Source organism: Motacilla alba, chromosome 3, assembly GCF_015832195.1.
Source record: "Motacilla alba alba isolate MOTALB_02 chromosome 3, Motacilla_alba_V1.0_pri, whole genome shotgun sequence".
Lineage (NCBI taxonomy): Eukaryota > Metazoa > Chordata > Aves > Passeriformes > Motacillidae > Motacilla > Motacilla alba.
In genome coordinates, this window is record NC_052018.1 from 69,360,027 (window position 1) to 69,936,742 (window position 576,716).

Consider the following 576,716-nt stretch of genomic DNA (forward strand, 5'->3'; position numbering starts at 1 on the left):
ACTTTTGAGGTTCTACTGCTTCATGTACTCCTGGCTCTTGTTCTATTCCTACACTGCAGTTCCCAGGTTCTTAATAAATAAGTCTGTTTATTTATATTGTTCTGTGTATCCCTCTCCCTGGTGAGGTATTTGACTTACACTCTTCCATGTAATACATATAGATCTGATTGATGGGCATGATTGCATACCTTTACTTTTTCAAGCATACAAATTTTCAGCTTGTTTTGCAGTTCACAGTGCTCCAGTTGGAGCAGATGCCTATCTCCACTCTTATGAGACTGTCCCTAAAGCTGCTGAGAAGATACAATTGTCTTACTTTCTTAGAAGAATACAGGCTACAGATAACTTCTAGCCAACTATCACACCACACTGAGTAAACAGTGACATCCAAAGAGTAAATTGTGCTCTGAGAACATAGCAATAATTTGAAAAGACAGTATTTAATTGGATTGATATTTTTTTCTTACAGGCTTTTATGTGCACATAAAAATTGCAACTGTCATGCATTTGAAAAATCTATTCATGTGTTTACAGTATATTGATCATAATAATGTATTTCTAACTATACACAGTGTAAAAATAAAAATACTTAGAAAATAATTATGCCATCTCACTTCATGAAATTTGCTCTTTTAAAATGAGCATAAAAATGATTAAATTATACCTTCTAACAACTCTATTCAAAGCCAAAATACCATGGCTTAGAACAAGGTATTAATTGGAACAGTCTTCAAAGTTTAAATCATTAGCTTATACTTCTCCTTGAACTATAAAAGCTCATGGCAAGGTTCTTCATTTATATGTGCATAGGAAAATTTCTAAAAACCAAAAGGTGAAGAAACAGTTGCTAAGCTTTGTTTTTGGAACATTGGTTTTAATATTGGAATGTCCTGGCATGCTGCAGTTGAGTGAAGTTAGATAGGGCTCGGCCGGTCTGTGTCCAGTGCTGGATCTTGTTGGAGGGATCCTATGTAAGCCATGAAGCTGTTGTTCTGATGGCTCCAGTCATAGTAGTCTGGAGAGAAACTTAAAAAGAAAATAGAAGAATTAGTGACTAGCAGATTGGTTCTTTAAGCACCTTGTTAGAGAACAGGGGGAAAATGCAATTATGTAGAGATAGCTTTCATGCTGAAGTGCAAAAATAAAATAAACCCCCAACCAGGGGTACAGGCAGCTATTTTTTTTCCTCATCTGTCAATTATTTTGGCCCAAGTGTTCATTATCTATTTCCTGATTCTCTCAGTTCACTAAAGAACGCCCCTTTCTGATTTGCCGTTCCAGAAGGTGTTGGGAAATCCCAGAAATGGTGGTGCTCATCCCTGCCGAGTCCTGGCACTGCAAGGGCCTGTCAGAGATCTAAACCTCCCGTGTCTGTGTCCCAGAGCTCAGGACATGGTTTGCAGCTCTGCCATGCTGTCTTTTCTCCCATGAGCAGCACGACACAGTGCATATGGTTGGTTTGGCTTCCACTGGGAGCTGTGCATGTGTTACCAGTGTGGCTGGTTCCCTGATGGCTCAGTGTGGAAGACAGGGTGCCTCTGGCTCTAGGATGGGATACCAGGCTGGCTCAAAACCACCTCTAGCATCTTCCATGGGATTTGTACTATGTGAAAAACTAATTAATGCAGGAATAGGATGACTGATAACTGTAAATAGTGTGCAACTTTACTGAGCCATGGTCTGGGCTCAGACAGTAACTACACTGAATGAGAGTAACTACCTGAATGAGTGACAAGAACTAGATCTTAACTGCAATTGGCAGCTTAGCCAGCATTTTGAGTGGTTACATTAATCTATTCATATCACAGTGTAGCTACAGCAACAGCAAAGGGAAAACATAACTGAGACTCCTTTCAGGGCAGGATAGAGTCCTGTCAGTGCCTTTCCTTCTCTGAATTGGGTGCTACCATTTTGCATGCGTACAGCTCCTTCCTGGACTGGAATCCTTTCCTAAACCTCACACCTGTGCAGAGAAGAGAGAATTTTTGTGCCAGTTCTGGGTTATGTGGGATTTCAGCAGTTTGGTGGATTTTTCTAAGTTTTCAACATGTGGGAAAACTGATGCTCTCTTCATTTTAGGTCACCCTCAAGATATTTAGCCATGTCACAGGACAACCCAAGTTGAAAGGCCTCTCACTACAACCATCATAAGCTGCTGCCTGTGCTGTCCAGCTTCTCCTTGCTCTGCCTGAGCAGGGAGACAGCTGTTTTTCTAGGCAGTCTTGCTCTCACACTTGAATGACTAAATGGAATTTCTGAAGCCACTCTTGGAAGAAATAGAGGATGAAACAAAGTTCTGACCTGAGTTTTTCAATGAGCAGTACATTGGTACAATTCTTAAATTATGTAACGACTTTCATTCTGGTGTCTTTATAGTGTCTACGGGGGCCTTTGGATCCCCACAGACACTCAGTGCTGCCTTTCCACTTCAGCCTACCCTTTGGCTTCCCCTCACCCTGCTGGGATTTATGCAGCAATTGCAGCTAGACAATTCACATCTCTCTTCTGTGGTGTGTCAGAGTTGCTCCTCCTCCAGTTTCTGTTTTGGGCAGCAAGCGGTTCACTCTCGTATCTCACCTGCCCTGTGCCCCCTGGGGTGCAATATTCCAGGCCAGATCATCGTCACTGTCGTATCTGCGGGGATTGTCAAAGAAGTAAGACCTGGGACTGAAGCCGTGGCTTGGGACCATCCCTGCATTGGCCTGAGGGAAGGGAAACCTCAGTCAGTATTTGCAACATGTATCAAATAGTTGTTAATCAATTGCCTGGTGCCTGACTGCCAGAAGAAGTTGCTGCCAACTTACCTCAGGGTTTCCAAAATAAAACACGCAATTTTGTATTTGCTGAAGACAACAGAAATAATTTTGCATTTACTGTTCATCTCTACCAGCATAGAGATATTGATCTCAACAGCTTTTATTTATCCTTATTTCTTAGCTAACACTTGACCTTCTTCTGAAGCCACCAGTCTGCATTCAACCTTTCTGCTGAATTCCTGTCCTTCCGGGACACTTCATGCTTTTAGGCAGCTGACTTGAAGTCAGCAGTAGGAAGCAGCTGAAGAGCTGAAGGAAAGGTGTGAAACATCTAAAGAGATTTGACTTTTACCTCCCACATTGCTAACACTCCCTCCTGGTGCCTTACCTCCCTTACCACAGGAACTGATCCTGTTGAAACTTGGCATCCTGCTTAGTGAACCCCCATGTGAAAAGTCCCTTAGGCCTTCACCAAGCAATTTCAGTATCTAATCTATAGTGAGGGTCAAATGTGCTGTAAGGGTCAAATCCTGAGGTCAGGTCCTTTGACAAAACAGGGAAAGGAGTGTACATGTAACTCTTTCATTTACAAAGCATTTTATTTCTCTGTGAATCAAAACAGAAAACATGCATGATGCAAGAAATCAGTTTGATTTCAGAAACAGTGGAAAGAGACATCCAAGAACCCGCTGAGCCTCAACCACTGATCCACTGCTCCCATCCCCAGGGAAGAGGGGTTCGCTGTGCTTGCGGATAAGCCAGGATGACATCTCTCTTAAAAAGGAGAGCGGTTTGATCTCCCCCCTTATTTTATGTATTAAATAAATTTGACAAAGATGAAATGAGGATTAAGTGCATCTCTGTCATGCCCCCATTTTCAACATTTGTCTGGTTAAAGGTATGGCAAGGCAAAGGGCCACATGCTGCTGTAACCCTGTGTCAGTACCAGTGCCAACAGACAGCTCATTCCAGGCTATAAGTGCTGACTATTTCAGTGAATTATTTCATATTCACTGAATTATTTCATATTCACTGAATTATGTCATATTTGAGTAATGCTGAATGCAGGATGCCTCTACTCAAACTTTTTGTTTCTGAAGTCCCAAATGAACCATGAAACCAAAGAACTATTTCTCATGATTGTTCATTAAAAGTAAAGAATATTTCTGATATTTATCTAATCAGATTTGTTATGGTTTTTTTAACTAAAGGAGAGTTAGCTTTAATTCTAACCCCATGCTTTCTGGCCAAGTAGCAGCCTACTGAATGCATTAGCCTAAAATCCTGCGGCCCTTCGTCTCCCTCTTGTGGCAACCTCACACTGAAGTTCAGTTTTCTCTAGCTACAGTCTCTTCATTTTTTGTTCAGTTCTACTTATTTCTGGTCTTCCTCTAAATTTTTGTCCTATGTGAGAAAAAAGAATTATATATGACCTAACCCATGTGACAGATAATGTTTACCCTAAAATAGGTATCCATAAAAGAAGTAAGATCACTGATTTCCTCTTCTGAATTGCATCTTTATGGAGATTTAAGGCTTTCTGCAAATTACACTGCAAAAATATATTATATATGTTACTTGCTATGCTCTTGTGGGAAAATACTGCCTTTTTGACTCCATTTGAGCTCTTGTTTGATTAGGATTCCAAGCCCTCATGGGATCAGGTTTTTGAAAGGAGTGATTAAATCACTTCCATTATTTTCATTCTCTGTGAATCTCCCCCACGCTATCCAAACTTGGCCACCAGGTCTAGCCTTACTAAGCCCACTTAAATGAAATGAGATTGCTCTGTGGTCACTTTTTAGAAGAGCAGGACCTCTGGCCTATACTTAAAAACATTTCTTCATTTTGCAGTTGTCCTGTTAAACTCCTAAGCAGGGATGAAGCTGAGATGGTTTTGGTCATGGACACTGGGATCCATGGGGTTTCTTAGTGCAACGTCAGGTATTACTTCTTTGTTCATCTTGGCTTTATCGTTGTCTCTGAAATGTGCATATGAGGATAAAACCCATCACCTTGTCTAAAAAAGTTATTTTGTTATTTGTTTCTCTTACTTGTGTATTTACCATTCACATCCCTTTTGAGTAATATTAGCTTTGGTTTCATTTGGCCTACAAAAACAGAGACATTACCTCAGTAATCCTAGTGAGGGCTGGTATTTCTTGAGTGCCTGTCAACCAGCTAACCTGGAGACATTGCCTACAGCTGCAAAAAAGATGCTTGTCCATCTATTAACTACCTAGATATTAAGGACATTTACTGGGAATTATCCTTACAACTCACACCTTAATCTCTGGTCTTCTGAAATAGCCAACAAGTCAGCAAGTGCTTATTATGGCCACTGGTCTTTGACTTGGAAAAAATTCAATCTATTATTTCACAACCCTGGTAGCACACTACTATGTGATGAAAGATGCCAGGTTTGGATAACAAACTCCTTTTCCACCGATTCCAATAAAGTGCTGTATTATCTCAAAGGGAAATTGTCCTCACCCTTAAGAAAGTTCCTGATTTTTTAGATAAACTGCCTGAGAAGCACCGGGCCTTTCTTTCTGAATAACCTGATGAGTTTCTTTAAGAGGAGTTAGCATAAAGAAGTGGGAAGTTTTGGTTGCTCTTTTTCTGCCGAGGACACATTGAAAAAGAGAAGTCAGAATGTAAAGAAGCAAAAGATGCCCCAGCAGCTGAGCCCCTCAGACCTGCCTGGACATTACACCAGCAAATACACTTACAAATTCCACTTACTAGATCTTTTGCGGGGTTTCGGACACGGAAGAAATACACAACCAAGGAAGTAGGCAGGAGCTCCCAGATGAAAAGGATCACTCCAAACACTATGTAACCTGCATCTCCCAGCTGACATTTCAGATCTGCCTGTTGAAAAGTAAAAGAGTAAAGTGTTTAAAAATAAAGATGGCAGCTCATTTGAAGGTGCACGGGGCAATGCCAGAAATTCCATTCTGTAGAGCCAGATCAACCTGGCTAATGATTAAAGGCATACAAAAAAAAAATCAATATGCTATCTTGGGTACACTATTTCCCTTTCCTCGTCCTGCTATCTTTCCATCAGAAATATTAGTTTAATGCAGGGGTCTTCCCAGCTTAAAAGCCTGGCAAGCAATCACTTGATGAAGTGATCAAATTCAGGTAATGAGAAACTAGTTTTCCAATCCCTTTCCTGCTGGAAATAATTGTAAAGGAACAATCAATGGTCAAGGGCATTGCTTTTAAAAATGAAAGGTTTGGGTCTGTTCAAATTGTTGCACATTCTAAGGCTGAATTACCCTGCTGGCACTGCAGCACTAGCTGTGATCTTCTCTCTACATCTCCACCACCGCCCATAGCTACAGAGGGCAAATCTTGTCCTTTCATGTGTTTTGTACAGAAGAGAAAAGGCTGTTTCTGACCGGTGACCTGAGGCAATACTGTACATTTATTGGGCTAATTTTAAAAGTGCCTTTTGAGTCTGGTACTAAATTGAGTACCCACTCATTCATTCCAGGCCCTTTACATATAGTTCAAATAACTTACCCCAAAATTCACGCAACCCTAATATCACAAGCCAGAATAGATGTTCAAAAAATGTAGTAGTAACTCAAGGGCTGAAAAGCATTCCAGTGAGTGCCCAGTGAACAACCTCTGCCTCCAGAGGGCAAACAGGACCAAGCAACTCTGGCCATACCAGCCCCTATTACTCCAGACTGTAGGAGTCAGAGAAAAAGTTGCCCCTTGCAAGGGGTCAGCAGGAGCAGCAGCAACTCCTCAGGGCTTAACAAGAGGGAAATTGTTTGTTTGATTTGAGGGGAAAGTCAGAGCCTAATGCCCTTCTGCCTAAACCTCTGTGCTCTAATTTCACTGGCAACACCTGCAGTCCTCTTCTCTGCACTGCAGCAGGGTTGATTAAAAGTCCCTTGACAGACCCTACTCAACTTACACATAACAATGTCCTCAGGGCAATCCTATCCTACTCTTCACCTACTTCTTAATTAGAGTTTTACCTACTGCTCAACAGAAATTTGTTAATGGCTGCAGGTTTGCTTGGCCACCTGGGCAATACAAGGTCCCTGCATGGCTGGGAACACTGCTTTGGATCTGCAGGTGCTTGCTGATTGCAGGGAAGACATGGGATTTTGAGGCCAAACAAAAGATACTCATGATCCAAACCCTGGCCCAGAGCTGGAAAAATACTGGGACCTAAATACACTCTTCAAAGCAAAGAAAGGAGCTAGATGCTGAAATTTATTAGAATTCATCAAATAATCCCCTGCTACTTCCTTTAGAGTTTTTATTACTGTTACATTTACTGTAAATTGTCACTTGCAATTAAAGGTTGGGAAGAGTCATAGCCTTATCCTCAAACAACAGAAATTATTATGCTAATTCCAGAATTAAAGTAAATAACCCCACAGCCCTGGATGGCAGTGGGAGATGTTATGATGTCTTAGAACTGAGCATTTCAGCGGAATCAACTACTGTTTTTCTGCTTCTCTACGTACAATACAGTCTTTACAGTGGCCAAAATACACGTTTTAAGAACAGGTGCTCTTTCTTTTGACAACAAAATCAAGGTAAATAAAAGCTTGATTTTTTAAAATTATTTGTCTTGTGGTTACTTTTTTCTTTTAGCACAGAACTGGAGTTTTTATCCTTATGCCAAAATGATCAGATGTTTGTATTCCTGGAGCAAAACAATCTTGGTGCCTTGAATAAAAGAAATAAAATAGGGTTTGAATATATTTATTCCTCTTGTGATAGCATTTAGGGAGTCAATCATCAGCTAGAGAATTAGGTTTTCTCATTAGCAAATATTTTCATACTTGCCTGATCTGACACGTTGTACCAATCGTAATCAAAAGAGTTGACTTTCTTGGTTTGGGAGAACGATAAGATGAACAAGTTGTAGCAGGCTCGTGAGGTATAAAGTAGTATAACAGTCACTCCTATGCTTGTCACCTGACAGACAGATGAGCCCTGGAAGAGATTTAAGCGCAGGTTATTATTCATAAGGGAAGTTGAGAACAATTTTGCTTTGCATGGACTTTGAGAGTTGTCATGCTAGTCTGTCCCATGCGATTGACTTTTTGTCTTTCCTTCTTTGGCTAGTATATCCTATTTTATGTATATTCCTGTATTTTATCAGCACAGCGGTTTCGAGGCAATGGTAGCAGTTCCAGCCCTTACCAAGATGGGCTGTGACTAATTTTTACATTTTATTGAACAAGTGCTATTTTCAGAGCAGTGAAAACATGGAAGACCCACACTTGGCAAGAGGTGGAGTGACAGAATTCAGCCTTCAGCTCTGCACTAGCTACAGAGCATCCTGTATCAGATGCTGGCTAGCATGATGCAACCTTGCATCTTTTTACAACTGCTTGCTTTGCACCAATTTCACAAGTACAGAGCAGGTCATAACAGTCAGCACTTAAACACAGCACAGACAGGAACAGAACATCCTGCCTCAGCTAATGTCAACACAGAGGAGACAAAGTGGAAGCACAGCCCATGAGCAGAGTGACCATGGCAGGGCAGAGTGGCAGCTTGAGCACAAGGAGAGGAATGAGACTGCAAGTGTGAAACTGGAGCAGTTCCTAAGCCCTAGAGAGAAAACTGGACAAAGCAGGAGAAAGACCTTGATCCAGTGAGAGGAGTAAGTCCCTGTCAAGTGGACAGGGTCACTGTCAGGGCCTGAGACATCAGCACAGGAGTTGTAGCACAAAGGAAGCATGGAAGGAAGGAATCCAGGAGCCATGGCTGCAGGGATCTGTGTGAGTCTGATCAGAGAGGCAGGCAGCTGTACAAAACTGGGACTGGCTTTAAAAGAAACTCTAAGTAAATTCTTTGTAGTTGGCTCTGGAATAGTGCTTTGCACAGCTAAAGGAGGAAAGATGGGGTTAATGTGCTGTGTGCATTTAGAGGTAAGCTGCCTTGCAGTCATTTTCTCCTCTAGCCCTGCCCTCTCCCTCTCCTGGCAGAGACCCACACCAGGAGGATGGGTTCCTTTCATCTATGTGAGAGAGACAGGCCAGGAGAGAAGCTGTTTTTCCCTGCCACAGGACCTTTTAAACCAGTGTAGGAGACTGGAAAGTCTGCGTCTTATTCCCTCTGCTCACACCCTGCTTCCAGGTTTGCAGCTGAGGGTCAGAGGTTCAAAGCACTGTGGCTGGCAGAGCAGACACAGCAGAAGGGCTAAAGAAGTATCAGAGGAAGTTGTCAAGCCACCATGTCCTGAATTCCTGGACTTCAGGAGACTACCAGGGCTCCAGTGCTGCTCACCCACACTGTTGGCTATTAGCCCTGCAGCTTTATTGACCCAGCTCCTCAGTCTGCCCTCCCAAGTGAGCATAAGTTAAGAGAAGCTCAGGGAGTATTTACAAAAGTCTGTGGAAAAAAAGCTTGCCTGTCTTCCCAGCAAAATGACATTGGTTCAGTGAACAGCCAGGCTCTGAAAATACCCAGTGCAGTCATTATCTCTGAATTCCAGCTTATAACAGCCTGGAAACGCCACCATTCACCAGGCCATAACCTGCAGCCATGTCAGGAGAGAGCCAAGAGACTGCAGCTACTCAGGAACTGAAGCCAGATCCATAGCAGGCAGTGGTGAAAGCTGTGGCAATACCAGCGAGCAGGAAATGCTTTAAAGAGGAAATGTTTGCTAGGCACTTCTCTGTTCTCCTTCGATACTAACAAGTCAGTGGTGCTGTCATGGAAACTGAGGGAGAGAGAGCAGAGAGAAGCTGCTGACTGGCACATACCATATCCCAGCTTGGTGGCATTTACAGATTGCAGATAGCAGAAGCAAAGAGCAGAACAGGGTTGGTATTGCCCTGTATAGATTTCCCTACATTCAGCTGTCATTCTTTAACAGTTAATAGTTAAATGTGTAGAGATTTAACAAACTTCCATCCCACCAAATAAAAAAAGCAGATAAAGTGTCCTGCTTTTGCTTCCATACACTTCAAATGCTTCAAATACACTTAGTGAGTCAGTGAAGGGAGAAGGAAGCAGTGAAAGTAAATCCAGAGGAATCATTTTTCTGTCACAGGCCCCTGCAGAAAGGAAGGGGAGCCCCAAGCTGGTAGTGTGTCCCACCAGAGAACCAGCCCAAGTCAGCACCTAAGGGCAGGGCTGTGCACCTCCTTGGTGCTGGCACAGCCCTGGCACAGAGCACCATGATGGTTCCCCATGCCAGGTCATGGAGATGAATGTGTTTTCACATGTGGTTGGAAGATATGTGCCAGCAAGTGGGAAATGCAAATAAAAGGCTGCCAGTACTGATGCCTACCTACATGCACCACAGAGTATGCATTATCTCCAACAGTATGTCTGTCATATCACTGCAGAGAATGGATTTTTCTTCTCTAGATAGCTTTTTGGCATAACAGTAGCAGATAAAACCAGGATGTTTTATTCACAGCTAGTTTCAGTCATCTGTATCCCTAAAGTATGTGCAGTCAAACCCTGCTGGAAGTCCTCAGAGGAACTCCCATTTCAGGTCAGCAGAAAGGAGGAGCAAATCACTCTTTAACTTCCACTTCCACATTCAAACTTTCATCAGCTGAGTGCTCTGTCCTTTCCTATCTGCAGTAATGTTAGAGATCCTTTGGGTTTTGTGAAATAGTTTGGAGTAAAGGTTTGGTTTCCTGCAGAAGGAGAAAACAGAACAAAACCAAAACCAAACTAAAACAGAACCAAAACCTCCTTCATGTTAACACTGCATTTTTTACAGATATTTATGCCCCTGTGATTTGCAGCACAAGAAAAACTTTTCTTACTAATAGAAATAATCCATTGCCAGTGCCCTTTGGTCAGCAAATGACAGGCTTGAAAGAAACAAAACTAAGCAGTGTTTTTAAATCTTCTATTCAGCCCTGAACTTTTAGTTGTTGTGCAGCATGGCCGGATTTGATTAAACAGGAAATGTACTATTTCATCTGATTAGGTAAATGTAGAGAGGAATTCTCTGATAAGGTTTTCTAAATAGCAGGTGAACCTTAAATTTTTAAAGGATTTGTTGTGGTGGTAACAGCAATATGTTATTGGTTACACTGATAATTCCAGATTTAACTGTCTTCTGCAAGTGCAAGGACTTTTGAAAGCCATTTCATTATTTATAGATACAAAACATCTTCACTGATTTTATAATAAACACTGCATGCTTATGTGATGCCACCCAGCTCCTTGACCACTGAATGTGTTCAAAGATATAAACCTAACAATATTTCTTTAAAGAACATCCTTTAGAGCAAGAGGAGACACCTTTTAACTCTTTTCCTCAGCTGACTAAGTTATAATGTGTTAAGTCTTTTAAAACACATTCTCATTATCTATAGGAATACATATAAGAATATGCAAGTATATAAAGAGAGATTCATATTTCTCCATCTGGCTTATCTTCAGCATGCTGCTACCTTAAACAGTTAACTTAGTCAATGATTTGACAAGCTGAAGGATTTTGAAATACAGGCCACTTCTATGTTGCAGTACTGAAATGAAGTGGTCTTCAGACAAGGGACCCAGAGAAAGCAGTGTCCGCTTGAAAAGAGCTGTGAGAAACTCCAGCCAAAAAGTTATGCAAAATCTGCCTCAAAACCACATATTTGGGATCACTGGTTTTAACCAAAAGCTCCCTTGCTACCATTTAATGTTTAATTCATGTACTGAACACGATGGCCAGCCAAGCACAGGCTGTGAAGTTTAAGGCCTCCAGCTCTGAGGCTTTGTGACTTTGCCTTGCACTGCCCTTGTATCTCAGAAGGTACTTGAAAAGAACTGAAAATGTACCTTACCTTGGACTCCAAGTAAATGTTGGCTAAAGACATCTTGGAGATCTTATACAGGCAGATGGAGAGTGAAACAGCGCACAGCACAAACAATGTGTCATTAATTGCCACCCGGACAGAGACAATGATTTTTCTCTCTGAATTCTGTGTCCTCACCAATACTGCACATGTTAAATTCACCAAGAGGAAGAGGAGACTTATGAAAAGAGAAGCCAGGTAGAGGGGCAACCTGGGAGAGTGAGAAGAAAACAGTTTTAGCAACATTGTTCAGCAAGTGTCAATCATGATCTGGAAGTTGCACTCTGGGAAATGAAATCTGCCTGTGTTGGGCTGCCACAGCTGACAGAGTAACCACCTGCCTGAGCCAAAATCAAAGTGCTCCAGATTGCTGGAGAGATTAGCCTAGCCCATTTCAAACCTGTTTTTACAGTTACACAACAAGCTGTGAGTAAAGCAACTTATATCAAGCAGCAAAACATGGAAGACTGCAGCAGAAACTGAACAGGACAGTTCTCAAAAACTGCTTTAAAAATACATGAACCTTCTTAGACCATGCACTTCATACACAGCACAAACCCTCTGCCTAATCGCTCCCAGAAGAAACCTCTGCCTGGAATGTACTGTTTTTGACCCTGGTTTTACTATACCACCACTGCCTCTTAAAGCATCACTGACTGTTAATGTTTGTCATCAGATACCAAATTAGGGAAGTGTCTAACAGCAGGAAAAATCTCCAAGTTACTGGTTTCCTAGCTTCCATCTCTGTCTCTTTTCCTAACCAATCTGGTCATGGTCAACCTCTTGAAAGAAACATCAAGAAATTTACCTATGCATATTGCTTCTGTGTTGGCATCTTGCCATCTAGGCCAGGAAAAATGTGTATTTACACCACCACAGAAGCAGACCTGTAACCAAAATGTGACAGACAGAAGCCCAGGAGTTGGACTGTTTTTATTCATCTGATTCTTTTTCAACCCACCCAGCACTGATACTTACAGTATAAGCATACCGTGTAATCAAGGTATTACACGGTATGTAATTTTTTATTTATTACTGCGTGTAATTCCTCCTCATGCCTACACAAACCTGTGGGGCTTTCCATAAAAAAAAAAAAAAAAGAGCATACTTCCATTTAAAGTATTTGCTTAGTTCATTACCATTGCTGACCAAGGAAATTACTGATAAAATACATAATCTGCAGTCACTGAACAAGAGGTTTTGGCCCCAGCTTTTCATGCCTGTTGGGAACTTTGAATTTGGCTGACAACAAACATACAGACTGTCCCTGAGGAATCCGGTTCCAATTGTTTAACAATACTTTACCCAGTGGGGATCTTTACCTTTCACACATTCATATTCTTTTGGGTTAGCATCAATGCAGCTACAAAGCTGAAGCATAGCTGGCTTCTTTTCAGAGGGCAGGAAAGGAGAAGATACACCTTTGAGATATTTTAACTGTGTTACAGGGAGAACTGAAAGCCTAAAAGCTTGTGAATCAATGCCTTTCTTTCCAGATGTATCTGGCAGTTAGCAAGGATGCTGTTTTTTCCTTGCCAGGCACGGAAATTCCCTCTCAGCAGGAAGATTGTGCTCATTCTTAACTTCCCAGGGCAGGGCTCTGTTTTTAGGATAAGCAGCTGGAGGTAGTTCCTTTAAACCTCATAGTCTAATGCAGGAAGCACTGCACTCCTGAAGCTCCTCTCTCACACGGTTTCCTCTGTAATGGTGGTATATTTACAGCTTTTATTAGTACCTCAGAAGTCTTTAAATAGTGGTCACATGTCTTCCTTTCCTTCCCCTCCCAAAGTCCCATCTCTAGTCCCCTTGTGGGGGCTTGTGAGGTAGGGCACACTCTTACATCTGCCTTGTTTGTGGGACAGTAAGTACATGCCCTCCTCTTGCTCACCTTAGCCAGAAGGACCTTCTGCTGCAGCACAGCCTGCATGCTGGCATGCATCAAGCTGGCTTGCAACCAGCAAGGCTGAGAGGCTTCCAGGCTAGGCTCCTTCTCTGCAGACTTCAGCAAAAAAAACCCCAAAAACCAAAAAACAACAACAAAAAAAATCCCGGTGCTTTCACACTCTCGTGCCCACACACTCCCATATGTGCCAGGGTGAGCTGTCGTGGCCAGTCAGTTGTGCAGCTCTTCACACGAGGATCTTCCAGCCCCCTTATTAACATGATGTGGCTGGGGAAACGGCTGCCTGATTTGCAATGCAATAGCAGCATTGTTGCTGAATTTATGGAAAAGCACTGATAGAGATGCAGACTGTCTCTCTAGGGGAAGGGTTTTAGGGTCTCAGAAGATAAAGGCAGAAAGTATCTTTACAATTCAACGACAACAGCACCTACAAGGCATGAAGAAGCATATGGAGTTTTATAGAAAACAGAAAAGCAGGGCAGGAGAGGTGTTTCCAGATTGCACCAGTGAAAGTGCAAGTGAAAGTTCAAAGGCCCATTGTGCCTAATCCCCACTTTGGGACTAGTGTTTAAAGGAACCTTGTGTGATCTGGTTTGGCTGGGGAAGACACATGCCAGGCTGTTCTGTTCCTTCTGTGTCAGGCTGAATACACTCGTAAGTTTTTCTTTGAGCTGAAAACAAAACCTCAGATAAATGCAGTGAGTTTTGCCTCGTTTAATAGGAAAATCTGTTTGAAATTACTGTACTTTGTATGCAGTGTTTGAGGCTTCTGTGTAACAAGACATGCACACACAGCACAGTAAGCCTCATCCAAAAACCTGGTGACAGTAAGAAATCCCCAAGTCCAGGGAGACAGGCAGAAGGACTGTTTAAATATGAAATTTGGCACAGGCTTCAGCTTGAGCTCTTTTACTAATATTGTAAAGGCTGTTCTGAATAAAGTTTGTTCTGAATGAAGTTTGAATAAAGTAAGATTTTGGATCCCCGATAGGATTTATAGGATTTAATATTTTTTTTTTTTCATCTGAAATGATTCCCATTCCTGAGACCTGTGTCAGTACACGGACAGAAGTCCTACCTCTCAGTTGCCCCATTTATGTTGCCATCATCTGTTGCAAAAATGACAATACCAGGCAATAAGTCTCACACTTATTAAAGAAAATGGAGGGAAAAATGAAAAAGTGGACATTCAGTAATGAAGAAAAACCAGATTCAGTAAGTGCAGATTCCAGATCAGTCTGTAGGCCTTGCATCTTTCCATTATTTATCTCTCCCTCAGGATCTGAGCACCTGATCTAATGAAAGATGTCCCTGCCCGTGGGACATGCGTTGGACTAGATGATCTTTAAAGGGCCTTTCCAACACAAGCTACTATGTAAGTCTGTGCTCTTTCACTAGCTTGCTACAATTAATTCCTCTGCGGTTGCGCACACATTACATAATTTCAATTGCCCTGTGTAAGATAGGAAATGAGGTCAGCTTTATTAACATAGCTCTTTTAGACAAACTAACCACACTCATGCTGCGATTGAGATGTTAAAACAAAATACAACTGAAATCCCTTACCAACAGAGCTGAGCTAGGAAGAAAAAACTAGGCCAGATCCAAGAGTGATTTGTATTAGAAATCCAGTGGGGAAGAGTCAGGGTGGACATGGAGCTCTCGTGAGTAGGGTAGTCTGTGCATGAGTAATTCTAGCCACAGTTCATTTGTATTTAGGAACAAAATGCTCCAAAAGCTACATGCAGGTTGCTAATGCAGTCCCTTCATAGGCATTGACTAAGTATCACGAGCTCCCTGTGCTTCAAGAAAGACATTTTAAAGCAGTGTTCAGGAATAAAGCCTTGCCACAAGCATCAGTAACAGATGAGGTTCAAAGCCTCTAGCTCTCACCTCTAAAGCCATGCAGGAACCTGTCCACAGACAGCCCTGTACCACCCTGAGCTGGCTCTGTGCACAGCGATCCTCTTTGTCTCTCTTGCCTGTGTGCCCCATCAGGGGCAGCCAGATTTGCTCTGGGGGACCTGCCTGGGGTATGCTCTGCTTGTCTGCCAGCCCAGCCCCTACTCCTGGATTTTCTTCTTACAGGAACCAGAGTGCAAAAGGGGGGTTCAAAGCTGCAGTTCAGCCTGGGGTCCACATTTGTGAGTCAGCCATCACACTCTGCATTTCCCATGCCCTACCCAGCCCACCTCAAGCCTGCTCTTACTGTACTGTCCTTATACTAAAGATGATTCCCAAAGCACTTGGTACAGATGATTGTCTCACAAGCTGTATGAAAAACCAGTAGGATAACAAATTTCTAGACAAGGATAGTGATAATATTTGCCCTGTTGATACAGTACTATGTTCTCCTAATAGTCAGCAAGTAAGAAGTCAGATTGCAGTTTAAATTATTCTGTTTTCCTATCCTGAATTAATATTGTAAATTCTTTCTTTAGAAGGGAGACAACCTGTCTCTCTCTCCTCCTTCTAAACAGCATTGCCCACCTGAGGCTTTTAAGACTCATTGGCACAACAAACATTTATTTATTGAGCTCTTCCTGAGCTTTCTGGACATTACTGCCCTTTGGGGTTCTTTCAAATACATTCTGATAGCTTCTCCTCCAGAACAAGTGCCAAATAAATCTCTCCACCTAAATGTAAATCTACCATAACCTCAACTCTATGGAGTCAGGGGAGGTCATCTATAAGCTCCCAAACACATCATGAAATTGAATCCATTCTCCCTAGCTCTTTCTCTTTACAATTTGTCCATCATCTTCCCAAAATTTTCAAGACTTCTATTACATTGACCTCACAGGTTAAAACATACCCACTCCCACTCATTCCTGTAAAAAAAACCAAAACATCACTCTGCTTCTTCAGCACTGGATATGAATTTACCTAGTAATACAAATGTTAAGAACCAATAAACAAATCCACAGGGTGGGTATTTTCTGCTTGCATTAGAAATATTTGCTTTTGAAATATGTGACTGTCTAAAAATTAGCCCTGTGTTGAGAAAGGACACAGTCACCTAAAGGTCATAGGAAGAAGGTGGCTTCAGAACCATCATCATCAAACATTGGCATACAAATATGAATAGCTGAAATATGAGTGTCACAAATTAGAAAATATGTTTCTCAAACAGCACGGCTGCTCTTCCCTCCCACATTCAATGTTTGCAAAGTTCTTACCTGTATTTCAGTAGCTCTGGGGAATATTTTGACTTAGCTTTGAAAATCACCTGCAAAACAAAAAAATATTGCATCAAACATAGCATGCATGTCAGCAAAGAAAGACAATGTGAGTCACAGCAATTAGGTCACGCCGGCCACAAGATATGTCATGACAGGCTTCGTTACATAACGGATTTGCATGGATTGCTTACCCATGGCAGGCAAGCTCTGAGCAAAGTACTAGAACCACTCAGCAGGTGATCAGATGCACTTGTATACAAACTGTCCACACTATTATTTTCACTTACCCTGGTTTAGGAATCAGGTCCTTTATACCAGTATTAACAAAAGGATCAATGACAGCATAACCATAGAGGGAAGTTATTGCAGGCTCTTACATGGCCTGATAGTACATGTCTCTCACACAGACCAGCTCACACCAGGCCAAATGTTCCCATGAGGAGCCTATTATAGTACTCTGGCCTGAAATTAGATATATACTTTCACATTCATGTTGCATTGCCAAAAAGATGTCATTGAGAGCCAAACTCATTATTTTACTCTGAGGTGTTATTTGGCTTCTGCTGACTGTCTCTTCGCTGTCCAACAATACGTGCTTTTACAGAGGGATTGCTCAGGTCCAGCAGTTAGCTTGTTGTACCAGAAAAGATAAAATACTGACAAGTTTTCTGTAATGTAGCTAGGTGCCATCAGTTGTTTAACCATCATCAGAAATTATACAAAAATATATTACCATGTTTTGTATCTTATTTATTAAAAAAATCACTTGAAAGTATCACTGTTTTTTTATAAGCTAACATGGTTTCCAAACAAAAATTTAGTTTATAAATGTTCCAAAACAAAAACTTAGTTTACAAATGTTCATTTAAACCAACAACAAAGCACACTGGTTACAAGTATTATAAAAACCTCATGATGTATGACTTATTCTGGGTTGTTTCCCAATCATTTTCTCCTCAAGTTATGCTATCTTATCCATTTACCTTGGTTTTGCATGCCCTTTAGTTATGTTTGCATAATATTTGCTATGATTATTATGCTTTCCCAAGGAAATGGGACTTAAATGATCAAAATGTGACTGTAGACATGTGTCTGCCTGTCAGTCTCTTTATCTGGCCTCTACTAATCTTAAAATACTTCAGAAAACTGATGGGAAAATGCTTGAAGTATCAAAGACATGGTCCTTTATCATCCCTCTAAAAATCAATGACTTAAAGGAAAAAAGGAACTCTATAAATGTATCTAATATATGTCCTCTGTGAGGAGAAGCCTACATAATGATTCTACACATCACCCAATAGGAGAGAGTCTGCATAGCAAAATATTGTAAAAAATTCTCCAGTTATGGGAACAACTGAGAGCCAATCATAAGACATAGATCTGGAGAAAATCAGGCTCAACTTGTTCCAGATCTCCTGGAACAACTTGTCATTTAACTCCTATTCACCATAAACAGCTGCCTTGACATGGAAATTATTTTTGTGATGCATCAGCTTGCTTAGCACTAGCTGAAGCAGCAGAGAACACTGAGTTTTTCAGCAAACTGAGAATTATATTGAAAACTTGGGGAAAAAAGTCTGTAAAAATATTCTGCAACCATTGATACTGTTTTCAAATAGATAACATCTCTGATAGTATCCCTTATTGAAGAGTTTTGTGATTCATTCTCCCAATTCCTGTATTATGAAATCTCACAGGAGTTCAGGAAAAAGTTTAAGGTTGTTTTATTTACTTGCTTTTGAAAGGAAAGGTACAAGGGGCTTGCAAATGTTCTGCACTTCTGCTGTGCATAAAGAGTAGCTGTCACTTTCAGAGAAGGGATGAGGTTCAAAATACTTCTCAGATACATTTTGTACAAGATTATTGCCTACCCTGCTTATTCTGAAAGGGAGGGAGGAAGCAGATTTCTGACCTCAATGAAACTAAACAAGAAATCCTCGTGTCTAAGGTCATTCCACAATCCTCACCTCTTGTATCACTTATACATATTGTACCATTAATTCTGACACCTTTCAGGAGTCACACTGAACAGAAGAGTTCAGAGCCTCTGCAAAGAACTTCACAAGACAAGCAATTTCCAGTGGGCAATGAGTTGGTCTGGTTTCACAAAGCCTAGCAAATATCAAGTTCTTAAATACCATCTCCAAAAATTATCTACTCATCCCTCTTAAGACACAAAGTACTGTCACATAAACCAATCCATGACCACTGCCCAGCAAAATCTCCATGGATAGCTTTGGTAAAACCAAATGTGATGCTTCTGCTGCAGATCCAACGGGATCTCAAGATTCAAGATCACCAAAACAGCTGTTACTGTGGTTCTACATTTGGTGAACCTGTCCCAGGTGATACATGTTCTGAAATTTTCAGAGCAAAATGACCATTGAGAAAGAAAATAAGTACTGTACCAAAAAATAGAGAACAAACCCAAAACAAAAACCAAACCAAAAGGACGCTTTATAGAATGAAAGCTACACTTTGAGGCACGGAGAATTCTTACCAATTCACTGCTAGGCAGGAGCACAGGCAGCCAGATTCTGCCCCCTTTGCTTAAAAATTGATGGGGCTTTAGTTCATGAGTAGCCTTGCTGTAAGCAATGAGATTGTCACAGAATAAAGGGTTGTTCAGTGGGAGTAAGGATGTCAGGAGCTGATCTCAATATACCTTACATGCGTGGGTGCAGCTTTTTGCTTTTAGCATTTAGCTCAAGAGACTGGTTGCTCAATGGCCCCTCCTCGCAGCAGTGTTGAGAAAACTTCCAGTCAATATCTGAGTCATCTCAGTAAGTCTTCCAGCAAACCAGAGCAAACCAGACTATTCCTAAGAATAGACTAAACAGCAAACAGAGAGCAGGCTGTTCTAAAAAGATCTTTCAGAGAGGCCCAAGATGAACATGGAAAACGCAGTGAAAGTCCTTGCTAATTTTCTTATGTCTAAAGGGTTACTTTTTAGTCTTAAAAGTATTTCCCCTTCTGCTTGTTCTTTGTAGGAGAAATATCCTGTTTTGACTCTGTTTCTGCCAAAGGGTTGGAAACCTCAAATGAGATTCTCACATCCCCTCCTCCACTCCCCTGAGGTATATGTCTGGCATATAAAATTGCAGCAGTTCAAAAGGACTCCAAAAATCTCTTCATACAGCTAGAGAAAATTCCCATTGCAGGAACTGATGTAAACAGCTGACCTCAGAGACATTTTACCAGGCCCCAGGAGTGGGGATGGCATGGGATCCATCAGCAGCTTGGCTGCAGACAGCTCTGGAGAGTTGCTGGGCAGCAGAGCGGGCAGACAGGGCCAGGCTGTTGTAGCTGATGGGGATTCCAGCTAATCAGGAGCCACTTTGGCTCTGTAAGTATCAGTGAAACAGCTGTCAAAGCCAAGACAGGTATTCCCAAGGCAAAAGAAAAATAAAATCTCCCTGGAGCAATTTTTGTGTCCATGCTCTGATTTAGCTGAACTGATGTGATGATTGGCACAAACCTCTGCTGTACCTCCTGTGCTAGCTGATCAATTGACTTTTGCAGGAGCTACAGCTCAGCTTACCAAAAAGCCCCAGATATGTGGTAAATGCTTGCATTTGTCTCAAGCTGGCCCTCTGCACAGGAATGAAGTTCAGCTTTATTTATCACTTCTCACTTCAAAAACCCTGTAGGAACATTGCATGCATTTTTCCTTCCCAGTTCCTTTCATCATAGTCCCTCTCTTCCTCTGTCACACTCCATGCAAACTTCCCTTTGAAACCTGAAAATAATGCCACAATCTCATCATCAGCACATGTACCTTTCTTTGGCTGTGTATCTTTCAGTCCCAGGCCCACCTTCCTCTTTCTCTCTTTCTTCCATGTTCATTCTTTTATTTGGATCAGATTTCCCAAAATAGGCAAGTTTTCCCTTTACTCTCTAAATTCTACACAGCTTGTAAGGCCTACAGACATGGGCAATGTGACTCACTACCATAGTCAGTCTTCCACAAATTGGTAAAAATAGTCCTAAAAGGACAGGGATGATCGTGGGGGCTGACAGCCACAGTAAACTTTCAAGAGCAGCTTTCCTATCAAATTATATTCTAAGTCAAATGACCTCATCCTTCATGTCAGATGCTGACAGCCAGCCAATCTGCAGTTGCAATTTGTCTTCTGTAGATACAATAGTAAGGGCAACATTTTACAGCAAACATATTTGCTGATGCTTTACCATATGTAGTTAGACTCCTGTGTAGTTCTATATTCATCTAAAGCTTGTTTTAAATTAATAATAAGCTTTATAATATATGATTTATTAATTTCTGCTAAAAAAATTCTCCAAAGTAAAAAGCCTTCTCTGTTATCTCACTGGTGAGAACTTTTGAAATGCTATCCTCAATAATTAGAGAATGAGAAATTTTCTTAATTCTCCTCCCAGAGCTACCATTTACTCTGGTTCCACTGAAATACATGAAAACTTTCTGAAAGCCTTGTGCTGTTTTTACCTCATCCTGCCAGGCATGGCCAGCTCCCCTCAGAACTGTCTTACTCTGTACAACTTCTCTTCATTTGAAAGTCCCTGATTTTATCAGCACTGCCTGGGAGGCAGGGTAAGTTTCTCAATCCAAATGCCAAAGAAAAGGGAAGATGGTTAGGGAGGAGGAAGGAGAGGTAAAATCTGCCTATCAGCCTTCTCCACCCATACTGTCTCACAGCTCTTTAGCTCAGCACTACTTTCCCTTGATTCTGGAGAAGTTCTCAACCTGATGACAAAACCTAGAGCTCACCCAACTGTTTTCTGTGCCTGGCCACAAGGGAGGCCTGGGATTTTCAGGGAAATTTATAGTTCAGGGTCTTTGGCCCTGACCTTGATCTTTGAGCCTGTAACCCTCCATCCTAGCCTCTCTCCTGCTTCATTTGTTTTCTGTTCCCCAGGGAAATGCAAAGCCTGAGCAAACAGGACAAAGTGAAGCCAGTCCTTCTCTGCCCACCCCTCACATGCACCAGAAAAAGCAACTTACTTTTTTTTCCCAGAGCCTCTTTACTCTTTTACTCACAGCACTAACTGTAAAGCCTGAGGACTCATCTCAGTGTCCCCATGTCAGGGACAGGGAAGATTTGAGGACATAAATGAAAGAGTATCCAAGTCCTGAAATCCTCATATTTTTCATTAGCCTGGGATGCCTCACTGTGGGATCCTCCACTTCTTTACCTTTAAAATGGAAAATTTGTTATTTAACAGAAAATAAAACATTGGTAGCTGCATGTGTGAGGCAAATATCTCGATGGGATTTTTGGTCACTGGAGGTGGAAATGCACTTTGGCTCCCAGTCTGGTGGATCAGGATCAGGGGGCTACTCTGTCTTGGTACAGTGCTGTTACTTGCTGGTGTTGTGCTACTGTTTCACAAAAGTGCTACTGGATCTCATCTTCATTTGAGATTTATTTTAATGTTCCAAGTAGGCAGAGGCCCTCCCTTCCTGAGAGGGTAGATTACATTATTATTTTTCTTTAGAAGGAAATTATTACAGACACAGGATTAATAAATTCTAATACATTTACTCATTCCATGAAAAATCATATTCATTTTCTCCAGTATGGGATCTCTGAGAGTAAGCAATATTCTATAAGCCTTATCTGTAGCACCATTTCTACATGCCCTAAGCAGGGCATTACAACTGTATCAAAGGACTCTGAACTTGGCTCTTAACCCAAAGATCCCATTTTGAGTCAAAACTATTTTGATTCTAACTTCTCTTTTGTTCATAGTTACCCTGCTTTGGCAACCTGCTCCAACACACTAGAGGTTCTCCTGCTGCAGCTGCTGATGGTCAAGTCTGGGGACAAAACTCTGCTGTGCTGATGTCATCAGGGCTCATTTGTCCCTCTACACATAAAACATATCTGAAATTCCCTATGGCTTTGGGATACCTATTAAAAAGAGAATAGTTGTGGCTAACTTTCCATCAAGTTCAAAGGTGCTTGTTATTCAAAAAACGCCCTCAGGCACTTGCCAAATGAGTTTTTTGTTTGGCCAGGAGGATTTGCAGTATTTTTAACCACTTTTTTTTCCTCTCACATGTACATTTATAAGTTTTCCTAGCAGTGCCACATTTAGGAATGGTGGGTGCTGTACAGCAGATAATAAAAACCTACGAATTCCAGAGACCCATGGGATCTTCTCCAGTGCTCTGTACCTATACTATACACAGATCACTTCTTTCCCTCTAGCTAAGCACCAGTAAAATAGCAGGGGTTTCATGCAATGAGACACAGCTGCAGACCCTTCTTGCCTGTCTTCTAGAGAATTAAAGGATAAAAGCTGTTTCTAAACAGGTCTGTGAAGTTTTAAGCCATTACTGAAAACAAAATTTTCTCTCTCCACCCCTTTCACACTAGTTCTTGCTTGTCTACGGTGGAAAGCTAGATGTACATTATATACAAGATGCTGAATTTCAAGCCAAACCACCTTTTAATGGTTAGAAGTAAAGAATTAATAACAGTGAATTAAAAATATATGCACTTATTCTGTCATGCATTCGTAGAATGGCTGTGCTTGTGTTTCTTAAACCTTTGTTTCAGCTGGGGAGATATTTGAGATTAAATTTCACTGACTGCAACTAGCTCTAGAGCAAGCAACAATACTATTCTTAAGTCTGTCTACAGTGGCCCAAGGTATTTAAAGATTATGACGCACATCACAAACTCTGAAAGTCCCTTGCAAATATTGTTTCAAAAGCCTCACAGCAGCTCTTCAAGACAGGTAACTATTCCACTCTTTCTCAGAGGGGCTCAGAGGAAGATCAGGGGAACTCAGGATGACAAAGCAGGAATTCTGTCTCAAAGGCAGAACCCACAGCCTTAGCTTTTTTTTTGTTTCCAACCACTGACTTGTACTTCCTGCATGCTATCAGACAACGCTAAAAATAAGTGAAAAGGACATATGTGTGCATTCTGTGTGCTGTCTTTTCAGATCTTCCTCAGACAAAAGGAATATTACCTGCAGCACTAAGCCTCTTGAGTGCTGACACTACTGCACAGACTGCTGTTCCCCCCCTGTGCTCACTCCAGTCCAGGCTTCTCTTGGCCAAGAGCCAGGATGCTGCATTCTGCCTCCAGGCTTCCACAGCAGCCCCACATGCGTGTCTGAGGGAAGAGTCTGACCCCAGGCTGTGACTTAGCCCCAGCACTGTGATGGGGTGGGCTGTGTGGTGATGGACATTTGACCCTGAGAAGCTGCCCAGTTATCAAATGACTCTCACAATAGCTATGGGATAAAGCATAGGTAACCACATGCCTGAGCTGGATTTGAGTAGTATGCACATGAAAGGTTCCTGTAATCCCTTAATATATCTCAAGTACCAGCGAGTGGAGCAGGGTGAGTAGCAGGCATTTCAGACACTGAATCCATGAAAGCAAACCTATGCACAAAACTGGGTATGCGGATCTAAGTATTTAATACCCTCTACAACTCAAGTGATCTTCTTACAGCTGTCATGCTTACCATTGCTGCTTTTCCAGCTCCAGAATAGTAGCCCTTGCATGCAGCCTGATGTCTCCAGTCAGGCTGTTCAGAATTGATAAGGCCTGTCATCACTACAGAGCACTGTTAAACACCATGGGGACTACAGAAGCACCAGCCCCAGGCCCCAAGCTGGTTCCAAGTGGGGCACACAGCAACACCCAAAGCATCCTGAGCACTGGTCTGGTGTGCTCCAGGGCTGGCTGATGCTCTCCTGACCAACTGCTCCTGCACTGGGAAAGTGGACTTTGATCAGGGCCACGTGAGTGAGTGCAGGTTTGGTATCCTGCTCCAGGCACTGCAGTGGGATTGAGGAGGTAAAGAATCCAGTCTCTGCCCTCCTGCAAGTTTCCTGAGAGATCTTAGGCAAGCAGTCTTTCTTTGTCTCAGCATGCCAATATCCCATCCTTCAGCCAAGTGCAAGATCACTATGCTCACCATGAATATTTCCAAGTAATTCTAGCTGCAGCAACCTGGAGCCCTGTGCAGCTTAACTCATCTGACTTCTTAGATGTCCATGGCACAGATACACTCTAATGACCTCTTCCTGAAATGGAGATACTATTTCCTTTACTCCAGTATACAGTGAATTTACCTTTACATCAGAGACTCCTTGAAATAGAGGGTATATCTGTGCACAACACTTAGCACTTATTGAACAGAATCAAAGCTGTTTGTAGTACAGATCCTTACAGGAATTTGGGCCCACAGTAGGACTCCATCAACAGTTTCAATTGTTATACACATAATAGAAACCTCACTGAGAAACATCAGCCAACTTATGAAAAAACTGGGACTGGAGGTTTGTTGCTGGCAAAATCAGACATTACAATTCTGACTGCACACAGAGAGCAAGTCTGGTTAGCCAGGAGGTTTTTAAAGTCTAATAACAATAATAGGGCATAATAATAAAATGACATTTTGAGTGTCCAAATTCCAAGCTCTCCTATACATTTTTTCTCCAATCTCTGAATTATTTTTAGAGACAGTACACATGTTAATTTATATTCTCACAGTGATCACTTCAGGCTCTGGTTTCATTGTAACACTGATCACTTGCATATAGACCAGAAGTTAAAGTACCCAAATAAACAACTGAAATTTGCTTTTTGCATTACCAAGATACATTTGTAAATTACATTTTTCTCACGATGCTCACATAATAAGGCTTTACCATTTAGCTAGATTTAATCAACTAAATATCTGTTGCTTACCTGTGTGAAGTAAAGATTCATCAGGGTCAGGGTGAAAAACTGGAGGCAGACTGGGAAGCAATAAAGAAGCCAGAAGATGAAGGGGCTGAGAGAATTTGCTGTGACAAAGTCTTTGAAGTAAAATGAAAAGAGCACTGTCCTAAGAGAGGCCCAAAACAGGCACAGAAACAGAAAGACAGTTTGGTAACTGAACCTCTTGTGCCTGTAGTGAAGGACCAGCCAGAGCTGGACGTAGATGAACACAAAAAGCAGTGAATAAAAAACAGTATATACAATGGTCAGGCCCAGCTTCACATACGGAGGGACAGCTGGCGTCAGGGTCGGCGGAAGGGTGTCATTTTTCAGTGGGTCCCACTCAGGGGCCTCCATTTGATATCGGGAATCGTCAGAATTATTTAAGTTTGGCTGCCGCTGTTGCCTCCTCCTCCTTCTCCTTTCATCTTCCTACAGCATAGGAATCAAGAAAATGAAAGAAAACAAGCTGCACTTCCTCTTTGGCAGCTCACTGTGGGCTGGTAGCACATGATCACAATTCAGAATGATTCATTAGGACTGCCTTTGTCAGCAATTGGCAGGGAACAGCTCAGAAAGCTGCTCTTTGCTGATGCCTCTGCACAAATCTTTACCATCCTTAAGAAACAAAGAAATCCACCAGCCCTGAATGGTTTACTGCTATATTTTTTTTCCCTAAGGAAAATTATCTGGATTTTAAATTGGTTAAATAATGTTTTATTTTTTTTACAAGAAGCAAGTACCTGACACTTTCCCAGTGGCAGACACATAATATCCTTGTAGGATTTTTTTTTTCTTGTTTTCTGTTTAACAAGTACTTCATTTAGCTGCATTTTGTTAGAAATTATTTTAAACACCTTCAAGTACTCCTGAAACTCAAACTGCTGTATTAAGCTGCAACAGCTCAGCTTGGCATTGCAGAAAGCTTTGTGTTTGTAAAGAGTTACACAATTGGCACAGCAAATCTAATACATTCAGTTTCTTCTTTTTCTTTAAGACGCTTGATTAGAATAGGAGAAAAGGTATATCAGGACTTCCAAACATAGCACATATAGGAACAAAACAAAACCTCCTAATGGTCTAAATTCACCAAAGCATACATGCAGCTACAGGTTCTTTTCTTCTTGGTTGCTTTTGTGCCATCACTCTGGAAACAGCTGACTGGACACACCTTCTCACAAGTGTGCAGATATGCCCTTGGGATGAAATCTATAAATTAATAGGTGCTATGGCAGGCTGATGGGTCTGACTCACGGGGGTGAGAACTGAGAACTGAAACTGAGTGGTTTAGACATTTGTAGTGTGGTCAAAATGTTTCATATATCTCTAGGTCGTGTATAGCGCCATGTACCGTACAATGACAAGATTTTAAAAGCTACTTTGGTTATGGCTGGAGCACTGCCACGTTTTTCTCTATCACTTATAGTAAGCTGATTGCAAGAAGTGCTGAGTACCTGGACCAATCCCCAGGGAAGACCCCATATGTTTGGTGAGCAATGAAAAAAGATTCCCGTGGTGGAAGGGTCCATGTAATGAACTAACACAGTGTACATGATATGCAGAAATTGACACTATCAACAAAAATAACGATTTCCATTATTAATGCCTTGCACTAAGAGGAGTTCAAAACTACTATTCTGTTGAAAAAAGACAATTATAATAATTGTGCTTATTAATATAAATAAAATATAAAAAAATTTGGGTATCTATTTAAAAATATTTTAAAGTGAATCCCATTCTGCTCCAGAAATATCCACCCTGAACCCTTAAAGCTCTGTTCCAAAATCTATGGTTAGGTACTGAAACTACAGCTGTTTGATTTTCAAGGTGCTGAGTAAACTCAGGTCCCATTGACTGCAAAAGGATTTGTGGGTTCTCAATGCTTCTGTAAATCTGGCCATTGATAAAAGTTTCTAGATATGATTTTAAGACTCTTACCAGGAGCAGGCAGCCTTGAAAATCCCAGATAAACAGCTTACAGAAGCAGGGTGATACGCAGCACTGGGTGATGGTCGATTTGACTACATACAAAAATGTACAGAACACAGAGTGAATATGGGAGAGATGAGAGAGGATAAGAAGTGCCTAAGCACTAAAAATCATGTAGATGTACAGAGGTGTGTTAGAGCTTGCAGAAGAAGAATTATATTTCTTCAGTGCAAGTAAACTTGGACTTAGTTTTGAACTAGCACATGCTCCTAGATCCTGCATAACTCCTGGAACAAAAAAAAAAGAAAAGAAAAGAAAAGAAAAGAAAAGAAAAGAAAAGAAAAGAAAAGAAAAGAAAAGAAAAGAAAAGAAAAGAAAAGAAAAGAAAAGAAAAGAAAAGAAAAGAAAAAAGAAAAGAAAAGAAAAGAAAAGAAAAGAAAAGAAAAGAAAAGAAAAGAGTAAAATTTACTCAATACCAGGGTAGGACATGGAAAACTGAACAGTTGCTGAAGCAAGTTTTTCAGAGAAGCTGTCTGTACCCAGGCTATAACATTCATTAGGAAAAGATGTCAGAGGTAAAGGGCCTGAACAGGAGTTTAGAAAATATGTATAACAAATAGGATATAATAAATTCTATTTCAATACATACTACAGAAGGCTCCATCTCCTAGATCAGGAAAACATCTCCTGTATATTGAAACCTACTTCCTCCTAGCAGACAAGGAAAACATCTTCCTAGCCTTCCTCAGTTCCACTAGCAGGCCAGCCTTGTATGTCTGTCTTCAGAACCCCAGCGCACACATACACTATCTGGAGGCCAGAGTACAGCAATAACACATGAAGTGGGTTATATACCACCCCCCTGCTCTCAGCACAAACTTTCTGATTGTGCTTGTGGCCATCATTAACTCACAGTGGTCAGAAGCACTCTACTGCTTTTTATCAGTGACCTATAACAGCTCTTCACAGTTTGTGCTGTAAGACTTTAACCTGCTACGTGGGGTAAAGGCTTCCACTACATTCCTTCAGCAAGAGCCACTAGGATTTTAACACTGCCACATGCCTGAAGTATTCCATAAAATGTAGAGGAGCAGGAATCCATTTCCACTCAACAATCCGCTGGTTTAGTGGATGTGATTGGATGTGATTTGGATGTGATTCTGGATGTGATTGCCAGCTCACGCTTTGTGTGTTGTAAGCAGCTAAAGAAGAAGCTGCTGCCAGGTGTTGCCAAGGGACAGCAAAAACAGTGGTCACACAGATTGTGCCCCACACAAGTGTCCTTGACATAGGTGACCAAAGGTTGGTTGTGCAACTCTGCATTGCAGCATTATAAGAAACTTCTTAATAGACCAAACTTCCCATGCAGCTCTTCAGTGCTCAGGAAGTTCAGCCACTTCTTGGTCTTCAGCAGCCCTGCTGCTGTCTGTGAATGTTGGGCAATTCCAAATGTTCTGTTTGTGTTATTATTTTCTTTCTAAGAGCCATCAATCAAAGAAAGAAACTTCACTGAACCCCCCGGTGTTCAAAAAGTTGGTTATCTAGGCTGTCCCACTGCTATTTGACTTGAATTGAACAAAAGTAATTAACACAAAGTGTCCGGGTCCTGCAAGTTGAACTGCTGCCCCTGCTCCTGTGCAAAGAGGTCTGAGTTCTCATCTTTGATGGCACTTGCAGTTAATAAATTTGCCGGCAAGACTGTTAGCACTCTGCAACTATGGACTCTCATTAGTGTGTAGTTCTAAAAATCTTTTAGAAAGGGTTTTTGCAGAAAAATGTACTTCTGAGATGGGGAGAAAATAAAGTAATTAAGGATTTTTAGATACAAAACCATCATAATATTTGATTTTATACTACGATAGTCCAGAAAACTTGTCCTTAGTTACATGGGCAAGTTTTTGAATACTTTTGAGGCCTCATGACTTCTTGGAAGGATTGTGTTTGTTATAACTACCAGGCTATCATGGTTCAAACCTGAAGTACTAAAGAAAGTATCATGGCTGGACCTTAAAGTCTGTCCTTCTTCAAAAGTTGCTTTCTCCCAAAGTTACCTGCAAAATTGTGAGGCCTTTCTATTCAGTTCCACCCCAGCTGAGACATACCAGTAGAGGTTGTCAGATAGACAGGCCTCTTGCCAAACCAAACAAAAATAAACTGGTATTCTGGTTCAACATTTTATTTTGCTCTGCACCCCATGAGGCCTATGACTACAAAACTCAACAACAACATTTTGAAGTAAATAAATCTTCCTATTTCTACACAAAAAACCCCCAAGTGGGACAGAAATCTGATGCTGAACAAGATCTGCCAAGGATCTGGTGGGGAGTGGGAGTATTAATACTCTGAATTAGGCAAAGGGTAGAGATACCATGGAATTCATGATTATTTAATTCTCCCAACTTTGTCACAACACTTACACCTCCTCCTTCTTCATTTTGTGTCCCACAAAAGTATGAGCTCAATTCCGTGCACTCCGCTCATTTCACTTTAAAGAATCTTTTGAATAGACAAATTCCTCTGAAGCCTTGTGTAGTGTGACCATTAGAATAGAGAAATTTAACTATGCGTTGTAAGCATGCACCTTCTGCATCTAATGCTTAGGCCAATGCAATGTGGTGCATTACATGACAAGATGTCACATTTCTTGATGAGACATGGTGGCCAGGGATGCTGAAAAAAATGGACATTTTCTTTGAACGGGTTCAGCAATCTGATTTAACTACAGGGCAAGTACCTAAACTAGTGCCTGCTCAACATGACGGATGAATTAGCTAATAAATCCTGAACCTGTAATTTCTCGTTTGTCTTTGGTTTCTGAGAACCTTGTTGGAAGCTTTTTGAATGCTACTGCATTGCAGAGCATACGTAGTTAGGCTTGCAAAATACTGCTGATGGGATACCTCTTTCCTTCATTTGGAATGGGCTCATTTCCAAGTCATGATCTACGTCACCATCTTTGGGATCCAGCGTCTCTCTGCCATTCAACATTTAGCAACTCTGTTAAAAGACAAACAGAGGGCTGGGAACCAGTTTTCTCAAGGGAAAAAAATGTCCTTTCATTGTTGGGCTTTCTCTGTGCCTGGGCATGCTACATTTCACTATTAATCCTGACACAGACCTCATACTCAAAACATGTCTAAATAAAACCCTCATAAAAAAATCAGGATTTATTATTCTAATCTCATTTAGGTCATACAGTGGCGTAAAACAGTACAAATTCAGGGCCTTAACCCATAATCCTTAAGGCAGCAAAAGCTTCCATTGGCTTCACATAAAGTAATACTTATGCTTCGAGGGCAGGAGCTCACCACACAAACTAATCAAAGTAATGCAAATACCTTTAAAGCAAGAAAAGTGTGGTTTCATAATTTCAGCCCATACTTGAGCAGAAGAAAATTTTTTCAAAATATGTAACTCAGTGAATAGAAGATTGAAAGAGACAAATTCTGGAAACAGAAGCATGTTCTGGAAACACCATGAACATGAGTGCCTTTGTTTCATTTTTGAGCTTTGTCTTTATCAGGCTGGTTGAATGTTGATTTCACGCTGTCCTGCAGACTTCTCCATTGTGCAATATGGAATAGGAGCGGTGTGAAGGTTGGAGTTGTAGTTTGGATTCTAGACTGGTAAGAAAGTCCTGGGCACCCTGAAATTTCTGTCTGTGTTGCATGTTACTTGGGATTTAAAGCAAGACTCAGCAAACTGAGATCTAAGATTAAGAAGAATCAAAACTGATTTGTTGTTTTTCACTGTTAAAATAATTCTTTGCAGCTTTCAGTTTCCTGGATGTCTCCATAACCCAGAAAGACACTTTGAATCCTTGCTAGCTCAAGCAGAATATATCCTCTACTTTGCTAGCCTTCTCTGCTTTCTTTGACTCACAGTTTACACTGTACTTACTCCTTTGCACCCACCCCAGCCTCCACTGGAAAAACCCATCAAAAGGGAACTAAAGCAGTTGGGCATTTCCCTTCAGTGGGGATTCCCTTAGACAGATCCGTCAGCTGTGTATGAGCTGGCTGGAAAAAAGATGTGGATTAGATGTGTACTGATAACAGAGGAAGGGGGATTTGAGTGCTAAAGGTTACTTGGCCCAGTGTCTGGGCATTTCACACTACCTGTGACATTTCCTTGCAGGGAACATATCTTCTTTTCACAAGAATCTTGACAGATAAATAACAAAAGTCCATTTGAAAAGGGATTATTTTAGTCACATCCAGGAAAGTGAGTTAATGAATTTTCTTCGCTTGGCTTCTGATACTTAGACAATATGAAGCCTCTGGCTCACAGCTTAAAAACAGCTCCATGTTAGAAATCACCTGATTCAGCTCTGATTATCTGTTCATTCAAGCAACTGAGAATTCAGCTGTGGAAGCAAAAGCCCAGAATCTTGATTAAGCCTTCTTAGGTTAATGTCTCAAGAGGATTTTTAACTCCAATGTCCTAAATCCATGCCAGCTAGTGCTGACACCCAGGTTAGCTCTGAGGAAGATGAGGGTTAGTTGGGAAGTGTGGTCACAGACAGGCCTGAGCAGCTCGGTGCTCCTTCAGTTTCTGAAACTGCGTCGCCTGTGCTCTGAACAGGGCCACTGCAGAAACTTGTCAGCTACAGGGCTGTCCTTGGAGTATTGATGAAGACAGTTTTGTTGGTGAAGGACTCCAGTCTAGCCTTTCTCGGATATAAAAACAAGGTGGAGAGGGATGGCTACTGTAGCTGGAAGCAAAGGATCTTGTCTGCCACTGCAAGGTGATGAAACTGAGCAGAGGAACAGAATTCCTGAGATATGTGTCAGGTTCACAGCTCAGAGATGCATTCCTGCAAGATGAGCTTTCTTTGATCATTAGTGAATCTGTACTGAAGCATATCTGGAAAGACTTGAGATACATTTGTATTTCCTGGACTAAAACCAAGTAGTAAACGCACCCTTTTGCAAGCAAATTTGCATTCAACTTTTGACAAGTCAGATTGAGCCAACAGTGCCCTTCCTTGCCCTACATATGGATCCCTTGGATGCCGCATCCCATGTTCACCCTCGCGTGTTTGTGGTGGGACTTTCCCGCTGCCGGGGCACTTGTCCAAGCTGTCAGTGCACACCTGAGGGCAGAGCACTCCGGTAGCACCTCCAGCTCCGATTAGAGGAACGAGACAGAGCTAGCACCTGATCTGCCAGCAGGCTCCCATCTGCTGCCCCCCAGACCATGCTGCGTCCCCACCCGCTCCGAGGGGCATCTCTGTCAGCGGAGAGGAGGTGAGGACACTTCGGAGGAGTCTCTGGCCTCAAGCCACCGTCCCTTTGTCCCCGCCTGCCAACAGGAAGGGACAGGGAGGGCTGGCTCAGAGCCCCCCACTCTGGGAGCCGCCCTGTGTGGCCCGGGGCCGCGGGGAGAGGGGCAGAGGTGGCGGCAGGAGGGCAGTCCCTGCCCCAGGAGCAGGACAAGGAACGCGGGGAGCGGCGGGGAGGCTCCCGCGCGTCCCTTCCCTCACAGCGGGGCGGGCGCAGCCATCACCGCCCGGGCCCTCCTGGCCCGCCGGCGCCACCGCGCCCCCTCGTGGGCAAGGAGAGACGGGACCAGCTCCATCGGCTGCTTGAGGATGGGCTTGAATTCCGCCTTGGTCAGGGTGGGGCTTTTTGGTTTGGGTTTTTGTTTAGTTCGTTTGTTTATTTATTTTCTTTCTCTTTTTCCCTTCTGCTTCTTTTTCTACCGTCCACCTGAGATAAACACAGAGATTGCAGCTGCTTGCTTTCCCCTCCGGCTCAGTATGTGCCCAGGGCATCTGCTTTTCCGCAGTGCCAGCCTGTTTTCTCCATAAAGCTCCCCTGGAAGAGGGACAGAGGTTGTTACACAGGTTCATGTCCCCCAGCCAGCTGCATTTAGCCAGGCGGTTTCCTGTCCCGACCGGCAGCTTTTCCGTATTTACCCCTGTTGCAAAGCAGTAACCAGCATTGTCCTGATTTATTCTGCAGGGTTTTACTTGCTTGTGAACTGTGCCTCAGTGGCAGAAATCGACTGAGCTTTATCTCCTCCTCCTTAACATCATTAAAATACATTTATGTGAAAAATAATAGTAGCTGGCTTAACAAAATGTTGGTTTTATTGGGGGAAAAGTGCCAAGGTTGTATTGTATGTCCATTAACAAAACTGCATTTGTTTCAAACACAGTAAAAGATGATCTTTTCATGAGTGCAATAATCATGCCAGCTATTTATGTTTGTTTTATCGTGCAGAACATTAGGTGTGTTAGACTTCAAATGGCCCAGCTGAAAAAATTGCCTTAGTGGGTGGAGCAGAGCAGTAAAAGTGTAAAAAAGAAAATATTAATAAGTAAAAAAAGAAAAAAAAAAAAGAGAGAGAGAGAAGAGAGAGAAAGGAGAATGTTTGAAGAAACAGAGTTGCAGATGTTTTTACAGGAAGGACATTAAAGAGAAAATCTGCTTGGAGACAGTAAGTGACATTTTGTAACCTTTGGGGGTTTTTGGAAAATTCTCACAAGCAAGTTGTTTGATGATACCATCATGTGGATAGCAAAAACTCTGTATTTTTCATTTCTTTTCATAAAACCATGTCTATGTAACTTTATTATATTAAATAAGCATTTTGGCCATTATTGTGGCTTAACCCCAGCAATCAACTAATCAGCATTATTGTACTAAACCCAAAACACAGCACTCTATCAGCTGAGAAGAAAATTTACTCCATCCTAGCCAAAACCAGCAGAACCACAATTATAATTTCTTAATAATAATATTTGACAATGAATTTATAATAAATCATAATTATAAAAGAAAACACATTATATAGTTATATTGACATTATCCTTATTATATTGCTAAATATAATTTAAATTATAATTAGGTAATACTTCATAATGTCTTAGCATTAAGTAACAAGATATTAACTAATTAAATATTAGGACATGATGGAATTAAGGTTGTTGCTGTGAGTTTTTGGACACCATTGCAAGTGCTTAGTAGTTTTATCTTAGTGAAAGTTTTTCCTGCAGGGTCCTTAGGAGGACAAAATGGTAATGCAGCAAATGTTTTAGGAGAAGCTTAAGTTGTTAAAATGTGATATGGGTGGTTGTAAGGTTTAACATATATGTGAGCTGAGGTTTGGTAAAATGAGGGTTTGCATTGAATCATATCAGCTCTTTGTAAGTGCAGGGAGAGCTGAGGAATTCTGCAGACAGAAGAGGTTAGTGGAACATGCTGTGAAAGGAAAAGGAATAGAAAGATTTAACAGCTGGGATGGAGAGCAGGGAGTAAGTATTTGGCCTGGACATACTTCTATCACCTCCAGCTGTGCTGACTGTAGTTTTTTGGTTGGTTTTTTTTTTGTTTTGTTTTTGTTTTGTTGGTTTTTTTTTTTTTTTTTTTAGTAAAATACAGAGTGGCCCAATGACAGATTTTCAATCCTTTTATAGAATGGACAACTTTGTAGTAAAATTACTTCAATTGTGTTTGCTATTAAAATATTTTAAGAGGTATGTTCCTGTGTGCAGCTGTATTTTCTTCATCTTAACTATCTCATTGCAGAGAATGTTTTATCAGAAACTGCTGGGGTTTAGCCATTTTTTACATTTTGTTGTCCTATATTTTTTAAGAAGTAATGCCTATCTCAATCTCAGCTAAGGAAAGGTGGTACAGCCATGTGATTAATGAATAGAAAAAATATACAGAATTTCAATCTACCTTAATGAAAGAAACTGTGCAGCTGAATTTGAGTTTTATTAACTGGTATGAAATGTCTTCAGATTTGCATAACCTAATTTATAGGTTTAAATGCAAGAGATGTGCTAAAGAGGCCTCAGTCAACAGAATCGATGACAGCTAAAATCAAAAGCGATTTCAAGAAATTGGCAGTTCTTCTTGGGACTTCTTGTCCCAGCGTATATCCTGCTAAGTACTGGGGGTTTAAATTATAGTCCTTCAAGGAATATGGCACTTGGCCATTTATTTTACATCGCTGTGTGTCCTGTTGTCCTGTGCTAAAAAAAATTTAAAGACATGAGGGAGAGAAAGAGAGAAAGAGTAAGAAAGGAAGGAAAGTTGGTTCATTTCCAGGCCTGCATCTTCAAAGCTAGGCTATGCAAGCCTCTGCCTCTCAGCAGCTTTGGTTGTAATTTGGTTACAATCTTACCAAATCTGCTCTAACAACCTATCTGTTTTATTATGTTTATCCATCATTTTTAATTAAGGGTAGCAAAATAGTAATGTCACAGAATGTTTGCATTTAAAAAAGAGTGTAATTTGGTAGTCAGAAGACAGTAGGGAGGATGCATGGTCAGTTTCCCCCATAGAGCTCTGTGAGTGAGTAACAAGAAAAATTCAGTTTTCCAACTATTTTCAGAAGACTAAATAAAAAAATGTTTTTATTTGTTAAGTTTACAGAACTTTGTAAAAAGGAAGTGATTTCTATTTAAAGCAAAATGAAAACATGAAGCTAGTTTGCACCCTGCATCCTCTTTATAAAAGCCTTATAACAATATATAAAAAAATTTTTTAATGGTAGAAGGCATGATATATATTTTGGAAAAAAATAAAATGTGCTTTCTGTGCTTTCTCCTGCAAGACAGAGAACATGTAAAAATATCAGCCATTTTAAATTCACCATAAAACCTGAGATTCCTGAGGACATTTAAATGTTCCTATGAAATTTTGAGGTAGATAGCTATATATGCAAAGTAATTGAAAATCCTGAACACTCAGTAGTAACAAATTCTACCCTTTCAGAGGGATGTCACTGATATAAACTTAGCAGTCTGAGTGTGTTAGCTTTAATTATATATTCTTTGCTTTTATTACCATCAACCTAATTTTTAACTTTTTTTACATTTAAGCAATTTTATGAGGATTTTTTTAAAAATTGCCTTGCTAATACGAGATCAGTGCATTTTTAAACTCCTAGGAACCCACACGCTGACAAATTGTTAAAAAGAAACTTAAACGTTACCAGAATTGGAGTGAATAACTTTACTAACAGTGCCACCACTTGTCTTTTTGGGCAGAGACACTTAATGTTGATTTTATCCCCCTGCTTAGGGGCATATTTCTGTCTTGGAAAATATTACTCCTTTCTGTGTTGAAGTCTCTTTATATACTCATCTCACTCACATTTCTGTGATATGCTGGCTGAAGATCTAATCCAATGAGAATTCTTGTACATGGTTAGGGTGTCCAGGAATTTGTGCTAAGAATTACTCCAGTTACTGCAGATGTATTCAGTATCTAGCTACTCATGAACTTGGAGAGGGTATTTCAAATGCTGCCTATCCATTTAAATTCCACATAAATATCCAAATCCATGTAGTTACTGTAAGGAAATATTAATGACCTTTCCCGGTTTCAGTCTAGGTGGTTTTGGTTACACAACTGTGTAACCAAAACAGTAACAGTAGTCAGAATCAAATATACCTGTCAGCCAGCTCTTGGAACCGCTGCTACTCTGCATGAATGCACATATGCTAAACAGAAAGCAAATATCCCTCCCACCCCCTCAGATAATTATGTCACCAGATTATGAACTGATTTAGGTAGACCATTATTTTCAACATGGACCTTTATGGTTTTATTATTGGACACCTTGATATAAGCAAAGAGTTTCTGTAACTACACAGAATAAAAGTTTTTAAATCACTATTGTGATTACACAGGTGATCTTAAAAGAAAAAGAAAACAAGTTAAAATATGCTGTATGTGCTTAATCAGTCACTACATATAGAAGACATTTTTGCAAGCTGCCGTGCACACAGACGCCAGGTCTTCCTCAGGTGCGCTGGCTTAGGTTGTGCCTTTATTTTGTTTGGTTGAATTTTGCACATATCCAATGTCCAGGAATCTTGGAGGAAAATAAATGGCAATAATTTACAATAATTTAAATAATTAAATAAAACTAATACTATTTTAAAAGTTTGACTTTTAATTACAAGCTCCAAAATAAGATTGGTAATTTAACTAAAATTCTAATTAAGATTAGTCTCTTTAGGGAATATATGTTTTCATGTATTGTAACATTGTTTATGAGTCTTGTAAATAACACTAAGTGCTCTTTCTGTGCATAAGGTTGACAGTCACACACAGACTTGGATATCAGACGTATACCTTAAACCTTTAATGATAGAACCTATATATGTGTACAAGTTTTACTGTACATCTGCCACCTTGCTTTTACATCGTGTGTGTGCATAGTGACTGGAGGCAGCTGGGGGCCGCTTACAGAGGGCATGACCTGTTAATAAGTCTAATAAAAAGGTGTGTTTCTCTAGATTTAACATAACAGGTCTAGCAGCAGCTCCGATCAGCCCCTTCCCCGCGGGTGCCTGCACGGCAGGGGCCAGCGGAGGGTGCTGGTGTTACTGTTCTGCACCCGAGCACGATGGGGAAAAAAATACAAACCCGAGGGCAGCATTGTGCTGGGAGTACCATGTGCCAGAGTGGGGTCCTGTGGCTCCCCTCCCAGCACAGCCTGTGCGAGCAGCCACCCGCCACAGCCTCGAAAATCTGAGAAATGGTTAATAATGAGTGATTGTGAGCACCGTCTCCGACTGCAGGAGGTTGGGAGCGTGAGGGGAACAGCTTCCTTAGAGAAGGAGCCTGCAGCAGAGTGCTCCAAAAGGCTGGGGGGTAGGCTGTGGATTGTCTCACTTTCAAAGTGTAAGGCTTGACACGCTGGCAGACACAGCCACTGGACCCAGTCTGTTATGGCAGGGGGTTCAGTTTGCCTGTTTCTATTTTGAAATATCTTTGTGGAACTGCACAACAGAGGTTTACATCCTTTAGCACAGTTATAGAACATGCTGAGTTGAAAGGGACCCATCAGGATCATCAAGTCCAGCTCCTGGCCCTGTACAAGAAATCCCAATAATCATATAGGATAATGTGCCAATAATAATGTGCCCGAGAGCATTGCTCAAATGCTTCTTGGACTGTGTCAGTCTGGTGCTCTGACCACCTTCTTGAGGAGCCTTTTCCAGTGCCCAACCACCTTTTGGGTGAAAAAGTTTTTCCTGATATGTAACCTAAACCTTCCCTGACCTGGCTTTATGTGGTTTCCTTTGGTGCTGTTACTGATCACCAGAGTGAAGAGATTGGTCCCTGCCCCTCCACTTTCCCTCATGAGGATGTTGAAGACCACAATGAGATTTCCACTCAGTCTCCTCCGGGCTTTGGCTGCACAGTGCATCCTTGGTGGTTAATTTTCACTTCCCCTTGATACTGTAGATTCTTGGCTGTTCACAAGCAACCCCGATGCCAACTTTGAAAAGTCACTTTTCAGAGGTTGCAAGATATGCAGTAATAAAAGTGTCCTGTACTCTATCCCATTCATGTTGAATAGCATATGCTTGAATCTTTACTGGTTGGCTTTACAGGTAAGAGACTTCTGCCAGGGAAAAAGATGCTGGAGCCCTCAGCTTCTGCTTTGCTATAGCTGCAGTTTACCAGCTGTCCTAAAGTGAAAGCCTGCAACACCAAGTCTTTAACCCTCACTGAATAGTGTCTGAAGACAGAAATAAACTACTAGACATAGGAAGCAGGAGTCAAGCTCAACAAGGGATAACTTCTAAACACAGTGTTTAATCCTCTTAGCATCTCTTGTGTGCTATTCTCTTTTTGATTGGAACAAACTTCACCCAGTTTTTGCTCTTGCACCAGTACCAGTGCCCTTCTTGTGCTTAGCAAGACAGGCCTGCCTATTCCTTTCATCTCTTCAAGCATCTTTCCTTATTACTGATTGGCAGCATTTGTCTTTTATTTAAAACCAGCAGATGCTTATTTAGAGAATTCACGTGTCTTAGCTGAGCACTGCTGGAGGTAAGAGAGATCTCTGATCAAAGAGGAGATCCTTTTTTGTCACTCTTGCACCGAGAATGACACAGGAGCAGGTGGGGGGCAGTATTGTAGAAATAGTAAAAAAAGGCTTTATTCAAGAGAACCGCGTGGTTTTTATAGAGCGATACGATGCATTCTATTTGATTGGCTAGTTAACAAAAACACCTTCCTCATACACCATCCTTGAGAAGAACAGAAAGACGAAGTAGAAAAACACCACCTGCAGATTGTTTATACTTAACAAGTTATCACATCCTTACAACTCCCTAAAAATTCTCACAAGCCGCTGTGAGAAACGCCATTTCTCTCTCTGTCCCATGGCATCCACATTTTTTCCTGCAGGGTGCCAGGACCAGTAGGATCAGCAGACCCTGGCTTTCATCTGGTATGGCTGGGAGTGCACACATGGTTAGTCAACAGTCCACCTCTTGCTTCTTTGCCTGCAGGACTGGATAGCTCAAGTTGTGCTTTTCTTCATTACCAGCCCCCTTCTTGAAGTCACCGGGGCAATTTGCAGAAGCAAATGCTGGTTGTGACAGGATTTGTGTTTGTATCCTCTGACTTAAAAGACTCAAATTCTCTTTTGCTTTCCCACCATCCTTCTCTCATTTGACTCCTTTCTGAAATCCAGGTTTTCTTGTCCCTGGTTGTTCCTTCTTAATTGAAAAAAAGACACCCTGAAAGTATGGAGTGAGATTACTGAGTCCAACAGGCTTCCTCTTAGTCCTGGGTCTGGCTCTGCCACAGCAGGAGCAGCTGAGAGCAGCTGGTCCAGATACTGGGACAGTAACTGAGTTGTTACTCTGCTGAAGCAGCACATGCAACAAATATTTACGTCTGGTACCAAGAGGGGAAAAGCATGTTCAGAGAAGATAGGCTTTTTGGAAATGAAAAATGTTCTGACCTCAGGCATGGCTGAGCAGTCTGGGGGGATTGCTGTTTAAGTCAGTCTGAAAACTATAGTACACTGTAGGGAATGTTCAGAAATCTTAGAAAGTAGAAAAATTATTACCATTAGTGACAGCGAAATAATAAGGATAATGTACCTGTAAGTTCTTCTGTACATATACCTTATATGCAGTTGAATATAAGCCCCAAGGTTGCAAATACTCAGGCAGAAATGTTCCCAAGTTTTGGAGAGCACTTAGATGCATGAAACATGCAGGGCATGCTGATGAATATCTGGAAAGAAGAATCAGCAGGCAAGAATACTAATTTGGTCTTGGTCATAGTTTGCCATGTAAAATGGACACGATGCTCTGGAAACTTCAAAGGTAAGGTTTTATTTAGGCAAGAATTATATCCAACAGAATTTCCTCTCTAGCTGTCCTACCTTTATATTTTGCTGTCCTTGAATAAGAGGGTTGTTTGAACAATACTGCGCTGTCAGGGGTGGCTTTATGCTGTTGTATTAATCTGTTTGTTTTACTTTACTCTGAAGCATACATCCTGTTTTCAAAGTAATGGCACAATTTACAAATAACAGAAACAGCTTGCAGATAATTCCTCCACCACACAGAATGAAAATTGTTGCATATGTGTTTGTATCTTTTCCTGCTTACTAAGCTGTAATTTGTCAGTCATATCCTCCCCAATGGGGCTGAATTTGGCAGCCAGCAACAGAATCCTTTGTTACATATTCACTGTAAAAGACTTTACTCCTAACTTTTCTTTGGGATGGTTTTTTCATTAATTTTTGCCATGTGGTAGCCCACAGAGGATCTCAAGTTGGTGAGCTTCTTCTGAGGCTTGTGAGCTTTAGGAATAACTACACAACTTCACACTCTGTATACCCATAGAGAGGGTAATTAGCTGAAATTTGATTTTCTTGGGTAGAAACATGATCTGTTCCACTTTAGAAAGCTGCTTCTGATTGCTAGGAAATCTTCACTGAGTTTCCTATGCGTCTTCTGATTTGCCAGGTGGACAAACCCTATTTCTTTGATATCTGAATTTTTCTCTTTGGAAAGTGGAATAACAATAAATGTTTCTTAAATCATCAAAAAGGTTTTGAAATTTGGAAGAGTGGAAACCTGACAAATGGAAAGTGCTTTTGAAACTATTACATCATCATTTTGAGAATATTGTACTGTGATTGCTGTGTGAAAATCTGCTTTATGTTTTAGCACTGTTGCAGGGAATAAGCCACAGGAAAAAAAAATTGGATAAGACAAAGTCCTGTTCTGAGTACTTCAACAACTGAATTTTATTTAATAAATGGAAGAAGCAAAGAACAGCAGATTTCCCTCAGAAAGAGCACAATGCTCTTGTTTGTTCAAATGCTGTGGCTCATTCTTCAGAAGTTATCCTTCCTCCTCAGATGATAAAAAGGTTAATATCCACCAAAAAATCAATAATTTTGTTAAAACTTCTGTCCAGTGTAGTACACATTTTTTCCCAATTATTTGTTTTCAAGAATTTAATCTCCAATTATTTTCAGACTATAGATGCTGTGACAGATTGAATAGGGGTGTCTAAATGACAATTTTGTCTTGTATTTAATGTCTCAAAAGATGGATGTGTTACTGGACAGGATGAGCATTTTAAGGGACAAATGCATTAAATACATAAAATCAAGAAATAACAAAATTATATATTTCAAGGAAAATTAGAGAATTAAGGACCAGATATAGTTTTGTTCTGGATAATATATTTTTTTCCTAAGTTATTTCCTCAAGTTTAGTGGCCTTACTTGTAAATAAGTATAATCCATGCTGGCAGAACTGTGCAACTGAGTAACTTTGAAAGATCTGTGCTGCTGGAAAACATTCAAATGTTTTTCATGCAGGAAGTTTGAGGGAATCATAAAAGATTTACAACTAAAGGGAAACAGGCATGAGTTTCTCTGAGAAAGAACTCTAGGAATGAGAACTGGTCAATGAGCCATAAAGAGGGTCAGCCCCTAAGATCCCATAAGGTTAATAAAAAGACTCTTCTGAAAAAAGATAAAGAAAACTAAGATACAGATATCCAGTACAGTGTTAAAGGCCCTTGTGGGGAAAAGGTAAAGGAGGAGGATGTTAACAGTGGGCAGAGAGCTCAAGGAAGAGAAGGCAGGACAGGTGAGGTCATCTGGTTGGAGGTCCAATAATGACTGCAGAGCAAGAGCCAGTAATTGCCTGAAAAGGCTTTGGTAACCTTTCATTTGCTAGTGTAGCTTTTACATTTTTTTGCTGGCTTGATGTAGCTGTTAGATTTTTTTGTAACAATCTTGCTGTCTCTCCCCCTTGACAAGCTAGAAACCTGCCTCTGGCCGGAGGTACGCAGGTACTTCTGAATTCCTAAATGAGAGATGGCCAAGAATCTCCCTCATGCACTGAACGACTGACTATCCAAGCTGCCCAAGTGTTAGCTGATCTCCTGCCCACTCCCAAAGCCTCTTTCCATGACAAAACACAGAGTGGTCTGGCAACAGTTTGCTCCAAGGACCATGCTCAAAAGGCAAACACAAGTCACAACCAGACTTTGTTCTTGCCCTTTCTCATCCTTCAGAGCTAGCTCAAACGCTTTGCGACTTCAAATACCTGCACATTCCCTCATGTCACAGGCTTTGGTATGTGACACACCCTTAGCTTTGTGCTTTAACACTGCTGGTCTCTGTGATGGTTCATTTTATTTCAGACACACTGAACACGATTTGGAAAGAGGGGTAAGAATGAAAAAAGATGTGTCTTAGGGCTACAGTAGCCCAGCAGAGATTGAGGGCTAAATGCTTTGCAGGGTGGACACTCCAGTGAGGTCTGGGGTTAGTAGTTTGGACACAATCCAGTCCTTGCTACTTGGCCTCAGGGAGCACCCTCTGTCCCTCTCTCAGCTGGGAGTGTAGACTACACAAGGAGTTTATTTCCAACAACCTCTTGTAGAAGAGACTTTTCGTGCTCTCACCCTGTCACTTCTCCGTGAATAAGTTATTGCATCAATCCCAGGGTTAGCAAATCATGTCTCTTTTTTTTTCCCAGGGGCAACGCAATTGTTTCTGTGCTGAGTGACTTCAGTGCAAATTCCTGTGTTTTATTGTTGCTCTGTTGCAAAACTATAGTGTTACATCCTACTCTAAAATATTAAATTCTGTTTGGGAAGAAATGAGTGGGCCATTGCTTGTGTTAGTCTGCAGATTCCAAGTGAAGTGAACAGCAATAGAAGTCCTTGGGTCAGAAGGAATAAATAGCTGTAATTCATGGAACTACTCCTGGGTCTTTTTGAATCTGGTCTGTTTCAAGTCAGGGTGAAGTTCACAGTCTTTACAAAGTTTTTAAAAGGAGCAAAAAAGTCTTCTTTCAGCATTGAAATGTTTGGTGTGTTACAGCCATCTACATGTGCTATGTTCAACATTTTAAACATAACTTGCCCCCAAGCACACAAATTAGGTCTTCCGGTTGAAAATGTACAGTCAGTTCTTGAATTCTCACATGTCTTATCAAAGAATAAATTATTATACTTATAGCACCTCACAGCTAAAATTTCAATTCAAGACACTGGAAAACCTATGAAGAAGAAAAAAAGAAGAAAAATATTTTTTAAAAAATCTATGAAACTACTGAATTTATATCCACCAGTTTTTACTACCATTTTGTGTGGAGTGATTGGCAGAATTGTCGCTCCAAAATTTTGCCTGTTGACAATGTTCTTGGTGTATAAGGTTATGATTTAGCCATTCTCAGGCAAGGCCTTTAAGTATACACATCCAGCACAGCCCCCCCCCCCCCCCCCAAAAAAAAAAAAAAAAATTATTTTCAGCTCACAGCTAAATTTCAGTAACTTGTAGGAACTTTTGGGATGTGCTGACTGGATTCCTGAAGGCAAAAAGCCTTTGGTGTAGCCAACCTTGAACAGCTGACCAGGAGATATCAGGAAAGGTTTACATCTTCTTTTTTGGATGGAGGAATATTCTTTCCCAGTAGGCCTTGACCAAAAATGAAAACATTTACAAGCAACCTAATTAAAGGAAATATTAATACCTATTGTTCAATCTAGCCAAGCCATGGAATTATGGGGAACTTTGTTCTTCCTCTCTGCAGTGCTTTCACAAATATATCTACATGTAAGGATAAACCACAACCTAATTTTGAGACCATGCAGTTTATGAGAATAGATATTATATTGAGTAATATTTCTTCCCAAATTTGGTCCTTTTGTAAAAAACAGTAATTAAAACTGTTGGTCTTTGCTGCACCACTGCACCACCTATCCTGAATGAAAGTCAATTTCTCTGTCTTACTTACAGTCACTTAAGGTAATGATAGATTCTCCTGAGTGAATTTCATTAACTTGGGCAATGGTTTCCACTCCAGAAAGGTCAGTTTCACATATGTTTTCCTTGTAAAAAACATCATCCAATAATCATGGGGGGAAACAGGTTAAGTGTCTTCTCTGAATTGTTGTGAACATTTAGACCCATCTGAGAAATCATATACTCTTTCTAAATGACAATTGTTGCAAGATTTATTATTCTAGCAGGCAGAGAATCCAGGCAGAGCCAGGCTCTGTGAGGCTGGCTGGGTGCTCTGCAGACACAAGAAGCTGATGAGAGAGAGTAGGTTGGCTGTCACAGGAACGACTGTGTCAGTGTTTCAGACTTCAGTAGCCTTTCTGAATGTTTGTAGAAAAGCTGAGGATGTAACCATTTGTTAAAGAATTTTCAGCCACCACAAGCATCAGATCCATGCTTGGCCTCGCTTTACTTTCTGATTGCCATCTAGAAGCTTTGTTGTTGAGACTCAATGTGGCATCTATTCTTTATGTGTTACATCTGCACCTGAAATTCACAGTCAAAATCTGGATGCCACATAAAAGAGAATACAACATTTATCATTGCCTTTGGTTTGGGTGCACATTCAATCTGAAGCAGTGGTTTAACTTGAGAGTACTAAATACTAGTACAATACTAAATACTTCGCCAGACTACAAGGGTATGTATTTTACCTGTGCGTGATATCTCTGTTCCAAAATCTGACACAATTATCAGTGGGTCAGAGTAGTTATTTCTTTAGTCTTGGAGAAGATAGGTGGTAAATGATACCTTTTCCATAGCTGTCTTCCTGTCCCATTCAAACTGGTTTTCCGCATCCCATTCCCATTTTTTGAAAAACAATGTTCCTTCATATTGTAACTGGCTTTTGTGTGTATGAGAAAATGATTGTACATTTTGTCTTCCTGTCTTCACTGTGTGTTTTAAAAACTCTGAAATATTTTTTATTGTCTGTTTGGAGACTTTTATGGCACAAAGCAAAAACTTTTAGATAATAACAAAACAGTAAGAGTTGGAGTAGATGTAGTAGTTACTGTTGAGCTGAATATTTAAATAGAAGTCTAATTATATATTCTCTGGCCCTGTTACAATTCTCTCTTACTACAGAGAAGTTCTAAAATTCTTACTGGATTAGAGAATCTGTTCTTGAAAGAGATCAAACATTAGGCAGTAAGAAGGATATTTTGAAAATATATATATTAGAAAGAAGTAATATTTTTCATATGACTACATGTCAGGTGGGAGGATTTTAAGGCTACTTTTTTTTTTTTTTTTGTCTAGCCATTTTACAGTGCTGATATTTTTCTGTTCCATTTTCCATCTAATTTTTCCTAAATATTAAATTGGAATGAAAAAAAAAATGTTCATGACTCTGTACAAGTATTACTTCCTCTTTGAGGTTTTTTTCTATCCCCTATTAATATAGTTACCAGCTCTAATGATGAGAGATAGAAATAAGACAACCCCAGAAATACAAAGTGTCTCCTTGCACCATACCTAAGAAGGATCTAAGAACTTCTATTTCTCCCGTGCTCCTTGCCCTGCTCTGGGGCAGGAATCTCCTGCTGCCGTGTACCATTATATTACAGCAGTGTAGCTCTCCTGTACTGCTCAGGTCACTGGCCAAATGTTAACACATTCCCATTCTTGCCGAGCTGCGCTCCAGAAGACAATCTTCCAAGAAGATTGTCCTGCAGTATTGCTGCTCTTTTGTTGCCCTGCAATAGCTCTGCATGAGAAAAAAAGAAGGGATTCTACAATCTTCTACACTCTGCCTTAACGCAGAGGCCAAGAATGAATATTGCCGTTCATGTGAACCTCTTCTCAAAAGCATCTAAGAGTGCCCCAGAATTAGTGTATTTCTGTCAATAGTTGTGCTGCAAAACACACTTTTTTTGAAGACGCTCCAGAGTTATGTGCCCTCCTTGGTGGTACTGGTTCATGTAGAGTTACAGACGGAATCTCATTGTGTTCCACTCTAGTGAACAATGAACATTAAGTTCTAAGATGGAGTGATTTAAATTTATGAAGTGCACTCCATGATCTTCCTGTGAGCCTTGCCTTTGCTTGTGACTCTCTGATTCCCATGACCTTGTCTGTCTAAAAAATGCTCCTTCTCAGCAGACCTCTGTACTATTCTTTCCTGCCAATATCCCAAATACTCAGTTCTCTCCAGATTATGACCACATGGTTACTTTGTCCTTTGATCCATCCGCTAAAATGCTTTGTTGTCATTGGACAGGAGAACATCATCATGGGAGGCCCAGGGCAGTACTTTCCTTACTCCACTCATGCCAGCAAAGGGAACACTAGCTCTGTTTTCTCTGTTAATGAAACCTGGAGAGGGGCTTGAGAAGGTCAGGCTTCTCCACGTCTGTATCCCCTTTTCCAAATCTCCTCACATTTAGGCAGTGAAATGCTCAAATGTGTGTGTGTGTGTGTATCTGTGAGCTATTTTAGCACTGTATGAACATAGAAACTCAAGTCAGATCTGCTGGACTGTCTCAATTCATTGTGAAATGCAGAATTATTCCTTAAGGTCTATTGCTTAGTGATCTGATCAACCTAGTGTTGACTTCTCAAAGATTTCTATCATTCTGCTTCCACTATGCCTAATCTATTATTTATCTGAAAATAGAGCCCATGGTAAGGAAGCATTTGCTGATACATGGTTTCTTTAGTTATTTCTTCTAGTTATTTCAATGTCCTTTCAATTACTTACCTGTAATCCTCAAACTCACCCATTTAATTCCTCCATCTGTTTGGTACCACTCTTCAGATATTTGCGTTGAAGATGTTCCATATCTTTGAAGCATGATGTCAATGAAATCTCCCCATTATAATTTAATCAAGTACATATGTTCAGTTCTTTAGCAATTTCCTTTTGTCCACTGATCTTTATTTTTGGTTTTAGTCTGAATTCTTTCCAGTGGTGAATTTTCTGTGACACCTCCGATTTCACAAGCAATCTCTGGAAAAGCAGTGTCATTATATACCTTTAGAAAATGTCACCTCCTTGTAACAAAATAAACCCAGTTCATTTGTTGTGCAGGATCTCAGTGGCTGCTCAGGGAATACTGTTGCTTTGTAAACTGCTGCCATATCTGATTTAATATCCAATGAAAATGTGGAGTTCTTGGTATTTACCAGCTATGAAAGACCTTCTGAAAGGTCTTTCTCAATTGGAACATTCCAGTTTGCATTTAAATACTTATCCTCCGTTCTTAAATATTGCTGAAGTCTTTTGCATTCTCCATTCTGGTTGGAGTTAGCAATTAATATCTCCCAATTAACTACAATATAAGCAAACATGCTTTTCCATCCCCTTTTTAGGTCCTTACTGAAGATGCCAGAAAGGACAACTGGAAACTTATTTACTTGCCTTAGAACTAACAATGCTTAAAACTCCTCACAGTGGGAGCTGTATAGAAGGTAAACTTGCAACTACAACAGAAACATTGCAATCCTCTTATGGTAAGTATAGACTAAACAATCTCAATATGCTGACTAATGAACAAAGGGTTTACCTTAATGTGGCTATTACCCCATGTTTTAAACATGCAGATGAAGATACTTAACTCTTGAGCCTTCAAATCTGGTTCAAATTTACTACACTAAGTTTCTAGTTTCTCAGTAGTCCCTGTCCTTCAAATTCTGGATGAAATACTAGGAAATCATGTAAATCTGACAGGAAAATGTTACCTCCTTGGGATTTTCTTCTTGTTTTGCTTATATTTTCCTTTTGTTGAGTCTTATTGTGGTAGTAAATGTAGCTGTGGAAAACATTAAGCCTAACAGAAATGATGCACTTGTGAATGTGTTTGTGTTACCATGGGGGTTAATTTAGGCTTTCTCTTTGCTATGGAATTGTGTTGCACAAGCACAAGAACCTTAAAGTTCTGCAAATTTGGAAATGGGCTTATGGTGGGGGGGCAGGTTTGTAATAGGAAGATGGTTTTGTGGTGAAGGCAGCTGGTGGTATGCCAGTGCACACATACAACGTGGCTAAGAACTTACAGCTGGCTTGTGGTTAAGTATTGATTTGTCAAATGAGGAGAAAGATACCTTAGCTGGATGTTGAGTCATTTTTGTATGTATGTGTATGCTCAGATATGGAGGTGATCCAGCCAAAAGGCTGCTCTTGTGGGAGAGGTTAGCCACATATTCCTGGATATATATAAAGCCACGGATTCCATGAATCCACCAGTTACTGTCTTACAGGCTCTGAAAATATGGAAGGAAGTTGCAGGTGAAAGTACAGCGAGAACTCAAGGAGAGCAGACCCTTCTTCCTTCCGGACCTCCACGCTACTTTGTCTCAGTGACTGTTTTCACAGTCATACAGACATACAGAACACAATAGTAAATAGATGCTAGTGATACTAGTGATTAGATACCTTTATCCTTATCTCCTTTAGGCTGGCAGAGTTATAGACAGGAATGTCTTGTGCTCTTGCAATTTGCCAAATGCAAAATTACACTTTTTTACAAGGAAAAAAAAGTGCAGGCATTTAAAGAAAAATAAAAAGCCATGCAAAAAGAATGTAGGTAGCATTTTGCCTGCCTTTCCTCAGATGATTATCTGCTGGAAACATTCTATGGACATATCTGCCCAAGATTTAATCCTTAAACACTGCTGTCCTCACATTGAAGCTTTCGGAAAAATATATTAAATACAACCATTCTTCAGTTGCTTCTCAGTGTTCCAAGGGAGCAGGACTGCGCTATAAAACAAAAAGACATAGCCAGAAGTAATATATTTATATTTACCATATTTATTTTCTCTGTATTTCATATCAGCAGTAATTTTTTGTTTGCAGATTTGTTTTATTTACTTTTCAGTTTTATTTTACAACCAAATGCAATTTTGACATGGATGGTGTTAATTTATGAAGTGCGTTCCAATGTATTTATTCATTTCCTCCGACAGTGAGCACCTGGTATCAAAATTATTTCAGAAGACAGCATGGGGATCCATATTTTTGTTTCATGTTGATTTTGGTATTTGGTCTCGGGGCTCTGGCTGTTGGGAAGTACTGCAGCTGCTGGAGTCACTTTGAGCACACATTTTCCAAACTAACGCAGAAACCCCACTGGCCCTGGCGGAGAGTCGTGGTGCTTAGAAAGCATCTGCCGGATGCCTATGACCCCGGACCGACTTCGTTTCGCGCCCCACAAGCGACACTGATCCCGAAAGCGGCTGAGCGTCCCCACCCCCGGCCCCCAGAGCGCTCCGAGAGTCGATCCCCGCGGGCTGCGCGGACCCCGCTTTGCTCCCGCGGGCGAAGCCCCGGGCCGGCAGTGACCCCCGCGGCCGATCCCGCTGCTGAGTCCCGTTCGGGCTGTGGGATCGGCCGCGGGGGTCCCGGGGCCGCTGTTCCGCCCGCCCCGCGCTGCCATTGGCCGCGGCCCCCCCGCTCCCTCGGCCCCGCTGCCCGCGCTTATAGCGGCGGGACGGCGCTGCCGGAGCGCCGGGAGCCGCCGGGAGCCGTCGGGATGCGCGCCCCGCCTAGCTGTCCGCGCTGGGCGCTGCTGGCCCTGGCGCTGCCCGTCCTGGCGCTGCCCGCAGAGCGGCTGGCGCTGCTGCCCCACGGCGAGGACCGCGGCGATGCCGCGCTGGAGCCCGGGGACGATGTGCACTCGGCGGCGCTGGAGCTGAGCACGGCGCTGCGCTTCTACGGCGCGGCCGTGCGCTCCCTCTATGTGAGTGTGGGGCCCCCTTCGGCTGCCGGCGGGTCGGAACCGCTCCTGGGGACTCCTCGGGGAGCTTTGGGCGGGTGCGCGGTGGTGCTTGTGGGTTCCGTGTGGGTTGTGTGAGTGCCGAGGTCAGAGGTCGGTCCAAAGAGCTTAATTGTTCCAGTTGTGTCCAGTCAGGTATCGGGACCTCGTTAATTCCCTTCTCACACTATGGCCGGGGCAGATTCTTCGAGGTGCACAGCCTCCGCTGGGAGACAATGCAATAGATAGTAGAAGCGCAAAGAAATAGCCATCGATTAGCCGGAGTGAATGCCATCCCCAGGCGTTTTCTGCACTCCATACAGAGTGTTCAGCTCAGAAACATCCTCGTTGTGGTCTGCTTTGTGTGTTTCGGCATGCCAGAGCCACAAAACTGAAATGCGATGTCTAACCAGCAGCCTAACCTGTCGAAGACTTGCACTTCTAAGCACTGGGAGACCTTTCTGTTCCTTAATGTCTTGGGCACTCTCAGGTTTCGTTGCTTTAAGAGTCTCTTAAAGCATCCTTGATGGTCTTGCACAGGCCATAATTTCTCTGTGAAGAATATGTGTGGCCTCCTTGTTTACAAATTTATAGAGTGGAAAAGGTTGAGGAAATATGTGGAGACAGTAAGAGTGATCAAAGAGGAGGAAGTCCATATCTATAGTAATTGCAGGCTTTGGGCTGCAAGCACATCTCAGCCTTGTGTGCGTGTCTCACAGCTGAATCTGCATCCCAGAGTGGTGTGTGCATATTTATAGCTGATGAAGGGTGTTCAGTATTTGTAGGTGGGATTGAAAACAGATTGTCTGGGGCAGAGCTGCTCAAAAGCAGCCATAAGGAGAACAGTTTAAAATGGCAGCATGCCTTCAGAGCACTGCAAGGGTACTGCACACTTTATCATTGCCTCTTAAGCCCCATCTAGGCTAGCAATTGAACATGTTGAGTAGCGTGCTTAGAAAGGTTTTGGTAGGGAAGGCACAATGGGTTTAGTGTATTAATCTGGTAAATGTAATCTCACCTCCCTGGCCAGATAAAGCAGTGTGGTTTCGTATCATGGATCTAAGAGGCAACTCAGTGGATTAACATACATGGACACTCTTGAGAAACTAGAGCTCCACGTGATTGCAGTCATTCAAAATTTGATGTAGTTCCCATGCACTTGAGTCTGTTTCATGGGTATTCACTGAAGATATAACTTGCTTGTGCTACACTGAGGTGTATTAGTGCTGACACTGATGTTACACTCCTTTTCATTGTCCATACTGCCACTACTTAGATAAATCCTGACATCATATCTGAAATCTAAAATTTTGAGGGATTTGGGTTATGCTTGTGTGGAAAACAAGTGTTGTTCACTGAAGTTGACTGAGATGAAGTATTAAGTGGAGTTCAGACTTCAGTTTGACCCTTAGTTCATTGTCTTGCCTTCTGTACTCTAATTTGGTCACTGATTAGTCAAACCAAGTAAAAAATACACTTTTAAAAGCACAAACATATTCTGGAAAGATAGTGGACTGTATATTCAGCCACAGAGAAGGCAGAGATAACAAGCAGCATGTCAGGTAACATGACATGAAACAGAACAGAATTTTCAAAGAGCAGTAAATTGATTAGTTTAATGATCCTGTGACTTGCCCCGCTCTCAAACAGGAACGGTTCTAATTAGTTTTTGAAAGAATACCCATATAGAGTCTATTTCCAAATCACTTCCAGGGCTCTGCCAGCATTTCTCATTACTAAGATTAGGCAGTTTTAATGAATAGCATTTCAGTATCAGTCTATACACTGTGCAGCAGCTTTTTCTTGCACTGAATCTGGCACAAGTATTGCAGAACAAAAGCACAGTACAAACTTCATGGGGATAGAGAGAGAAGTTTACCTGTTAAGGAAATGTGCTGAGCAGTTTTTAATGCATTTTCACATTGCACACTTTTATTGTGTTTTTGCAATGTGTCTTTATGAAGCTCTACGATCTTGCTTGGCTGGAGTTTCTGTGTTGGTAGTACATATTATCAAGCTGATACAATTAACAATTAGTGCACATAATTTTATGTAGCAATTTTATGTGGGTTCTCTTTCTATCTTTTTTAACAGTTGAGAAGCTGAGTTGTTTAAGTTAGCTGTACACATGAATAGAAAGGCAAGGCATTCTGTGAAGTGATTGTTTAGTACCAAGTTGTCATAAAATCCCTGGCAACAAAATCTTCTCTCATAGACAGAAGAGAGCACTTTTATTTCATATAAGTGGAAACAGACTTTCACATATTGTAATCTTCAATATGGTGCTTTTGTATGTAAGATTTATAGCGTTGAACTCTATCACTAACCCGTACTATTCTATTTGTTTTAATAGCACACTTCTATTAAGGCTTTTTCCATTTACACTAAAACCCACTGGTGTGGAAAAATTGAAGGATTAAGGGTTACCTCCATTTAGAAAAGAATGGAGAAACCTCTAATGCAAGCTTGGTTCAATTTTTTTAATCCTTACTTTTATTAACTTCTTAAATTAATAGTTGGTCATGTTTGTATTGGAAAGCTTTGTTCTTTTAAGTCAACTGTCACTTAGTTATAAAATAAATTCAATTTTTCTAAACACTTTTAATGCAGAAATATTCAAGTCCATAAAATGCCTAGTCATTGAACAGGGGAAAAGTGCCTCATTTGTTAGAAACTTTAATTTTTTTTGTACACACAGAGACACAATTTTTCTTTTGACAGAAATACTCCTTACTTTGAATTCTTCTTCTCACTTGGTTTTCAAGGCGGACCTATATATAATTGTGTATGTGTGTTATTGGTTCTGCTACAAACCACAAATGTATGTCAACTATGTGTGTAATCCAGAAGTTTAACATGCTAAAAATACATCTGTGTTAGTTCCTGTCAATTTAAATAGTGTTATACCCTAAAAGGAAAGACTACTCTAGAGCTTGTCTTTAGACAACGCCCACCTGAGGCCCTCTTTTCCCCCCTTTCCCTTTTGACAAGAATGATGCTTTGATGAAACCCAGTACTTACCCCAAATTACTTCTCTTTATTCTGGGATTCACACTTAAACCTATGTTTGTGACCTTGAAAGACGCAGGGTGAAGTTCAAGGAGTATTCACTGTCTTTGTCAATATAAATGTATTGTTGAACCTGAAAGCTAAAAACATTTTTTTTGTTATTCATGAGTTTCTTTTTTTGCCTTAAAAATCACTGCACAAATTGAGCAGCTTGTTTATTTATTTTCATGTGATGGCTTGTAAATGTTTTCTGGGTCATAGAAACATTCCCTTAACATTAAAAACTGAACTGTCTCACTTAAAAACTTTCTTTAAAAAATGGGGTTTGCATCTCCTTAATAAATCTGCTTCTTACATTAAATTTTTTAGCAAATAGGAAAGAAATAGCTAGATGCGTGTCACTAAGAGGTGAAAAAAGGAGAGCTATTTCTTCTGGCTTCTTCTTTATTCTGCAGTACCTGATTGTATTTTCTCTTAATGCTATTTTAATCTCTGCCATAAATGAGGGATCATGAAGCTGTAAAATCTACATACACCAGATCTGATGAACAGCATGGAATTTGTTTAAAATACTTCAAACTCCAGTCATCTCTCACAAGAGGATTTATGCGAGAGTAGGTCTGTTTGTGTACAAAAAATGTAAGAAAGCAGAAGGAAAACTTCCACTAAATTGATGACTTTAAAGAGGGAGTGCATCTCTTTGTTAAAAGTTCTTAGCAAACAGACCTTAATGTCCACCACTCTCCATCCTGTCTTCCAGTGGTATAGTATAATTGGTGGGTTTTTATTTTCAGGTCATGTTTTAGCTTTGCTTTACAGGAATATGAAGCATTTTCTAGTGTACAGATGTTGTAGGAGTTCTGGGAACTTTTCTAGAGTAGATTTCTCTTACATGTCCAACTCTAGTTGTAGGGTCTGTAAATAGGTAGCCCATGCTGTCGTTTTAGTTGTTTATTCCTCAGATTCATAGCTCACCTTTGAGTCTGTGGCCACTGTCAAGTCATGGATGAGTAGTATGAAAATTTTCACAATATGCAGCTTCTTCTCCCCCTTTCTAACATGACCTGCTTTCCCAACATGTTTGCACAGATTATTTACTGCTTATATACCTTAGATATACTGTTCATGCATAAAGCCAACTCACCTATTTTTTTAGGTGAGTGACCTTAACTTTTTAGTATTTTACACTCTAGCTGCTGATGAAATTGTACATCTGCAGAAAATACAGTCAGCATATGTCAAGCCACTTTTAAAATAAATTCTGATATATGTGGGAACTATTTGCCAGGTTTAGCTAATGGTTTGTGATAAGCATTATCCAGTTATACACCAAGCTGACTGACCACTGGCCTGTGTCAGGGGACATGCTCTGACCCTCTGGATAGCCAAAGGAGAGTTCAAGGTATAGGTGTTTCTTGTGTATGGAGGAGTGATTTGTATCATGATCATACTACACTTCTTTTCTGATTTACTGTGTGTAGCAGCAGTGGTAGTCCAGATTTTAAAGATGTTGCCAAGGCACAAGTAGCCAGCATCCTTGACGGGCTTGCACAGACCACAGTTTCTCTGTGAAGAATAAGTGTGACCTTCTACTGGCCTCCTTGTTTACAAATTTGAGTGGAAAACGTGAAGAAATATGTGGAGACAACAAGAGTGATCAAAGACACAGAACAGCTCTTAGACAGGGAGTGCATGAGTAGGCTGGGGGTCTTCATTCTGGAGGAGGAATTACATAGTGGGAGAGACAGGGTAGGATTTGTATGTCCCAATACAAAAATTAGGGCCATCAAATTAAGGTGGAAGCCAGACTGAAAACAAACAAAAGTAGGAGAGACCTGAGTCACAAATTCATGGAGTTCCTTTTTAAGGGATTTTGTGGATGCATAGAGTTTGTATGTGTTAAGGGAAGACTCAACAAATATGAGAAAGACATCTGCTGAGGAAAAACAGTCAAACCATAGGGAATCCCTTGAGGTGGATGCAGTTGGAGGCTCACTGGAGAAGTATGTGCATGTCTCCTTCTTTTGCTGAATCTCTAAGCTGGCAGGCTACTGGGCTAGGTGGCCTTGGAGTTTGAGTCAGCAGCCATTCTGACCCACTTCTAGGCATTTGTAAAGATTATATCATGTTGACATGAACTTAACTGTGTAAAAAGATCCAGCAACAGTTTGTTCTTCTTGGACTTACAAGAATTCCTTTGAGTGAGATAAATCTGTGGGAGATTGCAGTTTTAATTTCATAGCTTATAGTGACAGTTCTGGGACCTCTGTCCCATTTTGAGTCCCTTGTGTATGTGGCAGCAGCTATAGAGTGAGCATCTGGCTGCCTGCAGGTAGTCAGATGTGTCCTGTTAGCAGGTAGTCCAAGACTTGGAGGTGGATTTGTATGTGGCTGAGTCAGTGCCAAACACAGCTGGTGGAAGGGCCGGGCACAAAAAGCTGTGTGTGAGTACTTTGTGCACAGCCTCAAGGCCTGACACGTGCAGTCTTGCTCATTGCTTGTGTGTGTGAGAGGCTGCTCTGGTTTGCCAGTGGAGTTTGGCTGTCCCTCTTGGATGTGCCCTAGCACCTATGTATGTAGGTATTTATCTCAGTTTTAGTCAGAGGTGGCTGACTGTGAATCCTCATCTCACTGATGGGTTGCATCTCCCTGAGCCAGTGCCTATGCATTTGCAGACCAAGAATTTCACTTATGTAAATTCCTTCCCCCAAGCCCCTTCAAGTATTAGACCCATTTTCCTATCAGACTGTGTCAGGGCACTCAGCTGTAAAGGAATTTATAGGGTGGCCAATATCTGCTGTGGAAATTCTGTCTCTTAGGCTCCATAGCCTCTGGTATAAGAGCTGTGCTCTGTGCTCACAGCATGTCTTCAGAGTAAGCAGCAGCTTGTAATCCTTGCACAGTAGCAGAGAAGTTCCCAGGAGGGCGGCTGTAATGAAGTGATTACTAAAGCAGTCCTGGCCAGGCAAAGAGAAATCTGTATGTCTTCCCAAAGGACTTTCACCCAGGCTGTTAGGACATATAAGCATGGAGCAGTTTTTTTGGGTTGGCATCTATGTGTGAATTAATTCTTGGCTCAGAAATTCTATCAGCTTCTGAAGCATTGGTGGGAAGGTTATGTATGTCCCTATTAGAAGAGACAATAGGTTTCTGAAATTTAAATAGTTAAAATATTTATCCAGGAAAAAAGACTCTTCTATCTGTACAGCTGACCTCTGATTTTGGGCAAGCAAAATCTCAGGACTCGTGACATGGAATTAAAAAACAACAAGCTTAAAAAAACACAGTTACTTTTTAAATACAAAACTGACTTTTGATTCAATTTCTTTTGGAATTAAAATTAAAATATTGTGATCTGGAGCACGTGTGTGGGAGACAGTTGTATAAACAGTATTTGTGTTATAATTTTCATTTTTTATTAGGTTACCACTAATGGAATTATTGCAGTGAATGAACCCTCAAGTGAAGAAAAATACCTTGGTCAATTCCCAGTGAGTTTTGGGGCTATTGCTCCTTTTATGGCTGACCTGGACACAACAGATGGACGTGGAAATGTGTACTACAGAGAAGATTCCTCCTCAGATGTCTTGCAACTTGCATCAGACTATATCAAAAGAGGCTTTCCTGAGACTGATTTTGATCCCAGCAGTGTCGTTATTGTTACCTGGAAGCTTGTGGCTCCTTTCCAGGAGCCAGGAGAAGATCATGCTTTGGAAGAAAAGGTGAATGTTAATCTGACCTTTAAGTCATGATGGACACATGCTCAGCTAAAGTGTAACACTGTAAGCTTTTGCTTTGAAGGCTTGAAGTTCTGTGTGTTTAATGAATTCTGCAGACCTAAGAATGTATATCATCATTGAAAAGACTGCAGAAAAATAAGAGTTTCCAGAACTTTTACTTGAGATTTATTTTAATAATGTTTTATTAATTCAAAAGATAATGCTTGAAACTACATCACTGATTTAGTTGTGTTTCCTAATGACTCTTACTTTGAATGTTATATGTGTTGTGATAATAACTGAACCAGAATATCCTGACGTCCCTCTGTGAAATGTAATCCTGCTGGTTTGCATTTTTCAGAAGACTCTTAAGTAATTTTGACATCAAGCTCTGTAAAATCAGATAACTATATGGACTAGTAGGATCTTAAGCCCATTTTGAACAGATGATATTGCATTCAGAAAAAGCTCATGTTTTGTAGCTAGTATTGGGTTAAGAAACAGCTAAAGGTTATTTTTATTATTATTCACAAATCACTATCCTGCAAGGATGTGTAACTTTGTATATTATTATCAAAGTTGATTATAAAGTTTGTATTATAGTTATCAAAGTTGATGAGAACATTACTTAGCACATCTTTTCATGTCAACATCTAATTTCTTTTGCTGAACTTGGCACAAGCCTTGTGTTTACAGTAACAATACTGCACCCTGATAGCAATGAACAGCTGATGTCTGAGGTGCTGTCCCAGGGGTTCCTACAGTAGGCAGGAGTGTTCCTGTGGGAAATGACTTGGGCAACATGAAACTTGAACTTCAAACATTCTGTTTACAGAATTTTTTATTTAGTCTAGCACATCACTTCTGTTATTTTAAGGAAATGAAATCGCATCCTATAGCACTATGGCATTTAAAATTGTTATGCTTTGGGCAGCCTATCTGACTATTTCCTACAGACTTAATTTACTTTTGATATTTTTTTCTTTTTAATGAAAATTGTGATTTTAATTTTGCGTTTAAAAAGAAAAAAAACCCAACTATTTCTTAACTATTTTGATGTGAGTAATGTGTGTTAATTTTTTTTTCCACAGAGAAACACATTCCAGGCTGTCTTAGCCTCTTCAGATTCCAGTTCCTATGCTATTTTCCTTTATCCAGAAGATAGCTTGCAGTTCTATAGCACATACTCCAAGAATGGCGATGAAAATACTCCTGCTATTGTTGGCTTTAGTCAAGCCTCTGCAAACTACTACTTTTGGGAAAAGCCAGGATCCTACAATGTCATTGCTGATGATGAAGACAGCATTAGAAACCTGTACAAGTATGCTTTTTTCTTTTTTTAAACTCCTCAAGAAAACATCAGAGTTCCATGGTTTTCTTAATCATAGCATGAATCAATGAGAACTAATAAGATCCCATTAGCCATTGCATGAGAAGTTACAAGATCTGCCACTGATAAATATCCACCCTGTTGAGGACTTTGGTGTAATTTGTTGAAAGTCCATATTGCCATTGTTACTGGTAGGAATTCCAGTATACTTAGTTCTTCTATAAGCAGTACCACTTAGACTTCAACTCTTCATAATCTGTCCTGGGCAGGTTGTTCTTGTGTGTTTGTGTTTTTGAAAGAAAGAGTGAACTAGCAGGAAGGGGAATGAGTTAGAAGGTGGTAAGTGCTAGCAAGATCTCTGTGGCCTTAAAATCTCCTTCTGTTCTCGTCTTCTTTGGAGACAAGAAAGTTAGAAATTCTCAACAGAGCTCTGGGTGAGGAGAAAAAAAATGTTACCCAAACTGTCAGGATTGTTCTACAGCTGAATAAACTGTACCTGTAGGTAAGTATGTAATGTAGGTAAGATAATCAGACAGTTTTGTCCTGACGCTTTGCAGTGAAGGATAACGTTGTGCATAGGCGAGAAATACCACACAACTTGCTTTATTTGGCATGTGCTTCTCTTTGACAGAGGCAGCAATGCTGGGAAGCAGGGCGTCTGGGTGTTCGAGATTGGTAGTTCGTCTGACAGTATTGTGTCTGCCAAAATCAGCAATATTTTGGAGAGCGTAGAGCCCAATGAAGAAGACCAGGAGATGACTTCTAAGCCCTTTATGTCTGACTATGGTTCCACTGAAATAACACAACAGTATATCACAAGTAGCACAGACGGCACTGAAGAGGATCAGCACCTTGTCACATACAGTGTTCCTCAGTTAGCTGCAGAAGACTTTCTGACTTCATACCAAGATGTAACCGGAACACCTTCAACTGAGTCTTTTTACAATCCTCAAAATTTCCCGACAGCAAAAGCTCCACCTCGCCAGTTTCGGATCCAGCAGTTCCCCCCACAACCACCTCAAGTCATAGATGTGGAAGAATTTGATGAAACTGGAATAGGTAAGGTCTTTTGTTTAGCTTCTTCTTACTTGGACAGGCTGCAAAAAAGACATGTGAAAGAAATTGAATTACCAAAGAAACAATGTTTCCTTTGCATTAGCTTAATATCTGAAAATCTGGACACATGTCATAAGTTTGTGTGATTTATTGAGGTGGTTAATTTGGATGTCACCTCAGATGCAGTTTTTGCCAGTCTAGTAAACTAGTTCCCTAGTCAAGCTCACAGACCTTTCTCAGATGTGTTAATGAATACTGATGATTTAATAAAGGTAAGGAATAGAAGCTGTCATAACATTTTTTGGCTAGGGTTTCATGGCCTCAAGTCTTAGAAGGGTGGAATTAGCAATTCTAAGTTCTAATAAAGTGTTTCTAGAAATTTCAGAGTAGTGTGACTGACTGCCCAGATGTTAATTGTTTCTTGAAGCAGCTGTGAGAATTGCTATCTCCATTAAATAACAGGGTAAAACAGTTAGGATTATAGGGTGCATCAGTTGCTGCATGGTCCTGGGTACTGTACTGATATGTTTTGTTCTAAAGTTAAAAAGTCCTCTTTTTGTTTTGTTTCAGAAACAAGGACAAATTAAAATTATGTGTTTAGCTTTGACAGGAATTTTAACTGATCTGTGTTAATATAGATCTGCTGAAGTCCATAGAATTGAACAGTTTTCTAACTAAATAATTAAACAGCTGAAGCCCTGAGGCTTACTGCAAAATAGGAGAAAGTTGTCTGCATATTGCAAGGTTAGCCAATATCAATTGCAATAGTTTGCTTTCCTTAAACAGAAAATGAAAATCTGATCAAGTGAGTCCAGAGATACTTTTAAACTAGCCCAGGGATATGTGAATACCTCAGTAATTGCATGAAATATAAATGTCTGGTCTTATTTTCCACAGTGTTTCGCTACCACACAGATGTCCAAGAGACCTGTGCTAACAACCGTCACCAGTGCTCTGTTCATGCTATTTGCAAGGATTATCCCAACGGGTTTTGTTGCAGTTGTATTGCTGGTTACAAAGGAAATGGCAGACAGTGTGTAGCAGAAGGTAACTGGTTTGAAATTGAGATACATAAGCAACAATTACATATTGAGTTCTTGAATGAGGTGACCTGTATTCAATTCCAAAAATGACCTGATAAAAAATTTTTGAAAGACTTATCACTGAGATGTAGGGAAAGGCATTTGAATCAGTGAGCTCTACTTTTTAACATGTTTTTTTGAGTGAAGCAAATTATTTTGGGTGGTCAGTTATAGGCTTTATGCATTTTAATGTGACTTTCCAGAAAAAATAGACTTCTTCTGTAACTGACATAATTTAAAAGAAAATATAACATCCAGTGGTATTTCCTAGGATTAGTCATGAAGTTCCAACGTGTTATAGTCTGATATGGTCTTCACTCTAGAAATGGACAGTTCAAAGTGATGAACAAATTAACTTTGATCGTTGAACCAAAGAGCATGGCTCCTCTTTGATTCTTAAGCTGCTTTACTAAAGGGTGATCTGCCAGATTTCTGTTAAATACCCATTTAAACTTTGTTCCCGTGTAAAATCCATAAAGGAATTTCTTATGTATACACTTGTAATCCTCGTAGTGATTAGGCTCAGAGTACAGATGTGTTTCAACAATTCAAATAGTTTACTGCAAGACTATGTTTTGTAAACCAGGAAAGCAAAATCTAATACTTTGTATTCAGTTCATAAAATTGGATTTTCCATAGAAAGAAAAGAAGGATCTGATGATAATGAAATTTAAACTTCCATGTAGGAAATTATAAACAGGAGAAAATTAGCAATCCAAAATAACTTCTTCTGTATAACACTGACAGTCTTCAAAATGGCCAATAGTTCAGAGCCAAGAAATGTAATAGATTAGAATAACAGGTAAATTATTCTAATGCCTAATGGCACTAGTCTCATCATAGGGAATAAACAAATTTACATTCAGTGCGTATTGATATGAAGTGTGATCTTAAGAAGTTTGTCTGCCACTTACTGTCAGATACACTGTAACAGTGTTATGAAGTTGTCTTTGCAGACAGAACTTTCAATGAGGATAAAGAGCATCTCTTCAGGCAAATTTGGCCATTTAATCATCCACGTAAGACGCCACACTTGCTTGTGTCTACATAAGCAAGTGAGCACATGGCAATTTCTTGTCTGAACTCTGAGTATTTGTTTGCCATTTATTTCGGCACTAAGCACTGAACATTGTGAACACTCTGGACATGTTCCTTGGAGAGTATGAGAAAACTGTTATTTGGTTCTGATACGTTGTATTGATTTGCCAGGTTCTCCTCAGAGAGTCAACGGCAAGGTCAGAGGAAGAATCTTTGTAGGAAACAACCCTGTCCCAGTTGTATTTGAGAACACTGATCTCCACTCCTACGTTGTGATGAACCAAGGGCGTGCCTACACTGCTATCAGCACAATCCCAGAGACTTTGGGGTATTCTTTACTACCTCTTGCCTCTATTGGAGGTATCATAGGATGGATGTTTGCTGTGGAACAGCAAGGATATAAAAATGGATTCAGTATTACAGGTAACTTCTAAATTAAAATAATGTTCGAAATTGCTGTGCTTTCCTCTGTCTTGATAGAAAACAAATCTGTATTTAGAATCAATATAGGGTGAAAATACTCATCTATTCAGAGCTGCAAAATGTTTTTTTGAAATCAAATTTCTCACCATTTTTCTTGTCTACAATGTACAGACAATGGACCTTTTAATTTACTGTCAGTGTACAACAACAAAGTGTGTTAGAGAGAAGATTGGCTTGGCCAGTTTCTCTTCAAGAAAGAGATTATTAAAAAGATCTGTTGGGGGGGTTGTTACTAAAGTGTACATAGTTACTAAAAAAAGCTTCTCCTACATCTTCAAGAGATTTAACTTGTTAAATCTTGTTAATTAACTTTACAGAAACAGCTGCTGCATGACATGCAAATGACTCTGTTAGCTAGTTTGAGGGCAGCCCCTGCTCACAATTGGAGCTTTTCATAAGAGATTAAGGCCAAATCTGATTGGTTGTGCTGCTGTGAATTCAAGCTGTAGATTCAATTTGTTCTAGCAGAACACGTGTTTCTTTTGAAAGTTTGATCCTTTACAGACTTGTAATATGAATTTAGTTGAACACAACTTTTTGGTTTGGGATTTTCTTGGATTTGGTATGTTTGAAGCTTGCTCTGGAATTTACAACATACATTTCATTTGGTTTTGATTTGGGAACAGATGTACTGGATTTTTAATTTTTTTTTTAACTCTCTCTACTCCTAATGGAAATTTTCTCTAAAATCTCCTTTTAAATGGTAGGATAAGGTCCACTGCTATTAGCTTAGTCAGAACTTCTTTTTAATCTTATTAAACCCCCACTCCCTCAGGGCAGGGATTTGTGATTTATCATGTGCAGTGCTTAAAAAAATTTGCTTGCAGTATCCAAGTATGTTATATACCTTTGAAAGTTATTTCACTAGAAACACAAGACATTAGCAATTGTGCTACATCAAAACTTGCAGACAATTGTAATTTATCTTTTATCTGCTAGAAGCAATATTTGGAATAGAAGGAATTGGAAACCTCTATTAAGTTTAGTGTTAAACTAACTATCTTTCTTTAGGTGGTGAGTTTACACGGCAAACAGAAGTAACTTTTCTTGGCAACAATGAGAAGCTGGTTGTAAAGCAGAAGTTCAGTGGCATTGATGAGCATGGTCACCTCACCATCAGCACAGAAATGGAGGGCAGAATACCTGAGATCCCATCTGGGGCATCAGTCCATATAGAACCATACACTGAACTCTATCACACTTCTAGTTCTGGTAAGGTTCCATAAGAATGAAATTATGAGAAAGTGCACGAAGCAGAGACTAAGACAATCTGAAAAATATTCTTTTATTACCTTTTTAACAAGTGTATTTAGGACTCTTTGACTTTTAGAAAGTTGTGTCTTACCTCTTAGGAAGAGGTTTCAAAAGAAGGTGGATTTTGAGTGGGACAATGCAAATATTTCTAATATTTTCATAAAAAAAATACAAGTTTAACTTTCTCCAGACTGGTGTTTGCAAAACACTCTTGATTTCCCTTTTTGCTGACCTTTTTTTTTATGCTGTTGATGGCAGTGTACAAGGGGTAAAGGTTTTCTTTGTAAGTCCACAGCCCTTTAGTCCTGTACTAGTGTATAGCTTTTTGTGGTAATATCATTAAGTGAGCTGTGATCTTTGATGCGACTAAACCCATTGATTACCACTATGCAAACTTCATTACAATGACTCTGCAAGCATTTATCAGTATTATTTGAGCTGAATTTTAACAACCAACTGGAAATTACCTCTTAATTCCCTTATCAGTGTCCTACATTGTCTCTTCAGTACTCCTCTCTCTCAATTCCTTTATCACAGATCCTAGGTTTCCTAAGAGAACAATTCTTCATTCACCATTTACAGGGAAATCTTGTTTTGCTTAATTATTTTGCTTTCCTCTTCTTGGATGAAGTTACGAGTGTTTCAATACAGAAAGTGGAGAAGTGAGGCTGGAGTGTTTCTGCTGGCCAGCCAGCCCAGCTATCAGAGATGAATACTACAGATGAAGCAGCCTGTGGTGCACCTGCATGCACGTGAATTCTGGAAATACTGCACTTTTCTCCAAGGGTGCACTTTCGGTTGATAGAGCTAGAAAATGGTGTGGTTACATTGTCACTGCCTTATTTTCACTAATGTCTGAGTTTGGTAGCCAGTGATGAACCTGCTTGTGCTTTGCCTGTTGTTTTGGACTGGGAGGAGGAGGAGGAAGTGGAAGCAGCAGGAAGCTTCTGCTTTGTGCTGAACAACTTGAGAGTTAGGGCAGTGTCTGCTCTACAGAACAGTTGTCTACTTGGCTGAAATGCCATTCCCATGGAGGTAAAGTCAGAGGCTGGAGGCAGGTGTCCTTCAGGCTGGATTTGATTTACCAGGACTCAAACAGCTGCAAATCTACTGTCCTATGGCGTATCTAATGGACTTAGCAGAACTCCAGCTTTAGCCAGCTGCTGCAAGTGGATTGATATAGGTGTGTTCTGGTGTCCAGACAAAGGATACTGGTGTTCTGAGGACCTTTCTGTCGGTGGGAGGATCACAAGCCCAGATCTTTTTGAAGAGTTTTGTTCACAATTTTTCCCGGTATAGAAAACTGTTGTGAAGCATGCAGGAGCTCTCAGACATGTAGCTTCTTCAGAGCTCTGCTAAAATCCAAGGCCAATAGCCTACAATGAACTAAAAAGTGGGTGTAGTTTGGCTGGTGAGATGACTGTCCTTAGCTTGGAGATCTAAAAAGGAACCTAAAGGAATCTCTGAGTTTGCTGAGTTGAATTTTCCTTTCATTACTTGGAAATCCACAAAGTAAAGTTAAAATTTTTAAATATGTCAAAATAAATCAAATGACTCATTTCTAAAAGCTGTGATCGCTGAGAACAGAGTAAGTGTACTCCAGTGCTCGTTCCTTTGCATGGAAATACATCCCCTTTCACAGCTTCTAGCCTTTGAAATTCCAATTTGCACTACACAGACTGCATCCTAAGTCTACAAGATAGCATTTGACAGGGTGCTTTCGGTCTCTGTTCTGATCAGTGTGTTTGCTGTCATGTTGCAGTGATCACTTCATCGTCCTCGAGGGAGTACACGGTGACAGAGCCAGAAAGGGATGGAGTGGCTTCGACGTACACGGGTGCCTATCAGTGGCGCCAGACCATCTCCTTTGATGAATGCATCCACGATGACTCCCCCCATTCTGCTCCTGCCACTCAGCAGCTCTCAGTGGACAGCGTGTTTGTCCTGTACAACAGGGATGAGCAAATCCTGCGATACGCCATGAGCAATTCCATCGGCCCCATCAGTGGTACGTATCAATTGCAAATTTTGCTTTTTCTCTTTTGTAAGCAATTAAGAGCAGTCATCAATTTTTTTTAGCCTGTCCTAGATGGTTGTTAATGAGTTACATGAATTAATTTCATTATTTAGTAGCAGTCCAGATCCACCAGTGAAGGAGAGAAATTGAATTGTTGAAAATTTGTATTTTTGCTTGAGAAAGAGTATTTAAGTGATGCTGTGTTATTGAAATTTAGTGGGGTTTATGTCTAATTCCTTGAAATACTCTCAATACACCACCTTGAATATATTCACACTTGGATGCATAGAGTGTGTTGTTTATCTTTACCTAATTTGTAGTTCCTCTATTAATTTTTTTGGAGGGGACACTGTCAGAGAAGAGAGCAAAAGAGGGGAATGAGATTTACCATGGATGAGTTTCTATAATTTATCTTGAAACATAGCATTTTATCTTTGCATTGTAGGCTGCTTTTGAAAGGTATTTTTTTAGATGAGCTGTCCAAGCTTCCACTAATGTCAGAAAGGAAGCAAAGAGACAATTTGAAAATGCACACCAGACGAGTATAATACCAGGCTGTGCTCACTTCTGTTTGTTACAAAATAAAGTTCTGCTAATTAAATGAATAAAGGAATCATGTTTTGAGTCTTGTGTCAGTGACTGGAAAATGAATTTTCTTTCTGTTTTGTTCTTTAGAGAGGTTTTTGTGTCTGTTTTTAAATTCAGTAGTCCTCTGTAAAAGTAACAAGGAATACAGGTTCTATTAAATACATATGTAAGATATCACCTGCAAGGCCCTTTCTTCCTGATGCAAAAAACATGTTTCCTTGTTTAATGTGTGTTATGAGCAACCTCCTTCGTGGCCTTAACTGGGTGCTATTACTTGGGCAGAGTCATCAAGGCTAAATATGGTCTCTCTTGCCAGATGGTTCTGCTGATATTAACCGGAATCCTTGCTACACTGGCACTCATAACTGTGACACCAACGCCGTATGCCGTCCGGGAACTGGGAATCGTTTCTTCTGTGAATGTTCTATTGGCTTCCGTGGGGACGGAAACGTTTGTTATGGTATCAAAACACTTCAATACATTGCAAAATGAAAGCTAATGTAGAATTTATTTCCCTTGGGGTATATTGACCCTCAGAACTAGCCATTGCAGCAAAATGAACTGCCCTAAGAGGCTGATTTTAAGGTTAGATGGTAGCTGGGCTATGTATCTCAATAATCAAAGTAAGCAAGTTTGACTGTCTTGAAGAGTATGTTTTCATATCTTGCAAAGCATCTTTCCCACCCAGTTCATCTTTTTATAAAATATGTGGGAATTTAGTTGTGAGAAATTTACTGTAATGCAAGTTCTGGTTAAAATGAGTCAACTAGGTTAAAAGTTCTCAAGGGAGATGAGAAATAGGAAATGCACATGCAGACAGAGCACAGATATGTGCAATTCGTTGAAATCATCTTTTTCACTATCTACCTTGAAAATCCATTTCTGTTCCAAAAGACTCATATTTCCCAGTTCATTCTAGCTCTGTATTCATAGTGTATTTGGTTTTTTGCCTTGCAATCAAATCATAGCACTAATACTTGTTTTCAAGAGGTGAAAGTGTGTGTTAATGAAATGTGTCATCCCTATTACCTAAAAAAATTTGGGGGGCTTTTAAAACACAAAGCTCAACTCTCCTTCCACTCCAACCCTTTATCAATTTGCTAATGAAAATGGTGGCATCACTCTGTCCCTTCCAGTCCTCTGATGCTCTGAGTTGGGCAGCAGTGGATTAGAGATGTCTATGGATAATGAAAGGGGAAGCTTTTCCTAGAGTTCACGCTCCCCTGGTAGTTCTCATTGCTTCTGATCACCTATGGTTGCATTTTCTTTGGCTTCTCTTTCTTCTGCAATTTCCTGTGGCATCCCCTTATTACTCCATGATAGAACTTCTCCTGGTTTCTTTTCTTCTTTTTGGTGCAGATTAGCTGAGGGCACAGTTACCTCAAAAACCTATTTTCAGGTTATTAATATCTCTTAAGAGGTATGGTCTATCCAAGGCATGGCCTAAGTACAGAAGACTGCTATTAACCTAGAGTTCCCCACTTTCTGTTTTTCTGGCATCCATATTAAATGCATTTTTGTAATAACCAAGATCCTATTAATACCCTAGATATTGATGAGTGTTCAGAGCAGCCAGGGCTGTGTGGCAGCAATGCAGACTGCAACAACCAGCCGGGAACATACCGCTGTGAGTGTGTTGGGGGATACCAGTTTGCAGCAGATGGGCGGACTTGTGTTGGTGAGTTTCATGTTTCTGGAAAGCATTTCCCACCAGCCTTTGGGCTGTGATATCTCGCATGGATGGAAAACAGTGCTTCATGATCTGTGCTGATTTTTAGCGTGAGTGGAGTTCAGGAGTTTGTGCTGCAGCTCATGATTACCAGGTTTTTCTGCATTTTCTAAGTGCTGTGCTTTTGACTGTTTGGGTGTTTTGCTTCTTATGTCTAATCCAGAGTTCAATTTAACAGATGAGATTTCAATTACAAATTCATCCCTTGGACAAAATAGTGCACAGCTCTAAACCAGTGTGTCTTGGCTATTGCAGACTTATTCTAAAGTGATAATTTATCATGATGAAAAAGAGTTGTAGCTGCAGATCACTTCACTGTTAAAATATTTGCAATTTGGCTCTTAGCTCATTTTTAATGGACCATTAAATATTAAATTCAGTAGTTGTCACTAAACTAGTTTATTTTCCTGTAATTTAAAAACTTTTTTCTGGAGGAAGCCTGAGTTAATCTGTATTTGCTAGACTAAGGTTGTCCTAACAAGGGTTATCTTTTCTTTTTCCTTTTTGCCCTGTTTTTCACTCAAGTTGTAGAAATTCCTTTTGGAAAAAGGAACCCACAAATGGTAGATAGAAGAGGGATAATGACAAATAACAAAAAAAGGAATAATGACTCTAGAACTGCAAATGTCAGGATGGGATGGAGATATTTTTTTTTTCTTGTTAGAATTTATCTTTGCAATCTAACAGTAATTCTGTACAAAAAAAAAAAAATCTATACACACTCTTCCAGTATGGCTGGAAGCTTTATACTACCAGTACGGCTGGAAGTTCCTCTTTCTTTTGGAAAGGAATGATAACAGCCGAGGATTTTTTGCTTGTGACAGCTTTGTGGTGGAAGTTTAGCTACCCTTTGATCAGCTAATGCATCCAGGTTGTTACTCATTATAGCGAAGACTGTTCTTCAGGAAAGAGTGAGGAGCCTTCATCTTACAGCAGAGTGTTGCATTACTTTCCTTGAGTTTATGACTTTGCATGCTGTGTATTACACTCTATCACAAGCCAAATTTCTTTGCTCCAGTAAGAATTACAATTCATGTCTGTTCCCTAAGTCACAGTGCACCCTAATTCTCTTTCTTGCAGAACAGTCAGAAAAAGCAGCTCCTTCTAGCAAGGCCACTGGAAGGAATAGGGTGAGATGTGGAAGAGCAGCTTTATGTTCCTTCCATTATGTTCAACACTGTACTTTTGTGACTTGGACCTGAAAGGGAACATTCTTCCCTCCAGCCATGACCTCACCAGCTTCACTCTACCACTTTCCCATGAAGCTGATGTTCCACTTTTAGCAAGTGCTAAGTAATTCCTTGCCCAGCTTGAAGGATTTCAGTTTGATTCCTTCGTTCAGCCAAAAACAAATTACATTTTTAAGGCTGAAGAGAGGAAAGATAAACTCTAGTTTCACAACAGACTGAAAATAAATGTCATGGTAATCTTTTCACAGTAGAGGGTCTTATACCCTACAGAGAATTTGAACCCCAGAAGGGGCAACAGCAGCCCTCTATGCTTTTGCAAGTCGCTCTGGGATACCAGTTCTGACTCAGCTTTTTTGGAACCAGCACTTTTTTTCATACCAGCTCTGTGATTCACTGGGTAGCTTTTTAGGAGAGTTGTAAATAAATCTTGTCCTCCTATTTGTAGGATGAGAAACAGAAAGGTTTGGAGACTCCCTTTGAGCTCTAACTCTTAACTTGCGTGTTTATAATACTGTTCTTAATGAATTTCTTTTTAATCAAAAACTTACTTCATCAAATAAAGATATTAATGAATCTAACAATGATGTCATTTCCTCCAGAGAAACAGAAAAAAATTAGTGTTTTCAGATATGGCTCTGATAGAAGATTTTTGTTATTTCCCTGCTGACGCTGTGGTAGTTTCCATCTGTGTGCTGTGATGAAATGAACATTGTAGACTCTTGTCTTGGGCCCCTTTCAAATCCTTGTCATAGTTGTGTAAAGACAGCCTCAGTGTTACAGGAGCCTCTGTTAGAGCAGCTGGAACTCCATTCCTAGTTGTACACACTGGACACCCTTTTTTCAGGCCCGGAATTTTTGTAGTATTTTACTTCTTCCTATTTCAAGTACCATGGTTTCCTTCCCTGCTCTCTGACGTTATAGGTAAGAATAGGCAGAGCTCCAGCAACTTCCAAAACAATTTATGTGCAAAGTAGTGCAGTGCTTTCAGAGCACAGCTGTCAACATGAGAGAGTTATGAAAAGCTGCAGGTCTGGTCCCAGATCTCTCCAGTAGTTGACAAATGTGTTTATCTCCCATTGAGTGAGTCACAGCTCCTATTTGTTGCCAAATGACGGCAGCCCTGGGTCAGTACTAGGTTAGTGTAGCAGGTCATCTAAATAATTCCCAGTGCAGTGAACTGGCCACTTAGCTAACATGTGAGTTAGCTCTGTGAGATGCCTTACATTTCTTCATTCAGGACTCCTTTTCACAACCAAAGCTGATATGGATATTGGGATCTGTCACTATAGTAGCTTTTCTGCCCCATTCTAAATTAACAAGCACCTGTGAAGTCTGGACAGTCAATTCATTGTAAAACATTAATAAGATCTAACACCACTGAAAGGGGAGATTTCAGAAAAAAAAAAAAAAAAAAAAAAAAAAAAAAAAAAAAAAAAAAAAAGAAATCCCAATCCCCAGAGCAAAAATCCCTCAGTTCCTTGTTTCCTTTCTCTTCTGTAATCGTTCACAGATGTTGTTCTCTTGTATGAACTTACTATGAGGCTTAGACTTTGTGAAGGAAAGATTTTCATCTCCCCTCTTATACATTTAACCCGCAGCTGTGGAGCATGAGGTAAACCACTGCCAGAGGGGCACACACAACTGTGACATTCCTCAGCGTGCTCAGTGTGTGTACACCGGAGGGTCTGCCTACATCTGCACCTGCCTCCCTGGCTTCTCCGGAGATGGGCGAGCCTGTGAGGGTGAGTAGCACCATTTATTGTGGGACTTTTATACTCTGCATTGCACTGCTGGGCTGGTCTTTGCTGTGTCCTATAGCTACTTGTCATTTCAAGTAGGAGATTTCATAGTCTGACTCCCTCAGACAGGAATTTTTATTAAGCATTTCTCTTTTCCTCCTCTCGCTTTTGAATTTACTCTTCAATGTTTGGTCTATGGAAGGTCCAAGATGAGATAACTGCAGGAATTGCAGTAGTTGCAGCTGCAGATCTTTGTCCGCTGCAACTGTTTGCGCTGTATTGGTTTAAGTTACAAACATGGTGAAACAAAATGCTCTGATTATGTAAAAAAATTGCATTCTGTTTCATGTCAGTCTGAGTGCAGTGGGGGAGCTTTACCTAATTACATATTGGAAACATGGCTAGCCAAGTCCTACTTCTCTTGCTATGTTGTCATTTCTTCAGGAAATATGGACATGTATGTCTAAAATACTGTGTGAGTTAATAATGTTTATTGCCCTTTGGAATAGGACAATCCTGGGATTTGCTGAGTCAGAGAACCTAAAATACAGGCATGCTTCCCCTTCCCCTTCTTCAGCCCCTTTTTTTATCTCCCTTGTATTTCTGTACTAGATGTATTTCCAAAGAACTGTCTGTATGTCTAATCAGATACCCTAAAATAGGAGTCTGAAAATGTGACAGGTTTGTACTTTATTTCATCACTCTGATTTGTCCATCAGAAGGAACAGTCACCTGAGATTGATCTTTTCTTTTACAGATGTAGATGAATGTCAACAGGGCCACTGTCATCCAGATGCTTTCTGCTACAACACTCCTGGGTCCTTCAGCTGCCACTGCAAGGCAGGTTATCGTGGGGATGGTTTCCGATGTGTGTTAGGAGGTAAAATTCTATAGTTCTTGAAAGTTGGACCAGAAATATAATTTGGGATTTAGAGGATATGTATCTTAATTTGGTTCCCTTCTGAAACACAGTGCCTACTTCCACATTGCTGTCTTTATTCTTCTCAAGTCTTTCAAGTTTAGGACTTTACCAAGCTTGTGTAAAAACTGTATCTTGACTGCTATCACTTTTTCATGATGTCCTGTTCAATGTCCCATTTTATGTTTTGTTTATTCTATCCCCAGGAGTTTTCAGCCCCAAGCTGATACTATCTTTTGAAGTTGCCTTGTGAAAAGGTTTGACTGTGGGGGTGATTTGGTTTGCATACTCAGTAATCGCTTACCATAAAATACCTGGAATTGTTGGCAATGCAAATGAATGCAATATTTACAGAAGAAAAGTGAAAAATGGGACCAAAGTCACAAGGCTCTTGTCTGCAGAAAGATCTAGATGCCTACATGCCACATACAGCCTGTGGTATAGAAAGACTAGAAAGTGCCAGTTTCCAGCTGGCACTTACTTGTTTCTGTATTTATCCAGATTATTCTCTATTTAGGAGGAAGTTCTTTACCCTCACATTTCTATTTCTCCATTGTACTTTGAGGCTTGAAGTATAAAACTCATCTTGAAGGTGTGCTAAAAAAAAAAAAAAGAAAGAGGAAGGAACATTGGAGCACAAAGTTGTGTTGTTACTTTAATTCAAAAGCATGGCAAACCTATGGGACAGCGCTCAGGTTTTGTAGATGGTGAATCTTTCAGCCAGGAAATAAACCCTAACTTCTCAGTATATTCAAACCAAATTCTTCTTCCTCTAAGATTCTTGCTGGCAGGCATTTCTCAACAGACTGAAACTCAAACTGTGCAGTCAAGAGTAACAAGAATATCCTAGAGCCAGAAGGAAAGAAAGGGTTTGGGTGTCTTGGTTGGGTTGTTTTGTTATTTTTTAATAGTGGAGATCCATGCTTCAAAGTGCTTGTCTGTGTGGCATAATATTACTACCTGAGACTTAATATTTTTATTTTGCCTCTATATTCTCTAATTCTGAATTCTGACCTTTTTTTTTTCCCCACAATTGGATGCTCAGCTTTTGAAACCAAAAGGCAAAGGATTGTACAGAGGAGAGGAAAAAACATCACAAAGTTGATTCTAGTTTTAGATCATATTTACATGACACGTCGCCATGTGCACAGTAACACCTTATGTGAAATCACCCAGTGCTTGTAGATTTTTATATCATAGGTAAATTTCAGGTGTTTAATTCTGAGGCATAGCTTTCACAACTTTGTCCATCTTTTAATATAATTTTTAACTAACATTTCATGCACGATTATCCATGTGTATTTTCATTTTAGTGCTAGATGAATGAGGAGCTAACTGGTGTTTATGACCTGTGTCAAAATATTTAGCTAACTATCCAGCTGATAAAAACAGAATTATTTCTCCTAGAGGAGAAACTTGATGTGAATAGCTTGAAGCAAATCAAACCTTAAAGCTTCCAGTTCTTCAGGCAGAAATGTAGAGACAAAAACATTGCTGTCATGTCTGCCACATGCCCTTTGTAGGTGAAACAGGTGGTTTGGTAGACTGATATTTGCAATCAACCAATTAACTTTATTACAGGGACACAATTAATTTCTTCTGAGTGTATGTGATGATTTACTTAAGTAGGGGGTTGTTTTGTTATTCCTAACACCTTTTCTTATGCAGTGGTTAGTGTGTCTACTCAACTGCTAAGCATGGTATTATTTTGTAGTTACTTTATTTCCTACTTATCCTGTACTCTTTTTCACTTTCTGTGCTTAACACAATAGTCTTGAATAGGGATTTTTTCATGTCACAATTTTAATAGCAGTAACAAAATATTTTTAGGAGTTTTGTATCTACTGTTTTAGTGGGTGGAGATCTGCCAGGCTTTGTTAGTCTTCATATATGCCTCACTGATATTCTTTTTAATATGGTTTTGTATTACCAGTAGAAGACAAGCTTTTAGAAACAGATATCAATTATCTCTGCTCTTTAAATGTTCTGAGCAGTAAGAAAAAATTCTGAGTAGATAAGAAGTCTCACTTTTGCTGAATTGTGACTGAAGTACAAAGTATTTGTGTTGCTGAGCTAGTCTGCAGCAATGGCATAGTTTACAACTTAGCGACTGCTCCCTTCTTAAGAGTTAATAGAACAATAGCTGCCCTTGGGGTGAAATCTGTTGCTAAAGTTTTAGTGCTTCTAGAATGGATAGATCCATCAGTTAATCATTGCCAGGGACAGAAACAAACTATACTTTCTGAAGCCTCACAAAAGTAGTTTAGTTTACTCTAGCATTTGAGATGCTTCAGAATGGAGATTGCAGAGGAGGCTGTATTGTATTCAGCTGTAATTAGCGAACCTTTTTCCCCCTTTCTACTCACTAAGGTTGTGATCTAATAAGCCTCAGTGTAGTAACTGAAGTTTTTTCCTGGTTGTTAATAGCATGGAAAGTTTAATTCATCCAAGTACTCAGTTCTTTTTGCTGTTCTCTGTTCCAACTCATGTGTACAATTACTTGCTTGTTTGGTGTCTTTATTATTGTATGAAACCTACTGTTAAGTCTCAATGGCAGCTCTTGAAAGAAGTAGACTAACAAGAAAAATGGATTTGAGTCACAGACATGGGAATGTCTGTAGGAGTGAGCCGGCAGGTTAATGAAAGAGTTAATGATGCTGGAATGTCCTGCTGCTCCCAGCTATTAAGGAAGTCTGTACTTCATTATTTCCTCACGCTTCATTTTTCCATTTCAAAAAAACCAGATGTCTGAGTGTTTCTACCCCTGCAGACCCCAGACACTGTTTACTAAACAGAAACAAGCCTGGATTCTTGGAACTAGGAACTGTTAAGAGCTATTCTCTGATCATCTGTGTGCAACTGGTTTCACATGAGAAATACACTTACCAGGACAAAACTGTAAGTGAGGAATTACAAAGGAAAATGAAGGGACAAAGAGAAGCTTTTGCATTCGGGTTTTTAATTTTTTTTTCTCCAGCATCTCAGGACAGCAATTAAAAGTGTCAATATAAGTCTTTGAATAAGAGAAGTCCAGATGTCTCAGTTTCTCATCCTTTTATTCAGCTTCCATCTTTTTTAAGAGAAGTCCATAAATAATTTTCTACATTGCTGCTACAAGAGTAATCCTCTATGGCAAATAAATTCCTTGAATATTTGTATATGGCTTTAATTTGATTTTTTTCTTCATTCTGTTTCTTTCTTCACATATGCGAGAAATGTGTATGTGTATGTTTTTCATCTCATCTTTCCATATTCATGCTACTTCCATTTTCATTTTTACAAATTCCATAATCTATTTCAGTGACTTTTAAATTCCAGATTTCTTCTGGTAATTTATGAATCAACTGAAAAAAAATGTTTCATACACATCAAATACAAATTGATTCTTCTGAAGAAGGATCATTTAGCTGAAGTTCAGGCTGCACCATTCTATGTATCTAGTCTGACTTGTACTGTGTTCCACAGGACACAAATTCTTCATTGCACCTTAGTTCTCTGTTCTGCTCCACCTCTTCTGTCTTAGGAGCATCTGTACACTCATTCAATTTCTCACTGTTCTTTTGAACTGTGGTTGCCAGAGCTGGATGCAGTATTTCTTGAATCATCTCCCCAGTCTCATACTCCTCTCTATGCCTGTATATTCCCTGTGTATTTGCTGAATTCTATTTTATACCCTCTCACAAAAATAATCCTGTCCTAATCCTGGCAGTGTAAAAACAAGGAAAGAAGTAAATGGAAGTGTAGTGTTAAAGACTCTTCAGCAGACAGTTTGTGCTAAGTATTTCTAAATGCCCTTACAGAGCTGAGCTGTGATCTGCTGATAGCTTTTTCAGGTTGTCATTTCAAAGATTAATCGATCTTTAGAGGCTTGTCTACATAGTTTAGTCCAAGAAGTATGACTTTACATTTACATCCTGTCCTTCTCATGTGGCCTGTTTCACTTCCACAAAAGATGCAACCTATGGTTGTATATCTTCCTCTGGAATCCAAACAATGGAATTAAATTTCTTAATAGGGAAATTTACAAGCAACACTAAGGCAATATGGGAATTTACCAAAGATACCACTAGTTCATGACTTGACTTCTGACTCAGATGATTTCTTTCAGTTTTAATTATTTTCCAAATTAAGTGCTTAGTTTCCAAAATTATACAGTCCTGTGGGCATAAATAGTGCACCAAAGGAAAACACAAAGCTATTAGGTCAGTGTATTACCTTCAGCAGTCAAGCATCAACTGCAGCAAAACACAGTGAAGGTGGGCTTTTACTTAATTTTACAGCAAATGCTGATTCGTAATGTTTAAATGCATACACTGAAAAATACTGTAACTTACCCTGCTGTTAGTGAAAAGCTGATGTCCCTCCTGCCTTTTTTCATCACCAGTGATTACCTAGGTCCTGCTTTTACTGGTTGTTTCATCTCTGGCAGAAGGAACTAGTCCTGGTGTAACCATTTTTATCATCATTGACATGATCGTTTGCCTTGCCTTTCAAATGTGGGTTTCAAGAATGGTAAGAACCTCCTGAAAATCAGGGCTAGTCATCCCTGTATATGGAGCTTATAAACAGGGGTGGCTTGTTTTCCATTTGCTACAATCAGGTGCAGTACTAGGTGTAACAGCACCATTACACCAGGTAGGTGTTATTTGCTCTTGGCACTACCAGTTGTATTTAATGGACTTTTTCTTCATGCCAGTCATGAGATCAGAGAACTCTCCTAATCCTAATTGTTCAGTATCTTTGAAGAGTCTTGACTGGATGAAATACTACAGTACTTATGTTGATGGCAGGCTCACTAAGAAACCATGTTTAAGCTGTTCTAGTGAAGGAAATTTATTGGCTCTTAGGTTTGTGTCCAGATGTTGGCCCTGGTGCCACCTAAATATGTGCCCTTTCTTGTTACTCACTTTGTCTAACTTCTGCTGTTAGTTCATCAAGGCAGGAAATGTGCTTTATTTGTCGTGTCAATCTCATCTTTCAAACTCTGTCATAGCTAGACTAATTTCAGAGAATTAGTTAATGCTATTTAAAACTTGCAAAATCAGAGCATCTTCTGCTAACCTCACTGAGTAAAAGGTATGGCAGTATAAGCAGTGTAAGCAGACTATTCATCCCAACCCACTGTCATCTGGATCCAATATTATTGTGCCTTCATTGTTGCACAGGCTACAACACTGGATTGGATTTCAACTCACATTTCTTTAGGTGCCTCTTAAGCATAGTAATCCTGGCCATGATTCAGAGATAAGAAGAAAAAAATGGGGAATGGATTCCAAATGCTTGGTTGAATTATCCTTTAATTTAGTCACTTGTTTGGTTTATAAGTTTTAATACTGGTTAAATTCATATTAGGAAGTCAAAACAAAATGTTGAAAGACGAGTTAAAATTATTGAGTCAGCACAGATGATCATGGTAACCCTGGCTTTATTTCTTTTCAGAATGTCTGTTTGACATAGCTTACTTATTGTACTTGATACTGTTAATAAAGTGATCACTAGTATAAGGGATTTTCACGAGCAAAGAAGTAGTAAAATACACATTTATTCCTAAAAGTGAGTGACAATAGGGTATTTGAAAATATTTTTATGCAAGTAAAAATTCAGTGTTGATAGGTTTTTTAGAAAGAACCAATTATATACTCTGCCTACTAGAAATTCAGTACTAATTTTGAACATTATTTTGTTTGACAAGTCTCTTGACTTTAGTGTTGTTAAGTGCATGAGCAGACCATTTGTGAGATTGATCGCTGCAAGTTCTCTTAAAAAAATACAATCAGAATTCCTCAGTAAAATCTGCACATATTAATGTGAACATTGCCTTAAAATTAAAACAGATATTGGTATTTCAAGTTGCCGACAACACTAATGTATTTCATGTGTAACCACTGGGTCCTACCTGGGAGTGTGTACATCCTCCTTTCCATTATTCATGCATAATATTGAGTACAAAATTGTAACCTGTTGATATATACCCTATTTTTATGGGTTTCTGATGTGAAGAAGAAAAGGAACAGTTTCTACCTTTTTAAAATATTCTGCTGAGGAGGAGTTAGTAGTGTTTCTCAAAGCTGATAGGAATGAAATGATGAAGTTTTCGGTGCACTGGACAAAAATGGAGGGGGGGTAGTTTACCAATATTCTATGTTCCCCCTGCTTTCTCCTGTGAACAGTGCCTATAATGAGAGTTTAGAATAAAAAACCTGTGGCAAAGCCATCTGTTTACTGGAATCAACATTTCTTTTACCTGCATACTGCATAGGACACTGAATACACAAAAACAAAATGTAAGACAGATAATGGAGGCTTTCCCACAGGGCCTGGTTTTGTAGGCTGATTCAAGGCTCTCCACCACCCACATTAAAACCAATGCCAAATATTGCAGTTGTTCAGTGAGCTGTTCTCCAGTCATTTATATTTCTTTAATTATGTCCAGGTGCCTGAAACTTGTCCAAAGCTTTTGCTTGCATAACTAGTTTAAATATCAATGAAAAGCTCCCTTCTTTTTAACAGAACAGAGATTTACACTACAACAGTCTATAGATGCATAGGATTAGCTTTTTGCTCAGCTGGGGTCAGTCTAGTCTGAGCCACACAAAACTAATCCTGTCCTAAATCTGGCAGTGTAAAAACAAGGAAAGGTGTAAATGGAAGTGTAGTGTTAAAGAGTCTTCAGCAGACAGTTTGTGCTAAGTATTTCTAAATGTCTGTAGAAGTCATTGACAGGGAAAGGATACTCTCCCATAATTACATCTTTCTCTCCCAGGGATCTCAAGTGTGTGGTGAAACCAAGCCAGATTTCTTTGTCTGTAGAAGGAAACATATTATTTTTATTGTATTATTTTTATTTCATTATATTCTTTGGCTTCTAGAAGATATATTGGTTAAGATTACTTTCCCTACTGCATGATAGATAATATAATAAGAAGGTGTAAATTTTAGTTTAGACTATTTTGTAAAATTGAAACATAAAGAGCCAGATCCCTGAATGTCCTGATCTGCCATCTGAAAAGTTTCTTTCCTTTGTAGTCTCTGCAGTAATATACATGCATGTGATGTAGCCAATGTGCATGGTATGTTTCTCTGTGCTTCACCAAGGAGTGGACAACCTGTCCCTGCAATTTCTTTCTTAGATCCAGAAGAATCAAATGAGTGCTCAAACTTCATAACCAAACTTTAAAAACCTAATATACGTCATAGTAATTAATTGCTCCACCTCCTAAGATCTGTAGAGAATTTGGCATCTGCCTCATGTTGTGGTTTTCTCTTGTGGCTTTGAAGGGAATCTCAACTTTTAGCATTACAAAAAAACCTTCAGCCACTGTAGAGTCTGTCTAATTAGTCACATTTTAGGGCCCATGGATAATTGCCAGTGAGTAGACATCAGGGTCAAAAGTCAGACAGAATGTTCTTGCTCATCTGCTTCAAGGAGAACAACCATGTTTTCAGCTTCTGTTTATGATCCTTCAATGAAGGAAGATGCAGGGGACCTGTTTGTTCTCTTTTGAACTAGGCAATGAAAGATAAAATAAGTTAAAAGCAAATGTGTCACGCTTACATAGGGCAGACTGATTGAAGCTCTTCTGAAGTCACATGCCTTCAAGATTTGTAATAGTGTCATGTTCCACTAGAGGTAAGAATTCTTGTGTATAGGTGATCAGCATATGCTAACTGTTAATGGACTGTAGTTATTAGCTAAAACAGAAATATTCACTGGGGTTTGTTTTGTTCTCTTGCTGTTTTCCCCAGAAGTAGAAAAGACCAAATGCCAGCATGAACGGGAAGTAGCTCTTGGCAGTGGAGGTGCTTTCTTCCCAAGGGATGTAAGAGTTGGTCACTTCATTCCCCAGTGTGATGAGCATGGGAATTACCTACCCACTCAGTGCCATGCTGGCAGTGGATATTGCTGGTGTGTGGATAGGGATGGAAATGAGATTGATGGCACCAGAAGCGGTCCAGGAGTTCGACCACCGTGTAAGTGGCTGAAGCAGTTGTTTCTTGAGCGTATCTCTCCATCTGAGTGCTGTATCCCAAATGTGGAGCTTAGTCCTTCCCTGAGATGCAGCACTGACTTGGAGCAATGCAGATTTCTGCTGTCCCACTGTGGTATGTCTCATGCCCTTCAGTGACCCCAACACACATTTCTCCTTCTGCCAGGGCATCTGGACAGCTGTGGTAAGCTTCTGAATAAGAAGGTTTTCTAGCTTCTTCTTTGCCTTGAAACTGTGAGAGGCCCAGATAGTCTCTGCCCTCTGGGAGCTGTAACAGCTGACTTGCCTGAGGAAATGAAGGATGTTCCTTCCTACGTCTTCCTCACTTCAGCTGCAAAATAAGATAGATTTTTCTAAACATTTGAAGCAAAGAGCAATTACAAAGGCAAACATGAAAAGACCTATTATGTCAATTGCTCCTTCTCTGTCAGCCAAGGGGAAAATTTCAGAAGCTTTCTGCATCTGATTGTAGTTATTAATGTCTGCTTATAGGGCTGTTTCCTTCTTAGAAGTCTGACTGTAATTGTGTCTCTGCAAATAATAAGGAACTTTGTTGTGCTGTACAAGCTGATTTTTTGCCCTCCCCTAATTTTTTTTTCCTTCTCTGTTAACAAGGTCTGAGCACAGCCGCTCCCCCTGTTGTTATTGGGCCTTCTGTTCGACCAGACACGGTACCTCTGCCACCAGGAACGCACTTGCTTTTTGCCCAAAGTGGTAAAATTGAACATGTTCCACTAGAGGGAAACAATATGAAGAAAAATGGTGCAAAAGCACTCTTGCATATTCCAGTAAGTAATTTACTACACTAAGTCCATAGTTTTTAGAAGATTTCCTGACAAAAATGAAAGCTACTGTTTGCCTGCATACCTCGATAATATAAGTTGAAAACACCATTTTACTCTTCATTAAGATTTCAGTATCCCACCAATTTGATACTGAGAATTCCTGATCTGACGAGTCAAAAATCCTAAACATAAGGTGTAGAAAAAAATAATTATTTCCTTTTAAAGAATGGCTCACAATAGATCACAAGACAAAAATCTAATCTCACATGCCTCCAGCAGCCCTTCACGTCAACTACTGTCTATTCACACTTCTATTGACTTTCTGACTCTGGTATAAAAGTTTAGGAGACCTACAATATCACTAGGTGGAGAGGCTCCTTTTCCATTCCTACTCCCTCAAAGTTTTTTCCTGAGTCTTAATCTATTCCTGGTTTTTTTCAGTCAGTTGTCTCCACTTCTTGGCTACATGCATATTTTTCTTTCTTCTTTTTTTTTTTGCTTCTTTCCCCATGTGTAAGCCCAGTGGGTGGTAGATTCTTTTCCCATGCTTGTTACTACTGTCTTGAGAATCTTTTTTCCTAGAAAATGAATTCCTGATGCTGAGAACCTCTCTTTTCCACCACCTGTGTCACATGCGAGCCCTTTTCACTGGCAGGTTCATCACATTCATTTGTTTTGCCCAAGGCTTAGGGGTTTTTTTTTCATTCCAGTGTTGCTTTATTTATAATGGATGGCAATATCAAGTGGCATGCTGATATCTTTTCTTTTTCCTTATATATTATACTCAGTAGTTAGTAAATCAAATACTGGCTAAATTACACAGATTCACTTCATTAAATAGTACCATAAATTGCTATGATGTAAAGTCAAAATCAAGGTTTTGTCCCTTATGTAAAGTTCTACTGCAATTACATTAAAAAAAGTAAAATGCAGTATAAAAAATGGTGTAATAAGGCTGAAGGTGACATGATTCTGAATACTTGTCATGTAGTCTCATTATTCACTTGATCTAACTGAAATTAATTAATTAGAAGTATCTTGAGGAAAGAATTTCCAAGAGATAAGATGCAATTCTTTCTTGAAACTTTCAATTGAAAGGAAACTTTTGTCTCTGCTAGCATTGTTGACTTTGTGTTGCCTGTGTTGTGTATTTGCAAAGTAGTACCAGAGGTGTTTATACTGTTTTGTAGCCCACAGAATTAATGTACAGTGATGAATAAGTGCATCTGTTTTAATTCATGGGTTTGGAACATCTTTCTAAGAAGCTGTGTTGCAAAAGCAGCAACAGTGACAGACTTGGGAATCCATGTGCAATTGTTGGTTTACCCTGATAGTCCCTTTGATTTGCCTGAGGGAGGGACTTTGAACTCTAAACTCAAACTCTAGTCCTATCTTCTTTCTACCTGAAAAAATTGCATATAAATGTTTCTTGTTACTGAGAATATTGTTTCCACCACAATGATTTATGTAGTACTTGTTTTAGGCTAACTTTTATTTTAAACACTTACTTTGCTAGAACTTTTTAGAGTCACATAGGAAGCGTAGCCATAATGTGTGACTTGGATGTCAGTGTAAGCCAGATTTGATGGAGGTCATTATTCCCCCTTAAAGGGAAAGAATGAGATGAAAAAGATACATGAAGGGGTGACACAGTACAATGTCAACGTGAACTTTTTTGAGATGGGTATCCAGGTAAAGCTGTATAAGTCAGACAAACTTCTCAGTGTATCTCGAATGTTTTTTTGAAATAATGATGAATGATGTCTGATAGTTAAAAGGGACTTCTAACTTTCTAAGATATTTGACAGTGACTGTTACCCAAAGATTTCTTGGCTTCTCCTCCCCATTTCCCACCTTTCCTCAAGAATTTTGTTTCTTCAGGCTTGAGACTTAAAAGCATAAGTTAATGCTGCTGAGGAGTAACTGTTGTTTATCCTAAGCTGATCTAACTTTCCTGTTGTCCAACAGGACAAAGTTGTTATTGGAGTTGCCTATGACTGTGTGGACAAGATGGTTTATTGGACAGACATCAGCGGCCCTTCAATCAGCAGGGCCAGCCTGCATGGTGGGGAGCCAACAACCATAATCAAAACAGGTAACAGCAGAAAATTCTTTCTCTAGGAATGGTATTAGACTTGAATTTAGTAATATGTACTTCCTAGGTGTTGCCTGAGCTGACTAAGAGTTGTGTTTATTCATTATCATGGAATACCATTGGAGGGTGTCTGATTTTTGTTCTGGCACGCAAGGTAGGTGCTGGATAGCTGAGATTTTGTGACATGTAGTATTTTTTTTCTCTTCTGAACTCTACCTGTTAGCTGCCTGTTCTGCTGAGAAAGGACTGGTGAGCATGGAGGCAGAAGGGAACTCCTGCTCTCTCTTCCTTGGCTTGGGGATCAAACAGCTGAAGAGTGGTTAGAAACCATTTCAGCTGTAGTTTTCCCATGCCTGCTACTCAAGTGAGCATGGAAAGTGAGTAAAGCCACCTTGTTTGGTTCTTACCCTTTGTAGTTGTTCAAAGATTTGAGAATTGGACTAGAGGGTATTGTGGAGTTAGTGCGTATCCAGTTTTTATCTTGTTCTTGCATTCTTTCCTTCAAGACTGCTGGTCACTCCAGTCCATGTTCATTTTCATTAGAAGGGTTAAGTGCAAGCCCATGCATCTTGGATGTTAAACCCTGTTATTCAGCAGAAAGGGCTAAGGGGAAGGACAGGTTTAGAGAACAAAGTGAGTGGCTGGGGAAGGTGTCATTAAAAAAACAAACAAACAAAAAAAAGCAAAAGTATCCGGGGGCACATTTTAAATACTAGTGTCCTCAAGATCCTACAACACCTGTGAAGTCAAGGAAGAGGTCACCTTTGCTTTGAATTCTTTGCAAGCATTGTTATAAAACTTATGGAATTATTTTAGAAAAATGATCAGCAAGTTATAAAACTCTGCAATAAATTTGGTTTAGTTTTCTTTGGATGTGTAGAGAATCACTGCCTAGACTTTGTGCTTTGGAGTAGTCAGTTTGTGAGACTCCATTCAGGCTCTTAAGGACAGCAGATAGATGGGGGTGACTTGTATTTTAGCATTGTCCTAGGAAAGGAAAAGGGAGAGCTTAAGGCCATCTCTAATCATTCCAGCAGTTATGGAGCTTCACATTTCTGTGCCACTTGATGGCTGAGGTATTTTGTAAGACTTCTTTTTCCATCCCAAAGTATTTAATATAAAAGGGACTCCAACCTGCAGTGCAATCCTGTGCTTGCCTGTGCAACTTAAACTCCGCAAGGAAAGGATTTTTGCTTTAAGGATTTTTCTTTCAGAATCTGCACTTTTAAAAATGAGGAAAGTTACTGTTGCTAAAAACTTTATATGGATATGAATGTCTGTCTAATGAGAGTGTGTGTAGGCATTGAAATTCTTGTATAAAATGTTGGAAAATTATTTGTGAAGGCTTTCAGCTAAATTTGATTGATTATTTAAGGTAATTCAAGACATTTCAATGCCACGTGGAAACCTCATGATTTTTATCTGCTTTAAAAAATATTGTATGCATGAATTCTGTTGTTCTGTTGGTTGCATAGGATGTGGATGCTTTTCCTGAAGAGACCGGGAGAGATGTTGCACTTTAGTTTTTGTATATTAATGGACATTTCAATAAAGATTCAGATCAAAATACTACTGAATATTCAACATTCAAATGCATATCTTCTATGCGGGCCAAAACTGAAACTTTCAAATTTCATGAAATAGGAAAATGCCTCCTCCTCAGAAGACTTATGAGAATTTTTTTGTTTTGTTTTGATCTTTGCCTTCTTCCTCCTGTGAGCTCCAGCTGCTTTCTTCAGTTCATGCGTATTTCTGTGGAATGTACTACATTTTTGGTTGTTTTTTTATAAAGCTCTTGTGATCCAAGTTGTGCTGCTTTGCAGAAACACTGTTTAATTGTGGAGTCCCATCCAGTTCTCCTTTATCCCTGCAGCTGTGGAGGCTTTCTCAGCTCTGCAGCTGTGGCAGCAGGTTAGGAAGAAGAGCTTTCCTCTGCCGTAATTGCTTAAAGTCTTATCAGCTGTGCGTGTCTGTACAAACCTGCCCTCGGGGACAGAGCCTGTGACTGTATCAGGCTTGATGACAATGTACCGGGAACGTATTTGTGCCTCTGGAAAGACTGGTGATAAATGAAGCTTTGAAATATTCCCTTACCCCTCCCTCCATGGGGGATAGTTTTTTTCTGGCTCATTATCAACCACACAGAAAAGACATTTACTTTAAGACTTCTCTAATCTCCTACATATAGCTGACATAAGGAAATTGAAACAAGGAAAGCAGTCAGGGAGCAAGGGCTCCTGGGAATCAGTGACAGCAAATATTTTGCCTGCTACTGTTTTCTGTTTCCTGAAAGAGTCTGGGAGCTCCTCCATTACCATTTAGTCAGTAATCTTCTCATCCCAGACATTGGGGGACTGTTGCCACCTTCACCTCAAAATGAGGCCGCCCTCAGCAGACTCTGCCATTAGCAAGGAAAGGAGTAGAAACATTTGAGGGTCTGAAGTATATGTGAGGTGTTTTTTTGCAGCTGACAGGTTTATCTCCACAGAAGCACTTAGAGAAATAAAGGCCATCAGTGTGAAGTCAGTATAACTGGGTCAAAGTGTGCCCAAGAGCCCTCAGGAGGAGTAAAGAAATGCCTGATTAAAATTTACTTTCTTGCCCATCACCCCTCCCCTCTGGCCATGGGCTGTGAGCCAGAAACAATGAGATACATCTTGTTTGTTCCTTTCCACCTCTTCAGCAATTAATATAAACTTAAAATGTCGTGTGCAGATAAAGTGCAATCCACTTGAGTGGGAGAGCAGAGGATGCTTGAGCTATTGTGCAACTATTACTCACAGCAACATCACAGTAGCAAAGTCTAGAGAGCCCCATGTTCCAATGTTCTGGGCCAAGTGCCTTTTCTCCAGAAAGGTTGCTTGTGTCACATAATGTTTGTTTAATGGCTGTCAGTGAATAAACCTAAGAATTAAAAGAAGGCTAACCGGCTACATTCCATTCAGTGTGTGGATCAGCATTTGAAAGGTGCTTTTTTTTCAACATTGGGCTGGTATAAAGGGTCACTTTGCCTCTTTTGGGAAGTGACCATGTACAATTCTTTCCCTTTTTTTTGGAACTGAAATTGAATGAAAATAGACTTTTTTTTTAAAACTTGTCTTTGGCTTCCTTGAATTCCTTACAGTCTGCCTGCTCTTTTTCAATGGAACCTTGAGAAAAACAGAGTAGTTTCTCATAGTGGCTGAATTAAGCTTTATAATTTTTTTCTGCATCCTGCATCCAAGTTAGAAATTACTGATGCTAGAGCAGTAAGGTCATTATCTGCTATTTCCTGTTGCTTTTGGAACAACTAATTGTCCAAGAAAAACTGAGCTCGTACTGTGCTAAAATGTGTTCCAAAAAGAATAGCTCTGCAAAAACAAAGAACTGAATCTAGATTGCATCAGTTAGTTAAGGTCATTGTGTGTAGTGTTAGAATTTGATTTGTTTAATTGTTGCATCACTTAGCATAAACTCAGTTGTCAGAGGGGTGCTGTGTATGCTGGCACTACAGGAGAAATAGTAAGGGTTATAAAATCCATTTTATGGCCTTCTAAGTATGGTAGAATAAGATTTTGACACTATCTACTGTTCCTTTCTCTGTTATAAACTCCTTCAATGTTTGCCCCTCCAAGTACAATTTCTTTGTGAGGTGAGTTTGTTCTGCATGGAACTTTTCATTTTATGTCTTTATAAGAGTTGTGTGTATTTAAACTTTGAGGTAAAATGCATGTTCCTCTTCCTAGTGATATAAAGTAGCTTTTGTTGGACCACAGCCAGAACACTGAAGAAACTTACCTCTCTTACAGGTTATCCTTATGCAGCACTGAGGCTGACTGAGTGTATTGGGAATAAATATAATGCCTAGGAATGTTTTTCTCTGTTCTCCTGCAGACTTGGGAAGCCCTGAAGGGATAGCTGTAGATCATCTAGGTCGCAACATCTTCTGGACTGACTCTCAGCTGGATAGAATAGAAGTGGCCAGGCTGGATGGGCGGCAGCGTCGCATCCTTTTTGACACTGGTTTGGTGAACCCCAGAGCAATTGTTTTGGATCCTGTGAGAGGGTATGGATGTGTTGTCAAGAAACATGTGCAAAGCTTGATTTTCTTTATCTGGTTATTTAATGACCTGTGTTCCATGCAGAACCTCAGTGATGGAGTAAGGCTCTGGGTTCAGGTCAAGCCTCATGGACTTCCATCTTATAGTAAATTGTGTGTGTGTTAAGGACTAAACAACAAAGGTGCCATTGAGGGGCCATGCATATTCTCAGGCACAGAATGTACATCCGAGGGAAAAAAATCCTACCATTAAAAAATGGCTATTAATAGTAAAACATCAGAGAGTTGATGGCCCTCTCTGGGGATCTCTGCTGAGGATAAACTACTCTGATTCCATTGTGTGTTGCTTACTTGGTACACTGAAAAGTATTGTTTCAAATGGGTCCCAAATGTATACCAAATACTCTTGCTTTAGCCTGAGCAGACATGATCGGAAGGGAGATGAAGAACTCGAAATGTAGATGTACATTTTGAACAGCCCTCAGAACTGTTTCAATATAGGTCTTTTTGGCTAGCATTTTGATCATAAGCTAAACAATGGAAGGAAAGCATTTCTTCCTATGTCTCTGCTTGCTCCTTTTCTTTTTAATGGAAGTATATTTGCTGCACTTTTACTACACTTTTTTGACTTCAATATCAGAGTGCAATATGGCCCTTCTTATTTATTTAAATTATTTAGGGGCTGTGTGTTACTTTTGTGTTCTTAGCACTTTCTTAATTACAACAATCTTTTGAGATAAGTCCCTGTCTTAACTCTAGCCTTCTTCTTCTCCCTAAGAAATTTGTACTGGACTGACTGGAACAGAGAAGCTCCTAAAATTGAAACTTCATACATGGATGGTACAAATAGAAGAATTCTTGTTAAAGATGATCTTGGATTGCCAAATGGACTGACATTTGATCCTTATTCCTCAATGCTGTGCTGGGTAGATGCAGGTAAAGGAGGGCTAAAATATTTCTTCGTAATAGTAGTAGTGTAAGCATGTCCAATCCTGAAATTATGCACAGCCATAGCTTTTGGCTTTAATGATTTATTCATTGCTATTCACATGAGACTGTGTGCAAACTGGAGGATTTCAATTCTGATCACAAAACTTTCTAGGAATGCAACAGGTCTATGTATATGTCTATGTGTCTTGTATGTGGCTATTTTTTTAGGTAGTGCTTAGGGCTTTGTAGAAGTTCTTAGTTTAAGACTAGGGAAAACCACAGATTTATCTAATCTGCCTTACAGAATGTCATCCTGGCACTATTGTTTTAAGGCCTGTAACCTGAGGCCAAGTCTGGCTTATATTTGACTGAAGCAAGTCTTGAAAAAGCAATGCACACAAAAGGTCAAAGCATCAAAGTTCTGCACAAACCTATTGTTAGTTTTGTGACAGTGGGTGGGGGGAAGTGTGCTTTTAATTGTAATTTAATTTTTATCTTTTGGGATCTTGCTGCTTGTAGACTCTGGCAGGGATGTGTTCCTGCAGAGGTGCTTTTCCACTTCAAGTCACCTTTCAAATTTTGGATAAATTAAAATGGCCAGGCTCTCTTTTTCACTGTAAAACACTTCCCCCAGCCTTCAAATGTATCTCCTTCTGCTATCTCTACTTACATTCTCTCTCTTCCAGTCTTGTTCTCACATTTGCATCTTCTCCTTTTTTGTCTAATTCTGAAACACTTTACCTAGGAAAAACCTACCGGTGTTTACATTCATTAGCAGTGTTCCTGCAGTGGCTTTGCAGCTAGACCTTTTTGCACCCTATTTGCATCTATGAGTTAGATGTTCTTCCTACAGTCTCATCTTCATGGCTCAACCCAGCAAACATTTCTGGAACGTGCTCACCAAACAGACTTCACAAAAATGTCTTCCAGAGGAGGTGGAACCAGTTAGCAGCTGAAGTATCCCTCCAGAATCGAGGAGGCCTTCTGTCAGCTTCCACACCAACCTGAGGATTCTGGAATTCATAGCAGGAATCTCAGCTTGTGAGCTTTGGCCATGACTGCATGGGACATCTGTGTTTCTTTAACTTCAGTGGTGTGCTGAATAGCATTAGCACTGGAGTACTGATCCGTTCAGTTTTTGGCACATGCACACATGTGACACGGAGGAAGGCTTTGACTTAGCAGCACACTAAAAGATTTCCAGGACTTTCCACCCTGCTCATGCTTACATATTTGTGCTTGTCTTTCATCCCTGATGAGAGCTCTCTTGTTCTGATTCAAAGGCTTAATTGTTTCACTACATCCAGGTACCAAGAGGCTGGAATGCATGAACCCTAATCAGCTTGGTAGACGAAAGATTGTTGAAGGGATTCAGTATCCTTTTGGTGTTACAAGCTATGGGAAGAATTTATACTATACAGACTGGAGAAGGTACGTTATCTGCTAAAGAAATTATGGAGTGCTTTTATCTATTTTTTTCTCCCTGATACAAACTGAAGTATATGCTGCATTTCTCATGCCTGACCTCTCACACATTCCTGTTTTGTTGCTTTCCTGGCAATAGTTGATGCAGGGTGGAGTGGATATGTAGAGTTGACCTATTGATGCTGCCAGTTAACTGAGTTTTCACTTTTTAGCATAGTGATTTGTCCTTGAAGAAAATGCTTTTAACACTGAACATTCTTGGGAAAGGAGTGGGCAGGAACTTGTTTCTCTTACAGCAGCTGCATTGTAGAGGGCAGACATTTCATCACTCTCAGCTTTCTATGCCCTATATTATATAAATGTTCAATCAAAGATAAGGAAAAAAAAAAGTGTTCACTATCTTGATGACACTTTTTTTATTGCAAATGGCAAAATGTTGCCATATGAAAAAGACTTGGAGATTAACTTCTGGAAAAAAATCCAGTCCCTGCATTTTAAAATAAATATTTTTACTTGATGTAAATGGTTTTATGGGCTCTATCAGCAAACTCTTACCCAAATGCCTCTATTAATTGCAGCAGCAGTAGCTATTACTGTTTGAGAATTTCCAAGTTAGAAATGAACATCTGGGAAGTGCTATTCTAGAACAGGCTTGAGGAACAGCGTGCTACAGGTCTGTCACTTGACTGCCCTTTTATACTTAGGAAGGAAGGATTGCTTATGACTAGCTATATTCCTTCTGGAGATCAGGCTTCACCTAAAACACATAATTTTCCATAATTGTTATGCTTTATAGCTGCGATGTCAGCTATACCACAATACTTGTCAGAGGGGCAGAATGTGAAAAATGTGCCAAAACTACCAACACATGCATCCCTCCTCTAGAGGGACACTGTCCTGTAATGGAAGTATCTTATTTTTTATTTAGGTGTCTCCCTGATAAATTCCTTAGCTGCCTAGAGTGAAGGTCATAACATACTAGTTTTGTCCAGGAAAGGTGATGTTCTGGGGGATTTTACTTCTGGTATCTCTTCCTAATTGTAAAAAAGAAGCAACTTCAAATTTTCTCCACTTTTGGTGTTGTTTTGTTTTTTTGACTGGTTCATTGGGTTTTTTGTTGGTTTTTTGGGGTGCTTTTTGTTGTGTTGTTTTGTTTTTCCCTATACTTTCACCTTCATCTCACTTCTGTATATTTTCTTCTGCATGTGGCAGGGATGCTGTTGTAGCAGTGGATCGCACAATTTCATTAGAAAATGATAACTTCCAGCCTCACAAGCGCTCACGACTCTACGGAATCACCACAGCCTTCGCTCAGTGCCCAGGAGGTAATCCAGATGATTCTTGAGTTTTTACAGCTGTGTAACACTTTACTGTATGAATGAACTTAGTAGCAGCTCCCATTTATAAGCTGTGAACCGATTTGGGTAGTGAAGATTTGGGTGAGTGCTTAGATTTCTGTTTAGTAAGAAATTTAAACGCTCCCTAGTTTCTTTTCCATAAAAGCAGTTGGTGTAGTTCCCACCTGAAACCAGGACTGGAGGGGGGAGAAGGGGCCTGTTCTACTCTTTGTGAAAGGGTGTGTATGATTAAGATGGGCCTCTGACTTGGCAGAAATGCTAATGTATCATCTTCTAAATTGAATTCTTTATTTGTGGCTAGGGCCTTATTCACTTATTAAGTTTAAACTACAGAAATATTATGGTCTTCCAGATGTCCTTAATAAGATCCAGTGTTTTTCAAAATGGAATGTCCAGAAAACAGCAGGTGGTAGTGTGGCTGGACTGAGCTGGCCCTTCTGCTCTGTTGAATGTGAAGTTTTCCAGATATGCTATTGAAAAGAGGAAGAGAGGAAGCTGATACCCTTACAATATAACTTGGTTTTTGTGAGGCAGTATCACTGTGCAGTTATGTTGTTCTTAGCAAATCACAGGAGAAGCATTTGCTGGTTTTTATTACAATAGGGCTGGAATTATAGGAGTTGTGCTATTTTTACTTTGGGACTAAAAAAACCCCTTAGAATAGTTTCTCTTCAAATTACTCAATATATGCAATAAAAAACAATTTAGTGGAGGTTTTGGCTCAGAGCTTAAAAGTACGTACAAATGTCATAATTAAGAAATCAGTTGTATTGTTATTACTAGTTAATTCACTGATCCATTTTGGTAGGGAGTGTAAAATTTAACAATATTGTGTGCTCTGAGTATATGCTTATACCTATAATACTCAGAATCTTGGTGTAATTTCTTTCTATGTCTTATGTCTGTTTCAAGTGGTTTTCTGGATGGATGTCTTTTCTCTCTGATCCACTGCTTCTGGCTCTGGCTTCTCTTTAATTTCACTCTTTAATGTTAACACTTTCCCAACCACCCAATTCATTTGATCATTCCTCTGTCTTTGTACAATTGGTATCTGAGGATGATGTTCTGTAGCATTTTGGACTTTGTCCCCACATTGCACTTCTCTATTTACTCACTCACTTCTCTTCCTTCTAATATCTGTGACCATGTGGCCAGTTTATGAAGGGTATTTTAGGAACAGCCCACTTGATTCATGTTGCCTCTTTCACTCTGATATCTTGATCTTTCTTTCATGTGGATGTCAAGTTGACACAAGGGATACAGTGACTCTTATCTTCCCAAAGCATAGTTTTCCTCCACTCCTAATCTCATTATGGCTTGTTTCCCTAGTGTAGCCATAAATATTAACATCTCTTGAGCATGTCTGTTTCAGATTTTATTGGGGGTGTGCATTTGTTTTTCTCTAAGGTTTTGCATCTCTGTTTTTTTCTCAGGGCATAACTACTGTACGGTGAATAATGGTGGTTGTACTCACCTCTGCTTGGCTACCCCAGGAGGCCGTACTTGCCGCTGCCCTGACAACACAGTTGGAGTAGATTGTATAGAAAGAAACTGAGCATTAAAATAAGCTTTGGAGCAGCAGACACCTTTTGGAAATGTGCTGTAAACAATTCACTCCTATCAACACAATCAGGCCCTAAAGATAAGCGCTCCATGCTGCTGACAGCAAGCCACTATGCACATATGCAGACACACACACACACACAGAGGCTGCTTTTGTAGCAGTTAAGACAGAGCTACCCAGGTTGGATCCAAATTCACCTTATTGCTTGTAAAATTATCTCTTTGCTTTTAAAGGTAAATGTGGAGGCCTTAGTTGTATCTGCCCCAGACGAGGAGGATGTGTCTCTTGGCAAAACTGAAGTAACAAAACACAGAACAGAGTAAGGAGAATGGAACTACTCAAATCCTGAGACTGAATTGTACCTTGGAGTGAGCAGCAGTTTTCTGCAGAAGTGGTATGGTTAGCCCATCATATATGTGGCTGGACTTATCTCTAGGTGAGAAATAATCAGGGAGGTCCCAAAGTTGAACATATGAGGGGGAATACCCAGTAATAGCACATATTTACTGCCAACCACATTCCATCTCACTACCAGTTCTTCCACTTCAAAAACCTGAATCTCAACTTTTGACTTCTGCACTACAGAAGTATTTTATCCATGTGTTGTAAGGATTATAAATCTCACCCTGGCTCATGTGATCCTTTTCTACAGCACATGATTTGTTATAGATAATCAACACTATTTAGTGGATATATTTGAAGTTTTTGTTAGGTTTTAAGAGATTTATCTTTCTTCTGTTTGAGGTGGATTCCTGAGTAGTTCCCTAAAATCCACTAAACAAAATTTAGATATTTTGAACAATTGCTGATAGGTCATCAAAGAAGGGATGTTGATTCATGGGGAGACAAGTGGTTTTAAAGAGATAGTCACATTTGTTTTCTGAGAGGTTTTAAAATAGTATTTCTATGTTTGATCCTATAAGCCTCAAAGTGGTCTCTGAATTCTATCTTAGCAATCTTTCTTCTTTAGCAAACCATGCCATGCCTTTTTATAGACCGTAAGAAACCACGGCAGTTAAAATCTGATTTTCAGAAAGCTCACGTCTGGGTTGGTGCTTAAAAAAAAAAAAAAAGCTAATGCCCCATTTATGTGCCAGTGATCAGTAACAGCAAAAACGGTGCTCTGAAAATCAAAGTGAAGTTGATGTTTTCATCATCACCAGTAAGTTTGGAGAGGGAAAATCTAAATGCATACTTATACGTCAAATTAGCAGAATAAATCTGGAAGTGAAGTTTGGTTTCCTCACTGTGTGTTGGGAAGGAAGCTTGCCTGCAAACCAACCTGTGGCAGAGCAAAACAGGGCTTGTGAGGCTCCTGCCAGAGCCCGTTTCACTGTGTGTCATGATCAGAGCAGTAAGCTAACATCCCCATTTCCTCACTCCCTCTTCAGACACAACGGTGACAGTTTTAAACAGAGCCAATTCTGAGTCTTACCTGTGTGACATCTTCCTCTTTAGTTGTATATTTATCATAAAATAACAAAACATATAAACATTTTAAAGATCTTTTTGTATAACTTTTTATAACTCTTAATTCATTCTATTCATGCACTTAATCAGGTATGTCTTACTGTAAATATCAAAAATTTGTTGAAATGAAGGTGCTTGATAACTCTTTCTCCAGAAATACTCACATATCTGGTGAAATATTAAAGTTTACACTCTGTACAGGTATCTACAGTACAGTCAATAAAAATGGTTGGTTTTTATTTTCTATAAAAAATAATGTCATGACTGCAGAAGGAAGTGATATGTGGTGTCTCAAATATATTTTCTTGTTGCGTTCTGGGTTTTAGCTAACTCATTTCTAGTGATGGTACTTCTCTTCCAAGATGCAGCATCACAGGGGGAAAAAACTGCTGTTGGGGCTTTGTATTCTGGAAGCAGTAGGATACTTCAAAACAAATACAAATGAGAATGCTTGAAGAACATAGAGCCTTCAATTCAGATTGTTTTGGCTGAATCTTTTTGCTGGTTGTAAATTCTTGTTAACCTTTGTCAAGTAAGCATAATTCAGTTATCCCATACTTCAGACTTTTAACTGTGAAAATATAGAACAAGGACAAGAGTAAAAAGGGGTAGAATTTATCCCTATGCTCAAATGGTACTGGGTTTCTGGGTGATAGGGTGCTTTGCAAGGAAAATACTACTGGGATCCAAAGGGTGGCATTTGGAGTTACAGCAGGAGATTGTCGGTGATCTGTTCTGGGGACTGTACATGGAATTGGACTGTATGCATTGATTTATGTTTTTTTTTAAATTTATGTTTCTTCTTGCATTATGATGGTTGTTAACTTCCTAAACACTAGTCAGCTAATTCTATGCAAATCAATCAGCAATGACAAAGATGTCCAGGAAAATATACCTCAGCAGAACTTCTAGTGTTGATGCAGGAGCGTCTGAGTAGTCTGTAGCACAAAGAGAGAAACTGTGTTACTGTGGACTGAGTTTTTAGACTGAGGAACTCAGGTACTGTATGTGGGAGTAGGTGGCACTAAAGGAGGGGAAGCTTCAGCAGATCCATGTCAGTGATGTACATGTGGCAGTTTGCAAAACTTCAGAGTTTGCACAATTGCAGCGTTCCAGTCCCTAGAAATGAGGAACTTTTTAAAAAGCTGTAGCATGATGTTTTGTTTCTCAGCTAATGCTTGTTGTTAAATTCAACTGTTGCAGCTCAATGCCAGTGTGCAGCAAGGGCAAAGCTATTCCCTCAGAGAAGGGAGGCCAGTAGAAGCTGTTGCTGTTCCAGTCACGGACCAGTCCCACTGTACCCCAGGTGAGGCTGGCAGTGCCAGTGAGGGTGGCTGGGTTCAGCCAGGGACCAGAAGACCAAGCAAATCTGCAGTGGAGAGAGTAGGTCAAGCAGGGAAAGTGAGTCAGGATCATAGATCATAATCAGGTTTGGGCATAGTGACCCGGATCAGTGATTGCCAGCCAAGTGCTCAGTGGTGAGACAGGCCTACAGCCACGCTGGGAAGTTGGGCAGGACCTGAACCAATGGGGTTCCTGGCTGTGGCACAGCTCAGGCAAGGACCAGGGTGAGAGCCACAGCTTTAAAGCAGTGTTTAACAGCAGAGAAAAAGGGTTGCCTTTGCTGAGAACCCCCAACAGAGCTGTTTGAGGATGAGCATCTGCTGAAGTTCCCTAAAGTTTTCTTCACACTTTTTGTTAACTGGCTGGCCTTGAATAGCCAGCTATGCTGCAGGTGCTTGGGTGGTCTCTGTGTGCTGGCACTCCAGAGTTCTCTCTTCCTGTGTCTCTTTGCATTCTCATTGAATCTTGCTAAATCTTTGGCCTGTAAAAATGATCAGTGGTGTTGAGTTCCTTATTTTAATCACAGTCTGGCCAAAAATGTCAACTTTTGATGACATATTTAGCATTATCCACTTGAGGATATTCTTCCTGTGTCTATCATGTTTTTCCACTTCAAAGTTCACAAGTATTTTGGATGCTAAAAATCTGAATTTTTGATTTCCTTCTTCTAAGCCTAGAGAGTTAATGGTATCTTTCTATAAGACAGGGTTTTCTCCTTCTGACCAGGGACTAATTTGCCTACTCTGTCCTTTTTCTAACTGTTGGTTGTTCAACTGTTCTAGACTTGCCTCAGGAGCAAGTAGATTTCAGATATATTTTTACATTATGTTTGAGGTAAAGAGATTATGGAAACTATGATGTTATATTTTATTAATTATTTCTAAAATAATTATTATTATAATAAGCTGGGACTGGTAGTCATATCAGTTTCTGGTTCAAGAAAAGATTCTGTGTAACTGCAGTTCATGGGGTTTTTGCTACAAAAATCTGTAGATTCCCAGGTTTTCCAGGAATGAAGAACAATTGCTTCAATGTTGAAAGAAAAGACAAAATACTTCCTAGAGCTATTCCAGAGGTAAGTTAAATGTTTTCTTAAATGCATCTGTTCCGATCTTCCAGCACACATGAAAATACTCACTGGTAAGGTTATTAATGGTGTTTACCAAACTTGTAATAGTAGCAAAATAGTGAAACTAATGAAAGTTGGGATGGCTTCCTTATGGCTTAGCTGGATGGTTTAGCTACCTTTCCATCTGAAGGGTGTTTGAAAACCCCAACTTTACTCACCTTTTAACTTGCAAATAACCTTCCTTATGATGAAAATTCAGTGTGGCTTTCTGAAGCTCAGCATCCTGACCAGTGTGTTGTTCCAGGCTGACACACAGCTTACTCTGCAGTTATCCACTAGCACAGTTTTGTCACAACATATTAGATTTTTAAATTGCTGGCATATGATTAGGAATGACAGATGATTACTACAGGATAATGGCCGCTCCATGGCAGTGTCACAATGGATCAGTTTAACCTATGGTTAAATGCAAACTGAGGGCTTTTGTGTATTTCATAATGTATTCCTTGGAGAATTTGCTGGAAAAGAAAAACAAAACAAAACCAAACAACCAAACACAAAAACAAACAAACAAAACCCAAAACCAACCAAAAACAAACAAACAAACAACCCAGTAGGATCTGAAACAGATATGGCCATAGGGAATACAGTTGTGAGAAGACCCCTGCTTGGTCTGTCTGCAAGAATGAAACATTACCTCCAGAACTTGAGTGCCTGGCTGGGGATGTGGCAGGAGATTGTTCATGAACTGATTGAATAACTTTCTTTGTTTAAATTCTAGTCTAATTGAAGTCTGTCTTTTATCTTATTTATAACTTTAGGACAGCATGGCAGTAGAATTGGTGAAAGGTCAGTATATTGCATCCTACAAATGTACTTATTGATGAGTCTGGAGTTTTGCTTGACACACAAAAGGCTCAGCTAGCAGTGGAATGCAGTGAGTGAGCTTCCCTGCTGCTTTGTGGCAAAGCAGATGGGACTGCAGTAACTTAATGGGGTTTTTGACCAGAAGGATTCTGGAGCTGATGAATGGGGACAAACTGCCATTCCCACAGATAACCAGGATATGCTGTGTTTCAGCCTTTGGCTTCTGAGTCTTCAGTATTCATCAGAATCCATTTGGTTTGTGGTGGTGTTGCTCACTCCAAGCAGGCAGTGTTTCCTACTCCATGGGGTATCTGGAACACACAGGAAGCACACAGAGGAGCTGTGTGGTGCAGGGCCTTAGGCATGAGGAAATTGGTCGGTTCAACAGATGTCAGTGGGCCGTGGCATATGGTGCCTCTGGATCTTACTCAGTAACTTGCACAGCAGCGCTGGGGAGATCTTCCCAGGAACTTCCCAGGGTTATAGTGAAAGGGAAAATGTTGTGGAAGGCAACTGAAGGTTTTATGGCAGTGGATGCAGAAGTGTGTGAAGTTCAGGAGGTGGGGTAATACCCATGTGAGAGAGGAATTAAGCAACCAAACTTCAACTTTAGAAGGACTGACACAAACACAGGAGTCTTCCCACTGTCAAAGTGCAGCTGAAAGGCTTCTGGATACAGGAAGGCAGGAGTGCTTAGAGGGAGCTTCACTGGGAAGGGTGCTGTGAGACACACAGATGTTTGCTCTGAAGTTCTGCTGGGCCCTAGACAGGGTCAAACTATTGAGCTGTGTATGCACCAGGTGAAATTTGGACCTTGTAGTGACTGACTGTGCAGGAGGCAATATGAGAATCTCAATGCCATCTTACTCATCTATGATGAGTAAGACCCCTTCTGGATCTGGTCCTCATTCCTTTTGTGCAATTCACTGGGCACTGATGGCTAACAGTTATTCAGTGTCAAGAGACATTCTGTGCCAAATTACTGTCTGTTTATAAATATTTGGCACAAGGCTATATCAGCAGCTTCAAACTCACTTGTGGGATGTGAAAATTTCCATAAGTTAGGTGGTTAAAAGCAAGACTATTGACATAGGTATCAGGTGAGCAGCTCACCTGTCAGTCTGCAGTCTTGAATCATGAAGGTCAAGAGCACAGCCCTCAGAATTTGCTGCAAAGATACATGTGCTGCAAATGCAGGATGGGGACCAAATCAGTAGGACAAGAAGGACCTTCATCCAAATGATTGATATTATGTTGAAGTGAAGTCAGGATTAATGTTGTCACAGGAAAGGGAGCATTATGAAACATGTATAAATTAAAGATTCTGTCATTTCAATTACTAACAATGCATAATATGAACAAAATAATGATTTTAACACAGAAATCTGAAGTATAATCATGGGTTTGGAAAATGAAGAACTACTCCTGTATCACGGAAGGCTATGCTGGAGATGAGATCTCTTATATTCTGTATCTCTCTGTATTTTAGATTCTGCATTTGTTCTGCTCTAGGTTGCCACTGGTCTCATGGAATGTTTAAAAGACAGTGAGTCCAGTCATGAGATGCCGAAACATTCAGCAGCAGCAAAATACTTCTGAGTGCAGTATACCTTCAGGCAAACCTCAGAATTTATTCCTTACTGCCAGTGTATACCATCAAGCTGTAAAACACAACTGATGTTTTAAACTTTAAGTACTGTATTAGTATAATCAGCTAAATAGCCATCTAACTACAGTTTATCATCCTCAAGTGAGCCATAACATTGAGAAAATTATACCTGAGCCTTTGCACATGGCTCAGGTATAATTTTCTTAATGCAAAAATGCCCAGTATCACTTAAATTACATTAATTCCTGATTCAGCATTTCAGATGGTTAAGCAAATCACAAATTCCAAGGGGAGAGCCTTCAAGTACAGTTTTCTGTTTGTTTTCATGACTTGAGAAGCTTCCCAGAGTTGTGCAAGAGAACAATGTTTTATTCTTTGTATCTTGGATCAGTGTGCTGCCTTGAACTCCCAAGATGCATCCAGCTGCAGCTGCCTCAAATGGAAAATAGATTGGACATCAGAGAAGGTTTGGGGGTTTTTTTAGGCTGCTTGTAATTGGATCCCACAAGCCTGTTACTTCGCTGTGCAGTCTCCTTATGGCGCTCAAATGGCTGTAATTCTTGTGTTTTAGAGAGGAAAAAAAAAAGTAAAATTGAAGTTATTCTGTAGAAAATGTTACTTTGAATTAATCTTATTGCCAGGCAGCTGTTGAATGGTTTCAAGTGTGCTAAGTTACAAGCTGCAGATGTGTGGGAGAGACTACATGCAACCTGACTGACATCAGTGAAAAGAAATTGTGGTGGGTGCACTGATTTGTAATATTCTTATAGAATAATAGTCTGCTTTGTGCTTGTATGTGCAGTGCCACTGAGGAAAAGCTCAAAGAGGGCTCTCTTAAATTATGGCTAAACAGCCCTGAACTCATGAGTTTCATCTCTGACTAGACTTCCTTCACACACAGCATAGGTCGCTCCAAACACCCTCAACACTTGAGCTGATCAAAGTGTCTCAAATACACTTTAAAAACCCTCAATTTTAAATCACTCCATCCACCATTTTGATAGCAGTAAGGGGGATTTGTTATTTTTTCACCACGAAACCATACTTTGAGACTTGCGATGCACAGAGTAAGACCAAGCTCAAGTCACTTTTTTAGTCTCTTTACTGCAATTTTCTACGTAGCTGAATTTTAATGCTCCTTTTCTTGTTGCTTCTCTCTTGCTTAAATAAAGTCTTCGAAGCATGTTAATCCAGCAAGTGAAGAGTTAATGTGGTTTCCTTGCTCGTGAGTGACTGAGGCCCCCTGGTGCCTTATTTATTAGCAGATCCGGGAGCAGAGAGAAGCATTGCAGTTTTCTGTTTGTCCTTGTGTTTAATTACACGGGTAAAACAGATAATGCTCTTTGCCTCTACAAATTCAAGCCTGGACCCCACATTTCTTCTGTGCTCTCATACCCTTTCTTTTTCTTGCAGCTTTCCTCTCAACAGCTCTCAAAGGAGAGGTAAAACACCACAAATACCAAGCTGCACAACACACACGGGAAGGATTTTAATTTTTCATTTTTCTTCAAACTGACTTTTATGGTCCTTTGATGCTTGCTAAGTTGGACACTGGTTCTGGTTTTTGCCCTCTGCACTTTGCATTACTCTCCTTTTTGTTCTCCCCCTTACTTTTAGAAAAGATATTTTGCATTGCTCAAGCCTTGCTCACATTCCCTTGGTTGCAGTTAAGGTGCTCTGTAGTTCGTTGCTTCTGTTTATGCAAGAATCCTCATCAAAGACTTCATCTTTTCCCATTTAAAAGACCATACAGAGATCAAAAGTAAGACTTGAAAAGCTAAACCTCCCTTGAAAATACCTTACCCAAAACATCAGCAAAAGCTGTAAGCATGAGAATTCAGCGAGTCTGAAGTTTGTTTTTTTCATTAATGCAGCTGTGGTTACAGCTCAGGTAACCGGACACCATCTAGTGGCAGAAGATCAAAAATAATCAGATTACAATCATGTTGATTCCTCCTCTGAGGTTTATTCAAATGCTCACAGTGCTCTGAAGGTTCTTTCTGAAGATCTTTGTGTCCACAGACAAAAAATTTACTTGTTGTACTGACTCAAAAATTCAGGAAATTAAATGTCAGCTTCTTGTCAAATAATCTATTAGTAATGTGCAGCCCTCGAGAGGATATTTACCATTTGAAATTATTTTCTAGCACATGTGATCAGTCAGTATCTTGATTAGGAGTAGTCCAATGTGTGGAATTCAGTAAAGCATTTAAAACCAGTTGGCTGCTAAGTGTGCATGGGATCTTTATTTGGGTGTGCGTTGTGTGTTGGGTTTGGTATTGGGTTTTGGTTTTTTTTCTTTTGTCAGCTCTAATGTAAATGCATGAACTATTTGAGTGTAGTATTTAGAACAACTCAGCAAGGAAAGTATTGCTTAGTATTTGCAACACATGTTTAACCTGATACTTGCTTAAAACTTCATGCGTTAGTTGTTCTGAGGTTCTTGGAGAGTGCAGTTTCTTAAAAAAGACAATTCAGTGTTTACTTTGGATATGGTTTATGCAAACAAACATTTGTTAAGGCTTTAGTGCCATTTGCCCATTTTTGTAAACAAAATACTACTTTTTTTTAACTTCTTTTCTACACTGCAAATAAGATATTGAGTAATTTTCTGTTGGCTAGCACAGCATGATGGATGAGTTGTGGAGGTTCTTGGCTGATAGTGTAGATTTCTGGTCTTGGTTTCTTCATAGCATAATAAAGCCTAATTTAAAAATACAGAACAAATCTCAGCCCTCATTATTGAGTTGTTATTTACTGCTAGTAGTTACTAAAGCTAAGAATAGTACTTGGTACTTTCTTCTCTTGAGATCTGCAAGGTCTCAGGGATAAATATTTGTCAAAATAAGGTAAAACTGAAGAAAAGTAAAATTGAAACTCATCCCTTTCCTCTCTAAAATACATATTTCTTGCAAGCACAGGAAGTTGATACAAAGTCTATGCCTTTCTCACTAGACCTGTCTCCCAACAGAAATAGATGTTGTCTGTTAGCAGTGTGTTTCCTTTACTTCATTGTATGACAATCCTTTTCTCTTCAAGACCTAAATGAAAGGCAAGGTCACTGATGGAAGCCTAAATGTCTTTAATTGGCATTTAATAGCAAAGCTGCTGAGAACAAAAAAGAGCTGTCCCAAAGAACAGACAAGCTAATTCACAGCATCCAAACAGGGAAGTGCAATTTAGGAACTGTGAACTCCAGTCCAAATTCCATGTTTGAAGAGGAGCTGAAATTTGAAACTTCACAGCTGGATCTCATTCTCTTTTATGAAAAGACCCTTAACTTTTACCAGAGCTTTAGACTTTGCACAGAAAATTTGAGCCACTAACCTCTGTCTTGAAGTAAATGTGTTAGGCAGGTTATGTACATAAAAGCAGAAGAAATGAGGGATCTTGCATCAACAATCCTATATGACAAATCCCAGTAGATGTAGTCCTGCTTTATGTAGGGCCTCAAATGAACCACATGTAAAATTGAGATCCATGCAGCTTGAGAAGTAAATTTAAAACCTGTATGTAGTATGGCTCAAGCATAACTTTATTTTAAAATTTCCAAGCCTTAAAACATAGCTTCTACGTTCCTTTGCACAGGAAACACAAATGGTTCAATCAGTCCCATTAGCACTAGGAACAAAATATCTGCAGCATCAAGTATTAAACATCCCAATGCTGCTGCTCCCTCACTTTTTCCTGAGGCACCTGTGAAAGCCCATGCTCAGCGAGTCCTTGCGGGACCACCCAGGGGCCACATCAGTACTGCACCCAGACTCGCTGCCAGCACTTTGAATGACCTTTTTCACCATTCTTAGGAAGTATCAATGCACCAGCAGTCTTACACAGCTGCAGGTTTTCACACACCCAGCCACCATTTCTCTCTTTCCAGCCCATCATCAGGAAGCTTGCCCTAAACCCATCCTCCCTTCATAATCTTGCTGGCAGCTGCCTGGTTTTGTGCAGCTCTAGCAAGTTGTCTTTGATGCTGCTTTTAAGCTGAAAAGCTCAATCGCTGGCAATCCCTGTTATTTGAAAGAACTTGGATTTGTGGGAAGCTGTGATTTATTAGAGCTAACAGCCCCAGGGAAAATTTTAAGGCACAGGTGTGAAATAGGAGTAACATTCTTCAATTATGGACTAAAAGTAGCCACTCTGAATTAAAGAGTATTAGCACCTACTGAGCTGAAGTTGTTAGAGAGTAGAAAGGTTTGGTGGTTAGTGCCTGTTAGAGTTAAGAGATCGGGGGTCATCCTGTGGGTTAAAGTTTTGCAGCATTTGTTGGGGGTTGGATAAGGATCTGTCTGATTCCTCTGCTTTGTGATCTCCTGTGGGTGTATTTTCTGCTTGAATCGTGTGCGGAATTGCAAGCTGTGCATGGTGAAACTTTTACAGGCTTGAAAAGAAATAATTGACAGTTTCAGAAATATTATGTGTCTTAGTTCTTATGCAAGTCAAGTGTGGAAGAGAGTGCTGAGCATGCCACGTCAAAGCTCAGCCTTCAAACCTTTTCTGTTGATAGTTTTGAGGCAGAAAGACAATGTGACTTGCTCATTTATTTTGCTCTAAAATTGGGAAAATAAGAGCTCCTCACCCCATGGCTTTGTTGCCAGGATCAAATTTAGACCATGAGTATGAGAAGGGCTACAGAATTGTCAATTGTCAGAAACAGGGCAGATGCAGCTTTGGTCTTATGTGAGGAGGTGCAGGAGGAGAAAGGCTGCATAGATCTGCCCACGATGGATGCTCCACTGGCAGGGACAGTCATGAGCCACAGCTCTGCTGCCTGCTCAGTAAGCCTGTCTGTTCCTCACTTAGACACAAGAGACTCCTAAATGAACAAGCTCTCACACAGATTGTGAGATTAAGTCCTGACTCATGAAGATGGAGGAGCAGGAGATGGGAAATTTTTGGGCCCTTCTGCATTTTAAGCAAATGGAACCCTTCACAGCCCTTCTCTAAAGTAATGATTGGGAAAAGGCTTTGTCAGCATACCTTTGCTGCCTAGAAAAAGGTTCTCAAACTTAAGGCAATGAGGAGCTCTGTCTGATGTGGTTTGATTTAAATTCCAGCCCATATGTATTTGCATGGGAGATAAATACATCAGAAAAATTACAGCACCATCCATGGAGGGTTACAGGCTTAAACAAGATGTGTGATAGGTAGGTGAGCCCAAACAGCAGGCTGGAGCTGGGCCAAATGAACAGAAACCAGGTAAAAATTGTGTCCCTTGTCTTCAGTGTCTTCTTACCTGAGTTATTGGGTCAGAGTTGGCAGGATGCTTTAGGGAACAGCATTCTTTTAAATTGTACCAGTGGTGGGTTTGGTGACTTGCAAGAGGAAGGTTTTTCTGAGGTAACCTGGGAGGCAGTGTGAAAGTACAGGAAGAGAAGTAGCACATAGCCTTCTGCTAGGATAGAGCTAGCCTGTGAATGTTTTCAGAGCAAGGACAAGACATACATAGGAGAGGCAACAGGAAGTTTTAGAAATACATTACATAAAGAACTGCTAAACAGTAATCATCCCATACTTCACTACAATCCCAAACTAGTGGGCTGTGATCCTTTGTTGGTGAAAAGCTGCTAAGTTGCAAAATCAGCTGAAAAAAAAATGCCAAGAGTTTTTGCAAAGAATTGTCTACTTTTCTTCTGTAGAAAGTTGAGGTTAGATAGAGTTCTGCACTATTGCATGTTTTCACCACATATTTAAGCTGGTGGGATAATTAACATTTCTTTTGTACTTTCAACTTTAAAATCTGCTAAGTAGCAAACAAAAAGCAAAGAGGGGGAATTTCAGTCAGAGAGGAAATATTTACGGTCAGTACTCACATGCCTCATCTCAGCATGAAATATGAGTGCTCTGCAATGGCATATTCACACTGATAAATCAGGGAGCAGAATCAGATGTAATATTTTGTCTTACAGCAATACTTTCTGTGGGACATTCTTCATCTCTGTGTTTTGGGGAGTGTTTTTAAGCCCCCCCGTTGTCTGGTTTCTCAGGGTCACCGTAGTATCAGAGTAAAACACAGCATTCTCCAATCTTCAAAAATGTGTAATGGTTAAAATGTTACAGTGTCTTTAGCCTAATATGTTTTCCACACCTTCTGGTGCAGGGCCTGAAAATAACAGCAGAGGTAGAACCACTTTGATGGTGCTGTGTTAAACAAGGAGCCCTTCTTCAGCTGAAGGTGCACCCTAGTGTCTCCTTTTTCCTTCCTTCTTTCTCCTAACTAGGTTGTGTTGGTTGTGTACAGTGGCTGGAGGATCCTGCTCCTGAGAGCACGCACAGGGTGTCTGCCTAGACAGCTGATGGCCACAGCTGCAGTTTGCCCAAAAGGACCAGAGACACTTTGAAATTTGGATCCATCTTGTAGATCAACATCCCATGTCACTGTGATATTTTATGAAAATCCTGTCACTAGGATTTTCTCCGGAGAAGCTGAGAGGCCTCAGGAAAGCAATGTAAACAATAACTATCTGATGGCTGTGGAATGTGGTCTGGAGATGGTTTGCCAACAGGTGCATCTTTGATTGGTCTCATGTGGATTGTTTTTACTTAATAGCCAATCATTGGTCTAGCTGTGTCGAGGCTCTGAGCAGTCACCAGCTTTTGTTATCATTCCATTCTGTTCCTTTCTAGCCTTCTGATGAATTCTTTTCTCTATTCTTTAGTATAGTTTTAGTATAGTATTTTTAATATAATATATATCATAAAATAATAAATCAGCCTTCTGAAACATGGAGTCAAGCTTCTCCTCTCTTCCCTTGTCCTGGGGACCCTCGAACACAACCACAATCCCAGCTGGCCACTTAACCCTGGAAGGGGCAGCTGAGCTCCAGAGAGCAGCAGGTTCTACTGAGGCAGTCCGTCAAGGTCTCTGCTCAGAGACAGATTTAGCCCTGTCTGCTGCAGGAGGGACAGATGGTTTGGCAGAGCTCTCCGTGGGACAGACAGCCAATTTAAGTTTGAGAACCTTTTTCTAGGCAGCTAAGGTACACTGACAAAGCCTTTTCCCAAGGATAAAAGAGCAATGGCGAGAATCGATGCTGCTGTTCATAGCAGCCTAGGGAAACACCACTATCAGCCCGAAGGTGCTGCAGGAGCCATGCCTGGGTAGAGCACGAGCAAGGCCTTTTCTCCAGACTTCACCTAGAAACCGTGAGATGAAGTTTGAGAGCCCAGCAGGCTGCAGGGAATTTGTTCCACGGCACTCTGTGCGGGAGCAGTAGGTACCACTAGGTGGTAGCGTATGGACACAGAATGCCTTTCCACAGCTGGGATCGTGTCAAAGCTGGAGCAGGGGCAGCCAGGCTGAGCTTGGAGCAGGGAGAAGCTGGGCAGGCTTTGGACCCGCAGAGCTTCTGCTGTGATTCCGTGACTACAAAGGAATGTAACTTTGCACGTTCCCTGCAGAACCTGTGGTGATCGTGAATTTGAATGGTAACATCAGAAAGTAAAATGTTAGTAGAATATGGAACTAAAGAAAGATTAACAACCAGCTGGGAATTAAACCCTTTTCTTCCCATTGCCAATAAAAGAGCAGCAGAACAAAGAGACAAGCCGTAATCTGGCCAAAGATGCTGATGAGGTACCCCTTGGGATGGCACTGTCCCTAAGAGACTTTGTGAGTGATTGCAAAAAAGCTGTTCTGAGGAAGCTGCTGTCATTCTATTGATCTGTCTTAGAGCTCTCAGCAGCTATCATGCTACTGAGATGACTCTGCATTAAGGCATCTAGGCCCTATGCAGTCTTTAGTTTATGGGTCCCTGGAGAGTGCTGTGCTTCACAAAAAGTCTTCTGAAAAGCTGAACTGAATTACAGTTTAGTTCATTTCTATCAGTAATATATATTGCAGCAATTGCTCTTAGTTTCCTTGAACAAAGACATTATGAATGAACTTCAACATTGAAAATCTGAGAGACTCAAACAGGCAGAAAGGAGCTCAGACCTGCGAAAAAAAACTTTGTTCTGCTCTGTACCAGCAACTGCCAGCAGTAATACTGGGACTAGTTAGTGATCCTCTCATTAACTAGCTCCCTGTGGAAACAAAGTTCCAACAAAGCAACTTGTTGTGAAAATTGATTCCAGTAAATGCTCAACAAACCCCAAAATGTTGATTTTTCTTCTAGCACACTCTCCTGACTGTCAGTCAGTCCATCTGCCTGGCAGTCCATTGGGACCAGTTGCCATGTCAGGCCACCAGTGTCCTGGGTTACCAATGTGTCCCCAGCCTTGGCAGAGCATGGAGCACCTTCCCATCAGCCAGCCAGATCACAGTGGAGCCATTGGAATGGACTGTGGGAGAAGGCTCAGGTCTGTGACTTATCTGATATCACTGAATCTTTGCAAAATGCATTTTTCTTGTGTTTATCCCCCTATTGTTTTTTCCAGTCATAGGGGGAAAAAACTCCAAAATCTTCCTTAGGATAGGAATTGTGGCACCTTTTCAGGACTGACCACTGTGCCTATCAGGAAGCTGTTGTAATGAATGTCATCCCACCTTTAGAGAGCCTTTGCCTTTCAAGTCTCCCAGGATTTTCATCCACATTCTTTTATCAAGCAGGGGTTGTCAGGCTGTTGATGTAGCTGAGCCAATTGAATGGCAGTGTAGTTAAAAAACCCCAGAATATTTGAAAACATCTTCTTCTGGAGGGTCAGGACTGGTCCTTGAGCCAGGGTTTGAATAACTCTGAGGTAGATGGCTTAGCTGTTTTTCTACTCCAGTATTTCAGGGAGAGGTTCCAAATTCTGAGCATAGTGATTTAAAAGAACTTTCTCATGGAGTAGTTCCGGGCACTACAACATGCTTAATTAATTAACCCCTCTGTGTTTTCTATTGTAGCCACAAAATAATAAGGGTAGTTACTAGTACCTTGCAAATAATGATGGAAGGTTTAACTGCAGTAATAGGATCATCTAAGTGTTTGGAAATAAGGGATGATACAAACTGAGAATATCAGAGATTTTTTTAGATTGTCTCTACACTATTCTGCCATTCAATTGCCTTCTCTGTGCAGAATAATTTTTAGATATGACACTTTGAAATAGCAATGTTTTTAAGCCAAGAACTGAATTAAGTACACATTTCTAGGCTTTATATTGCACAGACTTTAGCAAATTTGACATAGCATTTAGCAATTATCTGGGAGCTTAGTACTTGGAGAAATCTTCCAAAACTGAATCCAGTTGTCTGCCATTGTAGGCAGTCTTGTCATATTATCCTTTTAAAGGATTTATTAAGCTTCATCTTAAAACTGATTAGGCCTTTTCCAGTTACTGTTCCTGACAGGAAGTCTGTTCAGTGCATCACTTCATTGATGAGTAGAAATAATCCCCAAACTCCAGCCTAAATTTGTAAGTGGCTGGTTTACAGCCATGTGTTCTTGTGCCAACATTATGCCATTTTTAAGCCTTTCTTTCCCCCTCTTCATGTCCCTTTCTAGTGTTTTTACAAAAAGCAATCATATGCCCTCACAGACTTTTTAAAATGAAACAAGCTTAGCTGGTTTAGTCTCCTCTTATAAGACAGTTTTAAATCCCCAGCATCTTTCTCTGCATTCCTTCCAACATGAGTTAGTTTTTTTTCTGAACAAGGGGACCCACGATGCTGTGCCTTGTCCTGAAAAAGCCTCACCCAGGCAGTGCCTCACAGCATGGCACTCTCACACAGGGTTTTCTCCAAGAGTGCTGCACTGCGTACAAGCTTTTGGCAACCAATCCCTTCATCCATCATCACAGGCATGCCCAGCTCAGTTGAGTGTCCTATGTCTTTACATTCCTTCTGCTGAGAAAGCAAACTGCAGGGGAAAAAATATTAAAAGAACTGGCACAAAAAGGGAAATTCATCTTGCAGCATCTTCCCCTAAATAGGACACATCAGACAATCCTTTGAGCAGTGTGAGTATAGACTTTGTCATTTCTGAATTGGTCAAGTCATAATAAGAGTGTGGGTTTTTTCCCTGATTAAATCTTTCCATATCCCAATTCTATAAATACAGTGGTAAAATACTAGGTGCAGCCTGTGGTATATATTTGATAGGATTTGGAGTTCTTCCAGTGTGGCCAGATAATGTCTGATGACAAAGTTTTCCCAAGTAATTTTGAGGCATGTGGATTGGTAACCAGTAAAAAACATAACAAATGGTCCCAGATACCTACTACACAGTGCAGGTATTCCAGATAAAATTTATTCCATGATACTTCTTATTCCAGAATTTTTTTTAATGAGAACATTTTAAGTCTACTAATGTTATTTAAAGGAGAAAGCCAGATCTGAGTTGTGCCCAAACCTGCTCTAACTTAGCAATCTTCCTGGAACTGGGAAAATGCCTTTCTGTATTTGCTGGATTGTTCGTTTGTGACAAAATGGAAGTAGAGTGGAATTCTCACCCATGAAAAGTGTTTGGAAGGACACCATAAGTTCTTGTGTTAGCGGTGCCCTAGAGATTGATACAGCTACTGCTTTTTTGAATTTAATTCTCATTTTTCCTATTCCAGTTAATATTGGTTGGCTCCTTTGGAGTAACTTCTCACGTACACTGGTACTCAGTCAGAATACAGGGATATGGAAAGGACTCCAGGGAGTGTTTTTACAAAACAAAAAGTAAATAGTGTATTTTGTTCCGTTCCATGTTTTTTCAAGATAATGTGGCCCAGTCCAAAGCAATTATCAGTAAAATACAGCATCCAGAGCCATTTTAGTCCTTGAGTCTATTTTCTGTTCTTTCCATGTATCATCTTCCAGATTTGCTGCATTTCTTTCTTGAATTGTTTTGTTACTTAATAAAAGTCAATGAAGTGTTAAAAAGATAAAAAGCTGTCCAGATGCTGAAGCTCATGACAGCTAAATAGATCAGCTTGATCGTTTTTTTAAATTGCTGTTGAGCCAGTCAATCTGTTCTGCTGAATAAGGGCTACTTCACTAGGCTACACTGCCTAAAAGGCAAGCTGTACAGGGGACAGCTGCATCTTCCTCTGAAAAATTATCAGGGAAGTATGTTGTCATGGTTTGACGCTGGCCCAATGCCAGTGCCCCCATGAAAACCCATCTTCCCTGGTGTCTGCTGTGAGATGTGATCAGAGACAGAGCAAAGCAGGCCTCCACTTGCAACAAAAGAAAAAAAAAACTTTATTATTACACAATTACAATAAAATTAACACACAGAGCAGAATGGAAAACCTTTTAAAACATTTCTCCTCCCCCCACTCAATTCTTACAGAATATTACAGAACCTTAGATCTTAATCCAGTCCATCACCCTTCAGATAATCAACTCAGTCCATCTCCACCCTTCAGATAATCACTTCTCATTTCATTAAGGAGAGAAGAGCCCTCCTTGTGCCACCACAGGTAAATCCCCGTCACTCAGCAACTACACGTCGTGACTTCTTCCTTCCATGTTCAGTGCTCTCACCACTGCACATGGACCAGAGCTGCTTTTAGGGTTTCCCCTTTCAAGGACGCCTTGCCCAGTTCCAGAAGAGAACGACAGTCTCTCACCTCATTTTGGGACACCAGTCCCCCCCAATATTTCACCCCCTGGGGTCGAGGGGTCTCACCATCTCTTCATCACCTGTCGTCTCCGCACACATCACTCCTTTGGCGCAGCCTCCCCCTAAAATGCAGTCTCTGTATTACAGGAAAGGTTCTATCCATGGCTAATACAAGAAAAGTCCAGCCAAAAGCCACTCCATCATCTCCTCCACCTAGGATTCTCTCAACTTCTCCCAGTCTTTCTTCACTTGCACCACTCTGCATCACACTTGCGCATTCCTTCTTATCCGTCTCTCTCTCTCTCAGCTCCCGGAGGATCAACATTTGCAAGGTTTTCCATCGTCTCACAGAAGGGTTAAAATCACAGTCTCAGCTTATCTCGAACTCCCACACTGCTACACACTCTTCATTGGGCACGCTTCCCATTGCCCCCCCCCACTTCTCTTCCTCGGCCCGGCCGGTGCTATCGAATTTCAAGATAGCACTGGCACCTCTCTCTCTCTCTCTCTCTCTCTCTCCTTTTGAGAAAGGGGGGCTGCCCACTACCTCTCCGAGTTCTTCCACCCTTCCGTCTCTTCCGTCTCGGCCCATGGCTCCGGCCTACCTCCCCCGGCTGCGTGGCCTTTTCCCCTCCCCCACCCAGCCTGAAGCTGGGCAGGGGAGGTCTGAACTCTTCCGTCCACCGGAACCAAGAGAGCGCGACCCCTGGGAGCTCTCGCTTTTAACCCCTGTGTTCTCAGAGGCGGATCCATATCCTCAATGGTCAAACCAGGTGCCAATATCCACATCTGGGCACCTATTGGTTTGACCACTACCACCTCCCAAAAACTCATTTCCTCTGAAACCACGACATATGTACAAGGAAGGCCTTCATCAGTAAACTGATCAGCTAAGAGAAACATTGTCAGCCTGGGAAAAATCACATAATCCTCATTCCCTTTCTCATTTTTTTGCTAAATACTTATTATTAATTACCATTTGTATTGAATCGTCACTGTCTGGTACAAGATAATAAAGATGAGTGCAAATTTTTATCAGAACCCTATTTTTCATTAGGCTGTGCCTAGTGAGAGATGTTATTGCATCCCTGCAAACCATATGGGGAAAGTGTCGTGTGAAACTGCTTTTCTCACCCACCAAGGAAAGTCCCTCAGGAGAAGGGATTTCTTGAGTACGAGGCATATAAAGAACTACTAATCCAGAAAGATTCTGCTGCAAATCCCAGAGTTTAGTTTCAGGATTAGGTGTTCTGCTTGAGATTTTGTCCTCATTTTCCATCTCTCTGATTTCTAAAGTCCTTTTCCTTTTTCCTGCCTGCAGTCTCTCATTCTTCCTCCTGGAATGAGAAAGTAAGAACAAACTTTGTATCTATTCTATGATCTAAATCCTTGGAATTGCCATAGAGCCTCTACTGCTGCTACTGATGGGACAGACATCTCAGTTGCCATACATAAAGCTCATGTTCAGTACTTGATCAATAAAAGGATTTGATCACTCAAAGATCTTGACTAAATCACAAGCAGACTCATGCTTTAAAGGTTTGTAAGTATAATAAAGGTAAATCTTTGCAGACAGGACAGGTTCTAGTCATAAACTTTTAGGCCATAAATTTTAGGCCAACAGACTTCTTAATCTACGGAGAGCACCACATAGGCATTGTCCTTAATAAAACCTCATTTATGTTTTGCTGGATTTATACATTAAAATTTTATGTTTCTCACCTCATTGAGTTCTGCTGAACAATTAGCATAGGTAGAGTGTTTTGTTTTGTGCAGGTCCAAGAGTAAATTGGGGCTTGAGGGGGCCTTTTGGTTGTCTCTTGTACATAAAATAGAGAAGAGGTCCTAACAACTGTATTTTCCGATGGGGGACTGGAGATAAAATTAGCATTTAAAATACACATTTTACCTGAAAGTAATTTGAAAACTGAATGTGTTATCAGGAATTGCCCTTCACTGCCTTATTTTTAGAATTTGTGGAAAATCCCAAACCATGTCATTTAGGCTGACAGTTGTTCTGTTTCCTCAACTGGAGCTAATGAAACAGTGGCAGATGTTTACAAAGCCTCTTCTGCAAGCTCGTTATGATATATGCAATAATTAGCTCTCCTGGGAATGTATTTCTCAGCAGCCTGTACAAATGACTCACACTGACTTCAGTGGAAGCTCCGTGCAGGGAAGTGGGTGCCTTTATGTAATCTTGAAAAAGGAAAGCGCTGTCATCCCTACTTAGAGAAGACAAGTTAAATCTATAGATACAGCTGACTATGTCATCCTCCCGTTTTACCCACTGCCATTGAATTCTGCCTAGCCTTATTGCTCTCTCAGAGATTCTTTCCTCCCACCTCTCCTGTGGTGTTTGATCTCCCCAGGCACTGTGACCCATGTTTTCCATTTAGGCACATCATCCCCACTGATGGCAGCATCACTCAAGAGGCAGAATTGATTCCTCTGGCTCTGTCTGTAAGAGAGTCCTCTTGTCTCCTAAATTCCTCTCGGTAACAGGCAGCAGTTCAGAGTTTCATCCTCCTCTTGTGTGCTCCTGCTATACAGGACTGCAGCTGGGATGATTTTAGCAGACCAAATCCTGGCATACGTTGGTGTGAGAGAGCTGACTGCTCTCGCTGTGTTTTGTTTAGGCTTTAGCTGTCGTGTTTGCACGGTGCAGTTTGTGAGCCTGACATTTTGTGCATTGTATAAGCTCCAGATGAGTCACAGAGGCAAAGATTCACGGGAATCTTTCCAGCAACTTCAATAGGCTTTGACTCGAGCCCCTAGCACCCCTGGCTGGAACAGATGGTGTGTCTGCAGGAAAGCAGGCAGCCTGATGGACATCGTTTAGGGCTCTATGATGTCACTGACACTGATTTGCAGCAGTTGTTAGTGAAACCATAATTCACATACATGGCAATTTGGAGAGGCATTCACAAAGCCTCTCCTAAGTGTTGCCATACTGAGTGCAACCCTGTTGTCCCTTTATTCCATTGTTCCATCCCTGACAGTGGGGAGCAGCAACAGATAGATGGGGGGTAACTCATTCCTATTACAATCTTCTCTCCTAAGCATTAGGAACTGGGACTGGTTTAGCTCCTAAAGCATGGGGGGCTTTTGATATTTTTACCTTCTGGCATTTATTTTTTAAAAATTCAACTTGGAGGGGATGAAACACGTTAGTAGAAATTTACTATTTGTAATTTCCATGCAGAGAAAATTGGAAGTGTTAAAATTGACTTCAAAGGTAGTACAGTAAAATTCTGCTTACCCATGACACAACCTTTCTGAAATCATCCAGTGATAGAGAGAAGCAGTCAAAAATGTATGTGTTGGGGTACTGGGGAAGCCTTTAACAGTTGTGGAAGTATCACCAGGTATTTGCTGTCTGTTTAGAAACAAATTACTCCTGCTACTAAGTTTCCATCCTAAGACCTGACAGCAGGTACATCACACAGCAGTCTCTCCTGCTATGGGAGGGACACACGGCGTGAAGACTTGTGTCTCCAGGCAGGCTACACACACAGTTGCTGACTGTCTTTGAAGGGACTTGCAATGACCACTTCCTTTTTGCTGTCTTACTCTAAATGCTTTTACTTAACAGTAAAATTCTGGAAAGGGTGAAAAATTTCACCACTTCTTAGTCTGGGTAATTCAGCATTTTCCTTGTGCTGGCTTTGTCTGTCAGAGCTGCTGACCCCCAGGCCAGCATGATAGCAACCTCTCAGAAAGAACATAATTCCCACAGGCTGGGAGGGATCAGAAAGCTCTTCTGTTCTGCCTTCTAAACTTAAGTGGTGTTTCAGATAATTTACTGAGCTTGTAATTTCCAGTGAGAATGAAACTGGGGAATTTACAGTACAAAATAGCCAAGCAGCCATTGATCAAGATGTAGAATGCAAGAGGGGAAATTTAAATCTCTATGTTTCAAAAAGCGTATGGAGGTGTCAAACTGAGCACTAAAAAGTGATTTCTAGATGAAAAAAATGTTGCAATCAACCACTTTCACATGGCATAATTTCTTCTTAAAGTAAGCATTTGCATGAGGACCTCTCTCACTGCTCACACTCCAACAGGCTCATGTTTCAGTTTTCCTCCTGAGGCAAAGGATGGGGGAGAATCCTTCTCACGGAGAGTACAAACTTAATCTTCAAATGAACAAAGGCTCCATGACTCACAAGTTTTCTCCTCAGGTCAGGTCAGCCACTGCCAACAGCTTCCTCTGTTTACAGTCTGCTGCGTGGCAGCTAGGGGTGTGGATTGTTCATGTTGTTGCTCACGGTCATGCTGCTCATGAAAAGAGACTTTGTCTCTAAATAAAATATTTTTCTCTAATAAAATCTGTGAGGAGATTAAAAAAAAATCAGGAATGAAGTCAGCACTATCTTTAAAAGAGAAATCTTCAGAGATTTGGTTATCCTTCTGATATTTAAAACAGACATTTACCTTGTACTGTCCCACATATTAATAGAATGCTTATTATCTTTAGGCCAAAAACCAGTTAATGGCTTTTATTGGCTTTGGATGACTTTTACCAACTGAAATGATTCATAATTTGAGTTTGTAACAGGTACCACATATTTTAGAGTTCATGTTTTCTTGGAGAAAACCATGATATTGAACAGAAAACATGGGTTTGAGCAATACACATAACATGTCTGTCTGCATATATGCTGTCAGATATACCTTTAATAATGATGTACACAATCACAGGGTTCTTTCCTTCATTTATGAATGTCATTAAAAGTTTGGTTCAGTACCTTATGGAAAAACTTCCTTCCTGAGTAGTGTCATGCTTTGCCAGTAGCTGAAGCTTCAGGATTTTTCATACATTGCCTCAAATCTAAAAATTCACATTTACTATTTTCAGATATTAATCTGAAATATCAATTTAAAAAGTGCATGCAAATCTACTTGCAGGTAGTGAGGAGATGTCAGTGGTGGTATACACAGGTATGGGGCAAACAAAGAGATGAGGAAAAGAGTTACTAGCTGTGAACTCACACATTTTTATTTAGAAAGTGGTCTTGGGGGATTTCTTCAGCAATATGTGCCTGTATCAAGGCACAGACTGCCTAGAGTGGCTGGTAGAAGTTGGCTATCTATGTGTTCTCTGTTCCTGCTTTAGAGTATTAGACCGCTCCTTCTGCTTCCTCTGTGGCTGAAAACAAGCTGGCTCACAGATAGTCCAACTCTGTGTGCCCATTGCTAGAGATAAAATGTGAAAAATGAGAGGGCTGTTACCCCCTTTTTGCTTTTCAGTGACACAAAACGAGTTCATGGTCAGCGTGCAGATGTGCACACCGCAGAAATATCATGGCCAGAAAAAAATTACACATCAAACTCTACTGAGCTGGAGGGAGCTTGTTGCTCTGTATGAAAACCCACAAAAATATATTTTTTTCTTTGCTGGGAAGGATTTATTCCACATCTAAGCAGTAATTTAGATGCAGTAATTAGATTAAGCAGAGCTAGATTACTTCTTCTCAATTTGGACACCCCTAAGACCAGACAAATAATGACATCTTTAGCCCTTATGACCTGCCTAGAGCCATTGGACTTCCTCTCCATTGTCACTGCACCTTCTCACAGAACTCTGGCTAAGTACTGGGGGTTATGTTTACGGGCATAACATGTCATACCTGTGAAAGCAAAGTCTTCTGAACATTTCAAGGTTTTGTTTACATTTTTTCAGCATTTGATTTTTTTTTCCCATTTATGTTATAATGTTTGGTTGAGAGCTTGAAGAAGCTTTCTCCTTTGTGTGAGCCACAGCCTCTGTGTGCTTCCACTAGAACAGAAGAACACTGATTTCTAATGGTCTGACATTTGTCTGGTTGAAAAGAGACAGAAGGCAGCTCTTAGGATCTGGTGATGGATTTCACGTACATTGAATCAGTCTGTGTCATGATTTCAAGTGCTATTCACAGGAATCATGCATAGAAGCTCTTCATTTTAGATACAGACCACATTTTTCAATGCATGTCAAGTTATACATGGTGCCATGGGTCATATGTCATGATACTTTCCTCTTTTGCATCAATACGTATGACATCTTTGGTTTCAGTACATCTTGCAAAGTGATTCTTTTATGAAGCAGGAGTATAAAGCTGCAGCCTCTCCAGGCACCACAGAAATTGACTGATTAGCAGAATCAGGTTATTATTCTATTTGCTTAAATGTTCTGTGTAACTCCATGTGTAGTGATCAGTCCACGCCCAACAGTTTATTAGCATGACCTACCAGTGTATTTAACTTTTTTTTTTTGTCTGAGACCTTCATAATTTCATTTAACAGTTCTCAGGCTGTTGGGCATAACACATTTAATAGGATCATCTGTTGTGCAATGTCTAAAACCTGAAGAGTTAATAGTCCACAGTAAATAAAAATGGAGTCCAAAGCCTGTGGATAAAGCAAGTACTTTTCACTGAATACGGGAAGAAAAAGAAGAAATCTTGCGCTTTAATAAAATAGGTGCAGCCCCCACAATGTACTTCATGCTCAAGAATGAAAGCTCAGTGAGAGCACTGCAGAGCCTGCTTCCATTGCAGCACTAATCCAAATAAACTGCTGTCCACGAGAACTCATCTTGAGTTGGCTTGTCAAGTGTGAATGTCAACACAGTAAGACTCCAGAGCTGCAGGGATTTGCACTGCAGAGCAGCTCAGTTTGTACCCTCATGTTGTAAACATGTGATGACAAATCTGCCTTAAAATTTTCCTCTCTCCCTCCCCACTGCAGCTGATTCAGTGGCCTGTGTGACTGGACTCTGTGTCTGAGAGAGCCTGTACAGGTGACAGCATCACCTTCTACAAGAGAGGAAGGGATCACTGTCTGGGTGCAGGAAGCCTCTTCAGCTGGATCTTTTGCTGATGGAACCACTGCCTGCTAGGTCTTTGAGGACAAGCCTGGGAGCTCATAGATAGCTGCAAGACGAGCTGCTATACTGTGTGCTGTTGGGCTGTTCCTGTACCTGTCAGAAGACCATTCCAAGCACATCTGTATCTCTGCTTATCACTGGCCCCTCTGGACTGTACTCCCTCTCTTGAACTGTCTTTAGTGATGCCCCAGAATAAGTCATCTTGTGTTCATCTCTAGGGCTGAGCACTTTTTACCATCCACAGCTCTTCAGAAGCTCCAGGAAATTCAGCAGCTGTGAGACTTTTCCTCTGGGGCTGACGGCAGCAGGCAAACACACTGAGTCACATTTGATCAACTCCTGCTCTCTGCAGAGGCTGTCTAAATCAGTCAAATGAAATGAAGTGAGTGACTTTCTCTTCAGCTGGTGTACAGGAGAGCAGAATTATCCACATGCTGGGCTTAAAGGCACAACTCACAGCCAAAGGTCTTCCTACCTCATCAACAATTTTCTAGAAACCTGGTTGACAAATCTTGGGCTCACTCTTTCCTTCTTGTTTTCTTTTTCCCTCTACCTGGTTACCAACAAAACTCTATGGGAGATTGCGCCATTACAGGCTTGCATACCTGGAGTAGATGTTTATTTCTGACATCATTCATTGAAAACTGTTCTGTGGTCATTTTTTTTTTCCCTCCATTGAAATACTAGGGGCTGTATTTATCCCTGCATGGGGATATATTAAAATATTCACAGAAATGAATGTTTAAGGAAAAGAAAAGCTCACACTCTGTCTCTCTTACTGACTAGGTTTCCTCTCAGTATCTTAGCAGGGTCTTTGTCTTCAGTTCTGCTTTATTCTCCCTCCTAAGGACCTTAGGTGGGAGTTCACTCCAAGCTACTGTTGTTGACCAGGTCTGGATTCAAACTTTGGGGGTTTTGGCTTGGATAACAAGATTAAATACCTGCCTGAGCAGCTTCTATGGTCTCACTGGCTATGCTGGCCTCAGATGACCTAGGCAAGATTCACATATTATTAAACAGATAAACAGTGAAAGTTCAAATATTAAGGCACAACATGACTTGTCAATGCACCTGCTCGTGCATGTCCACTTAACACTCCTTAGACACCTTCACTGGCAAGAAGAAGAAAATATTCCTGGAAAAATAACAGGTCTAGCTCCTTCTCTTCAATATCACAAAGAATTGTATCCTCTCTTGTGATTACATGTTATTCTTTTTTACTTTGAATGACTAAATGTTTTTTACAAGATAAAATTTCTCACACTAGTTAATGCCTAACATTATTTAGTTAATGCCTAACATTATTTGTTTGCTTGAGAGAAAAATGCTAACTTTCTTTGCTTTCTTTGCAACTTGCACTTGTAGAATATCCTACTTCAGGGGTTAGGCTGGCAACTGGAAGCAAATGTATTTGTAAAACAAACCCTAAAGTCTGCTGAGTGTGTAAGAGAATCATGGTAGCAACATAAGCTGTTCTATCAGAGCATGTGAAAAAACTGTAATAACCTCCAGCTCTTCACAACAGAGTAGCAACAGTGTATTATGCATTTTTGAATAATTTCCCTTTTCAAGAAAAAGTAGCTCTCCTTTCTCTTCCTAATATAGAAAAATAATGGGACTAGAGATGAGGCAGTTTTTCTAGACAGTTTCAGAATCAGGTCAGGGATCTACAAGGGAGGTGGTGGGTTTTTCTTGTACAGAATAGGTGTGTCATTAGGTGTTTGGTTCCAAGTAAATTTGAAAGTTCAGAATGGAAAGCTCATGCAAATATGAAAAGCAGCAAAATCATACTTAGCTGATTTCTGTTTTGCAGAAAGCAAACTCATGGATTTCCTACAGAATTGGTAAAAACACTCAACATTGTCCCCTGCAGAGCTACCTATAGAAGCTAGGAGAGATCAAAGCCAATTTACATTATTAGACAGGAATCAGGAAGAGTATGTATAATTGTGCTCATAGGTATTTCTCTGTTTAAAAAGAAACAAAATAGTATATTCAGCTCTTATACTTTAATTCTCAAAATAATTAGGAACATTTTTATATAAAAAATTACTACTTGAAAATTTTTCAACCTGTAGGATGAGGGGAAATTTAAAACTAAGAGTTCATAAAAGCCACGAATTGACAAACTCTCTAAGCCTCTGATTTTAGTAAATAAAAGATTAGGTAATATCAGCAAACATCAGACTCTTTCACAAGCTTGCTTTTAAAAGCTGGAGTTCATAACTTTGGGGACAAGTCATTGGTCCTCTGAAGGCCGAAACAATTCTTTCTGTCTACTCTGTGATGAAGGAGGAACAAGTGGACACATTTTCCCTGTGGAAGTTGTCACAGAAATTAGGTCAGTAGTTAGGGTTGTGATTTTGGAACTTACTTTATTTTCTAATGTGTTGACTGTATTCTAGCCCTGCCCATTAGGGGCGTGTGAAGAAAATGTGACTCACCAGCTATATGGCCCTGCCTGAAGAGATGAGATTTCAGAGGTTTGCAGTGGTTGATCTGCAGTTACTACTAAGGCATGACAAAAAAGATTTCCTGGAATTGTGATCATATGCAGGGAGGGAAGGACAGTCTTGGATTTTACTATAGTGACTCACCTTCCCTCTGGAACAGACATGCAAAAATCTATTCTCATCAATTTATCCTGCACCAGCTAAGACATGACTGCAAGGGCTGCATGAGCAGACCACTTCTAAAATTACATTAAAAGCAAGATATGTCATTGACATTGTGTGATTTACACTAGCTGGCTAATGGTTTTTGGCTGAAATTACCACTATAACTCAGTCATGGTGTGCAAAAACATTGAGTCAGCCTCTGTTCAAAGAAAAATGAAGGTCATTATCCTTCAAAGGACTTCAGATTTGAAACCTTCTAGGTTCAAAAGTCCTCTTAACCTAGGCAGTAGCACAGGACCTCTGTGGTTCTCTGTAGAGGTAGCAGCCGTGTAGGAGCTGGTGTCTTAAGACAAAAAGGGGAATTGCAGTCAGTGTTGTCAGTGCCTGTCTTCACTAGCAGCAGGAAGTAAAGAGTGGATAAAGATGCACTATTTTCTGGTACACTTAACTTCTAAGTAACTGGAGCCCAAAGTGGCATGTTCTTGCAGTATGTAGTTGCTATGGATGGAAAAGCTGCTGACACTTGCATCTCCTTGAAATCAATAACATGGCTCCCATTGCTTTCAGGGGAGACAGAGGCCAAAGTTGCAAATCCTATCGGATAATTATGAATCAAACAAAGAGTTGCAGTGTACAGTAAAGCTCCACATGGCTGTGATTCAGAAAAGTACTCCATGGTCTTTGTTAGGGAAATAAATCATGCAGCAGCAGGAGACATTTTCAGCATTCTAAATGCTCCTCAAGAAAATGAAACTCAGTTTTGACTGTGCAGGTTTATGTACCTGATGCCTTCATGAAATTTTTCCGCCTTTGAGGACTGTTTGTGATTGTTTCCTTCAAAAACAAGAACAAAACCAGAAACAAACAAACAAACAAAAAACCAACAAAAAAAATCTAAACCAAATTTTCTCTTATTTTAGTATTTTCCAGTGTGCATTTGTTTCCACAGCTGCTCACTGAAACCCCAGGGAGGCAACTGCTGTTGTGAATGAACAATCAGATTGCCCAACTAATTAATGGTTTTAAAGGGACTTGGGTGGTTTTTTGCTGCTTCTTCTTGTGGTGTCAATGCTGATGAAACTGTTAATAAATTCTTAATGAGGAAAAATGTTACATAAATGTTGGGTAAAGCAGGTCTTCTTTTACATTCAAAGCACAATACATAGTTTAAATGTGCCATGTATAGAATCAGAGCTTCATTTAACTCATCTCAACCTACCCACCCTGTGCTGAGATGAATATATCCTGCTTCTCATTTGATGTGTCCTTTTGTGTTAAATGTGCCACACTGATCTAAAAATGGCAGATTCTGTGGGTGCCCAGGGTTGTTATCAGAACCAGACACTGCACGCTTGCAAGACATGTCTCCACAGAGTGCCTCTACTTAGAAGAACAAGGAATGTGTAAAATGATCTCACTTCTCCTTTAAAAACAGATTTCTAATCCATTTAATCCATTCCTTGCAAACAATCAACTGGAAAGAAAATTTCTCCAGTAAAACTGACAGTGTATTATTATTTTTTTCTTCTGTAGCATTTCCTAGTTTATTCACAGTAAGATTATAATCAAGAAAGAACAGTGCAATCTGTAAGGAATTTTTTTAATTAGTTGGAAATCATTACTTTTAATAATTGCTAAACAGGATGCCTTCCTAACACAAATTTTTGAAACATACTATTTTTTTTCCAAGAGTCCTCCCAAAATTGCATTTTAAGAGTGTGATTTTTAAAGACAGAGTGTTATATTTTAGAATCACTAACCAAAGGCTAAAATCTTCAAAGCAGAATTTTTAAGGAATCATATATTTATGGTAAACTCTCATTTTTTATAAAATAGACATGTGTCATCAGCTATCTTTCTGGTGTAAAATTCTGCTGTATTGTGTGCGGTATTACCCAGCCTCAGAACACTGAGAATTATTTAGCTCCTCTTCACTGCCATGGGAAGAAGGCTACGTAAAATTATTCTTATCATACGAGAGACCCAAAAGCCATGAATCAGTCTTCCTATTAAAAAAATTGCTTTTAAACTCATAATATATTCAGTATATTGAATATATTCAGTATTCTGAAAATACTGAATATTAATTTATTTTTTAGCCTTCTGTTTTCTGAGACTTTTAGCACTTTCATTTTCTGTGTTTCGATCTGCAACTCTGAGGATATGAGTAACTTTTAAAGGGGAAGTGGAGTTTCTTCACTGACCACATAAATGCAAGAGCTGGGCTTTTATGAAAGATAATTAAATATTATGAAACCAAGGGTGAACCAATCCAAATTGACATGTATGAGACAACAGCCCTAGAGCATGAAATGCATACTGCTAATAAACAGGAGAGAAGGAAGATAAAGAATTCTGAATCCTGGCATTGCATCCCAACAACAAGTACCTGCATCCAGAGTTCAGCTTGTTCAAATTGTTCCTTTTCCTTGCAGGCATCAGACAAAGGCTTTCTTACATGCACTTGTCTATATTGCTGGGCAGAGATTTAGCTTATTTGCCTAAGGTGAAACTATTTGATGCTTTCTACCCACTTACCACATGTCCCCTGCTCACAACTTCAGTTTTTATTGGTGTTTTAAGATAGAAATTTTGTCATTATGCACCTCTAACTCTGAGGTTACCTTTTCTTTAAACGCTGTTGGCATTGTAATGTGCTGAGTATATGCAGTAACAAAGGTACACGTGCTTCTGACCTATATTCAGGGGCCAGAGATGTGGATCAGAAAGAGAATGAGCTTTTCCTCTGTTTTGGCAGTGATATCCCAGCTGTTTTCATTGCAAATGTAGGAGCAGTGCCTCTGTGACTTCAGTAGGTAAGCTCTGCCAACCTATTAGCTCGCTGTTTGGTGTGGACTTTGATTAACTTTGTACAAATTTAACTTTCTCCTGGAAAATCTAGCTGTTTGGTTTCTATTGTTGCTACAGTTATGGCTAATATATTGAGATATATGTTATAAAAATGAACAGATAAGCTTATTGTATTGATACAGATTTTTGTTTGGCATCAGCAAGCCGCAGTCATGATTACTGACAGCTGAAGCAGCCAGATGTGTGTGTACGTGCACAGTTCTTCAACCACGTGGGCTTTTGCACAATAAACCCATTAGTGCTGATTGCTTCCCTTTCTCCAAAAGGCCCCACTTTTTCACTTCATTTTGCTATCTCTGTCTCTAAATCAGCAAATAGCTTTTAGTAAAATCCTAAAGGGCTGGACATTTGTGAATTATATAATTTAATGCATTAGTCACAATATTGCAGGGGAATTTGTTAAGGGTGACTCATGACTTTATTGCCTGCATCTTCTATATGTAAAGTGGACCTTTATCACTTGGGGGTTTTTTTCTTGCCTTCAACCTTCTTTATGTTCTTCTGAATGACAAATGCCTCGCCTGTTTTATGGTTAGGAACACATATTGTGTGAAAAAGGCACCTGCCTTCCCTCTGAGAGAGAGACTGGGTCAGGAACCATATGTGGTAAAGTCACTCAGTGGCAGAACATCCTCCTCTCTTGAAGGCAAATTACATTTATGGAGGTTTATCATCTGGGACTTGAAACATAGCCTGCAACTTGAAAGTCAATGTTCTTTCACAACAATTGATATGCTACTTTGGGGTCTGGAAACTGAGGGTAGTTAGTGACAGAAGTGATTTCCCTGTGACCCCAACTATTTGTTTCACACCAATGTTTACGGAAGTGTTTGCATATTTCTCAGCACCCAAAGCTGTATATGGTGACAAAGCTGTTACAACACCTCCCTGCCAGCAGAAGGAGAGGGCTTCCTTCCTCTCCGTGCCCCTCCAACTGCCCAGTCCCCTGCTCTCCATTCTGCTGTCTGCTGCTTGTGTGACTGGTCAGGGAGCTGGGCTAGCCCTGAGGACAGCCCCGAGGGCCAGAAGAGGAGGAAGCAAGAGAAGGCTGGGGTGAGGAAGAAGATTCTATTCCCTTTTGATGTTTCTAAGATCAGCTAGTGTCACAGCCATAAGGCATGTAGATTCTCCTAAAGTTTGACTTTTCCCTTCCCTGGGTGGTTAGTCCATGAGTCATTGCCACACAATACAGAAAAACATTTTTTGAAGACTTGGGAAAATGTATCTGGATGATCATGAGATATGAAAGCCTGTATTGGTTCCTCCTCAGGGAAGAAGTCGTCACATTTTTTTTTCTCAAAATAGTCTCCCCAAATACACCCTTAAGCAAGACAATGCAACTTCTTCATGAGGTGGGTCCTCAAGACAAGGTCCATGAGTCAAGCTCTTACTCATTTCCATTGACATGCCAAGGAGTCTTTTTTAAGGCACATACCTTCTAGGCAAATAGTGCCATCAGAAATAATTGAAGTGATGCAGCTCTTCCTTCCAAACAAGCCAACATTTGTTATTCACTGGACATAGCTGGCAGTGCCCTTTGATTACAGGGCTGAGACAAAATTCAGATCATGTCTACAGGTGCAGGAGTACCCATGCAAGAGACTTTGCTTTTCCCAGAAAATATCTTGCTGCTTTCCCTCCCTCTAGATGTCTCCTCTTATACATATTTGCTTACTATGGTATGTTCCTTTAAAATTTGAATTACTGGAATCACTCCTTAGTTATTGGACCTTCTGTTATCTCCACCATGGTGGTTTTCCCCTTAGGAAAATGGCCCAGTCATCTCTTGACAGATCTGCCGTACCAGCCTGCCTGCCCTTTGTGCTGTTTGCCCATAGTTGGCTTTCCACAGTAAAAGCTAGTGATCAACTGATTCCTGGCCTCTTCCCTGTGCAGCAGTACACAGGAAGGTGGAGAAGCATAAATACAGTTCATAAAAATGATACCGAAAGCCTCTCTCTACCTACTGAGGGTTTATGCAGGGGTACAAAAAGAATTGTCCCAGGAGTCTGGAAATCTTGCATAAAGCAACAAGTTAAGTATTTCTAGTTCACATCTGTAAATGGAACAACATTTCAGGAGTCTCCAACTCATCACCTGCATCTTTGAAGACCAGGAGTATTTATGAGCTTTGTAAAAAGGATGATTTTGTCTATGTTTAGCCAAGTCAGCAACAAGACTGGGAAAACTGTTAATGATATATTTACCCAAAAGTGCAGCTGGAGCAATTTGCAAAAGGAAGTATGATATCCACATGAATACACACACATATCCCAAGGAAAAATGGGCAGAGTGTCATGAGTGGAGTGCAAGCTTCCTGACTCACAGGGCAAATAATACAATCAGGGGAGTATCACTTGGAATGATTCTTTCCAAAAACTAGCATTATGTAGGGGTAAAATTCACTCCAGTTGTGATGGACTTTATTTCATTTTTGCCTGCCCACATCTGGGATCAGAGCAATAACTTGTGCCAAAGAGCCTTTGACTCAGGAACACCCAGGTTCCTGCATGTTGCTGTGCTGATTGGACACTTTTGTTATGCAGACACTAAACAATGTGGAGTACAGGCAAAAAAGAGAACTGGTTTGCACTGGGATGTGGCCCTATGGCGCTCAGCCATCCCCTCCATTTCAGCCCCACCTCTGAAGAAAATAGCTTCTTTGCTTATGGATGCTGCCTAAAGTGCCAGTGGCTGCATATTAACGCCTCCTTTGTTCCCTGCCTTTGCATGAGATCAGCTTCCCAGGGACAATCCCACTCCCTGTGCCACATTTGTGCTAGCTTCAGCCTGTGCGTTACAGCAGAGTCTCTGCTCATCAGCAGGGCATGGTTTTGAGAGGCCTCTGAACCACCATGGGCACCCTCCTCTGCAGGCTGGGGAAAGGCTGCCACTCTCTCCCACCTTTCACTGCCTCTCTGGGGGCCTCACTGACAACAGCAGCTGCTGGTCTGCTCAAAGGGAGCTTTCACATCTGTCTGTAACCATGGTGACCAGTGACTTGTGCCCAGTATCCTGGAGTTCAGGAGCTAGAGATGCAAGTGCACGTGTTACTTTTCTCTTCTGTGGCACCTTCTTTTTTTCCTGAAAATATCTGCATATTCTCCTCATACTGTAGCCCTGGAGTTCAGATTTATGGAAAGTAGTCTCCTTTTGCATTTTTAAATACTTTTAGAGGCTGTTTTTTATTTTCAAGGGAGAAACACTCGGCTTCAAAGAGTATATTGAAGACAACATCACTTCTGTGATCATCCTTCATGCACTGGGTGTACATAAATATCTTCAGTCAGAAAAAATGCACAGAAGATTATAATACAATGCAAATTGTATTATTAATAATAAAATATGATCTGTCCCTTCCTTTTGTATTACAAACTGCGTGTGTGCTGAGTGCTTTCTCTTTGCATTAAGAGGCTCAGTATTGCTGCTTGGCTTTCTGCCACTTTTCATTGCTTAACTCCTTTTGATATTTAGCAGCTCTTCTGTTTATTAGGTTTGTATTAGTTTAGTAAGGCATCTCCACTGGGCACTGTTAAATCTCTCTCTCTCTCTCTCTCAGCACTCCTCATACTTAGTGACTACTTTCTCCTTTCTCTGCAACTCCATTTAGTGAACTCCCAAGCTTCTCAACCCGAAGTGTTGCACACAGTCAGTGTCAGCCTGCTGCAGTGTGGGGGAGAGGAGTGTCCTAGTCACAGGCTGACCCCACAGCCCACTGCTCTTGTGTGGGAATCCAGATCCCACGGTGGCTGCTACACAAGTAAATGGCAAGCCTGGAACTGGAGGCTTTGCACATCCCTGGGGATCTGCAGGCAGGATGTGGGTAAGCCCTAACCTGAGAGACACTCATATAAACCTTTGAAGAGAAGCAACATAAAGGCACCAACATCTGTGTAATATGTTTGTATAATGAATGTAGAAAGTTACTGGGTATCAGAGTGGCTAAAGGGGGAGATGTGGGTTCTGCCAAGGCCTGGAGAATCATTTTTGCTGCCTCTCGTGCTCTGTTTGGGCTGTTAAACTGAATTTACTTAGTCTGTCATGTCTACACAGTTGCTACAGAAGCACATAGATGTAAATATTCTCTAAGATAAATACACCAGCTTTAATAAATGCCTCTCTTCTAAATGAAACCTGTCCATCTGGTATAAAGTAGTACAGATATTAAAAGCAGGGGTAACAAGTTTCTCCTTTTGTGTGTCACAGCAGATGTCAACTCTGACACCTATTGCCATGACACTGTTACCTATACTGTAAGTTGTCTCCAGGCTTACACACTGCTTGCACTGTGGAGATGGAGGAGAGGAGGGTTTTCCTCAGGACAGCTAAACTTAAAAATGGGAATTCAATCCTTAAGCATGACAAAGATGACCTTGGATTTTTTCAGGAATGCTTCTAGAGTGCCTGGGATCTCCATTTATCTGCCACAGAAAAACAATGGGCTGCAGGAGTCACTGCCACAGCCACGTCTACCAATTGTGTAGCTGTCACACGGGCAAAGCTCCCACAGCCCAGGGGCTCTGCAGCTCCTCACTCCCCTTGATCTCTACAAAGTGACAGACCTGGATGTTGAAATCTCTCAGCCTCCACGGAAACTACCTGAAGTGGAAAGTTCTAAACACTTTCCAAGAGCTACCTGACACTCTGCAAGCTGAAGCTGTAGCAGTTTGTCATTTATTCATCTTTCATTTGCATGTTGGCCATCTTGCTGAATGGTGTCTGGTACATACTTACACTAGGGTAAAGCTTCCCTAGAAGCTCCAGTGTTCGGAAACACTCCAGTGGTAAGGTGTGGTGATGACACTCAGTCTATGTGAAGGTGCATCTGTGTGGTGAATATACAGTCTGCAAAGCACAAACTACTTTCTTTCCCTCTCTCTCTCTCTCTCCCCCCCTTCCCTCTCTCCCTCTCTTTCTGAAAGGCTGTCAAATGCTGCTTCTCTGCCAAACTGTCAAATGCTGCTTCTCTGCTGCGCACTGTCAAATAAAGGTGCTTGTGAAGAGACAAGCTCGAATTTACAATAAAATCTGATAAATGGAGGAAGGAGGAAAAAAAGAGCAAGAAAACCCAACTACCTGCATACTGTAATTTGTTACTGGTATCCTTATGTTCCCTTCAGACCACTGAACCCTTTTAAGAGAATAGAGGTCCAGCTTATGACATCTGATGCTAGCAACAAACTGGAAAGTTTGGAAACTGAATCTCAGGACCTGTGCCTACTGAAGTCTGACTAATGTTTTGTGTCTTTGTTACATTGACTTGATCTCCAGTTCAAATTACAGCTCAGAAACTGAGACCATAAAGAGATAAAAGAGAAGTTTATCTGTATCAGACATAACCTTTGCATCCCTTGTGCCTAGTCTCTCTCTGGCTGAATTGGCATAGCTTGACAGGATGTGAGTGAAAAAGGAAATAAAATATTTTTCAGATATTTTATCTAGACAAGAACCATCCTTGCTCAACTTACCCTACTTTTGTTTTTTCTTTTATTTTCTACCAACAATTGCAAAAGGTGTTTCGTTTTGCTGATATTTCTGGGAGACTTTTTTTAACAGACCAGTTTTAGATAAACTCACTGCATAGCAGAAAAAATGCATATGATTTAACGAATGAGTCACATGCAACAAATAATGAATTATGGATAGCAGAAGTCAAAAGAGAAGTCACAAGCCTAATGCTGCATTTAAATCCTGTTTGCAACATCAAATGAATGTGCTTAGATTCAGTTCTTTGCATATTTGCCAACAAACTGGCAACCTTTCTGGTTTCCATGACCCAGAAAGGAATGTCACTGATTTCCCTTTGCTAGTTCTTGCTTTCCATACCTTGTTTTCCAATCTATTAAAATAAAATAAAAAAAAAAAAGAAAAAAAATAGGAAAACACAAGAAACATGGAATTGATAAGTGTCCATTAGACGAGACTTTAAAAAGGGCAGCCATTGGCCAATGCACAGGCACCACCACAGCTGCCAGGAATTGCCAGCATGGCTGAAAGACTGAACCCAGAGAGGAAGGAGCCTGTGAGAGACAAACTGCTGCAGCCCCTCTGCCCCCATCTCTGCAGTCCCTGTACCTGAATGAGGCACATTAAAGGCCCTGCTTATGCTGGGTTTGTCTTGTGGTTAAACGTACAGTTTTACTTTCCAAAGTCCTCATTTTAGCATTTCTCACAAGTGTTCTGATCACACATATTAAATTCAAACGTGGGCATGGGCAGAAGAAACACAAAGCACCTGTTGATCAGTTGCAGTAGAGTCTGAGGCTTGGAATAAAGGTGTCACTGCAAAATTCTTTATACCCATCCTTTGTGTCCAAGATTGCATCGTTTATGTATTAAGCAGTCAGCCTAAATAGTTGCTTGCTTTTGCACCTTCTGGCACAGACATTGGTATGCTCTTGATCTAACACGATCTTTCTCTTCAGGATCACACAGCTCTACATCTGCTCTGCACATACCAGCCCATCTCTCTGACCCCACAGGCAGAGCTGGCTGATGCAGGGAGTGCATTTAGAGCAAAAGCAGGGAGTCAAAGCTGGCTGGCATTGCTCCTGGACAGTATTGTGTCCCTGTCTACCACCTCTGCAGATTGGCTATCAAGCCCAACCTCTTGCCATTCCTTTTTCCTAGTTCCTTCACTTCCAGCCAGCTTCACTGCCTTTTCTTTCTCTTTGTCCATGGTTTACCTCCTTCAGCTTTGGTTTCCTCTCCTCCCCCAGACAAAATTGTAATGGTCTGTTTTCTCCTCTCTTGTTCTACTTTTCACTAGTGGACACACGTGCAGTGCAAGTCCCTTGCAGCAAAGACTGCCTTACTGCGAGTTTGTTCAGTGCCCACCACACAAACATCCCAGTCCAATCTGAGCCCTTTTGGTGTTGCTTAGCTGGCCCAGCCACTGTATGAGGAAAGCCTGCCCTCTGTCCTGGACATGTAACAAGGTGATTTTGGCCCCTACTCTCTCTGAAGGCCCAGCTGAAGTCACATCTCATATGGAAGCGGCCTGATGGCGAGCATCATCTTCAAGGAGTAATTAATTCTGTGACAAACTTCCTGAAGACTTCACCTCTCTCTTTTACCCTCTCACTCCTCTACAGCTCCATGGCTTTTCCACCATGCAGCTCCCACAGCCAGGGGAGGCAAGATACTGTGTATTTTCTCCTCCATGCCTTTACAGGCTTGGTGGAAGCCCCAGGTATAATTTCCTCACACTCCTGGGACTGGCGATGCTGAAGTGGCATAGGCGGAGCAGGGGAGAGACGCCCTGTTTCTCACAAGTGAGCAGAGCTGTCTCAGGCTGGTGGCCTCTTTCTGCTCAGCCTTGTGAGGTTGTTGCCTGCTGCCTCCTCCCCTGCCTGAGGTGAGGGAGCTGCCTGCCTCCTCCAACAGCCCAAGCCGGCCCAGCTTGCCAGAGCAGCACTTGGAGACACGGGCTGGCAGCGCCTTCCCTGCGCCTGCGAGCTCAGGGCCACCGCTGCCTCTCTCCACCCAGCACCACGCGCTGCCGTGGGCTGCTGCTGCTCATTGTCTGCAGCCTTCTGGGCAAGGCATGGGCTCCACTGAGACTTCCCAGCCTTGCTTGGGAGCCCAACATCAGCCAGTGCCAAGGAGATTTGGAGGCTGCTCCAGAGCTGAAGAGGCATCTGGCCACATTGTAGGGAGATGAGCAGGGTCTCACCACTCAAGCTCAGGAAGACAAAGCAGAGCATTTGAAATTCCCATGTGCTCCATGTCCATTAAGTCAACCTAGATAATGTTTCCCTGCTAATACTCTGTTAATGTGTTGGGATTTGGGAAGGTCTTATGGCAAAAAATAATGCTGGGAATGGATCTGTGAGAAATGGTCCGAGAGAGCTGATGCTCGTGTAGAAAAGGCAGAGGGATGTCTCCTTCCCATAGGCCCCTTCACAAAGCACCTTCTGCGGGTCCTTTGCAGGGACCTTGTTCCAGCTTGCCATCTTACCCCTGCAAGCAGCTGCCTGGCGCTTGCAGTTACCCAGGAATCACTGTCACTTCTCCTCCCTCACTGTGAGGAGACAGGAGTTTTGAAAGGCTTCTGGATCCTCTGTTTGCAAAACCAGCTCCTCCTCCCCTCTGCTTCAGTCTAGCCAGCAATCAGAGGTTGCCATAGGAAGTAATGTGAGCTCTTCTGCCACGTGGTTGATCTTTGTGATTCTGTGCCTTTGCAAGGCAGTTTCATCTCTGAGCTGCCTAGGGAACCTGCTTTAAGCCCTGGCTCAGAGCAGTCAGCAGCCCATGAAGATGCCTGCTGACAGAAAGGCCATGGAGAAGTGAGTCTGGCTACTATTTATAAGGATAGACATTATGGTCAGTGAACCACACTTTGTGTGCAGCAGTTGCTCCCACTCAGGACATGATGTCACTCAGCCTGTGCCCTTATTCTGTGGTATAGGAAAATGAATGCTTTTGGTCAGTACTATTCAGCTGGTCCATTCCTATTTGGAGGCAAATTTCATGCTGTAAAATGAGTGTGTAGTTAGCTGACAGAAAGGAAACAAAGGCAAAACTTTTCTCTACTACACAGAATGTTTTTGTTGTTGAAAATGATGCAATCAGAATGAGCCCAATTCATTAGCTCTCTTTTAAAAGTCACACACCTTTGTGAAGATATTGAGAGATAACAATCTGCATTTTAATTCTATTTCTAAGTGACTTGGTTTGACCTGTTTTGCTAGAAATAGTAATCCTGCTCATGAATGCCATCTGCCCATTCAGACTGCCCGTGTACCAAATAATATCTTAAAGGCTGGAGCTTATGGCTTTAACTATCACATGATACACAGTCCCATGCCTCTTAATCAGAGCATCAAGTGATTTATTCAATGTGCTTTTTTATTTCCTGCCACGGCCTGCCCTCTCAGAAGTTTCCAACAGCTTGAGGCAGCCAAAATTCATTCTTAGGGCTGTCTACTTTCTGACCAGGAATGCTGTTTATAAGCAGCAGCCTTTTCTGCTTTATCTTGCTATATTTGTTTCTCTCCCAGTAAACTTCTCCTTGTAAAGAGAAAGCCCATGGTAGTGGGGGGAACAAGATGATCTTTAAAGTCCATTCCAACCCAAGCTGTTCTATGATTCTCAATTCTCACACTGTCAGACAGAGCACATAATTCTGAAATGAGTGCAGCAAGATCTTCTTTGGCTCCAAAATCTGCTTTAAGAAAGAAGATCATTTATTTGTACCCGTCCTGGCCCAACAGGACCCTGAACCAAGGCCAAACTTCAGGCAGTGCTGCAGTGTAAATGTGACAGATTGACAAGATTGCATGAGTAACAATACATGATGTTTCTGTGTCACATTGCTACAGAAAACCTCAGTCTATAATGTATTTGGCAAGTGGTTTTTTGTGTTTATGTTGCCATGACCTGAAAACAGCATCTCATAGGTGAGACATGAGTCAATCACTACTTCACTGAATTCTTACTCCAAGCTTGCTTTTAAGACAAGCAGCCACACTGATTTAGACATAGACAGAGCACTCATTTATTCAGGTTTTTCTGTTGGAAATGTAACTAGCCCTAGTTAACCAAAATTTGATCTAAGCACCAGACATTAAATCCAGCATTTTTGTGTTTTATTCTTAAAAGCTCTTACAATCCTGTAAGCTAAGGAAGCACATCACTCACTCTTTCCTAGGGCAAACAGAGACCAAAACTACTGAGAAAAATCTTGAAAAGCTAATGTTGATCTCCTGACTTGTAGCCTTTGATTATAATCACAAGACTGTCCTTTCTTCTGTTTAAGTAATAAAAAGCAACAACAGAATCAATCTGAAATGAGACAAAAATGTCTCTCTTTTGTTGGAAAGTGTTTAAATATTAAGATTAAGGATATGTGTTACTGTTTGTTTTTATTTCAGGTCACAGAGAAGTTAAGGAAGGGAACTTTCTTAGTACCTTCTTTTAAAATGGCTATGTCCCTGAATGTAGGCATGATCATCAGGATGATTTGATTCTGGCCATTTTATTGCAATGACAGCCTCCACCTGTGACTGAGCTGCACTGTGTTTCTCTTACAGCTGTGCAAGCAGAATGTAGGAGCTGTTACACTGTACACAGGGTCAGGAGGGAGGCTGTGGTGAGAGCACTGGAGCACAGAGCCAAAGGTACTATTCCCAGCCTTTCCTGGCTCCTAAATTACATTCTGCATTTTTGTGTTTTAGGTGGAACATTACACTGGAGCTGAAGAAGCAGAACCCCTTGGGATGAGTCATTTGTATATCCTGTGATTGTGGTTTTGTTTACCATCCTGCCAAGATAAAGATTAAAATCCTTTGAAGGATGACTAAAAATTGTTGTATGTTGCTGCTAAAAAAGCATCAGCTGTCTACATTAGCGTTATCTTCTAAGTTTTGTAATCTTTCTCATTGATCTCTTAAAGATTTTGTGTTAACAGGAATAGCCATCTAGCTTTCTTAAGGGCCTAGCATTGCAATGGCTGGCTGGGACAGCGTTAGTGCTACTGAGCTGAGGCTTCTGGTGACATCCAAAATATTAGAGCAGGATTTCCTGAGCATGTTCAGTACAAGTAGGATGTGTTAAAGCAGCTGGCATGTAGAGTGTGTGCCACAGGGGAGAGCCTCTGGTCTCCAGCATCACCTCGTGAAAAATATGTATCAAGACCTGACCTGGTAAGGCATCACTAGTGTAAGAAAAACTGGTCTCACTTGTGCACTGTAGAGACATCATTCCAGATGCAGGAGTCCTTCTTCTGTCTCTATGGTGCCCATAGAGACACCCATTCTATTATAGTCATGGTGCCTTGGACACCAGTCTCAGGCCCCTGAAGCAGTAGCTTTCTCTAAGTTTTCAAACAGGGACCCTGTTGTACAGTGGGAGAGGATGGCATATATAGTCTGCTGGGCTACTCCACTCAGTCCCCTACTGCCAACACCAGTTTAAAGTTATTTTTTTTTGGAAGACAGATGAAGGTGATCAGCTTTAATTTCCTACTGGTCATGAATAGCTGAGAGATGCCTGAGTTGATTTCAGGACATGACAGGACTATGTAGGGAGAACCAAAGCCTCAAAGACCACTCCTAAAATTCATGATGTTGTCATCAGACACCTTCTAGCAGCAGCCTGATGTGACGGCTCCATGCTGCACCTGAAACAATTCTTTGTGACCTCTTTTAGATACAGACTCTGACCAAAAACTGAGGTTCTTGGGCCTCAAAGAAGACTAGTAACTATAGAAGTGCTGGGGGGAAAATGAGTCTATCTGAGTCTTCATCAATTTGGCATCACTGCACCTCAGCTCTGCCAGCTTGAAAAGGATCACAGTGGTGGCCATCTGGAAACTTCTAGTTTCTTTTATGTAGGGTCACCCAGACAGTGGCTAGTGGCTGGGAGACCTGCAGTGGGCATTGCTGCAGTGTTTGGAAGCAGAGGTGAATGGTACAGCAGCGCTCCTGGAAATGCTGATCGATGAGGTCCCCAAGAAACCTCAACAGGAACTTAGTCTGATCCTCTTCCCCAACAAGTCCTGAAGAGCCATAACCTAACCTGATCCGTGGTAAAGCAGATGTTAGAGACATGTAGGGCTGGGGCATGAATATCACATGAGGGGACACACTGCATACAATTATGGTCCAAATAATCTTTTTCCACTGAACTACACTGGAGCTATTGTTGCTGTTTTGCTGAGCATCTGACTGAACATTTACAGCAAACATTGGCGAGAATTGCTTTTGACCACTTGTGTAACCACATGTAATATTACTTGTGATTTTGATTAACTCTCTTACCAGGATGAAAAGTTAGTAGAAATTGCTGAAGAAAACGCTTGAACAAATTACTGTAACCAATAACTGACATCTGATACCAGGTTTTCCTCTGTTTCCTCAGGAAAGAAGCTGGGATGCATGAGCTAAGTAAAAGTTATTTAGAGATATAATCACAAATAGTGTAATGCTCCAGTCAAGAAACCAGTATAGAGAAGATCTAGTAGCTGAGCAGGTAATGGTAATTTTATCATGTGGTATTTGCAATGAGTATCTTTTAAAGGCAAATCTTAACAGACTCCTCTGATTAATTTTATTTTTCAGCCAAAACATACACATAGAAACAGTACCATTTGTGAGTGTAATTGATATACTTGTGGGAAAACCAACCATTTTCTGTAATAGAAAGAGCCAACCAAATACCTAGTACAGTAAAAACTGACAAGTTATGTGGTATTTTACACCTCAGTAATGTTTTGATATATATAGTCACAACTTCATTCAAAATGAATATTATATACTTTGTTTTCTCTTCATTGCCAGTATAAAATGCTTCAAAGGAAAATCCCAAATACCCTGGACCGTGAAATATGCACAGTGTTAAGCTGAGCTAACAACAACACCCTGCAACTAAAAAAAGAAAGGACAGTTTTCTGTGCATCAGGAATAGCAAAAGAAGCAGGAGCTATGATCATTATATTAAGCTGTGCAGCCAGTTGCCAAGTGCTAATCAATAGACACAGATTTAGAAACAAACGTAAGTCCTTTCCAGTAACAGAAGTAAGCAGAGGGCTTGGAAATAGCATAGCAACAAACCTGCTGTGCCTGGAGGAAGCCATTTCCATCACTCAGGCTCCACTGCCGTCAGTGGTGACACACGCGGGCCCTGGAAATGGTACTGCTTCAGCACTGAGTGCATGCAGCACCGAGGCTTTTCTGCTCCCAAATTGCACACACTTGCCTTCTTGGCTGAGCAGAAATGTCTGTTTAAAATTGTACTCACAGTAAGATTTATGTCCAACCTGGCCTGGAGCCAGCAAGTGACAAACTGACTTTGTACAAGATGCGTAAAGACTTGCAAGCCTGACGCTCTCACTCTCAGCCAGAAGAGCGTTTCCAGATTTTCAAGTGCTGCAGACTCCTGGACTTTCATCAAGTGCTTGTGCTTGTCTTCCAGTGTGATGGGCACATGCTGAGGGTGAGCAGGATTTCCCTGGCTTTGGGCCTCTGCACTCCTGCTCAGAGTGTGCCTCCTCTGCCCACAACAGTCACCCACCTGAGAAAAGACCCCTCTCCCCACCCCCATACAACTGCATTGGCCCTGGCCCCTCGCAGCAGCCTGAGCTCCACAGGCTAATGAGAGCTCGAGAAGTTAGAATACAACAGGCTTGCACAAGTTTCTGATGGACCTGAGCCTTGCTTAGACAGCACCTGACACACACAGCTCTAGATTACCTCACAGCCCACTTCATTCTCATGAATCTGAGTTTTCTTTGGTTCAGATCCATCCTTTAGTGAGTCCAGAGGAGTTCTTTTCCTTCTTCAGTTTAAGGCCTTGTCTTCTTTAATCTTCAGTGGTGAGGAGGGGAGAGGGGCATTTTCAGTGCTCAGTTCACTCCACATGTGCATATCTGCTGGATGGACAGAGTTGCCTTCTGGAGGTTACTACCTCTCCCCACTTACCATATAAGAATTTTTATTTCAACTGCATGTCTAATTTATTGTAAGGAGAAGTTAGGTAAGACAAAGATCAAGATCCATTTACCTACTGCATATGTCTGACTTCCAAGCAAAACTCTAAATGCCACCAAACAATTTAGAAATGTCCGGAGAGATGTGGAAACAGATCATCCTGGTCACCTGAAGGCATTACAGGACCAATGCAGGAATTGCTTTAGGTCTCTGTGTCAGACAAAAAATTTTGCTGTAGTATTTCATAGCATCCTGTGCTGCATTTTGTCTCCTTGAAATTCAGAAGAAGCTTCCTCTTGTTATAAGAAAAGAAAGGACTTTTACATCTGGAAAATTTCCAAAAGCTGAGCAAAGCTGAGAAGTCAAATTTAATAGTGATTACATGTTTTCAACAACATTGCACTGGCAGTGATCTGTGTCTTCCGTCGTACCAGCTGCTCCTTGTACAGGGATTGCCTGAGTTATCCCAACTATAATTTTGTAGTAAATTCTCTGAAGTTAAGGTGGTGTATGTCTGGTGACTATAAACACAGACTCAAGCGTGACAGAACTGCTCTTAACCAGGATCTGTACTGTCCGAGTGTGTGGTGAACCTTGCCTTCAGGGTGACGCTTAAGAGGTGTTCATGCAGACTGAAATCAAAAGGGGTGGCACCATCCTTCATCTTGCATGTGCAAGTCCCCCTCCTGCCTTGTGTTGGCAAAGTACTCGTGACTGTGCCATCAAAGAGATCAACAAGCAGATCCAGTGGAAAACTTGCCCTAGAAAACTAGCAGATTGTTTTTCAGCTGGGTCAGTGGGCTGATCCAGCTGACTGCAAGATCAGACAAGCATGAGCATTCCTGTTCCAGCACCTGGGCTTAGTGAAACTGTGCCCTGAGATGTAGCTGGGGCTATGCAGAAAGTAAAAAAACTAATATGCCCAGCAAATACTTGAAGAAAATCCCAAATCCATATTATATAGGAGAAGCCATAAAGGTAATTCAGTGAATTAAGACTAATAGGTGGATCAGCACGGTCATATGTGTCAGGAAAGCTCAAAGAAGCAGTCTCAACCATCAATTCTTCATAAAACCCACAAATATTACACGAACAGTTTTGGGTAGGTGGATCAATATTTAGTGACTTTAGTGTTTTTGAAACCTTAGCACACTCACACTGCTAAGGCAGATCACTGTCTTAAAGGGTTTGTGGCTCTGGATCTCTTCACGTTTTGCTGAAACCTGCTCACCAGTATTAGCCCTAAGAGAGTAGATGCCTATGCAGTTGGGATCATACACATTTAAATCAAGTAATTTGGTATTTTTTAACAAACATAATTTCTTTAGTGTGACTAGAATAAGGGGATCCTGGCCTTGCTATCCTTGCAGTTGGAAATTCAAAAGGAGACATCTAAAACTGTAGATTCTGAAAGGTGTATGTAGACTTTGAATTGTGTGGTTTGAGCATCCTTTTCCTTTTATTTTTTTTTTTTCATTTTTTTATTATTGTTGTGCTTGGAGAAATGACATCAGTTGGAGACCAGAAACAATTTTTGCAGATCACCTCAAATTGCTTACTGAGAGTCTTTTTGGCAGAGCAGGACAGAGTTTTGAGTTTTTCACTCAGCAGTCTCAGTTCATTAATGTGGCCTTAAGGCCACACTGTTCCCTCTTTATACACCTATATACAATACTCAAGCAAACACAATGGGATGGCACATTGGAAAGCTTTTAGACTCTTGCACCACTTAGCACAGTCTTTTTAGCTGTCTGCACTGTTTACTCATCCTCCTGCACCACTGACAGTAAAAGCCTGCAGGAATCCTTTTTCTTTCCTTCCTTTCCTATATGCTCTTTTTTTTTTTCTCCAGCAGTACTGCAGACACAGCAGCAGAACCAACTCAAAGAAAAACAAACCAAAACGACTTTTGAATCCCAAGCCTCTGCAGGACAGGCTGCTTGTGTGAAGCTGAAAAGGAGCCAGAGCATACCAGCAAGGAAGCTGAGATTTCGTCCAGCAGTCTGACAGAAAATCCAAGGTTCCACTGCAGCAGTTTGTGCAGATGCAGCAACTTCCCTCCAGCTGGGTCCATGTCAAATGCTAACAGGAATGCTCAGGAGAAGGATGCCCATGTAATTCTGTGTCACTATCCCTCTGATTTTTAGTAGCAAGTCTCTGAGGAAATCAGGTATGCTCTACAGGTTTTTAAACAGTTTTTATTCTTTATGGTGATGTGTAATTTCTAAGGGAAAGGGAAGCTGTAAGGAAATGGGGAAGATGGTTGAGAGGAAGAAAGCTCCCCAAGGAGGGTCATTCTTCTTGCTATGGAATGGTGGTAGTGGTGTGTGAGGGTGCGCAAGAAAATCAACCTGAGTGGAGGTGGCTGGGGCATTTGCCGGGGGTGCAAGTTAGCAGGGAAGTCTCTGGAGAGGTCTGGTGTGAGGACTCAGGGAGGATTAGGACCTGAGTCACACATGTTTTGGTGTTTGCCCAGGGAATGATATTTGTGGTTTGGCACTTGTGCATCAGCTTGTATGCTAGGTCAGCAGGCAGGGGAGAAACGCTGATCAAGTAGGGCACAAAGTTTAGGATGGTGTGTGCTGGGTCAGGGGAACACTAAAGATTGTATCAAACCCATTTGCACCTGTGTGACTCTGGAATGGCACTGCTGACAGCAGTAGAGTAATACCGACAAAACTGTGAACAGGATTTTGCCTTATAGTGTGAAAACGAGTAGATTTGGCAGAAGGCCTGGGTGGGTGCTGGGAGGTTGTCTCTGAATGTATGTGCTCTGAAAAAGTCTGTGCCGATTGCTGGGGAGATGTCTGAAGCCCTACAAGCATGCGTCACCCTTCCCTTCACAGCAAACAAAGAGGCTGCTGCACTTCAGACAGCCTACCCACTGAATTATTCAATGCAACTAAATAACTACAGAGCTCCAATGAGTTGCATAAAACTGCAAAACTGGCTCACTCCCTTGACTTGAATCAATAGTATTGTCTCTTTCTGATCGGTACGCTATAGTAGTAAATCTGTGGCTTGAGGCAATGCTTAACACTCTTGGAGGAAGAGCTGAAAACATACTAAGAGGAGTGTGCAGGTGAACTGACAGAACACTGTAAGAGAGGTTCTTGCTGAGGAACAGTCTCCTGCTCCTTGTGAGAAAGTGACAGTGTCTGAAATAGAGCATGTTTTGTGCCCTGTTGTGTCTTCAGAGCTAGTGCCTGCCCAAAAATGCTAATCTGGAGACAGACCAGCAGAAAAGCACAATGGCTGAGTGTTGTTACAGAGACTACTTCATGTGCTGGGTTTATTCCAAAATAGGCAGTGCAAACCCTGCATACCATCCATGGCTGGCTCTCTTGCACCCTTTTGCTTGCCAGGATCATCATTCTTCTTGTCAGATTCCCCCACTGTGCCAGAGCTGAAGCTGTGTCATGGTTTTAAGTCCAGCTGGAGATGAAACACCACACAGCCTCTCTCTTAACATACAAAGGAATGGGAAGAATGCAAGTAAAGCTTTTCTCTTGAGAGAAGAACATTTTAATAATTGAAAATAAATTATTATTATTATTATTATTATTATTATTATTATTATTAATAATAATAATAATAATAATAATAATAATAATAATGGAAAAAAACCAAAGTGATGCACAATGTAATTGCTCACCATCTGCTGACCGATGCCAGACCCTGCTTCCCGAACCCAGGTCAGCTGTCCTTCCAGGTAACTCCCCCAGTTTATATACTGCACATGACATTCGATGGTGTGGAATATCCATCTGATCAGCTTGGATCACCTGTCCCAGCTGTGCTCCCTCCCAGTTTCTTTTGCTTACCTCCTCACTGGCAGAGCAAGACAGAAGGGAAAAAAAAAGTCCTTGACTAGGGATAAACCACTTAGAAAAAAGCAAAACATCAGTGTGTTATCAACACCATTCTCATTACAAATCCAAAACACAGCACTATAATAGCTACTGAGAAGAAATTAACTCTACCTTAACTGAAACCAGGACAATATCCACCCTTTTTTCCATACCATTATATCATGCCAAGTTTCACACTGCCCAATTTCCCATCACCTTCCCTATTCAACTGTTTTGATAGGTATACATACAAACACCATTCTCTTAGTCTATGAAATGCCTCTGTCAAATGTTCATAAAATGTCCACACACACACACAAAAAAAAAAAGTTTATGGAATTCTTTTACTCTATGACTTTGGCCTTCACCTTTGATAACAGTCCTTCATGGTGCACATTTGAGTCAGTTCTCATTCCAGCACTGCTGCACTCACTCTGTTTTATCGAAGTCCATTCTTCATTGGTGTGAATGTGGCAATCAGAGGGAAGTCAGGCTCAGATCCCTAGAATGCTTGTGGCTGAGATTGATGCCATGAGATGCTCAGTGAGGAAATGCACACGTAGCCACCATATATATAATAGTACCACTGGGTAGTTATAACACAGTGTAATTAATTGTTTCTTTTCATCCAAAGCCAAATCCATTTTGGGCACACTAGACTTCTGCATCCTGCCACATCACCCACCAAGTGCATCCAGGTTTTTTACCAAAAGCAGTACCTTGGTTGGGTTTGCCTGTGCCTGAGGCAGGACTACTCCAGGTTTTCCCCAGCATGTCTTTAACATATCCTACAAGACCTTTATCTGCTTCTGCAGTATGTAAAATGTTTTGATTGGGCAGGGCCATCCCAATTGGCTCTCTGGTGCTGACTAACAAGGTGGCTTTTGCTGTGTGTGTACCCCAATGTTTGAACGTCCTACCACCCATTGCTGTCAGTGTAGTCTTTAACAGTTCATTACATCGTTGGATCTTTCCAGAGACTGGTGCACAACAGGGAATGTGATACAACCACTTAATGTCATGTTCTTTGGCCCAAGTGTCTCTAAGGTTGTCTAGGAAATGAGTTCCTAGACATTGTCTGATTCAGCTCTTTCTGGAGTACCATGTGGCCATAAGACTTGCTTTCCAAGGCCCAAGATAGTGTTTCAGTGGTGGCATGGGGCACAGGGTGTGTTTGCAGCTCTCCTGTGGTTGCTGCCACCATCATAGGCACACGGAATTTGCCATCATGGGATCGGGTGAGTGTGATACAGACAATCTGCCAGGCCTCCCCATTCTTACATTTCAGCCATCATCCTCTACACCAAAGGCTTTACCCACTTGGGCTGCTTGATTGCAGCACGTGTTTGACATTCATGGATAACCTGAAGCTGGCATAAGTACCAACAGGGAATCAAACATCTCTAAATATCTGGAGCTGCTGGGCCGGGGGGAACAGTCTGTCCCCATTAAAGCAGCTCTAGGGAAACGTCCTGTTTGCAGTGCTGACATGAGCACCCACAAACACTGTGACTGCTGGGGAACAGGCACTGAACAAGCCCCTCACCTCCCTGTGACACCACACCTGTACCTCCTCCATGGGGAACAGGCAGCCATGAGCTGTCCCAGCACCAGAGGAGTACTTGAAAGCACTCTTGTGATTGCTCTGTGTCTGCCCTACCAGCACCCTGAATACTGCTTAGCATTCTGTGCATGGAGGTGGGTAACGTCTTCTCAAGATGGAGATACCCGATGCTCAGGAAAAAAGTGTTTGCAAGTATTGAACATTTATCTTTGCTGATTTACTTTTTCAGCAAAGGAAAGTCACTAAGAAATGAATTGCTGGACTAGAAACAGAACTATTGGATTGATAATCAGAAATCACAGGGCGAAATGCAGTATCAGCCTCATGAAGAAATATTTTAAACAGCTTTCTTTGTTTGTTTTTATGTAGCACTAATACATTGGTAAAAGTCATTGTTTGCCATAAAATTGTAATGCTTGCCTAATAATTTATTCATAGTCTTGTGATTAATAGGTTTGTGTCGTTGACCTGCATTATGTACTTTTCTTTTAAACAAAAATCAACAAAAACTAATCAATACAGAGTGGCTATTTTTGTGAAAGACCAAGTTTTCCTGCTGAGTCTTTCTAATGACTACACTGAAACTCATGATATTTAAAGAGGTCAAGCCTTTAAAAAAAGTTGCAGAAATATTTAATAAATTGGTAGAAAATATAATATATAATGTAATTAGCAGGTATATAAATACATGTGATATTATGAAGAAAAATTGATATAACTTTTATAGAAAAAGAAATCTTACAGCTTGATGGAGTTTTTTGGACAGAGGAAGGAGATGGAAGTCCCCAGTGAAGCCTCAGAAATCTGCCCCTGGAATTGTTTTGTTTGACTTAGAAATTATCTTAAAAAAAAAAAGCGCATATTCTGAGGTGAGAGATGGCAAATTCCTCCAGGTAGCAAAAATGAAAGTCAGCCAGAAAAAAAGGGATTTCATGCTATGAGTTATTGGGTAAAATGGTAGAAAAAAAAAAAAATCAATGTTAACAAAAGAATCCTAAGATTGTGTCCAGACAGAGAAGTGCTGGAGAGAGAAGTCTCATTACTCAGGCAGAAGAGATCCCTGAGTTATGACAAACAGTTTTATAAAGTGCAAGAAAGCTGAAAAAATGGTACACAGCGAATGATTAAATAGCCAGGGACTCTTCAGTGTTGAAAAAAAGAAGCAGACGGGAGATTTGACAAGGAGTCTTAAAAACTTGAGCAATGTAGAAAGAAGAACCACAGAGTCATTATTCCCTCCTTCACAAAGCAGAAGAGGGAGACGAAACTAAGAGAAATGGGTGGGTAAAAAATCCCAAACAAATTAAAAATGTGCTTTTCAGAAGACATGGAATTCAACTTTAGGATACTGCAGGACGTGGTGGGTGCCAGAGGCTTCTGGGGTCTCACACAGCTACTGGGCAAATCAATAGAACAAAAATGAATCAAAGTCTATAAACCATGAAGACACCCCACCTGTCCCAGGATGCTCTTGAACTGCAGACTGCTGCAAACTGGAACAGGTACTAAGTGTCACCGTATATACGTGTCCTGTTCGTGCAGCCTTCTGCAGGCAGCTGATGTTGGGCTGAACAGGTCTGCTGTGACCCAGAATGGTCCTTTTGAAGGTGAGACTGGAATCCATCAGGAAGCTGAAACAGTGAAAAAGACACTGGAGGTATTTGCATTGAAACAAAACCAGAAACCATCCCCGTGTGTCAAACCAAACATCAACGAAGAAAGTTTAGCTGTCACTAGAATAATGAACAGTATCAGATTGTTCCAACTGTGTCCAGGCAAAATAAATAGGGTTTTCTTTCTTGCACGTAGGAAAAGGAGAGGTACACTGGAAGTGTGAGAAACAGGGTGAAAGAATTCAACATGAAAGCTTGACTAAGCTTTATCCAAACAAATATATACTCCTATCACCCCTACCACAGAGTTGATGGAGTTTGGACCTGCAGTTCGCAGAACTACCATTCTGATGATTTGCTCCTTTATAAAACAGATCGTTATCTTAACAAATTCTTGGGGATAACCTCCACTGGGATATGAATGGATAAGCAAATTATGACAGAAATACACATCTGGAAACAAGGTCACTTTCAGGGGCCTCTGCATGCTTTTGTGAATTTCCTATTTTTGTATTGTTTGCTCTCTATAAAATATCTCCCCATTCTAAACTCCGAAGCACAATCTTAATTTTTCAAGAAGAGCAGTGGAAAACCTCAGATATTGTGCATAACAGGTGAAAAATTACAATCTGCTAGGACTTTTCCACTACTAAAAAGAAGTTTTAAAAAATAATGCTACTTTCTATGAATTGCACAATTTCATAGCATTGATGGGGAAAAGATAATATAAAGCAAGTGTGTTATTGAGAACTGCAGATATGCTTTTTGCAGTGGATTAGGAAGATAGTATTTTCCCGTGAGTTGTAGATCCAGCTAAAGACAATGGCAGGCCTAATAAGAACATGTGAAAACTGCAGTCTGACATGCTTTTAATGAGATTTCATCTCAGTTTCACCTCTTGAACTGACTCACTTCAAGAACACATCCTTTGCCTGTTTGCTGCAGAACAGATGTGAGTTGTTAGACACATGACAATGTGTAACTGTAAGAGACTATGATCTGGTGTAATTAATGCATTTACAAACCATGAGTAGGTGCAAATTGAGACTCAAAGTCCTGTCTATGTTTTTAAACCATTTGCATTTCTCATTAGGCTTCTCTCCTTCTTTGTAGTGGGAATTATTCTAGCTTCAGTCATTTCTGCATAAATCAAGTTTTCTTACATCACACAAACTCACTTCACTAAAGGCAATTTAATTCTAGTTCAACATACATTGCAACAAGTGATTTACCTCAGCTGTTTATGAGTAAACTTTCAACTGGATTCATTCCTTCTAAAGGAAAATCCAAGGCTGGTCAAAGTAGACTTACCAATTAACAACTGATAATGCAAGTAATTTTTAATTCTTTCATCTAGATTAGATATTGAACAAGTTTAGGGGTCATACAATGTGTTTCCACCAGGCTATCTGGCTACCTCCTGTTCTGTTTTGGAAATGGGCCCTAGAACCAGGAGTAAAAACATCCTGATGTCAGAGTATGCTGACCAGGAATAACTGCAATGAAAAATCAAGCATGACTGGAAATCAAGTCCTGCTTGCAGCAGGCAAACCTAAATAAGGATTATAAACAACTAAGGAAGAATTTCCACAACTCCTGTGCTTTAATTTACTTTTGGAAGCATTTAATTTCACCTTTGCTTTCCACCTACTAGATAATGTTTTTCTTTTGTCTCTGGTCTTTCTATACTACTTTAGCCAAACATGAAGAATGCAAACATGAAGAGTGTTCAGCCTGTATTTCTTTGTCCTTGAATTCATTCAACAGCTTACTCCTCCAAGACTGATCTTGAAGTGAGTAGATAATCACAGACTGTTTTTCCCCATGATGTAGATAGACCCACAACTAGACTAGTGTGGTTTTTATTTTTTTTAACCATTTCTTGATTCCCTAAGTGCAAAACTGTTTTTGTACTTTGTTCACTTTTTTGATTTTTTTTAAAAGTAGTACAGGAATAAAAGAGTAATGTGCTTCCTTGGGAAAACAGTCTCCTATTCATTCCCTGCTGCAAGGCTGCTCATCTCAGCTGACAAAAGATGCCCTTTCCACAAACCACTCCAATTTAAGATCATGGACTTAAGACAGATCACATACTATATTAATTACTTCACAGTTTAAAATATTATTTTTGTTATATCACTAAAACACAGGTAAATTTTCCAAGACAGGTACACACTCACTGGAAAGGAGAGAAAATAAGACTGTAAAAGTGACTAACAAAATCTAGGCCTTACATTACATTATCTTCACAAGGCTTTCAGCTGAAACCTTTATGATGAGAGTAGATGGACCTTTGTTGAAAAACGTCTAGTGGGTACTTAAGAAATTCCAGGAATGGACAGTGGCTCACTGAACACTAACATTTTGGAACCATTGACCTCAATCCACTCTGTGTGAACATTAGTACCACACGCTGAAGAATTTGAGTACCAGTGTGATCTGCGCAGGTCTCAGTGCTGTGGTCTTGTTCTATTGCTCAGGAGAACAGTAGGGAAATACCATTTGTATTCTGCTCCTTACTTGTTTTCCATCTTACTATTGTCTCCATTTATGCAGAAGAGAAAGAATTACAGTAGAAACCCAGGACGAATGATGCTGAAGTGAGATTCAGGTACTGTTTATAGGATAGAGGGAGTCATCAGTGAAACCAGTGATGCTAAGAACCAGGCTCAATTTGAAGTTATCCTAGTATGAACTGGTGTCATTCTACTCACTTTCATGGAGGTGCTGCAAATTTATATTGATGTAAATGAATTCAGAATGCTTAGTACTTCACTGAAAAAACTCTGATTTGAAATTGAAGAGCAAACATAGTGTTGTATCTGTGCAGGATCTTTAATTATTGTAATTATTTTAAAAAAATCTGCATGGCTGAAAGGTTGCACTTTGAAGCATTCAAGTGAGAAAAACATTATAGTTCTGATAAAATCTGTAATTGCCCCTACTTACCTTTCTCAACAATATTTTGAGTCCAAACAGTTTATAATCTTTTTTTAACATACATGATAACTGTTCAGGGCACTTCTACTCAGGCTATGGCACACTTCCCTTCTAAAGATTTTAGCAAGTACCTTGTGAAGATTCATTCAGATGTTTGTATGTGATGGCAAATTCTCTCCTGAAAATTCTTATTTTCAGTAAAATTTATGTTACCAATCTGAAATGTTCATATTCTTTGCACTATAAAATCTAATATTCCAAGGGTGAGTTGATGAGCTGTTGACCATTGACTTCATTTTCATTGCTGCTGTTACAGTTTTGCTGTACAATCACACAAGGCAATGTACAGCCTGCTTAGCTTCACTGGTCTCCTTGAGAAACCGTAGATAATGAGCAAATGTCAAGCACTGCGTTTGTCCTGTCCTACATCTGCTTCTGAGGAAAACTGGGCAGCAGCAGAGGGAACACCAAAGAGCCTTGGAGGTATTGGCACGCAGGAGTTTAGCGGGAGAGGCCAATAGAAACCTCTGTTTTCAGGATGCTGCCAGCAGTGAGAAGGGACACACACATGCATTCATCATCTGGCAACTGTAAGATCTGAAGGAAAGATAAAGTAGTGGTCTCTCTACTTTTCAGTAAACAGGAAGTCCTGGTTTTGAGGTAGAAGAGACTTCTCTTTCTTCTCAGCTGCAGGAAATAGAGAGGATTTGTGTGTGCATTATTAGGGCAAGGACTTCCTGAGCCTGGGTTTGGGAATCTTGGCTCACTTTCCTCTCCTGTAGCTGCAGTGCCAGATGGGATGGGCTGGACTGAATCCTACCATGTTCTCCAGGAGTTTAAAATAAACTGGCTTAAAAGTAGGATTTAGTCTGCCTGAATTAGCAAGTCCGGGACATCGCTTGAACCACTTTTCCTTTAAGTTCTCTGTGGCCACTGAAGAGGCTTGGGTGCCTTTGAAAGCCACTTATCTCTCTGAGCTCATCAAGGGTGGGTACCTAAGCAGGGACATGGGGTGTCACTGGGGCTCCCACACCTGCAGCTCTGTGACTCTGCTGTGTAACCTTGCTTAGCAGCAAAGCAGCATCAGGCTCCTCTCCCTTCCTTCCTGTTCTAATGGAATACTGGTGGCGCTTGCCTAGGACTGCTTTTTTTGAGGGATTTCAGCAATTTTTGAGTGCAGAAGTGTTGCCTAGGTGCCTAATTCCCAGAGACAGGCACAGTTTTGGGGTCTGCACAGCTGGTCCTTGCAGGGAAGTCGCTGTCTTGGCTTGGAATAGAGATTTGTTTAGCTCAGTACCCATCTGACAGGGATAGCTTGCTCTCTGTCAATAAGGTGAGCACAAACATGGACAACAGCCAAAAGCAGGTGCCAAGGGAGAAAAAGATTAAGGGTGGCCATAAGTAGATGCCATGGGAAAAAGTATAGGCGTACAGGCAGATTGAAGTTTATGTTTGCAAGACTTAACTGCTGTTACCTCGTGTGTATCTTAACTTACTTTGGCAGGTGGGTCCTGGGATCCTGCTGTTTGAAGCATTCCCAAGATCTGTCTCTGTCCATCCATGTAATCCTTGCAGGCAGCCTGGCTTAAGTTTTACAAAGCCAATATGACACCAAGGTAGCCAGCAGGCCCCGGGATGATAAGCAAAATGCAATTACACAGTCCTCACCAGAAAAGGCAGCAAAGGTCAGGGAGTAGGCGGCCAATGCACCAGGGATGCATAAGGATGTGAGAAGGATACACTTGCTCGCCCTCTGTGTGTACATTTTTTGTGATTTCAAGAATCAAGATGGTGATGCCAAACCTGGGCATGCATGAATATATGAAGCATATTCTTATTAACATTGCCTGTACCGAAATTGCTCTCACTTTCATAAAATTACAGAGTGCCCTGGCCGTGCAAGGTGAATTCCTGAAGCAGGCGAGAACAGCGACACGCAGTCAAGGCGCACTATTTATTTATTTGCCTACGCGAACCTGTTCGGTCAGGGAGTTGATGGAACAGCATTCAGGGCAACCGTTTCTTCTGGGCATTGCAGCCAAGTGTCAGAGCCCAGCTCCGCAGCCGTAAACCTGCTCCAAGAATTTACTCTGAGCAAACACCGAAACAGAGCGCAAACCCTCCGGAGCCCTTCGTGAGCCCGCTCTGCGCTGCAGTGACAGCGGCTCGCAGCAGCCCGGCAGCGCCAGACGCCAGCGGGCGGATGGCCACGGATACGTGACACGCATGTTAAGGGCGTTTTTAATGTTGACGTTAAAGCCGGGCAGGCTGGTGGCGGTGGTGGCGGTGGAGTGAACCGGATTAGGGGGGACCTCCTGCCCGTTGGGCTCCCCAGCAGGAGCTGCAGGCCGGCCGGCTGCCCGTGTGGCAGTCGCCGGGCGCTGGCACGGCGCGGCCACAGGAGCAGGGGGAGCGGGCAGTCCCAGGCTCGCCGCGGCACTTCCCGGGGCGCCCTTGCACCGCCGGCCCGGCCGGCCCGGCGGAGGCGCGGCGGCGGGCGCGGGGCGGGCGGGAGGCGCGGGGCGGGGCGGGCGCTGTGTTGCCGGGGAGACGGGGGCGGGCGGCGCGGCGGGGCCGAGCAGGAACCTCCCGCCATGGGCTGCCGGGACGCTGTCAGCGGGATAAGAGCGGAGCGGGGGGCCGGGCGCGTCGGCTCTGGCGGGGAGAGGAGCGGGTAAGGGTAGCACGGGCACCGCCACCGCGGGGGGCTCGCCTGGCGGCACGGGGCCGTGGGAGGGCTCAGCACAGGCCCTGCCCGCGGGGTTCGGCGGGCCGAGGCCGGCAGCCGCGGCGCCGGGGCGGGCTGTCAGTGGCGCTGCCGCCGCCGTCGCCTGGAGATGCCGCTGGCGGCTCGGGGCAGCCCGGCGGCGGCGGCAGTAGTAGGCGGAAGGAGCCGCCGGAGGTGGCGCGGGCGGGGCCCGGCCCGCCCCGGGACTCCCGGGCAGCGGCGGCCGCCGGCGGGAGGGGCGCCGCGGGCTCGGGGCTCGAGCGTTGCCGGGGCCGGCGGCGGGCGCTCGGCGGCGCAGAGCGGTCCCTGCTGACGTGAGGCCTCGGCCTTTGCCGAAAGGCGACGTTAATAGCCCATGTGCGTGTCCAGACGGTGCGTGCGGGTTCTCCTCCGCCCCCTCCCGTGTTACCGGGATGCTGTGCGGGTGACCGAGCACTGGAACAGATTGCCCAGAGAGGTTGTGCAGTCTCGCTCACTGGAGATGTTCAGGAACCGTCTGGACTCAGTCCTGTCCCATGTGCTCTAGGATGACCCTGCGTGAGCAGGGAGCTTGGAGCAGATGCCGCACTGTGGGCAGTGGTCCCTTCCAGTCCGACCCGTTCCGTGTGCGCTGCCTGCGGTGGGCAGCGCTGTGCGAGGTGTTGGCGCAAAGCGCGAACACAAAGCCTGTGCTGTCAGCGAGGCGTTTGTGGCAGATAAGGATTGAAGAAAAGCAAGTGAGGGCTATGCACGGAAACGCGATAACGCTGGCGGACGTGGAACAGTACAGGAGTTGTAGCGTTTCAGCACCTGAACTGCCCTTCTTCAAAAACATGCGTCAAAATGGGTGGACACAGGCACGATGGAAACTCTTCTGCATGTTCGTTAGCTGTGGGGAGGATATTCAAAGATGCTTCTCCAAAGAAGCAAAAACAGAAAAGCAAAAATCTAAGAGTTGGATATTGCTTGATATCCCCAGAGGAACTAAAGAAGTATGTTTTACTAACAGCTGCAGTGAAGGGAGAAGGCAGGAAAAGCAAGTGCATCACTGGAAGTGAAAATAAAACTTCTTGTATAAGACAAAGCAGAGCAATTGAAGAAATTCAGAAAGAAGATCAGATGACTGAATGTCATGGCCTAGGAGCTGGAAAAGCATCTCATGTGGTTATAAGTGGGACTGGCTAAAGAAGAAAATCTGGATGGCAGACTTTTTTCTTCTTTTTTTCCTTCTTGCTTGTAGTGCCATGTTAATCAGTAAGACTTCATTATGCAGGTCTGCAGGGAAGTTGGAGCTAGTGACACAGGCTTGTGTACTGTTGGGTGATGGGATAACTATCTGTTTTGGTCATATGTATCATAATCTCGTGCCCAGTAGTAGAAAAGAAGTGTCTGGAACATTTAACCTTTCCTGAAGGGAGGATCAGATTTTGCTTGCTTGGAGAAGAGACCATGCCTGCATAGAGCTTTTATTATAATGGAGCTATAGTGTGATAAGAACTTGGGAAAATATTCTTGAGTCTCCTTTTTGCCTGTATTGTAGGCTCCCAGACCAGCAGTGCAAAGGAGAAAGCATCTTGTCACGTGCTTTAGAAAATTTGTTCTTTACTGGCTCTGAGCGTTTCTGGTGGATGTTTTGAATAGAGTGAATAAAAATATTGTTTTCATGTGTAATCATAGATAAGGAAAAAAAAAACCCATCTTCTTCCTAGGGGGTTTTAATTTAATTGTTCCTACTTGTTGTCCTTTGGACAGAGACTGTTGCAAGCTAAAAGCATATAGTTTTCAATGCTTTACTTCTAAAATCAAAGCCAGTTGCCAAAGGAAGTCAGTTGTCACATGGTTTATAAGAGTGTATGCAGTTTTCTTAAGAGGAGCTTTTTTGATGTCACTCACTTCCTGCCTTCCCTTTCTCCTTGCCCTGTGAATTTTTTTTAACCATACTCAAAGAGTGCTTTCCGTCAAAAATATTTGATTGTAAGAAGTTGTTCTGTAAGGTTAATAACCATTTAATTAAGATTCTCCTTTGATGCTTCTTTTGCTTTCTCTTTTCTTGTAATCCCTGGTAGGTTTTTCATGTGTCACCACATCAGTTGTTAATGCAGCTTAAGATAGTACGGAAAGAGTCTGTGAGTACTTTGGACAATAGTATAGGATATGTTGGAAGGTTAGACACTGGATATGTAAACACTGGAAAAGAGAAACTACATTCTTAACACTTACTGAAATAAGTCTCTGTTTTCACATCGTTTTCTTTGCAGTCAAGCTCAAAGAGCATAAGCAAATACTGTGATTCTATGCACAAGCACTTCAGGAAGCTCAGCTCTATATTTCTCCTGTCAGTGATTTCTGTAACAGACGATGGTGCTTCCTTATTAGCATGAAATTGTACACCCTTACAGCTGGTCATTTAATATTTCCTTCGTATTTGCAGAGTTTTGTCACTGCCATGGTGGTCTCTCTTCAAATAAGAGAATATTGCCCATGGAGGAAATCTGAAGCAAAACTAGTTTTGATACTTGTCTTTTAAGGGCAGAAAAGAGCAGAGGGAATGTGGCGTGAAATGATTATTGTGTAAGAGGATTCTGCTGCACCTGGAAGTGCTGTCCAGAACACACCTGCTTGGCCTCAGTGGGTGAATTTCATTTCTTTTCAGTGAACAGCTGTCATTGACAAGACCACACTAATACCTGTTTTATTCCTTTCTGAGGAGTTGTCAGGCTCTGTTGGCTTCCTTAGCTATGAACTGTAGTAGCTATTGCATGAGATGTCACTACTGCATCTTTTTTGCTATGTTTGTTGGAAAATTGGATTATATTGTTAGAAAAGGATTGTAATGTGCAGTGGAGGGAGGCCTTTATGTATATATGCCTGGGTTATTTTGTGTTTTGCTTTCTTTTCCAGTTCAGAGATGGTTGTGAGACTATCAGGTTCTTTGGCAAATTATTGCTTGCTGAAGGTTCATGGGCCTTTAGATAGTATTAGCTGGTGTCATTGCAGCTGTTGGTTCCTGTGACAGCTCTGATCTGAGGATGGTACGCCTGGGACAAGATCAGGTAGAAGAGACTTGAGGTTCCTTCTGTTGTGTGATTTGGACTGGTTTGTCTGAGCTTGCTAAGCTGATTGAGCAGCTTGTTACTGCTGAAGGAGGAAATCTCCCTCCTGCAGCCTTCCCTTCACTGACAGTGACAACTGCCTGATCCCTCAATATGGCAATTCTACAACAACAAATCCAGCTGAAAAAGCTAGTTTTCTGCAAGGCTGTTGGGGTGGGCCACATCAAGAAGGAACTGGATGAGTGCAGTGCTGGAGATAAGAGGAAGAGCGGAGTTGCTGGGGAAGAACAGAAACACCTTTTTGCTAGTCATGTGTTTTCAGGTGGGCTGAGCTGTCTTGTATAACTCTACCCTAGCTGTATTTTGGGAGATGGGGGCTTTTACTGAGGTTTAACAGTGTTTTGATTCAGCTGTCATGGTCTGTTGAGAAGAACTAATAAAGCAGCATGGTATGCACCAGATCAGGTTTTCTTTTCCTCTGTTTACATTCAGGACTTGCGTTTGATCATGGCTCTCAGGGACTTGGAAATTAGTGCAAGGTGAAGTCTTGCTTCCAGATGGAGCACTCTGTACAGAAGTGATACTGGAATGTGTGATGGGAAAGGAAAAGGCTATGTGTAGTCTTGAGTTTTTCCTTGCTGTAAGCTATTAGCTCTTTGATTCATGTTTGTAGCCTGGGGTCTGATTAAAATCTCTTTTTCTGGGAAGTCAGGTTTTTTGGACTTTATTTAAGTCAATTATTTAAGTAGAAGTGTGAATCTTCTCAGTGTGATTTTTCAGTATCTATGTTGTGTGAAGATACAGATTAAATCTGATGCTGAGTAAGAGAGCAAGATGGAAAAAAAGCCCTGTGAAATTCCTTAGCTTATGTATGTTGAAGAAGGGATAGATATGTAAAACTGTCATCCATGTGATGGTGAAATCCTGGAATAGTGCTGTATCTTGGTGCCTGTACCTGCTGGAACTTCCATTGTGTCTTTGTTTTGGATATTTCTCTGAAGTTCCTCTAGCTTTTTTTTTTTTTTTTTTTTTTAGTCACTACTGCACATTTAATCTTCCTTCATATTCTGTACCTCATGGATTTTGTGATTTTGGTGTGTTACAAAGGAGTCAGGGCATCTGTTCTTCTGCTTCTCTGTCTTCTGTTTATTAGTCAGCTTCTCCCCCATAATAAGTCCCTACTGCCTGCTCTTACTGTGGGGTGGGGTTTTGCAGTGCCCATGCTATGGGAAGCACTGAAGGGGTTGTCTTCTGCCCTTCTCAGCTTGTGTAGCTTCCTGCAGGCATCTGGGGCTTGCCCTGTGACACTTGTGTTTGTATGGGGTTGTTGAGCCATGTGGTGCAGAGCCACTGTGGGAATTACTCTCACTTACATTATGGAAGAGCTTTTCTGCACTTCCTGGATAATTTAAAAGGTGGGAAGTGGAAGGCAAGTCATGAATAGTGGTTTATGAAAAATGGTGGCAGACTCGTGCCTGTTAGACTGTGTCTCTCAGATGCTTGCTCAACCACTCTGACAATCTCAGCTAATTCTCATGTTTATGAATTCTTTGCTCTTTTTTCCTGCACTTGAAAGTTGAGCTCCTCGGCTTCAGTTAGAAGTTATCACCATGCTCCATGGAGAAGTATGGGAGCATGAAGTACTAACTGTGAGGTGGGAGGAGGGAGTTTCTGATTTTTTCAGCTTTTTGACAGTAGAGAAAAAACTTTGTTCTCCCAAGAGAAAATTGGAAAAATGAAATATCAGGAGGAATTACTGTCAAGAACTGCCAAATGCAAGGGTTTGTTGAAAGTGTTAAAACTGATGTTAACGTCTGTGCAGTTTTATTTCAGCAAACACTTGACATCATCTATTCCTCTGTAGCATTGCGGAGGCAATTACCAAAGATTGATGTTCTTTGGGGGAATAAATGACAAAAAGTATGTAACTAGATCTGTTAACTTCAGTAAGCTACTGATTTGATAGACCTTGGTGTATTAACTGAAAGGTGGAGAATGAGTAATGGAAACAGCAATCTGAAGAGGTGAATAGCTCTCAATGCCTTAATTCTGGAAAAATGTGAATTAGTAAGGAAAATATTTAAGATTTAGAGCAAGAAATGTTCCTGATAGTTTATAATTCTGTTGCAGGACCTGATAAAAATCCAGCACTATAATAATTGTTACAAGATTTCGAAAGCTGATCTCTGTCCAGTTTTGATTCACCAGTTTAAACAGACACTAAAATAGTCTTAAAATTAACCAAAGAAGTGCTAGTCTTTCTGTTGGAAGGCTAGAGAGTTTAATAATCCTAGTTTCCATGAACTGAGATCAAGCATGATTTGCTTGATAAACAAATGCTTGAGAAAACATAGCAAAATCCCTCCAATGTGAAACTGTGCTACATGATTATTATCAGTTTTCTTTGTATTACTTGCATCTTTCAATGATAGGGGGAGATTTGAGCCAGTGAGGAATGTGTAGTTTCATTTTTATTTGCATGTTTCAATTAGGGAAAGATCAAAGGAAAGCAGAAAACTTCCTTCATGTGTCTGAATATCTAGAGGAAATGCTGGGGGGGATGTGTGGGTGTATTTTTCACTCCAGAAGGTACTCCTAATTACTCTACAACTATTTTTAGAAGCCTAAATTACATCAGTTACAAAGCCAATTTGATTACTGGAGTCCCGCTAAGTCCTTAGCATTTGCAGCAAAAATTATCATATGATGTTTGCTTACTTAAAATGCTGCTTGGCTACATATGCACCTTCATCTGGCATACTTCTTGCATCTCAGCAGTGTAAAATCTTTCTTTGGTGTATTCATGAGTGATACACATTTATAATTGGGAACTTCCTAGTTGGGCACTATTGTTTTCTTTGCATTGTGGATGGATTAAAGGTTTACTCTGGTGATTCAGCATTTTGTTAAATGTTTGCTTATCTAGTATTAGGTATATTGAGAAATGTCATATTTTGGTCATTATTATATGTAGTAAAGTGTAATTATTAATTATATTTTTTCTGTTGGAATCTGTACTCCTTGACTAATTAGGAATGCTGTTTAAACTTCAAAAATAAGTTAAAAATCCTAGCTGTTCCTTATTTGCATTCCCATTGGAGAAAAGCTGTGTAAAGTGAGATGATGTGAATCATTTTGCCTGTAGTGAGTCATTTGCCTGTAGTTATCTGGAATGTTGACTGGGTCGTCTGAGTCCAGTTCAGTGCAAGAGGGGTGCTGAAACAAATGCCTCTTTCCTGTAAAGCCTGGAAGAAAGACAGGGTCTGCTTCCCTAACACCTCCAAAGCTGTTTTCACTTTGTAAAGAAGCTGGCATACTGACCTTAACAGGAATAGCAGTATATGTCGCTCTCAGATATTTGGGTAACTTTTTAAATTGCCACTTTTAGAAGTGTTTACCTGCTGTTTTGTCTGCATCTGACGGCTAATAGAAAATACCAACTTCTCTGATCAATTTTAAAGCTTCAGAAGGGGAATTAGTCTTCAGCCCTAAGTGGCTTAAAAAAAAAACCAACTCTGATAATTGATCTCCTCTTATTTAATTGTTCTTAGTGGGTACTTTAGTCACAATGTCAAAATTTATCTTAAGCACTTTGTAATTTTAATCCTCACACTACTAAGCTTTCATTTAGGCTGGCCTTTGCTCAGTCATATTGCTTCAACAAGAGTGCCTCAAGCACTCAAGATTGCTCAAATCTTTACATCTTCTCTTTCTCCAAGTATTGGTACAATCAAAGTGTATAATCTTATAAGTTACAAAAAGTTTTGTATGATCCTCTAGATCACGACTCGAGCATACATTTGTTGTTTGAAATGCAGGGTGGTCTGCATTGTAGTGTTGCCTCAGCTACAGTCACAGAGGCCACACTATCTCCAGTACTGTGGATTGATGTAAGAGCATATCACAAAGTCTGCGTGGTCATGCAGGGCTGGTTTTTGTGAGCTCAGTACTGGAGACAGTAGCACTGAACTTCTGACTTACCTCCTGTAGTAGACTGCTGCTTTCCTTTCAGTTTGAGGAGTCTATGGAAGTCAGTCTTGATCTTTAGATTTAGTTGTTGCTGTGCAGCCATGACTGTTGAGGCTTGCTTGTAGTCTGGTCTGCAGTTAAAGTATCAAACCTAAAGTATGGAAGAAGGTATTTCGAAGTATTACTTGTATATATAAAAACTTGTTAGCAAAAAAAACTTGTTAGGGAAAAACTTGTTAGCACTTTGACTAGCATTCAGAGCAAGGCTCACTTAGGAGCATTGCCTTGCTACTGCCAAATGTTTTACAGATGATCTTCATCATTCATTTTTCTTTTGCAAGAACTTATTGGTCTTTCATAGATTCCACCTTGTGGTGGAATATTTGTCAGTTCCTTCCTTTAGTACCATATGTTTGCAGAGGTGTTGGCCTCTGACACTTTAGATAAGATCTGAAAGAAAACCTGGTCTTCAACCCTGCTAACATTTTCGTGGTATTGGTAGAAGTATTGTATTCTTTAGTCTTTTTTAGCTGATGTCCGTGATAGCAGGTGTATTTTTGGCAGAGTTAGCGCAGCAATGATTATCTTTGAAGGCCCCCAGATTTCCCCATACCTCTTGTAAGGAATCTTACTCTCCATGCCTGTATGCAGTGGCCTGAAATATGAAAATTTTAAATGAACTGGAATGGATTTAATTTGGCTAACAACTATGTTGTAGTTAATGACTTAGGGAAGTATAAGACCACAATCTTAGCATAAACTTGAGTATAGCTTATGTGCAGGGCTAATGTATAACTTGAGTGCAGGTGGTTGTTTGAGAGCCTGTCTTTCATTAGTGTTGTACTTTTTGTCTTGTTAGATGAGTCATCTCTTTTTTGCTTGATTTCAGGCTTGACAGGAATGTATTCACAGGTGTTTCATATTGTTTGATGACTAAATAAAATTCCACATGAAGCTGACAAGCTGTCTCAAAGCACTTGTCTAATATGCAGCTAGCCTGTGGGATTTTTTGCCATTAGTTCTGTCTCAGTGGTATTTCCCCCAGATTCAAAAGGATCAAATTATTGATAATCTGTTAACTTGTAAAGAAATACTGTTCTTTATAACTCAGGGCAGAACATGAGAACCTGCTGAATTTTAGCAATAAAAATGTCCCAAGATGACACTTTGGAAACTGTTGAACACTGCAGGGTTGGGGGGGGGGGGGGGGGGGGGGGGAATGGGTGTATTGTTGTATGTGAACAAGAATAATGTGTACATGTTAGTCTGAGATACCTCTGAGTTATATTTCTATCATTTAGAGCTGGTTTCACCAATAGTTATGCTAGACAAGTATAATTCTTGAAACATTAATGCTGGGGAGAGCAGGCATAAACACAGGTCAGAATATATCACAGGAAGCTGATTAGGTGCTAGCAAATACATTATAGGTTACATTTTGAAAGAATACATTGACCAAATTTTGGAAGTGTAGTCTGAAACAATCTTTGTGTCCAAAGACATTACACATGAGTTTGATTTCAAACTGTCAAAAAGACCTGAGGCCTGAAAATCCATGGGAAATTATAATTTGTGAGTAAGCAAGGGTTTGGCTTTTTCTTTCTTATGTCACTGTGTGGTACACCACAGGTCTGGGTCTTGATGAGATTACAGCTCTGAACTGTTTCTGAGGTGACCTGCCTGCACCTGCTGTAATGCCTCTGTGTATCTCAAAGTGTCTGTAGCCTTGGGTATGTTTGCTGACTTGATTTATAAATATATATATATGACAGGTATTTTGGAAAGCAGCTGGTTTTTTTATTTGAACAAACCTGGCTTATTATTCGTCTAATCTCATTTGGTTTTTTCCCTTGGCATTTCTATTCTACATGGGGAATGGCTGGTTTAGCCATCATGTCAGTGTTCCCTAACCATACACAATATAGAAATGCATATTTTTATTTTTCTAAGGACTATTTTTCAGTAAGCACAGATAATTCCTTTAAAGCATTTTTAAAATTTAATTCTTAAAAGATTTTTTTCCCAGTGTAAGATACAATGCTTGCACATCCACAAGAGGTAGAAATTTCCTAATTCTCAGGTTGTATAAGCACTGAGCTTCTTGGATTAAATTTTTAATACCATGGCAGTAGAACACAAGTAAACAACATTCTTATAGAAGGCTTATAATACTTGGAGAAGCAGGACTCTCAAGCTTCAGGTGTTGCAAGACAAACATCCTTCTTAAGTGAGATGGGAGTTAGTACATAAAATGGCAACATTAAGATTATACAGACATAAACACACTTGTGTATTCTGAAGCAATCATTACTCTGATGGTCTCACCATAATTTTGAGGGTTCATTAAAATAATACTTGTTTACTGTCTTGTGTACTTGACACACTTCCCTGCTTGTAGAAAGGACAGTGCATGTGTTATTTATCCAAACATACCAAGCATTCTTGGTTTTCACCTTTTTCTTTGTTTTGGGGGGAGAGACTAGGAATAACTTGTTCAGAAATAATATTGATCTGGTTAATTATGCGTAAGGGTAAAAGCTGGTTACTGAACTCCTTGATGAAATCAAGAACTTGGTCAGAAATAGCACTGTGCCCAAAAAATTGACAGCTACCTGCAGCCTTATAATAAATTCTGTATGTTAAGAAATTGTTTTTCCTGTGCAATGTCATGATTGAAGCAGCACTGCCTTAGTATGTAATAGGTTTTCTGCTTCTGTAACTGCAAATAGTTAATAAATAATAGCAGAGGTCAGAGCAGAAAGTGGTTGAAAATATTAAGCAGGAGGTCTTCTGTGGAGCTGGAGTGTTGCCTGGTATGTCTGTTTTGAGAATGAATCAAACTTAAAAGGTCTTGGGTTTGCTCTTGTTTGCTTATATTTTTGACCGAGTTGTTGGGTGGTTAGCAAATGTTCACCGTGTTTTGTAAGCTATTCTTTTGGCTGATTGCCTGCATCAGTGATGCAAAGCATCAAAGTGTCTCAGGCTTTCTGAGATGCTCTGCTTAAACTGCAAGTTCCTCTTTTCTTTCTGTCTATGTGTTGTTCCTGCTGTGTAACCTATTTTGGCAATGTCAGCTGGGTATTTCTTTCCAGCTTGTGTAAAGTTTTGAATCACACCAAGAGAACAGAAAAGGAAGAATGCTGGCTTCAGTGATGCATTACTTTGAGCCGTCACTTGCATTTTCCCACCACGTGCAGATTTCAAGGCAGCACTATACTTCCCATTTTGTTCCAGGACACACAAGATATGTATCACTCTATTGCATGCTCTCATGCACTTTCTTTTCCTCCCCAGTTTGCACAGAGGATTTCATGCTTAGTCTAATTGTTAGTGATTTTTTTTAACCAGACAATCAAAATTGCTGTCTGCGACTGACAAGCTAAACTTAATTTCTGCAATAACCCTGACAATCTTTGCTACAATAGCAGAAGCCTCTTGTGGAGTGTCTTAGTGTTAATACCATGCTGATGCTCTTCCTTATGTATATGTCCTCTGCTAACAAAAGCTTGAGCTTAAGTTGAAAGTTTAACCCCAGACTAAATCTTATTAAATAATGATAGATCTATAAATGTTGAAATCCTTGAAAAGGTAACAGCCATGCTCTTCAAAGCATAAATGTTAGGTATAGGCAATGAGGCTGGAATAAGCTTTTTCTTCTTGAAATGAATACTGTATGAACTAAATGTAGTGTTTGTTGGCTGGAGGCTACTTGTGCATATATATGTGCATATATATATATATATATATATATATATATATTTGTATATATACTTTATTCTAGAGGATGGGTGAAAAGGCTACAAGGTTTGAACTGGAGGCCAGAAAAAAACTTGATTGCACAATGTCCTATAGAAACCAAGGGCTTTTTCAAAGTATTGGTTTTAATAGTTGCTGAAAAAGCAGCTTCTTTGCAGTCTGTACTTAAAAGGACTTGTAGCCATGCCATGCCTAGTCAATGTTTCTCTCTCACCTGAAACAGAAAACTAGGGAAGGTAAATAAATTAACTTCCTGTAGCTGTATGTTATCTAGTTCTCTTTTACTCCTTCTATAGCTGTTGGGCAACAGTTTCTGAAAGTAATAAACTAGTATTATGGGCTTTTGATTTAGTACTGTATTTTATTGTGATGCTGCTGTTTACTGTCATTCCAGGCCTTTCTGGGCAATGTTGTTGAAAACATAACTGAGGGAAAACTAAACTATAACTCAGTATACTAAACTGAGCTCACTTTAGTATACAGAGTATTAGTTCTGACTCTGTGCTTTTGTTGCATTTTCTTCTTTCCACAAATTCTACTGTTGTTAGAGATAACATCTAATAATTAGCACAATGCAAATTTAGTATGTTAATGATTCAGTATTCAAGATTGCTAAATTGGTCTTAGAGTTCCATCCTTGTAAGGACAATTTTGATATTTTCTTTCAAAGTCCACTGAAGTACAAGACAGTCTTACACTTTAAGATGCTCAGTTGATTAGCAGCTTCATAGAAATGGAAAGAAGTTCAGAAAATACAATTTTCAGGTGCAAGAAATCAATTTCTACCACAACAGTAAATAGGAAATAACTCTCTTGAGAGGTAGGGCAGAAAGGGGCCAGAAGGCAGACATGATGCAGGTTGAATTATGAGCATGATGCAAAAATGGGCATGAAAAGGGCAGAAAAATACCAGATTATTTGCAACTTGCAGGTTTTTTTTCCTTTTATAAATAAATACTATGTAGTAGAGGTGTTTTTTGTGAAATGTGATAGAAAATTGTTAACATCTCATTGGGACTCTGTACAATGTTCTAGGAGGCTTCTTTCTGCTCCCATACAGCTTAGTTAGGTTCTATCATGAACTGCTTCCAAAGATATGTTTGTGCTGTCAGTCTGTTTCAAAGCTTCATTGCAGATGAAGAAATAAGTCCAACTTAGAACTAGCTAGCACTTGTTGAAACAAGTCCTAAAAGAAGTGCCCCATTATCCAGCATGGTATCTGTTTACAATTTTTTTTCTGCACTGTAGAGTCAGAGTATCTTAAATCCTTACCCATCCTATATTAAATTATTGTGCTAAGAATATATGCCTAATGTCTTTTTGTGTTAATGGCAACAAAATCTTACTTTATGTGGCTACTGATATTGGGAATCCACCCTTTTGATAGAATATGGCAATGTGTGTTAAATCCATGTAAGCAGGCAAACAGTGCAGGAAACCTGGAGACTGAAGCTTCAGCTGCAAAGACACAAAAACATGGACAGCTTATCTCTACGTATGTGACTCTGGTGCAACTGCAGAACCACTAGCTGCTTAAACTGTTCTATTTCAATAAATTTTGACAATTAGCTGAATGTGTAAGTTAGTTTTTTGTGAGGCTGTGGATGAAACATTTCCTAGTGATCAAAGGGAGGCCAATTATTAGGTGTTTGACTGGGTAACCTATAGTGTTTGTCACTTTCCTTAAGGAAGTCTGTCATGTAATGTTCGTGCTCATCATAACTTTAAGCTGAAGTTTTTATTTACTTGCCATCTGAGAATACTACACCAATTTAGTGTTTTTCTTTCTTTTTTTTCCTGTACCCATCTGTTGTGTTTTGTTTTTTTTCCTCACAGTTAACTGTGGATGTAATAAATGTATTTTGAGTGCTCACCTAGAGACCTTCAGTAGTTTAATGTTTTTGAGGCTTTTCTTTGTTGCTACCCTTTGCATTCCCAGTGATAAATTTCCAATTGGTGAGTTTCCCACTGACAAATTTTCAATTTTTATTAACTAGATCTTTGCCAGTGCTTAGTGTAATAGAGAATTGGTATTCTGTCAGGACAGATTTAAGATGCATTTATGTCAACACCTGACTGCATCATTCAGTTCCCCTTCTGTCCCTCACTTGTACCTGGAGCTGCAAGTTCTTCAAATATTATATATGCAGGTAGTGATCACTAAAACCTCATACTGTTTCTAGAGGGGGTTATTTAAACTTGTGTACCTAGCTCATTTTGCATTTTGCAAACTGATGGATTTTATTATGTTAACTTATCTCATGTATGCCAGTTATTTTTTTCTGTAGTAGGATTTCAGTTGTGCACCATCTTAAACTCAAAGTGAAAACTGGGGCTTTAAAGCTCAAAAAAAAAAAAAAACCCTCAAGGACTCTTCCTAAATTTCAAATGGCTGTAATAAAATAACTTCTAAAAAATCATATTAACCATGATATTTTTCTGTTTTTAAAAACAGGTGAACCAAGAGTGATATTTCCAGAACATATTTGCTTGTTCTTCCAGATAGGAGATAAATGTGTTAAGCTGGCAAAGTGATTCTGGTAAGAATTTTTTTGCTAGTTCTATAGTGAATGTCATTATATGTATAAGTGTTTGCAGTTTTGCTACTAGAAGGAGCTTTCTCTACCATTAGTGCAAACAAACTTGTTTTTATTTCCAAGGTCTTATTTTTTACCTAATATTTACATTTTAATCCATCTGTTATGTTTAAATGTTACATTGAAAATTATTTGGTGCTTTTTTTTGTTTGTACATTCTGTGCTTGGATATGATGAAAGTATTTGACTTTTGAAGCTTTTACTGCAGCTGTTTATACAGAAATAGGAGTTAAATGTGCTGTAGCACTCATTAAATGAGGTTTATGTGGATTAAATGATCTTGTTTCCATAGCTGCCATCACTGATTATTGTTTTTGTTTTGCTTTCTGCCTGATCCTCTTGAGAGTTTTCTACAGCTGAGTCTTGCATTTTGTCTTGTTTGAGTTAAATGCTTCTCAATGTACATGAGCTGAGCATCCAAAGCAAAGTTAATCAGTCTGGGAAGCAGAACCAATATTTTTGGTATTTCCTCCTGAGCAATGGCAGCAGAATTCTCTTGAATTAAGCACACACTGGTAGTGACTGCTACCCGCTCAGTTGTGCCAGAAGGAATACACTGTCTGGTTTAGTTGTAAATTTGCAACATTGTACTTTTGCAACTGCCATAATTATCTGAACTTAGTAGTTTTTTTCTTTTCCTCTTGAAACAATCTGCATACTGTTGGAAAACATAACATGGTATTGTTCAAATAAACTATTAAAGAATAGGGTTTCTGTACAATGTTGTGTAAGTGCTATGTGTTTTGCCCTTATGCTTCAAGTCAAATACCTTTTAGTCGCAGACAAATGTTGAAGCTTGCGTAGAGGTTACAAAGAAAAGGTGGAACAATGTCATTAACTTTCCTTTATGCAGTGTGAGGGAATGCTCTGTTGCAGGCTTTTACTTGTTAGATCTATGAAATCAGTGTTTGGGATCCTGAGCTGTTAGCTAAAGTTTCCCTGGAATTCTGTACGTTTATTCTTTTCTTTCCCTTCTACCCTACGTGGGTATTTTGATTCCTTAGTTCAGCAGACACTGTCTTTTGGAGAGGGTGAAATACAGGGAAGAATCTTTCCTGTATCTTTCCCTTCTTCTCCCCGGTCTTTTGTCTATAAGTATGTATTTTTTAATGGAGTTAATTTCTGTCCTTTTCTCTACTTACAGCTCAGACATGAGCAGTGCCAGTAACTCACTGGCACGGGAATTCCTGACTGATGTCAACAGACTGTGCAATGCAGTGGTACAAAGGACAGAAGCCAAGGAGGATGAAGAAGAAGAAACTCATATGGCAGCACTGGGACAATACTTAGTTCAAGGCCGTGGGTTTATTTTGCTTACCACTCTGAACTCAATAATTGATCAGGTAGTAGCTTTTCTTAAGTGGTTATATTTTTTGTATTGGGCTTTGACTGTGTGGATCTGTCTGGCTCACGTTGATTGTTCTTGGTGCTGGTTTTCTTTCCTTTTTGTGGAGAGCGTGTGAGTTATTTGGGAAGACTAGAAATTCAAAAAGATATGTAGTAGTTGCATTCTGTCCTTCAGCAGGAGCAGAAAATGGAAATCTATACAATCATAGACCTGTTTGCCAGCTCATATTTGACTAAGGCATGTGTGAAGCTCAAGTGCAGTAGCTGGGTGGAAAGAGACTTCAGCTGCATGTCCCAGAATCATGTGAAGTGCCAAAATGCTTCAGTGAGCTTTTTGTGTTTGAAAGTTATTGATCTTTAGGACTGCAACCATTTTGATAGTGCTGCAAAGCATTCCATAAAAGAATTGTGTTTGAATTCTGTGCTTTCTACAGTTCTTCCCTGCTCTGAAGTTCTTGGTATGTAAATGTTAGAATCCTAGTAGTAGGAGTGGAGGTTTTTTGGTGGTTATTCTGTGGTTTTGATCTTTTTGCTGTTATATTTTTAGAACAAAGTTTCAAACTTGTCTGGGGCTTCCTGTTGACTTTTTAAAATCACTGTTTTGTGCTTTTGACTTTTCTGGTTTTCTTTTTTGAGTAATTCTTTCTACAAGGGGGATTAGGTGAGCTTTGTATAGAAACAGTTCAGTGGTGTAATAAGTATCTTGGATACTTTCTGACTGGCTCTAGTTAATGATTATAGCACTATTTGTAGTTAGGTCGTTTTTTCAGTGCTTAAAACAGCAGAAAGATATAGGGAACTGAATGCTGAATGGCTTGGTAAAATAAAGAAGGTTAATCTGTGTTTTAAAAGTACAAGATCTTTTATTGTTTTTTTGTTCCTAACATAGGAGCTGACATGTCGAGAAGAACTTCTGACCCTCCTCCTGTCTCTTCTGCCATTGGTGTGGAAAATCCCTGTCCAGGAAGAAAAAGCAATAGGTATGTTTTATCACTTAGAGTATTCAACACCTAAAGGAAGTGATTTGTGTTTTACCACAGAGCAGAGGACTCTGTGCTAAAGAGTAATTCATTGTCGTAATATCCTCTGACATGAAACAAAGATGTGGATTCTGCAGAGAATTTAAATTTTAAAAATGACAAAAAATTGTGCAGAGAAGGTAAAGGCTTTTGGTCAGTGTGAAAGGCAATTCTTTTGTTGTGTAAAAACTGAACAAGAAAATGGCAGTGATCTGAGTCAGATTTTTTTGTTTTGTTTTGGTCTCTTATATTTGTCTGGTGCGTTCTTTTCTCTCCCAGAGGGTAAAACAAAGAGAATGAAGTAAATGAAATTCCCTCCCCTGACTGAGGAAGTTTCTAAGGATTCATACCCAAAACTCTTCCAGGGCTTTTTTTTGCTATTTGCAACTCCTCCAAGTTGAAGGCTTTTGTTCATGTTTGTAGACTTGGATTCTTTAAAGGGTCAGTTTCATAGAGCTTTTATATTATAAGCTTTCCTTCTTGCTCAGATGCATCATTATTTTGTGCTCCTGTAAGCGTGATGGAATTAAAGAAATGTTTTGGTTATTCTGTGACAGCTTAGTGCCTTCTCCAGGGTTTATTTAAAAGACTATTGTTGTAAACAGGTTTTAAGATGTTGTGGTTTATGCACTACATAATGCGCAGCATTTACTTCGACAAATTACTCTCTCTTAGTACTGGGAGAGTAAACATGATGTATCCAGTTGTGCACTAGGTAGTCAGGTTTTTTCTTGGACTGAAGTAAGTTCCCCTGTATTAGGCAGCTTTTTTTTTCTTTCAGTGCAGGTAATATCTTTTTGTTTGATAAAGTACTTCTGATTAATTTCCTGCCTTCAAAGCAGATGATGTTTGTTTCTTAAGTATTGCAGCCATGACTTTTTAAACAGCATGGCACAGTCATACTTGTACATGGAAGCATCTTTTCTTTCAGCTTAATTAATGTTTATAGCTATTATGTGGGCTTCTGGGGCTTTGTGGTGGTGGGGGCTGTTTTTGTGACCTTTTTCTAAATAGTGAATTTATGGGGTAGAGGATACTTGCAGTTGTTTTATGGTAGCTATTTTACTGCCCAAAGCATCCAGTTACAGTTCTGTCACTTCTTAAAAAAATCCATGGGCTTAATCCAAGAACATTCAGAGTTGTTTCTTTCCTTGCTTTTTTGATAGTTTAATTGGAGTTTACTGCTAGAAATGAAGCAGTACTATTTCTGTGTTATTCTTCAAAATGTGCTTGCCCATTGACTCAGATTTAAATTTTATGCTGCATACTTGAAAGTTGGGGTTTTTGTCTTGGCTTTTGTAGGAATATTCAGGACCCTAAACATTATTCCTTTCTGTCTCACTTTTGTCCCTGACTATTTTAGAATCCCAAACTTTTATTTCTGCTGCTTGTATTTGGAATAATTATTGCTGAAGTAAAAAGACTGAGGTCTGTATACTTGAAGATTTGCACTGATAATAAGTAGAGAAATTTATTTTTTCTACTATTACTAGTACACTGGTAATGTCCTCATGCATGCTAAGAGGGCTGTGAGCTAATACACCCAGCTGAGTTGCAAAAAGTGACAGTGTGGCATCAAGTTAAAAAGACCTTTCTTCTTCCCTTTAGTTTCCTTATCAAAAAGTCATTTCGCCTACCTTGACATTTTTTTGAGAATGTTTTTTTGCGAATAGTTGTGCCAACAAAAAGTTTTAGGAAACCTTTTAGCACACTTTTGTTTAACCCTAAATAGAAAATGAAATAATTTCTCTAGGCTTTAAAAATAGCCAGTACAGCCCCTACACATGAGTTGTTGTTGCCTGTTTTATACTGAGAATGTCTAACACAGGTGCATGCAAAACCATGACCTATTAAGATACAAATTTGCTGTGTATTTTAAATCTGGAAGTATTTAACTATAAAATTAGGAAAAATGCTTCACATATTCTAACGTTCCTTTGTTATCTTTCTGTTTCAATAGATTTCAATATACCCTTTACAGTAGACATATGCCTGACCAAAGAGAATAATACAAGTTCTGTGAAATCTACTCAGGAAAAACTAAACTTAGATGGAAGCACTCATTCTTCTCTTCAGACGTCTGTAAAACTCAATCCTCGATCTCGAAAAAGCGGCCGTCACCGCAAAACCACGCACCGCTACTCAGTGCGGGATGCAAGGAGGTCCCAGCTGTCCACTTCAGATTCCGAAGGCAATTCTGATGAAAAGACTGCTGTAATAACAAAACACAGACGCTCCCAGTTACTGCAGCCCTTTTTAACCTCTTCTGTTAGGGACAGCTACCCTGGAGGTAGAAGTGATTGCCAGCCTTCTGAAGTGGTACCAGGTTCTAATACCGATGCCCCTAACCTAGAAGGTTCCAGCAAAGTTGTTCCAGCACATGAGATTTTGAATGAGCCACCTGCAGGAACATCTGAGAGCAACATAAATAACTCTCCTTTTGACTTATGCCGTGTCTTACTGTCTCTTCTCGAGAAAGTGTGCAGATTTGATATTTCTTTAAATCACAGCTCTGCTCTTTCAGCGAGTGTTGTGCCCACATTGACAGAGTTCTTATCAGGATTTGGGGACTCCTGCAATGTAAGTAGTAACACAGAAAATGAAGTCGTTTCTGCAGGGTGGACAGAAGAACCTGTGGCTCTGATCCAAAGGATGCTCTTTCAAACAGTTCTACATCTTATGTCTTTAGATATCAGCAATACAGAAACAATGCCTGACAATTTACGAAGAAATTTAACGGACTTACTTAAAGCAGCATTAAAAATCAGAATTTGCTTGGAAAAGCAACCTGGTCCTTTTGCTCCAGGATACAAGAAAACACTACAGCAGCTGGTTCAGGAGGACTATGTATTTTCTAGGTATCGTCACAGAGCCTTGCTTCTACCTGAGCTTATAGAAGGGGTCTTGCAGATTTTGATCTGCTGCCTACAAAGTGCAGCCTCCAATCCATTCTACTTTAGCCAAGCTATAGATCTGGTTCATGAGTTCATACAGCAGCAGGGGTTTAAACTGTTTGAAGTAACGGTGCTTCAAATGGAATGGCTGTGTATGAAGAATGAGGGAGTACCTGGGGAAGCCTCAGAGCATCTGAAAGCCCTGATCAGCAGCATCATGAAAATAATCAGCACTGTCAAAAAAGTGAAATCGGAGCAGCTCCATCAATCAATGTGTACAAGAAAGCGGCACAGACGATGTGAGTACTCTCACTTCATGAATCACCACAGAGATCTCTCTGGACTCTCTGTATCTGCTTTTAAAAACCAAGCTTCCAAAAATCCTTTTGAAGCTGCTGATGGAGAAGTTGTTTATCCTGAGAGATGCTGTTGCATTGCTGTTTGTGCACACCAGTGTTTGCACTTGTTGCAGAAAGTTTCTTTGAGCAGTACCTGTGCTGAGATTCTCTCAGGTGTACATAATGTAGGAATATGTTGTTGTATGGACCCAAAGTCTGTGATTGTCCCATTGCTTCATGCTTCCAAGTTGCCAATATTAAAAAATTTTCAACAGCACATACTGAACATCCTGAGCAAATTTATATTGGATCAGCTGGGTGGAGCAGAAGTCTCTCCAAAAATTCTACAGGCATCATGCAATATATGTACTGTTGACTGTGATCAGCTCGCTCAGCTGGAAGATGCCTTGCAGGGCAACTCCAGTGATGCCAGTCCCGCATCTAGTTCCTCTTGCAGAGTTCAGGGAATTCTGCCTAGCACTGGATCTGAAGATATGTTGTTGAGATGGCATGCACTGGAGGCTTATCAGGACATCATTTTTGAAGAAGACAAACTACGTGGCACTCAGATCGCAAGCCATATTTGCCACTTAATTCAAAAGGGAAATGTAGTGGTCCAGTGGAAGCTGTATAACTGTATCTATAATCCTGTGCTGCAGAGAGGAGTTGAGCTAGCTTGCCATGCTCAGCAGCGGCTTGGACTAAGTACAGCTGATAAACTCATGTGCAGTTACCATAGCCAGGATTTGCCTTCTGAAGTGCTTCAGGTTTATTTGCAGATGCTCCCTCTGTTGCTAAAATCCAGGTTGGTTGATTTTCTGTTTATTATTGGGAAATGTGCTAATTAGGTACAGAGCTTTGTATATTTGTTACTGATTGGAATGTAAGTTTTATTTGGACTCTAGGTGGTGTTTGGCTATTGCAGGTGGCAACAAGATAAATGCTTGAGTAACAGGATACAAGCCTAGATTCATAAACTATAGGAAGTGAGGCCTCTCTACTCATGAATTATGGTCTTTAACAAGCCAAACTCTGTAGCAACAAATAAAATCTTTGTCCAGTGTGACATTCTCTCTGCCTCCTCATTCTTTGTTCTAAAATTAGTCAGGAATGTTAAACAGATTGATATGTCATTTTTCTGTGGGAATTAGGATACATAGTTCTCTGATCTGTTTCCTTTTTCCTTCTAGAATGGTCACTATAGAAACCACCTTTCAAAAATAAGACTTGATGTTTAGTTTTCCTGTAATAACTGTTTTTTAACTTAAAAAATCCTGTTTGTTAAAACATAGTTTAAGAACAGGAACCAAAACAACCCCAAAACACAAAAAAGGCACAAACATTCTCCCAAGGCATAAAATAGATACTTTTTATTTATTGTTAAATTTATTAAATAATTGTTTAAGAAATATATGGAACTTTTTTCAGAATATGAATGTGTGCTTTTGTCCAGAAAAGATTGATTTTATTTCTCTTGGAGTCCTGAAGTGAATTTAGTGGGTTTATCCAAGACAAAAAGTGACTAGTACTCCAGGTTATGTATAGGGATTATCTAATACTGTTTTAATTTCTAACCTAAACTGTATCAGAAGCTATTAATTTTTGAAAGTGTACTTAGTGGCAAAGAGGCAAGAGAAATAAAGCTTAGATGAAAAGTTAAAAATGTCCTTTTTTTAAACTGGCTTAAAGGTGGGAATAAATAAGTAAATGATCCCTTTGATTCTAGAGTAACTTGATTAGAGTAAATCTGATCCTGTGGGAAGGAGATGGGAGTTAAGTAAGGTGGATATCTACAAGCAAACATAGTATGCTAAAAAACTTACTGATCCTTACCCTAAATTTTGTATGAACTTAATATATTTACTTGGAGAGTAGAAGAAGGGAAAAAGAGACTTGGAAGCAAATATATGGAAAGTTATTTTGATATTGGACATGCTGGCATAACAATTGCACAAAAACTTATGCTTGAAAGGTATTCCTGAATTTATCTGAAATTCATCATCCATGCAACTAGTAGACAGCTAGGAATATGTCATCAAGTTTGTTTGAGAAGGAATCACTGCTTTCAGGTGAAATCACCAAACAGAGAAATAAAGATACTTACTAGCTTCAATTGCCAATAAAAAATTGGGGCAAGGAAATACCACCAAAGAGTAAATGTCATAAATCAAGTTAATTAACCACCTTTAGTGTTTTGAACATCATATAATTTTGTGGTCTGCATTTTAGAGGGAGATATTTCCTATATTAAAACTCAGAAAAAAAGTTGAATTTTCCACTACCAGCTGGACAATGCTGAGTTAGGATCTCAGAGTGCTGCAGACAAGTTCTTCTTTTCTTTAATTTACAGTAATTTATAGCAATTGCTGACTTACTTGATGTTTTGGCTGATTTATGAGGTAACTTTCTTATGCTTTCTTTTGCAGAGTAATTAGAGACTTGTTTCTGAGTTGTAATGGAGTGAATCAAATGATTGAACTAAATTACTTAGATACATTAAGAAGCCATTCTTTGAAGGTGTTAGAGACTTTGATACTCTGCCTTGATGATCAGCAGGAAGACCAAGCAACACCAGAACTGGAAAGCCTAAACAGTGAACAAAAGGAATCTATGTCTGACTTGCCCACTTCTCTTTGTAGCCAGCATGCTGTTTCAGAAGTTCCTCAAAGCCTGAGCAAGTTTTATGCTGGCTTGAAGGAGGCTTACCCAAAAAAGAAAAAGTTTGTCAGCCAAGACATTCATGTCAACACAATAAACCTGTTCCTCTGTGTTGCTTTTTTATGTATAAGTAAAGAAGCAGATGGTGATCTGGATTCAGCTAATGAGTGTGAGGATACATCAGGATATGACAGTACAGCTAGTGAGCCGTTAGGCCACAAATTACCATATCTGTCCCTTGAGAGCCTTGCTTTGCCCTCTCTAGAGCATATTCATAGGGCTGCAGATATTTGGTCCATGTGTCGTTGCATCTATTTGTACAGTTCCGTTTTCCAGAGACAGTTCCATAGACTTGGAGGCTTTGAAGCATGCCAGAGATTACTAATCCTGATAATCCAGAAACTTGCAAAAAATAAGGAAAAGGAGCAAGAAAAGAGGGAGAGAGTATTGAGTGAAAGCAGCAGAAGTTCACGTGGGAGTCCTCGAATTGAGCTTCTCAACAAGGATGACTCTCTTCAGCTGGCTAAAAGCAGAGAGGGGACACAATTGGAGCTTGGTAGCTCTGGCAGTCCTGCTGGTGCTGAGCAGCTGGTGCCTGACTCTGGCTCCTGTGGCAGCCCTGGGAGTATGGAACACGCTTCGGTTACTTCAGTTGCCAATCTTGAAGGGATAAGGACTTCTGCAAGAGAAGAGACTGAGTGGGCACTTCAAGGTATCAGACTTCTAGAAGCTCTGCTGACCATCTGCCTACACAGTGCAAGCACCATGCAGCAGAAGACAGAAGTGGACATGTTTCCCCAGGTACTGTGCAACTTTTCCTAGCTTCCTTTGCTCCTATTTGTTTCATATTATTTTAACAGTAGTTTAGTCAAAAGTTCTTCTAGGGAGGTAAAAACTTCATGCAGTTTTTCTGGTACCATATTTTGTATAGTACTGAAAGTGTACAGCTAAATAATGAGCTTAGTAGTCAGAGTAGTGGTCTGCTTGAGTAGTACTCTTTTCAGAAAGAGTATTCAGTGGAGAATGTGTCTGAAAGGGATGCTGCAGGAAAGCTGTGTTGGCAAGACATGACCATTGTACCTAGTGACTCATGTTGTTTTTTGAGAATGGTTCTGAGCAGAGTGTGGTGCTTGAGAAAGGACTACTGAAGGGCACAGATACTGAAAGGATGCCTGAAAAAATTATTCCTTTAAGTCTTAGAGGTGGAATAATTCAGTATTCCACAAGTTGTTAATTCACAGAAGACACCTGCACTTTAATGTTTTAATTACTATCTTGAATTTTACTTGGCAATTTACTGCAAAGCTGGAGGTATCAAGTGCAGGAAAGAACTGCAAACTGGAGTTCTGTCTTGAACATTCACTTTTTTTGTGATCTTGGACATGTCACACTCTGTTAACTGCTAGTAATGTGTTGTGGTTTGAATGCACACCTGAAACTGTTTCAAAGATGTTTATTTTTGAAACAGTGCTTTCACCTGCAAGTTTTAGATAGCAGCATTTTGCCAGATTTTTTCAGTGTGCGGGTACCAATTAAATCTGTCATGACATATAGGGTGAATCTTTCTTATTTCAAGAGACTGGATAAAATCTGGTGGTTTTAGATGAGAAGTCGTATTAGTGTAGGTAGAAGGAGAAACTCTTAAATGAAAGAGCTAGACTATTTGTTAGCTTGAAATAGTAACACAAATCAAAATGTTTTTCTCCCCCAAAACACAGAGTACCTGTGTGGATGATATCTTACTTGAAATAAGAGAAGAGCTTGCTCAGTCAAAAGTGATAGAAACTGACTTGGCAAAGCCTCTGTTTGATTCGCTGCTTCGTGTTGCATTGGGCACTTTTTCTGCTGATCTGGATCATTCAGAAGAAAAAATTGAAAAGGTATGAAACACCAGCTAAGCAGTCTCATTCTGAATAATGCGATATTTTCTCAGATTTGTTCTCTGGGTCTTTTTAAACCTGATGGGAAATGTTTAGATGTGTTTGATTATTGTGATACTTGAAGATGAAATCTCTGCTTCTCATACCAAAGTGGAATGCTGCTTATTGATATGATCCCCACAATTACTTCTCAGAAATGAGTCATGCTCCAAAAAGTAGCAAGCTCAGTGAACCTGGTGTTTTCTTTACTCTTTCATCTCACAACAGTGTGATGAACTCATAAATGAAGGCCTTCAAATGGGAATGTTGAGTGACCTTAGTGGCTGTAGACATCTTCACCTTTGAGTGAATGTCAAGGTGCATGCTGATGGTGATAGTGATTTAGAAACAGTTTTAATGCTGCTTCCTAAAACTTTGATCAGGTAGTTAGTAAGAAAAATCCCTCTTTTCGGATTCAGTTTTTTACAAAATAATTAAGTATTTTTAACATATTTCAGGTTTCTTGGAAGTGTATGATTAATTTGTTTCTTTCCCCAGTGTGCTTGGAGATAATAGGCATTTGGACAGTTCTAAATTATTTGCTTTTCTGATCCAAAGATATTTTTTCTGACCAATGACAGTCTATTTGGTCGTATTGTACAGACCCATTACACTGAGAAGGAGCCTGTGTCACAAGCTGGAGAAATTTCTGAAGAAACTGAAGAATCACAATGCTGTAGTCTTAAACTTTTTGCTGAAGAGGAAGGATATGAAGCAGATAGTGAAAGTAACCCTGATGATAGTGAAACTAAGAATGAAGGTAAATGGGAACTTTCTGAATATACAAAGCCATCTCTATGACATAGCAAAGCTTGTTTGTCTTTTGAGATGTACCAAAATGGTGCAAGCATCTTTAATAGATATAAATAATTAACTTTTTTTTACTTCTGGTAGGATGGAGTTATAAATGGAGAGATGATAAATATTCTTGCTGAGTGTTGCAGAAATTGTTCTGTCTTGGTTGTTTGGAATATGTGACTCTTGCTCTAAAGTCATGTTGCTCAAGTGTGTTATTGTGATCTAGAAACTCCAGAGATATGTATCAGTAGTTGTTTTGAAAATCAATGCTCAAATTTTTTTTCTTTAGGATTGTAACTATCTGATGAAAATTAAATAGTCTAATCATGTTATAGAATACCAGATTGAACAGGACCCCAAGGATCATCTGGTCCAAAAATCATGATCTAGACAAGGTAGCCTGGCACCTTGTCCATCTGAATCTAAAGTACCCAATGTAATACTTCTCTGGGGACAGTTATTCCAATGTCTGATTTCTCATTAGGGAAAACTTTCCCATTGTGTCTATGTGGAATTTCCCCAGAAGTAACATGTACCTGTTACCCTTTGCTTTGTTTATGTGATTTCTTGTAAAAAAGGAGCCTACCTTCTTTGTAGATATCTTTTAAATGGTGATAACATGTCCTTTAAGCTGCATTTTTTCAAGGCTGAGCAAGCCCAGTTCTTTCAACCTTTCCTCCTGTCTTTTTTGTGTAGTGGGGACAAAACCAAACACAGTATTCCAGGTGTGGCCTGACAAGCACTGAATAGAGTGGGATAAAGGTTTTTTATCCCTGTTGACCATATCCTTGTTGATGCAGCCCAGCATCCCATTGGCTTTCCTTGCCACAGCAGCACATGTTCAGTCATGCAGAGCTTGCTGTTCACTGAATCTGCAGCCAGGCAGATCCCAGTCTGTGCTGCACTCCTGGATTCTATTTTCCCTTGTGAACATGACATTTGTCCTTGCTGAACTTTATAATGTTCTGGTTAGCCCACTCCAGCAGCCTATCCAGGTCTTCCTGCAGGGTGGCTCTCCCTTCCCAAGTGCCCACTTCCCCACTCAGTTTGGTACCATTGGCAAACTCCATCAGGGTGGATTGATCCCATCACCCAGATCACTCATGAGCATACTGAACACCATTGGGCCCAATATCAATCCTTGGGGAGCCCACTTGTGGCAGGGTCCAGTTTAAAAAGGATTTACCACTCCACTCTGGGTGTAGCCAGGCAGTCAGTGCCCACCCACTGCACAGGCCCCCTGTCTCCACCCTAATGCATCAGTTTATTTGGGAGGAGCCTGTGGGAAACTTTGGAAAGCCTTGGAGAAATCCAGGTAGACATCCACTGCTCATTCCATATCAACCAAGCAAGTTTCTTGCTTGTGGAATGTGATCAGGTTTGTCAAGCAATATTTGGCTTTTCTCAATCACATGCCTCATTTGACTTGATAGCCCCCTTGTTATACAACATATCTCATTATTCTAAACAATTGATGTGCACATATCTTACTGTATTCTGTTTGTGTAATTAATTTTAAACATGAATTTGCTTTAATTTTTTTCCTTAGTGCTGAGCACACCTGGGTGCTTATGCTCTGATCTGAGATCAGCATGACCAGCAACAGCCTTTAATAGAACTGCATCAAACTGCTGCTGTTTACCTGCATGACTAGGCTTTATCAAGAGATTTATAATATTTTAAAAGCATTTCTGAATTAAAAAGTTAATCTGAAAAACTTCATGATACATTTGCATGTAACATGTGTCTGTACCAAATAATTTTAAATAATGTATTTTAAAGTCTCTCCAAAATGTATCGGGGAGGCTTACATGTTTGGGTTTTTTTCTTTGATTATCATGCAGATATTCTGTCATGTGCACTTTCAGAGTTAAATAACAAATTGCTTCATCCAGCCTTTTAATATGAAATTATTTAAATTTGTCTCCTTTCTTGGCAGGCTCAAAGTTTGTATAGAAGCTTGGGGCTCTGTTGCAATGATTTTACTGTTGTGTTTCATGGACTGCCTATTTTGCCATTTCTGTATGTGTCCAATTCCCAGGAAATGAAGCCAGATAATTTAAGAGCCTGTAATGGAAGAAACTGCATCCTTGACCTTCTGTGTTAGCAGGAAAATAGAAAAATGTGAAGCAGAATATAAAACTATGCTAATCTCTGAAAATTGCTTATAACCTAGTGATTATTTTTGGTTTGTACCTGTGAGAGAAGGTTGCAGAGGTGTCCTTGGATGTTCTGCTTAAATCATGCAAACTGTATTCAGCTGAGTAAGTTTCAGTAAGACACGTGTGGTTTCTTTTTAGGAGCAGACACAAAGGTGGAACCAGGATGTACTGGTGCTTCAGGTTATTTTAATGGCCTGGCTGAAAACATCAATCAAGGAGAATTAATGTATCCTGAAATTTGCATGTTAGAATTAAACTTGCTCTCAGCTGGTAATGCAAGTTTAGACGTGCTTGCTCATGTATTCCAAAGCTGCCTGAATATCATCAATCAGAAGGAGAGAAATGCCACTGTCCTTATAGAACAGGTAAAAATGTTATTAACAGAGGCAACAGTTTAATAGTTGTGTATCTTTAATTTTATCATACCTAATAGAGTGATCTTGAATATTCTCACTTTTTATGGGATTTGATAAGATGGGAATCAGTGTAAATGACTGATATTGTCAACTGCATTGCATTTAAGTTACCAGGAGCTAAGTAATATATTGAAAGGTATCTGTCCTACAAAGATTTTGAGTTTTGCAGGTGTCTTTCTTTTATCAAGACTCTTCAATCCCTACAGATAGATTTGATGATTGTCAGGGCCTTAAGAAAAAAAGGGCAGATACCTGCTTGTATGTATGTATATGTAAGCATTCTAAACTTTTTTATTGAATATGTACTTTTAGAAACTGTGAATCATGTACCTGAAAAATATTCCATGCTTTTTTTCTTCATAACTTTGTATTAGAAGTTAGTTGTGCAAATGGTCATGCCCTCATGATCCTTTGGAGTTTCTTTTATTTACCTTTTTTAACAACTGAATTGAGTATGCTTCCTGCAAAAGATAATGATTTGAAATTGAGTCTCTCTTCTGCTACTGAACTGTACAGAACAGGAAAGATTGTTCATTGGCAAATACAAAAACAGTCCATAATTTCAAATAATCTAAATTATCATTAAAATTGATAGTAGGCAGGAATTGATTAGAAGAATTTATTTCTTAGTTCTTTGAGAAGAATAGTCATTTTACCTGTTCTTTTCAACAGGGAGCTGTTAAACACCTTTTGGGAGGATTTCTGCATATATTGACACAAACAGAATCTAGTTTTCATGGTGAGTTAAAGGTCCAAGTAACTTAAATATTGGTTTTTAAAATCTAATGTATACACAGTCAAGCAGTGCAAATGCAAAATTGACAAAGGAAATTCATTGGCATGTGAATTCATGCAGCTGCTTTTTAACTTGTAAGAAAGTTTAGTGTAAATATAGGGTTATTTCTGAGTTAGTGGAAATAAGTTAAAGAAATACTGGCAGATGTGAAAATGACAGTTGAAATCATGAACACTAATGTGACAGTGTTAAACACTTCTTGGAAAAATAGCAGTTGATGAATTCTCATTCCATCACAATGTAAGTCTGTATTTTCAATTTATTTGTAATCCAGATCTTGATGATGCCTTGAGTTTTATTTCTAACTGGAAAGCAGCTAGCTAATCCAAAAACGTGGAAGCAGAGGAAATGTTTGCCCTAAGGTAGATTTGTGTAATGAAGGTGCTTCACAAGAGGAGGTGATATAAACCCATCCCAGGACTTGGATCCATGGTGCCTTTGTGCGGAGAGCCTTTGCAAGGCAGGCACTTGGCTCTCAGACTTCCACTCCATTTTGCAAACCTGGGACAAAATTTAGCATAGCACTGATTGATTCAATGAAATTTTGAATGATAGTGTCAGGAAGTACTGTTGGATCTCTTTAGAATTCATCTTGTAATTGTTATTGCTTCCTTAATTTGAAATGGTTTTGAAAAACAATTCAAATTCCAAATTAATCTTTCCTCATAATAGTATAGAATGAGTTTTTAAAGCTTAAAAAAATCCATTTCAACAATATTATTGTCTCCTTATTTTTAGCATGTCAGATGGTGCTTGTAGATCTGCTAGTTTCCTTGATGAGTTCACAGACTTGTTCAGAAGAACTAACTCTTCTTCTGAGGATATTTTTGGAGAAGACACCTTGTACGGTATGTATGGAGTAGCACAGAGCAAAATTCAGAGGTCTAATGAGAAAAATGAAGCAAAAAGAAAATCCTTTTGTGTCTAAGAATTTGGGGAAATAAGGAGATGCACAGCAATGTTTGAACTGATTGGAGCGAATAAAATGTGGTTGTATAAATAGTTCCTCCTCAAAACTGAGAAAGGAAAGAAGAAATGAGAAGGGTTTTGAAGGGTGTGTTGGTCCTGGCAATTCTCTTCAGCACAAGAAACCAGGAATCCTCTCAAGAAGGCTGACATAGTGGTTATGGATGACAGAACAATAATCCTGTAAATTAGAAACAATTCCTTTAAAGTTATGAGGCATCTCACTGAGAATGCTTTAGCAGCAGGAATTACTTTCAGAAGTGTCCTCAGTTGGTTGGTGTGATGCTGGAATCTACTGCTTGTGTGGGATATACTGCTGAAATAATTCTGTTGGTTTCTGTGAGAGTCTGTAGAAAAGCACAAGTGGAAAAAAAGAAACAAATTACTGCACAGTGTGAAATAATACCAAACCAAACAAAAGAGTCACAAGTCAATTTTTCAATGGTAGTATGTAATTATCAGCCTAATAAGAGAAACTTTTTGGCTTAATGGCTCAGCTAGTTTTGTTACTGGTTATGCAATAACAAAGTCATGGCCTGTGTGTGCTTTCTTAACCAGCCTCAAAACACAGGGTAAAAGGTGATGGCTTTTTATGCACATAACAGAAGTGAGATAAGATTGTGCAATGACCACCTGCTGCATTTCAGCTGATTCCTAAGCATGGTAACTTAAAGTCTGATCTGCCCAAACTAAATCTCCAAAGCTTTGTTGGGCCACAGTCTGTTGAAGTTGCTACCTGATGCTTTGCCAGTGTGTGTAGGTTTGGATATACAAACTCCTCCTGGAATTCTCCTGGAAAAACATGAGTCCAAGTTTAAATGAGGAGTAGACTTCTATTTAGTTGCATGATACTTGACTACATGGTGTAAACAGTTTATTTTTTCTTCTCATTTATTTGTTTTATTTCTTCTAGGAGGTACTACTCAAGGGTGTATTGAAGATTGTAGACACTAATATTTATATGAATCCATTACAGTACCTTGCCTTTCCTTTGCTGAATGGCACAAATTTGAGTAGCAGTTCCTCACAAAAATGCGCTGGCACTTCCAACAATAAAAATGCTGGACTACTAAAAAGAGCAAAATTGTCACAGAGTAAGAAAGAGGCAGATGGTGAAAACTTGAGTCACCAGCTACTTTCTTCTTGGCATGTAGCCCCAATTCACCTGCCTTTAGTTGGGCAGAACTGCTGGCCACACATGTCTGATGGCTTCAGTGTCTCACTGTGGTTTCGTCTGGAGTATGCTCATGAAGCAGAAAATTCAACAGAAAAGGGGAGAAAAGTCAAGAGGAGAAGCAGACTCATAGCTGTGAGAGAGAACAGTTTTGACAGCACAGGTGAGTATATAGTATTTTGGTTTTATTCAGGTAGCACTGAAGGATTCTGGTTACAAATATTCCAATCTGGACACTGTAGACAAAAGTTTGAAATTTTATGACTGATATTGAACAGCAGTGGTAGTATTTGTGATTTCTTATAACTACTATACCAGACATACAACATTTCCAGCCCTAGTTCTTGAATTAGATTAATGCCTGCTGCCTTAGACATGTTGTATTCTTGTTGAATTTGTAACTTTAGTAACATTTGTGCTACTTCATGTTATGATGAAAATAATAAATGCTGCAGCTGTGGTTATGGAAAAAAAAACTGCTCAAGTTTATTTGATTTCATGTATTGGTGATCAAGTCTCAGGCTGACTCAGTATAACCCTTCTTAACTTTCCTTGTGTGTGCACCATGTAAATACCAATAGACGTAAAATTATTTTCTGTTAATACTTTTGTAGGGACTCAACTGCTCTTAAACTGTTCTAAGCAGAATCTTCTGGATTACAATTTGTAAAGGGAAAATTCCTTATTTAAAATGTATCCCATTCACAACACTTAAAATACCTTAACTCTTTTTTCCTTCTTTTTGTATTTAAATAGGAGGGAAAACCCAATCCTGAACCTTGAAACTCACTAGAGTTGCTTTTGTTAGGTCTGTGCTTTTGCTTGGTAAAGTGGGAATACTGATCATGCTTAAATTGTAGAATGATTTGTGAAGAAAAATCTGAAGATTTCTTGGTGCACACTGGTAGTTCAACATAGGAATGTAATATGATATGTCAAAAACATCATTGGTAGAGTGTATTCAGCTCAGTGGATTTATATATTACAAACAGGAACATATAAAGTGCTGACTTAGTGTTAAGTTCCTCTATTTCTGTTTGAGACCTAGGTTTCTAAAGAGATTCGTGCTTATTAGTCAACCCACTTAAAAAAACAAACTAAACCACCTCAACCAAACAAAACCCAATTGCATGCAGTACCTGAACGGTTTCTTTTCACACTTGATACATGCTGCAAAAGGCATTGTTTTTGTATTATATTGTAATTGCAACATGTTTATATTTCTAGAAGAAACAAAGTCTCTAGGAATGGAATATGTAAGCCTGGGAGACAAACTTGTTGAAGATGGCTGTATTCACATCATTTCACTGGGTTCCAAAGCTCTGATGATACAAGTTTGGGCAGACTTGAACACTGGAGCATTCATTTTTCGGTATGGTGTGATAGTCCAGAAGCAGTCCTGTGGACATATTGTATTGTTACCTGTAGTAGCAACTTGCAGAGAATACTGATGGAGAGCAGAGAACTAATTTCTATAGTGGAGACATCTTGCACACTGATGGGGCAACATCAAGGAAGTGTGCTGGATACAGATCTATAGGTTTATCAGCTTCAAAGGTTAAGCTCTGGTCTTGCATGTTTCATGTAGTCATTTATAAATAACTGCCCACAAAGTAGCAATTCAAGTTCTAATGAAATGACACAATAAATGTGAGAAGATGGAAAAGATTTTTGCAGCTGTGCAAAAATCACACCTCAGCTGTGAAAATTGCTGCTGTGTAATACTGGAACAGTCTTGGTTTTAATCTTCTGAGCACATTTTAGCACTAATTTAGTTCTCATAAATAATCCTTAAGTATCCTTGAAATGTGTCTAAAAACTGCAATTTTAGAACACTTTATTTCCATGTTCAAAGCACCTGCATTTCTTCAGTAAATTGAATTCAACTTTTCTCTAAAATAGAGATATTTTTATCTTAAATGTAAGCAGATTTATGCAGATAAATTAAATAACAAAGGTGGAAGTGTTGTGATGGTTTCCTTACCTTATGTTGAGCACTCTAAAAATAGAACTGTGATAAAAAAAATTACCTGTCAAAGTTAAGGAACACAATCTCAAATTAACTGAGGCCAAGATGTGCAGATTTGGGGCTTAAAATGCAAATATGAAAACACACCCCCTCATTTTTCCTTTTCTGTTGTTTACATAGTATGTGCATGGATCCAAATGATGAGATGAAAGCTGGACTGCTGGCACAGGCTGAATCTCCAGGGAATGTTTTCCTTGTGGGCAGGTGGCAGCATTTGGCATTAAAATACCTGCAGAAGCCAGAAGGCAAGAAAAATTTCCATGGAAAGCTGTTGCTCTGGGTTTCTGGTCAGAGGTAAAGAACACATTAGTTGAACCTAAATATTTATCTTCTTTTAAAGATATTTTCTGTTAAGAAAACATTGCATTCTTTTGGTGCAAGCTGAAGTTAAGGTCGAGTAGTCTTCTAGGGGGATAGGAAAGGGAGTATGTTACACTGTTGGGAATTCTTAAGAATATTAGAGATATCCAGAATATTCATGGATTACTTTGAGAATTGTCAGTTCATACCATGGACCAGTGCAGACATCAGTGTTTTTCTTCATCACAAATAAGTGAAAGAGGCAAGTACTACAAGATTTTGAGTAAGATCCAAAATAAGCTATGGCATGAAGTTAGCAGTAGGCATAATGTATCTGGTTGAATCGAAATTAAGGAGGTGTAGGTCAGGCAATACTGTTGGAATTAAGAGGAATAGGAGAAAAGGCAGTCACTTTGTTCCACTGAGAAAAATTAATAGGAAAGAAGATTAAAAAAATATATTTCAGACAAGAACTAATAGTGAGGAGTACTACTTGCACTGCAAAGTTGAAGTCTAAGCTCCTAAATGAGGTACCTGATACTAGGTTGTGTGGGCCTGTGCCTGCATGCATTATTCACTGGTTAGAGAAATAGGAATTTATTAAATATCATTATTTAGCCTTTCTTCCTAAAGTCTAGTCTGTGAAGGCTATGTTAAGTCTATGCATGCTGGTATTCAATGAAGTCCAAATAGGGAGATGTAAGGGAAAGCTGAAAATACTACAGTGTTCTCCCCATGTGTAGTTGTTGAGGCCTCTCTACACATAGATTTAGTTGCTAGTTTGCTAATAGTTAGGCTCTTTCAGGAAGCTTTGAATGACCTTTACAGTCCAATCAGTCTGTTTATGTAAAGGCACATAAAGTTAATTGGATGCTTTCTGAAAGCATCACGCTTATTGCCTGTGGCTGTGCAGCTCCCCAGTTCTGACAATTTCCTGGTCCAAGCAAATCCTCAGCATTATGTTTTCCAGCATTTGAGAACTACAGTTTTCATGATGTGCATTAGCATGCTCAAAGGGGTTTGACTTGTTAGGAATAGTAGAAACGATTGAAAAATTGTGGTATTTTAGAAGCGTGTTGAGTATTACATACCATTTCTTCTTTGAGGTCAGAGGAAAGAGGGAAGGTGTTTCAGAGCTAGGAAAACTTGATTTCAAAGCAACCCTAGCTGGGACTCTATTCATCTGTTCTGTGCAATATTGGAATGCATATATCTTATGTTACTAAGTTTTAAGGTGCCTGGATGTTGAAGAGGACTTCAGTAATTCAGTAATTTATTGTTGATGACGGCATGGCTTCTCACCTACTGAATATTAAAATGAATTTTAAACCTCAGCTGAATATCTTAGATAGCAATTTTGATCAGTTCTTAATATTTCAACTTTGTTTTTTATATGTATTTTTAGGCAATGTGAGATTAATTTAGATTTTGCACTACCAAGGAAAACAAGCTTATCATCAGACAGTAACAAAACATTTTGCATGATTGGCCACTGCACATCATCCCAAGAAGATCTGCTTCGATTGTCGGGTAGATGGGATCTTGGAAATCTGCTTCTATTTAATGGTACTTTTATGTGCTTTTTTCTTGAATAAAAGTGCTTTTTGTGCTCATTTCCTCTTTCCCCTCCAAAACCAATGGCTTATTTTAATGTCTTTAACATGCCAAGTTTTTACAGTAAAACCAATACACCCTTTAGCAGCATAATATATCAGGGAGAATGTAGGCAACTGTTTCAGTATTGGACACTTTCTAATGTGTCCTTCTGCCATATTCTCTTGCTTTCTGTTTAGTGCCATAATTTGCAAATTTCTTAGAATTTTTTTAAATAATACCTTGGGGTAGGGAATAGAGAGAGAGTGGTATTTGCTCAATTGTTTTTTTTTTTTTTTAAAGCACTCAGTCTCTCTCACCTGGAAAATTGATTTCACTTACCTGCTGCTAACTTGCTAGCTTCAAATTGCATAAAGCATATTAAAAAGCTAACAAAATCTGAACCACTGAATGCTCTGAGTTAAGCAAGCTTATTTCTGGAACTTGTAGTGATACTTTAGAGATTTCTTAGATGTATAATTCTCCTCCTTCTTTGGGAAGTCTTACCTAGTACTTCTGGGTGTTTGCTTAATGCTGAAGACTGGAACCCTGCTGCTTTGTCACCTGGCATCTCAGATTATGTGGCCCAGTCAGGACTGCTCCACAAGTGGGATCAGTTTGCCCAGGATGTGTGGTGCATGCAGGTCCTGTGTGTGCAGATGTGCATTTTTGGGCCATGGATGAGAAACTTGTCATAAATGTAACCTGTAGAATCTACATTCTGGTTGCCACCTGCCTGCCACCTGCATAACTGATGTATCCAGAGAGCCCTGGATTTGCTGCTGTACAGTTGTCATGCCCCCACATAGCAGACCTGAGTCCTTCTGGATACTTCTTTTGTGGGTGTGCTGCCTAGAAAGGGGAGGAAGGTTCATTTGGTCTCCTACTTCCTATGTGCTTTTTTCCCCCTTCTCTCAGTTGTAGTGAGCTGTTATTGTTACATCCTGCTCAGTCACTGCCCAAGCCTCCAAGACAATGATGCATTTTGTTGCTATCTGTAATCTTGCTATGCTTTGAAAGCTTTGAGGAGGCTTGGATAGATGTCTTTTTAATTTTAAAAAGTGAAATTATTCAGAGATGTTGATTTTCAGTTCATGCAGGTAAGTTTCCTGACATGGTTTCAGTTGCCTTTGCCACTGAATTAATCTGGCCTGTGATGTGTCAGAAGTCACTGATCTACTGTAGCTAATAGCAACATTAGACTGCACTGATTGATTTATTTTAAGAAATCCAATTGACGATATTCCTTGTAAAGTCTCTTGTCCTACTAGCCAGTGTATGAATTTTGCTTTATTGTGTAGCAAAGAGTTAACAGATTCTTTTCTGGATTTTAGGTGCAAATATTGGACCAGAGGAAGCATTTTACCTATACACGTGTGGCCCAGACTTCACATCTGTAATGCCTTGTAAATATGGCAAAACATTGACTGACTGCTCAAAGTACATAAGTAAAGAGATTCTACAATGTGAACAAATTAAGGAGCTCTTCATGACAAAAAAGGAAGTGGATGTTGGGCCTCTAATTGTAAGTTTCTACTTAAAAATGGTCCTTAATCTTTTAGAATTGATTAAGAAAGTGGGAATGTGTTTCCTGCTGTTTCCCAAAGTGTTTATTTGATCAAAGCAGAGATGATCAAATCCTCTTCTCATTAAGATCATTGCGGGGCTCTTCCTCCTTATTTTAATGGGAGCTGACCTCCACACAGGGTGACCATTTCATCTTGCTTTAGGTTGGGTTCTGAAAATTTCTAGATGTTCCAGCATCTATAAATAATTTAAATCACACACCTTAAATCATAGTGGATAAACAAGTACCTCCAAAAGCTTTAGGATGGATACATAGCTCTTCCCTCCATTAGTGTAAAAGTAGCCAAGGACTGCTAAATTTACCTTTTAAGATTAAAACTGAGAGAAGAGGAGAAATGAGGATTTATCTAGCTTTATGGAAGCAAAAGAATTAATCCAAATTCCTTGAAGGTTTTGGAGGAAATAAGTTTGCATCACATTTGGCTGAAAAGTCATTTTCCAGCTGGGAGATACTGCTTTCTCATCTTTCCTGCCTGAAACAGCCCTGCCAGATGCAGGTGTAAATACACTTACTGCTAGCAGAACAATAAAATAAAACTTGCTTATCAGTGAAGCCTGCTATATTCTGGGAATTCATACACTAGTAATTCCTGCTGTATGAATTGTTCCCACTAGAGGGATTTTTCTGATTTCATTTTGTAGCTGTAGGCAAAGGCTCATTCTGTTCTGAATGTGATCCCTGTAGACAATGGTACTAAATTTTGAGTAGGTTAAGAAGAAATGAGTTGGATAAGAGCTTAACAAATCAGTCATGCAACTTATAAGCTTACTTTGCCTTAAGGAGAACCAGCTAGGCAGAGGGAAGAACCATGTGCTCAAGTGATAAATCAATCTTTGCACTTTTGCATAGAGTGCAAGCTCCTTAAATGAAATTTTCTCTATTTTAAACAACCTTCCAAAAAAGATCATTTTACATTTCTGTGAAAAAGTTAGCTACTTTCCATAGGAGCTTTGGTTTTGGTTTAAGTCTCTTCATTAATGAAACTTGTGTTGAGTTTCTCTTATGGCAAAGCTAGTTAAAGAATAGAATTAAAACAAAAAGCTGGAGAAGATTTTAAAAAAAATCAGTATTTTGAACTTGCTAGTCTAGAAAAGGAAACTCTACTCAATGCCTCTATATGCTCATTTTATTTTTAATTTGTGAGTAACTTTGTTTTTTATGCAAAACAGTTATGTAATTCTACAGGTGATGAGAGAAAGATCCTGGGTGAAATTTCTTAGCATTTTCTTAATTTTTCTGTGCTTTAGCTATTGTATGAGTTTGCTAAGATTTGGGAATCCTGTTGCATTTTAGTGTGCATGCATCCACATGCAACCTCAGTGCATGTTAATGGTAAAATAGAAATGAACTGCCAAAGTTGTAACAGCACTACTTGCTGTTAGGTGACTTTTGTGTTTGGCTTTTTGCATCCTTGGGTGAGGGGGATTTGTGTTAAATTTCTAGAAAAAAATTAAATTCCTTTCTTTTCAGGAGAGTCTTGCTGTTGTTTATACCACAAGCTGCCCTGGTCAGTACACCATATACGAGCCTGTCATTAGACTGAAAGGTCAAGTGAAAACTGTACCTTCTCAGAGACCTTTCAGTTTGAAAGAAGTTCAGAGCAATGTGTTGGACTCTCATCACCTAAAAGCACTTCAGCCTGTTGAATATAAAACTCTTCAGAGTATACTGCATGAAATTGGAGGCACTGGTGCATTTGTTTTCCTCTTTGCTAGGGTAAGGGGGCTGGAGGAGTAGGGTGTGTGTTTGTGTTCTCCCATATAAAATTCTCCTTGTATCTTGTGTAGAAAATCACATTATTCTACATACCTTGCTTTATTCTGTGTGTGATGCTTTTCTGTTAAAGAAAACTTGTGGAAAATACCTGCAGCATAAGACTGCATCATGCCTGTTGTCTTAAACTGGAAATGTAATTATAATTCTGTTGTATTATGGTTTTTATAATATTGCCAATATGTAACATGGAGTTACATTGTGATTTAGAAATGGGGCTTTTAAATATCAAAAGATTATTTTTTGGGGATGCTTTAGAACTGATTATATTTTTTGTCTCTGATTTTGAGGCACCTAAATTCATTGCATATCCTTAACCACAGGATATTCACAATGCAAGTATAAATAAATATGAAACTACATAGTGTGCAAAGCTTTATTTTTTTTTAGTGAATAGTGAGAGCTTTTTGGTGATAACTGTTCACCTGTCTTCAAAGACTTATCTTAAGAAAAATGGCTATTTGAAAAATAGTAAGGCCTTAACTTAGTTACTGCTTAACTGTGACCCATACATGGAGAGGCTAGAATTTGTGCCAGCAGTCTCTGAAGTACTACAGTTAATTGAAAATACTACTGTAGGTCTAAGACTTGTCTGATTAATATGCCTCTGGTATTGCTCTGAAAGATATGGTGAAAGTAGTAACAAATGCACATTAGATTATGGTCATAAAGACACTGGCTGTTGTAATTTCAGCACTGATAGTGAAATCTGAGGTGAAAATCTTAATCCATGTTATTTTATTATGTAAATTTATGCTGAATATCTGCTATAGATCCTGCTGAAGTCTGTTTGTATCAGTAAGGCGAGCGAACAATAGATCAGCTGTGAGACAATACAGGTCTTATAAAACAGGTATATAAATATGTAAGTGCAGCAGAATTAATAGGTACATGTCAAGAGAACCTATAGGACCTGAAATCCCATTAACATGACGTTTCATTCTTGTATATTTTTTAGTAAAAATACTAGTTGCTTTTGGGATTAAAGAATTGTAGAAAGCAAAGAGAGGGAAAGGATTCATGGTCTTCATCTATGAAATTGCTGGCCTCTTTATGGATAAAATAAAACTTCAATGTTAGACATTTACAGCTAGACTTAGTCCAGAACTTCAGGAACCTTTTTTTATAGCTTAAACACTTCAAAAAATACTTTTTTCAGGGCAAACAGTTGATTTTTACATTAGTGGCTCATGTATTTCACAACCTTGTTACTTTGTAGTATGGCAAGTACCTTCTACTTAAAATTTATTTAGAACGAATTTTTTTCTTTGAAAGGGATTCTTGTAATGGGACTTGTATTTCCTTAGCAGATCATAATTTAGCACAGTAGAAATTATCACTTCAGGTATAATATCTGAATGTACACACAGACAAAATTAAAGTTATATACATAATCTCAAATGCTTTAGAAGAGATTTAATCCACAAGTACTTATGTAGGAGTTCAACAAAGCTTTTTTCAAGATGTTTCTTTCCCACTTAAACTGTCTTTTTAAATTTGCCTTTTCCTCAGGTAGTAGAGATTAGCAGCTGTGAAGACACTCAAGCTTTAGCACTACAACTTATACTGTCTTTAACAAAATACAATCAACAGAGAATACAGGAGATGGACAACTGTAATGGTTATTCTATGATTCGTCGGGTGTTGATCAAACCAAAATGCATTGTTGGATTTTGCATGCTGAAGGTAAAGTCCTGTTCTAAACCTGATGTTTGGTTCAATATTAGGAAAAATCTAGAAACTTCTGAGATTTTTATTGTACATTTGACACTGTTTTTACAAAGGCAGAATAGTGATTTTGGAAGCAAAATTGGTGTTGGCCAGGTAGAAATATCTTCCCTATCGAGAGTATGCTGTCTTTCAAGATTTTAATTTTTGTATAGATGGGATAGAACAACTGTAGTGCTTTGTTTTGATACTCAAAAAAAATTCTCCCCTCTTTAAGACTCTCCTTGAAGGATGCTGCAGTGATGAGATTCTCTATATAAATGAAAATGGGCAATTCCAGCTTGACCCAGATTCGACTGCAGTTATTCAAGATGTCCAGTTGCTAGAAAAGCTGCTGCTTGACTGGAAGATATGGTCTAAAGCAAAGGTAAATACTTTAATTTTGGAAATGCTTCAGGCCTAAAAGTCAATATTTAAAAAAAAAATAGGTATTATCATGTCTGAAATTAATCTCTTCAGTTACGTGTCAGTAACTGGAGGAGCAGTAGTAGTTAATTAAATTCTGTAAATGTGCTGCATGCATATGATTTAATTGAATTGATAATTTTTTTTTGTGGAGAAACTAAGGACGACCTGTTTTCTCTTGGAGTTAAACTGTTGAAAATAACTATTCAGGGTTAATATAGGTTATAGGTTAAAACTGTTCAGGGGTAAAAATGTACAAAACTGATTTTAGACAAGTAATTTTTTTGTAGCCTAATCATTAAAACATGCTGAATTTTGTGTGAGTATGACTTCACTGATTAGTTTCTAATCTGTTCTGACTTAGCCACTTGTACTCATTTAGTCATCATCTTAGGTGTAAGACTAACTTGACTTTGTGTTTGTTTTTTTTTTTTCCTCAGCATGTAGACTCAGAAAGATACTTTTGAAGCTAGATTCCTGTTTTTTGTTTTTCAGCAAGGTGTTTGGGAAACCCTGCTAGCAGCTCTAGAAATCCTTATCAGAGCTAACCATCACCAACAGATGTTTAACATTAAACAGCTATTGAAAGCTCAAGTGGTCCATCACTTCCTGTTAACCTGTCAGGTCCTGCAGGTACTTCCACTCTGAAATCCTACTTTGTGCTTGGCAAATACTCGTTTATATTTGGGGAGGGTGGGGTAGAAGGGACTCCATTCTGTAGCAAAAGTTGAGTAGACTGTCCTCTGTGCTTCCAGGCTACTTCCATCTTCAGCAAGCATTGTTGCTGTAAACTGGTACAGTGCCCTACTGTGTGCTCCATTTACTACTGGGCAGGAGGGACAAGAGCTCGTAACCATCTGGTGTGATTTGGATATCTAGGCTCTAGGTTGCTTGCACAGCCATACACCAGCAGGAGCTGAAATGAACTGTCCCTTTTATACAGAAGGACCCGAGATGTCTCTTGCTGGTTCTTGTCTTTGTGACTGAAAGCCGGATACTGTGCATGTAGTGCAGGTCTGTGCTGTATCCCATCAGACCTAATGGGGCAGCCTGACTGCTGTGCTCAGTCTGAGCGCTCATCTCAAAATTTTGGTACAGTAGTAGCTTCTTCCCTGGCATGGAAATAGCCATGCCAGAAAGGACTTTAGAGAAATGCTTCAGTCCTTTGATAGACACTTGTTAAGAACATGATTTTGAAATGGTTTCCTGCTTAGAGTACATGTATCCATTTGTAAAAATAAGTATTGTAATTGCTTTTTCCTATACTCTTATTTTCTATCATACATTCCTTTTTACTTTGAGTTTTTCACTTCAGCACATAAAATGTATTTATTGGGTTTTTTCCTTTTCTAATGATTTTTTACAAAAATATTTCCCTTATCTGTAAATTTTTAGTTTCTTCATTTTTATGTGGTTTTCCCTACTTTTGGAACTTGTTAGTGATATAGGTAACTTCTCAAATTGTATATTAGTGCAAACACCTAGATACAGAATGTTTTGTAATATTTCTTCTGTCATTTTGCATATGGGGGAAAAAGTTATTTTCTTGATTAAAAAACTACTCAAATTGGTCAATGATTTGGCAATTTTGTAGGGACTGATGGAATAAAAGTGGAACTGTATAAGCCATTCTCTTTGGAAATACTTAAATTAACTTCATTTAATCTTTTCTCACAGCATTCTCAGTTAAGGTGCTCAGGTATTAAAAAATTAGGTAAATTTAGAGAAGTTGGAAAGAAAGAAGATAATCACCATGCTCACCTTTTGGCAGGGTTTCCCCGCCAGTTTCTTGAAGTTTTGTTCTAAAATCCATGTTCTTTTAATAATTTTTTTTCAGGTAGCTGTTGTTGAACTATATAGAATGCTTGATTTAGCTGAAATTATAAATATAGTTATAAATTAATCTCAAATGTGTATGTTCATAAAAATGGCTACTGAAGTGGAAATACAGACAACTCAGTGTGATATTCTTCAGAAGTTTATTAATATATTTGAATTACTAGCATTGGCAACTATTAATTTCTCTACAAATATGTAATCCAATGACAATAAACTATACTTTCAATGGTGATTCATGTTCTAAAGTTCCAGCATTTCATGGCAGGGCAATATAGTATGGAGAAGATGCTTGTTTTCCAAAAAATCAACTTGCATAACATATGTAATATTTGGTGCATGATGGACTGAGATAACATTCAGGACATACAGTAGCTTTTCTCATAATTAAAGAATACAGCTTTATTACTGAGCTTCTTTTCTTGTCTGTTCTACTACAGCATGACAAATAAAAAAAAAAGACAGTTTGTCAAATTAAAATTGCCAGTAGTTTACAGTTGTACTACTCTTTCTTTCTAGGAGCATAAAGAGGGACACCTTGCATCCCTGCCTCGGGAGGTTTGTAGGTCATTTGTGAAAATAATTGAAGAAGTACTTGGTTCTCCCCCAGACCTGGAATTGCTGACACTGGTCTTCAATTTCCTCTTAGCAGTTCACCCTCCCACTAATACATATGTTTGTCACAACCCTACCAACTTCTACTTTTCCCTGCACATAGGTAAATATGCCACATTTAGATAAACAATAAGGTAAAAATCTGGGAATAAACTAATACTTTAAAAAACCCTCTGTATTTTAATGACTATATATTAAAAATTACTGAACTGTTGGAACTTAATACTGTAAACTACTTTTACTTTTCTGAAACAGGTTACAGTTAGACTTTGTTTACTTGGAGAGCTTTCTTCTGTCTGTAGCCATAGATAATTTCTCTGGTGGTTATGCCTTTAACTTTCTTAAAGTTTGATGCTGCTAAATGGTATGCTTAAGTTTAGCTGCCTGTGTGGACATTTGCCTGTGGGCAAATTTAGAAAAAACCATCTAGCTTACCTGTAAATGGAATTTCTTCCGAAATCTGTATTTGGTCCTTTCTCCACTTCTACTTTCTTGCTTCCTGTAACTGAATTCCAAGAAAAATAAAGGACCCATGGAGCATTTTTTGCAACTGATGATTTGCACTGCAAGGCATCATTGTGAGGCACCATCAGTTCATTGCATACAAGCCACAGGCAGTGCCTGTGGGCTTTGAGGGTACCAGACCTAGAACAACAGCTGCTTTAATATATCTATACTGGATAATCATGTTGGCAAAATAATGGATTTGAGCTTTAAAAAAATATTTCTTTTTCTTCTTAAAAATGTGAAACAATGTACAGTTCATACTTTAAGATTAGCATTGTACAACCTAAGCTATAACTTAGGTAAACATGGAAAGCATCATCCAAGTTTGAAATATTTTCTCCTTTTGCAAATACCTGTGTACCTCAAGTTTTAGTGATCAGTTTCAAAGGCAGCACAGTTGTGTTTATCTGTATGTGTCCTCTAATACTAACTATTGTAAAATTCTGAGTAAGGGGAGAACGCATGCTTTGATACTTGAAGCCTTTTTAGGCTGTTTGGGAACAGCCACCTGTTTTTGACATGACAAAAAGTCAGTTGTCACTAGTTGTATGACTGCAAGGACTGTCTTTAAATGTAGTTGCTTTAGTACATCATAATTTTTTTATTGTTCTAAAGTAAATTTTGAAGTCATACCACTAAACCAAAAAGTGCTTTTTCTCAGTGTTTGGACTTGAGCGCTTCTCATTAGCCTCCAGTGGTCAGCTCCAAATGTAACCACCACTCACTACTGTGAGTCTAATTTATCAGCAATGCAAACATAAAAAGCTTTTATGTAACTTTTCCCCTTATCTTCTCTTTCTAGATGGCAAAATTTTCCAGGAGAAAGTTGAATCGCTTAGGTACCTGAGAAATTCCAGCAGTGGTGGGAAGTCAGTAGACAATTCTGCATTTGTGATTACATCTCCAACTGGATTTACAGCTTTGCCACTGGAAGGTAAAACAATACTGGAAAAACAAGGATGTTAAGACACAATCCTTTGGCAAATAATTAGAATGCCCTTAAGTGTTGCTTTCCCACAGGTATTTCTTACAGAGCTCCCCCTGTCCCTTGGAGCTCGATGCCTGAACAGCAGAGTAAGAAGGATGGAACTGAACATGCTACCTAAATTGCTCTTCATTCTAAAGTTGAAACAAATTGCCAGGCTTGATAGCTCAGGCTGTGAAACAAACCAGATAAGCAGAATCATTTCATTTGTTAAACAGATCTGCTAGAGATGTATGAGAGTGCCCTGACCAGGCAGCCGCTGAAGTAGTCAGCCATAAGCAGCTCTTATCTGGGTAGAGGGCACTAGGCTGATAACTTTTCTTTCTTTGTACAGAATCCCTAGCATCCACCCATATATTTCAGATCATGTGTGACTGGCTGTATTTTGGGTATCACAGTGTAATACCTTTTACAATTGATATCTTGTTGCTACTTTGTTTAGGAAAAGGAAATTGAGTTTTCAAGCACTGCTTCAGTTGAAACAAGTTTATTCAATTTTTTTTAGTTTTCCAGTAAAGAAGTGGTATGAAGAACATATCACAGTACTAAATAGTGTATGGAGTCAGTCCTTTTCCCCATATGGAAAATGTATGGAAACTCCTTCTAAATAAGTATTTTTAGTACTTCTTTATGTCAGTATTACCACATTATTGTTTTTGAACAGAGATTATTCATGTGTACCAGAGGAATACTCAACATAATTTTTTTGTGAAAATGTTTGAGTGTTTGTGATTCTTAATTTGAATTTATAAATTATACATTTACTCATATAAATTTGGATTATCTTGTATTTAATCGGGAACTATAATAGTGATAGGAGAAGGAGTAATGGGTACAAATTGAGAAGGGAAGTTTAGGTTAGATAGTAGGAAGAAATTTTTCCACTGTGAGGGTGGCAAGACACTGGAACAAGTTGCCTTGGGAGGCTGTGGATGCCTCCCCAACTCTGGCAGTATTCAAGACCAGGTTGGATGAAACTCTGAGCAGCCTGGTCAAGTGGCAGGTGTCCTGCCCATGGCAGGAGGTGCTGGGACTAGAAGATTTTAAAAGTGCATTCCAACACCTTAACACTGTATGATTCTATAAAATAGCAGAATTTGTATGTGTGTTAGCTAACCTGCTACCTGCATGTGGGTTTGCAGTTTGTTGATGCGTGTGAAGGCTTGACTGTAAGACTGCTGCAGCTGTGTAGGTCTCCCTTGTTGTGTGAAGACCAGCTTGGTCTGGCTGTGTTGGCACATGTATGTGTGTATGTATATTCATGTATTTCTTTCATATATTTTGTAGATTTCTCATAAAAAATACATTCCTAATGGATTGTCATTGCCTTAGTACTAACTAATGCATAGTTTTCAAAATACTTGTGAATGAAAAAATTCTCCTTTTCCTAGTCTAACAGGTAACTGCTTCTACCAGTCTGTATACAGACGTCTTTCTCTCTCAAAACTATATTTTGTTAAAGACTTGTAATATGCTCTGAAAGTTTGACTGTTTCAGGTCAAACTGTGCAGTTAAAAGCAAGCACTGGTAATTAAAACACATTGTTATTTGTTCTAAATTTGAAGTATGTGTAAAACCTTGGTGCAAAAGAGTTGCTGAGTAGTAGTTTGATGTCCACTGAAACACTGCAGATTGGACCACTTACACAAAGCTCCAAATAGAACAAGCTTCTTTATTTGACCCTGCTATGGGCAAGGATTCTGGTGTAGACACCTCCAGATGTGCCCTCCACCCTCCATGATTCTGTAAAAGTTCCTGCTGAGGGTTAGGTGAAAGAATCATAACTTAAATCTAGAAACTCCAGTATATTGGCAAAAACTACTTTGCATTTTGTTTCTTTCACATTTGTGACTTGCTAAATATATGACTGCATAATTGTTTAATATCTCTACTTTGATTAATCAAATCTGAGCTATGTTAGGCATTGAATCAGTTTTGCACATAAAATTAACTTGGGTCACAACAATTTTAAATAGGTGAGGAGTGTAACATTATTAGAAAATCTGGCTTTTAGTGTGAAAGGAATGCTTAAGATATCCTTATTTCTCTAGGGAGCACTTCCAAGGCTAGTGTACAGCAGAAGATAAGCTCTCAGGCACCTAGAAGGCTTTCTAAAAGCCTACCAGCATCACCTACTTCCTCACCCCAAGTTCATCGAAAAAGACTGACTCAAAGAATGGGAAGCAGTGTTGATGACCTGCAGATCCTTGGTGAGCGTGTCTACCTTGATCTTCAGGGTAGAATTGGTTTTGTAGAAAGTTCTGAAACTATAAAGAGAGTACAGGAAGAACTCTTCCTCAGCAGCTGTGAGTCTGCAAAAACAGTTTGTGACTCAGAGCTAACATCTGCCGAAACATTTGAGGATATTGCAAAAGAAGTAGAGTTATCTGAAAGTGCATTAGAGGGTAAAGAAGCTGATACAGACCTGAAAGGTAGTGAAGCTGCTGCTGGTGGTGGTGCAGCTGAGGCATCGCTGCGGCGTCCAGACAATCTGAAAGGACTGCCTTCATTTCAGAAGGGGCAGGGTAACTTTGCAGGGTTGGGTTTGGCGTTCTCTGTTCTTGGAGCATCATCAGCCATTGCTCGCTGGCCAAGCTTTGCTGACAAGAATGTTCTTCCTGAAGACTGGGACAGTCTTGCTTTTTCTTCACCTAATGAGAATACCCCAAAGCCATCTGAAAGCCCTGATGACAGGTAAGCACAGAAAATAATAAGTTTACATGAGCTTTGATTTCACAGTTCTTGCTCTTGATTAATCTTCCATAAAAATTCAAATTCTGAAAACTAAGGGAATGTTTTCAATGGCTGACATACACAAATTTATTAAGCTTTTAGTGTATAGAATGTTCTGTTGTTTCAGTTTTTGCTGTATTTACATAACAAATTTTAAAAGTAGGGATTTTTGCTATGTACGGGTAAAGTGGGAACTGCTAACAAAAAAGTAGTTCTGGTCAGTTTATCCTTTTTACTATCTGCCATCTAAAAAATAAGTGTTAATGAGGATTGGTAGTTAGGAGTATTGGAGAAATGATGTCTTCCAAATTTTTAACCTGAACCCTCTTTCTGTCCCTCAAGAATTTCATTTTTGCATTTTTTCATCTTTCCTGCTGTACTGAAACATATTCCTCTGTTTTCAGATGTGCAGAAGACTATCTTGTGCTTATCTGTTGCGGGTTGTATGATCTCTTGCGTGGAGTTCTCCTAATCCTACCAGATATCATGCTAGAAGATGTGATGGACAAACTTATTCAACCTGATTATCTTATAGTTCTGGTGAACCACCCATCTCCTCTCATACAACAAGGAGTCATTAAAGTAGGCCTATATCAGTTTTCTCCTAAAAAGATGTGAACCATTATGGTTAACATGTTGGAAATGTGGTGGGGTTTTAATATTTTTGTTTACCTTTCTTCAGTTTTCTGCATTTATTTCTGAGTTTTAAGATAAGTTTTCACCCTATGGGTTAAAAAAAAAGCCAAAAAAACCCCAAAAACCAAGCAAATCACAAAGCAACATAAACACAGACTTTTTGAATAGATAAATACAGTCCCTAATGTAAGCCAAAGGTTTTAAGAACTTATTGATAGCATTACCATTGTAAATGGAAGCAACAATGCAGAAAGTCAGTGACACAAAACATGATGCAGTGTGTAAAAGTGCTTGCACTTTGGTTTGACTTGTAAAAGAGTTGACTTTGAGTTATTCTGAGGAGTCATCCACGCATTTGTGGACTGAAGATGGACTTGAGGCTTCAAAGTGTTTTCAGAGACTTTTGCAGTATTAAGGACGGTGTTTCTGTATGATTTTATTATGTAGATAAAAAAAACTTTGAGTAGATTTCTATTTTAATTTGAGAAAGAATAAGACTGTATGGCTTTATTGAGAACAAATGTCATGCATGTATTTGCATGCATACTGAACTGTAAGCTTGGAGAAATGTAAAAAGTTTGAGTATTTATGTATGCATTTGCTAACTGTTGTTTGATTTCATCTGCTCCAAACTTGATGAAAAATGTATTCAGATCAAAAATATATGATCAAATATTGATTGTAACAAGGGCATTGTAAATTGCAGCTGCAATAGTATAATTGATGTTTGCAATCTTGAATTTTAAAAATTTCAATGACAGATAACAATTTCACTTTCAGGGCAGTTATATTAAATGTTTCATTCTTACACCATAATTATGCATTTATTTTTAGTTGTTGGATGCATATTTCAACAGAGCAAGGAGGGAGCAGAAGGAAAAATTCTTAAAGAATCGTGGCTTTTCTTTGCTAGCCAACCAGCTGTATCTTCATCAAGGCACTCAGGAAGTTGTAGAATGCTTTTTGGAAATGCTTTTTGGCCGCTCTGTTGGCTTGGATGAAGAGTAAGTAATGCTGTGCTTTTATGTCCTGTAACAATATGTGAGTTACGAGCAGTGCACTCTGCCGGTCAACAACCATAAAAAAACTATTCAAAACTATTTTGGTATGTTTTGCTTGTTTAACATTGAAATGTATTAAAATCCTTAGGGCTATTGTGTGGCCCTTAAAGCTGTTTGTAAGCAACTTCATCTGATGGAGGCTCTCAGCAGGGATCTTGTAAACCCTCAGACTTTCCAGTGCCTCAGAGGCCTTGAACTCAAATGTCATGTAATCAGTTTAACTCTCTCTGTCTCTGATCCTACATGAAACTGATTGGTATCCTTAAAAGTTTTAAATAGTAGTCATTAGACTTCTTCTCTTGGATTTTGGTAGGTAATTAAAGAAAAATCTTGATGCCACAACTGCTTCTTTGTCTTGGCTCCAGATTTAAATGGCTGTCTCTTTTAGGGAAAAATCCTAGAGATACACCATTTTCATGAGCTGAAGAGCCACCTTATATTGACAGAAAAGAAGATTACCTTTAAGCAGACAGCTATATAAGTAAATGATTTTTTTTTTAGAATTAGTCTGACTACTTAATGCTTGTACAGAAATCACATGTGTAAATATAATGATTGAAAAAATCTTGCAAAAAGTTCCTTCTCAATTGCTGCCTCTGCAGGATTTGCAGCCAAATTACTTTTGCCTCTTGACCTGATCTTCACCTTTCAAAAACTATTCTTGTTCAACTGCAATATTTAGTCATGGCTGCTTAATTTGTCCTAAGGCAGAGAACTGTTACTTCTTCAGGATTTATATGGGGCTGGAAAGATAATTCTAATGTTTAATGTCTCAAGTTTTTAGGATTGTGTGTAATAGTCATATGATGGGCTGATAACCTTATATAGTAATGCAGTTTCTTAGTGCACAAATAAAACAAGGTCTGAAGCACTGCTTTGAATTCTGCAACCACTATAAGCCAGGTGCCAAACTTAATTAAACCTCAGCAGTAATGGATATAGCACATCAAACCTGCTGCCAGTCACTTTGTTATTGTTACAGTGATGACAAGCTGTATCTGTTCTCTTGATAGTGTCTATGTTAGTTGTAATAGTGACATTGGAAGGTGATGCCTGATTAAAAACTCCTCTATTTTCATGAAGTCCATATTGTAGACAGTTGGTAGTTAGCTGAAGCATCAGATTTACGTTGTAGGCACTTTTTTACTATTTAGGCATTTCTTTGTGGCTCAATTAAAAGTTTATTTTTCTCTCATTGGATTTTTTAGTATATATGTATTGTTACTAGAATGAAATGTAGGAAATTACAATGGACATCTTTGCCAGAATACAAACATATGATACATAACTGGTATTCCAGGTGTCTGTACTGTTATCAGATTGTTCTTTAAGATGCCATTTACTTGTATTTCTGTTAACAGATTTGATCTGGAAGATGTCAAGAATGTTGGACTCTTTAGAAAATGGTGTGTTATTCCTGTTCTGGGTCTAATAGAGAACTCTCTCTATGATAACGTTTTGCTGCATAACTGCTTCTGTCTCCTACTGCAAATCATAAATTCCTGCTCAAAAGTTGCAGACCTGCTGCTTGATAATGGTTTGCTCTATGTGTTGTGTAATACACTGGCAGCTCTCAACGGACTGGAAACAAAGTGAGTATTGTTTCTGTTGGTATCAAATATTCTAGGCACAGCCTTATGGCTAGTAAGAAATTACTGTATTGCATTTTTTGTACTTTTCAAAATTATCAGAGAGCATGTACAAGATACTGGGTTTGAGGTTTTCAACTTTATACCTGTAAGTTAATGTTTTATCAGTTCAAATAGTGGAACATAAAATGTTCTTTCCATACCTTAAACGCTCGAGTGAAATGACATTTTAAAATGCAAGTGTGTCACACTGTCTGCACTTTCAATGCTTTTCTTAATAAAGCTGAACAGTAAGATAAAGGCCCAGGAAATGGTATCATTCTACTGTCTCTATGGCCAATATCAAAACTGAAGAAAAGTCTCTCCTGTAAATATGATTTAATATTTGAGATTTTGAGTAACTTCAATGACTTTATTAGCAATAAAGATTCTGTACTTTAAAAAAGATTATACAGGGAACAAAGGGGAGACAGGGTTTTGTTATTTTATTTCATTAGTTGGTATCTTGAATAAATGGAAAGGTTTTCTTTTTAACTCAATATATTTTGTTCAGCATAATTACAAAATGAGATTGTCCTGATACTTTTTTTGAGAAATATAGGATTTCAGACTTGTTCTTTAACTTAAAAATCTGATAGTAATACCACATTGCTTTTCTAATAAAACTGTGCTGCACTCAACATTAGAATGCCTCAAAAATTTGCAGGCATCCAATCTGCCAAAGTTAACACTAAAGAAATGTCTTGAGTTATAATGTTCTAGTCTTCAGCAGTGATATTTTTATATAAAGTACAACAAAATATTAGGTGCAGTTGCCAGAAGTAGCAAGGGGAATAATCATGTGTCTTGTTGAGAGTTACAATCTACTAGAATTGTCATGTTTCTGGTAACTACAACTTTGTTTGCAGCATTCCCTTGAATGACTACAAGTTACTTGCATGCGATATACAACAGCTACTGGTAGCAGTTGCAATTCATGCCTGCAGCTCCTCAGGTTCTCAATATTTTCGTGTTATTGAAGATCTCATTGTGCTGCTGGGTCATCTCCAAAATAGTAAAAATGCAAGGATGCAAAGTAAGTTGTCTGCTAATTTTTGGGGTCATGGGACTGGAAAAGTAAATCCCTTCCCCACTTTTTTTTCTGTTTTCTGTTTGTTATTCCTGCTGAGGGAGAAGGGGGAGTTTTCTGGTGATGAATCTTTCTCTTCTAAGTGGTTCTCAAATTAGTAGTTTCCCTTAGGAGCCTGCCTTGTGGTCAAGAATTGTGTACTGCTAATCTGAAAAAACAGTGACTGTAAAAGTTCTTTAAGGATATTTAAATGAAAACGTTCTGCACAGTTTCCTTTAGCTTGTTTTAGAGTGATCAAATTCAATGACTTTTCTGTGACAACTCATTTCTGTAGTGTCTGTATCTATGGCATAGTGAAGTGAATTTGTGTGACTCCTGTGGTATCTAGAGTTTTGTAGCTCTTGACATATGTCGTGGTTTGACTTGTTACAAACATCTGGTAAAAATTCCTGAAGATGTCATGGACACTTTGTATGCCTCTCTCTCTAGATATGGCAGTTGTTCTGCAGTTGAGAGTTCTTCAAGCAGCCATTGAGTTAATAAGAACCACAGCAAGCCAAGATGCTCAGGAGCAGGCCAGTTCAGCCCCGGCACCCTCGGCACCACATCGCGCAATGTTTCAAAAGCGCAAAGGCATCGCGGGTGAGTAGCACAAGTGTGGCATTCTCGTGCTTGCTCCTGTATGTATTACTTGATGATTCCATGGTATTACCACCTCTGGGGATCCTCTTAAATTCACAAGTTGCTTAGTAAAGATGTTTTTAAAGTAATTTGTAATGCTTGTAATAGCCAACCTCACAGTAAGTTAATGGCAAAATCAAGGTAGTGCTTGTAACTAACACAGCTAGTTACAAGTGTGATGTGGGGATTGCTTTGTTGCAAAACTTTTCATTAGAGACCATCCTGAAATAAATACCTGCCACTCCAAATTTATACTTTGAAGTGCCACTGTGGTTGTATTTTTAAAAACTGTGTTGAGTTCTAGCTTTAGTAGTAATACTTTCCCTGTATTTGATAGCTAGTCAGTCCTTCTGTAAAGGTTTTGGAGTTGGATGTAAGTTGATTTTGTATGTTTCTTATGAATAAAGCTGCATTAAAGACTTCACAAAAGATACAGTTTAATAACCTGGCAAACACTTATTTCCTCTTTACTATGGGAATGTTTCTCTTGATGGTCAGCTTTTGAGACCCCCTCTCCATCAACATAGTGAAATATTTTATATATGTGTTCAGTACAGTGAAAATGTTTTTATATTAGTGAACTTGGTAAAGCACTAAAGGTAAATAAAAATAGTTGTTTCTAAAAGAAGGAAGTACAGTCAAGGCCTCCGAGTTCATTTCAAGGAAATTCTAAGGAATATTCTTGTAAGTTAGATACTGTGCTTCTATTAGTGTCAATAGGTATGGTACAAAATGTGTTTGCTGATATGTCTGGCTCATCATTTGTGCTGATGAACCCACTCTGCAATATGGAAGATTTTCTTCTATCACTAATTTTTAATCATTTGTCCTATTTATACAATAAAAACAGGAATAAAAGTAGTGAGTTTGAATGTTTAGCAAAAAATATGGAAGTCATACAGTAAATCTGATCTTGAGATTAACTCATTTCATGGTATTACTTATTATTTTAAATTTATATATTTATTCTCAAAAAGCCTTAAAAATTAAAAATAAGAGACAAACACCCAATGTTCCCTTTGATACTGATACATTTCAAATGTTTGTTTCATTAAATGATGTGAAATCTTTGGATTAAAGTAGTTGCTGAGTGATGGAGTTTTTGTGCATTTTAGTTGAATTCTATTCATGCTTCTCTCCTTAAAGGTTCCAGGAAGTTTTCACTTGCTCAGTCTGATGCTCTCCTGGTGAAAATGCGCTCACTAGCAAGTGAGGAATTCAACATGATGATGCAGCGGAGAATGAGCCAAGAAAATCCTGTGCAAGCCACTGAGTCTGAGTTTGCACAAAGGTTACAGAGGCTGACTGTTTTGGCTGTTAACAGGCTCATTTATTTAGGTAGGATTTCTTTTTGGTTTGTTTCTGTTTTGATGAAAAATGAATTCTTGCTTTTGGAATGCTGAAGTGTTAGAGAGGAAAGTTGTTGTATTGACACGAGTTTAATGGATTTAGCCATAAAGCATTGTTCTCTATGATTTGTCTCTCAGTATTATGTAACTGGCAATCTGGGTAATGTTTTTATCTGAATGAACTGAACAAGTTGTTTTATTTCTACATTAGTCCGTTCATCTGTTAACTGCCTGAATTATTACATGAAGATTTAACTGCCAAAGGGAGCATCTGCTCTCTTAAATGCAATTTTTCTATGAAATGGCATACATTGGTTAGCAAGACTTGATGACTTTGAGAGCTAGTTCAAATTCTGCAAAAGCAAGAGAGAGTGTAAGTATGGTAAATATATCAGTAAAGGCAGTATTTGATATAATGCCAACTAACAGTTTGTAGGATTGTCTTGCTTGAGATAGTACTGATCAATATGTACCTCTTAAAATTTAAGCCTCTACTGAAGAGTGCCTTGATGTGCTGGGTATAACAGAAAATACAAGTCAAAGCAGACTTTCAACATCCCAGCTGGAAGTTCCCGAAGAGGAAAGCCAGCAAGAACTGACTAGCAGAATAAATCCTTTTCTTAAAGAAATGATCAAAATGTTGGTGGAAGGAATCAAAGTATCCATTGTAAGTAATTAGATGCTATCCACATTAAAGCATATTTCATAAAGTTCCTATATTTGGAACTTTCATGCATAGTATATTCTGTTCATAAATGCTTTTCTTACTGCCTCTGTCCATTCAACTATGGCATTAAAAACTGTGGCTTCCCAGTTACTTTGCAGTTGTAAAATAAAAAATGGATCTGTTCTGATTTTTACCTTTACATTAGCAAAATTCTTCTTGAACAAGAACGCAGAACTTAAATAGACTTTCTTGTACTATGAAAATTTGTTTGGTCTCTTAAACTTCAACGTTTAGGTTTGCTGAAGCCTATAAAACCAGATCTTCTGTGCATCCACAGGTGGTGGAGACTTTTTGAGTAGTTTGTTCATAGTATATTTTAGATTTGAGAAGGAGAGCTTTGTCTTTTCTCAATTCTTAATAAAGCGGTGAAAGTCTTGTAACATACAGCTGTTAGCTTGTCAGCATTTCCCAGGCAATCAGTTTTTGCTTGGATAATACAAAGTGTGTTATTACGCTTCCTTAGGTCATCTTGGTAAAAGCAGTTCTACCTAATTTGATAGCTTGGAAAAAAAATACATTTGATTGGTGTATTATCTTTCTATTGTGCCATATTTGTACTAATTTTCAAGGATGGAAAGTTGCTTCTTGTGAACACACACACCTCATTCTAATGCCTGGTTTCTAATCTTTTGAGGTAATCCATTCTTTTGAGGTAATCCATTCAGAAAAGTGGCGAGTAATGTAAAAGGGCTGTTGATTAAAATGAGCAATAAAAAAGCCCTCTGGTTTTTAAATTCTCTACATTACAATTTTCACTTTCTGGATTGTTTTAGTAGAATGCCTTTTAACCCATAATAATAATCACTATACTAAACCAAAACACCTATAACGGTAGATAAAACTTTGTCTTTTGATAGAAAAAGATTAAAAACTTGATAGAAGAAAGTCTTAATCCTGTGATATTAAAAAGTTGTCCCTTTTACTTAGGGCACCGGCAGAATGAGCACTCCAAAACAGCAGTGGAACAGAATCCTCTTGTTATGTAAGGACACATTCCGTACGCAGCTTGGGAGGCTTCTCGTGCATAGTTTGTCTCCTGTAAGCCCTCTGCAGGAGAGGAAGCAGGCTTTGGAGATAGCACACGAAGTAAACCAGCAAGAGATTTTGCGTGACTGTCTTAGCCCAACTTTGCAAGTAAGCTCATGAGTTTTTGAGAGAAGTTTGTAAAACCTATATTCAATTTTTTGTCTAGATTTTATAATTATTTAGAACTGTATGTAGCAAGTTGTTCACTGCTATTTGCGCAATGTTTGTTGACTGACAATTGTCATACAAAACACCTGTGTGTACCTCTGCAATTGCTATCCTGTCTTGAGGACAGATAGAGTTAAGGCTGGGTATGTTGGTGCTGTTCTGCATTAAATATATCCCCTGTGCTGTGCAGAGACAAAAGGTGATACTAGTTTTAACATGAAGGATTTTACTGAGAAAGCTAGGAATTAACATGCCCTAAAAAAACAAATTGAGGAAGGAATTATCCTTGGTGTGGAGCTCTTAACTGCAGATTTCCTGAAGCTTGTAAGAATTGATTGCAACTAGATTTTAAGAAGCAGCCAATCCTCAACCAAAGCAGTACTCTCTTTTCTTACTCAGCCTTTATTAGATATTAAAGTGGAATTGTGTATTGCATGTTGTTAAGTTAAAAAGCTGAATAGGCTCTCCCTGCTTTTCTGAGTTTGTCGGAAGAAAGCTTCTAATGGTGCTATGTTAGTGCCAGCTTGGAAGCAATCATTTCTTTCCGTCACAAGGAGAAATTAGGTAGGAATGTTGCAGTTGGAGATCTTCAGGGACTGTGAGAATGAAATGAAAGACATGCCACAGATTGAGTCACTGTATACTAAGGAGAAAAAGTATTTATTGGATTAGTTTATGGCACTCACATATTTCTGATTGCATATACATTATTCAAATAAGTTTTATCAGGTAGAAAAGAGCTGACGTAATAGCAATGGCTTCTGTGTGGGAGTGTCATGTTGAGTCCGTTTATGACTTATGTCTGCTTAACTTTATTATCTGTCACCTCTAATTTGATTAATCAAGTGAGATGTAGTGTTCTTGGCATGCAAAATTAGAAGTCTCTGGCACATATATCCTGAAGTATAAATAAGGGTGCAGGAGCTGAGTACTGGGGGAAGAAACAGTTTTCTTGCAAGCCATTTGAAAAGTCACAAGATGCTGGGGCAAATTTTACCATGTAAGGATAAAATTCAGCATGTTTTTCTAGTTTCATAAAAGTTTATCTTTAACCAATAAAGCTGTCTTTTTCTTTAAATTAGAGAATAATTAGAAGAAATCTACACCGTCTGACTAGAAAAGGGAATAAAAGTGGAGGGGAAAATATTGCTCGGTGTTGTGGAAATGAACATGACCATATATTCTCCTCTTCCTTCTTTTCATCTTCTAGCATGGTCCTAAATTAGTGCTCTATTTGTATGAGTTAATGCACAATCACAGCGATGGAATGACCAAAGAACAACAAAGAGCAGCAGGAGACTTAATGAATGCACTGAAAAGTTGTGGCTATAAATGCATTCCCCTGAGCCCAAGACCAAAACCAGATTTAATAAAAGCTTTGAAAGAGGTTTGTGAATAAAAACTTTGCTTTAAAAAATGGGTGTGTTTGAGACAGTTGTCTTATATAGGATCAGAGTTTAACTGCAGATTGTGGTGTTCTTTGGTGGATGGCTTATGCTTTTGGGAATTCTAGTTGGGTTCTCAATATTTCTGTCACATTCTCTCAACTCTTCACAGCAAGCTCACAAGCTTCTTAAACATATTTAATCCAGAGGAAGATGAGAGTTCATAATAAGTTACTAGTATCTCTTATTTTCAAGAAAATAATTTTTCATTTCTTGCAAAGAGAAAATTTATAAATAAATATAATAAAATGGCAGTAACTGAAATGAAGCCTTGCTGGCTTTAAATGCTGTGAAGATATCAGTTGAACAGTTTTGTCACTCTTCCTTTTTAAAACTGGCATACCCTTTAGCCTCCCCTTCCTTATTTTGTCCATCTGAGAAAAGAAAATAATGTGTTAAACTTCTGTTCAGGATCAGAAGAAATATGAGATGGAAGAAGGTGTAAACAAAGCTGCTTGGGAGAAGACAATGGCTAATAATCGGCAGAAGTAAGTACCTTAGAGGGGCTGCAAGAGCTTCAAGAAATGTTCTCTGTTCAGCGCTTCCCATTGTAAAGTTGCCTCTATGAAAATGGATGGGGTTTTTTTCAAGTTAACAGCATCAATAGCTTTTTAGGCTTTTAAGTATGGTGTTATAGGCATATGCATTTTGGTAGGTTGTATAATAAATGGCATTTTCTGAACCTCGGTACTGAACTGTTTTTTTGCACATTTGGCATTTCACCCTTAATTTTATGGCTATTGCATCTGTCCAATCACCTCTCCTGTTGCTGTGGTCTGTGCAATTAAGTGTCCCTGCAACTAACCCTGGTTTTCAATAAATGAAATACTGTATTCAGTATACAATTTGAATATTTTTGTGAGCTATGCAGACTACTGCTCCTTGGTGTAATTGTAAATTTCAGTACATTGTGGTAGATTGAGTTTTCCATTCATTTAAATTTCAGCTTTGCCATGAAATCAGATTTGAGATGCACACACAATGTGCTTTAAAGTAGGCAAGTGCAGTAGTTGTAAAGGTCAGCTTAGTCAAGTTCATGCAGCCAAGTGTTAAGACTTTGTTTATGTTGAATGATTTCAGAGATTTAATCAGTGGGTAATTAGTGTCCTTACTCCAGATTTTTATCATCATGAGTATACATTAATTAGTCAAGCACGTTAATAAATAGCCATTGATCTTCTGACTGGCTTGTCTTGTCTTTGGCCAAAATTATTGGGTTTTTTGATGGCTAAGAAGCAGAAGGTATTCATGAATCTCATTATGTAGGCTAAGTGGTTCTGCATCCACCGTAACAAGAACTCTACATATCTACTGCCAAACTGAATGTATTTTATGAGGAGTTTTGATCTTTCCCTTTTCAGTGTGTTTATCTGGCATTTTAAAACACAACTGTTCTCCTCAGTCTCTTTCAGCGTCTAGAGACAAAGTCTAAAGACATTTCTAAAATAGCTGGAGACATCACACAAGCTGTGTCACTGTCACAAGGAATGGAAAGGAAGAAAGTAATCCAGCACATCAGGGGGATGTATAAGGCAGAGCTGAGTGCCAGCAGACATTGGCAGGAACTTGTTCAGCAGCTTACCCATGATCGGTGAGTTTTCTTATCTCGGGGAAAAAGTGAGAGCGACTTGATGCCTGACATGTGCTCCTCATTCTAATCAGAGGCATATGAAATGGGGATTATACTAAAATTAGAATTACTTTTGCTAACCATCTGATAGTTAAACTTGTGAAAGACTTGACTTATTTTTTTACCCTATCCTTTAGGGTCAGTAGCCAAATAGTATTTCTATCCCATTTAGACAGTTTTTTTCATGATAGACATTTTGCTGTGACTAATACAATGAAGAGTGTCCTAAAATTTTCATATCTTGCACCACATAGATGGAGTAAAAACACATTTTTGGTATAATGTTACTCACATTAGTATCTAGATATTCTGTTCACTAAATAGTGTAGAACAAAGGATGTTAATGTTGATAAGAAACCAAACTAGGGAATCTTCACCGCTGCAGAACTAGTATTATCTCATGTTTGCAGCAGCACAATTTTCAAAATAGTATTGGATACATTGTGTTGCTGTTTTCATTAGAGTGAGTAATTTCAAGAACAGTCTTACAGTAGCAGCTTGTGAAAAGTCATTCAGTGGAATAGCTCATGAAAATAAACTAGAGAATTCAGTCTTTTAATACTTTTTCAGAAATAATTGCCCAGTGTACTTCTGCGCAACTTCTGTCCTGTTACTTGTTAAAGAAGAGCAGAATTTATAAGCACATACACTGCCTCTGCTGCCGAACTCCTGACAAATCTTTTTTTTTTGGTCAGAGCACTCTGGTATGACCCAGTCTATTACCCAACTTCTTGGCAACTGGATCCAACAGAGGGCCCAAACAGAGAGAGGCGTCGTTTGCAGAGATGCTACCTAACAATTCCAAACAAATACCTTCTTCCAGACAGGCAAAAACAGGAAGGTAATTAAAACATTCTCAGTGCTGAATGCAGCATAATGTCTGAATTGTAGTGACTGTTAGTAGCTTCTTATTTGTGATGTCTTTATAGGTGTGATAAAAACTCCATTGTCTTACTTATTTGAAGACAAAACACATTCTTCTCACTCCTCTACTGTAAAGGACAAAGCTGCAAGTGAACATATAAGGTACGTTTTGGATAACTCGTGTTTCCTATCTTTTCCCAGTCAAATGAAATAGCTGTGTAAAAACCATTTTTTTCTTATCTTAAAAAACATTTTTTAAAAAAATTAAGTGGGAAATGAGACCAGTGTCAGAAATACTAGGCATTTTGCTTTACTTAAAAGCAAAAGATTAGAGCTACCAAATAGCATCTGGTGTGCTGTGGATAGGACCTGTGGGATAACCTGATGAGATCTCTTATTTTTGCTTAGTAGCACTGCCTGTCCTAGATATCTAAGATCTGGTAGGTCTTTCCATCAAAGTTCAAAAGCAAATTGTCTTTCCATCCTCTCTGCTTTTATCACTGCATTACTCAGCTCTGCAGTTACGTCAATTTGCCACCTGTTACAGGCACTAATAGAGCCTAAAATAACTGCAGAGATTATGCAAAGAAATAAGTACAAATATACTTATAAGCAAGTCTAGAAAGTTGAAGTTCTGTTTCTTTCCCTCTTCGGGATATGAGCCATTAGTTGTGTTGTTGGACAGTTTTTCTTCAGCTGTAACCTTGGAGGCTGTTTGGTTTAGGTTGGTTTTAGGTCTGCCAAAAGGTACATAAATCCATAAGGATAGGCATCTCCATAATCCATAAGCATTTCTACTTTGAAATATTTCAGAGTTAATCGAAGATGTGTAAGTGTAGCACCTTCTAGAGAGACTGCTGGTGAACTGTTGCTAGGTAAGTAGAATTTTCATTCTTTAAAAATACATTTTCGGTGTATTTACTATATAAATACAGTAAGAGTCTGCTGTATATATAAACCTGGCTAATTTTTATAAGTAATCGAGCTGTTGCCTAACTTTGTGGATTACATACTTTATAGATCAATTTTGCCTTTCTTATCTACTGTTTTCATGAGTGCTGTTTGAACTACCAGTAAGTTTTAAGATCTGCAGACCACTTGCTAAAAGATGTGGAATCATAAATTGTATTTCTGTCAAGTACTGTCTTGCCCCAGGTACTATTCTTAGCATTCCTAACTCATGACCACTGTTTATATAACCCAAAGATGCATTGTGCAATATCATGTACCTTTTTGTAACTATTTTTTGCTATAGGAAAATGTGGCATGTATTTTGTTGAAGATAATGCTTCAGACACAATTGAAAATTCGGTAAGTGTTAGAATATATTGTCCAGCTTTAGTTTTTCCAAACCCTGGCCATGAATAGCTTTCTTCCTCAGCAATTTCAGTGGCAGTAGTGCTAGAGTTACAGATCTCTGGATAAAGCTAGGCAAACTGATTAGTTTGGTTTGTGTTGCTTCTGTTAACCCTGGCTATGGAATTGGTGGTGATAGAAGAAAACAGGAAAGATGTGGAACTGGGAGTGAGGTACAGGTGATGTGAGAGGCTTCTGCACCTTGCCATGCATTGCCTTGACCTTTGTTCATCCATAAAGTGCACAGAGTTTGCTTTGATCTGTGCCTGAGAGCTTGCCTTAGTGGAAGCTGTGGAAGATGGGGCACTATGAAGTGCAGAAAGTCACAGGTGTATGAATTGTGCTGTGTTCCACAGCATCTCATTCTTGAATTTTACATTATATATGATGTTCTCGCTCCTCCCATTTCCTATACAAGGGAATTGTTTCATGAAGGAAATGGGAGCTGAGCTAATCCTTCTGATATACAAAGACTAATTTGTAAATTGTTTATACACCCAACAAACATGTAAAAGTAGTTAAGATATGACTGAAAGCTTTAAACTGCTTTTTAGAAGCTCTACTGAACAGACAGTTCCTGTGGTTTAAGATGCTAGCAGCTGCTTTGTCCTTCACTGGACTGTCAGAGCTGGGATTCTCAAACGAAGCTCTGCTTACTCTCATTGGCTGTCCAATATTTTTAGCTTAAGAGCCATTGAAAATGTGGCATTGCTTGCTAGTGCTGGGTAGGGAACTGGAGCAGCTGAGGAGCATGTGTCATGTTCTACCTACTGCATTGGGAAGAGTAGAGGATGGGGAAAGTAGCTAAAGAAAATCACAACAACTTACTAAAGCATTGCATTAAAATTAAAGTTTGCCTTATGATATGCTGTATTGTTATAAACTGGCTGCATTGAAGGGTTTCTTGTTTGGAAAATCCACTATTTAAAATTACTTTCTAAATTGCAAATTCTACAGAGTTTTCATGGAGAAACTGAACCAGCATCATTTTCTTGGACCTATGAGGAAATTAAGGAAGTTCACAAGCGCTGGTGGCAGTTAAGAGACAATGCTGTGGAAATCTTTTTAACGAATGGCAGAACTTTACTCTTGGCTTTTGATAATACAAAGGTACTGTGGCACCAATGCAGAGTAATACACCAAAGCATTTTTATAACATGTATATTCATGCATTAGGTTTTTGAGGAGACCTGTTGCATGGACTAAATAAATTCTGCCTAATACCTTTGAAAGAACTTGGCTCAGCTAGGCTTCTGGCTGATCAAAGGCATGTTGTAAAACACATCTCTGATATATTAAGACATTAAAGAATCTGATTGATACTAGACAATATTCTATTACAGCAGATATCTGGAAATATACAGAATGAGGGAAATATACTCTTGTTAGTTTTAAACTTCTAAATTGTATGATTAAATCTGTGGTGTTTTCTTCTAGGTCCGTGATGATGTGTACCACAACATCTTGACTAACAATTTGCCTAACCTTTTGGAATATGGAAACATTACTGCTTTGACCCACCTGTGGTGCACAGGACAGATTACTAACTTTGAATATCTGACTCATTTAAACAAACATGCAGGTCGTTCCTTCAATGATCTCATGCAATATCCAGTATTTCCTTTTATACTTTCTGACTACACCAATGAAACGCTGGACCTAAATGACCCCTCGGTATATAGGTAATATGAAATGCTTGAAACTCTTTTTGTCAAATATTTGAACTGATGATCTTATAGAGCTTTTTAACTTTGTTGTACTAAACTGCACTCACACACAAATGGAACTATTCAGGGACAAGCCTCATCTCTAATAACTTGGGTTTTTACAGTAAGTGGCTGGTTTGCCTGGGACATTGAAATAAAACAGGTGTGTAGATTCAAATGCAGTGTGTTGGACTTACACTGTCTTAATAGGCTATGCATAATTCACAGAATTAAATAGAAGCTGCATGTTTAATATGATTACAGACCTCCAGGCCAATTAGCAAAAATTAAATAGAAAAGGAAATAATATCATAAATTATTTAGCCAATTACAAAATCACAGTCTTTATCTGGATGGATTTGAGTGAATTGTCCCACCCTAATAAATTTCTGTTATGCTAATTTAACATTTGTGTGCACTAAGTCTTTGCGTTTATAGGAGGCCTCTGATTTGGCTGAGGTGCTTGGCATTTGCTTGCCTGTTATTGTGCTGTGGATCTGAGTTTGCCTTTAGCACTAACTGAAAGTTTTGGGTTTTTTTTATTTTCTGAACTTTCTTGAAAAGTGTTACATTTTCCTTGGCCTTTTCATGATATTAAAGGTGTTATTCTTAATGATGTGAATCAATATTGTAATAAAAGTTACAACATATCAGTACTGCTTTTATTGCAGAAACCTGGTCAAACCAATAGCTGTGCAGTCCAAAGAAAAAGAGGATCGTTATGTGGATACTTACAAGGTAATTTGGATAACTTTCTCTTCCTACCTTTGTCCCATGTATAAATGACACTGTGGCTTTAGTTTTTATAACATATATTTATTGGGGAAGAAGAAACCACAAATACAGTATTTTGTGGCTACAGAGCTCTTACTTCCAGTGTATTTTCCAGGAAACATTTCCTAGGAATTGTTTTATAACGTGCTTGGAACTTGTGTTTTTTCCTGAAATGTCAAATCAATTTAGCCCATCCATATGGGCTGATAATGTTGAGGAATTTAAATGGGTACCACCTTATATGGGAACTTGTATACATTTAAAGATCCCTAAAGATCAGGAAGATAATTTACTGCTGATTTGTTGACATTACTTTGGTGGAATTCGTAGCCATTTGTTCTGTTTGATAACAGAAAGGCTGTTTTCCCTCAAGTACTTTATTTTAACATGCCCTTCTATGAAAATGGTGCTTTTTAATTTTTTTTCTCCTCAAAATGTTTTAAAGGCTGTAGGAAATAGCAACATACTGGGGAATTAAAACATCTGCATCTGGACTTTCAAACTTGTCTGTGTCACCATGGTCTACTATATTATTTGCAAATACTGTTTTTTCTATGAGACTGCTATGTTAGAAAACAAGACGGGGGAGTGGGGAAAAGCAAAAGTAATAAATAATGGAAAGTAGGTAATTTAAATTGGCTGAAGACTTCAATACCTAACTGGATTGTAAAAGTGACTGTGTGTCTTGAGACACTTAAGTGTATTTGATTCCAGATCAGTTTTGAATGTATGTTTCTGAAAAGTTTGAGTATTTATTCCTCAACAATTTAGGCAAGCGCTTATTTTTGTTGTTGGAATTCATCTAAGGAGAAGGTTTATGATTTTCTTTTAATTCTCCTGTTTTTCTAGTATTTAGAAGAAGAGTACCGTAAAGGAGCACGAGAAGATGATCCAATGCCCCCTGTACAACCATATCACTATGGATCTCATTATTCTAACAGTGGAACTGTACTTCATTTCCTGGTTAGGCTGCCACCTTTTACTAAAATGTTTTTAGCTTATCAAGGTAAGGTTGCATTTGCTTTTACTTGCCTTTTACATTGGGGCTTTGTTCTAATAACCCAGGAATGCTATATGTTACCTTACTTAGTGTAGATTTTCCAATTCTAGATAGCTGAGCCTGGTAAAATTAAATCTGGTATGCTTTAACAGTAGATCCATTCTTGAAATTATCAAACTAGACCATAGAGCTGATCATCTCATGCTTATACCTTAGTTTCTGTAGCATAAAAAGCTGACCTCTATTTGACTTGCAGTCAATGTGTAACACATAGCAATTGAGATAAGAGATTTCTAGATGTTCTCAGCTAACTAGAGAGCAGTTAACAACATGAAGTTGCAGATGTGCAACTGTTAGTGTCCATCATCAATGTAACAATTGAGTTTGGATTTCTTTACAGATCAAAGTTTTGACATCCCCGACAGAACTTTTCACTCTACCAATACAACCTGGCGCCTCTCTTCATATGAATCAATGACTGACGTAAAGGAGCTTATACCAGAATTTTTCTACCTTCCCGACTTTCTAGTTAACAGAGAAGGTATATTAAGAGGACAACAGAACTTTATACCCAAAAGAGTTGTATGATTGAGCTTATGGGTTGAAACTGAGAACATTCATAGGCCTTGGCTGAATATACTAAGTAGTAGATGTACGGGAGAAATCTGGCACTAATTTGTGGGGTGTGCTAAAAAAGCTGCTATGTAGGAGTTAAGCTGGATTTTTCCCTAATTTTGTCAGCAGGGCAAAGGAGTTTGTTGTTTCTCATTTTTCCATTTGAATGATAATGTACAGCTGAATATGGTTTGGAGGGACTTGTTAATGATGCTGCTTTGTTGATTGTTAATCACCATGCGTAATCATTGAGGTCTGTAGAATCCTGTAGACCTTTTTGAAGTTACTGTCAACTAAAACGTTGGAATATTCACTCCCCTGTTTCTAGGTTTTGATTTTGGAGTGCGTCAAAATGGTGACAGAGTTAACCATGTCAATCTTCCACCCTGGGCCCGTAACGATCCTCGTCTGTTCATCTTGATTCATCGTCAGGCTTTGGAGTCTGATCATGTTTCCCAGACAATCTGTCACTGGATTGACTTGGTGTTTGGTTACAAACAAAAAGGCAAGGCCTCTGTTCAGGCTATTAATGTCTTTCATCCTGCAGTAAGTATTTGTTAAGCAGCATGTTTGTTCATTGTCCTTAGTAACTTAATGGGGCAGAGTTTGGTCTGACTTCCTTGGGAAACATCAAGCATGAAACAAGATGCCTTGCTCATGAATAAGAATAAGAAAAGGCTTTAACCATTTCAGTGTTAAACTGTAAGATCCCAGTGGGTATTGTGAGACTTAGTGAATTTTTGTTCCTCTTTCTTGCCTTGAGCTAAGTATGGGGCATGATCAGATCTGGGGCTTAGACCTTGTGGATAGTTGTTTGCAGTGGCTTGCAGTAGTCTGATTGTTGTAACTGTGTGTATCTGCTTCTGCCTAATTCAAAAGCTTTTAATTTAGGCAGGTGCTGCTGCAGCTTTTGATAGGATTGAAATAGTTCTGTGTGTCCTCGGCTCATGGTGTTTTCCTTCATACACGTCCTGTATTCTGTCCCTCTAATGAGCACTTTTCTCTACAGTAAATTTAATTTCAAATAAGTCTTCATTTAATGTTAAGACTTGCAGAGTTTTACTGTGTAATTGCAACATGGATATCTTGAATTGCATTCTTTAGCTTCAATCCTTACTATCACAAGGTTTGCTCAGCAGGTAGTCCTGGCTGTAAATGCATTCAAATATTTCCTGGTTTTAGTGTTTGCTCTATGGCTAGGAAAGCTAATAAAATGGCAGTGTTTGGCATTGATGGCTTTTTCAAGTAGCCATGCAAATATGTCCCCTTCTTTCACATTTTTTGGGCTTCAGTATTGATTTAGTTAGTACTGTGAGCTTCAAATATTATGTTTGCATATTCATCATTTTTAAAGAGACAAGTCAAGGCCTTGGGTGTGACTGAGGAAAAGTGTGTTGTGCATTATTGGAGAGGCATGAAAAAGATAAATAGAAGGAAATAATTTCCACTCTCTTAAAGTATGAGGTTTCTTTCTCCTTCCCTCCCCCAAAAGAGAGCTTTAATATGTTCATTAAAAAGAGGTAAAGAAAATAAACTTCTCCAACTCTTTTCAATTCTTTTGTTTATCGTCAGCAACCCTTCCAGTTTTGCACAGATGGGTAAATGTCTCAAAGAAAACCTTCAAAAGAAATTAGTCATGGGACATAAGTAGGAGCAGCTCACATGATAATCCTTAAAGTGGTAGTATATTCCACTAAAGAGGAGGGGACAAGGTTATGCTCTCAGGGCTCTTTAGTCAGCACAGTCATTGTGGGATCTCTTCTGGTCTACACCTTAAGCAAACAACTGAATAATCTGCCTCTGAATTTGTGTGTATGTGTTGCAAAATCGTTCCCAAAGACAAATCTGACAAGCTCATTCTTGCCCCTCTCCTTTCTTTTTTGCCTATAGACCTATTTTGGGATGGATGTTTCTGCTGTTGAAGATCCTGTTCAGAGAAGAGCCCTTGAAACAATGATAAAAACATATGGACAAACGCCCCGCCAGCTGTTTCATGCAGCTCATGTTAGTAGACCTGGATCCAGGCTTATCATGGAAGGAGAACTTCCTGCTGCCATGGGATTACTAGTGCAGTTTGCTTTCAGAGAAACCAGAGAACACACTAAAGAAATCATTTATCCAGTATGTAATTTTCAATTGCAATATGGTTTAATATCTGTGTGCTGTAATTGTTGTACCCTGTACCCTTGGTGTAGAATTTTCTTCCTAAAAGTGCTACTTGCTATATTGTACTGTAAAGAAAATACATAAAATTAGGAAGTGATAGTGAAAATTACTTTCATGCATTGGTGATATTTTGTGTAAACTATGATCTGAGTTTGTCTTGGTTTTGGTAAATAGATGTAGGAAAGCATTTCAGTTAACCAGTTTTATAGTTTCCATTATGAATTGTGGAATCTGTGTGCTGACCTATAGCAAGCAAACACATACTGTGCTTTCTTCCATTCCATCCTCAGCTTTTTTACTGCCTGTAGGACAATTAAACTTTCTTCACTCCAAGCACTTTTTTCCCCTGAAGTCCAGTCAGAAACTGCATCCTTGGTTTTAGAGATCTATATTTTTCACTAAACTACCTGAACTAGAAGCTTGCAGCCTACACCTTTAAAGAAGGAGAAGAACTACCTTAAAGTTAACAGTTTAACTGATGGAACTAAAGTGCTTTGAACTTGTCTTTCTAGTGGTTTTAGAGTAAAGTCTTCAGCTGTCCTTACCATGTGATTGCTTACAGGAAACGGGCATGAATCATTCTACATTACTAATGAAGTTGTTTTTCTGAAAGTTCTATAAGTTGAACCTTGTCTGTGCTTGTTTTAGAGTCCATTACCATGGATAAAGGGCTTGAAGTGGGGAGAATATGTTGGTTCCCCAAGTGCTCCAGACCCTGTTGTCTGCTTTAGCCAACCACATGGAGAAAGGTTTGGCTCTCTCCAGGCTTTACCAACTAAGGCTATCTGTGGTTTGTCCAGCAAGTTCTGCCTGTTGATGATATATAGCAAGGAGCAAGGTAAGAATTTGTGCTCTATTCTCTATATGCACAATAGATGTGAAATGAGCCATAAAAAAATTAAATCTAATGCTACTATTGTTCTTCAGCAAATTTCCCAAGTTCAGTTGCTTTTGTCAAAGATAAATTTCTAATTCCATTAACAGCTTCCACATGTGTGGTATCTTTACTGGGGGGTGGATTTTCCTTATAAGTTTCAAAATTACAATAGAGGCATTCTGTAATTCATATTTTTCATTGAAGTCAAGCATGAGAATTTAACTTGAGAACTTGCCAGCAGATTGGGTCCAAGCACTGAAGAACAGATGAAAAAACTCATGTGACAACAGAAAGGAAAACTTAGGAGGAAAATTTTAGAGGCAGACAATGAGAAAAGTTAACAGTAAAAAAGCACAGGTGAAGAATCTTCTGCTTTCAGTTAACCTTCTTGGAGGGATTCTTATTGAGAATGTACAAACAAGTTCTCACAATCTTTTGTGTTCTTGGTGGCATATACTAGTGCAGGCTTTCTAAAAATATATCACTTCACATTTGTCAAAAAAAAAAGTAACATTCTCCTTGAAGTTACAAGCACTCGTTTCTCTAGGTGGGAAGTATTGTCTGCCCCTTTTCTCTGTTCTCAAAAGGTGCATCTCTTCTTCAAAAAAGTTTTGTCCAGGTTGCAAATTGTCTTTGGAGAAGATGGAATGTTCATTTGGTCTCTGAAAGCTGTTTGTTTAGAATGTCACAGACAATACCTTCTATTGAAACTTTGGCGAGGTTATATTTTAACTCGTGATAAAACGTGAACCTGAGACTTTTGTTGTTGACTGTTAAAGTGGTTGAATGTTGCTGAGCACGTGACACAATCCTGTGTGCCTCCCTTCAGGTGTGAGGAGCATGCACAGCACTGACATTCAGTGGTCAGCGATCCTCAGCTGGGGATATGCCGATAACATCTTACGACTGAAAAGCAAGCAAAGTGAACCTCCAGTAAATTTTATACAGAGCTCACAGCTCCATCAGGTAAAATGAAATCAGTGTCTTGCTCTTCAATTTAATATTGGTAGTTTAAGTGGTGGCTTGACTTGGCAGTGGGGTACTCTTGCTTTAGCCTTTTTTGGAGATGAGCATCCAGTCACAACTCCTTTTAATCTTTTTTAATGGCTTTGGAATGTGTTCCTCGTGGCTCCACTGTTTTATCTTGTTCCTTGTTGTTTTCCTGTGAATATAAAAAAAAGTTTTAAGTTTTGACCCAAGAAAAATCAATACAGAAAAAAAGTTTAAGTGCTTCATGTTGGAAGAAGAACTCCACTCCAGTTTAGGATCCATTTGGAAAAGATTGTCTTGAAGATTTTTAGGGAAAGCTACACAACCTCAGTCACAATCCAGTGACTGGTAAGATCTTGCAAAAAGATTTTGGTGGATGATCTTGAAGTCTGCACTAGTCTGCATTGTTTTTTAGCTATGAATTCCAGGCTACATAAAACTCCCTCTTTACTCTGTTTCTCCCTCTTTACTCTGACATAGTAACAAATACAACCTAGAGTAGCTATATTTTAGCTCTTGGATTTCTTTAGTTGAGTTGTTTTGCATGTCTTTTCATAGGATAACTAATAAAGAATTAGTTTGACCAAGTGCTATGGCATAATGAAAACAGCAGTTAGATTAGTTTTTCTGTTCTAATTTTTTTCCTGGATTTGTTGTGTCTTTTCAAGGTAACAAGTTGTGCTTGGGTGCCAGACAGTTGTCAGCTGTTCACAGGTAGTAAGTCTGGTGTCATTACAGCATATATGAACAGATTCACCAGCAGTACGGTAAGTTACATTGGAAATAATTCATAAATAAAGGATTTTGTGTACTCAATATTACAGTCTTTTTTTTTTAACAGGAAAAATGAGAAAAAGCCATATTCTGGATAATTGCTAAAAAATTACATGCATTTTTAGTATTTATTTTGAAGGCTCCTCTGACATGTCAGCATGTTTGTTTGCCTGTTTTTCTTAAGATGCAGTTTACATACAGCTAGCTTTTAGTCAGCCCTCATCACCTGAGTGCACAACATGTACAGCTCTGACTGTGTTCAGGACAGGGCTTGGAACTGAAGCTCTCTGGCACAGTGAAGCTCTCTGCATTAGGGAGCAACTTCTGCGAAGGAGACAGAGCCTTTCAATGCTTTAAGTGAAGCTGTGGAATGCAATTCCCCAAAGTAAACAATAATTCAAGTGCAGAAGGCACTTAAACTACAGACAGCCTGGATGAATTCTCAGACACTGTATATATACTAACCATCAGGCCTCTTTACTTTGTCATGTTCTCCAAGGGGCAAAGTTGTGAGTAGGGAAGGCAGGAAGTAACTTGAATTACTTAATCTATTAGTGGAAAATGCTGAGAGTAGTAGAAAGTCCCTTGATACCGCTTGCTGATAAACATGGCATAAATAGAAAGAAAGCATAAATAGACCTCCAAATTAAAAATCTGATTCTGACTGAGTTTTGAAGTTTCCATCTGAATCCTCCGTACTTTGTTTAGCAGTAACTTCTATTCTCCATAGTTTTAACAAAGAGTAGGCTACTTTCGTAACAGCTCATTTGAGGTGTATCTACAGTATTACCCATAGCAACAACTGAACTAAAGGGATTTCCTAGATACAGGTATTGGCAAACATATATGGTGGTGTACTCACTGATGCCCTTGAATCCCCATGTTAGCATGAGGTAGAGAAAACCTTGGCATGATCTGCTATGCCTACCCAGTTTTCTGTTTTCAGTAGTGGCAAACAGCAGATGCTTAGACTAGGAAGAGCATAAACACAGTGATTTTTAAAATTTTCCCCCGTTGCTTTCTTCCAGTTTCTGGTGATCTGCCACTCATACTTCCTAAGCTCAGCAGCACTCTGAGTATAGAAAATGAAGCAGAGCTTCAAGCCTGCAAGCTTTAGTTAGTTGGATCATAAGTCAGGCACCTTAACTGCTTCCCAGAATAGTGAACTTGTAAATAACCTGTACTGAGACTTGGATTCCAGTTATTTTTTAAAATAGAAATTAAATATGCTTGCTTTCTGCAAAGCTGAAAAGAAACTCTACTTAGTACGGTTCTGGTTCTTGAGTTCCTTCGGTTTCCTATAAAAAAGTGATTTTTGTTCATCTGCACAGATGATGTTCTTTGAGACCATCTTTGCTGAATTTCTCAGCCCTGACAAGTTTTATGTGCCCCAGGCAGAGGGACATTGTGACAATTTTGTAGCTCCTGTCATTGTGTCAGTTACCCAAGTCAGGGCTACAGGGAATGCAGATGTGCTTCCTGACGTCTGCTCTGTATCCATCTTGTCAGCTGATCAGCGATAAAGTGAACTCTTTGTTATAATGCAGTACTTGAAACATGAATATTTTGCCCTGTTTCACATTTGTATAAATGGAGTGCATGGGCATGAAATAGATATCACGTTGTTAATTGGGTATGGAACTCGAAGGCATGCTGTCAGAATTCAAAAATGGCTCCATGTTGTGCTTCAGGTGCTCTGTTTTTCCTTGCCTTACGATGGTGAAAACCCTGTGAAGTACTGCTTTGACTCTGTGATCTGTGCTGACAATGAGTCACACCTGCATGAGCCCTCAGCCACAGGTGTCTGGTTGTACACATCATTTCAGCCTTCACTTGCTGATTGTTAGAGGTGTCTTGCAAACAGAGAGTGTGCTTGGAGGACCTGTTTGGGTAAAACTGGGAAGAATTTCAATTCCCCACTCAAGTGCTGTAGGCACAGAGAGCTGCTGTTTAAAAGATGGATATGTAAATGCATGTTTTCCCATATCTAGATATCATTTTAGGGCTTGTCACCTAAAAGCAGGGGGGAATTAAGGGGAAAACATTTCAGGCATGAGAAGTATCTATTTCATGACTTATTAGAACTTAATATAACTTGATACAGTTGGTGTTAGAACTCCAGCTTGTCTTGTTGCAGTGTTTTTACTATAAAAACCAATAAACCGTTGCTATTGGTGTAGGACAGAGAAGCTGCAAAAGGCGGGTGCTGCTTTTGGTTCAAGTGTTGAAATGCAGATTAAGAGGAAACACTTTAAAGGAAGTGGGAGAACCACAGTAAAAAGGTTATCAAAATCAGTTCTTCATAAAAACACAAGTCTTGTTTGTTGCTCTTATAGAAAATTTTGATATAATTTTTTTCCTCTTAACTGAGGAAGGATTAAATAAGGATTTTTATGTGTGAGGTGTCACTGAGAATGACACCTGGGTACTTTCAAAAATGTCTTAGATGGATGAGATGCTCAGTAGCAAGAGCAAACTAGCAAGTCTTTCTGTTGTCAGACTGTGCACTGCCTTTTGCAGTATTACCTAGATTAGATTGTCTCTTTTAGTGCAAAAACGTACATTTTCTACAACCTATGACTTAAACATATGTGTACTTGTCTATTTGAACTTTCAAGGGTTTTTTTGTAGACCTGCTATAGGCAGGCATCCTGTACCCTCATACAAAGATGCAGGTGATGTGCTCTGACATGGGTGAAGAAACGAGCAGAAAATTGTTCTCTTCCTTTACCAAGATTATTCTAATCTCTGTACAGCAAGTTGTCTTAAATAAAGCATTAGCATTCTGATTAAGCAGATCCTTCAATTTAGCCAGTTTTCAGGAAGTCTGAGTCATTTCAAATTATATAACTTGAATAAAAAGTGTTGTTTGGTGTTAAATTTTGCTGCTTTAATTTTTACCTAGCAATTTCTGTATTTAAACTTGACTTACTGCATGTTTTTCCAACTTTATCATTGAAGAACTTGGCACCAACTTGAGAAATTCCTAGTAACTTACTGTATGGAGAGTGACAACTTCCAAGCTGGGTTTTTCTTTTATGTTTCCAAGTGTCTTCACTAGATGCTAAAATATTGAGAACTGTCATTTCAGTGTTGTATGGAAAGAGCAGTCTTGCAGAAAACAAATCAGCTGACTTCAAGCTGTGTAATTGAGACAGAGCTACAGTAGTTTTTCGTTCTGGTTCGTTGGATCACATCAATATATTTGCTGAGGCTAAAGCACTGGAAGCAAAAAGTTGAACATCAATGGCAGCTATGTTTTATCACATTATAAAGTGTTAAACATAATAAAGCACGAACATAGATGCTCAAATTAAAAGCAATGGGGACTGTTCTTTGAAATCTAGGACTTAAACTAGGCTTATTTTTTTAGAAAAAGAGATATTAGCTTTCTTTTTCATGCGAGTTTCTTATCTTGCTGTTTTTCAGCCTTCAGAGATAGAAATGGAGTCACAAGTCCATCTGTATGGACACACAGCAGAAATAACAAGCTTATTTGTATGCAAACCATACAGTATAATGATCAGTGTCAGCAAAGATGGAACCTGCATAATATGGGATTTGAACAGGTACAAGCATATATGTAACTTTTCCCCACAGCTTTCTTATAAATACAGGTTTTTCCCACTCTTGGGTAGCTTTGCCCTTTGAAGTTAGTTGAATTTGTTCTGCGTGTATCTTATTGGGAAGTCAAACCCTTACTGTTTTTTCTCATAAAAGGTGCTAAAATTTTATTGTGAATATGAAAAATCCCATAATTGTGCAAAATGTTGATTGAAATTAATGTAACTATTTTTAAGATTTTCCTCAAAGGACCTTTTTTGCATTTGAGTCAGAAATTTAGGCTTGTTCCCTTTGTTTTCTTCAGGCTATGCTATGTCCAGAGTCTGGCTGGACACAAGAGTCCTGTGACTGCAGTTTCAGCAAGTGAAACCACTGGTGATATTGCAACAGTTTGTGATTCAGGTATATTTGTCAGTCAAGAAAGCTGTTTTGACTTGCAGATGAAATAAATCATGCGAGTTGTAATTAAATTAGTTACTGAGTATGTATTAATCATCCGAGGATGCATTCAGTCATACAGGAGCAACATTTTGCTTTTTTTTTAACATGATAACATACAAATTTCTCCAGAGGTGATTAGACAGGTGCTTGAACGTAATGTAGAGGTATGAAGGCCAACAGCTTGATCTCTTTATAAAAAGACTTGAATTTCAAAGGTGCCTGGGAGACTTCCATTTTGTGATGTTAGCTGCTTTCATTTTGATAGAGACTTTGTCAAAAGTACAATTCTTTGAAGGAGTACCATGTATTCCAGAGCACAAGCAAAGGGTATTAAAGGACAAGGGGACGTTATTGTGGCAGTTTCAATAAACTAATATTTAGATATTTTTTACTTACTTGGAGACTTTCAACTCCATTTCTATAGCTCACAAAACAATTTTTTTCTGCAAAGCATTTTATTTTTTAATTAGTATAAAGGACATTATATTTCCAATAATAATTTGAAATAATTTGACAATGTTTCAAGACAATTCCTTTCAAGACAAAAACAGAAATTGGGTTGTTAGTTTATTGATATAATCAAATAATGCCAGATAACCAGGTAAGAGAACTGTGCTTGCTATTCAAGTATTTTGCTTAAAATGCAAGCTAAGGTACGAGAACTGACTGTTTAGATAGCTAGTATGAATTCCATCTTAGTGCCTTCCGTGTTAGTGCGTAAAAATTGGTCATTAAATTCACATAGTGCTTTGTTAGTAAAATGTTCCATAAATAGGATGTGATGGCTTCTAAATCACTGCAGTTCCATAAATAGGATGTGATGGCTTCTAAATCACTGCAGTGGCTTGGTGGTTTGTGTGCTTCCTGTCTCAGAGAGAGAGAGAGAAGTAATTGCAGACATTACTCAGTCATTTAAACCTTATGAACTCTCAAGAAGTTGAATTCTTTATCATAGAATATTTAAATATTATCGACTTAACTGTGATCTAGATTTATTTTCTTAATACTCCCATGCTATGTTCTGTTGCAGTTGGAGGAGGCAGTGATTTGAGACTTTGGACAGTTAATGGTGATCTTGTTGGACACGTGCACTGCAGGGAAAGTATTTGCTCTGTTGCTTTCTCTAACCAGCCTGAAGGTGTGTCTGTCAATGTGATTGCAGGGGGCCTTGAAAATGGAGTTGTAAGGTAAGCATTTGAAATGTTTCTTTATTAAAATGCTCTAGCACTTGGGCTCACAGTTTGAGAGCATATAGCCAAACATCATGCTGGTATTTGGCTTTAAAGAAGGTGGACAAGCTGTTACTCAGCTCCCAGTCTTAGCTGTTGCTAAATAGATTGTTTATCACTGAAGTATTTGTAAAAGCAAGTGTGAAGAAAAATGGTTCTTTCTTTCAGACTGTGGAGTACGTGGGATTTGAAGCCGGTACGCGAAATAACATTTTCGAAGTCAGCCAAACCTATTGTAAGGTAAAAGGATCTTAAGTATACAATGAATGCATTTTTTTTTTTCTTTAGGGAAAAAAAACCCCAACCAACAAACAAAACCACAACAAAATAGTCTTAAGTATTGAACATGAAAAGAGGAGGTAAACACCCATACCTAAAAAGACCAATGCAAACCTACTAATTATTCATGAAAACAAAGTGAGCACAAGTGTACTGGATTGGTAATGACAGTAATAACTATGTTCTGCTGCTGGCAGATGGAAATTAGCAGGATTCCCTTGAAAACTGAACAATAACTACTCCTCTTATTTTTAAATGTAATATTTTTCCTCAGAATCTGGGTTAAAATGAGGTAATCTTAACTATGCCAGTTAAGATGAATATAAACTTAAATATACAGTGCTTCTTCCTCAAAATTAAATGAAAATACTGCCTTTTTCATTTTTTCTGATGGTGGAGAAAGAGGCAAACTCAGTGTAGCCTGGAAGTTGCCGTTTTGGAGTGCTTGTGTTTTCTCAGTCTCCTTGATTTAGATGAGTAGAGTTCTTGTGCCAAAGTGTTTTCAGAAAGTGGTCAAAGGATTGACTCTTTGATATCCCCAGTGGTACAATAGTCTGCAAAAGGTCTTAGAGTTATGCCAGAATTTTATCTTAATGTCAGCATAGTAACAAATTACTCTAAAAAATTTAGTTTTGACTGTTGTTAAAATACCGTTTAAAATCCAAACTACCATTTTTTTAGAAATGAAAAAGATTGTCTGGTAGCAGTTATTGCCTTTTTTACCTCCTTTAAGCAGCATATTTCACAAAGCTTGTAGATAATGATTTAGTAGCTATTGAATAATTTAAAGTTTCCTGCTCAAATGAAACAGTAAATGGATGCTGACCTTCATGCTCTCTAACATTACTCATGGCATGACTGAAGGGCTTCGCTAGCCCTGTTACAGCTCAAAAAATGCCCATCTGAACAAAAGTCCTGTGCTGTGCCATGAAATCTGATGGATTTAGTTTCTGCCTTTGTCAGCAGTGCAAGTTCAGAGGGCACTGGGCTCTGTTGCAGAAAATCTTTCCTTTCAGAAACAGAAGGGAAGAGGGTAGGATTTTGCTACTAATCCTGCCCTTTGCTGTGACACTGCAAATAAATTAATATTAAACTGCAGGGGATGTTGAAGTGCTGGCCAAAGCTGCAGTTCAGCCTGTTTGGGTACAAGTGGATAAGCAGATATTTGCAAACATATTACTGTGTTACTGTAGGCACTGGGCCTCCCCTGACAGCTCATCTCTGTTGGCTGAACTCTCATGGGCTTTTCATGTCTTCTAGCATTATAAATAGCCACATTTGGTATAAAGATACACTGTCTCCTTGTTTTGCAGCCTTACGTTTTCCTGCGACGGCCATCACTTGTTCACGGCGAACAGTGATGGGAATGTCATCGCCTGGTGCCGCAAGGACCAGCAGCGCTTGAAGCTGCCCATGTTCTACTCCTTCCTCAGCAGCTACGCAGCTGGGTGACAGCGGGGCCTGCTGCTAACTCATGTCTCTGATGCACTTTAATCCATATAGGCTACAGGAGCTCTTATTTAACTGGACTTTGAAGTACTTTGAATGTCTCTAGAATGACTGAGTAGGTGGGGTTTTTTTAAAAAGAGCAGCCTAAGGTGGTTGTAAGATTGCATATGTGCATGCACAAACTTGAAGCATATCCAGCGCAGCAGGAAGCTCTGGTTATATTATCCAATGCCAGCAAAGTAACTAAGAAGTGCTCAATGCTGCAATATAAAACACCAATGGTATTTTTTTAAATCACTTCTTGGACAGAAGTATTTAAAAAAATTGATTATGCTTATTCCCCCTCTTAGTACTTAAAATATCAGCAGCATCAAGTTCTGTAAATATCTATTCAAATGTCAGCATATGTATATCTGATTAGTTGAGTGTGGTATGGTTAGCTCTGGGATAAGCAATCCAAAACTTAAAAATCAACGACCACTTAAAATTGCTTTTTTTGAGAAGCAAAGAACTTAGTAGGTGCTTTTTGCACCATCTTATGGTATTGTAATGCTAAAAATAGAAATTCTGCTGTCTTTATATTTGTAATTTTTGCCATCTTCTCTGTTACTGTAATAGTCTTTGCAACAGACAACAATAAAATATTTGTCTTAGTGATGGATGGACACCTCATGGCATCATGAAACAGTGGTTAGATCACAATGCAGCGTGAACTCCCTAATTTTGTGCTAGTTGGCTATCGCAGTTCTGTGGCAGAACATCTATTATGTACACACACAGCTTATCTTCCAGAGCTCTAAAAAGAGGTGTTAAAGGAGGAACAGATGTGCTCCTGTGCTAGTGTCATTGAGGTTCAATACACTGTAAAATGTTTGAACCTGACTGCTTGAATAATCAATGTTCATAAGCATCAGATTATTCAGAAAGGTTCACACAGATACACTGCACGTTTGTTGTGTATTCCTGGGTGCTATTTTATGAGGGGGGAAAAATAAGCCTCTGTTGTGAACGGCTTAACAAATTTGAAATCTTAGGCCACATGACAAATTAGTATTTCAGTTGATGGATTTGAAGACCTCTAAACCTGGCACCATGACTGAGTGCCTACTAGTCATGCAAATGGTAAAGCAAGAATGCTACACAAGTCTGATGTAGTTACATTTTCCTTTTAAATTGCTTTGCTTTTTTATCATTGACATGTTCTGCTATTGCCATTCAAACTGCTGTGTCTTCTCATGTTTAAGGGTCATCTGCTTTCAGAACACTTCACATGAAATTGTCAGGTTGTGATGAAGGTGGTACACACAAACACAAGCAATCTTTACACTTCTTTTGAAAATTCCAAATAGTCTTCAGAAATTCTTGAGACTTCCCAATTTAAGAACTTTTCAAACTAGAAAAACTTAAGAAAAATGTTCTCATAGTTCATGACACAAAGGCTCATCGCTGGTTCAATTAAGCAAGTGGCTGCATCCTGTATGGATTGAGTTTTAAACTGCATATTATTGTAGCAGCATTGTATGGGATGGCTTTAGTCATATTTTTCTCTGTCTAAATGTTAATATAAGGTCCAAGTACTGACTGAAAAGCTTCCTGGTTCATGTTGATGTGATGTGCTTTGTTTAAGAGAAAAAAGACGAACATTGTGGTTTTGGGGTGCTTTTGTGCTCCCTGTTTTGGGGTGTTGCTCACAAAGGCTTATTTTTTTATAAAGTAGAATTCCACTTGTTACAAACCAATATGCAAAACTGCTGGCCTTGTAAAGAGTGCAATATTATATATTTTTATGTAAAAGTAAAAATGATTTTTGAAGCAAGGAATATTTATTCAGCTTAATATTCTGGAACTATTAAAATAACATTGCAATAGTGTCTGTGCATGATGTACTTAAATTTCCTGTAAATGTCACATTCCACACTGTATTTGTATATACACTGTCACATTGTTGGGTAATAAACAGATCTTTATATCAAACCATTTTGAGATAATTAGAAACATGTTTTTGGCTTATTTGCAACTTTCTTCTTTTAGGGAATCTTTCATGATTCCTTTGTCTTCCATATTTTAAAAATCAAGTGGGAAAGTTCCATTTATGGACTACATCTTGTGTCTGTCAAACTGAAGGTGGTGAGTGTAAGATGGGAAGTGGGAAACTCTTATGTATATCACTTTGCACATGTGTGCATGAGTCCTTCCTTCCCATAGGATGCACGACTAGAATTTGGATGAAATGATGGCTCTCAAAGCAGAGACATTCCCCTTCCTTCCATCTGCCTTCTCACTGAAAATCTGTCTGAGCAGCAGAGGCAGAAAAGCAAATTCTCTCAGGATTCTCAGAAAGACAGGTGGAAATTGGAAAACCGGGATCTTGGGGAGGCATCTGACAGGATGTGAAACTCTGATGGAAGTGAGGGTTTGGGAGATGTTCATGGGGCAAGACCTGTCTACCTGATTGCAGGATTCTGTGCTAAATCCTGACCTTTCTGCTCTGATAGTGGAGAGACGTGGTGAGAAAGAAGAGGGGAGGCAATAGCTGGATATTCACTTGTGGTGGGGAGAAGGAGTCTCCAACTCATTACTGGAGGGGAATCCTGATCTTGCATTTAGAGATCCACTGCTTAGACAAACCCATGACAATGAACAGAAGGAAAAAAAAAGCCTGAACTGAATTAAGCAAAAATATAATAATAATAGTGAAAAATAACGATGGAGCTGTGGGGGAAACCAACTGGCTTGCTACTAATAAATTTTTAGTTTACCTTTTAATTTCTTCATGCCTCCTTTTGCTTAAAGCTGTATTGGATTTTTTTCCTTGCATATGAAAATGGAAGTCACACTTTGTATGCCGCTACTCTATCACAAAACCAATCAAAGAATTACTATTTAAAAGCTCTGCTGGCTTAAATATCCACAGGAATATTTAAGCCTCTGTACATACAGACACCTTTTTTATTTTGCTGCTGTATTAAGTTACAAACTACTGACAAATGGCTGCTGTTTGGAGATTTATTTGCCATTACTGCTCTGGAGTGAGGTCAGAAAGGCACTGATTTTGCATTGGAGTTTCTGTAACAGGCTCTGCTGTGTATTTCATAATTTTGAAAAAAGATTAAAAATTAAATGTGGCTGCTGTGATGAGACTCTTAAACTGTTCTGGACTACACAGCAGAATTAGTTGAGTAAAACAGGAGCTTGCTTACTGTTTCCAGCTTTAAGCTAGTGTTCCTGGGGAAAAAAAATTAATATCCTTATTCTCTAATGCAATTGACTGAAGCCCATATAAGACTCATTAGGGCCAAGTTCATGTAAATTTAAGGAATAGGAATTTGTGTTGGCTGTAATGGGTATTGCTTTCAGTACCTGTGGAGGAGACTCCTGATTGTGTGAAGGTTAAGAGTTTGCAGATTTAAAAGAAGGCAATTTAAAAGAAATATCTGTGTAATATACGATGAAAATGTGTTTTTAAAACAGCCATTTCCCACCTTTATATTTTAGCTTAAGTCATAAAATTGTTAGAATCCCATGGTAAAAATATTCTAATGATGACAATGGCCTCATGATTAAAACTATCTAACATGCTCTTTGTCTAACAGCATGTAAATCCTTTGTGTGTGGAATGGGGCCTTTTGTAGATTGATTATGTGGTTGAACATGAATGAAAGAGCAGCAGCATAGGCCAGGGAAGTCTCCATCATTTTCTGGAACTCTAGTTATGGGAAGCTTGTGAACTTAGCTAATTATATTTAGTGATGTTTACCTTCTTCCTGTTGCAATTCCTTCTGCCAAGCCCAAAAGCCATTGACTCCATCTCAGAAGAGGCTGCCCTTGCTCCAAAGCACGTTTAGAAATAGGACTCTTCCTTGTTCTCTTCCATATAGAAAACAAATGTTACTTGGGAATTCTGCTCCATTATGATGGAATGAGAAAATGTGCTGAGGGCAGGTAGGAGAAAACATACACCCCTCCAGAGAGAACAGCCATCTTACTGGGGAAAAAAATTAATGAGACTGATGATCCTGCCAATGGGTTATCACAGCTGACACAATTTTCAGTTAAAAATGTTAATTGTCACTTTTAAATGCTGCTGAACCATACAGCTTTTACACGGAGAAGCATATAAAAATTGATCTGTGTAGCTGAATTGTATTGTTCTGACATACTAGCCCTGACAAGGTGAGTCTCAGCAGCCCCTTTCCCACAGCAGTTCCATTCCTCACGGCCAGCTTTTACATCATCCTTCTGTTGTTCGCTGTGAGGGCAGCACAGGCACTGTGGGCTCTCACCCCAAACCCCGGTGCTGTTTGGGCTTTGCCGTGTGAGGTACAGCGCTACAGGCTGCGGACGGAGTGGCTGGGAAGTGGCCCAGTGGAAAAGGACCTGGGGGTGCTGGTTGGCACCCAGCTGAGTGTGAGCCAGCTGTGCCCTGGTGGCTGAGAAGGCCAATGGCATCCTGGCCTGGATCAGCAACAGTGGGGCCAGCAAGGCCGGGGCAGAGACTGTACCGTGCACGGCACTGGTGAGGCTGCACCTTGACTATTCTGCGTTCAGTTTCCGGCCCCTTTGTTCAGGAAGGATGCTGAGATGCTGGAGCACGTCCAGAGAAGGGAAATCAATTTGGTGAAGGGAACTCAGGTCCCATGAAGAGTGGCTGCAAAAGCTAGCGCTGTTTAGTCTGAAGAAAAGGAAACTTGGGAGACCTTAGCGTTCTCTACACCGGATAGGAGGCTGTAGCCAGGTGGGAGCCGGTCTCTTCTTCCAGGTCACAAGTGACAGGATGAGAGGAAATGGCCACAAGCCGTACCAGGGGAGGTTCAGTTTCGACAGCAGGAGGAATTTCTTCACGTAAATGGTGATTAAACTTCGGGATGGATTGCTCAGGGACGTGCTGGAGTCACTGTTCCCGGATGTGTTTAAGTGAAGACTGGATATGGCACTTACTGCCACGGTCTTGTTGAGAGAGTGGTGTTTGATCAAAGGTTGGACTCGACGATCTCAGAGGTCTTTTCCAACCTAATTGATTTGGCTTCTGTGGTCTGTGATTCTGTTGGACAATACCTGGATGATCGCTTGATCCCTAGCGCCTGCGGGAGCCGGGGCAGGAGGCGGCTGCGGCAGGAATCGGGAGGGACAGCGGCGGGCGGAGCGTGAGGGCGGCGGCAGCGGGGGCCGCGGCCGCCCCGCCCCGCCCCGCCGCGCCATGTGCCAGCGCCGGGCTGCCCGCAGCCTCCGCGCCCGCTCGGGGAGGGAGGGACAGCGGCGGGGAGGGAGGCCGGGAGTGCCCGGGAGGGGCGCCCAGCGCAGGGCGGGTCGGGGTTTCCGCGGGGCTTTCTCCGGCGCGGCGGTGGGCGCCGGTGTCCTGGTTATCCCTTGGCCGCTCCTCCCGGCATCCCGGTGGTCCCGTGGGCTGCTGCGGGTAGGCGAGGACCGGCGGCAGCCGCGCGAGCCGGAGTTTCCCGGTTATCCGCAGGAGTCGGCGTCGGGCTTGGGGCTCCGTTGTCGCCGGCAGCGGCGGGGAGCATCCTTCTCCGGAGAGCCCGCCCCGAGCCCAGGTATCCCGCGGGCGGCGGGGAGGGGGTCTCTGGGCGTGCTCCTTCCTCCTCCGTCTCTGCCTGGGGCGAAGGCTCAAGGAAGTGGCCGCTTTTCCTGCTGGCTGGCTGCCGCTGACGGAGGAACAGCTCCCGCTGCCCGGCTGCTGCTGGCGGTAATCATTCATGTGTGTGCTGGGAGCTGCTGCACGGCAGAGCCATTAGGGCAGTGCGATGAGACAGAAAACTCGGAATAACAACTTAAAAAACGCTTCTGCCCTGCAGGTAACGCAGTGCCGAGCTTCCCGGAGAAGCTCTCCCTACATTGTAGGTTACAATTCTGTTCAAATGCGTTATATGCGGGGTTTAAGAGGAATAATCAAAATTTCCTGTGTATTTCTTTGAAAGCTCACAGCTGTCTTTCAAAATTAGCTAAAGAGGTAAAACAGTAGCCAGGAAAAAATCTTTCTGCCTCAGATTTTCGAAATCTCTGATGGTTTGCTGGGCTGTATGTTCACATAACCTGTATGCTGATGATAAATAATATTGCACAAAAAGATTGTCCTTGGAAAATACCACATTAGTTCAGCCATTGTTTCCTTTGATTTTTTTTTAATGTTGAGAAGCGAGATTATAATTTTGAGTAAAAATTTGGGTATGATGGCAAGAATTTTTGAAACTTGACAATTGGACTGGGTATGGTACTGGACATGTTAGACAAGAACTAAGCTGTTGGAGTTTCGCTGATTTGCAGTTACATGAGAAGTTATTTTCAAAGCCACCACATTTATGGTATGAAAATTGCATTCTTTTCTTATTGTGAACAATAGTTCTTGCCTTTAATCTAATAATTTCTGCTCGTACTACTAAGCTTCTCCTTAGGAGAGGGAGTGAAAAGCTGCAGTATTTTTCTTGTATTTCTTTGTGCAGCCAGGAGATAGAGAAAGAAAAGGATTCCTTACCCTGCCTCTCTCTTTACAGAGCTACATCAGTTGCTGTAAATCTTAGAGTAAGAACTGAGATAGCAGAGAAAGTTGGTTTTCTTTTAATTTATTTTTCTTTTTTTTTTTTCCTTTTAATTTCTTTGGTATACCATTTTGGCATCGAACAGCTGTGAGACTGTAAATTTTGCTGTTTATGTTCCTGCAAGTGGATAATTAAATGTGGCGATCTTTCCTCAATTTAGGATGTGATTTGCAGGTCATTATCCAGGAATGATTCCCGCTAACGTCATTGGGACTTAGTTGAATGATTGATTGGGTTAACTTTCCTATTGGGCTGTGTGGTCCACAAAGTACAGAGCTTGTGTGGAAGGTGTTCTTTGGAGCTGTCAACCCCAGGTTTTCTAATCTAGTAATTTCAGGTCCATGACTTTATATTAAGGCAGCAATTTGGTTTAGGGCTTTTGTAGATTGAGTTCCAGAGGTCACTTTTATGGTATGGCATTGTAAGATTGTACTTGGAGCTACAAGAGGGGAAATTGTAGCTTTTCATCCCTGTTTCTTGTAGAAACCCATCCTGAAGAGCTTGAAAATTCAATTTTGCTTCTATGTCACTCAAGTTTTTAGACTTTTTCTGTATTTTACTAACAAGTGTTTATAATGTTTAGTAAGCAAAGGTTGCACTCCTTACCCCAATGCAGCATCAAGCTACACCTGCAAATCTTTATGCAGCTTTATGCATTATAATAAGATAAATTTGCCTTTGAAGTGCTGTTGGGTACAATCATTCATTGTAAAACACAAAAGGAAAAGCTGTTCTTCACAAGCATTTTTAGGAGCCTGGGAAATAAAGAACTTTGGCACACATGAGTTATGTGCACCCAGAAAAAGGATGAAGTAAGGAAAACAAAACAAAACGCCAGAAAATGCAGCTCGCTGGGAGGCTGTCGCTGCACAGCTTTCAGGAGTGATGCTTTAGGAAGGGGCTGTCTGGTGTGGGGTGCCAGTCAGCAGAAACTGTTTGGCTAAAAAAGGCTGTGCAGCTGCTGTCACTGTTGTTCATTAGCCCGGCCGGTGCTCTCCTAAAAGAAAAGAATCAATAGAGACCAGGTCAGTGAACTCCGTGTGCTGCACAAAAATACGCAGGATAAATGAGCTCCTGTATAATCCAGGTCTGCTGGCTGCAGCAGTAACATGTAGACTGCATGAAGGCTGCTCGCTAGCACAGTTACTGTAACTACAGTCATTATCAGGGCCTGTGTGTGCCCGTATTGATCCAAGGTAAAAACAGCCAGGAATGAGCAGCAGCAAACCCAGCAGAGAATTTCTGGTTCCAGGGGTTTTAGGTAATTCAAATGGTGGGGGGGGAAGTTGCTCCTTTTAAACGTCAAAAGCGATGTGGTCAGCAGGTCAAGGGAGGTGATTCTGCCCCTCTACTCAGCTCTGGTAGCGCTGCATCCACACTGCACCCAGCTCTGGGGTCCCCAGCACGGCAAGGACAGTGACCTGTTGGAGCGAGTCCAGGAGAGGGACACCAGGATATCAAGGGGCTGGAGCACCTCTCTTATAAGGAATATCTGAAAGAGTTGGAGTTGTTCATCCTAGAGAAGCAAAGGCTCCAGGGAAACCTTACTGTAGCCTTTCAGTAATAAAAGGAGGCTTAAAAGAAAAACTGGGACAGAATTTTTAGCAGGGCCAGTTGTGAAAGGACTACGGGAAATGGTTTTAAACTAAAAGAGGGTTGATTCAGGCCAGATATAAGGAAAAAACTTTGCCATGAGTGTGGCGAAACACTGTAACGGGTTACCTAGAGAAGTAGTGGACACCCCATCCCTGGAAACATTCCAGGTCAGCTGGGATAGGGTCCTGAGCAACCTGTTACAGTAGATGTTCCTGCTTATTGCAGGAACATTGCATTGCCTTGGACCAGGTGATCTTTAAAGGTGCCTTCCAACATAAACCATTCCCTGATCCTGTAGACTGCTCACCCAGGTACAATATAAAGATAAATGTGCCTTCCTGTGGGACAGTAGAGAATACTTGGACAGTTTAAGAGGAGTCATCTTAAGAGAGAGGACCAGAGCCATTTGTCAGGCTGCAGCCTCAGGTGAAACACATCCTGCGAGAGGGTGTTTGAAGGAGAGGCTTCCTCATTCCAGGGGATGGGTGTGTAATAGATTCTCTTGTAATTAAAATTTCTGTTCTCTCCAGAGCTATATTTCTAAGTAACAATTTTATTTCATTAAAGACTATTAAGCTTAAGGTTATTGTCATAGGTCCTAAGGAGAACAGAATCAAGTGTCATACAAAGCTTTGTGTGCAACAAGGATTATTATCACAGCCTGGTTTGGAAGTGGGTACAATTCTCATTGTCAACATCACACCATATGTAATAGGGCCTTAAATGATGCACAGATATATACTGTGTTTGCAGACAGTGAGAGAAGCTAGAGGTTTATGTAGCTTGGTATGTGAGGAGAAATCAGTCTCACAAAGTTATGGAACCATACCTCTCTGTAGAAAATTAAATACTTAAATGGATGCTAAACACTTCCAGAAATATAGTAGTTAAATATTTAAATGCATGTAAAGGCCAAGGTTGGAGCAGGATTTGGAACAGAACAAATGCTTGTGCTTCAGAGTATGAACAAACCTCTTGCTGGGGATAAGTGAAAATTTTCTCCTGTGTCTGAAATGCCTAGTGCCAGGCTCTTTTTTTGGTTTTAAACTTCTTTTTTTTTGGTGAACTTCTTTTTTTTTTATTCTGTTGTTTTTTGATACTGTGAAATGCTTTACTAATCAAGATATATATTTTCTTTTTTTTTTTTTTTTAATTTTCCTATTTGGTGTTTCAGAATATAGGTAAGGGTATATTATCTTTGTGGCATTGCTTTAGAAACATGGTTTGAATTTTTAGAAGCATTTTTATGCCTAATAGCCTTTTCAAAATTCTGCTAAGAACTTAACTCAATCCTTATTCTGTAAATGCTTAAACACTGGCTGGAAGTACTATGGACACTGCTCTTGCCAACATTGTTGTAGCTAGTGACAGTTCAGATTGTCTAACTCTAATGTTTATAGTTTTTACAGAATGAGTGAGTGAATTGCCACAAACGTGTGGGAGATCTGGAATTCTCTGGACTGTTCAAGGAGTTGCAGTTGCTTAATTCAGTTTAATTTAAATGTGGCAAATGTAGAAAGGCCGCTGACTTGATTTAGCTTTGACATTTTTGACTTTGTGATCACTAGTAAGGTAGATGTGGAGATGATAAAATTTAAATTATTCACTCTTGTGGGGGTATAATTTTGTAAACAAAGCTAAATGTATTTATTCTAATTTTTATGGATAGGTTGATACTTAAAAATGAGGAGGTTGAGTCAAACAAAAAGTCCAGAGATGAGCTGTAATTCAGGGCCTTCTCCTTTTGTGAATGTCTTGTATCTTTTCTGCTGTTTGACTTTCCACTGCAAGTCAAAACACATCTCAAAACGGATTGGAGGCTGTGGCTTGGTTGTGGATTTTCGTACACTACATGGCATTTTATGCAAAGCCAGTTCCTCCACATGTATTCAGTCCTGTGCCTCGTAAGGAATATGAGTTAAAAAATTGTAAACAAAGATGAAGACGAAGAACCTGCTGTGTTCTGACACGATTTTATATCATCAGAGCACACAAGGGGGAAACTTGTGTTCCATTCAAATGACACACGTATATGCAGAAAACCTATTCTTTGTCTTGGCAAATGTTAAAGCTCTTGTTTTGTTTGGCACAATTAATATTTTTAAAGTAGTATTTCCCTGCCTTGACTTATACTAGTCCTGAAAGAAAAAGATTCTATTGTTTCTTCAAATTAGTTTTGAGCATGGCTCGCCATGGCATTTGTATTACACCATCTATTTTACAGCACAGGTTACTGATTTTTAGTTTGTTTCATACCAGGCTGTCTTTGCCTTGTCTCTGAGCATTTGTGTTTTGCAAAATCAAAGTAGTTAAAAAATATTCCTCCAGTCTTCCTGTACTATGGATTGTGTACTTCTCTTGAGTCTAACAGGGGTATTCACTGTACAAACAGGTCTTTTGTAAGAGCATTTCCAGCGCCCTACTTTATTTCCTGTTTGTATCTTAAACCCCAGTGACTGGATCAGGCAAGCTATCAAGGTTCAAGAAGGGAAATTTGTGTGGTTCTAGGCATTTGCTTCTTATCCAGAAATAAGATGGAAGTATTCATTTTGAAGGGCTTGAGCCTAGAACTGCTTTGGCAGCAGTGCAAAATGCCTCCTTATGAGTGTGTTTTTCTCCTGCGTCCCATCTGCCTCTCACACTCTGTGTCCTTTGCATTTTGCTGGACTTTGTATTGGCTTCTGAGGCTTGGTGCCAGACTAACCTGGCTGCAGGTAGCCCATGTGGTAAGGACCACAGGGGAATGTTGCCTGGTTCAAACCTCAGCAGCTGGTCTTACTAGGTAGTACAGCTCGTCTGGGACCTGTCTAGGTCATCTGTATCCCCTCATCTTCCCATGTGGCCTTAGTCCAACTTCCAGTGAACTTCAAGCAGTGACTGTGACTTGCGCTGGGCCAGCTCTGCATAGAGGTGTCAGCACAAGGGGGTCTAACCTGCAGACCACCTCTGGCACAGATATTGTAACTTAGTCCAAGTCTGAATGTGGGCATCTCGACTCATTTGGTAACAGTGCTGAGGACTGCTGGACATTGAGCTGATTAATCCCTCAGGGAGGAGCAATGCAACAGAACCAAGTGCTGCCATACCTTACCTAGATGTCCCTTCCCAAGAGCCACAGATCTCTTAAAAAATAAAGCATCCTGTACTGTACAGCATACTGTACTGGGTTTAGTTATCTTTAGACTTTGCTGCGGTGTCTAAGCAAAAAGTTGGAAACCTCTGCATTATTTCTTCTTAATCTGTTACCTCATTTCTAAACTTCTTTTATTGATAGTCAGAATTCTGACTCATTCTCTATCTTAAAATTTCTCTCTGATGCTTGGTGAGAGTGGTGTGGCATTAATTTCCACTGCACACATTTCTGGGCTTATTTTTGAGGCATTAATTTCCACTGCACACATTTCTGGGCTTGTTTTGATGTTTCTAGGTGTAACTGGGGTGTGGAGCCAAACTGTGCAATGCCTGCAAAGTCTGTTTGTGACCAGCTGTTCTGCGTTGGCAACGTGAACCAGGGCAACCATTTTCACGCTGAAGTCATGGTCACGTGCTCTGCATTTGTATGTCATTTGCAGGATTCAGGCGGAATGCTGATGATCGAGGATGCAAATATGTAATGCAATAAAGTGCCATGGAGCAAGAGAACAAATAAATGGTGTCTGCTTTGTATTCCTGACCAACAGCCTGGAAGCATTGATGTGGTGGGCAAGGGCTGGTTAGAGTTCAGATAGCTGTCCTCTCAGTGATTGCTGCATTTGCTACCTGTTCTTTAAATGGTCTCAACTTCGTCTCTTCCAGGAAAAACAAAATGAAGGAACTAGTGTCAAACAGTACAACCAGTATTTCTCAAGCCAGGAAAGCTGTGGAGCAATTAAAAATGGAAGCATACATGGATAGAATAAAGGTAAACTTAGACTTATTGTTGATATTTTGAATTCACTGGTATTTTGAATTCACTGGCTAGTTTGTGGAACAGCATGCCCTTAATAATGCAGAAATCACGAATCTATGTTGAGCAATAAAACAATATTCAGTACTGTGAGTGAGTTACATACTGGCTGGTGGGTTCTAGTGAGGTGATTTCCAAAGCCTGGCTTTAAGTCTGCTTCTGTGTGAGTGTCTGCCATGTTTGTCAAAAGTGGTATTTTGTGAAATACTTAAAATCAGCTGGTGGGTGCACAGGTGCTCTTCTTTGTCACCTGTAGCTGAATTTAAGTGCAGTTCTGGTCTCTTGGTTTTTCTCCTTTAAGAATTAGAATAAGTCTTTAACATATTGCAAAATTTTTTAATAATTATGAGACAAGCTGAATTGCTTTGCTTTGTTTTGTTTTAGTGCAGACGTCGTTGCACAAAAATCGTGTAAGATTGCAGTGTGCAGTTATAATTCTTCACACTTGATAACATGTTGTATGTGAAGGTTTGGTTTCATCAGGCATCTTGTTGATTAAATATTATCATTAAAGGCACTATTAAACAGAGGTTTTCAGTTCTTTTAACCCAAAAAATCCTGTGGATTATTCTGCTTTCCACCAGGCTAAAATTTTGTGAAATATCAAGCACCTAGAAGCGAAAAATGCCTTAGAACTTTTTAAGAAAGCAATGCTTATTTCTTTTGCTCTCTTCCTCTTAGAATAGGGAATAATTATTTCAATAAAAAATCCAGTCTCTACAAGGAAGAAGTTTTTAGTCTTTCCCTCTTTAAAAAGTAATGCATTGAAATTACCCAGTTCTCTACAAACAATTGTAACTGAGTTGTTACAAACTGTAACTGAGATTATTAAGCCCGTAGGACAGAAATGTTGTACATTAAGATCCTCATCTAGTCTTAACTTGGTCTGATTGTCCGTCCATCCTGTGTGCTGAAAGCCTGCATGTAATCAGTGTGGGGACAGTAGCATATATTTACGATTTTTAAAATAGTCTTAGATCACAAACTAACCAGCTGGAAAAGACGTATTTATAATTCAGAAATAAAGACATTTCAGTCACTCTGTTTTGTGGCAGTTTTTAGCAATGTCTTGTAAGACCATTGAATTTGCAAAAGTAGTTTCTCTATTTCATAGCGTGTCACAAATTCATCACATAACCTGTTCACAGGGACAGGTGTTTGCTTCCTGCAGTAAAAGAAGGTCTGCCTTGGTTAGTCCCAGCTCAGGTCATATTGCAGCTGCATGAACAGAACTGCCAAGGGAGAGTGTGTGGGTGGCAGAGGAAAGTGTTGGAAAGATACGGCCCAGTTTACTGGCATTTGAAATTGTTGATACTTAGTAGATTGCCTTAAACTTGCTTCTATATATGTAGCGGGAACTGTCACGTCCCACATCATTAGGTCAGTTTTGCAAATAGCTTCATTAGTCAGGTGTATAACATTCTTAATTACATATGCAAGAAAGACATAGGTTATTTTTACAGTCAGTTTAATTAAAATGAACACAGTTATTACAAATGTGGCAGACCTAAAAAACAGGTAGCTTGAAAGTGCAATTATTTCACTTTTTGAAACAGCCTGGGACCAAAAACACACCAAAGAAAATCTGGCATGTTTCAGAATTATGAGGGCTCTTACACTAACATAAAACAAATATAACTTTTCAAATTGCCCTAATTTCTACGATTTCTCTGAACAAGCATATGAGGGATTGTGAGAAGCGGTTGATGGGCTTTTTATTCCTTCAAAATCTGCTTGGCTTTTTAATCTTGAATCAGTTAAGTATGTGTTTCAGCACAGTCAAATTTTACCAAGAGACTTTCCAGTGGTTTCAACGGGAGATTTTAAGTTCTCAGATCATTACTGTAAAGGTAGATAAATGAACTTACTTCCTTTTTTTTCCTAGTGTTTTGCATCTGATTAAACTAAACAAAAGATCAGGGCTTTCCAAATAATTTAATTCAACCCTCTTTTGCAAATAGCTGTAGCCAAGTTGTTATTGCCACAATAGGCAAGACCACATTGCTAGCATGGAAGAGGTGTCTGTGTTATTGCTTGGGAAAATCAGGAGTTCCAGTTTATTTTTCTGCTACAGAGGTACTTTGTTTTCAACGCACAGTAGCTACTGTAGCCAGCAAGAGTTGGGTCTACTCAATTAAAATGCTGTAGTTAAAAGTATGTTGATAGTTGCTGACTCCCAACTGTGTTCTGGATTTTTCAACTAATTTAAGAAGTCCTTTTAAGTCCTCTAGCCAGTGAGAGCAGCAAAGAAATGCCTTGTTCTGAGGTTCCACAAAGACAACTCACTGCTGAGGTGTGAAAGAAGCAGGACAACTCGAAAGAGGAAGATGGAGTTATTGGTGTATTGATCAGTACTTGGAAGGAGGATTACTGTGGGGTTTTTTGTAAACCATCGGAGGGATAATTATTGAACCTGCTTTACCTGGCAAAAGAACAGCTAGAGTTATGAAGGAGAAGTAAGTAGGAAGCTGGAAATGCAGATTCCAAGCTAGGAAACACCAAAGTAAATCAGGTGAACAGTGGCCTCGTGACTAGTAGAATAATGTGTCTTCTAAAGATGATAGCAGTAAAATTGAGAAAGCAAAGTTAGTATTGGTGTTTATCAGAGTTGTCCTCAGAATAAAGCACTACTTAATCTTCTCTTTGCAAGCAGAAAAGCAAGAGTGCTCTGACATTTAAGACCTTTGGCATATCAGTTATCATTCCATTTTCTTTTTCTGAGGAAGATAGGAAGTATTCCTAACTGGTCCTGAAAAATGTTGGGAGATGAACAGCGAGAATGCCAATAAATGTGTGTGAATGTCTTTGTTTTAGATGTAAAGGATAAGCAGAGTGGGTGTTGTAGCAAGGATGGTAATTAGTCACAATCCATGACAAGGCAGAAGACATTGTAATTGCAGCATTTTGCCCTGTCACTGAAGCTTATAATTATTAGTGCAGCTAACAGGATGTACTAACTCTGGCAGTTTTTATCACCTCTGCTATTCTGAAATATAATGGTAAAATTTCACAGTCCTCCTGAGACTAATTCTTTAAAGCATCAGGGTTGAGTGATTTGTTGGATTTTTTTCCCCTTTGTTAATTTGATAACCAGATGTGTTTTTTGCAACAGAGAGTAAAAGTAATTCCACAAAATGTGAGATCAGTGTGATACCTATATACTCCATCTTCTAATTCATACACCTCAAAGGATTTTTTTAAAAAATGAGATGTTAACTTTCTGATAGAATTCATCAATCAAACTGGAGTCTGATTTTTTTCTTTAGCCACTTCTGCAATATGTATAAATTACTTTGAATTTGCAGACCAAGCCATATTGCATAGGAAAGCTGACTTGATAAATGTGTTCGCTTCATTTGAACATTCAAATCTCATGCATTTATTATAATTCTTAGGAAAAGCTATTTTGAAGCTGTCCAGCAACATTCAGCTACAAATAATCTCGAAGGCGAGTAAAAGCTAGGATAGATTGGGCTCCATTTCACTCCTTCCATGGCACAAGGGGATGATCAGCACATCAATGTGTACAGCCCAGCCCACAGCCCTGGCCGTGGGGCAGCTCTGGGTGCTGCCTGTGCCAAAGCAGCCGTCCCTGCTGGAGCCTTGGTGCCATGCTCAGTGCACAGGCCTTCTGCCACTGCTCTTCCCAATAATGACACTGAGCAGGAAACTTGCTGGAGGCAATATTGTATTTTGCTCTTTTTTGGGCCGCAGGTCTGACTTTGGCAACGCCGCTCACAGCCGCAGGAGCTCGTGTTTTCATTGCTCCTGGACTGTGATCAGCTCATTTAACTCCCTGTTGTGAATGGTCATTATTCCACTGTGCAGGCCTAAGTTACTCTACTTTTAGCGAAGAAATGGTTATAATTCACTTTTTTTAAAGACTGCTGTAATCCCAGTGGGAGGGTTTTTCCTCTCAAAACCTTTTATTTTTTAAAAGGATGAAAATATATGGTCTAACGCAGGTTTAGTTTGTGACAAAGATCATGTTCCTCAGTTTCTTGGTTTTTAAATAAATTGTACTATGGTTTGTTTAAAAGCAAACTAAAATGTAACTTAAACAGTATGACATTGAAGAAAGGGTTTCTCTTCACAGAAAAGGGGTGATGGGGCATTGGAGTGGGGTGCCCAGGGAGGTGGTGGAGTTGCCATCCCTGAAGTTAAGAAAAGACTGGATGTGGCACCAAGTGCCATGGTCTAGTTGACAAGGTGGCGTTAGGTCAAAGGCTGGACTTGATAATTTCAAAGGTCTTTTTCAACCCAGGTGATTCTGTGAATGTGTTACTCTGCTTCACAACATTCTTACCAGCATTACAGGACAAGTTAGATACAAAAATATATGCTGAGCTTTTACTAGTGAAACATCCTTTTTGTGTTATATCATATCAAAGCACAGCAATATGTAGAGAAGCACAGGAAATTATATTATTGGGTTTCTCCCTCCTAAGAATGTGGTCTGAAATTGTACCTCTCTTCCACTGAATGAAAAGCACCATACTTGGGCTGATGTTGCTTATCCATGCATGAAACTAGCAAGATCATTACAGGAAAATCATTACAATCCTGGGTACTTTGAGGTCTGTAACTTTCAACGCATTTTTGTTTTACCTGCTTCTTTCTTGAGAAGCACTGGTCCTTGTGAACATCTCTTCTGATTTTTTCAGTTTTCTGTTTCACCTGTGCCCAGCAGCCTTCTGTTCCTAGTGTAGTGTCTTTGCCACCCTTTTGTCTTACAGGCCAATTCAAAGACAAACTGCTTTTGAATAACCTTAACACTTGATTTCCTTCATTAAGGGGATAGTCTATACTGGGATGCCAATGACAGGTTCTCCCTAGGTTTAGGCATTCTACAAAGACATACAGAAATTAAAAATAAAGAAAATAAAGAAATAAAGTCTGAGCTGCCTTCAGAAGGTCATTCAAATTTCATGCAAATTCTGATTCAATATCCATTGACTTCATAGATCTAATCTGAAGCCTACTATAAGCTGGGTTAGTGTCAAAGCAAGCAGGGCGTGGGGAAGCTTAAAGCAAACATTGGGGACACACCTGCTAGAAAAATACCAGAAATGGGATTTGTTTCTTCTCTTCACTCTAGTTGTGCAAACATGCTGACCTCGGTGTTTGATGGGGGACAAGCTGTCACGGTGCTCAGAGAAAAGACTTCTTTGTAAAGACTCCAGAATTCATTTTCTCAGCTATCAGAATATTGAAAACCTAATAATTCACCAAAGCAAAGAGATACAGATAGCTGTGAATATCTTACTGACTGATCAGAATCAAAAAAATTTTGTATACACTTTCTAAATTCTTGAAAAAATAAATGAGTCACTATGGCCTATTGCCACCAATATTCTTATGGCACAAAACTGCAAAAAATACAAGGTTTAGTATTTCATTTTTCATTTACTGCAAAGTAGCTTGCATTGCAAATATTCAACACCCTGCTACATTTTTGTATGTATTTGTATTTTTGTAGACTTTTCAGTAAACATAAACCCATGTCCTGAATTTGGAGACCTGAGAATTATTTATTTTAGAAGTATAAAAATATTAAGTTAAAAATATCAATATAGTGCTCAAATTTAAATGAATGCTGTTTATAAAGGACTACTTATAGTAATTCACTAAGCAGAAAACCTTAGTCTTGCTTCATTGAAAAGAGCAGTATTTAACTTAAATGAGAGCTATGACACATGGTGTTCAAGTTTTGTTCCTAATTTATTATTTCTTTTTTAGTCCCCTGATCATGTGCATAAAGAACTTTTTTTTTGCAACCAGAGGAGCAGAGGGTAGAAAGAGAGTGTGTGTGGAAAACCTTAAAACCAATGAATGGGAGTAAGAGCTGAAGCAGGTTTCTCTACAGAAAGAGACACTTCAAGGAGAATCCATATTGCTTATGGGTGGTTAACATGTTAAAGGTTTTAATGACTGTGTGCTCCTGACCTCCTTCTGATGCAGGAACAGCTTGATGTGGATGGTATCAATCAATACTGATATCTGATATCAATCTATGTCACTATGTTACATAAAATATGTGTAAGGATTACTAGGCCTAGGAAGAGCAAATTGAGAGATGTGTCTAATATTTAAAGGATAAAGCAATCTACTCCCTGTTTTACGATGGCTTCCATTATCATTTGTTCTATGAAAAATATTTATGAAATTCAGATTGGTTCAGAATGAAGTGTTACAGTAGTTCTCTCTTCTCTTCTATTAGGTATCCAAGGCTGCAGCAGATTTATTGGCATATTGTGATGCACACATTGGAGAAGATCCCCTTATTATTCCTGTACCTGCATCTGAAAATCCCTTTAGGGAGAAGAAACTCTTTTGTACTATCCTTTGAGTCAGTTTTCAATTAAAAATGTCATCTGCTAAAATTTGGTATCAGTGTTGCATGCTTTTAGCATTTTTTTCTTCAGATGTCAACACTTACCCCATAACTACAATATTTTTGGAAGGTAGTGCAATTTTGGCTAAAAAACCCCCCTAAAATTTAAAAAAAAGAAAAAAAGAAAAATTCAAGGAAATACTTATCTTTCAGAGCAATGTACAAGTTTAATTTCAGTACTTCATAAATATTCTTTTGGTCTTAGTGAAAATAGCAAGTACAGTATCAAATTGTAGATACCTTTGCCAGTAATAGATTTTTCTGGGATCTAAATGAGTCATATCAATTCTTGAAGCTATTTTTAACATTCTTATTTTCTTTGGAAGGTGAATTCAATTCAATTGCCTTTACAAATTTCTATCTAAAGAGAGTAGTGTGACCTTTTCCTCAAGTAGCACTATTTAGGAAAAAGTCCCAGTGATTTACAATGTTTAGAGTGATTGGTCTTATACAGTAAGTGGTGTCTATAAATATGTTTTCTGAAGACTGTAAGAAACTTGACTACAAAAAAAATCCTAGTAAAGTGCCATTGTAGCTATGAGCAGAATGAAGATGTATAGTCACACATCAGGATTGCATCAATAAAAATGTAGAAAAATGTGGTTGCTTGTACCTTATTTTGAATTATAATGATTTAAATTGTTTAGAAAGTAAATTGAACTGTGAAATAAGTGTTCCTGAGGGTTTTAGTGAGGGGTGTAAAACTACCCTGAATAGCATAGGGAGGGTGGAATTACATTTTCTGAGCAGCCCTCTACGTGCTTTTGCCCATGAGAGTAGGACTTCGTGGGGACATAGAGTAATGATAAATAAATGTTGTTCTAGGATGTGCAGCGAGACCACTGTGCTGTTGACAACCACTCTGTTTGTACATTTTGTGACCACAAAATCAGTTCAGTTGTCAGCAAGTAATTTGTGCAGATTCTGGGATTTTTTTTTTTTGTTTCAACTTTAAAGTGCAGTGAGAGGAAAAGAATGAGGTGTGAAATAAGACCGCCTTCTTCATAAAGTAAAATTAAGTTCCTACAAGGCACCTGATGGAAGCAACTGTTACTTTAGAGACTTTTTGTTGTTCTTCTTCTTCTCCTTATTAAAAAAAAAAAAGAAAGCTCTTTTTCAATCTGATGCATTAGGACAGTTGTCTCACTGCAGTACCTGATATGTACAGTGTATCAGCCAGCCCCTTAAGGCAGGAGACAATTTTGTTGGAGAACTGCACCAGTCTGAGCTGAGACTCTGAACAGCCACCCATAAGAGATCAAGCTTCCTCCCTTCCTCTGCACAAACTTGTATTCCATAAACATCTTAAATACTTACACGGCAAAAAAAATAGCTGAGGAATTGAGGGCCTTGGGGTATTCTGAAATGCTGAATTTAGATGCTGAAAAGGGCTGCTTGGTGAACAAACACACATGCATTTCCCCCACAGTGCATGTACCTTCTCCAGCTTATTTTTAGCAATTTCCATCAATGTCTGTTGTATTGTTTTGTGCAGTGGAAATACAAGATGTCTACACTGTACAGGTTTTGTTTTCTTTGCTGTTTGGCTTGGATAATGGACTTCACCCGACTGTGTTCAGCTACAAGTCTAGGCACACAGGACAGGGGGCTTTGGATGGTGCTTCTGCTGCTGGCAGGACTCACCTCATGTCTCACATGCAATGCTATTGCAAAAACCCCTACATAACCATATTCCTTTTAACCAGTAGGCTTTTGGGATGTCTTTCATTCAAAGATTTGGTTTTTTAACTAGGCAGCTGGAGACATCAGTATCTCAGCAGGCTTAACATACCTATGCTGAAAAACTTTCAAGTATCTTGAACAGGTCTTATTTTTGGTAAGCTCATCCTTGGTTCCTATTTCAAAGTTTTCAGCTTAAGAATCCCATTCCTAACTTTTAACAAAAATATTTCCTAATCTATGGTGTATTTTTATTTTGAGGCTAGAGAAACAGGGTTTAGCTAACTGAGTAGCTATTTTATTGACAGCAAAATAAAAAAAGGCTTTCTGAAAATATTTATTTAAAAAGAGCAACAAAATGCTTAATAAGGTTCTTTAGGGAATCCTTCCTACAGCATACATGATTTGGTAACTGCTCTGATCACCATGGCAACATTTTCATTTGTCCTTCTGCATGTATGGTTTTAACTGGAACAGCATGGGAGGAGAATATAGGGCATACAGCTTTATTCTCAAAGGCTTTGTAACAACTTGCATTTGTGGCTCATCATTAACATTCCCATCTAAAATAACAAAATTGCCACAGCTTATTACAGTATTGCAAACAGCTTGCTTTCTGTTTCCAATTAGGGTTAATGTCTGACATCCTGAGACTGAAACATTTCAGAGCTTTTGAGGGTCTCTGGTTCTAAGAGATGCATTTAGAAAAATCCAAAATTATTATTCACAAGGGGAGAATGGAATTCTTTTGATCTTCAGGTGTTTTCTCCAAAATCTTTCTTCAAGGAGTTGTGAATGTGTTGGAGTTATGTTTTAAATTGCTGGTTCCCATGTTTGTGGTTTCTTTCATCAATTAATAAATTTCATTAGGTTAAAAAAAATAAAATGCATTTACTAAGATGATTTCATGCTTCTAATTTATAAAAAAAAGAAACACATGGAATATCATAAAGTGCATGTTTACGTTAGCAGATGTCTATAATGTGTTTGAAGAGGTTAAACTGTAGAAGCATAATTCCTTACTGGAAAACAGAACATCTTTCTCTGATATCTTTGGGCCTTATTTACCAGTTCCTCAAATAAGGATTTACTATTGGCAAATTAGTAATTTGAAGGGGAAGAGGGTGAGGCAAACTTGGAAGATCAGCATTTCAAATAAAATTGAAACAGCTTTGGATTGCATACAAATATATTATTTCCTTAAGAACACCACTAAAAAATTTACTCTCTGAAAGAGAATGGCATCATCTGGTTCACTTTTTTTAATGCCAACTTGATCCACAAATCAGCATTTAAAAGAATATATTTTCATCAAATCCCAGCAAATCACAAGATGTCTTTGTCATTGTTATATTTGTGCTGCTTTGACCTTTGAGGTGGTTTGGAGAATCTGCTATTGATACTTAAGTTTCATGCTTAAGCATCTTGCCTCAGCTCTACACAAAAATATCTGAATGATTTTGTACATTTTTCTAAGTAATGAATACATTTTATATCATGAACTATAGAATGATGTATATATATATATATATATATATATATATATATAAACCCCAAAACTCTCCAACACGTGGATTTATCTGACAGAAAGGTTTCCTGTAGGCTGAAGCAATGAGTTTATATTTTCATCAAATGGTCTGATTTGATTCCTACTGATTTTAATAAAAACAAAACCAGACCTGCTGCCATGCAAATGCTGTACTGGTCTCTCTCTGTTTCATCTCCTATGCCATTAGGCTTGCTTATTTGTAGATCAGGCCCAGAAAGTAATGGGTGCTCTCTCTTAACTGTGTGAGTTGGGGCTGTCATATCACAGAGTGAGAACTTCAGGACAGAATTGGATTCAAGGGAGTTTTGACATGTTATGAGTAATCCTTTTTTTCATATCCCAACTCTTGCTGCTCTGATGAAAGGAGAGCTCCCAATAGATTGGTGGTAAATTGTAATGTCTCAGTAGCACATATGGGGCTGGCTGTTTTGCCTCCCTGAGATTAATCTCCTTGGTTTACTTTGAATTTAAAATGCCACCATTTCAACCCTAAAAACTATTTTCCTCGTCTCTATTTTATACTAAATTCCCCTCCTTTGCTTCCTATATCATGTATTAACTTAGTAGCAGGGGGTGCTTGGCTGGTGCTGATAGGCAAATTTTTTAAGCTAACCTCTACAAAATTACAGCCAAAGAAGGAGAAAAATATGGAGGGAAGTTTAAACTAAGCTATTCTACATCACACCAAAGGTTAAAATAAATACAACCTTTGCTGTCAATGGCACTAAGTTAAATAATTATTCGTAAGGATGTTGTAACCAGGCATTTTTGCAGTGACTTACAGCAGGATCAGTTCCAACAGAAGGAAAGAACACTTTGGGAACAACAGACTGTAAAGGTGCATATTAAAGCCTAAACTTCAATCAGGCAGTCATTTACCCAGTTGGATTCCTGATATCAAAGGAGTAACAAAATATGTGCTTTGAGAGGACTTGATTATACAGTTTTTCCTATCTCTTCATTATATAGGGATAAAAATCTGTATACATAATTTTCCTAAAAAATGCCATAATTATGGCTGTCCTTTGGGTCTGCATCAGAATATGGGTTTGTTTCTTCAAGGAGACTAAAGAAAACTTGGGGGAGGAGTGGTTCCTAGGAAATGCAGGCTTCTTATACTGAAAACTAGTACTTAAAGTCATTAGACTGACTTAAATAGTAATGTGTGAAAAATAGTGTGCAAACTTACCAGAATAAGTGTTAAATAAAATTTTACAGGCACCCGCATATTTAATCTTTAGGTAAATAATGTACATTTGCATCTAATTGAATCCAGCCTTATAGCAGTATAAATTAAGTACAGCCATAAATACCAGAACTGGTATGGGAACAAATTTTCTGTTAGAGGAATATGTACTTCTGAGTTTGTCAAGTACATTTACACCACTCACGCTTGTGAACAAACAAAATGAGCAGCTTTACCCTAAAATTGGGTCTTTTCTTTCCCAAATTCCTATTACAAGTAGGAACTGCACAGACTATTACTGCCACCTACTGATAAAGTGGTAAGCAGCCGACTGAGATGAAAAAATACCAAAACCAACTAGGAATGACCAAAAGGGGGATTCTGAATTAATACACAAACTGTCTGAAACAGAGAGTCAGCACTCCTGTTTTTGTGGGCTGCATTGTGTAAGGTTTCACCTGGCATTGGGGCACTGCTGGGATGCAGTTACACCTCATGCTTCAGTTCCAGACTGCTCAGTTTAGGAAGACACAAAAGACAAATACATTGTTTGGCTAAATAAGTTACGTTTCTGGCTAAAAATCCCTTCAAAAGCTGGAGAAGTCGTTGTGTGGAATGAGCTGGAGCTCATTTTCCATATTAACTCAGATGTCTGTTCCTCAGTGCTGCTGAGACACCAGTTGTGTGTGCTCTTTGCTCTCTGGAGCAGGTGAGGTGGCTGCTAACAGCAGAAAGGCTCAACTCTGGGCCAGAGTGAGTCCCCAGCCCTGAGAGCACCCAACAGCTCCCAGTGACTGCTGCTCTGTTCCTTCACACTCAAACTTCACTCCTGCTTGTTGGGTTTTTTATTTCGGGGGTGGGGGCTGTTCTCCATTTACTGGAGTCTGGGCCAAATACGTCCTCATATGCCACAGCATAACAATACAGCCAGAACAGAGCTTAGGCCACTGCTTATACTAAGAATGGCATTTTAGGGAAAATACATTAGGCATGGCATAAGGATTTGTTTCAAAAGATAGCCCATTTCACAAAACATATTTGTCGTGTAGCTTCTCACTGCACCGTACCCTCTTGTGTCTTTGAGCTTTAGGTGGCATCCTTGAGCCCTTCACTCTCTTTATGGCATACTCTAAAGACATGCACAGATTTTCAGCAAAAGGAAGGAATAAGCCATACTTTATAGAAAAGAACCATTGTGACTTTTTAAAAACCTTTCAAGTAGCTGTAAGTCTAAAGATATTGACTCTGTAACGATCTGTCTCTGGCAAGTGTGGCTCACAAGACTTTTTATCCTTAACTTTCTTGTTGCAAAAACAGTTCACTATGGTGGATTCTTGTCTGAGAGGCTCCTCCCTGGAGAGCATACCAGCTTTTATCCTACTCATCAGAACAGAATACACATAAATACATTCCTAATATATATACACCTGCAGTGCTGATATGAACATGTCAGTCATACCCTTAAAAGATCAAGTGACAAAACATCAGGTACTAAGATTCTTGAGAAAAAAATTCCTTTACAAAAACTTTGAGAATATAAAGAATGTTATAGATAACAGCCTTTCTGACGTCTTCTTTCTCACCCTTCACACACTCTTTTTGTATTGAGAGTTTGCTTTACACTCTGGAAAATTACTACAAAAAGCCACTATGAAATAGAAATTAGAAGGCCATAAAAGTGATTACATTTATTTACAGTTCTGTCCATACCAGCTAAACAAATACTTCTAACAGAGGCATGAATATATAAACAGAATCTGGATAAACGAAAAAAGTACATTAAAAGATCATTAAAGAGGCCAAGTTAAGCACTTGTTTACGAAATATCTTAATGCATATTCCATTTGCTTCTCTCATTTGTATGTACTACTATCCCAGATCGCCACTGCAGGAATTCCCACAAGGCACAGTATAGGCAGTGCTCAGTTAATGAGCAGTTAGTCAGTACTATTTTGGTGTTGTTATTCATTGTGTAGCCCCAGGCCTGATTTACTCACAAATTCTGCTTTCCATGTAGAACTGTTCCCTGATGAGCTCCTCTGTGGTCCTCATCACAGGTTGCTTCACAAAGTATCTCCACATTATCCTGGAGGAATATGAGGGTGGAACTATTTGCATCTTACAGTGGGAAGCTGAGACAGAGCCTGGACAGATTGTGAGTACCTGCTGCTCCAGAGTTGGCTCTTTCAGCATCTCACACAATGTTCCCACTTGCTCAGCCATCAGCTCTGAGTCCTCAGCTCTACAAACTGGAATGCCTTCTGTACGTCAAACACAAAGAGACTACAGGGGGAGAAAAGTAACGTGAAAGATTTAGCTTTGTGATTTTCCTGGTCTTGTCAGTTCTCCCAGGCAGCAATGACCCTTAGCCTTGTCACCCCTATCTTGTGATCCCACCTTGCTGCCCTCACACCTGCTGCAATAAATTAAGCAGCCACCTGGTGCTTTCTCCAGCATAGCACATCCATCCTAGGGCAAGGTAAGCATCATAATGGGAAAATAGCATGAGGCCATGTAAATTATTTTTTAATGAAATAAAGCTTGAATATTATCTATCCAGTGATAGATAATGAAATGAAATGATAAAAAATATTGTGGCAAATTTGCTTTGCAATCCCCCAACATCTTACCTCTTTATCAGGCATGCGATTAAAAAGTGTATTTGGTGTTGCAGGTCTCTGTAGGACTTTCTACAAACCTTATTCTCTTCTGTACACGCATCCTGAAGTCTTTGTGCCACTTGTTAAAAATAAGTGTATTCTAGCTGCACATGAAGTAGCTAACCCCACCAGCTGGCTGCTGCCTAATTATTAGATATTTGATGTTCCCCATCTCTGTGAGACATTCCCATTTGCTCTCTGAGATGTGCTTGTCAAGATTTAGCTGCTGCCATATGGGTAGTTTTTGAGTCCATTTCTATTTTTGATTGTCATGAAGATGTCAAGGAGTCAACTTATTATTGCTATATTGGTAAGTTGGGATAACTGTGACCTAATTCAGCAAAACTTAAAGCTACTCCTCCAAATAGACAAGAAGATGCAAAAACTTAATTAAAATAATAAAAGGCTCAGCAAAATAATAGACAAATAATTTTAAACAGAACTTCCTTAGCTGGAAGTTAATTCATAAAATGTTAAGTGGAAAAATAAAGAAGATTATACTGTTTATTACTGAAAAGCTTTTATGGAATGATGCAGTCATCAGACACTATCAATATGGGTTCTCAAAAGGAAAGTTCTGTTTAACAAATTTGATCTGCTTCTGTGATAAGGTCGCTGCCTGCTGGATGAAGGGAAGAAGGTGGATGTAGTTTTTCTGGATTTTAGTGAGGCTTTTGATACTGTCTCTCACAGCACCCTTCTGGACAAGTTGTCCGACAGTGGGATGAGCAGGTTCATGATGTATTGGGTGAGGGACTGGCTGAAAGGCAGGCAGAGCTCAAAGGGCTGCAGTGAAAGGGGCCACATCTGGCTGGTGAGCAGGGAAGTTTCTCAGGGCTCACATCTAGAGCCAGTTCTGTTCAATATATTTATCAACAACCTGGATGCAGGAACTGAGCACACCATTTACAGATCTGCTGCTGACAATAAACTGGGAGGTGCTGTTGACTCTGTAGGAGGCTTTACAGAAGAATCTAGATAGACTGGAACACTGGGTAGTGATTAATGGCATGAAATTTAACAAGTGAAATGTCAGATCCTGCACCTGGGATGGAGTAACACTAGGCACTCCCAAAGGGATCTGGGAACTCCTCTGTATCTGCACTTCATTGGATCAGAAAGCTGAAAAGGGAAGCAGTAAGACATGTCTTCTGTTTGGGAAGATAAGCAAAATCTATTCCCTGTAAAGACCCTAAGCAAGGTAAGGAAAGGATTGATAAATCCTCAATATGGACAGTGAATCTGTTTAGATTATGAACACTGGAAAAAGAATAGAACACATTCTTGGGATGCAAATTTATAACCCTTTAAACTAATAAAGCCCTTAATCTTTTAATATATTTTTTTCTTGAAAAAAACTAAAGGCATAAAGATTTTGTGAAAAGTAATATATCAGTGTTACTGCTACCAAGGGAGAAAGTTAAGCCCCAAACCCCTGAAATGGAGTCTCTCATGAGACCTTCCTCTGCTCTCAGATGGAGCGCGCAGAGATCAAGAAAACACAACTCCCTGGGGGTGAACTCTGCCAAAATATACACAGCTCCACACTGATTCTTGTTCTTCTATTCTGCTGCTGTCCTAAAAATATCCCAGCTGCCCACTCAGGGTAACAATTAGGCAAACAAACATTAAAAAAAAACCCTGAATGCTATGGACTGGCTAGCTGTGGTACATGACTTCACCTCTGGTATCCATCATGTCCTCTCTGTGTCAGACAGGAGATGCTTATCCAGAGGGACTCTGCAAATTTAATAGAAGCATCTCCAAGCAGCCTGAGGAATAAAATTTCTGTCTCTTCTGTCTCCAGCTCTTGTGCCCAACACGTTGTGCCTGTACTATAGTTTGTGTGCCAGAGGTACCCTCTGAGCCTGTACTGTCAGAAGAGTAAATCTGCTCAGAAAGAGCATAATGAAAATGGTGTATATTTTATAGAGTTCTCATAACCCAAATCAAAACATAACCAAACTCAGATTTTTCAGTTTTTCAGAACAGTAATTTAACATTATCTAGAAGTTATATTCCAGATCAATTTTTCTTTTTATAGTATACATATTCATGATTCTTAAATCTTGGAAAAAAACCCTGATTTTTATATGGGCAATTTTTCAAAAGCATGCTTAAAACTCAGTGCCTTGAAGCCATGTTTAGATACTCCAATATCAGCTTCCTTTGCCAAAATGCTAGTCCTCATAAAAGCCCTCAAGAATGCAAACTGACACTTTACTTATGGGAACTTCTGGAAATTGGGTTAATGGTTGGGTCTGGTCACCTCATGATTTACACACAGGTGCACACAGTATCATACAGATAGTGATGAAATTGGGAGGCTTAGGTAAAAGCTTTGGCTTTAAAAATCTTGTAGAGATGCAATGGAAAAATGTAATAGGAAAGGCCAATCCTCTACAACTAAACTGTGTTAGTAACCATTTCCTACCTGACTAACAAAAATGCATATGTATCATCCTTTTGACCTGGATATCCTGTTTGTATTATATGGAGAAACAGGTTTCTCCTGGTTTGTATGTAATACAGTTACTTATCCTTGAAGATGGTGGGTAATGCCATAGGGAAAATAAGATACCAAAGAACTGGGTGCTCTGTTTTGCCTGCAAAGAAATAATCACTCCCAGGTATGCTTATAAGAACAATCCCCATCAGATCACCTGGCATGGGGGGAGAACCTAACATATTGGGTACCAGGAATGTAGCCAAATATAAATATTAATAGATGGACCAGTTTTTATTTCTGCAGCTGAACATGCTGAAAGGCAAGTCAAATGTAAACAGTGATTAATCATAGCATTTTTTGAGTAAATTCTTCCCCTAGCACTACTATTTGCTGACAAGTACTCAGTTCCATATTAAATATGTTTTAAGCATGCAGCAAACTAAAACTGATGTACTTCCAAGACATTTTCCTTCTGCTTGTAAACCTAATATATAAAGGTTAAAATCATTGGTCTGCCTTCTGGTATCTCACTCCACTTCATGAAAATTAATCTTAACTAAGCAGCTTGAAAGGACTGTAGGCATTTTCCAACCATTTTTCATGGCTTGGGTATTAAAAAAAATTAGTCTTCTTTTTGTAAAAAAATAATTTATTTCCATTCTACTTCATACAGATCAGGTTCTGTTACTAATTAAATGTGTTTTTAATAGACTAGCACCAGCAACCATTCATTTAGGCCTTACAGCTATTACACATAACCTTCTAGGTTATACATTAACAAGAGGCAAAAAGCAGAAAACTACGTACAAAAATTTCACCTGAACTTGAGGAAGAAATTATTTACTGTGCATGAAATTGTGCACTGGAACAGATTTTCTGGAGAGGTCGTGGAGTCGCCCTCTCGGGAGATGTTCAAGAACCATTTGGACACAATCCTGTGCCACATGCTCTGGGATGGCCCTGCCTGAGCAGGGAGCTTGGACCTTGTGGTCCCTTCCAACCTGACCCGTTCTGTTAATCTCTGATTCTGAGAAGCCTTTGCTTATTTATCCACATCACTTTTCCAGGTAGATTGATCCTGGGGCAGTCTGAGGAAACAAATTTCTCCTTATTATCTATATGCAGGAGACCAGAGACAAGTAAATTCTCGAGGTGCTGGTAATATTGTGCGTGCTCTATTCCATCCGATCGTATTTAAACCCTTCTAGGCAGGACAGAGCTCTGCAGTCAGATTTACCCAGTTTCTCAGAGTGGTGCCTGAAGGTGACGGGTGAAGCCGAGCTCGGATTATTGACATTTCATAACGAATTTAAGGATTCTTGGCCGTGATCCAGCCGCAGTTAAGGACACTTTGATTGTCTAGCACACCACCCTCCCACCGCGTAATTTCAGCCAAAGAACAAACTTTTATTCCACTTGCTGGAATAAAATACTCCACGAACAGTTTGCGAGCGCCGCAGCGGGTCTTTACCAAGGCGAAGCGCTCTCTCCTCTTTATTGAATTAGTAAAGGATTGTTCTGGAAAGCTGTTTTGTTCCTAACGGAACGACTTTCGAGAAGGGGCATTCAGCGGATTATCGAATAGCGATTACCCGGGGAGGGTTTCCCCCGCGGCCGGGGGCAGCCGGGCGGTCTCGGAGAGGCGCAGTCCGTGAGGGGGACGCGCCGCTGCCGCCGCCGCCGCCAGCCCCTCTCCCGCGCCCCGCGCCATGTGAGACGCGCGGACCCGCCGCTCTCCCTCGGCGCCCCGCGGCATTGTGGGGGCTGTAGGCGGCCGCCGCCGCCGCCCGCGCCGCCACCGCCCGCCCGGGCCGGGGCGGGACTGCAGCTCCCGGCGGCCGCGGGGCAGCCGAGCCCGGCCCGGCCGAGCGGGGAGGAGCCGCGGGCGGCCGAGCCGGGCCGTCGCGCCGGCGCCGCTGGGAGAGGCCGGCGCGAAGGGGAAGGGGCCGGCGGCTGCGGCGGCCAATGCGAAACTGGCTGGTGCTGCTGTGCCCCTGTGTGGTCGGGGTCGCGCTGCACCTCTGGCTGCTGCTGAGCTGCCCCGGGAGCCACCCGGCAGGTAGGAGAGGGGCGGGCGGCGGCGGATGCCTGGGGCGGCCGGGCGGGCTGGGCTCCTCCACCCTCTCTCCCCAGGCGAGGAGAGGTCGGGGCTGGCGGGGCAGGTAACGGGGGCGGGGGCGAGGGGAGGGCCGGGGGGATGCTGTGGCCGGGGCAGCGGGAGCAGCGCCGGAGTGCCCGCGGGGTTCGTCGGGAGGGGAGGGAGCGTGTCGTACCGTGGAGCGGCGGAGAGCAGCGCAGGCTCCGCCGCCCGAAGCGGAGGCACCGAGCGCGGTGGCGGTGCGGGGCTGCCGCGGGTGCGGAGCGGCTGGTGCGGGGCAGCAGCTCCCGCTTCCGAGCGCCTCCTGCGCCACCGGTGCCCTCCCGCTCCCACCGAGGCATGAGGAGAAGAAATTCCCACCGATCCCGCTGGCGTCGCGTCGTTCCCGGTCCTAGGAATAGCTCTTCGCACTGCGCTGTGTTTGTCTCAGCGGGCTTTAAAACCCCCATGCTGCAAAAAGCTATTCATAGGACCGGGTATCATCCAGCACAGTGAAATCCGATCCTTGAGGGCTTACCTTGTGCTCCTTATAAAATGAGGTGTAGTTTTCAGGCCACAAATCTTCATGCCTGAGGAATCGGGCATCTGTTGGAACAGAAACTTTTGTCAGCTGCCCACAGGTGCTGTTTGACGATATTAGAAAATACTGTACATGGACACGTAATGGTGTTTTTTTCACTTGGGGTGTGCTTAGAACTGTTTAGTGACCCAGTAGCCTGTTCACTAATGGACCCAACACTGTGCAAATGGTGCCTGTTTCCCGTGCAGGGTGTGCACAGCTCTGAGGAAACAAGAGTTTGCTGATTGCCGGTGGCAATTATAATAGTGCAAATAGGCAAGAAGCGATTGCACTGTTGCGTAGTCTGAAGGCTGCAGAGTTGTAGGGGTGTCTCTCTGTCTGTATTCTGGCTTTTGCATATCACATCAGCACTGGTCACACTTGAATTGTAAAAGAAAGGGAGATATGATTGTTGAACTTTGAGCCTGATGTGCATTTGATTTGCCTGGCTGGTTTTGTTCATCTTTCACGGTGCTGTTTTGGAGCTTCAGAGCATTAATTTGGAGGTAGAAGTGGCAGTGTGGAATCTCGTGATGGCCTTTCCCATGTAAATGTGTTTTTCACTAACAAACATTTCTAAAGAAAATCCAGAAGTTCTTGGTTGGTGTTGGTGTGAATGTGTGGTTTAGGTCACTTAAATAACCACTGTTAAAGGTATTTGCAAAAGTAGGAGTAACACAAATTTGTAAAAGAGCAGCTTAAGAAACTTGTATATCGAGGTTTTTTCTGTTACTTGCTGTGTGGATGAAATGTCCCAAGGAAACTCCAGCTAGAATTAATTTAGAATGATTTATACAGAGACCAAAGACACAAAAGGATAAGGGTTGACTCTGGTTGAGTCACAACGTTCAGGGTGGATCCCCTTGCTTTTAAAACTCCTTATGGAGCTTAGGTGCAGCTAAGTCCAATCCTGGTCTCCAGCTTCATCAGAGGTTTGTATCTAAATGAATTAGCAGCACTTAATCAATGACTAATTTAACAAAGTGATTTTCCTTTCCTGAAAATGAGTACAGAGGGTGAGAAATGATAGGTAATCTAGGTATATGTTTCCTCCGGTACCTCAAAGTATCCATAAGCTGCTGTTACTCTTTTTTTTTTTTTGTAGTCTTTGGATTGGGAGTGCATGAAGTACATGCACTGTACCCCCTGGTTTCTGTCAGGTTTAGGGGCAAGATTTGAACCTAAGGACCACACACAGCCGACCACCAGGCGCCAAGCTTGGACATGCAAAATATCAAAACCCAAAGTAGTTCCATTGTGATCTTCCACTGCAAAGCAAGTAGACAACATTCAGTTCTCGCCCAGAGCCGTAAATTAACTTTTGTGGTTTGGCGAATAACGCTTGCTCTGTTCACTGCAGTGGGTTTAACTCTGTGCTGTCCAAGCTGTACACCCAGCTTCTCAGCATCCTGTTGCATTTATATTGAAATTTGTGCTCCTGCATCTGTGGGGAATTTTGTCGGTTGTTAAGGGCCAACAGGAATGAGAATGTATTTTGCTTTAGTGATGGGTCTGAGCTCATGTTCAGGGGAATCTGAGGGAAGCAAAGAATCACCTTTCCTCAGTTTGCTGTCATCAGAGTCATCCCATATGTTCCCATCCCATTCTTCAGGGGATACAATTAATTTCTTAACCTCTACAATGTCAGGAGGATGGAAAGCCCACATAAACATAAATCTGATGTTTTCCTCCAACTTTTTTTTCTCATCTTCTTCCTTTAACTGTTTTTGCAGCTGCTCCATTTTCAAAGACCTTATTAATTCAGTTGGCCCTTAGGAGTTTTATTTCTTCCTTTAGGTATAGTACCCTTTTATTGTTATTCTTGCTATCTTGATAAGCAGCTTCTAACTAGGTTCCTAGCATTTTGCAAATAATTCCTTTTCCATCCTTTATCTGACCCTGGCCACCTTTAGCTTTCATCTCACAGCTGTACAATCATGCCAGTTAACACAACCCCCTTCTTCTGCGAATTTGGAACTTGTACTTTTTCTGTGCTTTTTTAAGTAATCTGTGCTTCTCTTTGACATCCAGTCAAATATGCCAGTTTGTCACAAATGATTGGTTTAGGTTGTTTAAAGAATCACCATCGAAGGTAGCAGCAAAACCAGGTATCACTTGGATTTAACCTGAGCTCACAACTAAGCACCTTACAGCCAACTCACTTATTTCCTGCTGCCCCCCACCCCTGCAGTGGGATGGGGAGGAGGATCAGAGGGAGAAAAAAAAAGGAAAAAACCCTTATGGATTGAGAAAGGAAGAACTGAGTTAGAATTAATTTAGAATTATTTACACAGAGGCTGGAGATGCAAAAGGGTAAGGGAGACCATCCTGTTGAGTCCTGAGATTCAGAGTGGACCTCCTTACTTTCTTAACTCCTCATGGAACTGAGGAACAGCTACATCCAGTCTTAGTCTCTGACTTGGTCAACGATCAATATCTAAAGGATTTAGCAGCACTTAATCATTGGCTAATTTAACATTTACAAAGTGATGGGATTTACTATAGTTGCTACAGTGACTTTGTAATACCTCCCAGACAGCAACATTCGTGCTATACTGGCAGAAGAGTATCTAAGTCATCCACACATGCACACTGACACAAAGAGATATATTTATATACAGGGATATATGGGTATCAATGTATAGAGGCATACCCGTTAAAAATCCCCCTGGAGTTCAGTGAAATGCTCGCTTCAGATATCTTGGCATTTCTCAATGGGAAAGGGTTGAGCCTCAAGGGAAGGAAGGTTTCAGCCCAGGCCCTGTCATCAACTTTGGGTGCTGATCTTCAGAACTTTGTGAACTGGAGCATCTGTGAGCTCCGAGAGACATCCTGCTCAGGGAGTCTCTGGTGGCAGCCTGCTGTGGTCCAGAAGAGCCAAAGGGCTTCACTCAGGACCAGTTTTCAGGGTTCTTTAGATGTTTGGCTTCAGTCATCCATAAATTTCCACCCTGAGCACAGTCTTGGTTGTTAATTGCTGGAATTTTCAAAAATCCAGTAACTATGGAGTCTGTTCCACTCATGGTACAGTTCAGGTAAGGAATGTTCCAGGCCTGTCAGGAGATGACTGGCAACTGCTGTTGTCATTCCCTCCTTGATCAGGCATAAGGGGTTCCTTCCCACGGTCAGTGTTGCTCTCACCTTAACCATGGTGGGACTGGTTCCTGGGCCAGTCAAGGGACACTTCACTGCCCAGCTCATTACAGAAAGGCCTGATGGGGTTTCTGAGGTACAGCAGCCCTGAGGAGGGGGAGGAATGCACCACTTGGAAGTTGGGGAAGGAGAGAAGTAGCTTTGCTCTTCAGAGTTTCCCTGTTTCAAGCAGTTATTATTGGAGTTGATGTTCATTACTGTAAAACCATGCTGCATTGGATAGTGTTAGGATAACTAGGATTTTTAAGAAGTGGGGTTTTTTAATACTGAAACAGTAAGTGTATGGTTTCTGTGCAGGGTTTATTCAGTTGTCAATAAATACTATTGTAAAGTTACTATTGAGTAATGTATTCACACTGAGGAGAGGAATAATGATGCCTCCTCTAAAATGAGAACATATGTCATCCGTAGGAAAATGCTCTGGACTGTACATGTGTTGTCTTTTTGTAGGCCCAATCCTTGCATGGTATTTAAGGAAGAATCTGTCTCAGCCTTCAAAGTACCACAAAATGTACAAGATGTAGGTATGGCTGCATTGGCAGAAGAAAGAAGGATGAGCCAAGGGACCTCAGATGTCTTCTGTGTTCTATTTTAAAATTATTTTTATTATTCAAATAAGAATATAATATCTATATATTTATTATTATTATTATTATTATACAAGTTTTAATTTTTAATATATTTTTATTATTCAGAGTGTTTTAGGAATATTAGTGGCTTTGTATACAAGATAAAGAAATGTTTTAAAATTTGTTAAAATGTATTAAATTTATTAAAGGGCTTCTTGAATCTGAAACTACTTAAGAGGATCTGGCAGTGCCTGATAAAGCCAGTCTTGTTTCACTTGAGTAATTTTTTTTCCTTGTTTACTACTCCAGCTGCTCTTTACTATGTATCACCTGGAATCCCTGTTATGAATAAAAAGTAAATCTTATCAATATTTTGCAATAGCTGTGACAAAAAAAATGCATAATTTGTATATTCTCTGGTATTTCTGTGTAGTTGTGTACAATAGTTGTGTGCTATCTCAACAGTTGCAGAATTAGCTACCAGTAGAGGTCAAAGACAGAGTGAACAGCAATTCTGTATTTTGAGGAGCTTAATTACCCTGCCAAATAATCATCACCACACATTCAAATGGAAATCTGTCAAAAAGTTGATAACTTGTTTTAGTGATTATTTACCTTGGCTTCATTGACTCACTCACACAAGATTGGAATAGACATTCCCAGCCATCACTTCTGCTTACTATTTCTATTAAGCAACTCTTGGTTTCTGTCATAAAATGGCAGGTAGGCAGCCTACATTTATTTAGTGAGGGCTCAGGGTGGCTTTTTGTCTGTTCACTTGGCTTCCTAGCAGTCGTAGGAAGAGGCTGTTCTAGAGGCTTGTTGTCCTGATTAAAAATGTGTTCTCATTTCTAGCCTAACCTTAACTTGCATCTACTTTATGCCCTTTAATTCTTAAGGCTTTCAGTCAAAAGGGTCTTTCTCCTCCTTCAAGTACTTCTTCAGCATGTAACCATAGAGATCAAAGGTGTCTGTTTTAAATTTTTGCTTTCTTAAGTTGAGCTCTTCAGGTACTTCTAACTTCTAGTGGAAAATAGGTTTTCCATTTCTAGAAAACAGTTTAGGGTTTTATCTATAGGTCAGATGGCTATAAATGTAAACAGTGTTCCAGTCTCCACTCATTCCGTCTACTTTTCTTCCTCTATTGGAAGTACCTTCTCTAATAAAGTCTTCCTTTTAACCACCCCTTGTGAAAGGCCTGTAGTGTGCCTGCATTCTTGGCTCTCTGAGCAAGATTTGTGCAGGAACATGCTTTTAGGTTTAATTGAAATCCTTGTCTAACTGGTTACAAACAAGTGCTATCCAAAGAAAGTTCGTGAGTAGGAAGCTTTGTTAATTTTTTGTAAAAGTCTTAGATAAATGCTAATTATAAAATGACCTCAGAAACTTGAGAAGGAACAGACAGACCTGCTTTTAGCACTCCAGGTGGATTCATTGCTAATTGTGTGTTTTAATTGATGGCACAAATCTTATTGAGTAGGAAGTTACTCAGTGTCGGGCTTCAGCTACAGGGACTAATCAGAAAGCCCCACACATTGTGTGTAATCTCCTGCCACTTTGCTGATGCTAGTGCCCTTTAAGTTGTTATTCCTGTTACATTTCTGGGGGGGAGGGTGGCAGCTAAAAATTGGCCCATTTGGATTTGTGAGAGTCAATCTTCCACTAGTGAACAATTATGCAACAGATTAAACCCCAGCATTTTCTAGAGTCTGCTTGTATGCCATCTGTTGTCCTGTGGCACAGCATGTACTTCTTCAGGCACTGGCCTAATGGAACCAAAATATGGGAACAAGCTATGAGGTGAAGTTTAGCTAAAATATGGAACTTTCCTAAGAAAGGATATTGTCTGGAATCTGGTAGTCCTGTCTGTCAGGGAGTAGCCTGCTTGGTCACAAAGTTATTTCAACTTTTGTAGGTATGTAAAGACTTACAGACTGGTGGCCTTGGAAACTGAAACTCAGCAGGTCAGGTTTGGCACTGGCAGTAGATGTGCAGTCCTGCCTCAAATGCCAGTTGTCCCCCACCCATACTAAGATCTGTAAGATCTTAGTATGACATGGTTTTTCATGGATAGGCCACCCCCACCATAGAACAATCCCCCAACTTTTGATGGACACAAAGTAAGCTGATGGTATTTTCCAAATTAATTGAGTTTTTTTTTAGGGTTTTCAGTTATTCTGTAGACAGATGTCTGAGTCATCATGAACTACTGATGAGTAGCCCTGGAATTGTATTATTGTATTTTGACACTGGAGCCGAGGACAAAGACGACCAGTTCTGCCAGAGCTGGCTAAATTAAGGTTTTCAACAGTTATCCTCTAAATTGCCCACTGGGTGGAACAGCCAGGAGAGAGCAAGTAGCCTTCCCTGGGAGCAGATTTTTGTTCTAAGGCAGCAGGGATTGGTGGCCAGTTTTCATCAGATAAAGGTGCTATACTCTGCATCCCCTGCCCTGCCACAACCCCACCCCTTCCCTCCACAAAATAAGAAAAGGAAGCATCAGTTTGTGTTGCAAAAAGATTTTGCTTTGTTTCTTTTGACTTTTCTACTGATGCTTTGACCATTGTTCCCAGTTTTGTCTAGAATTGTGCAAGTATTATATAATTAAGGTGTTTTAGGGTATTATTACTCTGTTACTACTGCCCCTTGGCAATTCAGAAGGACCCTGCTGTCCTATTTCTTCTAAGGAATGTTGTTGATGTAAAACAAAATGGAAACCTCTGCCTGCAGAGGTTTTGTTCTTTGAATCTGTAAACCTTGTATAAAAGCTTGCCTGCCTCACAGAGTATTGTAGAGACCAGGGGTGCACATCTTGGCAATTTCTAGCTCTGGGGTGAAGTAGGTACTGCAGGGAGGTCAGGTAGTTCTGCTTGCAGCAAAACATGTAATGCAGATGAGCTGTAGCAGATTACTTTAAGTGAAGTAGATTAAAAGGGGGAGGGAGCTGCTTTTGCTCTTTGGTTTGTTCTTTTTCTGTGTGTGTCAGCATTCCGTGAATACAAATCTTTATATTGAGTTAATTCCTTCCGTTGTGTTTGTTTGGATCTTTTGCACAGCGGCAGAGAAGAAAAAGGTATTAAACCTCAGGAATATGATTGCAAAATCACAGGAATAGGCAGAGATAAAAATGTGTGGGTTTTTTTATTTTGGAGGAGTGTTGCTTATCTTATGAAATGGATTAGTTGAGAATATTCTAAATAACTTCTGCTTGGCCTACTTAGTTCCATTCATTGATTTATTCAGGAAGAAAAAAAAAAGAAAAAAAGCTGCATTGGTTGCAGAAGATACAAAGCCCAGCTTTCTGTGGAGCTCACTTATTTTGGCTGTGTCCAGTGGAGGTGCTCTGGTGCCTGATACTGCAAGTAAGCCTACACTGCTGTGTTTCTCAGTGCAGGCACTAATGAGTCTTTGCTTTGTCCACTGCAGTTGCATGAAATGTGGAGACTTAATCACTTTGTGGACTGCATATTATGTTAAATTTCACTGAAAATGACTGGCAAATTCAGTAGTTGATTGGAGACTCATCAATAGAAATATGTTTAGCAAGACTGTTTGTTGACAGAATCAAGCTAAATGATCTCTCACTCTTTTCATCTCCTTATAATGAAGCAAATATAATTAACAGCTAATTTGACATTTTATTGAGAATCAGTCTCATGGGAAGAAGAGGTGCACGTTCATCTTTATCGTTTGGGATTTCGAAAAACTTCAAGAGCTGTTGGCTGCTTCTGAGGTTGTTAAAATCTGAGCAGGGTCAGCAGGCTGCCTGTCAGTGGTGACCTCTTTCCATGGCCAGCTCAGCAGGACACACACCTCTGCATTTTTAGTCGTGTCTTCTAATGGCACAGCTTTGTACTCTACATATGCACTTGTTTACTTTTTCCTGTATCTCTCCCAAACTTTGATCTGTTGCTGGTTCTCAGTCAAGCCTGACAGACAGGTGGAGGTTGACCAGCGCTTTCACCCATTTCATGGAAATTGGTGACTGAGAATCCTGTGAAAGCTTCCTGAAGCTGATGCTGAGGTGAGAATCTTTACCAGTAAAAGTACAAGTATGGTCAGATGTCAGAGAATTGTGTGTAAGCCAGTCCTTACAAATATCAGAGCCCAAGAAAGCTTCAGTAGGAGCTTACCATGAACAATGTGACACAAGGTGCTGGCAGACTGGAGGTAGTAGACTTCGAGCTAAAGTACTGCTGACAGCTGCTGTAGAGAATTCAATGAACCTCAGCAGCTGAGGGAGGGCTGCTTGCTTTCGTGTTTTTGTGGGTTTTGCTGTGGATTAACAGGTAGGCTTTGTGTGTTTGTCTCAGGTTCTACTGAGAAGTCTTGGGCTAGCTAAGTAATGCAACCAAGGTGCAGTTTTGAATAAGTAAGAGTTCAAAAGCAAGGTAGGCAGTGGTAGTGTGACCTTTGGATTGGAAAGCTTCCTCTCCTCCTCCATGCCTTTGGTCTGTGACACTTTCAGGGTTTATAATAGAATGTGATATGTAGCTTTTTTCTTTTCCTTTTTTTCACTCCCTTCACAAACTACAGTGTTTGCAGTTTTTTCTTGTCTTTGAAATCAGAAAATGTAGAGATGTAATTGTCTTGCACAAGCAGTTCCAGGTGAGAGTGATGTATATGATATTATACAATCCAACACGGAAAATTTTGGCCTAAAAGTGCACAAAAATAGAATGGAAGATAAATAGCTTTGGTCCTCAGTGGCAGATATTGATTGCTTGTCTAAATTGTCACTATTGACTTTGAGGTCGGCAATGTTTTCTCTTAAATTATGCTGCATCAGAGAACATTTATGCTCATATTAGAATTATCCTTATAAATTAATACTAGCCTTAGTATTTTTCCCTGTACTTCTCACTTTATCTCCCTTTTTTTAAATAGTGCAAGTTCAGAGAAACACATATGAGTCTGTATTTCTGAAATTTTAGCATTATTCCTGCTTTTCCATAGGAAATAGAAATCTTTACTAACAAGCAAAAAATGTTTTGTCAAAGTAAGCTTGCTTTTTTTTTTTTTTCATTTTCAGTGGTTTTAAAAGTAAAATGACATAACTCTTGGGACAGAGAAGACAGACAATCTTCTGAATATAGACCACTGCAATGCTGTTCTAAAAGCAATAGGATATTAATTCTGAAGCATCTGTTATATTAACATTGTTCCCATGTGGATGGTTCGTAAGGAAAAGCTTCACTCATTTTAAAACATAAACTAATTAAAAGTATATTTGATTTGAGTAGCTTATTTTTAGTTAGTTTTTTTAAAATTCATTCAAGCTAACTTATGCTATTTTGAGTCAAGTCACCCCATAGACTTGTGCCCTTAGTTTTATTTTTCTTTAATTTTGATTTAATGGAATGGTTCTGCTTTTTATTAAAAGTGATGTCTTAAAAAAGAAATCTGTGCAAACAGTACCTCATCTGCAGTCTACAAGTCTAGTAGTCATATTAGACCTATGGACTTTATACTGGAAGACTTGGAGTTAAGGCTGAAGAATAATCAAGGGATTGATGAAGAACAAGGGAAAAAAAGGGATGTGTAAGTAGGAATTATGTAACTACACTGGAATTTGCTATAGTGTTATACTTTATAAACATATGTCTGTCTCAGGTATCACTGCTGTCTTGGGGAGTTGGTGATTCTTGGCTATGTAATGACCTATGAGGACATACAGAGCCTCTAGATAAATGATACTTACCTGCATAAAGGAAAACTAAATTGGTATTTTCATTGAACAGTGTGTTTGGCTTACAAGTTTCTTCAGATGTTATATAGGGCGCTAGATTTGCTGCTCTGTAGCAAGCAAATCATATTCCTACACCTTGCCATCAACTCAGTTATGGTTGTTGTAAGAGGTGCAACAGGTAACCTCAGTGAAAAAATGAAGAATGTAGCTAATGGCTCGTTGCTCATTGGGATTTTAGGTAGTTCTGAGCCTTAGTTGATGGAAGCTTCTCTTAATAGGTTAGTGTTCACCTTAAGTAATTGATAATCTTATAGCTGCTTTCATTTAAATAATAGTGGAACTTAAACTTCTTAAAGAAAATCAGTGTTTGCATGCTTAGAACTAAAATATTTAGTGGGAAATAGAATGGGAAAGGTTTACCTGTGGAAACATCACTCTGTAGTTTTTCTGCTTTTGTATTTTTCTGAGAATCAATTCCAGAGCAGTTTTATTTGGCTTTTGGAAATAGTCCTAAAGAATAACAGCAAAAGTTCTGAAATCTTGATATTGATTCAGCATGGAACAAAGCAAGGCCAAGGCCTCTCCATTGCATGCTGCACACTGACCGTGGGATATAAGGCTAGATGGATGTCTGGTGGGATTTGGCACAGCAGTTTTTGTGGCAGATGCTGTGAGGTCCTAGGTTAGTGAGCAGTGTAAAGGAACTCATCTATTCAGCTTCAAAGTGGAGAAAGGGGATGCTGGTACAGAAGGTAGAGTCTGGATAATAATTCAACTCCTTCTAGTGGGAGTTCACAATACAGACTTGGCAGTATTTTTAGTCTCTTAATTAGATTCTAAAAAATCTTGTCTATGCTCTAGGCAGTTGTTTAAAGTGCACTCACACTTACATTTGTTTTCTTTATCTGCAGCCCAATGAAAAACAGTGAGATGAGAGGGAAGTAATCCTTTGCTAAAGTTAAATACAAATCTGTCTTAACTCTAGGATGTCTGATAGATTAAATGAAACAAATTCACTTTAGCTACTTGCCTGACTGTTTACAGACTCTAAATCAGAGCTTCTCAGGTCTCTATCTGGTCGTAATCCTGCTTGAAATCAAGTTCAGGTTTCATGATCTCTAAATTAAAACAGCACAAGCTAAATCCTGGATTACAAATGTTGGCAATGGCATCCAGCTTTGAATAAAGCCAGAGCATTCCCCTGTGTAGGGATGTAACACCCTCTGTGAAGGCAGAGTGGTATTCCACTTCAAAAGGTTAGAAAAAATAGTCCTTGAGATCCCATACTGAAATTGTGAGGCAGAAAGGTGGTCCTAGCAACTTTAGAAAGCAGGGGGAAAGTGGGCATGTGAGTGAAAGTTTTGGCGTATTGAAAATATTTCTCTGATTCTGAACCAAGAACGCGAAAGTAATTCTGCTGCTTGTTTTTAGTGGTTTGGTTCTCTTGCTTTTGAGATATCCTTTAATCCCAGAATTTCAAAATGGTTTGGGTTGAAGGGACCTTAAAGGTCATCTAATTGCAAATCCCCTGCCATGGGCGGGGATGACTGTTGCTAGACCAGGTTGCTCAAAGCCCCATCCTACCTGACCTTGAACACTTCCCAGGATTGAGTCAGCCACAACTTCTCTGGGCAACCTTTGCCGGTGTTTTACCACCCTCTGAGTAAAGAATTTCTTCCCAACATCTAATCTCAGTCTCCCGTATTTTAGTTTAAAACCCTTTTCCCTTGTCCTATCACTATCTGCATTGCTTCCCCTCCTTTTTGTGAGCCCCCTTTAAGTGCTGGAAGGCTGGAATTAATTATTGCTTGCGACTCAGGCTTGTAGTAATATGTGCATAAAGTAAATATTTGTCACTTTCTACTTCTAGGTCCACTGTCCTTCTTTCCTCAATGGAAGCTGAAGCATTATGATGTTATTGTAGGTGTTTTGTCAGCTCGACACAATCATGAACTACGCAGTGTTATAAGGAGCACATGGTTCAAGCACCTGAAACAACATCCTGCCCTGAACCAACGGTAACCTTTGCTGTTCTGTAGTTTGGGCCTGGGGGGCAGGAAGGCAGGACTGTCATGCTGAAATATCTTGATTTAATAATTTTTGTTTTAAAGTGTTTCCTAGCTTATTTGTTTGTTTTTTAGCGTCTTGTATTCTGATAGATTTTTAAAAAGTCTGCTTAATTGCATATAAGAATACTTCTTGCCTTGGGCTGTAACTACTTTTTATAAACACTGCTGTTTGCTTTTGCAATTACTTGCCACTGTTTATTAGTGATGTATAAGCCTTTCTCTTTTTTGTGCTGCAATGTGTGCAACTTGAATCCTTGGTAGTCCAGGATTTTTGAAAGCAGGCAGGATTGCATTTGGTGAGAGAGCCACGAAAGCTCTTGCAAACCGCCTCATCTGTAAAGTTCAGGTTTATTTCCCACTGAACCAGGTGCACCAAACTGCTGCAGTGTGAGTGGCCCTTCCTGATTGCTTGCATAGACCTGATGGTGTACAGACAGGTCTGTTTTTGCTGAGAAGCTCTGCTGCAGTTCCCCAGAAATGCTGCCATCCTCACACCTTGGTACCTGCCTTGCACTGAGAGCATTTTGCTGTTCCCAGATTTGTGTCAGCATGCAGCCTGGAGTGCAGCATAGCCACCTCAGTCATCTAAAATTGTGACCTTTCATAGCTTATATGGAGTTCTGGGAGGGCATTTAGCTGCTAGGTAAAAAGATAGGCAAAGGTGGATCCTTGCTCTTTGTACTTACTTGATGTCTTCTTACTATGGAATAACCATGGAGCTGGAGGGGAACCTCTTGTTTTGCTACAGCCCAAAGTTGAAATATTATATTGTAACAGATAGTCTGGAATCCTTGTTCCTCCTTTGATGCTATGTGTGTTTTTTCTTGCTATTTTTTTCATTGACTTTTGAATGTGTAGTATTTAAACAATTTTGAATTAAGTAACAAACACAGTCTAGAAGGGGCAGGTCTCTGGGATCCTTCACTGTTGCCTTAGGTCTTTTTTCTGTTTAGTGTGCTGGCTGTCTTGTATCTCATTTCTAGCTGCCAATCTTCTTGCGACCTCATAATGTAAAATGTTAATGTGGATTTGGAATTGAGCTCCTATGAGGGGATTCATGGAGTTGCTCTGCATACCACCTGTCATTGCTGATTTTTAAGAGGTTCAAAATCTTAACCCTGTGAAAGACAGGTCACGGTGATAAAATTAAGTCTGTTGAAGATGGAGGGAGGAGGGAAGAGAACTGGTGTTAATAAAAGCAAATTATTTTAGTGTCCTTGTGAAGTTTATAATAGGTGCGCATGGTTGTGCTGTGCCAGTGAAGGACAGAGAAGACCCTTACTCCTGTAAACTTCTGAACATCAGTAACCCAGGTATAGAAGTTAACTTTTAAAAATTCTGTGGTCTGAACTAGATCTAGTCATCTTTCCTGAGAGTAGTTTGGGGAGTTTCATTGAGACAGCTTGTCTTGAAAACAAATACCTATTAGAACTTGTTGCATAACCTTCCTGTTATGTAAAGTATGTTATGTTAAGTACTGTGTGCAGGCCAGAAAGGGAGAGATTTTTGGGCATGTGAAGGGCAGTCCTTTGACTTCTAATGGATTTGCATTTTTCTTATGCCACCAGACAGTCTCTCCCATATACAATACATTTTTACTTGATGTATGTGTTAAATGAAGTTGGAGAGAGACAAAATGACCTGGCATAGAGTCAAATGTGAAGAAAGTAGCAAGTCTTGAGTGTCAGATAGACTTCTCTGGTGACAGAGTGAATGATCTAAGCAAGTCTGGCTGATTGGTTTTGCGGATTCTGCTTTAGAGAGAAAACAATTAAGAAATGTAAAATGGAGGGAAAAAAATAAAATGCCATACAGAAATTCCTAACTAAAATTGTAAATTTTTCCTGTCTGCTTTTGTATTTTATTTCATTCTTGCTGTTTAATACAAGTTAACTAAGGACTGCTAGGTACCTGAGCCATGATTCAACACGAAATGTAACTTCTTTTATTTTCTCTTTGAATGACAACATCCAGTGTTCCCAAGTATAAATGGTACCTCAGGGCTTAGGTAGGAGATAATGCCAAAAAGCAGACAGCTGAATTAAGTGGAGGTGTGTGCCATTTTGATACATGAATAATTATTTTATTATGCTAATATACAGGTATTCATGCAGTCAAATAGCATTTTTGTCTTCCTGCTGTGGATTTATTGTGTTTCTAATCTTTGCCCTGTGGATATGTAGGCATTGAGTTGCAATTGCCATTAGCCTGCAGATCGCTGTATCGCTGAAATTTTTCTTGCTGCAGTCTGCAGCCCATTGTATTTTCTTTTACCTCCAGTGTTTGATTATCCTTGTGCACTTGTGAGCCATGCTAATTAACCAGAATGCTTTGCATGTAGGCAGTGTGCTTTGTGTGTGTCCAGGAACTATGAACTTTTCTCCCCTTAGCTCCGGCCTTTCCTTTTCATTCAGTTTTGAATCAGGAAATTGAAGCATTCAGTCTCCCTGAGGACATACCTTCTGTGCTGTCTGAAGACAGAATCGTCAGTGTGAACTTCCGTGTGCTTTACCCCATTGTCATTACCAGCCTTGGGGTATTTTATGAGGCTGATGGGGTGGGATTCCAGAGGAACATCACTGTAAAGCTGTACCAGGCAGAACATGAGGTAGAGTGCTGTAGTTATTTTTTGAAAGCATGATGTCTCTTTTTTGTGCATTAAGTTCTTAAAGAAAGTGACATGCTGTGTTGGTGAGTTAGAAGAGAAATCCTTAACTGACAAGTGTATGAATTATATTTTTTTTCTGTTGAATTTTAAATTCTCATGTATATATACAGAGGCACATCCTGGATGAAGAAAAGATGAAATTCCCAAAGTGCTAATCTAGATGCTGTTATGAAAGAGCACTAACACCTAATTCCAAGGCACAATTTTTCGTTTGTGTTTGGATTCTAAATATTGATAGTTATTAAGGAATAAAAATTAAGCTATCTAATATATTTTAAATGCTTGCAGAAACATATATTTGGTGTCTTCAAGCAGAGATGCGGGACCGCTGTAGTTTTTTTCTTGTCTGTCTTCTGGCAAGACATTTTAAGATTTCTAGAAACTGTTATAATTTACTGCTAATAATCAGACTTCATTGATAATTTCCTCCAGTCCCAAGCTGTTATGGGCTTGATAGAATAGCTTCGTGTTTTGTGATTTGGAGGGAAAAAATTTTCGAGCAAGATTATTGCATTTGATTGATTATATTTATCTCGACCAAGAACTTGATAGGCCAAAAAACTTCTGCCCGTGCTACAGTAGGAAGAATTGTAAGTATGACTTCCATGATGAACTTCCAAGGAGTTTTGTTTATAATAGCCGTAATAAAAGTAAAGTTATACCGTAATCAAGTTCTAGAATTCCTTAATGTTCAAAGTCTGATAATTTTATCTGCATTAGTTTTTTAGTTCCAGTGAAGGAGATCAGTTGGTATCATAAGAGAGCTTGCAAACTGTTTTCTGAAAATTGGAATTTGGCAATGCAGAATCTTTATGTAATTTGTTATTATCTAAGAGCTATTTTATGGCCTGTGTAATACAGTAGCACTTTTAATGTGTGTTGTGGTTTTTTAAAATTTTGGTTTTTTCCTGTTGTTCACAGGAAGCCATCTTCAGTGCTCGCTTTAGTCCGCCGAGCTGTGGAGTGCAGGTGAACAGATTGTGGTACAAGCCAGTAGAGCAGTTTATTTTGCCAGAGGTATGTGCAGTATCAGAACTGCCAGCAGTTCTTTTAAGTCATCTGGACAGACTGACTGATAAAACTGGCCTTTGCTTGAGGCAGAAAAGGGCAAGTGAAAACCTCTAGAATGTTAGTTCACAGAATCCCAGAATGGGTAAGTAGTTGCAGGGATATGCTGAAATCCAGTATTTGCTTTACAACATCTTATCACTGGTAGTTATGAAGCATAAGCCTGGAAAATACAAATTGATAAAAAATTACTTTGTCAAATAGTAGCAGCTTCAAAAAACTTACCTATTTCTGATTGAAAACTGTACCTGCTTTGATTCTGTGGGAGAGTTTACCAGAACGTGGTGCTTCTTTTTCCCTTCTGCTTTATCAGACATTAGCACACAAGATAGGGAGGGGAGGATGGCACAGGTTTCTAGGGAACAGCTGGAAAAGAGGTTTCTGCATCTGATGTCTTGGACATAACATCAAGATATTGTGTGTTATGTTTGCGGTGACAGTGTTATTTGGTTTTGGTATGGGGATATGGAACCTACTTGTGGCTGCATAGGAAGGAAGGGGATTAAACACCAAAGGAACAGAATATCAAAGGAAAATACGCTGATGATTTTACAGTGAAGGTTTAATGACTAAAGGTGGGCTCTGAAGGAGAATTCTAGTTAGCAGGCCCTCTCAGGTACAAGGAATTGTTCTCTGTGGACCAGTGATCTCTCGCTAGATACTTCAGCTACCATTTTAGACAGTTTCCCTTAACTGGAATATTTTCCTGGACTCTTGCTGCTGTTTCTGTAAGTTGTCTTTAAGTCTGGGTTGTTTTATTACTAAAGAAATGGTGTTACGAAAGAATGAAGCGAGAGAAGACTGAAGAGGGAAGAGAGGACAATTTGGCCCAGTTTATTCCTTGATTTATTCCCCTGGCTCTAGACTAGTGAATGCATTTGGAAATCTATTAATTTTGAGGGGAATCTGCAGCTGGCTGATTTATCATCTTAGACTTGTTTACTGAATACTGTGCAAGTTGTTATGCTGGCAGGAGACCTTTCAGGTGAGCAGACCACTTGCAGTATTTTGTGCATATGCTTTGGCAATGTAATTTCATACTAAAATGATTAAGGGTTTATTTTACGTTTTTGAAAGGAATATTGGTTACCCAGTAATTTGGTAGTCTAGCATGTGAGCCTTTTCCCTGCAAGACTTTGTTTTGAGATGCTAAAATTCCAGGCAGTTGTAATTTTGCTATAAATGGTTGCAGTTTTCCTGAGAGGCAGATGGGAAGTACTTCCTTGAGGGAGAGAATATTAGTATTCATATATTTCTTTGTGTGGGCTTCCTTAATCTGATGTGTGTCATGCTCTGAATGCTTACAGGGTAACACGATGTTTCTAACATAGATTAATAGGGCTTAAGCACAGCATGCAGTCTCCTGTGATGCTCAGGATGCTGAAGCATACACGATGATTCAGAAGAGGTGGCAATGCCCACGTGTTCCTGTCTACTTGTTTGAGAGCACTAAATTTAGTGAACTGTTGAATTGTCATAGGATGCTGTCTGAGACAGCGTCTATTCTCTGTCGTTCCACCTTGAAGAAGTAATGGATTGTACAGGCTGCTGAAGAGCTTCATTCATCTTGCAGCTGAAGTGCTGCTCTTTCTGCTCGTCTTGGGGAAAGGAAAGGAAATGCAGCATTAGAATAAGCATCTGGCAGGCCAGATTGTGAGAGACAGAATCGATCATTCAGCTCTGGAGCGACTGAAAGCGCAGAACAGCAGAAGCACCAGCAGATAACTAAAACAAACAGGACTCTTACAGACAAGTCTTAGCAGCGCACTTCTTTTGTCAAAAAGCCGTGGGCCATTTGCATGAAGATGGGACTCCGTACTGCACATATTCTGTATTACTAATGGGGAGTAGTTGGAGGAACAAAAAGCACAGCATGGTTTAACATTAGGAAAGGAGTTTGGCAGGGCTGCATTATGTCAGTTCACTTGTTCGGTATTCACTGTAAATGCCACTGCGCTCTGGCAGCAACAAGGCTGGAATTTAAATGGGGAAAAACAGATGATGTAGTCTCAGGTGTGCCACTAATGGTTTTGCTTTAAGCATTTTCAGGCCTCAGCTTTCATTAACTGGCTTAGAGTAAGAATAGCTGAGGGCTAAAGTCATTAGAAAATTTGCTTACGAGTCTCTCAACCTGGAAAATAATGATAGCTTGCAGCCTTAGGACACCTTACACTGAGGTTCACTGGTAGTAACTGATTAAGACTCCTGGTACATTTGAAGTCAGTATCAGTAATAGTCAGTGGTGAGAATTGTAATGTTTCTGCTTGCTGAGGCATGAAAGGACTCTCTTGCTCCTAAAGGACTCTCCTGTTCACTAAGCAACTTTCCAGAGGTTGTGTCTATAAAGAGGACACTGAAGTGTGATTAGAGCCCAATCCCTACAGCAAAAAACATTGGAATGGGAGATGACAGTCACTGCAAAAAGAGAAGTTGAGCCACTAGAAAGAGTCTTAATACTGGTCCATTTATTTTGATAACTGAGAAATAATTAAACAAACAACAGAAAGCTGAGTTTGAGTCAGCAGTGCCCTGGCAGAGATGAGGCCCAGCTGTGTCCTGATGCTGCATTCAGGCACAGCATCCTCAGCTGGGCAAGGGAGGGGATTGTCTTGCTGTGCTCTGCTCTGAGGCAGCCTCACCTCGAGTGCTGGGGGCAGTTTCAATATAAGAAAGAGATTGAACTGTTAGGGAGTGCCAAAGGAGGTCAGTGAAGATGGTGAAGGGCCTTGAGGGGAAGGCATCTGAGGAGCAGCAGAGGTCACTTGGTCTGTTCAGCATGGAGAAGACTGAAGGGAGATCTCATTTTAGTTACAGCTTTCTCATGAGGGGAAGAGGAGGAGCAGGTATTGATCTCTTCTCTGTGGTGACCAGGCACAGGACATGAGGGAATGGCCTGAAGCTGCATCAGCAGAGGTTTAGGCTGGATATTAGAAAAAGATTCTTAACCCAGGGGGTGGTTGGGCACTGGAACAGGCTCCCCTGGGAAGTGGTCACAGCGCCAAGCCAAGGGTTCAAGAAGAGTTTTCCAATGCTTGCAGGCAGAGGGTGTGATTTGGGACTGGTCCTGCAGGGTCAGGAGTTGGATAGGATGAGCCTTATGGGTCCCTTCCAATACAGCCTATTCTGTGATTCTGTGAAACAAGGGGAAGGTATTGAGCATGGAAGTCAGACTTGAATAGACACTGGCTAGCTCCATTATTAGCTTATAAACCTGGCATTTTAAATAATAGATCAGAGACTTCTGAAGTACACACACAGCTGTCATTACACACTGAGGCTGCTGCAGATGCTAAGACCTACTTCTAGAGGAAAGCAATAAAGTAAGCTGAACTATAATCTAGACTTAAAGGTGTTTCAATAACCGGAGGATTTTTAGAGGAGATTTCTAATGTACAAGGAAGATAAAATGGGGAAGAGATTAGAGGTTGGTATAAGTAAACAGACTTCCTGCAGCAACAGAGATGCATGTACAAACAAGTTGTTTTTCTGTTCCAACACCCACACTAACAACCAGTGTGTTTCCTATGAAAGTGGGAGAGACAAAATGGAATGTGCTCATCTAGGAGTCAGGAGTATAACAACTCTACCTTTTCATAAGGGAGAAATTACTTTAAAAAGTTTTAAAAATAAAATTCTACCAATACTCTTACTTGTACAATTTACCACCTGTTCCTTTGCATGTTCTCAAGGGTCTTCAGTTTAAAGTTAAGATGAAGTCCTTTCAAATGCAAGAATTTACACACACACACATACATATATATATATGTAAAACATGGAGTGACATAGCCTAATTTGACTGTTAAAACCAGAAAATTTTGAAGTTATTCACTTATTTTTTCTTCCTTATCAGCCAAGATGTGAGGTAAGACTTCTGTGAGTCCTACAGTAGCTTGTGACACCTTTACTGCAATAAAGGTGACCGTGTTTTTCTTTGAGTTTTGCTGGTGGCAGGATCCAGTCTCTGATCTCTGTTTGGCAGATAACGATAAAAGCTGAGCTTGTTTCCAAATCTGTTTTAACGTATTCTCTTTGTAATGCAGGATTTTATACTTGATTTTTAAAAACTCACTTCAGGTCACCTTTAAATGCTGTTTTGATGATTTTAGAAAGCCAAAGTCTTTTACACTAGGCTTCTGTTAAAAATTTTATATAGAGATTCATGATTAATCTTAAAAGAATGATTACGTGTTACTGAGCTTCACAGATGTGTTTCATTTATGTGTAATTTATTTTTATTGAAGTATAAGTAAAACATTTATGTTATGCACTCAAGCTAAATCTTGTGTGAAGTTGACTATTTTAAAACAATTTTAATGAGCCCAAACTGTTTGCCTTCCATTTTTAAAGTCTTTGTATACCTGCATAACTGTATTTTGCTCTCTTACCAGAGTTTTGAAGGTACCATTGTGTGGGAGAGCCAGGATCTTCAGGGCTTGGTTTCAAGAAACCTTCATAAAGTGGTGGTGAATGATGGAGGAGGTGTTTTCAGAGTCATTACAGTGAGTTTCCTCACCTTCCTTTCCACCATATTTCTATTTTTCCTATATGTGTTGAGAATTTAGCATTTTACTTTCCTGTGTTTCTCTTGGTAAATCATTAATTCAGTTGAGCTTTTTCTTTTGTCTGAGAAGTTTTGCTTTGCCTTCTTGCAAAAAAATTACGCTCGTATGGCATTTTATTTTGGCATTTTATTTTGAGGGGAGTAAAGCTCTCATTGTTTTTGTGAGATTGTGAAGCAGTATCAGCATATCAGAGATGGCAAAATGTGGGTCAAAAATCCTGTGCTAAAATACCAACTGATGGGATAAAGTCTGGGCATTTGCTTTTTGGCAGTGTGTCTCTTTTCGTGTCAGATTGTTACTTGCCTAAACATCCTGTGTCATTGTAATTTAGCCAGAATAATTTTGCATTTTGCCGTCAACTTCGAAACTAGTTTCCTGAAAGTTTCAGTGGTACTGCTAGTTTTGGGTGAAATTTTAAAAAATGCCACAAAACTTTAGTTAAAAATCTTTGTCTTAGTCTTTCATGGCACACTGTGTGATTCTTGGGGTGGTCCTGTGCAGGACCAGGAGTTGTCACATCATTAATTGTTGTGGGTCCCTTCCAGCTCACGATGTTCTGTGATTCTGTGATTATGCAAGTGCCTGAACCAGCAGAGCTTTAAATTAATTTGATTCTTAGTTGCCAGAAAACTTCACACCATAAAATCAGAGGGAAAACAAATCAATAATGAGAGATGCATTAATCTGTTAATTTCAATTAATTTTTTCCTAACAGGCAGGGGAAGGGTCACTGCCACATGAACTCACAGAAGGTGTGGAGGGAATAGCAGGTGGTTTTATCTACACTATTCAAGGTAAATCCACAAAACTTAGGATGACATTTGATGTTATGGTAAAACAGGTAATTTAAATTACACTTCTGAGTATAATTTGTGCTGTCTCCATGAACTTAGTCACCCTAGGTTTTCTTTTAGTATAAATATTTTCTTCCTGAGTCTTTTATGCTTGAAGTCAATGTCCTGATGTGGTTCCTGTGATTGCCTTTTGTCAGCCACTCCAGTTGACTTACATCCCTTGGTCTTTTTATCTAGACTCTCTTCTTGTTGTTACCCAAAATCAAGTTAAAAAAATGTCATGCAATGAAATCTTTCCCTGATATTTTTCACTTTTTTTCCAGTTCTGCTGCAGTTAGTGGTACTGTATCACAGTGTTTAACAATATGGACAAACAGTTTCCATCCTTGTTGTTGCTCTTTTACACCTATTTCAGCAGAATGTTGAGAGATTTTATAGGAGCCCTTTCCAATTTCTAGGATTTTGGCCACATAGCACTGGAGTCAATGTGTTCTTATTGGTCCAACATAAGCATTGACTTTGAGAGTGTTATTGCTGTGCTTTTCTAGCTAGGCCGGGCTGATACAATTGGGCAGTCCTGTTCTCTTGTCATCTGTGTAGGAGCCTGAATTGAGGTGTGTGCTAAAGCCCTTCCATCTTGTTTGTCAAACTTTTCTTCAGTACCAAAAACTACCTCCTTATCTGCAATATATTTTTAGCTTTTACCTGCAGTTATGTGATGTGGTTCAGCAGGGATCATCTGTGCTACATCAAAGCAATGCCTATTTGATTATATTTAGCATAGCATTGTTTGTTTGTGTGTTTATTTTTTTATGCTAGATACATATACTTAGGAGGAACTGACAGTGGCCATTTTACTCTACAGTAAGAGAAATAGTGAAGTCCCAGACTGTTCTTTATATAAAGGAAAAGAAAGTTGAATTCTTTTATTACTGAAGAGGAAGAGAATACTTTTTTACTTTAAACTTTAAGTGTCAGGCCTTATACAAAAATATATTTCTTTGTTGTTCTGCAACTTAAACCATTTTGTAGAAATTTTAAAATTAATTGCAGGATTTTCATAACCCCATTAATTTGAATGCTTCTTCAGATTCATTTTGTCAATAGGTGCCCTGTATGATCCAAGAGAAATATGAAATAATATGTAGATATGCATCTTTGTTTAATAATGGGTGCTGTTTCTTTCAGAAGGTGATGCTCTTTTAAAAAGCCTCCATACTCGCCCAGAAAGGTTTGCAAGTCACATAAAAAACCTTGAGAAGGAAGATGCTTTATTGAAGGAAGAAAGCAGTGTGTATGATGACATTGTTTTTGTAGATGTGATTGACACTTACAGAAACGTTCCCTCCAAACTGCTGAACTTCTACCGATGGTAAGTAGAAAAGAAAGTATTTTCTTATTTTCTCTTAGGAATGGTCCTGTTTGTAGTGCAGGATGATCTAGCAGATTATGTTACTTGACAGGTTCCATGAAATACATGCCTAATGTGATTTACTTCATTAAGTTGCATTTCTCTCTCACAATTATGGGTGCATGTAGTGAGTAAAATGGCAGTGCCTATAGTTTTTCTGAATGCTGACCCTTGGTGCCTCAAATCAGCACAAGCTGGCAAGACAGGCTTCTGCTCCAAGAGTCCAGATGTAAAAATTTTAATTAAACTAAATTCTCTTTGTAATTTCTTTTCATTTGTATCTAGTTGAAAAGTAGCAGTTTTAGTATTTTAAAGGATGGCTTTTGGCCAGTGTTTCAGTTTGTGGCTGTTGCTGCAGTCCCGTAATCATCTTGAGGGGCCTTTGCTGGACTCTGTGCCCAGTATGGCTGTGTCCCTCTTGTACTGAGGAGTCTAAGATTGCACACTGTAGTCCAGATGTGGCCACACCAGTGCAGAGTGGAGGGAAAAGATTGGAAGCACGTGTACAGCAGGGACAGAAGGCTGATAGGAAGAATTTTCATAGTGAAATGCATTGTCTGTGGTTAATCCAATAAGTTTCTACTGTTTCAGTTAATTGATGCTGCTGTGGAGTAAGAAATACCGCTGGCAGTTGTACTTTAACCAAAATTCACTTTAGTTGCTTGCAAGATTATGCACTTACGTCACGAATTCTATGGCTATGAATGTAACTGAAAAACTGAACCATGCTTTCAGTTCTAAAGGGAGGTTTGCATGTCAAGACTTAGATCTTTGTGATAATTTCTTACAGATTAGCAATTTTTCAAGATTTAGTAATAAAAGGCTTTTAAAAATACCCTTCTTGTTATAAGAAGTTACCCTTACAAATGTCTGTAACCAACCCAGCTATGATCCCTAGACTCTTGAGCTTTTTTGGTTATTTTATGTGTGTCACATTCAACTATTTCAGACAGGTAAAGATAACATTGTTCACAATTGAAGGGTGCTTTTACAGAGAAAGAGTAAGTACAGAGTTGTTCCCACAGATGTTTTTTGCCACCTACAAACTTCTCATTGCCCTTGAGCTGACTGTCTTGTCCTGAAAGTAGACTACTGACGTGCAGCCAGTGGCTTTTAACAGCTGTGCTGCCATCAGCAGCAGGGATTCATATCCTTCTGAGGTCAATACTGCTTAGGATGGTTTCATTAGTAAATCCACCATCTGTCCTGGAGAACAAAACTTCAAATTTGTTTTCTTCCACTCATACACAAAGTCCATGTTCTAAGATCATCATAGGATACAGCTGCATCTCTTTTGAAGCAGTCAGCCTTGGTCGATAGAGAAAACATTTAAAAGTCAAGGGTAGCAAAGACATTCCTTCCCTTTTGCTGCCCCCCCACATCCCAAAAAACCCCTTGCAGAGCATGCTGTCTGTAGTTTGTGGTGTGCAGCTCAGCATCTCATCACTTTTCTTTTTGGCTACAGGACAGTGGAATCCACCAGTTTTGACTTGTTGCTGAAGACTGATGATGACTGTTACATTGATTTGGAAGCTGTTTTTAACAGGATAATGCAGAAAAAATTGGACAGGCCAAACATTTGGTGGGGAAAGTAAGTTGTTTTTTAAAATTACCTTTAAGAGATAGATACCATTTTTTTAGTGAACGGTTTAGTGATTTGAGTCTGTTTTCATGTGGGTTCCCCTCCTATGCCTAAGGAAGCCAGTTGTAAAAAGCAGGACTTCTGTATGTGTTAAACTTTGAATCTCAGAATCAGAAATCAGTCCTTTACAATAACTTTCCGGTGTTGCCTTTAACTTCCAGAGTAAATAAGAATTTTCCAGCAATACAGTGAAGTAAAAAGGAAAGTACATAGGACAGAACTATAAATATTATTTTTTGTGATGTCACTGTGATTTTTCTGGTGGGCTTGAGGAAGTGGGGTAAAAAGGAGAAACAAAATTTCTGTTATAGCCTGCACTTTATTGTGACATCTGTGAATTTCAGGCATTGCTACCCACTTCTGCTGTTTAAAATAGCAGATCTCATTCATAAATTTTTGACTGAAATTTCCCAGCCTGTATTACACTTGTGAATAACGAGGAGGATCAAAATAGCCCATATCTTCCCTTCCATCCACGGAGTGCTTTGCAGCTCTGGTATGACATCCAATATAGCAGGAGCTCTTTGCTACTATAGCATTCAATGTAGCATAATGGTACAATGTGCCTTCCTGTTGCCCTCTGCTCATTGAAGAAAAACTGGCCTTTGCTGCTTTGCTTCACAAATCCAGTGCTGCCTGTTGCTTACACATAAAGTCATTTAATAAGGTGTGTGGTCAAGTGTGGGAAATAGTTGGTTATCTTGTGATTATCTCAAAGTTCTGTAGGAGTGACATTTTTGAGTGTAAATTCTTTAATAGTCACAGTCTTCAGGTCAGGCAAGTGTGATGTGTAGGGAACAACACTGAAATAACTATGGAAGTATAAAATGATTATCAAAGCAGCTGCTTCTCAGTGTTGAACCCTCTGAACAGTTCTGTGATTCACTGTAGTGGAAGATACTGTGCTTAAAGTGAATTCAGGTATCAGATGAGACTTCCATTTACTTTGTGCTTTAACATGTCAGCTTCAGTTGAGAATGGGCAGAATCTGGTAACATACCTGCCACTCAGCTGTAATTCCTCCCTTTTGGGGCTGTTGTCTGAGGTGACAGTTCTTAGTAGCTCACTGAAGCTTTCAGCTGCTTGTGCTCGTGACTGGAAATCAGCAATGCTGAACCTCTTTGTAAACCAGGGGGAGACCCTGCTGCATTGACACAGTTATGACTCTTAGCTGTGACTGCATGAAGTATTTGTGAGGCCAGAGGAGTGCAATAGCAGCTTGTTCCCAAGGAAAGCAGGATGCTTTTCACTGCCTCACTCGGCAGTTTGACAGGGTCCTTAGCGCCGTGCAGTGTGGCAGCGAGCTCTGCCACGTGTGGGGAGACTGTGCAGACAGACACTGCTTCCTGCAGGCCTCTGGGTCTGAATAAAGCCTTCCTTAGAGAACACCACTGCCAGGAAGAGTTCTTCTGTAATTCAGTGATGGCAGCCTTTGAACATCTCCTTTGTTGAGCTTCATTTGGAAAACAGCTTAGAGAAGGTAGTACTGCTTCCTGATTTTTAAGCAGCCACTAGTTTTAACAGGAAAATGGGTTGCATAACATCTCTGTCTGCATGCCTGCTGGAGGCACTGCCTTTGTGTCATGTTGATTAACCAAAGGGGTTAATTAGCAGGAGACAGATGTGCCTGTTACAGAATAGGTAAGGATGTGTATGCTTACCTAGTTCAAAACCCAACAGCAAGGTGCAGATGCCGAGGATCTGACTGTTGCTTTTGTTTCTGTTTTGTAAACTTTCCCTTATTATCCAAGATTGAGACCAAACAACAATTACAATTTCAGCTTTGTGCCCTAGAGAAATAAGACTAGGAGCTATAATTAGGATCACCTACTCCTTTCTCTCAATCGTTTGTTATCAGTATTACTTCAGTTATCAGTGTTCACAGGTTCCACAGAGGACTCCCTATAAAACATCTCATGTCTAACATGGTCTTCAGTTTCAGACTAAATTGGGCAGTTGATCGAACTGGGAAATGGCAAGAACTGGAGTATCCAAGTCCTGCATATCCAGCCTTTGCTTGTGGGTCTGGCTATGTCATCTCCAAAGACATTGTGCAGTGGCTGGCAAGCAACTCTGAAAGATTAAAAACGTATCAGGTAATAAAGATTAGTTCAGTTTTTCTGTGTTAAAGTGGTCTGGGGAACAGCATGTACTGGGTGAGTCAGAAAGAACATTGCTCAAATGTTAGTGTTGGGTTCTCTTGGCTCATGCAGGCTTTTGCCATGTTTTTGGTTGCTGTGCTTAGTGCCTGTTCTAGGTCAAAGCACAGATGTATTGGACCGAGAACCTCTGGAGCTGTAATCTTGTTTTTTGTACTCTGTTTTTGTAAGAACAGTGTATTGTCATGGGAAAGGTGGGAGGATTATTTTAACACCTCTGCAGTAGTCTGGCGTAGGTTTTTGTAGTTACCATTCTTTACTGCTGGTAGATGATGCAACTTATTCCAGGCCACAGTCATGCTTTATGCTTTCTTGGTGCTCATATCTGTATTTTTTATTTTTATCTCAGGGTGAAGATGTCAGCATGGGCATCTGGATGGCAGCTGTAGGACCCAAGCGATATCAGGTAAGTCTGAAGGAATTGTCTGACCTTACAGAAAGAGATGTCTGCTGTTCCAAGTAGCATAAAACAGGAGAAATGTTTTTTTTTTTCTTTAAAAAGGAACTGAAATAACCATTGAATTAGAATTCAGAGGGAAAAAAAATCTTTTAAAGATGTATTTAAAAGAAAAACTACAAAACTGCCACAACCAGCTGCAGACTTCATCCCCCACCCCCAAGTTCTCTGAATAGGTCTAGCAGATCAGTTTGGGACCTTTGTGTGCAATGTTTGCTGCTAGAAACAATAAACACCTGATTCTTGGAAGGGAAGATTGTTGGAGACTATATACTTTCTAAGAAAAACTATTAAAATGTTTCTCTCTCTTAACAGGATGGTCTCTGGTTGTGTGAGAAGACATGTGAGAGTGGCATGCTGTCTTCCCCCCAGTACTCGCCCCAGGAGCTGGGAGAGCTCTGGAGATTAAAGGAACTGTGTGGAGATCCATGTAGATGTGAGGAAAGATGATGGACTTGCCTTGGAAAACAGGGTAGTGTATAATGATTGTGGAAAAGTGTACATTTGGATTCATTCCTGGAACAATAAGAAACATTAAGGTACCTTTTAATGCTGGGTTTCAACTAAAGTATAACAATATTTGCACATCCCTTTTGATAATTACAAGTGGACTGATACTATTCATTTTCTATAGTGTAGATGTTGATCAGACAAAAACCAAAATGTTCAAGATTAAAAAAAAATCCTTTTTATATGAAGTCAGAGACCTACTTGTAATTAATAAATGCACATAATAATGTCAGCTAGCCTGTCTTTTGTAAATTTAAGCACCACTGATTTGATTCAGTATAGGGCTGTTCCAGGATCCTGTGAGAGTTGTGCTCAGCACCAGGGCAGCTGGTAAGTCTTGCTGCAGCACGTTCTGTGCTGTCTGAAGGACTGCCCTCATCTGTGCAGGGACAGGGACAGCAATGGGGGCTAGGATTTGGGATTAGTTTGTTTATATCATTGTCATTTTAGATAAAAATAAAATCAAGGTTTGCTTATACCAAATCTTCAAGTACTGCAAACTTGGCCTGATTTAGGAGGGATTTCTGGGAGCTCACTCTGACTAGATATGAATCTGAGGTTACACAAGTGAAAGTAAAATAAGATTGAGGAACAGCACGCTAAAGATTGTAAAATAAATAGCAATGCCTTGCAGTGTGCTGAGAACTAATTTATGATGTGGTATGTTAACACTGTGGGGTAGAAGAAAAGTCTGGCACGATTTTGACCTTAATCATCTAAGCTAGATCCTTCTAAAATTACTATTGGGTTTTCTTCACTTTAAGGTCGTTGGATGTAGGTGAAAATAAAGAGTAAGTGGCCTCTCAGTGCAGCACTGATCTTGTCTTTTCAGCGAAGGGACCACAACTCAACCCTGTACTCTGTTCAGTAAAACAAATTCTCACCATGCTGGGGGAAGGCAGTAGAAAATCTTGTCAAAAGGGTGACCTTGAGTTTTATTTAATTGAAGCATTTAAGCACTATTTGGTATCTCTCCAGTAGGGCAAATGAGCAGATGTTTTCATGGAGGCTGATGATCAAGTTGAGGAGCTGAAAGTACATTGTACAGCCCTTTTGCTGCCACGTGTGTGAAACTCATGTTCACCTGTATGTCTGTTCAGGCACAGGCTCTCTGTGTGTCTCTTCTGCAGTTCTTGTGTCAGCTTTTCCTTCAGTCCAGCAAGAGTCCCCTCTTACCACCGTACTAACACACAGTCTCCACTTTCTATTGAGTAAAACTGCAAAGGCTTTAAGTCATTGTCTAGTTGAACTTCTTTTCCTTCCAACTAGAATAAGAAAGAAAAAAAAAAAACTAATCAGACTTAAACTGAAATCCTTTCATGTAAACCAAATAGCAGGCAGTTGCAGTCAGGGAGAGTCTGTCATATTACAGGAATGAAATTAGGTCCTAAATTACAGCATGAAGACAGCTCTCCTCAAGTGAAATGAATTTCTTTATATAGTATTTCAGAACATGCTATGGACCTTTAGCAGCATGAAATATTTTGTTGTTCAATATCCGTTTTTAACTCACTTTAGAACTTTTGTAGGACAGTTTCAGGTCTGAACCAGGAATTTTAAACAGGCGATACAGCAGTCCTTTGACCTTCTGAATAGTCATAGACTCTGTAGAGGGGAGAGAAAGAAAAGTTTTTAGAAAAATGCTGCTGCCACTGAGCTGTAGCAAAGTACCAGTGTTTCACTTTACTTGCTTATAGCAACAGTGAAAGGCTGTATTGCTGCTTCAGTTCTAACACTGCAATAATGTCTTTGGTACCTGAAACCATGTCTGCTACTGTCAAGTGGGAAATGGTTTAACCTGTGGTGGATAGGGCAGGATGTGCTACTACACATTAAGCGCTTTGATCCCATACACCAAATTAAAGTGTTAGGACTTCGTAATTTACCTTTTTTGAGTTTGCATTTCTACATGCTAAACCAAGTGACCTTTGGGACACACACCAGCCAGGTTCTGACTGCTTGCATCTGGCAACTGTTCCTTGCAGTTCTCATTACCAGGAATTGGCTTTCCTAGCACAAGTAAGGAAATGGCACGGTGGAACTAGTGACATTCTTAGGAATGGTATTGAGTTATTAGTCCCAAACACATTGTCAGCAGAGTTGTTTATACTATGAAGTCAGTTATAGGAAAGGGTATTTTTTGTAATGGATCTTGAATGAGTAGATGTAGTTTGTTCCAGAGGTGATACCTGTGTTTGCAATAGATAAACTCAGTATTTTGGTTGAACTTTCACTTCTTTTGAAGCTTTATCTAAAGGCACAGCAATAGCGAGTTATTCCTGTAATACCACACATTGTACTTAGACAAATATTTTTCTATCAAACATTTTTGTAAAAGCTGTATCTATCTGATTTTATGCAACTTGTGATAATAAATGTGATTTTTATTTTAGAATAAAGCTTGAATTCTTCTTTTCTCTCAGACTTCATTCTGACACATCTTTCCAAAACATCAGCTTAATTTAGAATGGTCTTATTTATTTTAGTATCACTACAGGCACTAAAACTTCAAAGGATGAATTTGATGGAGGTCAGAACTAGATTTCTAACTTCATGGATTAGATACTAGACCTCAATATCTACATTTACACACTATGTGGTTGCCTCTTAAGACTTCATGTTCTGGTTACTTGGTTAAACACATCCACCGGATTTCATCCCTGTTCATTGGCCTTTAATTGCCTCAGACATATTAAACATGAAACCAGCAGCAGAGCATCAACTTTACAACAAAGCATCAACTTTCCATCTTTGAGCTGGACTGAAAGTAAATATGAAGGCTAGAAGAATTATGACTTTTCAAACAATTTCTGCCTTTGTCATTTCTTTATATGACAGAGGAAAAGCTTTCAGGAGCTGACAAAGCCAGAGGCAGCTGCCATTCTTTAATACAGTTGTTTGAAAAGGAGCAGTGAAACAACTGCTTGAACATAAGCCAAGACTTCTTACCTGGCAGTTTTTTCTCCACTGGCTTCTGTTCAGGTTTCTCAGGACACTTAATTGTCAAAGCTTAAGGAAGAAGGGTGAGGCATTAGTGAAAGAACAATAAGCCCTGTTCTGGCAGAAGCGTACTCTTTCTAGTCTCTTTTTATTACAAATTGTTCCCCTTCGCTCAGCCTGATCTCTCAAAAATTAGGAGGCAGCCTGCATCTCAGCAGTTAAGATAGCATTTAGTCATTATTTGAAAACGTAATTAATGAAAATAACCAAGTTTTTATTCATCTTTGGTCAATTATTGTAGAAATGACTCCCTAATGCTTAAAGATTAAAAATTTTTTTGGTCAAAATGAGTATTTACTTTAAAATGCTTAATTTCTATTTCATTTTAAAAAAATAACCCACAGTAGAATGGAAATTGCTTATTCAGTTTAAAACAGGCTTTTGGTCCTCTCAAAAGCACCATACAAAGACTTTCAAAGGACATCATTAGCCTAATTATTTTACGGGGATTAAAAGACTTATCCCTAAACAAAGGTTTATGTTATGTCTAGCCAATAAGATTCCTTGTTCTATTTAGTCTTCCACCTAAATGCATTAGAATTCAATGCCTTAAAATACTATTTTGCCCATGGAGTAAAAAGTTTCAGTTCTTCTATCAGCTGGGGAACACAGCTACATGAATTTGCAAGTCGAGGATGTAACCTAGATTAAATATGTAGACAGCCCCAAATACCAAAGCTACTCATATTTTTCTTGTCTGTCCTAAAGTTAAGAAGTTATAAAAAAGGTATTATCAGGAAACAGAGCAGCTGTTGAGATTAAAACCTGAGATATCTTCTGTAAAGAAACCATTCACACTGCCAGAATGGAGTATCAATAACCTTTGTTCTCCATTAAATCTCAATTGAGAAAATCATTTGGCTTGGGTTGAGGGGGGAAATGAGAGAGTGCGCAGAATCAGCTTTCCAGTCAAACTCACTGAGACAGTTCAGAAAATCAGAATTACAGGCTGGAACTTTTTGTTCTCCATATACACCTAGGAGACACTCAGCTCATAAAATATTCTAAATGCAGAAGGAACAATTTTGACCATTTCTGGCCTCTTACTCAGGAGCTGATTTTTCAGAGTCAAAGGCTGTTGTCCCTTCAGTTCTCCTTCTTCAGGTGCTCCATATTCTGTTGGAAGAAAAGCACATGTAGAACCCTTCAAAGAGTAAACCTCAAGACCTAGGACCACTGTGGTGCAGGATCAGGCAGGAGTTCCCTCGGCACAGCCGCGGTGGCTCCTGCACCACGCAGTGCTGTACACGTGAGCCTTGTCCAGCTGCTACAGCATTCAGGGCGGTGCTGCTTAACATTCCCACTGCTGAGAGAGCTACTGAATGGATGGATGCACACAGGTGCTGGGGTCTATAAGGCCAGGAGCCTGAGTTCCTGAGGCAGCAGTGCCCCAAAGGGTGCAGTTCTGTGCAAAAGCCCACTGGCACACAGGCTTGCCAATGCATGGGCTTTCCTAAGGCTGTAGCAGCACGTGGAAAAAACACCAAGGGGAAGAGAAATTGAAAACAGACCAAACCAGTGCTGCCACAATGCCACAGGTGAGGAAATGCAACTGTACTCTGCTTGTACTTACTAAGACAAAGTGTTGGGTATCTGGGATGGGCAGCAAGAAATTCTTCACTTGGTTTGTTTTTCTCTGGGTTCCAATGCCCACCAGCTTCTAGCCAGTCCTTTCCAAATATTTTGCGATAATCAAGCTCTGCTCCTCTTCTTTCAGCAGGAAGGATCTGTACTGACACAGGAATGGCACATAATATATAATTATATAACTTATATTATGATTATATAACTTATAATACAATTCTAAACTTTCCAGAGAATAAAATCTAATCAATGCCACAGACTCCTTGGTCTTACTTGATGTTGAGTATGTTTCAATGCTACCAAGAATCTTACAAACCATGTCTCCAAATACCGAGTGATCCATATATTCAGTATATTTTATTAGGAGTCCTAAAGCCCCTCTCTGTACTCACTGAACCATAAATGAATATCTAAGCAAAGATTTTGCTGTATATGATGATGTAAGGATGTTTTCTGTAGCAATGGATCAGATGCTGCTTCTGCTCTCCTTTCTGATAAACATTTGCTGAAAGTTTGATTTGGTGTGGATTATGATATTTTTCTATTGTGGAAGGCAAATGTTGGCATTGGTGTCACTGAAACAGATCTGACTATGCTGCTTTTTCTATTTTTTCTTTCTTTTAAGAGTATGGTTTTTTGTTAACAGTCCTGCAACTTCAACATAATTCAGGCACCGAAAAAAACCACCATTGACCCATCTTGTCCAAGTCCCCACTAAGTCAGCAATGTTCGCAAAGAGGGCTCAGTCTTGTACTGAGCTTGTGACTGCCCCACTGACAAGGGGATGGATTAGTTGGCACTTTACTTTTCCTGCACCCTAACAACCAATAATCTTAAAAGAATCTGAAAACAATTCCTCAGGCAGTGATTTAAAATTTTTGCCAGACTCATTTGCTGAAATACCACACACCTCACAGTTGTTCAAAACCTCCAACTGACTTATCTTGGCAATAATGAGCTGTTTCAGGGTCTCTGGGTTCTTCTCTGTGTCCATGAAGGGGTTATTGTTACACTGCAGTGCCCTCAAACTTGGCAGTTTATCAAGCTCATTGATAGATGACCACTGAAATGGAAGGGAAGAGTATTTTGAGGAAATATAAATATTTCAGAACAGTACCTGGTAACACTGACTCTTCCTGTACAACAAACATGACTGGAAAAATGCTTTTGTTCACCTGAACCAAGTACCTGGATCCTGTTCATGTAGCTAAGGAAAGAACTGCACTCCATTTAATTAAAAACCAAACCAAAACAAGGAATTAGAACTTTAGATCATTAGAATTCTGTGAGAGGAATTACAAGGCAGCTGCCATAACATAAACGTGTTTTTTAGCTGTTAAGAAATATTTTTACATTTTAAACTATGCCTCTGTATTGACCAAAGAGTTCAATAGTTATCTCAGAATCTTATACATAAAATAAAAGAAAATTTTAAAAAGCAAACTTAAAGTTATTCTTAAACAAAGATGCATTTATTTACAAAATGTGAAACCATCACAATCTAACCTACCTGTGATATTTTATTGTCATTTATTGCAAGGCGTCTTAGCGAAGGAAACATTTTAGTTTTGCATCCTAGGAAAAGAGTAACAAGAAAACAGTGAAAACTTTAAATAAACAGAATAAAACTATAAACAAATTACTTCTTTTACATACCAAATCCAGCATCAGGAAAGTGTATAGAAGATATCCCAGTGTTTCTAAGTATTAGCTGTTCTAATCTGAAATGTAATAGATACAATGATCACTGTATGTGGCACAGGAAGTTTTTTGCAAAGAGATACAACCTGATTTTTTTTCTTTTCTTAGTAAAGATTGGCATCTTTTGATGTGGTGCAGCATCACTGACAAATGAAAAGCAGCCTCAAAGGCAGTAGCCAGACCACAGCTGTGTTTAGGGAATTAAATTTTCAGCGAGTAAGTGCAACAATTTCAAACTTTCAGAATAGCTCCTGGATTTAAAATGTGTGATTTTCTAAATGATTTTTTTTAATTAGGTTGTGGCTACTGAAAATCATGGCTGCTGTTTTGGTGTACAGGGAAAGATGATAATTCTGCAAATTAGCAAAATGTGGTAAATCACTTTCATTTCCTAAGTGTATAATGAAAACCTAATAACACACAGCTGAAGAATGTGTTATTGTACAACAAAAGCAAGATTATATTAAAATAGCTCAACTAAATAATGCAGTTACTCTCCTCAAGAGGGCAAAATGCCTCTATTTCAAGATCTCATTAATCTTTCATGCAACATCAATACTATCATATTTCAGCCAACAAGGACTACGGAGATGAATATCTAGGACAAAGAATTTCCAGCAAATTTGTTTACAGCTACCTGGGGAGCTGTGCTATGAGATGCAGCTGATTTCCATCCAGTATCTGGTTGTCTGAAAGGTCTAACAACTTCAGGGTCTGCAGGACATTATCAGGCCTGATATATTGGAAAAAACAAACAGAAAACAGAGTATTTAAAATTAATTGGCCAGTGAAAATACTATTTTCCTAAGTATATAACTGCATGCACACAATTGTGCACATTTATAAAAGATCTGAAATACATCACGTGAAATTTGCATCAATTATTGTTGTGGTGATGTAAATGCTACAGGAATGTAACTTTATGTGCTGTGCAACTTTGTGGTACACCCGTGGCTAACAACTGACTGACTCATGTTACTCACCTTTCCAAAACTGTAATATTATTAGAAGAAAGGTACAACTCTTCAAGTACTGGCCATCCTTGAGCACAAAGAAGAACCTAAGAGCAAAACTTTATTTAATATAACAAAAGACAGGAATATTTCAGAAATTATATTTCATTCAAATTTGCTCTAAATGTGTTCAGAACAAGCTATGGCTCCCCAAACCAGAGGAACAATTACAAAAGATTTCCTAGTCTTCCCTTTCTTACAGATGGCTCTCCTGTGCCCGGATCTACCAGCACAGATGACATCAAAGGGGTTCTGCAGTCACCCGACTGTAAGTTCCAGGCTTGTGGCCACCCTCACAGCTGAGACTGGAAACTGAGTGACCTGGAAACTGAGTTAATTCATCCAGTGAGTTGAAGTAACAAGGTATTCCCTATGATGAGGTGAGGAATTGGCTGTACAAACTTTATACATGTGCAGAAGTTCCAGAATCTATGTGTATAGCTAATACACATAACACATCTGACAGAATATTTTAATACATTAATTTTTCAGAGCTTGAAGCCTTTTCTGTGTTGCGACTGTGCCAGCCTATAACCCACTAAAAGCCAAGAATTGCATGAATTCAACACATCCTGAAGATTTAAAGTTCTCTAAAGAAAATAAATTAATTCAAAAAGGGCTACAAGATGAACAAAGATACTTTTGTTTTAGATCTTATTCCCTGAAATTGCATAAAAGTTTTACAGTTTTCTTTAACTTTACACAGCATGAATCCATCCAGCTGCAGGTCTATATAACTGACTCATAATAGACACCATGCCAAGGATAAACACTGCGATCTCCTCCAAAGGCAGCCTATGTTTTGGAACTCAACTGTTTCACCCCCAAAAACATGAAAAATCAACCTCCTGTCATATCTGTAACACACAAACACAAACTTAGATGTAACGACTTTTCCTGTTCCAAAGCAAGAGCAGGGAACAGATATTTCATCTCTTTAGTCTGATAGTGTTTCTCCATGTCAACAAGACAGACCAAAATAGTTATCCACTGGTGATGAAGAAACATGACAAGAAATGTAGAGAGTCAAGAGAAATGAGGCACATGTTCAGTAACAGATTGCCCCACAACATCCCAGCACTGGGATGAATGGATGGATGATTAAAAAAACTGCACAAACTTAAAATATCTGAAGATTTTTCAATATGACTAGGAAATTGCTAAATGATAGGTCACAGCACGATTCCAAAAAACTCAAATTGCCAAATTTCCAGCTACTGCTTAAAATAGCTTCCTCAGAAACAAAAGTTCACAGATCTGACGCTGTGAATTAACCCTCAGGAAAGACTGGGTCCTCATTGTGGATAACTGATGGGGAGGTAACAAATACCCAGAAGAGAGCCACTGACGCTCAAAACCAGAAGAATGGAAATGCAAGAGCTATTGCAAAAGAAATAAAGATGAGAACAAGAAACAATTGTCACCATGTAAGTTCATGATGTTCCTGTATCTTTAGTCTGTTTATCCCAGGAAGCAAATAATATAATTGGGAAAGGCACAAAGAAGCTAAACAAGAATTAAAACCATGAAACAGAGAATAGCTGTTCTCAGTTACTTTCATATAAACCATTGGGACTTACTAAATGAAATTACCAGGCAGCAATATCAGAACCCAAGAAAGGTTGAATTTATGTTAAATGATATGCACAGCAAAATTTTCAAATGGATTCTTAATACAGTTAGATAAATCATGGAACAAAAAAAATCCACAAATATTAATTAGAGGTATATAGTCTTGAGCTCACAAAGCCACACAATTCCAGGTTACTTTCTAAGAAGCTCTTACCATGTGCTTACCCTTTGCCTAGAATTTTTCCCAACTACCTGCTGCTACTTGCTAGTGTCAGAAGCATGATCCTGCACTTCTGTTCTAACCCAGATTTTTCTTTTACCCTGTATAATAGTAGATTATATTATAAATACAAAATCTTAGTTTGAAAACAGAATCACAAATATAACATGATTTAAATGCTGAATAAGAAAGAAAGGGTTTGGAGCCATAAATACAAATTCATTACACTCAAATGCATTAATTCAATTTCTAAGTCAATGGCTGCTAACTTAAAATAACTAACTAAAATAACTAAGTTATTTTACAGGACATTTTTCTTCCTTGAAAGTTATATGTTATGTTTTGAACAATCAATCAACATTTCTACAGTAATAAGCTCTTTTACTGATATACTAATAATCTCAGAAGTATTTAGATATATGCAAATCATATACTAATGAAAAAATTCCTTCTGAAAACTGATGCTCAAGGCATGTGAATGTGGAGCTATGTATTACTGCATAACAGTTCAGCATATCCTTCTCCTGTGAAAAATACTTTAAAACAGAGGAAGAAACTAAAAAAAACCCCAAGCATAACCATCCCAATGCCATATATTCTTACATATAACAAGAAGTAATTTTGAAATGCCGTTCACCATTAAAATGTTTTAATTAAAATTAAAAACACTCCTAAGACTTTTGCTTAGATCCCCATTGACAATTTAAATGTATTTCTCATTTGCTTGGATTATATCCATTACTATTTTCTATTTGAAAGTTGAATTTTCAAGTAGTTCCCCTCAGAGCTTAAGCAGTGACATTTTCAAGTAGTTTGTTCACAAAGTACTGATGTCAGGCACATGCCTTCATTTTTCCCCTTTTGTTTGCCCTGGAACATTGCTTTCAAGCACAGGCTTATGTCTCCTAACTTACAGGGAATGAATTGGAACAAATTTATAAAACAGATTTTGGAACCAAAGATGTCTTTATGGCCAATAACAAATCATCAGCTAAAGCAGAGTTTCAAAAAAAAGAAAAAATACAAAAGCTGCATAATTTTAAATTGCTCTGGCTAAGCTGGGGCTTTCTCACTGCAATTAAGTTGGCCCTGAAGAACTCTAATCTGCAGCCATGGCTCCAGCCAGCCTTTCAGCCCCCCCATAGAGGGATGAAGGACAGCCACTGGCAGGTGACAACATTTTAAACACCGCAATGCACAGATTTACTCTGATGAGCACTAGGTGACATTTCAAGTGTTTGCAGCCACTTAATTCTTCCATTCCCTTCACCATTCATATTGCTGCTACTATGGAAGGATTATCAACTGTCCTGCCATAAATCCCACAGGCAGTTTTAAGAGCACAGTGAATGGACACTAAACAAAACCACAGCAGTGACCTTCCTCTAATCCTGCTGCAAGACAAGAGAATGAAGAAGCTTCTTTCTATTCAAGCCCCTGTTTTGTTAAGTGTCTTTTACTGGATAGCAGCTGGTAGCTGAAATCTGAAAAGTCATGTAATTTTACAATGCAGTACTATAAAATCTGACCCTGAGAAATCCAAATAAGTTTGGAATTTAGAAGCTATTCTAAGTAACATGACACTGAGATGCACGTCCTAAGCCCCATCTCTGAACAAAGGCCCACTGCTAACTAGTTGAAATCATTCCTAATAAGACATCATACCAGGAGAGAGTCATTTAAGTGTGCACACGTTTCAGTGTCTGAAACAAGTCAGAGCTTTGTTTTTCCTCTGCTCTGTGCTGCCAATAACCAGGCATCATGTGGTTCAAGAACCATCAGTATGGGCAAAGATACCAATCGGTCTCCTGCTGATGCAAAGCAATGCCAAAACAAAGGTTTTCTCAGCATAAGGAGATATTTTCTTTCTATTTGCATTTGTTCTATTGCATACAGAGAATAACATGTAAATCTTCAACAGCTACCAGGAACCAAAAAGTTTTCACTTAAAAAAAACTTTGGGACACGAAGCTATATTGTACTCCAACTGCTTTTTTTTGATTTGGCAACTTACAGATGAAGATGAAGTAAAATGTTTCTAACTAGACTCCTATGCCAATATTGCTTCCTTCATTATGTAGGAAGTACATTAGCCAGTATGTAACTAACACAGTTACCCCACAGCACCTTTTCTAAGAATGATTTCATTTCAGTAGAAGAATACAGTGCACAAATGTTTATTGTGCTTCCCTTGCCTCGGAAACCTAATCATATTAAATTTTTAAAAAATCAGGAAAGGCTATTACCTCTGTCCATGTTATTTCAGTTTGATTAAGAGCCAGAATCTTCAAGTTTGAAAATGCACTGGATGTAAAAGTTGATGTAGATGGAAATCTCATTTTGTTTTCACTGCATTAAAAAAATATTTGCATAATGAATAATCACATTTATTTAAGTCATTAGTTTGGAGATACACATTAAAGAAAAAGAAATTTACATCCTCCAAAAATTAAAATCAGTGCCAAGATGTCACATATTTTAAAATATAATAAAATATATTTCTAGTTATATTCAAACATACTCTTTCCTAATTTACTTTCCTGGTTCCAGATTGCATATTTATTCAAGAATGCATATTTATTCCTCTGTGGCCTCTTTCACTAAGTTTTCAACATGAAAAGAATGATTTTCATTAATATTAAATGAAACAAAGCCAGAGCTTGGGCTTACACTCCTTAGTGTTGACTGAAAATGAGGAGCCTACATGACTATCCAGATCCCAGCAAAATAGAAGTCTGTAAAATCCCCTCTCAATAGGTAAGTATCACTACAAAGAAGAAAAGATAAAGATTCTCAAATCTGCAGTCTTCAAATCAGTTTTCATTATTCACCCTGAAAAAGAAGTTTTTATTTCTTTCCTAAGGCCTAATCTACCTTTTTATTCTCATAAAAACCTCTCAATGTAGTTTAGAGTTACATACTTATGGGTAAAATTTCCACATAGAGAGCTGGTGGACGGTTAATCACTTTTATTCTTCCAACATTCCATGCACAAAAAAAAAATCAGTTACAGATTTACCTTCTTTCTTTTTTAAAGAAAATACTGATTCAGACTATATCAGTTTATAGTTGTAAGCATCAGATTCCAGCATCAATCTCATTTTGTTTTCCATTTTTTTCACAAATAACTTCTGAAAACCCTTCAGTCTAGAGTACATTTCTCAACAATGAAAAACTGAAAAAATTATTCTGGGTGAATTAAAATAAATGTCTCTGTATTCTCATGCATGCTGATAACAATAAATCATGATACACTCTAGGCAAAGTTACAGTTACAAATAGCACCCAGGTTGCAAACAGCTGTTCATTGCTAAATATTGAAGAAAATGGAACACTTACAGCCATTTTAAAAATACATTTTTGTCACATTAATGATAAGAATAAATAAATAAACTGGTGATTTAGGCTGCTACCTAATCCATTGTGTTACTTCACAAAAGAAAATTCCTGTGGCATGTGCCAATTTCAGTGTATAGGTGTGTACTAGAAATGTCCTTTATTTTGGAATTATTTTATGAATTTTCTTGTTTCAATAGAATTGGAGCTTTATTTAACAACATCCTCCTTCCTTTTCCAATGCCATCACTGGACAAGAAATTTTCCCCTAGATCTGTCACCATGGTCTTAACAGTTTCTTATCAGCATCATTTTAGGACAGAAATAGACCAAGGTTTGGGAAAATTAAAGCATTATGGATAATTAAGTTTAGTGTCAAGACACAGTTGGCTAAACAAAAGTGGGTTCTTAAATGCAGACCTGCTTGAGCAGCCAGAATGTATCAAGAATAAAAAATAAAAAATAAAAAAAAAAACAAAGATAAGAAAGATAAGTCTTAAAACTTTGAAGAAAATGTTCTCCAGAACTTAGTCTTACACAGAAGTTGAACTCCTAGGGCGCTTCTTGAATACAGATGTCAGAAAAATATAGCCCACACTGCAGCCCACAACTTAAGCAGTTGCTTAAAAACAGGATTTAAAAAACACAAAAAAAACCTTAGCTCCCATTAGAATGAGTCTTGTTGTATCCAGTTACATTTAGAAAGCTGAATCCAGAGCCTCTTGGTTTTTGTTCCTACCCCAAAGGAAGAGAAACCCAAATATGAATATTTATACCTGACATTAAGTGTTTCCAGATTTCGAACTTGAGAAGCAATAGCTACTACAGTCTCCCAAGATAATATCAGATTTTTTGATAGGTTTATATGCCTCATATCTGAAATTTCTTGTTAAGAAAAGTAAACTTATCTCAAAACTGAACTTCCTTTTTTCAGAATTAGAATTAGGGTTTTGTTTTGAATCAAAGAGAAATAGATTACACTAAGGGATGGCACTGCTCAGTTACAGCAAATTTTATTTTGATTTGTGGTATGGAAATGGGTTATAGTTTTATAAAAGATCTTAACCATACAAATCCTCAAATGGATTAATTTCTATACTGACAGGAACTCTTATAAGTCCTTAAAAATTAACAAATAGTAACTGCTTTGTAGTTTTGTAACCCTGCCACCGCATGCAGTGCACTAAACACACTATTTGTTATATATTGGAAACCTCTGGTGTCTACAGAAGATATCAGTTCTATTTCTATGTGGTTATCTAGTCTAAGGAATTTTTAAAAAAAACATTGCTGGAGCCTTCTGAAACTGCAGTCACAGTAGCAACCTATGCCTACACTTTTATTTTTATACACAATTTGCATTTCGTCTCAAAAATTGTAGGCGTCTGGCTTTTAAACTTTTTAACACTGGATTAAACTTTTAAATATAAACTTTAGGTTTAATTGTTTATTTTTTTAAATAAAAGGATACAAGTATCATTCATTGGCGTGAATGCTTGGAATGCTAAAGTATGTGCTTTATTTGTGGCATCATGCAATACAGCAAGAAAAGGATACTGGCACACGTTCTGCTGATTTCCTCTTCCTGACCAGCATGGCTCACTGCACACTCACGCACTGAGATATCCACCAGTTTGTTCAGTTGTCTACATGAGAAAGAACATTCTGTTAGGTAATCTTCAAACAGAAATAGGTATGTTACATAAATGCCTTGTTTTTACAACTACATAACATCCTTTTCATGTGTATCTCCTTTGGAATTAGCAAAGTGCAGATTACTACACTGCAGTGTCATTCACACTCGAAAAGATACATCTCTATTTTCTGCCTTTACATCACTACTACAAAATAAGTCTGGTTGAACCATAGTTCCCTCATCCAACTAAAATAAAGAATGGTAAAACAGATTAAATATAGCTGTGAAAACTGGAATTTAATTAGAGATTCCAAGTTATAAAGATTTCTTGCAACATGTTTTGCAAGAGGTTCAGAGTTATTTGGGCAGTCTTTGTATCACTTGCCAAAAGTATTTTTGACTGCTTAGTGTGCTCTGGGAGAAAAGGAGAATAATTGTGGAATATCAGCTCAGAAGGAGACTGCCACCTACTGAACTAATACAGCTTTTCTGCTGGACGCCATTAGAACTGCAATTTATAACACATCATTAAGTTACTTCCTTTCTTACCCTTCCAGGTACATGAACATGACATCAACTGATTGAAAAACTTCTTCATTAGCAGTACAGTGACTTTCTGTCTTCCCTCTCTTGGTTACAAAGTCATTTGTGATATGAGTAAACAAAGACTACAAAACACTGTACAATATTAAGAAAACATTAAAATACATCTATTTTAAAAAGACCATGCATGTGTATGATAACTGCCAACATGATGATAATTTATCTCTCATTTCTCACCAGATATCATCATCTGCTTCTTTATGAAACCAGAATGAGGATTATTAGCACTCAGACATGACATAATCCCAATTTGTATTTGTAAAACCTGTAAATTATGAATCCACAATTGGAAGGTTTCTTGTCTCCACCATAGTGCAGTCTGGCTTGCTTTTAGACACAATTTTATATGCATAGCAGTCCTTACAGTTGAAATACTACTTGACTGATCAATCACTAATAATGTATCTTAGATTTTCATATATAACACTTGCCTTTGCTGTTCTGCAACAGAATCCATGCCAACAAATTCCACAGTCTTTGTTCCAAATACTACTGTACTCTCTGTCCCACACTGAACATCCTGCTTGTCATTCAATCCATACCGATCCTTTACTGCAGTAAGAAAATCTACTCCAAAATTTGCCTTGTTTGGCCGGATGAACGATCCTCCTTTAGGATGCCTAGAATAGAGCAGCCAGGAAAAGTTGAAATATGAACAGTTATCTTAACAACGAATGACTAATTAAATACTGCTTCAAACAAAAGTACTGAGAGCCAAAGCAGTGAAAAGGCAATTCTACAGGCTAATTGTAAACATCACTGTTCCCAGCGAGCCAGGTAAGACTTTCAAAGATACTCTGATTGTTCTTGATAGAAGCTCACATAGTGAGATACCATGAGAACTGGAGCACCAGCTCCCCAAAATGTACTTGCACATCAAAATTACAGTGTCAGTGATATTATTTAAAAGAACTGCTCTGTTATTTTCAAACTCATTATGAAGTCAGAGCTTCTTTTTCTCCAGAAAAAGAAGCTTCTACCTACAGATAGACACAAAGCTACCTAAGTCATACAATAAATGTGCTCGGAAATTTACCAAAGCCAAAGGAATACCCAGAATAGTGATTGCTACATGGTATTTGACTTACTAGTAATTCATACAAATGACACAACATACAAATTGTAGTACTCAGAACTCTTATACAAACTTTGAAAAATCCTGATACTAACTTGGTAACAATTTTGAATATTCAACAGAAATATCCAACCAATAATGTATGTTCAAGACAGTCCAGTGGAGCTCCTTGGTTTTTCTTGAGCACTGAAAAAACTTTGTTGCATTCCTGTGTCTTGCCATGCAATTGCTTAGACATTTTCTAGCAAAGTTAGCTAGTAAACAGTTAGCTAGAAACACAGTATCAGGGAAAAACTAGCAGAGACAAGCTATGGGAATGGTACCACCGAGTAGATGAGGATCTGATAGGAGCATCAGCCAGAAAACATCAGGAAGAAAATTGGTAGCTATGAATATCTGTCTGTCATCAAGCTGAGAAGACAACAGGCTTTGGTAGGAAAGTGCCCAGGAGGAAGACATCACTTATGTAAATAAAACTTCTCAAAACAGCATGTAAGCATCAAGTGTCCAATTAGCAAACCATAATATAAACCACCAGTGCACAAAGTTCAAAATTATCACAGAAAAAAACCCAGTAACTAAAAGTTCCAAATCTTATGAACCTATTACAAGTAGATGGAATAGTTTGGACACCACATATTCACATTTTTGTTAAAAAAATCAGTACTGGAAATGTCCTGTGCCAGTTTCATTCATTAGCATTTCTACTCTCATATCCTTAAGAAGGACCTAGGTAGAAACTCAATATTATTTACTTTCAAAATATTTTTAGTCTAGTTTTGTAATGATTATGTTTAAGTGCAATGATTACAAAAGAAGCAGAAAGGCAAATTACTAAAGACTATAAATCTGGTATGAACTTTTCATGCTTCATAAGCATTTTCAATACATTATTCATCTAGTACCTTCTCTTAAGTAATTTCTTCCATTCCTTTGAAATTCTTCATAACTTGCAAATACTTGACTGATTTAAATATTGAACTTTCTCAAGTGTAAAAATGATGTGATCATTTCTTAATATGTCTTCTTAAAACAGTAAATTACCTTTTTACCACCTAAACTAGAATATCTCTTGCCTGCAAATATATCACTTCTGCATTTAATTAAGTCAAACAGCTTCATAGATGGCAGATAGTGGATTCTGTGGTGGCAGATAGGATTCCGCTTGGGGCTCTGGAAAAAATCCTTGTACTCCTGTCTATCTAATTCACACTATGTCCTACTGTAAGTTTATTCTGACAATAACTGTTCAATTTCCTATCACCATGATTTTGCCATCACCATCCCTCTACACTCAACAGTTCTGCTCTCCTCAACCCTCTCATCAGAGGTAATCTAGAACCTCACATCTGCATTCCTCCTGTCATGCTATTTGTCCCTGTCATAACCAAGACCTTTGGGTCTCTCCATCACCATATCCATTCCTAAGCCCATTTCTGTCCTCTCAAGTCACCACTTCTATTGGCATCTCCTTCTTTATTTTCTGTGCAGGAACCAGTTCTATCCTTAGGGGAAAAAAAAAAAAAGAAAAAAAAAAAAAAGCAGGAACCTAGCTATAGGAAAATTTTAGTGTATTTATACCTTCTCTTTTTGTCCTGATCATAAGGTCACAGGTTTTCTCTCCCCTGTTGCTATCACTTCCCATTACTCTGCACACTATTATAAGTTATCTAATGTATATTTAAATCCATTCCACAGCCTAAGCTTCTTTTTCAGTTCCAGTCTATTTATTTGATCTACTTTTTTAAGAACTGTCACAAAAGACGGGAAAAGAAACTGCCACAGGAACCTATTTTCAGGCAAAATTATTGTGCATTCAAGGAGAGAGGTCACTGTAACTCATTTTCCCTAAAACACACTGCCTGTATTAAATTTCACATTGGGACATATGAACTGTACAAGCTGCATGTACATATCAAATAAACAATGTACAGCACCTGGACTAATGCAAAGACACACCATAAGTCTCCCATAACTGGGAGCTAAACAGGTAAATCCTAATCCAAAGAATCATCCGGCATGCCTATTATGAGATGGAAGAACCTATGGATTACTGATCAACCTCATTTAAGATGAACACTCAGAAGTCTGAGAACAGGGACTTTTGTTTTCAGGTATGCAAATTGTCTTGCAGACAGAACAAAACACTGTGAAAATAGAATGGCAGAAGATATGGCCCAATTTTCTTAAGCAGAAAATGCTCAAGTGGGGCTCTGGCAAGGCAAGTGGCTGGCTCTGGTTAATATTGACACTTCCTACTGACTTTTAAAATAGGTTGACCCCAATCTTAGAAGTCATCTTCTAGGACACTTCCTATTCATGATTCAGTAGCCTGAAGCATACAACCCATCTGCTGGCACACCCAGGGCACTTTAAGGATATTCATTAAAATTTAAATTAGCTGTCAGCTTCCACTGAATAAGGAGGAAATTTGGCATCATTCTTTGCTAATGTAAAACAAAGTGATGGCACTGCTCAGGTACACGATGGCTCTTCATATGCTAGGGAAATATCACACACACACTTCTCAGTACTGAAGAAAAATGCAGGAGTACATAAATCATACCAGCTATACACTTGAGCTGCCTGACTGCAGAAGCTCTGAGCCACGGAGAGAGATGTCAGCTTTATCAGCCTAGGCAGTGAACATGGATCAAAGGGCTTCTTTGCCCAGTACGGTCTGTTTGCAATGATCAACTACAGGTAATTACCATCATGACTGCAGCAAATGCACTACAAGGCTCATAAGGAGTCATAAAGTGGAGCTGTTTGAATCCATGCATGTTTTTTTACACAGATCTGAACAGATCTCTTCCTTCTAGGGGAAGGTGTTCAACAGACAAAACTTCTATTAGAAGAATCTACACACTGCAGTAAAGAAAATCCTTCAAGTTTTAGAAAGAGGCCATGGCACCAAACAATGCTTACAAGTGACACCTAACACTAACCTGCCATGGTGTATCAAATTCCTGACTGAACAGAAGAAGCTTTACAAGCATGAGCAAGTATTTCAAGTTCTTGAAAGTTTACCTTAGTTAAACAGACAAGAAACTTGACTCTGAGCTTTCAAAAAACAAGGAAAGACAGACAGACATCTGCAATTTTATGCTATATTGGGGTTCTGCTGGTGCACAGGACATGTTTGAGCAGTGGTTAGGGACAACCTTTTGTTTCAACACAGTTCTACTGGCAGCAAAGAGCACGAGTTTCTGATGAACAAAACTTCTTAACTGAAACCTTCTCAGCAATCTTAGGAATGCTTTCTGCCTTTGCAAAATGGAAATATTTTTTTTTCCTGGATACTAAAATGATATTTTTTCCTGTATTTGAAGAGTTTGTTTGTGCTCTAAGTAGATATTCCTGGAGGTGAATGTGTCACCCTTGAAGAAAAAATAGCCTGATTTAATATAAACAGATCTTTCATGGAGCAGATCATCTTGAATCATCATGGAGCAGATCATTGTGCAACAAGTACACGACAACCAGGGGAGGAGGGTGTGCTTGTAACCCACGTTTCCCAGGGGAGCACACGCATACAAAGGTGTCAGTGGGTCTGTGGGATAAGAGCCTAATGGAAAGCACACTCATGTTTCAAAAGCTGTATACAAATTTTAACACTGTTTTAAGGCTTGATTACTCCTCATTTCTCTTGAAGGACTGTAGAACACAATTTAATTACATTATACACTACTGCAACTGACAGCTAAAATAATAGCTTCCTCAGTTAAGAAATAAGATCCTATTATCAGGAAAAAATGAACCCAAAACCACCACTAGATTGTGCATTGCCATTTCCAGCTGATACAGGGTTGATGAACATGCTCATGATGTCAGCATAATTTGAAGTATGGCTGTTTTGTTCTTTGCTATTCATATTCTTAAGAAGTTCAATTATCACCACATAATGACCCAGAAAAAATGTGCTGCCATGAAACATAAAAGTTTAGGTCATATTTTCAAAAAACCTACTATACAGATCACATAGAGCTCTAAGCAGACCTACTGTTCCAAGCAAGGACTTGAAAAGAAAGAAGATTCTCTGGTAAAGAGAATCTCAAAATCAGTTTTATTTTCCTCCTATGGTCTTATTTTCAAATGTCACTCTGAAAGATGTACTTTTTAAAGCAGTTATTTTCAAAATTGCCTTAAAAACTATTTCAGAATGTGCTTTCACTGCATTTGTTTACAGCACAAGCTACTTGATCAGCTGCTTCAGCTTATCAGAATTCAAGGAGTGAGCAAAGTAGGCTTGTAGGCAAAGGATACTCATGATAAGGTGTAAGGGGGAAAATACAGCATTTTTTTAGATGTGTATATTCATCTACAAGGAAACATTATTCCCTCCTAATCAATAGTAGTAAAGAGGTGATGTTTTAAGTTGTGGGAGGGTTTTGTTTTTCAGCACTCTTTTGCTAAAATAAGGTAACTATTTCTTACTTAAGTTTGCCTATATTTTCACAATAGTCAATAGAAGGACTACAAATGTGCGTGCACACAGGAAGTTATGTCTGTGTGTCTTGGTGGACTGTTGGAACTATGTGTTCTCTTAGACCCAGCAGGACTTCTGATTGGAAACAAGCAGAGCACAAAGAACAGGTATTGAAAGAACAACATGTTTAAAGACCACAACATTTACATTTGTAATGGGTATTGAGCTCCACTCAAAACATTGATTTTTACATCAAAAATTAGGATTACTGTCTGAGATCTCATCTCCTGGAAGCACACTAATGGCTGCTAAAAACCCAAGAGTCTACACACATATATATATATATCATATACACACAAATGTAAAGCAGTAGAGTTTCTAAAAAAACAGTCATGAAATGTTCAATTGCTTTTCATGTCCAGAGAGATTTGGAATGGTCAGCCAATAATTTCTATTTTTTTTCTCCTATAGCAGAACATATCTAGCTTCAACTTGGAAACTGTTTCAATTAAATTCAAAACATTTAGGAAGCAACTTCCACTAATATATTAATTTTAAAAACACGGTTATGCTAAAACCATCATTTCCAATTCTTTAGCTGAAACAAAAAATCCAGCAATGTTGATTTTTTTCTTTTATTAAGTGTGTTTAGCCTCCTCAAGCCTTGTTCTATTATTATTTGATACAAAGGAAGAAATATAAAGTCCTCAGAGGTTAGTGTATTCTTCTTACTTTTCTGAAGAATAGATTTTGTTCCCTCATCCTTCACCACTTCTATGCTCAGGAACTTACTGAGCTAGCAGTCTGTACTATTTAAGAGCTATTGATGACTTTCTTCTATGGACTCATCCAGTTACTATTTAACGTACAAACTTTTAGCTGTTGCATGTGTCCTGACATAGAAATCAATGACTTGCTGCAGTTAATATCCATCCTAGAGTCCTGTATTCTGCAATTTCAAACATGTTAAGTGCTCAAATCCTTTCACTTAAAAGTAATGCATGCATATATTTAAAAACCCCACACAGCTGCACTATGTTTTGCACGTACTAAATCCAATGAATATATTTAACAATTCCTTAGTGATACAAATATAACCCAAACCATTAACAGGAACTTGGCATTTTCCCTTAACAAGATACATGCAAGTCACCTTACATTCAAATACAAACTGTATTTGAGACACTTAATATTGACCAATATTTCAGTTCAGAATTACCTAACGAAAGTCACTAAGAAATATTGATTTCCTAACTAAAGTAAAAGATCTAAAACCTATTAAGAATACTAATAACATCCAAAAGTCTCATTTTATAACATACCTCTGAAAACATGACTTGTATTTTCTAAGTATTTACTATACCCTAATACCTGTAACTGGATAAATATCAGTGCAGGAGCCTCTATGGATTAGCTAGTCAGAGCACTCAGAATTATGATGTTTTTAATATTGGCCAACTGATAACAGAAGGGTTTGCCCTAAAAATTGCCAAAGGGTCTTTTCCCATAGCACCTCGTTACCACATATGACATGCCAATGCTGTGAACCAACTCACCTGCACTTAAAATACTGTGTTCCTTCATAGCTGCCATCATGCTTTCCCCTCTGAGGATCATCCCATTCCACGCCCAGCCAAATTCCTGAAAAAAATGGTTGATACTTTTTCAAATTTACAGCATCATATTCACAGAAATCACAGCTGGAAAGAATCTCTGCAGTTCACTTAGCCTAACCTTCTCTCTCAAAGCAGGAGATTATCACCAGCACTAAAAAAAGTCAGTCAGGTAATTTGTTACCTAGCCAGACCCTGAAAATTTCCAAGGAGAGAAAGATTGCAACACATCTGGTGAGCATGTTCCAGAGCTGCATTGTAACGTAGCAATGTAATGGAAAATGTTTTCCTGCTGTGGCCATTACCCTTTACTGTACAATCTAGTACTTGTAAGAAGAGTTAGGCTCTGCCATCTTTGTAACCAGCTGTCAAACAGCTGCAGAAGCCACTGGATGGCACTTTTTCTTCTCTTCACCACATCAACCAAGCCCAGATCACTCAACCTCTTCACAACACATGTGTATGGTCTGTGCCCTTAACCACCCTGGCAGTCCTCCAAGACTCCTCAAGAGAGGAGATCTTTGAGATCCTCTCAAGTTTATCTGCATCCCTCTTGAACTGGAAGAGTTGCACACCAGATACATTACTCCAAGCGTAACCTTGTCAAGAACCCCTGCCCCCAGAGAGGGATAACAGCTTCCTTTAACTTGCAGGCCATGTTCATCACTTCCCTCTAAGGTAACCCAATATAACATGTTTCTTTGCTCGTTACAGGGGTCACTGCTGGCTCATATTCATAACAGTATCCAACTTAACTCCCAAGCCCTTTACAACAGACTCTGTGAGTCACTAATACTTCCTGGTCCATACGACAGGTGGAAATTTGTCTTCCTTGAATCTCTTGGGTTCAAACCTAAAGTTCATAAACCTTGATCTGGATTGCAATTCTATCTTGTATCACAGCAGCCATTTGAGGGGGAACACTGTTCATCACCCAAGTCACTGAGGAATACATGGAACAATACACACCCCAGCATTTACTTCGGTAGTACTCACTCATTACAGATATCAAGTCATCAATTACTTTTTCACTTGACAACTTTCAAATCATTTAACAGTCCATTCACCTACCTTGTATTTCTTCAGCTTTCACATAAGAGTCTTTATGGAGGCATTATTCAAAGACTTACTGAAGTCAAGGAATATTGACTTGTTCTCCCTTTATCCACATTCACAGTTGTATCATCACAGAAAGTAATTACATTTGCAAAGCACGCCTTCTTCTTATTTACAAGTACCAAATACTCCCAACTACCATCTTGTCCTTCACAGGCTTGGAAATCGATTCAAAGGAAACATGTTATGTGATCTTTCCAGAAACTGAACTGAGGCTAAGGAGTCTACATTTCCTGGTCATCCTTCTTGCCTCTTCTAGAACTGTATGCAAGGCTAGTCTTCTTCCAAGCATCAGCAATCTTCCCATAAATTTGAACACCTATGGTGGGTTGACCCAGGCTAGATACCAGGTGCCCACCCAAAGACACTCTGTCACTCCCCTCCTCAGCTGAGCAGGGAAGAAAAAACACAACAAAAGGCTCATGAGCTGAGATTAGGACAGGGAGAGATCACCCACTGATTACTGTCACGGGCAAAACAGACTTGACTTGGGGAAAGTAACTGAATTTATTACCAGTCAAAATCAGAGTAGCATAATGAGAAGTAAAACATATCTTTATACCCCCACCTCAGCTCTCCCTCCTTCCTGGGCTCTCCCCTCCTCCCCACAAGAGGTACACAGAGATGGAGAATGGGGGTTACAGTCAGTTCATCACACCTTATTTCTGCTGCTTCCTCCTTAAAGAGGGTGCTCCTTCCCCTGCTCCAGTGCAGGTTCCTGCCACAGAAGACAGCCCTCCATGGAGTGGTCCAACATAACTCCTCCCTACAGGCTACAGTAGTTCTGTAGCAGTTCCTTTGGAACTGCTCCAGTGTGGAACCCTTTGTTCATGGGGTGTAGTCTTTCAGGGAAAGGCTACTCCAGGACACAAGACCTACAAGGAAACCCACTCCATCAGGGCTTATCTCTAGGTCTACCAGGAGCCTGCTCAGGTGTGGGCTTCCCCCAGGGTGATCACTTCCTTTCAGGCATCCACCTGTGTGTGCCTCCTCCATGGGCAGCAGGTGGATCTCTCAACCCGTGCTGACCCCCATGGGCTGCCAGGAAACAGCCTGTCTGTCTCAGTAGGTCTGCAGGAGAATCTCCTCTCTGGAGTGTGGAGCACCTCTTTCCCTTGCTTCTTCACGGACCTTTGTCTCTGCAGGGCTGTTCCTTTCACATAGTCTCACTCAGCTCTTCTCTGGCCACAGCAACTTTCATGCAAAGTGTCTCTTTTCCTTCCCCTTCTTAAAGATGGTTTCACCGAGGTGCAACTCCCACTGCTGACAGGCTCAGCCTTGGCCAGTGGCAGGTCCACCCTGGAGCTTGCTGGCCACGGCTCTGTTGGACAGGCAGAAAACTTCTGGCAGCTTCTCACAGATGCCACCCCTGTAGCCCCTGGCACTCTCAGAGCCTTGCCACACAAACTCAACACAATATGTTATCAAAGGAGCACCTGGTCTGGTGATGCTCTGCTGCTGCCTCTTACCTTTCCTGACTCTGCCAGCACAGAGATCAGGGAAAAGACTGTGAAGTTCTTACACTTCTTTTGACAACTCTGACTTCTTTAAAAAACACCCAAAAACCTCACACAGGTTAGAAATCACCATATTTACACAAGAACAATGAGGAAAAATCAAGTTGTAAATTGCCTCGTTTTGCTCGATAGTGTTGGGGTTTTTTTAATTAAGAATACGAGTAGAACCTCGAGAACAACCATAAAACGTGAAGATTATTACTTTTGTGGCGCTTACCTGCAGTCCGAGACACGCTGCCCACGTAGCGCACAGTCCCGTAGTCAGTGCCACAGGCGACCCGCCGACCCAGCGCATCGGGAGGCAGCCCGGCAGCCATCCCGGGACCGCGGGAACCGGGCTGCTCCCACACCTGCAGGCACAGCAGAAACGCCCTTAACACACGCGCAAGCCGCTGCTCTCACAACGCCGCTACCTTGAGCCGCTCTTTTGCCGCCGGGCTGCAGGCGGCCTCCCTGCCGGCGCAGCCCCGCGGCGCTCCCCGCTCCCGGAGCGGGCTCCTGTGCGGCTGCTCCCAGCCCCGGCCCCTCACGGCGGGGCCGCGGCCGCCCCTCACGCGCCGCCGGGGCCGCTCCGCTGCCGCACTTCCGCCCTGCGCCGCGCGGCACCCGCCGCCCCGCCCCGCCCGGCTCTCGGAGCCCGTCGATTGGCCGCGAGCCCCGGCGCAGCCCTGCCCTGGCCCGCTATTGGTCCGCCCCGCCTTCTATCCTGCTCGAGTGACCGCCTTAGGGACAATTCGGCCGGGGCGTCGCCGCCGCGGAGCCTTCTGGGTAATGGTGTTCACCGAGGTGGTCTCGCCGCGCGGGCTTGCCGGCCCCGGACTGCAGCTCCCAGCATGCCGCGGGGTGAGAGGCGGGCGCTCTGATTGGGCGAGCCTGGCCCCCGGGGCGGTGCCGGGGTGTCCCGCCCGTCCCCGGGAGTTGCGCCTCCCTGGGAGTGGTCGCGGACTTGGAGCGGACGGTGAGGAGAGAGGAAAGGCGGCCCGGAAAACACTGCCATGCTGTAAAGCAGCGCGCGGTGGGCAAAGCCCTGCCGCACCGGCGAACCGACACCGAGCAAGAGATGGTTCCGAGTCCGTAGCTCACGGCTGGGGCGCTCTGCCGGGAGCAGCGGCTGAGAACGCGGGCGGCTCGCTGAGCAGTAGAGCTCCCCCGGAGCACCCCGGGCCAGGGAGACTCCCGATCGGTTGTATTCCTCTGTACGCTGCTACATTTGTTGCTGCACTTATTTCAACATTCAGTATTTGGGGAAAATATTCCCAGGGGGGTCCAGGAAAAGCGAAGTGTCCACTGTACGTAAGATGAACAGCAAAAAATGCAAGACCTGACTGTGTTCTAGTACCAGTTGGTGAGGAACAGAAACTGAGTAAGGTGAGGCAAGATCTAAAAGCTGTGCTTATAAAAATCAAAGTACCCTAATTGACGTTTTTCACCTCTTGTGTTTCATAGTTCAATGTCTCATAACAGCTTAATGCAAACAATAGCATTAGAATGTTGGCACCACCGAGACTGGAGCAATCATGACAGTAAATAATCAAGCAGCTCTTTCAGTCCTACGGCTCCATTAAATGAAATCCGTCTGTCCTTTTGGCAGGCAGCATATTAGTACTCTATACTCTGAGTCTGTGATACTGACTACAGAAATTAGGTATGGGTATTGGGTAACACTAGTACTTTCCAATCAAAACAATGTGGATAATGTGTATATTCTGTAGCATGCTGATAGCTTGCATCTTCTAGTAACAGGCTTTGAAGGTGTTCTTTACTGGCTCGCCTAAAGCAGCTGCTCCCCAAGGGGACAATCCAGCAAAGAACTCTGTGCCTTCCTTTCATAGTCCTCCCTCGCATAGGTAATGTGTTATTTCAGGCCAACTAACAGAATTGGGGGAAAACAGAGATACCCTAGTCCTTCTTCCACATCTTTGGTGGGGCTGCTTTCTCATCTGGGTTCCTAAGCACACTCATCTCCCACAGAGGGCACTCTTGGAACGATCTATTCCAGTTTCAAGCCATGTAGCTGAAGCTTCATGGAAGTGGTAAAAGTGACAGGAGTAAGGCCTCTTGCTCTCCTTTTTGACTCCCCCACTGTTCCCAAGGTGAGAGCTGAGAGCATCCTCCACTTTGTGTATTGCCTGACAGGAAAGGCACTGAAAACAAGAAAATACTTTTTGTGATCTTTCTGACCCCAGCTGCCCTTGTTTTATCCCTAGTTTGACAGGTAATGTAGCCATTCTCACAATCTACATGCATGTTGTCAAATTTATTTCTAAAATGATAATGAGAATAGCAAAACTTACTGCTTGTTCTTTCTATGTACTTCTCATTTCAGTGTTGTAATCAACGAATAGCCATAGCTCATGATCTGCTTGACAAGGAACAGGACAGTCCCAATGCCAATGAAACAACTAGACCAATTTAACATTTTCACATCATTACCTCAAATTACAACTTCAGCATTTTATAAACACTTAAGTAAAAATGGATTTAGCTTCTGAATTTATTGAACATTCATGCTGGATAGTATAAAAGGTAAGAGATTAGGTTTATAGCACAGTTTTTACACTTCTGTGACCAGCAATAACAATTCGTCTGTATGGCTTTTACTTTGACCTGTACATTCCATCCCACCCCAAAAAGAAAGAACTTAGCTACAGGTTCTTCAGTCAAAACCACAGAAAAACTGTTTGAGTTAGTTCCATGCTTCATATAGTTACTCTGCAACTATAGGAAATTTTACTTTTAAAGAACTTTGGGGTTTTTTCCCCTCTAATCTGTTCACACAGGCTTGGTGTCAGCCTGGTTTTAGTACCTCCAGTCAGTGAAAGGTTATGCCTCCCTCAGCCAACAGAAGTTCTCTGTAGAGTAACACAGATCGCAAGAGAATAAAAGAGTTTTATGTATTTCAAGATACATAAACAAAATGTATGCATTTACCATTCTACAGACTTCAGTAATTACTGAGTGATTAAGCAGCTCACACTATATGCTCTAGAAATAGCAACCAAAGCATTATGAAGAGAGTGAAAATTACCTACTGTGTGCAAGAGATGATGCAGCTGCTTAACTGTCAGCATGTAATTCATATAGCAATGAGCAGAGCATTTTCCAGGAGCTCAAAAGCAGATAATTATCTATGACTTCCCTTCACCTCAGAGTTAGTCTTCTACACAAATTCACATCAGGTTTTATTGTGCCTTCCCTGGAAGTGTCAAGCTAGGTCTTCTTGGTGTATCTCCCATGGTTCTCTATGCTGTACTAAATGGAGATAATCAGTAAATATCTTTTCAGGAGGTTAATTGAGAACATACTTGCTCCATAGGGTATACAGGTGAGGAACACTATCAGGGTTAATGTGGTTTAACCTGCATCTTTATTAGAAGTTTTGCAGATTATATGCTTAAAGTGAGTTAATGAATCATGGATTATTCCTAGCCACACCTCAACAAGGTGCTTCTGAAGTAATTTTAAAATAAGTGCTGCAGAAAAGGTTAAATGCTGATGCTCAGCTATGATAAAACTTTTTCAGGAAGGATGTTAATGTGAGGTAGCAATCAACTCAAATAGGCACATGTCAGATTATGTTTCCCTGACTTCAAGAACAGAAAAATTATTAAGAGAAAGAAAAATAATGAGACAATGTTTTATCTGTACCTTTAATAAAATCTTTAGATGATATATGCAAATTACATAAATAATTGTCAGAATAAATAATTTTTAACTTAAGTATCTCTCACAGTCTGTTTGGGATGTTCAGAGAAACTAACTACACACTTCAGCTTTTCCTAACTAAGTCAAGTAAATTCTGTAAAAGAAGGCAAAATGATATGAGACAGCCTCAGGAGGCCAAAATGAGTTTTCTTATTCTGAAATCCTTTCCTTGGCCTTTGTCTACCTGCCAACTCTGACATTCATCAGGCTCTTGCTGAGTGGGATAATTCATTAACCTGGACAAAAATTACCTTCTCTCCCTCAGGGCTAGTGAGTTAAGTTCATTCATAAAAAGACCTAACAGGCATTACCACCAAAGCAAAAAGGATCTTGAAAGCAAACAGGTAGGGCAAGGAACATAGCTCAACCTACATGAGACAAAAATAATTTGTTGTCATATAAGATGTTACAGGCTTTAGCTTCCTGGAAAAAAAGCTTCAGGCATTTTAAGGTTGCAGAAAAATCTTGGATTAATCTTGGATTACTTTTTGTGAAGGCAAATGATGAGCCAAGATTCAGCATTTTAAAAATAGACCCAGACTAGTATGTTTGTCCAGGATCAAAACTGAGTTTGGTGGTATTAGGTGTGTTTGGTATTAACAGCAGAATAGAAATATAGCTGAAAGAAGAATTACAGTGAAAGTACTGAGCAAATAATACAAAGAGCATAGTAAATACCAAACCTGAAATGTAAAATGATGAAGATGGGACAAAGAAGAGCAACAGATGCCCATATGGCACATGAATAAAAGCCTGGCCCAATTCAGTGATAAAGGCTTATTAAAGTTCAAACCAGTTTTACTTGAGAATTGCAAACCCCCTCACAAACCCGTTTTTATACCTTGCTAGCATTTTAACAGTAACTGAGGAAAACAGACATTAATATAGGAAATTCCCATAGCACATGCAGTCAAATTAACAAAAAAGCAGAAACAATTAACAAAATAGCAGAAACATAAAGAACAGCCAACAGTTTCTTTCCCATTAACATTTCTATGTTGTTTGTATCAACAACTGGCTGATACATACAAAGATGCTCTGAATGGGTACCTGAACAGCCTGAGTTCAAAAGGAGAGGAGAAAGCTATCTTCTCTGGAAGGTCTTGAAATTATGTAATTTTCATCATAATTGATGGGGTAAACATAAGCCTATGAAAAAGCAAAGACAGATGTCCCATCCAATGGCTGGCTACTCTAAGACAGGTGACAGCACTCATTTACATCCAAGCAAGCATAAAATCAGAAAACAGACTGAGGTAGTGGGGAATGCTCCAGACTGATGAGTATTTGCATCTCTTAGTATGAACTGCAAGAACTAAATCCCCAGGAAATGCACTGATAACCTGATCAAAGTACAACTTGCTGGCAAGGGGAATGATTCTGGCTCAAAGGGACTGACATTGAAACCAGCATCCCCTTTGTTTCCCCATGGGCATCTCCACTTGCAACTTGGATTGCCATTCTACAACAGTGCATATTTTATGAAGATCAGGAAAAATCCCTACTCCCTGTGTTGTGGGAGGCATAGCAACAGAGGGGCACTCACACAACTAATTGTGCAGTCACAAGAACTCCCATGCTGCTTTAAAGAAGGGTTTTTCTTAACACTGCTTAACCTCAGGAGCATCACTTAACCAGTGATAACATTGGAGGATATTGATGAAAATGCACAGACTGATCTTATGGCACCAAATAAAAAAATCTACCTTGACTAAGGGACATCATTACTACTGGCATTTAGTACTTAAAGATGCTCTACCAGCTTAACAGATGAAGGGGAAATATCCCAGCCTCTTCAGACTCCTGAATACATCAAGCACAGCTCTTACAATCCTGTCTATCCTATCTAAGTGAAGAGCAGCAATGCTCTACTTGTGAGCCTTTCCAGATACGCCTTCAGCATATGCTTTCAATACTGACATCAGATGCCTTGAAAGCAGAAGAGAGAGCTGCATGGCCTCTTGTAACCTGGGAAAAGAAAACTGACCAACTGTTCCCTTCTTACCCATTTGTGGTGGTTTAAATGGTCTGCAACTGGAAAACATCCATGTACCTACTCCTAATGAAGGCACATGCTACAAGATATTGAATTAGAATAAATACTGGGGTGAATTGCCAGAATGAAAAAAAGGAGCAATGACATAGCAGAAATCTCAGATGGGTAGAAAAACTTTATACAAACAGTAAGAAAAGCTACTTCATTATGGAAGTCTGATTATACAGAACTGTTTACATCCAGCAACAGAACAGAAATGAAATGGCACTAAGTGCACTTTGCATTGTGTTGCAGTTACAATATCCTAACAGGCACAAGGATACATTTCACAGTAAGACTAGGAGATTCGCCTGACAACAATAATCTTTTCAGTGCTTTCCCCTATTCAACATCAACTGCAACAGTGCTTAGAAACTTCCAAGACATGGCACAAAATAAATGTAATTTGCTGCAGATAGTATTTTCACATAACACATTAAAAATTTTCAGGCTTACTAAGCACTGCAAGTTATGAAAAAGGAATCACAATTCTCTTTCATTAACATTAAAGATAGCTTTCACCAACTTTAAGCTATTCAGTCCTGGCAACCAGGTCCATTCAGTGAAAAGCCTATTATTCAGTGTCTAATCAGACAAAGATTTCTCCACAGCATGCAGATAAAAGGGAGAGGCTATCATCCATAACTACATAATATTTCAGACTGAAAGCAGTCATCCTCAATTTTGTCATGTTTGATCACTTTCAGAAAGATATTGAGGCTGCCCAGGGAAGACATTACAGCAACCTTCTCCAGTTAGTTTTCTCAGTGGCTTGAGATCATAGCTCTCCCTGTTTTCCAGGTGCAATAAATGAACATCTGCATAAAACTATCCTTTAGCCATCAGAAGCCAAGCACCTCTGTCCATTTCAGAGTATGCTTGAGCTAATAGCACAGCTTATAGCACCAGTCCTACCTTTGATCCAAACCATTACCTTGCTACCCCCAAGGCAAAACTTAATATACCTGTGAATACTAAGAGAACTGAATCTGATCAAAGCCGGCCCAGGCAAGAAAAAACCAAACATCTCTGCTTATATTTTATTAACATATATATATATATATATATATATATATATATCTGAGAAAGAACTTTGTTACTTATCAGCCCCACCCCTAATCTTGCTCTCAGTCCCAGCTCTATTTTGGTTTGTCTATAATTTTAAAGCTCTATTTAAGCAATTAACAAAACTGAAGTGGTATTGTAGCTTGTAAAACAAGATACTGTACTTTGTTTTAAGAAAAAAATTACAGTTCTTGTCTCTTTGGAGAGATATAGAACATGCCTCCAGACAGCAATTCAGGACAAGAATGAAATATGAATTATGAATAAAGTCTTGAAGAGGCCGCTCAATTATAAGCAGAGATTAAAGAGACCTGCACCAATTACGGTGTCCTAAAGTTACCTGGTATGAATCCCTTTCCATTTCTAATAGTAGCTCATTATGTTGCTATTTACAGTTACATATATGAGCTCTAATGCATAGATTTAAGTTTCTGGCTACAGAATGTTCGACAATTTCAAAATCTAAAATCAGGTGAGCAAAATTGCTCACTGCAGAGCTGGAATCAGCAGCAAATTTACACTTAATTGATGTGATGAAATCTTTTCTCTAAGGTACTGCAAAATCTTTATCAAGTCACAATATCAGACTGAGCATGTCTTATTTGCATATGAAATAGTATCTTTCATAATTCATTCCCCAGAAAATATCCACAGAAGCTGGATAGGATATTCACTCTAGGACAGAGTAAACTGATCCACCTGATCTTCACAAGTTAAACTTAGAAATATCACACAATTTTATGTGCATTGTGGTTGCAAGTACTGTCTTTTTTAACACAAATTTTGGTTTACAAGAGCACTGTTTAAAATGCATAATATACATATGTCAACCTGATTTAATTTAACACAGAATTTCAACCAAAATCCTATCATAGCCTGGTTAGGGGCATAAGAGTTTTAGGTATGAAATAATGCCTGTGATTCTGTCAAAACTATTACACTTAGGTTCAAAACTTGTTTCAGTTCTAGTACATCTGCTTTAACAAAACCAACTGTAAGCAGTTAGAGTTAAGACTTCAAAGATAATAAGGTATATATTTCAAAATGACTAGTGATTGATGACTATATAAGGTATATATTTCAATGACTAGTTATTTTTTACAGTAATTTCTGTAACATCGCTACAAGAGAAAGTTTTATGTAAGACTGATTATCACAACTCTCCATCTGTTTATTCTCCCATTTTCAAAAGAGTTTTCATACACACACAGAAGTCAATTTTTTAATTTTCAGTTTCTTTGAACATTTTGCTCAGCTGTTGAACTAGTGCTACAAGCTCAGGGTTTCCCCCAAGTGATTCAATTTGCTTATAGGCTTCAGATTCAAGCTCTTTCAATGTATTTCGAGTGTACTCAAAGGAACCAACATTTTCAAGGTAATGTACACAGTACTTTTTTATATCTATGTTCTCCGTCCTTTGTCGTAAAATGTTTTGCACCTGAGTACTTTCAGGTCTTGACCAAATGGCATGAATGGTTGGGAATGAGAACTTGCCCTCAGTTAAGTCTTCACAAAAACTCTTGTTCTCACTATATTCTTTGGAGTGCAAGTTGGCATAGTCATCTCTTATTTGGAAGAAGAGACCAAGTGTGTTAAGAAGCGGCTTTAAGTCTTTTTTGTAATTTGAGAAGAGCTGCATGAGGCCTACAGCTAATCCGAAGAGACCTCCTGTCTTTTGCAGTACCATCGCTTTATACTCAGCCTCTGTAGGACAGGTGTAAGTATCCCTCCAGTAAATATCCAAGCCTTGACCTTTATGGAGTTCCAGAAGTTGACGGGTAAAAACTTTAACAGCATCTGGATGATCAAGGGTTAAAACCTTCTCTAAGCCAAGAAAATAAACATAATTAGCACAGTTGATTACAGATGGAATTCCATAGATACTGTGTGCCACTGGAAAGCCCCGTCGTAGCTTTGAGTTATCTTCAATATCATCCACAAGCAGGCTTGCATTGTGCAACATCTCAGTCACTTCAATGATAACCTATTACAAGAACAGAAAATTGTTAAGTATGTCACTGTAATTTAACCATGAGTTTTGCGAGACTGTACTTAAAATGGATAATGTTTTAAAGAACTATATTCTCTATCACTGAGGTTCCTCTTCAGGCAACTTGCCTTTGTTGTTAGTACAGAATTATGCTTCTCTCCACCATCCGGTTTGCTCTAAGTCCTGGGTCACATAGTCTTATGCACTATGTTTTCAGATTCAAAGTTAACTTACTCCCTGAAGTGCTTCCACTTGCATGGCCCTCTTCCCTGTTGCTACAGTTCTAAAACAAGCCACTGTCTAGGAGTCATGGAATAACTTATTAAAAACATGACTAGGGGAAAATAAAATAAGTACAGTGTTTTGAAATGTTTAGATTTACAAACCTGAAATCTCCCAAAGTCAATTCTTGAGAGTGTCAGGTATCATCCATTATCACATTCCTCTTGTGAACTATGTTTTGATAAGCAGAGTTCATCTTTCTTTTCCCACACTTTGTGTGGTTATATTCAGTACTGAGCTCTCAAAGAACAGACTATTCCCTCTGAAACATCATTTGGAAAATTCTTGGCAGAAAGACAACAGCCACAATTTCTTTTGAGGAGCTTGCTACACTCTGCTTGTTACTAGGTAGACCAGTATCACACACCACTGAGGTGTGCAATAAACTGTTCACAACATGAGGCTTGTAGCTGACTACATTTCAGTAGAACAGAACCTTAACAACTCAACAAAAACTGAAGAGTCGTAACACTATATGCTGCTTTTATTCCACAGCTGCCACACAAGCAACAGGTATATTCAGCACCTGCTTAAATGGAACTAAGTTTAAGCACATAAAACTGCTCACTGTATAAACTCACTGCAAAACACATCTGATTAAGATATGAATTTAAAGCTAATGAACCAATTACACTCCTCAGCTACAAACATTGCGTTCAGTCAAAATTCATCAAAACAACTGTTAAAAAATACTGAGACTACCATAAAATGGCAGCAAGTATCGAGTATGGTCCTATTTGGTGTGTGCTGTAGGACAAAATAAGGACTTTGCTGTAAGCATTTTCTTGAGCAACAAACCACCTGGTGTTCAGTGAACATTGTCCCAAAGATTAAAACTCAAACCACAGGAATTTAATCCCTTTCCCAAGATATGATGGCAAGAACAACCTACTTAAACACTCATTTGCCTTACTGAAGGCAACTTTACACACCTATTTGTTTGAATATACTTTTGGTCCATTATCTCATTCTCAGTACTATCAGGAACGATTGCCTGTGTACTGTGAATTCATTGGATAAGCCTATTCTAGTACTTCTCTTGCTAACCGATTTCACATCACTTTCAGTTTCATGACCTCTTGTAGCTTCCATAGGTAAGGTTTAAAGGAAACTGTTTCCTGACTCTGTGTTTCCATCAAATGACCTTGTGAACTTAAAGTGTTGGAAGTGCTTCAAAGGTGAAGGCAAGGCGTGAAACAGTTCAGATATCAGGAAAAGATTATTTTAGAAGACATCAGGAAGTAGCCTGAGAAAATGAAAAGACTGGTCTCCATAATGAAAGCTGAAGACCCACTACAGAGTGCTATGTTTTCTTACAACCTACACCTATCTAATCAGTATCTGCTGCACTATCAGTCCAACACACAGGTTTCTTCCACCTCCTCATCTACAACAGCTTTAAAATTTGCTTGACTCTTGCTAGGCCCATTTCAGTGCCTTCTCAAAAAAAAATTCACCTGACAAACCCAGTGTTCTCTAATTCAACAAGTTGAAATGTTTCAATGCAGCACCAAAAGGGAACTAGAAATTCAGTAAGTGTTGGGGGAAGAGATCACTTGGTTGGGGCAAAAGGTCAAACAGTGGCAGTTAACAGTAAAATAAACTACCAAGGAACAGTAGCCTCAAATGTATAATCTAAATAAACTACACAAACACAAATAATCTAAGGTAGGAAAAAAGTCCCAGAATGAATGCCAGAATTCAGATTTTTAATAAAGGAAATACAAATAACTGGAAATTAATCAGACTGTTAAACACAGGGGACATCTTATGAAGATCATGAGAGATGTCAAAAAGATGATCAGAGGTGGTCCTCCAGACTTCAACCAGCCTCAGTTATTAAAATTAGTACTAAAAATGCATAAAAGCTGCAATAATTGAATCACAATGAATACTAAAAGATGACAGGGTCTTGTTTTTTCCTGCCATTACAACCAACTTAAGTATTAAGTAGTAAAGGAGACATTAAAGCATTGGTTTTCTTCATAAAGATAATCAAAACAAGTGGTCCAAGTTTTCAATAGCAGTTACATGATCATCAGTTTAAAATGACAGTACTGGTAACTTCTGTTCACACAGAGGCACTGCAGCTTTAGTTTACTATTAGCACTAAACAAAAATGGACCACAATGTCATGGGTGCCCAGCAAAAGAGCAGGAAGCAACAGTCAGATTGCAACATAAAAACCTGCTAGTTGAATAGAATGGAAGGTTTTGTTATAATGAAAGGGGTTCAGCATGAAAAGACAGGCCTTGGGAAGCTGCAGAAACCCCATCACCAGATATTCAAAACTCAACAGGGCTCCCAGAAGCCTAAAGTAGCTACAGAGCAAGCTCTGCTTTAGGTACAGGGTTGTCCTAGATAACTTCCAGAGGCTTCTTCCAATCTGAATTCTGATCTGTGGTATTAGATTAAACCCATACATACAATTCACAGGTTGCTATATTACTTGTTTTATTTGGATGTTTGTCTGAACACAAAAAGGGTAAGATGTGTCTAGCTGAAAAACAGAAAAAAATTTTGCTAGACAGTTACACAGGCTGAAAAATGGAAGAGTTCCTGGATTATGAAATGCAGCCTCTTAAACCACTTAAATCACTTTGCTGCTTGAGAGCTATGAAGTGTCACTTTTAAGCCACCCTAAAAACAACTCCTTCACAAATCCTAAAGATACTTCTGCCAACAATCAGTGAAAAGTTAACAAAGGACCAGCTGGGTGTCAAAAACCACCACCAATTATATTGATTCCTTACATTGCCTTGGACAGGAAATATTTTGCACTCTGTAGCAGTTAAAGAAAACTGCAATCTAACCTAAAAAGGAGGATAACTTTTCATTTGAAAAGCCACGGTGTTTAAATACACAGCCATGCATCTTTCACACTTTGTCCAAGAGAAAAGACATCAAGAATTCCTAGCTAATCCTCCTCATTAGAAAGTAAGCACTGCAGACTGCATGATACATCCCTCTCAGTTTTATGTGTTTAAAGTTGATTTAATTGCTGCCATTGATATTCTTGTATCAAAATCTCAGGATTTTATTTTCAAACACTATTTGTGAAGTCTACAAGGTAACTGTCTAGCTTGTTTTGTTTAAAAACTCAGTGTTAATAACTGAGTTATGTTAAGTGGGTAACAATGATAGCTACTTATCTACAACTTCAAAGGTTGAACACACTTGGAAAGAAGTAACTATTCTAGTAAGACATGGAAATAATTTCTTAAGTGTTGCATCACAGTAAACGCTTTGCACTGAAGTTGTTTTCCTGAAAGGTCACTTTATATTCAGAAATAAGTGCATTTAAGATTTCTAATATTTATGCTGTGTAAGAGAATAATCTGTTACCAATGGTCTTGGAAGAAAGATAATAACCTTATAAAAATAATTAGCCAGTACCTGTATTTTATCTTCTGGAACATTCAGCCAGTGATTAAAGGCCTGTGACAGTTTGGTTCTCACTTGCTTACCTACAATAAAAATATTACAGGCATTTATAAAAATAATAGAGTTTGTTATTAGGCACAACATTTTGTCTTGACAACTATAGATTATTTGAGACATGATTTAAAAAACTCAGTGTGACGACACAAAAGTGGAAAATATATCAGTGCATGGCTTGTTTCCTCATTGAATAAACATCAAGTAGCAGCAGTTTCAGTTTTAAATACTTCACAGGAATATTTAAAGCACCTATTTACAGGTTACTATATTTAGTTTTCACAATTTAATTAGTAAGGGATCCTGACCATGTTGGTAGCCTGTACAGATCAGCTAGTTTGCAAGGCATGTTAATTTTAAGGTTAAAAAGTTTCAATTATGATTCATTATTAGTTGAAAATATAGGTATTTGTTGAATAGCTATTTCTGTCAATTTTTAGGTCTTTCTCCTGTAGTATTATTCTTTATTTGCTACTGTAAATTTGTAAAACAGGAAAGTGACATTTCATATACTTACTAAATAACTCTAAACAAAAATCTGAACAGAACATTCTGAACAGAACTTACCAAGAATTCAGATATTTATCTTATACCCAAGAAATCTACCTACAAATAGGATTTGGTCTGCTTTGGTAAAATCTACTTTGTTGGAGCCAGGCAGTCATCCTTTTTCACAGGAATTAAAGACAACATCAAATGACCAAGTTTAGTGTTAAAACAAGTTGTTCTGTTCAATCCAGATACTTTCTACATGACAGAGTGAATTTCAACAGAAGTTAACCTTATGCCTATACATAATTGATGTCTACTTTCTTTGGCAATTTGCTGGTTTTCATGTACAAATATCTATTCAGCATCTAGTCATGCTCAATATGAAATAAAGTCATCCCCTATCCACACTGAGACAATTCTGCTCTGAACTTTGAGAAGCTCAGCTATGTATAATATCTTGCAATAACTGCAAGACAGGTATACAAAAACAACTTTGTATATACAGCTCACATAAACAAGCATTTGGAAAAAGCTTTAAATAAACTTCAAAGCAAGTGAAACATAGACACCCATGGAACCCATATTACTTGACTCAAGATGTACTGAGACATAACTGAGATATTCTGCAATACTAGTCCTCATGTTGATAATTCCATCTTGCCCATAACACAAAAGAAATGTCAACATTTGAATCTCTCCCTAAGGCTTCTCTCTATGTGACTGTGTAGCCAGCATATACAGAACAGAATAAAATACATGTAACTTCACTTGCAGTGATAGACCCTGGAGAAACTGGACTGAGAATTTTTCCCCTCCTAATTGAGTCACCACCAGGTAAGCAATAGCTTTTTGGGTTGGGCTCTGTAGCAAGGGTGATAATCTTCCTCCCTGGATCAGAGGTCTGCACTTTTTGTCTCCATTCTCAATGATTTCCACTGCTTCCTGTCACCACCATCTTCTGGTGACTGGACAAGATTGACAAAATGGTCCTCTTTTTCCCTCCAGGATCTCTGTCCTCTGCTTCTGCCACATGTGAACAGGCATTCTTACCTGGACATACACTGCCATTGGTTTGCTTTCTCCATTTTTGATGTCTGTGCTCAGTTTTAAACACTAACAGATTTCTGCAGAAGGGAAGGATTGTTTTGTCTCTCCTTGAGAATAACTGTTACAAATATTTGCCAAACTGCATGGCTTACCAGTTAAGGATTAACAAGTATTTCACCACATTCATAATGAAAACCAGTCAGAGAACATCACATTAAGGAACTGTACCTTATCTATACCTTATCTATAGCTGTTTATTCTCTTCTAAATTACTTAGATACAGACAACACCTGCTTTTTCTTTTTATACTAGGCAGCTAATCCTGTTCACTTAAAGAAGGCTGGATGTTCAGCAACAAACATTATTTCACCATGAGGAACTTCACTACTAGCACACACTCTAAATGGATTATAACGTGCACAAAGGATTAAACCACTTTATTTCCTTGGTACAGGCAGCATTTGAATTGTTAGACATGTCTACCCTGACTAGCAAGGTTTCCTAGACACTGACTATTCAAGGAAAAAAACACTACTTGAATAGTGAGACATTTTTCTTTTTATAGATGCAGATTTGCGTGTCTTCTAAAGGAACACTACTGCTACATAAATGCTATTTTATCTGATTCTGAAGTCAATCTTACCCGATCTATGCTATAGTACAGCGATTTTCTGTATGCACAATTTATGCCTGCAGCCATATTGTTGTGGCAGAAGACCAAACCCCTCCAATACTGGTCTCTAAAGCCTGGATGCAGGAGACTCCATTCCTTGCCACATCCCTCCTCTCCCCAAACTAGACAAGACAACAACACAGGTACACTAGGACATTAAAAGGAGCACTGCCAGAATTATCCAGTTTCCTCACTGACACATTCCACCGCTCTGTTAATTATTCTAAGCAGGCTATTGTAAAATTGAAGAATAGAGGTCTAACATCCAAAATTAGAAGCTCTACCTACTGTATAGAGCTATAATAATAGACATTACTGCACCAAGCTTTTATCAAAGCTCTACTAAATGCATTTGGTTTAATCTGCCTAAGATCCCAAATTATTACCCAAATCAAACAGCAACTATGGAAAGCTTTTCTCCTTAGTAATGCTGGGTGGAAAAGGTGAGAAAAATAGTGAGAAATTCTTTCTACAGCTAAGAATGTTAAAGCTTTATCCTCCAAAAAAATATCAAGTTAGATTAAAGATGTTGTATTGAGGACATTCCCTCCTCCTCTTCAGATGAGATGCTTCTCCTCTAAAGGAAAAAGAAGGAAAAAAAATCAGCCAACTTACTCTTTATATACACACTTGTTCTTATGATAGGGCACAGACCCAAAAACTATAGACCTGCACTCTGGACAGGCTCCTGGTTAGTATTGCTTCACTCTTGCTGTATTCAAGTAACCACAAATTATGCCTTTAAGGCAGCAAGCACCCCACTTACAGAGAGGGCACATGAAAGGGCTAGAACAGCATGGGAAAGAGCAAAGGGATTATTAACCTAGCCCAAATTGCAGCTAATTCAACTCATTAGCCCAGCGGAGAACACAGCGTTTTGCTAGGTTAGCTCTCTGCCAGCTTTATGTACTGAGTCAGCTCACGCAGTGGATCTGCCACAATCAGTACAAGGCGAGCAGGAGATGCTGAGGATCAGGGGAAGGGGCATTGCCCTTCTGGAGGAAGAAAGCTCTTGTATCACCTCAGCTGTATTGTACACTTGCACGTTTAGCTGCATCGTGTGATGGATTAAAACTAAATGGATAAAGTCCCCAGGCAGACCTCTCCAAGCAGCTACAAGAACACTACAAACAGCATAAATGAACTGCATGAAGACATGCAGAGAGCAGGCACATACACTTTTAACCTGTGCAGCTACTTGTGCCTGATTAAGGTCATCGGCAGAATTCTCTAGCATAGCTCCTCTGCTCAAAACAGAGTTAACTAGTCCAGCATTGTGATCCTGATTTGTGCCTTGCTCCTTCTCACAATCCTGAATGTCACTATCCCACAGTCACTGCAACTAAGGTTGCCTCCAGTCTTAATGTCCTAACCAATTCTCCCTTCTTATTAAGTGGAAGTCGAGCCTAATATGCCTTCCTACATCAGCGCCGTGGTCACCTGTGTTAGCAAGAGGTCATCAATTCATTCCAGAAACCTCCTGGCCTGCCTGTGTCCTGCTGTGATGCTTCTTCTACCACACTGTGAGGTAACTGAAGTCTCTCATAAGAATCAGCACCTGTAAATATGAAGCATTTTGCAGTTGTCTGAAGGTCTCATCTGCTTCTTCCCTCTCAGGGGGTCTGTAGCAAACACCCACTATAATGTCACCCCTACTGATCTCTCCTCAAAACTTAAACCATAAGCTCTCAACAGGCTCATCTGACTGAAGGTAAAACTCCATGCAATTCAACTGTTCTTTCACATAAAATGCAACTCCCATTCCTTGCTACCCCAGATTGTCTTCCTAGGCCATCCACATCCATCCATTGCAGCATTCTAGCTGTGTGTTTATACCCCAATAAAATTGTTGCCCTACAGTTGCATCCAAACTACCTCCTCCCTTTTACTCCCAATAATGTATGCATCTGTATGAAGACACTTCAGAGAAGCATCCAATTCTGCAGATCCCCAGAAAAAGCAAGAGCTTACCCTATCAAGTTCTGTTTGTACTTCCTTGTTGGAGTGCTGGAATGATTTGCCTTTAGATCTGACCTGTAGATTACTAAGTGTCTTGTTCAAATCAGCCTATGCACTTTGTTTGCTAATTCCTTACTTGACGTGTGTAGTCATTTTCTTTTACTATAATCTCTACTTTTGCCCTGACTTGAACAGGTGGATGCTATCTCCTCTTGGTAGTCTTTGCTCTGCAAAGGAGGTCTCAAGGCTGTAAGAGCCAAAGCTCTGCTATCAGCATGACCTGTGAAACTAACTAGCTGTAGACAGGCAGTATCTGTTTATTCCTCCTGATGGTGAGAAGGGGGTTGAGGATCACAGAGAAGATCTATCTGGCCTCCCGTGGCCTTGGCCCTCATTCCAAAGGCCACACAGTCTTGCTTGATAAGCTTCAGGCACCCCCTTGCTATATCCATTAGTGTTCAAGTAGAAGAGCTGTAAGGTTAAGTATTTTAAAGGTGAAACACACCTTGGCAGTCCTTCCTTCACATCCCTATCAGGGGTATCTAGAAGCAGCAAACCTCCCTAAAACAAAACCACATGTGGAAGCCTCTGTTCCCTACAGTCTCTCTACTATCTGCTCAGTCTCACCACTTGCTGCTGCCCCAGGGGCTGTTCTGATGCTTAGTTGTATAAAACCATAGAATCACTTAGGTTATAAAAGGCCTATAAAGAGCTTCCCGCCATGTGTCTTCCTTCAGTGCACTGAACCTATTTGGCAACTGCACATCTGTTCAAGGAACAGGAACTTCTCTCCAGGTGTCAGAGCCTACCAGCCATCATCATTGTGGGAGTATCCATCTCCCAGCCTGATATGCAGAGACTATTTCTGCCCCCCTTGTCAATATACCTGGAGGTTTCAGATTCTTGAATCTGTAGTCTTGTAATTTTTGTTATTTATGATGCTGTGCAAGGCTGCTGACCCCCTTCCACCATTCCTTTGCTTGGTGACATAGGTTTTGCACAACTACACACCTTTAGGAGCAGGGACATCACTTGATTCCGGCTAGTGGGTGCCCCCAGGCATCCCTGCAGCTCATAGTCTAGAGAGGTGCAGCCTCTCTCAGGAACTTGGCCCAAGCAGAGGCCTCTGATGTGCCAAGGGTAGTTGTGCCACTGGTAGGGATCATGGCCTGTGGTGCTTAACTCCTTCACCAGGCTGATCAAGTTCAACAACCCAGCAGAAAAAGCTGAACAACAAATCCAGTCTTGACTGTTTAGCTTGCTAAACAAGACCAGGAAAGACTGTGGCCAAGACAAGCAGAACAAGAATGGGAAGATGCAGAGTCATGAATGGGATCGGAATCTGCCCCTTTCAACAGCAAGCTATTAACCATATCCGTTTTATGACAACTAAAATTCCATCTACGCCTTAGTGCTGCAGAATCAGCTACTTCTGTTAACTCAGACTCTTAAAAATAAAAGAATTCACCATATGTGTGAATTAGGTCATTTTTGAGACAAATCTCAACAGAATCTATGAAAGTCGTCCTGCACTTTATGATGCTAAGTGACAAAATTCCAGATTAAGCAGAAAATTGCTAAAAACTAGTATGGCAATATTCCGCTACCATGAGATTTTACAAGAAAAGTTACTGTTGCAGAATCTATGTTCTTCTCCCAAGCAATAATTTCTGCTCAAGAAGGAATAAACATTAATTACCACGCTAAACATTAATTACCATACTAGCAGTTAAAATAGCATCATACTAAAAATACCTTACACCTAGTAGCTTCCCTATCCTAGCGCTGAAGTCAAAGAAATATACAAGGTTACTTTAAGTATCACCCCGAGACTGTTACCATTAAAAGTCTTATTTCAGCAAAGGGAAACAGAGTAATCAATTTCCTCTACTAAGCGGTTAATACTCAGCAGTTATAAAAGTTTGTGTTCTTACACTATTGACACCTGTTACCAACCTTAATACAGTTATACAATCCCTTTTTTTGCAAACAAACTTTGATATGCACATTCATTCAATCATAGGTTACTGAACTGCTTGGAGAGTTTAACTAGCCTTTCAAGATAAGGAACTGGACTACTGTAGAGCAATAATGAACATATTTGACTCTCAGCCAAGCTTTCTGCAAAGCCCCTCAGAGCTCAAACTGATCCAACAGAGAAACAGCTTCTTGTTCCTATCGTTGTGCCTGCTCACTAACAAGACAAGAGATTAACCAGGCAAGTTTTTAACAGGTTAGGTGATTGATACTACCTAATAATTTGATTAGCAAGCTGAGAACTGGCACAAGTTAAGCAGCAGGAGAACACTGCCAGAGGCTAAGAGGATGGAATGAAACTGCCTCTTTCAACAAGAGCCTGTTGTATTAGCTCGGGCATCCCCTTTGAGCTCCACTCGAGGTAGAAACAGCATCTATAAGCCCATTTTTTCCACCCTTTCTGAGTACTGGTACTCACACTGACTCCAAGATTCACACATGTAACTGGCTCCCACTGATCTGTACTTGGCATAGCTGACCTTAGGCAAAGCCAGTGTTTCAAACACAGCAAACACAGTTTATTTATGACTGGGAACCCTCACTGCTTCACCTGTTACTCAGTACAAGCTTCCCACAGGCACACCACTTTCACCTGCCTAGTTTAACAAAAGCTTTCTCTTTTGAATCATACCACCACTACTGCATAGAGAGCAGTGTATCTTGTCTCTCACCTTCCCCAAAACATACACTAAAGTAACAAGAACAACATGGTAAAGTGGACTATCAGATTTATGATACTTTAGTAGGACAGCATATAAAACACCTGTACTGCCAGCAAGTGTAGTGTTACACAAGCCACCAGTAGAGAGTTATTACAGTTGAACTCACAAAGGAATTTAGCCACAGGAATCAAGGCGGGAAAGGTAAACATATATTCTAGATGCATCATTTAAAGGAAAAGGTAACTGAAGAGCTATTAGTCAAGCACTTTTGCCTACAGAAGATTTTTTGGGCACTTTTTGGGTGCTGTATATTTCCTAGTAGGAAGCTGAGCTTTTCTTCCTGGTATCTACAATAGCTTTAAAAATGAGCAACTGAAGATGCAGTGGTGTTGCAACATCCCTTGGTTAATGAGATAATCTAATAAAATAAAAATCAGACCTAAAGATTATGTTCAAGGAAAGCAATTTTTTTCAGGACCATGGCTTAGAAAACTCTCCATAATATCACAGACTCACTCTCAAGGTAGTTCTCTAGAAAGACCACCACCCAGTTCAACACAGCCAAAAGGAGTACACATGAGGAAATGGGAAACAAGCCTTCTGGCATTAAAAAGGCATGCAACTGCCAAATTCTTTCCTTTTCTTAGTTTTCAACTCGGCACTAACTGCCAAGTCAAATGAAATCACTAATGCTGGCAAGAAAATCCTGGATATTTGTAGAGGTTAATAATGAAATTCATTGTACTCAGGTATAATGAATTAGGACTCGGAGGACCCACCCGACTGATATACAGCTCTTGTTGCAGATGTGCAAAAGCCACTTAGTACTCTGCTTGTGATTTATAATGCTAATTGTCTAGGCAGAAGGTCTACGCTGGTAAGATATAATTTTGATCAGAAATATTGCCTTAATATTTAGCCAAATTTTCTATCTTCCTTAACTCCTTCAGCATGCAATATAAGCTGGACAGAGGGCAACCAGGCATTTATGCAGTAGTTCCAATGACAAAGTTGTTCTGCCACTATTTTTACAAAATTAGTCACTTTGGTAGCCTGTATTGTCTTTCTTACACTTTAGGTGTACAAATAGAAGTCACAGCAATCTGATTGTTTAGTCAGAGGCTTCCAAGGGCCATATCCATACAGCAGCTTGCTTTCAAACTGCCTCCTAAATTCTGCTATACCGTTCAAGACTGAAAACTTCATGTGAATGTACTGCTCCTGACCTGATACTACACAAGGACTGGCTGAACCTCTGACAGGTGAAACAAGCCATGAATATGGACAGCTGAAATTGGCCATAAGAGCACCTGTCTCTACACACACACCAAGGAAAATAAATTACACGAGAGGAATGGGTTAATGAAAACTCCCAAAAAACAACCCAGAGCAAAACCAAACCAAACCAAACAAAAAAATCTCCCAAAGAACCCTAACCAAACAAAAACCCCTCTAATAACACCCCTCCTCCTTAACCAAAAAGAAAACCTACAACCCACTAAATTCAGTACAGCAAGCTACTAAAGAACAAATATTGTCAGCTCTGAGTTTAAAACCAGGATCAAGTCTTCAGTACGTGACTTTATCTGTTTTTAAAAGTATCAAGTCAGCTACTCTGGAAAACAGAGTAACTGCAATACTACTTAATACAATTGCAATATTAATGTGGCAATATTACTACAGACACAAGAGCTATTTTACCAATCTCACAAAAAAAAAAGGTGGTTCCATAAGAGGAAGAAAAGAACAAGCAAAAGAGAAACACTGAAAAGTATTACTTTTTATTATTCTTAAATCCACAAATCAAGAATAGAAAAACTTCTTAGCTTCTACTTCCAAAGACAAAAGTTGCTATAAAAACAATTTTTATATTTAAAACAACACAGTACAAAGAAACTTGCCTGGTAGTTGAAGCAAATACTGGTATGGCTCTAGGATTCTTTTAGATGTTTCATCCATCTCATCCATTTCTTTATTTCCCAAGACGTAGTTCACTGTTAAAGAAAGTGTTATTAACACTATTTAGATTTAGAAATTTGTAAGTAAGCAGTAGATGCATACAACTAAAATGTCATCTGACTTATAGGTTAGGTGCAACTATTCCAATTCTGTGCATGACACCTTCAGTATATAAATGGTTTCCAGATGTTATTTACCGAGGAAACACATATAATACATGCTAAATACAGTTTCCTTTAATTAATCGTGAAGTTTAAGCCAACTCCTAGATTTTGTTTACTTTTTTGTATGTAGTTGATTGCTTAGGTGATGAAATATTTAAAACTTTACCATTCAAAGCTCCACTGCAAATCTTTAAAGACACTCATACAAAACCTCACACAACTAATCTGCTAAATGCTTTCTCCATACATTAGACATTCCAAAAATGGAAATGTCTACGAGCAGAAAATACACCTCAGACCAAGGCATAAAGAAGAATAGTAGCTTCAGTCATATGTCTTTATGTCTTCAACATAAAGAATAGTAGCTTCAGTCTTTTGATACAATTCCTCAATCTTTTGTTATAAGTCAAAATAGAAAGATAACATTTTTCTACCACTGTTCAAGCATACAGACAGCCCTACACACTTTCCCATACACCATAAATGTAACAGACTCTTATGAATAATCTTTTAGGATCCAGGGCCTACAGAGCTCAACAATTTTCTATTGATTAGCTTCAATTCACATACTTTAGGTCATCTCCATCTGCATTTTTTTTCAGACTGTTTTCTGTGATAGATTTACTATCCTTTCACCTCTAGCCTTCCTTACTGCACTGCAGATGCAGCAACTCAAAACAATTCTTCTCATGTAGTTTTAAGACAGGAACTGCAGCAGTAGCATAAAGTCACATGCTTCTTCAGCATCACTTCTCAGATACTTTGCTTGCATCCTGCAAAGGATTCATTTCTTTCCTCCTGGAGCAAGTGAATAGTTATGTAAATTAATGTCCCAATTTTGGCTAGAATAGAGCTAATTTTCTCCTAGTAGCTGGTGCAGCACTGTGTTTTGGACTCGGTGTGACTATACTGTTCATAACACACTAATGTATCAGCTGTTGCTAAATAATGCTCACTGTAAGTGAAGGACTTTTCCGTTTCCCAAGCTCTGCCACAGAGCAGGTGCACAAGAGGCTGGGAGAATATAGCTCAATCAGTTCCTGTCTATTCCCATTTCCACCTTCCACACCCACAAGCATTTGTAGCAGTCTGTACTTGGGGAACTGATCTGAGTTAATAACTATTTTCCAAGTTTAGGTATAGATCAACTCCTTTATTTGCTTCATTCTGTGTGTTCATCAAATGTATTAGCACTTCAGGGGAAAGAAAGGCTATTTACCAAATATAGTTGTCAACAAAATGGTCCTAAGGCTGCACCTTCTGGGAAAGCTTTGCATATTTTCTTGGCAGCGATGCTGTGATAGGAAGTACAGCCTCTCCATCCTATCCATGATGTGCCAGCACAACTAGCGGTCAGGCCACACACTAATCAAAATCAGATTTGACACCCTTGACTCCTTATTTTGTTGCCAGCTTGTTGCTGTAACTGAAATGCTTTCAACCAGCACTGCCACTGGGAGGCAGCTGTCAAACTGTACCCATACACATAAAGAGTAAGTCTCAAAGGACTTCAGCGAGGAGGTAAAATCAAAGATTTTCAGAGTCTACCCCCAGATGCTTTAAGCAGAAAGAATCTGGTGGAGATAGATATAAGGATAGACTATCAACCTAACAACTCCCCTGTGACTATTGTTTGTCAAAAAGCCACACAGACAGTGATAGAATTGAAAGTGCATAGCTATCCAGCTAGGCTGAGAAGAGACATTAGGATTGGAAGTGCTCTCCTATAAAAGCTCTTGCTTAGAAGTAATGTTAAAGCTCTTCCTCTTCCCTCAGGGAATTAGGTCTCTTGCTCATCTGTAAGGCAGTAAGCCAATATTCAGAATCCCCAACTAACTTGAAATTCATCAGTATTGTACATCATCAACCTAAATATTTGCATCTTTCTGCACAAAACTAATGGGAGTTCATCTGAAATACTAAACATCAGCAGAAAATTAGTCAGGTAATTCTGCCACAAGTACAGAGATTCTCACTTTCTTTTTTCTTTTCATAAAAGGCAAAAAAGATCTGATGAACAAAGTAACTAATCTCAAATTAATATAATTAACATTTTCTACAACTATTCTACCATTAAATGAAATTCTAGATAAATCCCCACCAAGGGAAAAAAAAGTCTGATTATTCATCAGACAGCTACATATTTAACGCACCCACTGACACATTAACAGTGAACAGAACCTCCCCCAAATTTATACATAGAAAGGGACACTTGATAAAGAAACATGTGCATGAAATTCATTACAAAAGCCTCTAAGCAAAAATATCATGATACCAGATGTGCAATATTATTGCTCTTTGCACAAAATTATCACATACAGCACACTCGGGAAATGCTGGATATTAAGGGTTTCCTGCTGAAGTGACTGACTGATTTGTCATGGAAGTTACACTTCTCAGTGATTTACACACAAGATCTCAAGTCACCATCTCTCACTAAAAAGTAAAAGCCAGCAGTTAAACAAAAACCAAAAGGCTACGAAAAGCCTTTTGTTAGTGAAAGTGCAAGAATTGATTACATCTATGCTTATTCATAGGATTGAAGCAGTTAAGGCCATTTTAGCTTTTAAACCAGCACACAAACTTGCTGCATTTCAATTCATATGCACGACAAAGTTATTTTTCCAGTTATTTCTTATATCTTCACATAGGCAAAAAGAATACCACACACAACAGAGAGCCCAAAGAGCTGTCTTTTGGACTGCATCAAACCTTATCTCTGATGACCTCTGAAAACACACATGACACTAGGATAAGATGGTGACGTGGTCCTCCATGATGTGGAACTACTCTAAAGCTATACTTGAAGCTGTGATCTGTGTCTAGAACCTTTCTAGAGAGGATGAAGATTGGTGATTAATGATGATTAATTCTAGGCCACATGTCAAGTTCCCTTCGGAACTTTACAAAACAGCTTCTCATGCTACCCTGTTCCATTCCACTCTGCAGACCCTTCTTCCCCTCCTCCCAGATAGGGGGAACGTAATAGTCTGAAATAGTCCAGGTTAAATATACAGATGGTATTTTAAAAAGTATCATCATCTCAGGGGCTGCAATAAAAGTGTAATTACAGAGAAAATAAGAGACAGCTCCCAAAGAAGCAAATAGCTCCAGTATAAAATGAACTATTCAGAAGGTTCTCAAATCAGCTCCATCACAGAATTTAGCGCGCTGAGACACTGGCTTCGTTGTAACCAGTGGGGGGAAGGAGCACCAGATAGGGGAGTGAGAAGCAAAGTTTTAAAAGGAATACACAGAAAACACAGTCAATATCCACTGTTTCAAAGAGAGACTACGAGAAGTCTTAACCCAAAAGCAACTCTAATTAGCAGAGTCGTGTTTATAACCCCTCCCAGGCTGATACCCAACAACACCTCGCATTCAAGCTGGGGGTGGGCAAGATTCCCGCAGGTGGAAGGGCAGTCGCAGACCACACATCTTCCCCGAAGATGCAGCTAAGTAAACAATAGCTTGCCATAGCGCCACTCCAACACGAACGCGAGCGTACAGCTCCTCTGATCGTGGTTCCATTCCAACGGGGATTTCCAAGAAAAGTTGAGCACGAATGCTACAGGAGCCCGAGAGCAATACCTTGGCCGCCGAAGCGCCGGCACGCAGACAGGGAGGGTCTCTGAGCTGCGGCCTGACCCCAAGGCAGAACATGAGTCGGCAAAACCCGCGACCGCAGCTGGAGCGCAGCGTTACGCGGTTAAAACTCACATTCCACAGAGAACATGAAGCTGCCGCCGCCAAACTCCCGCCACAGCCAGACCGACGGAAACAAGGTTTTTTTCGGAGTTCAACACGACAGGCGCAGCCTCCTCAGCTGCCTCCAGAACTCCAGGACCAGCCGGCTCAGCTCTTCAGCGCCATTTTAGGCGATCGAGAGCCGAGGACGCACCGCTCCCCCCGCCCGCCGTCCACCCCCATTTTCTGATCGGCACTGTCGGGCTCAGCCGCCAGGGAGGGCCGGGAAGCGCCGCCCGCCGCCAGCCCAGCACAGCCCCGGCCCCGGAGCGCTCTGTCAGTCACTCCGCCCGCCCCGGCGACCGCCGGCACCGCCCAGCACTACCGGCGGCCCCATTTCCCCCTGCCCCTTCCCGGGCAGCCTACAAGCTCCTCCTGGGCGGGGCGGGGCGGCCGCAGGACTCGTTCCCCCGAAGCCCGGCTCGGACCGGCCCCTCCGAAAGGGGCGCCCCGTCTCTCTCCGCCGCCCGAACCCCAGTGTACCCCTCCAGCCACAGCCAGCTAACAGGGCAGCCGACCTCGCCTCGCCGCCGTCTCCTCCGCCGCCGGCAGCCGGAACCCCGCCCCTGAGCAGCCGCCGCTCCGGGAGTGGCGGCGCTGGCGGCGGCAGAGCCCAGAGCGGAGCGCCGCCCCCCTCCTTCCTTCCGCCCCGCCGGGCGCCACCTTCCCCTCCTGGGGGGAAAATGCGCCACCGAGCGCCCCCCGCGCACGCGCAGGCCCCGCCCCCTCAACTCGTTAGCCCTCTCCGGAGTGCCCCGCCCCCCGGGCGCGGCGCACTCTGGGAGTTGTTGTCCACTGAGCGGCGCGGCGCTGACTGCCGGAAATGCTGCTAACAACGAGCAAGAACAGCGTTCCCCATGAGCACCCTCGGCGCCGAGTCTCAGTTTCCATAGAAGTGGAGAAGAATGATGTCAGTATTTCCGACACGAAGGCCAATGGGACCGCGGGGTAGGCGGGCCCTGCGGGACACGGCCCAATGGGGGAGGTGGAGAAGGGGGCGTGGCCGTTCCCGTTCGCCCGTCAGTCAGTCATCGGTGCGGGAGGGGGAGGGGGACCGAGCCGTGCAGTCACCGCCGCCGGGGCCGCGCAGGACGGATCGGCCCCTCCGCGCGCCGTGCGGGGCCGCCGCCAGCGGAGCCGCTGCAGCAGCGTTGACCGGGGCCGGGAGTGCCCGAAGCTGAGAGGAGCCTTCGCCCAGTTCCCTTCCGTGCCCCCCGCCTCGGGCCGGGGGAGTAGCGGGCGGGCGGTCGCCGCGGAACAAAGGTGAGGGCGCCGAGCCGGGGAAGGAGCCCCCGTGCCCCGCCGGCGGCGGGCGGGGAGGCGGCGGGGGGCCCCGTGGGGGCGCGGGGCCGGGCGTGCGGCGGCGAGGGAGGGAGGGGGGCGCTTGTTTTTCTCCTGGTAGCGAGACTGCGGCGGGACTCGCCGATGCTTCGTCTTCCCCCCCCACCCCAAACACCCAGCGGCGGGCCGGGGGGAGGGACCGGCGGCTTCTCCTCCAGCCCCTCTGCCGGGAGGGACGGAGCCCCCTCCTCCACACTCGTACAGACACACGCTCCGTGTCCCCGCCGAGCAGGTCGGGCCCCTTTCTCCCCGCCCCCCTCCCTTCCTCCCTCCCCGTCCCCGCTCCCTTCTTTTCTTCTTCTTCTTCCTTTTCTTCCCCTCCTCCGCCGCCTCCTGCTTGCTCTCCCTCCCTCCCCCCGCCCGGACCCGCTGCGCCGAGCCGGGGAGTTGCGGCTGTTGCTGCCGAAACTCCTGCGGCGGAGTCAGCGCTTTCCTTTATTTAGGGGGGGAGACGGAGGGAGGAGGAGCCGCCGCGATCCGGAGCCGCAGCCCCTACAAAAGCGTGTGTGTGTGTGTTGGGGTTGGGGGGACTGCTCCCGGCACCCCGCTCCACCGTCGTGCACACGGGCACTCTTCCCCGTACAATGGAGGAAGAGCCTCCCTCCCTCTCTCCCTCCTCCTCTCCTCTCTCCCTCTCCCCGCGGTAAAGCCAGGAGGGGGCTGTTGTCTGCGCTGGGACCCCCGCGGGTGCCCTCCCGCCGCTCGGTGCCCGGGGAGGGGGCGCAGCGCCCCGGGGAGGCGGCCGGGGCGCCTCCCCCTCCCGCGGCAGCCGGGGGTGGGTTGTTGTTGTGGCAAGTTTCTCCTCCTCTGACAGAAATGGCGTCAGTGGCAGCGAGTGTAGGGGAAGCCGCGGCGTGTGGGAGCCGGGGGGGGGAAACGGCGGCCGAGGAAAGAGGGAAGGGGGTGAGCCGCGGGAGAAGGGGTAATCCGGGGAAGGAAAGGGGGACTGTCGGGAGGAGCCCAGCGCCCCCACCCGATGTTTGGCTCCCCTCCCCCCGCCCGGTGCGAGCGGCTGGTGCGGTGCCTTAGCGCTTTGTTTTAAATTCCAGGTCCAGCCTCGGCCGCTCAGCCGCGATCGAGGCTTTTACCGCAGCCTGAGCTCATCATGAAGGTAAAACGCTCGCTCGTGTGCCTGGGAGGGGAAAGGAGGGAGGGTTGCATGGAAAAATGCTGTCCTATCTGTCAGTCCATCTGTCCCGACCCCGGTGCGAGGCTCGGTGCTGGTGCAGATCCAGACTGCGGGCAGCTTCGCCCCCACTGCCGTGTTTCGGTGCCTTGGCTCGTTTGCTGATCGTGGGGCGGGCTTTGCTCCGCCGCGTTATGCTGGGGGAAGCTGTAAGTTCCCCGAGCAGGGGCAGTTCTCCTTCAGAAACATTGTTTGTAGGAGAATAAGGACATGGCTGCCTGGGCTGAGCTTGCTTCATGGAGGAGCAGGGCAGAGTCACCCTGCTCGAGAAAGTAACGTTGTGAGGGAAATGCTGGCTCTACAACATTGTTTACTTGAATAGAGGGTAGATTTACTTACTTTCTATTCGTCAATAGGAGTTTTGTTGAATGAGTAATCTTGATGTGATCGGGGAGGGTGCAAGTAAGCGATTCTCCGCAATGAAATGATTGCTGTAAGGTGCGGAAAGATTTTCAAACAGGTTCTAATTTTCCTCTCGGTGCTGTGTAGTATTCATGTACCTCACTGTCATGCATTTTTCTTCCCTTAGACCTTTCTAGACTACTTATGTTTGGTGTATTATGCAAGCTAAATAGCAGAAAAGATCGTTTCAGTGGAATAGAATGATTTCTTCTGTGTGTGGCCAAGAACTGTGTACCTAAAAGTAGTTTTTAACAACTGTGTTTGTTAAGGTTTTTTTTACCATTTTGCTGATATGTCTCGCTCAAACTGCCATTTGTGTTGCCGTCACCCCCATGTAATTCAGCTACCAGTCCTGCCGGGCAGCAGGAAATCTCGTTTCAGAATACTATAAATCTTATAAAAAACAATTGTTACAAACCTGTGATGCATCAATTCTTTGGTATTTGTTAATAAAAAAGAGTAGTCTGTATGTGGGTTCTTCTACTTATCAGAGTTTTTGCCCACTGTCTGTGAATAAGTATTATGTAAAATGTGCACACAGTGCTATATTCACTGCTGGAAACAGTAAATGATATAGACTCTTCTAATTTCTAGACTGATCTGAGTGGCTGAGCAGCAAAGTCTTTCTGTATAGCTCTTAAGGGTTTAGCATGGTTTTTTTTTTTACTTTGGTGACTTCATGATAGTATTTTTTAGAAATCATGTTTTAATTGCCCTATGATTTTTCTTTACCAAGTGCTAAGATCTAAAATACTACTCACGTCTGTCTTATTAAAAGTAAACTATTTATTAATTTACACTAACAGGCTGTTGAAGTTGTATGATAGGGAGCTTTCCAAATGTGGCTCATTGCCTGGTGGGGATACTGGAGATGGAAGCAAGATAAATAGGAGGCAGTATAGGGAGCTTTTTTTCCCCAGAAGGAAAAAAACACTTATTTAAATGACAGTTAAATTTACATATGTTTCTAATATTCTTTTTCAATATAAACAAATCTTACAGTTACCATAGAGATTAGGTTCAGATACTGAGGTTTTAGAGCCATATTAATATGTAGATAGACAGTTGGGAGCATGAGGAGGTCAGATCACAAGTGCAGCGCAAAGTGTTCTGTGAAATAGTGATACAGATCCACTTCAGGCTGAATTGAATGTATAACAGATGATTAAATTTAGAGTAACAAATACAAAAACCTGTTATTAGACCTGTATTTTTTTGAAAACCCTCACAGCTTACTTATTCTTTAGTAAGGTTTGTGCTACTCTTGCATGTTTATTTTTAAAGTTAGGATAAATTCTGTCAGAGCGTTCAGGTGTTAAGTTTAAGTCTGTAGCTTTTGCAATTTGTGTGTGTGTGTGTAGTGCTAAACTTACGTATGCTTGAGATAACTCCAGTACTTTATTTACTGTGCCCTGTAGTGTTAAAGGAGGTTAATCTGTAAGTCATTACTTTGAAGCTTTAGTTATTACAGGGAAACTTTTAACAGAATTGTAGTTCCAAAGACATTTCTAAGATTCAACAACCTAACCAAGATTATAGGAGTTATACAGTGGATCAGTCCTTCTGGCTGGCTTAAATTTGTAATTTATTAGTTAAGCTTATAAGGATACAAGCTAGTCCAAAAAGAAGCAGTAAGGGAGAATGCTTAAGAGAATTATTAGCTTTCTGTTTGTATCACTTCAAGGTAACATTGACTATATTAGATCAAGATACTGTTTAAATATGACTGTATATTTCTGTGCATTTATTTTTTCAGTTATCCAAAGAGCACGCTCTTTGGATACTCAAGGACACTTCAGCATATAAAGGATTTAATGCTTTAAGACCTAGTCTCGCCTAGAGTCTGCTGATATGGACTTGCTTCTGACTGCATGATTGAGGCCTCTGTTTTGATTTATGCTTTGGTCATTCTTTCATTGTGGATTCTGGTGCACAGAGCCTTAGAACTGGATTCCTTGTTGGTACCTTGTCTCTTTATGTGAACTTGAACAATTCAATTAGCTTTACTGACTCCTTTCCGCTCACCTATGTGGTATGGATAAAATGTTGATCTTTCTTTGTAAAGCACAGTGAGGTATATTTAGGAACAGAACCAACAATTGTATTGACACAAAAACTGAAAATCACTTGTGTTCTTGCATTTCGCAACGCTTTGACACAAGAGAGGTATGCTGCCTGCTAAGAGATTTCCAAAGCTGTTGGTATAATTGCTCTCCTTGTAATAACCCAGCTTAATCCAAGGAAATAAAGCCCCTCGTATAAACCAGTAACTTTAGTGTATTAAGTAGTCTTCCCATGGACTTCTAAGACCACTTAAAATGAGACTTTTGAAATATGTCTTACAAGAAGTGTTCAAGTGTTAATAGAATTATGCTTGTTATTGTGATGTTCTACTAAATCAGGCTTTTTCCTGTGTTGATTGACCTCTGATAGTTAGTACACTTTTGTAGATAATGGCTAGGATTGCTTGCATGATGTGAAGTTTTTTTTGCTGTTTAATTCAGCACCTTCTGTATAAGGCCTTTTTGCATTAAGTATGTGTCAGAAGAATGTAGAATCTGTTTGATGATTTAAAAAGTAATTGCATGCCATCAAATGAGTACTTACTATGCAGGTAGCAATATATGTAAAAGCATTCTTATAGAGTTGGTTTTTTTTTAGCTTCAGAATCAGGAAATAAACTCCCTGAAAGCAAAGTGTCTGCTTTGAAAGAGAGAAATAAACACAAGCTTGGTTTCTCCAATGATTTGTACTAAGAACTGCTGCAAATGCTCATGAGATTTTTAATATGTATCATGGCATTTGTTTAATAGATAAATATGTGAATGAAGTTAATATACTCACTGTAGTTAAAAAGTTCGCTGCTGAGTGGGGATCAAAAGAGTAGATGTCCCAGAAGCTAGAGCAATGCTCTATGAAATAAGAGATCTGAAATGATTTGATACTATTTGCATGTTAATGGTTTTCATTCTGTAGAGTACAAATAATTAAATGGTTGTTGATACTTGTCTTTGGTAATCCTAGATGTTCCTGGATGCTTGCTCAAAGTTGCCACGCTAACAAATTAAGAAAGTGGCCTGTGGTTTATGGTGGATTTTTTGTATTGGTTTGGTTTTAATTCTTCCTGAATTTACATTTTTGTTTCAGTAGTCTGTCCTAGTGACCTCTCTAGCTACCCAGAGAGATCACTTGTGCACACTGATGCCGTAGCTGCTTTCCCTTAATGTGTGCCAGATCATTGCTCATGTTCTCTGCCAGTATGGCTGAAGACAGAAGTAAAATATCTAGTAAACTTTTCAGCCACTAATTTCCAACTTTGAGCACAAGTCAGTTGAAAATCCCATTGGTTTTATGTAGGCTGGAAACCAGTTGTGGAATGTAGTGACCTTTTACTTTCTGGTTAACTATTTGAGTTACAGCAGAAATGGAGATTTCTAAGGGAAGAGTACTGTTAGAATAGTTTTTGTGGTGGAGGCAGGAGTACAGGTAAGTCTTAAGAGGTGGTTTTACCCTATAACTTGTTTTTGTATTGTGAAAAATGGTTTTCTTAAATTCTTTCCTGATGTTCCAGTTCGAACAAGTGATCAGAGGCAGTTATTGACTTCCTCGTGCTTGCATAATTATGTAGAAAGGAAAGCAAACACCACTTGCACCAAGCAATTACAAATCATGTTGGAATAATCTATGTTATTTTGAAATTGTTCATTTGCACTTTTAAAATGCTAGTCTTTGTATATTTTACAGTGGCTAAACAGCATGGAAGTCTTGAACTCAGATCTGCATGGTAGTATGTGGCTGTTGAATGGTTGTATTGGTTTATAAGGGCTCGGAGTTAATTAGCCCACATAGTGGAAAAAAGACTGTCTTACACTGAGAAGACTGAAGTTGTAATAAACTTTGAGCATTAGTACAGTTAAGTTGCCTGTATTATTATCTTCAAAGTTGGTGAAAGATTTTTGGATCAATGCTCTCACAGCAGCATAACTATTGTATGAGCATACTGTCTAAGCAAAATGTTAGTAGGCAGAATAATGAATGTGCATATCTTCACTGGAACACTTTGGGATGGTTATTCACTTCACTTTGTAATCCAAAACAAGTATTGTATACATGCAGAGCAGAAGCATGCTGTGATACACATTGCATATCTGTTTTCAAAGAAATTCTGCATTGTAGTTGAAAAGCCCTTTGAAACAAAATGCAAAGGTTTTGATATATTAAACTTTACGTTCACTATCAAATACTTAATCTGAATGCTTTGCTGATTGAGTAAACTGAAAAATAGTGCTAACTTTGACAAGGTGGAAATGATACTGTTGTCACAAATTGGTTTCACATTTTTGTTTAAATCCTACGGATACACACATTTTCCTTAGAAATACATGCTTTTATAATAGGCTAAAGAATAAAAGGGAGTTTGAGGTGACCTCATTGAGAAGGTAACAAATTTTACAGAAAAACCTAGGGCTTATCTTTACTTGGCACCCTAACATTATACACAGCCATCCAAATGCTCGATTATTTATCAGTTCATACTTACTTGAAAGTAGTTAACCCACTTTCTGTTCACTACCTGTTGTGAAATGCAACAGTTGGATTCTCTGCATTTCTACCTAATAGGCCCTTCAGCTGTTGTTACTGAAATGTACAAAGCTGAAAACCATGGATCTCAAACTATTTCTGCCTTAAATGTGATTCGAGTCACAGCTGAGAAATGTTGAGAAGTCAGGTATTGTGGCTGCTTGGTTTTTAATTGATGTGCTTTGGTAAAAAATACTACTTTTTGCCTTTTCCACTTAGCACTTAGAGTTGTCCAGTTACTGTGCTTGCTGTCTTGCTTGGATATGTGCTTGGAATGGATTTTTAAAGACTTCTAGAAGACTTCAAAAGGCCTCCAGGGAACTGAGAAAAATTGTTTAGCCCTATGTATAAACTAAATGTTAGTGATTTAATATGTGTTACCATAATTATTTTAAATGGTTTTGATGGAAAGTCATAAATCTGGGTAGTTGGGTTTTTTGTTCTTTTTTTCTGTTAACATGGGGTGACCAGATGAGGGGATATTTCAGGGAATTCAAGTAAGGAAAAGACAGCAAGCCACTTTGATATTCAATACTTGACAAGACATCTATTTTCCTTCTGAAGATTAGTTTGAACCAGGGGAGAGATTCAATAAAGAGAGCACTATTGGTTTTTTTGGGTTTTTTTTTTTGCTTGGCAGACTATAAAGCAGTCATGACCTGTTTAGCAAGAAGTGTTTGTAAGCAAGCTCTGAAAGCCAGTTGTGAGAATGTCAGAGCAGGGTGGTGGAGGGTGTTGCTGAGTTACCTGTAGAAAATTAGGACTGAGATGAGCCTAAGCTGATTTAAGCTGCTTTATGTGCGACCACTCGTGTGACAGTGACTTCGAGTGAGTATCTATTAATTAATTGAATGTGGAGTACTATTTTGGGGGTACCTGAACCTGTCTTAATTATGAAGAAAATTATGCAGAACTATGTAAAGGCATTTTCCTTACTGTGAGTGAAAACCGTAGGAAAAGGCATCATTACAGTTAACATGGAGTTACTTGCTCCCATTGCTGTTGTCTTTGAGCCTATATTTGCTCTAGATGGTAGTCAGTACTCCAAAGAAGAGACTTTCTAGCATCCAGAACTTCTAGTTTAAGTAGTCCTTGATTGTGTCTTATACAGATCTCCTTATGGAGTAACTAGAGACAGCATTCATCAGTTGTCATTTAAGCTAAGTGTGAATGCTGATATCTGTAGAGCTTTGTTGCAGAGCAGATCACCTAGGTTGGACTAATGTGAATAACAGTGTTCTTGTGCAGAGGAGTTTGCTGTTCTTGCTGTTTAATCTGTTGGTTTGTCTCCCAACAACTTGAAGCAAAGGATTTTGTTTCATAAGTAGTTTGTCAAATTAAGGTATTGTATGGTCATGGAAGAATGCAGTCTTGTCTCCTCCTTCCACTCTTGGCTGTTTGTTCGCATTGTCTTCTGTGCTAGCACTCCATTTGTGTGGTGCCAGAGTACACGGAACTAAGCTGAAATTAGAAACAATCAGATACATATACTCTTCACTTGCAGACTGTTCCTGTCCTGACTGATGCCTGGCAGAGGAAGAAAGGGAACAAAAGCAGAAGTGCACCAAGACTGATTAGGATTGGTTTAAACTGCGTGTGAACACACATCCTTCCCCACCCCTCTGCCAAATTAGCAGTTTACAGTCAGTCCTTCAGTTAAACATTTTGTAAACTCTCTACAGGTGAAATTGCCACAGAAGATTTTTTGTGCTTTCTTGATACCTAGAACACCAGACTTCTTTACAGGTTTGAAGTCCATATTTTCTAGAAGATATTAAGTGAAAAGATTTAATTGAATTGATGCTGTGTCTTGAAAGGAATGAATAAAATCCAATTTTCAGTATGATAAACACTGATTTCAAAAAATGGAGAGAAGAGATGGTATCAGATGAAAAACCTCATTTTTTGAGGCCAGTATAAGCTTTGCTTTCCCTCCTCCTTCAAGTTCTTCAGCATTTGGAAAGAATACCATTAATAACAATCCTGTTTATTTCTACTTAAATTAGAGAAACGGTTGGTATTATAATTTTCTGTAGAAAGATTTTTATAAATATTAAATTTCTGTCCTATAAAGGTGACAATCTCTATATGCCTATAATACATTTTGACAATAGGTACTTTTACCAATGGATGGAAGATGTAAGCAATTGTGCTACCTTTATTCCAAACTAAAACAATACGGAATGATAATATGGGGAGTAGTTACATCACTCTGATAAGGAAGTTGAAGGGAATTGAAGTAAAGCTTCCAATTTTTTTTGTATGTGTTAAGACGGCCTGTATATTTATGGGTAGACAAGTGGAGACTTGGTGACAGTTGGGTGCTAATGCCAGTTGGAGATGGTAGAGTGAGGTGCATAACATTTTCTGCTTATTACCACAAACTTGATGCAGATATTTGGATGATATGTTATCTTCCTTTCTAAGAACTGGTGTTCTAGCTGAGCTTTTATCTGTGATCCTTTTCCTTTTCCCTCTTATGTGTCCTTCTAACTTAGTATTCCTCATCATTTAACACAATCCTTCGAAATGGGATTTGACTTCAGCAAAATTCAGATCCAAGTGTATCTGATGCAAGGTTTCAGCTGTAATAAATAATGTAGTAGGGAGTAATTTGTTTTTTCACGTTCTCTTCTGATTTGAAAAAAACTGTTTCAGTTTGTGGCAGGGCAACCTGATCCACTGTGATAATTTTTTTTCTTCCTATTTTCAGCTATCCTCTCAAGAGCAGATTGCAAGTGCTAAATCTCATTTGTGCATTTAAAATAGTCCACTCCATGTTTTCTTTAAAATAAATGTGGAATACATTCTTCTAAGATCTCAAAGAATACTTTAAATTAATTTAAAATGGTGGAAGAGACTTTCCAATATCCTTTATGAGCATTTAAGTGAAAGAGTGTTAAGTTAATCTTTTTGTTAATGCTGTGACACTTAGGTTGGCATAACTTCTTTTCCTGGGAGAAATAATAAGGGATTGAGACATTTTTTAAATGAGTACATGTTATACTAGCATTTCAGAATTCAGGAATTTGTAATGGAAAATGTGTTTTCACATTTTAAACTTATTTTACTGCTCTGCTTATTGAAAGATAGGTGTTGCTGCAATATTAAATGAATGTAACTTCAAATTACATCACTAAACTTGAAAATAAAATATATATCCTTCTTAATCTTTGTACTTCCATAAATATAAATGCACTTTTGAAAACATAGCAATAATTTTATAAATTTCCACTTCAGTTTCTTTAGAAGGTTGCCCTGCTAGATGGGCATCAAGGGAGATAGTGAAATACTTAAGCATAAGTAAGACTGCAGTACTGTTTGAAAATGAGGGTTTGATCTGTACCAATACCTTGCTGCCTGGAACAGAAACAAAAATGGAGATGATAATTCAACTTTGAGTAATTTCCATTTTCTAAATGCAGATTCATTCTGAGGTGCTCTTCCAGAACTTTACAATGATGATCCACATACCTTTACACGTAGGACGTGATTTACGTAACTGTGTGATGTCTTTGTCTTCTTTGCAGAATTTCCTGCCTATTTTCCTGCAATGTTGGACAATTTAAAAGACATTAAATCTTGGATTCTGTCCTTTACTCACAGATTACTAGTGCATTATTTACATTCCTAAAATTCGAGTAGTACAAAAGATTGTGTCATTGGTGACATACTATATTGGATACATGGGTTGAAACCTGCAAAGTCACTCTTCAAATATATTCTGTTATTCTTGATCCATTTTGGAATTGGACTGCCAAGGCTCCTGCCAAGTGTGTTCCCTGGAATAATTTAACATGAAGTTTCAGAAAGTATTAGTATGTATATTAGATGCCTGTCTACACTAACTCAGTTTTTTTTAGCTAGTAGCTCTTTGGCTGTTGAGCTAATATTCTGATTTCATTTCACTTTGCCCGATACAAGCCAAAATGTTGGATTGACAAGGTAAACATATTTCATTTATAAACATTTAATAAACATTTTATTTTTTAAAAATCTTCTATTTCATACATTGTACACTTAAAAATCACATATTTATATGTACACTTGCCAGTGTAGGGTGATTTAGGTTTTTACATGCAAGTAAAGTGAATAAGCTGTTACATTCTGTACTGTAAAACAAATGCTTATTTGGTGACAGGATAGTAATAATAATATATATGAGAGAGAAAGATGTATGTCCTGCTATGACAGACTTTTTCACTGGTGTATGTGGCATTGGTAGCATCTAGAGAGCAACTCAGGTGGTAGTAGGTCAACTTTAAATTAGTGAAATGTTTTTATCTGTGGCTCAAGTAACACTGATTACAGTTCAGTAAAATTATGCGTACTCTTTTTTACATTTAAATAGAGAAAAATCTTCCTTTTTGTCATGGGAGTAACTTCCTGTGCAACAGCACTTATTCGAACATATGAAATGGTGTAATAAAATACTAATTATGGTCTGACAATAAATATTAAACATAGCATTTATTATGTGGAATAAAAATGATCCATGATACTTAAGCTGGCCTCATCAAGTTTCTCTAGTTATGTGTATTGTATTTACTTAGTTGGAGGTTTGAGGAGACATATCAGCTTTTAAGATCTTCATATAAATATACATATATATATTAAAAAGAAGCAAAAAAACAAAAGGAAATGGTAAATTTCCTTCCCAGGTACTTGATTACAGACAAATCCAGATACAGTTTGAGAACTATGCTATCTTCTGTAGCTGGATGTCCTTACCATGTTTAAATCATGCTCAGAATTAAACTTGGGAAAAAACCCCAAACCACTGCAATACTTGAATGGGATGTGCAGATGGACTCGTGTTTACAAAAAAACTCCTTAGTCTTAAAGGAACTGCACCATCTTTCCTCTTTTTTCTGGCAGTTTCTCTTCAAACAGCTTTTGTGTCCACTGAAACAGCATTCCAGCCAAGTAGTACATGGGCACATGCTTAGTAAGGCCAGTGTGAATGCTTTAACTGGGTATTCCTCTTCTAGCAGGGTGATGCACAGAATTTCTGTAAAATTAAATATTACATTGGGCTGATTTGGCATGCAATAGTACTGGAAGATTAGGTTTATCCTTTAAGCCAGGTATTTCAGAATTTCTCTTCAATTATCTTCTTAGACTTAGGGAAAAAACATGATCATAAACATATAATTAATTAGAATTTCATTGGCATATGAAGTTGATACTGTAACTTGGTGATTTGATGGAGACACTGGTATTTTATTGAGACACATTGAGACTCCTGCATTGTGTCTTGGAACTGAAGACCTCTTGAGGTGCCTCTTGTTTAACTTTAGAGAACAGAACAAGGTTTCATGTGGAAAGTTACATTAGAATTGTTGACATAAAAAAGACTATTAAGTAAAACTTAAGGTAGACTTTTTCTCTTTCATTTGAGTAATCCTAAATGTTACTTTCTGAAAAGAGGCTAAAAAAATGAAGGTTTTAGTATAAGAGGCTTAAAGACTTTTAAGAAAAAAACTGGGCTTTACATAATAGCTTCAGCACACTTGAAAGCAGTGAACAGTCTCTTACACTACCTATGCAACTTCAAAAATTTTATTCTCTGTTCTTTAATATGTTGAAGAGTTTTGTGGAATCTGAGCAAGGATCTTTCTTTAAATAGTCACTCCCTGGAAATGGCTGCCATTAGTCACAGGCTAAGCCAGCTAAAGATGTTTTGGAAACAGGTGCAGCAATGAGTGGCCAAAGAAACAGAAGTATTCTAGGTGGATAAATTGGATAAAAGGTATGAAACAAGTAGTTTAGATTCTTGATTCCTTGAAGTCTGAAAGGTAGCCTAGCTAAATACTAACTGCACGTATATTGTTCTTTCTCCCTGTATTTCTGCAGTGGCACTTACACTTTCTGTGCAGCATGCATCAAAAATATGCCTTCATAATTATGCAGCACTTGACAAATTTCCTCCAAACTTGTCTTCAGCTGGGTATTTCTGTTTTCTTAATATCTATTTTATTTTTAATGCTTGCAGGCTTGGTTGGCTATGGGTATTTTCTGATGGAAAATCTTGCATCACTGTTCTGAATAGTTGCCACATTGACTACATTTTGCATTTTTCCCCCAAACTTCCTTTCACAAACTTAAATACTGAACTCTTAGTCTGCAAGAGAAATGCTGTTGGGGAGAGGAATGAGAAAGAGAAATTATTATTATCTTTTAATATGCTTGCTAATGTCCATGCAAGAGTATTTGGCCAATAGTATTCTCCAAAAATGAATTGAGATAGGAGAGAAGTTTGCATGTGTGCTTATGTTTGTTAAATTTATGTAAGTTAGGAATTGTATACCTGCAAGTTAAAATACTTGTAAAACTAGCTCACAGAAGAATATTATTAAAGAAACACTGTGGTTTTTATGATGAAAAAAAGATAAATAAAAACTGTGGACTTGAAATTTTAGTCCTCACCTTTTTTTAACCCATATGCAATTGTACTGAGTTACACATGCCTTACTCTAGAAGAGGCATTTGTTTCTATTAATCTCGGGAAAGTGGGATATACAAATAAGTTGTTGATTTTTTCAACATAGAGTGTGAGGGAAGGATTTACAATTTACTTAAAAGTTTGAGGAACTGTCCATTTGAAAGAAAAGCGTATTGTGGAAAATGATGTTTACATTTTTCTGGAAGAGGACCATCTTAAGTAAAAATCAAGTTTATTCAATAGTAGAAGTGGTCTGCTTGTGAGCATTATTATAATTTACTGCAGTTTTCCTTGGTAACTTATTTGTAGTGCTAATTTCTTTGCTGCCCCAGCTGACCAGTGTCCCGCTTAGTGAAGACATCTGTGTTCTGCAAGGATGTGTATATTTCACCTGACAGCAGTGACCTAGTAGGTGCGGGTAAGAAACGTGAAATTTAACAGAACGTGAAATTTAACAGAAAATAATGTGGGGCTTTTTTCTCTTTCAGACCCAGATAATTGGTTATGTCATTATAATTAGTTATATAGCGAAAATCTTAACCAATCTGCTCTTCTTGACTGTACTCTTAACCAACTATTTTACTGTAGTGGCAGAGCAAACCTAATTTTAATTGTTTTTTGTGCTGCTTGGCTGCTTCTACGTAGTGCAAGTATAGTAATGGTAATACTTGACTTCTCTTTAACCCTGTTTGTGTCTTGTCTCTCATTGCCTTTAATGTAGTGTCATGGGTTCTGTAGCCTGTTTCTAAGGAGATTTGAAGATAGAGTTAAGAAATCTTGTTGTTAATAGTCCTGTACATTATTCAGAGATGTATAGCTTCATTAGAATATTAGGGGGAAATCAGAACATTGAAAAACTTTGACTGATGCAACTCTTTTTATGTAATCTTATTTATGCATAGTCACCTTTTTCTTTGCACATGCAATAGTCGTGGTTGCTTTAAATTTTTACTGGAGGTTTTTTTCCCTTTTCATTTTTTTTTACTGGGAGAGGAAGCTGAAGAATTTTTTTTTTACTATTTTGAAAGGTGTAATACCTTTATAGAAAGATAGTATGGAGATAGATATTTGTATTGCAGTATAATTTACTGTCAGTTCAAAGACTGTAAGACTGTACTTCAGATGTTAGAAAATACAGCCTCTGCGTGGACTAAGGCGGAAGCGCTCTTGATACTTTGCATACATGTAGTTATTGTATGCTATTTGTATCTTTGCTAATGTAATGTAAAATAATTTTTTATTAGAAAGCAGAATCTTATTCACAGGAAGTTTGGAGAGAAAAATGAATATTTGTTAAATGCAAAAGGGGAAAAAAAAAACCCACAAAGGAAAGGATTATCATCGGGATACTAAAAAATACATCTAGACTGTATCAAAGAGACCAGGATAGATATACCTGTCATATACCTGATAATACTTGTAATTTTAACTCCAGAAATTTATGCAGGGAAGGTAATAATGGTCAAGTTTGCACTTACTTTTATACGCACATGAACACATATGTATATATTTTAATATCTAGAATATACCTGCAGTTCTTTAAAAGTTTCAGTTTGTTGGCCAGCTTGCCTTTGAAGTTCATTACAGTTGTATTCTATAAGATGTTTCAAAAGCGTAATTGTGGCATCAGGAATTCGAGGAAAGCCAAATATAAGGGCTTACTGTTTTAAAGCCAAAAATATTGCACTCTTGGTGTATTAGTTGTTTTATCCAATTGAGGTGTGTTTTGTTAGCTCTTGTGTCATGTTTCCCTTGGAGACACAAGAATAGCATTGCAGGCTACTGGTGAGGAATAAATGGCTAGCTTAGACCGGGAGTGAAGATCTGTCAAAATGTTCCAAAGAAGGATTCCCTTAATGCTAAAAACTAAGGAGAAGTGTAGAGATTAGTGTGTATCTAGTTGAAGTCAAACATTGTCAAAACCCAAAACAAGTGAAAAGTAGTTTTAGTTTGGCTAGTTTACAAAATGAGAGTCTTAAAAGTTATTGCTGGCACTGACCTAGAAAGGAAGACAAGACTGTTGGTCTGTGCATGCTAAATCTCCTGAAGCCAGTGGAGAAATTGAGGATATTTTTTCAGAGCAAGTCACTGAAAAGCAGAGGATAGCCTTGTTTGCCTGTTCTAAAGTGCATCTTCAGGTTCTGTTACTTGTATTTATATCTTAGTGAATCTGAGCCTTGCACTTTGTCTGAGATGGAAACAACCTGTTTGAAGAAGCCAGGAGAAAAGCAAAAGGCAAGTTGGTAGAGAGAACTGGAGTTTTTTCTGTAGGTAAGGTGTCTTTGTGCTACATGCTATTAATTTCATATAATCTGAAATGGAGACTTAGATTACTGTATCTCCACCAAGTCTGAATTTACCAGAAGAAACTAGATGCCAGAGGTGTAATTGAAGGAAATTATCTTTGCAGTGATATTGACCCTTCCTCCAGCTGATGTTTTTAATTGCAATGTCAGGCTCTGTGAAGGGGGAGAAACTCTGCATATTCTTATTCCTGTAACTGCTGTGCTTCTGGGTGCATGTGCTGTGTCAAACTGTTCCCAGCTAATGGCATCCCTGGGTTAAATCCATGCAAGACCATGAGAGGACTGAAAGAATGTTTTCTCATATTTTGATCTCTTTGCCAGTGTGGTGTAACCTGAAACAGGTTTTCTGATTCACGTGTGCCTTCCTGTCTGTTAATGCTGTTAAACCTAATGGGGCTACCCTGTGCAAGGCAGTGACTTGTGAGCAATCTTGCTTGTCCAGCTGTACAGCTCTGGTTAAATTTTTTGTTCTGCTGTAGATCTCTGCTCCTTGAAAGACTTTTAAAGACTGCCTCAGCACTGGATCATCATCTTGATACAAGTTATCTGTAGTCCAGTCACATTAAATATCACATTTTCCAGGAAAGTCAAACCAAGCAGTGATTTTTGACAGGACTGATCTCATTTATAAATTGAATTAAGTAAAGCGCCTCTTTTGTGGTAAATTCTGAAATTTTTGAAATTAATCTTGAAATTAGTTCTCAGTTGACAACTGGACTTCTTATTTTACAAACACAGATTAATTAAAAATTGTTTTCTTCAGTGATCTAATGGTAATGGTATTTTACTAGTTCTCTATAAAAATCAAAAGTTTGAGCATTCCTAGAGAATGCTCAGTTAATCTGCTTTGTTTGCAAATAATGTGTGCTGGATATAAAACTTAACATTAACTGTTTTTTTGAGTGCTATCCAAGTAGATTAGACTTTGAATACAAACTTGAGTTTGACCTTGCATATACTCCAGTGCTGAAGTGCTTTCAGCCAGTTTAAAGCCACTTCAGGGTTTTAGTGCAGATGTTTGACCAAAAGCCGTTTGTTTGACACTCAGATCATTTGAAGAAGAGACAGCTTGACTATCAAGATATTAAAGAAAAAACAAGTAGGATAGTAAATGTCATCTTTCCCATCCAGCTAAGGGCCTCAAACATTCAATTTTTACAATTTGGAAAAAAAAAGAAATTTAAGTGCCAGAATGTGCAGTGAAAAGGTAAATATTGAAAATGCTATCAAACACCCACAGGAAAAGAAGAGGATTATTTTCTGAGTTTTGAAATTTCTGTGGTTTTTTGCAAGAATTTTACCTGTTCTAAATTATTGTGGAGTACTGCTTCATCTTGTCCTTTGGGGCAGGCTGCCAGTTTGCCCATTGAGATATCAGCTCCTACTTTGTTAATGCTGCTGTGTGATCTTGCAGTAAAATGATACAATGTAGCAAAGTGAAAGAATAGCAATTTAGCAAAAGTAACAGAAACAAGTGAATTCATGAGTTGAAGCACTTTAGTCCCTAATCAAATGTGTATCAGAACAGATGCAAAAGGAAGGATGCACAGGGAGAGGCATCGTCATTCATTGGATTGGAGTTTGTAGGGCCCAGGCATTCCCCTTTTACACTTTTGAGTCGTTAATTTAATTCACAAAAGAACTATGAAAGAACACACCATCTGTTTTAACTGCTGGTGGTGAGCATCTAGCAGAACACATCTCCCCCCACCTTTTCCAGTATCAGAAATTAGGAACTAATGTTGGCAGTAGGTAGTGTGTGTCACCAACTTTGATTATTTAAACTCATTTTATTGGATTTCTTTTTGATCACTACATTTTTTGTTGTTTTCTGCAGGTATACAGAGATTTTAGAATATTTATCTTAGCATTCCTAGCTTTCTCAGAGGAGTAAATATGTTCCAGCCTTTTTACTAAACTGATTTTCTAACTTTGCATAATGATCAAAACTCCATCCTGATGATTATTCAGAGGAACCAGGAAAAAACAAATAAATGAGTGTGACTTGCATTTAGAAGAGTTCTGTTTCATTAGATTTCTACCATAAAGAAGCTATATACTTTTGCACCAGTTAGGTTTTAAAGTACTTACATTTTTAGAAGTTTCCTGTCAGTTCTGTAGCAATCAGTTTTGCTTCTTGCCACTTGTCATAATTCTACACAAAACATTCATATTTTGATTCTTATACAGGTAGTTGTGTATTTTGGTTGCAAATACAGCAGAAACTGTGTTAGTAATTTCTCACTTAAAATAAGATTTTTTTTATTAGTCCCAATTTTTCTTCTTCCCCTCCTGAATTTAACTAAAGGGCCTATTCCACCTGTTCCTTTGCAGAGATCAAACATTATGACTGTTACCTTTTCAGAAATCTAGTAAGAAACTGTATTAAATACAAGCTATGTTTTTGTAAGCACTAAGAAAAATGCATTATGAAATTCTAATCCATTATAATGGGATGCCTTTGAGGCTAAAAACCAGAGAGCTATAATAGCCACAAGATTGCAGGATTTCAGAGCAATGAATATAAGTACAAGGCAAGGCAGCCAGCTTTGGCCTACATAATTTGTTGAGAGGAAGTGGGGACTGACTCCAACAGTTGAGCTTTTCAAACTAAAGAAGCGAACAGATTGTTGCTGAGTGGAGTTGTGTACAGAGTATTTTTAAAATTAGTATTATGGTAAGTTGAGCTCCAACCAGAGATGAAACCATGTGCATACTTCCTGTCTGTCTGAGACATCGCACAAGTGCCTGGGGGTGGCAAAATGAGTTTTGACATACATCAGCACAAATCAGAAGTGGTAAAGCTGGTATTTCTTTGACTGAGTGATTTTCCTGATTACTTTCATAGGCTGTTTTGTGTATGGGGCAATTCACAGAATCTTGAAAAGCACAGGTAATTGTTTAGAAGACTTCATGTTCTGTAGCTGCCTTTTACGAAAATATTTTGTTTTAGCTGTGGGAGTTCCTTGTTGATTCAGAATTTGAGTGTGAATACCTATAGCCATATTATGCTTAGTTTGAACTGCTACCTCAAAAGCAGCTTGATCATTCTTTTAGTGTGTATTTAGTAAGACTGTTGATTTAAAGGTTCAAAGTGATGGAGTATTTTAATTGATCTTATGATCTCTTCAAGCAACTAGTTACACAGCATATTAACATCCTTTTTTTAACCTAAAAACTCTGTTCATGGGAGTTTTAATGCCCTAGACTATAAGATTAAAGGTCCCTGCAATATTGGTTTTTTTTTCCTTTGCAATGTGAAAGAGCACTTGAGTCTGACACTATAGGCCGAATCCAGTGAAGGACTCTAGCTAACTTGTGGGTGTCTGTGATACTTGTTAGTGCAGGTGATGGCACTGTGAAAGTCTCCTTTGTATTATAAACGTGGGCATGTGGCACTGGGTGCTCTGTCCACTGGGCAGAAAGAATTTGGTAATAGTGGTTTGTAAAATAGGGTAGTTTTCAAGCACTCCTGACTCCTTCAGGCATCTCATTTCCTCTAACGTGCTTCATGTCACAGATTTGCAGTAGTTCACATCCTCTGGAGGAGTGAGGCTGGTGCTTTATTCAATGAGTCAAGACTCCCAGCACATTGAATGGAGAACTTTGCTGCCTTCTTATCTAAGGTTTTAGTGTCTGGGGCTGAAGGTAGCCAGCAGGCTGAGCTGGGGACCATCAACACATGCCAGTTTCGTGGTGTGGTACGTGCTGCATTTGTAGTTCACTGCCTTTGAAAATGGAACCTGCTGCGTGCTGTCCCCGCCTCCTAAGGGGGCAGTCCTTGGAAAAATAGCCAAAAAATAAATGGAACATGAGGCAATGTCATATTTCTGCCAAAAAGGCAAATGCCGTACTGGAATGTTAAAAGTATTACTTGAAATTTGTGTGAAATTGTATTTGCTTCTCTTGCAGTTAACTAGGCCATACCTGTGTCCAGTTTTAGGCACCAACTAAGAGAAATATATGAGGTAATTAAATCAAACTCCAGAGGGACAGTTCAAAATACAGGGCCTATAGGTAAATATAAATACTTTTTTTTTTTTTTTCTACATATAGATGAAATTTACATCGTAAGTTGTTGTTTTCTTTTAGAAATAGGATTACTCTAGGAAGTTTCATCTCTTGAAAGTTACTAAGCAGAAGTACACTTGTCTCCATTTGCAATATTGTTAAGACAAGAAATAACAGTAGCAAGTAGTGTTTGGATGAGAAAAGCCTGTAAGCACTGCAGAGTGTGGGATATTCATTCCTAAATGTAAGAATGAGTATTACAGACACCTGTTATGAATAATACAGCTGAAATGATCCTGCTGAGAGGAATGACCTTGATAACCTTTTATGTGTAATTAATTTTTTGCTTGTTTTTCCCAGGAATCTCATCCATTGTAACTTAACATTTGATAAAGTATTTAGATTAAGTTCTTTCAGTCTCTTTGTAGGTATTTCCCAAACTAATTTTCATAGTTCTTTTCTAAGTGTCTTGTCCCTGGCCAGCAGTTTTACACTGAATTGCTACGCAGCAGTGGAGGGAGCATGGCAGATGTAAAATCCACTCACTTGTCTAAAATTTCTTGTGTTGCTGTGACATTAGACATTTAATACTACCCTACTTTTGGTACACTGTTGTGTACAGTTGGCTCTCTGCTGCAAATTCATTTTGTCTCCAGAAGCACAGTGCACAAGTTCTTAGCTCCTGAATGCTTGGATTTGTGCAGAGCCTTCATGTGCAGATTGGTTGTGCTTAACTTACTAAATAATGTGTCTTGAGGAAGGATTGATTCTCAGTAAGAAAAGTTCTCTTTTTTTGCTTTGTTTTGTATTTATGTTTTTTGTTTTGTATTGTTTGACAGTTGTGTGTAGGTTTGGCATTACTTTTGTGTAATGCCAGTACTTTTGTGTACTCCCCCATGATTCTCCTAGCTAGCAACAATGGCAAAAACCAAATCCAGAGGCTACACATTAATTTTTTACCAGACTAATGTTGTGATTTAATGGGTTACTCTGTTAAAGTTTTAACATGGTAGTCTAAAAAGTGCTTTATATTAAATTACAAATCAGCTGCAGTCATGATTTCATACAACTATACAAAATAACATCTTAAATGCTTAGAATTTTGGAATATAACTTTATCAGTACATATTTAAACATTGTCAGACTAATAAGATCATAGCTGTGTTTAGTGAATTGACTTGGGTTGGTGTTTCAGAAATTTCATTCTGCTCATGGATTTTGAATTGTATTAATTCCTTCAGCTTTCCCTTTCTGTTCTGACTTAGGAACAAAAATAACTCCTCCCCCCTTTTCCTTCCTCATAGCCAGTTTAGAAAGTATTGTACAAACAGTGGAAACAGACCAAGGCAAGAAATTTTATTTCATATTTGCAGAAAAAGGAGTCATGGTTTATGGTTCAGCTTTTTTGGGTGTTGGTTTTGAGTTTTGGTGGTGTTTTTTTGGTTTTTTTTTTTTAGGTACAGTTTTTCAATTTAGCATTAATTTGCTTCTGAAGTTTTATACAACAGAAAATAATTTTTAAAATCAATGCTAGTAAACCGAATCTTAATATGCCACAATTTCAGTAAAGAAAAGCCCAGCATTCTTAGGTAACTATCAGATTTTAGTATCTGTTCATTGATTGTGCTCTTGCTAGTTTTACTATCTAAAAATATTTCTGTCAACTAAAACATCAGTATTATCAGTTACCTAGAACACAGACAAGTCATTTCACATACACAGAGTTTCCTGTTCTGTATATCGTAATACTGAATTTACTGTGCAACTAACTTCTTAAAAAGAAAACAATAATTAAATTATCTTTGACTGGAAATAGAAATAATGCCCAAGAATTATCATATTGTTTTAAAAATATGTTTGTTTGGGTTTTTTCCTCTTGAGATTTCATTGACTGTTGTTTTTTTCAGACTTTACATAGTCACTTCATCATTTTGCTCAGGAACAGCCTGGACTGGTCTGTTTGATTAAACTATCAAATGATCTTTGTTCCAATCCATTTGGAATGCAAGCATATCATTAGCATATAATTCTTTTCAGTGCTTTGAAACATCCCAAACTTTTCATAGCACCATCTCTAGACAGAACTGTGGCACAATTAAAAAATGAGGCAAGTTTTCCAGACCTAATCATTTAAATAATGCTCCCAAGTAACATCTGAAGCTTTCAGTTGGCAAAAGGGTGTTTATCAATGTAAAAAATGAATTTAACTTAGTTGAAGTGCTAAAGAGGTATAGAGAACATATTTTTCCTGAATTATTTTACCCCCTAACAACAAACACTTTACTGATTGCTTCCTTTTTTTGACTTACAGTTCTCCATACTAGAATGAATTTTGGTTCTTGCGCAAAACACAGGAAATATGAAAGAAGTCTTTAAAATATTTGTGATTGAAAGTCTTCATTGAGAAGCTCCTTATTTAAAATTAATTATTACTTTTTTATCTGCATGTATGTAGAAACTGTTCAAGCTTGAAATGTACAAAAGAGTCTGGCCAAAATTAATGAAGTTGTACCATTTTACACTACTAAGCTATAATGTTCAATAGTTTAATATTTAGCTAAACCTTACAGGAAAAAAAATTCAGTCTGGTAGCTATGGCAATAATTGACTTCAAGAAAGATTTTATATTTAGGGGGACAAACAGCAGGAGTAGGCATTCAAAATATCTTTTCTTCATGTAGTCTTTCAGCAATACAGAACAAGAGACCTACAGAAGGAATTGTAAAGAATTGGCATTATTTTTAGAGAGCTTGATCAGCAATTCTAGAGTGTTTTATTAAATAAATAATTTAATAAAGTGATATGCTATACTGATAGAAAGAATACAGATTTCCATTCTTGGGTCTGAAAGTACTCTAGAGAAACATCAAATACTTACTTGTCTTTGAGTAAGGTGTGCTTTACCCCCATTCTGCAGACTTGAAAGTTGGCACAAGCCTGCTGGGCCACATCATGGCGCATCAAGCCTGTGACCAAGTTAGGAACCGAATCAGAATCCACTGGGGTTTATTCATTATGGGAGGGGGAAAAAAACTCAAATGAAATGCTGTAATTTTTTAAAGCATAGTCACCTTTCTGGATTTGCCATTTTGAATAGGAAACGAGGAAATTACAGTTTAGATGTTTGGAAATTACACTACTCAGTAAATTTCGGGATGGAGAATTGAGCTGCTCTTTGGCAATGATTAGGATAGACTGACTTTTAAAATCTTTAAATTGTTACTTCTCGTTTTCTTAGTAGAGCTGAATAAAATTATAAAAATATTTTATCAACTTACAGTTTAAAAAAAGGAATTAGTTCCATAAAAATTCCACTTTACATGGGTAAGTAGAAATAATGAAAATCCATTCTACATTTAATACAGATATAATAAATAAAAGAAGTGTTACTTGTGATTACTGATTTGAATTTCTTGTTTTGGGTCTCTTAGTCCTTCATGATCTTAGAACCTGTAAATCCTTTCCACAGCTCACTTTTATTTGGAGAGGAAAATCAGCTTTTGAACCCTTTCAAGTCTTTAAGAACTTGAAATAAGCTTGGCACTGGACTGATCAAACTGAATAATTTGAAATAAAAGAAAATACCCGCTTTGCACCTGTAGGGAAGGCTAAAGCTGTCAGAAGTTGGTTTAGTACTTCCAGACATTAGTGCACTAAGCTCTGGTAATTTCTAGTTTGGTCGAGGGGACAGACAACAATGATATTTTGCCACAGTAACGTGCTGTATAATGTTTGCTTACAAGATTGGTGAGGTGTTACTTGAAACTTCCTGTAGATTTTAAATTGAAACTGGAAATAGGTTTCATTACAAGAACTCCCCTCCCCCCTCTTTTAACTTGTAAATGTTTGGTTTGGTCAGGATGTTTCCTACCATAATTTTGATTTGTGGGCAAATATTGATAAAATTGAACATTTTCCTTCATAAGTAGTTCTGCCTTTCTGTGAAATGCACAACAGTAACAAAACCAAAAAGTAAGTAAAAATCTGATTTTTCAGCCAGGAGAAAATATGCTGAAAGCACACTCTTACTCCTGGGCTTTCATGTAGTAGCCTTTTCATGTGGAAAACATCACTGCCTTTTATTCTGTTTTGTAGTCTGCAAGTTTCTGAAAAATTCCTCCTGCTTCCTGTTGTGGTGTTCTCATTTCTGGAAGGTGGATGATGGGCCAATTGATTTGATTCCTTTTTTTAAAGGAATTTTTTATTTTCTGGGCTTCAGTCTTTGTTTTGAATACTTCATTTGCCTTTGAGGAATTGTGTGCCCTGGTGATGCAGTTTGTAGAAAGGTTTTAGAAGTTTCTTAGCTTTGCTGCTCTGAAAATACATGAGAAATGTATTCGAAATCAACTATAAAGATATTATCTGCAAAATTGAATATATTAGAAGTATTATAATAATAGCTTTTCCTGAAGATGTCTGCTATTACTATAAAGTTGAACATCCTCTGAACTACAGCAGATTGAACTGTAAGCAAAATCTTGCACTCCTAATTACACTGTGATTTTGCTTATTAAAAGATTGATTCTGCAGTGTGTAGGTGGATCTCTGCTGTTGGGTAGAACTTACTGCAGTTTGAAAGTATTTAAGGTACTAATCTGTAAGTTAAATGCATTAGTATTGGGGGAGGAAATTTCTCATGTTTGTGTTTTTTTCACCTGTGTTCATGAAAATGTTTTTTCAGAACTTGTCTAGGAGATGTTGAATTTACTCTTGTTAAAAAAAAAAAAAAAAGTTTTTTTTAAAACTGAGTCTTTTCAAGCCTTCATTGCCCCAAAAGCTTCTTTAAGTCTGTTGAATGGCTTTGAAGTGGCTGCTAATTCTGGAGGATGGAAAGGGAATTTAAGGTTCCAGCTATGTGAAATTTTTACTCTTCATTAGAAGACTTGAAGATTTGGCTTGGTTTTGGATTGAAGTAGTGGGGTATTATTGGTGGGTTTTCCTACTAAATTATGGGACTGGGATGACTGTGGATGGAATAGTCAAGTATGTGTGTAACAATTCCACTTGCAAACTGTGTTTCCATCTTAAATTATGGCCTACAGACAAACAATGAGAAAATACTTGCCTTGGAAAAATAACTTCAAAATACCATAGGCAGTAGGAAAAAAGTTTTGCCACTGCTCCTCATGCTTACTGTGGGTGAGAAAAGAAATAAGATTTTGAGCCTTATGATGTTTCTTTTTGAAACTCAGTAATAATTTGGATGCCAGGCAAGATCAGGAGGAGAGGGTCTTGAGTCTTTAACAAGCTTTCCCTGAACCTTGGTTAGTGAAATTAAACAGATCTTAAATTTTCAAAAGCAGCCCTTTCTTTTCACTAATTGTGGGATAGTTGGGGTGGGTTTTGCTTGTTGAAAATGTAGTTTCTTTACTCAAGAGTCTTGTAGAATAGATAAGTGCTAAATTCTGAATGTTTAATGCAAACTAAAATCTTGGCTTTTCAGACTTCATATACATGAAGCACTGAGGGAGGTTTTCTCTTTGTATATTACTCCAAAAGCAGTCTTGCAGGCTTTCCTAGTAACCACGTCTGCTATGTTTCTAGATTGAATACTTAATCTTGTTTTCATGTGGTTTACTTGGAACATCCTGTGCACAGTGCAGAAGAATACAGATTAGGAGATAGAAATAATACATTCATGCACACTGTAGTAGATGTTCTTATGGGCAAAGCACAATGTAAAGCAATTTTATCAGCTGGTGTCTGGCATGACAGACTTTACAAAGGAATTTGAATATAGTAATGCAGCACAGTTGAAAGAAGAGATGTGAGGATGATTTCATCCCACGTAGATGGAAAAATATATGTGTGTAAAAAAAAATGCTGGGAAACCAACTTCTTTACAGCTTTAAAATATATGTTAAAGTGTGATGCTACCATTTTAGATTGCAGTGTTAAAATGTGTATTCCACAGTACCTGGGAGAGGTCTGTGTGTGTTTTCTCCCTCATACATGGAAGACCAGAACTATTAACATCGATGTGAATATCCAAATTCAGAAGATGTGCAGGTTGTTTTATGATGTGGGCATCTAGCCATTTATCAATCCTTCCAGGTATAATCAGCTCGAAGGCTGGAGCAGAACCCTTCCAGCAGCCTGCTTTTCCTGCCAAAGAAAATTCCGCCACTGAATTGGTGGAAATTGCTGACTGGTCACCTAGAGACTGCTTCTTATTTAAGTGGTAAACCAGCTTTTCAGCTGCGGCAGCCTGTGCTGCAACTCCTCTGCGCGCACAGCAGTTGTGAATTGAGATAGCAGAGAAACTATTCATCCTGCTCCCATTAATAAAACAAAATTAAGTGCTAGTAGTAGCATGGCGGTTGTCCATTAGTTTGGATTTCCTGATGGAAAGTGCAACACTGCAGGAAATGCTTTTCTTTTTATCCCTTCTTGCTCACCCAAGACAGCGCCGGAACTTTTTTTTTTCCATAGTAATTTGGCCGATGATTTAGGGTACTCAACGCCAGGCGCGTTCCGGCGGCGCTCCGGACGAGCTGCACTGCAGGGCGGCGGGCAGCTCTCGCCCGTTTTCCCGGCCGGATCCCGGGAGCTGGCGCTACTGGCGCACCGTGCCCGACTGCAGCAGCGGCAGGCTCCCGGGAAGCTCTGCGTGCAGATTTACCCGGCAATCGCCTTAAGGGGACAAATTTAGTTTACGGCAATCCGCGCTTAATCTGCGGGAGCCGTGGGCGCCTTCGGGGAGAGGGCGAGGGCGGGCGGCTGCGCTCGGCGCTGGCTCGGGCAGCCAGAAACTTCTGGCAGCTTCCCGGCTCCGGCCCCTCCCCTTAAAGCGGCAGCTCCCCGGAGAATCGCTGGTGCCCGTCTGCGCGCCTCAATGAGCGGAGCGAGTCACCCGGGCCCGTCTTCCTCCGGCGGCCTTGCCGAAGCTGGAGCATCGGCCCGGCTGTCCCCAGCTGTCCTCAGCTCCTCGGACCGCCCTGGTAGCGCTCAGCGCTCCCTGCAGCGGAGGCTGGTGCAGGGCTCATCCCGATCTCTTCCCAAAACAGCCTCTCCGTAGCCCCCGCCTGCTGCGGCCGCGGGGTGCAGCCCTTGCCGGTGTCCGTGTGCGGACGGATGGCCGGCTCCCCTTCGGCAGCCCGGCCTCGGTCATTCGTGCGGACAAAATACCGATTCCGCTGGGAACCGTCCGTCAGTGGTCTCCGTGAAGACCCTCACTGCCAGTCTTCTGGCACTAGTTAAACAAGGGAACGAACAAGCCGAGATACCGCCATCAGCTTCACTTTTCTCCTTCCAGAGTGAACTCTGAGGTTTTCGAAAGAGTCCATATAGAGACATAGAAACATTGACAGGATATCCTGGGGTGTGCATTGAAGCTGCTCGGAATGAAAGAAGTTCGTGATCTCATTATACGTGAATGATGGCGTGCGCTGGGCATAGCTTCAGTTTTGCTGTTGACAGAAGTTTACTGATTGTAAACTGATTGTAAGAAGTTTACTGATTGCTGATGGAAGTTTACTGATATGCTCCTGAAACGATGATTCTTATCTTTAAATTATGAAGGGTAGGTGATTATGTTCACATATAAAATGTAAATGCCAATTCACATTATCTTTTAAAATAAAATAAAGGCTGAGACAGCAACGAATGAGACTAGTATAGTTATGTTTTAAGAAGCCTTCAAGAATTTTAGGAAGCCCAGAACTTTTTGTATTATAGGGCAGACCCCCTTCCCTTTAAATATCACTGCAATTATTATTTTCAAGATATTTTCAGTATGCTTGCAATACCTTTTCCAAGATTAGTGAACTGTCAAATTCTAGCTGCATTTTAGCATGCTGTTTGGTTTTTTATTTTCTGGAAACCTGCTCTGACAAGCCTAAAAAAGAATAAAAAATGAATCCTGATAAAACACATCAAAATTAAATAGGCAAAAAATGCATTCAGTCTGAGCATGAGGGCATCTAATAAATGACGTAAACACAAAGCAGGGAAGGGATAACAGAAAGGTAAAAATAGCTGTATACTAATTTTTAATCTCTTTGATGTTGGTGGAATTGAATAAAACCTACTTGAGAACAGGTGACTCAGAGTTTGTGAGAATGACAAAATCAATTATCTTAAATTAAAGCCAGACTCTGATAATTACTTATATTTTTTAGTTTGCATTCATTATGATGCTTCACATTTTGCTAATTATTTTAACTTGCCACTTTCAGCTGTTACTCTGTCACAATGAGGGAAGTATCTTGGAAATTTCAGTTAAGTGATTTGGGTGGGGGGAAAGCGCGTGTAATTTGTCTTTCAATGGAATAATGAGATTGCAGGAAAAATCCAGTATGTATCCATTGAAGATTTCAGATACTGTTTTAGAGTATGTAATGCTTAATGGTGGCAGTTAAAGAAATTAATTTCATAATTTTTCTCTCAAAAGCCACTCCCAGTACTGTATTTCTAGTAAACATACCTATATTGGTAATCCAATAGTTCATATGTTGCTATTCTTTAAAGTTCTTTAGAGTAGTAAATATTAACTAATTTCAGTGAAAGAAATAAGAGTAATTTCAAAGGATTTAGGCTGAGAGATTGAAATTTACTTGTGTGTTAGTAACAGAAGTTCTTAGAGTTTTTTTTTGAATGAATGAACTTTCTGGAAGAAGTTGTTAAGAATAAGTTAGAGTAGTGATAAAGTAATCACAATACTGATAATTACAATCTTTATAAGAATTTAAAGTCCTGCTTAAAGTTTGGTTGTTGACTTGCCTGTTCTCTGCCATAAATTTTCAAACAAATACCAGAGCTTCAGATTATCTTGGTACTCAAAATTTATTTTTTGTTTTAGTGTCAATAGCAGTGAAGAAAAAGTGTTCTATAATTTTCTGTAAGTTCACCTTGACATTGTGGATTGGTTTTCTGGTAATTCTTTTGTCTGTATTGAGAAGTATAGACTGACACTGACAAACCAGCTCTTTAAGTTTTGTTTATAGTAGAATCATAGCTGTGTGCATCTGTGTGGACCCGTCTGGGGTCTGTCACTCTTGTTAAAGTAATCTCAGTACTTTACAATTCCTTTTAACTTCGGAAGATGAACTGGCATGAAACGCTATCACCCCTGAAGTGGTGAATGAGTTTCTTCACTACGGAGTGCAGTGAAGCAGGAGGGATGCTCCCCTTGTAGAGCTTTACTCATTGCAGGAGAATACATTTCTGCTTTCTTCTGCTCAGATTCATATTGTAGGAAACAGCCTCTTCTTGGTTCACTTCAGTGCAAGTGCTGACCAAAATCAAATTTATAACCACCCGAGTCCCTCTTTCAGCATCCATCCAAGTGCGGCATGAGAAAAGCGTGGCAGCTTGCCTCAAAGGCAAGTACTGTTGGGCAAGCAAGGAGGGAATGAATTTCAGAATCCCAACGCGCTTAACAAATTCCTTGGTAATCTCAGCGGAGTTTTATTGGTATTAAGCCTGGATTAGGAAAGGATAGGTGTTAATGGATATACTACCACCAGCATAGTATATCCTACTACTCTGCATGCAGTCACGTACCACACATGCAGGGAGAGAGAGCAAGGGGTTCATTAGTGCATTCATGCTTCTGATGATCTTAGAAAGTGCAGACTGATAACGATTTTATACTACTCAGAATATATTCTATTGCCTGCCAGAGAGAGAGAGAGAGAGAGGCTGGAACAGAGTCGCTGTAAAAAGCATCATTAATAAGGAGTTAACCCTGTAGCGTCTAATGTTTCTCAATTTCAAGTTTTGTAGAACTGAAATGTCTGAAAAATGGTGCATTGAAGCATTCAAGTACACACTTCCATGCCTTCTGATGTATTGGAACTGGGAGCAGCTAGTAGGAATTATCTGATGCTGAGTGCAAGCACCTCAGTCTCAAATAGTATCAGTCTCTGATGCCTGTGAAGATTTATCTCTATATTTTTCCCACAGAGAATCTGGATGTGCCAGAGAAGCCCCTTGTAAGCTGTGTTTGAATCTGTAGGGGCACAGAAACACAATTTGGCTTCGATAAGGGCTTAAATCTCTTAGGTCTTGTCTGGGTCTCCATGGAGGCTTGCAGCTCTTGAAAACAATCTTCACTCCTCTTGCGTGTTGCCCTCTGCCTTCCCTCTTCTGACCCAGAGTCTATGAAGTGATACTTCATAAGTGGTTCAGTTATCTGGAATCTCCTCACCCAGATTATGTTAGGAGAGGTTCTGTGAGAGAAGATGGACTTCCTTTGAAGGAACTGTGCCTTCATGATCTCACTCTGTATACTGATTTGACCTATTTTTCTTTGTTTCCCACCTCTTCTGTTTTTTATTTCCCTGTTTGGGTGTCATCTGTTCTGTATATCATGTCACAAAACCTTGTCCTCTGTCTGGACCCTTCACCATCATTGTGTGTTTAGTCTCTGTCAGTCTTGTACTGTACCTTGCCCGTGGGCTCTCCTGATGAGCATCACCTTTATAATTTACTTTATTCAAAAGTGTAAAAGCAAAATCTCCTCAGAGTTGTTCTGTTTACTAATGAAAAATGAACCTTAATTATTTGAGGGAAATAAACATTGGTGTCTTCATGCAACTTAATCAGGTCTTGAGGCAATTTAAAGAGACAGTAGAACACTTGGTTGGTCTTCACCATTGTAGTAGAATTGATCACCTCCTAAGTCTTCAGATAGTGCAGAGGCTGGAAGCCTGTGTGGTGCTTGTTGTAGATAACTGTGGTATCAGTTTATTATATCAGGTGCCTATATATCCTTATATCAGGAGCCTCTATCTGTATATTATGAGATTGTACTGATATTCATTGTATTAGCTTAGTGTTGTGTGCTGTGTTTCTACTGCTGTCAATTTAAGTTTCATTGGGCTGTTTTGTAATACTTAGTCCACAGAAATTGGTGAGACTGTGGTAGCTGTATTGCTAGTGGTCAGTAATTAAAAAGCAGTTGTTTTCTTTTCTGTTCCAGGCAATTGATGAGCCTCCCTATCTCACAGTGGGCACTGATGTGAGTGCAAAGTACAGAGGAGCCTTCTGTGAAGCCAAGATCAAGACAGCAAAAAGGCTTGTCAAAGTCAAGGTATGCGGTTTTCCTGCAAGCACTTTTTTGAGGAGGGGTACAAAAGTGATTAATGTTCATAATGGTGCAATGTGAAACTTCTTTTTAGTCTCAGGACAGCTAAGAGACTATCCTGTCCTTGGAGGCTGGTATTACAGTCTTTGAAATAACAGTAAGCTTATTATTGTTGGGATGGGAGGGTTTCCCCCACTCCCACACAAACAAATATGTTCTGATTTTGTCACCACTTTGTCATCTGTGTGTTTTTGACCTTCAGTGCTGTAGGCTGACCTTAAATTAATTGATTAAAATGTGACAAATGTAGGCTTATATATGGGACAAGATTGTCAGAAAATAGCTATGACTACTCAAAGTAGGTTTTAATAGGATATCCTTTACCTGAGGAGTACAGGTCGCTGCCATTTAGCTGTGGCAACTAGGTAATGCTTCAGGAATAGGCTGAAACCTTTTTGCCTTCCAAAAGCCACTTGGCATTTGAGTCTTACGAAATAGCAAGACAGGGATCTTACCTAAGCTTTATTATAAGTAGTTAATGACTGAATCAATATAAGCCATGTGCAGGACAATTAAAACTTCTGCGAAGGGATTGCAAGATATACATTTTAACACTCCTTGAAAATCTAAAGTATCATTTCTAGAAATAAAGAGAGCAATACCCTGCAAAATGGCTGTATATTTCTGTTGGGATAATGTTGCCCTAAAAACTGATTTGGGAGGAGGTACTGTTTTTCTGCTTTGCCTCTTAACCTCATATAGAAACATTGCAGAACAAGGCTCAAAACCACCTAGAAAATACAAGTTAGATTCTTGCTCTGCAAGAGTTACAGTGGCAGAATATTTTTCTTATATCTGGTGTAAATTTAAGTGAAAAATGTGTGAAATGTGAGTGGTGATAACCTGTTATTGAAGACTATTGTGCATTACAAACTAGTGTGCATTATTTGACTCTGCCCTCATGCTGTGACTGATTTTTGCCTATATTGTGTCTGAAGGAGTGACCAAGCACTCTCCATAAACCCTGGTGGGAAGGTCTATTGTCACTTATTTGATAGTAATGTTAAATACAACAAGAAGATTTTAGTCTTAAATCTGCCAGAAGAGCAAATCAGTGGTCTTTTCATTTCATAAGTGAAAACTCTTCATAGCATCAGCTGGTCTGTGCTTTACAGTACCATTGGGTTTAAGTGATTAAGTATTGCTATTTGAGCTGTTAAGCATCAGTATTTGAGTACAGGAATTTTGTTATGCCTAGATCAGTGAAATGTTAACTCATTTCAGTTCTTCGGGGGACTTTCAGTCCACCTCCTTAGATGGCCACTTGCTATTTATTATTCAGTGCTAAGTATTTTCTTATAGGTTTATCACTTGAAGTTTGGTCACTGCAAGATTTGCAGAAAGATCTTGACATGAAATTGAATTTTTCTGTAAATTGTTTGTGGAGATTTTGTACAAATCCCTCTGGATTCAGTTTTGTGTGTGTGTGCTCACTGTTACTGTATTGCTTAGAGCAGTTTGGCCCCAGTACTGTTGTTGCTTTCTAGAGTTAATGTGGTTGAGATTTTTGCGTGTAAGTGCTGTAACAATATCTATTTACATTGGTTTTTTCCCACCAAGAATGTGTATTTCTTAAACTTAGCAGTGGCCCTCTGATTTTCTCTGAAAATCTGTTTATTTCTTCCTGGCAAGTGCATACTTTCCCCAATATTAGCTCTAACAAAGATTCTCATTAGCAGGTGTGCTTTGTCTGGAATTTTGGTAGTTTATCTGCTGCATTATTTTTTTTACTTGCTGAATGGGTTTCTTTTAACCTCAGTTTATATTTTATGCCTTAACCTACTAGAACTGCTAGAGCAGAAGGAAAGTCAGTTAACTTCATACTGTCAATTTTAGTGTGAAGCAGTCATTTAAGTTTATAACTAGATGTTCTGCTGAGAAAGTAGAATGGCAACAAAATTCTTTCGATATGGAGTATTGTAATCTTCAGACAAGTAAAATTTGTTTAATTGTGTCTCCTTTTATGTGCTTTTTTCTTCTGTTGAATTCTGCTTCCTAGAGTATTTTAAGGAGGTAGCTGCATGTTAACTTTCCCATTACAGCATAATTTAAAAACTTCATTCAGTTTAATGCAGGTGCTATGTACTTATAATATCAGTATCAATAGGTGCTGCATTTGGCAGTTTAGTAGTCTTTGCCAAATTCTGTACATGGTACAGAATTCTACAGTAACATGTAACAGCATTACACACTTGCTCATGGAAAGCAGAATTCAGATTTGCCTGGACTTTCCAAAAGCGTTGAAGGCAGTACAAATTTGCCTCAAGGGCAAGACTTTGGGTGTTACAGGAGTGACTCCTTTATCAGATCTATTATAGCATTATTTAGAGAGGTATTTAAGCCAGTTTATTTTGGCAGCATCTTCTAAAACAATTAGCAAAATCATCCACCACCACTTGCATTTGGGCACTCTGCACAGAAGTTTCAGATGAAACTGTTTTCTGTGTAGGTCTTTATTAAATAGAAATAAGTAAAGCTTCTGCTGTACTAGGACTTAGTAGGTCTGTCTTTTCAGCATGGTGAAGAAAAAAGAAATTCCAGCTGAGTCTAACCAAGTTGATGATGTGCTGAATGTCTTAATATTTTGCCTGAGACAGAAAGGTTCCACACTGCTAAATACTGTGAGAATTAAAACCCACAATTAATAAATACTGACATCTCTTTTCTCTTCTTCATGAAAGGCCAGCAGTGTCACGCTGAGTTTGGAGTTTGAATATTTATGTTAATAACCAGTATTTTTTGAGCACATATGAATATCTCAAGAAGCAAAAACTGTTGTTATCAAAACTCTCCCCCCAGAGAGTCAAAGCCCCAAGACATCTTTAAATTGACAAACCATTCTGGAATACACAATAGCAATTTGCTTTGTTTACCTTCCGTAGAGCACATTGTAGCTGACTCCTGTTCTGGATAGAGTTCCTTTTTTGCTGCAAAATGCATTTAAGATAATTACAGAAAGTAAATAAAACCAGATGTCTCTAAATCAGTACTGATGTACTGGGTATTTTGTACGAGCCACTGGTGACCCTTTCAGATTATTTTGCATCTTAACTGTGTTTTGGCTTTCTAGATAAATTCCTGCAAAGAGAGAATTGAATACCTGTATCTGTCAGGATGAAGTTCAGAAGAGTAGTCCTTGCTCAGTTAATTCCTAGCCTGAATCCTTTGTCTGCCTTTTGGTTACAAGATATGTTTTTGTCTGTGCGGTGAACAAAGTATTTGCCATCTGCAAGTGAGATGTGCAGGTCTTAAAAGAACATTCTCTCACAACTGTGAGTACGTGTTGCTGTAGTTCTGACTGCAAGGATAGATGACTATTTCATTGAAGTAGCACCTGGAAGGGGCAGTGTAGCATCTTAGTACATTTGTTTTCTAATCAGTCAAGATAGATTGTCCTTAGTCCTGGTTGTAGGTGCTGTTCTTGGCAAAACTCCTTAAAATCTCCTCTCTGAGAAGGCTTTGTAGGTGAGTTGATGTTAGAGAACAGTGTGGTTCTGAAAGAAATTTTGCTGTTCCTGTGTGCTACAGTGAAACTGTCAACAACAGTGTAAACATGGTTGTGGGTACACTTGTGAAACACGTCCAGACTTTTGATATAGGATTGCTGTAGTTGAGAGCTAGTGTTACACTGCTGGATCTCATGTTACATTCTTACTTTCAAGTACTTACTCAGTAAAACATCATATACTTCAACATCAATGCACCAAGAGAGTCTGTTCTGGTGAACATCAGAGCATCATTTGTGTGTTAATAAAGGTACATAGGGTTCATAAAATGTAATTCCAGAATTGTCTCAGTTTCCTATAATTTTAAAACTGGAGTGGAAATAAAACTTCAGATGTAATTAATCTTATGACTTTCAGTGTAACCAAGTTAATTGTGAATGAAACAAAAGGTGAATGTCTGTAGCACCTGGTACAGATAACTTAATCATACATTTGAATTTTCAGACCATTTTTCTTATGAGGACAGAGTGTGTAGGATTAAAGACAGCAGCCTGTATCTTTATGGGAATTACGGGGGAAAATAATATATTTACAGGATTTACTAACTCTGGTTTTGAAGGACTGAAAAGTTGGCTGGTTTTACATTTTCTTCCAATTAACTCTGTGTGTAGGCTAGACTGATATTAACTGAAAGGCTGTTTGAGTTGTTCATGTTGTTTAGTTGACAGCAGTGTCCTGTACTTTAGTGAGTCTTTCAACCATGAGGTGAAAAATGCACTTTCATCAGCAAAAGATAAAGGTGCTAAAACTGTTTGATTTCTAAGCATTGAAATATAAGTGTTTCTTTAAAGTTGTACTCAGAATTCTTGAAACTTTATCCTTTCTTGCCGTGGTACTAGAGACATTCAAATAACTTAAGAGAACTGCTGAGATAATTTTGAGCCATTAGACAATTTTGTTATACTCTTGTCTGTTATTTCCTTTAAAGATAATGAGTCTATTGTGAAAGATAAAAATATTTTAGGAGTTTTGATAACTAAGGCATTAGCCCCTCATATTTCTACAATACATGAATAAGACAGCTTTCAGCAAGTGGGATGATTATGGTGATTAACTGTAAAATGAGAGTAAGAGAAGGGCTATTGACGTTTGCATGTGCTTATGCTGCTCGATTGTATCAAGTGATTGTCAGTTGAATTATATTTTTTAGGTAACCTTTAGGCATGATTCTTCAACAGTGGAAGTGCAAGATGACCACATTAAGGGTCCCTTAAAGGTAATAAATTTGGTTTATATCTTGTTAATGCTTTGAAAAACATTTTTCTTTTCAGTATTTGACATAAATGTGCATATACAGTATGGGGCGAGAGTACAAGGTTTAACTTATTGCACAGGCTAGATAGGATCACAAAGCATAAAAGGTAATGCTACAAAGTTAGAGGTAGTATACTCTTTATGTTAGATTTTTTTCTTTGTAGTTAAAGGGGATGCAGCACAGGCTAGTGAAAGCCCCTTTGTTCTTTTTGCCTTAAAGCTAAGAGCTATGGCTGGCACTGATTTTTAGTCACCATTCCTTTGGAGAACTCGGCAGGAGGATTTGATGGGAAAGCTCTTATACAAGAGAATGACATCACTCAGATTGGTTCTTGTTCCCCACCTGCTGGCAGGAAATAATCAGCTCAGTTACTTGGCTTATTTTAAAGGAATGAAAAAAGAAGTTTGGGGGGTACAAGTATATTCAAGTGAAACTGGAAAAACATTTTATATTTGACATAGAATAGGCTAGAAATTATCTCTGTTTGCTAACACAAAAGTGTTGATTTCATTGCCTGTGTTAGAAACTCTGCAGTGCTAAGTGAGTTCTCTATTTTAGGTAGGAACTGTTGTGGAAGTGAAGAATCCAGATGGAACATACCAGGAAGCAGTTATCAACAAATTAACAGATGCAAGTTGGTATACTGTAGGTAAGAGAAAGATTTTTATATTTGAATAAAACTTCTGACTTAAAAATAAGCCTGTGACCTGGACATGTCCTAAGAATGGTGAGAGGGATTTTTTTGAGATTTTTAGGTATTCAGAGTTTCTATGAAAAACCTTTAAAGATAAACTTCTTATTTTGGGTTTTTGTGAGAAACTGTGCCCTTTATGATCTGAAATTGGGAGACCAAATAAGGATGTAGTGAACTGCTCTATAACTGGTGACTGCTCCTTAGATATTAAATACACTTGTTAAATATTCTGAAGCAAAGTATGCTGTCACAGGTCCTTAAAAAAAAAAAAAAAGAGTGAAGAGATGCTTTTAAAACACAAGCTGCAATACCTAATTCTCCCCACTCCCTGACTTAGCCCTAACAACAGCTGCTGTTAAAATACACGTAGCCTATTATAATGTGGTAGTTCAGATGTTTGATAATATGCCACATGCTCTATAGCCAGTAGAGGGTGCAGGTTTTTTTAAATTCACATACAGGAAATGTACTGATTTTTGAAAAACTGCATAGCCCTCTCCTGGGTAGATATGGGAAGTTGAAGACTAGAACTTGAAAGCACTTTAGCAAGACTTCAGCAAGTTCTTTTGAGGTATGGGTTATTGTTAATGAGGGGATGTTGAACAACTAGAGAAAGACTTTATTTTCCCTAGTCATAGTCCTTTCAGAAGGGAATTGAGATCTAAATTTAGATAAGACCTTACCGATAAGTGTTGAAGAAAATATGTCTGTTTTTCTGTTGGAGAAGTAGAATCTATTAGTATAGGTGAGACTGGGTTAGGATGAGGTGAAACATAACGTAAAAAGACAAGAATTAACAATATTGCTAGTGTTTTGGTAATTAATACAGAAGTGGATCAGATATGAGAGCTTTTAAGAAGCAAATGGTATTAGAACTGGTATTAGAACTGTGTTGTATGTCTCTGTTTATGTTTCTGAGAAAGTGTGAGGTTAGCAGTTCAGCAAGAAGAATAAGATAGGAAGCCATGCATATTAAATTTCGAAGGTAGATGTCGCGGAGTTGCAGTCAAAGGAGATATCTGTCAAAAATCCTGAACTTGGGGAAATAGGAAGAAGTATGGGTTTCAGTCTCAGCTCTTGTGTTTTGTAGATAAAAGCAGACAAAAGCATGTTGACCTTACAGAACTGGTAAAAGCGGCACAGCTGCTGGCAGTGTAGTGCACTTTGATGGAGAACTGACTCTAGCTGTGGATGATTAGAATAATCTTTGTCAGGAGGGTGAGTGGAATGAGGCGAGAATTACCTTTACTGACAGTGATGACTTGGCAGATCTGAGTGAAAGTCCTACTGTAAGATATAGTTGCCATTTACCAGGTTCTAGAATTGGCACTCATCTTAACTGTCAGTTACCTAATGTTGTCCTAGCAGGTGCTGAGAAGCATCTGATTATTTGCACTGTTAATGATTTTGTGAATAAAATTCCTATGATTTGGTGAAAAACTTTGTGAAGGCATAAATCCATCTGAAGTAGTACCTTTCCAAAAGTTACTTAAGACCAGATATGCTATTGCAGCAGTATCTGGAGAGAAATAACCCTTTGATGGCTGCTTGAGACCTCTTTTAACACTGAAGAATGGGCAAAGTTGCTTTGAATGTCCCTGTGGATCTTGTATTCATAAGGGGTTGTCTGAATAGAAATTGTACACCAGTTTGCTTACATGTTTTTTTTTGGTGCTACTGCTTTCCTACCAAAGAACAGCAAAAACTAAATTTAAATTTTTATAAAACCCAACTAGTATAGACTTTTAAAATTAGTATAGCACTGTATATATATATATATGTGTATATATATATATATATATATAGACAGACACACATACATACATACGTGTGCTTAGTTTTGTCTCCCCTGTGAAAAATCCTCAAAGAACTCCAGGTATTTAAGTCGTGGTAACTAGATACTGTTTTGTCATTCATATAAATGTCTCTTAAAGTCTGTGTTTACTATGAGGAGGGGAAGAAAATGGCAAGATTATTTGCTTTATTGAAAGTGCAGAACCATGTATGTTCACAAGTAGTCTTACCCCCTTCTGCACTTTTTTGTCATTACAATGCTTTTTCACAGAATTCAAAGTGATTTTGGTTGCATTAAGTTGCATCTTTTCTTCTCTGCCCTCCCCTGCTTTCCTTGCACAGTTTCAGAATATGTGATTTTAAATACATTACACTCCTGCTGCCTGCTCAGTAGATTGTTTTCAGGATGTTCTAATAGATCAGAATGCCAAAGTCATTAAGCCATATGTGCCATGCTGGCCACATAAGACTTTCAGGGAGGTCAGGCTTTTCCTCTGGAAGTATTCATGTTATGGAACAAGATTAAGATTCCCTCTGGCAGGGAAGAGGCCACAAGCAGATTACCACATGGGACACATTATGTGGCTACCTGCCTAGCTCAGAATAGGTTTACCTCTGCTGTAGTCAGCTTATCTCTTGAAGTGGATAGATTTTTTTTTTTTAATCTCTCATTATGTAAGGAGACTGTTTTGTTAATTAACACAAACTGGATTAGGAACCTGCTGACTTCTACTTCACTTAACCAAAGGGGGGCTTAATTATGCGTTGACCATTTGAGGTGCAGTTCCAAATCCAAGTGGTTTGTGTGCAGTTCTTGCCATTGATATTTTCAATAAATGTTGAAGTGAGGGTTGTGCATCTTTAACTGATACTGTATCACAGTTGAACAGTGTTCAACAATTACTGTAGTCTATAAGAGAAGCTGGGGAATTGTAGTTACCAAGGGAAGTTTCTTCATCCACAGTACTCAATTTTATATAGGGATGAAAAATTCACAGAACTAAATAAAAAGGTTCTTTAATATCAAGTAAATATTAGTCAAGAATTTTGATGTACCTTGTTGCTTTTTGTATATTTTTATTTGAGTTAGTAAATGTTGAACAGTAGAGCACCCTCCATCAGAAAGCAAGAAATTTAAATTAATCTTTTTAATCTTGCTGGTCAGCCATCCTCCTTAGACTGTTAGTTTGGTCTTTTGATGGACAGAAGAGGATGTTTAAATGAAGGTGAAAGAGACATGTTAAGAAGTTGCGGAAACTTCTTGTTTTAAATGAAATATTTTAATGTTATCTTAGGATTGTTTCTGTGCCCACAAAAGTCTTTGAGGTCACTGCTTTGTGAGAGCAAGAATATAATTATCACTGCTCAAGAGGGGAGGAGATAAATTCTTTTCTCACTGAAAAGTGCAAGCAAAGCCTAAGAGTTAAAATCTGTCACCAGGTTTTCATCTGTTAAGTACCTGCAGAAGACTTGCCAAAAGCTTACTTTTTATGTGACCAGTTTATCAGGTTCTGAAGACCCCACCTCAAATGTGTGCAGTGCATTTCAGGATTCTGAGGGATGTGGCTGAATGAACTGTATTGTGAACTTGACCTAGTGATAGCAGAGATAGCAAAAAGCCTAGAAACTGGGACCTGCACAGTTCTGTCAGTAGAGCTGGTTTTGCTGATTGTCAGCACTTTGACTGTTGAAATCTTACTAGGATGGTATCACTGTTGTTCTGTAGTTTAGGTGCATGAAGTCAGTAGAGAAAGACAATGAACTTCCATACGATGTTACACTTCAGCTTTTTTCTATAAATATCCAATTATGTTTCTCCATGGTAAGCAGAGCTTCCACTTGAATTTCACAGGGGTTGTGTAATTAAATTCTTTAAAAATTGTTAATGTTAGAAAAAAGAGGTTTTGAATTGTAGGATGTTGAATTTAGTTTCATGACACCATGAATTTGTCTGCTCAACTACTGATTACTCAAGGCATGCAAGTGTAAAGTAGATATGGTGAGAGAGCAGCTTGTGTATTTGTATTTGGTCAGTCTGTGAAATGCTTTACTGGGCCTGCAGCATTATCTGGGCATAGGTTTGTTCTGAGGGTTGACTACAGGAATATATATCCCATTTTTTCTGACATGTAAATGAATTGCTTATTAATATCCTGAGTTAAAAAGAAATGTTTTCTTTCCTCACTTCTTATCTGGTGGCAGTATTTGATGATGGTGATGAGAAGACTCTGAGACGCTCTTCCCTGTGTTTAAAAGGAGAAAGACATTTTGCTGAGAGTGAGGTAATTGAAGAGTTTTTATATTGCAGCTTTTTATTTAGAAAAATTAAAAAGTGATACTTTTATTACCTCAGTTTTTAGTATTTATGTGTATCCATTCTACTAAAATTGGGGATTATGCAAAGTGTGGTCCAGAGGGTTTGGCTTATTCTTTTTTAAAACCAAGAAATAGATTTCACCAAATTGTGTAAGCTAAGAAACAAAAACAGCATTTTGTCTTTTTCATTTTTTATATTATTGATAATATGTAGATTGTAGATCACACAAAAAACCTGCGATCACACAACTACTTTGCATTGTATAAAAAATTACCTGTGTTAGTGATGAAAAATATCACAGTATACTTATAACATGAAAAGTAATATAATTTATAACATAAAAAAATAATATACATGTTTCTGCATAGTAAAGTTCTGCTGCATTTTTGATGGTCAAACCCAGTTTGTAATAGTTAATGAAAAATAAATGCTTTTCTTTTAAATGGCCAATAATAAGTTGCTGTTACTTGTTTATTTGACAACAGCTACCAGTATTGTGAAGCTGGCTCATGTCGTAGAGGTCATTTACACAGTAAAGTATGCAAACATTTGTAGCACATTCCAAATAATTGGTATTTCAGAATGAGGGTTATTCCTTCATATTATGTAAGACAATCAGGACGGATGGGCAGATTTATGTAAACATGTTTGTTTATTGGACAGACGCTGAAGATGGGTTTTTTTGTTCTACATAAGTCTGCTATTACTGCAGTCAGCTGAGTTTGTTGTTTGCATGCTGCATTCTTGTAAACATTCAGGTATCTTCTAGAATCCTAAATCAGGATTAAACATATGTAAAGGTGGGAGCCGAATTAGGTGCCTAAATCTAGATTCTGATAGAAATGCTATTATTTTAAAGATTGTGGTATTTCTTCAATTAATTTTTTGTTATTAATGATCAGCACAACTGAAGATCAGATTTCTTCTGTTCCATAAATAGTATTTTAATATGGTTACAGGAGTATTACCTTAAGAGTTCATGGGTTGAAAATTTTGGTCTGCATATACTGCTTTGTGCCCTGTTTGGCTGAATGAGAGTAATTCGGATTGTTTTGTCAGATTCAAAGAAACCTAACATTCAGATGACTGGTACTTCTTATTTTTATCATCTAAGCTTTTGATGTTTTGCCAGAAGTCACTGATTTGCAATTCACTGTCACCAGCTCTGAATGAAACATGTTGTACATTTCTAATAATTACCTTGTGATTGCACAGTGGGGAAAATTACATCTCAAATTTCTTTTTTAATTAGGCCAGTGCCCCACAGTTGTCTTGTTCTGATACTGCTTCCCAAGTGTGTGGTGTAGAATCTTTTAGGATGTCCACCACACTCAGAAGCAGTCATACATTTATTTTTAGATTCTAAAAAGCCTGTTTTATTGTCCCTCAGTCAATTAGCTCTGAGACAGAAGAGACAGAATACTTCTGAGATGCTTGTCGGTGTTACACATTGAAACGTTCATACATGACAAAGGAGTTGAAGTCAGAGGACTATATTTAATTTGGAAGGCTTTCTGCCATCCTTCAAAGAACAATAATAAGTGGTGTACAAAAAATTACTGTGTACCAGGAGCCTTCAAATCAGGAATGGTTATCATTTAAACAGGTAACAGCAGGCTTAAGGAGAGAAGATACTGCATGTCCATGAATTCCTTCTGTTGAAGGATTCTTCCTGAGGAGGGAAAGTTATTTCTCTCCCTCTCTTTTTGTTTTGATGCTGATAAAGCATCAATTAGTACCCTCCCAATTATCAGTATAGCAGCCTCTTTAAAATTGTTTTAGAATCTCTCTCACATATCAAAGTATGAATTACTAACAAAAAATTAAAATAAGTTGTCGTGTTTGCTGCTGTTGAGTGATCTTGCTGTTTCATTTGAAAAGGAACCTTTGTTCATTTTTTAGTAGATGATTCAGTATTTAGTCTAATTATAGGATAGGCAGAAAATTAATCTGGTGGAGATGGAATATGCCAGGTGAGCAGAATGCCTAATACTTACATCTCTGAATTTTGATGGTTCAAAGGCAGGACTTCTGGGAAGAATTGTTTGTGTGTGTTTGATAAAAGTTAATTATTCAGAGGTGCAGAGAAAGTGTTGAAAAAAACGTGCAAAACAAAACACATTCCTTTTTTAAAATCTGAATGTGACATATATGATGTACTTCTGTATTTCTTTCATAATGAGAAAGTCTCTGTTAACAAAAATTGCTACAGTGAAGCAGGTGGTTTGGAGAATAACTTACACCAGCTTTTTCTTATGTATATGCATTTTTTCATTTTAACAGACATTAGATCAGCTTCCACTCACCAATCCTGAACACTTTGGTACTCCTGTTATAGGAAAGAAAACAAACAGAGGAAGGAGATCCAATCATATGTAAGTTAAATACTTTGATATCTGTGCTGTGTGTAATCAATTCTGAAGCTTTCAGTGTGTGTCAAGTTTTATTATTTGTATGTTCAGGGTTCTCTTATTAAAAAAACAGGAGGCTGGATGAAAAATGTTTTTTAGCACTCAGTTTGAAACTCAGGTTCATGTCTGTTGTTGCATACAAGCATTTCAAGTCTTCATGTAATCAGTATTTTAAATAGCACCAGGTATAGGCAAGAGCTTTTTCATTATAAAAAAAAAAATAAAAAGAAGGCTAAAAGGAGGGCATCCCAAATGGAAATGTGACAGTGAATTGCATTGACAAATATCTCTGTAGTGTTGTAAATATGTTGGACTCAAGCTAAAGTAATTACGATGCAGTCTTTGTCCAGCTGATAGGAAGTCTTTGTGGAAGGTCTCAGAATCCTGTAGACCTTTGGTTTCTCAATGCAGGCTCTCTGAAGGGCTTTTAGAAATAGTTGAACAGAATTACTGAATCACTGAATGGGTCAGGTTGAAAGGGACCACAGTGGGGCATCTGCTCCAAGCTCCCTGCACAGGCAGGGTCATCCTAGAGCACGTGGCACAGGATTGTGTCCAGATGGTTCTTGAATAACTTCAGTGAAGGAGACTCCACAACTTCTCTGGACAATCTGTTCCAATGTTCCATCACCTGCACAATAAAGAAGTTCTTCCTCACATCCAGGTGGAACTTCCTGTGCATCTGTTTCTTCCCACTGCTTCTAGTATAATTTGCAACAAAGCTTACTGATATAAAAAAAAAGTTCAAGAATTCTTAGGTGCCAAAATTCTTGGTAGATGTGGTCTTGATAAACCAGTGTTACATAGTCCAGTGCCTATTCTTCATTGTTTGTGGGTGGGTTGTGAGGTTTTTGTGTGTTTGGGGGAGGGGTGGGGTTATGTGGGTTTTCTTTTGCTTGTTTGCTTAAAATGTTTAGGTGTAGTGGTTTTCATGCTTGGGTTTTTTGCACTTTCTAGTAGCTTGAAATAAACGTTGCCCTGTATATGTAAAGGAGCTATAAATATACTCACAAAATTGTTGAGTTACTAATTTGTGAGGTAATGAAGGAAAAAGCTGAAAAAAGCTGGCATTGCCACAGAGAACGTGATTGTAGCATCCTTGGTGTCTCTGACTAGGTTGTACATGACATTATTATGACAGAAGCAGCACACTTAGGTTTATCTTGTTGTTAATACTGAGTTAACTGAGTTTAAAGACACTTATGCCAGTATTTGTGCAATTTCAGTTAGGAAGTAGTCTCTCCAAAATAGTTCTGGCTTTGTCTTTAGTCTTTGAGTTTTTTCTCTTCCTACAAGAGATTCTAGAAAGCAGCCTGAAGGACTTTATTTTAAAAGAAACCATTACTTAAAAAAAAAAAAAAAAAAGAATGTTGAGGGAAAAAAATAAATCACAACAATGCTAAACCAAAACAATTATCATCACTGGAAGTAACATTAATTTAAGATAGAGAAAAGGAAATTCTCCTTAAACTCTATATCAGTTGCCTTCTGTTACACAAATGGTAACTGAGTTTTTGTACTCAAAAGCAGTTATGTGACAAATGGAAGATAGCTTTCGAAGTAATGGTGGCTGTGCTCATTGAAGATGCTGTATATTTTCTGAGCATTAACCTTTGAAGTGACTATTAAGAAAAGATATATAGGGAGCATCAAGAGAGGGTTTTATTTATTTTTTTTTTAGTTGCAAGTAATTTTAGTCAGACTAGTTTGTATATTTAGACTCTTCATATGGTTAAAACCAGGTGCAGCTTTGTACTTGAACAGTCAAAACAATGAGCCAGAACCCTTTTAAATGAAAATGCATTTGCATCTTGGCCCATCTACTTACATTCCAACACTTCCTTCAATGTGAAGTTGAAAGTCATAGAAATGCTTCACTGCACATCTTTAAAGAACTGTTTAAGGATAAACAGACTTTCTCTTTGCTGTTCATCTTTGTATCTGATGTTTCTTCTTCAGAGATTTGTCCTCTCTCAAAATAGCTTTCCATTCTGTGTGGTTGTTAAAGTGAAAGCATAGAGAGATTAAGAGGCAAAACCAAAACAGTTTAGCTTAACATTGGTCCAAAACTACAACTGCAACAGTATTTTTGAACAGTGTTTTTGTAGGGTAGAATGGTTTCACTTTGAATACCCTGACAGTGCATTTCTCTTCCTCCCTATGGGTGCATGGTGGTGTTTTGTTTGGGTTTTATATGTATTACTAGTAAATGTGCATTTCTGAGTTTGTAATGATTGAATCATTACTATAATATAATTATAAATAGTTTATTCATTTCTATGTCAAAACACCTAACAGACAATTCAAGTCGCTGTTATTTATGTCTCTTCGATAATTTGCTTTGGATCTCCTGTAATTACAATAAGCAAGTTTTGAGTAGTTGAGTTTTAAGTCTCTTTCTGTTGTTTAGTCCTGAAGAAGAATCTTCATCCTCTTCCAGCGATGAAGATGAAGATGATAGGAAACAAAGTGATGAGTTACTAGGAAAAGTTGTGTGTGTGGACTGCTTCAGTGTGGATAAAAAGAAAGCTCTGTGGTTTCCAGCCTTGGTAAGAGTTTCATCTTTATTATAATTTTGTACAGCTTTTATCATTTTCTAGACACTGAGAGAGGTGTGGTTTTTTTTCATTTTGATGTTTTTTGTTTGAATTTTAGACTGTGTTTTTTCAAATTGGACTGTAAAATAACAGTCAAAGGAATTATATCTAGATATGTTTGTTTAAAAAAAGGGATTGCTACCATGGCCTTAGTTTTTCCAAACAGCCAGAGCTTGTTGACCTAATTCTAGCTCAGCAGTGTGTTCAGTGTTCACTATTGGACTAGAATTTCAGGACTCTTTTCCTAGGCTAGTGCATATCAATTATCCAAATTACTGAGTTTTATCAAGGAAGGAAATATAAAGTACAGAGGGAGGGGAAGTTTAGTAATTACATAGACATGATTTTTCAACATTCAATATAAAAACATTGGATAATAAAAACAAATGTTTTTTTCTTGGTCACTACTGTAGGTAGTGGAATATTGACAATAAATTTACTTTAAAATTACATTGTAGCCTTTTGGTACACGTGTTTTTTCTCTTCCTTTATTCTGGCTTAAAGACACTTTTTAAGAAATCAACTTGTAAAAAAATATCACAGCTAGTCTAGTGATTGCTTGTAGACTCACTGATTGATTTGAAAATGAATATATTTCTATATGCGGTACCTTCTAGTACCATGCTTTTCAATTTTTTATTTTATTTTTAATGTTTGATTAATTTCTCCCTGGCAATGAAAGCTAAACATGTTTATCTAATTTAAGGGAGACTGGTGCTCTGGTTTTGAAATGATGCCATACATTTAACTCCTCTTAGTATGTGCAGTAGCTCTCAATTGCAGCTTTCTGCTTGTCACCTACTGTGTCTTGTAATGTAGTCTAGCAGCTTTCCAGTAGGAATTCTTTTAGGGAAGTTTGTGGAAGAGAAAGTGTCACTGAAGTCTTTTTTACAAAGGAGAGGGCAGAACATACAGCAAGGAGATACCATGTTTACAGCAAATAGCTGTAAGAGAAGTTTGCAGTGATAAACTAGAAAAAATGAGATGTTTCTTTGCTGAAAGCTGTCACCAAGAGGATGCAGTATTGCCTGCCTCACAGTTCACTCAGAGAAGTGGTCAGTGAAACTGGCTCGAGCAGTTCTGTGTCACACTGCTGGGTTTGCCTTTCCAGTCATGCCCATGCCAGGTACCAGTTTCCATGGCATGCTCTCTGGGAGGGGCTGGGCTTGCTTGTGCTTCGTGTGATGCTGCTCAGGACAGCTGTGGGTCAGACCCTAAAGAGGAGCTGAATTGTTGCTTCTGCTCCAAAGATATGCTGAAGATACACAATTGTTTCTTTGGCTTTCTGTTGAAGATTGGAATAGCTTCTTCTTCATGGAAAGCTTCCTGCAACAAATGAAAAGGAGTAGGGGGATAAAGTTTGAGGGTGAAGCTTGTTAACTCTGAAATAGCTTATCCTAGATTAGCTCTTACTTTAGTAATCAGGTTTTTAGCTCTGCAAACAAACATCATACTACATATAACCAGAAAAGCTATGCCAAAGGATAGACTTATACCTCAAATAGCTGCCTTTTTTGGTTTGGCTTGGTTTTCTTTGTTATAATTCCCTTTCCAATACCTATGCCTCTTAATTTTTTTACCCTGTAAGCAGGTTACCTTTACTGTATCAACAAAATAATCTTATCTTATTACTGTTAAATTTTACATTAACTTTGTATTATGGTAATTTCATGAATAATGTAATGAAAATTCAGATTTAATGTGCAGAAGAATGTGTATCTCAGCATTATTTCTTACTAATGATATTATGTGCAGATGCTTTGTGCAGGACATTGTGCAAGTTTATTATGTGAAAACAAGTTCAAGGATTAATCTAAACCTTTACAGCACGTAACAATTAAGATTAGTAGTGGAAACCAAGTACTTTGGAGATCAATCCTATAACCAAATAGATTATCACTTACAAATTTAGAACTGTAGAAGTCTAAATTTGGTAAAAATTACTCTGAGGACTCAGTGATTGACTGCATTGTTTTAATCCTGCATACATGTCTGGGTTGGTGGAGTTTTTGTTTGTTCACTTGTTTTTGCTAGTTCTGTGGGGAAGGGAGGAGTACAGTGACTAACTAGAATTGTAAAAGGGTCTGACAGTTGCTCCTTATGTCAGAGAGTGTGATTCAGTAAGCCTTATAGCATTGCTTAGTTTTAATATGTACTTAAAGGCTTTTGAAAGGTGCAGTGAGGAAATCTGCCTGCAGCATTTTCAGAAGATTGAGTTTACATAGGATCATCTCTTTCATCCTTCTGTCACTCCAGTGGAGTTTGTTTTGCAAGGAAATTGAGAACTTGATTCAGGCAAAATTGTGATGATGTTGCTTGATGTAAAGGCACTAGATGAGGTTATGGTAAGCTGTTTTCCAACCTCTGAATGGATTTCTGGCTACTAAAATCTTGATGCTTCTAGAAAACCAGTAGCTAAAGCCTGAAGAACTTTTCTCCATCTTTAAGGAGCTAGGAGTTTGCACTTGTCAGTTTAAAATAGAGGATGATAATCATTGTCTTTTACCCTGACACTGCAAGCTGTATCTCAAGCATAATTCCAGTTAAAAAGTTGTCGTTTCCTAAAGTAATTTTTTTGTAGATTGTAGAAAACATTGAATTTTGTAACTTGGTCTGTTGAGTTCTATTTGTCTTGAGGAGCATATTTAGCCTATGCTTTGTGATGTGTAAGTCTATTTCCAAATCACTTGGAATTTTTGACTTCAGCTCCTAAAATGCTGCATAGGCAGTGACCTATGTAAGGAGGGGGAAAAACCTCAACTTTTGCCATTTAGTATCTTTGTGATTGGTGGAAAATTAGGACTGGAAGGCAAAAGTTGGTATAAGAGAGAAGTAGTTTTTACCTGGGCTAACTTAGGGCTACAGTCATTTGCTGCTCCTTGAGGTTTTGTAGCAGCCAGAATTTTCCTAACTTTCAGGGATCTATGCACATTATTGTTGCATTTCTGTTGTGTATCTCTGGCAATTCAATACTTGTTCTTTTTTTAAATTATTAAATTCTTGATGCTTTTTGATTAGTGACTTGTATCCTGGTTTAACAAAACTTAAATAGCTTTTTAAAATTGCAACAAATAATATGTTGTCTCAGTGCTAGACTTGATTAGTCAACTTCTTGAGTTAAAGAACCCATCATAACACTTGTACTTGAGGTGCTCTTCTCTCCTAGGCAGATTACTTTTAAGTCTTCCCTTATAAAATTGCATTTCATAAATCCTGCTAGCTTTTGGTTTTGACGCTGTGTGTGACCACATCTTTACCATTTCCAGAAGTTTTTAGAAGAAGTCTCTAAGTCAGTGGCAGCACTTGGTGAAATTTCTGTCCTTTTGGGATGAGGAGTAGAATAAGCTGTAGAGGCATGACAGATTGACATTTTGTCAGAATGCTGCTCTTATGTTTCTGGCAGCAGCCATCAGTTTCCCTCTAGGAGCGAGCATGACCTCATCCATTCAGTAATTTCAGGAGGTCATCACTCCTGTGTTTTGGGGGATCTCACTTGCTCTCATCTCAGGGTTGCCAGTGAGAAATGAGCACAAAAGCTTTTAGAGAAGCACTGCTATTTACTATTACTCTCTTGTTTTAGCTTTTTCTCTCTAAACTTTGCAATTGTAATATCTTTGCAGGTGGTTTGTCCAGATTGTAGTGATGATATTGCGGTGAAAAAAGACAATATTCTTGTTCGCTCATTCAAGGATGGCAAATTGTGAGTAGGAACGTTGAGTTTGGTAATTGAACAAAATTTATACCTCAAGTGAAATGTAGTATAAGATGTATTGGGTAAAGTATCAATAACATCAGTAAGCTCAGTGAGTTCCTGCCAAGATTTTTCTAATGTTTAAAAAACTGTTACAACCTACATGGTGATGAAATTAATCTTGAACTTTGTCATTATTAGTAATGAGATGCATAAATCTATCTGTCTTGGTTTTAATTTCATTGTTAAAATTGTGGCAAACACAGCAGTATTACGTGACTTCAGGAATGGCCTGAAACTCTTTCCTGCTGTGGTTGGAATAGAGCAGTGCTTTTCAGGGACGTGGCTGTAAGCTTATCCAGCTACAGAAGGGTCGGTGGGGATGTGTGCATGCCTGCACGTACACCACATGCACACACAGAAATCCTCTTTCTTTTTTGAAGGTACTAAGGCATATGTTTGTCTCGGTCTAGACTGCAACTGCATCTTATCGTGCTCCTTGCAAAGAGCTATAATGCTGCTCAAAGTAGGAAAAAGGATAGAGAAACATAGAACACTAGACTGGTGTTTGCAACAAAATAAAGAACTTTGTGTTCTTAAACTCACAACAATAGAATTATTTTTCTAGGTTTTAGTTTTTATTTCAAAAGTTGCAGCTATTTATTGTACTTGGTTCAGTTCAACACAATGTTTTGGAAGAAGGATATTTAAATATTTAACAGTTTTGTTATGGTTTAATTACTTACTAAGTCTAGGGTATTGCTTTACCATTTGATAGTTTTTCAGGCATCAGTGCACATCACCCAAGGAATGCGCATAAGATGTGTGCACACAAGCACTTATCCACCCCCCAATCCTCCAGAGCTGCAATTCAGATTAGCTTCCTTGGTTGTAGACAAAGTAGAAACCAGAAAGTGCTTTGTTCTTTCAATTTGAAAGTCTTTAATTTCATATTGACAATTTACACTAATACTCATTTAAGCAAGGTAGGGTTCTAAATTAATGTTAAATTAATGTGAGGGTTTAAAGTATTACGTGTATGGGAGATTCCAGAAACTACCTGTTTGTGGAAGTAGCATGCTTTCTATATGCCGTCAATGCATGCAGTTTAATCACTTTAATGTAAAAGTTTTGGTTTTAATCTACTGACTAACACTAGAGTAACACTATAAAATGGTCAAGATACACTTTGTATGCTTCTTACGTATGTTTAGTAAGTGTATTATAATCTTAATGGGAGCTTTGTATTGTATAGTTAGTTTACCTTTAAAATATTTTAATTTTTTTAACATTTTCTAAATTCTCCAGTGTTTCTGTGCCAAGAAAAGATGTCCGGGAAATCAGTGAAACTTCACCAAAGCCTGATGCTTTGTTAAAACAAGGTAAAAATAACTTCCTGTGAGAAACACTTGTATGTATTTGCTTAGTTACATGAATTGCACTAAATCTATGGCAGATTGATTCATGTCTTAAAGATCCTAAAATATAGGATCTTTTGTTACAGAATAATATATTGCAAGAGAACGCTTATGGAATGTTTGAGGAACTTTTTTCAAATAAATAAAACCTAACTAAATAAAAGCCCCCAAAACAACACCTCACTTGCTCTGCACTGGTTTAAGTGTAGACATGCCAAACATGCATACTTTGGTTCTATGCATTATATTTTTCCTTTTACTTTAGAACTGTATAGAGTTATTTTCACACTAGTGCCCCTAATAGTTGTAAGTAAGTTGCCTTTATGAGCTTTGAAAATCTGGAATTGTGGGTGCATTTTGAAAGTTTAAGCTTGTGTGATGAAACTTGATGAAAGTTAGCTTGTGATTGTTTCTTCCTCCCTGCCCTCCCTTTTTGATATATATAAACTGCAGTGTAAACCTGTTGGATAGGGGTTTCCTCAGTTGAATTTTCATATATGCCCTATGCAGAAGATCCTTGTTTGTGTCTGTAGACACTAACATGGTAAAAATACTAGTAATATCTCTGAGTGTCTTGATGTGCAGAGAACACTAGGCCAGTTTGACTGGATAAGAAAAATAAGGAGGGACAACATGGAATAGTTGTTGAGGATCTTTGAATTTGGAGAGGAATTGTTAGTTAGCAGTCTTTCCTTCTTCTCCTCTTCCCCATCACCCCTCATTACTGTTTTTTTAATTGAAATATTTGTGCAAACAGATACTTCCTGCAGTGCTAACTAAGGCTCGTTCTTTTACAGCTTTTGACCAAGCACTTGAATTCCGTAAAAACAGAACTGTTCCTAGTAACTGGAAAACAGAATTGAAAGAAGACAGCTCCAGCAGTGAAGCTGAAGAAGAGGAAGAGGATGAAAAAGAAAAAGAGGATAACAGCAGTGAGGAAGAGGCAAGTGAAGTTAGTAAAGGGCATAGTTACACAGCTGATAAAAATTAGCAGGGACATACATATTTAAGTAGGCCTTTTTAACATTAGAGGACATGTAACATGTTAACATAGGCAACACTGTTAACATAAGCATTATTAAGTAACTTGCTCTTTCCCTGATCTGCTGAAGAACTGCTCCACTCCAAGCTATCTCTCTGGCTACCCTGTGTAATGAAGCAGAACTTTCAATCAAGGCGTTAGCCCCCATGCACTCCACTTCCACCTTTCTTCTCTTTTTTTGTCCCGCAAGTATGGAGTCCCCACCTCATGATTGGTTTTTTGATCATCTGTTCTTTACCCCCAGCCTTCTGTCCAGAAAAAAAATCAAGATGAGAAAAGAAGAAAATTGGTGGAAAGAACTTCATTTCACAGCTGGCTGAGAGGCTGAAATAGAGGCTTTTGAGCCTTTTACTTCTCTGTACCTTCCTGTGGTACTCTGAGTCTGCTGTAACCACTTTTTTCTCTCTCTAGGGTTTGAGAGCTTTGTCTTAATTTTCAAGCAAGTACCAGTAGTGCAGCAGACTTAATTTCCTATTAGTAAGGGAATTGTGAAGAAGAAACTGAACTGGTTTGGGTCTTAAATGATTGTTAGGGTCCTTCCTTCAGTCCATCCTCCACGGATATTGTGGCTCTGGCATACCAGAAAATAGTGTTTCATCTTTTAGTCATTAATTTCATTAAAATATGTTGGGAGACTGCAAAAGTGTGAAGTTATGACTTTGCCACCTCTCCATGCTTATAATTTCTTTCTGCCTCCTCTTTAAGCTTTCAGAAGATTATCTAGCTCTGATCAAAAGTTTGCAGGGGGCTGGCAGTGCTCTGCTTAGTATTTTGAGAAGGAAGGAATAGTTCCTTGGGCTCAATACAATTTCTAGCCTTTGTCAGCAGGTCCATGTCCAGCCATGAATATGATGCATGGAGATAGGTTTGTGTCTGTGCAGAATGACACATCATCTTAAATAGTGATCATTCCTGCACTACTTCTTGGTGAAAAATACAGAGCCTTTAGCTACAGCATTTGTAAACATTTGACCTTGTACTCTTTCAACACCTTCTCTTGAGCTCCCCTTAGTTGCATGTGACTTTGTTTGAGCTAATCTTTCCATGTGCCAGACATAAAGATTTCATCTCAGACAAATATTTTGGAATTTACTGTATCGCCTCTTGTGATAATATCTTTTCCAGTAAACAGTGATTTCAATCATTTGTTGAACTAGGAAGTTTCTAAAACAGAGGCAAATTTTTTTTTTCACTTCTCTTTTTTCTTCTTTGCTCTCCTTGGTGGTCAGTGGCATGTGCATCTCCTCTCCACCCATATTTGAGCAGTTTCTGCAGCTTCTTCTCTTGTTTTGTTATTTTGTGCCTGTAACCTCCTGGTTATCAAGCAGCATCTCTTCCCAAACAGAACCTGTGGGCCTGCTCTTAGGACTTTAATCCCCTGCAGGTTGTTTTACTGCTTCCCAGGATGTGATGGCTTCCCTCAGGCCATCCATATGGTCCTACTACCTGTAAACCAGAACAAAACGAAACAGAAAACCCAAGCTCTTAAAGATGTCACCACAGACTTCAAAAATAGATATATCTGTCCTATGTATATGTTCACCCCATTCTGTAGATGCATACATAGATGCTCTTCTACATCTCATATCTATATGCATGCTTCCATCCTATATAGAAAGCAGTTGACATGCAAATCCTCTGTACTTATCTTCTTATGTACTTACCTTCTGATAAGAAGAGTAGTTGCCTTGTTGTTTTGGTTTTTTTTTCCTAATGGAAGAGACAGGAAAATGGCCTTCCTTTACTTTCCAAAATCTGACGGTAGGTAAAAGAGTTGTCAAAGACCCTCTCTCCCAGTTCTGTGCTATAGTACTGTGTGAATTTGTGTTGCAAAAAACATGTTGTTTTCCTGGATTTTATTATGCTATGTAGAAGCCACTTTTTTTAAACTTGTAGCGTAGACAGATACATTAGGGACTGTAGAGTGACCAGCTAGCACTCTGGTTGTGTAACTTGAAAATAAGCAAATATGACAGTGTGACATGCCTGCTTCAAAGTATTATCTAGGAAACCTTGTTGTCTTACTGGATTGAGAGATTATTAACAGATACTGTTAGTATAGTGTAATGCTTACTGACTCTGTAGAGATTCTGAGAAAGTGTAAATGCTTTTCAGAGGCATGCGGGGTCCTAGGCTTTCTGTGTTAGCACACTTCTGTAGAAAGTTACTTTGTTCTCTACTGGAAAAATAATTAAGGAGTATTCATTCACTTCCCATTCTGGCACCTCTGTGAATTATCACATTAGAGATGTAGGAGTACCCTTCAGGCATTGGACTGTATAGTAGGAAAGGAGTGTTTTATTCAGCCTCTTCATCACCTTTACCTTATTTCCCCCTGTTTTCAAAAAGAATACATTCCTTCCTCAAAACATTATTGGGTTTCATGGAGGTTTTGTTCAGTGAAACCTGTCACCCTTCCCCCAAATGTTCTATGAGACTAATGTCTTATGGCAAGTTTTTTCTTGTTGGTGAGGAACATGAGAAGCCCAAGTAGCTGCTCATGATCTGTTTTCCATGATCCAGCCAAATGCTGGTAAAAGTCCATTCCAAGTACCTGCTGTGGGAGTTAAAAGAAAAAAAAATTACGCAGTTTTGGAGTTTTATTCCACCCAAGTAATTTGTTCTCCATGGCCTGTGGAATACGAATGTTCTTAACTAGGCTTTTACCTGTACTACATGCAGAGTTGCAGCATCACCTTGTACCTGTCAGAGAAGAATTGGGCTAGATGTGCTGATCTCTGGTGCCCCTGCCCTATGAAAAGGATCTCTAGTATATTGGTTGCAGTTCTCTACCCAGCCCATCAAAGCTGCCTGCTCTGAGCTCTGCTGATACACTGGGTGTCAAATGCCCATCATGTAATACCCCTCGCAGAGACTTTGCTCTTGCATTGCCTTTGCAAGATTGGAGTATTTTCATTGCATTTCTGTTGATAATTATACCTGAAGGGCAACTGTTTCAGCATGTTGTGAATACTGGTTCTTAAATTTTTTGCCTGTTTGCCCTGATGTCATCCAAGTGCATTTAATAAGTAAGAGGAAGTACAGAATAAGAAAAAAACTTTTCTGACCTTAGTTTCAGCTGTATCTCTCTATATTAAAAAGATTCAGTAGATGTTGGAGGGTTTGGGGTTTGTTTTTGTTTGTGCGTGTGTTTGTTTTTCCCATTTCTGCTTGGTAATGATATTCTGTTTCTGTTGTTTTTTCAACTGTCTTAGTATGACTTTAAAGACAATATGTTTTTTCCCCTTGCTTCAGGGTAGGTGAAGCTTTAATATTTAGTACAAGGAGACTGTTGAAGAATGGAAATTATAAATATGGAATGCAACTACACCAAAGAAAAATAATTTTATTTAGATTACTGAATAGCTAGTTATTTTTGGAAACTCTACGGGTAGTATTAAAAATTAATCAATTAATATTTGTTGTAATGTTTTGCAGTAGCTCAGTCATCAGAATTTGAAATATTAATATCTTATTGCTACTAGTTGTGGCGAGCCCCATTTCCAAAAGAAATTATGAGGTGTTAGAAAGTAAGCCATAGTGCTTTGTTACGAAACTCCACTGTTTATTAATCTTAGTAAATCTAATACAAAGGTTTATTAGTGCAATGAACTGAACTTCCAAAATATCCATTGTTATTTCAGTTCTGGGATTGATCCTGCTCAGCACGCGCTCAGCTGGTGCCCCATGGCAGTTCACATGCAGTGCCATTGGCTGCGGTTTGCCAGTGCAGTGGATTAGAACTAAGAAAGTGCAAGCACCATTTGCTCTTTGACTTCATCTCTGAAAGTGACGTAGTCTGTCCAGGAACCAAGGAGTCACTTAACTGCAGTAGAAATAGAGCTGAGATTTCTGATCTAATCTCTTGGTCCTTAATAGCGCTGTCTCCCAGACTTTCTGCATAAGTGGTCAAAATTGAGAACACATCTTGATCTATGGTATCGCTTACGATACTTCAGTGATCGGTCAGAAATCCAATTTTGATGTATGTTTACAGTCAATGTTTTATATATTTTGAAACACTGTAGCTTATAAAACTTGGTTTCATGTGGCATAGCACTGAGAGCCTGTATCTCTCTATCTCTATGCCATATTCTGTTGCTGACTACAGTAAAACAAACTTAAACATTTAAACCTAAATTATCACTGCCTTATGTTTCTTAAAGAAGGAGTGTAAGTCAAAATGGTGACAGTTCTCTTGCTTTAAACAGGAGGAAATAGAGCCGTTTCCTGAAGAACGAGAGAACTTTCTTCAGCAGTTATACAAGTTCATGGAAGACAGAGGTGGGCATTTTAATTAGCAGTACTTTAAAAAATTGAGCCTGTAAACTAGTAGTGCTTTGCAGGACAGTTTTGGAAACAGGGAAATCGTACTCATGCCTTCTGCCTTCCCAACTATTTGAAAGATGAGTCTGTCACTTGACTCATCTCTTAAAATGCAGTCCCATATTTCTGCTTTCAGAAATAAATGGATATATAAAAATATCTATCGTGTATGTTTTGCATATATTGTACTGTGTTTGCTGTAGTGTACCTACAGTGTGTATAATCAAACATTTAATAATCATATTAATTTATATTCTCAGTTTAATAACTTTAAAATACCGACACACACACCCTTTTAGGTCATGGAAAAAAGCATTTACTTTATGCAAATTGTCTTTTGTGAATACTGATATCTTAAGTGCATGAACATTATCCACAGATTGAGATGTTTTTGAAAGCCCGTACTAGTCATTATGTTAAATCTTTACCAGGTTTTTATATATTGCAAGAAAATGTAGGAGTGAGGGTATCTGTATTTCAATTACTATTATAACTGGTTAAAATAGTATCTTCTTATTGCCATATGAAATGACTTAAACTGTTCATGAGAGATGACAATGGGATAGCTACTGCTAGTACAATAGCATAGGAAGTTTCAGCTCTTGAAGCGTTATGGGTTTGCTCCTGGTGAGGGTTGGTTTGGGTTTTTTACATCAGTGAAAGGATGATTGTATTTTCAGATGTAATTGTTTCAGTGGGTGAAATAAAAATATGTACAATATAGTTAGCAAGAAAATTTGCATCATTTCTGCATGTTCAGTAATGTGTGGAAGAATGTATATATACGCATTAAATAACATAACCCATTTTTCCCTCTAGTTCAGTAAGACTGTAGAGTTTAAGTTTCATGAAAAGAAAGTACCAGATGCAGGAGGTGGAGTTTAAAATACTGTATTTAATAATAGTGCATATGATGTGAATTTCATGTTATTCTGAAAAAAATGCTTCAAAACACCCTAACAACTGTTTTTGTTACCCAGGGACTCCTATTAACAAACGACCTGTATTAGGATATAGAAATTTGAATCTCTTCAAATTATTCAGACTTGTACACAAGCTTGGAGGATTTGATAATGTGAGTATTAGTATGATGAGTACTTCAGAGCCATAAAATCTGAGGATGCTGTTTATTACTGTGAAATAATTTATTACTCTGTGAAGTACTGATAAATAACACAGGACCATTAGATGTATGAAAGTTTTCTACCATGGCTGCATAAGACACCTGGTAGCTCTAAAAACCATGCTTTAACATGAACCAGAATTAGTTAAAAGCTAAACAAATTACACATCTACTAAGCATGTTTAATTATTGCTAAATAAAATCAGCCAGCATGTGTGTTTTTGTAATACTTCAAGAAATATTTGTCTGATAAAGTTTTTACCTCCACATGAAAGGAGTTACTGCTCAGTAAAATCTCAAAGACAACCAATTTTAGTGGCCTGATGTGAGGCCCTTAATTTCTATTTATTCTGGGCAGTGTAAAGAAGAATTCTGACAGGGATTAGTGAGACTGGTCTTGGGAGGAGTAATTGAAATACATTGAATTCATGGCCAAGCAGATTCTGTTTGTGCTTTGAACTGCTTCCCATGAATGTAGGCTGGCAGCTGAGGAGGTCTGTTTGTGCAGTGACGCCTTTGTGACAGGCAGGACAGGATGTGGTACTTGGGTATTGCAGTACATCTGCTTTACCTTCACAGATGGTTAGAAATGGGCACGTCATGGATCTTTGTCACCAAAGGGCATGTTAAGGACATAATGAAAGACTGGTAGGCACTATGTCTGGTGCAGTACTGCCAGGGCTGAGTATTGTTAATGCTTTGACTTATTTTTTTCTTTCCAATTTAATTAAAATTCTAGCTCTGATAGTTAAGAATTACTTTAAATATTAAATCAAAAAGAAAAAATGATGTCCTGATTTTTCTGATAGCTATATTTTCTTTCCTCTGTTTTATTGCCACCTGGAGAGGAAAGCCTGCTGTGGCTTGTTGCATTGCAGAAATGTTAAATTGCTTTAAGCGATTACATTAGACTGCAGTTTGCATTACACTGACATACTGTGTGTGTGATAAATAGTAATTTTGTAGATCAGAGGAAATTACTTACATTTATTTTCTGAAGCTGTAAACCTTGTCAATTTAGTTTTTTTGTTAGTGAATTAATTCAAGAACAATGACTTCATTGTCTTTAACAGATTGAAAGTGGAGCGGTGTGGAAGCAAGTTTATCAAGATCTTGGAATCCCTGTATTAAATTCAGCTGCAGGATATAATGTTAAATGTGCATACAGAAAGTAAGTAATAAAGGCATGTAGTTCATGCTAAAACTGCAGTGAACTGAAGTGATGCTGTGTTAGGGGTAATATACATGAAATCCATAACTCTTTGTTTATAATACAGTTTTTAAGGTTTTAAACCTACTGCCCATGTTTAGCTTCTCTAGGTTGGATTTTCCTTCTTTAGTCAAACCTGCTTATGACAAACAATTTTTTTTTTTTTTTAGGTATCTGTATGGTTTTGAAGAATACTGTACATCAGCTAACATTGAATTTCAAATGGCATTGCCAGAGAAAGTCACGAACAAGCCTTGTAAAGACTGTGAAAAAGAAAAAGAATTGAAGATGCGTGCAGAACCAGAGCAGGATGCAAAAGACATAAAAGTGGACAAGGACGAGCGCAAGCAGGAAGAAGTAGCAGTAGTACAACAAGAAGAAAAGAAGTCAGCTGAGAATGATAATGAAAGTAAAGAAAATGATAAGCCCTCTGTTCTGGTAATATATTTTAAAGTTCGTCTTATATCTTGTTTATAAAGTCTGTTGGTCAGTTAATAACCATGAATTAATATAAAGATTGAAATTTCTGTGCTGGATTTCAAATAAGATAAAAACTCACTGTAAACCTAATTCAGAACAAGACATTTGAGCTGTGTTTACCCTAGGTGCCTGTATTAGGGGGTCATGATGTCAAAATGTCTGACTTGTTAGAAAACAACTCCAACTTTCCACTTGTCTGAGGACCTCCTGGGTGAAATGGAGACTAATTAGTGTCCAGCTTTATCCTTATCTGGGTAATGCATGCTGACAGATAACTATATTGCTGATGTTTCCATTATGCATTTAACTATGCTTGTAAATTCTCACAATAATACTCATAAATACTGCTGTTACTTTTGTGTTCCCATGAAACCAGTGAAGCTCTACAAAGACCTGGGCCATATTATGTACACACGGTCTAATGTTCTTTAGTGGTCCAGAGAAATAAATGTTTATAGCTTTTCAGAATCCACTGGTGACTCAGTGGCTTTAGCAGAGGAAGTTCAGGGCCATAAACTGATGTGCTGCACTGTACAGGCCTCGCAGTTTGCTGTGGAAGCAGTGTGGCTCCTCAGGTCAGTGTGCAACACAGCTGTAATAAGTGGCAGCCAGCCCTGCTCTGTGGGCTGGTGTTCTCTGGGAGGAATCCCACACAGACCAGTGCTGGTATTTCTGCATCCCCAGTGGAAACATGCTTTGTGAAGTGTTTGTCTTGGGGATTGCTTTGCAGTCCAGGTGTAAGAGCTGCATGCCTGTATCATTGTGATAAAACAAGCTAGGATGCTGGCTGCAACTTTAAACTGTTAAGTTTAGCTTAAGATTTTGAAAAGGAAAAGCAGCAGAGGTGCTGTAATTTTAGGACAAGCCCCACACTGTAGCATTGTTTTGCTCTTATGACTTCAGTGTGTTTTGTCTGTCTTTTCTTAAATCTTTTGTTTTCACCTTGTGAGTTAACTAAAGGTTTTGTTGTCCTAGGGAAACAAAAAAAATTTGCCAGATTCTGTGTTTACTCAGCCTGATCAAGAAAAGGACTTAAATGTAATCAAAAGTGAAGATGAAACCAAACTGGAGGATAAAGAGGAGGAGGAGAAGATCAAAGAAATGGAAAATCCTACAGTAAATGCAGATGCTGAGGAAAAAGAAAAATCAGGGTAAGTTATGCTGTTTCTAATCAGATGAGACATAGGTGTTTTTTAAATTTTACTCTTGTAATTGGAACTTCAAATCAGACGTGCCGCTGTTAATTGGATTTGTATCTTCCAGAGACTGATGTGTTCAAAACTTTGTCGTGGTTAGGCCATTGAAGTCCATTGATCTATTTTTAAAAGAAAAGGCAGCTTAAGTTTTACAGGTTCCAAGCCTAAATGTAAGCTGAGGGAGAGCAGAATGTACAAAGCATAGGCCGCTATTTGATTTAATACAAAAATATTGTAGTCATTGCCAGGAGTATTTTTATGCTTGATTTTGATACAAGTATAAGGTAAACTTGTCGTTTGCCACAAGCTTTTGCTTTTGCACAGGGGTGTGTGACATGGGAAAAGATGGAAGTACCTTGCATTGGTCAATTAACAGCCTTGCTGTTGAATAGGCCTGGTACTGGCAGGAGTCTCTTGTGCAGACTGTCAGACAGGTGTTGGAGATGGAAATAATAGGGATGCTCAGGGCAGTCTAATCTCTAAGTCTGTGTGAGTCATTTGGTTCATGGAATGGGCAGGTTTTCCTGTTTCAGTGCGGGAAAATCTCACAAGTGTTCTTTCAGCAGCCACACAAAAAAAAACCCCAACCAGAATATAGTCCTCATTAATCCCCAGTGTGTTAACAATTTGTATTCTTACAATTAAAACTCTATGTCATAAAGTATGATTTCTAGTATTAAGAACACAACAATTCCCCTTAGAGGTCAGATAGATCATTTTAATACAGTATTTGTCTTCAATAAAACCCAGTAACAGATGCTTAAGGGAGAAGCTGTTACTAGAGGGAAAGTAGATAATGGCATCTCCTTATACTTTGACAGCAATCTGTATATCAGGGATGTGTTGGGTTTTGTTGGGTATTTTTGTAGTTAATACCATCTGTTGCCTGACCAGTAATTCTTTTGTTCATTCCGTCAGTTTTGTTGATTAGTAGATCAGCTGTCTTGTCTTGATCTTCTGTGTAAATATCATTAGCTCTTAATGCTTCTTCTGGCCCATTAAAAGTTGTGGCCAGAGTGTCATGGTTTAGTATATTGATTTCTGATTTAGTAGATTTAGTATACTGATTTCAGATTCATTGGTAGTAGTTATTTTATTTTATTTTAGATTTTGATTTTTTTAGTGGATTCTGGAATGATCCTTTTGTAAAAAAATTTTTGTCGTGAATATTTTCAGTGAGATTTCATTGGCAATTTCTGTAACTCAGAAATGCAGAATACAGAAAAAACAAGTTTATCTGAATTCAGTTGAAGAGCCTTTTCTTTATAGATGTGATTTTGTTTGTATCCTATGTAAACTTTTCTTTTTTAAAATACTAATTGCTGGACTTTGTTGCATTTACTATTTTTAATGTGAACTAGATGAGTTGTACTTTAACAGGTTTGCAAGATTTTCAGAATTATTAAAGACTGATTTTACAATGCTGCTTTCAAAATATGGAACTAAATAGATGGAAAACTTTGCAATGCTCAGAGAATAGCAGTTTTTTATGTTCCCTAAATTCTGTATTTGTACGTGTGTATATTTGTGATGTCACTTTATATTTATATACCTGAAAAGTATGGTGGCTTCATGCTTACCATGCTGCAGCAGTAAATGGTACATGAAAAGTTAGAAGCTGCATTTGCTTTCCAGTAATCCTTTATTTTTATTTTTATTTTTTAAGGTGGGGTGGTTTTAATCCCAGTTTGTGTCAATTTGCATTATTTCTTGCATCCAAAAATGTTATTTATGTTCCTATTTTTTAATTTATGAAAACAATAAAAATCTGTAGAGGATTTCCTTTTAAGTTTTCCCAATTCACCTGATAGCAATTGAGTGAATTCTTTTCCCTCTGCTTCTCCTTACTCATCCCAGTGGAAAACTCTTGCAACTAGTATTTTTGCTATTATGACTCATGGAAGATTGTAACGAGTTGCTTAGAAAAGAAAGCATGACTCTAAAAAGAGGTGTAGGTGGTGATGTGGTCATAGCTGGGAGGTATGCTGTGTTTGAAGGGATAATTTAAATTACAAAAATGGAACACTTAGAGCAGGTAATTGTAAGTATTTATACGCAGTGTTACTGTAGTAGGTAGCACTGTTAGCGTGATTACTTTTCCCTTCTACCCTCTCAGATAGGTATAGGGAGTAAAAAATGCACTTGTATCACCTTTAAAGAGCTTTTAAAAATGTCACTGTCATCCTAAGTGCTAAACAATGCTTTTAGCATTTATGCCATAAAGGCTTAAAGGAAATTTATGGGGCATTGTATTAGATGTTGTACTTCCCTATACCCAACTTCATGGATTAGAAGTGGCACAACTTACACAAAGGTGGAAATGCTGTGGTTGGAGTTCTTTGTTGAACTGAAATGCAAAATGAAAACAGGTGTTTTTTAGGTAGAAAACTAATCACACACACCAATACCTGAAATGTAATCAAAATAGATCTGTGTGAAATTCAGACTGAAATTTTGTTATTTGGTGTATTTAAAATGTCTTCCTACAACTTTTTTAAAGTTATAGACCATTTGTCCTTCACAGTCCTAACAAAACAGCTAAATCTAATGTTTTATTAGGCAAACTTGTAGAGTTTCGTATTTGTGTTTATATCTGTAAGACTTTGGACATCTTCATGTAGCTTATTTGTCTATAGATTCAAGGAACCATGAGGATAGAAAAACTTCTGGGTTTCTTCTTGCTGACTTTCTTATGGGAGGACTGGATGTAACTCCCAGCTTCCAGATCTCAGGAAATACTACTGGAAGCCAGGGTTGTTTATTTTCTACAGGTTTTGTTTCTTGGAGCAATCCCATGTGTCTCAAACCTTTGCGATTGCTGCCACTTGAATTGTATGGTTCCATCTACACAGACTTCAACAATATGATGAAGAGGAAGAAAGGCTCAACTTTCTCTTTCTTTCTTCCCCAGATTGCCAGTTTCTTGCCTGCTTGTGTATCTGTGAACACTGAGAGTAGAGATTCAAAGGGCTCCTTGCCCTCTATTCTGTACATGCTTTTCTTGTTTGCTTTTTGTTTTGTTTTGATTTTTTTTTTCCTGTGGCTAGTGGAACATACCTGTGCTAGATACAGGTTGTACAACTTGTGATCATTAAAACAAGTTTTTAAAAAAGCCAGTAATGTGTCTGTCCCAGGGGTCCTTTTCAAAACTGACTTTCTAAATCATCCTTTTCTATATCAAAAGAAGTAGGTATACTTGGCCAATGAATAAACAAGAAAGTTCAAAATCCGTCTTCTTCAGAACAACAAACTTGATGTTGTGGAAGTCATGTTCTTCAAGTGTAGCATTGCATAGGTGATGTGCTGTTTCCTGTGTAGCATCCCATAATATCAACTGCTTTAACTTGCCGAACACTTGAGTCAAAGTCAACAAATTGGGAATAGAACTGTTTTTCTACACAATGAACAATGTAGATAATTGAATATGTTCCAAGGAGACTGAGGCCAGGAGCCTAGTGGAGATTTTAGAAGGTGTGGGTTTTTTAGTACAGGCTAATAAAATGAGAGGTAAATCTTTAAAAATTTCATAGTAGGTGCAGTTTGGAAATGGAAGTGTAGGTTAATTGCTATATAACCAATATTGGTAAGATTTTTTTTTCCCCCAGATAGTTAATTGAACTCCAGGTTTCTGTGTTGGTTTTGGATTTTTTACTGAGAACTTTTTTTTGGTGGTTTTGTGTTTTATTTTGGTTTTAACGCTTTGCTCTAAGGCACTTGGAACAGACCACTGTCAAGAACTTAATACTGAAATGAAAGTTTAAATGCTGAGAATCTGGGTAATTTTTGCTTCTCAACAAAAATTGAGAGCAGATTTATATATGGGTAGTATTTGGATTTTTGAGGTGCCCAGGCAAAATTCTTTTAAGAATCCCAATTCCAATACATAGACATAGCAAGAGGTTTTGTTCTTGTATTTTCTTTCTTGTGGCTGAGGTGCTGCCTTAACACCAGGAAGGGCTGCCATTGCTGGATCTTACCTTGTTCTTGCTCATCAGACTGTCATTTTCACAGGGCCTTCTATGGCCTTTGGAAACTTCTTGAACTTACTTGTTTCTTGTTCTTGAAAATAGTCTACTTTTTTTATTTTCTCCAAGGAATGCATGAACAAATGTCCTTAATGAATGCTTTAGAAACTTAAACACTTCTGGTTGTCTGATACTGATGGTTTAGGTCTTCAAGGTGTGGTTTTCTAGCAGCTGGTACTGTCATATTTTGACAATATCACAAGGTGAAAATGCTGCTTAGTCTTTGATTTAATTCTGTTCAAGACTATCAGCCACTTATTCACATGCAAGGGAAAAATCTTAATCTTTAAGCTGGTACATGCATCTTTCGTGCAGTAGTAACATTTCCCCTCCTGTAAGCAGTAGGAGGGGACTAGGAATAATAAAAGCAGTAATTGAAAACTAAGTCAGGATGGGCATGGTTTCATGTGGAGGATTTTACTCAGGAGTATTGTCCCTGTGGAGTAAGAGGACTACCTGCTGTGCCTGTGCTGCTGCTGAAACTGTACAAGAGTTAAATTTTCTGATAACACCTGTTAGGGATTTTCTGAAAGCAGTTTACAATGGGCTTATATAATAGTCAAGAGCTCCATTTCACATATTTGAGAAAGACATTGTTAGAGGCAATGTTTTCTTCAGTTCCTTATCTCTTGAAATGACACATCATTGTGGTGGTGGATCTGAAATGATAGCAAGAAGGTTAGAATCTCTTGGAGTGTAGAATATATGATATAAAAGGCATATCTCTTCGCTTCTGAAGAGTTGAGAAATATATATTGAGATAGCTTTCTCCAGTATGATTCAAGTTCATGTGGAATTGATTAGCTTGGGAAAATGGAGAACAATGTGCCATGTTCAGTGCTTGTGTAATGTAAACGTATGCTCAGAATTTTAGATTGCTGGTGTGTATGCTAAAGGAAAATGCTTATGAGAACCATACTTAGTAGTTTTATTTATAGGGATATATTTCAATGCTCTTATTTGTGATGTGTGTTCTATTTATGTATTTCAACTGTCTTTGTTGGAGGAAAGAAGTTCATTGCGTAGTCATGTTTTCAGAAACAGTCTAATCGATTTTTTTCCTTAATATAGAATCCAGACTGATGTGCACATACATGTAATGTTTGCTTTTGATACAGCAATAAGCTGCAAATGACACAATAATGAAGTGTAGAGTGGCGATGTAAATGTACTGGCTCTCTTGTATTGAATGGAAGGGAGACATCTGATTTGGGAAAAGTAGTTCTGCAATCATAGTTTACATAGCAAATGTGCAGGTTATTAACCGTGGTGACTGTCACTGAGGCTTACACGTGTGGGAGAGTCTCTAAACACTCATCAGATACTGGATGCTTCCAAGGTGAATGTGAACTGGTGCTGTAAAAACAGGAGGGCACGTACTCTTCAGTCAGACTTTGGAACCATCCTTTATCCTTTTGAGGAACGTTTCAACACGTGGCTGAATGATGAGAAGTGATAACATGAGGTCCTCTCAGCTGTCTGGCAGCAGAGGAACACGCTGATCACAGCCAACATGCTTGCATGATTGAAGTGTACTGTACTACACTCAAGCAGATCAAAGCAGTGCCTCCCCCTTGCCTTGGGACAAGGGACCCCAGCTGCATTTATTCCAACTTCCTGTGCGCAGACAGAAGTCCCTGGGGCTTTTATTTTCAGATTTTCTTTGTAACTTCAGAGGTGCTGTGGTTTAACCCAGCTGGCAGTCGTGTACCATACAACCAGTGGGTCACTTTCCTCCCACCCTGGTGCATCCAAAACAGAAGAGCACTGTGCTACCAAGGAGAAATGATCTCCATCCCAGCCGAAACCAGACCAAGAAGGAAGACAAATACTGGTGATTTTTGGGGTGGTGTTATTTTGTGTAAATAAAGATGAGATTTCATTATCATGGCATGAGTAAAGGTCTCAATGACCTCTTGCCTTAAAATTTAAGTCACCTTAAGTGACCATCACATCTGTGATTGGCAGTTTGAAAAGAAACTGAACATCTTTCAGCTCTGTATTGTGAGAAGTAGAGGTTAAATTATGCTCTAGGATGAGAAAAAGGAAAAAAATAAGCAGGAAACAAAAATAGAAGCTAATTCCTAAACTTGAAGTGTCAATTATCCTAAAGTTTATTTCTGCTAGTGATTCAATTAACTCTAATGACTTAATTAAGCCAATAATTGAAATAATCTTGCTTCCTCAAATTTTAGAATAACCCCTGAAAAAATAATCTTGCATGTGCCATCTCACCTGCTGTGTGTACCAGTTTGGTGCATCAGGGGAAGTGTACTGGAGTAGGGTTAGGTTTGCTGCAAAACAGGAATGCTAGGAGGCAAATATAATGTTCCAAATCACACTCTGTCTCATAGGTTTCACCTGGGCTTTGTTACAGCTCGTGTTCAGTGCCAGAGAATGTGGGCTGAAAGAGATTTGCATGATGCTGCATTTTCTTGAGTGGTGTAAGAGCAGCAGCATTTCATTTGTTAACTACGTCCAGTTGTTAATACACTTAATTATGGGCTTGTTGGTGTTAAATCTTTAAATTGACTGAGAGTGACCTACTGTGTGTGATTTTAGCCTTTTGAAGATATTGCCTTGTCCTTTGAAACTAATGATAAGCAATATTTGTATGCTCTAAACATTTTCATGTTTTTACTTCATTAACGAATTGTTTTACATTTTAATTCATTCATTTCTTGCCTCTGAATGTTTATGTTCCCAGTGCTTGTGAGATGGGGTAGGGGTATTCTTTGTAGTCTGTGGTTGTAATTTGTAATGCTTTTGAGTCCTGATAAGCTTTCCGGTAATACTTTGGATTCCGGAACAGAGTTACACTTGTATTGCTGTGTCTCCTGTACACTGTGTATGCACATCTGCTGCTGCTTTGTTTCATCAGCTGCTGCTTGGGTTGTTCAAATTGTTGCAGCTTTTTGGTAGACATTGCTTAGTACTGGTTTTAAGTTGACAGTTACTGTTTGCTGCCAAGAGGTTTGTTTCTTTTTTATTTTCTTTTATTTTCTTTTTTTTTTTAACCTTTTTCCCCCACATGGGATTTTGACTAAACAGAATTGAAGAAAATCCAATGATCTCATGCATACATACATGGACTAATGAAGTTATGACTGTGCATACTGGATGCCTACAATTACCATTTCCTCTTAGAAACCTCAGTTTTGTGGCAGTCACAGCTTCTCCTTTGTCTGCACTGCCAGATTTGAACTATTTATGGCATTATAAGACAATATCTTCCTTGCAACCGTTGGTATGTGTTCTTGGGTTTTGTGTTGGGGTTTTTTTGTTGCTTTTTTGTTCCAGGAGCTGTATGAGTGTGTTGGATTTTTCTGCTCCAAATTTGATGAACATTCTCTGCATCTGTTTGTTTTCCTAAAACCTCAAGCTTATGATTGCTAATCAAGCCACTCCTTAGAACACTTTTTAATTGCAGCCATCTCTGCTGCCATTTTGCTTTTGCTTCCTGACATGCCCTCCGCCTATGTTCAGCCTGCTGTTCACATCTCCTTGACCATCCAAGTTACTCACAATGATGGTTTCACACATCCCTTTCAGAAGGTACCAATTTCTGGTATTTTCAGGGAGTCTTTGTAGGATGTGTTGGGACACCAAGATGAGAGAGACTCCAAATTTGTTCAGCTTTCGAAAAGCCACTGGCACCATAATTGCCAGTGTCTGGAAAATCCTGAATCTGCTGCATAGGCATACCTTACTTTGCAGACAGCATTCGAGGATTGTGCCCCTAGGTCTTGGAGAGAAAACAATAAAAAAGCAGAATTTCGTACCCTGCGGTTTTGAAGTGTACTCAGTAATGGAAAATCAAAAGCTCCTCTTGTTCTTGGAGCAGCGGTGGCTCTGCTTCTGATCCCATTTTTTTTAGCTTTTGTATGATAATACCAGTTGTACTGAAATTGGAAAGGAGTTTTTGTTTAGTGCAGCAGAGAGTATAACTTAAAATCATTTAAATTACTAGTTGGAGCTTTTTGTTGTTAGCTGTGGAATTCTTTTCAGGAATTTTTTGTCTGAATCTTGGGGCAACTTTTTTCCTAATTTCCTTGGGAAGTAAATTTTGTCATAAGTGAGCTTTCAAAGCTTGTTTATTCATATTCCATTTTTAAGTCTGGTGGTTTTAACTTCACTAGCAAAGTGGTTCACTGAAAGTATATAGTTCTATATCTATCTATCTATCTGTCTGTATATCTCCTGGAAGGCCAAAACTTTGTGTGTGTGTGTATTTATACATATACATACATATATACATAAAAAATAAAATTAAAATATTGGCCTTCTAGAATTATACTGTACAGTCCATGCCATATAGACCTGAATAGATATGTCTTCTGTGACTTGGTGTACTAGACAAAGATGGATTTCTTTTTAGCCTTTGTCTCAGTGTGTATGCACATGTGTGTATATACATGTATGTATTGGTATATTTAGTGTGTCTGTGCATATATATATATGACAATATTCATTTCTGAAGTAATTTTATTAAATCAGTGTGGTTATACTACAGTTGAATTTGGCATATTGTTCTGAATTACCTTTTGCCAGCTAATTAGGTAGTAATACTACCTAATAGTAGTACTTTTACTTCTGCAAAGGAGCATCCTTTCACAGAGAGAAAGTAGCTTGGATTATCTGGGTATTTTCTACTGAAAATGTTATGGAAAGGTTTAGAGTATTAATACAGACTTCTCTGTTTGTAAGCTTAACTAAAATACTGGTGTGAATCAGACTTGGAGCAGTACTTACATTCTGTCTAATTCAAATATCCAAAGATACCTGTTCCATCTATCAGGTTTTTTGATTATTGGCAGTCTGCAGTTTTTGTGAATTTAGTCAGCAACCAAATCTGTTCTGTGTTGCACAGAGTGTGTGATTAGAATGGTACGAGGGCCAATAATGCTGCTTTATAAGTCTAATTAAGATTAGAAGATATTTTCCTCCATTAACTTTTTTAATCTAGTCTGCCTCTTTAAGCTGATTGCAGATAATTTTCAAATAACTGAGCAGCCCATAGCTACCATTGACAGAAACTAGCAAGATTTGTGGGTTCTTACTGCTTCTGAAAATTGCTCCAAAACATCTAGAAACGTGTTCAAAATTAGCTTACTTCTGAAAGCAGTGAACACCTGCCTGTGTATTTATATAGTAATTAAATGCAAGTTTGACATATTTAGAATACTTTCAGTGTAATTGGCAAGGAGTGACAAGGTCATAAATTAGCACAGGTTGTTCAATTTGCTAATACAGTCACATAAGGTGTTGGGGTTTTTTTGTCCAAAATCTGGTTGTGGACACAGTAATTTCAAGCTGTTGAGCTAGAGTTTATGTATTGTAATAAAGCAAGGATTTTTTTGAGAAGCAAGTTTCAAGAAGCATTTGTAGAACTTGTAGGTTAAAAAAGGGAATTTAGGAAATTTTCTCTGTATTGAAAAGAATTAATTTTTATGTGGGAAAATTATATTTAAACAAAGAGACTGCATGCAAGAATCATATAAAGATGAGTTTGAACAACTTCTACTCGTACAGATTTTGATGGATTTTTTTTTTTCTTTTAGTCACTTTTGCACCTTACAGTCACTGGATTTTGTGTGTGTTGCTATATCCTATTTTGCTGATATTACTCAGCTGTAGTACAGTTTCACATATTTGGAGCCTCCTGTTTCCCACTCTCTAATGCATCCACAATATTTATCAATATATGTGGTTTGGAACTGAAAAGCTTATGAAGTATCTCATATTAACTCTACAATTTTTTAAACCTTTCAAGAGATGACACGAATAAGGAAGAAGATGAAGATGAAGAAGAAGCAGAGGAGGAGGAAGAGGAGGAGGAGGAAGAAGACAACAATAACAATGAGGAAGAAGAGTTTGAATGCTATCCACCAGGCATGAAAGTCCAAGTGCGGTATGGAAGAGGGAAAAATCAAAAAATGTATGAAGCTAGTATTAAAGATTCTGACATCGAAGGTGGAGAAGTCCTTTACTTGGTGCACTACTGTGGATGGAACGTGAGGTAACTTGAGTTTTAGTTAGTGATTACTTCTTGAATTACTTCTCAAATACACTTATGAATTTTAAAAACTAAATTAATAGACATCTGGAGTCCTAAACTTTCAGTATTGGTTTTCTGTGAAGGTCGCTGTACTGTATAAAACTTAGATTTTTAACACTATATACATGCAGGGCTTTAGTTACTTTGAAAATCATCTTAAAATGACTTGTTCAAAGAAGGCTTCATTTGTTCCTCATCTTACTTTTAGATCTTACCATGCAAGTGACACATCACTCTTCAGGTTCCTCCTCTGGCTCTCTTAAGCCAATTTTCTCTGATTCAGTGTTTGAGTAGTGCATTTAGCTGAGTGAGCTCACTCTTTTCAGTGAGGCACAGCAACAGCATCCCGTTGCGGCTGTACAGGGTATTTAACTGAAAAACAAGATTCTTAGTGGCAAATAAGTGCACAGCAAGTAACTGCATTTCATCTGATCTTATATCTATCCTCCCTACCCCACCTCCTCTCCCAGCCAGACTCTTCTTAGCCTAATGGCTTCTTATGCTTTCTTTAATAGAAGGAGGAGCATATGGTTTTTATTGTCTTTAGTCTAGCATTAATAGAAATAAGTTGAAGTATTTCTGTTGCTATTTCGGACCTCTCTTTTGCTATTTAAGACTTGAAGCAACTTTGAAAACAGTGGAGAAAACTAAAATTTTTGAGCAGTGTCCTCAGTTTCCACGTAATTGCTCATTGTCCTTAAATATCACCTTTTAAACTTTATTACTGTCTATAAAAAAAACCCCACGAGTCTGAGACAATCTGAGGTACTTTTTTCTTATTTTTCCTTTTCTGGGAAAGCTGCGGTTCTTGTAACATTCATCTGTCATCTGGGCATCCTGCCTCTGGCCAAGAGGGCAGGACAAATACCATTTATTCAGTTCTAGCAAGATCTGCTAGCAAAGGTAACAGAGAAGTGCAGTGCTTGTCTTGCTGCCTTGGATTCACCTCTTTGCATCAAGGCTCGGTGATTTCCAGGCGCTACTGCCCAGGAGGAATCTCGCTCTTGCCAGTTCTGGTACCCATCTTCTGCAGAGTTCTTATCCACATCGATCTGCAGGAATAGGATCTGACATAAACTGTCCTCAGGCAATGTCTGTAGGCATAGTGGGCTGTGAAGTCAAGAGATGAGGGGAGATGCAGCCTGCTCAAGGTGGGAGCTGGGGTGTGACTTGCGTTCTGGTCCAGTTCTTATTGAGGAGGACTCCTTTGGAGTGCAATTTGCTGCAATTTTCATCCTACTCACTGAAGACTACTGTGTGTACCATTCCAAGAGGTGTCTTGCTTTTAAACTCTTGTTTTGGAATTCACGTGTAAGCATAGAAGTTATTTTTTCTTTTGGAGCAAATATCATGCTGTTATCCATGCTGTGAGGTGAGATGATCAGAATATTACTTGAGTAGTACTGCTTCAAATCTGAAGAAATGAGAAGTCAGAAATGAGTCTTCTTCACCTTGGAGATGCCAGCACCCCAGTTCTTAAAGGAGAAATCAAGTTTCTAAATTTTTAACGATGCAATTTAAGCAAATCTGCAGATTGATGTCAGAGGCATTATTTCCGTGACTAGGATATGTTTGATAATAAAAGCATTTTTAGTTAACTTGAACTCATTTGAGAAGTAAGGAGTGTTGATTGTTTGGTGTTTCTGGCAGCAGGACTGGAGTTTATAATTTTACCTGGTGTTTCAATAGAGCCCTCTGAAAAGGTTTGGGGGGGAGTAGGATTCTTCACTGAAAAATACATCAGTGGTTGAGATTTAGCTGTGGGACTGTGCATGGACTCTGCTAAATGTGGCTAAATATTTTTCATACATGTAAAATTACTAATGGATTTGACAGATAGAGTGTGTAAGCCTCAGCTTTAGCCAGCATCTAAACATTTCCCTCCTCATTCATTGTAGGTTAGTTAGCAGGGACAAGTACTATATGTACAGTACAGGGGATGTACTGAACTAGGATTTGCTAATCATCCAGGGTTTTTTTTTCATTTTATCATTCTTCTGCTCCTTAAAATTGAGTTTCCCATTTCCCCTTTCAGTCAGGTATGCCATTTAATGGCCTGTTCTTTAAACTCCTAAGTTGGAGCAGAAATCCTAAATAGCTACTAATGGTTCTTATCACAAGGTAATTTCAGTATCCGTCTGGAATTCAGAATAACTGTTTGTGTGGGCATGCTCACATTCCTTAGGGTACTTGGAATGATGTTGGGTAAACTTGATACTCATCTTCATTAGTTGAGTTGGTTTTTTTTTTTAATGCTCTGAAACAGTAACAGTAAGAACTGTGGAACTTTTATTATTTTAAAGAGTAAATAGAAGGTGCAGAAACTGTACAGCATTATGCTAAAGGATGTTGTTGTTACCTTCTGAGATTCAGGTCATGTGTGTGTCTGATAACAAAGTCTCTCAATGGTAGTGTTCAGTGGAGCCTGACTTGTAGTCAAAGGGAATTGTAGAAATCTCTACCCTGTTAGAGGGACCTGTTTATGTTACCACATTTTACCAGAAAAAGCAGAGAAATAGAGAAACTGTACTTCTTCTGACAGACCAGTGATGTTTTGAATTATGTGTAATTCATATATATTTGCTTTGTATGTAATTAAAACTTCCTTGGGGCCTACAGTGACAGTTCCTTCTGTTGTAATTTTAATCTTCAGCTCCCAGTGCAAAGAACAGTTCATTGTGTGTTTGAGGTGACTTTCTTCTGCAGTGTATTCCCAGTAATTAGAGGGTGCATATTTAAAAAGCATTTAGATTGATGAAACTGTGTGTCATTATGGTGCAACATCTCAAGACATGTTATTCTTGAATGTTTCAAATGTTTAAAGCTAAGACTTACTATTTTCAACACTTCTTTCCTTCAGAAATCTGCATGTGAAAATACTAATTTCTGTCTAAGTTTGTTGAAGCATTATTTAATATACAAATTTTATGCTTCGCAGTCAACCATTGAAGTTAAATGTGCAGCAAAATTTCTGGTCCTGGAGAGTAATGTATGTCATTGGGGAGCAAGGAAGGGATTATTTTAAAAAAATAAAAATAAAAAATTAGGCAAGCTAGAATCCCCACCTGATATCTCAGTATTTGAGTATCAGACTAGGTTTTCTCCTTTCTTTGATGACAGAAAGAAAAAAAAATAATTCTCCCTTTTTAGCAGCTATAGATAGTATACTGGACCTTTTCAGTGAATTTGCCAAGACTGGCTATCTCCTTGAGGTCACTTGTCCTTTTTGGTAGAGAAAAGTGCTACCTTTGCTGGTATAAATCTACTCTGGACCAGTATGCTTTCTTCCTTGTTTCTCCTCTAGTACTTGTGTGGAAGATCGACTGTGCAGTCTCTGGGACTATGTTGTGATGCATTTTATCTTGCAAGTAGTGCCTGTGATTGTAATTGTAATAGTATCAGTACATACTCTGATGCAAAGTGCTCTTCCTTGTCTTCATTTGGTAAGGCAAGGGGGTTTTCTTTATGAAAGCATTCCAGGTTTTCGTATGAAACCTGGTTTAAAAAATAAGTAAATAATAATTCCTTATTAAACCCCCTGTCTTGATTTTCAAAGACACCTGTGTCACCTCTTTTAGGAGCAGCTTCCCGTGTTATCTCCTTCTTCCCCACTCTCATCTGCTCACTTTAGGGTGATGAAGCTAGTAGGTGTGAAAGACAGCACTGCAGTAAAACAACCCAGGTCCTCTGAAATTACATGCTTCTTGTAATGACAGCTGAAGAACTTTTTTGATAATATTTTTGGGTTAATTTGGTTTTGTGAACAGACTGTCCAAAGTAAGATTAGTGATGAAGTCAGTGTTCATATGTTAGCAGGTGCAGTTCTGGAAAGAGGCTCTAGTCTGAGTCACACACCCCATTTTAGATGCAGCTTTCAGGGTGCTTCTCTGTCTTGCAGGGGAGGGAGGAGAATGTAATTTGGGGTCAGGTTGTCAGCTGCGGCTTGGAATGTATCTTTTCTGCAGGATCTGTTTGAGCCTGGGGTCCAGTTGTCCCAGGTTTAGGCAAACCACGTGCATCAGACATGTGAGTAGTGAAAGGAGCTGTGTGATGCAAAGGTGTGAAGTGTGGGGCAGCTGATTCCCTGGAGAAGATGGGAGATTTCTGTGGCCTCTTCCCAGGGTCTGCCTGCTGTTTTGGGTGCAGTCAGCAGTAAAGCAGGATATGCTCTGGCCAGCAGCTGTGACTGTCACACATTAGTGTTCCAATTTGTGCTCCTTGAGACGAGGGCTTGCATGACCACTGTTTCTAGTCCATGATGCTTAGGACTGTGTGGTATGGAGAGGTGTTCTCTTCAGATTCTGCACTTCTCTCCTTTGGTTCAGTGTGCCCCCATGTCTGTCAGCTCTTGCCCCAACAGGCACTGCAGTTGCTGTGAATCTCAGACAGTGTGGGCTGTGCACAGACTTTGCATAGGAGGAAGATTAATTTCTTATTGGAGATGCATAAGAATGAGTGAATACAAATTTGGTATTCTAGCAATGTGGTTGAGGCAGAAAGGACACTGTCAGGATCCTCACTTTTCACCATGTGTTTGTCAGGTCCTAGTGCTGTTTTCCTGCATGTATTTAGATCTAATAAAATACTCCTGCATTTCTCTGGGTCACAAAGTCCATTTAGCAGGCACTTCATGGTATTCCTTGTGCAAAACATGTCTTTGTCTTGAAGAAAGATTGCTTCAAATAAGGTTTCCCACGGTCTCACAGAAATGGGATTTTTCCATATGAGCAAGTATTCTGCAGAATTGTATTTCAGTTTTGAACCTGTTTACTGACATTTCACCTGGTAATGTACAGTGTAACAGTACAATGACAGAGGTGTCTGCAGCAATGTAGGCAGTCTTAGTATATCATAGTCTGCATGGTCTGCTGTGAGATTTTGTGGTTCTTATTGTCACACGGAGGTGAAAAAGCAGAATAAATTGTTTTGGAGAGCTATTTTTCACACTGCTGCTATTTCATTTTTCACTGTGTTTTTATGAGACATTTAAGTTAGTAGAATACAGTATTTAGCTTCTGAAATCCCTTGTATAGATCATAACTTATACATAGGAAAGCAAGTTGGAAACTTGCATGTTTTTCCCTAAATATTTTTAATTTATGTCAATATTGTGAATATAATTGACAGTGGTTGCAAAGAAGCTGAATTAGGACTGTGTCAATAGTCATATATCAAAATTATGATCAAGTAAGCCCAGCTGGGAAGCCAGCATGGTGATTGTGCTCAACTCCATATTGTACGAGGTTTTTTGAAGAGTGTGGTTTTGGGTTTTTAAAGTTGATTTTTTCCCTTCTTTTTTCATGTTTACCTAGGAGGATCAGAATTTGTTTCTATGTACATTCAGGCCAAAGTTAGTACCAACTAATTTTTTAACTGAACTGTTTCTTATGCATATGGTTCTTGAATTTACAGTTTAAGTAGCTACAGTTACAGTTTACAGTTTAAATAGTTACAGAAATTACAGTTTAAGCAGCTTATTCTTATTGGGAGGAAGAAAAATGGATTTAAATGACTCTTGACTTTTTCAGAAATATACAATCTGGCAATCACAGTACCATAGTTACAGTACATTCTTACTAAGAATGTACTTCTTTGGTCTTGGATTTGTACTTAACAGGTCTTGAATAACAAGATGCTTGTTACTAATATCTTGGTGCTTTTTTAGTATATTTTTGTCATGTATCACTCTGATACTAAGTGGAAACCTTTAACAGAAAAAGAGCTGAAAAATGTCCCTGTGAAGTCAGTGTCTCAAAGCTGGTGACTCCAAAGGGTTACTCACTCCAGATAACTCTTTGCAGTCACTCAGGATCAAAAGAGTTTATTTTTATTACCTGGTCACATCTTACGTAGTTGAAAGGATTTATTCTATTGCTATTTTATTTTATTTTATTTTATTTTATTGTTAAGGTTTTACAGGGTATAAATAGGAAGTACACCTTTTAGAAGTCTGTACAGATTTCTCATTCAGGTAGTTTTTTACCTGCATACATGGATTTCTGCTGTTCTGTGCAGACTGGAAAATAGGTTTTGCATTTACCCCTCAGTGCAAAAAGACGTTAATCATCTGAACCTTAGCTGAAACTTAACAGACCTGAGAATTCCACAAATTACTTGAATCAAATTCCAATTCTGTTTTTATATGGCTGCTAATTCTCTTTTTCCTCAGTTAAATTTCTACTGTGATGTGATTTTCTGCTTAAAATGCTAAATGTGTACGATTTCTTTTTGTGTTTAGGTACGATGAGTGGATAAAGGCAGACAAGATAGTGAGACCAGCTGACAAAAATGTACCAAAAATTAAGCATCGAAAGAAAATAAAGGTAGTTTTACTCCCTTTTCTCTCTTGTTGCTGCCTGTGTTGGTTTGATACATAGTTAAGTAATCCTTACCTCCCTTCCTGACCTTTTGATTGGCCTACAAATGCTTATCAGCAAAGCAACTTCATAGCCTTTTAAACTTGAATACTCTTTTCATCATGAGTTTGGCTTTTCTCCTAGAGGTGAGGAGGGGAAGGTTCTCCTTCCTTCTTTCCTGAATTTTTAATTAAATGTACAAGAAATCAAATGAGGAGGATACAGATTATTGTTATTGTTGGGAGCCAGCTTGAAGGGGGTGAAATTTGAGATCTCTGTGATTCTGCAGTGCAAATCTGTGGAGTAGTCCATGTGCATGGGACTCTATAATTTTATTGCCAAGATTTTTTTTCAAAATTAATTCTTCCACAACTGATATTTAAGCTTAGATGATGACATATTTCTTGGACAGTGGGCTGCAAGGAAGCTTTTCCTTCTGCCACTGCTGAGCCTGGCATGCTGAAGTGCCACTTCTCCTCAAGCACTGGTTGTGTTTGTTTTCCCATTTGTTTTAGTGTTGACAAAGTCCCTGTCTCCAGTAGAAAGGTCTTGGCATGGAGAGTAGAAAGGTGCTTGTAGTCCTTGAAACAAAGAGGGGAGAGCTTTCCTCTGCAGATTGAATGTTTAAGATAACTGTAAGCACTGTTAAATTGTAGTCCATTATAAGATGTGTGTTCCAATGAGAAGATTTTTGTATCTTTTTTTTTCCACCTAGAATAAAACTGACAGAGAGAAGGAAGAGAAGTATTCTCCTAAACCTTGTAAGTTGCGACGTTTGTCAAAACCCCCCTTTCACACCAGCACATCACCAGAGACTGGGTCCAAACTTGACAGCACTGAAGCCAAAAATACTGAACAAACTCCAGTTAAATCAATAGAAATTACTTCTATCATTAATGGGCTACAAGGTATTGTACTTTAAAGCTTTTTCTAATTCTAATTTTCTAATTCTGGCCTTTAAACAGGAGTAAATGACGACATAGAATAATGATGCAACTAAATGCTTGAGTCTGTCTGGCTAATTATAACATCATCTTCAGAAATAACCCTTGGACAAGAGCAGTGTTGGCAGTTTCTGTGAATTCAGTGTGTAAACGGTCATTACATTTTGTGTTGCCATGCTTTTTTTTGTTGTTTGATATAGAGCTTTTTGCTTCCTATCTAAATTTTTAATTTTTTGATTTACCTAAGCTATAGGACCCATTATTCAATTCATATCTGCATGTCTGTTGCTAGCACTGTGTTCCCCTGCCCACACATTTACAGCAGCATTTTAATACCTCCTTGCTTCTCTTCATTTTTAGTTTAGAGCATGCTTCCAGAGAAGGAAATCATGTATGGTATAGGTAGTTTGAGTAACCACAAACTTTTGTGGAAGCTGTGTGAATTTAATAATCACTCCAACTTATTTGAACTTGGATGACACTGGCCACTGGGTTCCAAAACTGTAGGTAGAATAACAATCAACATAATCTATAATGCTTCATTTCCTTAGGAAATGAGAAACAAAAACCAATTAGTGATTACACTGTTATTAGGGTGATAATTATTCTGTAATTAACTTTACAAATCAAGGAGTTACATATATGTATATATATATTTGAGCCAATTCCTGTGTTTCTCCTTGAATCCTTATCTTTTTGCACTGGATGAGATTGCTGTTGATTCCTTTGGGATTTGATTCCTTTGTTCTTCTCTCAGTTTCTTTGATGCTGACCCTGAATTTTCTTGCAGTTGTCCTACATTCTTCTTGTCTGTTTGTTTCCCTAAGTGCCTTTCTTTATTGCTTTCACTTCTTTTTTCCCATCTGATCATCAGATTGGTTGGCTGATTTGTTAGACAGTATCCAATGTGTGTGGTGTTGTTCTGTCCTTTAGACTCTGGATTTTCCAGGGAAAATGATGTCTGTGTTACGAGCTTTGGGAAAAAGGCAGATAATGGTAGTATTTGTCACCCATAAGAAATATGTAAGGGCAGTTACTGGTTTGGGTGCAGAAGTTCGTATTTTATGGATTAATGCACTCTGTGCTTTCTCTACCTGTTCAGAAATTCCTGGACATGTACTGTATAAAAGAGAATCTTCCTAGTTTCTAATCTAGCCATTATACCATGAGTTTTTGAACTCTTCAGGAGGTACCATTTAAGAGAGAGACTGCTAGAGATCCCTGTAGCATGTCTTCATATCTGTACAGTTTTCTTTAGGTTTTTTGGTTCTTTGTTTGTTTTTTGTTTTTCAATAATTCTTTGTAATCAGAATCAAGACAAACTTTTCTTGTTTTGTTTTTGTTTTGTTTGGATTTCTTTTTAATTAGCTTCTGAAAGTTCTGATGATAGTGAGCAAGAAGATGACCAAAGTGCCCTGAATGTTCATGCTGATGGCAAGGAGGAATCTCAGCCCGAAGCCATAAGCCAAGATAAAAATGAACTCCGTCTCAAAGAACAGAGTGGTTCATCCCTCCCAGAAGAAACTAAAGCTCTTACAGATGCAGCGATGCCCAAGTCTGTATCCAAATCTCCTGAAAGATTGCGGAAAGAGATGGAAGAGTTATCTGAAGATAGTGACTCCGATGGAGAAGATGAAGGCACAAAGAAGAGAAAGGATGGAAAGAAGGAGATCGTGGATAAAACAGCAAAACCACAAGTGAAGCGTGGTAAACGAAGACACTGCGTTGCAGAGGAGTCCTTCAAGACCGTGTCACCTAATAGAAAGGATGAGAAGTCCAAAAACAAAGACTCCCTTAGTTTAGAAAACAGCAGTAACAGCTCCTCGGACGAAGATGAGGAAGACAAATCTAAACTGAAAATCACTCCAACGAAAAAGTACAATGGACTAGAGGAGAAAAGGAAATCTTTACGGACAAGTACTTTCTACTCCGGATTTTCTGAAGTGGGAGAGAAAAGAATAAAGCTTCTAAATAACTCTGATGAAAGACTTCAGAACACCAGAGCAAAGGATCGAAAAGATGTGTGGTCAAGTATCCAAGGCCAGTGGCCGAAGAAAACGCTGAAGGAGCTGTTCTCAGACTCTGATACTGAGGCTGCTGCTTCTCCTCCACACGCTGCTCCTGAGGATGCTGTGGCAGAGGGGCAGCTTCAGACTCTTGCAGAAGAAGGCATTTCTTTGCCTAACTGTGAACTTGAAAAATCTTTGCCAGCAAGTGTGGATGTTAAACCTGTTGAGGAAAAACCCACTGAAGTGGGTGAGAAGAAAGTTGAATTTCCAAGCAGCGGTAGCAATTCAGTGCTAAATACGCCTCCTACAACTCCTGAGTCACCTTCCTCTGTAACTGTGACAGAGTCCAGTAGACATCAGTCCAGTGTCACTGTCTCTGAGACACTGCCACCAAATCAAGAAGAGATACGAAGCATCAAAAGTGAAACAGATAGCACAATAGAGGTGGACAGTGTGGCAGGGGAGCTACAGGACCTCCAGTCTGAGGGAAATATTTCTCCAACAGGTTTTGATGCCAGCGTCAGCTCCAGTAGTAGTAATCAACCAGAGCCAGAGCATGCTGAAAAAGGTAAAGGAAAGGGTAAACAGAGCTGTCTCCAACCTAACCAGCTCTTATTTCTGACATTGCTGATGTGTTTTCATTCTGTTTTGATTATGGTGCAGGGCAGTTAGTTGTTGCAGGAAGTAGTAGCCTGCTGTCCATTTCAGATGTGTGGAAATGGCATAATCATCTCGTGAGTAAAATGTAATCTGCCAGCAAGTTTATTGGCTTTTTGTTTGAAATTGTGGTGGTTTCACTGAGGGAGAAAGGATAAAAGAATGAAGTTTATACTGGATATGGCAAAAAAGCCCAAAGCAAACTGTAATAGCTTGTGTAAGGAACATTTATTGTAGCAAGATGGAAACATCTTCAGCACTGTCCTTAGAAGCAGGAGATGCTTTTCTTGCATAAAATTTGATTCTCTGTAAGTTGTTTGTTTTGGGGGAGAAAGCCCTCTTGCTGCTAGGGTGCTTAGGCAGTCATTTCTAATTTGTATTTTTCTAGAACATTATCTTCATAAGATTCAAGTCAAGCTGATAAAAGCATTGACCTTTTCAGCTATGTTTCACTTTCCTATGTGATTTTTTGGATTGAAGTTCCTTTTCTGAAACCACTAGAGAGTGGAGGATAATAAACACTTGTGCACATGATGCTGCTGTACTGCTGTCTGCTTTTTAACTGCTGGCAAGGCAAGAACCAAAAGCTTTTTTCTGAAAGTAACTGGTTGTTCATCAAAAGTACAGCTACTTCCACTGTGTTGTAGTGGCTAAAAATTATGAACGCAAAGGAAGAAAATACATTTTGTATACAAACCTGAGACAGAAGTGGGTTTTCTTAGCTCAGTAGATTTTGGCTAGCAGTTAGCTATTTTTTTTCAAAATGCCCTTAAAGGTGTGGTACCTTCAGTGTTCTGTTGGAAATGATCTTCTGATGGTATGCAACAAAATGTGTTTCCTTAAAGGAGGGAGTTTGGAAGAGGTCAGTGTGTACCTCTCGGTAAATACACCTGTATTGCTTCGCTAAGTAAAGCTGTGTAGGTTTAGAACTTAAGTTGCTTGGGGTTTTTTATATTGCCACTGCAAATTTTTACACCATTGTAAAATAGTATTTTTACATGCATTACTTTAAGTTCCTCTCTGATTTTGTCAGCATGTTGCCTGTTTCAGAAAATTAGGTTTCTTTATTTAAATTGTTTTATTCAAGGGGTCAGTTTTAATCTGTAAGTCACATGGTTGTGAAACAATGTTTGAAGAAGTTCTAAAACGCTCTCTTTTAGCAGGTGTACTAGAATCCTTCCATGTTCCTTTTCAGCTTTTTCCCCTTGTAGTCACAAATACCAGTAGAATTTTTCCATTGTTTGCCTTTCTTTTCTTGTTGTTTTGATTTTTTTTTAACATTTTCTGAGATCTTTTTTAACACCTTCAATCAGTGTAATTACTGATCACAGATTATGGCTTTGTTTTTTTTCTCACAGCTTCCAAGTGCAGCAAAATTTTTAAAAATTTTTTTTTAGTCCCAGTAGGTCTTGATAACTTTTTAAATAAATGTATTCTTATTTAATTTACAATATTAAAAAATAGTAAACCATGTGGTTCAAGAGAAATTCTGGTGACGCATATGGGAAAGTAATTTGGAATCATCATACATGTGCACTCTGTGCAAAGAAAGGTCGTCTGCCTTCCATTGTCTTTCACCTCCTCTAGTCAATATAAGCAGAAAACTGAGCTGCATTAAGGATGGGCAGGAACAGTTGCATTGTTGTCTACAAACTTAAGTTTTGAAGTGTTTTGGGAGAGGAGTGCAAGCATTTATTTAATTTGAGTTCCTTTTTTTTTCTTTTCCCAATTATAGTCTGTACAGGCCAAAAAAGACTTAAAGATGCTCAGGGAGGAGGCAGCTCCTCAAAAAAGCAGAAAAGAAGCCACAAAACATCTGTGAGCAGCAAAAAGAAGAGTAAAACTAGTAAGTACAGCTTAGTGTGAAATAAAAGGTGTGAAAGTAGCGTGTCATTTGTTAACTGATTGTAGGAGATGAAGTCTGTTAATAAAAAATGCATTAGGACAAAATGTTCTCATCAGGGAGTTCTTAAAACTGTTTAAATGAAGAAACTGCTCTACCTAAACACCAAAGTGTTTTTAAATGACTTGCATTATTTCTGGGCCTGTTTCTAAGAGCTCCTTAATATTTTGTAATTCAGGAAAACCAAGAAGAGTGAGTATTTCACACATGGCAGAATTGGGACAGGTACCTCTGTATCATGATAGCTGCCTGCTTTAGAGGGGAGACTGGGACCTGAAGGAAATTATACTCTGTGTTTTCTGCAAGATGAGTTTTTGGAGATGAATATCTGTGCCCTGTAGCAAATATGAGAATAATTCCAGAAGAATATAGAGTCTTGTTTTCTTCCTGTGCTGTCTGTTACATCTACAGTAAATAATGCAGCTTTTGCAGTTTTTAGTAGTTGTAGAAGCTAGGAATAGAAACTACAGTACTGGGTAAGGGAAGCTTGATAAAAGCAGAGGTGTGTTAGGGGTCGTATGCACAGCTGTTTGGGAGACAACAAGATCAATTACTGCTTCATTTCACTGTTAATAAAAAAAAATACCAGGAAACAGATAGAGGCTAAAGAATGGAAGGATAACTGTAAAAATTGAATTAAAGCAAGGATAAAAAGCACATGCCATGCCTTTTTTTCCCTCTCTCTCCACCAGCTTCCCTCCCCTGTTTCCATTGACAGATTTTCCTAAAAGTCTGTACTTGATAGTCTGGTATTTGCTTTCACCTCACCTGTCTCTCATGTTCATTGATCTCCTCTTCATATTTTCTCATCCTTTTTAATTCCAATTTACTGGTCTTCTCCTTTCATAATCCTTATTCCTACCTTCACCCCAGAAATTAAAGTAACAAAGCAAACTGAATTTGCAGAACAAATACACCATTTTAAGCCTTGCCTTTATTCCCTTGGACTTGGTGAATTTACCCCTTTTTCTCAACCTATGTCTTCATCAGTATGTGAAACTTCAGAGCCACTACCACGTAGTCATTGGTGTGTGCTCTTCTTGTTAGACTTCAGGCACTACTGGATGTAATAAGGAAAAGAAAGAGACAAAATGTGATTCAGCTGAAAGCAAAAAAAAAGCTTTTGGCAAAATTCTGTTATATCTGTTAACCTGCTTTGGTGGCAGCTCTTGCCTTTGCATTAAACCAACACCAACAAGCAGCTGGCCAAGCCCTTTCACACTGCTTGTCTTGGGTATTCAGTTTCTCCTGTGTTTATCACCAGATCATAAAGGCCAAAAGGTTCAGGGCTTATTTTGTCATCACCTGGGGCAGGTACAACTGAGGCATACATTTTTCTTAATAAATACAAATTCAATGTGTTTTTAAAAACAACTCTTAACAATTGAGGTTCTGCAGATTTCCTAGGCATTTTATTCCACTGCTTTGCTAGACTTGTCTTAAATTACAGTCCCTTGTGCCTGCTTTCCCCTCAGTTTTATTTTAGTAATGCTAAAAAACTTCAGCTTTTCAATCATTACTCATAAATCTTGTCTTTTATATATTATTTTGTTACTGTCCTTAGAATGGTTTGATTAAAAACCTGTGTTCAGTTCAGCCTGTTGCTTTAAAGTGTTTTCAGCATGAGGTAAAGTTCTTCTATTTTGGGTCAGCAAAAGATCTTTTTCCAAAACTAAAAAATTTTATCATCATGTCTGAGAAATTTGTAGAGTATGTCACAGATATTCAGATTATTGATAGTGATTTTAGTAGAGGAAAATGAAAATAAAGGTGACATAAAGCTAAGAAAAGGCTGTGTTTGCTCTGACTTTCCTAAAAATACAGTCAAAGGTCTGTCTGTATCTGTTAGCTCTAAAATAGGATAGAGGTTGGTTTATATATTTAATGCTGCATTAGAAATTGGTGTCAGAAAGAGGTAAACAGGAGATGGACCATAACAATCAGTCTTGTGAACTCTTAGAAAGTACAGCCCCATGAGCAGGCAGATGTGGTTCATTTTATCCCCATTGTGTACTTGGTTCGTGCTTCAGTGATGCAAAGCCAAGCTGCTACACCAGGATGGATTCTGATGTTTTGAAGTAAAGGATTCTGATGTTTTGAAGTAAAGTAAAGGTCAAATAAATTCCCCTTGTATGAAAATCAGCACAGAGGTTGCTTCTGACAAGCTTTAGTTTGGGCTTTGTTTTGTAACGATGTCTTCTTGTTTCTTCAGCAAACAGCAGCGACAGTGATGAACTATCTGCTGGTGAAAGTGTGTCCAAGTCCCAGTCAGCAAAATCAGTTTCTACTGGTATGAAATCTCACCAAACCAAATCACTCACAAGAACACAGTCTCCAGGAAAATGTGGTAAAAATGGAGAGAAGGAGTCTGATCTCAAAGAACAGAATAATCGTTTGCCCAAAGTTTACAAGTGGAGTTTTCAGATGTGTAAGTATTTTCTTGAAAACACACCTAGTGTCATCTTGTGGCATAGTGTAAAAAGGCTTTTTGAATGTCCTGTATTTTGGCTTTCTTGTTTCCATTTCCATCCTGAATTTGCTGAAGTTTGTGATAAATCCTCATTTAAAAAATAAAAAAAAAGTTTTTTGGTTGTTTTTTGTTTGTTTTTTTGTTTGTTTTTGTTTTTGTTTTATGTTTTTGGGTTTTTTGGGTTTTTGTTTCTTTGTTTGGGTTTTTGGGGGTTTTTTGTTTGTTTGTTTTTTGTTTTTTACAATTGCAGCACAGGGAACTGTCTATGTCACACACTTCCAGGACTGTTTTTAGATCTGGCTCCTGAGCTGCCTTGCTGTTCTTGTTGTGCTGTGCATACCTGTCACTCTGGCATGAACATTATCTGCTCTGTGTGCTTCTTCTGTTGATATTTCCTTGCTGTTTTACTCCTCATTGTCTAGTTCTTGTTCAGACACTTAGGTGATTGATTTGTAATTTTTTCCCCATCCATTTTGCATTATTGAACCAGCACATGTTTGCTGTTTCTAGGATTAAGAGCTTTCACTCTGTCTGTTTCAGTCAAGCTATTGGTCCAGCTAGGGGTGAGCACTGTGGAAAGGATCCTGCCTCACCCTATCTGCCTGCCTGTCTGAAAAACAGATCAGTGATTTATTAATTCCCTCATATTAGTGCAACTTACCAATTGAATCTGACTTTGCTGGGGTTTTTTTTTTGGTTGGTTTTTTTTTACTTCCTCTCCCAACCCTGAATGTCAGCATTAGTCTACTTTTAAATGTATTTTTTCCCAGTAGTTCTTCACAATCAAGTTACATTCTGGTGCTCTTCAGGAGTATGTATTGTAAAAGGTCTTTATTGTCACTTACTGCCCTGTTGAGATTCATTGAACACTTTCCTGGTGCAACACATTTGAGGGGCTTTTGCTCCTTCCTTTCTTTTTACCTTGGCTACACTCCACATGCTAAAGTTACTCGGCAGAGGTTGGTCTATGGAGTGCTCTGTGACACATTTCCTGCTGTAGCCGAGTCAGACACTTGAGCTTTCCTCATTTTCCCACAGTCTGATATAGTTGTGACTTTTGGTCCTTTAGTGCTGCCCTCATTACAGGTTGATGTGTGGTGCATTTTGCACTTCACAACAGTTTAAATGATTCTTGAATGCTTTTGAATGGAGTGTCTCCTATGTGGCTTCCCTGGACTGAACCAAGAGTTTCTCTTGCCTATGCTACCCACTGCTGTGTGCCATGCTGTGGAGAGCTCCCAGCTGGAAACAGCTGGAGGGGCAGCTCCTGTGCTGGCCATGGCCAGCACAGTCCTGTATGGTTTTTTCCTTATGGCACGTGTGCCAGGGACTCCACCAGAACCACCCCACAGCTGTCTGTGCACGTTCCTGTTGTAACCTGCTTGTTTTGTACCAAGACAAGTCAGGCAAGGCTGACCTTCCCAGTGTCTGGGGCCAAACTGAGCTCCAGCATGTTCTAAAAGCAACAGGCTCAAAGCTAGTTTTGCCCCTGAGGCTTTCATCTTTTGTCTTTTTTTTTTTTTTATGCTTTTCCTTCTGATGGGGAAGAGAATGCATGGTTTTTGCTCTCCCAGTTCCTTAAAAAGTGCCCCAAAAGCGTATGGTGGTATCTTGTAAAGAACAATAAAAAGTGAACAAATTTGGGGTGATAAAGAGCTGCAGCTGCTGCTGTTGTTTCTTAGCTTTGCTGCCTGCTAGCCCAAAGCACATCACTAAGATTGGAATACCTTCCACTTCATCCAGAAGTGTTTGGAAATGCTTCAATACAATGATTAATAGAGATTGTTTAACTTGCAGCTGACTTGGAAAATCTGACTAGTGCCGAGCGCATAACAGTTCTCCAAGAAAAATTGCAAGAAATCAGGAAACATTACCTGTCCTTGAAGTCTGAGGTGGCTTCCATTGACCGAAGAAGAAAGCGCTTAAAGAAAAAAGAGCGGGAAAGTAAGTGCTGGGAACTAAATTCTGCTTTTAGAGGGCTTAATTGCATGTTATATTAAGGTACTGGGTAATTTGCTGGGAGATGTGTGTCATTAGGAATGTGGTTTTGTTTGGGTTCTGGGAGATGCTGTGTGCAGGTATTTTATGACCAGTAGAAGGATCAGATACCCGGTGACTGTGGAGAGCGAAGAGCGTTACCGAGGTGTGCAATCTGTTTAGTGCTCATAACCACTTCATACAGGAAAAAATAGACAGAAAAGAAACTTTCCTAAGCAGTGAACAAAGGGTATTAATAACGTCTAATTTTTCTTCAGGTTACAGATAAATTTACTGTCGTGTTGCTTGTGGGTCTAGTTAGTGCTTTCCCCTTGAGATAAGGGATTTATTCCGTGACTTTAAGGGAGACCAGTTAAACTGAGTGTTTCCTACGCAAACCAGGCAGTGGAAACTGGTTTCTTTTCCATTGCAAGGCATTGGTTGCTGGAGTCAGTATGTACCAGTGCTTGCTGCTGAACAGGAAAACGTGTTTATTGCTTGATTTATGAATCTCTATAACCTGTGTTTTTCTTCTCCTGTGCAGGTGCTGCTACTACGTCATCTTCCTCCTCATCACCTTCCTCTAGTTCCATTACGGCTGCAGTTATGTTAACGTTAGCAGAACCATCTATGTCAAGTTCATCACAGAATGGAATGTCAGTTGAGTGCAGGTGACAGCAGGACTTGCCAAAGCACTTTGCACTTAATGGCTGCTGAGGGCCACTCTTTTTTTTTCCTTTTTTTTTTTTATACTGCACAGTGGCACAAAATTCAGACAAGCACTATTTTGTATTTAAAGTTGTTTCTTGACAAGCTAACTTTGCACTTAAGTGCACTTTTATGAAGAAAAAGTACAACAAACTGCTTTTCCTCAAGCAATAATTGTTTCCAACTTGTCTGGGAATTGTAAGTCTAGTGACTCGAAGGCCTTCCACTGTGGCAAATGGAGGCTGTTCACTGCCTGTAGAGACAGGACAATAAGTATATAGTTGTTGGGGTGATCTAAATCAATGTGGTATGGCTTACTGTATTCCCTGGTATTTTGTTAAAGCTGGAACATTTGATATTTTTCCATTTATTTATGACAAATATTGAAAATATTTTCATTTGTACAAGCTAATTGTTTTTTAACTGCTAAGTCACCTTATAGTGGCTTTAATTGTATACGTCAAGCACATCTATTCAAAACCTGCAGTTAGTAGGATGTCTGACATCAGTCCTGATAACCAAATATGAGGATTCCTTTTAAAAGAAAAAAAAAAAAAAAAGACTGACTAATGTTTACAGGTTTGAATTAGGCTTAAGTAGGTTACTCTGGGTTTTAAGAACCCGTTAATTGGAATGAAACTACTGTACTTTGCCATTTTTCTATAAAACAGTATTTTTTTTTAATTTTGATAAAATACATTATGAAAAAGAAAGAAAATGGCTAACAAACTGTATTAAATCTTAATGTATAAAGATTGTATTCAGCCAGTTTAAAGTGTATATTTATTCATAATGGATTATAACAGGTATATTTTTGTGTTTTCTTGTAAATGTTTCTTTTCCCCTTAAAGCAACAAATATTTCATTTGTAATGCTTATTTTATTATGAGCTTCTAGGAGAGGACTTCAAGAGGGAGCAAGGTGTGAGGTTATAATTTGTGGTTGCTGATACCAACACTGCCACAAAAGGGTAGTTGTTTTTAAAATAACTAGCTAGCCAAGTGGTAGATGTTAAATTTTTTTAAATGCCTTGTACAAATTTCAAAACCTACTTCAAAATGTTTTCACTTGTATTGATTTTATGTTGAATGGATCCCAAGCTCTCTCCTGTCAATTCTATACCTTTGTAAGACATTTGTATATTGCGGAAGTGTTCATTCAAGCTATTTAATACCTGGCACTGTTAATACACAGTACTTTATTGTACAGATTGTTTTACTGTTTTAATTGTAGTTCTGTGTACTTCTTTTGCCTGGGGAAATAGGGGCTGGCATGTTTTTCTTTGTTTTCTGGCAATACAACATGTAAGAATTTGAAGCATTTTGTTTGTAGATGCTAGAGTGTCAGAATCCTTTTCATTTGACTTTTCTAAGAAAAGCATTTTCAGTCTTCGTAGTGTGCGCTTAAGGTTATAACTGATTTTATTGAAAATGGTTTCAAAGTATTCAGAATTGTACAGGACTGTAAAAATTTGTTGACAGACATTGAAGGAAAAGCTTATAGAAAAAAGCTATAAAATATATATTAGGTTCTGCAGAAAATGGAGAGTTATGTAATATATTGTACAAATGTAAGCAAAGGCCTCTGAAATAAAATGCCATAGTTTGTGAATCCCTGATTTTGTTTCTAACAGTTTAATTAAGCAACTGTAGTGTGTTCATGACAATTACATCAAGCTGCAGAATCAGTTTAGCAAATGATCTTTGGTGTGCTGTAATGGACATAGAAAGGTAAGACAGAGCACATGCATTTGCCTTATTTTCTTCTTAGTGATTAATTCAAATCCATCCTCTTTTTCAGCAGAAGGCAAAAGCATGGCCCATCATTAAGGCAGAGCCAGTTGAAACAAACTACTGGCTGTAGTTCAGGTGACCAAAATACTGTTACCCCTGCAAAGTGACAGATTACTGATGAGACTGACAGTAACAACTCATGATAATAAGCTTTGGAAACATCGACTGTGTTAAAAATTACGATGCAAGACTACAGGGGTAATTTTAATATTTTCAGTGAAGCTACTAAGAGGATATTTTCATCTGTTTAGTGGAATCCGTCATGGTAGTTCAGTTCTGCTTTTTAGTTTCAGTAGGCATAAGGGGACGTAACTGGGAACTACATCTAGGCAAGCAAGATTAAAATGTAGCTCTTCATTCACTACTAGTTCTTGATCAGCTCTCAGTGCCAAACGCAAAGCATATTTGCTTTGATGTGACAATTACTGATTCTATGATCTGGTGGGGAGATTTGTTTACCTTTTTAAAACAGGGATCATTTGTCAGCTCCCTGCTCCCAAGTCAAGCTTTTGCATAAATAGGATTTTTGATTTTCCATGACACAGAGATTATTTAATTTTTATAATATTTATGATGCAGTTTAGTGGCTACTCAAACATTTGTCTGAATGTGTTACATTGCACTTCTTCTGTGAAGTTTGTCTGTAAACGGTGCTCTCCAGATTCATGGAACTACTTGTCTCCCAGTAAGTAACAAAGGAAGATACCTTTGGCAAACTGTTAGCCAGACAGTTTTATCCATGTTCCAGTGGGTCAAATCTGAGCTGCTTTTCAGGGTATGTACTGTATGCAGCTTTACACGTGGTGCATTCCCTGCCTGCCACGTGCACTCTGCAGCTGAGGCAGTTTGCCACTAGCAGTGCCTGTTGAGCTGTGCCCTTACTCCTGAGCACCTGCTTGGACCACGATCCCAAAGGCAAAGCAAGGCAGACAGCCCCTGCTGTGTTCTCCACACCTTGGCTGAGGGACAGACTCAGGTTTGTGTGTCCCACAGTTGATCGTGTTGGAAATAGCTGAGGCTGGCATATGCTGAGGGAAAACACGCCTTATTTGAAGGCTCTGCAGTGCTCCCACCTCCCCTTATTTGCAGTCTGCACTGATAGCTGTCCATGCTTACGACTGGGTGGTTCTCATCACACTGTGGAATTTTCCTGTTGGCACAGGGATTGAACTCTCTCGGGCAGAGTTCCTGGAGGCTGTATGCCTCTTGCGGAGTTTCAGCGGCCACAAGTCTCTGAAATCACTGGATGATGGTTGAGCCTGTTCTGCCCCTCCTGTGTCACTACAGTCCTGCTCTTCTGTGTGAAGGCAAAATGGAAAAGCCACCTGCCCCTTTTCAAGGATTTGTGTATTCTCTTGGGTTGACCCCATCCATGAGGGTCACCACCTTTCCTGGCATCCAGCAGGCAAGGCAGGGGTGATACCTGGTGCGTGTGTCAATACCAAACTTTTCTTTTATTCAACAGCTGGGATGCTTGTTTAGCCTTTAGTTGGATTCTAGTGCCAACAGAGCTTCTTACAGTGGCAGCTCAAAAAGTGCATCAAATGTGTAACGAGACAGCTGAAGTGCTGTCAGGTTTGCTTCAGCTCCCCTTGGAACTGCGGGTGGTGGGAAATCGGTGAGACAGCCTCTCCTCACTGAATCAGTTAGCTTGGAAAAGACCTCTGAGTTTATCAAGTCCAATCTATGGCCAAACGCCAGCATGTGAACTAGACATGGTACTAAGGACCATGTCCAGTCTTTCCTTAAACCCAGGCATGGTTTTAAGGAAAACCATGGCACCTCCCTGGCAATCCGTTCCAATACCTTATTACCGTGGGTCTTCTGGGCAGTTAGAACTTGGTGAAGGGGAGACCTTGACTCCATTTCAGAAGGCTGGTTTATTATAGTATGATATATATTACATTAAAAAAGACTACACTATAGCTATACTACAAAGAACAGAGAGAAAAAATTCATCAGAAGGCAAGACAGGAATAGAAAAGAATGAATAACAAAGTTCTGTGACTCCCAGAGAGTCCGAGAGCTGCTGCCTCCTCGACTGGCCACCAAGTAGAAACATCCCACATTGACCAATCGAGAAAGCACCTGCTGCATGCTGCTTTCCACAGTAGCAGATAACAAATTGTTTACACTTGAAGCTGAGGCCCTTCAGCTTCTCAGGAGAAGAAAATCCTAGCAAAGGGATTTTCATAAAATATCACAACCACATTACCTAATCATCCTTCCTGTGAAGAAATTACTCCTCATGTTCAACCTCAACCTCCCCTGGCCCAGCTTCAGACTGTGTCCATCTGGTCCCGACGTGGGACGTTTCCAGGGTGCCGCTGCGCCCACGCGCGGCACGGTCCCGTCGCGACCGCGAGCAGCTCCCAGCCCGGGCTGCGGGGGGCGGCTGCGGCGGGAGCGGGGGCGGTCCTGGGAACACCTCCCGGCCCCGCGCATCGGAAGTGACGCGGCCGAGCCCGTTCCCGCCGCGCTCCGTGCCCGCCATGCGGGTCCGCCGGGGCGGCGCGGCGCCGCGGCCGCGGGCTGCGGCCGAGGGGCAGGCGGAGCAGTACGTGCTGGGGCAGGTGTCCGGCAGCCTCGGGGCGCCCGCCGCGCCCGCCGCGCCCCTCGCTCACCTCTTCCGCGCCGCCGCCCCGCCGGTGCTGGTGCCTGTGCCGGGGGTGAGTGAGCCCAGCAGGGCGGCTGTCGGCAGCAGCGCTGCCCGCAGCGGTGGGCTTCGGGCAGTGGCGCTCCAAATAAGTTGTAGCGTGTGAAGTAACTTCAGGGCGCTCCTGGAATTTTGTCCTTCAAGTCTGTTTCTTTTACCGTTTTTTTTTATAAGGGAAAGAAGAAAAGGAAGCGTGCAGAAGAAGGGGAGAAAGTGTCAGAAGAGCAGAGCTTATCCAACTTAGAAGAACCTCCGGTAAAAGCAAAGAAAGCTAGAAAAAAGGAACGGTCAGAGGCAGAGAAAAAACTGTCACAGAGGTGGGTGACACTATTTTATAGTAAAATTAAAGCATCTACAGTAATTGTAATACGAGTTCGATGAAACAACGAAGTTCTCGTCTACTACTCATCTTCAAGTTGGTTTTTAAGATTGTGCAAATTTTCTGTAGTTTTCCCCTGAAGGAGGAAGGTAGTGCAGCTTCTTGAAACACTGAGTGTATGAAGTGCAAATGCCCTGCTTGAGAGCCATCAGGTCCAGCGGTTGGAGATGAAGACACATGGATCTGGTTCTCTCTGGCTCGGGGAGATGCTCTCCAGCTGTCCTTGGCTTTATCCAGCAGAGGTGGTTTCAGCAGGAGCGAGGTGCCAGGCACAGAGCTGTGTCCTGCTGGGCCTCTGCAGTGACACAGAACCTCTCTGTGCCTGTGTCTATTCTCTAAAATACTTGAAGTGAGGTGCTTCAGAGCAGGCTGGAAGCTGCTTGCTCTAAGATGCACTTTGGATAATAAAGCAAACTTGATTGTAGCACAAGGCTAACCCCTCATCCTGTCCCTGGGCCCATGGAACCTGTTTGCTGTGGTTGTGTCTGTAGCCTTCCAGAGGCTCCTTCAGATTTGCTCGTTGTTCATGCCCTTACGGCAGGTTTGGATAGAGAGAGACTTGTTAGTGTACAGAAGTATTCCAGAGGTTTGTTCTGAGTCTCCTGCATACTGAGAAGGATTAAATCTGTTCTAAGTTCCAACATAATGCAAAGATGATTTTTTCCCTTCAATTTTAGAGGCTATCAATTTGGTTAATTGTGAAGTATTTCTGCATTACTACTGGTAAATAGTGAATACAGTGTCCTGGGGACAGCAAATAGTTTTTCATGTTACTGAATAGTCAGATACATTTTTTTAATGCAGAATAAACAAAATAATGTTTGAAATTTTAGAGTTGAACATCATAATTTCAAATGTAAGTTAAAGTATCCTGGAGGCTTCAGTTCTTTGACCCCAAATCCCCTGTTTTTTTTCCCATCAATTGTAATCCGCCTGTTCATTTCTGGTCAGAGAGAATGCTTTGGAGCAGGCAGATGAAGAGGAGGATCAGAAATTGTTTCAGAGCAAAGTGAAGCAAAAGAAAAAGGCTTCTCAAGCCATCACAAAGAGTGTTGTTAATTCAGCTACGGGTGCTACTGCAAAACAGCAGAAGAGAAAAAGTTTGGCTGGTGAAGCAGCAGACAGAAGAACGGTGTTTGTTGGAAACTTGCCTGTCAGCTGCACTGTTCAGGTACGTGGGTGGGTTCTGCCTGCTAAAGGAATGAAAGGACTTGCAGTAGTCCTCAGTTGAGGGGATGTTTCCAGCTGGGAAGTGACACACACTTGTGATTGGAACTGCTTTTGGGAACGTAGGAAATGGTGCTTGTTCTCAGAAACCGTTAGAGACAGTCTCTGGTTTCCTGGAGTTCCTGCAGCAGTGGATGCAGCGACTCTTTCTTGAGTAGAATTGGTCAGTTCCTCATCAATGAAAAAATGACTGAATAAATGAGAACTGCATTTACAAAGTTACTTTGCTTCTGATTGTGTATGCAAACAGTGCTTCAGATTGTTACAGAACATGTTAAATTTATACTTTCTTCCATAGTAAGAGGCATGACTTGAGTTTTGGCAATCTGTAGAAGAAGCTGCTGCCACAAAAACCACAGAAATAGTTACAAATTGCTTGCATTTTTTTAGTACCCCATTAAGGGACCTCCTCTAAGTGAAAGGAAAGCAGTGTAAGAACAGTATTACTTATAAATGCTAAAAAATAATTCTCATTACCAGGTTGAAAAGTGTACTGAGTGTTTGCAATATCATCTGTTTAGGTACTGACATCTCTTTTTAAGAAGTATGGACAAATCCAGTCCATTCGCTTCCGGTCTCTGGTATGTTTTTCCCTTTAATGTTATATAACAAAATTATTTCTTGATGTTGAAGGGCAATAGTATTTGTAAGTCTTGTACCTTCATTAGTTCAGAAGTGCTTTGGGGTATGTGGGTTTTGCTATTAAAAGAAGCCTTGGAGATGTTACCCCAGGAGCACCACAGATGCATTTTTCCTGTAGCAGCAGTTGATCCAGGATCAGAGCTTTATTTTCTCTGAAAGTGGAATGCCTTTATTGTTGCTGGTTTGGCTGAGGCATTGCTCACCTGTTTTTAAATCATAGTAGCAAAGACACATTATTGTAAATCAGGGTAGTCACTAAAATAGTTGATGATAACCCTCTTGGAACTTGAGAAACATGTCAGACAAAGTCAAGGCAAGCTCTTTAACTCTGAAGGTTTTTTAGACGATCTCTAGGTCCAGCCACTTCTGTAATTTGCTCACTGTACTGGATGTGTTGCTTTTGGTGGCCCCTGCTTGAATTCTTCTTTGTCTTAGAGAAAACTCTTTGGGATAAGTTAACACTAGGCCCACCTAACTCAAACGTTTTTATCTTTAAGATTCCAGCAGAAGATACTGTCTCCAAAAAGGTAGCAGCAATCAAGTAAGTTCCCGGTGTGAATTTTGCATATTTTTCAAGGCCTAAACAATGATTAAGTGTTGGTAATTTAAAGTTTGTCTGTATTAGGTCTTTTTTATGTATTTTGTGTTTCTTTGTCTTTTGCCATTACCTTTGTGTGTATTAAGTTTTCTCAACAAGTAATGAAGAATTATATGCCATGTATACTTGTAATTTGTTACCTGAGGTTGCATTTCTTACATTTGAGGAAGGAGGAAGATGCTAAAAGTCTTTAATTTCTTTGGATGTGTTTATGAGCTGAGGAAGCTTGCTCAGGGTGCATATGTGGGCTGAACAAGATGTGCAGTGGGACTCCCTTGTCTGTATGGAGGTAGCTTGACCTGCAAGGGAAATGAAGTTGTTAGTGTGCACAGAACAAGCAGAGGCATGAATGGGTTCAGCAAGAAGTGCCTGTGCACTGCACAGCATCAGCAGGATTTAAGCAGTAACAGGTCCTTTTCCTGTTCCAGGCATAAGGTGCACCCGAATGCAAAGTCTGTCAATGCTTACGTGGTCTTTAAGGAAGAATGTGATGCCCAGAAGGCTCTGAAGGAGTAAGTCTCAGTTTTGTTCCTCATACCCTATTGAAGAGGTAGTTCACATAGTGAAGAGGTAGTTCACGTAGATTTATAGCTAAATTTAAACAACCTCCCCTCTTTTGCTTGAATCAGAGTAAAAGTTGTTCAAACTTAAAAGTAACTTTGCTTTTGGAATACTGCTATGCAGTGACACTGTCAATTAAGTAATGTTTATTGCACTTTTAAAACCTTTTGTTTTTCACCACAAAAGGAATGGAACAGAAATTGCTAGTGGATTTCACATCAGAGTTGACACTGCATCTAGGACCAAAAGTTCGGTGAGTAACGCGTGTGGCTAGAAATTCCCTTTTCTGGTTTGGTCCTGGGGTTTTTATTGTTTTCTGTAACAAATAGCTTACTGTCCTATCTCTTTTGTTTCCTTTAGCATGACAATAAACGATCTGTATTCTTGGGAAATCTTTCCTATGGTAAGTCTGAAGTGGATTGTTATGCATCATTAATTTGCATTTATGGAATGGTTGACGTTAGGCTTTTTATTTTTTGGTATTAGGTGAATAAATACCTTCTGCTGGACGTAATTTTTATTTGTTAATGGAAACACCTAAAGTGATTTTAAGTTTCTGTCCAGTTCTGCACCTTGATTGTTTCCTTTATTGTAGATAGCACTGCAGGTGCTTTTAGTTCTTGTTGCTTCATGTTTCTTAAATGAATATGACTAAGTTGCATAGGCCATGGCTCTCTAAACTGTTCAAGGGTTACCAATACCTGTTGGTGAACCAATTCCAAGTGATGGACAGTGATGGCTTCTCCTTTTGGTGCTTTCTCTGAACTGCAGGCTAAGTGACTCTGTTCGGGCAGGGCTAAAAGTGAGATGTGATGATGCTTGTGGGCCAGTTTCACCTCTGAATATTCTGTGATTCTGTGATTTGCTGTGCTCTGAAGTTACTTCAGCAGCTGGGACCTTTCTCAGCATGTCAAGGTCCCATTGCTGTAGCTACACCTGTACTGTTGAGTTCAGGTTTAACCTCAGCAGAGAGATGTTTATATCTACGTCAGGGGATTCCATGAAGAGTACTCATACAGAAAAAGAAAATAACCTGTATTTTTGCAATGGCACATCACATTTGTCTGCCTAGGCATGAGATGGAGAAAGGCTCATATGCCCAGCCATTATCAGAATAATTGCAAAGCAGCTGTGGTTGGACACTGTAAATCCCTTCTCCCCCATTCAGCTAAAATTCATAGCTCAGGCAATGAGCAGTTGAAGAACTGCCAGCTCAAGCTCATTATCATCAACATTAATTCTTAGAAAGAAATTCTGGCATAAGGAGGAGCTACAAAGATGTGTAGCAGAATTCTTAATTTCTACTGTGTTCCAAGTATAAATGAAATATTTTGAAAAATCTATTTCAGTCTTTGCCTTAGTTCTTTGTGATTTATGTCGTACTCTTCAGAGCTGGAGAAGCAGTAACTGTCAGAGCAAACAGCCCTTCATAAAGTTTGCATTGTCAGCTTGCTGGGATTTTTTCTGAACCACTGATGTTTGTCTACCTCTCCGCATTCCGTGCTGTTTGTGTCCCTGAACGGGTACATGTGAAATGACTGGATGCGGGCCGGGCTTTCAAGGCTGTGTGTGTCCCTGAAGAGGCATCTGTTCCGTTGTGTTGCCCGCAGACATCCGCGATGACGCCGTGCGGGAGCACTTCCAGGACTGCGGAGACGTCGTGGGAGTGCGAGTGGTGAGAGACAGGACGACGGGCTTGGGGAAAGGCTTCGGCTACGTCCTCTTTGAGGTACGTGTGAGCCTCTGAGGTACGTGCTCCAGGGCACAAGGAGTCTTGAAAACCTGCCATGGGGTCTGCTCTTAGAGAATTTTCATTTTCATTTCAGTAGTTTTTTGAGGTGTGTGTATGTAGGAAGTGAAATGGCAGCGTTGTTGTGTAAGGTGGAAGCAGCTTGGAAGAACGGTTCTGCGGAAGATACAAAACACAGTATTTTAGGTGTTATACACACTGGGGTGAAGAAGTTACTGTACCCTAAAGACTTAACAGAGGGACAGATGAGTTAGTTTGGTATAACTGCAGTGTTCTCCCCTTTCTTATGTGTCAAAATGTGAGTGGAATTCTTTCCTGCAGCTGGTTTGCATACCAGTTCTCCACTTTTGATTCGGTGCAACTTCCTTTCTCATGCCAGTCTCCCAGCCTCATTTTCCCTTAGTTCATTTCCTGCAGCCCAGTGCCTTTTTTCCCGATTTTTCCTTGTCTCTCTCTGCCTCAGACTTTGGTGTGTCATTATAAGCTGTTTCACAGCCTGTTTTCAAGTGTCAGTGCCTCAGTGTGTGGGCTGTGTGGGGGTGCTGGTATTCCCGAGCAGAGATGCTGTGTCATTCCCTAAATAGAGTGGTGTGAGTGCTCTGCATTGAAAAATCCTGCTTACCAGTTTTAAAGACACATAACTTCATTTGAAAGCACTCGGCTGGAAGTAATGCTGCTTTTAAAGTGGTTGTCTGGTTTTGTAGAACACAGATGCCGTACATCTTGCTCTGAAACTCAACAACTCTGTTCTGATGGGAAGAAAGATACGAGTGCAGCGCGTAACGGACAAGAAGAAAGAACAGAAAAGTCCAGACCAGTCTCGTGCTCCCAAGGACAGAGTTGATAAGAAGAAGAAAAAAGAAAAGAGCTGCTCTAACGATTCTTTTGTTGGTGAAAAAGCAAACCCATTAAAGAAGAGCACAAAACCAAAAAGACTAAAAACTACTCCTAGGAGTAAAGCTGGGAAAAACAAACAGTCCTTTGATAAAAAACAATCCAGTAAAAATGCTGATTAGTGTTATGAAGATGGATATATATGAGAGTGTTTTTTATATGTGAGAGTGTCATAAATTTTGTTTGCTAATACAGCTGTTGTCCTTCGTGGTGTTTGCTTTGGGGCATTTGGCTTCTCTTAGAAGGCAGGAGGAGGTGCTGATGATTTTATTTCTGTGTTCCCAGGAATCTGTCTCCAGCTGAGGTCTTGCTGCAGAGGCTAACTGTGAATTCTTTTTTTTTTTTTGATTGTGGTGTAGGATTACCCACAATGGCTACAGAAAAACGTGACTCACGTTCAGACTGGGTCTGTGATGAAATAGCAATCATTACCTTGATTTGGGGGGCTTTTTTGTTGTGCAGAGAAGGGCAGTGGAGCTCGTGAAGGGTCTGGGAGCACAGGGCTGATGGGGAGCGGCTGGGGGAGCTGGGGACTTTTAGCCTGGAGAAAGGGAAGGCCAGGGGTGGCCTTATCACTCTGCAGCCACCTGAAAGGAGGCTGTAGCCAGGTGGGGGCGGGTCTCTTCTCCCGGGCAGCAAAGGACAGGATTGACAGGACGTAGCCTCGAGCTGTTCCGGGGGCGGTTTAGGTTGGACATCAGGAGACATTTTTCGCAGAGAGGGTGATAAGACATCGGGATGGGCTGCCCAGGGCAGGGCGCTGCTGGAGTCACCATCCCTGGAGGTGTTTAAGGGGAGCCTGGACGTGAGTGCCAGTACTGCCACGCACTGAGTGCCATGGTCCGGTTGACCCGGTGGTGTGTCAGAGGCTGGCCGCTATGATCCCGGGGCTCTCTCCCTGGATCCCGTTTCCCGCCCCCGGCCCCTCACGGCGCTTGGCGGCCACGCCCCTCCTCCCGCGCATGCGCCCCGGCCTCGGCGCAGGCACTGCGGGAGGCGCCCTGCGCCGCCGCCGGCTGATGACGTGAGCGGAAGCGAGGAGGGGTCCTTTCCCGGTGCCCGCTCGGCCCAAGGTGCCTGCGGAGCTCGGCGCGGGCCGCGCGGCGGGAGCGGCGCGGGGCGGCGGCGGCGCCATGATGGTGGGCAGGACCAGCGCCATCGCCGCGGGGCTCTGCGGGGCGCTCTTCATCGGATACTGCATCTACTTCGACCGCAAGAGGCGGAGCGACCCCAATTTCAAGAACCGGCTGCGGGAGCGTGAGTGTCCCGGGGCGCCCCCTCCCCTTTGCTCCCGTCCCGTCCGTTCCCGCCGCCGCGCGCTTCCCTCCGTGCTCCCCCCGTTTCTGTGCCTCGCTCGCCCGCCCGGCGGGGGCGCGGGAAGGCAGCACGTGCTGCCGCCGCAGCGCCGCCCCCGGGCCCGGCCGCGACCCCCTCCCCCTCTGCCCCCGGCCCCGGCGGCTTTGCGGCCTCCCGCCGTCCCCTGCCGAAACCACGGGCCGGGACACGGAGTCGCAGAACCGCCAAAACCGGGAGATGCCTTCGAATTCCTACCGGCCGTCCGCCCAGCGCTGCCACTGCAACCCCCGCAGCGCTCACCAGCATCGCCCAGCGCCAGAGGCGTCTGTCCCCTCTGGAGCACCGCAGGGATCGTGACTGCAGCACCTCCTTGGGCAGCCAGCGCCCGCCCACCCGAACGGTGGAAGAGATTTTTGCTAATGTCTCGTCTGAATCCCCCATGTCTCAGTTTAAGGCCATTTTCTCTGGTCCTCTCACTGCAGGCATGGCAGAATAGACTGACCCCACCTCGCTACAGCCTCCGTTCAGGAGGTTCTAGACAGGGTCATCCCATCGGAGAGCGTGTGCTGTAGGTGTTGGGGAGCCTGTGATTTCTTTCTGTGCTTGGTTCAAATTCACCTCCCTCTTGCCTTTTTTCTTGCCCAGTCCTGTTCTCCTACAGGCCCAGCAGTGCTATTGTAGCCACCACATTTACAGGGTGACACTTTTAAAAATCTTTTCTTTGTTTGGAACACAAGCAGGTAAAGGAGTGTGATCTCTTCCAGTGAAGTTGTTGCTGTGGTGAGGCAGGGGTCCGTGGCACCTCTCAGGTATTTCATCAGCTGCATTCTAAACCCTCCTGGCTGCCCTGCCACTGGCTTCCAGGATAAGGATGAATGCCAGAGAAAACTGTTGATTAATCCAAGATGTAGAGCTCTTCTCCCATGGCTCTTCATTATTTCACATCTTCAACATTTATTTAAATCTTTTAATAATCAGTGAGGGTTTTAAGTGCAATTGCGGGCATGAGTACTGAAGGAGCACAAATGAATCATGAGCAATAAGGTGATACTTTTATACTGAGTTGTTTCTGTCAGGGTAATATGTATATTATTCCCTTGGTAACTAATATGAAGATAAGAAATTATCATTGAGGTAAATTTTCCTGGCAAGTAAACACGATGTGATCAGCAGTTTCATGGATGGAAAAGTCAATAACCAGACTGGTTAAAAATGAGTATTTACCTGATGGCATTAAAATGTAGTTTAACAGCTTTGGTTCTGCCTTCATGGATTGAATTTGCCTGGCCAGTCTTGTTGCTTAGCGGTGCATTAATTCTGGTTTCCAAAACTTCCTCCACAGCAAATTATGTCTGTCAGATCTTTCAGCTCCAGGCCCTCGCTCCTGTGTGTAGGATTTTGGCCACATACCTCTTGTGTGTGTGTGTGTGTGTTCCAAGTCCTTTCTTCCCTGCAGTGCAAGTCATTTATTGGGAAATTTGAGTGCAGTTAACTGCTTGATTTGCACAAGCAAACTCGATTTTCGGCAACACAATCAGCCATGGGGTGTTTTTATGATGCCAAATGTGCAGCAGGAGAAGCACTGAATTATGTAAGGTTTTTGCAGAAGCACCAAAAATTATTTTTGGATTCCACGTTTCCATAATCTGAGCCTCTCTGCAGTCATGTTCTGAATAAACCTCAGAACTGCTCTGATTAAGAACTGACATTAATTTTGAAGTGGAAAACAAATGCATTTTGGCTTGGTAGGAGGTCACAGTTGTCATTTGGGGGACTTCATTGTAGAACTTACAGTCCTTGCATGTGAAGCACTGGTCTGCATTTAGTTGTAAGGCTTTGGTTAATTTGTTTTGGGTTTTTTTGGTAGTGTAACAGATTATTTAGTGTGGATGCTTCAGCAGTGGTGCCAGGGATCAGGGAATTACAGCATTTTTACTGTTGGGTAGACAGGAAGGCTTGGGCTGTAAAATACTTGACCAGGAAAGGTTCAGTGCAGCAGCCAGCTGCAGTTCTTTATGTAAAGATTCTCCATGTGCTGTGCAGCAGTGGGGGTATGGGATGGAAAGCCTGGAGAAACCACCTTTACAGCACATCTTTTCCAGTAACCTTCTTAGGGTAAGATCCATTCCAGCCTCTGTGATGCAGTGTCACCAGAATTTGGAAAAGACGAAAAAACCTAATATGTCAGTGGATTGCCTGTTGTATTTTCTTAAGCACATGTGCCAAATGAAGAACCAATTGTGGAGTTTTTTTTTGTCATCTCTGTGTGCTGTATTTGGGCCAAAGTTTACATTGCAAAGGCCTGTCATAAAAATGAGGGGCCAGATTTAGGTTTCTGGGAAAAAGATTTCTTGGAAGTTTCTGGAAGGCTTATAGAACTACTGGCTTTTCCACATGTTTTAATCTTACTTAGAAGGTTTTGTGGGTGGACTTTTTTGTTGGGTGTTTTGGTTTTTTTTTAAGGTCTTGTTGTTGCTACTTGGGGGAGCATGTCTTGAGTCCAAAAGATAGCAAAGCTATAAACATCTGTAGCTGCTGAGCTTCCAGGCTGTATTTTATTAATAAAATAGTTCAGGTATGTTTACTATTTGCCTTCTTGAATGAATAAAACAGAAGTGCTCTGCTTTAAAATATAGACACACCTGTCTTTGTTCAGAGACAGCTGGAATTTCTGGCCGTGCTGAATTTTGCCCAAGAGCACTTCTGCCTGGACAGCAGGGTGAGAGGAGGGCCGTGGGCAGACTTCACTGATGGGAGCTGAAAATGCAGATGCCTTTTTGGATTTTCTGCTCCTTTGTGGGACTGGTTGGGAAGCAGCTGGGGCTACTCAGGGGCCTTTGCAACCCATGCCAGCAGGACAGGCCATCCATTGGTTCTTGTTTGGAACTTGTACCCTTGTACAGGAGCTGTGCCTGGAGGACCTGCACTGTGACAGCTGCAGGTTAGCTTTGTGCTTTGGATGCATGCTCTGCATTTCTGTGCTAATAAAGAATCATTGAATCAAAAAGATTGCCTTTCACTTTTCAAAATGTGATTATTTCCTTAGAATTGAGGAAGGTGTTTCATTTTTGTGGAGGTCCCTGAGGGAAAACAAATTCGGGGGAGTTTGTTTTGTTTGTTTGTTTTTTGAGGTTTTTTACCCTTCAAAGCCATTGATTTTTTGCTTGTCATACTACAAATGTAACTTTTGGTTGTTATTTCAAAGATACTTTGAAACTAGTATTTCTTCTCAACCAGTATGGGAAGAATTCATAAATATCCTTTAGAGTTACTTGGGTTTTTAAATTGTTTGAGCTAGTGAACTTTTAAAGAGCCTTCATATTCCTTCACTATTTCCAGGTTAAAGTATACGATTTCAAATTTGTGTGTTCAGTGCTCAAAAGCTTTCATTGGTTCCAGTCACCAGCATGTCTTTTGTTCTGTTCTTTATTTCAGAATGTTTAACCTGGTGAATGATACCTTTTATCATATTTTAAGAGGAAGGTATCATAGTCTTTCCAAGAAAACACAGTTTTCTCCTCAAAATTATGTACAAGCTGTCACTCTCTGTATTTCACTTTGGTGTTCTTGCTGAATGCACTACAGCTGCAATGTGGCTTGTTGTGATCGTAAATAATTTCAAATATTAAATTTTTTAACAATTTAATATTTACAATTTTATCTATTATCAAAACTTGTTTGCATAGTAGTGCAAGTTGATGTTTTGTGTAAATTAATGCTTCTGAAAAGTTGGAGTGAGCTAACTTTTGAAGCTAAAGTTGAAGCACTAACTTTCAAGAGAAATTCTTTACTATTGAAACCCTCCAAAATTATCAAAATGTGATAGACTACAGCTCTATCCAACACATTTTTCCATCTATAGTATAAATTCACATACACAGGTCAGTTAGTTGTAGAAATCTAGGTGCTAAGTGTTATTAAGATGGTGTATTAAGGTAAAAGGGTGTTCCATCTAGTTAGAATGTGAACTCCCTTGCTATAAAGGACACAACTTGTCAGTAAATGCCACATGTTAGGTTATCACTATACTGGGGAATAATATTCCTGACTGTCTTCACCATGTGCACAATTAAAAATTTTCAATTCCCATGTAAAACTGCTAATCATATTTAAAGTATTTCCAGCTTGTAAAATTGTATCAAAAGAAAAATCAGGGCTGTGCGAGAGTTGTTCTTCATCAGTACAGGAGTTTTCTGAGCAGACACTGAGGACAAAGAGTGGAAGGGCAGCTTAACCACAGGCTGTATTCAGAGGTTTTAGTGGTGTAACTATTTCAGTTGATGAACTGAAGATTTACATAAATGATTATTCCAAGGAAATTGGCAGTATAATTAGTATAATTATTTTTTCTTGTATGAAGAACTGCTACTATAAAGATAGCTTTATACCTGCCTAGCTGCATTAAAAGCAACTTTAATTTTAATTACATTAGTTTTGCTGGAGTGCTACAACTTCATGTAGCAGACCAACTTTTTGCCTTCAGGTAGGCAGTTAAATCTGTAAATGTTTGTTCCATCTGTAAATGTTTGCTTTCCTCAGGTTTCAGAAATGTATGCTTTAGTATTGCTCTTGCTGAGGGATGGTGAGACACTGCCACTTATTAACTAGTTCCCAAGTCTTTGCTATAAAGTAGCTGAGAAACCCTTGTGCTCTGTGTGTATCTGCTCTGGCCTGCTGAAGTTCCCCATGCAGTTTAAAACTAGATAGCTTGACTTACAGCCAATTCTTCTGTGGCTGATGGTAAGAAGTCATGTGGATAATTCCCGTATTACTCTAATTCTCTTTGCTTCTGTGTGCCTGCAGTGCAGGAGGTGTGCTGTGCTGCTGCTGTGCTGCCCTGCACAGCTGGTGTTTGCTGTAGCCCTCAGAAGAATTGCCATTTTGGGTTGGTGCCACTGCCAGCCCTCATTAGACCTCTAAATGATGCTCTGTTGTACTGAGTGGGTTGCAGTCTTCTGCTCAATCTTCAATATTTGGAATACATTACCAGTTTGTTCTTTTGAAAAAGGACTTTGATTTGTTCATGGTTTCAGACTATAAGCTGAAGGGCTTTTTAATTGCAAATTGAAAATAAAATATGTTTTTATTCTTACAGGAAGGAAGAAACAGAAGCTTGCCAAAGAGAGAGCAGGACTTTCCAAGGTAATACTGTGCTCAATAATGCATTGCTGTTTTGAAAGATGTTTCACTTGTATTATTTGTGAGATTTACTTAAGGATTTGTTTTACAAACAAATTTGCAGGATTACAAACAGTCGTGCAAATATGCAGTCTTTAGGTTTTTTAATGCTCAGAAATAATTGTATGGTTGTTTCTTTTTTGTGTCAGATAGTTATATAAGAAAGTACAACATTCACTGTGTGATTTGATGGTGTTTTTCCTCTTTGTAATATGAACAAGGACTTTTCAGACTTTAAATTATTGGTGGGATACACTTTTAACTGAACTTGATAGGTTGTTTTGCAATAAGTATTTTATTTCGTTTTCATTATTACCAATGGATCCAGAAAGAAAATGTAAGATTTCTCTTAAACAATTGCAAGAAATACAGTTGTTATAAACATAATACACCTTAGGATTTATATTTGCTCCTAAATGATGTACTTAATAAACTGAGTAGAGGTATTTCAGGTTCTGTCTCTCTGCAGATTTGTGATGTAGTGTTATAAGACCTGTGTCTCATTTTCAGAAACATTCTGAGTACATTTAACTTAGTGGCTGCACTTGTTTTTTTTTTTGCCAGTGTCAGTGTAACAATAGGGTTATGTGCATGTTTAATTTCAATTGTGAATATTTTCTGCTAACTTTTTATTAGGTGGTGTTTAAGGGCTGATTTAACTTTTACTGTGTGCATTTATAGTTGCCTGATCTGAAAGATGCTGAAGCAGTTCAGAAGTTTTTCCTTGAGGAGATTCAGCTTGGAGAGGAATTACTAGCTCAAGGTAATAATATTTTTTTTTCCAAAGGGTAAGATGTAAAATTATTTTTCTCTGCCTTTGTTAGAAGATGGTTTTTATACACCAAGAAATTCTGGGGAGTCAAATTCATCTAAGAAAAACTGCTTATTTGTTTCTAACCTTACGTGTTCAGAAAGTCCATCAAGGAAGGAAAGGAGCTTCCTGTAGATTGATTCACCGTAATTTAATCCACTCTTGGTGGATGTTTTATTTAAATGTGCTACAGTGTGGAAGATGGTTGATTTCAAAACATTGTAATTTGTCACACAGGTGAATATGAAAAAGGTGTTGATCACTTGACCAATGCCATTGCTGTGTGTGGGCAGCCGCAGCAGCTACTACAAGTTCTACAGCAGACTCTTCCACCACCAGTGTTTCAAATGCTTCTTACTAAGCTCCCTACAATAAGCCAGGTATGTGAAGCATTCCCTGTTGGTCTGTTTGGAAAAAAAAAAAAATTAATACTTACTTTATCCACTGCACCAGTCTTGAGTATGGGGTTTTGTAATCTGTTGGTTTTTTAATATGTTCGGTTAGATTAAAATAAGCTTTTTTTTTTTCCACCTGAAATGTTAAAAAGTGAATATGAAAATCATCATGTAGCATTAATAGCAACCAGGATAAAATAGAAATACAAAACATCTCTTGTGCATAGGGTATGCTACGCTCTTGAAGCAGAGGCATCTGATGACCACAGCTCTGGTACTGTTAGTGGATCCAGTGTTTCCCAAATACAAGTTAGGGGGATTGAAAAAACAGTAACTTTATTGCACTGGGTCTTGAGAGGGTTTTTTTAAATGTGCATTTCTACAAGTGTGTGTAAATGCTATGGAAGTTCATCAAAATGAATCTGTTGCTTTTGCTACCCTGTTGCTTCTGGGGACAGCTTTAGATACAAGATGTTAACTAGCACCAGAACCCCTGACAATTTTGGAAGCTTGGGAGTTTCCCTGGTGATAAAAGCATTAGTAGCTCTGTGTATGAAATGCCCTCCTGTTTCAGTCTGAGTGCAGAGTGGGTAGTGTTGTTAATGTGCTCGCAGGTGAGTCTATTGTGAAATAAATTATATGGTTTATGTTCTGGGAAGTACTAGGGGACTCCCTAACAGTGGTACCTGACAGAAAGCAGAGACTCAGGGCTGGGTATCACTTGGCTCTTCTCACAGATCAGGCACGGTTACATTTCAGGTAAAGGTCCATATACTCAGTGGTAACACTGGAAAGTGTCAGGTATGCAAGATGTAAGAGTTGGGAAAATGACTGAACAAAAATGTTTCCTAAGAGAACAGTGCCGGAAACCACACAGAGGTCATCACTTGAGGTTGATAGAATATTGTTTATCTGACTTTGCCTTTGTTAGGTATTGCACTGTTTGTAACTTCTGTGGAGCTGACTTCAAAACTTTATTCAAATAGATTGCCATTTTTAACTTTAATCGGTTTGTTCAGTAATTACACTGCTTAATGTTCAGTGGAAAATTACATTGCTTGATAATCAGTTGCCTACTGTCAATTTTATGTAATTGTGAATGAGTTTTTCTCCTTCTTACAGAGAATTGTAAATGCACAGTGCTTGGCTGAAGATGATGTTGAATGAGGTCACACCACAACGGGGGGAAAAAGTTTTCTTACCCCAGAAGATGAGCATCAGTAGGGGGATAAAGGGGCAAACATTGTAGTTAATGGACTGTGTACCACATCGGGTTCTACCAGAGTTAAAATTAACTTTGTGTAGGTGGGTTTCGCAGGATTTTATTTATTATCCCAGTGAAAAGTGTATTTTGATAAGAATTCATTTTATAAATACACTGTGTTGAGTTATCAAAGTATCACTAACTTCATTATTATTAAAATACGCAGTTGTAATGTTGTACATATACAGACATAAAACTACGACCTATTAAAAACCCAATGCTCATTTTTGAAAAAACGAAGTTATGGCAATAAAGATTTATCTGCACTTGTGTGTCCCTATAGTACTACTTAAAAATTCAGAATATTTGGGTGTCAGAGCAAATGATCTAAAAATGACAACATTAAAATTTATTTTTAATGTTATGGCTGGTCTTCCAATACTTTTAATTAAGTTTAAAACTTTGTGTAATTTCCTGAGAAAATAAATATAAGATCATTTAAACAGTGACAGATCACCTTAGAAGGAGATGCAGATCACAATGGTAAGAGATGACTGGCTGCAGAAAGAATGACGAATCCATTTCTGTCAGGAACAAAAACGTGTACAGTGATCAATTCAAAATTACTGGCAAACTTGAAAGCTCTAGTAGTACAGGTGTCTGAAACAAAGCTGCTTGGAATGGAACCTGGGCACATTTTAAGAGCACTAAAGTTGGGGTTTTTTGGAAAGCTTGAAATGTTGCAAGGTCAACAGTTGACATTTTGGTCTGTAGTCTTCAAGACTACAAATGGTTGTTAACAGCTTTTTAAAGGCATTTGCCTTAAGAAAAAAATTACACCGATAAGGTAAGACAATTATATCCCATGGGTAAATAGCAAAAGCTAATGGAATTAGATGTACAATTTCAATATGGTGTGGTGAATTTTCATTTACCAATGAAAAGAAGACAAATAATATACAGCAGGCTCAAGTGAGGAGGAGAAGTGTACTTATGAAAGCAAGTTTTTAACGGGTAGTATCTTCTAAATGTCAAAACAGACTGGCTTCTGCTATTCTCTGAGTTTGTGCTATCAGCACTCAGGTGGCAGAAGAAACAATTAAAAACATAGCTTTATCTTGGCACAGTGACTCATTTTTAACTTGAGGAGAATGCTTTGAGGTGTCTTTCAGACCAGCTGACAGTATTGATGATACTGCTGGAGTAAGGTATTAGGTGGCATAATCTTGTAGTAGTGAGATACACTGACAGCACTCTAGCCAACTCTGTCTCATTTCAGCCTGGTGCAAGTTTCCTCAAAGGCAGATTCTCCTCAGTGGTTCAGGAATTGCCTCACACAGGATTTTTGAGAGGTTAAGTGGATATTTGATGGTGACCTAGCAGTCAATACCTGGGTTTGGGAATAGAAATGGCTCCTACTGAGTCATTCTGCTGAGATGGTTTGCTTTGGAATGGGTATTTTCCCCTTAAGCTCTTGAAAACATTATTTCTGAAGATTTGAGGTGCTACTGAAATTTTCTGTAATGTGATAAGTACTGAAGTTAGAGGCTGGTATCAACAAACATGTCTTAAACAACTGAATGCAGTTTAATCTTTGTGCTTGAATTGATCAGGTAGCATAAGGTAAAAGTAAAACGTAGCTGCCATATTCTTCAGGGGACAATGGCCAGCATGCTCTTTTCCTTTTATTTTACAGGGACAAAGTTATTTTGCACTTAATAAAAATACTCTGAAATTACAGAAGTTTCTGATTTTAATGAGGCTTTTTGAAGGAGTTTTTCTTTTCCCTTCTAACCCTTAAAAATAAAAAGTAGGAATTCGTAGGTTATGCTGACAGAACTGTTACCATATTTACCTTCTGTTTTGCTGGTAACTTCAGCCTATCTTTTTAGTTCAGCTTTTAACATTGTTTTAAGGTGAATAAATCTTCCATCCTGCCTTGAAAAACAAACCAAAACAGCACAAGACAAAAGTAGCACCCTTCTGTCAAACCTGAGCATTTTTCTGCTCTCTTTGGTATAATGATGACAATTTGAATTCACATTTTCGCTTACAGCAAAGCTCTCCTGAACTGTGTTTCAGCAAACCTGTATGTCAATTCTGATTTTGAAGAAGGGTTTGGTGACAGTCTGATTATATCTATAAATGGTATTTGCTGTAATAAGCATCACAGACACACATATTGCTCTGACATTTTCATTTTCTTGAGCCTGCAAAGTTACATGCAAACAAACTTTAAGACAGCATAGGTTTAAATGTAGCCTTAAATGCAAATTTATTCTCATCTCTGATAACCCAGAAGTACCTAGTTATTAAGAGCTGAAGCTCTGATACCTGTTTTGAGTGCCTTGGACTAATAGAGTGGAATGCTGAATCCTTTTAACAAGACTTGAATTTTTTTCTTCTCCCCAAATGTCCCAGTGAAGCTAACACTGTACAATTGTGAAGACTTGGAAGAATGCAAATTTGCTGTTGCTCCAAGAGCAGCAGGCTGACAGAGGTATAGCTTAGCATGCACAGTCCACAGATGTTTCAGACTCAAGCAAAGACACTGCTTTCAGACACCAGCAAGGTGCAGGTGATCAGAAACGTGGTGGTAATGATGGATGTTTCTGCATCAGCAGTAGTAATGCCATTGCATTAGCTGTGCATAGTGCTGTACATTTCATTTGTGCAAATGAAAAACGTGTGGAAGTAATCCACAATTCCAGTGGTGGATTTGCTGCTATGGAGCTCACAGCTGCTGGAGAATAAATCAGTAATCTTACTTTACTGCAGGTTAAACTACTAGTCCTTCTCCCAGAAAGTACCATCTTCCCTTCTGTGCTTCTCCAAGAAAAAGGCACTTGTTTTCAGCATGAGAAGGATTTATTACAAAGAAACTGAGAGGTCTGTTAGTTTTATGTTGGGAAATCTTCTGTCCTTGAAGTTTCCAGTTTCTTAGGCAGCTTTTACAGAAAAAACCCCACCCAGCTAGTTTCATTATCACACAGGACTACCTTTGATGTCTCACATTTAAGTTTTCTAGATAATGGAATTAAATCCAAAACCAGAGTGGTAAGGCACACACTGAATCATCTGGCACTAATTTCCTTTCCCTGGGGGCTGACACAATATTATTGTTGTCCTTAACATGAAAAATGGAGAAGTCCCAGCCCTGCTGTGTAGGAGGCCAGCCAGCCATCATCAAAGTAAAGCTCCACCTATCTATGCACTCAGAAGAATCTTTCTAAAGTTTCATTTGTACATCTGTTGATGGTGTGTTTAAAGTCCCTTAGGCTGAACAGTGGCCCTACATGACTGTTGTGTTACAGTTAACATGAGTTAAACATCAAGGGAATCTTTGAAGTGGTCACTAAGTGCTTTTAGTGATTGTTTCAAAGGCATGTTGTGCTGCACACCCATGCTTCTGTGTTTTTAAATGTATGGACATAAAAAGGGCTGATGTGAAAAGAACAACAACAAAAAAAAATTCTTCAAGGTTTCATTGTACCCAAGTTTTGGTTTGGTTTTTAGTTAGTGTGTTTACACTGACCAGCATAGCTTACAGTATTCTCTGTGCACTGACCAAAAGCCTGTTGCAAAGAGCTGGAACTTGTGCTTAATTCATGAGGACTGGGCTAGCTTTCATCAGAGGCTCTCCAGAAACCGAACTAGTCTGGGTAACAGTACTTGTTTTCTGTACTTGTACCAAACTTGAACTTCCCAAAGAAAATGTGGATGTCTAATGCTGTTCTCACAGAGCAGAGTTTGCTACATCCAGTGTATGAAAGTGTGAGTGAAACTGTAGAAAACAGCTGGCCCTTCTGTGTTATTTTTTGTACTAAATTATCCAACATGCTGGCGCTAGATAATGGGCAGCTTTTTCAAAGTACAATGGTTTCCATGTGTTCTTGAAAAGAAAATCCAGGTTCTCTCTTCTTTCCCTGCAGTAGGGGCTGGTTTTAAAGAATATTTACTGGACATCTTTTGATGAGCTCACTACCCTGGTTTGCAATCACTCCTGTAACTTAATAGTCCTTAACTCTTAAAGGCCTCTGAGCTTTAAGCTTTTGACTCCAGGCATACAGTTCCTGTTCCTGCTTCAGAAAGGTCAGGTCTGTCTTTAGCAGGTTGACAGGTGGATGTCCTGCAGTGCTCACTCACAATTTTATAATTTCCCTTGCACCCTGAGATGTTCTTGACTCATCTTTGGGATAAGAGGGTGTCTGGTGGTGCTCACCCATGGTGTTGCTTAACATGGCAGAGTTGCTTAACAGAGTGAGTGTTGCAGCTGGCAGTGTTGCTGCAGCCCATGGATCTCTTGGGATGGTTCACGCTGCAAGGCAGTTGTGAGTGGCTTTTGTGTATGAAATTTCTAGTGTGCATGGAGGCAGAAAACAGATGAAGTCAGATGGTTCTGCCTCTTTGCATGTTGGACCCTTACAGCTAAAAACTGATTTGGCCACGCAATCATTTACTTGAGCAGGTCTTAATCTAAACAGCAGAGGGCAGTTTTGCACACACATTTTGTGCAAGCTCACCCTGCAAAATCCTAATTTTTAGAATCTTCCTGTCTGGTGAGGTGATGCAATGCAGCATTTTGTCCAGACAGATTTGGTACAGTGTGTAAGACACGCTCAGTGGAGCAGCAGTGGAATGTGCTTCTACTGATAATATCTAATTTTGGCTTTTTAAAATCCTGTGTGTTTAAATTTTTGTGATGTCATTATTATGAGGATTTCCCTCTTTCTCTCCATCCTTCAATACAAGCTAGCTGCATTGTACAACTTAAAACTCTGCAACAAAATGCAACCGCATCTGATTGCCAGGCATGCAAGAGAAGATTTCTCCTGCCCAGCTGTGATTATTCTGGGTGAGCTTTGCTAGCTGGAGTGAAAGGAATGCACCTTTCATGGTTAACTGCAGGAGGGGTGGAGTGAAATCTGCATCTTGAGATTTTGCTTGGAGTTGGACTCTGCCTGGTATGGGCCATGTGAGGAGAGCCAACCAAAAAAACAAAGAAGCAAGATATAGGTTGGTGACAGGATGCATTTTCAATGCTGGCTGAATTTCAGCTGATGCTGACAAAATCTACTCACCCCGTTGTGATCCTGCAGCTGACATGAAGTGAGCTGATCTCCTACTTTGTCTCTCTCACGCCTTGGAGGCAGCTGTTCACATTGTAGTAGCACTCTGGCTCAAAACCAAATCTTTACTCCTACATCTCAAAAGTGTTTTTTCTCTGCTTCCTGGTCTTCATTTTGGGGGGGGGGGGGGGTAAAGTGTATGTATGCTGTACAAGTAAATGGAAATTTTCCACCCTTGTAGCTGTGAATCAGCATTTTTCCAAACATTCAACTTGTTAGTAAGAAAATCTTCAGTCTGCTCAACACACAACAACATCTAGACAAAGCTGTTTAATAAAAGATACTGTGTGAAAACCATGCTGCTTCTCTTTCCTTACGTCACTCTGGCCATGTTACACCCTGTAACATAGCCTGGAAAATACAGAAATTTGCTGTAAAAAACCAGTATTTGCCTGTTTTGGCATGTATGTAAAAGAGCATTTTCCTGGAGCTCTGAAACATTAGCAGGTTAGCATCTCTTGTTGTATTTAATATTATTTAATGAGAAAGAATGTACATTCAGCTTTGGTGATTAAAATGACAATGATTATTGCATGAATTTGTGAATTACATGCAACGACTAATTAAATGGAGAAATGAAGAAAAGGGATTCTTGAGCAAGCATGTTCTTTGAGAAACTCTCCTTTGTTGTTTTTAATTGATAGTACACACCTAATCAATTCATAGCAGTATTTCATTACTGGTGGGAGCAGTCTGGCTTTGACGAAGATTTACTTTCACCACACATTGACCTGGTATAATACAGCCTGGTCCTGTAAGTTACCGTGAGGAAGACTGCCAGCTCCTAGCACTGAGGAGGTGGAAGTTTTTGCCTATATAAAGGGAAGCCCCATCTGACCCCAGGTTACAACCTCCATATTTATTGAGTTCTAGTCAGAGTGTTTGCTATAATGACACCTGAATTTGCATAACCATGAGGGGTTGCTATTTGGTTTATGTTTCATTTTATCTCTCCATTTAAAGGTTTGAGCTTTAACATCAGGTTCCTTGGCTTGTTAGAAGTCATCTGGCACAACTAAGGGCCCTTTTTTACTTCTTTGTAGGGATGTTGTTTACTGGCCATTGACACTGGCAGAATTCTTAGCATGAAATTATTATTACTTCTGTATCAGCAGAGATGTATGTGGCACTCTGAAGAATCTGTCAAGATGAAGTCTCTGCTTCTGCAAACTCACAGCCTGCGGTCCTGAGCCCATAATTTACTCTGCATGGTCCTTTCCTCATGGAAACCTAAGCAGTCAAGAGCAGGACATTGGGACAGTGACACAGGAAGGGAGAAGGTAAGGTTTAGGATAGTATGATTTTTTTGGTAGTAATTGGGTGTGTGTTTTATCTGAATTTTGTTTGAATCTCTGTAGCTTGCTTCTTTTCTACATCACATTAATTTTAGACTAGTTAGCTAATCAGTGCTAGTTACTAGTGTAATCAGGAAAAATCAGACTTCAACCAACCATAGATCTGCTTATAAATAATTAAACCTACCAAAAGAAAGAAGTATTAAAGGCTCTATAACTGAATAGATTTGAGGCACAACTTCCCCCCCGCAACTGAAAGCAATAACATGAGCTGTCAAGCACTGGGTTAATTGCTCTGCTGGCAGTCCTGCAGTTTGTAAATGCCTTCTGCATTGAAAATGTAAAAAGTGATCTTCCAGAAATCTAGATTGCTGTGGGATAGCAACTTTGAAAGGAAACTCTGTTCCGTCCAAACTTCGTAATCAGCCCAAACTGTAGTGCCTGAAATTCAGTGATACCATGATGCAAATACCTGGGTCATAGGTATTAAAGCAGGCATAAATAAGGGAAACAGCCCAGAAGGCAATGCAGCGAGTCAGTGTCCATCTTAGATGTTGGACTGCAAACTGTGAATGCTTGACAACCTGATAAAACAGTTGCAAATTGGAGAAGTACTTTACAGAGAGAAAGTTGTAGCCCAGTTTTGGACAGTTGCCCCATCCTTTAAAACAATGGAGCCTTCTAAAGCATGCTTTTGACCCTTCAAGTCTTGGTGGTTAGAGCAGTTCTGTTGGCTCTATCCTCCTTTTTCTAATTTGGAGCTGGTTTCCAGAAAGCAGAGGAGGACATGCCTGGCAGGTTATGTGGTAACCACACGTTCAGGAAGTCAGATGATGAGACTGGTGTGCCCTGCCACCCTCAAGAACCGATGGACCATCTGGTTCTTAGTGGGAGCTTGAGTGCCACTCGGGCGCCTTGGCTTCTCTGGGCAACTATGAAAGTAAGTGCTCATAAGTTATGTTGATTTTCTAAAGGGAATACATCCCCTGAGATGGAATGTACTGATACTGGGGCAGTGCTCTCCCCATGCTTTTGGTCATAAAATGTGAAGAAAGGAAAAAAATTGATTCCTTTGTAAAATCCCTCTCTTATTTTGGTTGTTTCCAGAATGGTGTTAGGACCTTGTCAGTTGGGAGCAATGTTTTCTCTGCTGCATTGCCCTTGAAGATCTTCAGCAGGCCTGACAATATTTGTCATTAGACTTTAGATCTTTTCAAAGATATGTATCTCCTACCTTGGGCAGCACATTTTCAACAAAAACAGTGATCTCACCCTGATTTTAAAGAAAAAAAGAAACAGATTGCAGTCTGACAGAACCAGCAATGGCTCAGACTCAGGAATCTTCATGGCCTTTCCTTTTTTAAAATCTGAGTGTTCAAATTCTGCCTGCCCAGCTCCTGATAATGTTGCAGGTGATGTGGGTCTCAGGGGGTGACACTGCAAACTTTGTTATTAATTGATGCAGGAGTGGTTATGTAAATTCAAAGTATTTGTAGGTCCTCATAGCATATGTAGTCACCAAAGAATTTTTAGAGACTATCACTGGGTTTTTGAAGACATGCTGCTGAAAGAGTAGTTCTCTGGAGCAGCACTGATTATCTTCATTTGGGGGAACTTAAGTGCATTTTCCTTTTTTCTTGGAAGACCACATTATTTTCTGCTAATATCAAAGAACATCACCCTTTGTGACATGCCTAGAGATGCAGTGTAGCTGTGCTCTTGTGAAGCTTCACCGGAATCAGAGACCAAAGACACAGAGTTAATGATTAGCTAGACACATCATCCTTTGCCCCGGAGCCAATACGGTCTGCTGGTAATCACCTTTCAATGCCTATAAGGTGTGAGACTGCTCATTTATTTCAGTGGGAAGGGCATGTGCAATGAAGCTGAGCTCTGTGGGCAGTCTTGGATGCCTGATGCAAGGCTTCTTTCATTGCTTCCCAAAATGATGGTGTGTTCTGGTGGAGTTTAGGCACTGGGAGTGTTTTGTTTTCTTGGTAAATGTAAGTCTGCTGCAGCTAGTATCTTTCAATTTAACAGCTTTCAGTGAGTGTCAGAATTCTCAAACACTCTTTACTTTTTAACTTGCTGTGTGAAGATCATACAAAAGAATTTGTATGCTGCCCTTTGCTGGCATCTTCTGAAGACCAAGTGCCTGCCTTTTGCTGTCTAAAGGGCTTAGCACTTGGGCTTTTCTTTTTTAAAATGTTGAAAGGTTAACTTTTGTATTCTTTTCAGAATACAAATGCAGAGGTACATTGCAGATGTACATAGTGGAGTCAAATTTTCAGGGCTGGCACTGCAGATAGCGTCAGGGCACACAGCTGTTTGGTCCAACATGACTGGGAACAGGGCATCAGGTCTAGATTCAGACCAGTCTCCATGGGACATGGTAGTGCTCACCATTTCTGCCAGCCCATCATTTTGCCACAGGCATCCATGAGATAACTGCAGAAAACGACAAAGCTGTGGTAGCTTTGTGTGCAGCAGCAGTAGCAGCAGCAATGGAAGATGAAAATCTGTTTGGGCCTCAGTGCAAAAAACAGCTTTTCCTAGCAAAGCCAAGTTCATCTTAAAACTTCTTTATGGATGAATTTTTACCTTTTCCCCCTGTCTTCCTACACCTGTGTTTTATAGACCAAGCAGTTTTGCAGTTTTCAAGCTTGGCTGTAAATCACGAGAAGGAAAGGGGGTGCCATGTCCAGGTGTGCTGGCCAGCGGTGAGCACCGGTGCAGGGGGCTCGGGGAGCCGGTGGAGCCTCGCTGCTTGGGCTTCCAGAGCCCGTGTCGCTAGATGGCAATGTGGCACTCCTGCAGCTGCGGCTCCTGAAAAAGGGCTTGCTTTTCCTGTATTTATCTCTGCCAAACTGATGATTGCACCCACCACCTCGGCAAGAGAACAGAACAAAATCATTTCATAGAACATTACAGCTGTTGTACCTTTTTCTCTTCTTTCTTTTTTTTCCTTTCTTTCCCCCACAGTTCTTTGTCCCGCAGCAGGGTGCAGCGGTTTAAAAACCTTCTTTCTTAATCACTCTCCTTCTAAAACCAGAGAAAACACAGCCTCTTGGGAGAAATTAGCTGTGAGAAAAGCATTTCTCAAACAATTGCCAGGAAATATTGTCTTGACCGATATTCCTGATGTAACACTGTCGTTCTCAGTACTGTTATTCTAACATACTCGACTGAAAAAACAGCAGGATACAGATCTGTAATGCATGATCTGCAGCTTACCACCTACCTTACCTTTTTATATACATTTGCTTTCAGTTTGTATCCTCCCCCCACCCCCTGGAGCTATTCTGTTTCGGAGAGTGAAGAATTATTTGTGACTCTCCTCTTGTGACTAGTGTAACAGGCCAAGACTGTGACAAGGCATGGAAGAAAATTAAGGTTATGCCTCTGCTGCCTGGGTTCCTGATTGAAATTCAGTGTTGTGTGCTGCAGAGGGGATCAGGCTGCACGCTTACAGCGATCCCTCCTAGCCTTAAAGCCTGGCAGCCTGAAAATACGTGAGGTTGGTAAAGCCTGAATTTCAGTGGGAGCAGCTGGAGAGCAGGTATGCATGAAGAAGGGAGCAGAAATACACTGAGACCGGGGTCTCGACCCTGAAAGCCCTCTCCCCTTTTTTGTATTCATGGAAGATGGACCAAGCTGTAGGGTGGGGAGAGGTTGGAGGAATGGTGGTAAACTTGAAGTGCTAAAAGCCAGCAATAGCAGTGGCTAGGAACTGCTGGTAGCTACCCAGAGAGCTGTCTGTACACACATGCGTGCCCACTGGCATGCACAGCCATAGCTGTTTGTATTGTGTGGTTCAAATTTTGTCCTTCCTTACATAAATTCATGGAGATTTGAGAAGCAAGCCTTGCTCTATGGGACAGGGTGTGAACTGAAGCACCTTCTGGAAGACAGACAGCAGTGTAATCCTTTCATTCAACCATGTCTGCAGCTGCTTTTTATAAACTTGGCATAAATACATACTCAGTGAAGCCAGGCCTGTGTAGCTGGAAAATATTTTCCACCATCCAAAAAAACCAGAAGATTGGAAAAAGAGCCCAGAAATTGTGCATAACATGGAATGGCCTCGCTTGTGGTTTTTTTCCATGACTTCCTCAGCTCATTTTTCTGCTGCCAATTTTAGAAGCCCATAAGTCATACTTGTTAAACTTTCTCAGTTAAAATGTAACTCTAAGAACAAAGTCATATGATACGTTGCAGCCAAATAATCCTTCCAGAGCCTCTGACTGGAGAAAAGCTACCCCGATCTGGCCAGCTCGCAAAGCCGCGTGGGCTCCTGTCCCAGGAGAGGCAGGGCTGAGGGGCAGGTTCACAGCCCGGGGCTCAGCTCTGCTGCCCGCATGGGTGATGGCTTCCCAGTGGACTTCAGCAACGTCTCCCTGCTTTTGCCAGGGCCGTCAGGCAAAAATTTCAGCTCCTCCTCTAGGAGGACTTCAGGCAAGCGGCTGAGCAGAGGAAGCAGCGAGGGGAGACAGCACAGAGGGTTTGGCGGTGGAGGAAGGTGCTGCTGCGGTCAGGGTGAAGGAGCTGAGGGGTGAGAAAACAGCAGGTTGCCAAAAGCGAAAGTGAATTTGCTGGAGGGTTTCAAGAAAGGACATCCTCATTCTCATTCAGTGCCTTTTAAAGTGTTGAATCAATATGGAAGTACATTCATGCCAGGAGCGATACGTTTGCCAGTTTTGCTCTATTTTATCGGGTGATTTTCCTTACTCCGCGCCCCAGATGATTGTTTTGAAGTGCCATCCTTTGTCCAGGGTCTGCTCTGAGCCCTTGCAAAGACAAGATGCCCAGTCACTGCTGGGAGGATCATTCTAAATTTACCCTTGGCAGTAGCCAAGAGCGGGATCTGGCTGATGGCCGTGCCGGCAGCGGAGCTCCAGCCCGCCTGCGCTGGCAGTCCCAGCCCGGGCCCCAGTGACCTGCTGCCGGCTTGGGAAGGCAGGGAGTCCCGGTATCCCGAGGGCTGCCTGGGGAGCCTCTGTGCCCACAGCGTGCATGGCCGGCAGGGTGCGAGGGACTGGAGCCGGCAGAGGACAGGCAGGTGAGAGGAGCGAGTGGAACTGTGAGGGGCTTCAAAAGCTCAGAGTTCCAGCCCTGCCTCACCCTTCTCCTGGGGGCGGGGCAGCATGAAAAATCTCCCTCTGGAGGAAAAAAAAAAAAAAGAAAAGAAAATGCTTATGTCTTCCTCTCTAAATACCAGCTTTTGAGTTTGGTTTTGGCCCTCGATGGAAACTGGGAGAGTGTCTGGAGGAAGTCGGGGGAATCACGCTGCTGCGCAGCGGCTGCCGGGAGCGGTGGGCCCCAGAGACCGCCTTTCTGCGGCAGGGCGGAACGCCCTCGCGAAGCCTGTGTGGTCTTCACGGGAAGGGAGGAACTGAGCAAACCCACTGGAAATCGGCAAGGGTGTTGTAATGTTTTTTGGACAGCCTGTTTCAAAAAAACAGCGACTGCCTCTCTCTCTCTCTCTCTCTCTCACTCTCTCTCTCTCCCTCTCTCCACCGGCCCCCCGCCCCCCCTCCCCTGGCAGCCGCTTCCCGTGCCATGACATTGAGGGAGGTGGTGGTGACTGATGTAACCGCGGCCAGGGAGAGTCTCTTGCCCAATGTGCAGAGGCTGGACGATGGCCAGAGAAATTTGCTAAGGCTGGGTTTTCTCACAACGGGCTCCCTGTGTCTGTGCACATACCTGTAACTGGGCCAGGTGCTTGGCACGGCTGCCTCCCCAGCCGAGTACACGAGGTGGCAGAGCTACTCAAGCCAGGAGGAGGGGAAGAAGGAGAAAAGGAAGAAAATGTTGTTCTTTTCCCACATGAATGCAGACCCAATAACATACCTAGGCGCTCATTGTTTGTGTCACCATGTTGTAATTAATAACACTGTCTGTTCGCTGAGGCCAGCTGTTCTTTGTGCTCAGGGCTGGAGCGTGGGAGATCGTGAGGAGAGGCCTAGCAGTTTTTCTGCTGGATCACCACCTTTAAGTTATTGTGACAGATCTTTAAAAGGATGTCTTTGTATGAACTGGAATATAATGCTCAGCTGGGCTCTTAAATTCTGGCTCTGTTGAGAAAAGAGATCCGTTCATATCGATTGTCATTTTGTATGCAGTTCAGGCACCGACTTGTAGAAAATCTGGGCCAAGAGAGATATCATTAGGTATTTATGGGGGTTTGGTTGGCTCAGCAGTCAGTTTTTCCATTGTCATGCCGTGACAGTAGTGCATTACATACACCCTCAGGAGACATCCTTCTGCTACCACAACAATAAAGGACTTTTTTTCTTTTTCTGACTCATCTTCAGCTTGAAAAAAAAAATGCCAGCCACCACCAGTAAATATAATTAGCAACATGCAGATACACTTTAGGTAGCTTTCAGAGCCCATTGGGATAGTTCCTGTTAAAATACAGTCTCATCACTGCTTATCCATGGACCTCCAGCTGCATTCCTGATTATACTTAGATGTTTTAACATAGCCTGGTGATGTTGTAGGCTGAGGAGCCATTTCTAGTTTGGACAAAGAGGAGGACGATATTTAATGCTGGGATCATCTTTCATGCACACGCAGGAGCTTTGGCCAGACTCACGAGGCAGGGGAGTACAAATGGCTGTGCTGTGCCGGATGCGAGGTCTGCTTAGCTCTTTATCCTGCCTCTGACAGGGGCCAGCAGCAGATGCTGCGGGAAGGAGGACAAGAAGCAGAGCAAGTCTAGACTAATTCTGCCCCAGTGTACCCTCTTGGCTCCCTGCATAAGTATTCCCATTCACCAAAGCACAGGGAAAGAGGAAACTACTTCCTTGGGCCTGTTCCCCAGCCTCTTCAGGTCCCTGCTGTGCTGTGGCCCGTGTTTGTTTTGCTTCCCAGATATGGTTTCGGGTGGGATGGATTCATTTTGGATCCACTTGGTCACGTGGGGATTTCTGGGTTAAATGTGTCCTGGCCCCCTCAGTATTTCCCTTATGTAAGCGGGATGGAGCTGGGAGCAGGTGGCACACAGCTGGGCTCTGCTGTCTGCCAGGTGGGTGAAGTCTGTGCCTTCCCAGTTAGGGACTGCTGCCTGTCGCATTTGGGCCATTGGAGCACTGCAAAGCCAGGACCCAGTCCCATGTTTCACCTTGGGGTGAGGGCTGGCACCAGTCACATGACTCTGAGCATGCCAACTGGGAGATTATATGGCTTTGCCTATTTATTTATTTATTTCAGCCTCTGACTAAGATGGGGGAGTATTTGTATGGAGCCACTCCTCCCAGAAATTGCTGTTTATATTTCAGTCTCCTGAGCAGAGTCATATCTGAAGTGCTCATAGCCCAGCAGTGGCATGTGGGCTCTGCTGGCATGTCCTCACATAACCTGGCATTCAGGCTGCTGGACAGAGTGTGGGCTGGCTGTTTGCTCATCCCAAGCGCAAATGAGCAGAAGTTTTCCTCTGTGTTCCTGATTGCTGAGCTCAGAGGGGTGGAGGAGAAGAAGAGCAAGCTTCCCTCTGAAAAGTGGCCAAGGATTGAGTAGGGCCAAACGTGGGGTTACACTGAGAAAAATGAGACAGTGTCGGAGGGGTGGTGGCCCTATAGCCGCAGATAATATAGCAGAGCTCACCAGTGCGGCATGTGTTCAGCACAGTCACTTGTAACGCTGCTGTGTGTGTAAGCAAGTGAGTACCTGCTGCCATGTGATCAAAAGGAGAGATGCTTTTAGAAACAGGCAAGGGTGGTGTGAAAAAACGAGTCAGCTGAAGCATCCTTAGCTTGTAGGACACCTGTAGGCTAGTAGGCACAAATGAAACTGTGCACAGAAACTCCTCAAAGATCAAGCTGGTGTTTACTTCTCTTATCTCTACCAAATTCCACCTGTGTAAGCCACTTATTTCTTTGGGATCTCATCTATTCAAGATGCTGGTTGTAGACACACCTAACCTCTGGCAGAAGGGCAGAGCCAGCTCAGACAACTTGGAGGGAAAATGGTTTCCCAAAGCAAGGGTCTTTGCCCCTATGGCAAGGCAGAGGTCAATACAATGAATTAGCCAAGAAGAATTTAAAGCCTAGGGCTTTAAAACAGCACTTGACTCGGTGACTAGCAAAATAATGGTATATGGGGAAATAGGATTTTGTATTCTTGAGCCAAGGGAAGTTTGGTGAATCCTGTTCCCATATGTAATCAGTTGCTAAAACAAGTCTTCTGGAAATGCTAAAGCCTGTCTCTTCCCCCCTCCTTGCCCTATAGCAATGTAATAGCACAACTTCATCTGAGTTTTGTGATACATGAGTAATCCTGCCTCCAAGGCTGTCTGGGACTTCTGCACTACATCCTTGCTCCAGCTTGTAACTCAGTACAGTATTTTACAATGTCTGGGACAGAGATAATTTCTTCTGTGTAGTGTGCTGTGGTATGTTCATTGGGCACAGTGCTGTCTATGAGGTGAGAAAAGGGGCAAGACTCCTCTTGGGCCATCGATATTGGGCATTTTCTGGTTTAGCACTTCCTAATTCTTCAATTAGTCCCCTGATCAGCTAATGACTGAGGTCAGGCCTGTTAGCCTTTGGTCAGCAAACTAAAACCTGGGGTTTTTGTCCTGAGCCGAGTTTGTAAACAAGGCATAGACCCAAAATTTTAAGCTGTCATGGCAAAGGCTAGAAAATGGGAAGAAACCAATGCCAGCTCAAGTGAAGTGTATGCTGCGAGTGGTGCTCTCATTTCCAGCAGGGAGGACTTTGACATTCCAAACCAGCAGTACAGCCATGGCAGTGCAGCAGAAACTCTCCAGAGAAAGATTACTGTGGAAATTTGCCTTGTGTTGGTGGTACCTCCTGGCCAGGGCCCAGCAGCTGTGGGACTGCAGGGAAGGTTTGTGTGGTGCTTGCTCATGTATTCAGTGAAGGATCTGCAGGTTCCAGGCTGCCCTCCTGTTTGTGAGCTCCTTAATCTGTCTTCAGTGATAACTGGGGGAGAGGTAAAGCAGCTTTCCAGCCATGTCAAGCTTTTTTTTTTTTTTTTTTTTTTTTTTTTTTCCCTTCAGTGAATAAAGACCTAGATATTAGTGGTTTTCAGAGATGCTGAGTGAGACAGATTTGGTCTTGGGAACACCTGTGCAAAGATGGGGTATTCCCAAGGAGGTAACTGTGTGAAACTGGTGTAAATGAGGCCAGGATCATGGGGTTCTGTTCTCCAAATATGAATTTTATATTGAGGTCAGTGGGAGGCAAAGGTGTGTCAATCTTTGTGTGGATGGGGGTTTTTGCCACTGCTTGAGCACAATGAAGATCCTGGGGGAAGCATTTATGAGTCAGTTGACTACCTGCACCTTGCCTGATTTATGTCCCTCTGGCTTGTGCTGACGCACAGCCGGACATTGTCAGCTTTCTTGGCATCTAGATCACTGCTGCCATGTGGTTAAAATGTGCAGAGTGTCTTTTAGAGAGAAGGAATAGGAAGAGGAAGCTGCTGTGTGAGACTTAGTTTGCTTTATTGAATCGTGCTGGGCTTGGTTTGGTAATTCCCACTCTCTAGGCCCAGAGTTTCAGTGGTTTCATATTTCAGCACAGCACAGCATTAGTAAGTCCATTCTTCCAGGAAGGTCAGACTTACTTTCAATCCATCCCTCCCCTTCTCCCTGGGAGACTAAGGCGGTCTAACATCAACAAGGGTTCAGGGTGCAGTCTGAGCAGTAGGAAGCACTTTTGCTTCCTGTCAGTTTCTTGTCCTTCTGCAAACAGGCAGGGACATCTGTCTCCTTTCCCCATGTAACCACTGAAGTGTCCAGCTGCTCCTATGAGAGCTCAGCTGCATGTACCTCAAATGGAAGCCGAGGCCAATTGTGAGTGCTTGCAATCTCCCAGCTCTGGCCCTTGGCATAGTTTTCTCTCTGGCCTCACCAGCTCAGGAGGAGTCCCATTGAGTCATGATAAATTTGAAGGATGTGCTTTTACTGACAGTGACTAAGGAAAATTTGTTGTGGCAGATGACAGTGCATATTTGTCTTAAAGATGCTCTGTGGTACTGAAGGACAATTACTGAAATTAATAAATAAATATAGCAAAATAAAATTCAGGAAAGGAAACAGCTCAAGAGGAAAGTTACAGACTTAGCCATCAGCCTGGTTTCATTTATTTTGCGCTGGGTGACAGTCGCAAGTTCAGAATTTAGTGACATTCAAACCTGTCTCTACAGGTGAAGGGACACAAAATGGGATCTAATTTGTTCTTCACGGGGCATCACTTTCTGGTGTTCTTTTTTTATTATTTTTATTTGGCAAGAAAGTACAGGTAATTTATGTCAATGTCGTCAAAGAGACATTCTTGTTACTCACAACTGTGACCTTGTATCCAACTCAAAGAGTTATAGCGGGTAACCAGTGAGATGCTCAGCTTACATCCACAGGGCAGATTTTCCAAGCAGCAGCTATGCTGGCAGGGCTACTTGCCATGCTGTCCAGCCACACTGGTGCCAAGTGATTCTGGGAAAATGTGGGCAGTGACGCCATAGACCAGTAACGATGGAGGTGGATTCCTGGAAGAAGCCTTCTGAGAGCAGCAGCCCCTGGTACAGCATACTGCGGGATGCACTACTTTAGGGACAACTGAAATGTGGGAGAAGGGGTCAGTCAGTCACACTGGCACGCTGCAGTGTCCTATCCACACAGCAGGCAGCAACCTTACTGAACCGGTCACGGAAAATGGGCTGCTTGGCCAGGAGGAAACAGCTTAGACATCACAGCTTTCATTCAGAATTAGCTGTGAGCTGGCCAGGAGCTGGCCAGGCATAAATTGTTTGGGGTTTGTTCTGCCAGCTGCGTTACCAGCAAGGCCAAAACTGTCTGAGGAACAAGGCTCAGGTTCACATGCTTAAACCATACCTGTCATAAGGTTGCTAAACTTTTCCCTAGGGCTGGTACTACACTATTTACTGTATTGGCATGCTGTCTTTTCTGTTCAACTGCTGCATGATTGTACTATAGCACGTGCTGTTGATAAGGACTAAAGCTCAGATCAAGCTGTGTAAAGAGGTAACTGTGGCCTTGATCTCTGCATGATGAAACCAGAGTAAATTACTGGATGCTGAATGAGTAATTCCCTGTTTATTTCAGTTTAAGCAAGCTTAGAATCTGTCTTCAGATAATGTTATTTCTCTAATTCAACTGGTCATATTTATAAATTCATGTAATGGTCAAAATGATCCAATAAATGCCAGCACACAATCCTAGCACCTGCAAAACATTGAATGTATATATTGGCACTTTTCTTGTTTGCTGACTGCAGGACAAATAGGTTTCATATTGGGACATCCAGGTTTGTTTCAGCAGCTGGATGCATGACAAAGCCATGTTATAATCTGGGTACTGATTACGGGTTTGCAACATGTTGCCTCAGCATGTGGTGAATTTGGATGTGTAGATAGATCAACTTTTTAGTGACCTATGGCTTGATTTCAGCATGGAAAAGGTTGTCAGCATATTTGTGCTAATTAAGGAAACGGCATGGGAAACTCCTTTCCACTGCAGATACAGCCAGAGCTCAGGAAGTGTCATTGCTCCTCAATATTTTTGTAACAGCCAGTTTGTCTTGACATAGAGAAACAGCTTTGTGTCTTGTATTTCTAAGCTGCACTGAAGCTTGTTTGGTTCTTGCCCAAGTCTTCTGTTTTAACCTGCTTCTGGAGGATAGATTGAATGGTTAGGTCACAAACACTTTAGGAGAGTGTTTCAGCTGTATTTGGGGCCAGTAGTGCAGGCTTAGATTCTCTGCCTTGATTGAGTTTATTTGTAATGTTGACAGTAACTGAGCACCAAGAAATAAACACAAGTTTGTGCTCACGCTTTGCCGGCATAACTTTCTTGCTGCTGAAAATAATACTTTTGCCCAACGCTAACTTTTTTCTTTCATTCAGACATTGTTCTGGATATGTTATGCTACTCTTAACACATACATTCCCATGTTCGTGTTCCTGAGAAGGCAGGCTGAAATGTTGCCAACTCTATTAAGTTCTTTCTGTTACACTAAGTCAGCTGCTGTGATTTTACCTTTGCTCTTGGTCAAAGGATACACTCTATTAACTTTTTGTTCTTTTTTTTTTTTAAACATAAGAAATAGCATTACAAGGGTTTGTTCCCTGGGCCTACATTTCCTCCTACTTCAGTAACAAAACCAGCACATTACTTTTGTTGTTAATAAGATAGGTACACCTAGAAGGCCTTGATATTTGGGCTGTGGATTCCCAAGGAATTCACAACTCAAACACAAAGGGCAAACAAAAATGGAAGAAATAAGTGCCTTTATTTGCATTTATGAATAGGGAACTGAAGTAACCACAATTAAAGGGGCACTTAATTCTTTCTTAGTGAAAGGCCAAAGGAAGAAATCTTCCAGTGAGGCTGTAAGTAGACCCAGGACCAGCAGATCTCTGTTCTGCAGATGGCTCTGGACTCAGTTCTGCTCACAGGCCTCAGCAATGCTCAGTCAAGCAACAGCCATATGTCCACGTGCCCGCCTGCCTGAGCTCTGGCCAGCAGCCCAGCCCTTCACTAGGTCAGCACGGTGCTCCTGTTCCCAGTGCAAGGTGCTCCCGGAGCTTCTGGCCTTCTGCCCTCTGTGCTTTAGTAACAATTCTTGCTGAATTGACTCCTGCAGCAAGAGGTTGTAGTGGCTGCTTGTATTGAGCATTGAAGGCCTCCAGAACAGCAGCTTCCATAACTGGGGATCATGGCAGACCTTCCCCACGTGCCAGTCCACGGGAGAGTTTCACAGCTCTTACAAGTTGAAGGTGGAGTCAGCTGTAAGCTGACTTACCTTCCTTGGCATTTTGAAGTCTGGTGAAACATGATGCATAATGACACTTATTCTGCCTTTGCAAGTAGGAGACTGCCTTTAAGCCAAAGCGTCTCATCGGCAAACCTCACCTCAATGCAGAGTGCTTATTCAGATGTAACCACGAAAATGAGGGCTGGCTAAATAATGCCTCTGACTGAAAGGATCCACTGAAGCTCATTATAATGATCTTAATGACTTCCAATTCAGCTGTGTCTGTGATATCAGAGTGCAAAGGTAATTATGGAAGTGCTAAATACTATTATTATTTGATATTAGTGACAGGGTGGAGGTGAGACCTGGTGAACCCTGCTCCCATCTAGCCTAGAGAGGAATGAGGGTTGCCCCTTCCCTCCACCCCTCTCAAGGCCTGCAAAGGAAGAACTATGCAGGCAGGGTGGAGCCAGGACTCTGCTCTCTCTTCCAGTTGCAGCAACCTTGACTCTTACTTTGCCTTCATCGTGTCAGGAGGTGGCTTCTTTACACGTGCAACAAACTGAGAGAAAGGAGATATTGTCTCTATACCACCCTTCTTGCCTCCATCTTGTCAGCAAAGGAAGCAAACATGCCTTCTCTCTCTCCTACACTAGTTTTGCTGGTCTTTCCCTCAGTTTACTCTGTCTTTCCAGTGGCTCTCTGCTATTACCTGATGTTGCTGGATTTTCCCATTGTTTTTATTTCTTAACTGTGGTTTGGGTGGGGCTTCAGCAGCACAAGTGCTCCTTGGCTTGTATGGGATTTCTCCTTCCTCTATGTTGGCAGCTCAGACTCTGAGGACTAGGAGGGGGGTGTTCAAGCCCGGCTTTGTAGGGATGTCACACCAGATGACCTCCTGAGGTCCCTGTCAGCTTCAATTATTCTGTGTTTTGGAGGACTTGTCTTGCTACTGACATAGCTCTAGCCCATGAAAGTGCTAACCCTTTGACCCTTGAGGAGTTTTTAAGGAAACAGTGATAACTTACATGGTTAACAATTAGCTACCTGACTTTTGTGCCCAACAGACTACGTGATCTGTGGGAACCCTCTGTGCTAGCAGGGTCTGCACGGAAAGCTGCACCCAGCCTTGCCAGCCCTCCTGGGCCACAGGTGAAACAGTGAGAGCACATTCAATTAGCTGTGTTCACTGACCACGCCAGCCTGCGCCAGGAGAAACCTGTGCGGTGGTGGTGAGTCAGACTCAGATGGTTACTTGACCCAAAGGAAGGCTCGATGATACACTGAGGCTGGGACACACCAGCAGTGATTATACGATGATTCACTGCCTGTGCTCTGCCATTCAAAACATCCTCTGTGTTGCACAGGCAGGGCCATTCACAGAGGCTGCAATGAGGAAGTTATGTTTGCACCTTTAGCTGCCACCTTCTCGCTGAACCTTTCAGCAGCTGCCTGCGGTGTGGCGCTGGTCTCCCTCTGGGCAGGCTGGCACGGGGAAGGTGTGCTGGCAGGGACAGCTCTCTGATGTGCCAGGTGACTTCAGCTGGGCATTTCCTGCCAGTAATGCCCAACCTCACCCTCAGAAGGTTTGGCCAAAGTGTAGTGCAGCCAGGCATCCCAGTGTCCCCCAACACCATCCTGTGCAGCGTGAAAGCACATCACTGGACTTTAATGCTAAACTGAGAGGCAGGTGGGAACTCTAAGCCTTTTAATACTCTGCATTCCAGCCCATAATTTGCACATCATTATTCAAAACTCTTGTAAATTCTTTGCAGAGCTGTTCCCATTTCCATTTTCCCTGCTGTCAGAAATGTGCACCTCACACAGCCCCGACTGCTTCTGTGTTTCTTTTATAGAGGGGCACATAGTCTGCTGTCTACACTTCCCTTCTTCCTGTTCCACCCACCTTTTTGTCTTTCACTCTTCCTCTCCTCTCCTCCAGATCCTCTCCTGACAGATGCGTGCACTCATATGGTTTTACAAAAATGGTCTGAGTGTACTGACTACGTCTATCTCGTTCTGCTAAATGCTTCCAAAAGTGCTGATACTACTGCATACACAGCAGGGAAGTCCTCAGAGCTTGGGAAGCACCATTTTTTCCTGACCCAGGAACTGATACTGCTTGTGACAGTTTGCTGGCCACTGTTAAGATCTGAGGCACAGAAAGTTTGCTCATGCTGGCTGAGATTCACAAACGTGTTGGGGCTAATAACGTGCATGGTTTGTATTGTGCTTTCCCTGAAGCTAAGTTAAGCAACATATGAGGCATTACTCAGAGCTCCTAAACCTCGTGTTTTGCCAGTGTCAAAGTTGCAAACAGTATGACAACTCTGACGTTTTCTCTGTAAAGGCCAAGGTCCAGCAGAGTTGTGTTCCACTCTCTTAGTCTTACAGTTAGTTCTGCCTGGACTTTTGTCAAATTTTAGTCTTCAGCTGTCACGCATTCTTACCAGCTCTCCTATAAGTCTAAATAACTCCTATAAGTCTAAAGAACTCTCTCTGGAAAAGAATCTATGCGATTAATTTAGTCCTTCCTTCCTGTGAATGAACTGTCTTCAAGTTGTTTTTCAAATGTATTTTACATGCAATAGTATTATTTGTGTCCCATCTAAGTGTTAGCTGGCCAGGGCTTCTCTGTGTGCTCTTGAATGTAACTGTGGTTTTAAGTACCCTCCGCTGGTTATTCATAGCACCCATTTAGTCATTTAACAAACATGGTATTAGTTCTGCTCCCTAAGTGGATGACTAATACTCTTATAAATAGGAGGAATGTGATCTGAAAGGTCACGTGAATGTTCCCAGTGTGAACATATCCCCAAACTATGAGACTTCTCATTCCAGGATCATGCTTGCAAAAAAGAAAACACTCGTTATTGGGAAGAAGGAAAAGGATTCAAAACCCATTCAAGCAATTTCTCTGCTTTAACTCAAACAATTTGCAATTGTTTGTAGAGTTTTGCATTGCAAAAGGTTTTTGCAATGTTTGCTTTTCTCTGCAATCTCTCCTGACCTGTCTGGGAACATACAAATTAGGGCAGTCCTGATCTCTGTCCTGTGCCAGCGCCCTCCCTTGGAACACAACAAGACCTGAATGTTTCTTAAGAAAATATAAAAAACTTATTTTTACTTTCTTCCTAATCTCTTTCACATCTCTTTGGAAAGCAAGACAGCGCCTAACGCTGGATTGCAAAGATGAGAGTGCGCAGTACAGGTGTCTGCACTGCCTGTAAACTCTCAGCTTTCCTCAGCTCAGTTCTGTGAAGAGATATTGTGCCACCCAGGCAGGGGTGGAGGAATGAGAGGTTCTTGCTAATGCAACCTCCCAAGAGGTCATGTTTCTCTGATGGAAGATGCAGGAGAGAAAATGCAGGAGATCAGCTATGCAGGCACCTTTGTATTTTCATTTTTATCAAACGAAAACAGAATCACTGACTACTGCTGCTCTCCTGCCCCTGCAAGGTTTGGTTTATATTCGCAGGAATACAATGCTAAGGAAGGGAGGACTGGTGGCCTCAGGACATCCAGCTTCATTTCATGGTTGTGCCAGACTTGCTGAGGGTATGTCTGTAGCAAATGCTTAGCCCAAGTTTGAGCCCAGTCTAAGTTCAGGCACTGCCTATTTGGGCAATTAAAGTCCTTGGCTGATCTGCAGCACTCCCTTGGTCAAGTCTGAGGCCCTCCTTGGCTGGAGCAGTGAGGGAAGATGCATCAGGCTGGGGCTGGGGCTGGGTCTGGGGCAGGAGAGCCTTGCAGAGGCCACATGCCAGGGGTTGGGCTGCTGCTGCTGCCATTATGATGCCAGCCAGTGAGGCACCTTTTCTGCTTGCCTGCGGTGTGAAGTCAAAATGAAGCCCTTCCAGTGGAGAAACAGGCAGCCATGGCATCATCTTTCTCCCTGACTACAAGTCAGGCATGCCCAGGTGCTCGCCTGGTGGGATTTGGTAGGGTGGAGCATAGCAGGATGAGATGCTCCTGGGGACAGGCTCAGCTCCCAGTTGGGATATGGCACTGGATGCATCACCTCTGCTCTGCTCAGCTTCATCAGTGTCAGATGTGATGGTTTAAAGCAGCTGTAGCCAAAGTCAGTTGACACTGCACTGGAAAAAAGTAGGGGAAGAAGACCAGCACAGCTGGCTCAAAGGTGTGTCCTGATGACCAAAGACAGGACCAAAGAGGCACAGGCTTGTGTGGCATGGGCCATGTCTGTGCTAATAAACCAGGCAGCAGCTGTGTTTTGCTTTGTGGCTAACAGTCTGGCCCTGGTGTGACAGATGTTTAAACCCTTTTGCCCTCCAAAACCAACTGGTCACATACAGGCTACCTATTGGGAACAATCCTACATACTGGGAACAATCCTGGGCTGTGCTAACTCCTGGACTGTGCTTGGGAACAGTTTGGTAGAGCACTGTTTGGCCTGGGCCAAAACTGTACCCGGGACCACACCAAGAGCTTGGGGGTGGATGGTTGAGCTCCCCCACTTGTGCCCTGATTCACTGGCTTGATTTTCTGCTCTAGATGCTGCCAGTCTGGCTGGTGTCAGGCACGTTACCTAATGAATGACATAAGAAGGAAAAGACTTCCAGTTTAATTTCTAGCCTTTGTCATTCCATGCCCCCTCTCACATGGGGGTAAGAGTGCATCCTTACCTACAGGCTAAGGAAGACTGACACATTTGGAGACATTGGGAAAGGGAGGTGTGGTGGCAGTCTAAATTCAGGACAGTGGTTTATAGAAATTTGATTCACCAAAGAGTTGGGTGTGTGGTAGGCATGCTATGAAGATTGTATTCTCCATTCACAGATGTATTGTAATTTTGTCCATAGTTATTATACAGTTACAGAAATGCATTGGCATTAAAGTATCTGGCCTAAAAGCAGTCAGCTGTGTCCTATAGTCTCCTCCTGCCAGCCTTTGTCTTGACTTTAGGTTGCAGATTAGAAAGGACAGCTGAGGATCTGGGTCTCCCCAAGCATTCTATACCTAGTCAAGGAGTCCTAGAGATTTGTTAGACTGTACATGATGTTTCTTTCTAAACACACAACGTTTCCTGACTTCAGCAGTCTGAGTCTTGATTTCAGTGGAAGATAGTTTACATAAACGATTTTTGCTGGAAAGTACACATGCAGTTCTTATAAAGCAGTGTGCGTGTCTGCATGTGCCTGTACTGAAATAACAGGGCAAAGGTGACTGCTGTTTATTATTTACCTGCTGGCTGAGATATATCTGCCTGCCTTAGGGACTCCTGCCACTTGTCTCTCAGATTTTGTTCCTAGGAAACATTTCGGTTTGAAGAACTGTGTTTGAGGGTGCTCTACTATGGCTAGGAGGGCTGAGTAAAAACTGAAACCATTTAAACTGAAATCAGATGTTCCACACAGGTTACTTTAGGTGTGCCAATATTTGTTTGCTCGTGGGTGCATCTGAATTTCTCTTCTTCCTTGGTCAGCAGCAGAAACATTTTTCTTATTGATGTCAAGTAGATGGTAGTGGTGGGGGCAGGACATGTTTGTGGCTAGTGGCCAGCTGACAATGATAAAAACACAGAAGAAGATGGGAAGAAAGGAATGAATAGTGTAATTACACCTGATAAGGATCAACATGACACTACATGTGATATATACGCATTAGAAACCTACACACATAAACACATAAAACATTCAAGACATGGAATCAGGTTCTTCCACACAGCAGCTATAATTACACAAAGGAACTAAAAGGGATTTTTTAATACTGTGGTGCTGGCAGTCAGAGCCTCCCCTCTGACTGTCTGGGAGCAGACTGTGTTAAGTTTGAGCAGAATAAATGGTCCTTTTGTAGGCAGCATGGCAGACACCTGTGCAGCACCTCACTGCTGCCTGGGTGCCAGGCATCATGACTAGACAAAAGCAAACCTAATTACAGCAGACCTTGAGCAAGATCCTCGGAGGTGACTGTTGGAAAAATGCACCTACATGTTCCAGGTAGATTTTTTTTCACTTCTGTTCAAATCTTGCTCTCAGTACTTGGACAAAGACAGACCTGGTTTTGCACATTGCGGGGCAGCTGCAATTCTGACAAGCAGACATTTTGCAAAGGAGAAAGGAGAAGCACCTACCCTATTCCTGAGCTCCTGTCTCTCTCCTGGGGTCCAAGAATACCAGAAAGCAAGCCTCCAAAGCTTTCTCCTTTTCCACTGAGGCACAACAGAACAAAACATAATTTCTGAGTTGGAAAGGACCCACAGGAATCATTGAGTTTAACTCCTAAGTGAATGGCCCCTATAGAGGATTGAACCCATAATCTTGGCATTATTAGCACCATGTTATAACCAGGTCTCAGGATTTCCTGTGCAGCAGTAACAGCACAGGCTTTCAGGATTCTTACAAGAGTGAATTCAGATGCCAGAGAGTGGAATTTCTAAATGCATTTCTCTTCCTACACCATTTCTTTTTCATCTCCGTAAATCTGTGTCAGTTTTTAAAGACTCTATTTTGGTGGGAGGAAGAGGGGACAGAACAAGTGATGAGCTATTCAGAGCTAAAAGAAGAGATTCATGCTGCCAGAGGTAATACTGTAGAAAAATGTGTCAGTGTAGCAGATGATAGTTCTCCTCTCCTAATGCCTCTCCTGAAGCATCAAGGTGTGTGTGTTTCAGAGGCAGTCTATGAACTGCATGTTGAAATGGTTGCCATGGCAGTGACTGAGTATAAGTTAGAGAGCGTGATTAGCCAGAGTTGGCCTAAATAGCTAAAGGGAAGGAAAAAAGAAATAAAGGGGAAAAAAAGGCTGAGGACTTTCTGTTATTTCCAATGCAGATCCATCAGCATTAGACTGTGCCAGGAAGAGGAAGCAGGGCTGATGGAAAGGACCTTGCAGGAGCACACCCCACACCCTAGCCCTAGCAGCACAAGCTGCCAAGGGACCTTCTTTCCCTTACAGTGTGCCAGTGCTGCAGCTGCAGTGCCAAGCAGCCCTGTCAGTGTCGATTCAATGAAATGATGCTTCTCCAGAGTCTGAGGTGAGGCCAGGACTCTGCTCGGCCTTCAGCAACCCAGAGAGCACAATTATACTGCTCTCCTGGCTGATGTGGGGCACAGCCACATTTGAAATATGGGAGACTGGCCTGCAGAGAGGTTGCAAGGCTTGCTCCAAGAGACACAGAGGGCTGCTAACCTGGGTGGGGTGTTCATTAACAAAATCCTTGTCCCTAGAGCCAGTCCAATTCTTTTAGCCCACTAACCCACATCTGCTTGATGCATGCCTGTGAAAGGTATCCTGTCTTCATTTGGAACCTGTGAATTGGAGTGCACAGCCTTTTTTGTTAATTCATTGCAGTAGGTCATTAAAAAAATAATAACCTTATATCTAATTTATATGATATTAGCATTCAGCCTGTGCTACATGCTGTGTTATTCTCTGCTATAGTAAAAAAAAATCACTTCCTGAGATCCTGTGGGTTTTTATAGGGAAGATTTCTTATGCTCTAGAGTTACTTTCAAGCTTGTTTTTGAAGAAGTCAAGATTCATAATTCTTTCTCTCAAAGGATTTTCTTTTAGCTCTTCTCAGGGAGAAGTGGAAGAACAGAAGACCAGCATAAAGATTTCTCAATAGCAGGTCTGGATAGAGAAACATCTTCTGTAGGAGCTGTGGAGTGCCACATTAGGGGGCCAGATGCCCAGTGTAAAATCAATAGCAGGCATTTTACAAGCTGAAAGTATGCAGGCAGGTGTTTGCAGGAGCAGAGCCTGTTAGCCTGATTCTCTTCTCTTATGGCTTTCTAAAATAGAGAAGTTTAATTTGCATTAGCCTGAAGTGCTTCTGCTCTTAGTCCTTTGAATGAGATAAGATATGAATCTACTTAGGCCACTCCATAACATATGATCACTTACCATGGATATTTTTCTCCCCTGATGTCCAAAGGGATTTGTAGGTTCCTCTCTTGAGTACAAACCAGGAGTACTTACTGTGGTTAACAGGCATCTGTTTTGGCTGGCAGAGCTGGGATGAGAGAGATCAGATCATATGGCCTGCAATTTAGGAGGAAGAAAAGAAAAACCCACAAGACACCTATTTGCCCTGCAATCAGGTTGGCTTTTGCTGTTATTTGCAGGAGTCTCTTCCACTTTTTGCATCTCTTAAATCCTTGTCATCCAGGTTTGAGAGCTAGGGCTATCTTCTTTGGCACCAAGTCAATGATACGCTTTTTAGCACCAGCAGCCATTCATATTTTACATTACTGTTCCTCTCTGTTCCTTTCAAGCAATAATCGTAAATATCAGCTTTCATTCCTAGAGCGCCTTTCATCCCAGGGGCTCCCAAAGTACTTTCCAAGCTTAACAAGCTTATTGTAGAGTACTCCTTTAGAAAGGTTGAAACTTGCTTCCCATTAAAGCCTGATTTTGGGAAGGAAGACACTGAATCATAATGACTTCAATACATGAGGGAGCCTTTGCATCTGTTATTTACTACACATGTTCCCTTACCAAAAAAGATTGCTTCTTGCTCCTCCATCCCCCTGTCTCCCCAGCTTAATCCAAGAGTGCTCAGTTACTTGGGAGAGCAGAGTGCAAGTAGGAGAAATGGTCATCTCCTATGATCTGAGGAAGTGCTTTTTTTCTGGAATCTATAGCTGCCCTCAACAGTTTCTGACAACTCCATTTCCATCCAGTCTGTTTTCTCTTTATCAGGGCAAATGTCCTAGGGCAGAGTTGAATGCCCTGTGGCTTTGGCCTGAGAGGTCACCATCCACAGTTGTGCTATGCTACAGATCATGCGAGAAACTGTAGTCCTCTTCAGGACAAAGTCAGCTGGCCTAATTTAAATCACATTCCCCTGCAATCAAAGCAAAGCCACTGTCTTTGCACTGAAATTAATCACAACCTTTGAAATGGTCCTTTATTTCGCTCATCTGTGAGAGCAATAATCCCAGAAGAAAAGATTGTTACTGATAATTTCTGAACTGAAGAATTTGCTTCCTAGTGAATCATATGATTAATTTTAGAGCAGCCTGAATCTGACCAGTGTCAATTTGTTTTCTCTTCTTTCAGGAGGACTCAGTATGGTGGGACCTGTCCATCTCATGATGCACAGAACTTTTTTCCATGCTGCTGTGTGGGAAAGTGGTCCCTCCTCTGTTTGGCTGAGAGAGGCTGGGGTCAGGCACACAAACTCTCTTTGCTTTTCCAAGGACACACCAAGAACTTGTAGTAGAAATGGGAACAAAGTCCTATCCGATTCATCCGTGCTTCATCCGCACAAACATAGTTTATCAATACAGATAGCCTTAGATGAAAGATACATCAAAGCATATTTTTGGCTGCTGCTTTCAGAAGTAGTACTAAATCTCCTGGGGGAATGCAAGCAGTGAGATATGATCCAAGTATCATAATCCCCATCTTCTTACTCTCTCTCCTCCCCTTTCACACTGGTGGGGTTCACAGGAAAGCCCTTCCTTGAGGTTATGTCATCTATTTCCATCAGTAGATTTCAGTTACTAAATATATTTTTGCTCTTTTCCAACAAAAAACAGTGCCTGTTTCAACGCTAACTCTGAAGATTTGTAAATTGGCGAAGGATACAAGAAGAATAATGAACCAGCAGTTACTGTTTACATTGGCCACCATGTATAAATACTGATATTAGCATTTCTGAAAGGATTCATTCATCACTGAAAAAAAGGTTTTTACCTGTGAATAAGAGCTTGCCTGGGAGGGCCTGTGTGCTTCCTGTCCTCTATCAACAAAACCTACAAAAATGAAGAGAGGGTTTTGCAATGGATAATAATGCATACCTACTATTTCAGGATGACAATAAGCCATTGAATATATTCCATGCAGCAGTAAATGAAAGCAACAGTAAATTTAAAGAAAAATAGTATTTATTTTAATGTGTCAGGTTTGCTTATTTATTTATTTAGTGACCTGAATATATATATATATATTTTATTTTTTTTTTAAGTCTCTCTCTTGGGTTTTTTGAACTAAAATTCTGTGGTACAGCCTCGAGCCCAGTGGTTAGATCTTGTGTCATGGAAAATCAGATAGACCTACACTAGAAAGAACAATGACTGCTGCAAACATTCTGCCAGTTCCAGACTATGACCTCTTCTGGGGCTGTCAGTGAAATAAACACTTTTAGAAGTACCCTTAAGCCTTCCTTACCTCCTGCTGCTTGTCACACTTGCTGCAATTTGCCTTAAATTAGTTGATTTCACACCAAGGTTCATGGTGCTGTTTTGTTTATAAAAGAGGTTGGTACATTCTGCACTGACCCTGCCGACATGCCATGAGGCACAGCTCAGAGATGGAACAGGTCCCCAGCACAGCCAGCAGCCAGCATTTGTTGCATCCTCACACTGCAGGTCAGGGGTTTTTCAGCAATGGTGGAGATGTAACAGCCTTTCTGTGGCAGGGAAAAGTGTCCAGACTCTGTGGGATGGTTACATTTTCACTAGATTTCCTTGGGATTCTGTAGGATGAAGATCAAACTCCTTTTCAGGTATGTTATTATGTTAAAACCTCTAGTATGACATTTTTCTTTCAACTGTTAGACTGCTTCACTTTTAGGCTGGAAGCACCTGAGGGCTAGGATGCTCCCTGTGCATTCACACAGCTCCTGGTATGACACAGCTTCAGTTCTGGCAGGAGACGGGCCATTGCTGCAATCCAAATGCCTTTATTTTTTAAAAAAAGGAAAAGTCTGGAAGGTAACCTGCTTGCATATGCACCTTTCATAACAAAGGTGATTCTTTGTGAGCACAGGTCTGCAAAGCAGAGGAAGAAACCAAGTGTGAATGGAATGAGAGAACAGGGACCAGCCCGCTGCTGTCTTTGAGAGGTTCTATGTGAGGAGCACAAGTCTCTGAAACTCCTCTAGTGGAGTTTCTACTCAGCCCTTTAAATTGTGGGCAGGGAAGGCTGGGCCAATGACTGATGAGGAGCCATGAGGGTCATTCCCCCCACGGGGCTGTGGTTTCAGCATGCAGCTCCGTTGCACACAGGGAGCAGAAATAACCCTAGGAATCTCTAACAGGGCAAGTGGTACATAACAGGCCCATGATGCACAAAAGTGATTTCATCATAAGTGGTTGGAGAAGGGGTGCCTGCTCTGCAACAGGCAAACACTTCTCTGCACAGAACCAGAAAATTTTCCCTTCAGTCTGGGATTGCCAGCTGTCTCAAATGTAATCCTCATGGTATTTCTTCCAAAGATGAAACGAGGGTATTATGGACACTGCCACTGAGGCAGGTAGTCTTTAAATATAGCTGCAAATTGCCAGGTTTAATGCTAACAAACCCTAGTGCTGAGGAAGACAAGACGGGTCGCAGCACTCATACAGCGTAATATAATGTGATGGCTGATATAAATGTGAGTCATTCTAGCCAGAGGCTTTAGTATAGGAAGTCGGGTAAAAGATATAAAAACAAATCTGATTTTTTTTTCCTTCCTGGTGAAGGTCACTGCCAGGAATAGCATGGGAAATAATTAATGCGGGAAGAAATGTTCCCCTTCAACTTAGAAGTATTGTCTTGCTTTAGAGTTTCGTTCTCCTCTTTGGACTCCCGTAACAAACACCGGCAAACACGCAGGGCCTTTCTCCATGGAGCCACTGGCGGATGCCGCACCCGGCGGGCAGGGACTGTCTGTGCAGTGCTCACCGAGTCTGTCAATGGGTGTCCCCCTTGCTGGCAGTCCACCCCAGCACTGTGCTCAATGGGCCTGTGAGGCTGAATGGGGCTCTCTGTGTAATGCAGCCAGTTTTCCTGGTCGGCAGGGAGGCGCAGTGCCAAGGCTGTGTGTGAGAGCCTGCTGCTGGGAGGGTTTCACCTCTTTGCCTCTGCTCCTGAGCCCTGGGGAGGTGGGTTATCTTTCCTATCTCATCCTGCACCCTCAGTCCCTGTGCTTCATGGGGGAGGACATGGATGACTCAGTGACCTTTGCACTTGCAGTGGCACGGGATGTTCTCTGCTCATCCCGCAGAGACCTGCCAGGCTCTGGGCTGCTCGTTTGCTCCCCTTGAGCAACACTGCATTTACAAATGTGCAAGGGCACAAGAAAGCCATGCAGGCTGTGCCTGTGGGTGCAGTGTACATACAACACTCCCTGGGGCAGGAGTGATCCACAGTGCAGCCCCATCTGCTGCGCAGGAATGCTGTACTGCAGTTTAATTCCCTTTCCTCAATGTACTCTTTGAGTGGGGACAGGTGAGGAGAGGAGTGAGTGCGTCTGCTTCATGTCACCACCCTGCAGGATGGAAACCAGGCAACTCCAGGGGCTGAGGGGCTGCTGCTCCCCAGGAGACTGCTTTGTTTTCTTCCAGGTGGCCGTAGCAGGGAGAAGTGCTGGTTGGAATCTCTGAGCTTCACAATGCTGACTAAAATCTCCTGCATGTGACTCTTGTCCCTTCTGCCACAAAGAACTGGTCATGTTTTCCATTCTTGGCTCCATGTGGCTGCTCTGAAGATCCCAGGCTATCTCTGCACCAACCAGCTGCCTTTCCTACTGCTTAGCTCACCAGGCCTTCATCTCTGCTCAGCGCCCATGCCAGGGTCACTAAGGCAGTTAGCTGAGTTTTAAGATACCTGTATTTTCGGAGGACTTTTTATTTGGGAGCCCAGGAAGTAAAAGTTCAGATCTCTCTCCTTCAGCCATGACTCTGCAGTGGATTTTCAGGGGTAGGAGCACTGCAGAAGTCTTGAGTAGCCTGGAACTCCCAGATAGCACAGGAAAAACCTATTGTGGGAAAGCTGCTAATAGCAGAAGTAAGCGCTTAGCCACATTTTCCACTGGTGTTACAAACTCTGGAGAATCAGCTTGTTTCGGCCAGGTTTCCAAACTGCTTTTTGGTGTTTATCCAAAGGCTTGGGGCTGCACATTCTCTTATGGGGGCTTTTCACAGCTGCTTCTCCTTGGAATGATTGCAAGGGGTGCTGAGTTGGGTGGGATGACCTGTTGCTCTCAGGTTTATTTCTGTGGAACATCTCTGTCAAGAAAGACTGTAAGACATAATAATTACAATACTTTTAGATCACCATAATCTCGTCAAACTTCTTATTGTGATCCCTGTGAATGTGACATTTGTGAGCTCATTTACCACAGCTTTTGTTCACTTTTTTTTTATTCACTGAAAAAAGAAGTATGTAATTCAAGTTTTTCCTTTTTCCTTTTCCTTTTGCACTTAAATTTACCATATTTGCAGATAGACTGTGCCAATGGTTAGCAGCTGGTGTGGTGCATCAGGAAGCAGATTCACAGAGGTGGCTGTTTGGTGCGAGCACATGCTGTGTCAGGGGATTTACATCAGACTGCCTCAGCTCTGGTTCCCAGGGACTGGATGCTCATTCGGGGTTGGAGTGCAGGAGCTGTGCTCCTGGAGTCCATCTCCTCATTTCCTTTCACTCAAAGGGAATCCAGATAAAAAAATGTTCCCTGACATAAATCAAAACAGCAAGTGGGAGAAACATGCTATTTGCCTCATAAACTCACTCATGACGTGAACAAAATCCAGGACATAGAAAGACTTGTCAAGAACCCAATGTCAAGAGACCAAGGTCAAGACACGTCACTTTACCTTGAGGTCCCACATGGTTCAAATGCGTGGCAAATGGGTTGGTTCTTTGGCTAGTGATATAGCTGTTTATCTTGGCTGAGCAGCTTTCTTATTCTTTCTTGGATATATCTGCTAATCTATTCTTCTCTCCTTGTACACTTCCCCAACCCTCCCTTTTGCCAAGCCCTCACTAAACATATACATATATATCTGTGTGTGCGTAGGCAGTCGTGTCTGCTGCCGGGATTTCCTCCCAAACAATACCTGTTGTGCTGGCCACAGCATTTCTCTTGGTTCCCATGCTCAGAGCAGTTTGAGTTTCCTGCTGGCTCAGCAGCAAGACTTTGAGGGCTTTTTATACTTATTCTTCTTCGGGAGCCAAGCGGAGGAGCGCAGTTTGCCTGTGAATAGTGAACTGGCTGGGCAGGCAGCAGGAAGCTTGCATACTAAACCGTGTGAACTTTGAGGAGGGGAAGAAGGGGGCTGGGGGCTGCTGGCTGGGCTTCACGAGGCATTTGTTGCAGCCCTCTGCCTTATAAACTCATCATCTCAGTACAGGGATGCTCTTCGCCAAAAGAGCAATATCTGTAAAACTGGGGTACAAAGAAGGGAGAGAGATGAAAATGGAATTATAGAGAAAACAGGAGGAGGGACTGGAATGTGGCGAAGAGTGAGAAGGCTTGGGTTTTCATTATTCACATGAAAACTTGTGCATGGGTTTCCCTTTACGGAATGTTACCATTACACCTCATGCAGCACTGCAGGGCTCACGGGCCCTCTTGTTCATGCCCTTGCTGTCCCAGCAGTGGCCACACCATTGGTGTAAGGGCAGCTTTTCTATATTGCCCAGACAAAACCAAAAGCACAGAAATCAAAACACCATTCTCTCCTGGCCCCTGTACCCCGTCTCCAGTCTGTTTCTGTCAGCAAAGATCAATAAATAAGCAGGTTCCCAGTTGCAAGGATGATGAATCATGGTTTGGCTATGAAAGAGGGCCTTGAAGAGCAGCACTGTGAAATACCAGCACCAGCTTGGTGGTCACAGGTGAAACCATCCCTGAAACAGGGGGAGAGGTGTTTCAGCAAGTGCTGTGGCACCACTGCAGGTGCAAGCGTGTAGTGGGCATTCTTGGGAAAAGGTGGGAGGCAAGAGGAAGGAAAGAAGGACAGGTTGAGCCCATCTGTCTGCAGACCTGCTACCTGCCTCCTATTCATGTCTGCATAAACAAATGGGGAATAGGCTTTGCCTGTGCTTTGAAAATGAGGTGGCAGAGGATTGCACATTCTGCACACATGCTTCATGAGCAAGAGCAGCCTGATGTAGGGTATGGTGCCATGATGAGTAATGGTGGGATGGCCCTGTTCAGGGAGAGTGTGTGCATGTGTGTGTGTGGGTGTGATGTAGAGATGGAAATGCTCAGCAGTGACAGGCCAGGAGATGGGCCGAGGCTTTTGTTAGTTCATGCCATAACATAATTGCAAAATGATGCGACCTTCCTGGCCTGATCCAAAATACCAACCCACAGATTTCCCTCTGTTTGGCAGCATCCTTCACTGAGGGGTCCCATTACTCCAGGCTCTAAATAATCCACACTTACACAGTAAATCCAAAAAGCCAGGGCCGTTGCTCCCCTGCCCAGCTCAGCAGCTTTCTGTTTCTAGCTCCCAATCAAGTACTGAGCAATGCAACACATGTGCTTGGCACCTGCTTCCTTGTGATGCCCCCCCAGAATGAGTAGCCTGCCCTGGAGGTCTGTGCGGGCAGGGAAGTGGGAAGATACAGCTCCAGGTCCCAGAGTGGGCTCCTGGAGAGCCAGTGGAGGTCCTGGGGAGAATCACTCGTCAAGCTCATTTAGATCCCAGGCAGTTTCTGCTTAGGCAGCTTGTGGCAGAACACAGGCACTTCTGAAGGAAACAAGTCTCTTCACCACAGTCCTCTTAGAAAGTACAAAAGCAGTTACAAATTTGGGGAATTTACCATCAAATTAATGCATTTTCTGTTCATCTTTACTCCTGACTCAGCAGAAGCTCAGTTTAAATTACAGGTACTTGATGACTTTGATGTGGACTCTATCTATTTTTAAGACTGTCTAACGTTTCTTATAAGACCAAGTGTTCAGTTGCTTGTAAACCACTGAAAACTTTATCTATCTACCACTTAGCTGTTCTGGGTATCTGTCTCAAGCTGAATGCATCTGGCAAGCTTCAGCAGAAAATGTTTTTGTTTGCTTACAAGAAAGAGATGAGAGAAACAATATTTTTTTCCTTCATATTCAGACATGTTTTTAAAGTGATCTGTTGATGAACTCTAGCAATTTTTGCCTCTACAGGGGAGGCTTGAAATTTGGCAGATATCAGATATCAAAACAACCTTTGTTTGTTTTTCATGGGGAAAAAAAGAAATCAGCTGAACTAAGAAACCATAGGGAAAAGAGGGCCTCAGATCTCAGCCACTCAACAGAAACTTCTTAAGAATTAGAATCTGAATTCTCTGAAGACACTTGCTCAGTGGATACTTGTTCAAGTGTGATGGCTAAATCAGATGATGATATGGCAGGCAGGCTGCAGCCTCCTGCTGCAAGTGCCAAGCAGCAGCTCTTGGACATTGTTTTTCTGTGCTGACAGGGTCACTGCAGTGCTGTGCACCAGAGCCTGGAGGTGCTCGCAGATGTGCTCTGCTGATACTGAGGTGAACATGCAGGAAGGCTGATGCTGACTAGGGCTAGGACCTGGCTGCGGGAGGGAGGGAAGGCGAGAGGGAACCCTACTGCAGTGCAAAGGCTGAGGGCCCCCTGCCCAGAGAGAGGAACTGATGTCAGATGTGGAGATGGATATGGGAGCAGGACTAAGGCACAAGACAGGCTGGAAGCACCCAGAGGAGCAGAAGAAGTCAGATTTGGGAGTATTCTCACCTCACCAAATCATACCTTCTGCAGAACCTGGAGTATAGCAAACCCAGGGCTTTCTGCTCTGCAGTAATTGTCTGTTGTCAGCAAATACATGGGGAAGTGGATGGCACAGGCTGTGAGTCATTTCTGCCTGCTCCTTCAGCAGAGGTTGTTGGGCTATCAGTATTCCCAGTTATTCTGTTTTTCAAGCATGATGGAATTAACATCTGAGAATGGAGCCAGCCCTGCTGGTGAGTCACGCGGAAGCCAGTGTGATATCACATGATGGGATTCCTGCATTTTTGTTTCAGTTTGCCATGTGTAAATCAAGGAAATGACACAAACCCAACATAGACGGAAAGTATGGGAAGCTTGTAGGGTCAAGCACTCAGCAGTTAGAAATGACTGATGTAACACTTTCTGTCTGAGTCCCATCTGCACAGGCACCATGATAGTGATGCTTTTAGCTACAGGATTAAAATCCATATGTAAATACTGGTTTTCCCCTGACAACAACTCTGTATCTTTTGATGCCCAGGGCAGACAGTTCCCAGGGGAGTTGAGGTTGTGTGGGGAAGGGTCCTTGTCCTGCTTAATTGCAGCTGTGCAGGATGAAGGATCCTTGCTTCACCTTCAAGGGCACAGCTGACGGCAGCCCTCAGCATTGGTGATGGTAGGCAGCACCTGTGTCCCTGGCCTACAGCAAGACCAAAACAGATGGGGTCCTCAGATAAATTATCTACCAAACTCAAACAAGCCCCCATGAGGCACATGCGGAGTGAGGCTTTGTATAACTTGTAACTTGACCACAGGTGGGGGAACTTGGGACCCTTACAAAGGCACATCCCCCTTCCCTGGCTGAGTAGCAGTACCATCCTCTGAAGCCAGACATGCTTGATCTGAACAGAGCAAGCTAACATCTATCTTTCTAATCTCATTCTAGGAGACAGTTGAATTATTTTAGCTAAAATTTGCCAGAAGAGTCTGCCTGAGGCAGACATCCAGCATGGTGTATTTGAGCTCGAGCAAGCCATCACTAATGGGAAGAGTTAAGCAGCTTTAACTCCAGACAGAGCTCACAGGGAGAAATTAGAAACTGGCTCTGTGGATGGGCCCACCAGAAAACATGTAGGGGTGTGTGTGAAATCCTGCTGCTACCCATCCAGTTATCCAATTGCTACAGGCAAGTACTGACCTGTGCTTGTGATGTGGCATTTGCAGGCTCCAGAGGTGGACTTGCTGTTTTGCAGACCTACCAGGTACTTTGTGCTTTGCTGTTGAATCAAATGCTGGGGAGAAATGGTATTTTAGTGATGGGAAAGTGGCTTTGGAAACTTTGGCTTTCACTTTCCATGTGGGAGGTGCAAGCACAGGGGGACAGGAGCCTACTGGTGTGCAGCACACATGGCGTGTGTGGCAGGTTGCTTAGCAGAAGGGTGTTGCCATCATGGCTGTGAGTGGCCCAGGGGATGCGCTCTGCAACCTCTGCACCAGCTGAGGTTTTGGCAGGGTGTTGAGAGGGCTGTGAAGGTCACCAGCAGGGGGTTAGCAGCTCAAACTTCCAGTCTGTGTTTTCCCTTTCTGCAGGAAGAGGTATTTTCCTTTCTTGTTACACCTCATCTGGAGCTCTGTAAACAGCACTCTCTTCCTGATGTTATTGATACTTCCAAATGATTTTATCTTTCTCTTAGGGATTAACTTATCCAAACTGTACTATTTAGTTATTTAATCTTCCCTTTAGTTATTTGATTGTTGTTCATTGTTGAATTCTTTCCAATATGCCAACATCTCTTTGACATACAAATGCCGGCAGTTGCTTTATCTGTTTTGAGGATGGGTCAGACCCAACAGCACACTGCAGAGAAAAGCCACCTCTCTTCTGCTCAATGACACTATGTTCTTCACCTCTCTACAGGTCCAAATGAGGCCCACTTATTTTATAAACCAGGATTTAGTTGAATACTTCTTTTCCATTTGTAAAACCTTTTCCACCAACTGCTATGGATTATTTTTCCAAATGTTTCCTTGCATTGCCTGTGTCTCAGCAGGAGCTGTTAGATGCTGTTTTCCTTCCCAATCCCCCATTTCAGAAACATTTTTTTGGTGAGATCATAACTAGAAACCAAACCTGTCATGCTCCTCCTCATTACTACATCCAAAATGATCCTTTAACAGAAAGAGAAAGAAATGCTTTACAGGATCATAAGTGCCCAGCTTGGGAAACAATTCGTCTCCATTGATAGTTGCACTGGACACTCCCTGGGGTCTGGGCAGGCTGACACTTTGGCTATATGGAAAGGGAAGAGCATTAAAGTGATGAGCAAGGCCCTTCTGGAGAAATCCAGCCCTTGGTTATTCTCAGCACTAATGCATTCTGCTGAAACTCAGGCAGGGGTTTTAAGAGCTGATTATCTGGACACGTAAAAGCTTTGGAATGGTATATGCACTTTGTATGTGCAGGAGACACTACATTTTTATATTCAGTGTGGATTAGAATATGAAAGGACTCAATTTCAACCAAATCTGTAAATGACACCTAAGCCCAACCTGTGAAACATACACTACCTGAAGAGCATTTACTAGGATGTCTATGCAGTTTTCATCTTTCTTAAGAAACTTTTTGGAGTATTTCTTCCCTGTAGGCATTAGAGGTGGAAGTAGGAAGGGTTTTGTACCTAACCTCACAATTAAGGAAAGGAGAGAGGCAAAGGGCTTTGTCTGTGTGGCTACCCAGTATCATTGCGTCAAACTGGCAGTGAACTGGAACCTTCTCCTACAGCCATGGGAGCCAAATGTCCCACCCTGTTTGCCTGTGGCTCATGAGTTAGTTGATTTCTGCTTTTGTGGTCTGAACCCTTCAAAGCTTTGTCTGTATGGATAAACAAAAACTTGCTACAGCCTATGGACAGACCTGGAAACTACTTGGTGCAGAAACATCACAGGACTTCAAGAATGAATGCAAACTTCTTTTTAACTGAAAATAATATATATTTTAAAAGGGTAGAACATGGAAATACATTTGTAATGGCCACTATCAGGAGCTGCTGGCAGTTTCTCTGAATAGATAAGTAATTTTGCTGGAGATTTCTGGTACCCCTCAGGCTTCTGTCCATTTCTGTGTTCTTACTTGCAGTGTTTAAGCATCATCAAGTTTAAATGCATAAATTTTCTTTGGCTATTCAACCCCAGCCACTTTTGGGAAGGAATTGGCCAGAATCCCTGAACCTAAAATAATCAAATGTCTGTCTTTCCACTAAAAAGGCTGCCATTTATCAGACAATTAGTGCAAAACTGAATAGGTAGCTCAGTTCAAGCATCATCTGAGAAACCTGTTGTTGCAAAACCAGGCAAGTGGCTCGCACATAAACAGATGGTACCTTTGCCAATACTCAGTTGTTGCATGGAATGTAAGCATATTTGGGTTCTTAACATGTGTTACTTTTATTATCAGTCTCTTGGTTTCTACCACTCTTTATAAATACTCCAGCCACAACTTGCAGCCTTTACAGGCTCATCCAAGGAGCATGGCCTTTCAGGCACTCCTTTTGAGAGTTTTTATCGTGCTCCAGCAGAGGATGTCTTTGTTTCAGGATTGTTCTGGGCATGAGAAATAAAAACCAAAATGAAGATGGTGGCCAGCACAAAGAACCAACCAAAGTAATTTTAATGAATTTCTTTCCATACCTGCCAATCCACCCTGCCCTGCAGGAAAAAAACAATTCTCAGATGAATAAAGCATATGGCACAGAAGATGAAGTACCAATGCCAAGTTTGTCTTTGCCTTAGCAGAACTCACTGCAAAATGCTGAACCTGCAGATCTTCTAAACATGCTTGTTCCCACTTCACTGCCTTCTTAGCTGGAACTGTGCAGTCTCACTGTTTAAATCCTCAGTTGGCAGGACATTATTGTGGATGCAGTGCTGGGCAGACACGCAGCGCTACATTCAAATTGCCTGCTGTGGAGAGCACTGCATGTTGCAGCAGCAAAGAAAACCCATCAGTGAGGTGGGCTAAATATTTGAGAAGGATCCGAAGCCCACGCTAAGCTGCCTTCTGCATGCACATGGGCTACCCATTTGTGACAGGCATGGCTGCTGCTCTTTGGTTAGATACCTTGTTCCTGGCCATGGTGTGTTGTATTTGAGCTGTGCAGGAGTGAGGCATTCAGTGTAAGTCCTATCATCATGACTTGCTCTACAGTGAGCAGACAGACAGCAAACCCCACATGTTATTTATTCTGAAAGAGGTGTGGAGTGTTGTGAGAGGGTGCCTCTCTCTCTGCATAAGCAGAGAAAACCCTCAATACCAGCTCAGCCTGTGTCCAGCCATTACAGGTCTGTCTGCTCCCAGCTCAGCCCCATCAAGTGAGGCTCTGGGAAGACATGGGGCTGGTGGGTCATGGTGTGGCACAGGTAAATGGGATGTCACCATCAACCTGCTCAGCTCGCTTATGAAGGATGTAGGATGCTGGTTGAATGTCCAGTTCCTCTCAGCAGTACACTGCTCCTTGGATGGGTGACACTGAAGACAAGTGTCTAAATTAAGAAGTTAGGCCTCTAAGACATTTATTGGACCCATGTCTGTGGGGCCTAAAGCTGAGCAGATTTATATGCAAGGAAAAAATCCCCTGCTCAGTTACTTTAATCCTTCAGATAGCTGTGGGTATTTGTATTGTGTACTCTTACGGACACATTTCTTTATGGGTGCTCTCGGACCCAGACCATCATTTTACCTGTACAAGTGCCATGGATGTGCACCATAGGTTGGGTGAGGGGTGCTGCTCTCCCAGGACCTCTGGCAGCACTTTGGCTTGGAGATGTTTCTTAAGGTGGGGATGGATTCCCTACCTTTGGACCCATGGACCCATATGTTTTCTACCACTGTGGGTAAACAATGCCTCTCTTTCCAGAAAGTAGGAGATACCTGACATGGTTATGAAATTAATGGAGTAGGGAACTCCTTTGTTTAAATGAATGCTAGGAAAAGCAGTGGTAGGCTTGATTTTTTACATGGTTAATGTTCCAAATCCTCTTTTCAGTCCTCTCATGGCAACTGTATACTTTGCAGCTCAAAGTCACATGAATCTCTGCTCAGCAGAAATGTAAATGTTTTGATAAAACTGTTCTTAACAAGTTTAATTCATTTAATCAGCTTGATTAACTGTGGAGCTTTATGCTCCTTAATTGGGAAGGATTTGCCATAAATTAGCATTTTCTGTAATTTTATGAAGAAAGTGGCTGTGTACAGGATCTTGCTGCCTTTGCAGTGGCATGGGAGGTGCTTGTCTCTGGCACACAGCCACTCCCCTGCAGCTCTGCTCTTTCAGAGCCCTGGAGACCTTCGGGTGCTGAGCCTGCCCTCAAGGCAAGGAACAAGCTGGGCAAGGGGCACAATGTAGCTGGAAGTGTCTCAACAGACTCTATTTTCTCTTCTCTTGTGTTTGCATCTCCTAGATGATTAATCTCCCCTTCCAGTAAAAATGCTGCCTGCCTCTTTTTCTGACAAGTCCCACAAGAAAGCAAGTACAGATGTCCACAACAGCCATCTCCTTGTTTTGGTTCATAACCAGCCCCAGCCTGCACCTAGTTTTCAAAGTCTCCAGGTATATGAGTAGAAAGAGGGGAAAAAAGAGGAATGATCAGAAGATCTAAGCTTGGGTGCACGTCCCAACTGGTCTTTCCTCTCTTCCATTTAATGTGGCAGACTGACAGGCTATAAAATATGTCCAGGTGGAGAGAACATAATTTTGTCTTACTCTGTCCAGCCTCATTTTTCGGAGCTGAATGTCCAGCTGTGTACCTGTATGAATCCTCCCAGACCCTGGAGGCTTAATGCAGCAATATTAATTCCTTTAAATAGGCAGTTTATTGTCCACATGACATTTTTCTGTGCCTTTTGGTCGATATCCCAGACCAGAGAAACAAGGAGAGGCTGGAAACAAATGAACTATTCCCTTAGAGTCTGCCCAAAGCAAGGGAGCAAGCAGAGCATCAGCAGAGTGGGTGGGTTTGCTCTTTGCTGGGTGAGCACTGTTCTCCCTGGCGCTGCAGAGCCGCTGTATGGTGTGTCCTGGCGGCTCTGACATCCAAATGCACGGGCAGAACAACATGGGTTTGCAGCTCTTCTCAGACAGCTTTGCACATTTACTCCTGTCTGACTCTGAATTGGAATGGTCTCTGGGAAAACAGTGTATTTCACAAGAAAGGGAGGTTTTTCATCCTTTCCTAGAACTTCTATAGTGCTTCTGCAGGCATGGCTCTCGCAGGCCAGTGTGATGCAAGTGGCGACATTTTTAACAGCAAACAACCCCAGTTCCTCTTTCACCCTTGACATTTCTACATTTCTACATTTGATACTTTTTTTTTTGCCTTTTTCTTTTTTTTCCACAGACTAAACATTCACATGTCATATCCCGTTCTAGTAGTTGTTTTAATGGATGTGCTGCCAACAAAGACACTTGGGTTTAGGTGGCTGATCCTTTGTGATTGTAATGGCCTTTAATGGAAGGTTTTGTCTTCATAAGGACAAGATGTTCTTCATCCAGCTTCAACTTTTGAAAGAAACACCACAAATGTTTTTGGATTGAATGTGAAACGTTGTGTAAATTCTGTAATACCAAGGTGGAAAATCTGTCCTTTTCTTATTAACAAACTGGATATCAAACCAGGGAGGCTTAATGTGTATACACAATTAATTAATCAGAGTTTTAGATCCTCAGCAAGGGGAGTACTTAAAAGCAGAAAAAATGTGTAAAAATAATTTAGATGTGAAACTAAAGAAATACTTGTCTGTGTTTGATTGTTGGTTTTGTGGTTTGTTTTTTTTAAATTAGATTTAGCTTTTCTTTTCAATTCCTCTTCTCAGAAATTGCTTGCACTTTGAGACTGTGCATCCCGGGCCTTGGAGCGTTCTGACAGGAACAAGCAGGGACACAGGAGCCCTAAATGACTCTTCATAAAGGCAGAGATTCAGAGCTGTCCTTCAAAGTTATTTCTGTTCATGGTGCGGCCGCTGCAGCCCATGTTTGAGGCTGAGGAGGCCACAGCTTACTGGGGCAGTCGGGGGAAGTGGCGAAAACCTCCATCAGTGCTCAGGATGCTGCATGGCTTGGGTGGCTTGGAAAACGGAAGTCTTGTTGCTGGTTACTGGATTCAAGGAGAAAGCAGCTATGTGTTGCTGATTGCCTCCTGGGAGAAGTACCAGGTGACTGACAGCTTTTAAGCTGCTCTTTCATCCTGCTTGTGAACTGCACATGGGGCTGCAGTGAAGGCTGTTGCATTACAGATCATGATTTCAGCAAAGCTTTTCAGAAAAAAAATGAAAGTAAATGGTGTTATTTTCAGCCTGAACAGCAAGCAAGTTCTCAGTATCTAAATGAGAGCCCTTGAAGTAAGCGCCAGGTGCTGCAGGAAGTGGTGGAGGTGACTCAGTAAATGTCACACTTCCCTCCAAGTCAGTTCTGAAGTGGTGCCCAGAAATAACATTTCATGGGCATCTGGCTGTTTGAGATGGCCCTGCCTTTCCATGGAACTCCAAACTACCTGGCACCTTTGTGATTTTGCACCTCTTTTTTGTCACAAATGTTTGCCTTTATCTTCCTGTCTTTGTTCTTCCCTATAAAGACAAAGATATGACAAGTCCTGTGGGTATGTCAAAGCAGAAGAGTTGTCCTTGGCCATGCTGTGAGCTGCCCTGGCTGGTGAATGAGGGACAACGCTCCTAGAGGCTTGCTGAGGCCGCTGTGCTGGAGGGGAGCTCTGAGGAGCTGCAGAGTTGTGGCACACCGAGCTGTACGTAATGCTGGCAGTGAAATCACCCTGGAGCCCCTTGCCTTAGCATGAACTGTCACCTCCTGCTTTCACAATGATGAGCTTTCGTATCCTTTCTGAATGCCTGGGCTGCAGGCCAGCCTGCCCAACTGCCTTTTCCCGGAGGAGGCTGGGCTGAGCTGGATGCCCCTGCCCCACTGCTTCCACCCCCAGGCCCAGGCCTTCACTCAGATGTGCATTGAGGACATTGAGGAACACCTTCCTCTCTCTCACCACAGCCTGCAGGAGCACACTGTGGGCCGAGGATGGAAATGGAGATGAGATGGGATGGCCCAAAAAACCTTGTCCTGTCCCGCTGGATCTCAGTGTACACAGGCAGGGTCTGTAACTGCATCCATCCTCCTCTGCAGCACTGTCTTCCTAAACATATCTCCTTTCCTTCACCTTCTCAGCCAGTGTCCTTTGTGCTTGTGCCTTGTGTCAGGTTGCCTGGGTCTACCTAGGTTGCTCATACAAATCACTTAGCGTCTGGTGAGCAGTGGCACTGGGGCTCTTCCATTTCTGTGCCCAGGACCGGCAGATGAGCTGGAAGTGCCTGCATTACTGGCTCAGTTCAGGCTGGGGATGACTTTTGGACAAACACCCTTGTTACTCCCACACAACTTTCCACCTTGTGGGGTGACCTTGCAATACATAGGCTGGGTTTCTGGTGGAAGAAACTGAACTGGAAAGTGCTCTCTGGGAGCTCCCTGTCTGCTTCCTAGCTGAGTTCATAGAGCCAGACTGCAGCTAGTCTGATGCAACCCTTTTAAAATGTGCACTACATGGATGTAATATCCTTAATCCCCAGTGCTTTGCCCTACAGATATGCTCTGCTCCTATTGGATTGCATGACTTGGTCTCACAGTCACAGCCCTGGGGTAAGGGAGCAAACCTGAGCTATTTTGGTAGTGGCCACAGCCCAGCCTTCTGGGATGTTATGCTACCCTGAAACTGGGTACCAAGAAACTTTGACACAGCAACGTGTGAACTGTAGCCGTTCAACAGTGTTGGCAGAAACCCAGGGGCACTACAGTGAGGACACCACAGAAGTATGTGGGTGGCAGCACCCCTCAGCCATGTCCCCATGCCCTACCTGTGCTCCCCAGGCTGGATGTAGAGATGCGGGAGGGTAGACAGAAAGCGCAGAGGCCACAGGACAGATTTTTGTTTCTGAACAGTCAAATGTCATAGGTGGTGGGGCATTTGTCTGGAGGTCATTTTAGTCCCATAAGTACAGAAAATAGGTTCTGTTTGCTTTTTGCTTGTACTGATGGGACTGTGTGTGTCCCCATTATGCATCATGTTTCCTGGCACAGAAAGCAAGTTTTCAGAGCTTCTGTTGTTCTACTTCAAAAATTCCTTTTTTTTCTTACTTAGATGAAGGAACCCTTTGGAGAATGATGTCACCTGCACCTCAAATACTCAGAAGTTTTTGATCATGAGTTTTGGATGGCTTCAGGGTCAGGCTTGCTGATTTACAAAGCACATACACACACTCTTTAAAACTTGTAAAATATGGAAGCGATTTGTGTATGGTTAGAAGAGGTGCTTGCAGGCTTGAAGCTTTGGGGTTTTTTGCTGTGTCTTTAAAATTTCTCTGCCTCAGGGGCTTTTAAAAACTTTTTTCAAGCAGACACAAATGCCTTATGTGAAGCACAAGGCTTGGCCCTTTGAGTGCGTAACTAAGTAGCTCTGAGAAGTGATCAACCCTAAAAGCAGCTTCTTGTGAGGACCCTTCTCAGTTTTCCCTGACAAGGAGCCAGGGCAGAGCACCTTGCCTCTCCTGTTTCTGAGAGCCCGTCTGAGACCATGGCCTTACGATTTCTAGACTGTAAGAACAGGATCGTGCTCATGCCCTTTCCAAGCAGCAATGGCAGCTGTAGTCATGGGAAGACAACAGCTGAGTTGGCAGGACCAGCAGCCCCCTGAGGGGCAGGCTGTGCCTCTCTGACCTTTACAGTGGGCTCAGCTCCCCCTCTGATACAGCTGCCAGGGGTCAGAGCCAAAGCATCCAGGCAGATTTCCCTGAAAAGGTCAAAGCAGTGCAGCTCAGTGGTACTGGCAGGGGAATGGTGGAAGGGGATTTCAGCGTCTTTGTGGACAACAGCTGTGAGCTGGGAGCTCACGCTGAACACTGGTGATGGCTGTGGGGGGACCCCAGCTGCCACCTACCCCAATGTGGGCATTTTTGGGTCTAGAGGGGTGCCCCAGCTTTCTGCACAGGCTACTGGGGGCCTGGCAGCCGCAGTTTCCTGCTGGGGCAGGTGGCAGTACAGGGAATGACCCAGGGCCACTCAGTGAGGCAGCATTTTTTCATGGGGGAGCACAAACAGCACCTCAGAAGGCAGGCACGGAGTGGGAATAGGGCAGGGGATGCACTGGGGCCCAGACTGGCATGATAGCAAGAGCCGATTGTGGTGGTGCTCAGCAGGGCACCCAGGACATGCTGGGGAGTCCCGTGGGGCCACTTGTCCTTGCTTTGGCTCTGGGTTGACATCAATCCTCCCCAAACCCCAGGGAATACGTGGCTGCGCTGGCCCCCACCGGGTGGCTGTGAACTATCCCCAAACATTTTTGCTGGACACGAACAAAACTGTGGGCGATATGGCTGGGCCTGCTGCCCTCCTTACAAGTACGATGCTACCTAGGAGGACTTTGCGTAGTTTCTCGAAGAGAAGGATTTGGCAAGACAGAAAAGGGGAAATGCAAATTTATTCCTTTAGTTTTGTTTTTTTCTTTTTTTTTCCTAGGGAAGCCACAGCCTTACGAAGTCACCATTCATTTTAGCAGCCAACGCAGCTGCACACAGCAGATTTGGTGACCGGACGCTGCGGTCTGGTTGTGTGTGTAGTTGATGCAAAGCTTGGAAAATAATAAACACAAGCTTCCCCGAGCAGGGCACGTCCGTTATTGCATGCACGCTGTAATTCAGGAACTAGCAGATGTCTGAGCTTCATGCCCAGCCTGACAGAGACACAAGAAGGGAACTGGTTCAGGGTCTGTGCACAGCTGCCCTGGTCAGATGACTCTGTCAGCTGAACCTGCCTCCGAATCAGGCCTGATTTATCATAGCAGGGTCTCTGACCTTTGTCTGGCCACAAAAATACCATCTTGGAAAGATTTCTGAAGGCTTTGTAAAGGAGAATGGTGGTAATAATAATTCATGGGTGTCCCTGTAAAGGACTCTTTGCCTGCCAGCTGAGATGTGCAGCACTCTTTGCATGCTTTTCACCAGGGCTAGTAAGAAGCAATCACATAAAATATTTTCCAGGGGCCTGTCCCATGGGATGGTTAACATTTTTGCTTGCATTTGTCTGGGGGTGATGGGGCATTGCTCTGCGTGGTGGTCTTGTTTCCACCTTCAGGCAAGTGCACCTTCAGGTCCACCTTCAGCCTTGCCTGCAGCATGAGTGGCTCAGACCCATTACCAGCCCATGGCTGTTTGGTGGCCAGGGTGACATGGGTTGACAGCTGCCATCGATCCTCTGCTACAAAACCAGTGTACATTGACAGCCTCAGTCCAAGCTGAGCAATCTGGGCTATGTTTTGCACCATCAGGGCCACCTTGCTTGGAACTTAAAACCTGGGCTTAAGCTCTGCTCTCACATGGGAGGGTGGCCAAAGGCTGTCTGAAGATAGCTGTGGGATCAATGTGGCCTAGACTTGACTACATCTCCAAAAATAGCTGAAAAAGAGAACTGGAGAAGCCTGTGGATTTCCTTTCAACCTCACCTGCCATGGCCAGGCACACTGGGCTGCAGGCTGTTGTGGCCACAGCTGAGCTGTCGAAATGCCCAGTCAGAGAGCCTGAAGCTGTGTAGGTAGGGCTTTGGGGAGCCGTTCCTACTCTTCGGTGACACCTTGGAAGAAAGCAGGCTACCACCTGGGCTGCACCTGTTGGGTGTGAAAATGGAAGAGTGTTTTCTTTTAAATGAAAAGTGCTGCTTAGCTGAGTTACATATTCATCGAAGTTCCTTTTCTTTCAAAGTCCAGAGGGTAATTGTCTTTGCCTACTGTGTAAAGCAATGGGGGCTTTCCATTTGCAGGAAGAAGGGAGCATAGGTTGGGGGCTAAAACTCAGGAGTGCCAACTTGGAGATATGAGCTACATTAACCCACAGGCACTGCCACGCTGAGTTGTAATTACGGATAGCTATTCATTCCTTCTTTATTTTTTCTCCAAAATGCCCTAATGAAAGTTGCAAATAAATCCTGAAAGACACTGTTGTCAAAGGGACCTCAGCAGGCAACTTGCAGAAAAGGCCAACGGGCGATACTTCCTTGTAAAAATCTCTGACCTGTTCTCCGAAGGCAGGCACACAAAGATGTGGGGTGTTTGCAGCAAAGCCCAGTCTATAGCTGTGGTCCTAAGGGAATTGTAGCTTACTCCTGCCCAAAATGACTTGGTTCAAGACCTTTTCCTCAACCTTCACACCATGTAAAGTTTCATACCTTAATAACAAGCAGCAAAAATGCTCTTCAGGACAGCAGGCAGAATGCCATCAATTTGCATGGGTGACCATCATGAAAAGCAGAGGATCAGGATATGGAAGGAGAAGAAGAATGTGCCAGTTGGTGATCACATAATTTGTTTGCAGTGATTCATGGTCTTCCACTTTCACACATCCCCTTCAGCCTCCTGCACAAGGATGCCCTGTCTGTGTCTGCAGTGTTCTGTGGAACAACCGTGTCTTTTGGCTTTCATGGACAGTACTCTTCTCCTGCTCTCGCTCTGGTGATCCTGCAACTTGACAATGCCTGCAGTATAATTTCATTAATACATTGGATTTTTAATGCTTCAGTGATATTTACTTAAGTCCCGTGGCTACACTTAGGAAAAAATTGCTCCTTTCACCAAGAGGAGCCGAATGGAACGGGTGTTTAATGAAAGGAACAAAAGTTTGGGAACAGGGGAAAAGTCAAATGAGTGCAAACACTGATCAAAGCTGTTCTCTTGCCCAAAAAGAATACTAAGAAAACTTGCTCAGTGGGTCATGATGAGCTCATTCAGTCCACTCAATTACTGGAAAAATCTTCCACTTTGAGCAGTATGCATGTGTCTGTGTTGAGTCAGAACCTGGCACAGCAGCTTCAGTACACATTTTTGTTATAAAAAAGTCCCCTTTGTCTCTTGCAACCCTAAAAAAACCCTGGTCTGGACACTTTCTGTGTTTCACGTTTTTGACCCAGTGAATGTGGCCACTGTAGTGTTATGTTTCACCTGGAAGGTGACGGCTACGAGCCTAAGGGCCATTTTTCCTACCTGCAGCATTTCAGTGTTGTACACTTTTTATTTGCTGTCCAACCACCTTTTACTCCATATGTAAGTAGTAGTGCATGAAAAGGCTGCATAGTGCAGGATGGTGCACAGAGATCACGTTTGCTGAAAGCATAGTGGAATTTTTCTTCTGAAATTATTGGCATATTTTCGGTGCAAAGCTGGCAGCTCTTGTATAATGCCTCCAGCCTACAGTACAGGGGCCTCAGAGAAAACTATGTGTTCAGTGAGACTGAGAAAACACAGTTGCAAACACCACAGAGCTGTACTGGGATGGGCACAGCAGTTGTGGGGAGGGGTCACGGTCAAATGTGCTATTTCAAGTAAAATCTGAGATGAGGATGTGTTCTTAGCCACAGGAAGAACGTTGTCTTAGTCAGAACAGTTAATCATGCAACACAAAGAGAAATACATACTGCAAGTCCTCATGATTTCTGTTTCCAACAGCTTTTTTCCTCCTCTGAAATGACTTGCATATATTTTGGTGCTGCTCATTTGCAACACAGCAGCATCTGCGCTCTGGCTTTGTTGATGGAAAGCTGGAGGTTCTCCGGGTATGTGAGCCATGCTTCTGTCACAGCGTTAGCCTCCATGTGTCTCTTTTCAGGAGGCAGGCAGACAGAGGGAAAAAGAAGGGAAAAAAATGTCCTGCTGACGTCAGTGAAGACCACACTGGGCTGGATAATATTACTGTGTACCTCAACCGCCCACTCCCTTTAATTTACTAGAAACTAAGCAAGCTGTTTTGAAACCCATCCCTTCCAGCGTTTTTGCACTGTTCTCCCTCGACCAAAGGCTATTAATTGTCAGGAGGTTGAAAGCTACCTGATTCCTTGTTCAAAGCACTGAGACAGAGGGGATTTCCATGAGTAATAACTTCAGTCTGTGCCTGTGCAGTGCACCGTAGGCTAGAGTAAATTGATCCAGCTGCTTGCAAGACTAGATGGAAAAGTGCCTGGGGGGGCTGGGAGCACATCACCAGATGGAGCTGGATGCTGTTGTCATCACATGGGTCTCCCCAGCTGCTGGGCATGCTCGGGCTTGACTTCCACCATGAGCAGGGAGGCTCTGCCTTCTTGTCTGCGCTGACTTGCAGTGTGAGGCAAATTCGCCAGCACATGTTGCAACGTCTTCTCTTGTAATAAAAAGGATAATTTTAGATTAGTCAGAACTGCCTCCCCCCCCCCTTCCCTCCCTGCTCAATGTCCTCGCCACACTGACCCCAGTATTTTGTGTGTGTGTTTTGCTCAGCAGCAATCTTCTCTGTGACAGAGACCATAAAAGCTTCCAAGAGGCCAACTACTTCTACAAATAATAAAAACTGGCAGGATTAACCTGTAACCTGAGGCAACAAAAATACAGATTCCACTAGCCAGATGGCAGAGTTCAAAGATCCACTCACTTCCTGGCGGAGGTTGCACAAGTTATTTTTTATCCTTGTTATAAAGAAATAAAAAGTGAAAACATAGCAATAAAATGTGTGCTGCTTGCTCCTCTGGTTTTAATCACATTTGTTTTATACCTTTGTGTTTTGTTATTAGACATGTTAGGAAATACATTTTTGCTCCCTTCTGGAGCTGTTTAAATCCTGCTTGGGGTTTTGTTTTTTGGTTTTTTGGTTGTTCTTTTGTTTTTGGGTTTGTTTTTTTGTTTTTTTGTTTTTTTGGGTTTTTTTTGGTTATTTTCCTGGGGTGTTTGTATGCTCAATTCAATATAGTCTATTGGAAGAAGAAAACTACATAGGAGGAACTAATTAACTTAGCAGGAATGCAATTCACTTACTTTTTTGAATGAGCAATTTAATTAGAGTGGCAGGGAAAAGAGAAGATGGCACCCTGGATTTGATGGCCGCATCCTTGCTGGAAAGCCCAGGCTGAGAGTGTGACCATGGCTGCCCAGTGCAATCTGGGCAAGAACCAAGTGTGCTCAGAGGGCCTGGGGGGCTGCCTGAGCACTCTGGCGAGTACACAGAGGGAGAGGGCCTCTCTTGCAAACCATATGTGCAAGGCCATTAGCAAAGTTGTCAGAGCCAGGGCTGCACCCCTGTGGTGGGACAGGAACTCCAGGGGAAGGCATTCCCCAAGTGCTAGCACTGCATGCTGAGGGTAGGAAGTGGGAGCAGAGGCTTTCCCTCTCCAATGCAGAGCAGCTTGCTTGGCAGGACAAAGTCATTTTACAGAAGGGGGCATGGGAGCAGTAAAGTGGGGTGTGGTTTATTCAGGGAGCCAGTGCAGTGCCGTCCTACCCACGCCCCATGCCCCACGCTCCCGAGGCAGAGCTGGCCAGCCAGCACTTCTCACAGAGAAGAAGCTCACTCTGTCTGCATTCCCATGAGTCCCTGCTGACAAAATCAACACATGCAGACTGAGTTGCAGCAAGGGAACCTTACCGCACCCCTGCCGAATTGGTGGTAGAGAATTTACTGGAGAGAGGATCGGGACCGGTTAATCTGAGAGCAGCTCTTGGTTCTTCCTTCTCCCAAGACAGGTTGTACAGCTTTCTTCACCAGCCAAGTGTTAGCTGTGAGAAGAAAGGATGTGAAGTGTGAGGTCGAGATAAGCGCCTTTGTGCCTGGCTGTGGTGTGGCTGTCATGAAGTGTACACAGAGGTAAATGGCTCGGCCAGCAGATTGCAGAAGTGGGAGTGGAAGAATAAAGTTCATGGATTGTTTTTGTGATGGTTTGTCCTCCCTCGCTGGCTGGGCCATTAATGAACACAGGGTTTGAGGTACTGTCATGGTTTTGGAGCAGACTGCAGGTACCCTTCAGGAGAGCAGCACTGGGAGTTCCAGGCAGGGAGTTTATGATTAATTTTGCAGGCATTCATTGTGCAATGGGAGATGGCCACCAGCCAGCTCAGAAGTTAAGCCAAAAGATGACTGTCAAATGAAACTGTTACGTTTGGCAGATCTTTCCAAAGCTGCTGTGCAAAACAGGCATAGTGAAGCTGATTTCTGGATTTTCCAGACCCTCTGGATGGCATATTCTTGCACGGCAGTCCTCTTCGTTTTCCCAGTTTTGACAGAAGAATTGAATTTGACTCGCGGGCTGTGTGGATTTTAGATCAGGATTTGTTGTACAGGATGCCCTCTCCATGCCTTAAAATTTACCTGCAAACATCTCCTTCTGGTAATTCCTCCTTTAATGAACTTACAAGGAACCAGCTCTACTTGGCTTTCTGAAAACAAAACCATGTTTTCTTTGAAAAGCCTTTTCAGCCCAGATGAAGGGGGGGAGGAGATGAAAAAGCTGGTGGTGCGAAACGAGCTCTGCCCGTGCAAGCAGATTGTGATAGAAATTTCCCCCTTGTGTGGCTTACCCTGAGCTAAGGTCAGTCAGTTAACTCTGTTTGGACACCGTCTGGCATGAATACTTCAACGATAAAGCTTAATGTGTAACCCAGGGCTTTTTTTTCTTCTGTGTCAGCAGTTGGCAGGAAGATACTGTAAATAAGGCTCCCTATGAGTAAATAGATATGTGCGGAGAGGGGAGGGGAGCACCGCAGTAAGCAGTTTTGAAATTCATGCCAGCGTTGCTCCAAGTGATAAGGTTATTTGAGTAACCTGCAAACCATACGGATGCACAGGTTTCAAAAACAGGAAAGCGTCTTGTTTAAAAAACTTCTGAGGCAACCCGAAGGCTTAGAGAAGAAACTGGCTGTGTGGTTAAGTGCCTTGTTGGTACTTCCTTGTTGGTATCGGGATTGAGGTGGTGCAAGGCCTCTCGGGGGCAGCTGCGGTGGCCATGCTCACTGAGGGGCTTTTTGGAGGAATGAGAAATCTCAAAGTTTCCCTATTCGTTTCCTCTTCAGGCGAGTTGGGAGGGGTTTTTTTCTCACTCTCCTTTTCAGTAATGTAATAAGAAATAAGTAAATAATTCAAAAGAGCTGACATCCTCAGAGGATGCACTGTGTCTAAGTTTACCGTGTCCCCTCTCCTGGTGGACATGGCCCTGCTGTGGGATGTGCCAGGCTGGCTGGTGCTGGGCCAGACTCCTGGCTCCTGACACTGCCAGCACAGCATCTGAACAGGGGGGGGCCTTTGGAAGCACAGGGCACAACACCTTTCTGAGGGGTTTAAACGTGGATGTGCAGAATTTGCTGATGCTTTTGGAAAGTCTGATGGCTAAGGTTCTCCATAAATAAACCACGTACTTTCTGTTTGACCTTTGCTTTTGGATTAAGAAAATCAGCCCACAAGATCTCAAGTGTAGTTTCTGCAGGAGAGAGAAATACATTTGTCCGGGCACACGTGGCTGTGGGTGAGCACGTGCCTCGCTGAGCACCGTGTGACCCTTGCTTGCCCTGGCACCCTGCTCCTCTGGGGTTTACAGAGCTCGTACCTAGAAAACACAAGCCTTCCTCACCTGAAATGACATGGCTGACACAGTTCCAGCATACTCTGTTATTATTTATTAAACAGGACTCGAAGCACAAAGTTGGAACACAGGCTTTTTCTTTTCCAGCATGTGTAGTTTCCAGTGGAGGTCATGCTCCATTCTGTTGGATTTGGGTACATCCATTCTTCGAGCCTTCAGGGTCAGATAGGGACCTGGCTGAGTCTATTCCCAAAGGGATGCTCTTCTGCTGCTGGAAGCAGAGAGGATATTTCAGTCCCAACCCAGCTTCTCCTCCCTACCTGCCTTATCTCCCAGGATGCCCACCTCAGCTGTTTCCCTCAGTGGTGGCAGCTGCAGTGCCAGCCACAGCAATTACAGCAGAGATGGCTTTGGCCCTTCGGGTCCTGTATTTCAATTGCTCCTCAACTGAAATGTCAATGGCTTCTCAGTCACTCAGAGCAAAGAAAATGTTTGAAAAACTCAAGGAAATTAATTTAACTAGACTCGGAGAAAACATCTTTGGCTAGAAATTCAGGCTCCAGCCAACACAGCAGACTTCTGCCAATTCAACTTTTGCCTTAGTCCTAGAAGCAAGCAATGAAAAGGCAGGGAAAAAAGAAAGAAAAAAAAAATCCCCTTCATTGCCCCTTAGATTTAATTGTGTTTTTTTGGTAAGCCTCATAAATCCTGTCCAAATTACGTCATCAAGCCACAGGGAAACTGAAACCTTGCCCAAGGCAGGAGCCAGCAGGGCTGTTCAAGCCAGGAGGGTTACATTTAGGGACAAGTTCAATGCACTGCAGTCTTGTTTTGAATGGGAATGTGCTTGTCTGTGTGTGTGTGAGAAAGGCACCTGGGTACAGGAGATGGTCCTGCCTTTTTCCTCTTTGGATGTTAGAAAAGATACAAAAGGAAGAGTGGCCTGAGTGGAGGCAAAGCAGACATCCTTGTGGCCACCCCCTAGTCTTTCAAGTGTTTTTCCTCTTGTGCTGCAGTGAGGGGGAGCAGGAAGGGAGGGACAGGGACTCACACCAAACTGGCCAGTCCAAGCACTTTATTTTTTCCTTTGGGCATCAGACAGGCAAAGGGAGGAGGATTAAAAACCTCAGATGTCTAAGCTGAACTACTGAGGGTTTTCTTACCCTTCTCTCTTGTGGCCCTCTCATACATTTTGCATGTACCTCCCATGCAGGAAGAGAAAAGCAAGTTTGGAAGCTGAACCTCCATGGTGCCTTTGGTGCCTTCCTTCAGTCCTGTGTGTGATGGGTGATGCCCAGCTGAGAGATCAGCAGCACCTCTCTGGAGAAAAAGCAGGACCTCCCCATGAGGCCAGCCAAAACAGCTCTGTTGGTATTTCACACTGGGGGATGTGCACAATAGGTCCTGCAAGGTTTCATCAAGTGCATTGGATGGGTTTTCACTGGAGCAGGGCTTGGACCAAAGCAGTGGCTAGGACTGCACAGGGGCACAGTTGCTTGCCTTTGACACAGAGGTGCCACGTTATGCCCCATTGTGCACATCCTTTGCCTCAGTGGCAGGCAGACTCCATCTCTCTGGAAGGGATACAGCCAGCAGCAGCAGGTTCTGGTGGGGGCTGAGCTATCGCCAGCAGCGTTTAGTCACCCCTCTACAGAACTGCAGCAGAAACTGAAAATGTTTGCTTATTTTTATTTGGCTTTTTTCCCCATCTCCTGCAGGAAAATACATTTAAAAGCACAAGAGCATAAGGCTCCCTCCTGCCAAGCACCGAGCCAAGCCCCCTCCACTCCACAAAGTCCCAGCAACCTGACCTTTTCCTTCTCTCGGGCTTTTTTCAGACTCATCATTATTTTGGCTGCATTTGTGCTGTGAGGAATGCAGGTGTTTCCTCTGTTCCCACCAGCATGCCCATGCTCAGGTTTCTGAAGGATTGGAGAGGTTGCTCGTGCGTGTCCTGTCACGTTCCAGAAGGCATTTGAGGAAAATGTGGATGCAGTTCAGGCATATGACCAGGGAAACAACGCATTTGCATGCACTTGCATGTAAGTGTAATTTAGGCAGGCAACGTGCCGAGCTTGCTTGAAAAACTGGCCCATGTTTTTCCATTTGTGGGTTTGGTTTTTTTTGGTTTTTTTTTTTTAAAGGTAAGGAAAGGCAAACAACTTGTTCCTCCATTTGATCTGTAATAACCCGAGCTGGTTCCCTTGGAAAGCTTATTTATTCTCCTTGGCTGCTGAAGTGGATGCCGAATTTTGCGCATCCTGAGCAGAGATGGTGTGCTTATGGGGTTCTTTGTTGCTGAAGCTTTTGTTGGACAATTATGAGACTCATTTATATAGCTGTTTATGTATTAAAATTGTTGGGTTGCCTGGAGCTACGGATAAGCGCTCCTTGTTTGAGATATCTCTAAATAAATATAGAGGCACATTATTAATGGATACAGCTTTAAAAGCAAACACCCAGAGATGCACTTACAATAAGGGGAGGAAAAACCAAGGTTACATCATGTTGCTAGAAGCCAATTGCTTTGTTTTCTAAAATGTTTCTCTGTAGGACACAGATGATTTTTTGACTCATTCAGTGTTTGAGCATCCAAAAAGTCTCACAGTTGTTCCAAAATTCTTTCAGCAGCATCCCACATGGCATTGATAGACGGTTACAGTGTTTTACTCTCCAGTATATCCTTTTTCCCCTGTGGACTCATGCTTTTGTATTTCTGGAGAACTGTGTCCCTGCTGAGGGAGGAATCAGCATTTTAGGACTTTTCAAACTACATAATTTTGCAGTCTGAAGAAGAGCAGATGGCCTGGGGCTTTTACATGTGTGTGAGTGCAAGTGTACTGATGGGTGAACACCCTGGGTCACCAGGAGAAAGTGGCAGCTGACTGCTCCTGCTGTCATGCTGGTGATCCCGTAGGTGCTGAGCTATAGCTGGCACAAGAAAACATCTCCTAAGTGCAGAGCAGGGTCCCTGACAGGCAGTTATGAACTCACTTGTACACTGTCTACCACCCCTGCTGCCCCCTTTCTCTGGAGAGCAATGTTCCCATCACTGAGTTGCTTTCTCCTCCTCCTCCCCAGCTCTCTCAGGCTTAGAGCCAGAAGCTCCCACCTGGCTCTTGCTGATGGCCCTGCTGTTTGCTCCTTACCCCTACCAGGAACTCGTAGTTGTTTGTTTTGGATCTGAAGAGCGCGGATTCGAGCAGGGCTGTGACTGAGGACAGGTTGTCCTGCCTCTGAACAGGGAGCTGAACCCACGGTTCAGAACTGTAGGTCAGGTTGAGAGCTGGCATCCATCAGCTCTCACAGCAGAAAGACCAATGCTTTTGCTGCCTTTTGTGCCCTGAGCCAACAACCTGCAGTTTGGGATAGAGGATTCACCACCAGCCACCTATTCCAGGGCCCAGCCAGCTCTCTGCTCAGACCTCCGTGCTCAGCAAAACCCACATGATGACATTTGGGACATCGGAGTGAAAAATGCCTGCCGATCTTCCTTGGGGAAGATGCTCCCAGGGCTGCAGGTGTATCCTGCTTTGGCACAGGGCATGGCTGCATCCCTGCACACTCCTCAGCGGCGCTGTTCTGCCAGCAAAAGCCTGCAGCACAAAGCTGACTGTAGGCTGTAGTTTCCGTGGGCACAGGCCAGATTTCCATGACATGCTTGCGGGGCCCTGGGGGCAGGCTGGGACCCTGAACCCTCCTATGGAACGTGGAGCCAGAGCACAGCAGGGTGCAGCAGTGCTAATGCTGGCCCAAGGGGGCCATATAACTTGATGAGCCCCTTCCTGCTCTTCACTAGCTTTGGGGTCAGTTGTTTCTGCTGTGTTTGGAAAACCACTGAAGGAGCAGCTTGGCCATGCGAAGCAGCAGGACTCCTCTTTGCAGACATGCAGGAGGCATGCTCGCTATTTAAGCCCTCAGAGGGAATGGTGAGGCTCCTGGCAGCTACTCTGGCTCCTTCCTGGGGCACACAGTCCCCCAGGCTGAGGGCTGGTGGCTCTCTGGAGGATGAAAACAGGGCAGGCCTTGTTATTGCCTGCCTAACTGGCCCCTTCAAGCGGCTCACCTCTTTCCTATGTGGTTGTTTGTGCTGCAGTCTCATCTGTAGGTGGGTGAATTGTTCTCTTCCTCACCTGGCGGTACTCCTGTGGGCTAGGAGGGAGTTGGCTGGTGTGCTTCTGTTTGTTTGCTCTAGGGAAGTGGTGTGCATTCACCTTCCATGGGAGGGTGGAGGCTCAGCAGCCGGTGTGCCTCTTTTGGAGCCAGGTGTTTGCAAGGGCTCCTCAGACTGCTGCTGGCTTCTGGAACCATGTCCCTTGGCATTGCTGCCACAAGCAGGGGTGGTGTCCCAGCCCGACCTTTTCCTCCATGAATAGCTTCCCTGAGAGGCTCAGCCTTGGAGCTGGGTGGCTGCAGGAGACCCACAGACCCAGCCAGGCACAAGCAACCCTCTGCAAGCAGCCCTGGCTGTGGTGTCTCTGCTGTGCTGCATGAAAGTCACAGTCCCCACTCCCATCACCCTCAAAGCACTGATGTGGTGTCCAAACAGCGGCTTTCCCTGTAGGACCAAGGGTCCCATGGCCTGGGAACCATGCACATGGAGTGCAGGACTCAGCAGAAGGGAAAAGTAGGGAAGAGTGAAAGAACACAGGAGGTTTATCGAAAAGTGCAGTCCAGTTACAGTGCCACCATTGTCCCAAACGTCTACCCCCTTGCACTTGCCCGTGTTGTTGGAATATGGCGAGATGGCAAAGGGGGCTGGTCTGGGAACTCATGGGCTGGATGGGAGATGTTTGTGTACACAGCTGCTCAGCTGCTGCTCAGATTCCGAGAAGCTGTGAGTCTGTCAGGAGGGCATGACACCTCTGGCAGCACTCTTCTTTCAGAACAAGAGCACCCATGGCACTTCTAACCTCTAACCCGTGTCCTGGCTGGGCTCCAAGGACTTTTGCAACCCCCAACCTCTCCCACCAGCTAGAATTTGGTTCCCCTTAATTACTCCTGCCCTCTTCTGTGAACAGCCCTCTGTCAACCCGTGGGACAGCTCTCCTGAGGAATGTGAACAGAGCCAGCTTTCATACGTGTGCTGTTAAACATTAGCTGCGTCCCTCTCAGCAGGCAGCCACTTTCCACCTTCTGTGCTGTGCTTTTTGCCACGCATGCCGGCATGCCTGTGGTACAAGGCACTCGCTCCTCATCTTCCTCAAAATGGGCAAGCAAAATTGCATGAGATTGAGGTGAATATATTGAACTTCTGGTTAACTTACAGGCTTTCACTGCACAGCAGAGCTTTGGGATGTGATGAAGGAGGCAGAAGTGTTGAAAAATGTGGAGAGAGAATAAAAGGGCAGGTGGGGGTGATCAAATTCCAGCCAAAAAAATCTCCAAAGCAGCAAACCAGAGATGGATAAAGAATTGCCAGTGAGTCAGGGGGAAGGAATGGCAGCATTGTCTCATGTTCAAGCAGGGAATCTGTAATGGAAGAAGATGAAGTGCCAGGGAACTAATATCCCTCTGCAGCAATTGTTTGATCCCTCCCTTCCCCTCCAAAAAAGCAAGTTGCTGCTGGCTAGCTAACAAGTTAAAAAATCCAGTCCAAAACCTAATCTAGTCTCTTGTGCCAATAAGCGCATCTGTCAGTGTGTCAGTGTTGATCCTCCTTCAGTACATGCCACATGCTCGTGTCTTTACACAGGATGGGCTGGAAGGACCATTAACTAGATTAGAAATTCTAAGGCACAATTAAAAACCATGCTGCTGCTTTGCTTTAATCTTCTCTCCTCTAGCTTCCAGGCTTGTTTTTTCCCTGGGCTGACACAGTCCTGAGCTGTTTGGTGGTGGTTGGGTAGCATTACACAACCCGGGCTGGTTTCTAAAGCGTGTAACATTGTGCATTACCTTGGCAGCAGCACGAGTGAAAAAAAGAGTAACTCGACCAACTAGCAAAACAATAGCTGCATTTACTGCCTGAGGAGGGGAAGATTTGGGCATTGAAGCTGTGCAACCAAGGACCAAAATGAGCAGTTTGGTCTCCAGAGTTGCCCAAGAAAAAAATGTACAAGGAAAGGAAAGTGGACAAATGTATTTGCCCAAAATGCAGCTGTACCTCTGCAGACATGTGGCAGCTGGAGGTGCATGGGAAGGAGGGAGACTGAGAGTTTGCTGGCTCTCAGTGGTGCTCAGTGAGGCTGGACTCATGGCACTGAAACCTAGAAGAGGGGCCCTGTGCCAGCTGCATGTCCCCCATTCCCACGCAGACCATTTCTCCAGGGAAATCTATGATGCTGCAGATAACGCCATGGTGTGTGCTCCTGCAAGATGGGTCCAGCTTTTATTTCTCCTGCTCTCCCTGTGCAGCCTGGCAGAGACGCGGACTTTCCTTGTCCTTCCTGGAGCAAGGGATGCTCGGGCGGTCCCTGCCCCGCGAGGCAGAGAGCGGCTCCCGACGCCCGACTGGTGCCTGTGCCCCAAGGGCAAGGAGAGCCCGGGAGAAGCGGCACCATTTGGAGCATTCCTGACCTCCTAGGCAACATCTGATAACACAGGGTGGATTGCAGCCTCTTTTCCGAGACAGGGAATTGCTCCTTAATTGCTACTGCATTGTACAAATGCAGTGGGAATTTTACAGAGTACATAACATATTCTAAAATGATGGGGTTTTTTTATTCCTTGGCTGTTTTCCTCATGCGCAGCCACATTTATTACTATTATTAATGGCCTCATTGGTCCTTGTTCTGGTTCTGAGTCTTTATAGTTACTGTCATTATACAATTTTTAAGGTAGAGATTGAGTCCTGGCCTACCTGCATTAAAATGGTAGAGTTCAGAAATTCGATTTTTCACAGGTTTGGTCATCTGGATATTTTTGCATTCTGTCCTGTGCTTATTGTGATGAAAATCTCTTGTCACCATTGCCTACAGACTATATCAGGAATATACTTCCCCTCCACAGAAAATTAGAGACATTATAATTGTCCCACTAGGATTTTAGAAATGAATGCTATAGTGTCCTAGTATTTCCATAGGGCCCTACTTGCTTATCCTTTTTAAATGCTGCAAGATTTTTCCATATGGTAATGTTTAGGATGCATTATGAAGTCCTTTCATCTTCTTCTGAAGCACAGGATGAAATATGGGTCATGGCTAGAATGAAGCAGTAAGGCTTTGTGATCTGGTAGTCTGCTGCATCTGATACGGCAAACCCCGTGCTGCCAGGAAAGCCATCGTCCTTTTGGGAAGTCTCTGGCTTGGCAGGGTTGCTTTAAAATTGCAGCTACACCTATTCAATACTTTTTTGGATGAAATAACAAGATCTTTCACTCTCCTTACTGTGGAGTGCCAGCCAGGTTTAAAATTAATATCAACCAATGTTGAAGAAGGAAGGAAATGAAAGAAGCATTTCTTCCCCAGAAACAGCCCTGCTTTCCTGCCTTTTCCATACGCGCACAGACGTCTGTCAGTCTTGGCACCAGAAAACATTAAAAATAAGAAGTTTTTAAAATACTGGGAATTCTTTCGCGTCTTTAAGTGTCGCCCAACAGGAATGCAGAGGCTGTAAAACAGACAAAAGAGAATTGAGTCAGTCAGTGTTTCTGCAGAGAGCTTATTCCTGCCTAACAAAACATTTGAAATATCCCGTGTGTTTTTGGAGAAGGCTAGAACAAGGTGAAAGGCTCTGCCTCTGTGCCCTGGAGCATGGAAATTGAGAAGAAGCCCAGAGCTAAGGAACAGAGGTTGAGTTTCCTGCTGTCCCAAATTCACTCCAGCTCCGTAGCAGATTCCAGGAGTCTGGGATAGCTGATGTGAGATGCCTGTGGTCTTTTTTGCTAGAAATACTGAGTACCTATCCTGGACACTGATTTGGAGCACAATAAACTGTGGTAAATCATGCTCCTGGCACTCAGAATACAGATGTTTGAAATGAACAGAGGCTCTCTCAAGAGATATTTTTCCCAGCCATAAAAAGGGGGAATAGCTACATTGCAAGAGAGGAGGTTAAATCACAGAGTTTTTTGTAAACTGCTGAGAAGCTTTGGAGAGGAAGCCATTATAGGAGTACAAATTGCTCTTTATTTTTTATTTTATCTATTGCCTCATTCTCAAATAATGAAATTCTGAACGTACCTCTTTGCTAGCTGCTGAAAAATAAGAGAATGTGTGAGGATTCTTAATGACACTAATAAACCCAGCTGAACACTTTGCCAGCAATTTTTTTTTTATTGCAAAAATACCATTTTATTAATACAAATGGTCTTTGTAGGATTGCATTTGTTGTGATACAGTTTTGTTTAGAAAAATATATGGGCCAAATTATTTTGTTTAAAACGTTCCTATTTTCTCTGGTTAGAATGGAGCACTTAATTTCAGAATTTCATTTTATAATGGCTTTTCTATGGCTTTTCTTTCTTTCCTCTTTTTTTTTTTTTTTGTTTGTTTGTTTTGTTTGGACAGTATAATTTATATGCCACAATAAAAATATAAAGAACTGAAGTGACATGATTTTAATGAAAGTGCATTGTATTAGCACCGGATAGTTTGATGTGAGTGGAAACTTCAATTAGTGGGAAAAATGCCAATATACTGGTGGTCCACTCTGCAGCCTTTGTGCCCCACTGTGCTTAGGGAAGAGATGGAAATCTTACTGGAGTGTCCAGAACACTCAATTTTTGCTTCTTCCATTCAATCCTTCTTATTATTAGCACCTTCCTTGCTAGAAGGTAGCATGATTTCAACTGCAGAGTATTTTCTGGCTGCAGCACATAGATTTTTCCCTTCTCTCACTTGTGTGGAGATCATGGCCATGTGTGACAGGGGATCATTCAGCCAGCAGTGAGCAGGGGTGTGAAAATCCATCCCTTTCGCTGCTTCCAGCCACTGGCCTATCATGCTGAGTTCAGGGGTGCTCTGTATTTGCATCTCCACATGCTGCTGCATTTGGTGGGTGCTGTGAGAGCCCGTGGATCATTTTCTTCCTACCATCCCCACTGCCAGTGTGGTGGTGGAGAGATAAATGAATTGCTGCACTTCTTAGGGGGTTTTGCCTGCTGGTATGATGGTGCCAGTTGGGTTGGGTGCCCCATTGATTAAAGATGATGAATTGTGATGTACAGTCCCATGAAAGACAAGGAACAATTTTGCCTTATTTTAGGGAAGACAGATGTGGAAACATCTGCACTTGGAAGCCACCAAGCATGGAGCAGGAAAAGGAATGAGCAAAGTGGGACCTAAATTCTGCTAATGGGCACACGTTGGAGGTGGTGTGGTGCTCCGAGCAGTCAGAGCCCAGGCAGAGCCAAAACCACCGCTGCTCTGTGCTTTTCCAGGAAAAAGGAATACATGAGGCTTTGCAATATGTGCACTCTGTCAGGCATTGTCTAAAGTGGCTTTTCAGGGAGCAAGGGAGCTCTCTGTGCGTTTGCTGGAACACCTCCTCCACTGAATGTACGCTCTGCTTCCTTGCTTCTCTGGACCACTCCCTCCCGTCTGGCTCTTAGCACTTCCAGCCTTCAAAATGTTCAAATAACTCCGTTTATCCTCACAAGACCTCTGTGGGAGGGATGGGTAAATCCTTAGTTTGCAATTGGGAAACTGAAAAATAATCCTTCATCCCTAATTTGCAGTGAGGCTTCAGTGTGCCAGGCAGTGCTCAGACCACGCTGCAAGCGCATGCCTGCACACACAGGAGCAAATGGACACTTCCTGCTGCCTCTGTACTGACACAGCTGTGTTTTTATGGCTTGGTCAAGCTGTGTGGGCACTGCAGGTTCAAACATAACTTGCTTTTGATTTCTCTCACACAACACACACCTGGTATGAGAGATTCTGGTTCCCGCTGCTTGTAAGAGATGTGTTTCCCTCCTGGGCTTGGTCAGCAAGGAGGAGAAGGAGCAAACCACGTGTGGTGACATCTGTGGCAGTGTGTACTTGGGCATAGCAAAGTGTAACCCCCTGGTGGGGCTGGCCAGAGGTGCTGACATGTGCAGGAACCACTGTCAGATACCACAGGGTGCAAGGACCCATCAGCACCGCTGCCTCGGGGCACTCTGGGCACAGCTGCTGCATCTGGGGGGCTGGTTTGCTCTTCCTGGAATCAAGCTAGAACCCCCAAAGGATCCTGCATGAAATTTGTAAACCAAAGTTGAGCCTCTTCATCTTGTGATGCTTGCTTTAATTTTACTGTGGGCTGTCAGGAGAATAATTTGTGATTAAAACTGAAAGCTGCCTTGGAACAGCTGCCAGGCTGGGAGATGTCAGTGGGGGCTCCAAAGGGTTTAGTGAACTCCAGATCTTTGGTGCATTGTTTTCCCCACGCTTAGATCCATGTGCAGAATCTATTCCCAGATCTAATCAGGATTTGGAATTGCAAAGGAGTGAATGCTAGAGCTGTGATCGGAGTCTGGGGGGACAAGGCAGCCCTTTGTGATTTACCTTTATGCTGCTGTGAGCTGCTGGAAACCCTTTATAAGAAAGGGATGAGTCTGATTTAACAAATTTACCAAAGCTCACAGGTTTGTGGTGAAAAGTCAGTACAACAGGTCTGTGTGAACCACAGATTTATGACATGTAAATAAGTCGGTGTGCTAATTGTGGCTGGTGTTACAGGTAGCAGGCATTTTAAAAAAGTCTCGCAGGGTGATACATGTGGGTTATTTCACACACACTTGTGTGAAATATGTTTATAGATCCTCTGCCTCCCCTCCCTGTGGCTGCAAGGGTAGGAGCAAGGAGCAGCATTCCACGTAGGTTGGCCCACGCTTCCTCCCTGGGGTGCTGAGTTCCAGCAACCAGGAATCATTAAAACAGAGGAGAAAAAAATGGCTTTTTGGCCAAGCCTGAGCCCTCCCATCAGTGTTGCCTTGCAATCTCTGTACTGAATGGAAACGGTTTCCTCTCTCCCAGCCCTAAGCTTACAGACTGGGTTTCCTGCCTTCCTGTTAGTGCCTCCACCTACCCAGACAGCTCTGACACTTCAGACTTACTGATCAGCTATTTTCTACCACAGCTCTCTTAGCAAAGGTTTTATGCGGCGGTGTAACAGCTGACTAAGCAGCGAGCCTGTGAGCGAGAGAAATGAATGTAGGGCTTTTTTTATCCAGTAACCTGACAAGGCTCCATCTCAAACGGGAGGCATTTCTCCATGCAAGCAGCCTTTTTAGTTGGGTGGGCTGATGTTCAGTTACGCTCTTGGAGCTGGGAGGCAAGCCCTGACAGGGCCCCCCATCAGGTAAAAAGGCAGGGGGATGCATCAAATAGAGTACCTAGAAGAAAGGAGCATAGACACTTTGCATAGTGAAACCACGATGTGATGTGAAGATATGCTGAATGTGTGACTCGGCTTTGAAAACAGTTATCATATGCAAAAGCAGTTAATACATAGGAGAATTCTAGAGGGAGACTCTGGACCAGAAATATGAAAGTTCAAAGTGATTTTCATAACAGACAGCCTGTCATTTCAGAAGGTTGCAGAATGGGGCATTTTGGGGCACCACAGCTGAGCTGGAACCAGCCAGCCAGCTCCAAACTGAATTTTATGTGTGTGTGTGTATATATACACACATAATATATATATTCCCTCCTCTGTGCTGAATTCCTTCCACAGTCAGCGTAGTGTAACCATTCTGAGCACATTTCCATGGTGCTTTCAGTTTTCATGCTTGCTTTTGCAAATTACTTTAAATACATCTCAAGAAACGAACTAACTCTGTCTTCAGTTAGTGATGGATGTACCTTAAAACATTCAAAACGCACAAGAAGTTCTGATATCTTTGGTTGATCCTTGGCCAAGCTATAGCCTGTTGGAGTCCCTGTTTTATTCAGACTCCATTGGCAAAAACATCTGTAGACTTCCATTTGAACACTGTTGATCTACTGTCATCTATCATAAGTGGGTCTTTAATTTTACCTACCGGGCAGCCAGTGAAAAAAACCCAAAAACTGGAGCCTAATCCTTTGCAAATTTTAGGAATTGAGAAAATGTATTTTACTGTTACAGCGCCTGGTTACCACTGTGAGGTGGTCTTATAAAGGCTGCATCACCCAGTGGGTGGTGGTTGAGGGTAGAGGGGTAAGGACACCAGCAGGACATTAACACTTGCCCACTGATGAGACACTCCTGGACAGTGCTGCTAATTCTGGGAAGGAACGTTCCCTCCTTTTGCCTGGAAAAAAAAGTGAGAGAGAATAGAGGAATTGACAACTTTTAACAAGGCAAACCAGCAAAAGTGCTAAATGAGTTCATAAGGAGTTGAGAAGGGAAATAGAGAGCATAGATGCTCAGGGAAGTATTGGTAATGAGAGAAGATGATGTGGATGGACTTTGTGGAGGGATAAAATCTGGTTCAGTGGCAAGATGGAGCAAGAATAGAAAGTTCAGGTCTGACCTGTGTGCCTGAAGATGACACGACCTGGAGGGAAAGGTGACTTCATCTGCAGATGCTTTTCCCTTGTGCTTTGTCTTTTAAGAATACCAGTGGTACATTTATTCTATTTTTACCTGCTCCTGTCTCCATGCTGACCAGTACCTCCTTGAACACCTAACTTGCACGGCAGAAAGAATGAAATATCCGTTGATATTGGGAAGACATGGCATTCCTCTCATTCAGAAGGAATTTCAGGAGTGCCTGTGAAAAGTGCTGGGAAGGCAACACCGCAAAATTGAAACTTTTATTCTTTATACTCAGTATAACACACATGGTTGGAGGAAGGTTTGCCCTCAGACCATGGGGAACTGAGAAGGATGCTCAGCACTGGAGTTTCTACTGAATGGGTCAATAAGCCCACTGATGTGCTGGTGCCTTTCATGGCATGCCTAGAAACTGCTGTTGAATGCAATGCAGCACTGACCCCTCAGTGAATCGATTTCTCTGAATGCCATGCCAAGCAGATGAGAAGCCTTTGTCAGCCAGTTTGGGTCAAGTCCGTCATCCAATCCCTGACCTATAGCTGTTGGAGCGGAGTACAAAGGATGAAGTCATCAGAAAAGTGCAAAGGTCTTGTGCTCTTGGAGGGGGGAGTTAGATGTGCAAGAGGAGCAACAAGTTCAAAATAAATCAATAAATCAAAGATGCCAGCCCTAGGCAGATGGGTTTCTGTGCTGATTCTGGTGCCCCTGAAGAGGCACAGCAAAGCAGGGGTTGCCTTGGTGTCTGAGAGGGGTTTTCACCCCATAGGTTTGAAGACTACTGTCACCTCTGGAGCATCAGAGGATATTTAACATGCAGTGCTACATACCTTTGCTCCCCTGACCACAAGACTAAAGCCTGAAGGAGAAGGATTTTTCGAAGTGGTGTGGCAGGCTAGCAGGAAAAAAAAAAAAAAAAGAGTGTGTGGTGCTACAGCTATTCCTTGTATGTGTCTGTTTTTACTCTTTTCAGATTCCATTTTCTCTAGGCTTTCCTCTGATTTCTTTATCTCAGCAGAAGTGGGTCAAACTCATCTGTGTGTTCAAGAGGGAGGTCTCAACTTCTGCATCTAGATAAGATACTTTCAGTCAAATGTCACAGCCTCCCCACTCCAGTAAGGGGCATGACTGCTTCTACAAGCATGGGAAGGTCCCAGATAATGCTGGCATTGCTGGGCAGCTTGCTGGCTTTTCAGCTTTTCCCTCTCTGTATGTCCACGTCCAACCCAGGATTTGTGAGATGTTGGAGAGGCTGGATGTTCTTGTCTCTGTGGTTTGGGCAAGAGAATGAATAGGACTCATCTGGCTCCAAAATTCAGGATATTAGTTACATGTTGGTAGGCTCTCCAGCAGGGCATGCTGACCACTGCATGTACCAAAACAACCTGGGTTGCTTTTTCTGGCATGACATTTCAGCTCCATGCCTTAACATGTTTGCATGGCAAGTGAGACAGGGGCAGCATTTTCAAAGGTGAGGATGCAGAGGTATGCAGGGACCATTAGCAGAAGGGCTCGCTTGAAGAGCTGGAAAATTAAATAAGGAGAGTCTAAGAAGGGTGATTTAGGAATGCAGGGGCAGAAAGATGCCAAAGCTATGGACAGATAAATGGAGGATCAATTTAGAGTAAATTGCAGTGTAACAGCTCTGTGCACACAAGTATTATGGGATTTTAGAAGCCAGGCAAGTTTAACCGTTATATCCCAGGCTTGGATATGTCACTGCTGTGGCTAGACTGGCTAGTTCTCACAGATTGCAGGGTACTTCTGGCTTTTTAAAGATGGGACAGTTTTAGATCTTGCCACAGCTTGATCCATTTATGGCTCCTGGATCCTTGTGTGGGAACAGAAGAAATAAAGTGAGAACTTGAGAAGAGTCTGGAGAATGAAAGCCCAGAGAAGTGAGAGGGAGCAGGAGGTGGGACGCATTGGTGGGCCTCTGTGGTAGTGGTGCAGAGCAGTTCAGGGAAGTGGGAGGGAAGCCAAAAGCCTGGGGTGAGATGACATTGTCAAACTGATGAGACCACCTCCAGGCCAGGAGGAGAAAAGCCATGGGTGAGCCCAGCATCCGCCCCAGCCCAGTTCCAGGCACTCTGCTTTCTGGTGGTAGTTTTGGCCCTGTCACACCAGCAGAGCTGTGGTGGGGTGTGCCCATGGCCTGGCTGACCAGCCCTCCCCCTCAGCTTACAGGAGTTTGTTTGGCCTGTGCCAGCTCTCCATGGATCACTCTCCTTGTACATTGAGGCCACAGCCTGCTCTGCCCATAGGGATGCTTGCCAGATTTCATAGAATCATGGAATAGTTTGGGTTGGGAAGGACATTTAAAGGTCATCTAGTTCAACCCTCTGCAATGAGCAGGGGTATTTTCAACTAGATCAGGCTGTCCAGAGTCCTGTCCAACCTTTCCTTGAATGTTTCCAGGGATGGGGCATCCACAACTACTCTGGGCAACACATTGCAGGGTTTCACCATCCTCATTGTAAAAAAAATAACGCTGGTCTCGGACTAACTCCCCCATGGACTCCAGCAGCCTGGAGGTTCACTACCTCTCCACTCAAGCCCTGTGGCCACACTTTCCCCTGGGTAAGATTGCTGGAGGCATTGGCTGGAGGGGCAACTTCTCAATTTAATTTCAAGTTTCAGTTGTTATCCCTGCAGGAGCAGGGAGTTGTAGTGGAGTGAGCTGTTGCCATTTCATGCTGTTAATACCAGTGACATTGTAATTTTCATGGCTGTAAAGATGCCTGGAGCAGAGGGTGGGCCCACTTGAAGTTAGCAGCAATAGGGTTTTTTTCATACTCAAGAGAACAAATGATCTTTCCAGCATGCAACCTTCACTTCTGTTGCCATGATCTGCCCTCCCAAGAAAGTACTCACTTCAGAAAGACTCTGCAGCCCTGCAGAGTGTGAAGGGCTACCCATAAAAGAGAGAGACACACACACATGCAAACAAAAAAAATCCCAACAAAGCAAAACGCCACAAACAACGAACAACAACAAAAAACCACCCACACCCCCCTCTCTGAAATAAAAAGCAGCTGCTGGAAGTGAGAGCTAGACTAATGTGGGGATGAAAGCATTTATGCAGAGCAGAGGTGGGGAATATTGGCTCAGTGGAGTGGGTGGAAGTGTCCTCATGAATGAGGAGCACGAAGCAAGGCTGCCTCAAATAACAAAGAGGAAAGGAGGGCGTTAGGATTTGATAGTACAGACTTTGGAAAAAATGAGAAGTTGAGGAGAGAAGGAAATCATGGCTAATTTAAAACTGCCTAGGAGAAGCAGGTGGGAGGAAGACCTTGAACATTTATTACACTGGGACTTGAAAGTAAGGAAATGGTAAAACAAGGGTTGGAAGGCAGAGCAAGGGAGGGCTCGTCTCCTGATTGCTCTTTTAAATTAACAATGCTGACTCTCAAAGAGAACATTGGGGAGTTTCTGAGAAAATGCAAAAGTCCTGGAGTAAACTGTCCTAAGGGAAGGGCTGGGGAAAGAGAATTAAGCCAGTGGCTTCCAGAAAAATGATGATGATGTGATGAGTCAGAGACACTTTCAGTTGCACTGAAATATTTACTCTTTGTCTGCCTGTATCCACATCAAGAAATGAGGGCAACCCTTCTTTGACAGGTTAGAGTTATTCTATCAGGAGGTGTGCTAAGGAGATAAATAACAGCACCCAGAGGAGCTTTATCAGCTCTTCCTGTTGTTACTTGCTTTGGACCAAATTCTTATTGACTCAGTTGGGTGCGTACTGGGGTGACCAGGAGCAGAGGCTGGACACCTCTTCCCAGTGTGCCTGCGTTTCCTTTTTTTGCATGCTTATCTTGACAGAAGTGACAACTCCTTTAAACAAGGCACACATGACAGTGGCAGCGTGCCTTCTTGAAAAGTTGCCTGGGTCTGCATCCCACATTTTATACAAAGAGGGTGAGGACCATCCAGAAAAAATAGGCAGAAGCAGCCAATACAATCAGTTTCAATGTATTCTCCTTTTTTTCAAAAAAAGAGGCTGAACAACTCTCCAAAATAATCAGAGCTGTTAAATAACACTTATTCTGCGTGGAGGAAGTACAGTGCTATGGGACTACTGGCCCATGCCAAGGAAAACACTTGGACTTGCTATAACAATGGACCAAACTGAAGGAAATGGGAGGCTGTGGTGCCTGTGGGCTGTTCTGGAGGGAGCTGGGGGGAGTGGGACCTGGTGGCAGAGCCGAGGAAGGAGAGGCACGTGGTGGTCGTGCTGTGCCATTTTGGAGCACTCGTTGGCTCGCTCTCCCCCAGACAGCGTCTCCCAGCAGCCAAGCCCAAATCAGGTCATGAAAACAGAGCACTGCCACCATGCAGCAGTTTTGTGGTGATCAATCAAATCACAGTGATTTCACTGAGGGAAAAACTTAGGCTTTATTTGCAAGAGTAAATATGTAATTTTTTTTCCTTTCCCCTCTTCTATACTAAATATTACCTGCTCATATTCAACAAATAGTCAATATTTCTGAAACACTGTTCAGGATCCCAGCACCAGCACTGAATAAATATGTAGCAATATGTATGCAAAGGTTTTAAAGCCTAGAGTACAAGGATAAACTGAAGAAATCCTTTAAGAACTATATCTGATCAATCTGATATTCTGCCTCCACCTTCCCCATGCAATATTAACAACCTTGTTTCAAATCAGACTGTCTCTGTCCCACTCAGCCACATCCCATTCTCACAGGTATGTAGATTTTCAGACCTCTGTGCTCAGGTGTCTGCTCCATAACAGCAGTATTGAGCAGCCAGAGTAGCTGCTGACGTGGCCCAGGGTGGGGAGGCAGGGAGACAAGCAGCCTGCTCACCACAGGCTGCTGGATGGAGAGTGCTGGTCGTGTAGAGCCAGATTCTATTTGCTGCTGCAGCAACCCAACACTGTGGCACTCATGCAGAGAGCCATCACAGACACGTCACGCTTCATGCAGAGAGCCATCACATGACAAATACGCCACTTGCACGCATAGATGTCAGATTAAAAATGAACAGTGTTTGGCCTGAGCAATTACATACTAGCTGTGCTTGCCTGGTGATGGGAGGGAAGGGCTTCAACTGTGTCAGAGATTTTGTATGTGAAAAGAGATTTAATGAAGCTCTCTAAGCTCACAGTCATTTTCTTGTGCTTTTCATGGAGCAGGAGGTGAAAATGTAGAATTGATTAGTATTGCTGGATCTGTTCTAATAAAAGACATCCTTACTTTGTCTTCCCATCCTTACACAAAGAGACATACTAGCTCCTGTGTTTCTTTTTTCTCCCTCTGCACATGAACCATATCTTTCCCTCCTATAGGTCTCCCTGTAAAGGTATTTATTCTTGATCTGCAGTTGCCCTTAGTCATCCCCAGACTCTAGCACTATTAGACAGCTGTTCCTGTCTGTGCATGGGGCAGCCCCTCTCCCCCACAGCCAGCTCCATGTGCAGTTGCAGCAGAGCTCCCTTCTGGTCTCCAGCATCCCAGCAGCTGCTCTCCTGGACTGCATGAGATCCCCACATGATGGGCTTCATGAAAGCAGGATGTGTCATGGTGTGCAGCTGGAGAGGGGAATGCTCACAGAAACTGATATAGGGATGAGGTGACGCCCCCCTCGCACTGCCCTGCCTGCAGGGAGCAATGTGAGGATGTACTGGGAGGACCAGCATCATGCCAGGGCAGGGCTTCTCCTGACCCAGACCTTCTGCTCAGGGCAAATCCCTCATGCCCTGGAGGCAGGAACAGGAAGGGAGGAATGGTTGAAACAGGAATTGCTGACAGCCTTATTTTGGTCAATATCCCACTGAAGTCAATGGGATGTTGCTCCAGGAAAAACTGGATAAGGATCTGGGGTTTGGCAGTGGCAGAGGTTCTGTCTTCTCGCTGTTTATTCTCCGAGTGGAGCCCTAGCCCTCTGTTTGTGACTTCATGATCATTTCCAGAGCTGTGCTAATGATGTCATACCCGAGGGATTCTGGCTTCAGGTGGAAAATTAACAGCAGGAGCAGATGAACTCTTTAATAAACAAAGTTCCTGTTTTCATGCAAATGTCTTTAGAAATAAGGAATGAGGGGAGTGAGAAATACAGAAATTTATGGTATAGAAGCGACACTGTTTGGAAACAGACTTTTTATGAGTTTTCCAAGAGGCGCCAGCTGCTCTTTAATGTTTTCATTTAAGAGTTTTATGTATGAAAGCTCTAGCTTGTGTAAACAGCAAGGCTGAGAAAGTTGCAGGGATTATTGTTAATGGTGAACCTAACAGGCTGGGGATTTGGCTTGGAAAAGACTGTGAGTGTTGACTTTTTTTGGAGCGGAGGTTTTTAACGCGGCTGGATGATGCCTCTGATGTCGCTGTTGTTCCCTGGGCTCTCCTGCCTGTGCCTCTCACTCTCGTGGCCACCCCCAATGTCCCTCCTTTCCTCCAAGACCTGAGAAAAGGTGGCACAAGCGCATGGGAAACCCTTCAGGCAGGGCAGCACCTTCTCTGCTGTGCCCCAGCTTGTCATTCTCCAGGAGCAAGCCCCGGGTTAGGAGGTGGCCAGGTTCCCACACTACCCCTTGCAGAGCTCTGGAGGCAGGGCTGGCCAGGGTGCTGCTGCGGCAGCGTGGCAGAAACTCAGCCAGCCACCCATCATCCTCCCTGCCCTGTGCCCTGCTCCTCCCTGCCCTCACCAACAGCCACTGCTGATCTGCATCAATTCATCTGCTGTTTTGGTGAGTGCTTACTGCACACTCCAGTTAATAGAATTGCTTTATTTTGCTGGAGAGAGCACTGGAGCCCATGCCACAAACAGCTTTGTGAGTGTTTTTCTGGTGGGTTCCCTTTGTTTGGCATTTAACCCTCCATGTGTGGCACCAGACTGAAAAATAAAATAAATGAAGTCCCTTCAGCAAGGCCAGTGGACACCCAGCACTTCCCAAGGAGGACCTGGGAGAGGATTGGTGGTGCTTGCTGCTCTCCATCTTGCTCTCAATATTTTTCTGCAGCAGCTTTCTGTTTGCTCATCTACAGGAATACTCTGCATCTCGCCTGCCTGTTTTTGAAAAGGTGACTGCTGATGACAGCTAAGATAACAAGAGAGTGGGTTTTGGGGGTTTTTTTTTTGCCTTCATGAGAACACCTCCAGTTCTATTAATAAAATCCTGAATCTGACTTGTCCTTCTGAGAACTCCCAGCCTCTCTTCACCCATTCAAATCTGTATTTTTAAGCTGCTGTAGGTGGATAGTCGACAATGGTTGTTATGCAAACTCCAAGTGCTGGCTTCGGGAGCTTCTTAGAAATATGCAATGAGTAATCTTTATGTTTCTGACAGGTCTACAAGGAGGGAGGGTGTGCAGTATTGCTGAAGATAGGTTGACAAAATAAGTGTCAATTCATGACAAACTGGCTGCCAAAAATACTCACATCAAACACTGAAAACAATTAGTGAACAGTATGACAGAACATCTCTGAGGCTTGGGAGTGCACTGAGGACAGAACCCCTCACTAGTAAATGGATATTTTAATGTTTTTGTAAAATTCAGGTCAGGAGAAATTATCAGGTCCTTTGTTCTCCAGCATTACTTGCAGGTTTGTGTCAGTTTCCGGTTTTGGGGTGTTTTTGGGAACTCATAGGCAGTGGCTATACTTAAAAGATAAGATAGGTATATTTATTTTTCGAGCTTGTTGTGTGAAGTGAGCATGACACCTGGCTAATACAGTGGGATCACAGAGGTGTGAGATGGACATGAAAATCTGAGGAATTGTGTCAGTAGCAACTTGGACTGCAGAGGCTTCTGAACTTGAAGCTGAAGCAGCATCCTGTGCTCCAGCAGGCTGATTAATTTCATACTTTGGAAAAAATTTATCTGAAGAGATATTTCCCTGAACAGAGAACCGGCTGTTGATAGCTCCTTTTGTACATGGTCTGCATCAGAAGAATAATATACAAGCCTTCAAGCTGAGCAAAACAGGGACAAAAAAAACTTCTCAGGCCAGGGGACTGGCAGCAAGATGAGGTCCCTCCCCAGAGAGCTGTGCACTTGGGAGAGTCGCCATGTGGTGCAGTTTGCCATTTGACCCAAAGCCATCACATCCTGCTCTGGCTGGAATTAGAAAGTTTGGCTTTGCAGTAGCTGTTTCCTGACTGCGATGAGTGGCTCCTGCGACCTGCAGAGCATGCCAGCAGCACATGGGGAAGAGGAGCCAGCACAGCCCCATGACAGCCCTTGGGCTTGGGGCTGCTACTGCCTCTGACATGCAGGGTAAGCCAGCTAGGAGTCAGTAACAGCATCAACCAGTGGTCCTGGCTCATCTCAGTTGGTTTTACAAGGTTCTAAGCTTCTCTCCATGATAGCTCATGGCACTATCACCCTCCCAGCCCTCCCCAAAAAGGACTTGCCTTTGGCAGAGGTTTTGGAGTGTTTGTCTGTAGCAGAGCTGTAGAGGGGTGACCCTGGGGTCAGGAGGTTCTGAAGGGCACAGTGCCAGGTGCCCTGGATGACCTTATATTACTGTTCATGCACAGCATCCTGTATTGCTGTCAGCGGGCATACCCAAGAACCCATGGCAACCCACATCTTTGCACCATGCTGGTGGGCACAAGGAGGCAAAACCCAGGACTCCACCAGCTGGAAAGCCCCTTCTCTAGGCACAAGGATTGCCTTTTACTGCACCATAGCTCACAGATCTTCAGAAGTCAACCAGCTCTGTGAATCCATCTTTTCTAATGCTGCAAGGCCCAATGCTTCTGCCAGACTGTTAGTTCCATCACTCCTCTCACAAGTGAGTCAACAGCCATCTGTGCATGCTAGAAATCAAATAACTTTTGCTTTAAGAGGCTTTTTTGTCACTTATAATAAATCCCTCTGCATCGCCCTGTGTGGGACCTAGTGATGTCCAAGATGCAATCAGGAGGAAAGAGTATGATCTGAAGCCACCCACACCAGCCTGGTATCACCTTTCCATCTCAGCTGCAATTCAGCAAGCCAGCTGAAACGAGGCGGTTTTCTCTGTGCTTGGTGCCAAACACTATTCTCACTGAACCAGAGGGAAGTTTTGTTTTTCCCTAAATAGGAATGATTTGGCCTTTGGTGGTGCTCAACTGGAAAGAATCCAGCAGTTTTCTGATCTTGTCAGAGTGGCTGAGATGGTCATAAATCAGAAGGGCTGCTCCAGAAATATTTTTCCTGGGTTTGATTCTCAATCCCACCATGCTGGTATAATAAAAAGAAAAACTGGGCCCACCACTGGTTTAATTTTACAGATAACCGCTCTCTTTCCAGGCAATCTTTGTGATTAATTTTTCTCACAGTCTGTCTGGAGTTTTTTTGGGTTTGTTTCATAGGGCTGTTGAGTTTTTTTTACCCTCCTCTCCCCTTCCATATGGGGAAGAATAAAGTGAAGAAACAACATTTTCAGAGAAGAAAGACTTGGAAAGAGTTGCTGTTTTCTGGGAGTCTGCTACAGCTGTTAATTTGTGGAAAACCTCAGTGGAAAGTAAGCAATATGGCAGCATCGCTTTACACGAGAATTCAGCAATGGCCTCGTTCCAAACCATGGCTGATTTAGGTTCTTGGCTTGCACAGCCAAAGCTTCATGTAGTGTCATGCTTTTTTTAATAGATAATGTTGATGCAGCTGTGGAAAGCTCTGATGTTCTTTTTTTATTTTAACGTGGAATTGTCGTCATTCAATCAAGCTTAAGCATTGTGGAGCTGTGATGTTGTTTATCTTTGCTTGTTAGATGTTGGTGTGTGAGCCTGAGACAAGCTGAGATGTTGTTTGGGAACAAAGAAAAGGCTCCCTCCCTTCCTCCTTGTCTCCTTCACAGAAATGCACACAGACACAAACTCCCATCGAAAAAGGCAGAAACACTGAGAAAATTTGGAACTGGGCTTAAATACTGTGGGCTGGGACCCTTCTGCCTCTCCAGAGCATGCATGCTCTTTTCTTCCTGTAGGCTTTGCTCCTCTCCAGCATTTGTCATGCATAGTTGGTGGCATATCAAGATTCTGAGTACTGTACCGAGTGCAGTAACCTCTTTTTCTTGGATGGACATTTTGTTTGTGGAGAATACGGCGTGGTGCTCAGTTGTCTGGGCAGAAATGAACACTGAGGAAAATCTCAGCTATGTGCTGTCTGCTAGATCAGAGATTAATTTTCCAGTAGAAATGTCCAATTATTCAAACCTCTCCAGTAGACGAAAGGGCTTTTGGCAATCTGTTTTTCTGAAAAACCCTGCAATTCAGTTGGCATGGATTAGATGACCTATTAGAGATTAGAAAAGGGGAAAAATGTTTCTAATTAATGTCAGCCCAGCTGTTAACTTGGGGAATACCAGTGAGTGGTAGCACAAGACAGCTCCTACAGATATTTCTGTGGTCACAGTTCATGTATATATTGCTACCTGGACCTTCTTCACAAAGCATTGCCTGAGTTCCCCCTTTCCCAGTAAGGTGATAGTGTGCACTGGACTAGTTGCTGTTTCTTGGCTCTGCCTCCTTTTCCAAGGCAGGCTTTTATGAATGGATAAGTCCCATTTTTTTTCCCAGTGCTACCATGTCACACAGTGACTGATTGATTGACTCACCTCCTTATCTCTGGGCCATATGACTTGCTTTGATTGCGTCTTCCTCACCAGCTTGGCTATGTATCTTGTTTCTTTCCCTGGGGTGAATTAGGGCAGAATCCTGCAATCCTTAGAGTTTCCCCACAGTATCTGGAAAGAAGAGGAAAACCAGAGATGAGCCAGAAAGAGTCAGGCAGAGAAAGATGTAGGAATTTGGAGGCGGGGAACTACACACTATTGGAATGAAGCTTCCTCCTGGCTGGCCTAAGGCAGAGCAATTAATGCTTTTCTGCAAAATACACAATGGCCTAGGCCATGCTCTTAGGAGTAAACATTTCAAAGGTGCCTGAAGGGGCCCTATTTGTATTTTTATAAACTATTTGGTCTCCTTTGAGTTTCAGGCTCTATCCCCATTGTCAATATTGGAGCTAACTTGAAGTGGGGTAGTGCCTTGTGGAGATAGTTGAGCTAGGTTGAAGAAGTTTAGCTGTTAGAAGTAGTTTACCCACAGCAGTGTATTTGTCAGACCATTTTACCTGCCCGCTGTGATCCCTTATCCAGTGCCAAGCCCTGTTTTAAGCTGTCTCTAGCCCATGCTCAGACTGTCCCTGCAGCAAAGCTGCAATCCTGACTTCTCTGCAGCCACCCGCTGATGCTCCAGGACCTAAATGCCACAGGGAAAGCATGGGGTTTGGGAGCTGGAGTCCTGCCAGTGCTTTTGTGAACGTTTTGCAGGGCTGAACCCACATTCACTATTAGCACTGTGAAATGCTTTCCTGTTTTTCTCTGTCCACTTGAACTCTCACTGCAGCCCTAACCGACGATCGCATTTTGTTTTTAATGACACAGCGAAGGTGCCAAAATATTTCAGTAGCTCCCCTAGGAACATCTGCAACTTCTTTAGCTAGTATTTTTACAGCTGGCCATAACTTTATTTTATTTTTGAATGCTAATGGTTGTGAATCTAGGACCCTGAAGGAAAACAATGGCTAATTTCCCTTGCATCAGGATTTAAAACTTCTAAAAATCTACTCTTGCACCTTTGAAGAAATCACCAGGAATGGAGCTAAGGGGTACTTTGTCATTTGACAGACCAACTTTCTGAGCTCCAGACAGAGCTTAGACCAGCTTTCAGGCTTAGGATAAATTCTGAGTTTGGAGCCACCAGGACCAAAACCTACAGACCCCTTAATTGACAGAGCTGCTGCTGCTGCTGTTGAGGTTCATGCTGCCATGTGGCAGGAGAGCCATCTGATCACTGCCTCCAGTGCAGTTCCTGTCATCTGTGATGGAAAAGAGAAGAATAAAATGTCACACTGCTAAAATGATACCGAAGTCTAGGAACAGGAATTAGGTTTGGGAATTTGAACTTCCATCTAGTAAAAATGCTGCAGACCTTTAATTGCAGCTCAGATTTATTATGTGCTAGCTATGCTTAGTTGGTCTAACAATGAAAGTACGCCAAAGATGTTTAGTCATTGTATCAACCTGTCACTCATAATCTTTGTGTGGCACCTCTCTCTCCCTCTACTGAGCTAGAAAAGCATGAAAAGGAAAAAAAGCATGCTGCAGAGCTACCAATTTTGTTTAACTACCAACAAAGCAATTTTAGACTGAGAATTAGACTGGCATCTTCTTTGACTCCTGCTGCGGTGGAAACTGAACCTGACCTCACATTCAGATGCAATCCCAGGCACCACTTCTGAGTGTGGCCCCCACCCACCTGTGAGAGCTGCACCCTGCTTCTTGAGGGCAAAATGCTGGGGGCAGGCAGGTCTGCAGCCACAATTTGAACAAATGTACCAGTGGCACTTGCAGGCTGGTGACACGGGCAGGCTGCAAATCAGCACTGGGTGTATCTGCTCTTGGAGAAGTCCTTGGTGGTCTACCTTTCTGGGGGGAGCCAGAGCTGCCAGATGAAGGATGCCAGTAGTGAAGGATGGTGTGAAGTGTCACTTTCTGAAAGCAGCATTGCTTCCCAGTGTAGGGTGGACCCATGCCAGCATGCTCAAGCACCGATTAGATCTGACTGTGAGATTTCCCACAGCTCAGGGGAATTGCTGACGTGGAGTAGGATTCGGGGTTCCTGTTGGGGCTCATTCCCAACATGGACAGGTAGCTCTGATGGGCTGTTATGGTGCTCCCCTGGGGACAGAAAAGACAATACCCCTCTCTCTTGCACTGGGACCACAAGCTTGTCATTTCCTCAGATCCAGCAGCATTTCTTTCGATGTGCTTCTGAGTGGGAGGGGAAGTAGGGGAAGTAGGCTAGGAAATAAGACTTGATGCTTTTTTCACATTTCCATGCACCTGCCCTGTAAAACTCGGTGGCAGCTTTGCTGTTAATTGCAACTCAAGCAGACACAATGTTGAGTGTGATAAAATCCAACAGAAATCTTTAAAACTCCCCAGATTACCTCCAGTGCTGCAGTTAATTTTTTGTCCGTGACTTCTCTAGGAAACCAGATACATCTCATGCAATTCAAGAAGGCTTAGTGCCTTGACCTAAGTGCTAAGGTATTGCATGATCTGCCTGCCAGATACCACAGCCCCACTGCTACAGGTAATTGGGTCACAACTTGTGAACTTTTGACACACACAGACTTAGGGCCTGACAGCACAGATGCCCTCAAGCAAGTAAAGGCAATTCACCTATCACCACGAATCTAAGGAGCACTGAACTCCAGTCATTTAGAATAAGGTGGTTTCAATCCTCTCCATTTCAATCCTACCTGAAGGCACAGAACTTGTCTATGTGGATGTCTTCCAGGAGATGCCCAAAGGAGCTGGTGGAAGTGCTATGCTGGTGTGGGACCATGCAGGGATGCTCGCTGGGTACTGTGCAGACGTGTGTGCAGCGCCCACTTTGGGACCCTCCACAGGGGCTAATGGGGTCCTTTAGTGCCTTAACACCTCGGCAGGAGGTGTATGTGTGTATCTCTGTGCCACAGCAAGCCCATAGAAACAATGGTGGACTCTAACAGAGGAGCATGGCTAAGGAGTGGGCCTGGCAATGCTGCTGTTCCAGGCACGTATGAGACAGGAGATGTCCTAAAAATGCCTCTGCTCATCTTTCATAAATGGAAAATGCAGTGTTTGGTCAGCTCACCTCCCTCTGTCCCTGCTGTATTTGTGTATTCTGCATATTTTTCCCTCATAATACATCTCAAGACACTTTCCCATCAGCTCATGCTGTTATGTCACTCTCCAGTGGGTGAGCTCAGTATGACTAGGAAACGCTGAAGGAAAATGAGATGCAGATGTGGTAACTGCATTAATATTCCCCTTCAATGCTGTTGCTGTTGGGACCTCAGGCTGTTAATTTGACTTTGCTCCTCCACAGAGCATGCATACATCAAAGTGTCAATCTTATCTGCCTTTTGTTTCAGCCCACCTGCCCCCATGGAACGGCTTGTCCAATGTACTTGCATCATCCCTGGTCATTCTCCATGGGTGCAGCACATCTGGTGGGCACCACAGGGGACACTGGAACCTGAGAGGGGCTTGGATCTGTGGTTCAGTTATGTCATGTCTGAGTGGTGCTTGTTTGTGTATTTTCAGAAAGCCCAGAGTAAAAAAGGTTTTCTCCCATAAATTAATAGTGACCTCAAAGCTCCCATGGTGGAAAAACTGCTATGTGATGCAATGCCAGTAAAATAAAAGCAACTGCAACTTCATAGAAAAAGCAGTGATATTCTGATTAATTGCTCTGTTTTCTGGGGTTTCAGTAAAAATGTCTGCTGATTATTTCTGAAACTTATGATGACTGTCTAAGTGCATAACCCCTTCTTAACATCAATTTGGCAAACAGAAAAGGAAATATATCATACAATATTCCGCTTGTAGGGCCAAGTTCTGTCATTTATCTGCTTGAAAAGCCTCTGTTGACTGCCTTGGGATTTCTCCCTGCAGAATGATGGCAGGACATGATCCAGACCCAATATAAATGTAATGTATGAACCTGTATATCTTCAGATGGAGAAAACGTGTGTGGAATTTCCCTGCGCTATCATGTGCATATTTTATAGGTAACTGCATGCAGTTATTGAAAAGAAGCACAGACGTCTGTGGTTAGACATCAATGACTATTGTGGGAGGGAAAAGAAGGAAACTGGAAGGCTTAGAATTTGTGCTTTATCAGTTTACTGAGAAATACAAGGTGAGAGAAATGAAAACAGTTTAGGATAGAACTGTAAGGAGGGAAATTGGCATTGCTGGCAACACTGATGAAATATAATGTCCTTGCCAGAAGAGTATAAATAATGAGTTTCCTGATAAAAAATGTTGATGAGGCCAGTAGGGGGGAGAGTATGAGGAAAATGTATGTGGAAACTGAGTTTTATTTTGGCAGTGACTGAAAATAACCATGAAGCCTGGCGCTTGTAAACCTGGGAATCCTGAAATTAATAATTTTCAGAGTTAACTGTTGGAGAGTGACAGCCCCATGAGGACCATTTTCTTTTCATGTCTTGCATATTCTTGCCTATTTTAAGTCCCCAGACTCACTGCTGGCCACATGACAGCTTGTGAACCAGTAGTTAGCCGAGATAGCAGCCTTCATTTCAACAGCAGCCATGGAGGCTGCAGAAATTGCTGAGGGCAGTGGGCTGTTTGGTTAAGGGCTCTGCTTTGGGCAGGTTTCACATTGCACACATCTCTGCAGTAGCTGATTGATGCCTTCCTTAGGTGTGTTATATACCACCACTATCTGTCCTGGGCTGTTCTGTTCTAGTCCTCTCTCCATGGGGAGGAGGGTGTACCATTTGGTGCTCTGCTTCCTTAGAGCTTCTTGCTTAAGTCTGCACTGTGGAATACATGGAAGCTCTGGAGGTCTCTTGTCCAAACTCCTGCTCAGAGCTTCACAGGGAGATCAGGTTTTTCAGGGCCTTGCTCAGGCACATTCTGCATGCCTCCAAGGATGGAGATTTCACAACTTCCTTGGGCTGTAGGCCTGCTTCATCAAGTAGGATGATCCTTCTGTATGACTTTAAGTGATTGGTGCTGATCCAGGTTTTAGGCCTTTACAACAGAGGATGCTGCTATTCCTTGCCTTTGGGGCAGGCTTGGGCTGCTTGAGTAGAAGCAAATGAAGGAAGATTTTTCTTGGCTTGACAGCAAACCTCATTGTCAGCCCCAAGAAACTGGTTCTAAAGAGGTTTCCACAAAGGCAAGCCTCAGGCTACCTGGCAGAGAGAAAGAGGATCCTTCAGGGAATAGTTCAGAGCACCTCTGTGAAGCTTCTCTTTTGAAATGCCCTCAAGAAGTGCTGGCCTATCTTCACTGGCAGGCATGTAGGAAGATTAGTTTCCCCCTTGCTTCCTATGTGCATCCGCTATGCACCAGCCTTTCTACCATCAAGCCTGGAATTTGCACCCTTTTTTCTTCATCTGGATGGAGAACTGAGGAGATCAGAAAAGGCAAAGGGGGGAGAAGTGCAGCTGAAGGGAGAAGTGCTGCTGATTCAACAGCTTGGATGAAGCTTGATATGCAAGTAATGATAATGCTGATGATTCATCTGCCCTTCAGCTCCTTATCAGGTGCATAGATTGTGACTGTCCTTCGAATGACTTGGGAATTTGTTGAGATAGAGCAGCATTTGAGATCAACCAGCGTTTTTCATCACCTGGGAGCTGGAAAGTCTGGGTCTTATAAAGGATCTCATGGTCCAAGTCCCAAACCAAATCTACTGTCTTTAAACTTGATGGCTTTCCTCTACAAATACAAATGTATTGGTGGTTAAGGTCTCAAAACAGCCCATCAAATGCATCCACACATGTTTAGGGAAAAGCAGACTGATGATCAGTTAAAAGACTTGCTACACTGTGCCCCCAGTCCCCATATAGTCAGACCCTGGCAGGCAGCAGAGGAAAAGCATTCTCAGTGGGTGGGCTCCTAAGCTCTCTCCCTCAGTGCCAGAAGCTGTAGTCTGAACAGCCAAGCAGCATTTACTATAGACAGGGAAAACCAAAAACTTTAGTAATTGTCTAGAACAAGTATAACTCCATGAATTCTATAGCATGGCTTGGAAAAAAAAATGCCTGAAGCTTTCTCAGAATTTTGCTTTCATATGCAGGCATGATGCTCTGCTTGAGGATTGTCATTGGCTGAGGAGCTGCGTGGTGCAGTGATCTGGTGATGTGCTGCCCAGCTGTGCTTCAGACCCCTCCATCCTGGGCAAGCTCCTGGCTGGGAGGATGTTGCAGAAGTGTTTGCTACATCCTCTTTAAAGTTCATCTGTGCTTAGTTTTCCTGGCAGATAGGGCTGAACCTCCTAACTATTAATTTTGAAGGAAAAATAGAAATAGTGTGCAGGATGTTTCATTTTATGTGCAACTCTTACTTTGGTCCTTTGCTCCACGTTGGGATTTGAAATGAAAAATCAATGTGTGCTGTCACTTTATTGGAAAACAATGCAGGTCACTCAAAGCTAGTGGGGTGCAGGTTAATCCTAAAATTCCATTAATGCCTACAGGTTGCTGGGTGGCTGGTGAACATCTCTCAGACTGCCAGTGCAACAGCATTCCCCTTGGAATAGTGCTTCCCTTCTGCTGCACTTGCAGCCTGGCTTCTCAAGAGAGCAAGGCTCATGGGGTCTTGCTTCACATGTGTGAAAGAAAGTCCCTGACAACGTCTTTCAACATCCAGCAGATCTCAATCAAATTCATCAGGAGGGTGGAGATCTCAGCAACTTTATGCTCTCTTAACAAGTTTTGTGAAAATAAACAGCCAGGTAAAGAGGAGACAAGTCCTCATTGATATCCCTGTTGTGGGAAAGGCTAAAGTACTAGCTTGTATCTCCTTACAGCATCTGGATGGGAGACACAAAGCTCCAGGGTTTTCCCTTGTTATGGAGCTATTTTTTCATTTCCCCACACAAGTCCAAGCGAAGCGGTGCACAGCGAGAGGCGGAGCTGGGGCTGGTTTCCTGTCTGCAGTAAAGATGGAAATGCTGGAATCTCTGCACTTCAGTGGGAGACAGCCAGTCAAGAGACAGCCTATTCCCGGGCCCCTTTGGATCACTGTCCACTGTGGCAAAGGCCGGTGTGTGAAATGTGTGCGCGTCTCCTTCTGGCTGCTGGACTTTGTTTTACAATGGAGTACAAATGCTTACCCAGAGTCAACTGTCTCTGGCCTCCTGTCTGCAGAATCTCTTTTACGAAATAAATGTTTATGCTTTCAGACTCCTTTTAGGCCTGTATACTCATTCAGCACATGGCTGCAGGATAAATCTGTTCTTGCAGTTAGCAAAGGAGTAAATGCATTCTCCAAAATCCTCAGTGAAGCCATGAGAATTGGAGGGACACCAAACCCAAACATTCTTCTCATTTATGCTATTAGAGCTGCTGGGAAACTGGATATTTTGCAAAGGAACTGGCTTTCCCCCCCCTTCACTGCTCTTTTTTTTCCTTGAAGTCTGCAGCAATGGAATGAGTGAATTATTTCCTGGGGCAGCTGCTGTGTAACATCCAATACTTTATTCTTTGAGCTCATAAAAATAAGTGCATCAAGAAGAAAAAAGTAGCAAGTTGCTCAGTGTTCCAGAGGATCGGGCGGCTCCAGAGATTTCATGTTTGTTTTCTTGGCATGTGCTAGATATGTCCATCTTTTCTCTTTCAGCTTCTGCAGGCACCACCTGCCCCTTGTTCTTCTTCAAAAATAGATGAAATAAATCTGAGACACAGGGCCTCGAGGGAGTGCCTAGGGAAGGAGTGGAATAGAAAACAGTAGGAAGAGAGAGGCTTGTGTCTCTCTTCAAGGGATGCAGATGATAAATTTAAAAAAGCCTTAAATGTCTGAACAGTTGGTGGAAACTGTCAGCCATCATGCCTTACTTGCATACTCACATACCTCTACAGGCAAATTTCCATCCACAAATTAAAGGAACAGACATTATATAAACATATGGCCTTGGCTCCTCTTATGGCCCCATTCCTCTCCAAGCCATGCAAGCTGTCATGGTCCCACAGCAATGGCCCAAGCTTAGGGCAAACAACTGGCTGGTTTTGATTGCTTTGCTCATCTTACAGGATCCCTAATGCAAGCTCTTGGGGTGGAAAATGCCACTTCTTTCCCCTGGAAACAAAGGTTGAGCAGGCACTAGCTGAGGTCTTTGCTGTGGGATCTGAAACATCCAGGCTCACTGGGAATGAGAAATCTCTCCCTGGTTACTGCCTACAACGTGGGCTGGAGGGAAAGGGAAGGTGTAACCAGACAGCTGGGGAGACCTGCTAAAATGCACAGAAAATGAAACCAAGGGCTGTGTGAACCATGCACATCAACGTTAGCAAGGCATAAGCTCACAAGCTTCCTTTCATCCGAGTCACGCTTGTCAACAGGCTTCCCATCATAAATCTTACTGCAATGTGCCCATCCAAACAAATAGCAGAGCAAAGAGCAAAGCAGCACTTGGGCTTGAGGGTCACTGTTAAGGAGCTTGCACCCAAAAGACACCCAGCACCATTGGGGTCCCACCCACGGTGTTGTTACAAAGCACTGTGGACAGGGGACCCACATGCGCCATCTGCCCAGGGCAGCGTCCTCCACCTCCTCCCCTTGCTCTCTGCAAGCAGCCACAGCATCAGCTGAGGCAAAGCTTGTGAAAGTCCACATTGCTCTGCTGATTCACACTCTCCGAGGATGTGGCCTCTCCTCACTGCCTTGCTAGCTGGTCTCCAGGTCAATATTATCCTAGGGATTTTGGACACTTGTGCACAGGAAGTGGCTATGTGCTGCAGCTGATTGAACTTCAGACGAACCCTTGCAGGCCATATTTCCTTGCTCCTTGAAATATTGGAGTGGTCTCCACTATTTCATACCTTTTAATGCAAAAAATTGTTCCCTCCTGCTTCATCTTGGATGTAGGAGTGGCAGAACACACCCTTGGAACATTCTTTGGGCAATAGATCTCTTTCATCCATCCTGTGTAGTTTTCAGGCCTTGATACACCCTGATATCACTGGGACCTTCATGGGCATAGGGAGTGGTGAGTGTAAGACCCCATGAGTGTCTTGAGCAGCAACAGCAGCAGGGTGTGTTACCCTGCAGTTCTCACAGAGTATGATTTGGGCTCTCCCCTTCCCACCAGTCTCTCAGCGCATCATCTTCCCATCTGTGAAATGAGGCATCTCTTTGCCTTTGGAGAAGGGTCTGAGATACTTGGGGGATTTTTTTTCATTGCTGTGTGTTTCTGTTTATGGGGTCTTTGGGGTTTAGTGGTGTGAAATGGTATTTAGTGTTGTCCTAGCTATCTGTGGAGGTTGGGAAGAATGATAAGGACATTATTTGAGCTGAAAGAATGTCTGTCTGTGACCTTCTAAGGCCATAGCGCAGAGAACATTAAGAAAACATACAGACAGAAACTTCCTGACCAATGTATTTTCTTCCTTATAACAATATATCTGAAGTGTTTTGAAGAAGGAAAAATACAGACATGACAAAAGTGATGAAATCAATAAATTAGTATCATATTAACAAAAAACCACTTCATCCACAGAATGAAGGTTTAAACAAACATTAAATAGGAAAGAAAGTTGCCTGGGAGGAAACCAGTGCTGGAATTAACTGTAACCAGATGCAAACAACCATTATCTTTCTGAACAATGTGAATTTATCTCCAGCAATGATCCAAAGTACTGCCACTTACTATAATGCTAGGACAATTGTTGGGGAGTCTGCTTTGGCAAGCTATAGGCTTTTTTTTGTCATAAAAGGAAAAATTCTTACATTATGGGAGGGATAGGCAATGAGACATACATATTTTTTAAATTATGCAAGTCCTTTCTTCTCTTCATGTGGAATTAACTAAAAAAAAAGGAAAACAAGGAAACTTTTCTTCTACACAAAGTGCTGATGAGCCATGTGGAAGAATCCAGAATGTCCCAGTGCCTTACCACAGGTCTGCCACTGCTTTAGTGCACCACCTTGAACAAGTCACTTACCAATACTGTCCTTTCATCCTCTCTGCAGAAGGGAAAAAGTATCCTGAAGCAGATATTAGACCAGCAGATGTTATATGTTAAAACCAGGATCCAGAATTGACTACAACAAGTAAAATATGCTGTTATTACAAGAGGGTGACCTCCTCCAGGACAGAAGCATTACAGTCATGGTCTGTGTAATAAAGAGGAGGTGAAAGAATAAAAAGAAGGAGTCCAAAGCCTTACCAAGGACACTGTCTGTGAATTTGCAGGGGCAACTGTCAACTAAGACTGGTTTGAGGATAAAGTCCACTGGGTCCACTGGGTCAGCATCCTGATGGGCTTCCTAATCACAGTTTGAGTCTCCCTGTGTTATTGAGTTGTCCTCTACAAGTAGTACCATGGACACTGCTGCTGCCCCTGGAGCACAGCACCACTCCAGATGTACTGCGTGGTAAGAATCTCCTCCTAAATCAATCTTCAAAACAGGGATAATATGCCAGAGACCTTTAGTGTATTCACTAAAAGTAATAGTTTTCAAATGCTTCCATAAAGTGGCACAGCTGGAGTCTGAGAAGGTTTTTTATGGCTTTGTGTTTTGCTTTATAAGTAAAGAGCAGGAAGGAATACACGCTATGTATGGCTGTGTTTATAAGAGTGGAGAGATCTGGGTGCGTAGATTGAAATTCTGTGTGGAAGTGTGTGAAGCAAACCAAGTATGTCCTTGGGAATTAAAATAAAAATAACCCGTGACCTTTCCCTAATGAGCTGTGTGAAAGGTTGGTAGTGACGGCCAATAGACTGCACTTGTCATAACAGCATCTCATATGCTGTTTCACAGTGGGGGTCACAGCAAGAGCTCACTAGTCCTGATTTCTCCATCCATTTCCAGCATGGCATCCACTCTGTGCTGAGTCCTTTAACTACACTCATTCTTGCAGGTACAAATTGCTTTATGTGATATACAAGTGCTCACAGTATACTCAGATCCATTTTCTTTCAGTGTGTAGTTTTTCCCATATGGTTGGCTTTCCCTATCCTGCATTTTTACATGGAGGTGTGTGTGCCATCATGAGCCTTTTATTCATGGAGCAGTTCATTCTGTGCTGCCAGAGGGGCTGGAGTTTTAGGAAATATCATGTGGTTGCCCACTCCCAGTTCCCAGTAAGGGAACATTGTAAGGTCTGTCCTTATGTATCTAATTTAGATTAGAGAGGAGTCTTTGACCCACTTTTAGATGTCAAGCAAATCACCTCCAGAGTTTCAAACTATTGTTAAACGAAGGAAATCCATGCAGTCCTTATGAAGATAATATACTGGCACAGCATCATTAATAACAGACTTTTACCTAAACTGTCAATGTGTACTTGATTTGCATTCTTGAGAGTAATTTTTTCTCTCCTCTCCAATGTGGAAGTATTTCATAACTGTGAGAGCAGTAGTAACTGTGGGCCCTTCTGGCATTAAAGTAAATGCTTTCCTCAGTGGGAAAATGCCCTCTGGTTCCACAAACAGCATGCAAACCACACCGAAAACCAAAACAAACACTCATCAGATCTTCCTGCAGAAATCTGGGAACTTGGGTCCTCATATTTGTGGATGTGTGTCTCTTTTTAAAGACTGACGAGGTCTAGCAGAGAGGAAAATGGCCAGTGTGAGGGATTTTTGCTGTTTGCTCAGGGTGCCTGCAGAAGGGTGTGAGAAGAGCAAAGGAGAGTCTCTGGGCACAAGCACCAAGCCTGACCTCACCCCACGCCATTTGAGGCAGATGGGGTGCTAGGGGTGGGAACAGAGCAGGGTGGCCGTGCCAGCACCTCCAGTGACAGCAGCAGGCGTGCTGGCAGCAGCAGCAAGCAAAGTGGCTTTAAACAAACTCAGCAAGAAGTTTGCTGGAGCAAATGCAGCTCTTTTGCTATGTAAGGGACTGTGGTCTATCCTTGAGCCTCTTTGTTTTTCTTCTGAGTGCTTCTTAGGTATAGTTGCACTGGTGGCACCTAAATATGTCCAATTCAGAAGGAAGGCGGTGTCATCTTTTGTCAGATGAGTTAGAGGGACTGTGCTGCTTCATGCAAGCTCTACATGCAGCCTCAGACTGTGGCACTTCCCTAGCTCCCTCTGATCCCCAAATCCAGTGTGGTCTGCCCCTCCTGAGGTCCTGGGGCTGGTGAGAAAGGGGCCTGTGCCCAGAGAGCCTGACTATGGAGCTGCCTCCTGCTGGTGTCCTTGGATGCTCAAGGCTGCCTGCCTCTGCTGGTTTGGACCATGGTATGTTGTGGCAAACACAATAATCTATCTAATAAAGCAGAGTTTGTTGGAGAATCAATATGAATCCATACAGCAAATGTAGCTTTCCTTAAGCTGTCTGAATCCCAGCCTTTCATGTGAGAGTTTCCTTGGTCTCCTTGGAAAAATTTCAGGACTTGGTTTCAGGACTTTTCAGCCTGGGGTCCACAGTACGGACCCTGGTGCCACCCAGACCCATCTCCTCTGTGGATGTGCTTTTGGAACTCCCTGCACAAATCAGCTGTGTTTGACCAACATGGCCCATTTGTTCCTACTCATCCAAATCACAGGATTTCAGTGTTCCAGCAGTGGCTGTGTCTAGACAGTCAATTACTCTCTGCTCTCATGTCTCTTAAGAAACTTCAGTGAGGATGTCTTGTTTGACCTTGCATGTATAATTATTTGTCTTGCCTATAAATAATGGATTTCTTTGTTGCTGGTTGGTGCCAATTCATTAATATTTTGCTACCTTCTTTAGTTTCAAACACACTTATAGTGTCTTTCCAATCTACTCTTGCACCAAAGCCTGGTCCTTTGCATGGTTCCTAGCCCTTCTCTCAGATGCTGCTACCAAGTTTTCCATAATCCCATTCACTTTAACTGTAGGTCCTCCACTGATGTGTGCTATGACATCATCCCATCTTAGCTTTTGTTCTTTTGCTCGTGAAGAATGGGATGATTGTTTCCCTCTGCTCATGTGTTCAGACTCAGAGAATTTCCTCCTCATTTTCATCATCTCCGTATAAAACCCAGGAATCTCAGTTTTGCCCAGTGAGGGCGAAGGAAAGATAAAGATATGGGGCAAAGTGGGACCAAACCTGGGGGAAGTGCACTTTACATAATACAGAGTAATTTCCCAAGGCATTTAGTAACAAAGCCCCATGCAGGGCAAACACAAAATGAACCTGATGAGCACGTGGAAAGTAAATTCCTAGAAGAGTTGCAATGACACTGGCTCTGCTTCCCAGGTGACAGCTGATGGTCACGGTTCTTCAGTTTTCCCTTTTGAAAGCCAAACCAGGTCAGGATAGCACTGCGTGTCTCGGATAACCCCTCGCAGCACACGTGTGCTTCTGGGGGCAGGAACAGCACCACACGAAGCTTGGCAGGCAGAGCTCCAGCTTTGGTTAAGGCCCCCTCGGGCACTCCTCTAATTGAGATGCTTAGTATGGGTAATTAGTAAGGGTGCTAATTGTCCGTTTTTAAGATCTCATCTTTCTCACAATGCAAATTGGCTGGTAGAGAGGAGAAAAGGCACAGGAACTGTCAATACCTCTCTGCAGATAGCTCACTGCACTTAAGGAAATAGTCTTTGAGAAGTGCAGTGAGTTTACTGTAATCTGCCCAAAGGCTCTGCTGCTAAATCAGCACCTTGTGAAAATGATAGCAAACCGCCCCTTTTCCAGGCAGGATAGGAATTCAGCGTGCTTGTCGAGAGGAGCTACAGCCCTGACAAGGCTTATAGCTCTCGGATGGGATCAAAAAGGCAACTGGAGCCGTGCACTCTCAGATCTCTTGGAAAGCTGTCTTAGAAAGAGCACCGAGACTGTACTGTTATGATACAACTCACTCATGCGGAGCGAGACGTCCTAGCCCCACATCTGCTTTAAGCGCACAGCTCCACCCCCTCTCCCTGCATTTGGGAGAGCTGGGCGACTGCTTAGTGAGTGGCAATAAGGGCACGCGAATGCTCAGGTTGCCTTTCCAGGATGAGGGACCCAGGTGAGGTGTGTGCCGACAGCCAGTCTGTGTGCCCAGCTGACAGCACTCAGGATGGCCCAGGCTCCCCATCCTCTCTGTCCTGGGTGCCTCACCCTTGGCCGTGAGCAACCCATCCCTGCCTGCCTGGGGGCACAGGGGCAGCACCGCAGCAGCAGGCAAAAAATTGGGTTGAAGTGTTTGAGGCAGGATGTCACTGGCTCTGCACGCTGGTAGCTGTTTACCACAGCCAGAGTGATGCACCCCAGCGCCTGCAGTGGTTCATCCCTGCTCCCACCCTCCTAGCGCTGCAGAAACCAGGAAATTAGCTCCTTGCGGCTGTTGGTGGGGGTGTTGGAGTGTTCCTCCCACTGATGGAGTATTGCAAACCACACAGCTCTCCGCTGCTTCCCTGGGAGTTAAAAGAAGCTGAACTTTTTCTCGGTTTTACTGAGATCGGCGGGAGACCAACGCACAGAGCATCAGCAATGCCTATCCTGCGGCGCCGATGAGTCCAGCAGCAAAGGAGAGCTGTGTCAGTGGCAACTGCTAATCATGTGTACCCCCATCAAGATATGGAATTTCCTCCCACCTGTATCTCACTGCTTACTTGGGCTCTCCAAATCTGCTGCTGTTTCCCACAGTGTGCATGCAGCCCCAATCTTGTAAACTGTCAAGCTTGCAAATACCAACACTAACAACTGTGGGAGCAGTGAATACTCAGTTCTGAACACTGCTCACTGGGTCCGCGTCCCTGCTCAGGTTGCTGGACCAGCTGGTGGCTGGTTCCCATCTTCTCCAGGGATGGTGGGAATAAATAATTTATTCCTACTTCTCCTTATGCTGAGGTATTGGTAGGCTGATCTGGGGTGAACAGTGCAACACTCTCTGTTTGACATGAGCTGTGTGAGAGTGTAGCCCACTGCCAGACAAATCGTCTGATATCTTGGGAAATAGTCTCCATTTGGCTCCTGCAGCTAGCTGGCTGGTCTGAAATGCTGATGTTTGCATTGTTTACAGGAGGCCCCAGCTGCAGACTACAATTTCCCAAGATTCAGGGTATTTTAGATCTGTGGGTTTGGTTCGGACTCTTGTTGAGAGGCAGTGACCAGTTGTTTTAAGTGGAGAGCTGACTTCACATGATAAATCTAGTTCCTGCAGTTTTGGGCAGTAGCTGGATTCATCCAGTGCATTTGAGTATAAAATACCTAGATTTCAGAAGTCCTTTGTTCCATGAGCTATGGAATTTAAAACCCCCTTTTTGTTATGTTTGTGTCCTTGGTGTTCTGCACCCCCACTGAAATATATTTGCTCTTCCATATCCCCCATAGCTTTCTCCACCATTCAGTATTGTCAGCTCCTTCCCATGTCTCTGTCTCTCTCTAAATTTTTGTTGTCTTCTACCTTATAACTGCTGTCACCTCAGCTCTTTTCCATGCTCCCATGTCCCTGTTCCAAACATCCCCTGGCACCTCTCCTTGACCGATTCCCCTGAGAAACCTGTCTGAAAAGCAGATCTAGGCTAAGCACTTTGACTGGATCAAAATTATATTTTTACATTTTCTGCAACCGTGGCAGTGTGGATTTTACTGGAAACTAAGCACACTTAGTCTTTGCAAGGCCATGCACCACCCAGATCTGGAGCTGCATCTCTGCAGCAGGGCAGGGCATCCTTTGCCAGGTGCAGACCTCAGGCTGCAGTGCTGGGCTCACTTAAAGCCATACTGCCATCACCAGAGGATCTTTCTGCATCTTCCCTGGTTCATGTGCCACAGAGTGCGATGTGAGCACTGCAGCCACACTGTGTGCTGGAACAGTTTGTCGTTCCAGGCGGAAATGTGTGACTTAGTGGGGCAGTGCTTAGTCTCAACAGGGTGAATGAGCAGAGGCAATTCACCCCACAGCTTCAGGAGCCCTTGGTCTGACACCAGGCAGGTGGCAGAAAGGTAGGAGCAGGGGTGAGAGGCAGGATAAGACTGTAAGCTTGCAGCACTGATGCTGTATTAGGTCTGTGTTGGGTTGCCAATGCACCCTTCATTCCAGGAAATGTGGGGATGACAAGTGCTGGGTGCACTAGGCTAACGTGAGCTTCATGCTTGAGGGGAGGAGGAGGAAGAGGGTGGGAGGTCCCATCCATTTTGGGGCCTGTTCAGGCAGCACAAACTCCTTCCTCAGAGCAGGGGGAGCCACCACACTGTAAATAAGCTACTGCATCCTTTTAGACCCATGCAGTGCCAGGAGATATCAGCCCTTCACTGTTAATACTCTCTTTGTTCCAGAGCAGATTTCATCAGTGCCAGTGGATGCCTCTTTTCTCTTTCAACAGAAGACACCCAAGTGAACCCAAATCCCCAGAACTTCCATTGAGCAATGGTATCATATTAAAAGAAAACAAACTAGGGTGAAGAAAAGCCCATTTATGTCAGTTTGCATCAAGATATGAAGACAGATTTCCAGAAGGTTGTGTGCACAGGGATTGCAGAGTGATTTGGTGAGCGAGCCAGTGCTGTCAAAATGGGAGGCAATGGTGTCAAAACTATTGATGACAGGAGCTGTGCTCACACAAGGGAGCAAATCCTTCCTAGGGCAAGTCCAGGTGCCTCAGAAATGTTCTTAGCCTATACCTCTTTTCCTCCACCTTGGACCAACTTGTTTTTCCCTTTCTGCTTCTATAAACCGCAGCGAGCTCATCCAAAAACCTGTCATCCTTTTTAACAAAAGGGTGAAATAAACATCCCAGCATTATCCTCGGCAACGTGCCACAGAGCAACTGCTGCAAGATATGACAAGATGAATACTGCCTTTAAATGTGATACAGAGAGGAAACAACGACACCCACTTGGAAGGAGCAGCACTGAGGCCCTGCAGAGCTGATCCGATGGTGGCAGGATGGAATGCCAGGGTCTCCTCCCTGGCACAGCACGTGGTCCTTGTGACCCAAAGGGTTCACTGGTCACACCTAGGGCCCTGTCTTAGCCATCAAACCAGGATGGATTTCTGTAAGCCTGGGCAGATAGCACTGGCAGGGCTCTCCCAGATGGTGTGGAGACAACATCAGAGCAGCTGCACTTGGTTTTGTTAAGTTAGCTGCAAAAAAGGCAATACCCAAGGCAAGCTGATTTTTTTTTTCTTGTAAGACAAAGGTAATGCTAGTGGATCGGCTGAGGCAAGAGGAAAAGGCTAACTTTTAGCTTGCAAAAGAAAACTCCTAGAAGAAAGGGAGCCACTAGGGAAATAAATGCAGTAGCAGGGAATGAGAAGAAAACATTATGTGTAGGGCTGTCAGTCTGATGGCCTTTGAGCCTCCCAAGGGCTGTGCAGGTGCTCTGTGCCCAGCCACTTGGCCTGCAGGAATTTGCTGCAGAGCTGTACCCACACATCAGCAGCAGGGGACACTTGCTTCCAGAGATGGGTTTAGGGGTGATCTGATTGCTGAGCTCTCCCCTGCCTTACTCTGCTTGTGTCTGTTCTGTGCAGCTCCTTCTAAGGCAACGGCACAGCAAGTGCAAGGCACTGAAATGTTGCCATTTAAAGGTGATCTATGGCTTGTCCTTCTAGTTCTTTGCTTTTAAAGCTTCTCACTGCCAGGGACCCACCATAAAACACAAAAATGTAGCATGCTCTTCATGGAGAGACTTGAGTTATTTTGACTCAGTCTCTCTAATCTCAAAAGCACATCATAGAAATGTATAAAGGATGTAGTCTTTGCTCCAGAGATATGATCTAAACATAGATAAAGTACAAGTAAAAAGATGACATAACAGGAGACTAGAGGGAAAGGCACTGAGATGTTATATCTGGGGTATTGCAGCCTTTGCTAGAGAACAGTGATGTAATTCTGTGTGTGTGTGCATGTATACACACATGTGCATATGTGTATTTAAAACCATTACTTTAGCTCTAGTGGCTGGAAATTCATCCCATAAATGATTTGAAGTAAAAAAGTCCTTAGTGATGCATAGTGATCAAAGGGGGTGAAGATGAGAAGAGGATATAAGTGTAAGAGTTTTCCATGGCCACCTTCTTTCCCCTCTGAACCTTCCAAATGCTGCTGAGCTCTCTGTATTAAAATTGCAACTCCAACATACTCTTACATGTCTTCCAGGAGCTCAAGTCCCTGTCTCTACCAGTTTGTTAGAGGGCATTAGTTGTAGTGATGGTAAAAATTCTGCCTGGGACATGTAAATCTTTGGCTTTCCCAATGTCTGTGCTTTGGTTCACTAGCTCAGAGCAAAACTTGGGTAGCTCCTGTAACCATGACTTGTTACAAAAATATTCTTGTTGTCTGGAGAATGGGGATAATGCTTGGCTATATTTCTGCTAGGAGTCCTGATAATTAATTATTTAATCTTTCTGGAGCACTTAGATATTTGGATACCTCTTGATAGAATCATATATTCCCTTAGCTGTCAAACCACAATAGCACCTTTTCAGCCCTACTGGTGATGCAGCTAGAGATAGTAAAACATCTCCAATGCCTGAACACACTGAGTGACTGGCTCTACCTTTATCAAAGTAAACCACAACAGGTTTCACTACTTGAATGAAATAAAGCCTGAAAGGAGATACGAGAAAGAGGCAGTGAGGAGATTAATGCAAGTCTTGATGGAAGACTTCCTGGCTGGCTGCTGTTACCCAGAAAGTCCCTTAGAGAATAGAATTAGTGGGTTTCATGCACACATTAGTAACATTTCTTCATCCAATGCCATCCATGCTCTCTGTGCTTACTTCCTCTTGTGGTTGTCCATGCTTCATGTTCATAGCCTGGGCCACCCTTTCTTTTGTGTCTGTGCTGATGGGCTCGTCTGCAATGTACTGCAAAGGCAGAGCAAGGTGGGGGAAGCAGACAATACCAGATGTCACTGCTGTCTGCATGGGTGTTGGGCTGTTGGAAGGCTCACAGCCTGCACGGGAAATCCAGGTCAGTGGCACCGAGGGACATCCCGCGGGCACTGCTGCCGCGTGTGCCCGGGCAGCGGGTCCAGGCTCAGGTCAGGCTGAAGCAGCCAACCTGGGTCACCTGCTCAATAATTTCTAGTCCTTGTTAGCAAATGGTGATGGTGCAGCGTTCCTCCTGGCTGCAAGCCATGGCAGTGCAGTGCTACCACAGGTGACCTCCACCTTGTGCTGCCGTGCAGCACTTGGAGCAAGGTAGTCTGTTTGTTCTCTTAGAACAGGCACAAAATGGCTCAGCTCAGTACTTTGAAGCAACACTGGTTTTCAGTGCAAGCCAGACTTTGCAAACTTCAGCAGATCTGAGTTTGATTTAGTATCTCAAATTCAGGCATGGATCTGTTCTGGACCTTAGAATGGTTTCTGTTCCCTGTTTACTTTTGGATAGATAAGATAAACTGAGATCACTGTGATTTTACCACTATAAAGAGTCACAAAATCTAAGATTTTCATCCAGACTATGCAGAGCAGACTGATGACTTCAGATATATTGAAACCCAGCTTTCATCTGTTTATGGTTTTTCAGCATTATAATACAGGTTAACTGAGCTTGCATAAACTCAATACACAAACTCTGCACCTCATCTTGGTTTCTATTATCTATCTTAAAAGTGGGATTTTTTAAAAAGTCACATTGAAGAAGAGCTTCAATTACATCCTGTTGATAACTAATAATTTAATTGCTACTTAGTGCAAGATCCCACCCCACCAAGGATTGGCATTTAAAGGATTATGCCTGCAGGGGTGAGGACAGTTTGGTTTCAGAGTTGTATCTCCTTGGTGTGACTGATCCTGATGGATTGTGAACAAAATTGTATTGTGAAATACATGTCCTCATTGGAATTGCTGTTAACTTCATAATTGCTCTGTAATTACTAAAGAGAGAGTATCTTACACTTCTGACAGCCAGGTGTATGTATTGCTTAATCTTTCTCCATTATTGACTTGGCTCAGTTCCTGGGGGTGCTTTCCTATTCTCTTTCAGTTGTGCAATACCAAAACTGACTAAATGGTGTGTCTGCTGTTTTGTTCCTGCTTTGGAGCTAACAACAGGAGCAAGCAGAGGTGAACTTTGAAGAAGCTGAAGCATCTGGCTGGCCCTGAGCTGCCACTGCTGCAGTGAGCTCCTCTCCTGGCTGGAGGCTCCACACGGGGCAGTGGGAACAGAGCCTGGCTCAGCCCCATCGCCCCTCCTGCCCTGTGAGCACAGAGCAACACTGCAGCACTGACAGGCAGCTTTGCCAGCAGCTGAGAAGGCTACCAGGAGGCAGGTCAAGGGTCTTTCTTCTGGAGATCTTCAAGCTGGAATCTGGGTTGGAAAAAGTTTCATCTCAAACAGTGATTAAGAATGGGACTGAAATGAGATAAACAGTGAGTTGTCAGCAGCTTCAGAAGCGACTCCTGCCCTAGGGGAAGTGCCATTCGTCTGTTTTGCTGTATACTGGGTCAGAGCTTATGCTAAAATATTGCAGATTGTCAGCTTTGTCTGTGGCTTTGGGAATATTTCAGTGGCCCTTGCTGCATGCACTGGCATTCTAATGGAGCTTTATGAAAGGGCTTTTTTTGGTGTAATCCATCAACAGATAAGCCCAGGGAGAAAGAGAAGAAGAATTCAGCTCCTCTCCCAAGAGAGGCAGCAATGAAGATGCATGCATTAAGCATCCTTCTCTCCCTTTGGTACACCCTGCATAGCAGGGCCTCCAAGGATCTTGTCAAGCACAGTGCTAGCTGAGTGGGTGTCCTGCCTGACAAAAGCTTTTCTTAATAACCTTTTTCACTTGCATGTAGAGAATAAAGTTCTTGACTTTCTTTCTTTTCCCAGGGAAATAAACGTTTCAGGTATACGTGACCAAAAAACAAAAACCCCATGCGGTATTGTCAATTTTTATCGACTTTCCAGCAGAGCAGAAATTGATGGAACAGGTTACTACAGATGCAACTTGCTGGTTAGGCATGTGACAGCCACGCAAAGCTCTGACCTGGCAATAATTTCTCCCAACATCGATGTTATACCTCCAAGATCCCCAACAGTGTTCAGTTCCCAGGCAGCAGGAGCCCATGGCAGGCTGCAGAACACCCCAGCCCATCCTCAGCTCTACCCTCTCTCCCCTAACTGGCCCATGAGCCTGCAGGGCTCAGATGCTTGTTGTTGTGCTTCCTCTGCCAGGAAGATGCAGGTCCCCTTGGGCTATGGAGGCAAAAATTTCCTTCTTTTGAAGATGTTACAAGTGTCATATTTCTCTTCAGTCACTGTGTCAAGCTCAGATGATGCTGGCATTGCTTTTTTCCCCTCAGTGGACTGAAAGCATACAAAGCATCTGGCTTCCCCTGCACTTTTTTCTGTTGTCTGTTTATCCACATAGAGCAAAAGTTGTTTTTCCAAGAGCCAAGAGTGCACTTTGTGTTATAATAGATGAACTTTTCAGCTGCCACAGCTCCCCTTTTCCCATTTCCTCTGTTGTTAGTGTCCCTTTTCTGCCGAGAATCTTTTTAGATGTGAGACACCCAGCAAGATGCTGACATTTCAAGAGGTGCTGCAAAAGACCAGAACTGGGAATTTTTAATTTCAGTAAACAATTTTGTCTTCAAGGCCTCACAGTCGGTGCAGTTCTAGGAAAGACTTTGAACTAGAGGAGGATATGAGATTTTTTTGCAGTGACTCATAGTTTTTATAGATTACCAGTTTCACAGCCTTGGAGGCTGATAAGTCTGTCCACAGAGCAGGTGCAGCAAGCGCCCTGTGGAGGCTTCACTGGGTGCAGGGGAGTTGTGTCAGTGTTGCTGCAGGGAGATATGGTTGTGTGGATGCCCTTGACTTCTCAGCCCTGCTGTTGTGCTTGATGTGGGGGCTCCCAGGGATGCACAGCCATTTATGTGGGCACAGCAGGAGACTGGAGAGGATGGATCCGTGACTCGTGATGCAAAGTTGCACTCTTAGAGGGTGCAGGGAAGAGAAAGTTGATGTGGGGAGTCTTGAGGAGAGACCTGCACAGAGGCAGCTGCTTCCCATGGCATGGCAAAATGAATTCCAAGTGCCCACAGGTACATGATGACAGCTGGCCAGAGTGTGTCTGAGTGGGCACTCAGCTCTGCCCCTCAGCGTCCCTGGGTCTGAAGGGATGCCTGAACGGACTTCACAGACAGCCCACCTTGGTCACAGTGTGTTGTTATTGCTGCTGTACCTTCCTTTCCAAAAAATGTCTAGCTCCTTCTGAGACTTTTGACAGCAAGTGGAGGTTGAGGAGAGACGTAAATGAGGCAGGACTGTGCTTTGTGACATACAGTTACTAAATAGTAACTGCTCCAGCTTGGGGTTAAGGCCTGAATCTAAGTGTGACTTTGCAGTAATTCCCAACAGATTAGCTTTTGGAGCTGCAACATTTTGTTGTTTTTTCCTCTGGCTGTGGCATGTTCCTAAACATCCTCCCTCCAAATACCATGTCCAGGTGCTTTCTACACATATGCAGAGCAAATGCAATGTTTGTTTTTTCTCCAGGAACACAGCTTGGACCTTTGGTTCTGTCATCAGTCAGATGAGAGTCAGCTGCTCTAGGGCTGCTCCTATTCCCAGCCTGCTCTGGAATGTATATTCTCCCAGATGTTTGGTTCTCACTGGAAACAAATTTCACATAAGAGCATTTTGTAAAAAGGCCCTGCCAAAATTTGGTCCCACAGTTGGGCTAAGTGACAGCACAAGGTCTTCTTCTCCCTGGGTGCTGTGTCCTGTGCCATGTGGCTCTGTGGGGCGTTGTTGGCTCAGCATTACCCAGTGGTGATGCAACTCCTGGTATCATGATGCACCTTGGCCCCGGCAAATATAAAAGGCCTCATCCTGCTTGCCTCAGGAGGAGTTACCAGCAGGTAACTCTGTCTTTATAACTTTCTGTATAATGTTTGGAGGCAGTGGCTTGTGTGGAGGTGGGAGGATGGCACACATTTGTCACTGCCTCTCGATTACCTTGAGGCAGGTTAGCCAGGTTGTAGATTAACTGTGCACAAAAGCCCGGCAATTACAGAGCCATTATAGATATGCCACTATGTATATCCTTATGATTATGACTTCATTCTCTCTTAAGTCTATTTCTCAAAGACAAATACACTGAATGTGTGGACTTTTCTCAGCCTGGGCTCACGCAGTCTTTGTGTGACCCGCCTTACTTCCAAATGAGATATGCCCTCCTGCCCGCCCTGCCAGCTATCTGCTGATCCATCCTGGGTCTCAGAGGATGACTGGGACTGAGAGACCTCAAGGAAATGCCATCAGAGCTGCTGGGCATGGGCTGTGGAAGGAGAGGGCCTTGTTTGTGCTGCCTGCAAGCACCACACACTTCTGTGAGCCCTGCGAGCTCAGCTGAGAGCTGCCTGCCCTGCTGTGGTCACAGGGGCTCAGCTCCACTGGGGCTTGTTGAAACCAAAACACAGCTTGGTGTCAGGAAGGAAGGCACGAGAACAGACACTGTCTTGAAACTGCTGAGCACTGACTATGGAGGAAGAAGGAGTAAACAACCCCTGGGCAGAGGGATAGCAGGGTGAAGCCTGGATCCCTGCCTCCTCCCCATGGAGGCCCCCTGCACAAAAGGCAGGCAGAGTGTGGTGTGGGGATCTGTGGGCACACATGGAGGTATTTAGATTCCCCTTCATCTGTGAGCTGGCAGGCTGTGTGCATGCCATGCATCTTGGCTTGACAAGGGGAATAGCCACCTCTCCTCCCTGCTCCCTGGCTACCGTGCCTGCTCTCGAGAGGCCTGGCTTGCTGCAGGCAGTAGGGAGCAGGGGTAAATTCTGGCCTCACAAGGGGGCCAGGGGTGTGCTGGTGTGTGGGGTCATTCCTCTTGGCTGTCAGGGAAACCAGTGCACTTCAGCCTGCAGAGCTGCTTCCAGTGCCTTCTCCTGAGCTGGCTGATTTCCCTCTTAATGCACACATTATATTGGCATGGCAGGTGAATGAATGCAGAAAGTGCTGGGAAATGTATGTTGACTTATAGACAGCTGGAGATATAGTGTGGTTCACAGAAACACCCATAGCTGAGAAAATACTCATAAAAGCAACCAGCCACTTACTCTAGCTTAACACTTCCACTTCTGGCTGGGTCAAGGAAGTGCCAGCTCCTCAGGAAAGCAAGTGGGCAGACTCACTCAGGTGTGTCTGAAGTGTGGGAGGATTTTGCCTTGAAAACATTTCTGATTCAGCCTCTTAAACCCAGTCTGTCAGGCCTCGTGCTGGCCCAGGTCAAACCCATCGATGACATCAGGCAAGGGACTTTTGGCACGCTTGGGAGAGTAGTAAGAACAAAAGGGGAAAGACAGATCCAGATCCAGATTTTGCAACACTTTTGAAAAACCCCACCAAACCCCAGAGCCAAACATGGCTAAGCTGGGGAATACCATGAGCACAGTCTGCCTCTTGGGCCTGTCTCCCACGCTGCTCTTTCTCTTCAAAGAGTTGCCACTGAGCTTGCAAACAGAAAATAAACTCAATGTCATTGACTTCAGCAAGTCTCTGTGCATGTGGCAATGGTCCCATGAGCATCAGCAGGACTGCAGTGCCCAGGAAAAATGGCTCTGGGATAGGCTGAGGCTGGGAGGCACTAATGAGCCCTGAGCAGGTTAGCCCCCTGGCTGTCTTTGGTGCCAAGCTCAACCCATGGCTGCCCATTAGAGTGGTAGAGAAGGTGGGGCAAGGGGGGGTTCAGAAAGAAATCACTTTTTGGGAAATCCTCTGTCCTTCTCCCTGGTGCTGTCCGCTGCAGTGGGAGCAGGCTAGCAGATGCTTCACTGACAATAGCCTTCCACCGTTTCAAATTGTCAAGTTCTGCCCCTCTTTCTGCCTTCTCTCCTTCAAAACTAAAAAAAAAACTAAAAAAAAAAAAAAAAAAAAAAAAAAAAAAAAGTCCAAAAGTTTAGAGTTTTCTGTGAGGTGCAGAGTTAACAAGGTGGAAGTTGAAATAAAATGGATTCTGAGCTTGGGAAAAAGCAGAAAACACAGGACTGAAGACTGAGTGTAGTCTTTCTGTTGCAAATCCTCACCTGCATCAATGCACCCTGCTGTTAGGAAACTCTCCTGCACAAAGCGTACACTGACACCCTCTCCCTTTGCAAGCAGAATTAATCATACTGATGTGCCATATTCCATTTTAATTTTTATTGCACAGTCCAAGATTAAAGGTTAATGTTGTACATCTCCCCATCTCCACTCCCATTACAATGGAGTGCTTTGAATAACTATTAACTTCTCGGTTAACTGAAAGAAAATTGTTAATCATCAACAAGCTTATGTTGCATAAAAATTGTTCTCTAACTTTCTCCTGACTGTGGGAGAGCCCTTTCCTCAACTCTGACCTTCAACAACACCTGGTACCTGCAGCCTGCAAAGCACAGAAAATCAGACTACACGGGCTTATCTGCCAGCCAAGGTCATAAACTGCGCGAATCAGTGGAGTGCAACTTATGTTTCTTGGTGTTGATGTTGATCCAACATCCAGTTCTTCTGCCAGCAAAGATACAGTTCTCTGGGTTTCAGAAAGCACCTAAAGAGTTGCTTTGTTTTGTATTTAATTTAGCAAATTAAGGCTAATCTGTGGCGTGCTGGGTGTTGCTGGGACACACAGGGTGACAGTACAGCCTGTCCTTGTCGCGGCGCGAGGCGTGCGCGCTCTGCGGGTCAGCGGCAGGCTGGGGCTGCCCGCCCCAGGGACCAGCTCTCCACCCGGAATCGTGGGGCAGGGGGAAAGGCCCTGGGGACTTTGGCATCCCCCCTGCCCGAGGAGCCTGTTGGCACCTCAGCTGGGGGGGTGGTGGCTTCTGCACCTTTCTGCCTCCTTGTGCAGATGCTGCAAGTGGCCAAGTTTGGCTGCAGAGGTGCGGCCTCCCTGCTGAGTGATTACATGGAGGAGGCTTGAGCCCAGCCATTTGGGAAATAAATCACCCGCTGTTTGTGAAGTAGGAGGGAAGCACTTGGGACGGTGAAAGATTAGACTGTAAGCCTCACAAAAATCCCCTTCTGGCTGTAAAGATGGGCTGTGGATGTTGTGTTTCTTAGCTCTTTAAATGATTATTTCTGTGCCAGACTTATTAGGCAAGATATTGTTGGGATCTTGGCAAAGAGATAAATACGGCTGCAGACTCCGCAGTCGCTCCTCTCCACATCTGGTCACTGTCATGCCTTCAGCTAATAGGCTGAGGTCTGTGTGCTACAGTAAACAGCCTCTGCAGCTGCTAGGGGCTAAATGTAACTATATATTGCTCCAAACACAAACATTTCCACATTAGGCATTGCATGTCCTCCCCCGGCACAGAGCTGCAGCCACTGACCTCGGGAGCCTGCACTGCATCAGCTTGCCCTGGCTTCTCCTGGGCCAGCAAATTCCGTCTCTTTTTATGGCTGTGGCTCTTGAAAGCGAGAGCAACAGCCCTTGCTCGGGTCAAGCTGCATGTGGCCAAGAATTGTGCAACCTCCTGCAGATGGACTCAGTGCTGAACAGCCAGGAGCCTGGCCAGGAGAGACTTGCTGGGGACAGAGGGCAAGGTGGGGAGAAATAGGTGGTGCCAGCATCAGGGAGCTGTCAAGGGAAGGGTTTTGGAGGAAGGCACAGATCTCCTGGGACTTTCTAGATATCTCTGGCTGGGTGTCGGCATCCCCCCTCCACCTCCCCCTGCAAGCCCTGCAGAGAACTGGGAGCTGCTCTTGGCTGGACTTCAGACAAGCTGCCGTGCATGCAAACATGAGGTTTTCTGTGTACAGTGCCCAGCTCCCCCAGCAGTGTCCTTCCTCCCCTCTTCCTCCTCCTCTGCACTTTTCTCTGCTGTCCAAGGCTGGGAGCAATTTGGTCAAGACTGCTTTCAGCAAGGTGTTTGCTACACTTGTCTCATGAGAGAGACAAACACGTCTCATCAGCGGGAGCCTTTGTTCACCCATATGATAAAAATAAAATCCACTTCCTTCTGCAGGAGAGCTCACTCACACGTGAGGGAATCTGTGAGTGGAGGGGGTTTGGTGTAGCTGTTTTCAGGTCTGGCCTGTTCCCAAGTTGCTGTAGAGTTTTGTCCTTCAGTGCCTGCTCCACTGAACTGGATAGATGACAGGGCTCAGGGAGGCTTTGCCCCTGTGTGGCAGCTGGGTATCTAAGGCAATCTTTCCAGAGAAGGCTTTTCCGAGACCTGACATCCAACACAGCAGGTGCATCCCAGGCACCAGCCCCAGTCTGGAAATTCAGCATGCTGTGCTGACCCAGTCCTGCCTAAACACCTTCTGATTTATAAACTGTTAGCCTATTTACATCAGCCCTCCAGCCTGCTTGTCTACTGCCCAGCACCGCTTGGTGCTGCAGGGAAGAAAGACGCCTCTTGCTGTTTGGTTGACTCCAGGCTGGATCAGCTGGCCAGGTGCACGGCCAAGTTCCATTGCTGCTTTGAAGCTGAGAAGTATTTTGAAAAGAATGGAGCCTTTAGCCTTGTAAGTAAAAGCCATTTATCTAAGGGTGAAAAAGTGCTGGCATGGAAAAATTCCAATGCTATGAAAGTCTCTTTTCCTGAATGTCTTGGATACTTGCTGGATTAGGTTCACTGGTAAGGAGCTCGGAGTTATGAATGTGTCTTTTACAGAAATGAGATGCAGAAGGAAAAGGCAAGCACTGGCATGCTTGTAAGTGGGACAGAGCGAGATTCCCTGTGGACCAGACATTTCTGAGATTGCTTTTAGAGGTATGGTCAGTGTTGCTGCAGCGAGTTGAGGTGGTACTAAATCCCCTATTGAACCATAGCTGTTACTATTTCCCAGGGGTATAGTATCAGCAGAATACCTTACATAAACAAAAGCTAAGCACTGTTGGCTTTGCTCCGTGAGGCTGTTTAATAACGCTTTGAGCTGCACACGGACAGCGTCACAGTGTTTTATAGACGCTAATGAAATTAGCCTCATGATGCTCTGGCGAGGTGGGGATGTGTTATTAGCCCTTTCCCTGGGCTCAGCGTGTGTGTGGTGTAGGATTCCCATCTACACCAGCAGCATGGGGTGCTCATGCCTGCACTTTCCAGCAGTAAACACCTCGTTGGGATGGGACCTTCTGCAGCCCTTGGTCTTCTCCACCACTCCCTCTTCAGACATTTTCTGACTTTTGGTCCAATGTTGGCGAGCATGCTGCCATGTCACCCCCCTGCTAGGCACAGACTTACTCTTGGGTCAGAGCAATCTTCCACCACTCAAGGTCTGTTGGCAGGGACAGAAAATTCAGATCCTTCTCTCGAATCACTAAGCACCTCTGCTACATTTCAGAACCTTATGTCAGCTTGCGGTGGCTGAGATCCAGGACTTCTCCCACATGGCCAGTGTGGGATAGTGGAGAGGAGCTCTCTTGCTTGCCTTGTGCATGGCTCTGACCTCTTTGGGTGGATGATGGGGTCTGCAACAGCTTTGCAATGATCCAGCCCCTGCGCACGTGCAGCAGCCCCAGTTTTGTCACAAACACCAGAGCTGGCCCTGGGGTTGTATTGAAGCTACCACTGATGCATTGCTTTAAATAGATCCTAAGCAAACCTCTCTGTTTGTTTTTCTTGACATGGTACTGACTGGTGCTTTCCAAGAAACAAGGAAAAAAAAGCTGGATTCACAGTGGTGACTTTGACTCCATCTGGCAAAAGCAAACTGATCTCCTAAAAGAGAAAGGCACAGCCATGAATAGAAAAAGTAAACAGGTCACTGTGAGAAGCAGCCTGTTCCTTTTGACCCAGTGGCTGCCAGTGACAAAATCACACTGGAACTTGGGTTAGAAGATCCCCCCCAGTTTTGGATTTTCTCTGTCATGAGAAAGCCAAAGGTCTTTCCAGACCTTAGATGAGATCTGCATATGGAATTTAGTATTGGATTTCATAAGGTTTGCTGCACTTTACCCTGCTCTGCTAGGTAAATATTTTGCTTCCAAATCATCATTTGCCTTTCTGAGTCCCGTGGCCTGTGAGGCTGGACCAGACTGGGGAACCATCAGTCATTCTGCATGAAATAAACTTCTGTGAAGCCCTCAGAATCTTACTAAGACACTCCTCTGCTGTGTTACTGCCTTCTAGCTGAACGTTCAGCCTGCAGGAGCTGAGAAACCACCCTGCCTGTGCAGCAGTAACACACGGGCCATTGAAAGTGGTCTCTGTGGCCCAGAGTGGTGGGAAAATGCCATGCTCAGGCTGTGAAAACACTGTGCTGCAGGCAATTGTTTTCATGATGGGCAGAGCCAAACCCTATATTGCAACACAGGCTTAAATATGGATGTGCTTGAAGACTTTGTCAGGTCTTGAAGACTTTGACAGGTCTGGATCTAAATTTTGTAACTGGTTCTGTCCTAGTGGCTGGCTGGGCCATGTGCTCCTGAAATCCAGACTGTCCACCTTGTAAAGCTCCACCTCTGAAGAGAAGTTGCCGACAGCATTGCCTATGCAGAACATTGGGTGGGCTCCTCATTGAGGGGGTGGTGGTGAAAAATGCATTTCAGTTTTATTTTATGGCTACATTCACACATCCCTTTAGGCATACAAGCACTGACAGGGAGAGTTTGGGGCAGGTTTTTTCTTCCATGCCAGTTGGTGAGCTGTGGGGAGAGCGTGAGCACCCCAGAAAGGTTCTGCTTTACTGGCTCTCCCCTTCCCTGCCTGTTGCTAATTAGAGTTCAGCTTAAGCCATGAAGCTTAAGGGCCGTTTCTACAAACTCTCTTATCATGACATGTAACACTGACACCAGTAGGCAGTCTTGGTGTGTATGTAGAAATTCCATCCTCGTCCAAGCTGACTGCTGGCCTTTTGCAACTCTGCTTGAAATTTGGGCTCTTTATAATGTGAACGATAAATCTCAGGTGCTTCCCACTTGGGTTTTTTCCTGCTGCCTGTAGTGCCCGGAATATATGTTAACAGTCTATTGATGGAAATGATAATTAGGGGATTTGTCATGAGAAATGTGCATGAACTTTTCAAGCTGTCATTCAAAAAAAGATTTTTTACAGTCAACTCTCGATTATCTGTGGGTGCATTCTCTGAGCTGCAGATTAAATGTGCCATGTTTAAAAAATGCAGAACTCTTTCAGAGCCATTATAAAGTATAATGTACAATGTTTTTTTCTCTTTATTTATAACCTCATGCTGCATCTTAAACTTTTTTTTTCACAGGTAAAGTATTGAAGTATTATGTTCCTGGGCCCTTATTTACATATATTTTGTATTATCAGTTTTGCTTTCCTTTCTTTGCCCTCATTACCCCGGATACCAAGAGCTGAACATACCAGCTTATAGCATCTGTGGAGGAGGGCATGTGACATGGTAACCTTTCTCCAGCTGTTTTCTTTTCTTCTGGTGCTGCATAAGTGTTTCTGCAGTGTGATGCTGCACAGCCAGATGGGCTGGAGAGGAAGAGGAAGTGCTCTGCTGTGAAAGAAAAAAAAAAAAAAAGGTCTGTACCTGAAGAAACATGAGTGAATGACAAACAGCTGAAAGAGAAGGGATGTCTTAGAAGCCATTTGTCAGGCTGAAGAAGCGTCAGCTTGTTAAAAACAGTTAAAAGGATGAATTGACAGACGAAGGCTCAGTGCAAATTCAGCTGCCATCACTTCAAAAGCCCTCACAGCTGAATCAGCACATTTCTGTTTCCATACATAATGGATGCAGCCAGCGTGCCATTATGATGCCCACAAGAAGACTTGTGTTAAGCTCTTTAAATTAGCTGTTTATGATAGTCACACTCTATAGCTGTAACTTATTTTTTCCTGGGCCTCCTTCTCATCTCATCTCATGCCTTTTGTTTTTGCAGCCCTGGGAACAGCTGCCTAAGCAAGGATTTTGGGAAGGGAGTGGTACTGACTCAGAGCCACCATGCTGAGATTTTCAGCCATGCCTTCCATGCTCTGTCTGGCCAGTGCACATCCCCCTGGCTCATGCGGGTGCTGCGGTCCCACCGTGGGCCAGGACCCGCAGGGAGCCAGCCTGCAGGGGTGTGCAGTACCTCCTCCTTCCTTGGCATCCCCTCCCTGCCTCTGCTGCCACAAACACCTTTCCTCTGCCACCACCTCCTGTCAAGGGTCCCTGTGTCACATAGCCTGGAGCTGCTGCCCTGCCTCCCTCCTGCTGGGCTGTGGTTTGGGGTTCCCCTCCTGCCTGGCTGAGTCCTGTCCATATCAGCATTGGGTACAGCTAGTGCTAGAGAAAGACCCAAATTAACTTTACCCAGGCTTTGGCAACCTTTGAGTCCAGATCCCAGGTTGGATTATAGAGTTCTCTAAGAACTGAGACTTGTCTTTTTTCAGTGTTGTTTGAAGAGTTTGAAAGTAGCTCAGGATCCTCACAAAAAATCCTGCTGAATGAAGTATTGTTGAATGATTGTCAACATTAATCCAAAACCTACTGCCCTATGATAGATTTAAACCCCCTCCTATTTTTGTGGGGGTTTTTTGAGCTTAAGGAATGACAAAGAATAAGAAAGTAAAAAAACCCAAACAATTTTTCTGTAAAAACAAAAAAATATATAAAGTTGGCACCTTTTTATTCAAATGAGAAGATCTTCTGAAAGCAACTTTTGGCTGATTTTTTTTTTTTAAACCATTGGCTTAGAAATGTCAACCACTCTAGCATCTTATGAAAGATGTTGCACTTAATAAAACTGCAGGCAGGGAGGCAGAAATAATACACTAATTCATTTCCCTTCACCCCTCACTCTGTTCCCCTGCTGCTCCAGTCTCTCCCAAGGGTGTGAGCCCTATCAGGTGATGTGAGCCTTTCCAGTGACTTCAGTGTGATTTCCAGGCTAAGCAGATGTTTTGTAGCCACAGCTGCAGGGCAGCAGCCCACAGGAGGTAGGAGAAGCACACATCTCTGCCCGCGGGGATGCACAGCATCTCTGCCGCAGGGCAGTGGGAGCTGTGACACCTCTGGTGGGTTTGCTGTGTGGAGGCCAGCAAAGCACAGTGGAGCAAGCAGCAGTGCTGGCTAATCCCTGCTTCCTCACATAGGCTTTTTGCTTCCCTCTCTTGACCCTGGGGAAGTGTTAAAGCTGTGTTGCAGGTGGAGGAAGGATGGAGCAGCAGGAGCTCCGTACAGCACCCTTGCAGTGGCAGCAGCAGGGCAGAGCTGCCTCCAGGGGCTTCTCCTTGCTGTCCCTCTCCAGAGGTGAGACCAGTGGGGTCAGCAAAGTGCTTATGGACCCCGGAGGCATAGGCAGTATTTCTGTTTGCTGGGCTATTTAGGGAAGTTTTCATAAGGTAAACAAGGCCTCCTCTTGATTCTTTGAGGTCATTAGCGAGCCGTAGGATGGTATTTGCATTGCTAAGGCATTCGCACGGGCTCTCTCCCAGACGGCAAGTTCAACGGGGAGGAGGTGACCTTCAGCGTTTCTTGTTTTGCCCTGTATCTGGCACGCAGGGGGCCTGCCTGTTTGACTGGAGTGCCTGGGTATTGTAACCAAAATAAATCATCCTTATCGTGGCTGGTGGCAATACTGCAGTGGAAACAGAAACAGGCGCCCGCTTCGCACTTTGTGAAAATGGCATCGCTGCGAGGAGTGGGATGGGAGGCTGGAGGATGAGCTCCAGGCAGCTGCAGCCACCACCTGTCCTGAGCAGGGCTCTCCTTTTTGGGACCAGCCTCACTGCTTGGCATGAATGAAACTGTGCACAACAAGGGAACTGATCTGCTGTCCAAACTAAAGCAAATAACTGCTGGGGAGTATTCCTAATGAGAGAAAAGCAGAGAGTGTGGTGATGTTCTGGTTCAGCCTATCCCAAATTGACAAGGGAACTCCCCCAACCCTCTGTCTCTCCTCTCCCTGTGCAAATCACAATACACAACTTTTCGTTTTGGCTCCCTAGTCTAATTCAATGAGTAGTAGAACCATTCAAAACTGTTGGATTTTTTTTTTCCTGTGGATTTATACGGTTCTCACAGTGCTGAGAGCTGACTGACTGAACTGTCATAGTACTGAAGAAAATGAGCACCTGGAGAATCTACTCAGACAGCAGTGCTGTGAATACCATAATCATAGGAAAAAAAACTTTATAGTTTGCATTGCATAGAGATGCATTCAAACACAGCCACTCCATATAAGAGCAGGCCATGAGCTGAAGACTGAATTCTCTGATTCTCAGTAATGTGTAATAATTCTTTCCCTTTGAAAGAAGATTTGTAGAGACCCTGTCCAGCTGCACATTTTCATGAAGCTTGTATCAGCAACTTCCTATCTCAGAGGCCAAAATGTTTCAAAGTAGATTTTCCGGTTGGTGTCAAGGAAAACAGATGTGGGAAAGGTGGGAAATGTGCAGGGAAGAAAGAGCTTGTGCTTGAAGCAAAGCCAGGTGAAGGAGGTCCTGCCTCCTACCATGAGCAAGGCACACATGCTGCTTGTAACTCCAGAGCCTGGCCATAGGCAGGACGAACATGAGGGATGTGGCCATTCAGGCTGTTGAGAGCACTTTGGTCTCGGTGGGTATGAGATGTTACTCCCTTACTGCAGGACCTTCAAAACCCAGGCAAAGGCATTGGCTCCACCACCTACGAGAGGGAACTCATGGGCATCCCAGTGGCAGGGTCAGCCAGGAAAAGTTCCTACCTTGAGCTATCCCATGTGATATCCCTGATGATGCTCTGCACCCTGGCAGAACCAGGCAAAGGGCTTTAAGATGAATTACTTTAATGCTTCCACATTCCTCCTTCTCTATCTGCCTCAAAGAGACAAACCTTAGCTTTGAAGCCTTTGAAATTACATCAAAGGATGAGATTTCCAGAAGAGCTTAAGGGAGTTGGGTGCACTTGTCCCATTGATGGTCAAGAGGAGATGGGGAGATGGGTGCTTAATCCCTGGAGGGGCTTTGAAAATTTTGTCTTATGTGTACATCCTTGCTGGGGAGGAATGAGAAGCAGCTGGCAGCTCCTTGACTTTGTGAAAGGAAGATCTTGCCTTTTTTTCTGAAGATAAAACATGACGGATTTGAAAATTATGTCCAAAACTCAAGTTTGCCATGAAAACTTCCAACTGTTTTTTTAAGACGAAGGATCTAAAAACAGCCTGTGCCTTTGCCTGATACAAAAGATGGTATCTGTTGATAACTGAGGTGCTGTTGCTTTGCCTCCCTTCGCATCACTGCGGGCGTTGTGTAACCTTGCCAGAATCCTCTCAAGGTGGAGGCTATTACCCGTGCAGGTAGTGCCACTTCTCTGCCTCTCTTGGTGTCACCTTTCAGCAGTACTTTAGTACTATGTTACTTTTTGACAAAGGGTATCGCCACTCGTTTACTTTTGCTGGTGAATATTAAACCCGTGTGGTTTAACTCATGACACCCTGGAGGGGGAAATTGCAGCGTGCACTCTTGGGATCTTCTCACTGCTGCCAGTGTTGATGCCAAATGGCTGCTACCAGGCTGTCTTGGGATGCTGAGCTGCAAACAGGACTTGCTGGGAGCTGTAAGTGCTGTTTTGGCCATGCCTGCTCAGAGTGAGGAGCCACCAGGCAAGCATGGGAGATGTGGGGCTGGTGCCTGTCCTTGGGGCTGCTGGTGACCAAGAGGAGGGATGGTGGGAGGAGGTCGTGGCAGGGAGCAGTGGCCAAGGGCTGGTGTTGATGGGCTCTTGCAGAAAGGCAAAGGAAACTGGGCTGCAGCCTTGCTGTTGTGCTATTTTTGTTCAAGGTAATAACAGGAACTCTGCTGTAAATAAAAATAGACAAGTGAAGAATTTCCCAAGTCTGTCTCTACTCATTTCTTTCCTGATGAGGAATCATCCCACTCCAGAAGAGTAAATTCTTTCTGGCTGCTCCTTGGAAACTGGGACAATAACACTGGAAACGAAAGAAGAGATTATGGAGTTGTCACGAGGGCAACAGCAACATATTGTACACTGGGTGCCAAAAATGCCTTCTTTAAAGCAAATAATAGCTGTGCTCTGTGGGGCTTATCCTGCCAGCGTGAGGGCAAGCAGAGGCAGTCTCTGCTGCTCTCGGTGCCAGCTGCCCTGCCAGGGCTGGGCTGGGTGTGGGCCCTGTGTCCCGGCTGCCCTGAGGGGCTCCTGGCTTAGCTCCACCACATCCCTCCCCCCCTACCTGTCACCCACACTTGGCAGCACCTCACCTCTGGAAGCACATAGCATTCCTGCATCAGCTGATAATCAAAGAAGGTGTGGGGGGTGTGACCTTTTTTCCCTCATGATAGCAAGTGCCTTTTTCACAAAAGACAACATTTTGCTGCGAAGTCTGAATTTCTCAGGGCACTTTTTTCTTACCATATGGTCCAGGGCTCTGAAAGTCTCCCACCCTTAGCCACTGGGTGTGTCTTTTGGTCAATAACTGCTGCTTCATCATAAAAGTGCGTTAGCTGCACTGTTCCCACAGAGCCATGGGCTCTGGCAAGAATTGGACAACTGACCTTTGTCACAGCCTTCCTGCCCCTCCAACGGTGCTACATGGTGCTCCCTTGCTCCTTTTCTAGCATCTTTCGCGTTTGGTGAAATCCCAAATGAGCAGGAAATGCGAAGGCATTTTAGCAGGAGTTCCAGCAGATGCTTTGGGGAGCCTGCAGATGTGCTGCAGACCGACGATGGGATGTGGCAGAGTCAGAGGCAGCATCAAACAACCCCAGGTGAAAACTTAACCCTGCCAGAGGGTTTGCTGTGTGCAAAATGCATGCTCACGCTTCCCATCCCAGACGGGGTTTGTAGGGAGAGCTAGTGACTCACTAGTGGTGGGAGTCTTGTTAAAGCTGTCATATGGAGAGAGCGTCAGAAACTCACCCAGTTTCACATGTTGATTTTTCCATTCTCAGCTATTCATGGCTACAGTAACGAGATGGATAAGCCCACTGTTAATGTCTGTACAGAAAGTGAAGGACAAGTGGCATCTACTTTCAGAAGCAAATGCAGGAATGTTGTTGGATTTTTCTCCCTCAGACTGTAAGCAGTACGATAGTGTTTTCAAACCCCTTATTTTTGAGAAGTTTGATTATGCTTTAACTACAACCAAAATGTCAAAACATAGAAGGCGCTATATCTTCTCTGAAAGTGTGTTACCCTTTTTTTATAAAAACCAGTCACTGATATTGATGGATAGATGCTTTGAAGAAAGAGGGGAGGTTCTTGTTTCTGCCCCCAAATCCCAGCCACCCTGTGATCAAACTTGTGATCAAAGTTTACAAAGTTTGAAACTGCAGAGTAAAGAGAAATGCAAAGCAGCTTGTGAATGGAGAGGTGTGAAACCGAGGGTGTGAAACAGCAGATCTGATCTGCCAGGTTAGCTTTCTCTCTCTACTCAGCCGTAACCCACAAAAGATCAGGCAACTCTTCCATACGGGATTTGAGCTTGAGAAGATTTTTTAAAAAGCCTGTATGAGATGGATACCCAGAGAAAGAGGGATCTGTGTGCATGTGAAACCCTGCTAGCAGAGATAACTAGTTCTGGGAGGCTGAATACAGCCTGAGAAGCCCAAGTTTTGTCCTTACCCATGAATACAGCTTTTGTGGATTGCTGTAGATGTTTGAAGGATGAAGCTCATGGATGGTCTCACCCCCTCCCCGCCTCCTGTTGTCTACGTGACTGACAGAGTGGATCTGGTGCTAAAGTTTTTAAGCAAACACGAAGCTCCTCCATGCCTCTTACCCAGGTTGCCTTACTGAGGAGCAGAAGATGATTGAGACTGACAGTAAATGCTGCAGGAGAAAAAGTGGGTGGTGGTTCTAATTTAGGGATGCTCTCTAATTTTACCCTTGTGCTCTAATTTTACCTCTTTTCTCTCTAATTTAGGGATTCAGTGCACATTGTTTGGCTAAAGCTCAGTGGAGACTATGCAGAAAACTGCTGTATTCATCCACTACCTTGCTGAAGCCTGGAGTTTCACAGCAGCCTGCTACTAGCGTTGCTAGTAGCAGGATACTTACTCAGAATATTACTTTTGTGCTTGCCAAGCATTTCCAGAAATAATTATTTTTATTTTAAGATTTTTTTTTTCCTGGAGTTTATGAAAAAAATATTTTCAGTTCAAAGCTTAGCCCTCTTGATGTTTTTTCATCATGGCATTAGTCTAGCCAAACACTTACATCCATGCTTAAGTGTAAATGCATACCTAATAGAGTTAAAGGAGCTTCAAGAGTGTCCCTTGCTGCCCTACTGAACAGGCATGGGCAATGTGTAAATGTAGGTGTCTTGCTGAATCAGAGCTAAGTGATAATATGCTCTCACTAGCTGAGACAGAGCAGTGAACTGCATGTGTTAACAAGGTGAGATTTCAGAGTGGAAGTGACATTAGAGGACAGGGAAACCAGTTTTTAATAGCATCCGCTGCACCCTGACATTGCTGCAAGACAGGAGTCTGAGCTGAAACAGCAGGACTCCGAGACTCAACTTGGAAGTGCTCTGGATGTTTTGCATCTCTGTTGGCTCTCTGTGTGGGCACACAGAGGGGAGGATTTCTTCTGTTCTCATGTGTGGACTCACACACCTTACTTTCTCATGGTAGGACAAATAGGCCACCAAGAAAGTAGGACACTTGGCCTCTCTCCTCTATGGGAGGTGCAGTGCAGATTGGCTTCTGAGAACTAGGACAGTGCCTCCAAAAGTGGAACAGCTGGTCACCCTTTTCGTGTGTTTGTTGACTTACAAATGTATCCTTTAAAGCTCAAGATTTAAGAGACATTTTTGGCCTACTTAGGGAAATGTTTTCTGAAAATAAGGACAGATACACTGGAACAGACCCAAACCTCTGCTTTTCTTCTGGAGCACTAAGCACAGCTAGCAACTGGAGTATCCACATGCTGGGCAAATAAAGCCAACAGGTGCTCTGTGTCACTTCTTGCATATTGAGTGATACCACAGTCACAAATCAGCTCTCTTTGTCTGGGAGGTGTTCACTTTTCAGTTGCAGGACATGGGCAGAAAGACTTGTACTGCAGTGTGAGATGGATGCTTCACTTCAGGAAGACTGGTACCAAATCAAACTTGCGTACATGTATGTGTATGCTCTATCTATCTATCTACATAAAACATCTATTCCATTCCACAGAAAGCATCCACAGAGGGTTTCATTCTCCTGCATGAAGGTCTTTCTCCAAGTGCAATTAGGTCCATAATGTCTACAATCCCATTTGAGTTCGAGCAATGCCAGTGGGAGGCTAGCATGTTGTCCTGGTCAGTAGAATGTGCCTGGGGACCACTCAGCAGCCTGTGTGGGTAAACAGGAGCAAAGAGTACAAACCAGGTCAGCTGACATGGTTCTTGGAAAGAAGGTGCTGTCCTCACTGGTTAGAGAAAACCCCCTCCATGCCTCCCATAATGATGGCCATTAATATTTCCACCTGGTTGCGACTTGGACTAATCCCCCAGGAGCTTCTCACCTTGAGCCAGAGGTTACTCAAAGTCATTGTGCTGCTCCAAGTCTGGGTTCACTCTCTGGGGACTCATCATTAGCCAAGTCAGGTATGAGGTTGAATCTTAATAGTTAGAGAGGAAGGCTAATAGAAAGGGAAGCTTTCCAATTTTTTTTTTTTTTTTTATCCAGTAAGTGTGCTATGGTAATGAATTTGGAGCCTCGTGGCTCCAGTTGGAGTGGGAAGCTTACTGCATTGCGAGCAGGTCTTTAATCCACATAAAGAGGTGTTTCATAAGCCATATGTGATGCCCTGCTTTGAATATTAATACCTAGAGTACTTATTCAGCTCACAGCCATTTCATGGAAATGCCATGCCTCTATGAGGCCAGACAGAGCCCTTGGGTGCTCCAGTTTTGCCCTTTTTTTTTTGCAAAGACAGTTTCAGGTTGTTCTGTACTCTTAATTCAAAATTCTCATTCAGCTTCGAGTCTCTGAAACCACTGCATTTATATTACATAATATTAACTGATTTTAGATTTAATGAAAATGTGAAGGAGACTATAGGACAGCAGGCTTGGTCTACTTAGCCAAGTGACCTGTTAGTTATATACTTCATGAAGTTACTTAATCTTCTAGAGGGCAAGCTCTTCCAAAATGAAATAACACAGGAGGCAGGGACTGTTCTGGCAAGCACTGTTTTTAAAGGCCTTCTGCAAAAGCTGGGGAATGAATATTCAGTGTGGACTGAGATGCATTCTGGCTGTGTCAGCCGTGCAGCTTTTGTTTTTTTACACTTATACCTGTGGGCAGAGCTGGGGAAATTACAGCTACAGAGCCCCTGCTTGTAGCACTTGCTCCCACCAAGTGCCATTCATCCAAAGCTGGGGGCACTGCACCTATGGCAGTGGCAGGCTCAAAGTGAAGTGGGGCTCGTAAAAATGGATGTGGACAACCCTGATTGTTTTTAATATTAACATTTGCCCGTGATAATGCCTGGGGAAGATGGCTCGGGCTGCTGTGCAGGGCCTTGGTCATACTCCAGCTCAAGCAATCAAGGGAGGAGCCAAGCCAGCTGCCTTGTGGGGGGATCCTTCCCACAAAGCCAGACTTACTGAGCAGTGAGTGGGTTGTCACTTCTGTGTGTCAATTGTTACAACTGTTTTTCTCTCTCAGGGCTGGAAAGGGAGGATGTAGCACGTATTGCCTTTCTCGGCGGGTGGTTACTGCATTTAAATGTGCTCCCTATTAAAAAGTATCATTGTTATTTGCTAGTTGTGGCTGCAAAGCACTCTTGTTCTCTGGTGACCAGCAGGACACAGCACATACTTGCAGGGCAAGAATCCTGCTCTGAGGCAGGGCATAAACTAGTCCTAGTCTTGACACCGATTAAGAAAATAAGTAAGAAATAGTTATGGAAAGGGACATTTGTGTGCAAATCTCAAGGACATGGACCTTGCAAACTGTGCTCATCAGCAAACCATCTCATCCTCTTTACTGTAGTTATTCATGAATGAGGCAAGAGGGTCACTTAACGCTTTGGACCAAGTCCTTCTGGATTTCAGTTGTGTAGCCTGTGGTAGAAATGGTATGTCATGCAGATCAGGTGCCTTCCAGTAACTCTTCCAGGTGACTGGGGAGGGCACAGCCACACCCCTGGCACAAAAGACTTCAGCCTGGGTGGGTAAGTGCTTGCAGAGAGGGGGCCTGGAGCTCCTCTGTGAGCAGCCATGGCATCACTCTGCTGAGCCTGATAAGAAATCCTACCTGGGCCAAGGACAGCCACATAATATGGTAAGGGAGACAGGAGTATCCTCCAGGGATTTCTAGGCACACAGCATGGTGTGGAGTTGTCCAGCGCATCTTCATTTCCTACGCAAGGTGAAGGTGTACCTTGCAAAGTACTCTGTAGGGTGAGAAAGAAGAAAATAAAGAATGAAAATGTCTACCCAAACCATAACTGTCCACTGATGAATTCAAGGAGCATCAAGCACCATCCTGTATTTTTAAAGCATGTCAGATAAGCTAGCTTGAATTTCAACAGGAGGGTAAGTCACTCACAGCAGAGAGGGATGAAAACCTCAGGTGCGCTGCAGGCAGAGGGAGTTTCTATGCCCCTACACCCCGGGGAGGAGGTGGGAAGGTGAAGTGGATGGTGGGTGTCATAATCTTTGGAAGATCCCTCTCCCCTACCTGCCACTACCTCGGATATGGTACTCTGCCCCGGCAAGTCCCTTCTTGTCACCTGGTGGGTGTATTTCATTTCTTGAGCTTGTCTGGGAGATGGACCAGTGGTGCTCTCAGGAGGCAAGAAAGCTGTGCAGAGACAAAAAAGAGGCAACAGGGCTTTGAGGGAGAGGGAACAGTGGTCAGAGACAGCTGAAAATCTGTTCTCCCCCTGAGAGGGAGGGTCTGACCTCCTGGGGCTGAGAACTGCTGGAAGCTGAACAGCTGTGTTCTTTCTCCCTGCTCGTGTGCTATCAGCTTGAGAAAATAGCCAGGATTGTTTGTCTTATGACTGTCCTTCATCTGGACATGCAGGGAAAGCTGTATCAGGTGGAACAGAGATGCTGTCCCCAGATAACACCCCCTCCCTGCAGTGGGGCCAGTGCCCTTGTGGCTTTGCAGCACCACATGGCATCCAGAAGCCAAGCCTGGGTGGCTGCAGCATGAGCAGAGTGGCCACTCTTCTCTGTTATACCCACCTGCACAATCTGCTCCCCCTTCCCTGTCTGGGGTTATCTGTCTCTGAGAGCTTTTTCTGGGTTTCAGGGGGTTTGCTCTGCTCTGACCACAAAGGTACTAAAAAGAGACGGCTGAAAAGGCTGCTCCTGGCAGGGAAAGAGAAAGGTGCTGGAGGAACTGATGAGCGAGGAGATTGAACTGGGTGTAACGAACAGGTCTAGGATGCTGAAAGGATCACCTCTTCAGTTAAAGAGAATTTGAGGTCTGGGAGCTTATTTAGAGGGTGTGGGACTAGCACAGGATGGCAGTAAGCCCAGCTTTTAGACTGGAAAGGATGTAGGTCTTTCTCCCTTTACTGCCCCAGGGAGTGTGTGCTGTGCACAGGGTGGGACCAGCAGTGGGAGCACTGGGCAGGGAGGAGAGAGCATGGCTTTCTAGCAACTCAGCCTTTGTGAAGGCAACGATGGAGCTGCCAGGAAAGCAGAGGCTGTGCTCACGGTGGCTGGGTGGTGAACCAGGAAGTGTCAGGAGCTCATGACAAACAACAAATCTAAGGAGAAGGATTCGTTTTTCAAGACTGAAGTAGGCACAGAAAGTGGCATGAGGGTGATTTATGTACTTGAGCAAGGTTTTGGCATTTGTGCCCAGCTTTGTGGTTCATTTCCTCATTCACTCAAATGCATAAAGACTGAACAAATGTTTGGTAAACAGGAACCCAAGGTTTCAGCGATGAAAAGCTTTAACTCTCACCCACAGAGCTGCTTGCAGCATTGGCTTGGAAACGTTTTTGAGAAGACGATGATTTCCTCCTCCCCGGTCTCATGACTGGGGTAGCTGCAGCTGTGCCCCCCACATTGCCTCATGGCTGCACCCCCAGCAAGCTGCCAAGGGCTGGAAAGAGAGAGAAAAGTCTGTGGTGAGGTGGAGCCCTTTGGGTCAGCCTCCATCGACGCTGGCAGGGGCAGCTCGGAAACTTGCACAGCTGCTGCCCGGGCTCCATTTGGACTGTGAATAACTGGAGAGCTTTCCATCACCAGGGCTGTCAGTTCAGGTATTTGCAAGCACTTTCTTTGGTGGTTTCTTTTTAGTGTGGTTGCTGGACAGGGAGGACAGGATAGAGAGAGGAACCTTTCATGCTTCAGCTTCTGCAGCATCCGGCGTTTTCATGAAACCACAAAGGATGTTAAAGAAAAAAGAACAAGAGCTCTGTTTATAGGGATTTAGACTGTCACAACAAAGAGGGGGCTGTGTTGTTCAGTGATCACTCAGAGTCAAGGAGCCAGAAGACATAGGTTCACAGGAGATGGGCTTCCAGGCTGAAGCCCACCCTCCCCTGGCCAGAGTTTGCTGCCCCTCACTTGTGCTGCTACAAGGGTTGGCAGAGTTGGCTGGCACTTCATATCCACTGTGCTGCCCGGCATTGCTGTGCATATTAAAAAGTCTCTCAGGATGATGACTCTAAATTTCTGCAGCTGCCTGGGAATTTGTCTTGCGCAGGGCTTTTCCACTAGGAGCCCCTTGCAGGGCATGTTGGATGCAAAGGAGAAGCGTGCAGCACCCAAATGAGGAATGCATGGGAAAAGGAGTCAGGCAATATGTAGTCCACACTGCTGACATCTGCTGCTGCACTGGTTGAGAGCAAATGTTTCTTTCCACCCGTGTTCAGTGCAGATTTTTGTGCAAGCATGATAGTAGGAGGTAGCACAGAAACAGGTCTGGAGGCAGTAGCAGAGAGGCTTCTGCTCCCAAAGGTAGTCTGGATGAATTTTTGGAGCATTGCACCAGGACAGTGGCAGTGAGAGGAGAAGGGTGATGGCAGCCTGTGATTCTTAATCTCTTGTTCATCTCTCCTCAGTATCCAAGCTGACTAAAATGCAAAATGAAAGCAACTGTGCAGCATAAATCAGATGCCGGAAGTCATTTGCATGATCTACACCCAGTGTCACCACCACAGCTCCTGGACTCCATGCTGAGGTGGCCAGGAGCTTCACAGGGTGTGAAGCTGCCCCAACCCACCACTTCAGACCTTGGAGGAAAAAACTGCAAACCAAGAAATGGCCTGCAAACATCCCAAGCCACCCAGTGCTGTTTTGTTGGTATTTGTGGAGAAAAACATTTTGGAGGGATGCAATATGAATGGCTGCAGTGCCATCGCGGACTGAAAGTCTGTGCAGTCAGTCCTGGTGGTGGCTACAGGAGCCTGCCTGCTCCCACACCCCAGTGGTGGGCACGATTCCCAGAAAAGCAGTGGCAAAACAAGGGTAGAGCATGAGAGAGGCACAGCTCTGCACAGCCCTGGGTGCCCTGCACCAAGGAGCATCCACACTCTGCCTCCAGCTTGGTTCATCAAAACCTTTCCATCTGAATTAAAGTTGCTCTGTTTTCCTAGATAAAGAGACCCTTGCCCGCTGCCAAAATTTCTGGCTTCTCCTCGCTGCTGGAGTGTGGAAACTCTTAGGAAAAAGAGCTGCAGGAGGAGGAATAAATAAATAAGCTCTCACTCATATCCCACCCAGTGGCCCTTGGATACCTCATTTAAGTGTATTATTAGCAACCTAGGCATTTCAAACATAAACAGCAAGCAAGATGGGGTGTGTGTGTGTCTGTGTGTCTGTGTCTGTGACTGTGTGTCTGTGTGTCAGTATGTCTGTGTGTGTGCACTGCCTCCAGATGTTGCTGGCACATGTCCGATGCATGGGCTCTGTGCATCCCAAAAGTGTCTCCCAAGGCAGCAGGAAGGGACAGCCAGGAGGGTGTCAGGCAAGAGCCCTGCTTTGCTTTGCAGGGGGTGAGCACCCACTTCTGGCCCTCCCGAGTGCTCAGCCCCCTTCCAGGGCTCAGACTGCCCCGAGTCAAAGGGTTGGCCACATGTGGGGCTCTGTTTCAATGCAACCACGTCCAAATAATCTCCTGTTAACCTGCAAGGAAAACACTGGGCTAAGAATATTTTAGAAGCCTTTGGAAGGGCGAGGGCTGAATCAAATGCTGCTGTTTTATTATCCAATTTTCTTTTAACAAGCTGTCCATTCACGGAGTGCCAGTGAAGTTTGGATGTCCTACTTTGGGTGTGGAAGAGACTTCACAATTTCTTGTACTTATGGAACCTGTAAAAGCTATTTTTTTTGAGGTTAATGTAAAAACATTCCCAGAGTCAAGCATATGGGGATTACCTGAGGAAAAGGTGTGGAGATACAGTCTAAGTAGTCTCCATGGTTTTCATCATCTTGGTAGAGAAAAAGGTCACATGTTTTACAAGGGTATTTTTTCCAAAAAAGGCTTGATTAGGAGTCTCCACATTACATAAGTGACTTAAAGCTGAAGATTCAAGCTAATTAAACACATTTTCAGTGTACCATGGCATCTGTACAGATACTAATTAATCTAGTCTAAGGCTTTTTGGCCCCTTTGTGGTCAGATATTCTTGCAGGTGATTTTGGCCAATCAGACATGAATTCTTTACAGCACTGATTTTGTGAAAAGTTTGAATTTGCTCCTAGAGCTTTCTGTTGACTCTTATGGACAGTCCTGCTGGTCCACAGCACATCTGCAGAGCTATCAGAGTGAATGTGCTAGTGAGTTTTGGATGTGTATCCCACACAGTTGTGTCACCCACGTGCATGACTTGGAAAAAACACATAAAGGCAGAATCTTTACCTGATGCTCCCTTACAGTTAAATTTCTTCATTAAATAGCAGATATTCTTGTCCACCAATAGCATATACCAAATCATCAGCTGAAGGAATTCCTAAAAGGCTGTGGGACTGACTACAATGTAACTGGAAGGTCAGTGAGGTCTCTCAGGTTAACAGCAGCATGGGAGAGGTAACTCCAAATTCAGCAGCATCATCCCATAATTGCATGCTACTGAATCCCACCAAGCTAGCCAATACTTCCCATAGATTAGTTTTTCACACCTTCCCATAAACACTTTTCATAGCTAAATTTCTGTGGGTCACATCTTTAGTGTTATCTTAAAATATATTTTGGTGTCCTTTAAATGTGTTATCACTCAGAGACAACACAAAGTGCCTTCAGACACTAGGCAGAGAGCCAAAACCTGTCCTTGGATGAATATTTGCAATTCCTCTTGACTCCATGTTATCTGAAGGGCAAGTCGGACTCAGACTGAGACGTTAAGTCAAAGCCAAAGAAGTTTTAGGGGGACAAAAGTAGTTATTGGTAGTTTCCATTTCCTTTTTTCTGGCGGTGGGGAGGTAAAACGTGAGTAAGAGGAGGCAAAGGGAACATCCCAAATGCATCTCGTAGGATTCTATGATCCCTTGGCTTCTAGCTGTTAAAGTGCAAGGTATTTTGCTCTTACCTTGTGATTTGTGCTCAGCTCTTCCATAGGCTTTTTTGCTAACACCGAGCCCAGCCGTGTCTTTGACTGAGTGCATAGGTTTTGTTTTTGCTACTGACTTTTTCTGTTGGGTCCATCTTGCTGGGTGACACTCCTGTCACCAGGATAGGGGTGTTTGCAAGAGGCATTCAGCTGGATGCACCTCCTCCCTCCCAGTTTCAGGAAGGCATATCCAAATGTAATCCTACGTGCAAGCACCGCTGAGTCAGCGGTGCTAAATGCTGTCTGCTAAACACTGATGCTGTGCTTGGCCAGCATCTCATGGGGCTCAATCCTCTGCATGGAGATTACAAACTAGGGAGCTGGGGCTGCCTGTGGTTCCCTTGGTGCAAGCCCTGGTGATGTGCCTCTGCCTGGGGCTGTCACTGGAAGAATGCCCTGCTTCTGTCCCCATTCATGGCTAGGCTGGCTCCCACACCCCACTGCCATACCAGCCAGGGAGGTCTTCGCCCACCAGGAAAACACCTCCCTGCCAGCTGCTGGCCTGGGGCCACCAGCAAGTTCCTCACTGGTCTCGAAGTCATCTCCAAATGGCAATGACTCCTCAGAAGCCCACTAAATGAATTTGCTCTTTACAGATAACTGGTTAGCATTGGGACCTAGAATATTGCATTGTGCTTGCTAATAACCTGGGTCAGAACTGAGCTGGTGATTTATTCAGGAAAGGCTTTATACCTGCCTCCTTAAGTGCCTGCCTTGCTGCTTTGCCTCTCTCCCTGATCTCTCTTCCAATCCCCTTACTCTCACATTCTGGGTATTTCCAGCTACCTCTGAATGAGGCATTAATGCAGATAAATATTACTGCAAAGAAGTAATGGCCAAATACTCTCTGCATCATCTATATGCATTGGTTGGGGAGTGATTTTTCATTTCATACATCATTTGCTATTTCAGCATGTGGCAATTCTGCAAAATAAGGAGGAGAATTAGAGAGCTGAAGAGCCCACCCTTTGTTCTTGCTGTTCCCAGCACTTGCGAGCACAGGCACAGGGTGATTGTTGTACATTTTCTGGCCTGAGAAGCCTGGCCTGGCCTGAGATGAATTCGAATGAGCTCATGTGAAACTTGTCTGGACCCTGTATTAAGACACCCTGCACAACTTTATTCCTTGTTTTCTTCCTGTCTTTCTGCCTCTCTCTCTTCTTTTCTGGGCTTTAACACAGCCATGAAGTTTTAACCTCTTCTTATTCCCCAAGCCTCCCCTTCGCTGTATTCTGCATTTTTCAGTGTAAGTGGTCCCAGCATATAACACACAACTATAAGCTCTTTCCCCAAACTCCAATAAGAGCTCATACCCCAGTGAAGTAATCTTTCCCACCTGGGCTGCTCCAGTGGTTTCATATCACTTCATTCTCCCTCATGAGTTGAGGACAAGTTCAAGGTAACATCTGCTCAGCTTTATGTTGCTTGTGTTTGTACTGGGGGTCCCTTGGTTCCCATTGTCAAGCAAGTGAAAGGAATGGCTTTGCCAGAGTTCCACATTTTCTGGGAGCATTTCCTGGAAGATAACCAGCTCTGCTGGGCTCACCCTGCTATTAGAAGCCTCATTAAAATCAAGGATGTATGTTCAGTGAATTTATTCTTCTGGACTGCTGTGCTTGTTCCACCTTCCTGTTTTCCCCTTGAGTTTCTTTGTGAATTCATTTCTGCCTGCTCTGTCCATGTTGCTGGTGGCACTGTGCTGTGAGACAGGAGCTGAGCCACCTTGTGCTCGGCAAACTGCAGGCTTTGGTGGCCCTGCACCTTGCTGTGGTCCCACAGCTGGCAGTGTTGGCCTGTCAGCCATGCTGCTGAGTCTCATTTCAAGTCCTCTGCTGGAAAGAGCTACCAGATTTGCTTTGTGGGGACTGTTCCTCAAAGGCAAAGTACACCCTCACACAATGCTCTGCTGGCAATGCCCACAGTCCCTGAAAAAGCTGTGGGCAACAAGGCTCTCCTGCAAAGCATTTCAGGGGCCTGTTGATCCTGGGGATATCTCTGAAGGTCATCTCCTCTGCCATATTGCAAGTGTGGTGGGAACTAAGGGGTGTCTTTCTGAAGATTTCTCCTCCTCGTGGACTCACATGCCATGCAGAGCTCATTCATCTCTGCAGTGTGCTACTGAATGCCTTGAAGTGAGCCATCATTTCATTTTCGGTGACTTCCTAATGTGTTTGTTCCTTTTTTTCTCCAAGCAACAGCAGAGGCATTGCTGTATTTGGCAAAAGAACAAAGCCTTATTGTTCAAAGCCTGTGCGCTCCAGTATCAGCTGGGACAAACACACCATTGCACTCTTAGACCTCCATCTCAAAAGCCAGCTGGACAAAGAGTGAAAAGGCTCAAAATCACAAGTTAGAAAAGCATTTACCTTTATCTTCTCTCTAAAGGACTCTGCTGAGTACAGTTTTATTTCTGTGCTTTCTTTCTTTTAGTAATACCTCTCTAGAAACCTGAAAATAGCGTCTCTTTCTCTATTGATTTGTCCCCCTGAGCAGCAGAGATTTCTCCCCCTCCAGTCGCCACGGCCCATCGTGTTGATTTGCTTATGCAACTCTGTTATCAATGAATGTCGGTGTGGCTCTGGTCACACAAAGTGGGTGTGTTATCCTTTGCTTTGCTCTTGCCTGGCAGCAACAGCCCTTCCCAGGAGCCTCCTCCACAGGCAGGTGCTGGGGTGATGCCTCAGCTCTTGCACAGCTCAGTGCTAGCCTGGACCCTGGCAGCCAGCAGTGGAGGAGCCCAGGAGGCTACCCTATCACTGAACCTGCTTTGTGACCAACCAAAACATGCAATGCTAGTGTAACATATCTCATATCGGCACAATGCCAAATTTTCCTGTCACAATTGTGCCTGGTAAAAAGGGCACCTTTCCTGGCATACTTATCTACATCTTGGAAGCATGAGCCCGGTGTTGCTTTGCCACAGAGTACTTATGTAATTCTCTCTCCATAAGCCAATATTCTCAGCTTTCAATTATTTTTTGCTGGTTTTCTCAGCTCCTCCTGCAGCCTGGCAGCCACGCTGGTCAGGAGGCGCCCAGAAAGAAATCTTGCACAACATTGATCAGACAGTTGCTTATCTCTCTGCCCTGGGGTATGTCATGCAGCCCAAAGCCACACTGAGACTTTTTCTGTTGACGTGACAAATTGTAAACTCCTGTTCAATTTCCTGTATGCTAGCCCTGCAAAGTGTTTCCTTGCATTTGGGTCTCTTTCTCTTATTTTGGGTCTTCTTTCCTAGATGTATTATTCTGTGTGTCCTTTGAGCTAGGTAATTTTCTCTCCATGCCACATATCTTTTTTTTGTCCTTTTGTGTTATTTTCCACTCCTGGCTGGTGATTGCATCTCCTCCCCACGGTAGTATCAGTTGCAGTTTTAATAAACACACTGTCTAATGCTTTTTCTAGATCATTAATGAAGATGGTAAATAAAACTGGAGTTGACACCAGTTTCTAGTAATAACCCTACTGGATGCCTCCCCACAAGCTGACAGCTTTGTCGCTGATCACTATTCATCACCGAGCCTGAACGTCAGTGTCCCCGTGTGAGGTAATTTATATTCATTTAACACCATTCATCACAAAATTGGAGAAAAACATGGCTAGAAAGGACCTCAAGAGGCTGATTTCAGAAATATTCCAGAAGCTTCCAGCCTCCTTTAGACACAGGCAAGGATACAGGTTTTCTATCCTTGCCAGGCAGGTGGGTTTAGTGTTGGTTAGCCTTCCCCTTTGCCAAGCATCTAACTTTAACCTCTCTCGCAGCAATCCAGGCACTTTGTTTCTTACCACACTCACAATGGATATAGAGAACTGTCTGGAGGACATTTATTCCCTCCTTCTGTGGAAATAGTATTGTCTCTCCCCTGGTTTCCTTCTTTCTGGAGGAAACAATCCCTATGAGTAAGTGTTTCTTTCCAATTCCTCTTTTCTAGACCTCTCATCCCACTTCCTTCCAGACTTTCCTGAACTGAACAAGTACTGTAGCAGCACTGGGTAAAACTGAGGGCACAGCTGTGTATTTTACAGGCAGAGCTTTTCTCTAAGTGCACTGATATGGCGAGTGCATTGTGTATGACAAATGGCACTTTTTATTCATTTCAGGTTCCTGCATTGCTGCACTGCTCCACACCTGCCTAATCATCTGTCTCTCATTTGTACAGCCGACTATACCCACCTCTGTGCACGACTTTGCTTCTCTCCTTTTTTTCAGACCTTTCCTCTAACATGCCAGGATGATTTTTGCTTCTAGTTCTCTTTCAGGTCTTTGCAGATCCTCTCAGCTTGGTGTCATCTACATATCTGACAAGGATGCCCACTATCTCCTAATCCAGTGGCTGGACCTCTGTTGAGCCCTACTAAACTCTTTCTTGTATTTTTACAAAGACACTTTCTTTCTGAGCACGTTTTTTCCAACTTGTTTTGCACTCCTTATTTAAGGTAATTTCTCTAGGGCATGCTTCCTTAAATTTACCTCTTGTAAATGAAATGAGATGGTACCAGAGATGTACCAAAATCAAGATACAAGAAGTATCCTGCTTCATCTCTATCCACAAGACCCGTTGCAGGATTAAATTAGGCTGATTTGACATGATTTGCTCCTGGCAAATCAGCACTGGCTGTTCCTCTTCTCCTGGTTGTTTCCTAGGTGCTGATGATTAATTTGTTTAATTATTTGTTCTAGTGCATTTCCAGGAACTGAAATAGAGCTGAGTGGCCGTAGCTGCCTCGCTCCTCCTGTTTCCCCTTTCTGCAGCCAGGCAGGGTGCAGCGCTGTGAGGAGCCCCACTGCCCTGTGCTGCTACTGAGGGTTCCTGGAGAGTCCCAGCCTGGGCTGACCCCTGTGTGGGTACTGCTGCAAGGCCATCAGACCAATGCTTTCCTCAGCCTTCTTCTGACCACCAATCTATGGCCAGAATGGCTCCTTGCTCCCTGCCTTCCTGGCCTGTGCTACTTACGTTTCCTTTATGTCTTTCTCGATTTTATCCACCACAGTACATGCTGACCTTTGATGTCAGCCCTGAGCTGTCTGAATGTATCTCAGTTTTTCTCTTTGCTTTCTCCTTCCCTGTGAGACTCCTGAAAACTGACTGACACAGCCACTTGATGTTTCTCTGTACTTCTTAACTTTCAATTTTGCCTCAGCGTGGCTGAGGTTTGTGCCATTGCAATTTGCTCCTGTAGACAATTCTGACATTCCTGGAAGTCTTGGTCCTTATTTCCCTGAGTGGTTGCTTACCAGTGTGCTGTGTTGCCTGAATATCTGTGGTGCTCAGCACGGCCTCTCAGTGGGGAAATGCAGAAACTCAGACTTTCAATGAAATTATGAGCTTCACCCACTTTCAACTGGACTTTCCGAAACTGCACAATACTTCTTGTTTTCGGTAACCTCCTTATCTTTTAGCAAAAGTAAGCACAGTGAGCCAAATTCTGACCTCATTTACACCAGTAAAATCTGGACCCATGCCAGCAAACTGCTGAAGTTGTTTTGGGCTTACAGTGATGAGAATGAAAGCAGCATCTGCCTCATTAATTCCCCCAATCCACAGAAAGTAAATGATTCCAAGAGGAAATAGCTCCACAGAAGGGAGCCCTGGAAAGAATTAGAGACTGACTTAATGGGATTAAGGGGGAAAAATGCTTAAACAAATTAAAATTGATCCTCTCTTCAAAACATTCAAGGTGCCAAAATAAATATAAACACTGTTTTGGGAAGGAAAAGGTTAAAAAGCTATAAAAACAAAATATCTCAGCCTCTTCTAATGGTGTCCTGTAGCAGAATGAGCACAACCCAGAAAGGGTTGCTGAATCAGCAATACCTACCTGCTGCTTGGTGTTTATCCATGGAACTCTAAGGATGGAGGTTCATTTCCCACTATATCCATGGGGCTCATTCTGCATTTTCAGGTTTGATAAAATACCCCTGGAAACCAGGGGGCATTACAAGTAGGGTTGGGTGAACAGGCCTGGCAAATGGAAACCCCTCTCAGATGTCTCACCAACCTGACATCCAGACCCTAGAGCCATGCTCCAGTTGTTTCTTTGGCTTTCTGTTCTGCAGTTAATTACCATCTCTGCACATTCCTTCACCCATTCCACACTGTGCATGGCACTAGGATCAGGTGGGCCAAAAATAAATACGTGCAAAGAGCCTGTTCCTGATGTGTTGCTAGATATACTGGAAGCTGCACGCATTTGGCCTGCTTTTGTACAGAGATGTGGAAGGGGAAATATCTTGAGCAACTGGCAAAAGCCAGCATGATTCAGGCAGGCAGGTGGCCCCTCATGCTGGCTGGGAGAAGGGCAGGAAGGAGTGCAAGGCTCACTCTGCCTATTAGTGATAGCTGGAAGCAAGCAGGAGCTGTGACCCACAGATGCAAACTGTCTTCTTCACCTGCCTCCAGCAGCTGCTGTCCCCATTCACCCAGGCACCCCGATCCACCTGCCCGAAGAGCTGGGGGAAAATCATTAGAGAATGGTCAAAACCTCTGAGTGACAGGGACATCACTTCTCCTTTTAGAGATGAGGGCACACCGCTGCCAAGGGCAGTCAAGTACACAGCACATGGACTGTCTACTCTGATGACTTTTGAGGGGGAACAGGGCTTCCTGCAAAGACCCTTACACTGCAAGGTGAGCTTGGCTAAGTGAAAGCACACGGAGGGAATATGTGAGAATGTACAAGGGCCACGAAGGACTCCCTGTGTTGGGAGACTACAGAGTGATCTACTTCACATAATTTAGAAATTATAAGGCAACTTGATAATAGTGCTGCCATGCTTCCATTTAGGAAAAATGTAGAATCTGCTAGAAGCAGAGGCAAAACAGATGCAGGGGAGAAAAAGAGGGTCTAAATGTTATATGAGGGTAACAAACAAACAAACAAACAAACCAAAACAAAACCCCCCCAAACCCCCAAACCAAATCAAACCAAAAAAACCAAAAACAAATCTGACAAAAAAAGGGCTTTTCTAACATCCTATCATCCTAGTTAACTCTCCAGACCTTTCAGTCTTTATACCAAGACTAGGTTACATTCTAACAGATGCATCTGCAGATCTGAAAGAAGTTGCAGGCGAGCCTCAGAAATGACTGGGGTGGTACCGTGGATCTCTTATGCAATAGGTTACACTTGATGATCATAATGGTCTCTCCTGACCTTAAGCAATGAATCCCTGACATTCAGCTGTGCTCAAGTGTGCCACTTTATTGTACAGCAGTTTTGGATCAGAAATAGCTATTATCAGTGAAGTAAACAGAAAAATTAACAATGTCGTTGCTCCAGCACCCCTTGTGCTCCTTCATTTGTTGTTTCTTTATTTTATGTTGTCCTTAAATTTTTAGTGTGCTGCAGATCTATGTACTGGATATGCAGAAGCACATTACAGGGGTAATTATAAGGCAGCTGGAGGGTTTTGGCAGCTGGGAAGGGGATAACAAGCACTCTTGGCTCTTTGAGAGGCGGTGTGGGTTTGTGGGAGAGGGATTTTAGCTGAATGATAAGATTGTCAGCAGGGAAAGTCAAAGGGGCTGACAATAGTATTTGCATCATTTTGGAGTTAACCACTTCCAGAAAAGAACATCAGTTTGCAGCAAAATAGAAGCCATTGTTTACCCTGCAGACTGGTAATCTCTTGAATCTTGCAGGAAAGGGCTTTTTTCAGTGCAGCTTTAAACCCAAAGTATAGGCTGTATTACAGAGGTTTAAGGCCAAATTCTTCTGGAGAGCCACAGTTACAACACAGGGCTCTCTGCATGTGCTGTAGGAGTCTGCCCTGGTGCAGAACCAGGGTCCACATCCTCAGCAATGCACAGCTGAGGGAGACCTTGCTTCTCTTGCTTCACTTTGCCCCAGTGAGTCTAGCTTGGGGTGTTTGTTCTCCTCAAATCACAGTTACCACTACTCTGCTCCCTCGTTGACTGTGAAGACTTCAACCTTGCAGCTTGAGAAGGGTGGTCCACACTGGAACCTGGTTTTAGTGAGAGTACAACCAAAGCTGGAGCCAGAGAGGCAGGACCAGGACACATAAGGTGCCTCTCACTAGCATTTTAGTTTGGATGAAAGAAAGACATCTCCTGGTCAGGCCACACAACTGGTTTGATGATTCATACCAGGAAAGAGGATTGCAGCATGCAAGCTGGGCTCCTCTCGGGTGACACGGTGCCAGGAGAGGAGATGGAGGTGTGCACCTGAGGTGCTCCAACCTGTGGCTGCTCAGTCACAGGTAAGAGGGACTGACAACACACCTGCACTGCTCCTGAGCTGCTTTACTTGCTAAGACTGATAGAGCCCTTACCTTCTGTGACTGTGTCAATCAAAATACCTGAATGTCTCTTGTTTCCCAAGATCAGAAGTGGTAAAGTTAATTTATACTTCAGAAGGACCCATCAAAGGAACTGTCTTGGTTATGATGTGATCATCAGGAAGGCCAGAGTGTCTAGACTCTCTTCTGTGACTGTCTGAGGATGTGATGCTGGCTTTCTACTGAGAACCAACTTGTGCTTATCTCTCAAGTTTTCCTGCTTAATATCCCTGCCCTGAACCAAGGCTGTGCTATTTTTTCATTAATGTCTGAGTAACAATGTAGGGGAAATGTAAAGTGGTGAGGTTACAGAACAGTCCTAGGCTTGGTTGTCAGAAGCCAGAATAACCCTTCACTGTCCCTGGTCAACATTGCCACAGAGGTGATTTCCAAGGTGAACCTTGACCTTCACAGGAGGACCATTAGCTCCATTTATTTTAGCAAAATCCTCTCTAAGATGATTGTACATTTCCTTTGCCAATCTTATATTCCCCTTTGGTTTTATGAGTATAAACTGTTGTTTGAGTTGCTGAATGTTGTTGCAGACTGACCCTCCCAATCCATGCCAATGATGAGCAAATTGAATCCTAACTTGTATGTTGTTTCTCCATCAAAGAACAAAGTGCTTTGGCAGTCTGGATCAAAGGCGCAATGTAAATTCAGCATTACTGTTGTTATAGTGAAATGAGCTCCTGGAAAAATCATGTTGACTTCTCTTTTGAGATTGCCTGTAACGTGGAGCCTTTGATGTCTAATGGCCTACCACTGTATCTCTTGTAGGTATAGCCTATGAACAGAAGTTTATGATGAATAAGTAAATTATTTTTATTTTTAGGACCTAAGAACACATACTTATACACAGGACACAATGTATATACAGGGCCCAGAGGTGTTAGAAAGAGACTAATAGGTGAGGTGTTCTGTTTAATCCAGCATGGACATCTTTTATATAGTCTCTATCCCATTACAGATGGATGTTCAGTCAGCCAGATGAGGTGTTAGTTTGGATGGTACATCTTCAAATTTTGTGCTGTTGTCAAATTGATGTGAACAAAAATTCTATTCTGTATGAACACCACAAAAGGGCTAGGAATTATGGTTAAGGAAGAGTCAGGACTCCATGAAGGCTCTAGGGAAAACTTCCAGACCTCCAGTGCTTGAAAGGAGGCCACAAGAGAGCTGGAGAGGGACTTTTTACAAGAGCATGTGGTGATAGGACATGGGTAACTTAATACTGAAAGAGGGCAGGGTTAGATTAGATATTAGGAAGGAATTCTTTACTGTGAGGGTGGTGAGGCACTGGATCAAGCTGCACAGAGAAGCTGTGGATGCCTCATCCCTGGAAGTGTTCAAGACCAGGTTGGATGGGGCTTCGAGAAACGTGGTCTAATTGAAGGTGTTCCTGCCCATTGCAGGAGGTTTGGAACCAAATGATCTTTAAGTTCCCTTCCAACCCAATCCAGTCTGCAATTCTGTGAAATTCAGTTAGCACTTTACATTATTCGTCCAGGCCAGAGAAAATCCCGTGTGCTGGGAAATGCCCTAACTTATATTCCTGATTCCTCCTACATCTGTAGAAGACTTGGGGGAAAATATATTTAAAAACGGGTTGTTGTTTGCAGTCATTCTTCCATGCAAGGTCCAAAAAACTGTGCTTGTGCCCCTGCAGCAGCTAAGCAGCCCCGGGTTCATGGTAACCTGCCACCAAAAGCCATGCTGGGGCTGGCCAGCTGGAGCTCCTACAGGGACAGAGCCAAAAGAAACCTGCTTCACCTTCTTGCTTAGTCAGGCTCCCCACCTTGTCACTGTCACAGTGTGCCATGCCCTCATATTTCTCCTTGTCATTTTCTGAACCTCTGTGCTCCCCAAACGACTCCAAAAGGGATGAGCATATTGCCATGGCAACCAAAATACAGAAGCTGGGCAAGGTTTGTTCTCCTGACCATCCCCAGACTGTGTCTGGGGGAGCATCTCTGGCACTGGTACAGGGAGTGGCCCTGGAGGGGACCCATATGGGCTTGAGTTTCCTGGCAGGAAGCAGAATGTGCACCTCTCATTAGCTCTCCAGGGTGTACAATAGGCCAGAGGACGGAGGGAAGGTTTCTTTCTTTTTTTCCCAAACGTGGGCCAGCGTGGCACAGGGGCTGCATGCAGGACACAGAGACTGAGGCCAGCCTTGTGCCTGCCACCAGTACTGGAGTCCTGGTGGGAAAACACAGCTCAAAGGTGAGAGCCAGCAGCAGCACAGGGTTCCAGGAGAGAAGCACATGCTCCTGCAGGGCAAGTTTCTTAGCCCAGGCTGATGGGGTAGGTTGGGTCTCTCATCTCATTTGTTTGTTTGTTTGTCTGCAACATCAGAGACAGTGAAAGGGGCATCCTCCAGCACCTCTGAAAGCCTCTGCAGACCCTTCATCACCAAGGCTTTGCCAGCAGGTCAATATGCCCTCAAAGGACTAAAATCCAGGCTTGGGATATGGTCGGAGCAGCCCTGACCCTCCCCCTGCAGGACCAGCTGCCACTGCATGTATGCACATCAGGAGAGAGGAAGTTAGTGGGAAAACATCGTGAAACTTCTGAAGGTGCTAATTAAACAACTAAAAGCTATAAACATTTTTAATTGGACTCATTTTTGGTGTCACATACTATCTCTTGATGAGACAAGAGCTAAAGCTAAAATTAAAGCTGTTTTAATCTCTTTTTCTCTGCTCCTCCTCTCTACCCTGGTTGTCTTTCTGGTTGTAAAGTAGAAAGAAATCACTGAGGCTTCTGGGCTTTGCTGAAGAATGCTATTTTTAAGGTGTTATATTTGATTTACTTTAAATCTGACCAAAAATTCCACCTTGGGACTAGACCTCCTTTATCAATGTTATAGCTAACTTTCTGCTTTTGCATGTAGATTTTTAAGGAGGAAAAAAAAAATTGAGCTTGTAAGAGATGCTAGCTCACCACCTTAATGATGACAGCACCATCCTTTGCTCAGGGAGACTGCAGCATACCACTGTCTCCTTATGATAAATGATCCATCATCATCTCTTTTTCTTTCTTTTTCTTTCCTTTTTTTTTTTTTTTTTTTTTTTTACTATTATTAAATGTTTCTTAAATTACAGAAGTGGGTTTGTATTGAATTACAAGATCCAAACACCATCAGGTTTTCCTGTGTGCTCCTTTGTCACTGTCATGGGCTAACCAAAACTCTCCAGGCTTTAAGAGAGTGGGGACTGTGGTCCAGGCTGTGCAGGCCATACCCTGTTTTGCCCTGGGAATAGTGAAAGACATTCCATTTCAACCTGTCTCTTGTGAGCCCATTGCTGCTTCACATGTGATCACTACTGTGCAAGACCAATTTTAAACCCAAGGTCTTGAAATCATTGACTTTCTGTGAGAGCCTTTCTCCAGAGGCTCTGGAGGACAGAGATGGAAGGGGCTGAAGATTTCACTGTCAGTCTCACCTTTTCTCTCCTTGCCCTGCAAGCGCTTCTGAACGTGGCACTCTGCTAACACCAGCAATATTTTGGTCAATGTGTAGGTACAGAGATGTCTGCTCATCTGCTGAGCAGCCACCAGCCAGGGATGTATGGCTCAAAGAGGATCCACACTGGAAGGGTGCCTGAGCAGCTGGTAGCAGGTCAAAGGCTGTGCTCCCCACAGGGCAGCTCCTGGGTTTTGGGAGAGGTGGGAGGAGCAGACAGAGCTGCCCTAGGACTGCCCTGTGCTCAGGCTTCAGCCTTGCAGTTGAGGTTTGCTACTTTTACCTCCCCACTGATGGGGTCTGTACACTGAACCTCAGGGGATTTATAACCTGCCCTACCAAGAGGAGACAGATATTTCTGGAAGCAGCAAGATGTGGTCCTGGCAGCTTCCTCAATTCAGCACTGAGGCTGGGTCTTTCACAGCTTGCATAACCCCAATTTGCTTTGGGATTTTTGCTGAAGGGATATGATGCTAAGGGCTACACACCACACTCTAGAGGTTTTATTTCACTTCCAGGAGGCTGTCTGCCACTTCTATATTATCTCACATGGCTATGGAGCACTGCAGGTAATAGAAACCTTTCATTTTCATTGATCCTTCAGAGCACAGTTTGCTTTGCTAGGCATCCTCATAGGCCACAGAGCCTGCAGCCTCCCAGCAGGGGTGAGGGGACACATTTCATTGCCTCAGACAAGCTGGCTTGAAAATTTCCTTGAAGTGTTTCAGCTCTGCAGATAATGAACACTTGGGTAACTTTGACTTGGGTTCACTCCTTACCAACTGCTCATGCCAACTCTGGGCATCCTAGATTCCTCTGGGCCAGCTGCTGCCTCTGAGAGGGTCTGGTAGCCCATTTATGCCAGGACCTTGCCTCCTTACATCCAGCCATGAACTCTGTTTGCTAATCCTGATCTCTGCCCTGCAGGGAGCTGACTTGGGTCCCTGACACTGTGAGCTGGGACCTAGCAAGGCCAGCAAGGAAATGTTGAAACTCAGATATCTCCATTTCACTTTAAATTTTGAGGGGAAATCCTGAAAACCTCTTTATGGAGATTGTATTTTTGCAGCAGCCTGTTTCCTCTTTCCCTCTCCCTTCTTTGCTTTCCCCACCTCTTTGTCTGCTAAATAAAACAACCTACATTTTTGACCTGAATTACTTTATGTGTCCCTGAAGGCATATGCAGCTCCTTGGACTGCAGGAGGGTTTTCTTCTCCAGTGCAGTCAGATACCATCATTAGAGATGACAGTCAAGCTGGATCCCCCCCCCGCAGTCTGAACACTGTATTTTTATTTTGCAACACAAACAATAACCCCCTGAATTTCTGTAGCACTGGCTGTTAGGGAGAAGATTGGGCTGCTTTACAAACAGGCAGGCATCAATCTTGTGGGCAAAATACCTTCCTGTTTCTGCAGGTGAGAACTGGAAAAGTAAAACAATTGCCAGCATCACTTAGCAAGGGCCTGAATCTGCCTGCACCTGGATTCACATAAATCAGGAGTACTCCAGTGCTGTTAGCAGACGAACCTGCAGCACACCAAAACCAGGACCCCAATCTGAAGATGGCTCCTCCAGCCCCTGCAGCATCTTCCCCTCTGGCCTGCTAGTGCCTCTCTCTGGTAACCAAATTTCCCCAGGCTCCCTGGAGGGCATCCAAGGACCACGAAGCTCAGAGCAGCAGCAGGACGATGGGGTGGGGTGTCCTTTCCTTTTCCCTCACCTCCCTGCTGCTGGAGCTGAGGGAGCAGCTAAACCCCTGCAGAGAGCCTGTGGGTCAGGCCTTAGCAAAGCCCCAGACAAAGCACACGTTCTGAGTGGTGAGTTTTTTATAAAGGACAATGAAATTTCTCATTCTAGCTCATTTTAACACTCTGCCTCCAACATGCATGGCAGACTTGCTGAATTAAACCAGCCATGCTAATTTCTCTTGTTACAGCAGCCCTGTGTAACACACAAAATGCTCAGCTTTAGAGGATGATATTATAAAGAAGGACACTGTAATTTAGTGGCTCATTTAATGTGAACCAGGAGAAATATGAGGCATGCCAATGCCGCACTGGGGCTCTATTTATATCCTTTTTGGTGTGCTGTATGATTTATAATAAAGGATCATTTTTATATAGTATTAGCATGGTAATGGAGCTTACTGGGTTACCATGTCTGAAGTTAGAAAATATTGTATTAGAAGGAGCTCTGCAAACGCCATGTAAGAATAGCCCTTTCTACAATATTAAATCACTATTCCAAGCTTTTAAAAATAAATATTAATGCACTCTATTTACCTAGGAATCCAGGATTTTATCAATGCAGCAGAAGGATCTACCTCTGAGCTCAAAAGATTTGTGCAGCCTCACAGGGCTCATTTTGTGGCTCCAAGCCCCACTGCTCAGCACCCTGTGGCACCCTCTGGCACTGGGAGCATCCTCCTCTGCCAGGAGCCCAGGAGTGGGGCAAAAGGCAGAGAAAGCAGAAAAGCCATGTTGTTCTGGGGAGCTGGTATCACAGCTTATGAGAAGTATTTCCTTCCTCTGTTCCCTTGTGCATGAAGCCTTGTGGCCCCCCCAAGTGTCCCCTGCCTTGGGGATGTTGGTTGGGAGGAGGAAGGACCAGGATTTACTCCCTTAGAGGTTTTTTGGAGGCCACACAGTAAGTAGTGGAGCCAGGATGAGAGCAGAGCCACTCCTGGCACCTCACCCTCTGCATGATTCAGAGCTCGTTTCAGAAGCAAGTGGACTGCGTAAAATTTCATTTGTCCATCTAGAAAGCAACGTGTTCTGCTTCCCATTTAAAGCTTGGGAACCTCATGATGATTCAGAGCACATACAGGAATGCACCTCTTCACTGATTTTTAGTGCCAGATACCACAATGTGTGCCAGTGATTACTCCTGCCATGCAGGTGGGCAAAAGAACAAACTTTGGTTTATAAACAAAGGGCAACTAATCAGCTGGAGGATGCCAGTGAAAAAGAGAGCTTGCACAGGCAGAGCACTGCCTTTGCAAACATCACTACCACTGGAGCTGAAGTGCAAGGTGGGGAGATATGAAGGGTTTTCTTTAAAGCATGGAGGTTGCTGGTGCTGCTCAACCCTTGGGGAAAGATGCTCAGCCCTTCCTCTTGTCCCTGCTGGGCAGGGAGGAGCTGCAGGAGGCCGCAGTGCCCCTGCTGCTGAGCCCCAGTGCCAGAGTGCCGCTGACCAGCTGCACAGCCGAGGCTTGCCTTTTGGGGTGACAGTTTGTTTTCAATGCTGGTGGGGCTGATGGCTGCACTGGCCATCCTGGACCAATCTGCAGGAAGGGCAGCCATGAGGAAATCACCTTTGGTGCCGTTTGTAACATCGCATGCAGCTGGCAGACTGTGCAAGCATGTGCTAACAGTCTGTGCTCCCTCTAGGTTCAGGACAAGCTGGATGTCACCCTGCAGCCCCCAGCACATGATGTCTTAGTGCAGGGCAGTCCCCCTGCTCCCCGTTCTCCCAGCTCTGTGGGGACACAGCCACTGTTGCCAGCCAGGAAGGTGACACGCAGGAGCGGACAAAGCCAGAGCTGACTCTGCTTCCTGCTGAGCCAACCTCAGGGAAATTACCCAGCCACTTTGAATAAAAGTGAATTAAGCAGCCTGGCAGTAACTCAGGCCGTATTTTATTAACTTGGCCAGAACCAAGTAACATTAATCCACCACCCTGAAATTTCTTTTTTTACAGCCATACTCTAATATACAAAAATGTGCTGGCAAAATTTTCTGTAGGTTACAACCCTCCAATTAGCAACACTCACACGGTGGGAGGGTTATCCCTTAGATGGGGGCTGAGATGCAGTGTGGAGCCCCACACAGCCCACCCGAGCACCAAGGAAGCAAGTGATGGTTTCCCCTGGTGCTTGCTCTGCCACCTTGGGGAAAGCCCTAGTGGCTCATCACATTTTAAGTGAGGGATGCAGGTGCCTGAGGAGCTTTGGTGGTCACTGGGAAACAGTAGGCACTGGCTTTAGCCCACAGGGGTGAATGCTCTGCAGAGGTGCCTCCCTCCCTCTCTCCCTTGCCTGTGTAGGAAAACAGTTTTTCTTGGCTCAGCAATTGCTATGGCTCAGTTCTGCAAAACTGAGGGTGCATCTGCTCAGACTGCTGGGTATGATGCCTCAATGCCCACACTTTCTTTAGATAATATGCACCCCAGAAAAAAGTCAGGCATCTAAGGAGAGGCAGAAATCACCTCCTGCACAGGTTTCCCCCTCTGGGCCACCCACAATACTTGGTGGAGTTTGGGACAGGGCTGCAGAGCAGGCATCCACTTGCCAGCGGCCAAGAGCTCCTGCCACTGGCCCTCCAGGAGCTGTCAGGGGGTCAGCACTCCTGGGGAGGTCTTCAGTGGGCTAGCAACCCACCAGGGTCCCAGGGGGTTTATCTCTGTGTTTTACAGATGCTGCCTTTAAGCTTAGCACTGGCAAGGGAGTCACCTTTGGTGCAAATTAACATCTCCCCCAGTTTCTGCATTCTTGTGCCCTGTGTAAGCCTACCAAGAAATAAAATTGCCCTGCCTTCCTTATTTATTAGCAATAACAATCCTAATAATACTTCACACATCAGTAGGAGCTTCCATCTGAGGAAATGAATGCACTTTACAGACATTAATGATTCAAGATGCTTAGCCCATCTCTGAGATACGGAGGAAAACCATCCTTTCTTTTTACAAATGGGAAGCTGAAGCAAGCTGTAGCTAACTGACTTATTGCCATGCAGAAAGGCAGCAGTGAGGCAGGGTGAGAGTCCAGTCTCCTTCATTACTGCTTGTGACTCTGGCTGCCTTTTTCTGCATTTCAGCCAACCTCTTCCCCATGCCCACAATGCTGCAGTGGTGCCATCAGAGGAACGGCTGCAGGGTCTTGGGGGGCCAGACCCAACTTGCTCACAGTTCTGTTTTGGGGGCTGTTTGCCTTCCCAGTGCTTGCTTGCTCAAGGTGGGCAGGTCCTTGAGTGGCTGTAGCTGCTTGGTACTGCTCAGACCAGGTTTGCTCGGCAGTTCTCACATTTTGGGGATGCCCTCTTAGTGCAGTGATGCCCTACACTCTGTGCCCTCAGGGCAGGTGGGTAGCCTGTCCAGGGGTTTGAAGAGGATGGCCCACTGGGAATGGTTTGGGCATTGCATCCCATCCTGGGCGGTGTTATCTGGCCTTTCACTGCAGCCTCACCTGCAGACACACTGCGGCCATAGCGGCTGCTGGGCTGGCTGCAAACACGGCCACCATTGCCCAGAGACTGCCCCAGTGCCTGAAGGGTGGGCGTGGGGAGAAGAGACAATTATAAATAGTCAGATGAACTCCAGCTCACTGGGCAGTGAACTTTTTTGTATATAGTCTCTTTGTAAAACGAAACTAGCCCATGCCTCTCAGGGTGGAAAAAGAAAGCGAGTGGGGACCACACCTCTTCTATTATGTGTGTAGATCTGCCCATCAGGGTCTGGCGGCACTTGCATAGTTATATGAAATGCTTGCTATAAACGTGCTATAAACGTTGGACTGCTGGGTGGCTGGTTGTTAACTGTTTAGAGCAGAACTTGAAATAATACCATTTGGCCTGAACCAGAGGCTGAAATGGGATTTTCCGCCTTAAGACGCCACCAGATCTGGGTTGTCTGCTTCCCTCTGCTATGCAGAGCTTATAAATAACCCCCTTCTCATCCTCAGAACAGCTTCTTCTTTTTTTTTTTTTTTTTTTTTTTTTTTTTTACACATGAGAAGGAGGAAAAAAAAAATAAGACAGCAGGCAGGCAATAGTGAAAGTGCCACCATGTTGTTCTATTTTAAACCCTGTTTGCCTGCAGTTTCGGATGCAGGCAGGGGAGGGGACCACTGGGTCAGCCCACCGCCGCCTGCCCGGCCGCCGCGGTGTGCGTGTGCCTGTGTGAACTTATTGTTTTATCCTCACGTCACCTTTCAGCCTGTGCCGCCCTCCCTCCCTCCCTCCGTCCCCCGAAATCTTTGATTAATAAGTTTGCTTGCTTTTTATACCCACACATGTGGCGCATCTGGAGCAAGGCGTGCCTCCGCTTTCTTGTTGGGTTTTTTTATCTCCCTCTCTATCTCTACGTGCGCGATATTTTTTTTTTTTTAATTTTTTTTTCCTACTTTACTTGCCACTGCCATGGCAACTGTTACATGTTTGGCAAAAAGCTTACGGAGAAGAAAAGGGGCTCAGCGCTCAGCTGGCAGATGTCCAGTGTAATCATGCTGCAGCGCCGAAATGAGGCCTTTGGCCGGCTGCCGAGCTGGGGAGAACAAAGATGTCAGTTCCCCGTGTTGGCGGCGGCGCTTGTTTGGCACCCTTATATGGTTTCCCAGAACTCCTCGCCTTGGCGGCTTTCCATTCCCTTTAGGGCAGCAAACAGGATTAGCACACACAGACTTGTTTTTCTCTTTTCTCCTCCAACTGTTCCAATGACATCATCCCTGCTGCATTCAGCTGCCAGCAGGGTGACTTTGGGGGTGGATTTTTTTTTTTCCCCTGTTAAAAAAAACACCACCGCACACACACCAGCAAGCACGATGATTTAGGTAATGCTTGCACACCTTTCTTGTTAACTTAAAGCCCCCAAAGTGCAGAAATCTCAAGCTAACCAAGCCAGATGCACTGCATTTTTTTCCTCCTTTTTTTCTTTTTTTTTTTTTTTTTCTGGTCTCATAACTGAATTCCTGCAAGATA

General features: G+C 41.1%; 11 protein-coding genes, 2 long non-coding RNA genes and 1 other non-coding gene across 24 annotated transcripts; 10 read left to right on the forward strand and 4 right to left on the reverse strand.

Annotated features, from left to right (window-relative positions):
* Positions 1–421: 421 nt before the first annotated feature.
* Positions 422–25,847, reverse strand: GPR137B (G protein-coupled receptor 137B). The gene is made up of 7 exons (XM_038131417.1): positions 25,336–25,847; positions 16,637–16,686; positions 11,543–11,765; positions 7,578–7,727; positions 5,502–5,630; positions 2,578–2,702; positions 422–1,026 (listed from the first exon to the last, which is right to left on the reverse strand). The coding sequence occupies exons 1-7, from the start codon at positions 25,702–25,704 to the stop codon at positions 915–917; spliced, it is 1,158 nt and encodes a 385-aa protein (XP_037987345.1). The 5' UTR covers positions 25,705–25,847; the 3' UTR covers positions 422–914.
* A 23,298-nt stretch (positions 25,848–49,145) lies between these two features.
* On the forward strand, positions 49,146–93,193 carry NID1 (nidogen 1). Its single transcript, XM_038132235.1, has 20 exons — positions 49,146–50,054; positions 56,501–56,800; positions 57,889–58,118; positions 58,759–59,186; positions 60,081–60,230; positions 61,475–61,726; positions 62,798–62,998; positions 64,803–65,048; positions 65,962–66,105; positions 67,195–67,323; positions 70,163–70,306; positions 71,061–71,183; positions 78,969–79,193; positions 79,826–79,998; positions 81,964–82,090; positions 85,964–86,135; positions 86,908–87,065; positions 88,367–88,490; positions 89,697–89,809; positions 91,276–93,193. Exons 1-20 carry the CDS (start codon positions 49,341–49,343, stop codon positions 91,395–91,397), a joined length of 4,275 nt encoding a protein of 1,424 aa, XP_037988163.1. The 5' UTR covers positions 49,146–49,340; the 3' UTR covers positions 91,398–93,193.
* A 25,159-nt stretch (positions 93,194–118,352) lies between these two features.
* Positions 118,353–131,894, forward strand: LOC119699594. The gene is made up of 3 exons (XR_005256477.1): positions 118,353–118,460; positions 121,444–121,553; positions 131,787–131,894. It is a non-coding gene; the product is annotated as an uncharacterized LOC119699594 (long non-coding RNA).
* A 15,656-nt stretch (positions 131,895–147,550) lies between these two features.
* LYST (lysosomal trafficking regulator) lies at positions 147,551–225,106 on the forward strand. The gene is made up of 53 exons (XM_038130956.1): positions 147,551–147,680; positions 160,947–161,031; positions 162,233–162,431; positions 163,325–163,415; positions 165,415–167,491; positions 169,113–170,145; positions 171,063–171,224; positions 171,867–172,023; positions 174,362–174,588; positions 175,312–175,378; positions 176,174–176,283; positions 177,315–177,738; positions 178,803–178,947; positions 179,725–179,898; positions 181,310–181,470; positions 182,832–183,022; positions 184,556–184,801; positions 186,371–186,544; positions 186,804–186,953; positions 187,487–187,624; positions 189,347–189,545; positions 190,752–190,883; positions 192,986–193,628; positions 194,072–194,249; positions 195,138–195,307; positions 196,726–196,956; positions 197,862–198,028; positions 198,512–198,664; positions 199,850–200,041; positions 200,541–200,719; positions 201,707–201,913; positions 203,184–203,360; positions 203,830–203,906; positions 204,821–205,009; positions 205,744–205,889; positions 205,978–206,074; positions 206,726–206,787; positions 207,168–207,223; positions 208,226–208,378; positions 208,706–208,950; positions 209,646–209,712; positions 210,598–210,754; positions 211,149–211,289; positions 211,692–211,909; positions 213,254–213,484; positions 214,178–214,367; positions 215,236–215,372; positions 216,065–216,163; positions 219,600–219,739; positions 220,039–220,136; positions 221,206–221,362; positions 221,573–221,644; positions 222,997–225,106. The coding sequence occupies exons 3-53, from the start codon at positions 162,240–162,242 to the stop codon at positions 223,133–223,135; spliced, it is 11,418 nt and encodes a 3,805-aa protein (XP_037986884.1). The 5' UTR covers positions 147,551–147,680; positions 160,947–161,031; positions 162,233–162,239; the 3' UTR covers positions 223,136–225,106.
* A 3,232-nt stretch (positions 225,107–228,338) lies between these two features.
* GNG4 (G protein subunit gamma 4) lies at positions 228,339–242,217 on the forward strand. Of its 3 annotated transcripts, none has more exons than XM_038130958.1 (3): positions 228,339–228,681; positions 235,075–235,180; positions 241,446–242,217. In XM_038130958.1, the coding sequence occupies exons 2-3, from the start codon at positions 235,085–235,087 to the stop codon at positions 241,572–241,574; spliced, it is 225 nt and encodes a 74-aa protein (XP_037986886.1). In that variant the 5' UTR covers positions 228,339–228,681; positions 235,075–235,084; the 3' UTR covers positions 241,575–242,217. The 3 variants fall into 3 exon arrangements, with proteins under 3 accessions (XP_037986886.1, XP_037986887.1, XP_037986885.1); XM_038130959.1 differs by lacking the exon at positions 228,339–228,681 and adding an exon at positions 228,725–228,942; XM_038130957.1 differs by lacking the exon at positions 228,339–228,681 and adding an exon at positions 234,168–234,977.
* Positions 242,218–253,004: 10,787 nt separating this feature from the next.
* On the forward strand, positions 253,005–281,034 carry B3GALNT2 (beta-1,3-N-acetylgalactosaminyltransferase 2). Of its 4 annotated transcripts, none has more exons than XM_038132445.1 (12): positions 253,005–253,202; positions 265,082–265,229; positions 266,493–266,593; positions 267,695–267,888; positions 268,870–268,965; positions 273,405–273,515; positions 274,294–274,372; positions 275,561–275,744; positions 277,249–277,374; positions 279,362–279,521; positions 279,934–279,990; positions 280,357–281,034. In XM_038132445.1, exons 1-12 carry the CDS (start codon positions 253,109–253,111, stop codon positions 280,489–280,491), a joined length of 1,485 nt encoding a protein of 494 aa, XP_037988373.1. In that variant the 5' UTR covers positions 253,005–253,108; the 3' UTR covers positions 280,492–281,034. The 4 variants fall into 4 exon arrangements, with proteins under 4 accessions (XP_037988373.1, XP_037988370.1, XP_037988371.1 ...); XM_038132442.1 differs by having other exon boundaries at positions 275,564–275,744; XM_038132443.1 differs by having other exon boundaries at positions 253,047–253,202; positions 266,506–266,593.
* Positions 280,079–330,850, reverse strand: TBCE (tubulin folding cofactor E). Of its 2 annotated transcripts, none has more exons than XM_038132440.1 (17): positions 330,740–330,850; positions 305,184–305,316; positions 302,277–302,361; positions 295,648–295,836; positions 294,535–294,623; positions 293,754–293,853; positions 291,888–291,990; positions 287,820–287,896; positions 287,474–287,569; positions 286,792–286,856; positions 286,646–286,710; positions 286,046–286,198; positions 285,125–285,278; positions 284,599–284,667; positions 283,501–283,560; positions 282,065–282,156; positions 280,079–281,816 (listed from the first exon to the last, which is right to left on the reverse strand). In XM_038132440.1, exons 2-17 carry the CDS (start codon positions 305,281–305,283, stop codon positions 281,724–281,726), a joined length of 1,590 nt encoding a protein of 529 aa, XP_037988368.1. In that variant the 5' UTR covers positions 305,284–305,316; positions 330,740–330,850; the 3' UTR covers positions 280,079–281,723. The 2 variants fall into 2 exon arrangements, with proteins under 2 accessions (XP_037988368.1, XP_037988369.1); XM_038132441.1 differs by lacking the exon at positions 330,740–330,850 and adding an exon at positions 326,253–326,273.
* On the reverse strand, positions 308,601–330,872 carry GGPS1 (geranylgeranyl diphosphate synthase 1). 4 transcript variants are annotated; one of them, XM_038132448.1, is made up of 4 exons: positions 330,740–330,872; positions 326,253–326,345; positions 317,440–317,510; positions 308,601–313,755 (listed from the first exon to the last, which is right to left on the reverse strand). In XM_038132448.1, the coding sequence occupies exons 2-4, from the start codon at positions 326,317–326,319 to the stop codon at positions 312,994–312,996; spliced, it is 900 nt and encodes a 299-aa protein (XP_037988376.1). In that variant the 5' UTR covers positions 326,320–326,345; positions 330,740–330,872; the 3' UTR covers positions 308,601–312,993. The 4 variants fall into 4 exon arrangements, with proteins under 4 accessions (XP_037988376.1, XP_037988374.1, XP_037988377.1 ...); XM_038132446.1 differs by lacking the exon at positions 330,740–330,872 and adding an exon at positions 330,195–330,729; XM_038132449.1 differs by lacking the exon at positions 330,740–330,872 and adding an exon at positions 330,066–330,200.
* LOC119699115 (basic salivary proline-rich protein 3-like) lies at positions 330,209–331,054 on the forward strand. Its single transcript, XM_038132159.1, has 2 exons — positions 330,209–330,259; positions 330,353–331,054. Exons 1-2 carry the CDS (start codon positions 330,209–330,211, stop codon positions 331,052–331,054), a joined length of 753 nt encoding a protein of 250 aa, XP_037988087.1.
* Positions 331,055–331,227: 173 nt separating this feature from the next.
* On the forward strand, positions 331,228–419,367 carry ARID4B (AT-rich interaction domain 4B). 2 transcript variants are annotated; one of them, XM_038132438.1, is made up of 24 exons: positions 331,228–331,484; positions 332,612–332,673; positions 361,418–361,528; positions 366,239–366,304; positions 366,902–366,992; positions 371,034–371,113; positions 373,432–373,523; positions 375,970–376,108; positions 379,777–379,856; positions 381,156–381,229; positions 382,063–382,208; positions 386,519–386,591; positions 387,614–387,708; positions 388,830–388,927; positions 389,137–389,404; positions 390,422–390,597; positions 400,441–400,686; positions 406,964–407,048; positions 407,797–407,989; positions 409,394–410,602; positions 412,427–412,537; positions 414,807–415,022; positions 416,862–417,008; positions 417,586–419,367. In XM_038132438.1, the coding sequence occupies exons 2-24, from the start codon at positions 332,668–332,670 to the stop codon at positions 417,714–417,716; spliced, it is 3,933 nt and encodes a 1,310-aa protein (XP_037988366.1). In that variant the 5' UTR covers positions 331,228–331,484; positions 332,612–332,667; the 3' UTR covers positions 417,717–419,367. The 2 variants fall into 2 exon arrangements, with proteins under 2 accessions (XP_037988366.1, XP_037988367.1); XM_038132439.1 differs by lacking the exon at positions 400,441–400,686.
* A 2,622-nt stretch (positions 419,368–421,989) lies between these two features.
* RBM34 (RNA binding motif protein 34) lies at positions 421,990–428,443 on the forward strand. Its single transcript, XM_038133813.1, has 10 exons — positions 421,990–422,211; positions 422,373–422,515; positions 423,529–423,748; positions 424,326–424,385; positions 424,944–424,987; positions 425,473–425,556; positions 425,792–425,858; positions 425,966–426,008; positions 427,216–427,334; positions 428,060–428,443. The coding sequence occupies exons 1-10, from the start codon at positions 422,035–422,037 to the stop codon at positions 428,369–428,371; spliced, it is 1,269 nt and encodes a 422-aa protein (XP_037989741.1). The 5' UTR covers positions 421,990–422,034; the 3' UTR covers positions 428,372–428,443.
* An 823-nt stretch (positions 428,444–429,266) lies between these two features.
* Positions 429,267–442,559, forward strand: TOMM20 (translocase of outer mitochondrial membrane 20). The gene is made up of 5 exons (XM_038130315.1): positions 429,267–429,506; positions 434,641–434,687; positions 435,405–435,486; positions 435,772–435,914; positions 437,052–442,559. Exons 1-5 carry the CDS (start codon positions 429,383–429,385, stop codon positions 437,094–437,096), a joined length of 441 nt encoding a protein of 146 aa, XP_037986243.1. The 5' UTR covers positions 429,267–429,382; the 3' UTR covers positions 437,097–442,559.
* LOC119699974 lies at positions 430,367–430,501 on the forward strand. Its single transcript, XR_005256621.1, has one exon. It is a non-coding gene; the product is annotated as a small nucleolar RNA SNORA14 (small nucleolar RNA).
* Positions 442,560–466,243: 23,684 nt separating the features above from the next.
* On the reverse strand, positions 466,244–493,167 carry LOC119698462. The gene is made up of 3 exons (XR_005256161.1): positions 491,934–493,167; positions 488,196–490,390; positions 466,244–486,936 (listed from the first exon to the last, which is right to left on the reverse strand). It is a non-coding gene; the product is annotated as an uncharacterized LOC119698462 (long non-coding RNA).
* Between the last annotated feature and the right edge of the window lie 83,549 nt (positions 493,168–576,716).

Coding starts and splice junctions, on each gene's coding strand:
- GPR137B (XM_038131417.1), bottom strand. CDS start 25,704: ATGGAGGCCCCTGAGTGGGACCCACTGAAAAATGACACCCTTCCGCCG. Junction 5,631..7,577: donor GGTACAACGTGTCAGATCAG/GCAAGTATGAAA, acceptor ACTTTTCAACAG/GCAGATCTGAAATGTCAGCT. Junction 1,027..2,577: donor CCCCAGGGGGCACAGGGCAG/GTGAGATACGAG, acceptor TTTCTTTTTAAG/TTTCTCTCCAGACTACTATG.
- NID1 (XM_038132235.1), top strand. CDS start 49,341: ATGTTGATTTTGGTATTTGGTCTCGGGGCTCTGGCTGTTGGGAAGTAC. Junction 56,801..57,888: donor ATCATGCTTTGGAAGAAAAG/GTGAATGTTAAT, acceptor TTTTTTCCACAG/AGAAACACATTCCAGGCTGT. Junction 58,119..58,758: donor AGCATTAGAAACCTGTACAA/GTATGCTTTTTT, acceptor TCTCTTTGACAG/AGGCAGCAATGCTGGGAAGC.
- LYST (XM_038130956.1), top strand. CDS start 162,240: ATGAGCAGTGCCAGTAACTCACTGGCACGGGAATTCCTGACTGATGTC. Junction 176,284..177,314: donor TGGAGAAGACACCTTGTACG/GTATGTATGGAG, acceptor TATTTCTTCTAG/GAGGTACTACTCAAGGGTGT. Junction 193,629..194,071: donor TCTGAAAGCCCTGATGACAG/GTAAGCACAGAA, acceptor CTCTGTTTTCAG/ATGTGCAGAAGACTATCTTG.
- GNG4 (XM_038130957.1), top strand. CDS start 234,880: ATGCAAATATGTAATGCAATAAAGTGCCATGGAGCAAGAGAACAAATA. Junction 234,978..235,074: donor AGCCTGGAAGCATTGATGTG/GTGGGCAAGGGC, acceptor CGTCTCTTCCAG/GAAAAACAAAATGAAGGAAC. Junction 235,181..241,445: donor CATACATGGATAGAATAAAG/GTAAACTTAGAC, acceptor CTCTTCTATTAG/GTATCCAAGGCTGCAGCAGA.
- B3GALNT2 (XM_038132445.1), top strand. CDS start 253,109: ATGCGAAACTGGCTGGTGCTGCTGTGCCCCTGTGTGGTCGGGGTCGCG. Junction 267,889..268,869: donor TGTACCAGGCAGAACATGAG/GTAGAGTGCTGT, acceptor TGTTGTTCACAG/GAAGCCATCTTCAGTGCTCG. Junction 268,966..273,404: donor AGCAGTTTATTTTGCCAGAG/GTATGTGCAGTA, acceptor CTCTCTTACCAG/AGTTTTGAAGGTACCATTGT.
- TBCE (XM_038132440.1), bottom strand. CDS start 305,283: ATGGCTGCCGGGCTGCCTCCCGATGCGCTGGGTCGGCGGGTCGCCTGT. Junction 287,897..291,887: donor CTGAAATAACATGGACAGAG/GTAATAGCCTTT, acceptor TTTTGCTCTTAG/GTTCTTCTTTGTGCTCAAGG. Junction 282,157..283,500: donor AGTGGAGAAAAAACTGCCAG/GTAAGAAGTCTT, acceptor TCCCCTCTACAG/AGTCTATGACTATTCAGAAG.
- LOC119699115 (XM_038132159.1), top strand. CDS start 330,209: ATGAAGCTGCCGCCGCCAAACTCCCGCCACAGCCAGACCGACGGAAAC. Junction 330,260..330,352: donor GCCAGACCGACGGAAACAAG/GTTTTTTTCGGA, acceptor GCGCCATTTTAG/GCGATCGAGAGCCGAGGACG.
- GGPS1 (XM_038132446.1), bottom strand. Junction 317,511..326,252: donor GTATTTGCTTCAACTACCAG/GCAAGTTTCTTT, acceptor TTTTTATTGTAG/GTAAGCAAGTGAGAACCAAA. Junction 313,756..317,439: donor TTCCAGAAGATAAAATACAG/GTACTGGCTAAT, acceptor TTCTTGTAATAG/GTTATCATTGAAGTGACTGA.
- ARID4B (XM_038132438.1), top strand. Junction 390,598..400,440: donor GAGGAAAAAGAAAAATCAGG/GTAAGTTATGCT, acceptor AAACCTTTCAAG/AGATGACACGAATAAGGAAG. Junction 417,009..417,585: donor AAAGAAAAAAGAGCGGGAAA/GTAAGTGCTGGG, acceptor TCTCCTGTGCAG/GTGCTGCTACTACGTCATCT.
- RBM34 (XM_038133813.1), top strand. CDS start 422,035: ATGCGGGTCCGCCGGGGCGGCGCGGCGCCGCGGCCGCGGGCTGCGGCC. Junction 422,212..422,372: donor TGCTGGTGCCTGTGCCGGGG/GTGAGTGAGCCC, acceptor TTTTTTTATAAG/GGAAAGAAGAAAAGGAAGCG. Junction 422,516..423,528: donor GAGAAAAAACTGTCACAGAG/GTGGGTGACACT, acceptor ATTTCTGGTCAG/AGAGAATGCTTTGGAGCAGG.
- TOMM20 (XM_038130315.1), top strand. CDS start 429,383: ATGATGGTGGGCAGGACCAGCGCCATCGCCGCGGGGCTCTGCGGGGCG. Junction 435,487..435,771: donor AGAGGAATTACTAGCTCAAG/GTAATAATATTT, acceptor TTTGTCACACAG/GTGAATATGAAAAAGGTGTT. Junction 435,915..437,051: donor AGCTCCCTACAATAAGCCAG/GTATGTGAAGCA, acceptor TCCTTCTTACAG/AGAATTGTAAATGCACAGTG.